General features: G+C 37.8%; 1 protein-coding gene across 1 annotated transcript; it reads left to right on the plus strand.

Annotated features, from left to right (window-relative positions):
- Positions 1-27,120: 27,120 nt before the first annotated feature.
- PLXDC2 (plexin domain containing 2) lies at positions 27,121-291,029 on the plus strand (the record flags this gene model as incomplete). Its single annotated transcript, XM_080338898.1, has 14 exons — positions 27,121-27,229; positions 146,693-146,904; positions 167,189-167,335; positions 172,237-172,306; positions 222,849-222,971; positions 225,884-226,002; positions 234,495-234,594; positions 242,363-242,458; positions 243,384-243,465; positions 262,302-262,362; positions 265,316-265,469; positions 266,818-266,856; positions 278,493-278,653; positions 290,913-291,029. The coding sequence occupies 14 exons, from the start codon at positions 27,121-27,123 to the stop codon at positions 291,027-291,029; spliced, it is 1,590 nt and encodes a 529-aa protein (XP_080195024.1).
- Between the last annotated feature and the right edge of the window lie 170,556 nt (positions 291,030-461,585).

The raw sequence follows: 461,585 nt of genomic DNA on the forward strand, positions 1-461,585 counted from the left end.
TGTTGTTTTCTTTCTGAAACAAGATAAGCAAGACAGAAACATGGAATTTGCTTACTACAATTGTTAAGTTGAAACACAGAGATTACACTTGATTCAGCAAAGTGCCAAGTGCCTCCAGTTCCTGAACTCTGGTATTTTGATAAATCTGTGTGAGGTGATTGATCTCCACATTATAAACAGGCATTGAACATTCCTACAAGGTCAAGCCCATATAGTCAAATCCTAATTTATTCTGCAATAGACTAGCATTGCTTTCAGAATTTCATTGAACACTAAAATGCTGGTTATACTATAGTCCTTACATCTCCAGTCATTGTGTCACACTATGTATAATATATCTTTAAAAAACTACAATCATGAAAAAGATAAAATTAATAATGGTAGAATTTTATCACATTCTCCCTTATGAAACAAAATATATTCATTTTACTATTAGCATTACTCATATTTTAATGTCCTAAATAGATGCATATGACTATAAAGAATTATTGTAAAGTCACTCAAAGAATATAATATTTCTCATCTGTAGCTATTTACTGAGAGAACTGTGACTCTTCTGGATTATCTCTGAAGCAAGACAAGCCTTTCAGCACAATAATTTTCCATTTTTATAATGGATAGAATGTTTTTAAACAAAGTGTTAAAATTCAGACTTTTTATTGAGCTGGTCAAGTATAAGGAAATGTTTAGGCAACAGGACAAAGTCAGAAAAAGTTATCAGCTAGAAGAAAAGGTTAGTAGTCTACTTTTCCAATGAAAATGTGAGTCTCTGAGGCAAGTCAGCAAGACACACTCAACTGGGTTAAATGGGTTTAAAAGGAAGAAATAAGCACAAATTATTCATTGGAATACTTTAATCTTATGTGTAATTATGTGATCACTTCCAGAACCAAGACTTTGATCGTAACAGGAGGAAAAAACGACTTTGCACTCAACACAATGACTAACATACAACTGTGGAGGGGGGGGAAAAAAAAAAAAAGTAAAAGTAATAATCTATTGCTTTAATATTTTCATCATCTTTTGAAAGTTTGGGCTTCCAAATCTAAATAATGTAACCGTAATTATATGTAATTTTTTTTCCCCCTTCAAAAGAAAGCCATTTTCATTTTGATCTTCATTGTAGTCTTTGAGTTCTACTTCTTCAAATCACTCATTTTTTTTCAACCACTTCATGCAGGTCATAAAACAGTATAATTCTCTGACAGGTGTTTTACAATATATATGGTATGTGAATCTGTAAGGATTTAGTCTGCATTATTACTGTTTTGGTATCTAAGGCTTAGAATACAAGTGACTGAACAGGAAGGTATAGTTATGTTAGAAACATGCTATATCAACAGAATTAACAATAATCTATTTGGTATTCACATGGACATGTTATCAAGAAGTGGATATTAATAAGCACTGCATTACAGTTGGTCTCTGATGAAACTCTATATTAAAGCTACCTTAGTAGCTAAAGTATTCAACATGATTCAGGTAAAATGTTGTTTCTTTCTGTAAAAAGGGGCTGTACTCATTGTAACAACATGATTAATCATGTAATAAATTAGCTCAAGGAGGTAAGCAGAACTCTCAGGGTTATGCACTGCCGTAAGCTTATATGCAAAATTGCTACTGACACAAAGCAAATCAAAAGGATAAGGAATATACACCTAGGAATATACTCCTAGATAAATACTCCTAATAAAAATCTGGAATATCTGGAAGATAAAAAGGATTAAACATGTTGCAGTTTTTTAGCTATTTAGTCAGGTGGTTTCTCTGGACACCCTTGAGAAAATTCAGTGGCCAAAAGATGCTCAGGTTGAAAATCTCTGATAACTTGAAATAACTTCCTTTGCATATGTTAACCAAACAATTTTTAAAGGAGTGTTGTTTTAGCAACACTTTAACAGCTATTTTAAACCACTCTAAAATCTACCCATTTTACTAACTTTGTGAATCTTCTATTGAAGATCTGTCTCTCACATGCGACAGTTTTGAAAGGCAGCATTGACACATTTGGATTTACTCTCATTTTAATTTCCTGTTTATATGCCTTTGTATTTCACTGTAACTTTTCTACCAAAACATAGGAAACCCTGTTCAGTTCAATTTCAACAAAACTGTCTTGGAATATATATGGGAAAGCACAATGATAGGCAAGGGAGATAATTAATCTCAGTAAATGTTCAACATACTAAGGTACGTAGGGACCAAGTTTTTAATTTTTACTTTGTACCCTCTTTGTGGCCCATTTCCTACTTACAAATAAAAATCAAAGAATAAACTAACATGCTCCTTCTCTGAGTTCACTGCAAATTAGCCTAAGAAAATTCTTAAAGAATTTAACTGGGAGAGGAAAAAAAACAAAAACAAACTCAAAACAATTCAGACCAAAAATTCTGTTTTGCAATAGTAGTGGGAATTCTTAAAAAAAAATGCCAGCAGAAAGCTGCTGCATAGGATGTTGCCTGTAAGTAGGGACATGTGGGTTCACTCCTTATATTTAGCTTGTCATCCTCCCATAAACAGCAATTAAATTTACTCATCACCTCATACATTCCTTCAAAACTCTCTAGAAATGAAACATAAGTGGTACCTACTGCATACCATATACAGATCTCAGACTGGTGTAGAACTTTTTATCTGAAACTGAAAAGATAATTCACAAATATGATTATTTACACAGAGTCTTACAAAAGAAAATATAAAACCTCTCACTGAGAAGGTCACACGGATAGCTTTGATGTCTTTGACCATGGTACTGATTAATCAAGTTGCACATACATAGTTTTTTAAATTGTTAAGTCCACATTACATTCAGACACAAACTAATCACAAATCTATATACATGTACATATGCTAGCTGCCATGAGGAAAGGCAAGCAACACATACACATCTCTGTAATTCAGAAAGCTGTCTATGCTTTTGGCTGGACTTTTCTTTTCCTATGCCAATAGGCTGTTTACTTCAGCTTTCAATCTTTTGATCTTTTTCAGTATTTCAATCTTCCTATCTGCCTTTTTATACTCTTCTTTCCTATCCTCTTGCACTGATCATTCAACCCTTCACTTATTCTCTCTCCCACATGAAAGTAAAATGGATTTTTGAACAAATATGCCATTTGTTTCAATCGTGCTGGTTAGGTTATACTTATTTTCTACACTGTCTCTGAATTATATATTGGATTGCAAATTCCTTGGGGCTTTCCTGGTCCTCAGGCAATTCTACCTTGATTATCTTGAATAATGTCACCTGATATTCAAGAGTTTCAATTGCCTATATATCTTCTTGAAGTCAATGGGAACTGCAGCCCTGGGAACCTCAAGGAATTCCAGACACACTAAGAAACTATTATTTAGCAGCCAAAATTTAGATTGAAAGTCCTAACTTCAGGCATCTTTGTTTCAGTGTTTTAAATAATCATTTATATTTTGCTTCATGCCTGTTCCATTGCCATTTCTCATAGAAGAGACACCATTAGATCAAATTAGTTTCAGACAGTTCAAAACCGTGTTGTGGGAACTGTACCTAAAACATACCATGACAGACATTTTAAGCATTATTGTTCTTCTCCATTACCCTGTGCCATCCTGTGACACCACGAGTGGAACAAGTGCTGTGTGCTGCCTGATGGTTGAGAGAACACACCCCTGGGAAGCAACACAGGGCACGTGGTGGCAGGGAAGAGTTTGTTTTAGACAAATAACGCTTTTCCTTCCAACACACCACAAAGTAATTAACAGTGTAGCAATAAGAAAGACAAGTTTGTTATGGAGTTTTTGTTGTTTTAATTTGATTTTACAATATGATCAATCCATTAATTTCCCCTTTCAAGTGACCTGGTTCTGGAGCTCACCTATCACCTTGATTTCTACCTGTTATCTTGGCATTTTGCTCTACCTCAGATATTTGGAACAGTTACCTATAAACCAGCCATGCCTAGTTAACAAGATTAGGTGTCGTTTTTACCTCTTCTAGTCAATGAAAATCTTTGCCTTTGAGTCCCAGTAAAAAGCAGCATAGCATAGGAGAAAAGCAAATAACCTGCAGAATTGTGCAAAACAAGCAGTTCAGGAAGTACTGGCAAAGTGATAACCCAAGGAATATTGCCAATGGTGACATTTTTACATAGTTGTTCCACAAAGCTGGATGCATGCTTAGTGTTCAAGCACCATAAATAGCGACTACAGGCCATTTCTTTGTCCAATGATAACTACATAACATGGTGAAGAATTTCCAATTTTGAGTAATTTTTACAAGTATGTTCATAATCTATCAATATGGCATCTGAAAGTGGTATCTTCTTTAGAACCACAGAGGATGTAGGGTTGATTGTTTGTTTGTTTGTTTGTTAAGTGGGTACACTGAAACCCTCCATAAGCTTTAATTTAGGAAGAAAAGGTGTACCCTGTCCAAAATAGTACACTTGTTAGTAGATTCTTCTTTCCTGAATAAAAAGCTCTTAGTTCACATGGATGAAAAGGACAAGTATATCTGCATTGTGACATTTACTCATTCTGAATATCTGAAATATCCCAATTCACTCTTTTGGGAGTAGATATCTGTGTATCTCAAATGCAGCTCCTATTGGAAAGCACCAGGTGACTTTGTGGAGAAATGTAGATAATAAAAGATTGTTTGGTTGCTGTTGGGAGAAACATTGTTTGCAGAGACATGAATGAGGATAGATTGCTTTGGTTTTGTCTTTAATCTTTTAAAATGGCCTAATCTCTGTTAAAATATGGCCCAAGGGTCAGCAGTGTTGCAGGGATCTATGATACTCTACTACATAAAAATTTGCTTAATGAGTGTTCTAACTAGTAAACTCAAATTTCTTGAGAAACATTTGAGAAAAGAGAAGAAATAGTCCACAGACTTGAGAGAAACTCTCTTTTTTCTCTACTTGGCTTCAAGTTTCATGACACATTTTGACTATTCACTATGTGAATAGTGAGCTCATATTGGTATGTCTATTTTGCATTATAAAATTATTGGCTACAGAACTGCAGTGTACCACAAAGATACATCACACCACTTTTCCATTTACATTATTTTAAAATAGTAAATATATTATGTAGGACTCAAGAACAGACTTGCGGGAGAAACTTGTACATAAGAAGAAAATATTCTGTCCTTCTCTGACACCCATGTAACACATTTAATACACTGCCAGCACTGTAAATCACACAGGCAGCCTTTTTTATTTAACAAAGAAGTATTGCTATTCTAGTAAAGCTGTACTTTTTTGATGATGGCACTTGCTACTTTATGCAGCAGTCAACAGAACTCTGTATTAAAATAGATCATTGCATAAGCAGAAAGCAAATGTGCAAGTTTTCAATTGCAAAACCACTTCAGCTGCAGTACAGACACAACAATACTTGCTTTCAATAGCTAAGGGAAAAAACAGATTAATAGACATACCAGTCAAATTGCTGTAACTTCCAATCCAATAGAACAATGGCAAACTGCCCAAAGGAAGTGCCCAAAATATTTGATCTGAGCTATGCTGAAGGGCAGTGTGTTGCACATTGGGAACTTTTAACCCTAACAATCATGGTTAAATTTAAAAATGAGGGAAAAAAAAATCTCTACTGCTAAATATACCTTGCCCAGTAGTAAAATTTAGGCTATGATGCCTTATAGGATATATTCTGTCTGTATACAATTAACAGCTCCCTGTGAAATTCTTTCTTTTATCAGTGTTCTCAGAATCTAAATACTAAAGGAGCTGATTTGAATTTCCATACATGCTTAATATATAACTATCTTCTGTTCTTTTTTGTATTTATATGTGTTATGTATTACACATATACATTCGACAAAATACGTACTTTCCATTGTATTTAGTGGTGCATGCTAAATAGAACTTTAAGGGGTAGCCTAATGAAAATAAATATGGTTTGACTATTCTTTATTTAAACTTATGTTAATATTTTTGTTATGGCATAACATTTTCTGTATATTTTTTCAATGGAAAGTAATGCTGCACATTGTTGTTAACCACTAATGGCAGCCCTTAAAACAAAAGAAATAGATCCTGAACTTATGTGCAATGTGTAATTACACATTCAATGATCCAGTTTGTAGTGCACTTCTGCACAAAGTATTTGTGACTGATCAAAAAACAATAGATATATTAGTTCTGAAGCTAACATGAAGACACCAATGAATCATCTTGCCAAGCCTTCCCTCAATCACATTTCTACGAGGTATTTGCTTGTGCTTCTTTTTAAACACATCAGTAATTCAAGAGCAGTCCCATCAATATAAAGGTTATACAAGCATGACTATAGTTTTTGTGTGATTAGGTCATCATGAGTTGTCAAAAAAGCTGTTTAGAAAACACGTCATATCCTATGTGATGGTTATGTGACACAGATATTCTTAGGTGGGACTAATTTTGTATCAAAAGGTGCTATGTAATGACAGTGCCAAAATATTGATATACATTCTTAGAAATAAAAAATTCTGAACTGTCCTTATAGGAAATCAGCTTTTTCTAAATATTAATACATAAATATTGACTAGCCTAACTAAATCACCTGAAAGCTATAGGCTTCTCTGTCATGTCCATAAAATAGTGGTAAGCACAAGTTGTGTTTCAATTATGAAACAAGAGACATAACTACATCAAATACTACAGTTCAGACCAGTTCTGTTCAAGGAGAAAATTAAGCGAAGTTTTTAAACGCACATTTAATTTTTCAGTACTTGCTTAAGCTTTACTGGAATGCATCCTTTAATATCATTGCTGTGATTTACTTCTTAACTGCCTTTGTAGTCATTACCACTTAAAAGAATTAATCTTGTCGGCAATTACTAACCTAAAGATATGTAAATCCTCTCAGTTTTAGGTCAGTTTTCTCCTCTAACAAAGATAAGAGTGGCTTGCAAAACACCTAATCAGAAACTACAGACACTACTGACCTTGCAGCTTTAGACGTTTTAAAGCCTGCACAGTTAGTTGAGTCTTGCTTTAACACATATCTTGAGACTGTTGGATATAGTGTTCTTTAACTGAACATTGCTCATTATACACTAAAATGATTATGTAACCAATATATGTAACCAATTAGCTCTTTAGGACTGCCCTGAGTAGTGGTAAGATTTTGTATATAATGGTAGTTACTTTTCTTTCTGGCAATCTGGCTTTATTACAACATCCAGACTTGCACAACTCTGTAATAAACAATATCTTGCCTCTGTGTGCTAAATTTGGCTCATTTCCATTCACACCGGGTAAAGAACCCTGTTCTTGGGACAACACCTTAAGCACTAAATGTCTGAACAGGTAAAGCAGCAATTCTTAGATGTTTCAAGACTGAGTAGTTTTTTTCCTTTTTGATAATAGTTACCCTTACCTTCATACATCCCACACACCTAAGCCTCCTCACTTCAGCCAGTGGTCCTTTATGACTTTGTATGCATTCTGTGTGTACCCTGCTTGTAAGAGTCAGCATGGACTACTTGAGTTGTGTCCTGGCATGCCTCATGCAACTTCACACAAATGCTGCTCTCCAGCTTCTCTAAGGGATTCCTCTTGCACCCTCACTGGCCCCAGAAACCCCCTTCCATCCCTCTTCCTTCACCATAACTTTTCCTTCCCTTGTACACAAAGAATTCTTCCCTTAATACAGCACCAGAGCTGCATTCATTGAGTCTCTGCTCCCTCAGGAGGAAGGAGCATGGTGTTTATGTGAGGCTGCTGCTCAGCCCAAGCCCAGAGTGAAGAGGGAAAAAGAGAAACAAGAGCATGCACCTAACAGCTACAGCCATGAGGTGATCCACAAATTCTCTTGCAAATACACATTTTCAGAGTGAATGAAAGATTCATTGACAGAGAACCAGAAGCAAGAGAACCCTGCACAGGGGTCTTGATTCCTGGGTCTTATTCTTCATGTACTTTCATTGCTGATCCCTTAAAAGAAAATGTGTGTTCTCAGAAGCCAGGATCAGACTCTAAGACCCAATCCCATCTGTCCGGTTTTGTTAAAACAGACCCTGCATCCCTGAATTCAGTTCCAGTTTGCTGTGGTGTCCAGCCCAGGACTCACGGGTGCTTGCCCTGCAGCTGCCAGAGCAGCCGGCTCCACTGGGCAACGCTGAACTGTACCGGGAAATTCAAGATTGGTTTTGTGTATTTTGTATTATTTTCTCTATTTTATTAGTAGTGCTAGTAAATAATTAAAAACTTTTTTCCAACTTGCAAGTCCCTCTCTCTTTTCTCCTGTTGCTTTGGCGGGGAGGACTGGAGTGCTGGAGCCGGGGGGAGGTTGAAAGAGAACATCTGCCACAGTTTATTGTTGTCCTGCATTTAACAGTGACACCATCACAAATTTGAAGGGAATGAGCTTATTATCCAAAATCAGATCTAAGAAAGGACTTTCATGCTGTGAAACCAAATTTTACCATTTAGGTTTGCAGGTAAATGTGTGTCCAAGCACTGGAGGGCTCTGGGAAGGGAGATACCCCTTTCTCCTCAGGACTTCTCAGCAGTCGGCTTGATTCCTTCTCCTGAGTATGCTGCCTGATGGGAAGCATCTTCCTCTGCACCTAGCCTTCTTTTTTATTTTATAGGGAGATTTGGTTGGTGATTTCCCCTACACTTTCCCCAGAGCAGTGTCTCACTCATTGCATACCGTGCTCCACTGAGACACTACTCATGAGCCTGCACCACAGAGGTTTGCCCAAGCCCACAGGAGAAGCATACTGCGGGTAAGGAGTTCAACCAAGGCACCCCAGCTTCCATCTTTGACAAGCTTGTTCTCTCATTTTCAAGTGTTCTCAGGTTCCAAGGAGCTGTCCATGCACTAGGGGGCTACAAGTGCTACAGTGACCACAGTGCTTTGCTCTGGCTCTTTTGAGCCGGGCACCTGCTGAAGACCACAAACCAGTAAAAGACCACTTCTCTTTGGTTCTCATACTTTATGAAACTGCTGTCCTCAGCTAACATCAATAGATAGAGCCGAATAAATATTTAGGTTAGTAGTAATAAATGACAAAGGATTTTTTTTTTCTGCCAAAGCCTTGAAGCTTGAAGGTTCAAGTGTCTTTATTGCTACAAGAAATAACAAGTAGCCTGAGTAAGAATACTGACATCTGGAAATGAGAATCCATACAACACAATGTATACTTGTACTGGAAGTGCAGAGTGCCTTACTATGCAGGGTTAATTCAACCTATTGTATAAAACCCACCAAATTCTGGAGTGCTTATTTGTGTCTGCAGAGATTAAAGATCTATCTGTCCTCAGAGCATCCGAGAGACAAGGCAGATGTACCTTTTAAAAATGCAATTTGAGATAGTGTGCTAGCAATAGTTCTAATAGAAGATTTTATTACAGTATCTAAAAGATACCTTTATTCACCTTTATTCATTCCTGAGCATCCAGACATTTTAATATTTTTTTATTTTTGTGCCGTACATTATTTAATAAAGGGGAAGGAGGAGATTTGAACGTAATTACATGTTACTGTATAAGGAACAATGTTCAGCACAGATTTTCTACTGTGTAGTTCCCACCGCCCCTCCTCCCCAAAATGATACATTTTTAGTCCTTATTGAAACCAAGATATATCTCTGTGTACCCAAAATGAAGACGTTTTGTCTCATTGACAGGTATTTTCTTCTTTTTCTGTTTCTAAACTTAAAATACACACACATAACAACTCACACAGATAAACAAAAATTTGCACGTTTTATACATTTCAAAATGCAATTACTTTCCTGATAGCTTTTTTTAATACAAGATCAATTCAGAGCCAAGATCTGGAGAAATATTTTTCTTTTCATGATGACAGCAATCAATCAAAAAGTAGAATGAGATCATTTAGCATTGGTATTTCTGAGCAATTGTCAATGAAACAAAAAAAAAAAAGCAATAGTTGAGATTTTCTTCAAGAAATATCTTTACCACACCATTCTGCCAGGAAGTTAAACACATTTTTTTGTGAGCTGCAGATGTAGGAAGATGGTTATATCTGATTCCAGGAACTGACGACTGAGACCGGTACCAATGCAGGTCAATTACATGAAGTCACTTTAAGATATCTGTTTGTGTTACTTTAATAGGTAACCTTCCAGCCATAGGTAGGTCTTTATGCAGGTTATAATTAAGAAGGTATAACTTTTCAGCCTGCTTTCATCTGACAATTAGAAACTTCTTCCCCCAGTCACACCAGTTGGAACTATGAAAGAAGTGATGAAGAATATACACTTCACACCACAGCAGTCATCCAGGAAGGGTTAATAATACCCCAATGCACTCTCCTCCCCCTTCCTCCTTCTTGCTCCTCCACCAAGCAGCTAATGAGGGGCAGCTGCTAAAGAAGACTTCAAAACAGCTTGTGTAAAGGCAATGGGTGGAGATACCACAGGTGCCTTTGAAATGGCTGGAGCAGCCTGGTGGTGAGAGGAGCCTTGCCCATGGTGGAAGGCATCAGCAGGCTAACACAGGTTGCAGCCTGCAAGACGAGCTGAATTTGAGCTGGCACTTCCCTGCAAAAGGAGAAATGTTGGCTCTGATATTAAAGGACTGATAATGCAGGACTAATCCATCCTCGGTTTTGTGTTACTCAGAGGTAGGTGATCCATGCTCTATGTAGGGGTAGTGAGGTGCTCCTGTGCAGACATTATGAGGTGTGCCTTAGAAATGGATGTTGGCTCTTGGCACTCTATACTGAGGTTAAGAAAAAGCTTGATTAGATTGAAATGGGGGATTTAATTTTATTTAAAAAAAAAAGTTTAATTTATTTTTTCTTCAATTTCATCTCAGAATTCTTTCTTCAACTCCCTTTTTCCAAAAGAAACCAGTTCTGTAGTCTTATACTGCAGTGGTCCCCAGGGCCAGGCCAAGTTCTTCCATCAGTTGTAGCAATGAAGCTGTTAGGGAATGACAGCCCTAGGGAGGAATCACCTGAATTAAGAAGAGCAGAATCTTGCTTTCTGTGTCTGTGGTGACATTTGTTTTTACTTGAATAGCTTTTACGGCAGAGTTTACAAGTTTTTTTGCTGATGTGTAATAAAACACTTTTACTGTGGTTGGTTTAATTTTCAAAGCTTAAAAAAAAAAATCAATTTGTTTCTCTGTACTCAATATATTGGAGTTGAAAACCGTAATGTACTATTACTTCAGGGTCAGTGCTTAACTTCTGTTGACCCTCTTGCCCGTGAATATTTCCTGGAGTTTATTACTACAGTCTGTCTCCTGGATTTTTTTATGCATAAACTTATCATTTCTTATTGTTAAGTAACCACTATCAGAGTCCTTAAGAACAATGATTTATTTTAGGGCAAAAACAATTTACCACATGCATGAACACAAAATCCATGAGATGCTTCTCTTGAATACCCATGTTCTTCTCTTTGTACTGCAAAGATTTTGAGAGGTGTGAGAGATGCAGATGTTTCAGATGGAGCAATATACAATGGGGAAAGAAAACAAACAGTGCATAGAGCAAATAGGACACCTTAACAAATATTATTTGTGGCAATTTTGAGTTAAATACCTGCTATTGTATATCAACAGCTTCTTCAACCAGGAGGAGGAAGACAAGGACAATAGCAAAGCCTTGTCAAGCTTTTGACAATTGTTTTGTCTGTCAATTTACTGGAAATATTAAATGTTTTTTCATGCAGTCTTTAAGAGCTACTTAAAGTATTGCAGGTGGGTTGGAGAGTAGCATTAAAGGCAAACTAGAATTCCTGTTGTAACTGTCCAGTAAATGGTTGGTCAGTGGAGTTTCTTCTTTCCAGGCAGCCATCAGCAGAACTGGGGACAATATATTACCCTGCTTATCGCTGTTGTTAAAGGGTGGTATCTGGAGTTTTTTAACAGATGTATATATTATTATAGTTACCACAAGAAAACTAAGATAAGATTTCTGTCTGAATATGTGTATGTCTATATTCAATTACTCTCTTATGCCTTACTAAAAACATCTCTCTCCTCATCAACAAGAAGGTGTTTTGTATAAGGGCTTCTATTATTTCACTCCTACTAGCAAAAAACCCCCATTTTTTATAACAATGAAATATATATAATGGATGAGATGCCAGAGTTTCCTTCACTTTTTTTATCCAGTTTGGATGCTTTGTGACAGTATTTCTTACAATCCTAGTACCTCTTTGTTTTATAGGTTGTAGCAATATAATGATGCCACATTAGTCATACCACTGATTCTCACTCTACTTATCAAAGCAGTCTTTAGATAACTTCCAGATGAGACATGACAGTGGATAATCCATTATCCTCTTTGCTGGTTCTTTTGTCTACTGAACAAAGGATTTGATTCAAATTATTAAACTTATTCCAAGACGTAGCAGTTAGCACCAGCATTTTAAAAATGTTTTTTCCATGTCTGAATGGAATGAATGAGCCTCTTCTACTTGCTCTAGGGAGAGAGGGCTAAGTATGGAGAGTGAGATGAATAATGGCCTGACTTAGTGGAGGAAAACTGCTGTTGGGAATATTAGGGGAAAAAACAAACAAACAAAACAAAAGGTAGGAAATCTGAATATTACTTGAGGAAGGTGGGGGAAATGTCTTAATAATCCTGCTCTTCTTGTGAACGTTATAGGAGAGAGGAGAAAAGAAACCCCAAAACCAAAACACAACAAAAACCAACAAAAAGAAACAAACAGAAACCTAAACAAACAAACAAACATCCTCAGTGCATGACCTGCAGCTTGACAGACCTCAGGTCACCCAGGTTCTGAAGTGTGGGAATAGCACCATCTATTGCACAGCTGCCCTTATCAGTGCAGTGTTAGACCTCATAGCCTCCCTGCATGGCCCTCACAGCAGCTTTGTAAGGTAAAGATGAGGTATTTTCTTAGTTTAGGAGGGGGAATCTGCTTTCTTGGCGGCTCGCAAAGAGCCAGTGATAAAGCAGGGACTGAGCCCAGTTCTGTTTGACAAGCTCCTGCTGTAACTTCTGGCTCTGTTTCCTCTTCTACTAAGAAGTCCAATCTGCTTCAGAACCTTGATAAATCAGGCTAATGAGACCACTTGTAACTATATATCTTTCCACTAATCTTAGGGAACATGTTTACCCTTAGCTTCCCATGTATGAGCTATGCTGTCTTTCAATTACAGTTGCATCACATTTTGCAGGCACTAGAAAAAATGTGAATGTTTGTATTGGGAAAACATGTTTGCTAGAGTTGCAGGTAGAAAGTAAGACCAAGGAAATTTGTATAAGGACGTGGAAAGACGACATATACACTAGAACTTTTTAAAATCCAAGTTTGAAGCTTGGAAAATAGCTGCCGTTTTTGGAAAAATTAGATTTCAGCATTTTTTCTTATTTTCTTACAATTTGAAAGATTCAAGCAGTTATGATGTCTTGAAAATGCAGCTTAAAAGATGAGAAAAGAGGTCATCATGTTAGAACAGCTTCTTCTTTGAAAATTGGTATCTGTCCACAAACCACAACTTTCAAAAAGCAGGAAAGGGACTTAAAACGTCATATCTGTGCTTCCATGTGTCATTTTTACGGACTGCTTTTAATTTTCTTACTTTTATCATGTGACTCCCAAAATGAGAGTTGGATTTAAATGGGTCTGTCCAGACAGACGGCAAACTCCACCCAAGGGAGTCAGTAACTGGAGAAGCAAACCACACAAAAATAATCATTGGACTTGGACTATAGTTACTAATATGCAGAAAATCTGCTGAAGAAAACATGAAAGAGAAGAAAAAAAAGACAGGTTATAAGCATGCAGTGCTGTATTTCCATGTAACCAGGAGGAGAATCTGTCTTTAAGTTCTTTCCAAAAGCTGATAGTATTGCATGGTGGCTACCTAAACACAAAAAAACCCAAACCAAACAAACAAAAAAACCACAGAAGTGTGATAATGTAATGACCCTTTGGAATATTAGATACTCATATGCTAAATAAACCTTGCCGACAGTTCAAATGGGAAAGAGTTAACTTACAACTCTCTTGCTACCAAAGAGGCCTGGGCTCACGTTTTCCAGCTGGGAGAGGTGTGTGCTTGTACACACATCCCTCACAAGCCCCCACCCTGCCTTTTCCCTTCCATATCAGCTTTGTAAAACTCTCCAAGTTACAGTCATGCTACCTAATAATTACATTTCATCTGATTGTTATCCAGCAAAACTAAAGGTATTGTAACATGTTAGTTCATTTATTGTCATAAAAACACAAATAACATTTTTTTAAATGCTGGATAACATTAAGGAAACAGCAGTTCTCTAATCGTTACCTGCATAATTGTTTCACCTGCTGAAAGACTGCAGCCTAGTCTGTAACTCATTTAGGGGGCTGTTCTGAAGAAGGACTGTGGAGTCTGGCCATGTTCTTCCATTATATTGCAGAGCCTCAAGTAGTCTGAACTGACATAACTCTCTTGGACATCCAAGGGTTTCAGTTCACACCAACTGCAGACCCTCCTGTGATATCTTAACCAGATAAGGCTTTTTGCCTGGCATCGGCCTGGATCTCTAACGTTGATTTCGAGGAGGAGCTTTTGCTTGGCTATAGAAGAAAGTTAAAATATTCTACAATTGTTGTAGTGAAGTAACAGAAACAAAAACAAACAAACAAACAAAACAACAGCAGCAACAAAAAACAACAACAAAACAAATCAAAACAAAAACAAACAAAACACAAACCAAAGAAACAAACAAAAGAAACTAGGAGGCCTGAGTCAGTTGTATATGTTTTTGGTTTTTTTTCCTCCATAGACCACAACTGGTTATTATTTTATACCTACTGGCTCAGTTGTCTAACTTGGCTAAATTACCTTAGCAGTGTTGAAACTGCAGTGCTACCTGACTGATGCTAGCCAAGAATCTCTCCCTCTGGTCCTGCACATTTAACTCTTATTCAGACCAATGTAATTGACGTTACAAGGAATGTAGATAAATGGGAAACGTGAGGCTTCTTCCTATTTGTGTTTCAATGACTGATAGAAATAATATTAGCTATATGAACTGGTATGACTAACAACAACAAAAAAAGCAGATGTGTCCAAACCTCAAAAATTATAATTTAAAAAGTATTTAATGATTTTGAAAAACACTTGGGCAGAATTAGTCTACTGTCAAACCTCTAAAAACAATTCAATTGAATGACAAAGACATTGCAAATCTTTGAAGTATGTTTGACATAGACTTATTTGCACAGCCTCCAGTTCATAACTTTCTTGCTTCAAAGCACCATTCTTCACAAGAAAAAAAAAAAAAAAAAAAAGAGTGATAGCTAAGGAAAGATACAAAGAAAAAAAATACAGGTGGAAAGAAATTGATGATGGATTATAAATTAGAGGAACTTCTTTTTCAGAACAGAGTTTGACTTGTGACACTGATTGACCTGCATCTTTGAATATATAGCTGCCAAAGTACCTAATAGAATTAATTTAGATAAAAATTCTCAGACCATGTGCAAAAGAAGTAGCTGTATGTATTTCTTATTTTATTACTGAAAAAAATATAAGAGGTTTCTTTTCCATCTTTTCCTTCCTTTATATTATTAAATAGCTACTTGTTGCCAAAAGAACAGTGTGGTTTAAGGAGAAACCACGAGTTATGACCTCATGAACTAAACAGACTTCAGTTAACATTTTTATGTGTCATCTGTCCCTAAACATTCTTTAAGTGCTTCCAAACGTAATAAAATTTACCATCATTTTCCTTTTGCTTGCTAGGATTCAAACGCTGTCAATTTAAGATGTTATTCTCCATTTTGATTTTAAAAACATTTTGTTTTACAATCTACATATGCACTGTTTGTCTTCTGTATGCAATATTCGTTATGCAGTAGAAATAAAAGAATCTAATTCTTCTTGATGTTAACAGAGCAACTTTGACAGTTGCAGCTGGGCAACTCAGATCAGACTTCATGGTGAAGCATTCTACAACAAGGCAACCCACCCAGTAGATGAGGGAAAGGCTGTGGATGTTGTGTTCTTAGATTTCAGTAAAGCCTTTGACAGGGTATCCCACAGCATTCTCCCGGAGAAGCTGGCAGCTCATGGCGTAGATCAGTTTACTCTGCCATGGATAAAGAACTGGTTGGAGGGCTGGGCCCAAAGAGTTGTGGTGAACAGAGTCAAATCCACTTGGCGCCTGGTCACAAGTGGTGTTCCCCAGGGCTCAGTATTGGAGCCAGTTCTGTTTAATCTCTTTATCAATGATCTGGATGAGGGGATTGAGTGTACCCTTAGTAAGTTTGCAGATGATATCAAATTGGGTGGGAGTATTGATCTGCTGGAGGGTAGGAAGGACACAGAGGGATCTGGACTGGCTGGATCAATGAGCTAAGGCCAATTGTATGAGGTTTAACAAGGCCAAGTGCCGGGTCCTGCACTTGGGTCACAACAACCTCAGGCAGCACTACAGGCTCAGAGAAGAGTGGCTGGAAAGCTGCCTGGCAGAGAGGGATCTGGGGGTGTTGATTGACAGCCAGCTGCATATGAGCCAGCAGAGTGCCCAGGTGGCCAAAAAGACCACCAGCATCCTGGCTTATATCAGGAATAGTGTGACCAGCAGGACTAAGGAAGCGATCATGCCATTGTACTCAGCACTGGTGAGGCCCCACCTTGAATCCTATGTTCAGTTTTGGGCCCTTCATAAGAAAGATGTTGAGGTACCAGTAAGAGTGCAGAGGAGGGCAACAAAACTGGTGAGGGGCCTGGAGCACAAGTCTGATGAGGAGCAGCTGAGGTAACTGGGGCTGTTTATCCTGGAGAAAAGGAGGCTAAGGGGAGACCTTATCACTGTCTACAACTACCTGAAAGGAGGTTGTAGCATGGAATGTGTTGGTCTCTTTTGCCAAGTAGCAAGTGATAGGACAAGAGGAAATGGCCTCAGGTTGTGCCAGGGGAGATTTAGCTTGGATATTAGGAAAAGATTCTTCACGGAAAGGGTTGTCAGGCATTGAAACAGGCAGCCCAGGGGAGTGGCGGAGTCACCATCCCTGGAGGTGTTTGAAAGGCATTTAGATGAGGTTCTTAGGGACATGATTTAGTGCTAGAGGTAGGTTACAGTTGGACTCAATGATCTTGAGGGTCTCTTCCAACCAAAATGATCCTATGATGAATCTGAGAGGCCATAATCTCAGAAAATTCTTATATTTACTGAGTGTTTATATGTCACTTGTACGTTTTTACTATCCTCTTATTTTGGAAATTCAATCTGAATTGGTGACATGACCATACTGGCAAGCTCTTTGAAAACTTATTTATTCAGCATTATGTGAATTAAATAGATGCAACAAACTGAAATTGTGAACAAGCATCCTGAAGCTTTGTACTTAATCCCTCAAAAATGAGAACTCATATTGATTTAATGAGACTTCACTTAGTGTCATCATACAAACATTACCGTGAAATTGTTTTTTCTGATCACGTGAAATAAGACTGTTCAAAATTACTGTTGGGAGAAAGATAAGTTGACAAAGTAGTGCATGAAACATTTCTGAATCAAGTTTATGACTGGATTTTGAAAACAGTAACCTCAAAATGCTTGCATGAGCTGGCATTTTGACCTTGACAATTGACTAAGTAACAATAATAAAGATGTATACCTTGGTATGGCTTTTCCTGAAGACGTCAACTGCTTGCCTTTGCCAAAGGTAAGAGACATTTACATTTACTTAGAGCTTTGTTTTGAAATCTGACTCTTGGAGGTAATATCCACATACAATTCGGCATAGAACAAGATAAATTTTTCTGAGATTCACAAACTTTTCTGAGTTCTAAGGTACTCAAAGAGTTTGTCAGCAATAGCAGTTTGTTTAGGTTCCATGAGGGAGATTAACTTCTGATTTATCAGAAGTGCCTGAGCTCATTTTAAACACCACAACAGGTTAATAAGAAAATCAGAAGTTTTATTATACCAAAAGGAAAAGTTCTAGGTTCTTAACCACAAAACTGGAAAATAGATAATGTAGTCCTGATTCATGTTAACTGTAAACTTCTTCCACACCTTCTCTGGTGTCGTGGTTGACATGAGGCAAACCTGGCATGTTAACATCTCCTGTTTTCACAGCTGACTTGTCTTAGAGAACCTTCTGAATTTATATTTACTTTCTGGATCATGCTTAAGCCAGAATCTTCTTTCCTTCCCTTTTCAGATCTCTTTTCCTAAGTCTATTATCTTGTAGGACTGCGCCAAGATAGCTCTTCATTAGTTATGACTAAGATAACTTAGTTTTCTCTTCCCCTGGTCAATACATTGCATAAAGTAAATACAGCAATGTTGGACATTTCCAGAGATTATCTATGGGACTTAACATGTTCTTTAGTTAGCATTAATTAAATAGCCTTTCTCCAAGTGTTAATGTTTTCAAGACTCTTAAATGAGATATATAAGCTGTAAATGCATATTATCAAACTCTTTAATCTCTAGGTCCCTGCTAAGGTCTACATAGGGACCATATGTGACCTAGCACATATGCCAGATTTATTACTGCTAATAGCAGTGGGGTTTTATCCCAAACCACCTTATCGTTCTTCATCTTTCAAAAGTATTAGATGCTTGCATCACCATGAAACAAAGCTGTGTAAATAGGGTCATCCTGAGGTAAACATGTTAAGTACGTTGAATTGTTGCAGTTGAGTTTAAAAGAGGATGTAATCATCTCTTTCCACTGTCTAGACACTTGAAAGGGTTGTCAGGACTACAGCTACAGCTTACCAAGCATCTGCTTTTGCTCTGCAGGGAGAGCTAAATCTTTGAGATCAAAGTCTCATGATAAACACTTAGCTGGGGTGGATTTCTGACATGAAAAATCATCAAGTAAGTGCTACCCTTCACTGAACTCTTGCTTACCATTTCTCATTAGGCACAAAGCCAGGCTCCATGGTGTATGCAGAAGCCACAAATAATCACATCTGGATGTTTATGAGGCTAAGGTGTTCAAGGGTAGAACATGGGATTGGAATAACATGCAAATCACAGGGAAACCTTACTGTGGAGAAAAGTGGAACCTGTCAGAAAGCAGGACTTAGAGCTTGGAGCTAGCCCATTGCCTGGCAAATGGGTATATCTACCTTTCTTGTGTTTCTGAGAGATAGGAGCCACTACAGAAATCTTTTCAATTTGCAATATCCAAGTAAGGACTTCATCTGCTTTAGCTTCCAACTGCTCCTGGACAGTTCTCCCCTTCTTGAAGACTTCTCTGGCAAAGGAAGTATTGCCACAGTGACTGAAAGGAGGAAGACATGCTAGATTATACTCTTCTTTGAAGGTATATCCCCTCCTTAAGCCTACTATCAGCACAAATTACAGTGGAATTTTGCAAATCTGCTGTGCATTCCTACACACTGAATGCTGATGATGCATTTTAAGATGCTCCATCACAACACAAGAGGAATATTCTAAGCTGATGTCTAAGACAACACAGCTTCTGACTAACTGCATTTCTCATTTCTTTGTAGCCAGAACAGCTCTGTACTGAAGGTGATTTAGCTCAGTTCAACAGAACCACTGCTAAAATTAATATCTCTGGCAAATGTCATTCCCTGCCTGCACAGGCTGCAGTTTCTGTGAAAGGTTTAACTGATCAGGTCCCTGCTTGCCCACCCTGGTGTGGTCCTGAATTGCCCATGCTGAGGATGCAGGCTGCTGACATGCTTCTGAAGCAGGCTTCAGGGTATTCACATCCTACTCCTATGTGAGGTTCTGATGGGAGAATCATTTGGGAAGCACATGCAGAGATTACACAAATAGAGTAACTGGACATCAGAAAAGACCCAGGAACAGGACTGCCTTGCAGTTAAAAGTTCATCCTCTTCTCTTTGGAATTGAGAAAGTCTCTTCTAAAGTGTTCTGTGTTAATTTGGGCCTTTAAATTCCCCTGTTTATTAACAGAGGAAAATGATACAGACCTAAGCATAAACTTAAAGTCTTCAGCTAGATTGTGTCAGCTAGTAAGACTTACTGACTAATTTGTTGGTTGATAAAGACTCTTCAAGACTATTCCTTGAAAGTAAGCAAAATCTCTCAACAGTTTTGTAGAAGAGATATAAGTGGATACACAAGTGCTACAAGGAAAAAACACGAAGCCTTAATACACCAAGATGCTAATACAGCAAAATGCTCTTTTTCAGAAAAGAGCACATGCTGTCTAATGGGACTTTTGTGCTTGTCTAACCTGTGTAAACAACACACTGAGATAGATGGATGGATAGATAGACAGATAGATAGAAGTCCAGAACAAAAGCAGGGCTTATATATTTGATAAAGGGGACAGCTAAGCCTAGATACATGAGCCCATATGATAGGGAATAAGCCACAGTTCTGTGCTGCATAGTCCTCATATTGTAAGGAAGCCAGTTGTTCAACAGTATTATTTCTTCCAGGTGTTAATTTGAAAAAAAACAAAAACAAAAACAAAAAACCCCACCATTTATAAGCTTCATCTTAAGCATGTTGCACAGTCTTGATGCCCATAATGAACCAAACCGTGGCAATCCAGGCTACGCAGGTCTTCCTGGACACAAACTGCCAGAGCAGTCTGTGGTGTGGTTTCATCTGCAGGCATCTTGGGAAAAGGCAAATGGGCAATGAGCCGAAGGAGGTGCAGCAGATTGTTATGCTGCTGTGGCCACTACACAAGAATGTGCTAGCTGTTTTCAAGACTTCCAAATTTTTGCTGCTGGTTGCAGCTGTCCTACTCCCCTAGCGCCGCAACCATAGCTAACACCAGACACTGACCCTCTGCAGAAGCTCTGTGCTATAGCCACTCCTGTGTCAGTTGTCTCAGCTAAACACTTGTTAAGATCATTCTAGCATTAAAGTTCTCCCAGGCTTGCTGACCTAAAACCTAATCCCAATCCAATTACTTTTGGTAACACCAGTCCTAACCTTTGTCTGCCTTCCCCTGCTGTGCCCAGCAGCAGATTTTGTTCTTTGGTCTCGGCTGATTAAAAAAAGTTAACTCTACTCACAACTGTATGGGCCATAGTAATTACTCAGGCCCTCCTACCAGCTCCAGATCACGAGTAAGAAAGGCCTTATTGTGGAATTGCTTGGTAAACTTCTGCAGATTCTAATAAAGGTTGCTTTATTGGAAAATGTGGTCAATGAAAAGATTTGTTCAAAACTTATTGGGTTTTCATTTTAGCTGATTTTTTTTTTTTCCTATTCAAAAACTTTCCCCAGATTTCTTTAAATTAACTACTTCAGTGACTACTGGTACCAACTTACCCACTAAGAAATGTGTCCATTCTGAATATCATTCTGTGCTGACTGCCACTGCCCTGACTGAGGCCTAGCGGATTGCTCTGGTCACCATTACTCTTTTTAGCCCATCCAACCTTCCCTGTGGCCACTCATTATAAAAGGCCTGGGTGCTGTGCACATACAGCTCATCACACAAAAGTTTGTATCCATATATATTAAAGTTTCCATCACAGCAATAGAGAAATGGCACTGGCAAAATTGCCTTTTTCTTCTTTGATTTCCATGCTTGCTTTATCTTCTGTGCCATACTTTAGCCTCTCTCAGTTCTCTTACAGCTTTAACTTAGCCTGCTGACCAGTGCTATACTGAAATATGAACTTCTCTGTTAAACTCGGCCCCGTCACAAGCATTCTGTGAGCCTTCTGGTTCTTTACCCATTCCTGGGTCCCATAGCTATCACTGTACCGGACATAGGTCAAATAAGGGTCACAACCACAGCCTTTGCTGGAGTTGCAAGGATGGGATGTGGGACTTGGAACTCTCAGACCCTGTTTTGGGCTTTGCTGCCTTGTGGTTTTCAAAATTGAGTAATGTCCTTGGAGCTCCTGATCACAAGTAGGCAAAGGCATTGTTTGGTGCTGTGTTGCTGGTGCCTGTCTCAATGTTGTTGCAAAGACAGATTCATTGAAAGAATGTGTGAAGCATGTCTAGTTCAAATAATTAAACTTTAGCTGGAACATTTTGGTTTCTCTTTTTGAAAGGATGTTCCTTTTCAAAAACTATTCCATTATTTTAAAATCATACAGAACTCAATTAGGAATCAAAACTGGTTTAGATTAAACTTTTGTTTAACCTCAAACACTATTATTTTTTCATGCTGCCTTGCTTGCTGAAATGTTTCTCCTTAATTCCCATCCCCCTTCAAATTGCCAGTGAACCACTTTATCACTACATACGATAAATAGACTGACTCCCAGTTTCCACATCACAAAGTGTCCACTACACCAGGAATCTGAACTATCTCTTTACCCCCACAGAACCTCTCCCTAACCATAGATTCAGCCATAGGCATAAGGCAGTACATGTGGGAGGTTTGTCATACTGCTGTCCTAGAGATAAACAGAAAGTTTCACTGAACTAAGCTGCACCAGCATTAACCACACAGCAATTAGAGCTAAAGTATGGGCATATTCTAATTAATCACAATTATGCAAACTCATGCATTTGCATATTGTACTGCATGGAGTTACAGGAAATTTGGCAGATGCCTCCTGGATGTGACACAGCCAGGAAGGGAATGTCAGCGTTTGCCCCAGGAATTCAAGCTGAGTGGTGGGACTTCAGGCTCTCCCAGGCAGGGGAACAGGGTAAGAAACAAAGGCTCTTTTAAGAGTGCAGTGCCACTTCTCTGGAAATTTCCTGGTTTTCCCTATTTAATAAGGAAGGCACCTCCCCTCTTCATACTTCACATCTGAGTTTTGCGTGGCCCTTTAGTGATTCAGCTAAAACACTGTGCTCGTCCTTTGAACGGGCAGATTAAAAGGCAGCTGCCAGCTTGGCAGCACTCTAAATTCACAGCTCTAGCACCTCTACTTTGACAATACCAAACCTAATGCCTCAGCTGAATTCCCAATAGCAATACTATTCACCTTCTTGAGCCCTAATCAGCTATCAGCAGAGCTCCAAAGGGAGGGAGGTGAAACTCAGTGGGAAATTCACTCCAGGTCATTAAAGTCTATGTGCAGCATCAGTCTGTGATACTCTTAACATCAAGCTGTGGACTACTTACCTCATAAGGGTCACATACTCAGTTTTGTCCCTGTGGGGACTAATCCTGGAAGATCAGGTATTATTTATGGCTCTAAAATTATCTAGGTCTTTTTGTCACTGCTGCTGGGAAAGTAAATAATTTTTAGACATTGCTCAGTTACAGAATAAGATATTACTTGTTGTAGTCTATTTATTAATATGCAGGCGCAATCCTCTGCAGAACAACAGCAAATGTAAGTTCACTAAACAGGAAAACTTGCTTTAGTTTGTTCATGGAAGAGAATACAGAGGTATTCTCTCCACTCTCATGGATGTTGCAATTACCTGTCAGTTTCTTTTTCCCAAATGGAGATCCTCCCCTGACTTCTCAGATTCAAAAGCAGGTATCCTTCCAGGGCAGCACTGAATGCTTACAGGAGTGCAGCTGAGGGGTGCCTCAGCTCTACCTATCAGAGCAAAATAGATAACAGCATGTTAAAAAAAGGACAGAGAAAAGAAATGTTAAAAGCTCCACTTTTCATAATCAGATGCAATAAGCCCAGAAGACATGTAGGTTGAAAAGCCTATGTTGATACAAAAAAAAAAAAAAAAAAAAAAAAAGGCAGATTCTTAAATTAATGTGTGAATGAGAGTGAGCACTTGCAAGCCATATGACAGTGGAATACAATGAACAGGGAGAATCTTCCCACCTTTCTGTCCTGAATGATTGATGTTATAATCAGGGATACCAGAGCTATGCAAGAAGAGAAAAATATAAGGCCATATTCTTGACTGGTGAAAATGAAAGCATTCACATTGATTTCTATGGAGTCACTACAAGTTACACCACTGCAAAATACAACCCTGAGAGAGGTGAGATAATGTGCAAGGATGGTGAAGATAAAAGCACATAGGAGAAATGAAAACTTATCAGAGGCACTATGCTCCAAATAACCACAGCTCATAATCTCAGGAAGCCTTCACAAAGTTGTTCTTCAGTTTTACTTGTGCTTTATAAATAACAATGAATGCATCTCCAGAAATGACATGTTGTCATTAATCATTATAGGATTCATTATGAGCTTTCATCTGAGCTTTTTTTTTCAGTGCAATAAAATGTTTTGCCTGTGCTTTTACAAATGATTGTACCAAGATATAGCTATGTCTCGATTATCTGTTTGAATACCAGAGGGACAATGCATACAGCCTTCCTCAGAGAGCATGGTTTGAATTTTACCATGGAGCACAAGAGGTATTGAATGCAGTGACTGTATGCTAACCTCCCAGCATGCACACTGCGAAACTGTCACACAACAGCATAAAGCATTGCAAATTAGGACTGTGGGACCTAGTCTGTTGCTAGTACTTTTATCTGCAATGGCATGCTTCAGCTGACTATTGCTAATCCTTTCCTTTCATGAGTGTACCAAGTTTTTTTGTAGTCCGTCTATGAAGAATATAAATCTGAAACGATTAACTTCAGTAAGACTGAGAAACAGATGGCAAATGAAAGAAAACGTTAGTTGCCCTCATTTAGGCTTTTAAAAAATATATGTGGGGTCTTGAAGTATTTATTATTATTTATTCCAGCAACATGTAAACTTTTTTCCTCAAATTATTCAAGTTTTCTGTATTTTAAGATTTATTATCACTTTATGATATGCTAATTTATGATAAAAATTACAAAAGCAGATGTAAACAAATTTTGAAAGTTCTCCAGACCTTACTGTTCTTATTCTCACCTAATACTGCTGCAAACAGCTGAGAGAGAGAGAAGCAGTCCTTCTTTAAGACTTCCTCCCTACCCCTTCCAGTAAAGGCCAAAAGCTCAATAACCCTCTCAGCAACTTCAGCAAAACTTGGGGGAAATTAGGCAATCTGACCAAGTGTCAAGGAGCAAATTGGTATTCAAACAGTATGAAGAAAACTCCCTCCCCCCATTTTGCTTAAGAAACAGCAATAGTTTTAATAATAACTTGACCAAATCTGCACAAACATCTGGCATAAGCCAGATCACCTAGTATACAGGGTGATCACGCTCCCCAAATTCCCACAGATTTCAGTGACGCCACGATGTCATTCCTGATGTTACTTAGCATAAGCTCTTTAGTATTGTCTTCTCCTAGAAAATAATTTCTGCAGTTACATTTTAGCAAGACCTGGACTGCTTGGTTTTGTTTTGGTTTAAGGAGATGTGCAAAAAGCTTGGACTACAAGGGCCTGCCACAAACTCAAATGGATAAACCTTACTCATATTAGCTTCCAGTATTCTATTTGAATATATGTTGAGAAGATTTTGCAAATTTCTGCTTATACTTCAAATATGCTTCTTACAACCACAAGTGTTCTGCTTTGATTTATACATAAGCACATCAAAGATTAAAGAGCAAGTCAATTACAATGGAGCTGATGAATTCTTAATCTCAGAAACAGTGGTAAATTAAGGGAAAACACATCCTTATTACTGGTAGTTCTTTTGTGATTAAGTATTAGTTATCTGCTATGTTTGACATTCTGTAGCCCTATTTATTTGATTAACTTAATTGTCGTCTTAATTAATTTAATTATTTTGTAGCACGGGTTGAGAGGCTGGTGCATTCATGGATCTCTACATGGAGCTCAACTGATTACCAGCGCCACAATTTGCTGAACCGGTAAAAGGCCACCACCCGGTCCCCGCTGCCCCTTTTGCTTGTCTGTGCTTGACTGATTTGCCCTCTGCTAGATTTTGTCTCCGCGCCGTTGTTCACAGATTAATGTAGGGAATGGGATTATTCACAGTGCGTTAAACACATAGATATTTTTTTTTTGCGGGAGAGATCCCTCAATTCTTGCACTTTTGAAGTGATGACTCGTCGATTACCGAAGAGAAATCAAAGGGGGTGTGGGTGGGGAAGTGAGTGTGAAGAGAGGCTGGTTTCCCCAGAAGCACGGGGGTGGGAGGGGGAAGGAAGCGGGATCTGGGGGCTGCTTTAGTTTGTCACTCCGCGAAACGGGCGCATCACTACCAAGCAACTTCTGAATAACCAGGCGACGGTGGGCTGGGCTCCCTCCATCCCGCGGAGCGGCGAGGCTCCAGCCGGGCCCCAGGGTCATCCGTGCCGCCCGCCATCCTCTCCCGGCCCACACACCGTGCCGCTCCGCGGTCGCGCAGGGGGCGAGCATCGGCCCCAGCCTACTACTGTGCACGGGAGGTTCCAGCGCTCCAGGGCAGCGAGCCGCTCTGCGCGGGAAGCCGCGCTGTAACCGGGTGCCCGAGAAGGCAGCGCCTCCGGGAAACTCCCTGCGGCTCCCTGTTGTGGCCAAGCGGCAGCCCGCGCAGTTTAGCGCGGCCACGGGAGCGCTCCATCGCCGTCAGTGGCTGGAAAGACGGTGCAGTACCGGCGCCTGCGCCCCACCGCGCTCCTGCGAGGGGGGTGTGGGGCAGAGCGAGAGGGGCGGCAGGGACCCGACCCAAGGCGAGCCCCCCGCCCGCCCTTGCGCAGCGGGTGGCGGCGACAGCACGGGCGCACACGACGGTGGGGGATGCGCTGTGGGCCGGGGGAGCGCCCGTCTCTCGCGGCTGCCCTCAGCCCCGCACTAGCACCGCCGGCCGCGGAAACCGCCCCAAAAGAGAAGGAGAACTTGTTCGTCTCCGCCTGCCTCCCCACCGCCCGCACGTCCTCTCCCGCGGCGCATCCGCCCGCCCTCCGGGTCTTGCTCCCCGCTCAGGGCCGACCCGCCAGCCGGCCAGCTGGCAGATTTCCCCGCTCATTTCCCTTGGAGGGGTTTTGCCGGTAGCGGTGTACCGAGGGGAGGCTCCGTCCCTAAGGCACTCTGCCTCACCCCGCGGGGGAAGGGTGGGGGCAAGCCAGGAAGGGAGGATCTCAGTGGCTCTCCTGAAATCTATCACCAGGCTGCGAGGAGGGAAGAGTTTAGCACTTCGCAGGCGAGGCTGGGCTTGTTTTCCCCAGCGGTGATGCCGCTGGACTGAGAGCGGCGCGACCGTGCAAGTTGGGAGGACGGAGCTCCCTCCCTTCACCGCCCCCCAGACCTGGTCCAGCGCTTTCAGCGCCAGCGGCTTGTCCCTGTCGTTCCCGCTGTATGAGAGCTCGTCCGAGGACTGGGCGACTGGGAGCCTGCTAAAGCTACTCTCCGCCGCCTCCCCCGGACTTTCCCACCCCAAACGAGGAGCGGCGCGCACCCCGCACCCCGGAGAGTTGTCTCGACAGGCTCCGTGCTATGGCGAGGCTGCGGAGAAGCAAACTAGCCGCTGGATTTCTATTACTTTTCCAGTGCCTGAGCGAGCGCTGCCAGCTCGCCGGCGGGGAGACGCCGAGGCAGAGCCGCGGTAAGTGAGGCCGATACCTGCCGGGCGGGGCTGGTCCGGGTGCTGCCGCGGAGCCCGGGGCAGCGCGGCCGGGCCGGGATGGGGGAGGGCCGGGGTGCCCATCCGCCTTCCCGCAGCACCGGCGCTGCGTGGGCTCCGCCGGCAGCTCCGTGGGCTGCGTACCCGGAGAGGGGAAACGCTGTTTGGGGGTTGGCTGCCCCTGCTCCCGAGAGAGGCCCGGGGTGCCCCGGTCCTGGCTTCTCATCCTTTCCTCCCCCGGCTTCTCCGGAAAGAGCTCTCCATTACTTCATGTTTTATTGTAATGAGAATTGGGGGTTTTCCTCTTTTCATAAATCTGACCAACGGTTACCGTGACCCGGTGCTGTTCCCCTCCCCAGCCTCTTCGCGGGGTCCCAGGAGCCTCCTTCCCAGCCGTGTACGAGACTCCCCTGAAGGCGAAGGGCTCCATTCAAGCGCCGGGAAGGGAGGGACGGAGACACTGGCGGCCCCGGGAGCCCGAGGCAGCGAGGAGCGCCTGCCCGGGCGCCCCGGCAACCTCCCTCCGCCCGCTCGCGGCGTGGCCGCGCTGCTCTCCCGGCAGCGAGCCGTGGAAGGGGAAGGGAAAGTTTCCCTGCAGATCCTGCCTGGGAGAGCTAGCGGGCACTCTCCTCCCCGGCGGAAGTCAGTAGCTTGCAGCCTTTCCTGGAAACCAGGCGTTGAGAGGAGCAAGATAAGGGAAGGAGCCCCACAGGGCTGTGGGACCTGTTCGTTAGGAGTGAGAGGCTCACTCTGTTGACTAAGTTTACTTGTGACAGTATTAGGGTCCTTTTGTCAGTCCTTCTTGGAGACACCTGTTAATGCATGACATGGCACCTGTAGTGCTTTCTCTTGGGCCACAGTTTCCTGCAGCATGGAGTTCCCTTTTTATCACTAAAGGCTTCTGTATCCCACATTCCTGTGCTGTGGAAGGGAAAGCTTCTAAAGGAAAGCTTGGTGAGCTTGTGGATAGATATTTACAGAGCTAGTGGGGAAAGTCGTGGGGTTTGTGTGTCAGGGGACCTTGCTGCAGCAGCTTCTAGCTTACAGATATTTTTAAAAGCTGTACCTTTATGTTTGAAATAGCAGCCAGATTAGTGTCAGCTGAAACATGCCCACTGGCTTCCCTGGTGCAACAGAACTGCCCTTTCTTCCTTTTCTAGAAGGTTTGATACAAATGTGAGGAATTTTGTGGTCACAGCGTAACTGACCTGAACAAGAAAGACTGGGGAGTTTTTTTTAAATGACCGGTGAGATAATGTGCCAGACAGAATGAGGATTTTCCCAGGCAGGGGCCTACCACTGAGTTTGGGAATTACTAAATGACAAGGTAGCTCAGCAGGTTGCTGGGGCTTGTATGTCACTTGGGACCAAAGGGAAAAAAACAGGAGGAGACTTTTCATGTGCTACTGCAAAATTAATGTTGCTGCTCTCAGGGCTGTAGAAAACAAATGTTATTATTTGTTAATATTAGTTATAAACAAAAGGAGAGTGTAGTGTAGAGATTAGAAAAGAAAATTACTATGTTGTGTGACAGTGGACTGAGCTTACAAAGTTGGCTCTTCTAGCCATTGAAGCTAGAAAAGAAAATGTTACTGCTAACTAAATGGAATATAAATTATCAGTGGGCAAATAATCACCACACATTTAGGCTATTAAGTTGTAGTAGTCATCAATGGCTGCACCAGGAGGTGCTAAATAGAAGGTATGCCAACAGCTTGCTTATCCATAAACCGTTCATTAATGTCTTGTATCTTCCTGAATGTGATATGAAGTATCAAGGAGTTTATAATCAGGCAAATATTATTTTGATATTTAATACATTCTGAAGAAAATATACTGATAGATTCTTTTCTTCAACCAGTAAGGTGGACAATCTGATGTCACTTTCGACTGCTGGATGTTTACAGCTTTGGTGTCTTTTCCTTCTCCATTGGTTAAAAAGTCTGTATTATGACAGCAGTAACTAAATGTCATTAACATAATCAGAGTTGTGTTTAACATGTTTGCATTTTTGTTTATTTGGTATTAATACTACTCTTGGGAAAAAAATGCAGTGAGGGACTGTGATCAGTAAGAAGACGATAATTATGTAAAGGTAGGGAAATTGAACTTCATGTTCTGTGGGTCAAAATAAAAAGTGCTGTTTCAAAGTTTTATTATATTTAGCATCTACTGTATGCCTTTAGATGAGCTCAGATAAAACCTTTGAAGAATTCAAGTAAAAAAGTAAATCTTTGAAGTGGCTGAAAATTATTAAAGGAAGGCTGTTGGGAGTATTCTTTGAATGCTCAGTAGCAAAACGCCTTTTTGAAATGGAGTGAAATAACAGTATCAGGAAATGGAAATGTTGAGTATGCCCTGGCAGAGCTGGAGCCAGGAGAGGATTTCCAAGGATGCTACCAAAGTGATATGCCATGGTTCCAACAGAGATGGAAAGATACGCACAGGCATTTTTTGCCAGCTCCTCAGAATTATCTTGCCGGGTAAAATCAGGTCAGTTCAATTCAATATTAATGATTTTCTAGGCACGCCGGAACTTCTCTGGCTGCCTCTGGGTGTTTTTTACAACCCAGGTTTTTGCGACGAAGGTGCGAGGCCGAGCGCGGCTGGCCCCGCCAGGGGGCGCAGCGGCGGCGGCGCGGGGCGTCCCCATCACCCCCCAAGGGCCGGACAGGGCCCGGGGTGTGCGGGCAAAACCGCTGCGGATCAAGGATGAAGGCTCCTAAGCATCAGGTTTGTGTGCGTGTGTGTTTGACAGTAAGCAAACTGAATATGACATGCGTTTAGTGAACTGAAGCAAACGGTCTTTTGAAAGCTTGCATGATGATTCCAGCTCCCAGTTGTTTAAGTGAGGGCTCGCTGCTTGTTGAAGTGTTGCCAGAAAAAGCCTTCAAAAGGTTGCATTCTTTTGCAAAGACCATCAGTCAGAATTAGGAGGCTGTTATTGTAATTTTTCTTCTGTCAATATTTCGGAATCCTGGTATAATTTTTATTCATTGGATGGCTGCTGTCTCCAGGCATCAGCATTCAGAGAGGGGCAGAATTATTTTTATGGGATAAACTACTATTAAAGAATATTTATTTATCATTTATCTACTACTGAAATGGTCACATTTTCTGTATTACCTGAGCTTTACTCAGTTTAAAAACTAAACAACTGAAACCAACTTCCATTATTACACATTAGGACCTTCAGCTTTTATCTTAGAAGTATCAAAAGAAATACGATATTAGACAACATGTGCATAGGGATTTTTTTTCTCTTTGCATTCAAAATTACTTTTTTTTTTTTTTCTGTACAGTGTATATATAAATGGGGAATTAGAGAAACCCAGTGACATTTGAGAGTAAATCCAATTTACATGTAATATGTATTTTATTCAGAATTCTCTCTAAAGAAGTAATCTTTTTTAACTTTCAACCTAGTTCTTCCTTTTATTTTTCATGCTTTTTACCATTGTCATTTCATCTGAAAGGGTAGTTTGAATATTGTTAGTAAATAGTGGGTAACTTAAGACTATGATAAGGTTGATTTAGGTATTAAATTCAGTTTCACAGAAACTCATTTCCACAAAGTTAGACTAAGATCAATACTCATACTTCATTGAAGGTTTAAAAATCCCTTGGGGAAAACAGTTTTTTTGTTTGTAAATATTCCGCTTCAGAGTTTACATGCTCGCACAGGCACTTAAAACCCAGCAAACACTTGACTCAGATGCTAGGTTTTGTCTGACACTTGGAGTTGATGATAAACAAAAGGGAAACTAGCTCGCTACACTGTAAACAAATGTAGAAAATGAGGAAAGGTCTTCATAGTTTGATAAGTTATTTTGTTCTGGGCAACAATTTATTAGCAACACAAAGCCATTTAGAGCAGAACGCTGGGACAAGGTCTACTGCCTTGCTGAATATCAGATTCCTCTCAAAAAAATTGCAGTTAAGGAGGGCAGTTTCTTTTAGGGGAAGACAATCCTGAAACCATGAAGGAGGTAGATGAGGGAATTCGTAGTGTCAGGTGATGAGAGAGACCCACTGAGGAAAATAATCACAGCTCTATGGTGAGTTTGCATTTTCATTAAGGATGTTTTGGCACATTTTTTGGTGAAGCAGTGCTGCAGGCCGCTGCACCTGCACACACCTCAGGAGATGGAGATTAAGGCCTGAAGCTTGTGTTTCCTGCAGCACTGCTGTGCAGCGATGCTTGGAAAGTTGCTTTGCTCTGAATTATGCTAAAGACAACTATCACACAAGAAACATGGTCAGTTGAATCCTACTGGTTTTCTCCACAAAGGAAATAAAAATTTCCCGTTAAAAGACATAAAAATAAAAGCATCGTTTGACTCCCTTTTTGATAAAAGTCACTGTGGTTTCACTGGACTGTCTGAAGTACTGAGCAGTTTCTGCTGCTCATAACCTTGACAGTGCTGGCAAAAAGAAAGCTCTATAGCTGCCCCAGTTTCAAAACTTAGCAAGGCTGCAGTCTCTTAGGCTGAGAACACAGCTGGGATAACTGGTGTGAGCGTATTCTGAATTCCTGGTGTGGTTCATGATTCCCAAGGAAAATGAGTATCAAAGCAATTTAAGAAGACAGTAGTTAAGGTGTGTACTGGGGGCTCTCTGCAGAGTGAACAAAAAGTAATTTGACAGGACCATTTCTCATCCAGTATAAGGAAATTTTGCAAGCTTGCCAGCAGTGTGAACTTATATCCAGCTATTAGGTTTGATGAGGGCTGAGCTGGGAGTGTTAATGCGATGCAATTGGCAGATGTCGTATTTACTAAACTGGAGAATTGCATAATCACAGCAGGAACTGGAAGAATCCAGGAGATTACTTTCCATGGAGAAGTATGCAAAGAAGCCATGCTAAGTACACGTGGGTTTTGTTTTTGTTTGTGGCTTCTGACAAATGAGCATAAAATATTGCCCTGAAGTAATATTTGTGAGTGCTGGGTGCTGGGTCTCATCAGGAAACACTTCCTCCGCGTCCTCCTATTTTCTTTTCCCTCAATCCAACTAATAAACAGAGCTTCAATAAGCACTCCTTGCTGTCAACATTGAGCAATCAGTTGTGCTAAATGTCCTAGTAAATTCTGGGTTTGAAAGAGCTTGTGTAACATTTTCATGTCCCCTCGACTGAAAGGCAGTGCGTAGGAGTGTATTTTCAAGTTGGATTTGGCCCAACCTTTTTCTCTTCTGAAACAGGCAAATAGGGCAGGTTCTTAAGCCCGATCCAGAGTCAGGCTTGACTCTTGAATTGAACACCCAATTTCAAAAGTAGTAAACATCTTGATGGGATGATTCATCAAGAGAAATATAAGGATTAATATGAAGATAGATACGAGACATCACAAAAGTGATGCATGTGCTCTGCTCAAAAATTATAAGATCCCACCAGGAATATTCCCTTCAGTTTCAAGCACTGCACTTTTAGAAATACGTGGACTAATTGAGGAGTGTCATATGAAAAACAAAAGGAAAGAACACTGCTAGAGACTGTGAAACTAAGAGATTACATGGTAACAATCTTCAAATGTGTAAATGGCTCCACAGAGAATGGACTAACTTGTCCTCAACAACAAATAATGACTTAAATTGCAGCAAGGCAGACTTGTAAATGTTAAGGCTAGGGGAGCAGACTACTCTAAGTAGTCTTCATCACTGAAAACGTGTTAGATAAACATATGTCCGAAATGTCATTCTGTCCAGAAAGGCAGCTGTTTCTGCCTTGGAGCAAATGGCTGGACAATGTGACCTTTCAAGGTCTCACTCAGTCAGCCTGAATGATTCTGTGTGGTAGATTTCAGTACACAAGGGTTCACCTTGAAGTTCCCACCTAGATAAAATACGAGCATGAATTCAAGTGCTTTCTTAGCTTGAGGCCTCTGTCTCTCATTTGCCAATGATATATGTGGCTTTAATGCTATTTTAACATACACTTTTTGTGGCTGTAGACAAGTTTAAGACATTCGTAATGCTGCTGCTGTAGTTCTTATGTCACGAAATAAGGCTTTTGAAATCAAATTTTGTTCTTACTTGATTTAGAAATTTTGTCTTTTTTTCTTCTAAGATACTCTCATAGTGATTTTTTTTTTTTTACTTTATGGAAGCATCACTTATCCCATGTCATTTCATTGAGTGAAAAATGCTTGACTTGAATAGGGAGAATTCCACAAATGGCATATATAAACCTTTCTATTTAACCTATCTCTAGTAACATTTCAAGTATATGTTGTTTCACGGTTGATGCTAGGAGCTCTGGTCCTTTATAGATGTAATTGAACTGTGTCAAAGGGCTGCTTATATTACAAGGATGCAATGACATTTGTAGTTTTTACTGTAGTTTTCCTTAACTGCTGTAGTTAGTAGGGCAGATTCTGTTAGAAATTTCATCTGCATTTAGTAGTAGAATAGGATAGATACAGTGGTTATCCAGTAACAACCACAAGCCATGGTTTTTTTCTTCTATTCAAGCATTACCTTTTTTTTATTTTTTCCCCTTTGGTCATAATGTCAGTTCTGCAAATATTAAATGGGTAATACTGTATCTGAGCTGAATAAGTACAGTGTTTCTCTTCACAAGAGTTATTACATTACCAGTCTGATTGTAAAAAACAAGTATCATCTATTGTAACTTTAAGGTTTTCTGAAGATTGAAGTGTTAAAGAGAGGGGAGTTCGCTACTATGGAGGTTCTTATTTTTGAGAGTCAGCAGTTGAACTAAAAATCCATTGGAAAATGCTATCTTTACCTCTGTAGAGAATTGGGAGCCAGCATGAGTCTTTATTACTATAGTTGCTCCATGATATTCTCCAGCTGCATGTTTCTGGTTTCCTGTGCAGGTGTATGTGAATCTCCTTTTGAATTTGCAAGCCAGACAGTATTTGTTTGCAATTCAGCCTCAATCACCCCTGGGGTATAAGCCCAAGGCCCTCTGTTAGGAGCCCTTTTGTGGCAGGACAGGTTTCAGCATCCCCAGGCTCATCTCTCCCGTCCTTCATTTCCTCATTGCCCTCCCTGCCTGCTTCAGAGATTCCTTCCTCTTCACTTGCACTGTTTCAGTAGTTTGTGTGGCTGTGCTCTAGGTCAGATGGGTAAGACCTGCTCTCATTAGTAACTAACTGAGATTTAAAAAAGATAGGGAGAGAGATAAAATAATACATTGTCGAAGAGGCAGGGGAGGTGAAAACAAAATTATGAAGAGAATGAATGTAGTATTTTTAAATCCCTGAGCATTATAAATCCTTTTAGAACAACATAAAAACTCTGAAAAAGTAGAATACCTGACTGCTGTTTACTAACACTAAGTGTTATATATGCTTAATCAAAAAATGTTCAAAGAAAAAGCTAGTTAAAATGGGAAAATTACTACAAAGTTGACATGCTCTTGTCAAAATATTTGAACTAGGAGGTGTCAAAACAAGCAATTTTGAGTTTCTTATTTTGATGATGATGAAATGTTTCATTCCAAAGTTTTCATTTTGACTTTTAGATTAAAATTATTAGGATATATAAGCATAAAGCACTTTGTTTTGGAGTTTGTCTCAGTATATATACATATTTTTCATTTCATATCCTATAGCAAGCATTTTAATCAGAACAAGGTAAAAATTTTGATTTAGGGTGGGAAATGAACTTTCTAGTCATCTCTAATTGAGACTGTTGAGAATTTGACTATGTACTGTAAGCTCTATAAGAACAGACCATTTTATCTTGTAGAAACATTAATTTGATAACAGGAAAGGGGGTAATGGCTGAAAAAACCCAGTCTTCTTGATAATTCAGTAAGTTTTGTGGGGTTGGTTTGTTTGTTTGTTTGATGTTGTTGGTGTTTTTGTTGGTGTTTTTGTCCGTTTGTTTTTTAACTTTATAACACATTTCTCATTCAGGTTGCTTCTTGGTTAATAGGATATTCATGAGGCAACTAAATTAAAAGAGAGCACATTTTCCAGATTGCAGCTGCTGTAAAGATAATAGATTTATGGTTTATTTGCAGTGAAGGCATTTATGGACTAGAAGCTCAGCATTTGGTTTATTGCAGAAACCTGACCTCAATATCAAAACAATTTATGACTTGTTCCTATTTAAACATATATACTGATCTAAGTTGTAGTCTCAAAACAAAGAAAATGGATAGAGTGAATGACCATTATAGATTATCATCAGTTCTGGTTTCCATTTACTTTTTCTGACATCTGTTATTAATTTTCTTTAAAAGCAGTTTTTATGAATAAAGTATCTATAATGCAAAGCTTTTTGGTTTACTATGCAAATTATGCAAGACTTAATCATTGAAATGTATAGTTGTACACTGTGGAAGTACACAACTTTTCATGTTTGCATTCAACCTCAGAAAATCTGAAGGGTCTTCCTTCAATTAAACATCAAGCTAAGCAAAACCATAACAGGTTTCAGTTTTGCTAATGTTAATACATGTACCCTTCCCCCCAAACCTTCTCATTTTACGTCTAATACTGCAAGCTGTTCAAGGCATTTCCATCTTTCCAATGCACAAATAAAACAATAACAATAATAATAGTAAGTTATCCTAACAATTTCTTTTCTAGGAGCACATAGCTAAAAGGGACTACCTAGGTCATCAAGTCCTTCCCTGGGATGAGAAGCAGTTGTGTCATGGTTGTCTGTTCCACATGCCCCCATGTGCCGCAGGCCACCAGTAATGCTCTTCCCCATAACACTCTTCAGGCATGTGGTAAAATAGAAGTAGCCCCAAGAATAATGTGCCACAGGAGATAACAAGGGCATTGATAACAATTCCATAGGAAAGAATTTTTAATTTTAGTACGCTTTTTTTGAATGCTTGTCTTTATCTGTCTTTGCTTAGCCTGTTTTTCTGCTTGTTTTTTGTGTTCGTTTTTTACCTAATGTACTTGTTTTTTATAGCCCATGCTTTGTTTCATGCACGATTACATGGACATTTATTGCAGAGTTGGTAATACTAGTTTTGTTTCAATTCAGAGCCATTTTCTTGAGTAGTATAAATGACCTGCAAAATGCCTCTTCCTATAGTAAACTTGTCAACATTAAAGGAGAAAAGGAGCCACCATTACCTTTTGTCAGCCTCTTGAGCTAGCCTGTTGACATCCTGAAAAGTGGGCTAGTGTTTAAAGTGAAGCAGGTCTATACTCTGCCTCAGCTGGGATGCCTGAGGACTGGCAGTTCTGTCATACGAAGGCCAAACTTTGTACTTGTTTTTTTGTTGTTGGTTGCTTTTTTGTTGTTTTTGTTTTTCTGTTTGTTTGTTTTTCCTCTGGATATGAATTTATGTTATTTCAGCTCTTTGGACTAATTTTAATCCTTTAACATTGTGTCATACTGCAAGCTTGATTCCAGCTTGTGTTCCTAACTTAGTTTAAAGTATTCTCTGAGGTTCAACCCCAGATATTTTATTTTCATCACTCATCAGCAGGCAGTTTGTACACTTTACATTTCCATTGCTGTTTGCAGGCCAGACTTGTCTTACAGCTTTCTCAATTATTCCCATAATCATCATAGCTATATGCTTTATATACCTGAGTATTTTTATTCTGGAAAGATCTTGTAGAAGTAAGGTAATATCCTGATTTTACAAAAGGAAGGTAGTTTTGGAAAAGTGGGTACCTTGCCCAAGTTAAAAATGTGTCACTTGTGTCTCAGAGTATAAGAGTTGCTTTTTATTCTGCAATAGTACAATTGTCTTTTGAGTTTCCCCTTTCTTCACCAAATTCAGGGCTGCAATTTCTCTCTTTGTTCCCATCCTGGAATTCGCTAATCTAAGTTTTTAAATCTCAGTCAGACCCTGATCAAATAACTTGTGTCTGTCTTGAAAAAAATCCAGATTAAAGTTGACTAAGGGCTGTGGTTAGTGCAGAGACAAGAAGGCTTAGTTTGAGACTGCTGTAGATTTTGCTATTTCTTTTGTTCCTCTTCTCTTTCAGTCTTGAAGCAGGAGAGGGATGTGTCTCTCAGCTGTTTATACAGTAGATCCTAAACTGCCACATTTTGTAGTCTAATGTAATAAGTTTCTTTTCTAAACATAAGTGTGTCTGAAGGATAGACAAATACTGGGTCAGATTTCTGCTACTTGGCAGTCTGGCAATTTGGAAGGATTATGTCCAAAATGTTTTGGTTTTGCCATTGAGTTCTTGGAGAGAACAATGGTGTTTCACAAACTGTAAAATTATTTTTCCTGTAATTAAATTTTGAGAATAACAACCCAGATTCAGTAATTACTAGTCAGAAGGATGATTTCCAAAGCAAACAGCACTGCTATTTTGGAATATTTGGGATTGCATATCTAGGCTCCAGTTACGGAAAACTTCCATAATTCAGAACTGTGTTTAAGTGTTTGCTTAACAGTAGCAACGTATACAAGTGGTGTCCTACAGATGAGTGGACTCAAAAAGATGTAGCTGTTTAAGATATTTCCCTGATCTTGGACATTGGAATTTAGTTGGCCCAAACATACCGGGCCATTTGCAACAGTGGCAATAAGTTTTGCTGCATTGTTGCAGATCCTGGAGAAATTTCTGCAGAAAAGATGACTGCCACCTCCTTGTATTGTTGTAATGGATAACAGCAGAGGACTACAGAAAGTAATCTTCTGATGCATGTATGTTGCATTTCCCTTTAAGAGATGGGTGTTAGGATACTTTTTTTTCCCCTGGTTATGAACAAGACATATTTAGGAGATGCATGAAGTAAATATTCACTTAGATTTTTATGATCTGTCTCCAAGGGACTGAATTGTGGCCTGAGCTTGAGAAGCAATAAGCACACACAGCTCACATCAAATTTAAGTGTAAACACTTATTACATGCTGTTTCTTGAATACAAATTTATAGTTTATTGTTCTACTCTTTACACAAACAAATTTGCTGTTAGCTTCAAGGGATGACCCAGAGATGTTAATGAATCACTTTTTTTTCCCCAGGCAGGCATAGATAATAATCTGAAGGTGAGATCTTCAGGATAGGAAGTTATGTCCAGCTTTATCAGCAGAAGTTTGCTGTAGTTAGTGTAGCCTGTAAAATGAAAACAATTATTTTAGCTTTAGCCTCTGCTGTCCCATGGCTATATTTGAATTTCATTATTTTATCCATATTCTGCTATTTCATGGCACAGCTTAGTGGAGGTACGCACCAAGCCAGCATTCCTACTGAAATTTAAAAACTCTGTGGCCATGGAGACTGTCCAGTGTTTGGTTATGTCTTGCACCAACACAATCATGTTTTATTACTCAGCATAAATCCACTGCAGTTTTAACTTCATATCTCTAATTATCTGAGAGTCTTTGAGACGGATGCTGGTATGGTTGTAGAGCCAGCCAGTTGGCCCATTATTCCAATAATCTATTATTTGGAGACCTCGATAAAGGGGCTTTGGGTTGTGCGCTTGTTTGTTTGTTTGGTTTTGTTTTGGGGTTTTTTTTGCTTTTAAAGTAGTATACAAATCCATTTGGGGTTTTTCTATAAAGTAGGAGAAGACAGAGAAGAAAGATGTAAATTCATTATAAAAAGAAAAATAGTTGCTACCCTTGCAAGTCTTGATTTGGCATAACACTTAAAAATGTAACTGAAGTGTGTTCTTGAAGAGAAGTTCGTATGTAAAGTCTTTACCAAACTGACTTGTGCTAGAACACGCTGATAGGTGTTGCTAAAATGTTTGTAGGGCCTTTTATATCTAGAAATTAATTTAGGAAAAAAAGAGGTTAAATTCTGCCCTCACATACTTCAACACAACCACAGTTTACTCCTCTAAGAGCAGTTTGGGTCTATTTGAAAAGAGTCTTTAGCCCACAAAGCCTTCCCTCTAATTCTGTCCAGAGCTCAACAACCCCTAGTGTATGTGAAATATTGCAGTGTGGGATCTTTGGTCACAGTGCAGTTCGATTCCACTTTCCCATGAGCAGCAAGCACGGCTTGTACACTCCTAGGAAGAGAATGAATGGGAGTGATTTTTACCTTGGTACTGAAAATATATTGCATTTCTCAAAGTTGTTCATTATACTCTTAGAAGGTATTTGGAAGGTTCTGAGTGTCTGTTGCTGATGTTTATAATTTAATTATCTGCATATAATTTATGATAATGTCTTTTACTTAATTGGAAGGGTGAAGGAAGTGTATTGTTTTTCAGAGTGCTTGAGGGTCTTGAAATGGGAAAAAGAGGAGCAAGTAGCGCAGTCTATGGATTGACTGGGAGAGCTATCAGAACATTTGCTGGGCAGGAATAAAAGGCCTGATTAAGTTCAGTCTACACATTTAAGCAGCCATATTAATTCTGTGGGGCTATTCAGCCTGGAAATCTAGAGAGAAAGAGATCAAAACATCCACATTAATTTAAAAAAAAAAAAAAAGGTTACTTTGAGGACAAATATTCTGCTCCTTTAATTTAAATCTATAGGGAGTTAGAAAGCGGAGATAGGAAAGGATATATTCAGAAGCTCTGTAGGGAAGCAGCGTTCTTTTAGGGGAAACTACTGCATTTTCTATTCTAATTCAGTTTCTTTTTCAGTCTTTGAAAAGAAGCAAAAAAAAAAAGAAAAAAACACACAAAACACACACACACACAAAAGACTTTTTCTGATTCTGTACTCCTGAAAATCACAGAAAGGAGCAACTGTCTGTTGTACAGTTTAAGGAATGTCAGAAACTTCTTAATTATATAGGACAGGTAAACTGGAAAAGGAAGGTTCCCGAGCTGTATCTCCCTGCCAGGTGACTGCTCTTATCAATGGCCGCCTTGTAAAAAATATCTGAGGAATGAAAAGACTTTTTGTCTGGGTCTGTGCTGGGCTATGCTTCTAGGCATTCAGGAGCAATGCTTCCTTTTTCATTCCTGAACACCTGTTTTAGCAAGGCATCACTAGATGGAGGGAGGATGGGCCAGAAGGGCAGAGTGGGGCTCTTCTGGTCCATAGCATTTCTTCAAAGATCCAGTTGTTTATACGCTCCCATAAACATGCTTTTATGAGGGGGAAAGAGGAACAAAAATGAATGATGATGATGAAGATAAGTACAGGCTGAGTTCTTTTGGCCTTGTGGTAATTATCTGTATATTTACAGCTGTACTGTGGCAACAGTGGTTCAACTTGTAACTTGACAGAGTATCCTCTGACCATCATTGTGGCATTTCAAATCACAAAGATGTAACCCAAAATAATGGTTTCATTAGAAATGGGATGCTGAATGTAAATGTGTTCTGCTCTCACTGAGCATCCCTCTGCAATTGTGGGCTGTACTTCCTTAATTTGTTAACCGACATGGTAGATAATTTATCTTTGTTTGCCAAGGCAAATTGCTCCAGTCTTCATCTTTCCCAGGAATCCTAAAACATGTTTCTGGGTCACAGATGCTCATCACCCTCAACTCACTCTTATCTGTAATGAGGCATCTCTGCTCTTACTCAGGGATTTTGATACCCAGCTGCCAAGGTATTAGTAGGAAGTTCATTGAACTATAGCTATTCCTGCTGTTCATATTTATCCTGCCAAATGACATTTGAAGAAAAATAGCCATCATTCTACAAACACACCAAGGAATCCCATGTGCATTCCATGATTTAAAGTCATGACGTGCTTTTTCTCCCTCCCATCCCTCATAATATTTTTGATGTAATATGTTTTACTTTGCATTTGTGGATTTAGAATGGATGGCTTTGAATTTTGAAATAACTATTTATAAGCTTTTCTGTAGGTTTCATCATCATCATATTTTAAAGTTCTTTGTAAAGACTGATGGATTTAGCCACAAAACTGCCATGTGTAATAACTGTTATTATTTATTTTCATTTTACCAATGGAACATGGGAGTATTGAATGACTTGCCAAGATCACACACAGCAAATTTGATGTAGGCACAAGAAAAAAAAAATCTCACAGTTCTAATTTGTGTTTTCATGTTTAACCTTCAGAGCAGACATTGTGTTTACTTCACATTGATAGAACTACAGACTCGAATATACTACTCATTAAAACAGAAGCCCATAGCCTCTTTACAGATTCTGTCAGAACTCCACCATACTGCCAACAGCTCTTTAACTTCCATTTAAATATTTGGCAGTCTAAGACCGGGTTTTTCATCTCTCTGTTGCTGCAAGGTGCCATTCAGGCTTACTGCTGAGTAGAGTTGCAGTCTCTTAAAGTAATTAGGGAATCGGTTTTGCTTCCATGGGAATTCTGATATACACTTCACAAAAAACCCCAAAACAATAGCAACAACACCTCAAAGACATCCACCCAATAAACAAATCCTCCCCTCAAAACAAATGAAAACCCCCACCTCTATGTTAAGTTAGAAGTTTAGTTAGAGGTTGTATTTATTTGCCATTTTAGATTTTTGAAAAACTTTCTGCAATTTATTTTCCTCTTTCTCAGCTCTTTACTTCTAATTTTTTCTTTCAATGCTATGAGCAAGAAGTAGAAGCTGAAGTTATGTGAGGTCAAAGGTACAGGCAGAGATCCACACTGTCCTAGAGCCAAGGCTTGTCAGAGAATGGAGGCCTGGAAGAGTCTAGGCTTACATTCAGCATTGCTTATGTGTATGTGAAGGAGATAATGAAGGCCCTAGAAATCTTAGAAGAGAACAAAACTGGAGAGATGACACAACCCAAGGATAGCTACATTACTAAGACATTTTTCCAAATGATCCTTTCCAATGGATTTCACTAAGAGCATGCATTCCTCTACCTCAGTGTGCAAGGACAAAATAAAAAGTATATGACTCCTTAACATTTCTTCTGGCCTACACATAAAATGTACCTGTTTTTTAACTAAATTGCAGAACATTTTCACAGTCAGCAAAAAACTGACTTGATATCGTGACTGAGCTTGGCTTTGGGACCTATCAGCAGCGGTACCCAAAATTTAAGCTCTGGTGCTAGAAGAGCCCCATATTCTTCAGAATGTGGAGCCCAGCACAACAGCCTTTTGCATTCTTTCCTTGACCTGAAGAATGTAAAGTGGGTAGCCTAGAAATCAATATATAAGTCATTCATCAGCTCAGTTTACCTTGAAAACGGTACGCCAAGTTGCTGAAGAGTTATTCCCAAAGAAATGATGACCAGGAAAAGGCAGCCAAATGTGAACTGTTAATTTTCTTGTGCAATATATGCAACTGAGCATTTAATCTAATTTATAGGACTTTTACAATATAAAATTAATGACCTGTATGATTTATTTTAAGGTCTGCTATAATTAAATGCATCAGCTGGATGTTTTTCTTTTCTCTAAAGAACAATTCTCTGTTTTGGAAATTTAATCAAGTCATCAAGTAAAATTATTGTCTGAAGTCTGAAAGATATACAATTGTCTGAATATTTAGAGCAGATTTATAGGAACAAGTATATTAAAAGTTTTCTAATCCTTTGCTTAATAACTTCCATGAAACATGTGCTCCATTAAGCTTGGAATGTCTGGCTTTACAAGGACCACATTACATTTGGAACCCCCTCAGCAGAACTGAAAGTACAAGACTTTAGTTAATAAGATGAAATTAACTTACAGTTATACCATGCAGTTCTCTGACTATTATTGTACTGTTTCCTAAGTGCTTCATCTTGGGCATTTAGCACTGGCGTCAGTGGGAGCTAAATGCCTGAAAATCTCCTTAAGCACTTCTAGGTGTGCAGTATAGAAGGTTATATTTTACATTCATTTTGGGACAGTTTATTTCCTATTCATTTTTAATAATACCGGGTAATATGGAGGTTTTGCAGCTTTGTAAGACTTTTCCTTGGGAGCAAATTGAATTCCAGCCATTTAGTCCTTGAAATCAAAGTATATAGAAAGGATAGAAGTCAGTCTTGGGACACAATGACTTCTGATCAGTAGTCCCATGTACTCGCAGGACATTTGAACATATTTTTCTTGAAAAACATTTCCCATCGATTCCTGAAGAGCTCAGCTTTGCAGCTCTCATGGGCCTGAGGGAAGCTGTTGGTCTGCGAAGAGCTGAGCTGCATGTACAAGGGGCTGCCAGGTCTCATGATCCTGGCTGTCTTTGTTTCCTGCCACTAAATATTATTTAAGGAAATGTAAAATGTTATAACTGTGTCAGAAGGATGCAAAATAAATGAGAAATATTTACAAGGAGCTGTGGGACATCGCGGCTTTGTATGTTGATAATATTTGTGAACCCATTTTCATTGGTGCCCAATTGCGAATCATTTTGTCATCAGTGTGTAACCCCTTATATAAATGTACAGATAGAAGGGGTCTATGTAGGTACATGTGTGTATATATAGACATATTTAAAGACAAGGCCCTGTATCAGTTATACAGTAAATTACATTGATTTTCATGGTCTCTATAATAAGTAAGTTATTTTGAACACTTGGTGTATTTACTTCCCAGAGGTAACATTCTTTTTTCTGTTCTAAGAGTATATTCCACACCAAGTTTTGCTTTTATTTATTGATACAATGTGGTATATTCAGGAAAGTGCAACATTCTTTATACTAGCTTGATTACTGTTTACAATATTTTATAATAATTTTGTTCTCGGTAAAAATCAAAGTGATAAGTCAACAGAAGACTGAAAAGAGCATCTAGTAATTATATTTTCTTGAAGTCTACTTTTACTTTTCAACCTTTCACTTCTACTAGTACCTAATCCTGTTTCTAATAGGACCTCATAGTGCATTCAAATATCATGACTATATGAGGATATCAGGGTTCTTCCAACCACTTTTTTTTGCTGGTCCTTATACAAGCGACTTTGCATGTTGATGATAGTATGCTTACAGATGTTAGTCTAAATTTGCTTTCCTTACTCTGGCAAGAATCCCAGTGGCTCCAGCAACAATTTGCCTATTAAGGTTTATAGCTGTCCCTGATGGAACAGCCAGGGTCCAGCTGCTCACAGTGGCTGCCTGGAGCCCAAGAGGAAGAAGGCGCGTGATGCTGAGGGAGCTCTCCAGTCCCGGAGGAAGAAGGTTCCCAAGTGCTGTCCTGTCAACTGACACGTGATGCAGCTCTTGGGAGGCGGGTGACTTCTCCCTGAGTCTTACAGCTGTGGCATAATAACACGGGGCCTTCAAAGGTTGTTAGAACTGGGGGCTAAAGCTCCTGTTGAAACAAAAGCTGAATCATGTAGTATCGATACTGTAGTAGGTATTTACTGCTTCAAAACTCCCCATGGGCTGCAGGATCAAGTTTCAAGGGAGAAAATCCCCCACTTGCTTATACATTTAATTGGTTTGTCTGTAGCAGGTGGATACTTTTTGTGCTTGGCATGAGTTATACACTTAGCATATAAAAGCAAATAGCAAGAATAAGCTTAAATTAAAACAAGATGATTTGAGGTTACTGCTCCTAAAACGCTGTTCTCTTATTTGGGGAAGCAAGAACTAAAGAGACTGAGGATGTCTAATGACTTTTCATAAATAGCCCACATTGGCAGATATGCCTATGTAATTTCCTCCTCTTGAGAGTTTTATGACCTCTTCAGCCTGAGTCTCTGCCTTTTACTGCAGCCCTCCATCTGCTGAAGAGAATGAATCTTGCAAGAAATAGTTGTAAGTAGTGAAGCAGCTTTGTTGCTCTACCTTAGCAAATTATTACCAGCTTCCTCGGGATTCTGCATTAGGACACCTGAAGTGATGCATTTTTGAAGAGAGTTTAATTATAGGTCTAGTGAAACATGAATAAAGAAGGAGCTCAGCAGGCCCACAGATGTTGAAGCAAATTATAGAAAGTGCTTTGTTGAAAGAGGAAACTTCTTAAACCTACTCAAAAAGATTTCTCATAAGTTTATCCAGCAGTTTAGCAAAGAAGTTCCCTAGCCTCTTCACCCCATAATAATACAAATCAAAACATTCTCAACTAAGTATCAGTCCAGGCTCAATCTGTATTTTAATAGAGGGGGGGGGTCTGTCTGTTTTGCAGCTGGTTTTGTAAGAAACATTAAGAAACATGTTTTTTCTTCTTTTTTTTTTCTTTTTTTTTTTAGGACTTGGCTAAATGGGGAAAGTGTATTCATTTAAAAAAAAAAAAAAAGCAGCTTTCACCTTTTCACCCTTTGGTTTTCAGTGTTTCTCTAGGAAAAAAGAATCTGTTTTTTATTTGGTAATACATGACATTTTGTCATGTTTATCATTTTTCAGAATGAGAAAAACAGTGATGCAGGCAATTATATTCTTGGGCTTTAGAACACATTTTGAAACAATAATTTAAAAATTGCAATGATTTACCATTGAGGGTTTTTTTATTATTTTTTTAAGATCTAGGTGATGGAATCTTTGAGAACAGGAAGATCATTATTTTACTGTTTAGTGAAAGGAGTTTGTGGTATATCTTCTTTTACTTTTCTTTCCAAAGGCATTTGGTATGCTATCACATGGCAGTTGTTAGTTCAGGTGGGGAAAATGGTTACTAACAGAAGAATTGTAATGGACATGGCAAGACTGTGTGAAAAAGACAGTAGGAATAGGTTCCCTCCAAGCAAATAGAACTTCTCATAAATTGGCTTTTAGGCTGGTGTTTTTTAGCATTTCCGTCATAAATTTGTTATAAAAAATGGGAGTATGCCAGTAAATTCTGCTGTTGTACTGATGATTCCTTTTAATTTGAGTCAGAGGAGGACTAGAAAATAATTTAAAAATAATTAGGAAATGGTGGATATGAAAAAGGCATGAAATAATAGAAAGTTATGTTTCACACAATTGGTGACAGCCAAAATTTCTGCTTCTAAGCTGAAAAAAACTTATAATCTGCCTCCTTACTGCAGAAGGACTGGACCTTAAAAATGTGTGACAGTTGTGGAAGAAGTGAATGTGTCTCTAGAAGATACAAGAACCAGCTTTTTCAGCAGCCTGAGGAAGTATGCTAGTATGGCTGAAAGTAAAATATTGCATAAAGTTCTGTCATTCAGTTGCAATAAAAATTCATTCAACAGGTGCAGAGGAAGCCTATTAGTCTCAGAAAATAAAGTCTTGAAGAAGAAGTAATAGTTTTCTATAAATATATTTAGGGAGAAAAAAGCAGAGAAGATATATTTGAGATAAAGAACAAAAAGTTATGCATTGGCCATGAATAAATTTACACTGTAAATACAAAGATCAGTAACCAATAAAGCAGTTGTGCTTCCCTTTCAAAGTCAAAAAGCTTTCCTAAGAGTGTGTACCTAAGATTTATGAAGCATTATATAGCAGATATATGTGGCTGTAGGGTGCTGGATTCCCAACTCCAGTGTAACCACTGCATGACTTAAACTGTTCCTTTCAGGTCTTGTTGTAAATACTGTGGAAGGAAAGCATTTAGTCCATTTCAGGAGGTGATGAATGAGCCTCCCAACACTGCTCAGTCAATCTTCCACAGATAAACACCTGCAGGAACAGTGCAAGGGAGGGGTGTTGTCCAAAGTCTTTGGTGGAAATGTAACAGAAGTAAACATGTTCAGAGGCAATCTACTTTTTTGGCATGTTCTGGCCTTGCAATTCCTTTTCTGCCACGAACCCAAAAGACACTTAAATTGTGTGTGCTAGACTCTGAAACAAATGCCACAGCTTCTGCTGCCTGGAGAGCATCCCAACAGGGCTTTGTCCAGGAGTCTTGGCTTGCAGTGTCACCGGCAGTGCTGTCTGTGGGCACAGATTATATCATAACTTTGCTGTTTCTGCTCTAGCTGTCCCAACAAGAGTGGGAGTTTTAGCATCACAATTGTGTAACTAACCTGCTGGCTTCTGCACAGCCTTTATGGCATGGCTGTTTAACTACAGATTTCACTCCGGGTTTTTCTATAATGACACTGTCATAGGCACTTACATGATCCTGCTAAACTCTTTTGCAGTCTGTCCAAACCTTGCAGCATGGTCATTTGTTTTTAAAACCACTGTGGCCCTTCTGTAGTGGAGGATTGAAAATGAAGCATCATAGCACTGTGTTTGGGCCCTTCAAACATTCCCCTGAAGGGATACAGGCATGTCACGCACATCAGGCAGCCCATTCCCTAATCTTCTAATTAAGTTATGCTCAAGTACCATGTTTAGAACATGTTGGCTCCTGAAGGTAATTTCAGTTATGTGACTAATACATGTGTCATTACAAAGTTGGTGTGATTACGATTAGTAAAATTTTGTCATTATGCATTAGGCTTTTAACTAGCAAAAGCAGTTTAAAGCTAATCCAGAAATTTAACATAATTAAGAAAAATCTAAAGATATTTTTTTAAAAAAGTGTGTGTGTGGGGGGGAATGTGTGTATCCTAGCACCTACTGACAGGAGAAGAGGAAGCAATCTTTGAAAGGACGAATGAGCAGGGCTCTGGCATTTGAAGTTTGGAAACATAGTGAGAGGATCCCAGCTCCTTACTCTGTACCATTTTTTCCTTTTCGGAGGTGCTATTTAGTCAAAAGAAACCAGAAATGCTTGAAAGAAAGAAAATTCAGTAGCAAAGAGAATCTTGAAGAAGTGTAGAACTGGTGGCCAGAAGAGCTGTTTCAGAGAGAATGACCAAACGTAGCTCTGAATGCTTGCTAGTGTGGTAAGTTTGAGAAGCTGGCTGGTCAGTCTAACAAAGTAACTGTGCTGTTGGAGATGCTGATGATATGTTCTCTTGCTTTTGTCTTCTTGGAGCTTGTTTCAGTCTTGCAAAACTGTTCAGAGGGGACAAAGCACTTAACCGCTCTTCCATTGCCCCATGTCTCATAATCTTTCTTCAGAGTATCCAAGGCTGGTAGGAATGTCTGCATGTCTACCCATTATCAAACTAACCTCAAAATCTCTGTGGTGGGGAGTAAGAGAGTGTCAGTTCCCAGGGCTCCGTGGGAGTTTGCAACTTCGATGTTGTATTGTTAAGGCCTGGGTATATGTGTATTTTAAAAGAAGTCTCACTTAAAGACTTCAAGTAATGAAGACTGCAATATATAATTTCATCCTACAGTTGTAGGATAGTCACCAAACCAATTTTCAAGAGATCCAGTTTCAATCCTGGTTCTTTCAAGAGCTTATCTTCTCTGTGTCAAAGGACCTAACTGAAAATCAGTTTCTGTGCCTAGTCACCAGCAGTTTTGAGAACAGTGTTTCCTTCTTTATGACTTGTCTTTGAGGGTGGTGATAATTTTTAATACATTTGCATGTAAATCACAGGGAGAGTGAAATCACAACTGTGTTGTTTCGGCTCCAGGATTCATGCAAGCTGGTATTTATATTGCATGTGCTTCTCCACACACAAATAAAGACCCCTGTCCAAAGACTTCAGCGAGAAAGGGAAGGATGGCTAAGGGGGCTTTGTACCCTGCCCCATCAACACCAATTGCACACATTTCTGCATCATGTGAAGAGAAGCTCTAGGAGCACCTCTTCCCTCAGGAGTTCCAGAAAAGGCATGCATTGCAGAAATTGTTTGAAATACAATTATGATTTAGGAATTGAATTTTGGTAGTACATAATTTAGTATAAAGTTGGGATTTTTTTACTACATATCAAAAATGTATCAGGTAATGGGAACACCTGAGAACCAAAACTTCCATTCCATGTTAGTTTGATATTTGATTTTTTCTTTTTCTTTTGACTTGGTCTTTTGTTTGCTGAAGCACTGATTATAGTATCATAGCCCATGTCATTATTAGCATCCAAGCACTGATTATAGGGCAGCAGATGTCAGAAAAACATAATACTAATAATGACATTACTGTAGCAGCCAGATTTTGCTCTGACTAGAAACCTTCTGTTTATGAGGAGCAAGTGCTGCAATGTTTTGCCTGACGCTAGTTTACTATATCCTTTAAAGTTATTTTTATCAGTGTAATTAGAGAAAATAAGAATGTGAAATTTTAGAATTTCTTCAGTGATGTTGGAATATATATTTCCTACTCCAGTATATAGATTGAACAATCAATAGATTCACACTGGGACAGTGTTCAGACTTTCCAATACTGATGATAACAGACTTGTACCCCTGCCTTCATGAATCAAGCTTTACCATGCAACTGACTGCAAAATTAAATGTCACGAGTCTCCAGAAATCATGGGATTTGTTAGGAAATAATAATATTGGCTTGTTTGTTTCTTCTGTAATTTCTGAGTTGTGCAGACTTTTTCTTTTTTTTTTTTTTTCCTGTAGATGCCAAAGAGTAAAAGCTTCAATCATTAAACAGTGGCAGGACTTCTGTAATCCATTTTTTAGAAGATGGAGTATGTGTGAGCTAATGGTACTTTATGTGTGAGACCCAAGTAGTATATTAAGCTTATTTAATATCTTGCCATTCATTGGCCAGCTTTGCCCACTAGGTCTTAGGTACTCCAAGTAGTTTGTCTTTCTTCCCTATTTGAAGGTACATACTTGTTGGCCCATTAATTAGACAGTGCCAGCTTGTGTTGCTGTACCCTAGGCTGATAGTCCTTTAAGTCTTCCTTGCTGGTGCTGCACCTTGCTGTGCTGAGAGATGGTTTTGCATCCCTGTATGATGTGTGGTGTGCATTCTGTCTACCTTGGGACTGAAGAATGGCTAAATTTTCTCATGTAGGCAAAAAAATTAATCAGCTTTTGTGGCTGCTGGACTTGGATGATGGAATTTACAATTTACACATCGTTGGCATTTGACTTTAACGAGTACACTGGTTATATGTAGTACCAAATGGCAAATGGTGCAAACAGATCTTTATTCCAGCTGTTCTCTGACCCTAACTTCAGAGCAGTGGTGACATTTGGTGGAGAGGGAACTTTGAAGGCAAACAATAAGGTTAGCACACCATTATCTGCTGACGTGTGGAATGGGAACACAGAGTGGGATCTACTCCTCGTATGAGGAATATGAGGCTCCTCTAACATTTTAATTTAGCACTGAATGTCCTTGAGAGCTGGCTTCATGTCTGAGAAGACCACAGATCTAATTTCAGTACTGATCCTGGGAAGAAAAAAGTTGTTCTCTTTTCCTCTCTCTCCATCCTGTGGCATTATAGGATTTATGATCTCAATTTTTAATTCAATAAGACCCTTATTTCCCTCTCTACGACTTCCATAAAAATGTTTTTTGCTCTTAGTGAGGCAGTTATAATGTGTGAATTGTAAGGCTGTGATCTGCCTTGTAAGTCTGACTTGCATTTAAATCTCAATCAGTTTGAAGCCAGAGGATGTGGTTATTCATTTGGCACTGCTATGACATCTGGGGTGTTTATACACAGCCATGTCCCTCTTATCCAGTGTTTCCATTAGAAAACCTGAGTATTATTTTGAAAACTGTCATTAAGTTCTGAAACTGCAGATATGGCAAGTGTCTTAAAACACTACAAAGGTATGTGAAGACTCTGGACAGACCTTCAAAGGGGAATTAGGATTTCTTAAAATGTGAGGTTTTTTCAGGTATTTGTTTTATATACTAAAGTTGACTTTACGTGCATTCATGTGCAAGTACTCACACATAGTTTTCCCAAAAGATTGTTTATACATTTTATTTTCTTCTGCTTCCTTTATTTACATCTCACTCACTGTAACCTTTATGTTGCTGCATTTGTATCTTCATGTCCGATGGATTTTATTTTAGATAGCCAGGGGATAAGTGTTCAAGAAAATCACCACTGTGCTTCTAAGGCTTCAATTATCTCCTGGGGCTCTGCTTTCAGAAGCGTACTTTCACAGTTTCTGTCTTCATGAGAAGCTTCTGATGGAATAATAGTCTTGAATTCAATTAGGAACCATGTAGGAAAAAATGGAGAAGGTGGCTGTTTTCCATAAGCAACCTGTTTAATTTTCTTACAGTCTATCTCTACATTACACATGTGCTGCTCTTGTTGTCATTCATTAATTTTCCTTTTGAGATGCTTGTTCAGTCATTATTTTCTGCCAGGTTCTGAAGAATGTATTTTTATATCTTTTTTTCAACTCCTCCTTTTTGTGAATTAATTATAAATTGAATTATTTGCTATCTGCTTGTCTACATTCCAGGCAAATGATAGTTGGATGTACATTTGATTGCATCAGTTATTATTTTATGTATTTCAATTTCTGAAGTAATCATAGTTTGACAAGTGCTGTCCATTCTTCTGCATCTCAAAGCCTGCATGCTCAGAGAAAGGAAATTACAGAGAAAACATGCACCACAACTGAATGTGCTATGTGGCTACCATTTAAAGCTAGTATGGCTTCTTTCTTTTAGCATCCAGTTATAAGAGTTTTAGATAAGCTGTTGAAATGAGTCTTCATAAATAAAGTGGATATTTCCCTGATACAGATTAGGGAAATGGCTGCATATGACTCGGTGTAATATACTGGTTGTTTTGTAGCTGTGATTAAACTGTGGCTACTATTGTAGGACTGTTGTAGAATTGGAAGCATTTTCTTTTTTGTTTTGAGGAGTCTTCAGTGCTGACAGATGACTGTGAAATGAGAGAAGCAGAAACTTGTATAGTTACGAAAGAGTCTAAGCTATGGTACAGTGAACCATGATGACTTTCTCTAGCATGTCAGGTTGCCACTTGTGATTTGCCTGTCTGTATGCTTGTGCTGTCACTAGCCTTTTCACTAAGGCTCCCAACAAAGTAACTAGAAGTGTAGAGGGTGACTTTGGATCATATGTTCAGATATATTTAAGCATGTTACAACAATGGAACAATGGGATTTTAGTGTCTAAATACTGTTCAGGATCTAGGTCTTTCTCTCTCTCTCTCTCTTTTTTTTTTTTTTTTTTTTTCCCAATACATGTGTATACAGAGAAATTAATCAAGAGAGACTTGACTTAGTGCTGAGCACTTTGGTGCCAGTCCAACATAACCTCCAAACTCAATTGTCAAGATCTTGGGTAATCCCATTGAAATACCTGTGTGACTCTTTGGCTGGAACAGAGTAGACTTGGCATCCTTTAGCCTGGCACTGTAGAGAACTACTTGTCTAGCCAGAAATTGCTCATCACAAATCCGAAAAAAAGGACTGTGATTGCCAACTCTTCTTGTTATTTGGGTCACTGAATAGTTACTGGACAGTAATATGTTATATCTGATGACCCAGAAGTTAAAGGTTACGTCATCATTATGAAACTGTCTCGCTTGTGGGGAAGCACTGGTGTGTGCTGATTACCTTCTTGGGTCATTGGCTGGTAAGTCTGTTCAGATTCATTGACATGTTGGTAGTTCAGGCTCTTTTATATATAAAAAAAAGTGTTGTTCCTCTCTGAAAAGGTGAACAAATGGGAAGCTATTGATTTCACAGCCTGTTTACTTTACTGAGCCTCATGGTGGATAAACAGAAGGAATGCACTAGGTAAACTTAATCCAAGGTCTCAGTAAGCATTTCGTATAGCATAGTGAACAGCAGATACTGTGCTCTGCCCAGTCTGGACATGGTATGTTGTCTATTTATGCATTGCAGGTGCCAAAGCTTTGGCATCCTGTCACTCTTGTACAGATTACTTTACTTATAAGGCTGAGCTATAGTTTATTATGTTTTAATTATCTTGTGCCATGCTGCTGGGATTTCTGTCTTCTCAGTCCTGAGGCACAGAATAACAGTGGAGGCTGAACTCTATTTTTTTTATATGCCTGCTGCTGCCTGGAAGAGAGTCTTTATTGTTGTTGCACATAAATAAGTAAAGGAGAGGATGTTTTGAGTCTGCATTATCACAGATGTAAAATGAAGATGCTGTATTCTGCAGCCAGTATTTTTGGCTAGAGTGCACTCATATTCTCTGAAATGTGATCATTATTTAATGTTTTGAATTCACTGTTTTATGGAAAACAGCAACATGTTTACCTTCTGATGAAAATAGACTTTTTACATGGCACCCAGAGGAAGCATTGCTTCAGTTCTCAGGCCTGATGTATCATAGACATCTTCCGTGTTGTTGAGGAAGAGAAGGAATGGATAAGAGGTGTTAACTGAAAGTACCAGTAGATGTCTGCAAATTCCAGTCCAAATACTGTGATTACAAAGGCCAAGCCAAGTGTGGCAGTGTGTGAAAACAGGAGGTGCTCTGTGGTTTGTTTTTCATAAAGCTTAACAAAGCAATGGCCCCTGTGCTTACCTGGGAAAGTAACGGGTTAGAAAAATTACACATAATTCTAAATTACTACGGCTGGATTGTGTTTACTGGTTGTTGTTTTTCCTCTTAAATGGGTTTAATTAATGGTTTTATTATTTCCTTTTAGGGCTTGGTCATGCACCATAAAAGTAACTGATTTTTTTTTCCAGTGGCGTGAATGTGACTTGCTCTACAATTAGCTTTACATTAGCAGCTAACAAGGCAGTGAAACCAGCACTGGAGACTGAAGTTGTTCTGTTGCCTTCAAGAGAGATGTTAAGAAATTCCTAAGAGTTTTTGTTAAGGGATGATTTGTACACTCACAAATCCGCCACCTGACTATTCCATCTTTCAAAGTGAAGGTGAATGTTGAAATAGATCCAGATAACCCAGATAACATTTTACAAACTCACCTATGCTCAGCCTCCTCCAGCTGAGGACAGACCTTCTGTGTTTCAGGTGAAGTCTTCTGGGGTAGTGTAGAAGCATGTGCTCATATTTACTTTGTAAGTAGAGTAATGTCATTCAGAGTGACTGTGTCCTCTGCAAATATAAACTACTAAATCACTTTAGTCTGAGACTCCATAAAATAAAATGATTAAGAGAGTGGTATAACATTTTGCCACTATAATTCTCCAAGTATTATAAAATTCAAGGCTTCTGGCAGTAGCCAGGGGCAGCAGAAAAATCTCTTGCTATTACTGCAAAAGGCAAATTTTACTACTATTGGTCATATTATTTAAAGTGTGGAAAACAGAATGAGCAAAAATAGGATTTAACATGACTTAAGAAATATTTTTGCCATCTTTTCTTGCTATCATAGGTCCATTTATTCCTATCTATATGGGAGCTTTTTTATGGAAAAGAACCAAGAAAATCTTGAGCAATCTTTGTTTATGGTTATGTATACTCGTTTCAGCCATTGTAATGCTTTGAGCACTGCTGAATTAGCAGTGCCCAAGACTGGAAATGTTTATCAGGCCTCCTGGAGCACTAGCTGCAGTAGTTACGGAAAACCTCATTAATGTTTATAAATATGTAAAGGGTGAGTGCCCTGAGGATGGAGCCAGGCTCTTCTCAGTGACAACCAGTGATAGCACAAGGGGCAGTAGGTACAAACTGTAAGACAGGAGGTTCCACTTAAATATGAGAAGAAACTTTTTCACAGTGAGGGTAACGGAACACTGGAACAGGCTGCCCAAGGAGGTTGTGGAGTCTCCTACTCTGGAGACATTCAAAACCTGCCTGGACATCTTCCTTTGTAACCTCATCTAGGTGTTCCTGCTTCAGCAGGGGGATTGGACTAGATGATCTTTCGAGGTCCCTTCCAATCCCTAACATTCTGTGATTCTGTGAACTGATGAATGCCTTGAGGTGCAAGCAGATTGCATGTTTGTTTCTTCCTTCTATGTTATTCCCAGTCATTCTAATGATGAGAATGGGAGAACACGCCATTTCATTTTGTGCCGTTCTAGGGCTTTCTGTAAAGGTACCTCTTGATGTTGTTGCTTTTTCAGTGTCTTTGAGATTGCATGTTGTCAGTTTTTAGAAAAAATCATTCTTGTCTTTGTTTAACCCAGGTAGCCACCCAGCTTGTCTCATTGCATCTGTTCTGTGTATGACATTCCTTTTGCTTTTTTCCCTCTGTTGTTCTTTAAAAATATATCACTGACTGTCCTTAAATGAACTCAGCATTCAAGTAAAGGTCATCCTATATAAAATGAAAAGACAAGGGGTTCAGAAGTGAGCTAGAAAATAATTGGGGTTTAAAAGGCCTTTCAGATGGATGATATCTCTTTGTTTTAGACTCTTTAGTTCTGAAAGGCAACAATTGAGGAAAGATGGAAAAACTAACAAAGATGGAGCATACAAACCAAATGCTCTTCTCATGCTATTGGAAAGGCATATCCAGTAAAACTGAAGAGAACAAATAAAAAAGATAAAGAAAACAAAAGCTGTGATTTCTTCTGTCTTGTTTTGGTTTTCTGTGTGATTCATGTTCAACCTGTGAGAACTCACTGACAAAAGTTGTGGAGTCTGAGAGTTCTGCTGAATTTCAAAAAAAGTCACTTACAAGGCTAATGTGAACATCTCCAACACAGTTATTAAAAATGTGCTTGAGGAGCAGGCACCATTCTTAGGGCTGTGATATATATATAATTCTTAAATGCTGTTATTTATCTTCCTCAGTGGCTACAAATATCCCTTCTTTCCTGTTATCCTTCAGCAGAGCATTATCTGTTAAACAACTTGAAAGTTTTAAAGAGTTTGATTCATTCTCCATTTGCTACCGGTTTGAAAAGAGCTTTCTATTATAATGAAATAAATGGGAGTTGTGGTGTCTACCTTTCAGCTCTTTGTATTGGAGTAGTAGGAGACTGGGTAAAGGCTCTTCTTTTTTTCTTTTTTTCTTTTTTTCTTTTTTTTTTTTTTTTTTTTTTTTGCTAATAATAGCTTATTAGACAACTGTGAAGCTATTCTCTGTTCTGGATCCCTTTTTTCCCCTACATCTGTACAGAATTCCTGTACAGATTTTATTTACATACTTTCATTTGCCACTCAGATATTGAATGGAAATCAAACTTTGCATTAGTGGGATTGAGGGGCCAAAACCTATAAATATGGAGGTGATTTGTAATTAGTGTGACTTTTAATCAATCATGTATTTTAAAAGCTTGGGTAACAAATTATATTAACAGAGGATATTCTGATTAGATATTATGATTTTTCTTTTACCTTGAACATAATCAAATACTGGAATGAGATCCACAGAGAAGTTGTGGTGTCTCTGTCCTTGGAGGTTCTCAAGACTTGCTTGGACATGGGCTTGAGTAGCCTGATTTAAACACATTTGCTCTGAGCAGGTGTTGGACTAGATGATCCTGGAAGTCCCTTCTGACCTCAGTTATTCTGTGATTCCATGATTCCATTTACCATTTTGAAGAAACTCACTCCTAACCATACTTTCAATTAAAAGGAGTTCTCTCCCTCTCCTCTTTCCCACAATGTGGTGAGATTACAAAGGTTTCCAGGAGAAGCTGTGTTATACAACATACATTTATAAACAGTTACTGTCTCCATACAATGTAAGAAAATGTGCTCTTACTGAATTATTAAGAAGGTTAGTGAGGGATTTATCTGAAGCAATGCAAGAAGAAAAAAAAAAATATTTGTAAGACTTATTGAAACAAAAATTAATTGAAGTAAGAGCAACTGTCCTCTAAATGCTGTGCAGTCAATAGAAAGGAGTTATAAGTAACATTGCATCCCTATTGATTCTGTCACTGAGCATCTGTTATGCAATGCATTCATTGAACTTCCCATTTGTGAAATGCTTCAGAATTTTGTTTGCAAAATGTGTTTTACCAGGCTGTCAGGTTATGGGAAAAGATGGAAGGAAAAAGAACTTTTTTTGGTGGAAAAAAGGGCAACAAAAGTAACAGTTGGTGTTACAGCTGGTGAATGTGTTAGGTAGCCATAACATTTTAAAAAATGGGTAAGCAATTCAGGACAGCATGGGGCAGGTGCAAGCCAGATTAGAATGAAATCAAGTCAGAGGATACTCTTCAGCTTCATAAATTAGGTGATTATTTCTGTGATGCATCCTGTTCAAGGGTACAGTACCTTCAGATCTAGTCATATTTTTGCAGACTAATGGCTGGGTCATGGCAATACAGTTTGACTCCCTTCAGGACCAAAGCCAAGGATATTTTATTGAAATCAAGTTGCCTTTGCACCTCTCTTTGGTCTGTCATTGACCATATGTATGCCTAAGTCATTTCTGGAACGTAGATGATTGAATACAATGAAACAATTACAGGGTCCATTCCCAGGTACAAATTACTTTCTATAGAACACTTGTGTTAAATTCTTCTCCAAATAGCCCCATTTCTTGGTCCTGCTCCAGCTGGCCAACTCAGCACTATTCAGTATTCTGGTTTTCACTCAAGTCTCACTTGCAGCATGCTTCAGAAATGAGCAGCAGATGCCCAATTTGATGGTGCTGGTCCTCTGATCATTGAGCACATATGCTCTTTTGTCATTCTGTCTCAATAACTGAAAGTACTGTCAGATGAGAAAACAAAACAAAACACTGCTAAGATCCTAAGGAAAAATTGTTTCTACCTAATCAGCCGTATGAATTTTCAGTTTACAAAGAGTTCCCTTGCACATTTATAATCTTCTGTCCAGGGAAAGTCTGTCTGTACTGATAACTCTCTGCTTTGCTTCCTGAGTGCCTCAGCCCACTCACTGTTTTCCTTTGCTATCATCTTGTATTCACATAGAGATATTTTCAGTTATTAGTCTAACTTATTGGTAATGAAGTATATTGGTAATGAAGTACATTTTTCTTCTTGCCTTTTTTGGTGGTATTCATGGTATTCATGTGTATGGAAATAGTTATTGTCTGGCCATTTTGTTCTGTACTATTGAACAGAAAAAAAGGTATTAGTGGAATAAGAAAGTTTTGTGGAGCCTACTTCACCAAAAATGATGAAATGATGGTTGGAATCTTTGGCAATTGCCAGCTATCTATTTTCATATTGAACAAACTGAAATGGAAACTCAGCTGCTGTACTGATGCATGTTTAATCTTTTTTTAAATTTTGTTTTGGTATAAATATATATTTCATTTAAGATTACTTCAGCTGACTCTTTTGAAAATAGCAGAATTAAGCCCTTTACCCATTTGGATGTGGGAGATCAAGAAGGAAAGTAAGCTGAGAGCTGAAATGTGGTGTAAGTAATTAAAAGGTTGCTTGCATCGACTGTCATCATACAGCATTGAAAATGTCTTACAGCATCTGTCAGAGAATACTTCACAGCTGATTTTCGATGGCATGTCACACCATATTGTTAGAGGAATATCTTGTGGATTATATCACTCTTAGACAGTACAGGGGTCAAAGGAATGATCTGTAGAGAGGGCAATGAAAGAGCACTTTTCTAAAGTTATTTAACATGTTAGTAACCAAGACAGCAGTTTCTATTCCTGATTCAGTGGCAGATAATAGAGAGTAGGGTGAAACATGGAATAATGAATGCTAATTTATAAAGTTTTGACTTGGGGGATTTGACTCTTCTATCAAAGAGAGTTACAGAAGTTACTAGTTAATGAGAAATGATGGCACTTGAAGTGGTATTTGAAAGAACTGTGGGAACAAAGAGACACAAACTTCAATTACAGAGTTGATAGTTTGGAGAGATGAATTATGGGAACACGAAAGGTCTGATGTTTGAGGATACGAGAGGAATATTTTTCTGGTAAAATTAATTGGTTCTGATAGATTAGATAAATGAGATCTTTTAGAGCTTTCGTGAATCTGCAGAGAGCTGTTATCTACAAGGAAAAATGTGTTGTGGAAATGAATATTAGAAATTCCATTTTTATAGTTAGCTTCCTTTTTTAACAAGTTAGTTGAACAAAAAGAAGCAAACTGTGCAGTAACTCATAACTTTCTTGTTTCAAATTATATATCCTTTTGTGATATATAAATAAAATGGGTAGGCTTTAGGGCATTCCAATTCCTCTTTGAAGTGCATTCTGATCAATTCCAGGTTGTTTTCAACTTCAAAAATAGTCATACAGGAAAAGCAAGAATCATAACAGCTTGGATCTGTTCTTATTTTACCTCTACTGATTCAACTGTCCTCAGGCTTTTAAGAGATTTTTAACTAGATACTTGAGAAATGCTAGTGAAATATGCAGTGAAACAAGAATAATAATTACTGTGAGAGCAACAGTGAAAAGGCTTGTTGCCAGTCCCACAGCCATCAACTAATCAGAATAATTTAAGTCTTGGACACGTTTCAGAAAGGCCATTTATATAACGACTCCAAGTGAACTGTCTAGTTTAGGAGCTCTTCGCTCTGTTGCTAATTTATCAGCTTTCATTCTGAGAAAACAGAAGATGCTGCTAATAGTTTTAAAGAATTCTGTAGTAAAGACCAGAGATGAAATGTAGAGCTTTTATTAGCCAGAGCTGTGGTTTTCTAACTGATGGAGGGATAATTTTTGTTTCTTACCTATGTGTCATACTTCATTGACAGTAATAATAGCTGTGTTCCACATTCCTGTTTTTCAGAAACTCCTTTCTGCAAAGATCAGTGGACAGCTTCAAATGATGGAGATGGTGCTGATGGAAAACACCCTTTCCATCATCCTGAAACATCCCCAAATTACATCCCCTATTTCACAGAACCTCCCATCTGAAACGTCTTTAGCCTCCCTCCACAGCTCAACTAAGAGTGTTCACACTGGAGTAGAATTTGTTCGTTAAATTAGTGACTGTTGACCTGAGCCCATCCTCCAAGCCTTTGCTACAAGAAGTATCAGTTGAAGCAATGAGTTTTGTTTGCATGAAGTTTAAGACTTCAGTGGGCCTCAATGTGACATGATTTCCCCATAGGCACATGGAAAATGGAGACTTAGGTACTATGTACACTGTGATACTAGGCAGTGCAGCCTAATAGATTAGGGACTTTGTCTAAGAAATATGCCTAGCTTTGCCTAAAAAGTGTGTCACAAAGAGCTTTATACTATACATGTGTTAACTTTAAAGCCAAAAAAAAATAGTAGGCTTTTTTTTTTTGGAATCCGTTGTGTAACTCATATGAACAGCTGCATATCAAGCAGATTATCTGCAAAGAGTAATGGCTACAAAACAGGAAACATTTTAGGTTTTAAAAAGTAAATATAATCATAAGTTGCACAACAGCAAGCAACAGTAGCAGAGATAAACACTACCCTAACATTCTTTCAGCAATGAGAGGCTTAGTACACACTGTATAACACAATTATAAAGAACAGGCAAATTACTCTTGGGTGACAGTATACCTGGGAGGGGGGAAAAAAAAAAAAAAAAAAAAAAAAAGACTTCAGGATATAATGGAAGGGAAATAGGCATATTTTGTTCTATAGCTATGGATTCTATAATATTGAAAAGAAACTAAAGAAATCAGCAATTTTGTGCTCTCATCTGAGAACTCGGATGCTATTGCACATGCTAGACACGTTTACTAATAGGCTGTCAGCTTTGAAAAATCAACTGAGAAATACTTACTGAATTTGCAGATGAAGCAAAGGTGAGAGGATTAAAAGTACGTTGGAGGCTTGGATTCAGGATGATCATGACAAATGAGAGCAGCATTCTGAAAGAAACAGAAGCCAATTCTACGTGTAAATGTGCAAGAATCTGTTCCTCAGGATAGTGTCTGCACCATTACAGGAATGAGAAAAGATGGGTGCGACAAAACACTCATAATAGAAGTTTTAAAGCGAGAACAGGTCTGAAGAAGTAAGGCTGGCTGTTACCTTCTGAGCTCGTAAAGTCTCAACAGAAATGTTGCATCCAGGCTTGCATGTTTCAGTTTGGGAAGGATGCAAGCCAGCTAACTAGACCAAAGGAGATGACAAAGAAGATGTAGGAAATGTGACTTACATATCTGGAAGGTGTAGAAAAACATAAAAGGGGCTTGGTTAGTAAAACAGGCAGCAGACTGAAGTGGAACACAAAAGTGGTTTTCAGGTGCTTAAAAAGGAGTTGCAAAGAGGACAACAGTTTGCTCTCCCTGTCCATTGTGGATGGGATGAGCAGTGCTGAGCTTAGATGGCAGCAAGGTAAACGAGAGTAGGGGGTTACGAAAACCCTTGTGACTGTATGAGCAGCTAAGCTCTATAGTAAATTGCCTAATGACATGGAAAATCTCCACTGGTAGAGGTACTTGAGAATGTATTAGACAAATGTCTGGCAGGAATATCTGAGGTATAATTGAGCCTGCTTCCATGCAGAGGGATGTGATAGATTTCCTCTTGCTCAATTTTGTATGCTCTCTGTGAAATACATAAAAAGATATTCACTTTGTCTTTCTCTAGAGAGTCATTTATGTTTCCTGAACCATTTTAGTTCAAGGCATTTTGGCTGATTCTAGTGCTGAATAACTACTGCTGGCCAAATCTTGACTGTGGTTCCTTAGATGGACCCTGTGACTGAGGCACAGGCATCTGTGTAGTCACCCTGGAAATCATCTTAACAGACCCAAAGCAAAGATTAGTTAGAAAAGTTGCATTTGAGTTGATATTTTGACAGCTAGGAGTAAAGTATGGGCTTTCACTGGTAGAATATTTTGAGACAGAACTGAGCAACAGCTTTTATCTGTTTCAGAAAAAAAAAAAAGTTTTATTGCTGGTTTATTATGGACAGGCTTTATAAGATTAACATACTAAAATGTTGACAAGATGTCAGTCATTCTATCTGTACTGAATGACAGAAATACAATCACCACAACCAGAGGAAACCGTAACAGAACAGTATTTCCTTCCAGAAGAAATTAGCACAACAACAGTTAGGAAAACTTGTGGAGATTCATTGCTATTACCCTTCAGTTGTCACTGTGTTTGCTTTTCATTCTGTTTTAAATTGTCATCTATGACTGTCTATATCCATATATGCTGACAGAAAGACCTTAGGCTGAAGTTTGGATTCTCCTGAGTCAGGAAACTTTGCCAGTGTCTTGCATAAGGTCAAGACTTTGTCTCCAGTCTTCTCTTTTTCTCCTCATATCATAGTGGGATCTTTATTTGTATTCTTGCCTTCAGAATGGTAGATGAAGTCCAGGGACTTCATGAAACCTGAGACTCATGGGAATTTTTCTTGAAATAAAAAGAAATAAATCAGAACTGGAGCAGTGTTATATGAATGGGCTTCTGAGAGCTGGCTAGACTAGTGGCAAATGCTGTGTGCTTAATTGTGATATAATCTAGTGCTGGAACTCAAACGTTCAAAGCTGTCAGACATGTTCATGCCTTTTCCTTAGAAGAGTAAATAATGGATGTGTTTTTGAGTGTCCTTCAGATGCTCTGAATTCCAGGTTGTGTAATCACCCTGAGTTTCAAGCTTGAGAATTAAAGCACATATTGCAATTACTCTTCTGGGATAATTGTTGTCTTGTTGAACAAGAATTTTGTTGCTTTTGTTCCTTGGCCAATCCTGAAGCATTAAGCACTTTAAATAACAAATAAAATAATTCACCTTTTATTTAGTGAGTGTGGTGGCTTGTATAAACTAAAATGTTTTTGGTTGGACTCACATTTTGTGCTGTATTATTCAGCACCACCTCTGGCTCTGAATTCAGGCAGCTGCCCTGGCTCCCAACCTTTACCTGGCAAACATACTCCTTCAGAAAACAAGCGTTTGCAGGGACTAGGAAACAGGACACAGCAGCTGCAGATCACTACATGTGTATCTTCTAGATTCAATAGTATTTGGTTTCTTGAGAATTTAAGAAAACTCTAATATTCCATGCATTAGTAGAGTTAATTTTTTTTTTTTTATTATTATTTTTGCGGAGCCGGCTGATTCAGCATTTGGTAGGTCTATCCCAAAGCTAAAAGAGATGAAGCAATTATGTTTCTTTACAGATGCATTTAGCTTATTTGCTTAGTTACTATTCCTGCAATAGTTATAGTGCAGGTTTTTTGTTTGCACTTTGATGGTACTAAAGTCTTCAATTAAAGCTTTTCCAGGTGTCTTGTAAATGTATTATGAATGCATTGTTTCATTTTTCATCTTTAATACTCCTTTGAACTCTTTTTCTTTCTGTAGTTTATTAAGGCCTTTTGAACACAAAAGAAAGAAAACCAAATACAAAAAACCCAACAATTTTCCCTTCTCCAGAGACTGATGCTTAATTATGTCAGTATGTACATATTTTGAAAATGAATCAGAATCTGAGTGCTTCCCAAGCAAAACTAAAATCTCGACAGAATTTTTATGTATCACTATTCAAGCTAGCAGGAGTAAGGAATATAGCAAAATCTCTGCACTGTGTTTATATGTCTGAGAACTTAATGAACAGCATCTTTAACATTCAAGGACTGTCTTGCCTAGTAGTTAGTGCGACACTTAATGAAGATATTAGGATGTGAATTGCCTTTGTGGGAGAACTTAGAGTAAACTTTTTTTCAGAAGGAGGGCATGAGAATGCTTGAACAGGATGTGGCTTCTGAAAGCCTGAGTTAATGAACCCACCACCTCTAGCAAGTCTAACTGTGCCTCATCCTCACACTGTGGTATCTTCTCATTGCGCTGTTCATTAATATAATTTTGTCAGACCAGACAGGGACCATGTGCTGAGGCGTGTTACACTAACAGAGGTCTTTTCTTGCTTACTAACCAGTATTACTGATTTGATATACTAAAAACATTGCACGTAAGTGCTTAGACCTTTCCAGCAAGTGGGTGATTTCAACCTAAAGCATCCAATTATTTTCCTTATTTTTTTCTCTCATTCTGATGGAATGAATTTTCGTCTGTGGTGCATGACAGTTTCATGTAAAAGCCGTATAATTCTGTGACATAATTTGCTAGGTAAAATGTCTCCATTTTTTTTCAGGCAGGAAAGCTGGTAATCTGCAAACATTCTTTTAGATTCCAGTTTTGCCAGATGTTTGATTACAAGAAGGTATGATGCTTCTGGATGGAACATCAGTTTTCTTCCAGAACTTTGTTTAAATAGACAGCAAATAATCCAGTCTGCTCAGAAACACCATTCAAAGGAAGATTCGTAGTACCAGTACAAACCAAGCTACAGACACACAGTTTGTCTACTTTGTGCATGAAAATGGAAGTCTATGTAAAAAGCTGTCTAAAATTCACCTGTGTATCTTCCTCTTCCTAGAATTTTAATATTTACTCAGAAATTAATGCTATAAATTGAAAAATATATGCTTTTTATGCATACAGAAAAGAACACATCTTTCACAAATTTAACTTAGTGAAAGATCTTGAAATCAGGCCAGAAAACACTATAGCTTGTGCTTAGGATTTGGACATCATTGCTACTTCACAGCAGAAATTGCTTCCTGTCTCCTGTTTCTTCTGTTCTACATAGAAGCAGAAATCTCATGTTTTAAAATCATTTAATGGTCTTAAACTCATATAAAGACCTAAAGGTAATTCTATCTTCTAAAAGCCTCACTGATTTGATTGGAGGTTTTGTTGCAGTTTTCTCTCTGTTCCCATAGTGTTTTGAGTTTTAGAGTTCTGTGTTGGGAGGGTATTTTACTCTTTCATTACCATTTCTTTGCAGTTGATGGATGATGGTCATTCTTTGCTACTTCCCATGAATTAATACTTCTGTCCACAACAGTGGATGTAACACAAGGAAAAGGAAAATATCATTTTCTTACCTGTAATTTTGACTTCTCTCAGTATTGATTTACTACTTAGTAAAGAGTTTTCTTAAAATGGTAATCTGTCTTACATTTGGCCTGTCATAGAACTCCTGTTTTTTTCTGGATTTGTCTGAGTGAAGACAAGAGTGAGGATCACATAAGGTTAAACTTTCACATGTATGTAAAGGTCTGCTGTGTCCTTTACATACTCAGTTCAGAGCCGCTAATTGTGGATAAGTTTTGTGTGTCTTCTGCTGTGGAAGTCTACTTCTAGGAAAGCTCCAATGGGCAGTGTAGTAAAACTCAAGTAGCAAGTTTTAAAAAAGAAATAGGAGAATTCATAAGCTTCCACTCATCTAGGTCATTATTGTAACACTTGAATTTGTAAGTGGTGAACCCATCATAAGAGAAAACAAAAGATCAAAAAAGAGAGAATCTATTTTTTTTTTCAATAGGAGTACGCTATGAAGAAAATTATGCATCTCAACCTTAGACATCTGAAGCATTTTGCTGTTATTAATCCCAATTGCATTATATGCCAATCTTGATACTGTTTCAATTTAATTGTTTGAAAGCAATCTTTATGGGGAGGAAAAAAAAAGCACATGACTGTAAGTAGAGAATAAAATGAAAGAATGTAGTCAAAACATCTTACGTTTTCACTGAAAAATCTTTCTGCCATTTCTTTTGTATTTTATTTAATCATTTTTTTTTTCACATTTGGGCTTTGGTTATTAAAGAAGTGAACTGGGTTGAGTAACTGATGCCTAACTGCTAAGTCTTCCTACTTAATCTGTATTGCTACTTGCTTTTTGTTTATTTGAACCTATAAAAAATTTCTAATTTCCTGCCTGTTTTGAGCATAGAGAAAACATCTTGGAGTGTGGTGGATTCTTCCCATTGTAAAGGTCGGCAGGAAGAGCTGTAGCTAAAGTTGCTTAAGCTGATGAGATGCTTCATATCCATGTTGCATTTACGTTTTGAATACCCTCTGAGGAAAAATGGAAAAAAATACAGAAGTTCTGTAAGTTGCATTGTTAAAAGAATTGTTGGGGTTTTTGTGTGTTTGTTCGGGTTTATTTCGGTGTTTTGTTTGCTTATTTTTTTCCCCTTGGCTTTCCATTTGTTGTCCCAGGGGCTACCATAAATTATTTATTTTGAATGTTCTTGTTTCATCCTCTGTTAGATGTTTGTACTAAAGTTGTATTGACATAAACATCTGCATAGATCCTAGTTCAAAAGAACACTTAGTTGAGGGACTTTTTACAGAAACAGCTGCCAGTTGACATCCTCTTACTGCGAGACTGGAGAGGCTGGCGTACACCTCACATTTTTCCCTTTCTGCCTATTGTGTATAGACAGCTGAGTTGGACAGAAATTGCATTCCATGTAGTAAAGACTGAAAGATTTGGCCAAATGTTCTAGACAGCCTGAGTGTAACTGACTCCTCATTAATTATTTAGCATGGTTTTCTCACTCACTGTGCTCTTTCTTAAGATAAAAATATCAGGAATCTGTACAAATTTTAAAGAGGTGTAGAAACACCGTAACATCCCTGTGCATATGAACAAACAATGGGTGAAAATAAAGGTAATATAATAGTTGTCTAATGTTAGTATAGGTTCTGTCTTCTCAGACTATGTCAACAGGCATAATCAGCAGCATACTAATCGCCGATGTTTCTTTCACTTTCAATTATAAGGGTAAAATTACAGTTTTTAAAGCAATAACATTTTATTTTCATAATTGCTTCGTTACTCCTTCTTCTCAGTTTTGAAAAGTAGGATACAAGAGGGGTCATAGGTTTTTGGGGAAGAGAAAGAGGGAAGGAGACCTGTGTGTTTTGTTTTGTGGTTCTTGTTTTGTTTTGTTTCATTTTCTTCTCTCAACTGAAAAAGATTAAGAAATGCTGTTTGGGTTTTGTGCACATATTGCAATGCCAGGAGAACATTCTGTTTTTGCTGATGTAATGTTGGGAGTTGTCAGGGAGACATCAGGCATTTCTGCTCTATATACTAGTCAAATCCAGGAATTTGATGTTACAAGAAACAGAGCACCTGTTTCATTAGATTTCAAATTTTATAATGTATTATTGCTGTATTCCTAAGGCAATGGCATGTTTACCTAATACATGGAGTGAAGGGCAAGGATTTTATATAGACATAGATGATAATTGCCCAATAAAAGTTTCATTTCCAACTAAGGCAGTGATTAATGCTTGACAGATGAAACAGAGGAAGGAAGTGTCCATCAGTGCCTTTTAAAGTATAACAAGCCAATATGTTTGTGTTCAGTTTTCAAAGCTCAGGATGAGATACACAGCTGTTAGATAGTAGTGCATTTATAGGTTATGTATATATTTGTTATGAATGACATTTTTAAAACAATTTTTAAAAGTTCTTCAGATGCACTTTTGATGATGTATGTATCATTCTGTTAAGATTACTTTTACCTGTTCATTCATTCAAGGTAAGGTAAAAGGTCTGTCTCTTAAATGCGTAGTTAAACAACTAAATGCATTCCACATTTTGAGTTTGGTTTTTATTGGCTTTTAAAAATCATATTGCATGTCTGAATTGCATGTCTGAATTTGGCAACGTAAAGACAATGTGAAAGATAGCTATAGGATATGTCTGTTTTACAGGTGATGGGCTTGAAAACTAGCCAATTATGTATCATAAACGTGCAGTAATCAAAACAGGGCTTTATCTGATAATGTTTGATAATGAAATGTTGTACAGATCTCAAAATTAAAGCATTCACAGTGATCTTATTTCACTGAATTAAGTTTGTTTGTTGGTTATTTTAAAGCAAGGTAATTACGAACAAAATGCTGAGCATTGCCATCTTTTGACACAGTGAGAGTATTTTCTCACAAATTCATCCAGGTCTCCCTCTTTTAGGTGTCAGTGCTCTATTGGGTGATGTAATGCAGAGGTTGGAAGGCCCCTTAGCAGTAAAGTGACAGTAATTCAGAAGGGAGAGAAAGACTTACAGTACTTGAAATTCCTTAGGCTGATAATAGACATGAGCCAATGCTCTGATACCTTCCATCTACCCACAATGAATGTGGCAGCCCTGATGCACATTGCTGGGTGCCTTACACTTCCCTGGGAGTGGCAGTTTATGACTTTTTCTCTCTCTTATTTATTTATCTATTTTACAATTTATTTAGAACAGAATAGACTAGACTAGTCCCAATTAGGAGGGACCTACAATAACCAACTTTTCCAACTGCCTGACCAATTCAGGGCTCATCAAAAGTTAAAGCATGTTTTTAAGGGCATTGTCCAAATGACTCTTAAACACTGACAGTTTTGGGGCATTGACCACCTCTCTAGGGAGCCTGTTCCAGTGTTTGACCCCCCTCTTGGTAAAGAAATGTTCCTAATATCTAGTTTCATTTAAAAGCAAATGAAAGCTTTACACCAGTCACCTAAAACAAGCAACATTCTAGTGTTGACTAGTTGTCAATATTCTCTTTGTTTCAATTATGAGAAGGCATTTAACAACTGAAGCAAAATTAAATTGTGCTGTCATTTTCCTTAGAAAATGAGCTAGTGAAGTAACAGTATGTTGCAAGTATATCCTGTCTCTGCCTATACTGCCGGAACACTATTTTTCTAATACAGCTGAGGAAAAGTTACAGAGGCTAAACAGTATAGAATCAGAAAGTCATATAATAGTTTGGGTTGGAAGGGACCTTCAAAGGTCATCTAGTCCAATCCCCCTGCAATGAACAGGGACATCTTCAACTAGATCAAGTTGCTCAGAGCCCCATCCAGCCTGGCCTTGAATATTTCCAGGGATGGGGCATCTACCACTTCTCTGGGCAACTTGGGCCACTGTTTCACTTCCTCATTGTAAAAAATTTCTTCCTTACATCTAGTCTGAATCTACCCTCCTTTAGTTTAAAACTGTTTTCTTATGGTAATAGATTTGTGTATTATCAAACTGTGCTGCTATAGGTGCTGTTTAATCAAAAAGGAAGGCAAGAGGTTTTCCATTTATTGGTATATATGCAAATACATTCCTACAAAGTTATTGAAATGTAGGTTTTAACAGAAAAATTATAATTCAGATTTTGGTGCTGTATAAAAAAAAACTTTAAGACTATATATATTAAAAAATAAATAAAATATAATAAATTATAAGTAAAAGTTTTAAAGTGGTCAGAAAAATGTTGTAAGGATTTTAAACACTTCATTTTTAAGAAATGTCAGCTGGGACCTCTGAGATATTTGTGCTGGAAGCATGTTGGTGCAGCAGGCTTTAGTGAGGGCTAATGAAAGGGAAGGGAAAAAGGAACTGACAGGCAAAGGAAATCATTCTTCTTGAGGTGTCCCTTGATTTTAATTAAAGAAAAAAATTAGCAATGAGGGTAGTAGAAATGATAGGAGGAAGAGAGCTAGATAATTACAAGCAGGTAAGAATTATTTTGAGAGGCTTTACTGACTAGACTTTACTGACTACTTCATTAATGAGTGTTGCCTTAGCAAAAGCTGGGGAATATACATTCAGTAAGTCCTAGTGGTTAAGCAAAAACTCCAAAATAAAGGTGTGGGTATTATTTTTGCTTGTAAAGACTTGGAAATTTTTCTTTAATTTACTAGATCATAGACAGAATCCTTTTTTTCTTTATGACTAATCCATCAGTCTTCCTTGGTTTCAGTTTCTTTTTCTTTAATTGTAGGTCTCTAGGGTTCTCCTAAAATGCCTTCACAGGTTTATCTGATCTGTGAAGTGATCTGGACAAAAGCAGAGGTTTCTGAGTTATCTGAGGTGCCTATAAGAATGAGTTGTGCATCTGTGCAAAAATAATGAGACTGTTTTATCTGGAATATGGCACCTCTGTAGCTCCAGCTCAGACAGATTTATCTAGCTAAAAGGTTATGTATTCAACACACCAATCTGTTTTGCATTCTTAAACATTAACTTTTCCTTGAATTCTCTGAGGTTAGCAGCAGGTTTTGTCCAGAAAGAAAGACAGAACAAACTGGAGGACAGCCTTCTGTGCTTGGTTTCTGTAATTTCTTTTTATATTAATAATGTTGATGTCAACTGTGGGCACTGTTTGCCACAGAGAATCCCAAGCTGTGAAGAATGGCTACTGCATTGCTCAACTTAAATTATCTTTTCTTAAGTAGGCAATGAGCTCATCAATATGCATCAGAAAGTATGTAACAAAGTACAATAGTAATCTCTGAAAGGTCAATGTTTTATCTTTTTGCCATGTTGTCAAGTTCTTCACAAATCAACATAAATTATTGTCATAACTGATCATCAAAAAACTTCTAGTGCAGAGAAAATATCGTTAGATCTCATTTAGAGGAGTGGGAATTTTTCCTGAAAATAAACTAATGAGAAAGTTCCTTCTAATTAAAGTCTGTGAAGCATTAGCTAATGAAAATGCAAGTACCTGTTATTTCTTTTTGCCTTTCACTGTGTACACATTCAGTAAATCTTAGTGTACTAAAAAACGTTTTCAACTAGAAAGTTTTTAGAAGTTACATTTCACATAAGAAATGTCAGTTGCTCCAGCATAGCTTGGAATGTCCTTTGGGGATTTTCCAGCTCAGGCTGGTGGTGCCTTAAGCTTACGGTCAGGCTTATTTTTCAAGAGGATTGATGGCTGGGAACTGTTGGGAAATTGCTTTCTTCTTCTTTCCCAGTATAGGGTACAGAATCACCTGCAGTTTAGAATAATTTCCCATAAAGTACCTTTGGAAATCTAGATGAATAATGGGCAGAGAAGTAAAGCAAGGATTTTATGTTGTGCATATATCAAAGCTTTTTCCATTTTAATATAATCATAGGTATACTGGGTCTTTTCATTAGTATGTGAACTTGAGGCTTGACTGCTGGACCTATTTGTACATCTCAGTCGTAGTGTCCATATCCTTCAAGGTCTTTATTTGACTATGTGTTTCACTCACAGTAATAAATACCATTAATGAAAAACATTATGATTACAAAAAAAAAAGATTTTCTGAAACTTTAGGTATTGCTGCTGTTAGTTTAATACCATGTTCTGAGAAAACAGCTGTAGAGCAGAAGTAAAATGGCAGTCTATTGCTTTTCAAGTTTTGTTATATAGTTCCTGCCTAATTGCTTATACTTGGGAAATCTGAACACAGTGTTACAAATCTAATTAGGACTTCGGTTCTTCACATTTTTAAGCAACATAACACCTGCTGGGAGGTCGAGGTATTATAGAAATCTTGGCCCAATTTCCACAAAATGCTTTGCAGGGAACTTTTACCCCCTTTTGTGCAATTCACTTTGTGCAGGTGCCAGCTTCAGTGAGTGCCCTGAAGCTGCTCATCTCCCGCTGGCGTCTGTCCCCAGGCTCTCAGTGGAGCAGGGCTTGCCTGGCTGCAATATAGGTGTCTGCCTTCTAGAAAATGGGCTGTAAGCACACCTTTGAAAAGGGCATTTGAAAATTATGTTGGCTACATTTCTGTTTCTAACTACTGTAGCAAGCGAAAAGCAAAAACAAATGTAGACTGCCTAGAGGATTCGCTTATTGAGAGCATTGTTGGGCTGTGTAATAGAACTGAGACTTGGTTGGTATGTTTAATCACTCACCTTTAATTTAGAAAGCAGACAGTTGTTTATTATTAATTGTCTAATAAGGCAAATACATCCCCATACTCATTTGGTGGGTAGGAATGTATTTAGACTAGATGGTAAAGTTATTTTGATAACATGAGATGCTTGTGAGGTTTGGTTGTTCTGACACCGATGATTTTGATTGATATTCATGTAGTTACTGTGGTATGATTAATGTGGATGTAATGTAAAAGAAAGTTTACTTGTTTTTGCTAATAAATTCCTAAATACACTGTAGGGCATGTAAAGACTTTTAATGTATATGGAAAAAAGTATGAAGAGTTGGTTTAGGAACGGCGTCCAAGATACTATCTTTAAAAGCCAGCAGTTGGCTTAGTTTGCCAAGCCAAAGAAAACTCTGGATATGAAAATGATAAATTGTAACTGCCAGCAAACTTTTTCTTTTATAATAGAGGGCAACATTTATATTTATTATTTTTGCTGGAAAACAAAGACAAGAACAACAAATCACAAAAAAAACCCAAAACATTATTTGGGAAATATTTTAGTGACACTGGTCAGAGATGGAGTTAGCAAAAGTCATCTGCACCTTGTTTAAAGTCAAATGGTCATCAGTGGTTGATAAATAATTTAATTGTAGAAGGTAATGCTTAGCTGATAAAATTCAGGCTTTGGTAGATCTCTGTCAGAGCATTATAGAAAATAAAAGCATGTACATTTAGAAAGGCATGAATGCGTAGCTCACATATTTCCAAGGCAACAAATAATTGTTGAGGCTACTTTTGGACTTAAAGCTAGCTAAGAAAGCAGAAATTGTAAACATAAGGTGTATTAGTCAGCATTTCTGCAAAGTTTGGTTATTCAGTAGGCCAGCAAATGTACAAAGGAGAAGATGAGGCAAAAGATGATTCTTTAGGTTTTTTTTATGTGCATTTGTCACTTCTGTATGCAGTACAGAAAAAGTTACAAAAGGCAGAATACGTTGCTGTTGTTGATTTCTTGATCAACGGCTACCAGCATGTGACAGCAGGGAAAGAGTAAAATTTAAAGGATATATTTTGCTTGTAGGTTTCTTCCTGGCAGTGAGGCAAACGTCTTAGCACAAGATTAAAAGTACAAATAATATTTAGAGGCTATGGAAAGGGATAAAAACATCAACTGTTGAATCAGATAGATTCCCAATATCTTCTTTTTTAAAAAAAGTTTCATTTTCACTGAATTCACCTCACCAGGAGTTAGAAAAAAGCTGGAAAAACTAAATTCCTTTGATAAATCTTCAACCTATATATCCTGCCACATTTGTGGGACTGTTGGGATGTTTTGAAGAAAAGATTAATGATTTCCTATTGCAGAGAGTTTGGGAAAGGAGAGGTACTATGTTGTCCTTGTCCATTGAAGGATATTTCTGACTAGAATACGATCCGTAGTTTTTTCAGTTTAGGTGAGATCATGGCCAGAGATACAGAGAAGAGGGGTAAGTTCCTAGAAATGTGGGAGCAACAGGGTGAACAAATTTGGAGCGTGGGAGAGTCCCAAAGGATGTGTTGTCTGAACAGGCTGCCCCATTCTGTGGGAAGCCATGCTGGTTCCCTCAGGCGTTTTAGGTTACACAGTGCAGCAGTATTCACAGGTAATTCTGGTGAAATGGCAATGCATCGTTAAACCAGGTAATAAGCCTTGCTAGCCTCTCCCTGCAGTGAGGCCCAGTGAGAGCAGTGGTTAGAACCTGAGCCAGTAGTTCAGAGATGGCCCTTATTAGGTCACCTGTGACATCACCTCGATGTAATGATACTGCTTGCAGTAGCACGTGCCCAGGCAGGGACCTGCTTGGAGTCTCTGATCTGTGCCCCACTGCACAGTGGTCACAGGCTCACTGAGGAGCTTCACAGCAGTTTTAAGAGGAAAGACTTGGAGGAAAGTTAAAAATAAGTAAAGGAAACCTCAGGGAGCAAGTGTGAACCTTCTAAATAATAGCAAAATGATTACAAGGTTTTCCTTTTCCCTTCATGCATGTACTCACAAACACATGCATACCTTGTAGGAATGGAAGTTAACTTCCATCATTTTGGAATTATTACCTCTAAATTTTTTTACACAAAGATACTTATTTCTTTGTTCTATATTTTATGCAGAAAATCTGAGACTGTAGTTGTAGTATAAGGCACCCCCAAATCAACCCTTGCTGTAGGAAGTAGACCTTTATATCCAATTCTTCCAAAGTTTTTAACTGAATAGTGTTATCCCACATCTCAAAGGTATAATGTTCCAGGAGGCACTGAAGTCTCTATTGAAAAAAACTGTTGTCATCCTGGCTTATGTCCTTCTTCCTTTGCATCTTCATTGTGCTAAGTAGGATAAATTGAAAAAAAATACACATCTGGAAAGAATATGAAAAGATGCAGCCACAGTATTGTGTGGGGAATAGTAGACAGCTATAAACATGGAAAACCCAGAAATAACTGCAGATGCACCAGGCAAGCATACTATGCTGGAGATGGGAAGAAGGCATAGGAGTGCTCAAGAAAGGGCCTTTTTTATTACCTTGGCAACAATGTGGAAAATGCACAAGAAACAATGTTAGAGGTTAATTTTTTAGCGGCTGTAATTTACAATTCAAAGTGTTTGGAGTGCAGGCTTCTTGGCCAAACCGCGTAATGGAAAAGAAATGAGATGAGCACAGTAAAAACAATCACTAAATTCAGTAACAGCAGAGAAAGGCACACACAGTTTGTGCGTGCTCACCATGTGCAGTGGACTGCACAGACAGTTGAAGCCAACACAAAAGATTTTGGGGAGCAGACTGGTGTCAGGTATCCTGTTAATTCCTTTAGGTTAATTCTTTCACCTTCTGCATCTTTGTTGACCACATCATCTGCTCTGTGTGGCAAAGTCTGCACTGCTGATTGTAGAGACTCTGTTTGAGCATGATTTTGTTTTGCATTTTTCTTTGTACTTCGTGGTTTATCTAATGGCTTATTGCCAAGTGGTAAACATAGAGGCAGAAAAATATGGATATTAATATGACATAGACTGTGAAAATGAAAATGTGTGTCTGCTGTGTGAAATCTACATTAACATATTCAGAATAATATAATAAATGATTGCTTTTTTCATTTACCTTTCTCTGTATACTTTGTTCTTATTGACATTAATGGAAATTATGCCTGTGAGTCTGGGGAAGACTATGCCAGAATTTTACTGGCTAAATTATGCAACCTATTATATTTTTGAAAACTTTTCATTTTAAAGTTAACACTCATCACCCATCTTGACCTGCAGACAAAGACGTATGTGTCCACAAACAGAATTTTAATGGCAAAAGAGTTTTACAAAAGTATCATTCTCTGTCCCAATGTTAGATATACTTCAGATTGCTTTTCATCTTATGATATACAAGGGAACCTTTATGTGTCCACAAGTTGCACAGCACTTAATTCAGGAAGGCAAGAGGATGGGAAAGTATGTATGTATCTCAAAGGCAAGAAGCAGTTATATGGCAAGGCTCATACTGCATCATGGTGGGCTGGGGACTAGGCTGCTTTGGGTGTGCAGCTGTGCTTTGTGTAACCCAGCAAGCCTGATCTCAGCAGCTCCCTTTTCATATTGTCAGTTGCTTTTGTGCTGGATTGCTTGTAATGCCAACCATATTCCAGGAAGGGACCAGCTTCTTGATCAGCGCAAGAGAAGTGTTTGGTTTGGAAGCCACAAGTTAATAGTCTTTGCTGTGTGCTCTGTTAAAGCACTTGTTGAAATAACAGTGAGAGTCGGAAGCATTGCAATATGAATTCTCATTTCCAGTATTGCAAAATGTGAAAGGACAGTAGCATTTTAATCCCATGGCATGCCTTATTTTTCTATCTCATTTCTCATTGTTGTGTTGTATAAAATAGGACGAAGTGTTTTTTTAAAGGTTACTATCACATTTTGCAATCAGAGTAATTTCAATGTGAAATTGAGATAAAAATAGTGCATTTTATTATTGTGTAATTAGCTAGAGTGTTTGGTAGAAATTGCTAAATCTGTGTGAGACTATTGTCCATCCACAGCTTAGCTAAATCATGGGTATTTCTTGCACAGCACAGCATAGAATAAGATTAGCCAAGGAAACACCTGACCCTAAAACTGAGGCCCTGCTTTCTTCCTTCAAGAACACGTGACTCTTTTTGAAGACAGAGAATAGACTAGGCTGCTTTAGATTGCTTTTAGCTTCTCATTTGTAGAACAGTTTTACCCTGACTTCAGTCCTTGTGAGCATTGTAGCAGACCAATTTTTTTCAGTAGGCTTTCTTATCTGAATAGCAATTATTTCTGTGAATAAGCATTTGTAGTGATGAGCTCTTAATCAGACTTGCAATTGCCAAGTGTTAATAATGCACAATGTGTTCCGCATGAACTTACTCTGACAGTTGTCCTTAGCATCGCTGTGAAACTCCTCCATTGCAAGTAGGCAAGACAGTGTCCTGGCTTCTGTTACTTGCTTTACCCTTTTTACCTTTTTAGAGTTTCCTAAAGTGATACTTAATGTTACCAAACATTAGTTAAAGCCTTCTCTAAATTGAAAGGATTGCATCAAGATGTTAATCAATGAGGAAAAGCAAAACTGGCCTTTGGCTTTCTTCAGCATGGTGCAGGAGTCATGTTACTGCATCCTGTCTGTTCTTGGTCAATTCACTGATTGCTTTGGCTGGATGGAAGTTGTGAATCAGTGTAATCTGTTGACAATAACAAGTCCAGATACAAATTAAAAGTTCCTGGTTTGCACTCGCGTCTGGCTGGCTGGCACTTAGCTTCTTCTTTCAATATTGCTCTCTGTGGAATTGTGTCACTCACAGTTCATCAGTAAATAAATGGGATGATTGATAGTCTTAGTTGTGGCTTTTATAATTATATGACAATTCATTTAGGAATAGAGATAGTTCAGATCTCTCAGAGAGATGTATTTGAGCTATCAGCATACTACCTGTTTAGTGATATGTTAAAGCCAGTAGGAGAACATTTAATTAAAGAATTTAGTAATTCCAGACCTTCAGAATATAATTAAGAATGTACAGTGTGTGATTGGTCACAGTGTGAAATTTTATGGATCCAGTTGCGATAAGTGTAGGAAAACCTTCCCATTAAAAAATGAAGAAATTTTTTTTTTTTTTTGTCTATGTTGGAAGAAAGCAGTCTTGTTTTCTCTGTTTTAACTTCAGGGCTATTTGTGGTTATATATTATTGGTAGTCGGAGATGGTTCTGATTTACTGACAAAAGAAATTGCTAGAATTTCATAATCTTGCTTTAATTTATCTCCTCTTTATTTGCAGTAGCATTGATTTTTACATTTTTTTATTTGAAGAAGTTTCAAATTCTCTGAAGATGCTGAAAGGTTGAGTAAAAATGCTGCTACGTGGATGTCTTCAAGTCCTTGCCCAAGATGCCACTCTGCATTGTAGCAAATGTCAAAACTTTGATGGCTTGTCATATTGCAGTAGGAGACAGTGAGGTGGAGATCAGTGTGTCTTTAAAAGCAATTCAGTAAAGACAGGTAACTTGCTTTTCTCTGCCATATATTTTCTGCTTTATGTTTTTAATAATGTTACTCTTCTATCTAATGCACTAGACAATTAAAAACCAGTAAGGCAGAGACTTTTAACACTGTACATTTATAGGCTTCTATGTTTTTCAAGTGACTTCTGACCGCTTGTGCCACTAATCTTATTTTACTGAAACTGGGTTTGCTTTTGTTAATTACCTATTGAGAACAACTTGGATGGAGTTCATAGAGCTTCAGACCCATAAACCACAAGTTAAATACTGTGAATTCAGTTAATTAGCTTAGTCAGAACTAACATAAATTATTTACATGGAGCTTGGTCCATAGTACTTTATTATGAGAGAGATAACACAACATAATATTCATAATATAATAGTAAATCTTATCAGATTTTCTCTGGAATAATTTAAGATTGTTTAAGGCTGTGTTATTATATCCAGTCTACGTGTGTTTGTGTAGTTATCTTAGGAAACTAAACAGCATTATCATGTTTTGCAGAGACATTCTTTATTAGTTTGCAAGGTAGGATGATATTAATAGAAATTTCAAATATTTTATTATATTGGTTTTGAGCTAAAGAGAATATGGTTTGTTGAACTACTAAGTCATTAAAATCCAGCATGAAGTTTTCAACAGGATTGGCTGAAATTTTGCTTTTAACACACTGGTAATCTCTGGTTTGGTGTGTTGTGGGGTTTTTGTGGGTTGGTTGGTTGGTTTGTTTGTTTATTGACAAGTTTATATTTTCAGTCTGAGCTGCCTTTCTCTTAGAATAAGGGAATAAACTGCTTTTGCTCCCAGCACACAGAGTGACATGGGGAGTTGAGCAGTCCTTTTCGTCTGGGACTGTCATGTAGGTACTGCTGGATACAAAATAGCTTTAAAATTTAATGTTCCTATTACAGAACAATGTGATTGTAAACTCAAAAACTTGTATTTAATTTTTACCAGCTCTATGCTTCTATGATCATGTGACAATCTGCATTTATCAAGCAATGTATGTGACTTAAAGATTAAAATCTCGCCTAAATGTTTATTCAGTCCTTTCTTTAAAATAAAAGGAGATTTAATAAGTGGCATTAGGAAGTAATTGTTAAAAAATTGCTAAAGAAATAAACCTGGGCAAGGATGAGCACACCTGTAATAGACCAAATGGTAAAATTCCCATGCTCTTTGCATATATAAGTACAACTTCGTTTATAGCAGTTATCACCGCTTGCCTGCTGGGGATTACATGCTTTTTCCTCTTTCTGCCTAAGAAAAGCAAGCGGGATATGGCAATACATTTAAAGGTGGGAGCAGGTTGCTTCTCTGTTTTAGGCTGTTCGTAGGCTTCTCAGAGTGACAATACAGTTCAGGAACTGCCATAAGGCAGCACAAATGAATCTTATCACTTTAACTGAAATGTATAAAATGTGATAAAATGCATACAAAATATCATCTACTACTGAGAAAGTAGCAGTTTCAATAGATGAAATGGTGAACATCATTGCATCTTCCATGCTAATGAGAGAAAAGCCTGGCAGTTTGTTATAGCAGGGTTTGCTCTGGGCATGGACAAAGCCAGGGCAGCCAAGTGCCAGGAGCATTCCCGCGGCATGGCTGTGCCTTCTGCTTTGTCCATCCCACAGGCAAGGAGGACCTGCAGGTCTGCTGCACCATCATGTGCAGTGGGAGCAGAAAGCCCAGCTCCCCATGATTGTTTCCGTTTCTCCCGGGCACCCCAGTTGAGCCCTGTGACTTCAGCAACAGCCTCTTTATTACTGGTGTGGCAAAGCCGAGTTTTGCTTTTGTTGTGAAGAAGCCTTGGGCTGTCCCTAACCCTATTGTGGGAACACTACAACGAGGGGTGGCACCAAATCTGCAACTAATATGTAGCTCAGGTTACTGCAATGCCTCTTAAAAAATTTATGACTTTATTTTTCCTCTCCCTTGTTTCTAGGAAATGCAGGCTGGGCTTTAAGGAGGGGGAAAATAGTTGGCTTTGAACACAGCCTAGGAGTCAGAATGCCTCTGGAGATGTATTTAGTTATATGTGTAATTGAACATTGTTTTCTTCCATTGTTTTCTCTTCCCACTTTGCACGCAGATCTCGTCACTGACTGCTTCCCCTGCACGCTGTAAAACTGAGATCCTGACACTTATGACCTGGGTGGAAGGGAGATGTTTCTCCTTCTTTAGCCAAAGTCATGGCAGTATGATTCTGTGGCTCTCAAATGTTCTTGTCTTTCATTTTCTACCCAAAACATAGGCTGTACTTGACTCATATGGGAGCTTATCATATGCACTATTACTAGAGATCCATGGGAGATAGGCTTACATATAGTCTATTAATTTCATGTGCAAGATAATCTCTCCAGTCAAAACAGGATTGGGGGATATTTTATTTTATGGTGTTTTTTTTACATGCAAAGAGCAGTAATAACTTACTATTAAAGCAATTACTTACTTCCCTGGTTTAACTATGTATATGCAGTATGTCAGATTGTGTTTTTGAGAAATTCTGATGTCTTTAGGTTTCTACTTGTCTTTGAAATCTTTCAGTAACAGGTTCCATATTACAAAGATTCCCTGCCCCTTTCCCCAGCTCTGTGTAGATTTAGCTAAGTTACATTTTGTTAAAATTTCCTGCCTTTGGTGAGTGTTGTGCTGAGTTGAGTTTGGCAGCAGCTAGAAACACTTCACTTGCTGCCCATCCTGAGCAAGTGCCCGTGTGTTTTGTTCCAGTGTAAAACACAGACCTGCACTGCACAGATTTTGCATGAGAACGCAAGAAGATTTAGGATGTCTGAAAACTGGAACATGAATGCCAGTAATTGTGCAGCCAGGAAGTCCTCCATTCAGGAACATTTCTGTTAACAGGATACCATCCATCATTGGTATGGGGAATATATGCCTGAGGGAAGGACAACGTACTCTCCTGTGTAGCTGTTAACCTATTTTAACACAGGGTTAGGTGAGCCAGAGGAGCTGACATGGTGGCACACCAAAAGGACTGTGTGCTTTCCTTTTCACCACTGCTTGTCCCCAAATCTGGGTCCCTGGCCACAGTCCCTCTGGTGCATTGGCTTGTGTCAGCTGATTTGACACTTTAAATCAGACAAGAATCCAACAAAAATTCTTTGCAGCTTGGTAAGGAAGTATCTGCTCCCTCAGTCTTAACTGGCTATCTAGCTGTGGAAGCAATGGAGGAGAGGTCCTACATTGAATAATGTACCAGCTCTATGCACTCACTGAAGATGAGTTGCATTGTGGATGATTTGGAAACTTTGTGAAGAAAATAGTGTAACTGTGTATTCAGAAATGCCACCATAAAACATACACAGGAATTAAGTAAGTTTACATTGGCTTTTTCTACCTTTCAAGAACTGTTCTTTGTCAAGGTTTATTGTCACAGAGCATATTTTGAAGAAAAAGAGCAAGGGAAAGACGAGGAGAGGCTGAGGGGCCTGGGACTGTTAAGCCCTAAGAAAAAAGGGAGAGGGGGGAACTTCACTGCTGTCTGCAGCTAAAAATGGGAGGTGGTAGGACAAGTAGCAATGGACACAAGTTGCAACAAAAGAAATCTAGTTAGATTTTAAGGAAAAGAAAAATCACAATGTCAGTCATGCTTTGAGTAAGGGATTGAACCACATCACCCCCCGACATAATTAATCTCTGAATAATTATTTTAAGGGTGTTTTGGTATGTTATATCCTATATTTATGACCCATTACATCTCTCTGATAAATCAAGTTGATTATTTTTTGTTTGGTTTTGAGATATAATACTTTTTGTCTCTTATTGTTTCTGCTAGTTTGGGGGTTTGTATTTGTCTTTTAAAAAATAAATAAATAAAAGGGGGAAAGAAAAAAAAGCTTGGTTTGGCCTGGAGTACCGATCTTATAATTGCGTCTTCTCACACTATAAATTGATCATAATAATTAGTTGCAGCTAAATTCTTCTCTTCTGCAAGTCCACCAACTTCAGTGTTACATAACATTGATTTGCCAGGATTATTAGATTGCACACGTCTGGCTCACTGAGTTATGGCTATTGATGGAGTTTGACAGATGTCCTGGCCACTATCCACATTCCTCCTGTCCTGAAAAACAGAGGACATGAATCTGCAAGTCTGCCAAGCCAAGCCATTTCGTAACCTTTAAATTGATCTTATTTATTTTGCAAAGACATCAGCAAAATGAAGTTTGTGTTGTTGCTGAGAGACTTATATATTCTAAAATCAGAATGTAAAGTATTCAATACTGCCATCTTATTTTTTTGTTAAATATTTACAGCCTAATTAAATATATAGTTGCAATATGGCTCAGTTCACAAAATTATTTGGAATAAATATGACAAAGGTTTTGGAGAAAATAAGTAAAATTGATTTTGAGACTTCAAATGGGGAATTGACTATTCTCAATGCAAACCTGAAAACTCAGCTATTTTAAATCTTCGAACTTAAATGTAATCTTAATTTAAAAAAAAAAAAAAAAGACAAAACAAAACAGAAAACACAGAAAAACAAAGTTTTGGCAGGAATATGACTAGACAGTCACTGTGGTAGAAAAAAAAAGTAGTTAGTTGACTGTCTCCAAAACACAGCATGATCTCACAATTCTCTTCAATTTTTTCACTGTTGTTCTTTTGCAGATGACTCTGCCCAGAGGCTAGGAGTGCTGTGACAGACTCTCTATAGACTAATGAATAAGCTATTAATATTTTAAGAAATAAGTGTGTGTGTTTGTGTGTTAAAAAAGGGCTAGGAAGGTCTTTTTGAGATGAACGTGATTTTCATGATTGTTCCTTTATTTTTGGAGCCAAGTTCTGCCTTGGACTCTGCACAGCTGTTTTTCCTGCTATGCAGAGAGGAGAGAGGGTTTGATACCTCACAAACACTGTTTGCTTTTGCTGAACACGAACTCCCTGTGTTGTCTGAGAGTGGAGGAAAGTCTTATGCTGCCTGGGATCAAGAGTCAGCTCTGGAAACGAAGAAGGCCTTGTATAATAACATTTGTGGCACTGAATCAGGCTGGTGTTCAATCTCGCTAGAGTGATCCCTTTGATGTTCAGCAGCAGCTGCTTCAGACTAAGATGTGAAACCCATTATAATATACCTTACACCTTACATACCTGATTTTTTTCTAATTGAAAAAGTTGATGAGTTTTGGTGGGGGTTTTTTTGTTTGTTTGTTTGGTTGGTTTGGTTTGATTTTTTGTTTTTGTTTTTTGTTTGTGGTTTTTTGTTTGTTTGTTTTTTTAATTATTTTCCTAAATCACATCTCATCTACTTTCTAAGGGTTTAATACTTTTAATATTTTATTTTAGTGGTTCAAATACATATTATTTGTTTTAAAAAAAAAAAGGGAAAGAGGGAAAGAGGGAAGAGGGAAAAATAAACCCTATAGATCTAGTATACGTCTTTGTTATCTTGGAAAGAAAAAAGGAAGCATACCTTGCTGGCTAGTGGCTGTTACGCAATAATAATTACTACAATTTTTCCTTCCTATTTCTACCAAAAGAAATATGCTTTGGGATAAACATAACATTCTAAAAATAAGTTAATACACATCTGAAAATGTGAAACCTAATGCTTAAAGATCCCACTATGATAGGTTAAGTATAGCTATGCTTTTTCCTAAACTCAGTAGGATTTTTTGATTTGTTTTTAAACTCTTCTCAGCAAAACACTTGCTGTGTAATTACAGTTATTTTTTTCTAATCTTTTCATAATGCTTTCAGCAAGTGTCATCTCTGCTTTATGAGACTCTGAATGAAGCCATGCAGTGGTCAGAATGAATATTTACAAGTTCTAATACCAAAACATTGACATGCTGGCATGGAACAAGCTAAGATCACCAAAACATATGTTTAAAAAATGGATATGACAAATGATCATGTTCCAGACCATTCAAAACACTGCTATAATTTATGAAGAATGTTACAGAATGTTATAACATTTCTGTATTGATCTCTATTTTACTGCAATGTATTCCCTTTTTCACTGTGCTGCTCCATATAGGGTAGACTTCAGCATTGAGTCTTTGTGAGACCTGGATTTTTTTTACATACTGAAGTTATATGAAAATCTGTACAAATGAGACAGAGTCATAACTGTCCCTTACAGTGTAGATCACCTTGTCTGTCTTTATGTCCTTCATATGAGTTTCCTACTTATATATTTTGCATTCTGATCTGAGAGGTGCGGAGAATCTACATTCTTCCAGTAAAGTTTTACAATTGCCTATACTTAAAATATTTGTTAATGTTGGCTCCCATTTTACATTATATTAAAACTATCCTGTAGATTAGATGATTATTTCTATTAGTGGTCAAGAAAGCCTGCCTATCTCTGCTTTTCATTCCCTGCCTCTTAGCCATCATCACACTGTCTGGAAGGCAGCTGCTGTGAGCAGCAAAAGGGTTAACAGGAATTGAAAGGGCTTACACAAAAGTGTAAGAAGAAAATAATTAAAGAATTGTTTTGTGGTAGGAAAGAAAAAGAGGTGGCCTTTTATAACTGCAGTTAGACAGCTCTGCCAGGGCATATGTCATTTTGAAACAGAGCTAAAGGTGAATCTGCTGAAGGCATAAGACAGACAAGGCATTTGGGGTCTAACATGATTTCCGTCCAGCCTATGCTCTTTCATGTTTAATTGCTTAATTACAGTTTACTGTACATTTTAATGGCACACACTCTGAATCACTCAAGCTAAAGCAGTATATGATGCTGTGGTGCTCACTGGTTTTTTTCAGTCTAAGTGGAATTCATTAATGTGCCTAGTCAAGCAAATGAAATGATCTTTTGTTCCATTTGCTGTTGTTCCTTCCTGGTTTTCTCAACTGACTAGCATCTTTGGGGGGGTTAACAGCTTTGCAAGTAAAAAAGGGAAGGAATAACAAGTGAGTAATGGGCTGGTTTTTGTGGTATTGAAAATGGCAAAAATATTGGCTGACGATACCTGATTAATCCAGCATTTAGCAGAAAACAGCAGATTTCCATTTTTCAAATGCAGACTCCTGATTTGTTAACAATTGATTTATCTTGGTCACTGAAGCATGCTATAGTCTTAACACAATATTGAACTTCCAGATAGTCCTTCAGGGCAGTGTTAAAACCTTGTTGATGTTCAACAAATTATTTGATCATTAATTAAAGTCTAAATCAGTAAGTCAGTTACTACTACCTTTTCCTTTGCTTGCTTTTCCTTTTTTTCCCCTTTTTTTTTTTTTCTCTTTCCTTTCCTTCTTTTCTTTTTTTAACCTCTTCCTTTTTCATGAAACAGAATACAAAAGCTATGTAGCTTGTTTTGAAATTTGCATGCTGTGGTTTGTACTGAATCTATGATGTAAATATAGAGTATTTACTACCACAACCAAACAGCTACTTGAGAGGTAGGGAAGAACTTTTATAGTATGTTAATAAACTCACCAGTTTTGCTATACTTTGACAAATGATGATGGCTGCATGGCATATTACAAACAGGAGTTACAATCAGATTTGTCTTTTTCTGGGTTCTAGTGATTGTTTAAGAGTTTTGCTTGAGATCATCATCGATAGAGTTCAAATTAAATCCTGGCTGTAGTCAGAGTGATAAATATTTGATAGAGATTCATTAAAAGTGTCACCAGCTGTTTTGAACGATACACTTCAGAAAGAAACAAGACTCATTAGCTGTGAAATGAGTAGCTGCTTCTTTCTTCCTCATTAGTCTATCAGGAATGTCCTCATCAAGGAAGGGAGCATAGAGGACAACATTCTCATTTAAACCAGGCACAGAGGGTAAAGTGTTTCAAACAAATCAATAGTAAAACCGTATTTGACTTCTATGGGACAAGTCTGGAACCTGTAGCAAATGCCACATTCCTTTCTTGAGTTTTTTTGCAGAAGTGTCAGATGGTTTATTGTGATTGAGCAGTTTCCTGAGCAGGCCACCTTCTTTGCTGTTCACTGGGAAAAGCCTAATGCTTGTGTACAAGATTATGCTGTCTGCCTTAGCTATTTAGTCCTCCAGGGCAGTAGCTGGTGGCCTGCGACTCTGCTCAAGTCCTAGAAAAAAGTAGAGGGTTGGAGCCTGAAGAACATGGCGGTGAGTGGGGCAGGGTTGGAGGCTAAACCTGGCTCTAGTCACAGGAGAAGCCTGCTGGTGCAGAGTTCGAGTCATGGCTGTTAGAATGGTTCCTGTTTACATCAGTGTTTGGACTTGCGGTGCAGCTTTTCTGTACTCCGTAAAGTCTAGTACCATTGCTATTGGGCCATATGAAATAGAATATGTTTTTGTATGTTTATCCCCTCATCAGATTCCAAGGGGAAAGCGCCCATGTGTCTGCAGTGAGCTACCTTGTTTTCATAGGGCTTTTTTGTCATGAAGACTTTGTTATGATAGCATCTTGCCTCTCTAAACAGATTGTAGAGGCCCGTGTGGAAAAAGGACAAAGCCACAGAAATGTGCCCTGTGCATGCAGCAGGTAGCAATAAGGGTTGTGGTGGTCATTTATGCTGCCTTCGATCAGACTCTGAGAAGGTTTCTTGTCTAGAAACCACATTTATCCTTACAGTGGAGGTGCTTTATCTTTGCTGTGTCAGTATCTGACCTGTAGACTTGTAATACTGAGCCTGGTGCTTGCATGCTTATTTTATTCCCTTAGGAGCAAGGCATGGGTTATTAAATAGAGATACAAAAAATAGAGGTTTAAGTTGATGCCACAGGTGCAAATGAGAATCTTTGCCTGTATTACCAAACTAAAATTGATAGTAGAAATGAGTTGCTGTTAGAAAGATCAATTTGTGAAAATATATTTTCCGCCTTACCTAGTCATCTCTTTATTTTTGCAGCTTGATCACTGCAAGAATGATTTTTCAGTGCTGTCACTATTTTTCTCCCAGGCCAAATTGTCGAGTACCAAAATGAACCATTTTTTCACTTTGAAAAATATATGAACTTCTGAAACTGGAGAGTTAAATGGCAGTGAGAACAATACCAGCTTACAGGAATTACTCACGGATGGCAGTTTCAAAATGTAATCTATTTGATATAAAAAAATACACCCTTCTCCTTTCTTAAGAGTGAAATTATGGTGGGAGAAGTGAAGGAGGGATAAGACAAAACTCAGTAAACTTCATTAAATGGCCTCTTCTGGTGAATGGAAGACCGAACAGCAGCAGAGTGGTGTTTTGAGGGTATTCTTCATTTGTATCTATGAAGAAGGTACTTTGCCCTTCTGATCCTGTGGGCAGGCAGGGTACTGACATACGCAGTAGTCCTGCCATACATATTGTTTTGAAAAATAAGATTTTTGTGCATTTCAGCACCATTTCTTTTGAGATAAACCGGACAGACAGATGGAACAGAGAAATATTTCATAATGTACAGACATATACAGACCATCCATGCAAATTCAGCCAGTGTGGCTAACCTTAGCTTTCCTAGCCTATATAATCTCTCTCTAGCTACAGCAGTATGAATAGCCTGTTGCCGCAAAGCACCATAAAGCAAAGTATTAGTGAGTAGTTATGCTTTTTCTCTTAGATAATCTCTGCTCTGATGCAATCACTAAGGCTCATTTCCACACAAACAAGGAGTGGCAACAAAATATCCGGACATGTTTGAGCTTTCCTATGCCCTATGTTTACAGGCACATTTTCACAAACATGCTACAAATTGTTTCTCAAATGTAAATAAAAATCCTATGATTTCTGACCTGTGGTTGCCTCTGAAAGCTCTGTTGGCTAACAAAATTCAAAACGTGCTTCTGAAGCCCAGAGGGAGCAGCCAGTGCTGCCTGTGTACATCTCTGCCGGTACCTGTACCATAAAACATCTGACCAGAGCGAGTCCGAGCTTGTGTCCCATCCTCACACACACTGCCTGCCCACCACTGAGGGAGATGAGCACTGCTGGTCTCTGCCATCACCTCATGTCCCCTGTGGCACTGGTTGTGCCAAAGCGCCTGGGCTTGTGCTTTCCCTGGCCCCTGATGTGCTCTGAGGTCCAGGCTAGAAGTGTGCCTGCTCACTCCCCTCTGTTTTCTATGAGCAGAGATTCCTCTTTATGTAAAGTATTACTTTCTGTGATAAGTCAGGACTTGCCATTTGTATTTGAATTGTCAGTCACTCACATTAGCCAAAAGTGAAAGAGGATAATCATTCTTCATTTCCATTTTTAGGTATAGTGATCATGTAGATCAGTTGAACAGAATAGGATTTCCAGCATATGGTACAAATCAAATTTAAAAGCATAACTCCCATTAATGCAACCCGTGTGGCTGGTTTGCTCAATGCTGAAAATACATCTATTGCATTCATCTCAGTTCCACTTAATTGCTGCTTACCATTGAATTTTTCTCATTGATCAAAGTCCAGTACTGTCTATTGCAGTGTAATGCTGGCTGTTACCAGACATCAGCAGGAGCAAGATACCCTCAAAATTAAGGTTCAGTTCCAGGAAATCCGAGCCCATGCTCAGTTGTATGGAGGCAATTTTATTGCTGCTGTAAAATGCTCTGCTTTTAAATCCTGCTGTTAAATTCTTTGCTGTTAAAATAATTCAGTAAATGAATGTGAAGTCTCTTTATATGTTCTCTGTGTAGTTCTGAATTTACACATGCTCAGGTTATATCAGTCTTGAAACACATCTCTTAGCAGCTAAGAGGAACTAATGATATTGCAAGTTTCTCTTTTTTAATACCAGTGTGGCCAAAGTGCCCTTTGGCTTCCTCTGTGTCGTGTAAGTCAGGATTGTTCTGTGTAGATGTTTTGAAGATGCTGGCCTGCTTTATCTTCTGTCCTAAGGGACTGGTCTTGACCTTCTCTATTAAAAGCAATAATCCTGTTTTTAGTGTGACTGACAAATGCAATCATATCTTACTAGTCACACTTATATAGGCTTTTGAGGAGTTTGGCACAGAGGATTGATTTAGAACAGTGTCTGTGCAAGCTTTTTTTGCAACAAGGATAGATTTTTGCAGGAGCCCAGGTGTTCATGTAGCTTAAAATTACAGCTGAATTCCTACTCGTCCTAATCCTTACACTGCTCTATTTACAGGAGGATTATGTGATTTTCAAGGGTGGGGACACATTAAAAGAAAGTATTTGGTGTTGTTTAGACCTACTGCAGCTAATTTGTAAACAGAAACCAAAATAATCATTGCAGCTCTGCTACCAAAACTCAGCTAACTATACAAGGCATTATAGTAGTAGTGAACTGGAACCACTTAGGGAAAGCTTTTTTTGGCCAAAGAGAACATATGACAGCAAGTAATATTGCAGCCTATGTCATTTACTTCTCCTGCATGACTTTATTTTGCATTTTGTTATGTCTTTATTGACTTATTTGGACAACAATTGTATCATGTGCCAGAATGTTATTGTGTGCATAAGAATCAAACACAAATAGAATTCAAAGGACACAGACTTGTTCTGAAGATCTGAGCACATTAGCAAAATCAAATTGTAAAATGCATTAACAAATCTATAGTCTCTCTTAAATTTAAACCCCCTAGGATGGTGGAAATCTGTAACAGTGAAATTAGTTGTGACAGCATTGCTGTCCACATGTTAGCAAAGTCTCAATAATAGCATAACCCCAAAGAAACAGTACTTACACTAATCTACCGTAACTATTAAAAAGAGAAAGGGAAAACTAAGAATAATTGAGAGGCCAGAGACAGAGAATACATTAGCCAGAGCAGAATAAATGTTCAACTAATGTCAGTCTGCCAGGATGGGAAAAGCTCTAAACCTAAATCCACATAATTCTCTCAGATCTCCTCTCTACAAATTCACATTAGTCATGAATACCAAATACACTGATTAAAAAAGTACATGTGTAAGCTAAGTAGGCTAGAACAGAAAAAACACCACTGGTAAGACCATCCGCTGGTATTTGTGACGACACACTTTCCAGAACAATCAAACAAAACTAAATAGAAAAAAGGAGAAGTGAAATCTGCAGAAATTGTGTTTCGTGTACAACCTCTTAATTGCTAGCAGGCATTTTTTCCCATGGTTCTTCAGAGAACAGATGGTGTCCTTGTTATTTGTAAATTGGTTGCAGTACTGCAGAAATGAATGTAACACCGCAGTTATTACATTTTGAATTGTACTCTTCCATTGCATCAGGACTGTGCATTGTAACATCCACAGCCAACCCTTTTCTGATTGCTTTTAACATTTTATTCATTTTTTTTTCTGTCTGAAGTTGGAAATGCTTGTTCAAAGGATCACTGCCCTGACATGACTGGTGAAATATAATGAAAGTGAGCTTCAGCTTAATCTTCATTCTTCTGAAGTTTTTAACAGAGATAGTTCCGTCAGAAATTTCACATCATGCTTATGCTGAAAACAAATAGGAATATTTGTAGTGTTTAAAAAAATGATTACATGATCAAAGTTACAGACTGCATTATAATATTTCAAATGAGGGATAATGATCTAATACATACTGGTACATATGGGCAAACTATAAATGGGCCATCTATAACGGTATTTCCTGGCAATTCAGAAAGGTAATTTTGCCCATTTGCAAATAGAGCTTTTTTTTTTCCTACCCCCATGCACAGACTTCTTTATCCTCAGTCCCTGCAACTTCAGCACTGAATACATAAGAAAAAAATGACATTATGATGAATTGAAATCTGAAATACATCTTTTTTATTTTTTAAACACCCCACTCAATACCACTAAAAACAGAGTTACACAAAAGTAACCTTTGTACAAAACAAGGTGTTTTCAAAAGCAGTAACTTTAGGTTAGCTTAGAGCTTTGATGGTGACCAGCGAACATCATTTCCAGTATGGTGAGGGAATGTTGAGACCAGCCATCACCTGCAGATGTATAAACCAGCTAAGAGGGACTAGAAATCCTATGCATTGTTAGAGGTCGTCATGCTGTTTCTTCAGAAATAATACTGATAATCTTGAAAAGACTGACGAAAGTGACCTTTTTTCCCAGTGAGAAGCTTGATCTGTTTGGCTTATCAATTGGAGAGAAGACGGGTGACATTTCTAATAGAGAACCACCCAATTTAGGAGAAAGTTGTAAAGTGTTCTGATGACTGAAGGCTTCAATCTAATTAAGACTTGAAAAGATACATGATTTTAACATAGCTAGGATAATTAACCCCAAGAACAGCTTGCACAGGTATTCAGCAGATTCTCCTACATGTACAATCTTTAAATAGAGTTTTTTGCATGTCTTTCTGAAAGCTGCGTTGTAGAGAACAGAATGTTATGTACTGAATTCAGAGAGATGTGTGTCTGCACACTGAGCTAAACCTGGGCCTCCGCCAGTCTCTCCCAGTATCCAGAACATCCATCCCTGCATCTGAGCACTTTTGTATCTTGAAATTTAATGGAGAACTTAGAATCAGGAAAAATCAAGGCCTCCCAGCTACAGTTCTCTGACATGAGGACAGGGTGATGGCAAACCATGCTGAAACTTGGTGACAGGGACAAACTACCCACTAAGGAGTGGGTAGGCACTTCTGGATCTATTTAAGTGTGAATCTGAGCGGTTTATGTTCAGTCACCAAAAATGGAGAGAGAGCCTGCATGGTGAGTGATATCTGAAAGGTGATTTGCAGAGACAGTAGTTCTCATCTGTTTGTTGTAGCCTTCCAGAAAGAAGTGGCCTCAGGCCCAGCCTGCTTATGGGGAGCCCTCAGGGTGCATTAGTGCCCCATTAAAACAAGAGAGCACGGTGCACAGTCCCATTTCACACGGTGGATCAGCAGGACTGTGCAGTGCCTGTCCCAGGGCCGGACAGGAGCTGCCGTCACATGTAAGCAGTGGCTGAGGCTGCCGTGTCACGCAGATCCTGTAACCTGCTGAACAGAGCAGGAGCTCCCCAGGCACCAACATGTGAGCATGTATTTACCTGTGCAATCCCCTCCTTTCCTTTCTGTTCTTTTGCCCATCCACATCACAGCTCCATCTTGCCCCGAGAAGATGATTTCTAGCACTTTTTGTTCTCTTTACTAACAGCAAATGCTGTAAGAGATTATGTCTACTAATTGTCAGAGAATATCAGTGAATGAATGAAGCACAGCGCTGTTTTCATTTTAATTACATTCTGTTCGAGGAAGCATAAAATGCCATTTTCATTCTCATTCATTCTTAAAGGATATTTCACTGTTATGTGTATGCGTGACACTCAATTGTAAGTATTGCTGTAGAATCTGCATGAAATGTGGAAGGAGGGCTGGCTGTGGAGGGATGAAAGCTTGGAAATGTGTGCATGTGGCTTAGAAGCACACTGGGATGCATCTCTCAAGGTGAATAGCTGCCCTAATATGGAGGTCCTTTTTTTTTATCCTTTGGTGCAGTGTTTTGTTGTATCTTTCTCGCACTTGGTGTAGGAAACATTCACCCTTCTGGAATCACCAGAAGTGATGTCAAAAATTACTCTGGTCTAAAACTTTTGGAAGTAATAGCAGGTCACTTTGAGTTGTATAACTTTCTTCCTGTGACAATAAAAGGAGTGGTGGGACACCTGCACCTGGATGTTACCAAACACTAAAAACACCAAGAAGTGCTGAGTGAATGAAATGTGAAGTTAACCTGATAGAGTTTGATCTGATGCTTGACTGAAGTTGGTAGCAACTGTCATGATCCTGGCAGGTTGCCATTGTAGACCTATAAATATTATTTGAATGTGTAAATTGCAACCCGTATACTCACTGGCTGTTACAAAAATGTGCATCCAAATTGGCATTAAAAGTATCGTCTTCATACATGGGCTGGGAAAGAAATTTCTTTTCTGCAAATAAATTTTCTGCTGTCCCTATTCTTCCTGTGCAATGAATTGGGAGTGAATGCCATTTTCTGCAGCTGCTAATTCCACACCGGCCATAATGCAGAAAAGGTTTTGGTTTAAAAGGTAATGTCGAGGTGAAACATTTCATTCTGTGGGCAGGGTAGAAACGGTAGGGGAGGAGAGTCTCAAATAATTCAGTAATTGAATTAGTAAATGTATAATAAGAAGAAAGAAAGCTACATATTTGTTCTGATTGACTTTCACCCTGTCTCTTTCAGTCACAGAAAAATGTAATGTTCAGCTTTGTTCTGCAAATATTCTCAAGATCATTCATTTACCCATTTTAACTTATAATGCATTCAAGTAGGGGATTTTAATTAAAAAAATATAGGCAAGGCTTATTTTATTTGGACCATTCAGTTTACATTTCAATCTTTTTTATGGATGCCTTGTTGAGCCCTTAGTTGCATGTCATTTACAGCCTCTGCATCTACCCTTTGGCATGATTTGAAGTGAGAGAGTGGAGCTGTCTCATTCAAATTCGGCAGACTTTTCTATCTGAAAATTCCCACACACCTTTTTCTGCAATCTGGTTATACAGGAGCAGAGAAGTAACGCTTGCAATAACAGAAGCAGCATTCATGAAAAAATGAAACTAGGCGCTGATTGTGGGAGATAGAGCCCATAACAAGCCACTTCAAGTTATATGGTTCTCTCTGATTTAATTCCTAAAGGAGGGAAGAACTCACAATTAAACTGCGTGGAAATTGGAGGGTCTTCAAGACTGTTGGTGTCATATATGGTCTCAGACTTATGTGGCAACATTTATGTCCCTGCTGAGTTTTCACTTCCAAGCAGTTCAGCTGTATGTATGTCTCTAGTTTATTGCTTATTTTATTTTTCCTTGCCTTTTTTGCTTTCCCCAACCTGATTCCCCAGGGTGTTATTTCTGGTGGCAGGATGCAGGGTTTGGATGAATGACTCCGCAGGGGTTCTCCTGCTCAGTATTCTGCAGGGGTTCTTCTTGAAACCCTTTAAAGCCCGCTGGCAATGAGCAGACACCGCTGACATGTGATCTCGCAACAGCTTTCCTCTGCTGCTGCACAACACCCCCTGGAATATTGCTACTAATTCTTATTTGTTAAACTCTGACACTGTGTCAGACACAAATACCAATCCAGTTCTGGTTTCAGAGAGTCATAGTCCAGAGAGACAGAGAGGATGAGATGCATTGGGAGACTCAAGAGGCAAAACAAATTTACATGTAGGTGTGATGTGTATGTTTAATGTACAAACACCCTGTCAGAGTCCTCTGACCACACAATCAAACTTCCAAACAGATGTATAGCAGGTGACTTGCAGTTAGTTTAGCAGCAGTGCATTTGTACCTGAATGAATACCTTAATAATCAAGAGGAAAGATGCTGGATGAGAAGAGCTTAACAGGAACAAGAACACACTTTGATGAGCTGGCAAGTGCTCTCTTAATAAGTCCAAATCAACTGACTACAATAGTGTAGTTTTCATCTTGTTTAAATGGGGGTGACCTTGCTGTGTCTGCTGGGGATACTTTCATTTACCCAACACCGAAAGGTGATGTCCTGGGTTTTTATAAATCTTTCATTTGAATTTTAACACCCTGCATTATATTATTTATTTTAAGAAATGCCTATGAACTCTGGTTTCAGTTCTGTAATATATATTTATCACTTTCTATACAGACTACTTGTGGGTACCTATGTATTGAGTATTGTTAGTCCTTTACAAAGATAGGCATGTTTGCCATATTTCTCTTTAAATAATTTATCCTCTCCCCTATCTGCTTGCTCTGTTTATATTTTTGCTACTCCCATTATCAGGGAGTTTTCACTGTGTTACAGAAACACACTAAGCAGCTTGACTGAGGTTTGTCATATGGGGTTCATTCTTTTTTTTCCTTTCTCCAGATGGGAGATTGCTTAAACAACATTGCTGTAGTTTTAAGGAGGTTTTGTAAAGTATGTGTACATCATACATGTGCTATAAAATACTGTGTTAGCAAAATCAAAGGAGTGCCTATTGCACCTGGAAAAAACCAAGATGGTGAGGTTTTCAGCTCCCACACAACGTTGTTCTGGTCTGAAAATTGTCTTCTGTGTAACTGAGCTTTACTCAGTTGTGATAAACTCTTCGTCTGTCTGTAGCTATAGCAGTCTTGCTATGGAAGGAAATAATTAGATTTCTTGGCTGTAAGAAATAGCACATGGAAGCTGAGATGTTTTAAAGTTTGTCACTGTTGAAGCAAGGATCACTATCATGTCTGGCATAGAGTTTCTTGCCAGTGATTGCTCAGATTTCTCTGTTGTAGCTGGCAAGAAACAAAGTTGGGTTATTGTTTGGGAAGAAAACAAAGCACCAACATATGGGATTTTTTCGATTATCCCAGATCACGGAATATGCCTAAACATGGTCCATTCCATTGGCCATTGCTTTCAAAGTGTCAGAGGTGCTTAGGAGATTGTTATTTGCATGACCATGACTTCCATTTTCCTAAAATTGAGAGTATTTTTTCATGTCTGTAGGATTTGTAGTTTTCCATTCATTCTGCATGGGACATAAGTAAAATCTTTATAGAATCTGCAAATCTCCAATTCTACAATATCAAAATTCCCGTCATTTTTCACATTCACCTGGTACATGATAGATTTTTTTTCCTGTGCTATATAAATCACTGATTTCAAGCATTATTTATTTATTTATTTATTTATTTTTAATAGTGGTTTGTTATGAATGCATTCAGGCCTTGGCAGGGCTGAGGATGGGGAAGAAAGGAAAAGGAAAAAACAGAAAAAGAAAAAAAAAAAAAACCAAAACACACAGAGACGTCTAATACCAGGAAAAGTCAGTTTACATTTAGGAAGCAGATGAGAATTTACATTAAATCATTTCTACACTGGAATTTTCAGTAATTTTTACAATTGTTTGAGATTTTACGTTTTGATCCATTGGGCAGAGACCACAGTAAATCTGTTATGTCTGGTGCCAGTAATTCATGCAGAATGAATGAACTGTGATGGATTGCTTTGTTTCAACAATTGAAGTAAACAGATGAATTTTTTTACCTTGAGACTTAATAAGAGATGATGAATGAGAACTTCTGTGGAATAAGAAGTAAGGTGTACTTTCCTAGGGCATACTGTAGTGCTGAGCAATCTCTGGGAATGTGCTGAAAAGCAGACAAGGTGCTCCATGGAAATATACACTTTTCCAAATAGAGGAAGTGAGGCACTCAATGGAGCATAACTTCATATGAATTGATCTCCAAATGATAACAGCTGGACTAAATGAAACCTCTCTTTCCTCCTGGCTTGTTCTCTTTTGCTCTATTTGTAATACTGCAATAGAGCAGCTCTTCCAAATTTCATACTTAATTTAGATGCAACTGAAAAGGTGTTGGTCTTGTTCTGCTTACATGCTTTTTCTTTTCTGTGGGGAAATGATTATCTCAAATGCAGTTTCAGGCACTGAATTTTTGCTAATTCCAAGATGGGACATCATGACATTTTAATTTTAGGCTCTGGTAACCAATATCTTGCAGTTCTCACGTCCATTGAATGTTTTGATAGATTCAGGGTCTAGCCTAGCTTCGAGAAATTGTTTCCAATTACAGTCTCACCACAGCAAAATATGAAGATGAGCATTGTCAGGCTTGCTTCTTGCTAAAGGCATCTGACCATCCTTATTGCTTATTGGAACTGAGTCTTGTATCACTGAGCTGGAAGCCTATTTATTAATAGAGGTTACAGGAATTTGCACACATTCAGTACTCCCAGTCCAAGTGCTATTAGATTAAATGAACACTTGCTAATGAGAGCTAAACATATGACATGGAGAAATATGCCAAATTGCTCAAAGTGATATAAAAAGCTTAGTGCATCCCTACAACATCCCAGTATAGGTGGAATTTACTCAGTTAAATCAATAGCCTGCAGTCTATGTTTACACACTGGCAGTCTCCATTTAATGAACCACACTGTCTTTGTTTTATTCATCAATGGCCAGACACACTGTGCACAATGAAATTACAGTCATCTCTGGTTTTTTTGCTTCCTTCTACTCCCACCACTTTTTCTTATTTCCCTATAAATTTTATGAAAGGAATTCTGCCTCCTTCTTGCCGCACATGCTCAGTAAGAATAGTGAGGTGTTCATTCCCTCGTGGAAGGCACAACAGACTGAAAAACAGAACTTGTACTTCTCCCCCTGGTATTGTTTGATTGCCTGTGCTTTTCCCTGAAACATAGTAAAAACCACTGCTGACAGACAGACCGCATTCATTTGCACATAAGACATTTATAACAGCATTTTAAGTAGAAGATGTATTCAGCATGATGCTCCCTTAATGAATGTATCTGAAATCAACAGCTTTCCTGCAGCATTCAGAAACATGTATTCATTAAAAAAAGTAATAACTGGATGATATAGCTTTAACTGCATGAGTGGTTTAAACATGCAGACGTCTGCCTCTTAAGAGTCAAACCTGGGACACTTTCATGTGCTCTTAGTCACCTGTCCAGCTTCTTTCGTCTATATTGTTGAATCCAAGGCTGCTGGATTTTTCTAAGTCAGCAAAGTAGTGTGTCAGTGATTTTAAAACCAAGTTTAAGCCTGTGGAGTTCAAGAAAAAGAGCTGTCTCTGAACTGTTTTGCTGAATAAGGAGAGCTGGAGGGGAGAGGTGGGCAGGAAGAAGGGTTGCCATGCAGCATCATCTGTACTGCATATCAGGAGGCACACCTGGCTGTCTCGGTGCTGTGGATCCCTAGCAAGGTACTTTTTTTGTACAAGTTCAACAAAAGTAACACTGGATCTTGTACTGAGTTTACAGCACCTAAATTAATATGAAATGCAGGTTAAGAGGGTTAGTAATAATAATCAAACCTCTCTTTCTGAAGTTCTCTACATACCTCCAAAGTGTGTTCTAATCCTATATTTACTTGTATGTTGGCTATAGATCTGTATCCTATTTTTTACTGCATAAAAAACTGAGAACTTGATTTCAGGCTTAAAAGTGGTTTTAAAAATACTAGGCGGGGGGGGGGGGGGAAGAAAGAAAAAAAGAACAAAAAAAAGGTGAGGTTAATCTTCCTAAGCAGAGCAAATTTGTTATTTCATTAATGTGAAACCAAACAGTTCCACTTTGATAATCATGTCAGCTGCACTCCTACTGAGTACGTGCCTTGTAGTCCTGTGAAAATAAGAAGGCATCCTCATATGCCTTATTTAAAAATATGTGCAACTCCAAGAGTCAAGATGATCCCCTGAGTAAAATACTAAACAAGGGCTTGATATAACCCTTGAGATTTTCTCTGTTGCTTTTTCCTTGTATTATGTTTACCAGATTACTGTGGTCAAGATCAGAAAGTATGTATTACCTAGGTGCATGAATTTATTGCTAGGTGTTACTCTGACTTACTTTTTGGAAACTGTTCCATGAACTGCAGCTGCCTATGGAACTGGGTTAGCCTGAGCTCGATCGGTTAATCAGCTAGGATCCATTTGTAACCAGTGGGGAGGTGTAAGTACCACCAGGTTTGATTCAGCCCAGACTAATGTGTGAAATGCTGGGACAAATGAACTTCTGGATGTGCTGATATGTTGTCTTTCAACATTGTAGGGGCTGAGGCATCTAATTCAGACTAAATAAGACTAGTAACTTTGAGCTGCTGAAGTTAATTGAAATGAATCTCCAGCTCTTTTTGTTCTCCTTTGTATATGGTCAGAGCACTTGATGGATACTGTGAAAATAAAAACACTAGAAACTGTGAAGTGCTTATATCAGTGACTGAGACTTAACACTATTTTCAGACCTTCAACCACTGTAAATTCTGAGCAACTCTATGTCTTAGCTTTAGTCATGCACAAATACTCACAGAGTGTTAGGAAGGTAGAGAAAAGATGATTTCTTGTGGTTGGTTCAGCTTAATAAGTGTATAATTCAGTATGCCAGATTCTCCAAAACTTAGAAAACCTTTCTCATTCATGGTATATTGCTATTGTTTTTCTTTGATCTTAGGCAATTCTAAGTAGGATATCCCATAGGGAAATGCTGGATTACTGCCTCAGGCTGTATGTCATTTTTCAGAGACCAGGGAACATTTTGGGAGGCTGAATCACAGAAAATCTAGTAATATCTGGTTTTGCTTCAAATTTTAGCATACTTCTAAACATGTTCTGTGATTAATTTCTTTGGCTTTGAGAAGAGTATTACAGCATACAAATATTTTCCTTAATGATTGCCTGTCACTGTAGTATGACATACATTTCTCTTAAGTTTCAGGAACTCTCTTAAGCTGTCTTCAGATTTTTGTGCTGTTCTAGAGGCTGTACAAGAGTGAGGTTTTCAGTACATATGGTATTTGATATCTGATGCTTGATATAAATGAGGGTTGGTAATTCTGACTTCAGGATGTACAAAAAATTCCTGTTACATTACATCTAGATTGCAACATTTTCCTTCACTCACATTTAAGCCATGGCCTTATTTTTCTTTCTGCTTTTATTTCTGTCTTCTTTGACAAGGTTGAATCCAGTAAAATGCTGCCACTTTTAAGCCAACTGAAGCTAGCTGTGATTGTTGATGCTCAGAGTGTGACTGATGGTCCTTAGCACCAAGCAGAATCGGCTCCCCTGCATGTGTTAAATCTCCTCATGGCCTATTTAATCTGCAAACAGAGCTGTTATCTTTCAGCAGGAGTTTTCTCCAGCTTCCATTTCTAAAAGCAACTGCAAGAACAGATAAGGAATGATACCAGAAAGAAATAAGAAATGGAAAAATAAAGAAATGAGAACAAAAATGGCATATGTTATAAAAGAGCAGATAAATATTTGAAAGAGAACAGTTATAAAACATTAAAATTGACATTCTTACTCTCCTAACTCTTACAATCCCAGGAGATTTTAGGCATTTCTCTTATTTTGATATATAAATTAATACATACAGCAGCTTCAAATGAGCTGACAATCTTTCTACTTCAGCCAATATACAAACATGTGAGTTGTAGTATTTAACTTGAAGAGCTTGTAAGCTAGACAATTAATCCATCAGAGAAGGTGGCTATTTAAAAAATTGATTTGTTTTAATTTATTTTATTTTTTTAAATCTTAAAGTGAAATGACAATGGATGCTTCCAAGTATGGGATTCTTTTTAATTGTCAGGAGTTCAGGTGTTGCACCTTTGTTTCTTTCAAGTTGGAAAGATCAGAAACAAGAGATTTAATACCAGATAACCTGCTATGTGGAGATCAGCATAGGTCTTTCACATCCTTGTTTGGTGCTTTCATGTTCATCTCCTTTTCAGTCCTGATCAAAAGAACCTGCAGCCTCTAAGCTAAATGTAGCAAGGAGCCTGCAGATTGCCTGCAGCTCCATTTCACTGCCCTGTGGCACTAAGTTGTGACTTAACAGAAGGCTCATAATTTTCATTTTTAGCTGGTTTACACTTCAGAAAATTGTTTTGCTTCATAAGGAAAAGGTTCCCCTTGTGGGGCTCTTGGGGATGATAAGATGGCTGGTCTGTTTCATGTTTTCCTGGCTTCCCCACTGATGTTGGGCAATCCTTCCCTCTATGATTCAAGGACAAGGTGAATTGATACACAAATTTGTTATGATGACATGAAATTTGGTCATGATTATTCCCAAGGAACCTTACTAAAGTCAATGTGGTTGAAATGTGGTTTAACCTCTCATTGATTTTGCCTCTTAATGTTAAGGAAAAATGTTACTACTATCACTATAAGCAATATTTTCTGATTCAGGGAATTAAAATACTGCTATATTTGTGTGGTTTATAGAACAGATTTTTAGGTCAGTTTGGCACTCCAGAATTACCCAAGAGTTTTGTTGTTAATTTCAGTTGAATGAGATTTAAGAGTTAAAGAGCAAACATTCCTACTGGCAAATTGCTACGCTGAGAAGCATTTTTGGACACTGAAATTACACTGTATTGATTTACTGATTTATTGGTTTACATTTCTTTAGCTCTGGACACTCTTTACTTCCTAGGCAAGATACATGATTTAGAAAGTACTCTACTATACTTAATCCTCTGTAGGAAGGAATAATACAAGCCACTAAAAATAAATTAGTAAGATATCATCCTACTTCAGCATCAGATCTGCCCTGTGTCACAACAGGTGAATCATGGAGAAGATCAGGGCAACATTTAAAAAATTTATGAAGACAGCAAAGATAGTTGGCAAAATTAATCTGGAGAAGAAAAGCAAAATACAGGAGAAGGGTTTGAAAGAGAAAATTAGTCAAGGTACAAAAATATTTTATTTTTCTGTACTTTTTAAAGATTGCTTAAATGTTTATAGGCTTCTTGGAGGTGACTGTTAGGTTTATAGAAAAATCTCTCTGTTTCCTTCTCAACACAGAATAAAATACAAAATTTCCAAAAATTTACCTGATTTAAAGCATCTTTACTCAGGCAGAGCTCTTATGCTTTGTCTTTTCTAGAATGACTGGTTATAAAACCAAATCTGTTGGTTTTCTTTTCCTCAAGGTTAGTGCTGGAGGCAGAGGAGTATCTAGTGATAGACACTGCTGTTCTCATGTCAATTCTGTTCACTGGCATTGGATTGTTAAAACCACATTATCTTGCATGTAGGTGCTTGTTAAAAAGAATGTGAACTCCTGATTCAAGTTGTCATACTTGCTCAGCTTGATGAGGAGCCTGTTGCAAAAATGGCAATGCCAGTTATGGAATTGAACAGTCTGTTCAGAACAACATTTCTAATGCATTCCAGTCTTGGGGTAAAAAACCAAACCAAACCAAAACAAAACAAAACTGTCTCATTGCCACCCTTGGAGATCTGCAGTCTCATCCTGAGGTGGACATGTCATATGAACATTATTTTATTCCCTGATGAAAGCTTAGTGCAAGCTTTTTATCCTGTTATCAGAAAAATAATTTGTTGATTAGTTCTCTTTCTTTCTATTCCTCATTTTTTAAATAAAGGTGATTTTTATTTAATTTGTGGCTTTGCGTGGGGTGTTGGACAACATGAGGTGGCTGTATTCTTAAGTCTTTTATGTGGCGTGTTTGTTGTTTGCAATATGCTAGAGATTTGGTACCACTTACTTTGCATTGCAAGCAAAAATCTATTCTTCATAAAACTGCAACCTTGGTAAATATTTTGATAGATGATGTTTTGCATCGTGGCAGAAGAGGCTAAGCGCCTGACCTGCTGGCCATTGTTCTTAGCACATTGTCAACACACAGTCCCTCATGATGTGCATGTTCTGTTCAAAATCTGTCTTCTGATTTAATAATAAAGGAATTTTGTTAATATATATTCCGTTCCCTGGGGAAGCAAAGTGTGCGATGATTAATAACCTCTAATGTCTATACATATTCCTCTGAGTATTTTGCATTGTTTTGCATATAGTAAGTTCCACAACATTTTTCTAACATACATTAAGTAACTTCTACTTATCTTTTGTATTTGAATCCTCCCTGCTATGTTATTTACATGTGGCTGAAATGAATTGCCTAACATAATACATCACCTAAACCCCTTGCATTATTCTTTGAATATGTCCACACAGAAGATGAAGATGACTGTCCTAGGCATTGGCATGCACAACTTTAATTTAATCTCCTGCCAGCAGAAGTGCAGCAAATGCTTTCTGATCCAAGAATGCTTCGATCCCAAGCACACCTCTGTAGCTACCTTGTCCTTGGCAACCAGGCTGGCTGGATTAAAGCAATCATGTTCCACAACTGTAGACAAGAATCTTCATGCTCAGGATTTATGTTCTGGGTAGACATTTTACCCAGGTCAGCTCACATGCACCATTAACCGATACACAGGGAAAGTCATTCAGATGCAATATTTTCCTATCTATTATTGTTACCATTATTAGTATTATTATAAAACAACCTTTATCATTAACTTGGCTCACATCATCACGTATCATTAATATGACTCACAAGCATTTTTGGACACCAAATAGGTTTTCCTCCTTAATACAAAATAGCAGTGTGAAAGCATTCAAATCGGTACCAGAAATACAATTTCCGGCGTTTTTGAGGATAGATCTAGAAATGAAGAAGATAACATAGATTCTTGAACAAAATACTTTTAAACCGATGTGTTAGAGAAATCAGAGCTTACCCCTAGGCATCAAAATGGTGATTCTGGTCTTTAAATTCAAGTTTAATAAAATTTCAACCTTAAAGGGTGACAGGTTTTAGAATCTTCTTAATAAAGGCAGTTATATATTTCACATTTTAAAAAAATACTCTGGGCCATGCTTTACTTGAGAAATCGCAAAGTAATATTTCTTAAAACAGATTTTTTTAAATATATATCGTTTGGATTGCAGTACTCAAACTGAAAAAACCACAGAGCCAGGGAGAAAAGGAGTAAGGGTGGCATGTTTGTTTAAACATCACCTTTGTATTATAAAAATACTGTATCCATGCTGAGATGTATGTGGCAGACAATCTTGTATAGCTATACTTCTTCCTCTGCTATTTTTTTCTAAGTTGCATTTAGGATGTTCTTATTACCTTTCAACATTTCAAACATTCATTCATCTTTTGGATTAAAATTTTTTTAATCTCTTTTGCCTTTGTTGATGGAGACTGTTTCTTGAACCAATCTGTTTCTTGAAATAATCATGGTAAAATGCAAAATGATTATTGCGTTTATTTGATAACAGCTTAAGTTTGTATTAATGAGGGAGGCTCTGTCTTAAGGTAGTGGGGAGCGAGCCATTCCTTACTTCAGATACTTGCATTAGGATGGGATGTGTCATCAGCTAGTGACAGACAGGTGTACCTGGTACTTGGTGATCCCAGCCTGTAGCTTCGAAGTGTGCTTTCCTAATGGAGGTGTCACTTCCAGTGCCTGAAACCACATCGAGATCTTTGCGGGTACCTGGCACACATTGTTCACATCCTCTAATTTGGTTAAATTGTCAAAGGTGGCAGTTCCGATGCAGGACAAAGAGTTTGCTATTTGCTCCCTCCAAAGAATAAATTCTTTAGGGGGAAAGAAAAAAAAAAAAGTTATAGGCTAAGGAAAATTACTTTCCATTCTGCTGCAGCAGCTCCTACCTGGAAATGAAAGGGGAAACATTGTTTTTAAGAGGCATTTATGTAACTGATAGATGAGAGCAGTAGGAATGTAGATGAGAGACTCTAGCCATGGAGTTCCCCTTCTTCCTTTTGCTGTTTCACTGCCCCACAACTTCCTTCACTGATTTACAGAAGAGGAGCATGCAAAAAAGTAGTTCAGAGCTTACACAGGTTGCTTAAAGGAGATTAAGGAACAAAGAGGTTCCTCTTGATCTAGTGATTTTCTAGGAACTGCCTGGTTAGCACTGCCTCTTACATGAGATATTTCGCATGTGACAGCATCCAGTTTTCATTCTGCACAAGGGGTTTTGGTTTATCTTCCTTTGGAAAGTTTCCTGAAATTGTCATGTGCTGATAATTAGAAGAGACACAGTGTCTGTAACAGGCATGTCTACCGATTTCCATTTATGAAGTTACCCATTGACTGTTCAATGCTTACACTTAAATGGTTTCACAGTTGAAGCCACTATGGGTGCAATCAATTTAATGGTGTTCTCTTAATTCAAGCATTGTTTTTTGTGCACTGCTGTACTTAAAATCCCCTGAGTAATGGCAGTAGCTACTCTCAAGTGCAGTTGTATAGAAACATAGTGATATGTCTCTTTGTTACTTCAGTGTTAAAAAGATTATAGCATTTGAAAAGTTAGTAGCTCTGAATATCTTCTATGTCCAGACTTCACAGTGTTCACATATGTACAGAAACCTGACAGTACTGCTGGAATAAACTTAATATTCATAAGCTACTGCAAATGAAGGGCAATTGAGCATCACTTTAGAAATCAGGTTTCACGTAATTTAAGAATAAGGGGCCAAGGTTTCTTCCATGGTAAATACAGACATTAATCTTAAGGCTTTCACAAATGCTTTCTTTCTGCTCAAACAAATTTTGCTCTAAAATTTTAGTTTACTGAACATCTCTCCAACAGTAACCTTCAACTACCTAGTGAATTCATGTTGTCTGTGAGTAATTGAAAGTTCCTTTGAGCTTTTTAGTAATTTTTATACACAGCTTTGTGTGTAAAATATGTTTGCCTGTATTCCATAATGAATAGAGATATTGAGGTAGCTCCAGAAGCAATGTATTCCACTCTGAAACAACTGGGATAGCCTTTGTGGAGGTTTCCTTGCCATGGACACTGATTTTATTATAGTAGAAATCTAGATTACTAACTTATGCTTAGAATTTTAACTCTGGCATATTTCTAGCCAGGTGAAATGACTCCTATTCATACTGTACTGAATCGTTCACAAGCTTTTTCCACTGGACTTCTTGAAAACACTGATATGTTAATTTCTTGTAGACATTGTTTCCTATGATTTTGGGGGAGCAATTAGTAAAGAAAATCTAAATTATAGTAAGGATTTCCTCAAACGCACTAAAAGCACCAAGTCTGCAAGAGTACCTGCAGATCTAGTAGAATTTTTACAGAGGAAGAGATGAAGAACATAGAACATAACAGAAAAGCTAAATCATGTCTTTGTGTTGATGTGCACTGTAAAAAAAGGAGCTGTAGCGATTTTCACTATGAAAATCCGGTGACGGAAGAAGAATGAAATCTGGTGGCTTTCTTTGTGGAGGACATGGTGGAGCATCAGTTAAAAATAAAAAGATGGAAGAAGATGTTATGGAACAAATTCACAAAAAGTAGCAAGTCTTAAGGATGAGAGAGAGTTCAGAAAAGATTTCTCTCAGAACTCATGGGTGAGTACACTGAGAGTACCTACCCTCTTGCTTAAAACTGTGCCTTGGAGTCTGAAGACTGGAAGGAAGCAAATGTGGTGCAGGTTTTTATAACAGGCTCTTAGGTACATGTAGGCAACTACAGTCTTGATGTGTCTCATCATGCAGAGACCAGAGACGTAGATGAAATTCACTAGAAATATTTATTTATTAAGTGATGCTTATGCGCAAAATCCCCAATGCTAACTTCACAAATAGAATTATGGCCCTTAAGCTGTTGACCATTACTGCTGAAAAACAAGATGTAAGGGTTATGGCAGATATTTCTGTGAAAGCTTCAGATAAATATACAGGAATGGTCCAAAACCAAATAGAAATGTAGGGCTTATCAGGAAAGTAACAGAAAATTAAACATCACAGCATCGTTGTGCAATTGTTACATTATATGAGGCTCTTGCATATTGAATACTGTGTGCTGTCCTGGTCTCCCTGTTCCAAAAAGGGTATGGTAGAACTGGAAAAAGTTCAGAGCAAGGCACCAAGGATAATCCAAGGTCATTATGCTCCTTATTATATTTTCATTTTCTAGTGTTATCGCAATGTCTACAACAGGATAATAGATCAAAATGTACTACCTCAAAGCCAAGAAAGAGGTTATTTTCTAACTGGTATTGTGACACACTAATTTTATGATAGAAATTCTTCCTCATGTGTTGTCTAGATAGAACTGACAATAAATAACTTCTGCAGCAGCTTCTCAACTGAAGTATTCACAATTTCAGGTACTGTACATCAATTTTACTTTATCCTAAACATGTTATCACAGCCCTATCCTGCTCAAGTAGGATATTTCTGTCTTTGCACAACTCAGTTGTAGACAGAGGTCTGGGGTGGGTAGTTGTGGTGGTGGTGGTGTGTGCTTTTAATAGGTCTGGGTTTCCTTTCAGCGGTAAATCTGCTGTGAAAAGAACAAGCATCCAAGCAGTGTTTTATTGCCTATAGCAGGATATTGTTAGCAGAACACCCCAGGGGCAGGGGAGTTGTGATTTTCTACTTAATAGAAGCACCAGCAGGCAGAATTCTCAATCTCTTTTTAATTTTTTTTCCTCCTATAGTATTTTCATCAGGCATGGGAAATGTAATAAGCAATTACTAACACACATTGCTTTAATTGTTTGTTTTAATGTTCTGAAATAGAGGTGAAAGACATGCTTTAGTTTTTTTCTTTCTTTGGATAGGTACAAGCAATCTACTAATTCATTGCTGTTGTTTTTGTTTTTCTTTAATAATTCTGTCCTTGAAAAACATGTAAAATTTTGAAGAAATATGTGCTATCTAGATGAAAGATTATACAGTGATGGTTGTAAAATGCTTATTTTAACTCAGACTTACATTCTTATAGCGAAGAACCACAATTATTATGAGCTGATATGATCCAATGCACAAGTACTTTCTGAACATCTGTTTCTCCTAGAGCAAATTCCCTGAAAGCAAGCAAACAAACAAACCCCCACACACCCCCTCCACCAAAGCAAAACAAAATGAAAACAAACAAAAAAGCACCACCCCCTCCAACAAAACCCTAACAACAAAAGGATATTTAACATACTGTGTTTGTGGTAGACACCTTTTCAAAAGGTATCTGAGTGAATCGCTGGAAGTCATTGGGCAATCACCTGAAACATATATTTGCTGAAGTGCAAAATCAGCTTCTGAAAGAAATATCCTAATCTTTGTCAGAAGTATTTTAAGTTTATTCAGTGAGTTCTGTTTGGTGATTTATTCTCTACAAGCTAAGAGTCAATTTGAAATTAGAAAAGCTTGAAAGTTGATATTATTTTAAACTTTTAGTCTATGGTTAAAATACAATATGATAGACAGGTACTAGTTACTAGTTCTAAAATTTTAAAGACTAGGCTAACCAAAATCAATCTATTTAAATTGCAAAATATAGATAGTGCATCCTTTGCATTTGAAATTATTTAATTTATTTAATAGTGTATGTTTTGGTAGCTTTTTTTTTTCTCTTATGTTTCTCATGCTCTTCAGTGTTTATATTAAATGATATGAGTGAGAATCATTACACCTAGCATTAGCTGTTGAATTCCAAGCAAAAAGTTTGGTTTCCCTTTTTAGTCAGTGGGATAAGACAGCCATTACAGGTGGCAAATCGTCTCATCCTCACTGAAATGTCATCTTATCTCCACTGACCACAACAGAGCCTCAGTTACTGGCTGAGACTAGGTGCTTAACTTTTAGATGGATGAAGTTAAGTAAGATTACTCCCTGACTAAAGTAGTTCAATTTGTTGTTGTTGTTGTTTACTTAAGCTGAGATACAATTTTCTACCTATATGCATAGACTAAGTACAATAATATGGTTTAACCATTATCCACTTAGTAAGAAATACTCTATTCACCATATTAATATTTAATAAAATAAAAAGATAAGAATAAATTTTTACTGAGAGACACAATTACATAGGTCACAGTTTATGGGTATATGGTGTTTAATGTTCATTGGCAGCAAAACAAGATGAAATATTTTACCAGCCAGAAAGATTCAACTTATCTTTAAAGAAAAAAACTCTACAAATGAAAGCCAAGATTAAACTAAAAGAATTAAGTCAAGCTCTTCTGCTTACTGATTTAACTCCTGATTAAATTTGATGATTCCAAACATTTTTATTTAAATCTGTACACTCTGACATACAGTGAATTGCCCCATTAATTTTAATGAGTTGTATTTCATGTGCAAAGCAAAGCACCTGTGCACAGTCTTTGCAAAGACTAGTCCTTGGAGCATAAGGTTTCTCTTTTAATTATTAGCTAGTCTTGTTTTTAGTATTAATTTACAGTTTCTTTTTTTTTTTTTTTTTTTTAAGAGATGATGTACGTTAAGCACTTCAAGTGACTGAAGATTTTGCTTCATTCATTTAACATCTGGGCTATGAACTAGGGAGAACTTAAGGAAATATGAGAGTAAAGAAGTAGAATATTTGTGCTTTTATAAAACCACTTATTCAACTTCTAAACCTGTTAACAGGAAAGAGAAAGAGGTTTTGTTTTTTTTCTTTTAAATCTATAATTTCGGTACCCAAAGTCCCAGTACCAAATGGCTGTGGAAATTCAAGTTCAAGGTAGGGCTGGATGCCAAACTAATTGGCAGGTTATTTGTATTGTATTTCCTATTCAAATAAATTCAGTAACGTAGTGCATTTTGCTAGATTTCCCATTAGATTTCAAAGGTCAAAGGACTAAATTGATGACAGGTGACAGAATTACATGTTTTGACAAAATGCTTGCTAGTATGCCTAGCAAACCTGCTCAACTTATAAGTCAAAATTCAGCTTCTGAAAAAGTCATCTGTTTTAAGAAACCTTCAGCAAATGTATTCATTTGTGGTATTGTCCTGAAATATTTAAGTGTAGCTTTTCCATGCTGGTAGTGAATTATCTACCATGCTAGTTTATTACTCTTCTGAAAACAGGCACGTATGTTGGGGTTGGAATGAACAGATCACTTTAGCAGACATCCAGCAGGCCAATGTAAGTGTAATAGTATTCCCAGAGCCTCATGTTTAAAAAGTAGGTCAGAAAGAAAAATAAGAATACAGAAGAAAAGACATCAGTGGTTTAGTGTAAATGAAAAACCTCAGGTAAGGATCAACTAGATGGACTGCCATTATTGGGCTGAAAAAGACTATGGGATATATGTGTTCGCTATGTCAGCAGGACGTTATAAAAAATAAAAATAAAAAAGCATCTTTAGCTCTTAAACTGATACAAAAGTGATGTTTGTTTATAGACAAATAGGATTTTACAAACTTGCTGATATCTTGTTGTGGCACCTGGCATTCTAAATGTTCGAAAAAGTAGCTTGAGCTGTGAGTACTTTGAAGCAGATTATTTTTTAAAATGCAGGAAATATAATGGAGCTTTAATTTTATTTCATTCTATTGTTTTTATTTTATTCTATTTCTGAAAATGTCATTTTTTTAGTAATATACTACAACTAACTATTGTGAAACAGCACTAACAAAAGTTAATAATGTTTCATTCTCAGCCCACCCATGTGAATGAATGTGTCTTTCTCAGCTCTTGGATCAAAAGGCAGTAGCAGCTGATGCAAGGAGCTGTATTTTTGGCACCCGACTCTGCTTCGTGTGTGCCTCAGGAAGCAGTTATTCCTCTGCCTCACCATCCCTCAGCAAGTTCAGGTTATGTAGCAGTGCTCTCCCCTGCTTATTTTTACTTACTGACAGCACTCCAAGTGATTGAAAAAAAAGAGGAGAGGGAAATGGTCTTCTTATTTATTTTCTTACAAATTCCCCAAATGTTCAATAAAGACAGTGTGAAGTTTAGAGGACATGTGCTGTTGAAGTGTGGGAATATCTTTAATTACGAGTGCTGTGGGGTGAACTTCAGAGCTTCCTCCAGCAGCACTCCTGCGTGTGAGGAGCAACACCACTGCTCCAACATGTTAGTAAAGGTCCTGATTTCATAAGACATTTCTGATCACATTTATGCTTGCTTTACAGCCTTCTAAGCCTTCTTAAAGAACATAAGAATTTCCTGCTAGTTAATCTACAGCAGTTATAATCTGAATATGTGTATGTATTTGTGTGTGTGTACTTGAAATGCAAATCTGTTCTGTGTTTTATAGAATCCAGAGGTTATTTTATGTGACCAGCATTTAATCACTGTCATGCTTGAGCTTCACTGAAGTTGGCAGCATTACAGGTGTTGTTTTATGTGACCTGCATTTAATCACAGATGATCCATGAGTCTTGTTAAACATGGTAGCATTACAGAGATCCTATTTTCACATTCTCTAATGTAGTAACAAGAAACCTTTGTGCCAGTGGGACATATACTTATGTTTCCTGATTTCCTAATCTAGCTAATTAATTTATCCTGGAAATTTCAAAGAAAGGTTGCTTCCATTCCTTGTCAAACTTCTCATATTTCAAAAATCAGAATAAAAACATCTTCTACTCAGAGCTGATCTGGATACAAAGATTCTCTCACCCTGTACCTCCACCTCTTCCTCTTCTTCCCACCCTCTCTCTCCTTCTCTCCTTATATAAAGCTGAAATCTGAAAAATTGTGTTACATAAAATATTTTTTTACATCTGGTATGTCTAAATCCGACCCACATTTTTCTGAAGACTTCAGAATACATAGAAGTATTTTAACTGTTTACTGTCCATGTTATATTTTGTTGATTATTTTACAGATATTAACTTTATGTATTTACTTTAGTTTCTGATGGCAGAAAAAACACAGCATATTCCCCTAAAAAAAACTTTTTACTTACCTCTACTCAAATTATCTGAGGATTGCAATAGGAATGTTATGATATTTATGTATTATACCATACTGCTGAGGCTGTGGTTGACAGCAAGATTCACAAGGGTTTTTTACGATTCACTGTCACAAGTCAAGCTTACTGTTATCTCTATAATTATCAAGCTCCAAAGTTTTACATCAAGGCTACACTCCATGAACAAAGTCATTTAACAAGATCAGCAAAACCTAGGGCCACATTTACACTCGAGAAGCAGCCTGGATTCTTGGTGGCAGATGCTATTTAGGTGTATGGAGCAGGACCTTTCACACCTTGGCATCCTTAGTAGTTAATTTAACAGTGGTGAGCAGCTGTCAGCAACAAATTCTGATAAAGTTAACCTCTCTTTCTCAGTTCAGAAGAGTTTGCTGACTTGTTGCTTACTCCTCTAGGCAAAGAGGTTGTTTAAACTTATTCACCAGTGCTTTTAGAATTATTACATTAAGTGGATCAACAATATGTATTGCAAAATCAGAATGCGTTTCTTATCTATATTTGATCAGAGAACCTGTACAGCATTTAATCAGATCTGTGCCATGGTTTATACACCTTGTAAAATGAGATTAGGACACTTAATAGTTTGGTTCTAAGCATGCACTGTATAAATATTTTATCAACTGTATATTACAAAGCTTTTAACATCACTGGTCTGCATTTTTTAGCACAAAGAACACATACTGGAATTTTTGAGACTATTCTGCACTCATGCACTGTCAAAAAATTTTAAGTGTTATCAGGAGAAAAAATAAGTGGGTTTAAGGGCATAACGATGAGTACAGCTTTAATCTTTGCTCATTGAGTGGTTTTTGCTGGCAGTAAATGTTCTAATTTCTTTTTCATGTTTCTTTCGCTGTCAGGGGTGGAGGGAAAATGGTCAAGGCTTCTTTCCAGAACCTGCTACAATAGTTATTCTTCTTTATTTTTTCAGTGTTTTTCTACATATTTTTAATTGACTTTACATACCTTATAGCTAATAAAAGCTTGTCTAATGGTGTATGACAAGCTAAATCAAAGTTTCGCCTAAGGTGTGCGCAGAGTATGTCGTACTTTCTCAGGTAAAGACAGAGTGTTGTTGAGAGTGGGAGCATCACCGCTCCACAGCCTGAGGTACTCCTCAGTGTGTGTGGGTGTCTGTGTGTGCACATGAGCATGTTTGCAGTATATCTAATATCTGAGAGTTTTGATTCTTCCCAAAATGTGAAGAAGTGATATGATGAAAATGAAATGATGATAGATCTTTACTTTTATGCAAATCACTCGCCTCTGTTGAGGTATAAACTGTTTCAGAGTGGATAAGAGTTTGAAGATTAAGTTGCTTTATCCTATGTAATCTTTTTTCACATTAATCCATTGCCTTTTTTTTGTTTTAGTTGCCACAATAATTGTCACAACTTAGACCTGCATTGTCCTTTACCAGTGGCTTTTTATTCCAGCTGAGCACAGAAAGAGCTACTTCTTTTCTTGAAGAAGTAAAAGAAGCAGCAAGACCAGTACTTCTTTTTTGAACATATTTTTCCACCAGGAACACTCAGTTTTAAGTTCCAAAAAAGTTTCCAGTGTGGCTTGTTGAAGTCATCAGGAGGGCAACATGCCAAGAAGCATCTTTGCTCCTTAGTGGCGAAAATTAACGCAAGGCATACAAATACTAGAAAAAAAATAGTGAGACGGGGAAAAAATTGAGAAGGAGAAAACGAGAAGACATAGAAAATAAAGAATAGGCTGCAAAATAGGGAGGAAGGTGGATGAAAGAAAACATGGCAGGAGTTGTGCTATATAAACGGTGGGCAGAGGCTATCAATCCACTTTGGTCAGAGGCTTCACTGGAGGATGAGGTGGACCAGGCTGTTTACATGTAAGCATGACTGAATTCAAGTCACAGCTAAATCAAGTCTTTTTCTGAAGGAGGAAAGGGTGACTACTTTTATTCACATCTATGTTTCCATGAATCAATCATACGTATCTATGTCTTGTATCTACATTTTGATGTTAGCAACACAGAATGATTATTTTTATTTAATTAAGTTTATCAAAAAGAAAAATTCAGAAATCAGTTATATTTGTATGTAGCAAGTCAGCAATGGAATAATTGGCATAGGGACTAAATTTCAGCAAATGCAGTGACAGAAGGACAGTGAGATCAACCCTGCCAAGAGTTTGACATAAGTGTTTTTATCCTAATTTCATATCAAAATTGGGAACTCTACTTTTAACATATTCTTCTGTTCTTAGTTTGACATGCTGCCATCTCTCTTGGCTGCAGTCTCAGAAATTGGAGGAAACAGAGGTCATGTTTGTTTTAAGCAACACATATTGAATAAAATATATATGTTTTTGTTGCTGTTCTTGTATAGCTGATATTTAGTATTACTTTACCTGCTTGATAATATTCAGCAGGGTCAGTTGGATTTGCTGACAAAGTTGTTAGGATGAAAACAGGAAAGAGAACAATTTCAGAGACAAAATGTCTCCATGAGAAACAGGAGGTCCTGTGAGAGCGGTAGGAGTGCTAATAAAGGGGAAATGTCAACCTCAATCCAGGTGGCCTAACAGGATCATAAGGTTTAGGATTGAAAGGGAAAGCTTAAAAGTGCCTGTTAACCCAGGAGGAAAGAGAGCCAGCTAAATCTGCTGGAAATGTTTCTCTGACAAATTGCTGAAAAACTGTCGCAGCAGGGTTATGATTGTTTGACTCTGACTTTAGCTCAGCTACACTTGCAAGGAAAGGACAATATTTAAATAAGAACTTACAGCCTGACTCATTAAATGCATTCTTCATTTAAGTGGGAGTTAAGGATGCTAAACACTGAATCTTCTGAATATTTCTGAGGTTCTGTACCAAACTGCATAAGACACTTTCATAATCCTCACTGAGCAAATATCTAATATGGTATTTTGGCAAAACACTTTCAGTATCTTTAAAAATCTTCCAGAGAGAAGCTTTTTTCAAGAAAAGTATCTATGGGGCCTGTCTTATTCCCAGGAGTAGTAAACAGGAATTTTTCCTGTTCTAGGCCAAGAAGAATCAGATCATAAGTGATTTTATGTCAGAGTGAGGTAGAAAAGTCCAGGCCTACCAACTGACATATGTGATAGGTAGATAGTGAAGGGATCTAAATTAAAGTTGTGACATAGTGAACAGAGTGTGTTATGACTTTACAGAGGAGTGAACTGCAGAAGGACCATGCTGATCATCTCTAGAAAGAGACAGTTTTCTGGAGAGTGGTCATGTCTTGAGAGAGACAGGACAAAGTCAGGTGGCATTTACTAGAAGAACCTATCACTTGAGCCTGCTTGATTTCAGCTGTCCAACATGTAAGATGTTGAACAAGACTGTTCATAAATATTAAAGGTTTTCTTTGTCCCAAACGGTTTTTAGCTTAGTTTAAAAGCTTAAGCACAGTGTTCAGGAATCATCAAAGAATAAGAGCACTGCACTTTGTTCGGGAAATATTACATAAGACAAACCTGTCAGCACGGCTAGTTTCCTATATCAGCCCTGCTAATCTAATAGTGCTTTTGAACAATTCGTGTTTTCTTTGCTTTGGCTTAGTTCCAACCATCTGAGAAATGTAGTGCTTTGCTTTTTTTAGTGTATTAAACTATTCTTGTGGAGTGAATTATGTTGATAACTTGTTTTCTTGAAGAAGAAGGCAGCAATAAAAATGATTTGTGGCCTTTTTTTTTTTTTTTTTTTTTGCAAAGATAGACTTTGAACATCCAAGAAATCAGGATTTGTCCAACATAAAGCCCTATCACTTGAGCAAGTAGACTGCTATTAACCCTTACCACTGATAGTTTTTTTGTGTTGCCATACATAGTCCCATTTTTACAGTAAGTCTGAAGGTGGTGTTTAAAAAAGCAAACAAAACAAACAAAATCACACCCAAACAAACAACAACCAAAAACCTCCAAACAAACAAACAAAAACAAAACCAGGTGAAAAATATGGTAAGGATATCTGAGTCACTTCATATTCTTATAAACTGATCTTTGGGACTTGTGCAAAGGAGAAAAAAGCTGTTAATATATGTAGAATTGATGCTGATTAATTATTCAACATGTAGGAATATAACATATAATCTCTTTGAATAATCCTCCCATTTTAAATACTTCAGTCCTTTTGGGACTGAACAATGCTGCCAGATAGTACTGAAAGTTGTAATACATTCTGATATGTCCTGTCTTCTTCTAGTACAGGTAAATTAAAAGCAAATTTATTTCTAATTAGCCAGATGGATTGCTCAAAGGACTAGATCTACTAGGTGATGTTCAAGCTTTTTATTTCTTGTCATCTGAAGTTGAAGGTATATATCATTGATTATTTGAATATCTCAAAAATTAAGAAAGTCTTAAGCAAATCTAATGGACAGCCTGAGAAATTATGGTAGCTTGTGTTCAGAGCCATTATAAGACAGTTCACCATAGTGTGTTATGGCATTTAAAGTAAAATGTGTTTTCCTCTATTCTGAGAAGAAATTCAGTGACTGCCAGATTATAAGAGCTTTCAGAGCCTGGCATACAGGTTCCCTGGAAAAATTTATTTTGTGTTTTGCATCATTTGTTTGACTTTTTTTCTTTTCTTATTCTTGACTTGACTTGAAAACATAGCAATGCCATCTCACTGGAATACAAAGCCCAGTCTTGTTTGTGAGTAATGAGGGAGAGTTTCTTCTTATGGTTCACCAGCTGGTTTAATGCAGAACAGATTTGTTCCTGATGTAGAATATACTGTTCCAGATCTTTTTCAATTAATTTGTACATCACTCCTTTCATATGTACATCTCTAATAACATCAGATATATCCTTGAAAAGATACACCTGGTCAAACTCAATGTCATGAGTTATGAAGTAATCAATAACTGAAGAGAACAGTATCATTTCAGGAAGAGAAAAAATGTCCATAAACTGCTTAAGTGACAGACCCTTGCCATAGAAATCACCCATCTGGTACAGGAAGGCTGAGCTGCTTGATATTCGTCCATGATTACCAGGGTAAATAACATGAAGGAGAAGACCTGTTTAAGATGAAGAATAATATCGGCACAACAATAAATACATATATACTACTTATGAATACATTTAAGTCAGAGTTTAGGAGAAATGTATAAGACTTTCTGGATAGCTTTCTCCTAGGTTAGTAAGACCAAGCTACCAACTGACTGTCAATATGATCAGTTTATTAAGGAACTTATGATTCATGGAATTATTAAGTTTTCTACATTAATGAACAAGATAAAGAGACAGAATGTGGCCCCTTGAGCCACCTTTATTTTTATTATCCACTCAACTGGATATATTAGGCTTGAGATGTTTTCTATAAGAGTTTGCTGTTCCATCAGAATTTCCACAGGTTTACTTTACCTCAGGTCTAAACTCTGTAGTTCATAATATGAGTCTGTTGTATACATTAAGGCCACCTTTCTGTTTTTATTCTGTGCCTCTTCTTATGGTATCCAAGTGGCTTTCAGCAACATGTTGACCAATATGATTATAATGTGTCATACAAATTATTCTTTCTCTTTTTCTCATACTCTTAGGAAAAAGGGCTGTGTTGCACACACACACACATGCAGGCCCACAAAAATATGTGGGGAAGACATGCTGAACAAATGGACCTTCTCATAGCATGTGTTGTGGAGGTGCTGAAATTAAACAGATTTTCATCCTGTATTCTTATATTGAGGTCCGTGTTCTGATTAAGTTATAGGACAGAGGAGTGAGGAGCATCCTGACTACATTCCTGAAAAGAGTGCCTGAGGAAAGGTTTTAGATACTCCAGCAATCATTAGCGGTCATGTTTTCAAAGGTAGAACTGTCAGAGGATGCCAGTCGGCATACTGAGACTTTCAGGAGCATTTTTGTAAGCCTTTCATTTCAATCAGCTGGAATTGAGCATTGAAAATCAAGCTGGTCATCTGTCTCATTTGATATGTAGATAACTTAGCAAATTTCTCACTGAGATCCTTAAAGACAAAGAATAAAATCAGTCTGACATGATATTTTACAAAGAATCAGCGTTATGAAAGGATTAGTGCTTGTAAACTTCTGAATGTGTTTTGGGTTTTTTTAATTATATGTTTATAAATAGCTTAGTTCTGTGTTGTCTTTTGTAACTATAGTCTAAAAGAAGGTGTTTGCAGTAATCCAGATTGTTGAGAAAATGCAGTGTTTGCATTCACAACAAATGTAGCCTCTTGAGAGTGCATAGTTTCCTGTTGCTGTGCATTGCAGTGCTGCGCAAATCATAAATACTAAATGCCTATATTGCTAAGTCCAAAAGATTATTTGTTGAGACAGAGAACTCCCTCCTAGGCAGCATTGGTGGTAGGACATGTGACATTCAGAAGGCAGTACAGAAAAACATGGCACAGTAAGAGGCAGGTATATGCTTAAATCCCACACTTGACTCAACCATTTTTTTTTTAAATAATAGTGACAGTACTTAAAAACAAATTTCAGAAGAGTAAGCTGATCATGAGCACACTGTTTCAGACTATCACAACTGCAAAGGTCATTCCTGGTTTCTGTACATTTTGGGCATATATTCCACAGTCATGTTTAGTTTACGACAGCAGCCTTAGAATTAATTTTCAAAAAGGCAGGTTGAAACAAATTGATGTCGTGTTAGGAAAAATCCAAGTATTAGTGAACTGTAGTAGTCACCATTATTATAAAGATTTAATAACACACAAGGTTTCATGAAGGATGCTAATTCCTCTCTAATGTCCCAGGTTAAATAGTACAGCTGGCAGCAGCTTCATCCTGAGCTCAAAGGCATCTGCATGTCTAACTGCAACAGCATCTGCATATCTTCTGGGAGTATGCAAGGTTAGACTTAGAGTTAAGTGCCGGTACTTAAAACAGTAATTTTGATAGCACTAGGGAAATATAATACTCATTGAATGAAATTAACTGAGGGGCAGACTGGAAAAAAATGCTAACTCTCTTCTTAAAATATGAATCATTCTGTCCAAATCTGACCAGAGTCAGCATAAGCTGAAGTGATGGTGTTTCATTAACTGTCTGTTCATTGGTTTTATATTTGGTGTATTGTGGATATAACTGCAATTGTTTTGATTTGGCTTGGCAAAACTTACGCTGTAACTGATACTTATTGTCACCCTTTTTAGCTTACTCTGTTAAGTTGCCAAAAATCAAATGGATGTAAATTGAATTATCTTCTACTTCTACATCTCCGATCTCTAAGATATTTTGGTAGGTAAACTTGCTTTTCTGCTGCTCTTCCCTTCAGTAAAAGGCACTTTAATTTCTAATACTGTCAAACCAGAAATGCCCTCTCCACTGGAATTTGGAGAAAATAATTCAAAGTGGTCAAAAATGTCAAGAGATGAAAATCCGCTAGATGTGAGGTGAGATTCTCTCTTATTTTGTAGTTTCTGGTTCCTGTTTTTTAAAAGTAGAATAGAATAAAATCAGACAAGTTACCACATTTCCTTTAATGTGAAATTCTGTGAGTCTCCGGATAAAGTCGTTTGGGCAAGGCTTAGCAATGTGTGCAGAAGCAAATCAACTCAGAGAAAAAAAAAAAAAGTGATAATTGAAACTTTGGTTGCTTTGCAGACAGTGTTTAAGCAGCATTACAAGCCTGACTCAAAACATGAAATAAGTGAAAGTTTGGAGTTTTGTTTTATTTTCAAAAAACAACCTACTCAAGAACTTATCTTCTGTTTGGCTAAGGAGAACATCTTTGAAGCAAGAGGAATTACACTGTTTTCCCAAAGTGGTACAAACCAGTCACAAATTAGTCCCCAAAATGTCTGTTCACCCTCATCTTTCCAAGCAAGTATACTAGGTGATATCTTGGGACATTCAGATTGTTAATATAGTTGCTTCATTAGGTTAGAAGAATACATGGAAGACAAATTAATTAATTATTAATTAATTAATTATTATTAATTTAATGGAAAATTCTCATTAACTTCAATGAAACCCGTGTATGGCATTTCAGAGTAAATTGTCAATGGACCAGCAGTTGCAGATCCAAATTTGTATCTGTAAATTGCATACAGATTTCATAGAATCATAGAATGTCTTGAGTTGGAAGGGATCCACAAGGATCATCAAGTTAAGGTCCTGTCCCTGCATGTGACAACCCCACAGCTGACACCATGTGTTTGAGGGTGTTGTCCAGTCTCTTGTTGAACACTGTCAGGCTTGGAGCTGTGACACCTCCCTGGGGAGCCTGTTCCAGTGCTCCAGCACCCTTTGGGGGAAGAACTTTTTCCTAATGTCCAACCTAAACCTCCCCTGCCATAGCTTCCTGCCATTCCCTCTGGTCCTAAACAGATTTAAATCTATTTTGTAATGTAAGGAATCCCTGTAAAATTCAAGGGGATAGATATATCTACTATAGCATTCAAACTCTGGAGGGACATTGATACAGGATAGCCTGCTATACTAGTCAGGTAACGTTCTGGTTAACTGAAGAAGCAGCAGAACCTCTTATGCTCTGATCTTGAAAAGCAACATCGTGCAACTAAAATACTTCACACTAAACTAAATCATCTGTGTATGTAATCATATAGTAAGCTGTGTTATCTTACTCCATTTATGCCTATTACACTCTGGTTAATGACCTCAAAAAAATGCCCCAGCATTACAATGAAGGTCTCTTCAAACAATTAATCTCTTTCACCTCAGTCAGCAACTATTTTGAGGTCTGAAATAAGCTTTTGTCCTCAGTTGCATGTCTGCTAATGTCAATAACAAAATTACTGCTGACATCAGAGAAAGTAAGACAAAGTCCTTAAGACTTCCCAAATGCTGGATTTCTGTTGTAGCCATCACAGATGTTGTTTTATGTCTGATTTATTATGTTATATAATTGACAACAGATAAGTGTTAAGGCAGATGTCACTGCATGTGCAGTTACACATGTCCTTCCAAGTTCTTTTCCTTTGTGTGCGATGTAGTGAAGTACATGCTGCAGCATTTGTCTTCTGTTGCATTAGACTTGGCAGAAATAATGGTACTTAGATAGAAAGTTATATGACCATCACTAGAGCCTGCTGTCAGCATTGACCTTTCATCAGAGCTCGTTTTAGAAACAGAATTTCTCCTGGAGAATGCTCTACTTTTATTGAGATGAAAAAAAAAAAAAAAAGGAAGAAATAATACTGCCTTTGATTTCTGTCAGATGCACTTAGAATATACTTACGGAGTAGAAGCTGTTCACAGCAGAGTTAATCTGGCAAATTAGTGCCTGGGTTAGACTAGTCTGGGTATGAAATTTCTGTATAAAAAGCTGTGTTAGAGCTGTTTTGTTCAAATGGGCATTGCATTGTCTCCAGTGAAATGGTGAGGCATATAAGGGAATATATATCATGGTTCTCAGAGCTGCATTTGACTGCATGCCTTCAATTTAATTACTTCATAGTATAAAGTAGAAGAGATTCTACTCTTTCCATATCCCAGCAGATGTGAGTTTAACCCATCAGTGCAGTTAAGCTACTTCCCTCAGTCTGTAATGCACTGGATTTTCGACTGCAGCCTGTCTTCCCAACAGTAAAATGACTATCAGTGTCGACTGCTATTTTGGGAAACCCTGCCTATTACTTTCTGCCTCTCACTAATACTATGAGTTCCTCTATGAAAAGTTCTAATCATACATGTACAAGTTACAGTATGATGGCAGAATCATAAAGTTTGCATCTGGAAGCCAAAAGCCTGTTAGACACCAGCAATTACATTTTTATTTCTGGGATCGTCACATGCTATGATGATAAAGGGCAAAGGCATGAAAATAAAACACTTAAATAACCAGAAGGTGCAATTTTGGTTACCTGAGCACAGTCCAGAAGATCTGAAAATGGGTTGCATACCTATATCTTTAGTGTGAAGAAACCTATATTGAGAATGTGGTTGTGACCATGGATCTGGAGCATGGCCTTGGTGTGCTGTATGAGTTTGCATTTGAGACAAGCAGTTTTATATGTTCTTATTTTGAAACTTTATTAAGCCCTTTGGTTTGAAATGTCTTCATTCCCAAACATTTCTCCTCTGAGAGACTGAACAGGAAAATAGTTTATTAAAAGTCAAAATGACAGGCAGCTCAGCAAACATAAAGCCTATAGTGCACTGCCCCTGCCCTTGTACGTGACCTTGTACTGGCACTGCAGTTACACACAGGCTGCAGCAGAATGGGGAAGGAGGGCTGCCCTGGCTGCCTCCCATAAGCCCCTGTTTTCCCAGGGCTGTGAGGATTGCTAGCAGCAAGAGAAGCCATCCTAACAGGCTGGGGTCTTGACCAGGACCAACATCTGCAGTGCTGAGCCTCACTGCCTCTGGGCCATTGCATGCCCGCAGCTGTCTGCAGACTTGACAATCCCAGTGGCAGTTCTGCTCCTTTGTCGCTCTGTCCAGCTCAGGGTAGCCTGTTATTAGTTCTCCTGGGTTAAACATGATTTGTGTTGCAGCCTCTGGCACTTTTTAGTTGCAAAGTCCTTCAACTCCGCAAACCAACTTTAATTTAATGAAAAGAGAAGAGATGCTTGCATCCTGCAAACACATTATTTTTCTACAAGAGAAAAGAGGAGAGGAAGCAAGAGAAAAGTCTTCTCTCCAACTTGCTTAAAAGGAAATTGTGAGTTTTACCTCTGTAGTCATGAGTTCTGAAACTTTCTCCAGCTCTGCTCCTCTTTCTGCTCAACTTTTTAGTGAGTAAAAATGTATTATGTGATTTATACTAAAGAAAAAACAATACAATAAAGATGCGATATTAGGTACTTTGATATATAGTCTGAAGAAGTCAAGGTCTTCTATTATTTGTGGTTGTGTTGGCAATAGAAAATAAGAACTTGCTGGGAGATCCTGGAGTAAAAACTGCAGTAGAAGGTCATCTGTCTGTGCTATAATATTCTTCATCTTGTGGTGTGTGATTACCAGGTCAAAGCAGAAGGGGCTCTTCAGCTGCAAGAAGAAAATGGAAAACCTGCTTTGCCTGGAAATTCGGTTGCGTGTTCAGAGTTCTTGCTTCATCAGATGATCTCTTGCATCATTACCCAGCAATGAGCTAAAATTGAGGCCAGGATAAACAGGATGTTAAAATAAAATGCTGCAGCATACCAGCATTACAGATGTCTGTGCAACCCACGCCCCTCTTCTCTCCCAGCAGCTGGACACAGGATCTTTAGGGCCAAGAGTATTCTGGCCATAATACTGCCTCAGTGCTCTTAGTGCCTAATATCTGTGTTGCCTCTGGTAATGCTCTAGAGCTGATACCAGAAGGAAGGGAAAATATGTTGTCTTTTGTGTGTCTGAATAGTCCTGGATAGTACTAATACCTTCTCTGTCTGCATGCAGCAGTGGGTACCAAAGTGAAGCCCCGGTTGTAGCTGTACCTGTGTCTGGTTTGGACCACAGCCGCTGCGGGCAGGGGAGCAAGACAAGGCAGGGCTGAAGGCAGCAGCAGATCTGCTCATCTCAACTGAAGTGGTACAGTAAAAGCATCATCTCACAGCCTGAAAAATTTCTGGATTACTTACAAACATACTTAGAGGTGGTTTTAGTAAATGTGTAAAATTTCTGTGGCCACAGGAGATGATTATTTCTGTCTAATCCAGAAGTTGCCGCGAGCCAAGTTGCTATTTAATGAGCCAATATTATAGGCTCTCACAGTTAGTAATATACTACGTTTGTTTTCAAAGGGCTCCATTACTTTTGAATTAGGATAATTATTTTTTCTAATTTCTTGAATGACTAGTAGTATTATATTCCATGCACTGCTTTTTAATGTAAAAGGCTAAAATAGATGAGTTCAAAGTTTATTTATTAAAAGATGCCTTCAGGTTGATCAGCAATACAGCCAAGAAAGGAAAATGGCCATGGTCAAGTTAGACTCTTTCGTAGGTAGAAGATAACAGGAAAAATTTGTTCCTAAAAAAAAAAAAATAAAAGACAAGCAGGTGAAAAATGAAACATTAATAATAGGTCTGTAAGATTGTGTTATTTTGATTATATTTTCTAGCTGAACTTAGAAAAAGATTGCATATCTTTAGAAATGCATTAAAACTAATCATAAACCAAATGGAGTGACAGAAAACTTTCCTGATTTTACAAATCACATGTATCATTTCTGTTTTACATTTTAGAATGATTACCATCCTGAGCAAACTTTTTAAAGGTAAATCTGGGAATTATTAATGCAAAGATCGTCATATATTGGAAACTAGAGTTGTTTTACATCAGTGGTCAGTGTGCCCATGGTGAATATACTAAATTCATTGAAGTGGTGTGTATTTTTGCCCTTTCTATCACAGCTGATAATACTCCACTGGCTTTCTTTGAAATACTTTCCCTGGCAAAAAAAATGTCAGTGAATCACTCTCTCCATTGGTCCCTAGTTTGTTCTTTGTTATGTCTTCACGAAACAGCAATTAGTGCTGGCAGTGCTACTCAGCAGAGTTCTCATATTCTTAACATATCCTTTGGGCATGAATGAGAGAGGCAGCAATCTACTTGCAAGGCTGCATTCTTGTTTTGAAAGCATAGCATGGTTTCTTTTTGAGTGAGAAATTTACTTAATTTTCACTTCTAGAGATATTTTGAAGAGATAGGAAAATGTCTGTAATCTGCAGCCTGACATCTGAGTCACACTAGGGATTTATTTGACTTAGAATCTAGTGCATAAAGACACCGTTATTTCAGCAATCAGAGGAACTAAGATGCTTTAGAAAATACTTGTGCTATTAAACCATCACTGATAAGTAGTTAACAACAAATCACTGTATTGAATCTCACAATGCATATTCACTCTTCAGTCAGTTGCATTTGGAAATTAAAATGTACAGCCCTGTGCAGAGCGTTTTGTATAGCTCTTCACAGCACTGCCAGCTTACCTGCAGGACTGAGCTTCACAGTCTGACACATTTTACAAAATACTGTCTTGAAGTAAAATTAGGAAGAAAAATGCAGCACTTATATCCTGGAAAAATAATAAAATCTGGGTGATAAAACCTGGATAATATGTGAGCACCATTCTTTTTGTGTGTGTTTATTAATTTTTACACCTATAGTTTCTTCAAATATTATACTGGGAAGGAAGAGTTTACCCACTTATTCCCTGGAGTGTTAAGGAAGTTGGCATGCTCACGAGAACTTTGTCTTCGGGTTGTGTTTCCTTTTGCAGAGTGTTGTCCATTGTTTTTGGCAGGGGAGCGTCCAATCAGTTGTGATTCTGCCCTTGGGCAAGTTTGGCCCTGTATCTTGACACTGGTTTAATTCATTTTGTAGCTGTGTAGAATACAGTGCATGTGAGCACATGTAGGGCTGATACATGTCCAGAAATTCACTATGTGATTTCATTATTCAGACTTGTGGATGTGTCATGGGAGGGTAAAGGTTATGCCCTTGATGATTTGCATATCTGCTTTTCATATGATGAAGCACAAGCCTATTTTGAAAGCTAGAAGATGACAAGGTGTAGATAAAATGCTTCCCTTATATTATCTAAAATAATTTTACACTCTTTTTCTCCTCTAATGTGAGAAATAATTATTGTTTATGGCAGATGCTATATGTCTCAGTGTATGTCCAAGAAGCCTCACCTTCATTACAGTACCTATGCTCCTGCTGGCTCAAATTCATGCTGTGTGGGAAAAAATGGAAATAATCTGGAGACTTGCAGTATCCTTCATCCTTATTCTTCAGGGCATAAAATGCCTCCTAACAGCTTCACACTTCCACCAGACCAGGAGGCAGTTATCCATATCAGGGGACTGTTTTCCACCCCAAAATTAGACAAGAAAAACACACAGTAACTTGTCTGTCTCTGCAGAGCAGATGATTGAGAACAGATAGAAGATGGGTTTAGAGTAATTTTAGGATTATATATAGCTGTCAATTAGAACAACAATGTCCTTGAAGACTGGGAATGGTAACAAAGTGTTTGGTGGAGTTCATAGAGTTTTGCTGTCTTTGCTTTTAAAGTACTAAAATCGCTGTATTAATTTGTCTACTCTTTTTGATATATTACTCCTAATAGATTGTCTGCATTTTGAATACGTTTGAGCTGCAAGATTGCAATGGTAGTTGTCATATTAAATCTCTTCTTATACCTCTGAAATTCTAGAAAGTAAGTCTTGCATTGATACTCTGCATGCTCTGAGTTTTTCCTCTGCTGTGCCAGACCTTTGTTTCTACTTTGGTACTTTACAACATTAAAGAGGCTAATGTGTAAACATAATTATGCTTTTTGACACTTGTACAATTCACAAAATCACTGAAGTCACACTGAAGATTAATAACATAATTACTGGTAAAACTTGCTTGGCTTGCGGAAGAGGTTTTGCATCCTAGAGAATATTGTTTGAAATATTTTCTAAAACACAGCTGAGCAACTAGATATTAACCTGAAAGATTTTCCCATGCATTCTTGAGCTAATTTAGCAGGCAGTCAATTTATACTAATCTAGATAAATTGCTTTACCAAAGTAGGGATAAAATATTTTAAAACAGACAAAATGTTACTTGAAAAAAAATTCAGCTAATAGACATTAATGATTATTAGATTCCATATTCTCAATATACTTTAAAGAGGCAATCGAACCTCTACCTTTCACAAGGAAGAAAATGTACATAAAAAGCAGTTAAATAAAATGAAGAGATTTACAAAAAACTGAGTTTATGTTACCCTATTATATAACTCTAATATGTTTGTTGTTTCCTTATATTGAAATAAAATCTAAAAGACTTAATGTTCTTTATTTGCTGTTCTACCCAGTCAGCAGCTTTCATTTAGAGATGACTGTACATCACCGTGTTCTTACATCCATGTCTCCTTAAGAAGCAGAAATTAGCTGCTTGGTTTATGTGTATTATTTTAAGTTATCTATTCGCTGAAATCTAAAGTTTAAAGGACTATTATAAGGTTATTACACTGTATAATTTTGCAGGGATAGTTTGTGTATTAAAGGAATTAGCCCTCCAGCTCTCTTTCCACCTTTGCTTTTTTGAAGCTGCACGAACAAAGCTGTTTTGGGAAAGCCCAATGTCACAGTCATCGGTCTTGTCCTACAGGCCTCTGCTGTGCAAATAGCATAAATCTCACTCTGAATTAGGGAAATGCAACTGAAATTAGTGACTATATTAATTAGTTAAATCTTTCATGTTAGACCAAACTATACTGTTTTCAGTGTAGTCACCTTTCTATTCCACATACTGATATAGAGCATTAGATCCCGCAGTTAGATAATTTATGCTTTTAAACTACGTGGATGAAACTCTGCAAGCAGTTTTATAGCTTAGAACTGATTTAAAATCCAGATTCATAGTTGGCAGTGAGGTATTTACCTGAGCTCTTCCCACTCTCATGCCATTTACCAGAGGGTGCTAGCTGATGCTCTGATGAAAAACTTCTTCCTTCATCCAGTCATCTGACATTACCCAATTCACTTTCTAAATCTGATGGCTCAGTTCAGCTCCTGAGTTTTCTAGTCCTGACCCGTGTTTATCTGTATCAACATTTGTGTTCACATTTCGTACTCCAGGGACAGAGGAAGGACCCCCAATTTATTAGAAACACGTGTATCTTAATGGGCTACAGAAGCCTGAGACAGAAATTATTCTTATCCAAGCAGAAGAGTATGTTCTTGATTAAAAAATAAATAATTAAATAGGCAGACACTACATTCAAAGATAAGAATAAACCAGTACAATTCTAGATGATGTTCTACATGCAAGTTCTTCCTTAGTTGGTGTGAAGTTTTCTCTGGTTATTGGAGACGGCAAACTGGTTTCCTTCACCTTGGGCTGGTAAGTGCAAAACTGCAGGTCAAAAGACAGTTTTAAGTATATTGAAATGGATTATGAGGAGTTATTTGCTGGGCTGTGAGTGGGCTGCTTGGTTCACATGCTTCTCATGCAGCAGCTTCACTGCCTGGTGTGGAAACCCAAACTTGTGAAAGAGAGTTCTGTGGAACAGTAGGTAGGGCTTTTGTTTTAAAATTTTGAACAATAAAGGATATTTCAAAATTTCTTCTAGAAAAGGAAAATTGCATGGATGAGTCCTGTCTGCAAAACTTCAGAAACTTCAGATATGTTAGCAAAAGTATGCATGTATATATGCATTTTCACTATGATTTTTAGGCTTTTTCTCCCCTGAAGGAAAAAAAAAAAAAAGGATGATACTTTTGCTTTAACATGTTGACTAAAATGAAAAATAAAAACAAAGTAGTTGACATCTAGAACAATATAAAATGTCCATTTGGATGCAACAGTTAGATTGGTCTGGTGATAATGTTGCTCCCACTTATGAGCTCATTTATGAATTTTTGCACTTTTGAAGGTATCTGAATAGTGCAGCAAATGCAAGAGTCTCTCTCCTTGACTGTGATGCAGGGCTCTGTATCCATTTCTAACCCTCCAGTGTACTCAGCCCACCAGATAAGGCTGGTGGACAGGTGGGAAGTGGGCAGGTGGGCGCAGCTGGAGCAAGGCACTCCCAGGGCAGGGATGGACATGGGCACAGGTGGCCCCCTTGTGACTGACAACCTGTCCTTGCCCCAGTTTGGTGCCCTGGACTCACAGCTCAAGCTTCTGTCAATGTGCCACGCGAGGTTCTGGGGCTTCCTTCTGAAAAGGTGGAAGCATATGGAGAACTTGCACAAGGATCAAAATAAGCAGAACCCTTGTAAAAGTGAGATTTTATTTGCCTTATTGAGAGCTGAGCCAGAGCCCACCAAATATTGAGTCTGTTCTTGAATCTATGTGAATGGCTGCTTCTTGGCTGAAAGCTTGGCTGTTATCATATCAGTGTATTTGACTTAGCTAAATCACTGAAACAAAAGTAAATGCCAAGATTTATTTTTCCCGCAGGGCTTTTTTTGTTTGTTTCTAATTAAAACGTTTAGTCTTCAGAAACTTCCTTATTTGTGTTCTACAGTTATACTGCTGAGTAAGAAACAGGGGGTCTTTGCAAAGGACAAAGTGAATTAGTTTAGCTAACTGCGTCTGAAAAGCAGAGCACGTGAGCTTTTGGCTTGCTCTGAGAGTAACTCGGCTAGCATTTTGGACAGCAAGCTCTCTGAATATCAGACCCAGGAAAAAATGTCACAGATTATTAGAAACGGGATGGATGGGAGCAGGCTTTACTGGAAACGTTGGCTAAGCTTACATTGTAATTGCTCTGCTGAAGCAGTAAACAGCTGCTGATCCTGTGATCTTTCTGCTGAAAAACAAGTATTTATTGTAGTTATTTTTCAGATGTATGTTGTTGTTTGCATGGTATTTCAAGTGTCCTACTTGGTATTTATATTATTAGCTCAGTGTTCTACATTACAATAAATGTGTTTACTTATTACAGAAATACTGACCCTTAAAACATCTGCTTCTCAGCTGAACATCCACAGCTCAGTGGGTGTGGGTAGCTTCTGTTAGCCATTCTTTCATAATATTTTGCAGTCTTTGGCAAGCAGTTTGAGTCAGATTCTGACCTCAGATGCACTTCTGTACAATGGGAATAGCTGTGCTCCAGTCAACAGCATACTTCTAGTTTTATGTCAGTGTTAACTGAGGTCAGAGGACATTGCAGCGAGTGGGCCACAATCCTGTCTAATTTTTGCCTGGCAGAGTTCTTTAAGCAAAAGACATAAAAACTGTAGTGACTTCAGACTGATCCCAAAATTGCCCTCACTCTTCTAGGGATGGAGTGAGAGCAAATGATATGGCAGAAGGTTAATCAAATTGTTATGATGAATTAAGGGTTCTGTGTCTATCAGCATCAGCAGGAGAGCCATAACCACAGTCTGACAGGCTTGGAAGAGCAGTGGCTGGCTGGAGCTTGTCTTGTGGTCTTGTGCTGTCTCTTGCCTCTACCAAATACTGGACCTGAGGGGAATGGTTTAGAGGTTCTTCTGTTGCCTCATGAAGGGGGGGATGGGAACACCCGTCATTTCCTACAGCAGAAGGGAGAAAATGGTATTGAAATCTCTGTGGTTGGTGTTAAAATGGGGAAACGATCATTTGAAGGGCTTTGGTGTCTCAGCAAAAAGTCATCATTTTCCTCTTTCCCCTTATTCTCAGCCTTAGGTCAGTATTTCTCAGCCCAGTCTCCCTTTTTCCCATCCCAAATGAATTTTCCATGGTCTGCCATCCATGCCCACTCTGCCCTTCATGCCTGTGGCTACCATTTCCACCCCTGATATCCCACTCCAAAGCTGTGGAAAGAGCACCCAACTCAGACCTCCCCCCCTGCTGCCATCTCTGCCACTGGCCCACCTTAGAAGCGGGAAGATGCTCAACAGTTCAGAAAACCCTGCATTTGCAGGCAGGATGCCTTCGGTCCTGTATTGCTTGTGGCTATATGTGATTAAAATGTTACAAGGAACCTGTCATCCTTTATAGCACATCTCAGGGCACAACCTTTAGCACGTACTTAACTCTTCACAGTATCACAGTATGTTTGGCAACAGGGAGAATGAGACAGTCCTTTATTTTTTCTGCATTTGTAGGGCATCTACCATCATGGGTCTTGCTAAGTGAGAGAACTTAGCCATTACGGTCATACAAGCAAAAAACAATAATGTAAACCAACCACAGGCCATGTGGGTTAGTATCAGCTGGGACTTCCATAATGGAAAGAGTCCAAAAGTGAAAATGTGGTGTGAATTTAGTATACACAGCATCCCCTAGAGGTTTGCGTTGCAACTTACAGACTGAATAATTGAACAGTCCTTTTCCATAGCTGGCTCCTCTTACAGATACCATCTAGTAATCGTTGTAATAAGAATACATGTTGGAATTAGTTTGTAAGATGAGTCATGACTTGAACAATATTGGTGATATATTTTGGAAAACAAGTCTCATTCTGAAATAGAAAAATATTTTGCAAAACTAGCAACATATCCTTTGCAGATTGGTGGAAAAATTGAGCTATTCTGTATTTCTATTCATTGTTTTATCACCAAACTGTTATTACCCAAGTGTCTTTATTACCCTTTTAAAATTGATTAAATTGTTATATTTTCTAGTACATAGATTTAATGTTGATAGCATTCTTTCTGTGAATCAAAGGGACTCTCTCAAAGAACTTAAGGCAATACGAAATGTTCATCTTAGATAATGGGTATCCAAATCAAAATGCAGTGAAAGTTGGCCTGTACAATAAATAGAAAGATCTTGATATCATTAATTTGACATACAAATAAGCCATATTCACACCCTGAATGAAACCACTTACTACAGGAAAAGATTCAGTGTTTCATCTGAAATTTCTCTTTGATGTGGAAGATAGTTTTGATATTTCCAAGCTGTAGTATTTTATATGCCTCCTTTTGTAAAGGAGGCAAACTCCTGAGCTATTCTGATGTTGGTGATATCCTGCAGAAACTGGTGACTAAGCATGGAGAATACAGCAACAGATGGTATCACCCCACACGAGGTCAGTAAGCTGTGGAAATACAAAACTGCCAATCCTGAAATTGAAAACAGGTGGCAAAAATTTCACTTGGAGACTTGGCATCTGTAAGTAATCAGTTACTGTGAGAGCCTTGGTCAGACACAAATTAACTTCATTGCTGATTGCGTTTTCAATAAGTAAAGGAGAAAGCAGCTGTGTTTGGTTAGAATCACAATACAGGGTAGAAATACATAGAAAGTGTTTAGAAGCACTTAATTTTTTTAATTTTTTTTTTAAGCTGGTTTGAGTATAAACTGTTTGTTAGCTTCTTTTTTTTTAAAAAAAAAAAAGAATATTTTTCTTCTCCCTAGTATTTTTGTTGAGAAAAAAACATTTTACAACAGTTTAGCAATGCTTCAGGAATGAAGGCTTTTTCTCAGAGCTTTCAAACTCTTTCACACCATTCCTACATCACTTTCTGCTTTTAAAAAATGAAAATAAATACATAAATGCAAGACATCTGGATTTTATTTGGGGCTTTTAAATTTCAAATGAGGAAATAAAAAAGCTATTTTGACTAGAGCTGAACTACGCTAATGTGGGATGTTTTGTTCTTGAACTTTGTCCTTGCTGGCAAGTCCTCCTTCTCCCCACAAATAGCAGTTACCTAATTGAAAATGCTAATGCTTGACAGTGACCTGGTGGTGACTTTCCTAGCAATGACAGGAAATTTCCGAGCAGACAATGTGCTAGTGGGTTCTAATTTGAGAAAAATTAGGCTACTTGTACACCAGGCTAAAGTTTAGAATGCTTTCAAAACATATAAAGTTATTACGGTACAGGCAGCCAGCCAACCTGAAGTGTTTTCCATATACAAGGGGAAAAACGGTGGTGTTGATCACCTAGTATATTCTAGATTTAAAGGATTTCAAGTTAGTTAGGCCAAAAAGGTTTGATCCATGGGGAAAAACTTACACAGCAACATTAGAGCTAGACCAAAGTTCAGAACTGCAGTATTCAGGAGGATTTAGAATAGGGGCAATGATATCCTCCTCCACCTGATGTTACATGAGGCATACAGATTTGTAAGAAGGTAGCAGTATCTGTTTCCAGAAATGCAGGAGTCTGTTACACCTGACTTCAACTGCATTTTCCACAGCTGGATGTTTCAGAGAGGCTTCCACCTACAGTCAGACACCATGCCATCCTGGAATTGGATTGACATCAAAGGGATTCTGAACATCCACAACCCCACTGTAAACATTAGATCTTCAGAAGGTTGCATACTTGCATTTACTTATCCCAGAAGAAATTATCATAATTCTAAGCCTTGAACTGTGTGTGGACAGTGCCAATGTAAACAAGGAACTGAACTTACTAATGGGAAGAACCAGAAGATCAAAAGTTGGTGGATATCTGTGGAGACATGTTTCTGGATGTTCAGAAAGTGCTAATAGGTCACCCTGCAAAAATTATGCTTCTTAAAGATGCTTCCATCAGGCACCTGCAAAATGCACTCAGTCATGTCAAGCAATGCTGGCCAAAAGGTTTGGTAATACAAATTGTTCACAAATTCATGTTTCAACAAAGATGTTGCCTCTTGGGCCTACTTTCCAGCCCGTTTGCCATTTCATAGATTATTATCCTCTTTCTGGCAACAGAATAATATTCCTGTGGCAATTGCAGCAATTGCTTACATGGAACAATAAATATCAGCTAAATGTTTAATGTGAGCTTAACTTTTTAAATGTGTTTTAATAGCTGAATACAGAGAAAGCAGCATGCTGTGACTAATCCGCTCTCTGCAGACCACCAGCAAGTACTCCTAATCACTGTAATGCAAAATGTAGGGCTTCCAGATCACTTTGTAAGATTTAAAGATGCCCATTTCTTGGACATATGGTGCATCTTGCAGTAGAAGAATACTAGAATTCTGTCTTTTTCTGAGTTTTATAGCATCTGAGTTTTATAAGAGGCATGAGACAAGCCCGTTCTATGACTAGCAGTTTTATGGTGGTGGTGTATGTTAGATATCAGTAAATTACCTTATTTGTTTTCCTGGAATCTAGACATCCTACTGGACTCAATGTGCACAGCCATTTTATTTATTTCTGTCACTATGTGCATGCAGTGACTTTGCTGTTTTGCTATTGCCTTGACTGAGTGATTTTCTTAGTGATGTATGTCACATTTATTCATGGAACAGCAAGTAACAAATTATAATATGCATAGAAACTACTCTGTAACTTAAAACATGTAAGTTCATTGTCCACAGGTTTGAAGTGTGAAATAAGCCCAGTTCTGTTGCTATGCACTTGTAACACATTTCTGATATTAAGTTCAGATATGATAGGTCCTAAGTTTAAAACTAGAAATAAGATTCCTTTTGTGATACTGAGAAAATATGTGGTAGCAAAATAGAGTTCGAGCTTGTCATGTTGCTTATCAGAGCAGCAATTTTCTGACTCTGGGCGGAGCTGCACACAGTCTTACTCTCCTCTCTGCTGTTTTATCTTCTTCCGACAGGTCACCAGAGAGGATAACATCTAATTTCAGACAGTAAGGTTGGGAAGAGATAGCAAGCAAGTGGGACGAAAGCCTTAGTCTGATGCTACTAGACAGTCTCTGCATGCAACATCATCTTTTCCTCTCTGCTCTGGTCTGCCTCCTCCTCCCTGACAGCTAGGCTAAACAGAAGAGCTGGATGGGGTTCTGAGCAACCAGATCTAGTTGAAGATGTCCCTGCTTATGGAGGGGGGTTGGACTAGGTGACAGTTGAAAGTCCCTTCCAACCAAAACTATTCTATGATTCTGTGGGGTCTGACACCATGCCTCTGCCTGGAACAGCACAAGCTGATCCGGGGAGACCAGGCGCTTGAGGAAAAGGGAAGAGATTATCAGGATAGGAGTATAAAAAACAAAACAAAACAAAAAATCAAAGGGAAACTCAATTTGCATATATTTGAATACCAGTGCATTACAGACCTAAAAGAAATTATTTGAGCTCATGCTTGTAAAATCACTCGCATTTGAAGCTTAAGCTGAAAAACAATCTATTGAGGAGCCCATTTTTCCTGTGGAGAAGCTGTATTAGTGATACTGAGAGTTATCTTGCACAGCTTTCAGCCTCTTTACTTCAGCAAAACTGATGGGAGTAATAAAGTAAGTTGTTGCTTTTTTCCTTCTTACTGCATTTATGTGAGAGGAGGAGGCTGAATGTGCTGTCTTTTATTACTTTTCTCTTGCAGGAGTGGGCAAAAAGCGATATATGCTTCATCCTTTTTTTACAAACATGATACTAGACAGATGCTTAGAAACAGCTTAGCTAAATCATGTGAAGGGAACCATACACTGTGTGGAAAACCTGCAACTTTTGGCATACACAGGCAGAAGTGGAGATTAATTTGGGTCACAAGAAGATGTGAGTTTTTGGTTTACCCTTGAAGAAAAGAGAGGGACAATGGCCACTAGGAGTTATGCAATGGAGTTCAGTTAAATAACAGGCCTTTGAAAGGCCCTGGTTCATGGAAGTGTCAGTGGTTTTGGGGGCTCGTTTAGAGCCAAACAATGTGCCCACATGTATCAAACTATGAGAAACTTCCATATGACTGACATGAAACCGGAAAACTCAGATGTGATACACGGGCTTCAGAAGCAGATTTAGTCTTTAAACAAAGTGGGCATTTGCTGTCAGCACTGGGTAGTGTTTAACAAACTCTTCCGCCCAAATTTGCTTAAGGTTACACATGTGATAAAGGACTTGAGCACCTACAAGCCCAGTGTTTTCATGAAAAAAATCGTAGCTTTCTAACTCCCAAGCAGATTTAAAGCCTTGTGTTAGGTGCTTACTGTTAACACTTAAGTTGCAATCCCAAACACCTGTTTGTGGATCTGGGCGTTACCTGAAAAAGAGAAACAAAAAGAAACAATGCTCATCATATATTTGAAATGCCACATCTTTCTGGGGATTAGCTCTTCAGTTAAGGGCTGCAAAAAGAGACCTAATTTGATCCAGCATGTGCAATGCATTTTTGAGAGTGGTACCTGCAGCTGGTCTTTGCAAGAAACAAGAAAAGCTCTCAGTTTATCTTCTAAGCCCAAGTACTGGTGTCTTCCCCATGGAACCAGGACAGAGAGTTCACGGCTCTCTTTACCCTGGAGGAGGTCTTCCATCTCCTAGCAAGGTGTCCTGCTTTTGAAGTTGTTCCGGAAATTATTGAAGACTAGTTGGAGGAAAAAAGAGGGAGCAGGATGGACAGTTCAGAAAACCCATGGGGCCTATTCTGTGATTCTGTGACTGTCACTAGCCTTGACTGAGGAAGAAAAAGAGTTTACTCTGTGTTTTGAGAGACAGTTCTGTCACAGTGAACATGAGCTTTCTGAAACTGGAAAGCAGAAGCAAGGGAGCTGCTCAGGCAGGGAAGAAAGGTGGCCATTATCTCTTAGTAAGGTGGGAACACAAGGTCTGCCAGAGTCTTTTACTGACTGAGCCTCACTCCATCCTTTACTACTAGGTAGCTCATTTGTCTGAAGAGAAAATACCGTAGATCAGGCCTGTTAACTGCAGTGGGTTTGGAAGTGATGGGTCTGTGGGACATACTGCATAAGGAGAGCCAGCCTCTCCAAGCTTAGAAGTTGCATGTCCAGGACACCTAGGCATCCAGGAATTGGTAATTTATCCCTCTATAATTTAGACATGGAATGATATATCTGTAGTGACCGAGCTGTTTCTCTGTGTGACTAAATTAGGTGTACATGATGAGGAAGGCAATCGCTATTGAGCAAGAAAACAGATTAATGTAAGATTAACTCCTCAGTAAAGTGGAACTGACAGCCCTGTGGAAGATGAGCACTTCTAGAGACTATTAAAGTCCCATTTAAGTTCACCAGGTTGAGATTTGCATGACATGTAAGTGGTTTGACAGTGTGAATGTATGTGGAAGGGAGGCAGAGTTTATGCCATGCTATTTCTCTGTATTGAGCTAATGAGGAACAAAACCAAAAGCACTATGAATATATTATTGAGAAATTTCAGTATGATTTCTAGGGTCATATTCTGTCCAGGAATCAGGTAAATCTTTGCATTGTACTCTTATAACACTGAATGAAGTCTAGCTGTTGTTGAATCAGTTCCATGTTGCAAGATGTAAAGAGTTGGTTTCCAAACCTTACTGTGGCTTCTGTGGCTCTGGATGGGCTGTCAGCCAGTCTGTGGGTTAAAACCTTGGCAGCAAGATGCATTAACATAGAAATATGAGACTGCTGTAAAAGATGGCTTTTTGGGCAACTGGCTAGTGCTTTACTGTCATTGAATCTCAAGGACAGGGTATGGGGAATCACAGCTGACTGCTGGCACTGTGCTTTGGAAAGGAAAAAAAAATAGCATGTTGAGACAGTGTTGATCTGTGCTTGTTAGGAATAAAATCTGTAGTGGGTAGAACAGGAAGAAACAGGGGTGATTTTTCAAATATATTTTATGGATCTATCAGTCTCTGTCTAACAAATAGGCCACATTTTGGCTGACTTGTTTTCTCAAATCCTCCTGTACGTGGAGTAATCCTGTCTTTGATGAATAAGCCAGGAAGAGGCAAACATTCAAATGTCATTGTGTCTAAAACCTTTTAAAACCCACTATACTCCAGACATTTTTTTTCCAGACATTTTTTTTCCTCTTTCTTCTTTGATTTTCCCTTCTAACTAGTGATAATAAAGAACCTGAGCAACAGCTGGAGCAAGTTACTGAATAGAAGTGTAAATGCTCTGCACCATCATGGTTACCCAAGAAGGAAACAGATTTCCTTGTGAAGGTCTCTTCCTCACAGAGCCATCCCTTCAGCTCTCATAATGCACTGGGCAACATTTGCAGGCATCTAAGTCACTGAGTCTATCAAGTTTGAGCTCCTATAAGCTCAGCTTCATTTAGAAAATAAGCCCCTCCAAAGCATTAAAGTACACTTGCGTTTTTTGGTGAGTTTTTTTTTTTTTTTTTAAGAAATGTACCGAACCATCTTGTTCTGTGTGTTGCCTCTGTTTTTTTTTTACCCTCTGAAAAGTGAAATAACATACTCTTCATGTAATGATCGATGTGTAATGATCTTCACACATTACATAACATCCTATCTTCCACTTAGAAAAGCACGAGGCACAGCAGAGAGGGTTGTAAATCTGTCCTTTCCTAAGTGTAGAATGATGTAATTTAAGCTGGCTCATCCCTGCACGGCTTCCAAGGCACCATGTGCTTTGCAGTGCAGCAGTATCTGTCTCTGCCTCCTCATTAAGAAAATGCACAGATGAAACATTCATACACGGCACACAAGCAAAGCCACCCCAGCAGGAGTTCTGTGATGCTGTTTATGTTTTTTCTTGAGAATGTTGTGGTAGAATTGGAAGATTTGTAATTAAAAAAAAAAACAAAAAACAAAAAACAAAAAACCACACCATATTTATTTGATCTTTTCCCAGAATTTGTCTATCCAAATAACTGAATAACTGAGTTCCGTGTTAGTTCCATGTGTTAAAAGTGGATGAGACCAATGCAGTTTCCTCATTTTATTTTGGGGCAATGGAAGTGCATGTAAACAGTGTAAAACGTAATATATTATAAATCAAAAAATGCCCATACTCTATTTGTAAATGCTAAAACCCCTTTACAGGAGTTGAGTCCTTCCAGTCTTCTTGGTTCATTAAAAACTGTCCTTTCTGCACTTTATCTGCACAGTCCACAGTACTGCTTTGTCTGTCTTTTGGGAGAACAGAAAGGCAGTATTCAATACTCCATATATCGGGCAGTCCAATTAAACATTTGTGAGATAATTTCATTGCTTTGACAAGTTTCAAGATTGATGCAATATTTTCTCTTCTGTTTCCCCAGTATCTCTGCCAATTTTCAAATGGATTATTTATTTTCTGCCAAAGAATGTCTTTCTATCATTCATATCTCTAACTGGCTTAATTCTTATTTTTATGTCTCTGCTTCTTGATTGGTTTAATACAGCTGTTCTTTGACCCTAAATACATATCTACAACAATTCCTCCTTAATGTACCATTTATTTAATTTTTTTTGTTCCAACATCAAGTCTAGCAATGCAGATTTTTGTGCCAGAGCTTAAGAACATTCTCTGCTCTAAATTCCTCCCATTAGTGTGCTAGAAACATGATGTTTTTCCTCAGTAGATCTCCTGATGAAGCTAAAATGAGAATTTTTCCTGAAAAGGAGCTGGAGGCATTTAGACCAATTTTAATTTCAGTGACAAATTTAATCTTTGTTTGATAAGACAGAAAATAGTTCGCCCCTGCACAGTAAGAGAGTCTGGAAGAAATAAACAATGGTATTTCAGTAATAGAATAGTACATAGCTATTATCTAGTGCTTGTCATCAGTAACACAGAATATGTTTAACAGACAAAGCCAGTATCATTATCTGCCTCTTACAGATAGCAAAAGTGAAGCACCCATTGAACTATTATGCAAAAATACTATAAAAAATTAAGTAAACCAGGCTTTCACAGTACATTTTTATTTCCTTTTATTGTATCCATTTCTACACCATTTCTACACCATTTCTTTTGTGCTTCCTGTAAAGTTGAAAGGTTCTGACTTTTCTAGTGGTTCACATTACGGAGGGCCATATCTACAGTACTGACTGCATCAGGCCAGGTTGGAGCCCTTATTGTTTAAAATCATTATTATGTTTTCAAAAGCCCTGAAAATACCCTATGGATAACAATGAAAGGCAATAGATCTTCTTTTTTAGAAGTTTTGTGCTATTATTTTTGAAGAAATGATGGAACTGCGTAAATGTATAGAGAAATTTAAGTTGAACAGCAATTGTGAGTTGAGAGTGAAGAGACACTGAAACAAGATTCAAGCTCTTCTTTCAAAAAAATTATCATTGTAATTTCTTGACCATCCCATCTCTATGGAAAAAGCCTCAAGAATAAAACACAGTAAGCATAATTCAGTGATTCTGTAAAGCCAAGAAAATAAGGTCAAAAACATTTTGAGCATTTTAAAGTACTAATATTTAATGTAATTCTCAGTCATTGCTGACCTAAACATGTAACCCCACCACATAACCATGTACAGAAAATGAAGGAAGAAATTAAATTTCCTTCTTTAATTCATAGTGAAAATGAAGGGGTTTAAATTTTAAGTTCTGTTTGAAATTACTTCATGCATTTTAGCACTGAGCTGAAGGAAAGCCCAAGTTATGGCTCCACAAACAGTTGTAAATTTTAACTTTGACATCTCTGAAAACTTTCCTGTACAGGACAGTGGAAGAAAAGTCATGCAGCTTTTTTCTTCAGCTTGTATAATGTCAGATACTATTGCATTCCTTGCTACACATTTCTGGGCAACAGCAATTACTTGTTCTTTTTCCAGTTTTCCAAATCCTGAGCTCCGTGAAACGTCTAATACCGCAAACCACTTCCTTTCTACTCCTGCAAGCGGGTCGGAGGGAACTGAGGACACAGCAGGAAAAATGTGTCATGGTTTAGTTGTGCCAGGACTATGTTGCCTGATCTTCCTAGTTTGAAGGTGTACAGGTTAGTTTGGGTTCTGAGTGGTGGCACTCTTTACCTAGGCTGTATTTTGGCCTACTGACACAGAAATTAGTCAGAAATTAGTAAGGGGCTTAAGAGTTTGTCCCTTTTTGTAGACAAACTTGTTAACAAGGTGATTCCAGTCTGTTGGGCACTCCTGATTAGGGAGGAGAAGAAAATTTTGATGTGTGTGTCTATCAGTGTTTGTTGTACCCAATGAGGTGTTATGCTGCCTTTCTTATTTCCACCGCGTTGGGTTGCTCAGATATTAATCTGTGCCAGTGAAGGTGATGTTGTGTATACACGTATGTACAGGTAGTTCCGTCGTGTTGATATGTGAGTTTTGTTTTCTTCTCTGTATCTTTTTGCTTGAGCTACCAAATCCAGCATAGTGGCCTTTGGTGTGAATGCTAACACCGATCCTTATGCCTTATGACTCAAAGTCAGCCTGACAGGGCTACCCAGGCAGCCAATTACCCTCTGATACTGCTCCAACACTCGTGAGTGACAGGCCTGTGGAGAGCTAATTGATGGTGTCTTGGCCAGAGTGGTGTCCGTGGAATTGCTGCTCTTTGCCTCTGCAGACCACAAGAAGTCTAGCGCTGTATGTGCTGATCTGTTTTTCAAGCAATGGGTTTATGTGTCTCTCAGCCCCTGTTTTTTCCTTGGGCTGAAAATGAAGATAGCCCTTCTACCAGTTTCATTTGCCATTGGCTGCTGGGAAGGGTGCAGATTAGCCAAGCTAACACAGTTTGGCACATCCCAAATATTTGCTCTCTTCTCCCTCAACAAGTCATGCAAAAGGACTTCCAAACATATGCTGCAGTTCAAATTATAAATTACTATTTCATTTTTGTATGCTTTTCTCTGCTGCCCAGAAACAGAAGTTAGTCCTAACAATGTAACTGCAAAATTGTCCATCTAATTTTTTAACTCTGTTTTTGTAATCTATACATCTGTGCACAATTGGTGCCTATCTTCTAGAGGAATGGATTGCTTGCTGGTTCTGGTTAAGCCTAAATCTAGAGGAGAAGCTGACCCACCATGGGGCTGGCATCCTTGGATTGTTCTAGTGCACAGGTTTGCTGTGTCCTTCAGGAAAAAGAAAGATGCTTTCAAATTGGAACTGTGGGGTGGAAACATTGGAGATTGTAGTATCTGATGTTGGCAATTGTACTGTAATCCAGTTATTGACTAGAAAAAAGCCTTTCTAAACTTTTCTCCAATGCCTTTAAATAATGTACAGTTGGTATTAGTATTCTCTGGAAAACCTTTGAATCTAGGTTGGAAAAGCATGAATTTGCATATAAATAGAATATTATGGTGAGAACACCATTTCTCTTAGCAGGACAATTTTTTGTTGAATTCTTTGGTTTTTTGCTACTTTTTACACAAATAATTTTGTGGTTTAGCAAGAATTTGTGATATAGTGAAGTCTGGACAGAAGATACATAAATTATACATGAATGAACATTTTGACACTATTGCTACAATGGTTAATCAGAAAACCTCAGATGATTTAAAACAATGTTAACCTCCTGTTTTTCTGTTCTGTAGTTTGATAATCCACAAGAAAATAGAACTATGAACATTTTGAGTTGTGTGCCAGGAACATAAGAACATTATAAATATTCTTCCCTTTGCTTTATGTGGAAGCTTGGTATGTGATAAATATTCACCTAAGTACACTTGGTATGTGCATTGCTGATGATTGTTAGAAGTGCTACTGGCAATGTGGATATGAAACCTATTTGTACAGTGTGCAAACATTAAGTGATGTTAATCATGCTGAATATGGGGAGCTGAAGGTAAAAATCTGGAAGAAAGAATCCCAGCACTGTTCACTGTCTCAGGAAGCACCTCTTTTCTGCTAGTCAGGTGAGATTAGGAGAGTCAGGATTCCCTTTTAAAATGCAAGATTGTGTCCTGGAAAGGAGAGGAAAACAAGAACCTGGAAGCATACCTTTGAGTAAGCTTAAATTTACAACCCTACTAGGAAATTTTTAGGGATCACCAACTGAAAAAAAGAGGTTGAAGGCCAGTGTTAATAAATGGTCGTATGTATAACAAAGACCAAAGGTATGTAAAGAGAAGCTATACTGGAGTTACAGCATCTAAGACAAGCAACACTTAACAAGAAAAAAAACTCTTTACTTTCCCATTTTTCAGTTGGAGAAAGTATTTCAGTTGTGCATTGTGTACTGAGTTTAGATAGGTACTAATAGTATGAGTTTGACTTTTTTCATGTGTTCTTTGAGGTCCAGCTCTCTGACCTGATCCACCTGAAAGCTCTGGAAAATATCACATCAGTAACAGCACATTTGTGGAGTTTTAAATTAAATAAGAACTACAGAATTCTGGCTGTTCTTTTTTTTTTTTGTTAATAGGGATGCTGAGTAGTACTCAAATTGTATTTGCCATGGCTGGGTATCTAAGCCTATTAGAGGGTTTTTTTGTAAGGAAAGGCTAAACTAGAATCAATTCCATCTTGTTTTTCTGTGGTTTCTTTTCAAAGTGATTTTGTCTCCTTATCTCAGAAAGTGGAGGGTTATAATAAAGGATTATACTCTGCATTGTTAGCGTAAACATAATTGTGATTTTTCTGTTCCAAAAGCAATACCAAAGGTCTCTGCCTCTGGATTGCAGATGTGCATGAGACATGCAAGAGCCTAATAGGTGTAAAATGTTCTATGCCCTCCCTTTCTGTTACCATCCAGGTTACCTAGACTCTTGTCACTGTTTAAACCTCAGTTGTGAAAGCAACTTCAGTCTATCTAGATTGTGTGTGTAAAAAAATTTAAGGACATCAAATGATAACACATTTTTTTTCTTTTAAAATCTTCTTACTATAATGGCCTCAAAATCTTGATACTAGTTAGATTTATAATGATATCTGATAACACTGTTTACTGATCAAAACTCTCTCCCTTCTTATTACCCAGCATCTTCAAGGCTGCAAGCCTTCTTTGAGGCATGAGTTTGGTTTGGGGTTTTTTTGTTCTGCAATAAACTTCAGTCCTTGTCCCCAAGTGGAACTAGCAGGAAGAGTAGCAAAACTAATCCATAATACATAATAAATCAGATGGCTCATAAATTCAACATGCACGTAAATTATTGTGGTTATGTATCTGGAGAGTATGTATGAAACAAGAATTAGACCATAATTCCCAAGTACTGATGTTCACTAATTAAAGTTATGACATTGTTACCAGTGGACTCAGGCTCCTGACTTTAACAATTTTAATTTAGGAGTACAATTACATAAATAATTTCAAAATGAAAGTAAATCAGACAATAAACCCCAGCCCCTCCTCCCCAGCAGTTGTAGTTGTGACAAAGATAAATTTCTGGAAGTGTGGTAATATGCACTTTGGGACCACTTACAGTAGTGAAAAATAATTATTGAACAGAAGGAGGTTGCAAATGGAAAATTCTGAATTTATATTGTTGATAAAATGCATATGTAAGGAAATTACCAGTTATGTTTCTTCCCTGCCATAGTACCTACTATTATTGATACTAACTCTGCATTAGAAGTGAGTCTTAGTAGCTGTTGTGTAATTGCAAGAGAAACATTTATCAAGGTGGTGTTATCATTTTAGACATTATTTGCTGTTCTGAGCATACAATTCAACAGCAGTACTTTCAGAACTGTGATCATAATCTATCACTCAGTATTTTGTTATTGTTAACCTCTGACTCCATTTGCATCCCCTGTTTGGTGAAAATACAATCATCATAAGTATCATTCTCACACATAACATTATTTTAGGAGTCTCAGCCATGCTTTAAAAAGAAATTGTCAGGTTGTGGTCTTTTGTTGTTTTTAAAATCATGATAGAAACTGCCACAGCTGCATGTGTGTTAATTGACAGTTTTTACAAATCATGTAATTTGTAAGTTTGCGAAGACATTTATCCTATCATTACCATGGGCATATTGAAAGTCAAGCATATCTGTTATTTCTTTCCAAAATTAAGGTCAGAAAAATTGAAATGGTCCTAGTCCCATGAATGACGTGCAGCAGAAAATAAAGGCTCTGTAGTGTTGAGCTGTTCATAGGCAGAGATAATTTAAACTGGAAATTCTTCTTATGAGAAGCATGATTGATTTCACTGCGATACTGGGCATTCATTATATGAGCACTCTACTTGGAGAATCCGTTAAAGGAACATTTATGTTTTGAAGAATCTGTCACTTCATGGGTCCAGTATTCATATCTTCCACCAACATTTTCTGGTTTCTCATCTTTACTAATAAAATGGTCATAGAAGAAATAAAGATTCGTGAAACGGGCTGTAGAAAGTTACTTAAATTAAAAGAGCATCATGGCATTTTCAGTTCCTTGATGAATAAATTTGATTTTGCTGGTATTTGGGCTCTGGCAGATTTAGAAAGATGATACTATCTCTCACAAGCAATCTGTTAAATGGAGGTTTCAATATGTATTTCTGGGACTTCAAAAAAAAGTCTTGTTGATTATGATGCAGTTATGAAATTAGTCAAATTGCAGAGTTGGCCTAAATATGTGCAATCATGAAATGTAATTAACACGTGTTTTTTAGAAATCCAGGTCTGAAATTCTAATGTGCTGAAACATTCCACAAACCTCTCTTTGACCTCATAGAAAAAGGAAAAAACAAACAAACAAAACAAACAAAATAACCACCGCAGTTGAATGAGTGGTAGATAATTTACCTATTTGGCTTTTTTGTTTCAAAATACACTTCCTTTCTTTTTCAATTATATTGCTGTCCATAAAAATTTCAATGTTTCTTTTACTTGTAAAATGTGAGCTAGATCCTAATCCTAAATAAAGCTTTATGCAAACCAGATTTCCCTACTAAATCAAAGTTGTCTTAATTGTCAAGCTCTGCTGTTTCAATTTTATTTTATTTACTTAGAATTTTCCTCTTTTTGTTTGAGTGCAGACTTGGCAAAGCAGAGAACCTATGCCCTTGCCATAGTCAGGTGGCATCTTCCCTTTCTGCAAATCTTTCTTATATAGCCCAATCCACATTTCTAATCTGTAAGAGCTGCTTGCATAATTCAGAATATTGAAGTAGACAAACTTCTCTGTGTATTCAGTTGTTGTCCACTTTCAGCATTGATTTATGTTAATGATATCTGTTAAGAAGTTCTGTGTATTTCTGTAGCACAGGACACACATCTTCCTGCCAAAAACCTTAGACTAGAAGAGTCACTTCAAAGGTCAGGTGTTGATGTACAAGAAGGCACAGGTTTTGGTATGTCCTCCATCAGGTTAGCTTAATACAGTTTAAAAACTTTTTCACTAATAGTTAAAATGCAAGCTAAGTTAGTAAAAAAAAATATTATCTGGGTATATGGTGGTTTAGGCAATTGATGCCAAAATCTTTTAAATGTCTTTTAGCTGTGAGCATGTAAGAAGGAAATTTAAAGCACGTGTCTTAGATGTGAGCAGAAGTAAGCCTGTGTGTAAATTTCAGCTATTCCCCTTCCCCAGTTTCCTCTCTAAATATTCTGCATAGGTCCTTCGAGTTTGTGTAAATCATGTCCCTATAACCTGAAAGCATTTGGTGGTAATTCTGATCAATAATATTGACAACAAAGGGCTGAACTGGCCAACTAGACCGGAGTTTCTGAACTTACCAACAGCCAGTCATTAACTCCAGATCATCGCAGAGGAATGAAAGCTTTTTATAGATTTGTTTCCCTCACCCCCACCCTACTGCCTTTCTAGCTTTATTCAACACAGAGTTGAAATTTTAAATTTTTACTTAACCCAAGGGGGAAAGGAGCTGCAGACATAATGATTTTCATTGCTAATTTTTATGAAAACTTCAAGGACAAGAGCTGAAAGATCAGACCAAAACACCAGCTCAATTACATATTCATTGGAAAGTCCTGTAGTCTGTTTTCACTGCTTCCAAAATATTGCAGTACAATATCACTCTGCAGACCTTCACTCTGAGGTATTTGCATGCTGGTGGCAGACCTATATATAACACTCTTGTGTTTTGGACATAAAAATATCAGCTGAAAGCTGTAATTCAAATTTTAAATGATTTGAAGGCTGCTTGTAGTTCTGAGCCTCTGCTTATACAGGCTGAACAAGTTACTACTCATTTATGTTTTCCAATATTATGATTTTATTATTAATCAGATATTACAGCATTTGGCCGCTTTCCAATTGATTTGAATGACATCTTCTCCTTCAGTGTTAATTAGGTGCAAGCTCAGAGATCTAGAAGATAAGAATATAATACTTTGGTACATTTCCTCTAAAAAAGCCTTTTATGTAGTTTATTATCTACACAGGGATTTCAACCAGAAACATGAAATAGTTCTAACTTGTAAAGTATTGGAATTGTATGTCTCTGAATGTTTTTCCTTCATGAGCTGCTTGAGTTTAGAACTTGAAAATTAAATTATCTCTCCTTGTTTGTCCCTTTCCCAGCATTAGAGACCTTTTAGGATAAACCAGAGATACCACACTGGATCAGATCTGGTCTGGCTAAGCCCATCATCTCTCTCTCTCCATCCCCAGTAGCTTAAGGAAAAGGTTTAAGGAAGGAGGAAGCCTACAGTGAATTTCTCTCTTTATTCCCTTAGAACACATGCAGATTTTCTCTCACATTGAAGCTTCAGTATTCTGCCAGTTTAGGACAGTTAACTAGTGTAGTGGTAACATTGGTAAAAGCTTTCACAGATAATGGTAAAAAAAGAAAAACATCACATGAAATATCTCCTCCTTCCCAGCACATGAAAACATTATCAGTTCATGCTTTTAATTCTTGCTGCTATTAAATTTAGAAAGATATAAGGCATTGTGAATACAGTTAGATGCTTATAAAGCTTCCTTGTGTCAGTGTAGCTTGTACCTTTAAAGTAATATTTATCAGTGTAATGGCAGTAACAACATGGTTTAGAACATTTTCCATTTCAAGCGAAAAATCACATAATTAGAACAGTTGAAACAGGATAAAAGTTGTGCATTGGCAACATCAAAGGCTTCTCTAACAGGGAATGGCCCATGCCAAATTTTGCAGATGCCGTGATGCAATTATACTATAAAAGATTATTATGAAGAAGAAAAGTGTTTGAATTTTCAAGCCAGTAGAAATACCTGAATGTTCATATCTCCTTTTTTTCTCCAGCACTATATTATTATTATTTTAAAAAGCAGTTTATGTTACAACACCTTAAAGCTTAGAAACCACATTAGTTTCTCTTCAGGATATATAAAAAGTATAATTGCTTTTCTTTAGAGAGAAGGCTCAGCCTGAGGTGAATAGGATTTAAGACTCTCCCCTAACTTTCACATTTTCTATTTTCTAATTTTGGTGCCTGCCTCAACATGTTGATTGTTGACCAGAAAAAGAGCAGGCTGCAATGGGAGTGCAAAACGAGGGTAAATATGTTTTTTACCTCTCTGTTTTTACCTCACAAAGGGCAGCAAGGGAAGATGCTTGAGAAGAAGGGAGCGAGGTCCTGCAGACACATAGCTATTGCACTGTGACCCCTGTTTATAGGTATCTGATGCTCCCCGTGCCCCACAGCAGGCGCTGAGGTGTCTTAGAGCTGCAGACATGGCTTGGGTGGGAGGACAAACACTGTCTCCATGGATCCAGCCTCAGGCATCGTGTATCACAGGCAGAAAGTGCCTCTCCGCAATTGTATCTGAGAAGGCTGCTGTGCCTGTCAGCTTTCTGATGCCCTATCCCCGTAACTCCATGGTGAGTGCCTCCAAGCTGAAGCAGAGAGGGCAGCTTTGAATGGATTTTGATAAGGACCAGGGAGGAATAAGTCAGTTCATCTGCTGAGCTGTCCCTCTGCATCTGGCAGCTGATTGCCTGATACAAGAAGGAGTGCAGTGGCAATTTGTTGAAGACAAGTGTTCTAAGGCTTTTAAGAAACACAAGGAAACAGGTTTCAAAAAGTCACCAATTAAAAGAAATCTGATTATTTGGGGTCTGAGCACAGTTATGGCCTAAGATTGTTTATTTTGCATCTTTGTTAAATTCTGATTTTTCTAGATGACAGAGCACCTTTGGCTCACATTAAATTCAGTGTAGTTGACCATGATCAAATAGCTTAGGAAATAAGTTTAGTAGATGTGGGGGAAATTGATAGAAAAGTGGAATCACAAAGAACCTAAATCATATTAGAGATTTTTTTTCTGTACCGTAATTCTTTCTGGTCTGTCAAGAACAATGTCTGCCAGATTCTCCTATATCCATGATGCCTGTACCTGTTCTTGCTATGGTGCAGTAAAATCTTAATTCTTATTTAAACCTTTGACAGATATTTTTCTATTTTTTCCATCTCTTGTGTATCTAGACAACGTATGCAATGCTTAGTAAGGGCTTAGAAGTGGTGCCTTCTTTTGGTCAGAAGTTTCTGCCAAACAGAATAATGGAAATATTGGTAAAAATGATGTCTAACCTTTCAGTATTTTCATTTTACTTGGCCACTTCTCTTGAGACTTCATTTGGAATCTCGCAGTTCTGTTTTTTGAACAATATCCCCTATATGGAAAGCACAGAGAACCCCTCCACTTCTCCTTTTAGACCTAAAGACAGTATGAAAAGCATATCTGATTTTCAGTGTAAAGTTTGCAAAATTACTCTACCCCCCCTTAAAGGTGTTAATTGAAATAAATTAACAAAAATACTTTCACTGACTTTTGGATTGGGCAAAATTGAAACTCCTGAAGAGTTTATGAGTTTGTCTTGATGATGGTTTTACTAGCGTGAAAAGGTTGTGAATGAACATGAATAAAAGACAAAAAGAATATGTAAAACATACCACTCAACTGCTCACCCTCTGCAGGGGATATAGTAGGTGTCTGCAGACTTCACACGTCATTTGCATTTATCACGTACACAATGGGGAAGCTTTATTTTTACACTGGAACAGATGTTTATGGGAATTTCATGCCTCTCATAATGTTTATTCGGCTGCCTTGCACCATGGCTTCCAAGCTCTTTCCACACAAGATCAGTAGCAAAAGCTCAGCCCCTGCCAGTGTTTCTCTGCCTCTTCTTCGTTTTGCTATATTAACTTTTTTTTTTCCATAGATTTCTTTTATTTTGAAAAGTGGCATTTATGGGTAAGCAAGTAGCATACTTACAAAGATTACAGGGAAATCTTTTCCCATACATAAAATAAGCAGGACAGTAAAACATTTTGGATGTTTAGAGGAGTCTATAAAACTTAGTCAAAATTCTTGAATTTCGTGGAAGTATAATATGCTGTCTCTTCTTTTAAAATCTTATGCTGCTGTAGAGGCTTTATCAGAGAGATAATTGGCTGAGCTATGGATTGGTTCAAAACATAAAATTGAAATATTATAATACTATTTTTGAGTTTTCAGTTATGATTAGTAATTCAAAGTTCCACTCACTTATCATCTTCTTTTTTTTTTTTCCTGTCAAACAGTTGTGTTTTATGACGTTGTTCAGAGCTTCCCTCGAGTGGAGGAAAATGTGCAAGTGGATTCACATGTAAGCAGCCACAGGTGGAGAAGGCACTCAGAGTCTCTCAAATCAGTCGACACCAACAGAGCCAGCATGGGGCAGGATTCCTCTGAGCCAGGGGGTTTCACAGACCTGCTGCTTGAAGAGGCACATGACAACACCACCCAGATTGAGGTAGAATTTAATTCTATCTATTTTTTTTAATTCAGTTTTTTATCTTTGATCGAGGGTTAGTAAAAAATTAAGACATTTATTTCAGTGTGCATGAACATTGGCAGAGGAAGAGAACTTCATGGTCTGTATTTGTGATCATGTCAGCACATGGAAACCAGCACAAAACAGGGTCTGGACCCTGTCCTGTCTGACTTTTGAAGAGAGTGTCTTGAGGATGTCTGTATCTCTGCTGGAAAACAGTTATGGGAAGTTGAGCATTTTTGAAGTTCTTGCTGGAGAACTGGGAAATGAGTTAGTATTAAAAAAAATTAATTATTTATTAAAAGTTTGCATAAACTTCTCAATTTGTGGGATTTTTCCTGGTCTTTATGTAGAGTGATAGCCAAATATGAAGGAGGAAATGAAATGGCCCTGGAGACATAAGAAACTGGAAAGAATTCCAGGTTGGTCATTAAAAGAATTTGTCCATAATTTTGATTGTTGATTTTCCAGAGAATAATAACATGGATCAAATCTACCTAAATGAAATCTTGGGATGTTCTCTCCCTGTTTTATGGCTTAATTCAACTTTTGATTGCTTGTTTAAAAAACTTTGGCTCCCAGATTACCCTCATATTGACATAATGTAAATCCAAGTAGGCACCAGTTCTGTCTATAAAGTTGCTCTCAGTTTCAAGTACTGTAGGGAGAATTTATTTTGTATTTATACACAGGAAGCAAGTGTTAATATTATAATTATTATATTTTTATTGATTTAAGTATTAGGTTTGGGATTTCCTATTAATAAAATCTACATCCTGGTTTCCAATAAAATACAGCTTGGAATAAGTTTCACTTAATATTTTCAGTCAAAATATTCTGCTTCCACAGCAACAGTGCCATTTATTTTTCAGGTCTGAGGAGCTCATTCTCAGACAAACAAAACAGTTTTCAGATTTTGAGTTGTTATCTTACACAATAACAAAAGCAAAGCAATATACAACCCATCTTTAGAGACAATGGTGTCTCTGCAGCACGAGTCGAAAAATAACAATGCTTTCCGAGAGATATGTTTTGCATTTGCTGTTTTTTAAGATTCTCAGTTGCACAGTGCTAATTATGTTTCTTCTTTCGTAAACATGGAAATTGCTAGTTGGTAAATCACAATTTTGCATTGTATGTTCATGTTATTATTTGTCTTTTTGCTGCCTGTATTCCCCATCTGGCTATGCTTGTAGCAGTTCACTAAGACATGACACAGATTGATCCTTCTTCGAATTATTTTAGCAGGTGAAGTGGAAGATGTTACAAGCATATTTGTGTAGCTGATGTTTCCATGGCTTACCAGTAGATCCCCATGCAGTATCTCCATTTGGTTGAGTTGCAAGCTCTTATGAAGCAAAATGGGCCAGAGCTTCCCCTCTAACACTCATATCTGTCAACATTCAGGAAAAAAAATGAATGCTTGCAAATGGACATCTGTAGAACAGTGTTTTTCCAGGGACAACTTTCCTGTCTGATTAATGTTCTTATGGTGTCTTAACCTCAAAAATATATCACCCTTAGTTTATTGAATTCAGGTTTTGTGTTCTGTCACGGCCCTCTCTTTTTCTAAACTCTTCTCGGCACAATAAGATAACCAAGTTGTGGTTTTACACGTTATCGGATTCTGTTGTAAATCCCTACTGCAACACACAGGCATTTTACAGAAAAAACCCTTGATGCCCAGCTTTGTAGAGGAGGTAAAGCTTACAACACATATTCACAGCGAAAGAATCCAAATGTCGCAAAGTCTTCTGCAGCTTGGGAGCTTAGCGGTGATGCTGGAGAGCGTATTGATTTTTTGAAACCCTGTGCATGTTGCAGTTCTTGTTGAAGAAAATCCAGACAATGGGTGCTACCTGCCACTCATATTTAATGACACTACAGAATTACAACATTTCTCCATTGCAGATGCTTTTCCTTTCTAAAATATTTTGTAGACTTGTTATGCAAATGTGGAAGATGTCTTTTGCTGGAAGGCTAACAGTAATGAGCATATCTTTAATTTTCACTTGATATTATTTTCTGTTCTTCTTTATAATGATGAGGCTACTTTTACCCAGCTTTAAAAAAAAAAAACAAAACACCTCTCCAGCACCCCACCAAAAAAAAAAAAAAAAAAAAAAGGCAAAAACCACCAAGAAACCAAAGAAACAAACAAGGACAAAAGAGAAGGTGGTATGCAGAAATTTCTGCACACAATTTAAAAATCAGTCTAAATATTTCCAGTATTATCACATCTATGCAATAATAATGTGGAAAATAATTAAATCAACCTGCGTGGTGGAGCATAGCTTAGTTCCACTGGCTTTTCTTTATATTTTCAGCTAATGAAACTTTTCAGTTGGAATTACTGGGAGTTTTGTACCTTCACAGTAGCATCATCCTGGGTCTCTCATCATGCAGAGGCTATTTTAAGATCCACTTGAGTGGAACATGAAGTTCAGGTCTTCATGGACAGCCATAGAAAGTGCATTGTAAATCAGTTAATCACATCTTTGCAGTAGCCAGGATGGACCTGCTCCAGTATATAGGGAAGATTATAATGGCCAAATTCTATTTAGAGGTGCTGTCTCTCTGGTCCAAGAGCTGGAGTGGTACAGCCACTAGAGACTCCAGGACATTTGCTGTTGCTCTGCGCAGTGCTGTTTTGCTTCCTCTAGTTATTTAGCAGTGTGATTTGGGACAGAACTCATACAAAATGATGGACATATTCAGGTGTTTTTTTGAATAAAGATGTTCTCTTCAACTGGACTCTGTGGAAGTTGAACTGCATTGCAGAGACTAACTGAAGTAGTGGCTATAGTTATTTGATGTGCAGGACCTTCAGAAATGAGCGGAACCTTGGGATGGAGAAGATGACCTCCAAGGCCCATTGTGTTGCTGGAGAATAGGAATTTTGTGGTGTGGCAGTTGTGGCAGTAAAAACCCACATTTATTGTTTGTTTATTGTGCTCAGGACATTCAGAAGCACCTTTTATTTAGAATTAATAGAGCCTAGCAAAGGCAATGTGTAGGGTGAAATTTGTTGCTGCAAACACTTTAAGTCCTTGAAAAAGCAATGAGTATGAAAATACATCTTAATGAATATATCTAGTTGGGCAAGTCTTCTTTCAAGAAAGGAGAAAAATAGGATAAACATACTACCTACCTTTCTTCACATATATAAAAGAAATGTATGCACTATAATAATTCTCTGTTATTAAGCAAATGACTTTACATGTATTAATATTGTTAAACTCAGATTCATGGTCATGGCATGACTGACCCTTCTGTTAATCCCTGGAGCACTGCAAATGTAAAGATAATGAACGTGGGTAGCAGAGGTTCTTGTTGCCTGTTGCTCTTTTGCATTTACTGGAGAAGAAACTGATCTCCAAAATTAATCTAGTATGAATGTTAAGTCCCTAGTATCCACCCCTAAGGTATCCACAAATACATACTATTTTGCCACAGTGCTTGCTAATGTAGACGTGGCCACTGAGCACTGGAAAAGGCTTAATAATGCATTAGTATATAATTGTGCATTATGTAGATGCTGAATGATAATTTTACCACAGTTTGACATGTGAACAGTTTTTGAAGTGATATCCTATGATTATGGCTATGTAGAGCTCTGTACAGAGGTGACTCTGCTTTTGTATTTATAATTTTTGTCTCTTTATCCCAGATCTTCTGTAAAGCAGCTCCAGCTGCAAGCTTTATGGAAGATTTCTAGGCAACTTGCTTGGTCCTTTGCTTCACTATTTTCTGTCCCTGATCCTTGTGACTGCTAATTCCCACTGAACAGTACGACACTGAAAAATAAAATACAGAGAAATTGAAATGGAACAGTCTCTAATATATAGCTTGTATTGGTGTTAGCAGAAGATGACAAACTTTGCAAAATAACTTTGGGACATATGAATTACTTTTGAATTTGTTGCCACTGTATAGAGATCCTATATCAAAACAACAGTCTTTCACAAACTTCCAATATTAAAAAAGAAATCCAGCAATAACATAATAGATTAAATCATAGTCAAGCTTGAGCTGACTGCAGCCTTGCTGACAGTAAGGTTTTATTGCTTTGCCCTATGAAAAGAGTGAGAAAAACATAATTTTCCACATAAAGTTTTAGAAGAGAATGAATGATTGCAACTGTATGACAGGAAAAGATCCTGTTCCAAGCAAGAAACAGCCAAGTTTGATTTGACTGAGCATGCCTAACATGCTGTATCTTACTTTCTTCACTTCTCCTAACATACTACTTGTGAACATAGGAAATTGTGGCTATTTCAGTACAAAACAGATTTATTTTTTAGGTAGTGAAGTGATTCATTTATTCCTGTGGATCTCACTGATATCTCCCGCTGTGTATTTCTTTTAACCAAAACAGACTTGTTGCTAACTGAAGACACCCTTCTTCCTTTTCTGTCCTTTCTTTAGTTTCTCTAGATGCTGATGGAAATGTAAATTTTAGCAATTCCTGTAGTTTAGACCCAGGAAGCGTCTTGCCCCTATCAGAACACTGCTGGTGGATTTCCTACTGGCAACAATCTTCTGCTGAATTTTGTATTTTCTCCCAGAGTTTCTGCCCAGAAAAAGACTTCTACCTTATCAGTCCCAGTCAGTCATGGAAGTGAAGATGTGTGATTCTGACTGGCAAAAACAACAGAAGGGATTGAGTTTTACAGCTCTTGGGATTCGAGAGCAATTACTCTCGTCTACTGACAGCAGTGTCAGCGTGTCCACTGCTGTGTTCTTACTGCAAATCTGAGCAAGGGAAAAAAAAAATAATGGTTAAGATTAAATTTCACTCAGCTGGACAAATGATAAGGCAGTCCTGCGATTACAGCTCTAATGGACTGTATTAAAAGTGGAAAAACTTCTCCATTCATAACTGAAGCCTCAAAACTAAACAACATCGCAGTCGCACAGTGAGCTGTCAGTTTGGCCAAGCCTGCCTCTGTCTATTCTTATTTTTTCTTTTCTTTTTTTAAACCAAATGCTTTAATGCCAGTTATATTTGAAAGATTTAGGAATAAATAGCAGTGTTGCTTATACTGCATTCTAAAACCACAGTCCCTCTAAGTTACTAAGAAAAATGTTCTGCATTTAAGAAAAAATATGTATTAAGATGTAAGTTTAACAAGTATTTCTGTTTTCTTTCCTCATCCCGACCTGTGAGAGAGACATGCTTTACTTCTAAACTCTGTTTCCTGACTTGCCATCTCTTAGAGCCTTTAATTATCTGTGTAGAGTTGCTGGCTTGTTTATCTTTTGAATTTATCATTCAAAAATTTTGCTTAAATAGTGTTTATAACTTCCTTTCTCTTTTGGAGATCCTTGGCAATGCAAGAATGAATTCCATGGATGACATTTTGATATATTCATTCAGTGTCGTAAAAACAGAGATGCTATTGATCTCTGCATCATGACAGAACTCATTTTTAATACATAGTCACATTTTAAAGTGGATTATAAAGTATCAAATCAATGCATATTCAGTACAAATGTTTAACCAGATTTTAGGTTTTTAATTTTTATTAGATTAAAACTTACAACTGAGGAGGAACAAAGCTTTGTAGAACACAGATTTGTCACTGGAGTTCACTGATTCTTTAGGGATCAAAAGAGCAGTACTGCTATTCTGAAATCTGTATTTGCAAAAAGCCATGTGGGAAAACAAAACAAACAAACAAACTCAAACAAAACAAACACTTGAAAAACAAAAGAGACAATCGGTTTTATCTTTGATGCCTATTTTCTAACATTGATTCACTTTGGGAACAGATCATAGACTGTATTACTGAGCTTAAATAAGGGAAATGGCAAATTTTGTTTTAAGATAATTTTAAGTGCTGAATGAAGAAATGCACTTTAACTATTTTAATAACGTGCCTGCAGCTCACCTGATCTAATTGCAAGACCTTTACTATAACAAAAGTTGCATTTATTCTTAATTTTAAGGAAGTATATTTTTTTTCTTGTTCACAGTTAATTATTAATACGTTATGTGATTTTTGGTGTGTATGAAGGATTCATTTGAGAGAGGGAAGGAAACTCTGGGCTCCTGCAGTAGACTTGCAAATATTTTTTCACAATTTCTGATTAACCTTTGGTCCTTTAGTATAGATGAAGCTTACTGACATTTACAGGGCCCAAACCACTGTGCCTAAAAAATGTGGTTTTACAGTTGAAGGAGGTGTGACATTGTGAATATATCTTTTGCTTTTGTATGTGGCAGAATATTTTGATGTGATACTTTTGTTGTAAGAGAACTAAAATTTTTCTTAAATGATATAGTAATTAAGGCTAAGATGTATAGGATTTTCTTGTGGTAGTTTTAAACAACTTTCATTACTCTCTTATCTGAAAAGGTTATTATTGCTATTTTAAAATGTTTTTTATTCACACTCCTCAAGAGTTTATTTCAGAAAATTACTTCATTGCTTTGGAGATGATGGAGATGGAGAACGTAATTTATTTTCAGAAAAATCATATCTCTTTTCAAGCAGTGTCAAGTGGAAAAAAAAATGTTCCTCACTTCTTCATATGATGTTAGGGAAAGTGTTTGAACTGTCACAAAAAGCAAGCTGCTTCAAATGACATCCTAAGTCAAATTCAAATTTCTGTTAATTACTGCTAAATTCACTATTATTCTGCTTTTTAATAGTGATAAAGGAGAGTCCGAAAGTGAATTTATCTGGAAACAGAACAATTCAGACACGAAACATCCTAGTCATCTCCTCTTACTAAATTATTTCAAACAGTATGTCACCTGCAACTAGAATTAGAATCTGGGACAATCATTAATTTACTGACTTTTTTTTCCACTTTTCCAGCTGAGTTTTCCACTAGTGATGTCACACTATCTGCTCAGTAGAGTGATCAATCACTGTCTTGTTTTCTTTCAAGCTTTCAGTTGCACAATGGTAAACTAGACAAAAGACTCATATCTTTTTGTATTTAATTTTTTTTTTTTTAAATCATTTCAGTTGAAATAGATCCTCAGGATCATAAAGTCCAACCATAACCTAACTCTAGCACTATACCATGTCCCTAAGAACCTCATTTAAATGCCTTTTAAACACCTCCAGGGATGGTGACTCCACCAATTCGAATGCCTGACAACCCTCTCTGTGAAGATATTTTTTCTAATATCCAATTTAAGCCTTCCCTGATGCAACTTGGGGCCATTTCCTCTTTTCCTATCACTTGCTGTTCGGGATAAGAGGCCAACACCCAGCTCACTACAACCTCCTTTCAGGCAGCTGTAGATGGTGATAAGGTCTCCTCTCAGCCTCCTTTTCTCCAGGCTAAACAGCCCCAGCCCCCTCAACCGCTCCTCATCAGACTTGTGCTCCAGGCCCCTCACCAGCTTCGCTGCCCTGCTATGCACTGTCTCTAGTACCTCAAAGTCTTTCTTATTATTAGGTGCCCAAAACTGCATTGCTTACTTAAACTGAGGTAATCTTGGCACTTGTACTGGGTCTTGCTGCAATCTTCAGCTGGACCGAATTCATTACCAGCTCTGCAAGAAGTGTTGTAGTAATGAACCTGTCAACTTTTCCATTATTCTTAATCTAAACTCAAGGGGAGATGATTCTACTAATAACACAAATATAGATGAAAAAGGTAAAGACTGAAGGTGAGATTCATTCTCTATGTCTTTTAAACCTGGGAGGGGGGAGTGAGGAGAAAGTAAAACCAAGTTTTTCCACTCCTAAGTAAGGGAATTCACAGTTCTCTGTGGTAATCCTGACTTCATTTCCACATGCTTAGCTATGTTGGCACACAAGGCATTTAATTTAATATGCTGCTGATAATGAATTTTTATAGCAAGAAAGGAGACGGGGGATTCAGAATTTAATGGAATCTGCCTTTGAATTTTCTTTATGATAAAATTTTACATTTCCATATCCCTCTTCATCTCCAAGTTCCTAAAGCACATTACAATTATTCCAGAATCCCTGAACTCATCACTGAAAAGAGCTACGAGCGGTATCAACAGACCTTGTACATTCTTTCTGAAGTCATTATTTCAGTCATATATGCCTCAGCCCTTGCTTGCAGAAGTTGGCTGAAAATAGTTTCAGCTGGTGAAAACTGAATATTAGTGTGACTGTGAAAACTGGGAAGGTCTTTTATTTCCAGTCACTTTCATTTTGACCCTCTTCACCACGTGCACCCTGGAATACCCTTCTAAGGAAGACTTGTATTGATCCAGTCATGCAAAAAGCTGAGGACAATGCTCATTTGAACCCATGCAAAACAACAGCCCTAGCTAATATAACAGCACACATCAAATTGTGCATAGCTGGTTTGGAGCAGGGAGCGAGGATGAATATATTACTGAGTCGTTAGTGCAGGGTAATTTCAGTAGGTAAGTAAAAAGTTGTTACGCTAAGCCACATAATTCCAGTTTGGATAACACCAGTCCTTGGGGATAGATTTTCAAAGCTGTAGGAATCTGGCTGACATTGATGAATTACTTCATGCCACTCTGAAAATCTTTCATGTTTGTGTAATATGGGAGAGTCAATTTTCTGTTATCCCAAAACAGTAACAACTTGGCGTGTAAGAATGTACATCATCTGAGATTTGGTCAGACACTTCCTTTGACTGTGTGTAAATTTAGTAATTATAACTTGAGAGATTTCAGCATGCCTTCATCGTGATTGTGTGAGTTATACAGATTTTTCAAACAGAATAATAAATAGGGCCAAAGCTCAGAATTCATATCAAGAGAGGGATCAGAGTTAAGAAAGTTTCATTTGTAAAATGTCCATTTGTCCTTCCAAAAGTGCCAGCTAAATTCTATCCACTGCTGAAGAAAATGCTGATGAAACACTTTTAATAGCTGTAGAATAAAGGAATAAGGAATAAAAATAACAGGGTGGGGGTTTTTTTTGTCATTTTCTTTCATCTGTAACACTTGTACGCATTCATGTTCAGCATGTCTAGATTTTCACAGACTATCAATAAGAAAAGAGTATATTTACTTCTAGAACACAAAATTGGCAATGGAGATTTTGGAGAGTCTGCAGCAAATAGCAATGTGAACAACAAGGAGAAAACAAACAAACAAAAAAAAAACAAACAGCAAGGCTTCACATATTCACCAGAATTTTAAGGGGCACAACATTTAACAGAAGAGATGTGACAGGGTTACTTGGAGGTTTGCTTATGCATGTATCAAGCTGCATGAGTTTTCAAGAGTTCCTATTAAAATATTTAAATAAAAGAAAGCATCTCTGTCTTAGCGTACTCTTTCTGTAGCCTTAGCAACAAAAGAATTAGGAAGAAGGAGAAACTGCAGACTGAAATCCTATCTGTCTGATCTCACACAGATGAAGCAGTAAAATGCCATGGTCTTTTGGAGGCATTCTCCTTTTGCTCCAGTTCTGACAGCAAAACAAGCAGCTTTCTTGGGCTCTTCCTGCCTCAGGCAAAGTGCGGATGCCTCCTTCCCAGTGTATGATAGGAAAAGTGCCTTCCAGTGCTGTAATAGGCATAATCTGGCTCAAAAGTGCTCCCACTGAGTTCAGCCATAGCCAGGAGTGGGCCAACAATGTGATGTCCATACATCAGCAGCCTTGTGGGTTGCTCATTTTGGGGGTATAACTGACTGGCTGGCACAATGGTTTACAGCAAGATTGGTAAGGATGTTTGCGACATCTTCCTTCCATAGTTATAAGCAAGTGCCCCAAATGTCCCTATTTGTTTAGAAAACAAAACCCCAATACTTAGAGTTGTACAATGGATGACTATGTAGTTGAATGAAATTGTAAGTTATTTCTGAGAAATTTCATTCTGTTGAAAAAGTAATTCATGTGCTATATAGCTGGACTACAGTTATATTAATGTGAGAAAAGGCTTTGAGTGTGTTTTTCCAACAAAAATGGAAATAGAACATTTGATGCTATTATCTAGTCATTAACATTGTATAAATTATGACTTCCTTGTGTTATTATTATCTTCATGGTACCTGTCAGACATATTACTCTCTCACCTTGGAAATCAAAGTAGTTTCTTAAATACAGTGCATAAATTTGATTCTTACATAAACATTCAGTTAAAGGTGGCACACATCTGTATACTGTTCTAATAATATATATGAATTTGTAAAAAATACTAGCCTGTTTTGATATTTATGAAAGGCTGGAGTCTGTAGAGGCGGTTTTCTTTTTTACTTGCAGTTAATACTGAATTTGAAGGTGAAATTCAGCTCTGCAGTTTGGTTACATAAGTACATGAAGTTTGTGTAAACACTTGCATGTGAGGTAAACTGTGCTGTCATAGGTGGTGGAAATTTAAGGTGAAATTCAATTGCATAGCTATAGGTTTCTGGTATAATTTTAGGCACTGTGGTTTTACTGAATGGTATGTTACTCCTCCTGTAGAATATGGGTCTGCTGTAAGCCCTGGATCATACCTGCAAGTCTCAAATGGCCATGGGGTCTTCCTGTGCTTAGGCAACTTCTGCATCTCATCTGTGGTCAGTACAGGCAGGACTGTCAAGAGGAGTATTTGTTTTGCTCTAAAGTGGACCTGAAAGCTTGCTGAGCTTGCTGACAAACCTTCATTGACAGCATTTACTAGGTCTGTGGTTCTGATAATGAGAGCTTAGAAACCTAGCTCTTATGCAGACAGCTGCAGTGTCTAACCTGAAAACCACCCTGTTCAGCTACTTATTTGTTTATCTAAATCTGAAGTCAAAAGGCCAAGATATTCTTTACAGATATACTGACAACAAGAAATGCAAGTAAAATCTCATGTATTCGTCTTTCTCTGTTTTTCAGTGGTTAGGAGGAGATATATGTGTTTGCCATCACCTTCTTTTGCTTGAAATTGTGGAAAGATACCCTTCAAGTAAAATGTAATTCTGTAGCACATTGTGTTTTACCTGCTAGTGTCCTGTATTTAGCTGAAAGCCAAAAATGGAAATAGAAATTTATAAAACTTTCCCACTTTGAATCACTCTGCTTCTAAAGAGCAACAGAGAGTTGGAAATAATATACAAGAAAAAATAACATATATCAAAAAGAAAATAATGTGTTAGTGTAATTTTGAAATATTTGAAAATATTGGATCAACTGGATGCCGTGTTAACTTGAAAGCAGTTGTGCTTTTCAGAGACAGCAGAGGAAGGATATTTAGCATGTTGATCTTGTCTGAGGAATTGCAAAGTGCTGAGAGTGTCTCCACTGAAAAAAGCAAGAGTGCAGATCCTGCAGAAAGCTTGTTTGGAGTTTGATGTTATGCAAAGGGAGTGATTTGAAAGTGCCTATCTAGCCAACATGTACTTCATCAAGCATCTCAATTAAATAGGATGTCTTGCAGTTGTGGCACTTATATTAGAGACCTCTCAAGGGATATATTTCTTTATTCAGCATTACTGCAAGATCAGGTAAAGAAGCATTTATCTGACAAGTCCTTAAAAAATGCAGCTAGTGAGAACAATTTGTTATAATTGTACGTCATATTCAGTATTCTTGTACAGAATAATCTGGCTGAACTGCACTTACATATGTATATAGAAAAACATGCGAACAAAGCAAAACGCATACTTTTTCCAAAACAAAGCGTGAGCTTTCCAAAGAGCAATAGAAATCGGGGCTACAGCTTAACCACTTCAATCATCACTATCTTATCCCTCTCAGACATGAATGGTAATCTTGAAAGTTGGCATATTGGTGATGTATTTCAGCCAGTCCTGTCTTTTAGTCACTGAAGAATCAAGTGTATTGTATGTGAGAGCTAAACAAAAAAGTGCTCTGGTTGAACAGATGAACAGTTTAAACTGAGTATTTAACTGGCAAAGACTGGTGCTCAATGGGGTGAGCATAAGACACCTTTAAAAGCTTCAAATTATGTTTTATCCCCACAGGTAAAAAGCTACCACATTAATAAAATCATGTTCCTGCCTGTCTCAACTCAGTATCAGTTGTGCGTGTTCTTACAACTGATTGCCCTATGATTTCAGCTGTGAGCCCTGATGGATCCCTGAGTCACACTATTAACTGCTTGGGAACTATGACACACACCAGCTTCCTTCACTGTTCTACATAAAGCCCTGATCAACTACAAACTATTTTAATGCTCCCATCCTCTTGACATATGCCCTTCAGATATTTGTAAGCATTTATAAGATCCCCTCTCAGCCTTCTCTTCCTCAGGCTCAACAGAACTAGCTCTCTCAGTCTTTCCTCATAAAAAAGGTGATCTAGGCCATTAGTCATCTTCGTAGCCTGCTGCTGGACTCCCTCCAGTAATTCCTTGTTCTTCTTAAACTGGAGATCCCGGAACTGGATGAAGTACTCCAGTTGTGGCCTCACCAGGGCAGAGTAAAGGGGAAGGATAACCTCCCTTGACCTACTGGTCACACTTTTTCTAATGCACCCCAGGATACCATGGCATGTTGCTGACTCATGGTCAACCTGTTGTAAATCAGAACTCCCAGGTCCTTCTCTGCAATGCTGCTTTCCATCAGGTCAACCCCTAACCTGTACTGATGCATGGGGTTATTCTTCCCCAGATGCAGGACCCTACACTTGCCCTTGTTGAATTTCATCAAGTTCTTCTCTGCTCAGTCCTCCAGCCTGTCCAGGTCTTGCAGAATGGTAGCACAGCCTTCTGGTGTATCAGCCCTTCGTCCTAGTTTGGTATCATCAGCAAACTTGCTGAGGGTGCACCCACTGTCTTCATCCAGGTAATTGATGAACAGGTTGAACAGAACTGGACCTAATATGGACCCCTAGAGAACCCCACTAACTACAGGCCTCCCATCAGACCATTGATCACAGCTGTTGGTTATATTCCACACAAGAAGTGAATCTTCAAATAGCTAAAATACTAAATCTTTAAAAACTAAGTTGACAAAAATGTAACTATTTGTGGCATTATCTGGACACAAGAGCCCCCAAGAATGGGACTGGTAACAGATGTGGGGTCATAACCACTGATGCCTGTAGTCTAGGCCTGAGTCTTAGTTTTTTAGAAATTACACATTAGTAATTTATACATATCTACAAATGAGAAAATAAACTCTATAACATGTTTCATAATTAAACCACAATCAAATTGCTGCTAGCTGTTTTCATGGTCATTTTATTGCAGTGGTTCCTATTGTTTTCTTTTAGTGGAGAGGATACTGCAAAGCAGTCAATAAATGCTTATTTTGAGAATGTAATTTCTCAAATCCCTGCTCCAGCAAATTAGGAACAAAACTGCATTAAAAATATTTTGCTACTGTAATTGGTTTTTTGAGTGACTTGGTGATTTGGCTTTTTTCATCTCTTAAGTAAGGCATTGCAGAGACTTCTGCTCTTTTGAAGCTTGTCTCTTATGACAAGACAGTCCACAGGGCTTTATAAGACTGCTGTAATGACCCCTAAATAGGCTGACAGTTTTATAGCAGTCCCCAAGAGGGAAGCTTCCTTTCAAAAGCGTCTGAATATCATGAAAAAGGCAATGACTCCACATTGACTTTTCACAAAGCTGGGAAGACTAAATGGCTTTTTGGATTAATAACAGGTTTATGGCATCCAGTCTGCCAGACTGTCAGTGTGTGACTCCCCATTACAGGTGCTGTCAGGTGTTCAGAAAAGTGAGCTTTGAAAACCTGGCAGTTTAAGATGTTGTAGCGCTGAGTAAAGCCTTGTGTGTACATAGGGGCAAAAGCTGAGAGCTAAATGTTTTTGTTTCATCCCAGCTAATGACATAATTCAGTGTTTACAATAACAACCTTCAGATGTAAATCTGTGAGATTCTGGGCAAAGTGACTTCCATACTGGCCATAGTTAAAACCTGAGTTTGAGGACTCCTGCACGCACACACAATGGGCTTTCCAGACACTGCAGAGCACTTGAAGAATATAGTGTGAGATGAAGTTCTTTATCTCAGTGCACACAAAGAATTTCCGCCTATGTTAGATTGGGTTCCCCTCATTCATTAGACATGATACAGGCTGTTAAAAATGGACTTTGCTAAGGCTTGTCTAATCAACTGTCATGTTTGCAGCCTGTCTTCAGGTTTCTGCTGCTTGTTGAGTGGAATAAGTATGGTATGTCCATATATATTTATATTTTTCCTAAGTTCTCACCACATTAGATATATAATAAAGAAGAAAAAAAAAAAACAAAAACAAAAAAACCCCCCACGAGAGAACAGCTTGTACCTTTGTCATTGTGAAAGCAGCAAGGCAGTTTTCTAAATTGTGTGTTTCCTCAGTAGACATTCATAAGGAAAAATTCTTTTGTTAAGAAAGAGAGTTTAGTCTTGGTACAAAGTGCTTATGAAATGAAATCAGTACTTCTGAGCATCAGAGAACCACTCATAACAATTCAGCTTCCTACATAGCATCCACTATATATAACCTCTGAAACACTTTCATGTGGTAGTTCACATGTAGCTTATCTACTGAAATTAGAGCTTTCATGTTCTGAGAGGCCAGTTCAAATTAAGCATTCCTCAGGGTTCTGCGGTTATCAGATCCCATAAAACTGTAAAATTCCATCATAACATTGCTATGTTATGATGACAATTACAGTACTCTGTATTAAAGTGCAGTTACACAGCAGCAGCATGCCAAGTGTCTCCTTCCTCATTTTCTCTGTCCTTAATCTTCCCATTAGGACCCCATCTCAGGATAAATTATCTTTTTTCATACTCTCTCATTTCTTCTGCTAATGGCTGTTAGACCAGGGATATTCTCTACATGTCTTTGCCACCTACCTCTGTCTCATTCAGTGCCTGCCTAAAGAAAAGGTAAATAAATTAGGAGATTCAATTGTAACACTATGCACACATGCTTCCTCTTCCCAGGTAACACAGAGCATGGCCAAGTGTGTCTCCCACCCTTTCTCAGTGCTCAAGCACGTGCTGGCTGGAAGAGGTTTTCCATCAACTGCAATGCCGAGCCCAGCTGATCTCCTGCACATGTTGTCATTTCTGTTCTCTCCTGTGCTGTTTTTAGCTGGATGGCACGAACGATGTTCAGAAATCTGACACTAATTTTTTAACAAAAATCTTAAACAATTCAGAAGCCAATTTTAGCTCTATTGGGGGAGGCAGAGATGTGGTAAGAAAGTAAGAAGCATTCAGTGAGACTGGGTAAGAGTGCAAATAGTTTTGAGAAAGCTGATTTTGTTTTATCTGTGCAGGGCTATCTTGTTGCTGGCTCACTTTAATTAAAAAAAAGTGCTGTTTTGTTTTTTTCTCTGCAAAATGAATTCCCAGAACTGCTTTTCTTCATTAGGGAAATTCTTTTAATTGCTTGCTCGTTTCCTTCCTCTGAATTTCCCAAGAAATATTTTATTATTATCTTTGCATTCTCCCTGAAACATAGTCTGTTTTTAAATATATAACTCCCTGCTTTCGTCTGCCAGCATTTTCTTTTTATTCTACAAATGCAGCTTTTAGAAAGCATAATTGTCTGATTAATTTCATAGACTATTCATCTATAAGTGCTTAAATTATATTCAGAGTTAAAGGTGACTTTCTGAACTTAGCATTTGGTGATTAATTTCCTCAACACTAATTTTTGAGACAAATACCTGCAGCACTATCAGTAAATTTTAAAACATGTCTAGTCTGTGCCTTAGAAACATCTAGGCAGTATGTTAATATGTTTTATTAAAAACAGGATACCAGACCTTCCTTTTACAGTGATAAAATCAGGCATCTATGAAGTCTGACTCAATATCCTTGATGGCTTCAGAGTTTGTTTGTTGTGGTGTTGTCTCAATGGAAGTCTGAAAATGCAGCTTCAATAAATAGAATGTCTGAAGGGACAGCAGTTATCAAATTACATGCAATCTAATTGTCTTCTGTTGCTGCTGGCAATGATTCATGACAATTAATTACAGATATCTGAAGATAAGGAGCCTTGGATGACTAGGTTAGTTAGTTTTAATCAGTCTTGTCACAGTCCCCCAGGACTGAGAGAAGGCAACCAAAACTTCAGCTATCGACATGTAACTGCTGGCTGGCTGGCTGGCTGGCTGGCTGGCTGATCTATGTCTTGCTTTGTGAATGTCTTTCTTCTTTCAACTACAGAGAAACTAAGAGTTTCCCTACAGCATACTACTGTGCAACAGAAGAGCTCAATCCTGGATGCCAGCTGCTTTTTCTCTGGTTGATGTTAGTAGTTTGTTTCAGTTACAGCCCCACAGATATATAGATATATATAGAGAGAGATGTAGCAAAATTTTTGTTCAGTAAGGTCTGTGGTTTGGATCCAGTTGGATCCAGTATTTAAAAACAAAATATTCATCCAGTTGCAGTCAACAGAAGCTTTTAGTTTTAACCTAAATCTTGTTTGATATTATCCTCTGTCCCCTAGAGATTTCCAGTACCTTTCAATTTCTGTTAAAGAAAAAAACGTGACAGGAAGACAATAAAACCTGTAAAGTCCCCTGCCTACTTATGTGATGGCATCGTTGATGAATCGTGATGTCTTATTTAGTTGAGAGGAAGCTTCATTGTTTAATGTCTGTTTCATTAGTATTTTAATATACATCTTTGGCCAGAATCCCCGTTAGTAATTTGAAAGCATTTCAAAGACACAATGTAATGGTTACTTCTAAATATCACACACAGTTACATCATACTACCTTGACTGTGGCAGCTCACCTGGCACATTTGAAGCCTTAAACTGTTACGGGACAGCTGTTATTGAGGAAATGGGTATGTGATATTTGGACTGTATTTGAGAGTATCTGTATATGTAAGGTATGGAATGGATGTTCAGTCATTGAATTCCACAAATACTGAACACCAAGGCTTTAAAGAAGGTTTAATCTTCGGTTGTGCTGAGATTTCATGAACAGTGTATGTGTTCAGCACTCCTGAGAAAATTCAGTTGTAGTTGGAGAAGTATGGGAATATATTCGAGGTGTCATCAGACAATATCCCTTGTGAAAACTGTAAGAAATTAATTTTCTTTACAATCTATGATAAGATAACATCTCAGCATTGAGGAGTGCCTCAGGTAAAAAATAACTTATTTCCCCAATAGAGAAGAGTTATGAGAAAGGTTCTAATAAATATTGCCCTTACGCTCACAAAGGTTGCCGACTGTAATCCCCACAGCTCATCCAAAAAATCTCTGGAGAAGTCCTTTGCTTAAAAGCTCTACTTGTCAACATAAAATAGATGCTTTCTTCTTCATATATATGCAGTATTTTGACAGGATTGTATATCTAGAGAAGCAATGCAAAATAACTCATCTCTCCAAAATACCTGGAAAACAAAGAAAAAAATAAAAATTTTCTTGAAGTAGTAATGGATATGTTCTCTGCTTTTTCTGCATGTTCTGTCATTCGGTAACATGCTTCTAAGTCATTAAAACATACTGTAAATTTGTTTCCTTAATACTTGTATTGAAAGATAATTGTACCTATCTGCAGAAGTGTGCATCTGTATGTCATGGAAATATTACAATTATTTTCTTAATTCATTCGTTTATATGCAAATTCAGCATAATTTCTGAAACATTTTTCCATCTTCTTATGCATATAGTACTTGTAACGGATAGAATGTATTATGAAGTTGGTGCAATCAACCGAAGCCCATAAAGAGGTCTGTCAGAACGAAAACTCATAGGTCTATTGCTACCCAAAAATTTCTCAGTTGTAGAGAAATATTTTATGGAAACTCCAACAATTTCATTTCTATGGTAACACATGTTACTAACCTTACTAAGAGCTCCCGAGCTGCTCAGACCAACTGTAGTATTTAGCTGTGTGTTCATTTTTGTAGTCATATTGTAAATTTATGTATAGGGTTAAAAAAAAAAATAGGCTGTGAGAGAGAAATAATTAATGGTACATTCATAGATTTAATCTACATGAAGGTTACTAAGCTTTTCCAAGAGCAATTCTGTTTTCTTTCTATCATCCAAGTAAAAAAGAATTTATTTCCTTCCAGAAGTATCTGAGGTTAATTAACTTGAAATAAACAGTAAAAAAGACTTTTTTGACACAAAATTTGGTGGTTGTTTATACATCAGTGATTCCTCAAATAGTTGAGCTGAAGGCTATAATCTGCATGATTTCCAAGATGTATGGTAAGTCTGCTTCCAGCATGGCTCAATGTACCATATAAAGCATTCTTAGAGAGCAACCAGCCAGGCTGAGTGTTAGAGCTTTCTAGCTGGGCAGGTAGTGTCTTAGCTATTAGTAACTAAGTGGAATAACTTTATTAGTTATGAAAAACTGGAAATGCCAAAACTCTGCACAGTTTTAACTATACTTTAAGTATTGTGTGTTTATCTGAAACAAGCTATTTTGGTAATTATTTCTTCTTCTTTGTCTCTCAGAGCTCTTTCCCTTAGACTTTGTGATGCCTTAAATGCAACTTTTAGTTTCTATGGAAATTCTATCAGAATAATAAATTGGACTAGGACAATACATCTTTGTTGTCAAAAGCTTTTGATTTACTGTACCTCCTTTGTATACATGACAGTAATTGTTTCTTTTGACCATTAAAGAAGCAAAAAAATTGGTAAGGCTGGCTTTTGTCATCTTCCTGACAATATACTTTAAATTATGTTTGCTTGTGTGACTAAAATAGAGCTGCTGAAGTTGCTAGAAGTTGCTTCAAAAGTGTCACTGAGATTTACTGGGCAAGTACATCCTGGCATATAAAGTACAGCAGAAGATATAGAAAATGTCAAGGAGAAAATAACCTGATTGTATCTGCAACAGCTTAAGTAAAACATCAGTAATGGTGTTAATGTAGGATGAAAACCAGCTGAAACAGGATTTATGGTCAATATATTTAACCTAGAACATGAACAGTTTAATCCAGCATATAAGCTCTTGCCAACTGTATCTTCAGCTCAGGACCATGTCAGTAGAAATGGGTTTCATACGTTCTAGGGAGTGCACCATGTGGAGGGGGTGTCAGGTCTGCATGGCAGCACAGTGTGATGCGGGGGTGGTCCCACCCTGCTTGCTGGATACAGGAGGTGCTGCAGGAGAGGAGCTTCTCCATCATTGGAGATAATTCTAAATCTCCCTTTCTATTTTGTATGCCACTGTTTATTTTCTAAGTTTATTCTAATTTTAAAACATTACCATTGAGGCTTTGTTGATTTTTTGTTTTATGCAGAGGAGAAGGAACAGAGGAAAAAAATGAGAAATACAGCACATACTTCTTTAAAAGTATTATTTGTAGTTATTCAGCAGAATGTTGTCAATGCTGTTGATTTAAATCTTTTATGATTACAATAGCTTGGAAAGAGTTAAGGAAGACTGGGAATCCGGGATGTGTTTCATATCTCATCTCACGCCATACACTTTTTGTTTCCTTTCACTGTCTTAAATATGTTTTACGAAGGTACAGATCATCAAAGCTACTGACATCAACAGAAATTTTGGAATTTCTTATACTTAGGTTTTTAAACATTTACTAAACTTTGCATAATGAGATTTCAAAATTTTACTGTGCTAAATGTATATGATTTTAAGTATAAACTAATTGCAGTGAGGTTGAGTGGCATGCAATGAGTCTGACATTGAAATAAATAGACATCATTACCAAGACTTTGTCTTCTGAACCATGGACTTCCTTGTGGAATTGGATGTGTGCAAGCTTGATGGACCACTAGCACAATCTCCCACAGCACATGTAGGGCTCATGTATTTTACCTCTGAATTTGCTGTGATGTGAGCATGATAGCAACTACTGTAATTTTAAAGACCACAAGAACTAGGAAGATTTCTTCCACAAATATATGTGTATTTGTCTCTATCTGAGTGGCAAATGTACCATAAACCAATATTTTGGAGTTATAAAATGAAATAGCATTTTAAGCCTAAAGCTATTAGGGATTCTTTGGACATCTGTATATAGGGTATTCTAGTACATGATGTTTAGAAGTGTTAAAAATACATTTTTTTAAATGTTTTATCTATGAGTGCTGCTTATGACTTTGTTAGAGCATGGCTGTTGTTACAGGAGCTTACTAGCCATCTTGCCTTGAAAGCCATCAAACGTTTTGCCATGGATTTTACTGATGCAGTTATAGGAACGGTATGATTGGGATATGAGAATAGTGCACATTATAGTCATAATATAAGATGATTGCATGAGGTAACTGCCTTGCTAACTGCGTATGGTTAGGAGCAGAGCTGTCTTCCGCAACGCATTTACAAGGTGTGCCTTTTTCTTCATTGTTGACATGCAGTATAGTCTTTTCTGCTGCTCCCAGGAGCTACAGGACTCAGGCTTCCATGCTAATCTTTTTTTTTTTTTTTTCTTCTCCTTTTAGGAGGATACTGATCATAATTATTATACTTCAAGGACATATGGCCCATATGATTCTACCAGCCGGGACTTGTGGGTCAATATAGACCAAATGGAGAAAGACAAAGTAAAGATTCATGGGATCCTTTCCAATACCCATCGGCAAGCAGCAGTAAGTTATTTTGCCTTTTTCCTCATGGACTGATGTGGATATTTTTCATCAGTGAACAACACAGTAGTATTGTTAAGTATTGAGATTACTGTTCACAGAGCTTTACCTTCGAATTTTAGTTAAGCTATGAAAGTTTGCACAATGTTGCTATCAAATGATTCCAAGTTGCCCTTTTGCACCTGCTATAACAGTCCTTCAGAGATGCCTTTACAGATATATTAAATTTGCCTCTGTTTTTAAGGATCACAAGGTATCAAACAATAAACCAGTTGTGTTGCTGAAGTCAGAGAGAATTTTACAATTGAATTCAATAGCAACAGAACTGGGTTCAGGATTAAGTTGCTGACGTTTCAGTCTCCCATGGAGCATATCTGTGTTTGCACTTCCATTTTGTATAATGCGTCTCACTTCTTTTTGGTTTTGGGAGAACTGATAAAACTCCTGAGAAGGTCATAACGTAACAGAAGTGATAGAGGGAATCACAATTTGTGGATGTCAACAAAGAAATATCATGTAAATACCAGTGTTGTTCAACTTATTGTAATCATACTGCATGGTAAAATGGGTATGAAAATAATGGTCATACACACTTAGAAGTGAAATTGAATACTGCATGATTTATAGATTCCTGGATGTTTGCTGTGGCTGGAAACTGCATACACAGAAGAGCCAGTATTAGCACAAATAAAATACAGAAAATTACAACTCAGAATTGTGGTTTATGAGATTCTTGTTTTATCTATTCACCGGCTTATCTCCTACAAAATGTCCATTGTTTTCCCCCATTTAAAAATAAACTTTAGTTAATGCCTTATTTAAAAGTTGTACAGTTTTTAAAGATGCAGGTGTGTTTAACAGTTTTAAAACTCAGAGAAAAGCCAAGTTTATTTCATCATTTCTCTCAGTTTATCTGTTATCTCCCTGGCACCAGCCAGGTGACTGGCTCAGAGGAATGTAAGCAGCAGCAAGAAGAAATACTGTGGTATTTAGCTCAGAATACAAAGAGCAGAATGGAGTGATAAATCCACTACATGTGACTAACAGAGTCCAATACATAAAATATATTCTTCATAGTCAAAAAGACTGTAAGGAGCCAGGGATAACGCAAATCCAGAGGGTTCAGGTAGTTATATACCTTTGGGGTAGATTTAATAAAACACTGTATCAGCTCTTTTCTTAGGACAATTTGTTTCTAACGAGAAAAAAGCCTCAAGGTACCTAAAAGTAAGAATCTGTATTGTCTCTCTTGCCTTCTTCATCTGGAATCCTGGTGCTCTGTGTTGAGGGAGAGAATGGAAACACACAAAAAATGTAATAAAGGAACTAAAAATACCAATATGAGGTAAAATATTTTTCCCTAAAATGTAATTTTTGAGGCTTGGGACCTAAAAGTTAAGTGAAGTTCTTTTGAGAAATTTTAACCTATTATTTAATGATTAGTTAAGACTGCACCCTTCCATGCCTTTGTTCTGAGCACTTTTATTTCCAGTTGGATCCCTGAGATTATACACTTAAAAATGTCAGTTCCAAGGGGGACGTTTTTTTGAAGTTATTGAACCAGAGGTTTAAAATTAAATGATGCTTTTGGTCTGGGTGTGGGGTCAATGTGGAGGACCATTCAGTATGGCAGAGAGGAGCTTGGCAGCAGGAGGTCTTCAACTCTTTCTCCCCAAAACAAGTGCCCACTCTGCCTTTTTGTCTGTTCTGTCAGAGAATGCTGTGGTCCCAATTTAGCACGCTGATATCCATCTCTTTTCATACTTACACAAATATCTTGGACTGTGAACTCAAGTGGCTGCAGCCATGTCTACATGCTGTTTTAAAAACCTCTGTTTCAGAGATTTGTTTTATGTCCCATCTGAAGGATGAAAAATACCAGTAAGTCATCCTGTAAGGCTTTATATTTTATTTATGGCTCTATAACTGATTTCTTTTATGTGTCCAAGCAAACAACACCCATGTGTAATATGCAAAAACGTTACTTAAAAAAAAAATGTATTCTCTATAACTGTGTAACAACTGTAGAGTCCTATGTTCTGAGGAGATCATATGTAACTAAGCAGCAATTTCTTCCATACAGATAATATTTGCCATTACACTTTTTAAAAGAGCATTTTGCACATCTTTCAGTGACTTAATGATTTATGTGCTAATAATTTCTAAAGATTATTCTCCAATTTGACAGTAGAACAAGGAGTTAAATTACTAAGTATTAATGATTTTTTCTAATTATGTCTGGGATTCTTTGAATGCTAAATTTGAATGCTGAATTTGTGTGTTTTTCTTCATTTGGAAGCATGTAATCCTAAGAGTTCCCAGAAGCTGCCAATTGGTTTTGCTTCTACAGGAAAAAGTAATAAAGATCCATGAGATGGTTTGGCTCTATAAAAAGCATAGTCATTGTTTGGGGAAAGTAACACACAAATATTAATGGAGCAATTAAAATGCCTAGTACTACAGGATTTGTATCACTAATAGTGGGTTGTGGGTTTGGGTTTTTTTTTCAGTATATTATCACCATCTTTTTATAATAAAAGTTTAGGTGTGGCTTGGATGCTCGGTGTGTTTAGGTTGGATATCTAATAGCTCATTACTCAAACACTGAATTAGATACAGGGTCACCTCATACTTGCGAAGCTCCATTCCCTTTCCTGTCAGGTCATTCTATCATTCATGCATGGAGAAATAATTATTATTCCAGTGTTTTGAAAATTCTGGTGTTCTTTCTGAAAAAGGAGAAATGCTTACTGATGGCAGAAGTAAAAACACTTTTCTTTCTAGTGGCTGTTACAATATTACACTTTAAAACAGTCGTTAAATCTTTTGGTTCTTTACTACAGTATTAGTTTAAACAGTTGTCTATATTAAACATTTTTACCTTGCCAGAACTTAAGGCATCATTTTTTGATTGAAGTCAATAGGAGAGGTATATCTGGCTTGAGAGGGGATAGAAACAAACATTTCTATTGCAAACATCTTTATACTAGTATTAATTTTATAGCAATTTAGAGGAGTGTTAAGGTGACATAGTTGTCTTTTGAAGCAGTTTAATGCTTATCATGTTATTACCTAATAGGTAAAATGAACAATAGTGTATAAAGGAAAGAGGAAAGTTTTGGTCAGAAAATTATGTTTTTAACGGTGTTTGGTAGAGCAAGGACTTAATTTAAATGGAGAGCATACATAAACATAGCATACACCTCAGCAGTGAAAACTTCATAACATGGAAAAAAATGATTTGTTTAGGTGAATTCATGACTTGTCTTTTGCTTATGCCATTTTGATTAGAAATGTTCAGTTGTATATCCATATTTATATATATATACAGAAAAGGTCATTAGAACCTACTCAGTCCAATTAACACAATGCAAATGGATTTTGCATTCTAATTAAAAACAAACAAAAAAAGTGCTAATAAATTCTGTCAAAATTCTGACTTCCACTTGAGTGGAAAGAAAATCTAATTTAAAGTTACTGTAAATCTTCAGCTGTTAATTTCATGCTAAATAATTCTTTAAGCATTTCTGGTGGATGTAAATATGAATCTTCATGAGAGAACAAATACTCGGATATAATCCGAAAATAATAATAAAGCCAGGATAGAAATAATGGTAGGGAAAATAATATTTTTGTTGGTTTTTTGTTGTTGCTTTTGGTTTTTGTTTGTTTGGTTTTTGTTGTTGTTTTGTGGGGTTTTTAGTTTAGTTTTGTTGTGGGTTTTTTTGTTTTGTGTTGTTTGGGTTTTTTTTTTATGTAGGGACCTTTTCTTAAGTGGAGACATCAAAGGTTAGGATTGAGGGACAGTCACCAACAACCCATCTTCATACGAATTTTTACTCTAGTAACTCCTCCTAAATAACAGATAATAATGAGCTGCATACCCAGTTCCTGTTTGGACTTTGAGCCATTATGGAAGTGATGCGTTTTTAATGGGATATTACATTTAAACAGTGAAAAGACCTTACTGAGTTTTCAGCACTCCTTTGTGTTATGGCTACTAATTTGTTCAGAGTTGAACCAGGTGGCACGCTAGGTGATGGTAATGGGTGGCCACAATAATCAGTGAGCTTTGGGAAAGGAGTGGAATAGGTGGGAGAGAACCATGGGCAGAGAGGGAAAATGAGTTTGCATTTGAATGGTGCTTTATGAAGAGCTTAGTGAGGTGAAGAGTCTCCAAATTACAGTTCTCTGTTGTGAATTCAGCTGATAGACAACAGTCACCTGTAGGCTCACACTGAGGGGAAAAAGATTTTTTTTTTTCCTTTTTTATTTTATAGTAAGTACCTTAAGTAGCATTTGTTAATATTTCTGTTGAATATTTCTTTACAAAACATTTCAGCTCCTAGTTAACAGCATAGAGAGGTTTGGGAACCAATGTCAGGTGGAACTGATGGGGGAATTGCCTTCCTTCCAGTGACCAGCCTTCATCAGATAAGCACCCAGATAGCAGTAGGATGTCAGGGAAAGCACTTGAATTTGAAGGAGCATTTGGTAGAGGAGAAAACCACCTGTAGCCAAGGCAGTGACCATCATATAGAACTTAGTTATTGCTAAGGCCTTAAATATTGATGGCTCCTCTTAAGGAGGAGTCTAGAAGAGGTTTTTTAGGAAAAGCTCTACGAATCGTTATTAATGACATTCTTACGACAAAGTTATAGTGTCTGTTGATGTATTTTATTTTCTAAAGTCTTCAGTTACAAAGATCCACTGCTTTCTGGTGTTTAAGTGCTATACAGGATTGTTTTCAGTTAGCTATTGGCAATTCCAAATTAAGAATAGCAAGGTTCCAGCTTGCTATAAAAAACAATGAAACAGGTGTTTGAAGGGAAGGACTGTTCATTTTGTTTTCTCTTACCTTTCTGCACAATATTGATTTTATTTTCTGGTGTTGTTCCTTTCAGAGAGTGAATCTGTCCTTCGATTTTCCATTTTATGGTCATTTTCTACGTGAAATTACTGTGGCAACTGGGGGTAAGTGGCTTTCTAACCATTTATGTTGAGTAATACGAGAAGAGTTTCTTGCAGCTATTTAAAATACTTCCTCCCCCCCGCCCCAATATATGTCAAGAGATAAACTGCAGCATTTATATAGGAAATTTTGCTTTCCATGAAAAGAAAATTGCAAAATATCAATATGATGAAAAACCTCCAGCTGCTCAAGTTGAACTGTTATAAAAAACTCTCAGTGTATATGACTTCGTAACATTAATCATTTTCTATTTAGGTATTTTTCCCCTAGAAATCTTTTGTCTGTGTGTGCATCTGGAGCAGTTGCGCTTGTGGAGCTACTGCTGGTGCCAAAACAAGGAGGGAAATTTGGAGTTTGTCTGCATGAGGGCAGAAGATTTACTATCCAAAGATAAGAAGTGCTGCTGGAAATACATAACTTGTCACCTGTAAGACAAACCCCTAGTAGTGTGCTGCTTTGGCGTGGTACAGTGTCTGCAACCATACTGTGGTGTTCCTCTTACTGCCTCTGTGGGTTGAGATTTGGGGGTACAGCATAGCTCAGGCTCCTGGTCTTGTAACTCTGGGCTGTGGCTTGTGGTTGGGGCTTTCCCTCCCACTGCTGCTGGCTTCTCCTTGCACAAATCTCCTGCACTAGGAACACCAATTGACCCCTTCTGCTCCATCTCCTTGAAAGACAAAGAGGAGAACAGAGTTAAAAATGAAATTATGGAGAAGACAATAAATGAGAAAAAGAAGGAGGAGGAGTAATGGTCAACAAAATGAAAACAGGGAGGCAGATGACAGCATCACAGAGAACACACCCACAGCATCCTCTGGTCTTCGAATATGTCCAGCAAGTTCATGAACTCTGGCTGGTGGTACTCTGCCTAGAGGACAAGGAAACAGAAGTAGGGGTTACCATCACCAGGGACCGATTCTGACCTGTCCCGGTCAAGGTTTCTCCTCCTCATGCTACGGCTGCCCAGCTGGCCAGGATTAGGGAATGCCCATGTCCCACATGAAATCTAAATATGTAGGCTGTGATAAAAATATTAGGGAAAAATTGTAGCAGGTGTCTCAACAAGAGTAAGAGCTGGAACAGATATTTTTGTCATGCTCTGCATCATGATCTACATTTTGCTACCAAACCAGAAGAATACAAGAGATGGACAAAGTTGGATAAACGCTGACATTAAATGGTTGTTTTGCAGTCAGAATGATAAAAGATGCAACATTATGGGGTAACTTCAGTACAAGGGTTTTCTCTTCTTGATCAGCAATATTTTGATGCTGATTTGGATCAGATGAGCCATGAACTACTGACTGAAATTTTGAGACTTGTCTAATTTCTATTCTGCTTTGCTTTTAGTTTCATTTTGGTGCCTGATCATTGATGCCTAGTTCTGTATTCCCCCACTTTAGGAGTTGCATTTGATGGGGTGCCAAAATCAAGTGCATGGTCTCTGTAGCATGAAAGAATGGGGTGGGATGAATGCTGCACAGCTAAAACAACCGCAGTGAGGACAGTGTTCATTCTGGAAATGTCCCATTATTCTTAGTGCTGAACTTGATTCCTTAAAAAGTTGACTCTTTCCCTAAGTAATTCTCTTGTGATCACTCTGCTGGGCCTTCACTTTTAATGGAAGCCCTGAATTTTTACCACTGCTGTCAGTAAAATGCTGCTGTCATTAGTCTCCCCTCTCCACCCCAAAGAATTGTGAGTAAAGTTAAGCTCCTAAGGAGAGCTGTGTAGTAGTAAATTGTGATGGAAACATTTTTTATTTTGGTGTAGAACATTTGGGGAATTTAGGTGTTTTGGTTTGGTTGGTTTGTTTGTTTTCTAAAGCATGTGAGGATTTAAGAATCACTGCAGCTCTGCAGCGGTCTCTTCTCTTGCTATTAGTGGAATACTGAATGATAATTCTGGTTTGGTTTTGGGAGGTTTTTGTTTGTTTGTTTGTTTTTTTCTTCCACTTCTACTAAATAAAATAATATTGCTTTCAATAAATCTATGGTTTACTTTCAAGCTAAACAGGACTTTAACATCAGTCCTTTTACTATAGGTCACTGACATTAGCACAGACATACTTCCTTCTTTCATGTGACACTTTTCAACCTGAAAATTGATCGTGAACAAGTAGAATCTAGTCACTAAACACTATAAAAATGCTATCTTGATAAAGCCCAGTAACTTTAAGGCAACCTGTCAATCCAGGACAAGATGCAAACTTTTCTACAACTTTAAGACTCCTACATCCATTTAGCAGGAAAAGAAAGATCTATTTCTGTCCTAACTCTCTGATAAATATTTTGCTTTGGCTATATTTGCAAATTTTATTACCATAAGTAATTGGTGCTGCAGTCTGGCTTATAGCCTAGCAACAGAGGATAGAGACAGGTTCCAAGTGCTTTTTATGCTGTATAGTCTGCTATTTCTTAGTAACTGAGATTTTACAATGGCATTACTATTATTAGAGATCTGGAACAACTCCAAAGGTTATTCCGAGATCAAAAGAATGACAGAGTTAATGTGTATAGGAGTCCCACATGACAAATGTCCACTTCCTGGAGAGTGGGATATGATTAATTATGCTAATGACAACACTACAAACTGTTTTTACCTCCAAATCATAAATTAAATAACCTTATTAAAAGGAAAGTTGAGGACAATGGCACATTAAATCTCTGTCACAATAAAAATGTCTACACAAATGGTTTCTGCCATTCTTCAGGGAGGTTGTGTTATGGCATGGTAGGGTTTCCAAGTTACTTAACATGACTTTGAAATCGCTGATGTATAGAAGTCAACTTTTTATTCAGTTTAATAAATGTTTATTTCCTCTTCCAAATGGTTTTGCTGATCTGATTGTGTTTGGCTAAGGAAAGTAAGAACAGGGAGTGAAAATAACTAGTTTGAGGGCTTTATTCACTGTTGACCTTAGCTTATATGTGATCAGGCTATTCAATTCATAACTAGGAGGTAAGACAGTTTGTCATATTATTAACCTAATTAGTAATTCGTGGGTCTTTGGGATATGGGCATCTCTCTCCTTCCACTCTCTGGAGAGCTCTCAAAGCTTTGTTAATAGTAGATAACACAAGAAGCAGACGAGGGTTTATGTGGGTTTTTTTTTTTTTGTTATGAACCTTTCCAAAGTTTGTGCTCTCCAGGCCACAAGTGCAGTTATTTCTGTAATAAACCACTCATGAGTTAGTGAGTCACGTTGTGAATGTCAGAGAGCGAAGCTCATGAAGTCTGTTTTGGTGGCTGTCGCTGGTATCCCCACTGGAGCTTGGTAACTGTGGAGCTGGGAAAACCCTCCCTGTGCTACAGCTCTCCAGGCAGCAACACCACCTTTCTCATGGGGGTCCTAGATTTCTCCTGATGGCTTGAATTATAGAGGACATGAGGGGTCTTAAAGTAGTTTCAGTTTCTGTTCTTTTAATGGAATAACTGAATATGATTTTACATCACCTGTAAATCAAGAACATGTAGTACAACCAAGCTGCTTAGGAAGATAAAACATATTTGATTTTCACATTTAACTATAGATATTTGGAAGCAGCAAGGGAAACAGCAAACCTTAAGTCTGACAGATTTTATTGGACAGTGCAGGCAACTTCGCTTGGGTAGACTTCTGGTATTTTATTAGGGAATCCTTCATAGTATTTTCAAATTGTTGTTTGTTTTGTTGTTTTTTGGGGTTTTTTTTAAATATGTATTTTCTTTGAAGGTATTTTTTTTCTCTATTTCAATAGCAATAATATTTTTATAGGTAGTGTACCATATAAATATTGCAAGTTAGATTCAGAGATAGATCTTGAACTGATGTAAGTTTACACTGTTTTCTTGCAGTGGTTTGTGCTGTTGTCTTTTGAACTAGGATGAGTTCAGCAACATTCTGCTGGTACATCTTTGATTATAATTTTATCATCCTCACATTGACTTTAATAAGCCTATACAGTCTTCTTGAATTTACCTCTAGGCAACCAAGATTGAGGTATCGTTTTTTTCTAGAGTTGACAGAAAAAGAATGTATTATTCTATCAGTCATATCTATGTTAAACACTATTTCACTTTTTTTTCGTATTTTTTCCCTAAAATCTTTAGGAAAGTTTAGTTATTACTATTCATATTGTAGTTATCTTGCCCATATAGTGTGCATGTAGTAAGAGTAGTTAGCACTGAATACACTGGTAGAGTTTTCAGAGATAAAGATACCAGCTAAATGTAGCTAAGAGCTTGCACTGCAGGTAAATCTGGTTATCAGGTTATTGTATGGGGCTGACAACATAGAAATTCTTCAATATTTGTCCAAGGGTGGCTTCACAAGGCATCCTAGGTAAACAGGATTGAAGTCAGGAGCCAAAAACTTCTTGCTTGACCCATGCAGTACTCACATCCAGATTGTAGGCTTCTGGGTAGAAGTCTGTGCATCAGCTTTTACAGAGATTAATGTTGTCCTGGCTCTTGCTCCAACTCCTCTTCTATACACAGTGGCGACAACAGAATGAGAAATACCATCCCTGTAGGCACTGGTAACTTATGGTGACAGAGAGCCCCAGAAATATTTCAACAGACTTTGTGCAGGAAACTGCAGTAGGAAACTAGATTATGGAAACCAGGAGCGTATCATGTTAGCATGAGCCCCATATAGGTAGCAAAGCAAAGCCAAGCCCTTCATCCTTCCAGTCACTATCACTTTGTTTGCTGGAGCCCCAGTCTGTCTGACCCCATTAAGGTAGTGAACTCCACAGCAGTCGCGCAGAATACCTGTTTGCTGGGGCTGAGATGAGATTTCTTCTGTCCTCTGTCCTCTCATTGTTTTGTCTGTAGCAGGAAGCAGGCAGTAGTGGAAATTGCAGTGAATGCATAGAAAAGGTGTTTAGAATATTATCGAAGTATTTGTACAGCTGAAAATAAAGCAAAACTCTTCCTCAAATACACGTGTAAAACTTGGAGTTAATCTGCTGCTAACTCCTATTTGAGGAATCCATAAGTATATGATGGCAATAATTTTCCCTTACTCGAACGTTTATTTGCTTCCCCTTTGCCCTTTTTTTTTTTTTTTTTTTTCTGGCAGAGCAACATCTGGAAGCTCCAAAACAGATTAGATGACCCTGCCACTCAATATAACCTTTGATTTAGTCAGTGTTTCAGGAATTGTCATTATAAAGAAACCATGTGTGCATCAATGAAAAATTTTACAGTTTTGTTATAAGGAACTTATCAGCTTGGATTTAATTGTGATTTTTGTTTTGTTGTGCAAAACCTGTTTCTGTTAGATTTTCTCTACTGCTGGTGAATCTTTCTAGATTGAGCCAAAAAATTCTGTCATGCTAGAGTTTTCTGATATTGACGTTGTTTACTTTGAACGATTCATCATGATTTATTCCCAAAGCCAATCACTGGTTTGCAAAACAGAAGTGAATGCAAGTATTACCACGCTGACTTTGCCAAGAAAGGCTGGAACAGAGGATCCTTGTGGTTCCCTTCCAACCTGGTATTCTATGATCCTGTGATTCTATGATTATGACTGTACATGTGAATGTTTTGCTAGCAAATTCATTTCAGTTAGTTATGATATCATTACTGAAATGAAATTTACAGAATTGAAATAAACTGTTACTACTTGAATGTTAGTCCCCAAAATGTAAGAGTAATTACTTTCAGCAAAGTAAAAATGGAAATTAGGTCTGTCAGCTAAATCCTGAAGTCTCTGGTTAATTTTTCACTCTGTCTTAACTCAGGCAGGTAACTACCGATTTCCAAGTTCAAAGGGAGAAAATAAGATCTGAATCTAGGAGAGAAAGTGATGAAGGGCATTAGAAGGTTGCAGCTTAGTTCCCTCTAGGAGATGAATGTGTAGACCCCAACTGGGTGGACTGTACCAGGACAAGAAGATGCCAATGATTAGGGGACAGGATGAATTGGAGGAAGGGGTTCTTTGTTGGAATTGCAGTGGTGAATTAAGGAGCCATGAGCCCTGTGAGGTAAAGAAGCTGAAAGAAATTTATACACTGAAAAGGTAGAATATAGCTGGATGTGGCTTCAACTGTGTCCTGATTTCAGCTGGGATAGATTTTATTTTCTTCCTAGGAGCTCCTTGGATTTAGTATGAAAATAATGTTGATAATAAACTGATATTTTAGTTGTTCCTAAGAAGTGTTTATACTAAGTCATGGATTTTTCAGCTTCCCATGCTCTGCCAGCGAGGAGGTGCACAAGAAGCTGTGAGGGGACAGAGCAGGACAGCTGATCCAAACAGGCTAAAGGGATAGTCCATACCATATGACGTGTATTCTCAGTCTATAAACTAGTGAAAAGTTAGCTGAGGGGCTACTGCTCAGGAACTGTAATCAGTCAGCAGGCAGTGAACAATTACATAGTGCATCACTTGGTTTTTTTGTATTCTTTTATTGTTGTTATTATTATTATTTTATTTCAAATATTAAACTGTTCTTATCTTAACCCATGAGATTTCTCACTTTGATTCTCCAGTTCTGTACCCCGTCCCACAGGGAGCAGAGGGAGTGCTTGCCTGGGGCTTAGTTGCCAACTGTGGTTAAACCACGAAAAATTGGCAGAGAGCACTGGATTATAGCAAGGAGGTGGCATTATCCCAGAAAATCTAGAGGGAAGGAAAGCTGCAGGACAAATGGATGGGAGGGAGGAATCAAGCTGGAGGTCACTACTATGAAGATAACTAATAGCCATTTAATAGGTCAGCAATTTCAGTAGTAGGTCCCAGTGGGGAAGCTGTTGTACTGGTGTTGATGAGCACAGATGAGTGGCACAAGAAGAAAATAATAAACAGGTGTGAATGAAAAGATGAAGCTTCAATGTTATACCTCTTTGCTGCTCTCTTTAACATGCAGCTTATTATGTTGGAAATGAGTGCATTTCTGCAGGTATGTGAAACAAGAATACTTTGGAAATGACAGAAGAATACAGAGCAAATAACTGTGGCAGGCTTCTGTATGGAAAAATATTTAAATCAGCATACTTAATAGTAAGAAAGTTGCACTAGGAAAACCACGGAATTGTAGGGGGATAGATTATAAATTGAAAAAGTTAAGGGCAACCACCTGGTGACCTCTAGTAGGCAAAGATCACTATCTGCTCCAGTCCCTTCTAAACATGTCAGTAGCTGCCTGGACATCCCATGAAAAATTCAAGTTGAATAAAATGTATGCTATCAAGAAGTAAAAAGTAACAGAGAAACAGGAGATTAATATTTGGTGAAGGAAAGCAAAAGGGGACTGAGCAACATGGTCATTGCTTTGTGAAAGCTTAGCTGATTCATGATGAGTTGATCACTGGTACTGCTGGAAGGGACACTGGGCAGTGAAAGTGCACAGAGTCTGAAATGAGCTACAGTCATGGGTATAGCCTGCAAGCAAATTTACAAGTTAAAAAAAAAAAAAAAAAATTACAAAGGACACAATTCATCCAACTGTGCCAACATCTGTATCCACATTTGTCAGCCTAAACTCATATGCAGTGAGTAGAGATGTTATCGATATATTTAGCAGAGCCTTTGAACACTAGAAGGTAGATGTTTAGAGTAGGTTGGATGAATTGCATCCTGTGTCTAATTCTCTCTATATATCAATGTGTATATATATATATTGCTACAAAAAGGAAATTGTGTGATCAACTCATATACAGATGTTTACATTTTTAGATTTATGAAGCTGACTGACTTGACTATTAAAACAGTTTACCAGCTATCATGAAGAAGGCTCCAGAAGTGTCCACTTACCCCATGCAATAGTAAATGCACAAATACAAGTCAGGAAAAAATGGAACTCGATGTTATTACAGAGAAAAAACATGAGTCAAAAATGTTCTGCATATGTAGAATCTTATATAAGAATTACAAGGAAAGCTTACAACTGCTAAACCAGTGAAAAGATAGCTAAAATGGCGTCTTGTAGGAAAAAAAAATAGCACTGAAAATAAAATACTTGGGATATTTGAAACAACCTGGAATGCCAAAGACAACATGTATTGGCCAAATACAATGAGGAATATTAGAGGGCTGATGAGAGTGTATGGGGAGTACAGCAGTAGAAGCCAACAAAAATCTGCAATATGTTTTGAAGCACAGTAGGGGTGGGCCTTTAAAAAGCAAGCCATGTATTACCTCATTGCTGTAGCTTACTGCTCAGAGATCTGGAAACTAGAGAAACTGTCAGACACTTCCACAGCAAACAGTGGACACAAAGCACTGACATATGTCAGCTGAGCTGTAGGCTATTCCAGCTCAAGACAATTGAGGTAATGACTCCCAGTCACCCTGTAATGAGTTTCTGGCATTTATCTGAGGATAGGGATTCAGTCACGTATAGTGATGCTGAAGTTGGAGCAAGCAGTTGAATTAGTAAAGACCGTATTAAAATCTGGTGATATCATATTTGATAACTCATCCTTCAGTAGAGGAACATTCCTGAGCAGCAGATGGAGGAACTACTTGAAATAATTTTATAGCTGGCTGAATATGAGTCAGCAGTGTGCCCAGTTGGCCAAGAAGACCAACAGCATCCTGGCTTATATCAGAAATAGTGTGGCCAGCAGGACTAGGGAAATGATTGCCCCTCTGTATGGGGCACTGGTAAGGCTGCACCTCAAATACTGTTTCCAGTTTTGGGCCCCTCATGACAAGAAAGATGTTGAGGTGGTGGAGAGAGTTCAGAGAAGGGCAATGAAGCTGGTGAGGGGTCTTGAGCTCAAGTCTGATGAGAAGCAGTTGAAGGAACTGGGGCTGTTTATCCTGGAGAAAAGGAGGCTGAGGGGAAACCTTATCGCTCTCTACAACTACCTGAAAGGAGGTTGTAGAGAGGTGGGTGCTGGTCTCTTTTTCCAAGTAACAAGCAGTAGGACAAGAGCCAAATGGTCTCAAGTTGCTTGACATGAGGTTTAGATTGGATATTAGGTAATATTTCTTCACTGAAAGGTTGTCAAGCATTGGAACAAGCTGCCCAGGGAAGTGGTTGAGTCACCGTCGCTGCAGGTGTTTGAAAGACCTGTACATGTGACACTTAGGGACATGTTTTAGAGTTGGACCTGGCAGTGCTAGGTTAACAGTTGGCCTTGGTGATCTCAAGGGTCTTTTGTCACAGAGGCACCACGAAGTTAGTTTCAGGCGGACAACAAGGTCCAAACCAAACTTTTATTCTCATCAAAAAGCTGCAGCAAATTAACTGATAAGAAACAGAGGTTATGCAATCAGTTACCACTCCAGTAATATAAATACAGGTTCGAATATCAGTTGAGGAAATTATTGGAGTGCAGCAAATAATAACAATAGAGATCCACAGTGTGCATACATGTGGCTCACAAAAAACAACACCAGAGCCGTCCCTGACTCCAGGAAAAATACACATGCTTATATTTAAGCATGGAATTATTTAATACATTCGCTTACCTGGCGAGGAAATACGCTTACTTATTTTAGCATGGAGTTATTAAGTTATCACTCACTCACATGGTGCGGTGAAGCAGCGCCAGCCCCTGGAGGTTACTTAGGTGGCAATCTGGCCTAAGGGGAGGGTCTCTTGGCTGCATTTGGCCCACTGCTCTGAGAGGACACACACACAAAGATGCCTCGACAGGAGCCCCGTTTTTTATACTCTTGTCAGATCTGGCTGACAGAAGCTTCTCTGCTCCCCCACTCTGGCTGTGGGGTGCCCCAAAATTTCCCAGCACCCCCCACACTCTAGCTGTAGGAGCCCAGAAACTTCTCAGCTCCTTGGTGCCTCTGCGCCGTCTCCTCTTCTCTCTTAAAGACCCTGGCCAACGAGCTCTGGGATCAAACAAAATAAGCTGTGTAACCCCATTGCAGGAGAGGCAGGGTGGGGAGATATGTTGAGGGAGAGGGGGATGTGCCTTCACCTTCCATATCAAAGGACAGTGGGGGGTGGGGGGAGAGGGGAGGTGTGCAACTGCCACATCTTTTCTAACCTAAACGGTTCTATGATAATTCTTATGGTGGCAGTGCTGCCTGAGCATTTCTACCATTGTTGATGGAGTACCAAACAAAGAAATAAAAAGGCACATCAATATTAAATCCCACTGTCATCAAATTAAAGTTGGTTATTTTATAAAACTGAAATCAAGAACTCTTTTTATGATTATCTTACTTCCTAAGGTCAGATCATATGCTTAGGATGATTTGTACTTATTAAAGAGTGAGGTCTTTGTGCATATAAGATAGACACAGCTTTTCATCAAAACCACAACTGTTTTATCTACTATTGACTCAAGATTAAATCATAGACATTGAAGGCATTGAAATAAATTTTCCACTGAAACCTGATGGTAATGGAACCTGTGTTTATGAGCAGCTGCAAGGTAGCTGGGCAAGATTTCAAAACACTGACCAGTCAGGATGACTGATTTAAAGTCATTTAGTATTCTCAGAAGAAAGAATCACACTTATTCCAGTGTCAAACTCTTTATTAGTGTGCATATAGCTTGTGGGAAAGTAACGGAGACAAAAAGTCTTGGGTTAGATAGCTAGCTGATTAGCTGTTTAAAAGTTTAAGTTCTATGCAGAGATAATATATTTGGAATTCCCTTTTTGACAATGAGTATGTAAACAGGATTATGTTATGTTTAATTGTACTGTTTTCAATACACCAGGAGTGATATTATGAAAATAAATACTGGTACAGAGGATCATAATGTAAATTTGCATCACATTTTTCAGGACTTTCAGAGAAATGGGACCAATGAAGGAAGAAAGTGTATGCTGTGCTGAAAGGAATAAAGCCTGATGTTGCACTGTCTGAGCTCTATTTTTTTTCTGTTAGCACACAGAGCACTACCTCTGAGCAGGAGGGAAATCTGTCTGCCTAGCTTAGTAGCGCTATGGAAAGAGAAGGATCCATACAGGGTTAGGATCTGAGATTGTTAAGAGTGAGGGTAGCTGTAAACTTTCAGCCTGGAATAAGCCTCGGCTCTTCAAACATTTTGAGATATCCAGTCCTTAGAGGAGAATTATGTTCACGTGCATTTTCCCCACATCTCATAAATTTACTTTCTTAGATTTTCAGAACTAGTGGATGAGTGAAGTTTGTTCTCTGGAGTATCAGTGTCCTGCATGGAACATCTTCTTGGGTCCTGACAGAAACCTCAGTGAGGCTTTTCTGGTTGTTGCTGCTGCTCTGGCCTCTTCAGCACAGGAGCCAGAGAGAGGTGTACTCATTGCTTAATGAAGATACCTCTTTGATAACAAAAATTACCCTATAGTCAACATCTGTTAAATGGCAAAGGTGATATAAAGCAGAGTCAAGCATGGTGCTTCTAGCCAAAATCAGCAACTCCAGCCACCCTGTGTCAGTTGCAGGGGATTTTGCTTATCATCACCCATTGGTTACTTGATCTGTAAGGACTGTAGAGGTCTGCTGTTGACTGGTAAATACCAGCTCACACAATTGCCTTCTATTTATATCCTCCATTCTGATGTCCTGTGTTGCTGCACAGCTCTTAAAATTATTTTTTACCTGTAAAGCTTTCTTTTCCTATGATTCCTGTGCCAAGTGTCCCTTCTGGAACTCCTGTTTCTGTAACTGGATCCCCCTTCTATTAGCTTTCCCTTGAAACTTTATTTTGTCTTGCCTTCCATCAGTGAACTCTCACAGCTCTTTCTGCTCCTGCCCTTATGCTTTATCTTTACAAATTCAATCAGAAACACTTAGGACAAAAAGAATGATAAGCTTTGTGAAAAACAAACAGAAAAAAACAACTAAAAAGTCCGTATGCCTTGACATCACCCTGACTGTTGTATAGAAAAGCATTTGCCAACTTTGACTGTGAGACTTATGGGCAGTAGCTGCACTGACACGGTAACAAACAGGATGTAAAATGACCACGTGTCTGTAAGGTTCTGTTTTATACAATAACATATAACCAGCCAAACCATTTTCCTCATGTAATGCCAAACAAACACTTAAATAATTTTGCAGATCAGACACTTAATAATAAAGTAAGTGGCTTAATGTTAAGGCAAAGAGCCTTCAAAATAGCCAGAAACTGAGCACTGGAAGCTGTTGAGTATAACCTATGTCTAAGATGGATCCATCACTTTTTATTGTAGAATTTTTTAGTAGGAGTGTATCTTGTGTTCAGCCTTTATAGTAGCATTGCATAGTTTCAATAATATTGTGGTTTTGCACCATAGCAAAGATTTGTAACGGATGACGAGTCTTTATTTTCTATACCTCCTACAAAATATAATGTTTATTTGGTTTGCTGCATGCTTTCATGTTAAAAAATAAACTTCATTCCATTTCTGCCTTTCTACCAATTGAGTTTATAAAAGTTGCTATGTATGTCCAGTCTCATAACATTTTATGTCATTTTATTTTGTCTTTCCTACCTTATACCACAATTTTAGGTCCTAATCTCAATGTAAACGTTTGAATAACTGAACTCTGCAAACCCCGGTTGAAAAGTCATTTACTGAGAAAAACAAAAAATCATTCCCAAACCAAAATTAGGCAACAGAAAGATGATGGGGAAAATTGATAATACATTTAGTTTCTAATTAAAAAAAGAAATTCCTGATAAAGAGTGTGAAACAGGTCTTTTGTTTTTATAAGGCACTGCTTCATAAAAATGTGTATTAGTGTGAAAGTTCTGGGCCTAATGAAATGTTTTCAGTCCATAAAGCTTCCAACGTTTGTAAAATAGTACTTGTATATATCTATTTCATAAAGTCAAAATAAAAAAACATACTGGCAGTTTATTTACAAACATTTATTAAAAATTAAATCTTTCAAAGCATAGAGCATTTAGAGACTAATCAGGCTAGGCAATGTGTTGAAATTTCAGCTCAGAGTCACTATTAATTATTAAACAGAAGGACTGCTCTGTCCAAATATAATCAAGGCATGGCCTTTTCCAAGAAGTTAATGCCTAATTTTGGCAAAAGCTTTGTTGCCTATCAAGTAAGTTTTTACTGGTTTGTTTTTTATTTTGCTTTGGTTTTGTTGTTAGTTTTGTGTTGTTTGGTTTGGGGATTTTTTTTGCTTGTTTGTATTTTTATGTGTTGTCTGCCCAATGATATCAATTTAAGTGCAAAGGGCTATTGAAAGCTTTTCTGTAAGTTGATCCCGTGTGCATCACAGTGAAGGCTCTTCCCTTTCATCTTTAAGGGGAACTTGTTTTAGGTTTCAAATTAGGCTGCTGTAAATGCAGTATTAAAATTCTGGATGTGGAATCCTGTACATTATGCAATGCTACAGCTGTCTGGTACCATAGCACCATGTACCATTGCTATTTACTTGTAACAGCCAGGGTAACTAAGGCCTTCATTTCCTTCACATGTCATCATCTATATCTGTAAAGATCACAAGTTGATGTTCTTATTCCTAAAACACTTATGAAATTCAAATTGTTCCTCATCTTTCTGCTGAAATCTACAGACTCCTGCGCTGACTGATCATTTGGCTTCCTTAAGAAATTACTGTTAAAATAATTGATCACAGAAACTATATTCTAATCCTACTGCTATCAAAACAAAATCATAGAATCACAGAATCATAGAATACCAGGTTAGAAGGGACCACAATGATCATCTGGTCTAACCTTTCGTGATAAAAGCACGATCTACACAAATTGGCCCAGCACCTTGTCCAGCTGAATCTTAAAAGGTGTCCAGCGTTGGGGAATCCACTACTTCCCTGAGGAGATTATTTCAATGGCTGATTGTTCTCATCATGAAAACATTCCTTCTTTTGTCCAATCAGAATCTCCCCAGGACTAAGTTATACAAATTGCCTCTCATCTTTCCATGTGACTCCCTGTACAAAATAAAAGGGGGAGGGAGTCATCACCTTCTTTGTAGCCACCTTTTAAACAGTGGAACATGGTGATGAGTCCTCCCCTAAGCTTTCTTTTCTCAAGGCTGAAGACAGCCCAGTTCTCTCAGCCTTTCCTCACATGATGGCTTCTCAGTCCTTTGATCATATTTGTGGCCCTTCTGTGGACCCTCTTTAGCCTGTCCACATCTTATTTTGCATAACAGGGAGCAAAACTGAACACAGTATTCCAGGTGTGGTCTGACGAGCCCTCAGTAGAGCGCGATAATGACTTTTCTGATGATGCCCTTGCTAATGCAGCCCAGCATGAAGTTGGCAGGTCACTGTTCACTCATATTGAGCACATTGTCCACCTGGACCCCCAAGTCCCTTTCCACAGAGCTGCTTTGCAGATGGGTAGATCCCAGCCTGTGCTGCACTCTTGGATTGTGTTTCCCCACCTTGTTGAATTTAATAAGTTTCCTGTTGGCCCACTCTTCCAGTCTATCCAGGTCTTCCTACAGGGTGGGTCTTCCTTTCAAGATACAAAGCTTCGCATGTTGCTGCAGGATGGTTCCCCAATTGCCTATATTTCAAATCAGGGCAATTCTCCAACTCAGGGTAGCTGCTTTGCTAAAACCATGTTCTGCCATGGTATGTGGCACCAGCAGACACTCCTGCTTCTCTTTGAAATAGCTCAGTATATTGACAAGCTGTAGCAGAGCAACAATCAAAAGGTAAAGTGTCAGTCTATGGGGATTTTTTTCCACTTACGTTAGTAGTATTAAGTACAAGAAGAGAGTAATATGGGCAGGTTTTTTGCATGTGTATAGATAAAGTGCCTTTAATTCTGTCAGGAAAGGATATTAGAAATATGATATTTGGAAGAATTCATGAACTGCTATGTCAGTTCAGCTAAATGGTGTTTTTAAAACTGATTAGATGACACTCCTATCCAGTTAATATTTTTTTTTCTAGCAATGAAGGAGACTTTCTTCACTTTTATGCTGTGCAATTTAATACCGTAAACAGTATTTTCAACAGCTCATATGATGATGTATAGCAAGGTATTTAAGCTAGTACAATGTTAGTACAACAGTTAAGCACTTATGCTATATTACTTTTGCAACTTAATCTAATACCTCTGCATTGCATTACATTAGCTTTAGTATCTCTAACATGATGCAGCAGTACATGGAATAGATATGCTTATAAAGACTTGATCCAATAAATAAATAAATAACCCTAAGAACCATCATCCAAAGAACTAATTAATAAAAAATTAAAAAAAAAAAAAAATAAAAAAAAAAGAAAAAGATAAATTTAAAACCTTGAAACAATGTCCTAATTTGCAACTTGTAATATCTTGGAAGAAAAACTTATTTCTTCCCCTTTTATTTCATGTCAAGCTTACTAATTTGTTGGGACACTGACAATATATCCAAAACAATTCTTGCAAGTACCAGTAGGTTTGGTTTCCAGCTGCATTAGTGAGTGTGGAGTTTTTGGTTGTTGTGCAGTAAGCAGCTTCTCTTATCTGCAAGAAAGGCTTGGAAGCTTGCGCAGGCTTAATTAAAATCAATGAAGGATTTAGAAGTGAACACTGAAATTATTGCTGGAGAAATATAATTAACAAAGTAAACTGCATCCTAAAATGGTTCCAGATCAGCCCACAGGGACCCACTACTGGTACTCAGTGATGAGAAAGCATGAAATATCCTTTGTGAGCTAAAAGAAGGCAGCATTAAAAAAGACTGGAACCATCCTACTGATGGCACAGCCTTCCATTAGAAAGAGGCTATTTAGTCAGTTTTATATGTTACCAGCAACATTATTAAAAAATAAATATAGTTTCTCTTCCTCTTGCTATTAAGAGTCTGCTTTGTTGTGTACAAAGCTACTGATCAGTCATAATTTCCATTTTCTATCTGTGTGTCCGAAGAAAGGCTGCTGGAGAGTATGGAAAGCACATGAACCAAACCATGCAAACCTTTTTATGTTTAGTACTTCAGATAAAGTATTCTAATTTCCCTATTTGGGATCTGCCAATGTCAGAGGAAATGTCTGCACCAGGAATTTTGTTAGCATCTCTAACAGACAGTATAAGGAATACAGATTTTCTTAGTATCTCAACTGTGCTGCAATGTGAATGTGATGACTGTCCTCCTCTGACTCTAGAAAAGTTTTAAGAGAAGCAAATGCTGCTACGTGAATTGCATGTTCAACAGCTGGAAAACAGAGTGCCTGCAACTGTTGTCTGAGTCACATTATGAAAAATCACTTGTCCATTGCCAGCTTCTTCATTATAACATCATTCCTTCCTTGGCAACAACCTTGTCTCAAGCCAGTCCTTGCTAAATTCATTACCCTTGCAAATAGTTCAGATTGATATCAGTCTGATTTCTGAAGCGGAGGCCACTGAAATAAATAGGTTTCCATGGATCTTTGTCAGTACTGAAGTGGGACCTATGTTTCTTCACTCGCTTCTCACTTTTCCTCACAATTTTGGCCTTGTCTCTATTCACATCCTTTCCCCTTCCTTCTGTCAGTGTTGTCATTTGGCTTTGACATCCCCAGCCTTCAAGGTTTTTCATGCATGTGCTTGTTCCTGAGGAGATGGTTCCAGGTACGAGCAGTGGAAAAGAATAATTTAGGAGTATAGTTTGCTTTTTAAGTAAGTCTTGGGAAAGAATTTGTCAGAGTTTTTTTCTTTTTCCTTCCTAAATCTTGAACTGATAGTTTTGTGACAAAACATTGGTTTAACTATGTATCATGAAAAATGGAACAAATAGAAAATGGTTTTTGTTGTTTTCTTGGAAAGTTTTCCTCAAAACTAGGTATTTGTCTTCATGTGTTTCATTTTCATTTATTTTGAACAGATTCATCATGTTCCAGTACATTGCTGTGACTATTCTAGACAGAGCTTTTATTTTATTACTATACCACTCTCCCGAAGTATAGTGGTAATTTCACATGTTATGTGTGTTATTTTGATAGTGACAATGAAATAGGCTCCTAGTTTAGTCTGGAAAAGCAGCTTGTTGTGTGTGTCCAGGGAATTATAAGGTAGCCAGAATCATGTACAGTTCTCACTCTTGCCTCACCAACCAGTCCTGATCTCAGCTCTTAAAAACCGTGGGATGAGTAGACGTGGGGTTAGGGCCATCGCTGTGAGTGCTGCTCCTCCTTCAAGTGTTAGTGAGTTCAAAGCCGCCTTGTGTTGCCAGAAACAAGGTTGGTTTAACTTAGCAGGCAGGGTCTGCCCTGCAATTCCTGTTAGAAGTGTTTTAACTTCACCCGTTACTGTACTGCAAAATCTGTTCGAGCTGAAGTATAGCCTATAACTCTGCTTTTAACCAACCTGAAAAAAGAAAGCCAGACCTTGTAAAACTGCATCATGACCCTTGCTGCTTGGGGCCGCTTACCTTGAAAAATCCTTTTGTAGCTATTTGCTCAAGTAGAAATGGTGACTTTTGGTTTCAAGCTGCTGCATGTGGCAGTCTGGGACGTGCCTGCACATCTGAGAGCAGAGTCTGAAGGCTATTGAAGACAATTTGAATGGTGTCTGTTTTAAGAATCAAAGGACATAACTGGCTTGCTAAGATTGAGATATTATCATATTGTTTCTTAAAAGAAATAATGTTTATTAATTTAAGAGTTTATAAATTAGAGTGAGCCAGCTGCATGATTGTTATATCCTGAGCTGAATGGCAGTAGATGTGTGATTTCATAGATCTCAGTAGTGTGTTGCAGTGAAGCCAAATACAAGATGTAATTTGGCAATGACTTAATGATGCAACAAAATCAATTTCTATAAGCCCATTATTTTTTACTGCATTTTACTTTCAGATTCCTACCCTCCAATTTCCACCTCTCTCACAAAATGCATTACAACCAGTATTTTAAGGGCAAAATTGTGTTTCTTAACTGATGGCCTGCATTTATTTCCTGAGAGGTTTTCTGTAAGCCGTTAGACCTGGAGATTTTCAGACCTCCTTAATGACCAGGCCAATTATTGCATGAACTGTACACCTGCATCCCTGTCTAAATCATACACTCCTACCTGTGATCACTGCTTCATTTTCTCCACCTTAGCAGCCCTGAGCTGTACATGGCTTCAAGTGTCAGAAAGTGGTTAGGTCAGAGTGTTACCTTGGTTACAAAAATCTGTGTCCACAATTTCAGGAAAAAGGTCTTCAGGCCTTCTTTGAAACAAGTTTTGTTCTCAGCCATCCTACAAAATTATTGACTTCTTTTAAAAAGTGATGTGAAAAAGAAGCCATTTTTTTACTGTGGAGGACACATGCTTGCATTGCCTGTAAACAGCCAGCCAGCACCTTGATTATGTACATAAAAATTTATGTTTAAGGAAAGTTTTTGAGTTTTTAAAAGCATTTTTTTTGACACTTCTTCAGCTGTAGCTTTTATGACTATTTTTTTTGTTGTTAATTCCAGCTTCTACTATGAACATGAGCTTCTGATAACACATAGATGAGAAGGTTGTGCATTCAGCTGTGAAAATGTCCAAGGAATAATATTTGGCATTACTTCATATATATTTACTCAATAAATAGCGAAAAAGTTTGGTGGAGCAGCTTACATCCTCTGGTACTTCTCAGAACTCAAAGGGCTTTAAAATCTAGCCCTGCAAGTGCATTTCTTTCAATTTTTAAAAATATATTTTTCATCTATTTGCATTGTGAGGAGAGGGAACAGGGCCAGGTATTTATGAGGCATACAGCTGGTTTTACACTACATGAAGAGTAACTCAAGTATTTCTTATCAAGAAGGAGACATTTGGAAGGAGTATTTGGGGACATTTCATTATTTGAGACATGCTGTTTTCACTGCTAGCTGTGTGAGATTTATTCTGTCATCACTGTTGTTTATTGAGAAAACACAATTTTGCTGGAAAAGCAAATGGACCACAAGTAGTATCTGTCCATCTTAAAAGAGGGACATTGAAACATGATACCAGTATAATTATCCAGTTATTCCTATAGGTCTAATTATGTTCTATGCAGACCAGAGAAGAATGGTAAAATGTGGATTTTCTGTAGTAAATGATGTATTTAGTTTACTGTGAAATAAAAAAGTAGAAAAATATCCGTGGAGTACTCTATCCATTAAAAATGTATACTTTAAAATCTATGTGATGGGCAGTTTCTGCTTGGGAGACAGTTTCATGTATATGTTTTATTGACAGAATCCTAGTCTATTTCTCTCACATGTTCTTGTTAAGACTACAGAGATGAGAAGTATCAGAATTTTCATGAATCTCATATGACATGTTTTCCTTTCAAGGGTGTTGAAAGTGCTTTCAGGCAAAAATGTAGTAGTGGCTAGGCAGTCAAGAAGGTTCTCAAATATTTTGAGGTTGAAATGTAGTTGATGTGAAGTATAGCAATGTTGGCATGTTGTTTTCTTTTAAATTTAGCCACTTTGGAAGTCAGTACAGATGTTAAAGGTCAGCTCCACTCACAAAAGCACTTTAAACTTATCAGAGATTTGAAAACTAATGAAGGCGTGGTTTTCATTCAGTGTTTCCTATTTAGATGTCTGATTTTTTTTCTGAAACATTTATGGTTTGGGGTTTTTTACCTGAAGTCATGTTGTCAAGATGCCACATGCAGGTAACTTTTTTTTTTTTTTTGATGTTGTCTTGCAAAATGAAATGTAAGCACCACTATCGACTTGCAGCTCTTCTTGGGTCACTCAGGTTCTGCTGTTTGCCATTGTGCAGCTTATAGAAAACAATTCCATGGGAAAGGCCTTTTCAGTCTTGCTCCTTTAGATGAGTCATCACTGAAAATGAGGACACATGGTAGCTTTTGTCCCATCCATAATGACTTGGGACATTTGGTCTTGTTGACATGGTCTGCATGAAATTGACCATCTAGCAGAGACATTTTTTGGTCTTGCAAATCCAGTAATCACAGATGGCAATGAACCATATTAAAATTGTTCTTCTTTTACACAGATTAAAAATGTCCCTTTTAGAAAAACTAGTACAGTTCTGAAGGCGCAAAATGAAGGACTGAGGGCTGCAATCCTCCAGCTCTGAAATGCAGAGCTACTGTCCTGTGCTACCAGAAACTTGGCATCAACTTTAAGAAACTTCTAAAATGAGTTCTCTGCCTGTTGATGATTCCCTCTGTACCACAGGTAGTTGGATGGTCAGAGGGTACTATATGCAGCTTTTTGTTGGGAGCACATTGACTTCTCTTTGTTCTTCAACCCTGCTTTAGCATTGCCCTCAGCAGTCAGTTGTCTTCCCTGGATATGTCAGAAGCTTGACTACTGTAAAAGCAAACACCACCACAGGGCTGGTAGGCAGCTTACTGGCACATTTTTCACTAAGCTGTCTGTCTGCTGTGCCCATTAATTGTACTGCAACTGAACAGCAGTTCTGGAGGAGAAAAATGGTTGTGTTGCAACAAATAAGCTGGGCATTTTGATAATATGGCAAATCATTTTGTCACCTCAGTGCATTAATGTAAAATTGAGACAGTTGGAAAAAAAAGATTCTGTTTAGCAAGCAGTCAACTTGTCCTTTAAGCCACCAGGCTCTGAAAGTATACTTATTAGACAGCAATGTGAAACAGGTGGTCTCCAAAGATAACAATGTACCAGCAGAAGCTTCAGTTAAAAAACTGTAAGGAGTAGGAGAAAGTAGAGCTCATTTTGAATAGGTTTATAGAGATCTTGTCACCTCATCATTATTTTCAGTGGCACACTAGCACTTCTATTAATAGTTTGACTTCAAATTATCTAACATCATACCTTCAGTATGTTTGGCAGGGGTTTTTTTGGTGGGGTTTGTCATGGGTTTGGTTTGTTTTGGTGGTGGTTTTTGGTTGGTTTTTGGCTTTGTTTTTTACACTTTCTTTAAGCTAATGGCCCTAGCTTCCACACAACTGGTAGGGTGCACTTCATAATATTATGCTTTTGAGTCATAGAACAAAAGGTCAGTCAAAACATAAATATTATGTTCTCACAAATCTCTTTATGGTAAGTATTATCATGCAACCTTGGTCTCATATTTTGGAGTAATGAGATGAGTCTTGGCATGACAGAAATTTGCACAACTTGGTGGAACCTCCTCCCCACAGGCGATCCATCACAAAAGCCCCAACAAGCTCAGCTAGCATCTCTTGTGTGTTGATACCAAGAGAATGGAGATCCCTTCACTGTTCATACAGGTGATGAACTAGGTGGGTTCTGTGTGTCATGAAAAGTCTGTGTGGCCTTAACATTGAATGGCCACCCTTTTGTGGTGAGGCGGGCAATAGCTGATTCAGGCAGATAGCCTGTGTCCAGACATAGCTTATGGGTATTTCTGTACTCAGCATAGTACTGAAATGTGTCCATATGGGGCCACAGTAAGATTATTAATTCACAAATGACTTCATTGATTTGAGTAACTTTTTGCCAGAGAGAAAGAAAAAGTAAAAAAATATGCATCTGATCATGCATATCCTTATATATATTTGTGTATGTGACATCAGGATTATGAAAAACGTGTATTACTTGTTTAAATTACTATGAAGTCATGTTAGTCAGCTTTATAAATCCATCTTTAAGAGCGTTACAATTTTTGATGTAAGACTAGTCAGAATAAAGGGTCATGTTACTAGATTGTTGCGTGTCATAAAACTGTGATGAAAATTTTATGAATTTTCCGTCAGAAGATTATTTTTTTCTATTCCATTTCCAGCAATAATACTGAATTTTAATTATATCTGTAATTCTGTTTCTGTTCTTTGTTGATGTCTCCTGGAGATTTTCTTCTACTTGATCACGGATGTTTAGTGGTTTTTAGTGTCTCAAAGTGGGAGCTAAAGGCATTGATCAAGTTATCAGCTTTTCAGAAACAATGTTTTTCTCTGTTGAATGTAATTACATGGGTATCTCAGGCTTGTCCCTGCTTTCTTTCCATTAGTTTCTTAGATATACAACATTACATTTCGGTTTCAGACAGAAGAATCAGTTAATGCATTCTTACTCTTATTTCATTCATCTCTGGTTATATGAAGCCTTCTTGTCCTGTTGACAGTCTCAGAGCTTCAACCTGATTTGTTCTCTTTCTGTCTCTAGCTACTTCATTGTCTTCTTGCTGTTATTTTGGTGTCTTCTTTCTGTTATTTTGGTTTCTTCTGTATATTGTTTTTATTTAACAATGCTACCAATATGGAGCCAATTTCTGTCTATATTTTAGCATATTCTCAAGCTTTAAAACAGTTATTGAAACAGAACCTTTCAGCAGCAACATTATCTCTTCAAAATCCTTAGGAGATTTGTTATTGACTTCGACAAGAGTGAGAATCAATCTGTGATGCAGTTTAGCTTCATCCTCTTATTGTGTCTTGTCATTAACTGAGACTGAAAGCTGTTGGATGGAAGAGCAATTTTGTTTATGGCATGTTTATGCTAAACTTTCAAAAAAAAAAAAAAGAAAGAAAAAAAAAAGAAAAGGCTGAACCTCTGCATGTGACAGCCATATAAATAATCATAGAAATGTTGAACACTTCAGATTGAGGGATTTCAGAAATTCCTGTGTCCAGCCCTGGGCTTCAAGCAGAGGGCTAACAAATTAGTCTCACTTGAAATACTTACTCCTTCAATGTATTTAAATATACAAACCAGGGAGATAGATATTTAATTTAAAATCTTTATTATAGTTGCAACAAAATTTGGAATTAGTTGCTTAGACTTTAAGCATTTCCAGTAATATTAGGGAGGCAGAAACACAGAATAGACTTAAAACAGAGACCAAGGAGACTCACTAGGACACTGATATACAAAAAAAAATAATTTTGTGATGCAAAATGAGCAATCTTTGGTCTGCCCATAGGCATCCCTGCTTCATAAATATTCAGCTGACCTTCTGGTTTGGCTGTAGTCAGAGAGTAAAAGCCCTTGTAGACTTGGTGAAACAGGGCAGACCATGGTCATTGGGAGACAAGGACTCATTAGGTTTCTGTTACTGTTTGTTCCACTTAATTTCCATAAGAATGCAGGAACTTTTTACCTGTTAATGTCATCTTCATGTTATTAGCCTAATTCATTATTTTAATCTTAAACAGATGTTATGTGATACTTGGATAAAATTACATAGCTGAGTACAGCTGTATGAAGCTGTTTTCATAAACACACAAATTTTCAGGTGATTTGGTTTGCTTTTTCTAAAGAGAAACAAAATTAACATTATTTAACCATTAACCATTTCTACCAGTTTTTCTGAACATATGTTGACTGCTCCGTACCGTAGAAAGAATTAAAGCCTGACTGCTTCCCTTATGGATTTCATGAAAGCAAACATAACTGCATGAAAATTTTTCCTTTCACCTGCTCAAGGAAATGAATGAATTAAAAGCACTGGCCTAAAAGCCCGTTTTGTGTCACAACACCTATAAGCGAGTTCTAGCTCAGTGGTTTCAGAGCAATAAACCTGGGGAAGAAACAAATAAAATGTTGCCTCTCTAATGAATGAGTGGAGAAACTTTAAAGAGACATTCAGTAAAAGAATCTCATTAAAGAGCTGATTGATATCCATTGAAACTTTCTCAACCTTGTAAGGAGGTTGAGAAAATAAATAGCCATAAGAAAAATTACTGAATAGGACTTGGTACATTGTTATCAGTTAACTGGATGATTAAAATGAAGGAGCCTTTAGATTTGGCCACTCCTCCAACCCATCAACAAAATGAACACAGCGTATGCATGAATTTGTAACAAGCTGTGTGTTTTTTTGTGGGAAAGTTTCCATGGAAATCCAGCAGAAAATCGATAAAAGGGTTGCGGTGTGATCTCAACAGTACCTCACCTCCCTGTAAAGTTTGAAGCAGTACGAAAACAGTATAGTTATCAGCAAACTGCAGACAGTTTGTGTAATTCAGCTGGCCACGTAATTTTATTCATGGATGACTCGCTAACTTCATCCTGTAAGATTGCCCTATTCTATAACTATAGCTTCTCCAACAGTGCAATTTAAGAATGAAATTATTGTGCCCCATGGGGCAGGTGATGATAACAACTTCAATAGTCAGGCAGTAAATACAAAGGACCACGATGGGATTAGTTTAGCAGGTCTGCTAGTGTTTTAATGACTTTGATCTCCATTAAATATTCTGTTTTCTAGTATATCAGCTTGATCTCATTACACTGCTGAGGCTGGAAAGAAAATTCATGAAATGTTTATTTATGGAATGATGCTTTTTAAGGCAGAATTTCTTATTAGTCTGAAAATTAATGGATATGTCACAAAACATACACATACTAGCCTTGCATACATTTGCCTTCAGTCAGTCCCAGAGAAGGTAATTTTTGAACATCAAAGAATCAGAATTACAGAGGGGCAGCTGAGGTTGGAAGGGACCTCTAGAGGTCTTTGGTTCAAGCAGGGCCATCTAGATCTGGTTGTCCAGGACCATGTCCAGATGACTTTTGAATATCTCCAGGGCTGGAGACTCCACAACATCCCTGGACAAGCTGTGCCAGTGCCCAGTCACCCTCACAGTGAAAAAGTGTTGCATAATGTTCAGAGGCAACCTTCTGCATTTCATTTTGTGCCCATGACCTGTTCCCTGTCACTGGACACCACTGAGGAGAGCCTGGCTCCCTCTTCTTTGCACCCTCCCTTCAGGTATTTATATACCTTGATGAAATCCACCCTGAGCCTTGTGTTCTCTAGGTTAAAGAGCCCCTTAATAATCTTCACTGGACTGTCCTTGCTAGAGACTCCTTCACTGGACTCTTACCAGTAGCTCCACATCTCTCTTGTGTTGGGGACCCCAGAGCTGGACACAGCTCTGGATGTGTTTGGATGTGTCCCACCATTAATGGCTCATGTTCAAGTTGGTGTCCACCAGAACTTCCAGGTCTTTTTCTGCAAAGCTCCTTTCCAGCCAACCACCCACTAGTATATAGTCTTAAAGAAAAAAACAAAACAAAACAAAAAGAAAAACAAAAATAAGAAACAAACAAACAAACAAACAAACATGAAGTCTGAAGTCTCCAGCCAATATTCAGATTACTCATTAACTCACAAATACTGGAGTTATGTGTCTCTAACTTGGTGTCACCAAACCTTAAAATGATAGCTTGCCAATCTGCATTAATTTTATGGCATGATCTTCTGCATTTGCTCAGAAAGGTATATAATAGAATCAATTACTCCACTTGAGCTATACCAACTGTGACTTTGGAGCAAGAATGAAAATTTAGGTTTAATATCAAATTTCAATGTAAACAGCATGCTATAAATCTAACTGCAGACTCATTGTTTTAGAACTTGAAGGAAAGACATCTGACTGCACAGAGCTGTGATGGGAGGGAATCTCACAAAGGTTTGCTTCAATGGTTGGTGCTTTCTTGCTATAGCAGATAGTATATCTGACTTGCATTAGCTAATTTTCTGAAAAGAGACAAAGAGCAAAAAACAACTGGCAGTAGAATATTATAGTATATCTAGCTGTATAATTCCATGGGTCTCTTTCCACTGATTTTGTGTACATAGCACATGCTCTTATGACACCAGAATTACAAACACTAAAAATTACAGTTCATGGATCTAAAAGTCCCAGAAGGTCAGAAGAATGGCCTTTTTATTTCTTCAAGAAAAAAAGAACGTTTGCTTTGTGCTTACACAAGATTCTTGGTGATTTTTTATTTTTTTTTTTTTTCAAATGATTTTGATTGAGCATGTCTTTATCAAAATAGTTTAGCTTTGTAACATATCTATATCACAACATGGTCCAGTTTGATTTAGTTTGAATGCATTTGGAAAAGTATTCCTCATATGAAGTCCTGCTATAGGGAAAAAGGTATCACTTTCATTATTATATATAATAGAGGCTTTGTTGTGCAGCACTAACGTAAAGAAAAGAGAAAAAAAGGGAGGAGTACAGAGCTAGCAGGTGCTTAACTGATGAACATTAGCTCTCAGATGAGGATATAGTATGCCACCTTGAGCAAAGATAATTTCCAAACAAACTAAAGCTTCAGGAATTAGTTACTTAAAATTGGATTCTCTTTAGCCATGCAATAAAAGAAAAGCTTGATTCAGCAAAACACAGTATGTAGACCTGGGAGAGCTTTCTGTGAGACTCTTTATAACAGGGTAAACATAGGGTAGTGCTTGATGGGAGAGTACGAACTGTTAATGTTCCATTAACTCCCTTCCCTGTAAAGTCAAATGGTAACATAACAGGGAGGTTTTTTATGCAGCTCAATAACAGATATCTTACCAACCAAGACACATTTTTTCTTCCCATTTGTCTGCTGTTTCAGAAGTCAGAGACACTGCTTGAAGTAAATCTTCATAGCAGAGCATTGTAGCACTACAGCACATTGTCATTTTGCTCCTGGTATAGGAATTCACTTCCATTAAGAGGCTGTTGATGAGAAACCAAGAGCAGATCATATCTGATGAGATGGAGGAATATACTACCAGCACACCTTCACTCCAAGAAATGGGGAGAGTTACACCTGCTGACATCCCTGTAAGGTTTTCAGATCTCTGGTAGCAAAGACTGCAAATGTTCCAATAAATAAAATGAGCAGTCCTTTGTTGAAGTGCAGTGTCAAAACGTGTGAGATGGAAGATGTCATCAGCAGGAGACTTATCAGGATGGAAAAATCCACAGCAATTGGATGTGCGTTTGGGGCAGCAGCTAAAGCAGCTTATGTGAGCTAGTAGTCCTCTACTATCTTAGCTACCTTCAGTAGCATGCTTGATAGGCAGAAATAAGCAATAAACATTGTCGAAAACAAATTAAGAAACCCACAGTGTTATGATACTAACAAAAATATTATGAAGTATGCAGGCTGCATAACACAGATTATTATTTAAAATCAAGAGAGTTGTTCTGTTAGGTACAGAATCCTTTGCCCATCTCTTTGAAAAAAATTCCTCAGTTAAAACAAGCGTAGTCAGAATTAAGCACTGAAGTTTAGAAAACATATTAAAATTCTTAGGGACAGTCAGTGCTGATAACGGTACAATTCTAACCTGGAGATCAGAAAGCCTGTTTCATGGGGAAAGACCCAAAGTATCAAAAACATGCAGCCTTGAGAAAGAAAACAGAACTTGATTACAGAGTTAAAGTATTTAAAAGACCAATGCAAGCACCTCAGGAAATACCTACTCAGATTAAGGAGGATGGCAAAGCAAAAGACTTTGAATTGTGATTTGTTGAGAACTGACAGTAAAGGGAAAATTTATCTTTGACCATAGATGGATTAGTAGCAGTGAAAAGTCAAGATGAAATATTCAATATATTTGACTGGATAGTGAGCAATACCCTGCAAAGGGCTAAATCTGTAACACTGGTGTCTTAAATTCCTGTCTCCATAAGCACTAAAAGGAAGGAAAAGCAGCAAGTACTTTCGTAAATCCTGCCAACTTTTATTAAAGTATCAAAAGATCAGCAGAGTTCTTACTTTCCTGGCACCTCGTTCAGAAAACATTTGGCTGACTATGCATAAGATTAAAGGGTGTAGATCCAGTGAAGAGTTGCACCCAAGAACTGTATGAGTTTGATAAGTCAGATATTACTTTTACCTCATTTTCTTTCTGTGCGGTCCATTTTGCTAAAAGTGGATACTATCTACTGAATAAGAAATGTTGTACATGCATATGCAGATTTTTCCAAGGAGCCCTTGTCTACTAGCACAGCATGAAGAAGTTGGTTTTACAGAAGAAATTTAGACATAATTCTCGAAAAAGGCTCATTTTTGCTCCACAGTCTCATGGAAATAAAGCATGGATATCATAATGGGCTAGTTCAGATCAAAAGATGTCATTTCCCAATGGTAAGTGCCATGGGGATTCCAGCTTTATTTTGTGTGTGTGTGTTAGAGGCCTAGCAAAACTATGCCTGGGATATCTGCTTAAATTTGTCACTAATTAAAACTCATTATATGATTTCATACATGACTTCATTATGAACTTGCTTGCGAACATGTGATGGGAGAACTTGTGTGTTCTGTTTCACGTTGGTAACTCAATGGGAGCTCAGCCATAGTGTTTCAGCTGTATCAGAGTGTAAGTTGTGTGTGCTCTGTCAAGATAGATGCTTCTCTAAAAGGCATAGCCACCAGATCTGAAGGTGTTCGCTGAGTTTGGGTGATGGGCATTATATGGTAGGTACATTCTGTCCTCTAAACTCAAAAAATGTAATAAATACAGCAGTTTCATTTGGGCTTCATCCAAGAATAGCTCCTGCTAGCTGATATTGGTGCTTGTTCTATAAGGTATGAGTTTTCCCAGCTTATTAATTTTCAGGTCAAGTAAAGAGGCACAACTCACGTATCATATAAGAGGATGAAATGTGTAAAACCAAGCAAATGACACATTCCTGAATAAAAGGTAAAGTGTGGCTGAAAACAAATCATCACTGCAGGAATAGTTTTGACTGCAGATTTCTACTCACTTTGGAAGTGTGTTGTTGTGCTGAAAATAAAATGTGCGAATAAGTCACATTTTAGTAGAAAAGGTGCTCCACTGCTTACTGTCCATGTAGACTTCTGGTATTCCGATCTTCACAAAAAGCACCCATCTTTAAAAACAATTAACAAAGGAGAAAATTAAGTAGGAACTGAACCAGTGGTAATAGAAGCAAATGTATGGACCTGTAATACCCACATACAGATTGACTGGTGCAATCTGTACAGAAAATAGCCAGCTTCAGGAGGTGAGGTGAAATAAGGAAAACCATTTGTCATCTTGAATTCTAGAAAGAGAGGAAGAACCATCCCTTTGCCCAAATTAGCCCACCACCTTTATTGGCTTTTCTGTATTGATGCTTTTAAATATGTTCTCTGCTTGCTCATTTCAGTAGTTCAAGAGAAAGAGCATATCAGTGGCATTGTCAAGTTGTTGTCTAGCTAGCAATAGTATGAACATGACTGAAAAAAAGTTTTTATAAGACATCTTTTCTTCTTAATATTATCTGAGTTTTATAGATCTTAAATTAAATATAGCAGACAAAAATTCTTTTTGGTGTTGTGATTTTTAAAGAAGCAATAATCTTTATACAATAAAAACTCTCCTTCTCTCTCTGAAGGTAGAAGGAAGGATGAAACAGGAGACATAGCAGGAGAGATGGAGCGCTCTTCAAATTAAGCCACACGTAGTCAATGCAACGAAACAGCCAATTCAGAGCACCTATTTTGGCTTTCTCGGAAGAATAGCCTCTTAACCTGTGCAATAGGATTCATTCACTAGAGCAGGACCCTTCTGCCTCTGCAATCTGCAAATGTGCTGTGAGAGCAGCCAGTGCGAAGTATGTAAGCATTTCCTCTCCCATGCTTAGATATATATATGATTTCCATCTGCCAGAGGTATCAATACAATTTTTTTCTTGTGGTTGAATGAAAGGCTTGGAAGCAGCCTGAGGCAGAAAGGTCCCTAGACATGACTGAATTCTTTTCTCTGATGCTGTTGAACAAAATGGGAAACACTGTGTCTGGCATTCAGCCACTTGTGCTGCAAATGTTTGACTGCCAAGAGGACTACATGTGAATGTCTTGTTAGTGCTTGCAGGGCCACCGTGAGTCAGTGCTCCCAGATATCCCTGCAGACCCTTAAAGTAGTAACTTAAGTCTGTAGAAGCTTAAATCTAGTTTCCACTAGTTTATTCCATGTGTGACTGAATGGTAGCTATAGACTTTTCCTGAGTACCATGGCAATATTGGCAGGAGCTGTAGAGATAGGCATTATCCTTTGCTAAAAAAAAAAAAAAAAAAAAGTACAGGTGGAAAAATGGAATGGAAAAAGAGACTTGCTGTCAAAACCATTAGCCCTTTTGTACTCTGTGAGCACCTTAAATATTGATTGAACTCAATAGGTATTGATGGTCCTTCAAGCCTTTGCCGTCTCAAGCCCTTAAATACTTTTATAATTTACTAAATGTGAAGAGGCATCTCTGCAACTGGTAGAATATTCAGCCCTTTAGGGGTTTTCATTTTATTGTGTTACCAGTCTTTGCTGAATAACTGAAGCATTACATTTAGTCATAAAATGCATGGATTGCTTATAGGCTTCACTGTAAATAATGTGTATTTATTTTATGAAACATGATTTTCATCAGTATATGAAAAACTGTATTAAAATTTAGTTTGGATACTTAACATGAATTGAATAGTTGAGTTCCCTCTTTTTGTGATTCCATCTTGTGGATTCACCAGTCTTATTTCAATAGGTATTTTTAATAGAGCTTCGTCCTTATACTATTTCTACAGTTTGTGTATGTGACTAGAATTAAAGAGACAGGCCTGCATTTTTTTCTATTGAGAAATGGCTTGGCACTCATTTAAATCAAATTTATAAGCCATTGGTTTCAACCTGTTGGGGTTTAATGAGTTTTCAAAAGCTGAACTAAAGTGTGGGACTATGATTTCTGAAGAACCAATTTGGGTTTTTTCCACCGTAGAGAAACCTATCTAATGAAAGACAGATTTATGATCCTTCATAAGTTTCCTGGTTGGGTGATTTTAAGTATCTTGTTATAAACTTTTTTTTTTCTTTTTTACTGGCTTATTTTGTGGCTGATCTGATGTTAAACATTCAGGTCCAGAATTTTCATACTATATGACTGCTTTCTCATGCCTTGCCACTGAACCTGTATATTTGCAAATGAGAAGAAAATCTGTCTCTAGGGCATGTCTCTTCTACTGTCAGAAGCATCTTTCAGTCACTGTTGAGAAGAGTTTTTTAGCTGTCCCAGACCTGCAGGCACGTGATTTCAGTTCAGGAGGGGTCTTTCACTCACCTTAGAACTGACGAAAAAAGGTAAAGTCTAGCTAGCAGGTTTACACTTACTTTACACTTGCAGAAGTAAAAATTTTTGCTAGATACAATTCAGACCAAAAATTTTAGAAGTTTGAGAGGTACTAGGTTAGTCTACTTAAGAGTCTCAAGTGGAAATTGAAAGTTCTAGAAAATTTCAAAGTAACATTAGTCATACTGACTTGTCTAAGGCTGGAAGTTCGTAAAGACATTGAATTGGCATACAGCCAACAAACAAAGCAGGTTCACTCACTGCTGACCCTGCTGCTACCTTTAGGGCACTGTCCTTATGATAGAAAAATGGCTTGTACTGCAATACAGTGGATTAATGAAGGTTTTCTTGTGGTATTTCTTGCTGGCTTAGTTTTCAGTCACTTGGTAGAAGGGATGTGAAAGCATGGAAAGTGTTTGGCGACGGTGTGTTGGGTAGGGATGTAGGTTTACATCACCTCGGTATGTTCATTAAACTTAAGCTAATGAACTGAGAAGGTGCGTTTGAATTGAGATGTGTGAGTCTAGTTGTGGGGGCAAAAAGGCTGTGGCATGAAGATTAGTGCTATGTCAGTGACAACCTCTTTCAAAGTTATAAACACATACTGGGCATTTATCTTGGTGTAATCCAGGGATCCAGTGCCAGCCATCCATACTGTATGCAAAAGGAAGGCAGCCCTGTTCTGTACTGGGCATTTAAAGGCAGTATCGCCAAGAACATAAGAAGGGAAAAGCTTTTACTTCTCATACCAGCCATCATTGCAGCAAACAGCATCAGAGAAAGGAACAGCCATGGTGCCCTGCAAACTATTTGACTTTAGGCACTGCCAGAGCAGTTCTGTTTTGGCCTTTCCTTTTGGGCAACTGCAGAAGGAACAGGAGAAGCAACAGCATGGATCTGTACATAGTTGTACTCATGGTATGCCTGTACCTGTTTTGAGAACTTCACTGTTCTTAATTGGCATCTTACATGATTTGCTTGAGCACACATGGATAGAAGAATCAATGTGAGTCACAGCAATCACATTGGTAGAAATCCTCAGTAGTTATTTTTTTGAGGTGTTGCCCATTCTGCATAATATCAGGGTTTGTCTGAAGAGTAACAAGCTGTAGTTAAAGTTCATCTTGCAAATAGAGGAATATGGGCAGTGAAGACAGAATTTAAGGACAGAAATATGACCGTTCTCTCAAAAATCCCTGTTGACCTTGGCTCTTATGCAGTGTTTCTGGTGACAGGAGAAGAGACTTGACATGAGCATTTGGAAACTGCCTTTCCCTGAGCCAGATACCTTAGTGCAAAATAGGCAATAAACACCAGTGTTATTCAGGAGATTACATCCCTCAGCCCTCTAGCCCAGTATTATCACTGCATAACAGATACGGAGGTGATCACAGTGGGTTTGACTTGTTTGATTTCTCAGTGTGTTGGTCCTGTTGATCAGACATGTCCCAACCATTATCTTCTATAACAAGAAAAAATATTATTCTATCACATTGTATGCCAGTGTAAATCGCAATCAAAGTTTTCCTTCTGTCACTTTGATTGATGTAGGAAGTTGCATGGCATCTTTATCTTCCACAACTCCTTCCTTCCTGACTGATACTGTATGAGAAAGTCAGGATGCACAGGGTGCTGTTAAGTCACTGTGCTGCTCTTGATCACTTCTGGTGTTACCTTCCTCATCAGCAGTCACTGAGCTCAGAAAACTGTGCTCTGGCAACTCCACTACTCACTGCTGTAGTGATTGACCTATGTCAGGAGAGTACAGATGAAGCCTGGTCTGCTCCCTTATCGGGATCCTGTTTTTCTGAAGTGCCTTATATAATGTTTGTGTGATTAGAAGGGAACAGATAGTACCAGGGTGGGAAGGCTGTAGCCAGACTCAGGATTGCACTACCCTTTGTATCAGCTATCCCTTCTTTACATTTCCAGATTAATCAAATCTCAGGGCGGGGTGGGGGGGGCTGGGGAGGGCTTTGCATAGACTCAGTTACAAAATCTTGGTTACTGCTAGCTATGACTCGCACTACATATACATGTGGTATAATTACTAATAGAGGGTACAAGTTGGTTCCTCCTTGCTTCATGTTACCAAATGCATTTATGGTGAGAACAAATTATGATTGGTGTTATGTATTTGTACGTCCACAGTGAATTTTAAAAATTGTAACCATCAAGTACTGGCCTGATAAGCCAGAACGAGTATCCAGGGAAGATGTAAAATAACTGCGTCCAGATGAGTGGGTTCCGAGGCTAGGGACTCTTCTGGGGATAGAGCTGGGTCATATTATGCACTGCAATTCTTCATTCCTATGCCGTGACAGATGCAGAGGCACAAGCTCTTTTATCCATGACGGTGCAAGGGAGCTGAGGGTCTGTGTGACTGGCATTGGAGGCAACAATCTCCTGGTCCAGTGGTGGCTTACTCAGTGCAATGACTTTTGCAGAACAGCCAGCTGTGTAAGAGGCTGTGGGTACCTGGTTAACATCCCCCTTCTGCTTAGTGATTCCTTTCCCTTGACAGTCATCATCCTCTGAGGCCTCTTTAAGCTACTCTCAAACCTTTGCTCTATAGTTTTTCCTGACATACCAGGGCTTCTTCCATATTTTTACCCCAGAATGTAAGAATGCTATCTGGAGGTCTGGGATCATAAAATTTGTCTGCAGAATGTTTGCTTCAGTGTATCTTGTGGTAATATCCAGAATTCTCACCACTCTCACGGCTCTGGTGTTTCTGTCAAGAGGCAGAAAACTTTTGTGCCTCTTGTCATTTAGGTTGATTAATACAGGTACTCATGGCTTCAGTGTGCTCCTCATCTCACTTGTCTGTGTAGAGAGGACAGCTCTCCCTTGCAGCCGTGTCTACTTTTTCCAATTTTATTATTGTCTTCAGTGCATTCATTATCAACCCTACGATAAGAGGCAAACTCTCTTTTCTCAGAAACTACCATGAAATGTCCATGCTCTGAAAGCAATTAAAATTCCAAATAAGAAGTGACTGAATACATCCTGTAACTGCTACGCACAGAGGCAGAGAACAGATGAAGTGAAATCTGTATGGGTGTATTAGAACTATCCCAGCAAGAAAGGCTTACAAGTTTACAAACTTTACAAACTTTACAAACTTTACTTTTGAGTTCCTGCTCAAAGTTGTAGCCAAAGACCAAAACTGTGGTTTCAGTTTTCACTGAAAAAGTTAGTTATCTATGCCCAAACCACCCCTCTTTTCTTCCTGTTCCATTCCCATGACATTCAAGCACAAAAGAACATTTCTAGGTACTTCTGTCTACATATGATTCTCATATTAGTTTCCCATGTTAATGAAAACTTTGCAGTCCTGTCAGACCAAAAACATCCAAGAGTTAATTGCTGAATGCTCTGCAATGACCTTGAAAGGGAGTGATCTGTGTCTTTTAAAATCAGGTATCCCAGATGTTGCTCGAGAGTATGGAGTCATGTGATGGTGAGAACTGACCATTACAACTGAGTCCTCAAACCAATGAAGATGGGCACCCAGTTGTGTGAGCAGGTTGTCAAAGAATAACTAGTACTGATGTCCAGCTTTGAAAATTTTCTTTGTTCTCTGAGTGTCCCAAACTGCATACTCAGTGTGGACATTTGAAATCATTTCCTGCTGTCTTGTTCTTAAATTCTTGACAAAGAACATCAAATCCTGTGTTAGAAAAATGCATTCTTTCTTTTCCCCTAAATAACGGTATATGCAGCTTAACTGATGAGGTAATGTATTCTGAACATATAATTTTGTTCATCAAAGAAATGTTTTTAAATGTACGTAATTAGCTTTTACTATCACTTGTTTCACTGTTTTGTTTGATCACTGAAATGTGACATACTAGTAAATATAGCTTCAATTTCCGTAAATGATTTGATAAAAGTAATCTTTTTAAAAATATTCTCTATGTAATAAATCAGTTCTCACTATCATGATGATAGCTATGGCTGTAAACGGGTATATATAGCATATATTCCAATATTGTTGTGCACAGGACAAATAAATAACAATATTACAAATAAACCTTTTAAACTTCCTTCTGAAAGAGCAATGGTGACACCCAGTAGCATGTGTTGTGTGGGAAAATCTTTTTTCAAAAACTGATATTGTAAACTCAAGAGGCAGTATGCTCAAGAAGCATGAAGAACTGCTAGTCTGTTGTAGTATCTGGATGAATTTATCCTGCTTTTTTATTGTTTCTTTTGCTCCTTGTAAGCTTTACTAATATCAGTCTGAGGAAGTAAGTTCCAGGGGATTGCACCTCCAAGCTGTTGCTTTTTTCTGCTCATTATCTCAGAGTGTGCTGCAATGTGTGCAGCACCACCCTGTTGTTTTGAGCTACTTGGATGTGATATTCATGTCTGTCTCCTTGTCTGGCCTACAATCTCTCAGATCTGGTCCACAGCCCTCTCGCTCAATCTCCAACTGACAGAAAAGCTGGCGTATTTTCTGATTGTCTTGTTATTGACTTAGTGTGGCATGTGGGAAAGACAGTTCATTTTGCCATAGCTCTGAATGAGTTGCTATACTGATGGCAACTTGTGAAAGTAGCAGCTTTTAGGCTATAAAATTTGGACAAGAGTAAAGGTAATAATGAGTTCCCTAATGAAGCCACAGCAACCATGACAGCAGCCAGAAGGATACTAAGCCATATGTCTGTATACTTTCAATGGAAATAATTAGAACCTGCGGGGTTGATTTTTGTTTTTTGTTTTGGTTCGGTTTGTTTTTTTTTTTGTACAAGGTGAATGAAGTAAAAAAAAATCATATGTTCTCCATTTTTTCTCTCCTGCCTTTCATGACCTCCGACAATGAAAACAACTGTGAGTGCAGGTGGTAGCTGAAAGCACTTTTTGTTCCTGCATCTGCCTGTGCATGCTTCCTGAATTTACTCTTTCAGGAACTTCACTTCTTAAAAAAATAACAGAATGTGAACAAGACTATATTTTGCCCTCTGAGATTTTGTGGGAGGAAAGATTTTCTTCTTGATGGTTTAATCCATACTCTCCATTTTGTTATTCATTCAAAAGGAAGTGGGTAAAAAGCTCATGGAAAAAACTGTCACCACTCTTCTGTAGCTGTCATCTGATGGGAAGAGCAGCCTATTGTGTTTTCCACCACAGCAGGATAAAGCACCTTTATCCTCATTACGGCTAATGTCTGTTGAAGGCTTCATGCATTAAGAGTAGTCTTCTAGCTTTCCTGCCATAACTTTTATCTTTTGGATGAGTGATGAGTCGTGAAGCTACAGTTATGCTTCACCAGCTCCTAATGTTGAAAAGAATGAGTATGTTTTCTTTGAGCAAAACCTAAATGGCTTTTTCTTGGCATATACCATCCAGCCACATGTGATGATTACTTTTAGTAAGTCTAAACATAATTATGTTGTAACCTGCACTTTGGTTTAGAAGTCAGGGATCACTGTTTATGTACTCTGTAATTACGTGGTATTTACCACAGATATCCTACTGCTGCTTGTAACTTACCATATGATTAAATGACCAACATTTATCATCAGATTGAAGTGTGTGTTGCATTATATGTCTTCCACAAAGTAGAACAATACTGTAGCTTAAGTTCTCAGCCCTTTTAAAATTAATTTTTGGTCTAGTTTAATCTAAAGGTATTTTCCATTTACTTCTTATGACTCTTCCTTCAGTAGTCATATTTGAGCTCATCAGGTGATCGTTGAAAGACTTATATAAAACATTTAGAATCTGAGTCATTCATTCAGAGTTTCTTTCAGATCATGTAACATTGCATACTGAATTTGTGAAAGGTGACCTAGTCATTTGCAAATGTCTGAAAGACAGGAACCAGCTGTATTTTCAGTGTAGAAACAAACCCAATTTCATGCTTGTGTTAGTACATGCTCACTTGTGCTTCAAGGCATTGGGGTAGAATTTACTTATTAAAGGCATCTGCCTAGCAGGGTTAATGCTAGCATATGATAAAATGTCCAGGCAACCCATCACAGCATGTGCATCCCACTGGTGACTCTACACTTCAGCCTGTTAAAAATGTAGTAAAAAAAAGAGCAATGAGACTTGGCAGAACTGTGTTTACTAAAGGGGTTTGCAGTGATTGCAGGCAAATCAGCTTCCTGCTGTTGACTTTTTATGCCTATGACATGCAGAGCTACATGTCACCAATTGCCCAGCCATGGCCTATTTCCACACACTGACTATATGGAAGGGATGGGTTATTACACATCTGATGTCTTCAGAGGGAAGGATTAATTCCTTTGTGCATGCACAACTCCAACATAGGCTCACCTCTGCCAAGGTTCTTTTGTTTTAAGGGGCAACCCACATATTAAAAGATGACTTGAATTAGAACTAAAGATTTTTCCCTTTTTCTTTTTATAACCATAAGAAAACTTATCTCACTCTCCCCTTTAGAGCCCTTATTCACACACAAATTTTATTTTTAAAGCTGCAGCCATACTGCTGTTACTTTTACTGCAATCTTTGTGTTCAAAGTTGAGGCTAGTATGCTTTCTAGGGCAGAAATTTGTCATCAGCTGGTTCAAACTGGTATTGATTATTTTTTTTTTTCCCATTCATTCTTTTTGGTGAGATTGTTAAAACCTTGGACTTGGAACTGTGATACAGAACAGTCCCTGTTCTAACAGGAAAATACGGGAAAGCATTTTCTCTGATTAAAAGAATTAATCTGAAGGGAGAGCATAATTACCGAATTTGACATTACAGGTTTTCATGACACCTTTATGAGACCTTTGTTAAGGTACTTTCTTAGAGAAAATTTCATATTTCTGGATCTGATTGAATATTTTCCTGTACTAACTGACACTAAGAAAGCTATTTTGCTTTTCTCAGGAAGGGGTTTAGTATTGAAATTATGTAAAAACCTAAACATAATAAAGGAACACTTTATCCAGGCAATAGTTGACTTTATCAAAGGGAAGTCAGTCCATTTTCCCACCTGTTTGCAGAAGTTTTGTTTGTGTGCTTTGAAGTACAGATGAATACAGTGCTTTCATGTAATGTAATTCGCTTTAATGTAAACTAATGCAGCAAAAGAGAGGAAACACAAGGGAATTACTGATGATACCAGAGCTAATGAGACCTAATTTCCAAACTCTAAACACTGAGACTAATATATTCTAGTCTTTCCCCCCACCTAGATTTTTGCCTGTTCTCAATTTTCTGCTGTTTTAGTTGTTCTAAGCCAGATGTTTTCATAAATCCACTCCACAGCCGAAGAGCGTAGCCCAAAGTGATAGTGAAGCAATGAGTGGAGAAAGGAGGCAAAGAAAGGACGAGCCCCAAATTGGTGGCTTCAACTTCAGGATATGGTATTTCTGCTACAATTCTGGTTGAGTATTTATTTCCCTGTTTGCTATCCAGTCCTTGTCAGCTCACCAGATGCCCACCCTCACCCCCCCTGCCCACACAACCTTTGTCTAGCTCAGTAAGAGTTAGACCAGCAAGTTTATATTGGTCAAAAATGTTTGGGTTGAGTCTTATTTTTTGTTTGACCCAGAGTAGAGGTTCATCATCCAAAGCATTACCCCCCAGTAGTTCACAAACCAGAGAAATAAATTGTCCTGTGAGGCCTGAGGACTGGAGTTTCCAGTTCTGGTCATTAGGGTGAAGTCACAGAAAGGGGCAGAAACCATCTACTTTTCTGTTACAATGGCTCCATTAGAGGAGTCCTCTTGGCAGGGTGCAGAGTTGAACTAGAGACCGGGGTAAAATGCTTATGTATGCCCAACCTTTAACTGAGAAACACATGTGAACAAGAACCTCTTTCTGAACAGACACACATGACCTTGCTCCCCTGAAGTCCAAGTTTCACATGAACATCTACCAGCTTCTCTTGTGTTGTTTCGAGCTGACTAGTCCTGCTGGAGGCAAACCCGTACTGCTTTCCCTCTGAATTCTGTGGCCAACACAAACAAACATGATGGGCAAAGAAGGAACTGGAGAGCACATAACTATGGCAGGATGTTGGCAATAGAAGAACACAGAGCTAAATGCCCTTCTGAAAAATTCCTGCTAGCATGAAAAACATGTTCATTACATGCTATTTCTTAGTTAGTTTATAAGTATAAATCTGAAACATAGTTTAATGGCTTCTCTGAAATTTCTCTAGTGATGCATGCCAGCCTCTGTGGTATTACCTGACATGCTGTAGGATGTTGTTTTACATGGATAGAAGTATGTGAATGTTATATACATAGGATTAGATTTAGTAGTTTAGGAAAGATTAATAGAAGTAATATAATAGTATTATATAATGGACGTGGAATTAATCTAATACCTAATAATCCTAAAATTATATTTCAAATAATACTGATTTACTATAGCAGGAAAGAGACATTCAGCAAAGTTTCTTTCTGCTATGCAGAAATTTTAAGCGGACTTTTTAAACTTTAAGGAATAATGTTCTGCAATATTGTTTTCTTCTTGTTGCAAACTTCTGTAAAAATGAATGACAAACTCAGTTTGACAGCATTCATCATTTTTCTGAACTTTATTATTCTTTTATATACTTAATTTTTTTAAACTCTGGATAATAATGATTTCCTCATTACCTGGAAGTCTTTCATTTTTCATTAAATTCACATGATTAATGTAATTCACATAATTAATATTTTACAAAATTTAGCCAGTTAAAAATAGTTTTAAAAGCTAGAAGGAAGAGGAGAATAAACAGGGCAAGCAGAAAATATTATCATAGTTATTTTTGTTGGATACAGCAGCAAAAATAACAAACAAAAAATCTATATTGATATTACAACATTTTGATTCAAAGAGGAACCATTTTTTATTTAAAGTTTTCCAACATTAAAAGACCATTTTCCTCAGTTCCATCCCAACTTTTTTGTTGATGACAAGAGCTGTTCAGGCATGAGGATATTTTACCTAACCCGTGGAAGAGACCCTTATATCAGAAATGGATTGCAAAATAAGTTTTCCCCCCAACAGCTCTATTCAAGCCTTATCCTAGGATTTAGCAGCGCCAAGGTTACTGCAACGACACAGCTGCTAAGATATTCAGCCCAAGCAAGATAATCCTCCAGCCAACCTCTTTTCTCTGGTTCCAGCCTGTCTAGGCACCGTACTGGTCTTTGTTTGGCTGGAGCTGAGAGGCACTTGGGAGCTATCGCATGGCGGAATCTCACTGTGTAGACAGTGTATTTTGTTCCTCTGTCCAAGAATTTTCTCCAGGGAAGTATGTGCCTGATCAGACAGGAACTGATACAAGTCATTAGACTCTAAACCTATGGGTTTGTTTCTCCTGAGCTTGAGAGCATTCACAATTTAGAGTCATTAAATGTTACAATTAAATTTGCAAGTTGTTTGCAGTCCATCACAGTGTCCTTACTTAAAAGTGCTTTTCTTGCTCCTGTACACTTTCTAGTGATATCTAAAAACCTCCTGACAGAGAATGTCTTGGGACATGTCAGAAAAAAAAAAAACTCTACTGGAACCATTTCATGATACATAATCCCCTAAATCCCTTTTCTGAATGGAATTGGATTTTCATCAGAATGGATTGCGTTCCACTAGATCATATGCTTTTCAGAACAGCCATGAGTAGTAGGGAAACTAGAGCAAGATGGGAAACTTATTGGCCTTCACTCAATGACATACATTACATGCTCTCAATTTTTCCAGATAATGTTTTTAGTACTAACAAAACAGCAGGAAAAATAATGGTGAAAAACTAATCCTGTCTTTTGAATATCTACATAAGATAACACAGAAGTACGGCCAAGAGTATGGCTGGCTTTTCTTTTTTCTCTCATGCACAAACACACAAGAAGTCATTGTAAGATTCTGCAATTAAGAAAGTGTGTGATACTTATGCCTTCTGGGGCTTAGCTATCAGATAACCCACTTTTCAGGCTGGAAGAAGAAATGGGTTGTTGCATTCAATTCAGTCAAGCAAAATCGAAGCCAGAAAATATAATATGTATAATCTGTCTCTAGTTCATTTTCCTCAGAAGGCTGAAAAAAAATTATAAAATAACCTGAGAGATTGTTTCATTTTTACACTGATCTTGAAAGCCCATTAAGGTATTTAACTTCCATGGATTGTCTGAAGGATCTGGAGTTGCTGTTATCCTTTTGTTTAATTATACTGTAATCTTCATGCAATTACAGTGATGATAACATTCTTCCACAGACATAACAATAAATTAGCCATCTGGGGATAAATGACATTACTTGAAGCTTACTTCAGTCAAGTACCAAAGAAATATTAATACGGCTATATAGGACAGTGTTTGAGGGTAAATTACATTATCTGTTTCTAGAATTGAGCATTCCAATATATGCTTAATAGCATAACATATTCTTGAATTTGATTCATCATGCGAGAGTTGGTGGACAAATATCAGGAAAAGCAGAGGGAAAACACATTTTAACATAGTTGAAAAATACACAGCGCAGAGTTTTGTGGTCAATGCTTTATACACCTATACAATATTTGTCAGTCTCACCGAATAAACATGTGAGCAACACTGTTCCTGATATGTTTTATTTCCGCCATGAAACATGTTGCCATTTTTTCCATCAAATGTAAAAGTGTATTTTGCGTCCATTTGTAGTTTAATTCCAGAAATGGGAAGAGCTTCATAAGGTTTTTAGTGTTACTGCTGAAGAGGAATAGAAAATTAAAAAAAAAAAAAAAAAGAAAATAAGAGATATGTCAGAAACAGTGAGATGGAGAACAAGAAGCATCCTGAAAATAAAATGCAAGTCAAAATTTTGAAGCTGTTTTCAGCAGCTCCAATTAAAATATTGCAAACAAAATAGCATCCTACTGGTCTTTCAACCAGAGACAAAACTTGCAGCTCTGACCTTTTCCAATTGAGGTATCAGATATGATCATAAACTGATGAAAATATTTTGAAAATATATTTTGAAATGGCAAAAAATGTGGCAACTTTACAGAGAGAATCCAACCAGTTGATAAAGCTCAAATACCTTTTTACTGGTTAGGGAGCTGGTCTGCTTATTCTCAGTTAATTTATATGATGTTGGTTATAATTGTACTAAGGCAAATTAAATGAAAGAGTGAAAATAAGATGATGTAAGAACTATTTCAATAACATGTTTATACCGTGTCAATCTAAACAACTGTCTTCTAACCTAATGAGAAGGTGCATCTGAAGTAGTAATGTTTTATGACGCTGGAGAAGAGTAGCTGCAACAAAAGGGACAAATCTTTCCCTACCAGTTAGAACAATTATATTTATTAAAAAAGAAAGAGATGAGCAAGAATAGGTGTTAGTGTGTGTGGAAGAGTCTTTTATAGGAGGAGTCTGGTTTCTCTGGTCTCATTTACATGTGGCACAAAACATAATTTATTCTCTTGTTTAAACAGAGAAGAGGTCTTTGCAAATGAGTTGTTTTGTGTGCTGCAATTGAAATGAGTTTTCTTGGGTGGCTATTGAATAAAAGAATGTCAGGATTTTATTAGGTGCTAATTTTTAGTAAGGCTTTGTTTACAAAAATCTTTTAGAAGTGAATGACTGCATGAGAACCAGTTGCTTAAAAGGTGGAGTTTTCTAGTGGTATAACAATTCGGAATTCTCTGGCAGTCTGAAAATACAAATGCATATCTTCTTGAGTTATGCTTGTGTTCTCTTATATTGATCCCAGCTGATGGTTATATGTGCCTAAGTAACAACATTCTGGCTTTCCTACTGGGGAAAGCTTGATTGTGCTGAAGGCAGGAGAGGCCACAGCTTTCCCAAATAATAGCTGTGTTTGCCACTATCTTACTACAGAAAAAGTTCATTAAGGAATATCTGCTCACAGAGTAAAATATTTTAATGGTTTGATTTTTGGTTTGGGTGTTTCTTTTTGTAGGTACATATTAGCACGTGGCTGGCAAATAGAAGAGATCTTAGGTGGGATGTCTGTGGGCTGGGCCCACTGAGCTGGACTCACTAATACGTCTGGACTAAGGTATTGGAGTGATTTGAGCAAGGGAAGAGCTCACACAGCATGGGGTGGCCCTGAGGGCAGAGGCTGTGGTTTCCTTCCTGCCTTTCACAAAGCTGTTGCTATGCTCCAGTAATCTTTACAGAGAGTGCAGACCCGTTTCACTAGTTTATTTCACCACCTAAATCTGGGCTTTCTAGCTACAAAAAAACCAAAAAAAACAACAAACTCTATACACTGATTTTCTATGTAATTTATTTGAAGCTTTCTATTTACAAATGGGAATATCCAGAAATGTTCTTTAAAGCTAGTCTCATGCAAATATGCTGAGATGTTGCTGGAGACAATTAAACACAATAATAATTGTCTCAAATGCGCTAAATCTGATAATTATTATAATTTTTGAAATTGCTTTTAGAACACCAGTCTAACAGGATGTTGATATAAACACTCATGTCCTACTTCTCAGTCCCTACCTCTGGTCTATTTTTCCTGCTATCCTGACAATTTAACAAGAGAAGTGAATGCACCTTTTTGCATTACCAATTATTATAGTCAGCGAATTGGGGAACCTGGAGCAAAAATTTTTGTTCCACTTCCCAAATATTTTTCTTTGGCAAGATGGTATCTCTGGCATCTGCAGACATCAAGATGGTATATGAATCCATTATAGGATTTGAGGGGTTTTAACCCCCATTAAGTTGTGAGCAGCTTATCTTTGTCATGGTCGGTGACGCCCAGCTCTGCTTGAAAGAAGCCAGGTATTAAACAATTCTTTGGCCCCACAGCTGGTTACAGTGGGTTTTTTAAACAAGCCCAAGGTAAACCTCTTACCATTTCTCTCCTAGTATCTTCTTCATCAGGGATAGGGAAGTAGATGAGGTAGATATATCCATTCTTTCAATAATATAATTGCTGGGTTGGTGGTAAAGTTTTGAAAATTGTGGTAAATCTTAATCTGCAGAGTACTGTAAGTATGGTTTCCAAAAAAAATGCATAGTGCACTGGGTCTAAGATATTAAAAATGGAGTTGAAGCACTGCTACCCATTGAGGTAGCTTTGGGGTCATATTAGATACCATCATATGTCCGAGGGCAGATCCTCTCAGAAGGCTTTGATTTTACTGAGACCAAAAGAGAAGCAGCCAGAGAGCCGGGAAGTGCCTGCCAATTCCTCTGCAGCTTTCTCTCTTGGCTGCACAAACAGTTTTCAGAGTTTTTTGGAGGAAAATGAGCAGCCAAAGTCATGTATTCTCACTCTGCTTAAGTAAGAAAATGAACAGGGAGAAAGGAAGTAAATTATTCCTTTATAAAACATTTCAGGTGGTGTGTGAGAGTGCATTGTTACATTTCTACAAAGCTCATTGCATATGTTAATATTGAAATTGTAATCAAGGCTTTCCCTTGGGTCATCTGGGTTGGGACCTACGCTCTTAGGGAAACCGCTTTTCCCTGGTTCCATTTTTTGGAAGCTGCTTTGCTATTTCCCGTCTAGTTTGTATGCTGCAAGAGTGCTTGAGTAAACCCACACTGAACCGTGCACTCGAGCGGCAGATCTGCCTTTGCCCAGTGACAGTCTCTCTCATGCAAAACCTTTCATTGTTCAGCTGCTGCTGGCAGGCAGTTACCTTTTCAGCTAAGCAACCATAGCTTGTTTTATTACTAAGAGTTTTAACATATGGTTTTACTTAACATCAGCTGCCTGATAGGGAAATTATTTTTTTTTCCAAAGCAGTCTTATTTCTTTCTACATTTAATATTTTGTATGAGATGGTTAGATTTGTTCATTGTTTTGACCTCCAGGTTCTTCTACCACTCCATTTTTTTGGAGTTTTTTTAAATGCACAATTCTGTATTTGGTTTTAAATTCCAAGTGTCATCTTTTCAGTTCTCTGATCTCAAATTAAGCAAGGTGTCCCAAGAACAATGTACATCATGCTTCTTTTACTTCCCTATGATTCAACATCTTCAGGCATGTTGTATGACTGAAAAAGCCTTTGTTGGGGACTCCTTGACACACTTTGGATAGTGTCAACCCATGTGGAATGGGAGCAGTTAGTTACCTTTAAAACACATCAGGCTTTGTAGATCATGAAATCTGTATTGATGTCTGTAACTGAAACACAAATGCTGCTGTACAAAAGGTACATGAGCCAACTCTTACTATGATAGCAAAACCATCTGGTAAGTAGAGTTGTTTTATGGAGCTTTGGTGGAACTTACCTGCCATTCAGTCAAGCTCTCAAATTCTTCAGAACTATGAAAGGAAAGATTATTACAGGCCTGTGTCAAACTGCTTGTTGGCAGGTACACAAAGTGGTTTTGAGCGTTCCTATTCTTGTCAAATGTGTTGGTTGGTATGGTTCTTTGGTTGAAAGAAGTATTGGCTTAGGCCTTTATTTCCAATAAAGATTGTTTTGGGGAATAAGCAAAATCTTATACCCTTTTTATGAAAGCAATGTCGTGGCTATTAGAAGGAGTAATTCCACATCAACTTATTTCATTGCTGTTATTTAGCACCATTATTGTTTTTTATTTTTCAGAAGATACAATGAGATTTTTTTTTCCTCTAGATAATTTTCTTTTTCACAGAACATTTTTCCATTTTTAGAAGACAAAAGCTATTATATAGTGGGAGTGATCTGACCTGGGCCAGAGCTCTCAGTTGCTGAGGATAAGACTGGTACATTAAGTACTCTGTTTCAGCTGCAAATTTCCACTTATCTTCTAGCAGAAAATCAGTAATATAAAAATAATTTTTAAAAAAACCCTCTTAATAAGAGACTAGAAATTCCAGTCATTCAGGTAGATAATGTTATTGCTGCATGTTAGGTAAAATAGTTGATATAGAAAATAAAATATGAAACATGTAATATATAAAATAAGTAAAATATTAGGTTAAGTCTTAGCTTGTATTAGGGGTCCATGACAACGTTTTGGTAGTGGGGCATCTGCCTCTCTAGAAGGAGGTGAGGGGCTGTCCCGTGTCAGATAGAGATGCATCCAGCTGGCTCCAATGGACCCCCTGCAGTACACAGCTGAGCCCATCAGCCAAACTGCTGGCACTTCTGGGAAAACATATGTAAGAAAGGGTAAAAAATGTTGCACCGCAGTATCAAGAGTGAGGAAAAAGTATGAGAAAAAACCCTGTGAAAATCAAGGTGAGAGACGAGTGGGGAGGAGGTTGTCCAGGTGCCAAAACATTTATGGAGGAGACAAGGCTAAAGCAGGAATTTCCCTGCAGCCCATGGAAGAGCCCACATTGAAGCAGATATCCTCACTGCAGCCTGTGAAGGACACCACACTGGATATGTGGACATGTCCTGAAGGAATCATGGCCCATGGAGAAACCACACAGGAGCAGGTTTATCCTGAAGGACTGCAGCCTGTGGGCAGGACTTAGACTGGAGCAGGGAAAAACATGAGGAGTAAGGAACGTCTGAGATGAAATTCTGTGAACTGACTGCAACCCAACCCTCATTCCTGATCCCCCTGGGCTGCTCTATGAGGAGAAGGAGGTAGAAGGGTTGGGAATGAAGGAGTGACATTGAGCCTGGGAAAAAGGGAGGGGTGTGGCCAAGGTGTTGTTTTCATTTGTCTTTGTTTATCACTATCCAAACCTATTTTATCTGGCAATGTATTAAATTATTTTTTCCCAAGTGAGTTCTGGTTTAGCCATGACAGTAGTTGGCAAGTGTTCTCCCTGTCTATATCCAAACCCACAAGCTATTTCGTCTTGTCTCCCTGTCCTGTTGAGGAGGAAGAGTGCGAGAGCAGCTGTGTAGGTGTCTGGCAGCTGTTAAAGGTCAACCCACCACATAGGTAAAGGATGAACTGTCATAATAGCTTTGCAGAAGTACTGAGCAACTAAAACATATATTCTCAAAATGGAACCTATTCAGTACAAACACATAGAAGTATAATTATTTCACTTGTACCCTGTATTCAGTATGATACTTTTAAGATAAGGCCAGTTGTTTCAGATATTTCAAAATAAAGCACACATGAAAGTATAATCTAAAGTGTGTTTTGTTTTAATTTGGTTAAATGCTGAAGTGCAAAAAAAGTTTATCATAATGTCGCATATATAAAACCAGACTTAGTTTTATGTAACTTGCTCATGTATGGTCTTAGAAGGGAGAAGTCAGTTATCAACCTAGATATTTCATTTTTATGTTGCTTGCATATCCCATATCCTGCCATATCTTTACAGACACACAACAGAAACTTCAAAGGGCTCATTGCCCATCCTTCCTAGAACCTGTATTCCATTATTCTACACACTTAAGAAACATCGTTGAAAAACTTTCTAAATGGTACTGATTTTATGCACAGGTAGGAATACAAAAAGAAACCACAGAAAGCTTAAGTGCAGATTGTTGTAATCTTGTATGTTAAAACTTACATGTAAATCTAATAAGTTAAAATGCAACCAATATGGACTATATTTTGGAATGGGTAAATTCAGATGTGCAACACATTCTTAAATCAAGTCAGGGCCCTGCATCAAGAAGAAGTGTGCTTGTAATTGTTTATATCTATCTATCTATCTATCTATCTATCTATCTATCTATATATATATATACACACAGTTTTGCCCTGTGTGTGAGTGTGCATTTTTATGCTAAGAGTATACCATATTTGATTTACAAGTGGCTTTAGTATTAATTGATCCTTAGTTTTAGTTAGATTTACATGTACATGTAAAGCTTACAAAGTGCTGAGCAGTCTTTCCTATTTGTCTTCACTCCAGTGTTAAGGAGCATACTGTGCTTCTAGGTATAGTACTTGTGAAGAGTTTTGGAAGAGCTCTACTAACGCCTTCCACAAAGGAGAGATTAAGTGATTCAGGAAATTGCAGGTCTGAAAAATTCTTCCTTGACTAAATGAATCAACCATGGACATTTGCCACTGTCAGAAAATTAGGTCACAGATAGTATAAGCCAATTTTCTGTGGAAGTCCATTCAGGAATAAGTTAATTTTACATTTGGTGCTTTCTTTAAGTAGTAGTGGCAATGATAAAATGCCCATGCTCAACAGTGGCTTCAGCCTTTGAATCTCTGGGATAATTTGAAATGACTTTGTGTTGCTTTTCAAGTTGTTCCAATGCATGACTGGAGTTCTCATTAGAATGATCTTCATGCAAAGCCTGCCTGCTTCCCAGCTATCATCTACCTCCTGCTTTCCATTTTTGTCTAAAGTAAAGCTGCATCTGGCAAACACTTGGAAATACGCTCTATGGATACTAATTACCTGAGCTGATTTATTTAGTTATGTGTTCCCACACAATTAAGTTCTTTGTTTTCCTATTGTATCTGCCTCATTATTAGTTATAATGGTGACATTTATACTGTAAATGGAATGAAAGCCTGAAAGGGAAACTGTGTAAAGATAGAACCATTGTGCAAGGGATGAATAAGTAGTGAAGTTTTAAGGCTAATTGTAATACATTCATATGGATTCAAAGGTTTTGTTTATATTGTGTTCAAAATATTTTTGAGGAATGATTTCAAGGTTATAGATGTACCCAAGATTTTGTTAAAATATACGTACACATGACCATAGAGATAATAAGCACCACATATATTCTATGAAATTATATGTATTTAAAATGTCTAAATAAGCATGAGGGAATATTTCTCAAGGGAATGACATTTTAGAAGCAGACAGCAATAAATAGAAAATAATGAAAAAGCATTTCAGGGACTGTACTTCAGCAGGACTGTTGGTTATCCTGAAATTACGGGTAATAGAGTAAAATTACACCCACATTTGTATATTCTGAAAGTTAAGTTCTATACATGACATGTAAATACGTGTGGGTAGATTTATTTTTGTTTGTTTTATTCTGGTTTTGTTTTGTTGTTTAATTGGTATTTCTCTCTCCCTATAAATTAGTAAAAAAGTGGTATTTAGATATTTAACTGAGTCTCCCCCCACTACAAAAAAAAAAAAAAAAATAAAAAGACAGTTATAGTTCAGGCCTAAGAATTAATTTAGTAGTTAGGAGGTTTCCAGATATCCAGATATGAAAATACTTTATCATTTGAATAAATAGGTGTGTTTCAAATGAAGCAAAGCACTATGTTCCTAGCTCACCCCTTTGTCAATGCCAGATGTTTCCATCTGAATCTTTTACTGTATTTTCCTCAGGCCTGCCTTTTTCTTAGATCTCCTATCACCTCCACTGGAGTTGACTTCATGGTACTTGATCTTAACTGGTAGCAGTCATACAGGAAAATTATTCCAAAGAACCACCTTTTTGTTTGCTTATTATAGCATCATATGACTTGCAGAACTAGTTCTATGAACAGTTAGCAAGCATTTACCAACATGTTTCAGGAAGAAACAGGAGTAGAAGGATGCCTAAAGCACTCCAGAAACTTGTTATTTTTTCATGCTCTCAGAGATTTCCTATATCATGTCAAACAATCCTTTAACAAACCTGCCTCATCTCACAGTGGTTAGGATGAAGATACTACAATTAAGAAAGTGGAGTTGCACACTAATGCTTTTAAATACCATATATTAACTGAACTTTGCTCGAAAATGGTATTACTAACTTGAGGGTAATATCAGTTGTTCAGGTTTGTGTTTAGTTCTAGAACTTCACAATTGTGTTTCAGTGATAGATTTATATGTTCCTACATAATGTGTTGTATTGTGATGATACTAAATTTGAGAAGAAAGGACCTCTTGGACTTGACAGTAAAAGGGGTTGTGGAGGAAGAGAGACTATCAATATGGCTGAAAAATGAAAAGAAAACAGAAACCAGCATAAGACATGTTGCAGTGGATACTATAATTTGCCAGTAAAGAATTGAATTTGCATGAGACATCTTCTAAATCTTTTCTATTAGAAAATTTTCAGTCAACTCTAATATTCTTATTGTTATTGGGGTGTTTGCTGTTGAAATATACTTCATTAAATCAATAGAAGTAGAAAAAGCAAAGACTTTAGCATAAAGTACCATCTGGTAATCACTGTAAGAGGAGAAGTAATATGCAAACTTTAGCTTTTAAAATCTACTTGTAGCTCCAATCAACTTAAAGTTTGTCAGTTTAGACCAGCAAGGCAAAGGCTAAAATAATACTTAAGAAAAGACTCACTCTATGGAGATGGAAGTTTTGAAGTCAGGCTTTAGGTTGGAGCATCTAAAGAATTTAGTCAACTGAAGTGGAATTGGCAAATCTGAACACTACAGGTTTATTTGTAGAGCATTTGTTGTTTAAAATGACAAGGGTTTCCTGCCATAAAAATATGCAAAGTTTTGGTTTGAAGAAAACTATAGTATTACTGCATTCACCATAGATTACTGTTCTTCCTTGAAGGAAGAACTCCAGTTCTAAACCAGTAAGAAGTTTTGGGTGAGCACTTCTGATGGAAGAAGCCCACTATTGATCTGAGGAGTACTGTAGATTAAGGGATGAATAGGAGAAACTAGTGAGATCTGACACTGCAGGGAATGTAGCAGAAATGCTGCTTTGCTTAAAATTGTGAAAAAAATCCTGTCTGTTCCACTCTTGATTTGAATTTCTTTTTCCTTTTTTGAAGGTTTTCACCTCTTCTTGTCTGAAATTGTCTCTTATTCTTTGTCCTTAGAATATGAAAAAAAATTAGACTAACTTTTGAAGAGGTAGCAATTTGCAAAAGCAAAAGAAATTGCAGATTTTTGGAAGGGATAAAAAGCACTATGAATATACATGGTAGTAAAAGGCTCATTTTGATAATGCCACGTATCAGCATTTTTTTCTTAACTGGAGTTATTCTTCCTTGAGTTTTTATTTCTGTATGAAAACTTGCTTTTTCAGCTTATTGTTCCACTGCTCATCATGGATCTTGTTCTTCTGCAGGCATGACAGACATTTTCCTGAAATTTTAGCGCTTACTTAATTCACCATAAAATTGGTGGTGGGATTAATTTCTCTCAGATGACCCATTAATGCTCTGGCAATGCCTAGTTCAATCTGCCATTCTTTAAATCTTTTCAGAAGTTACTGAAATGGTCTCAATATTTGTTTTTTTATTGTAGGTTTCATATATACTGGAGAAGTTGTGCATCGAATGCTAACAGCTACACAATATATTGCACCCTTAATGGCAAATTTTGACCCCAGTGTGTCAAGAAATTCAACAGTCAGATACTTTGATAATGGTATGTAGTAGTCCTTCATAAATGAACGTGTCTGTGCCCCTTGGCTCTTCTTGTTTTCAATAACTATTTTTGAAGGAAAAATTAAAGATTTTTATAAAATATTGGGGTTTGAGTTTTGCTTTTTTTTGTTTGTTTTTTGTTTTGTTTTGTTTTTGTTTTGTTTTGTTGTGTTTTAACTCACAGACTGGATGAAGCACGTGGCTAGACATCCATAAACAGTTCTCAATTTAGAACACAGTTAGAGTCATGAATCCTTTTTGCTAATTGGACAAATATCTTCTGGATATTAAAATACATAGACTCAAATTAGCAATGTATTTTGTCAGTTTTAAAAGGAAAATTCTGTTTCATATAAAAGTGCAAGTTCCTGTTACTTCAAAATATATATAGTGAGAACCACCTACCCACCAGCTAGATCAAAAATAGCGTTTGTGGAATGCAGTAGCAAAAATACACAGAACCAGGGCAGGTATAAGGTTAATATACCTGTCAATGACTAAGTGCACGTGGAGTCCCAGGACTGGAATCCAATGCACTCATCTACTCCACGAGTTCTCAACAGTCCATTGTACAAAAGACTGAAAGGGTAAAAGGCAACACAGGGTTATACTTGAAGCTCTGTGAGATATTTCAAAGGCCTTGAATGTGTGGATACTTGTCTCATGAAGTCAGTTATAATCAATATTTTGAAAACATAACCTGTATGATTAAAAGGCATTTGGGCCTGTAGTGATCAAATACAATGTCAGTGACTGTTTATTCTGAAGGTAAAAAGTAGAGGGTTTAGTATTGTGACTTAATATAATAAGATGTATGATTGTTTTAAATCTTCCTGGATAAGCTTGTGCCATTCTATTTATGTATATTCATAGTAAATTTAAACACAAATTCTAAACATGTCCAAACAATACATCACATTTCCAACTAGGTGTGTTAATTTTTATTCTTTAGGTCAAGAATCAAAATGTATCCTATAAACCCTGCACCTAGTCGTAATCTTTCCTTTCAATCTCGTCATTACTTACAGCATTTATTTGTTAAAAATCCAATAAAATAGACTATTCCTTGCATGGAGAGTTTTCAAGCAGAAACAAATATTATTTTCATTTCATAAATTATTTGTCATTACGGCCTGATATTTGTCATCTTTACTGAAAAGATCTGAGGATTCTGGGAAAGACATGGCTAATTCTCATTCTACTCCTGACTTCCAGTCTTCACACCAGGTGTATCAGGCTGTATCACATTGCTTTAATGACAAGATTGAATACTACTTTAAGATTTTGGATCTCTCTCCATGTATAAGGCATGACGATCTTTTAGACCTCATGCTTTAGGACAAAGAATTTGCTATCTGTACCCCAAATAAAAAGGCACTGAGCAAAATGTATCTTCAGTTCTTTGTTTCTTACTCATCTACAGTCTATCCCCATAAGTGTGCTGCTTTAGAGCGGTATCTGGAGTGAGTAAGCACAGAATGTGGTGACCCATCTCAGTCCCACTCATGGAGCTAACTGCAAGGAACTTATGTACACTTCAATCTTCCTAAAGGCCCTGGGAATAAGAAGACTGTTTTGGAGGCAGATGACTTCAAATTTAGCTTGGGGTTCTGAGATGCACATAGATCTGAGATACTCAAAGACTGACTATAAGAAGTTCTGGCTATTTTTGCTCTGATAATTTTTAAAATTCCCTGTAAATTCCTTTAAAATGAAATTTAATACAATCAAATATTCAGAAAGCAGTTAATGAATATGGTCACAGAAGGAAAAATGCACTGTATGCACAATTAATGAGTGTACAATAATACGGTGGACTTAAATGCAGTATGCACCAAAAATTTGGTTGTTCATAGTTTTGTGACATCTTCTGCCAGGATATGTTAATGAAAGTTACAGCACAGAAGATCTGTGACAAAAGATGTTACAAGGATATATCAAGTATGCATAGAGCTGGATGCATCCTGACCCACCTGTGAATCAAAGTACATCACTCCCATTAGTGAGAGAGAGAGAAGTGCGTTGAGGAAGGCATATAAAGATGAAAAAGCCATTTTTCATCACAGTTTTGGTGATAACTGTCTTTCAGCCAAGCTGATTGAATGTGTCTATAACTCTAAACATCTCTAAAACATGCTTACAGGGTATGCAAGTCGCTTGGGGTACATTTTTAGTGCCATGAGTGGATATTCAGCTACAGAACTCCCATGAATATTAAGGAGCCTCTTGCAACTATATCTCTGCACATCAGACTCAAAATTTACCCCATCTATGCATTATTAATGGTTTTAATTTAAACTACATTTGTTTATTGCCAACACCTACTATTTTTCAACTTACAGAACCTCAACAACCATTTGCACCATGCAGGAAAAAAAATGCTATTTATATTAATGCATAGTTAATGGAATAATCTAAATTTCTCAAATAATACCTTTTTCTAAACAGGTAATGCTATTAGCACTTTTCATTTCAGTCATCACGGTATATATATATATATATATGTATATATACACACGAATATACGTGCAGTGTAAAAAAAGCCACTGCAGACCAGGGATTGTGGCAGCACCCCTGACCTCTGAGTGCTGGATCCTACCTTTATTGATTGTTGATGTCTTGTGCAATTCTGAACAAGTTACTGACCACTCTTACTTCAGCAGACTTTTGTGTGAGTAGTTGAGGCATTTATTTATGGCACTATGTTGTCTGCCTTTAAGAGGATTTCATTTGCAACTTGTGTTTGTAGTATCTTTGGCATTTCAAGATGCTGGGCTGAAAATTGCTAAAAAAGAGACAAATCACTGTTCTTGTTTCAAGTAACTGCAGTTAAATACTTTTCCTACAGTCAGTTGATATTTTTCTCACATTTTTTCTTCCCTTTGCCTCTCTACCCCACTCTGGGGTTCACAGGCACAGCACTAGTTGTCCAGTGGGACCATGTACATCTGCAGGATAATTACAACCTGGGCAGTTTCACTTTTCAGGCCACCCTTCTCAATGATGGGCGTATCATTTTCGGCTACAAAGAAGTAAGTTGGGTCTGAAAACTGTTATTGCAGTGGACAAATTACTTTATACCTGCCAGGAATTTCCCAACATTTGGGGGGAGGGAGGGACATTTGAAAGTTCAGCTATATAAAGTAATTTCATTATATTGCTTATAAGATCACTATTTTGCTGAAAATGACATTTTCTTGTAAAAGTGATGTTCTTGTGATGGACTTGAAAACCACTAACATGCACAAGTGTGCTGCTCCTGGATTTCAACTGGCCTTTTTTGGCTGGTTGTAAGTGTTCAGTGTTTAGTAAATTGATTGTTTAATGAATTCCTCTTGGGTTTTGAAAGGTGGGGTCTAATTTGATCAATTAGTTTACCTAATCTGTGCCTGTTTGAAAATACTCTGGAATCAATGGTTAGTATAAAAGGGCAACTTTTTCCTGCAGCTATCATTTCTTGGCAGCTGACATATTTCAAAATTCATGTATTTCAAATAAGAGACTACTGTTTTGTATCTCTAGCTCTGTGAGATTTTATATATATATTAGTGATAACACTGGTTAGATTAAGACCATTTGGTTTGCCCTCATAGTACCAATGTGTTGTTGTCTCAGTGGGGCTCTTCTCTGTTCTCTAAGTGTTTCAGAATCTCAGTTGTTACTTTAAGTGATTTTGTTTGTGTGTGCTAGAGTCCTAGAGGATATAGTCCAGAGGCTGTATCTCTGGTTGAATTTCATGCAAATGAGAATCAGACAGTAGAAAAGCTCAAAACTCTAGGAGCAAAGAACAATCTCTTTCTTTTTTTGGTTACTTAATCTCAGTTTGGCATGTAAAGTATGATTTTCTCTTTTTAAGATGTAAGTCTCTCTATTATCCTCCTCATATTAAAATGTGTAATCAGTGATACAACTGATTGTCCAGACTTGGAGAAAACTGGGTTCTCTTCTCTCTTTTCTGTGGACCAGTTATGATCCTCCAGGCTCATTTTTCATGCCTGTATTGAAGCCAGGCACCTGAATGAGGCAGAAATAATAGGACTCCTCTCCCCTTCATTAGGAAGCTAGTGAGGATGTGGGTTATTCTATTATTCTACTAGCCGCAGTCATATCTTCACCTAAGACAGATGTTTCTGTACCTTGCAAACAGGATTGCTGCAGGATACTCTTACTGGAATAGTTTTGTAGACAAAATACACTTCTGGCGTGCCCAAGTACCTGGCTTTCCTTACTTTGTAAAATGCATGCTGATGCAAGTTGTGCTTTGGCTCTGTTTCTGAATGTTATGCACAGGCAAATAGTCTTCATCTATGAAAAAGAAGTTCATTTGCTTTTTGACTCCAGCTTCATGAAAGTTTTGCTTAGCACAGTGGAGTCTGTACTTGATCAAAGGAGTGTGCACCAAAGCTTTGTTTTTCTCCTGTTGGTGAAACCTTTTTAAAGAAAAAAAAAATCTTTTTGAAGACCGTAGAAAAAGTTCCTGCCTTTAGGACCCAGAGAAGTGGAAAGGGACACTACTTCAACTTGTAATTTTAAGATAAATTTGAGAAGAACTATATACACATTCTGACATTAAAATGGTGACATTTTCATGAGACTGCTGTTCTCAGTTATGAGATGCCCTGCCCTGTTTGTTACTGTCCAGCCCCATGCAAAATACATCTAATATGGGTGATAGAAGCCATTGCTCTAAATTGATAGTATCCTGCATTCAATTTGCATAAATACAATGATGATGCAGAGTTCCAGGCAGCATAAAACTTTATTTTTTAGGAAGACAGGAGGAAATGGGCCACCTAGAATTCCACCTAGGTTTCCTGTAATTGCATACAACTGTGTCATTTTAACTGAGGATAAACAAGTTCTGTGCTAGGATGGTGGAGGCTCCTTGCTCTCACCGCACTAGTGGAAGCTTCCTCCAGAACCACGGTGCTTTTGTGGGGAGGAGTTACTAATGTTAGTTTCATTAATAATGAGAAATGGAAATAATTGGAATTTACAAATGGGGTAATTTTAATTTTTCCCACTGATGAATCTTTGAAATCCCCTGAGTTATTCTTGTCCTGAATGAAATTACCAAACGTCCCTTTAGAACTATTGAACATAGTTAAAGAAAGAGACTTTAAAAGTGGGAATAGTAACTTACTAGTGGTCTGTAAATCTTTTGCCAAAAGATATTTGTAACATCTTAGAATGTCACAACTATTGTATTCCATTGGGAATTACTTGGGGAAAGAATTTGTAGGCTGTGATTTCTAGAAGACTACACTCTTTATTTGCAGCTTGCCTTACTGCATTAAAACTACCTCAGCTTTTCACCTAAATGAGGAAAAATGAATAAAATTTCCAATCACTGATCAGACACAAGTTGTCTGAAAAGAAAACCTGAGACATTTGCAAATTAAAATTTGACTCTTGTGCTATAAGTCTGGGTAGGAATTGATTTACTTTCCAGTGCTGAATCCATTGCATTCTGAGGAAGCCTTTCCTTCTGGAACCATTTTTCTTGATGGTGAGTCATGTTGTCAGGAGCCCCATTAAATCCAGTAAGGTTACTTGTGTGAGTGCTCACTAGCATGAATAAAAGTTGCCCAAGAAGATTTGTACCTTCTTTTTGGTGCCATTTCATTTAAGAATCACAGTTCATCAAAAATGACAGTGATGTATGGCATATCTACAAAGTCTTCATTGCATTTTCGTCAGAAGTCTCCAAGCTGAAACACCATGTAAGAAATGCAGCAGACAGTTTGCCAGTAACTTTATAAAGTATCCCACAGGGCTCCATACTAGTGATATCAGGCATTTATCTTAAGAATCCACTTTTAAAATAACTGCGATTATACATTTGAGCGAGGTACAAATAGGGACCTTGATGTCTAAAGCATTTCAGGCAAATTTTACCTTTTATTTCTTATTTACTCAAGCCATTTGAAATTCCCTTTTTCATTTCCTTCCTGCTCCCACATCAGGTTTGCTATCTCATAAAGCTGGTGTTGACCACTAAGGCAGGATCTTGGCTGGGGTTTGCTGAGTATCAAAGGAGCTGTTTTGCTCAATCTTCTGCATTCTCTTGTTTTTCCAATAGGAAGCAGTCTGAAGTGCACAACTGTTATCCAAAACCCAGAATAGATTCTAAAAAAAAAAAAAAAAAAAACTTAGAAAAGGAAATGAGCCAACAGGATAGTGAAATCTGGAGACATCAGAGTATCTTTCAGAATAGTTAGTGAGTAGGAGAAGGAGCTGTAAAGCCACGTTTTCAAAACGTAGAAACCATCTGAAATATAGGAAGGTTCTATAGCAAGTCAATTTCTTTACCGATTTACTTTGTTTACAGTGCAAATGTTAGTGTTCTGGAAAATGATCAATGTGTCAGGACACAACAGCTGGTAGGAAAATTTTACTAGTGCACCTCTACTATGTATGAAATACATTACAGTACAAACTAGATATCAGAATATAGTAATAAAGAAAATTTCTGCAAAGGCATACCTTTTTATGTATTAGCAGTGAATACTCATTTCTTATGTTCTAAATTTCACAGAACTTCAGTTCTTAAGAGCTTTGCTTCTTTTTGAACAAAATAATTATTCTATACCGTCTTTTCCCATTATTGCTTATAGGTAATGTTCCTTAGCGTAATTTTTGGTTCCTTTTTCTGTTCATGATTAATACAGGACAAATTAGGCAAAGGTACCAAAGGCTTTGTTAACGGTTTGGGATCTTTGTCTTGAAGGCTTTCTTTGTTAATTTAAATAGTAACGACAATTTACATAGTCATCCAGAATCCATTATTAAAGTTGAAATGCTTGTTCAAATTGCCCAATATGTGAAGCTGGAAAATTATTCTGAAAGATACTTGTAGTATTTCTTTCTACTATGAAAGGAGGCAGAATTGAATGGAACTGCTTAAGTGCTAGCACTTAGATAAAATTGGTGCTCCTGCTATGCATGATGGAAAATATTCTATTTTCAGTAACAAGACTCCAAACCTTGTGACTGTTTCCTGAAAACTGAAAAAAACCCATAAAAAATAAATGTAGTCTTCATGAATATTCTGCCTGCACTATACATGTCTGGTATTTCTTTACCTTTGTTATTATCAAAAATATTAACATGGAAAGGGGAGTTTTGATTTTATGAGGTGATCGGTTTATGCAACTTAAAATTCCTGCTTAAGTTTCATGCAGTTTAGCCTGTAGAAGTTTCATGGAGTTTAGCCTGTAGAGAAATTAAGAACTATTTAGGAAACTGGCAATGAAACCCCCATATAAGTACTATTGTGTTCCTAATTATTATTTTGCAGCATACTCTGGTTCTTATCTTTGACTCAGTTTTGAAGTGGAGTATTAATTGCATTTTTTTCTTTTTAAAGTGGGGCAGTAACTGCACCTTCTCCTTCAGATAAGGTCAGAGGCCATTTTTTGTTCTTTCCTGAAGGATAAGATTCTGAAATGTCCTCAGAGAAAGTTGAAAAAAGTAAAATTTGAGAACGCTGATGGAAAATACTGTCTAGATTACAGTTTCCAATGATTATCTAAGTATCTTTCTCCCTATTGTTGAAGTGGATAATCCAAAATATCAACATGAATGGCCCCAGGGCTAGTATGCATTTGGGAAGCCTTCTCATAAGCTGGTGACTTGTACAACACAAGAGTTCTTGGTAGAGCTAACATAGATTTTGGAATTCTTCTAGTTAAAATCCGTCCTCTGAATGTAAGGTCATAAAACCTCTGCCACCCATTAGCAACCACATGCACATTCCTAGCTTACTGTTCAACCATTTAATATGCCAGCCTGTCATGACATATCTTGCTCTTCAGGTGAGGAATTCAGAACACTAGCTATCTGCTTGCTACCTGTGTTTCACTGTAATTTTCAATAAATTATTTTACCATTTACTACAAGCCTTCTGTCAAAAGGGCATATTTCCTAATAGACCATCATATGGGAAAAGCATATTTTATCTTGACATTTCATTCAAAAGATTTCACCTATAAATTGGCACTAAGTACACTCATCACTGAATGACTGAAGTATTCAGCTGTGTAGAATTATTTATATTCCCACACATTAATAGTAAATGTATGCTTATGTAAATACAGGTTTAATAACACTGTGGTTTTTGAAGATAATAAAAGTTTTCCTTGGTCATGGATTCCCTTCTATTTTGGCTGCATTTCTCTTGGAATGACTAATTGTTTGACATAGGCTGTACCTCAATTTGAGGAGCTGGCTATACTAACCTAATTTATGGTTTCCCCACCTTACACAAGCAAGCACTTGTTTTTAAACTCTGTTTATAAAACATATATTGAAAATTTTGGCTGCTTCTTGAAGCCGATAGTCTACTAGACTGGACCCTACTACAGCTTTGTTATTTGTTTTAGAAAATTATTCTGCAAGTTCTTCACTCTTGCTAGAATGCCCAGCACAAGAGAGCAGACACCTGCAGGCATTTTGGCAAAATCTACTGAGATACTTCTGCTCCAAAATTTTCTAATTGAAGTTTGTATTTTCTATTCAACTTGTGTACAGCCTACTATTTTAGTACCAGGTATTAGATTCATTCTTAAGTTTTGTTAAATAGTGACACTGAAAGTGATTTTCCAGCTCTGAAGCCAGTTGTATTGAAAATAAATAGATAAATAAAAAACCCACCACCAACAAAAACAATAACAACAACGACAAAGACCACAACTACTTGTGGCATCTGTACTGCAAGAACCCACAACTACTTCCTGCTCTCCTCTCACCATCGCCGCCCCTCCCCCCCCCCAAAAAAAAAAAAAGGGATAAATTAGTTTGCTGTTATCATCATGTTTTAGGGAAAGAGGCAAATTATTCAATTATTCACAAACTCACAAGAATCAGGTGAAAAGGCACTAGAATTAAAACAAGGAGGCTTATTCAAGGAGGACTGAGTGCAACTTCTCCTGGCTTGCATCTGAAAATGAGTATCATTATTTTCATTAATCAGACACAATTTGTGCTTTCAGCTGCAAATTTTGCCAGCACAGTTTGTTGGTCACACACTGACTTACAATGTCAATTCCAGCTACACTTTGTGCCCATAAAACTCTGATTTCTTTTTTTCAACTGCTGTGTTTACTCTGTAACTTGAAAGATAGTCATTACATCCTTCTCATCAGTGCTTTTTCTAACTTTATTTTCAATAGCTTCTCTAGAATACCATCAAAATCTTTTAAGACAGTTTCTTTCATCGTTAATATAAGTTTGCCTTTACAGTACTCCGAGATTGTGAATAAATCCCTTCTTTTTTTTATACGTTCATGCTGGAAAAAGTTTACAGACTTATTTCTGAACTCAGTGAGTCTTTTATTTTAAAGACTTTGAAAATATGGCTTTCAGCTTCTTTTGTCATAGTCTCCAATAACTACATCAGAGCTAAGCTGATATAAGCCAAATTTAAACTGATGTATTAATAGCAGTATTTCCAAGCCACTTCTGTTTTTCTTGTTGGTTTAACTTCATTTCTTTTCTTATACTCAAGCAAATCATGAATGCAAGAAGCCTTGAATGCACCAACTAAATGAATCACTTAATCAAGTAAAAGAAATGGAAATTTATGACAGTGTTTAATTGACAAGAACTCACTTTTTCTGTTAATATTCTCAAATTTAGCCTTCCCTAGATAAATACCAGTGTAATCAGGAAAAAGCACAGCTAAATAATACTTTGGGAACAAGGAGAACAACTGCTAATGCTCAAATAACAGAAGTCATGCCATTAGTTTACACTTTTACTTTGGCTTTTTTCTGCTGTGTGAAAAATACAGACCAACAGTATAGTTTTGGTAGTTTTACACAGATAAAGTCAGAGAAGTGTATTAGATTAGCTGAGCTAGAATCTTGTGTTTCAGTTTCTTACACTTGATCAAGTTTCTTTAGTCTTCAGCCTGGTAATTGCTGGTTAATTGAAGGTCTGCTTTGAAAAATAAGCTATCAATTTGTGATTTGAAAGCAGCAATGAGTAGGAAACGATAATTTCCTTTGGTAGCTTATCCCACTGATCAGTAACATTCAGTCAGAGAAACATGTGCCTTATTCTACTTTCAAGATATCTGTCTGCTCTTCCAGCTTCTGGTTTTATCTTTCTGTGCTAGATGAAAAAACTCTTTAGCCCTTGAGTAATTTCTCCTCATGACAGTACTTTCTTATGGTAATCCAGCCAGCTTTCCATTTTCCCTTTGAGAACCCAAACAGATAGAGCTCTTTTACTCTTCTGTTAATGGCGTTTAAGAACTGCAGAAGTTTTCAAACTGTTTTTATGACTCTCTTAATCTTCCTTCTCTTAAGTTTTCAGCATATTTTAAGAAACAAGCTCTCCCAAAGTTTGTGTTGCATTTCAGTAATAATCTAATGTGAAGGTATAAGTAAAATGACCACCCCAGTCCTAGGCTATATTCCAGTGTTTGTGTAACAAAATACCACATCAGTTAAGTTTTCTTGCCACAATGTCTCTTCTGACAGCTGGAGTTGTTTATTCGCTACAATCTCGAGATTCCTTCCAGAACTGCTGGTCTCCAAATCTCTCCAAACCTCTCCAAACCTCTACTTTCCAGTCTTTGTTTTCTCAGTTAAAACTTTGTAATTTTTGCAAGATCTAACTTTGCTAATTGATCCTGGCATTTCATTATTTTTACTCTGCTAGTGTCATCTGCAGAACTGCTAGACAGTAAATTTATGTTTCCTTCCCCATCTTTGACAAAATTTTAGAATACTATCTCTGATGTCTAGAGAAGCAAGATATACTGTAAATACACAGTAAGTGTGAGCTGCTTCTTTAGTGGTGGCTGCTGTTTGTGATCAGTCAGTCTAGTTAACTATGTTAATATTGTATAGAGAGTACATGTCACTAAGTCAAACACCTTACAAAACTCTAAAGTTATTTCATCTGTACAAGTATCAGCCAAAGCTGCAATCTTCCTCAAAGAATGAAATAAAACTTGACACCTGATTTCATACAACCATGTTGCCCAGCATCAGCATCTCTGTTATCTAAAGCTACTATTCCAGGACATATTAAACATTACATTGTTGGGTCAGAGCTCTCTTCAGATAGCTCTTCAGTGCAAGTTAACTGAGCCATAAGTTTTTAAAATGTTCATCCCAAGCTGAACTTTCACAGTTTGTTTCAATAGTAAACAAGAGGCATTGCCTCCTCCTCGTCTGATACTGGCACATTGTCCCACATTTTCTTCAGCTGGGGGAAATTAATTATGGAAAATTACTGCCTTTTTCTGTGTCATCATTAAGAATTGTTCCACCTCAAAGTGTTGATGTGAATATAGTTATATAAAAAGCAAAGCAAGCTAGAATAAAATAAAAATTAAAAACAGTAATTTCAATCTTCAATAAATCCTTAGTCATTGTATGCTGTGTTGTATAATATATTTATTTTGGACTTGTAATTTACACTGGCTAATTGTTCATTCTGACAGTGCTGTTACTTTTAGTCTGAATTTTTTACTTCAATATTTCGTGTATGTTTTCTTTTTGTCTTCCAGATTCCTGTTGCTGTGACACAGATAAGTTCCACCAATCACCCAGTGAAAGTGGGACTCTCAGATGCATTTGTGGTTGTGCACAGGATCCAGCAGATTCCCAGTACGTAGTACTTTAGTGATGCTCATGGTTTGGAGGCTGAGAAATGAGTATAAGCTGATTTCATCAAGGATCATTAGCTGCACAACAAATCACTTAGCTCATTTCAGCTTGTTAATTCAAGTGTAATTTTATTTGCTTGATAATTCCCAATGCGACTTTCTCTGTCATTGTTTCTTTTGAGGTGATAAATTAAGTAAATAAAACTAAATGGCCAGCCAAATAATGTAAAAATAAACTGTCAACCAGCACAATTTGCTATTCCATAAGATACTCTATCTGGATGTCTCCTTATACATAGTGGGGAAGAAACAACCTGTTCAAAAATATCCAGGCTGGAAATTCTTGATAATTTAAATTCTGAACTTCAAATTCATACACAGATTTTAGTGAGAGAAAAGGAGAGATATTAATAACATCTTGGGCTTACATGTATGTGGCAACAATAATGCAGGTGATATTTAATTTTCTCTGTCATTAAGTATACTTTATATGGGTTGACTGCAAACAAAGAGTAGGAAATCAAGTGTGATTTCCTTAATGCTTTGTTTTAAGGGACTATGTTCAGAACCCTTTGAGGTTGTTCAGCCATTAGAGTATATTCTCTTTCCGAGTGTGCTGGTTTTATTTACTCCTTTGAAGCAAATTTACAAAGTTCAAAGTTCAAAGACTTTTCTGTCAAGCAGAGACCAGCTTCCATTTATGTTCATGGCACCAGCAACAAAACTACAACCCACAACAACTCTACTGCTTGAGTTTTGTCAGTTGTTTGTGTATACATCTTGCATTTGAAAAGGAAAGAGACATTAAGTGCAACACAAGCTTATTTGGACAAAAATATCCTCTCAGTTTTCAAAAATGCTGAATGTCTTTGGTGCACTATGTATGCTCACTGTTCTAAAATTTCAGCATAATAGCCCTAGTTTTATAGAAGCAAAATTGGAAGATTTAGACCCATTTATAAGATTGTTTCATTACTAACAACTTTTTTAGTACTTCTGAAAGGTGAGTTCTAAAGCCAGGCAAACCTATTTCATTCTTAGGAGAGAAAAACATGCTTTTTGATCAGCCATTTCATTTCAAAAGTGCATTTTAATGAGTGCTGAAAAGGATCACCTTAAAGAGCCAAGAGCAAAAAGAAAGGATTTTCTGAACTTTCTGAAGTGGAGGACCTGGGCATTTCATATCAATTTTTATTAATATACTCCTACATATTAAAAGCTTTGCAGTAATAATCCTTTTATCTGTCCCTAAAAGAATACAGGTACCTACACTTTTTTACCTTATCTTATAAGAGCTAGAGCATGGAGAAGGGAGATCTTTGGCAGGTTGCTTTTTGCCTGTTTTTTATGTTTGATTTTTTCCTTGATCTGCTACTACTGCTTATAAACAGACAATGTCTCTGTTTTCAAGCCTATATGTGATACTATTATATTGATGCAGATCAGCCACTATTTTTTATTTCTACATATTTATTTTGAGATACATATGCCTGGATATACTCTAGAGGTGCTCTGGAATGAATGATAATGTGTGAAGGGAAGCGTATTTTTGCTTAACACCAATTAATTTCAGAGGAAAAGTTTTGGCTTCTTCCAGGTAATCCAGGATGTAGAATTCTGCTTCTGATTTGTCCAATAAGTTAGGTGGACCACCCTGACTTCTTTTGCAGACAAACTGAAAATTAACTATTTTCCCTTTTGTAACAAAAGCACTATTTTATGAAAGTCTTCCAGTTAGACAAGGCATTATTGGTGAAGATGGAGCTGGTAGATCACTTTACATGTCCCTCCAGCAAGTCTTCTCCCTCTTCAGCATCTTCACTGTATCAGTAACCTTATGCCTGTCTCATTGCTATCATCTTCTCTGTTCCCTCTTACTTGTATTTTCTCAGCCATCTTTGGCATTCTGTTCTTAGTCCTTTCAGTCACCTATGTTGTCGTTTGTTTTCCCTTCTGCAGACTCCCAAGACCTCTCTAATTTCATGAGCATCTTTCTTCCTTTACATCTTTCATTTCTTTCATTATTTCCACATTTCTCTCCTTTATTCAGTGCTCTCTCTGTCTTTCATTAACTTTTTATTGTGCAAGAAGATGAAAAAGCATTTTTTGCAACCTGCTATGTCATTTTAGCAATGAAAAAGCCCACCAGCAAGCTTAACCAGATTGTGCCTTTTTCTTTTATTTTTTTTTTGGCATGCGAGCATGAAATACACTGGTAAAATGAGAGAGTGCCAGATTTAGGGGAATGAAACAGTGAATTGCTAATCTTGAGCTTACAGATACTGGCTAGGTTTTTCTCCACAATAAGATATACTTGTCCATGATCTTGGCCTCTATTAGGCAGAGCTCTTCTAGGAAATCCATAACTTGACAACACAACATTTAATGACACTGGACACAACACTGTGTACACAAATAAAATTGTAGCTGAGCTATGTGTTCGTAATATTCCAGTTTCAGTGCAATTAGTGACATTCAACAAGTAGTGTAACTCAAACTTATAATTAAATGACAACTCTGCATGTTGTAACTGTTTGCTAAAGGTTTCTCTTCAGTTTGTTTACAGAAGTGAGGCCCCTGAAAGAACCTTAGCATTACCTTCCTGAAGGGTAAATGAAAACTAGGAGTTTATGTTGTGATATTTATTGTGTGAAGTTGCAGCATCATCTGGGAAATCACAAAGTCCAATTTGCTGCTACCTTACTGGTAATGTTGTCACTCTGTGCAAAGTGGGCTCCAAAGTTATTGCTCTAAATTCACAGTATTTATTCTCGCTTTCCACTAGTGTAACTAATTCCACAGAGTGCCAGCTCCTCCAGCCCTGCGTCTTTGTCTGCTGGCCCAAAAGGCATTAACCAGGCAGCTGGTTCCTTGGCACGACATCCCCAATTGAGGAGCAGTGAGGGAAAGAGGTGGGCATGCTGCCAGTCTTTGGTGGTATAACAGCACTTCAGGGACTGGTACGAGGTGATCAAAGTTTAAAATGTTCTCATTTTAGCCAAAGCCTTAAGTGGCCATCAACCAATCTCAGAATTAGACAGTTGGGTGCATGGTGGCTTAAGGGGATAAAGCATGTCTTTAACACTCAGATCCTGTATTAAGAGCAGCTCAGCTGGCATCAGGAATTGGGGGAAATCTGAAAGCACATGGAGAGTTCCAAAGTAAATGGTGTGTGGTAGGCACAGAGCATTGCTGCAGAACAGTTCTTCTGCATTGTTCTTAAAGCAGCTATTTTCAGAGCCTACTTCAACTGGTTAGCTTATTCACAGATTATACATCTTTGAGGTGCAGCTTCCAGGTTTTAAAGCATTTTAGTAACTTTTAGGAGAATGATAAAATTAATACAATTAGGCAATCTGAGTTTTGAGCTAGATTCAGACATATAATAGTCCCTGGCCAAAAGCAATTGTGGTGGTGATTTGATTACAGACATGTGTGATCCCAGTGTCCGTGCCCTGAGAACTAGTTAATATTGATAAGTTTAGTAATATGAAGCCATTAAAAACAAAGAGCAAAGGTTGCTTTGACCTTCTCATTCCCTTTCCTTTTATAGTAGTGGCAATCAGACATACCAGGTTGGCAAAATGTATATTTGCATGAAGATTTTATTCAGCCAGTGTGGTTAAACAAAGTTCCTATCAGGCAAAACCAGTGGCTGTATAATACAGCAGCTTTGCACATTGTTCTGTATCCCCTATATTTTTTCACAAATTACTTGCAGTGTAAAATGAATATGTTTCATAAAATGTTTGCTTCAAATTGACTTCTGCATAATCAAATGCACTCTTTTACCATTTGTGTTTTTCCTATCAGCTAGACTTAAAAGCAAAAGTGCAGCTGTATGAATACATATGGCCTTGTTTAGCAGTTTTTGCTGGGTATATGGCTGATCTCAATTCCCTAGAAATCTTCCGCTGGCAAAGACTTTTTTTATTTGAGTGAACATACAATTTAAAAAAAATCACACTGACTTCTCCAATATTTTCACATTTCACTGGGTTGCAGGTTTTAGCTGATGAATGCTGTGTGAGGAAAAGTGATTATGTGATGGAAAAATGCCAGAGAAATTGGTCATCTGTTGGTCACATATTTGGAATGGTTTATTACTAGCTACTGACCCTTCAGGTGTGTTAGGAACTCATTGATGCACTTCTGGCACTGCTCCATCTCCAGAGCATGCTCCCTATTTAGTGCATATAGTTAACTCTGGAAATTCTGCTTGATAGAATATTTATATGCCATTATTTAGTTTAAAAATACTGTGATAAAACCATATAGAAATTTTGTCTCACCAGAACCTTGCACATGTATAATTTACTAATCCATTGCTTAATCCCTTAAAAGGAATCTTTCAGTTGGCCTTCTGACCCACCACGATATTTCTCTAGGTCACTGAGAAATGTACTTACCTCAAATAAGTGCTGGTGGTTTTTTCATCTTTTTCTGCTGGGACTGTACCTTTGGCCTTGTATTCAAAGATTGTACATGCCACAGAAACAGACAAAAGTGCAATTTGGGCCATTCTGTAAATTAAACCAAATGTAAAAAAAGATGGTTAAAAAGTGTTTGAGATATTCAGACCTACAGAATAGTAAAATATTTTCATGATTAGGAGAAGGACATCCACATATTTTCTGAAATTCAGAACCAGAAATGGTACTTCAGAAGCATATATACATGCAAAAAGTCCTTTTCTTTTTCTTCCTTTGCTATTATGCCTCTTTTCAGTAAAATACCTGCACATGCTGCTTAAATTTTTGTCTATTACTACATCAAAATATTTCACTAGTTCTTGTCAAGTTAAGGTGCATACTGAAGTATGTGGGCTCATAAGCTTTTTGTGATTCTCCACTTGCACTTGTTTGTAAAAGAGCTAAATAGACAGCATAAGTCAAAGAAGAACAAGTTCCACGTGAGTGAAAGACAGTGTGTGTCTTGGGTTGGAGCAGACCTGTGTGTGGAGAGGTTGAGGGGGAAAGTGTCAAGGGAGAGCATTCATTTTTCTGTTTATCTTGTTGAGTTTAGCTTTTCTAGCCTGTTTTATTAAGCAGATACAGGCTCAGAATTCTAAATTGTGAGGAAAAAGTGCATTTTGAGGAGCTAAGCATGGCGTCTTTCAAGTCAGACTTTCAGAAAAATCTACACCTACTTTTTTTACAACCTGACCAAGCAGATAAATTTGAACACTCGGATTTCCAGCCACCTGCCTGCAAATATACACAAAGCTGTTAGAAGGTGACCATGTCAATACCTCTCTGTGTTTACGTTTCTTACAGTAGATAGATCCCTCATATGCAAACTTACCATCTGTGGTTGACACAGTCTTCTTCCTGAAGAAGAAAAGATCAAATCTGAGTCTACCAGGCAGTGGGATTTAAAGGTATCAACAGTCATGCTGAACTACGCATGATTAGAATTTAATTTTTTTTTGTAAAAACTTAAGTCTCTTAAAATCAGTATTTTTTAGAGATTTCATGGACTGGATGAGATAAAAGTGTCTGTGACGTGAGTCACTGATTCTTACTGGATTTTTGGAAAGACAGAAGCTCCTTTTTTCTCCCTGCAAGGAGTCTGTTAGGAAAGGTTTAGAGTAAGTGGGATTATATCATGTTAGTCTCGAGCACTACTGATAAGATGAAATGCAGTTCAATTAAATTGTCGGAACCTACCATTTAAATTTGTGTAATAATTTGCTTATTTTTTTGAGACAGATTAAGATTTCCATGGAAACAAGTTACAGCCTTCAGCAATTACAGGAGTTAGTTTCAAACACATTTCCTGATCACTCTGATTTGGCAGGTGCATTTATGGGACTTGCCATCCTGGGAACATAAAGCTCTCACTGCTGGCAGGGGATTTCCTCCACCCTAGCACAAGATTAGCTTTGTCTTGAAAACCCTTTCTGTCCAGTGGCTTTGAAGTATATTGCTGTGGCATATATTGTGGCAAACATTTGGCACTTCCCCATATCTGTCTTTTAACTAGTCATGATGACTTTGCAGGTAGAACATAAAACTAGCTCAATTATAAGTGCATTTCACAGCAAAAGAGAAATCCACTCTCAGGAGTGGTGAGGCCATAGTAAAGTCAGCTTCAAATAAATAACAAGAGGAATTGTTTGGCAAAGGTGCTGATTTGGAGCTAAACAGAAATATTATTGTCTGAAAGCCAGATGCTGCCTACCTGCACCTGTGCAGTGAGAAAGGGCAGAGCAGCTGTTTCACATGCAGCCACCCTGGCTGAGGCAGAAGAGTTATCCCACCCAGCACAGCTCTGCTTCTGCCTCCCCATCCCTCCTCAGAGATTCTCCTGTTTATTTCAACTAAAATAAATAACTTGATGGCTTTTTTTTCTGTGTGGCGTAAAGGGGATCCCCGCTCTTGTGCTTTTAGAGGTTAGCCATCCTGCTTTTCTTAGAAAGCCTTGTCCACTTGAGTCAATAGCCAGTAGCCTTAGCCACAGCATACCTTAGTGCACTTTCTCTTTTCCTTTAAAAATTAGTATTTATTTCTTGGTTTATTTTAGTTGAGGTTCTGTTTTCTGTCTGAAAAATGTCTACAACATCCCTTCTAACAAGAGGTGGCCAAAACCACTCCAGATGTCATGGTATGTGATTGCTTAACAGCTGGGGAGCCCATGTGAGCTGATGTCAAGCTGCAGAAACACCGCCTTCATAACAAGCGATGAGACGTGCCCTAACCCACACAGGGCTGGCAACACAGAAGACTGCCTAAGACTGAGTCTGTGGCTATCTGCAATTCCTTTTCTTTTGTTGCAGGTAGACTCAGACCAGCCACTGACCAGAATAACCTATTGGTGTATAACCCTTTATTCCTCTCTGGCATGATTCCACAGGGTCAGTGGTTGTAGTATTGATTTCAGTTAGTTTAACAGACCTTCAGAAAGGACATAAGCTTGAATCCAGCACACCAGAAAATCATCATTTTTTTGTCAAGTTGGCAGTATAGGCTGTGCTTTTTATTTGCAAACGTACAAGCTCACCAGTCTGCATTTCAGCCATGCACTTAAAATCTGGAGTATTCAGAATACACGACAGGATATTCATCTGGAAAGAAACAGTTATGTGATTATTTCACACTTCTCTTGTGCTTGGGTCTTACAGTCATCTGTGTGTTCAAAACCCATAAGAACAGTGCATTGACTATATTGAATTACTGCTTTGAGAAACTTAGGTGCAGTGCATTTTTCTAAAGATTATGCATAGCATTGGCTGGTTAGGAAGGCTTGTCTTCTTCAATGTTAGAATATGAAGAAATTTTCTAGTACATTTAGATGTGAGCTAGCTTGTTGCTAACAAATTCTATAAGCAATGAAATCAGTTTTGTTTGCACATCTTGACAACAACTGACAAAGTGAACATATAATCAGGTCTGCAAGCCAAGAAATGTCTTAGGAAAGCAGGCATCTGAAAGACAGCCTGAAATGTGTGACAGTATACTCCCTAGAATTTCTGCCTAAATGAATGACTTAAGATACTTGAGAGCACACTCAGCATTTTCATAATCCTTTACTGGGAATAGGCACCTATTCTGTCAACTCGGATGTTTTCTCAAGTCAAAAATTCTCTGTCTATACCTTTTACATGTTCCTTCACGGTGTCTAAAGTTAAAAATATATTCTTGAGGAAAATTTGTGTCATGCGTGCACCTAAGGAACAGTGAGCAATCATTACATCAACTGTTTTTTACAATCTACAAACTACAATATAGTAAAGGGTGAAAATATATTTATTTTTCTTTTTCTGGTAGATGTCCGCAGAAGAACAATTTATGAGTACCACAGAGTGGAGCTGCAGATGTCAAAGATTACCAATCTCTCAGCTGTTGAAATGATACCTCTACCAAGTAAGTAAAATATAACATGAGCAAGAGCCAGATCTGGGAAGGGTTCCCTTCCCCCTCCCAGCAATACATACACAATTTAAAATATTTTGGTTTATTTGTGGACTTGGAATCATGGACAGATTAATTTATCCTCTGTCAAATCTATTCCCAGGTGGATGATGCATTATCCAGTGCATCATCATGTATCTCAAGTTTATAGGTATGCAGCTCCCATTAGATTTTGAGTGAAATCTGTGCCAAATCATTTTTTTTCAGAAAAAAAAAACAAACAAAACAAACAAAACAAACAAACAAACAAAAAAAAAAAACCAAAAAAACCCCAGTTTTCATGCTTGCAAGGCAAACGCAAATTCTTCTGTGTGCTATATGTCTCATTGTAAAGGAATATCTCCAAACACATGTTGCAGTTCATCTGCCTCTTTTGTCCAAGGTAAAACCACGTTGTTTAGAAATCTCTGAGTTTAAACTGCCAGCTGTACTACTGTGAAAAAATTGAAACAGCTGTTTTTCTTTTTTCTAATCCAATTATAGTTCTTGAACACTTTCCTGCCAGTCTTATCTGTTTATGTCTGAATGTTAGCAACACCAAGGAATACTGGAGCCAGTGAATAAAGAGATTTAAGGAAATACTTAATATTAAGCAAGAAGATAAATATTTAGCAATAAAGTTGGATGAACAGATGTGGAAGTGGAAATACATTTACAACCAGAATACAAATAGAATCCTACAGATAAAATGTACCTCTGTGCATGCAGTTGGCAATGCTTTATAATAGGCTGGGTTTAGTGTTCTATTTGAGACATGTGTGAACTTGTTGAGTCCCTAAATACGTATTGTCAGAAGATGTATCCTTCTTCTGTGCTTTTTATGAGAATTATTTGTGAGACTAATGTAATAAGTTGCATTTGTTTATCTACATCCCAGCTTGTCTCCAGTTTACCAGCTGTGGTACCTGTGTCACTGCCCAGATTGGTTTCAACTGCAGCTGGTGCAGCAAACTCCAAAGGTAAAGAAAAGATTTTTTTTTCTTTTTTGCATGGGTATACAGCTGTGGTCAAAGGATATCCAAAAAACATTGTCCATAGGTTATTCAGCACAAAAGGTTGTTATATTTACATCTTATATACATGCATTCATGCAAACATACACCTCAGTTGCAATCATCAGCAACATAGCATTGTTCCATTTCACTTCAGCAGAGAAGTTAGGCAAGAATGGTCAAAAAGGTTGTTTTGGGACTTGAGCCCTCGTTCCTGTTTCCTTAGCCCTACTTTAAAATCCTTTTGAAGGAGAACAAGTAGAAATCATAATAAAATTCATATTTTCTCCCTCTATCCCTGGCTTAATCACTGTCTAAAACGGTGTAATAATTTGATATCATGCTGAAGAACTGATAAATAGCTGATGAACATGGTACGGAGTTAGGAACTTCAGGTCACTTTTATTATGTTTTCTTATGCTTCTGCTGCCTTAGTAAATCATGTGAGAAGTCACTCTGTTGTCATTTTGTCTTGCAAAAAAATTCTTTAGTGGAATTAGAACTAAATTAAATCATTTCATGGAAAATATATCAAACATCTTCAAGAGTAAGGATACTTATAGAAAACTCCTCCAAGCAAGCATGAAGAGATCTCACTTGCTTTAACCCATTTCTTAATTTCAAAAATTGCTTGATTTGACTTCCATTAATAAATGTTGTAGCAGTGAGAATCTGTTGACTTTAGTTTGAGCAAGGTCTGTTGGTTTGTGGCCAGTGTTCTACCTTCTAGCAGGTAAGATTTGAAGAAATTGTAAAGTTCGGACCTCTTATGACAAATAGGTGAACCTTGAGATCCTGAAGAACTCAGTTTCCTGAGTTCTGGAATTGCTGGAAAATCTGTTTTTCTCACTAAGGAACAAACTCACTGTGAAGAACTAAAAGAGTTTTACCCTTTATCATTAGCAGGAAGCAACACCAGGCGTGTAGTTGCACTGTGTTTCCTTCTATATATTTAAGTGAATTTGTGGCTGTCCCTTCACAACCAGCAAAGTGTAATTTACTGCAGAAAAATATAGAGTCTCAACACACTTATTTCTATTCAGTTAAAGTTTGCATAAAAAAAAAAAAAATCATGCTTTTTGCTTGTGAAGATTACACTGCAATCAAAAGTGAACCTACTGTGAGTCATTCTTACACTATTTCCCAAAAACAGCTGGCTCCATGCTGCAGCACATTTGTGCCTTTCACGAGCTGGAGCAGATACACTAAACATTTTTATTGGTGTTAATTAGCCCATTACTGACAGTAGTGAGATTGTTATTTCATGCTGACTGTGTTTGGACATTGTTTGACTAGCAGGAAAAGCAGGAACTGGAGTCAATTCCTTAAAAAAAATGCTGGATCCAGAGAATAAAGCTAAGATTATGCTGCTACACAGGAATTTCAGTAGTTTAAAAACAGTCATACCATCCAATTTGCATCAAATATGAATGATGTTCAGTCTGGTTTAAGCAAATGGAGAACTGTATACAGAATCATAAAACAGTTCAGAATAGGAGGTTCCACTAGAGGCCAACTCATCTAACCTGCCACTCAAAGCAGGGCCAGCTGTGAGGTCAGACCAGTTTGTTCATGCCTTTGTTCAGCTGGGTCTTGAAAAACTCTGAGGATATAATCCAGTCCCCTAAATATCTTCTTCATTCTATACTACATTTTACACCTTATTTTTTATATTGTTATTTTCTCTGGAAACGTGGCTTTGCCAATGATGTCTGTGGCCTGTTTCATTTCTTGGCCATTCTCTTCCAGTTTCTGAAATCACAGAGTCACAGAATGTTAGGGATTGGAAGGGACCTCAAAAGATCATCTAGTTCAATCCCCCTGCTGGAGCAGGAACACCTAGATGAGGTTACATAGGAATGTGTCCAGGTGGGTTTTGAATGTCTCCAGAGAAGGAGACTCCACAGCCTCCCTGAGCAGCCTGTTCCAGTGTTCCACCACTCTCACCGTGAAGAAGTTTCTTCTCAATTCTAAATGGAACCTCCTGTGTTCCAGTTTATACCCATTACCCCTTGCCTTATCATTGGTTGACACTGAGAAGAGCCTGGCTCCATCCTCGTGACACTCACCCTTTATATATTTAGAAATGTTAATTAGGTCCCCCCTCAGTCTCCTCTTCTCCAGGCTAAAGAGACCCAGCTTCCTCAGCCTTTCCTCATAACGGAGATGCTCCACTCCGTTAATCATCTTCATTGCCCTGCACAGGACTCTCTCCAGCACTTCCCTGTCCTGGAACTGAGGAGCCCAGAACTGGACACAATATTCCAGATGTGGTCTCACCAGGGCAGAGTAGAGCAGGAGGAGAACCCCTCTGGACCTACTGACCACCCCCCTTCTAATACACCCCAGGATGCCATTGGCCTTCCTGGCCACAAGGGCACAGTGCTGGCTCATGGTCATCCTGCTGTCCACCAGGATCCCAAGGTTCCTTTCCCCTATGCTGCTCTCTAACAGGTCGTTCCCCAGCTTATACTGGAACCTGGGGTTGGTCCTGCCCAGATGCAAGACTCTACACTTGCCCTTGTTCTATTTCATTAAATTTTTCCCCACCCAACTCTCCAGCCTGTTCAGGTCTCGCTGGATGGCAGCACAGCCTTCTGGCATGTCAGCTACTTCTCCCAGTTTGGTGTCATCAGCAAACTTGCTGACAGTTTACTCTATTCCCTCATCTAAGTCGTTGATGAGTATATTGAATAATACTGGTCCCAGTACTGACCCTTGAGGCACTCCACTAGATACAGGCCTCCAACTAGACGACTCCTCATTGACCATGATTCTCTGGCTTCTTTCCTTCAGCCAGTTCACAGTCCACCTCACTACCCGATCATCCAGTCCCACACTTCCTCAGTTTAGCAGCAAGGGTGCTGTGGGAGACTGTGTCAAATGCTTTGCTGACATCAAGACAGATCACATCTATTAAATGAGCAGCTTATTTCAACTAATTTAGTTATACAGAGAAACCGATCTGAAATAATAAGTGGATGCATACTTTATGAAAAGAGGCAACTTTCTTTCCAAAATGTGAAGACTGGGCACTTAGTTAGTTAGAGTACATTACACTGCAGGACCATTGTGATCAGGACTCATTCCTGTCTCAACTTTGATAATTTTCTGTTCCCTACCAGTTCTGGATACTCTCATCTGCCTTTTAGTCCAGTGCCTCTGCTTTTACCCTGCTGTTCCTCAGCATGTTTATTCATTTTACGGAGATATGAAAAAAAGCCTTATTCCATTCTCAATTGAGATGTCTGGATCACAGGAGAGTATTCAGAATCATTTACAACCACATTGTGGTTTTGCTCTCCACAAAAATAAATTTGCTCTGCTAAAATGTCCTTTTTGCATGTGATAGAGAAGCACTTGCTCAACAAGACAGCACAAATGTCCTGTTAAAAATCGTAAAGGATGGAAAAATGTGAGTTATTTCATCACAGCTTTTTCTGTGTGTCACTGCTCTTCAGTCACCAGCCTTGTAAATCAACCTAGACTTTTATCTGCTGTTCTGATGTACATTACTCTACTTCAGCAGAATACAATCTACTTGGAAAAACAAGGGCAAAGCATTATATGAAATATTAACTTAAACATTTCAGAAGTGCCTACAGTACAATGAAAATTAATATTTACAGTCCACTTACAAATGAGTGCTCAGAGAAATTTTTGAAGTAAGCAGAATCAGATGATTGGGAGTAATGCCTGAGTTGAGTTTCTGGGTTGCAAAGCTGACTGGAGACACTGTTCTGGGAGGTGAGAAACCAGAGGCTGTCTCTCTTGCCTGTAGGCAGAGCCCAGGGTGGGGGAGGCAAATAGCCTTTGGTGCAAAAGTCTCAGGAAGGCTTCGAACTTGATAGTGATGGGTTTCCAGTGTGGCAATAATCTAATGACTGATCTAGTGCTCCAATGTCTGCAGATGGAGAATGACTATTTGCTCTTGGGGGCAATGAGGGCCAGATGTGGCTATAACAGACAGTGATGTTCCTCCTGTGAAGCCACAGTAGCACTTCGGTACTTAAAAGTGAGATCTCCCAGAGCAGAGAGGCTTCCATGTGGGCAACAAGCAACTGTACCCAGGAGGAGACAAAACTCTATACCAATTCTACAACCCTTTATTCTCAACAAGTTATAACCCCGTTTAGTCAGAGCAACGTTGCTACAAAGAACAGCATATTTTCTATTTTTTCTCCTTGCATAAAATTTAAACCATATATTAAATCTTTTACACAGCATAGTAAGTTTTTGGAAAAACAGAAAGTGTCTCTAAATCCTGTAACTGCACAAGTAAATTGAGCACAGAGCCATTGCTGAATAAGGGTACTCCCCCATGTGGGCAATATGTGTTGGAATGAAAATAACTTTATAACAGTGGGTTATTTCCTACCTGTAACTTCAGCCCAGCTGCTGTGCAAACTCTGTAATCCTCAGAGAGTCAGATTCTTCTTGTAGGTGATTCCTGTATTCCTGTTGCTCTCTACAACCTTAAATCACAGTTTTTCTTTTCATAAGGGATCGACAAGCTATTCACTCTGAAATCCAATACGAGGTATGTCATACAGTTTCATCATGACTGAAGCAAAGACACATTGTTTTCTTCTGTCTTCAGCAGATGGCAAATCTCCCTAGGAGGTTTTGTTTTGTTTCTTTGTTTGTTGTTTCGTTTTGTTTTTTAACTATATATGTTCCATAATTGTTCCATAAGAACAGTTGCATAAGTAAATGAGACTAACTACAAGTATGTAAGCTAAGATGGTATACTAGCTTTTTCCTGCACAAGGATCTATGTCTGCAAAATGTCAGAAACACTTATCATCCGCCTTTTAATAGTCACCGGTGTCTGAAATTTGGGTTTTCTCTTCATTATCTCTGATTGCCCAGCATGTAAAAATTGGGAGAATTCATTAATGTTAGATCTGTTTGTATTATCTTTTCATGCTTTTGCAAGTGTCTATATACTCTGGACATTTGGTATAGCCTGCATGTTAGAGATGTCATTTTCCAGGAAAGGTTTTGGAAGCTTTAAGGCAACTTTGCTGTTACATTATAGGTTCAATTTGTGCAACTTTCTCATGTTACTGAAATAGTAAGTTCCTTTGGAAATACTTGAAGTTAATTGCCTAAGAAATAAATTGTGTTTATTTACCTTAGAAGAGTTGGCACTGAAATATAATAGAATGGAAATATTATACTTAAATCACAGTATCACAGTATCACAGTATGTTTGGGATTGGAAGGAACCTCAAAAGATCATTTAGTCCAATCCCCCTGCTGGAGCAGGAACGCCTAGGTGAGGTCGCACAGGAACATGTCCAGGTGGGTTTTGAAGGTCTCCAGAGAAGGAGACTCCACAACCTCCCTGGGCAGCCTGTTCCAGTGTTCTGTCACCCTCACTGAGAAGTTTTTTCTCAAATTTAAGTGGAACCTCTTGTGTTCCAGCTTGATCCCACTGGAGATAGGGAACTGGAGTACTGAAAGACTAAGGGCAAGAGTTGTGAACAGTTTAGATGATAGTTTTATTCAGCTGTCACTGTTGGTACCTCTATTCAAATTTTAAGTCCTCAAAACTGGTGGCCTTATCCAAAGGGCACCCAAAAACCTAACAGTTACATCCACAAGAGTGTTTTCCTGGTTTACTTAGTTTTTCAAGGGAAGTTATGCAGAATACAAAAGCAGTACTAAAAGTACTTTCTCACTAAACTCTGAACTTAAGTGTCTAAGAACAGAAAGGTCTCTTGGGCACTTTATCTGAGGAAACACCTACAGCTGCCTGAGTCCAAGCAGGGCTCAGCAGGGAAGTCCCTGAGCCCCATGGATCAGCTCTGCTCATTATGTATAACACTGCCCTTCACACAACAACAGCCTCATAACAATCAGAGAATCCCCTAAGACACAGGAGATAAGTGATCACGGGTCCTCTGAACCCAAGTCACCCCAAAGGGTGATCCATTAGATGTCAAGGTGCTTAAACTTGAGCAATGACACTCATACACCCTTGCATGGCTCCAGCTCAGAGCAGCTCTGCTACCCTCAGGCAGTGGCTGCCTAGAGACTCAGGGTCAGCTCCTGCCACTGCTCTCCAGGCAGGCCTGCAAAGGAAGAGAGGTTAAACTTTGTCAGTCCCAGTTCACAAAAAGGTCTCGCTCATGTTAAGTGCTTAAATGCAGTTTTATTCTTGAAAGTCTCTATTTTCCAGACTATGCATTGAACAATCTGGTTTGAGATCATGCCAGTTTATGATATTGAGTGTAAGCTCCCAGTTTGAAAAGTGACCTGGAACAGGCTGCACGAATTCAAGTGTTGAACTTTCTGTGTGCAGTGATGAACCAGGTCACTCCAAGCACTCTAGATAGAGTTATTCTGTCCTTGTGTTTGTGCAGAACTCCCAAAGCTTCTAGTACTCTTAGGACAATCCTGAGCTATAAAGATGGAAGAATCCCATTTGTGATACATTTCACTTCAATGCTTAATCCCTCATGCCAGCAACAGCACTCGTTGTGTAAAAGAAAAGGTTATGTCTGGTTTTATGGAATGTGTTCTGAGCAAAGTGAAAAATCAGAAATGTGTCTAGGAATAGCAGCAATAATGAGATTTAAGTCTTGATACTTCTAATCTTTTATTATGATAATCACTGTTCCCATCTAAGCAGGTAATAAAGAAAGAAGTTGTTTTACATTCCATGCTGATTAGCTAGAAAGAGGGGGAAGGGAAAAATCTTTAGGCACTTGCAGTTCTTAAGAAAACGTTTTACAGTAGAAATACGAAATGACAGTTTTCCACAATGCCCTTACGGTAATTGAAATAAAAAATGGTTGCCTATTATTTGTCTTCTGAACTTCTGGGAAAGCTTGAAATGTCTCGTTTGTTTATTCTTCCTTTAGAAAGAATTTGGAAACATATTTAGTTAACTTTCAAATCTGAGTTTATGTCTAGAAATTTTTAATATCAGGAAGAGGAAAAGGGTTAGGTTTTCTGTTTGTTTCCTGTTATGTATGTCCCACCTGACAAGACCTATTTTTATTAAAAAAATATGTTGAGTGAAATATTGTAATATAACAGTCTTTTGTAATCTAAAATATTTATCAGCTGGGCAAAGTATCACCCATAAGAATTCCAAAGTAAAAAAAAAAGAAATCATACTATCTGACTACATAAAACTCCTCATGCACCATCGAGCTTGGTGTAATCTGCAAATTTGCTGAGGGTGCACTTAGTCTCAATGTCTCTGTCATTGACGAAGATATTAAATAGTGCTGGTCCCAGTACAGACCCATGAGGGACACCCTTTGTCACCAATCTCTATCTGGACATTGGGCCATTGACCACTACCCTCTGGATGCGACCATCTAGCCAATTACTCATCTACTGAACAGTTCACCCATCAAATCCGTGTCTCTTCAATTTAGAGCGAAGGATGTTGTGAGGGACCATGTCAAAGGCCTTACAGAAGTCCAGACAGATGACATCTGTAGCTCTTCCCTTCTCCGCTGATGGAGTCACTCAATCATAAAAGGCTATTAGGTTTGTTCAAATGCTTGCTTTTAAATAATTCTTGGTTTTAACTATTTGAAGGTTTAATCTTCCTTGTTTGTTTGCTTTAGGCACATTACATATTTCAATTCCAAATTAAAAGATGGGATGAAGACCTGCTGCTTTATACTCAGGCTGTTTTTATCCCAACACTGTTTAACTGACAGTGGTATGCTGTTATTACAAAATTGGCCACAGTATCTTAGCCATTGAATTACAAAATTAAAAAATGAGACATTTGTATGGATTAAGTAAACCACCAGAGGGAGCATATATAATCCAATCAGTGTAATGGATTCATATACAAATGACAAGGGAAATCTCATTTTAAATGCTTTAGAAGGGCTAGACATTTAAAATATAGTGTAGTCTGTAAAGTATATTCAATTTTATCAATGTGTAAAACTTCATTAATTTGCTTATCATCCTGCTGCTTCAGGCAATGCAAAAGAAATGTGCCCAGATTCTGTCTGTGTATAGAATTTATATTCCACTCCAGCAGTTCTTTATGCTGGAGTGGCTTCACATGAAAACATAGCAGAGTCCTAACACCTGGGTCTTGATGGGGAGATTCTTGAATTAGGTCGAATTTACCCTGTAATAATGAAAAGTAATGTCAGTCCAATTTTTCTAACTTGTGTACTGTTTCTTTGCCAATTATGGAGCAATCATATGGAAAATAAGAGAAGTAGAAATTCTGGCCCTTTTAGAGAGTTTGTTCTGATTAAAATCCAACATACTTTTCTTCTGTTTCAAAAGTTGTGTTGAGATGGCAATTGGTCTTTTTAATCTAGTGCAAAAAATGCATCAAGAATGAGTGTGTAAATTTGCCAGCCCTGATACTTTACTGGTAAGGATGATACGATAACTAGATCTATACTTTATTGAGCAGAAAATTGCTCTACACTCAACTTCTTCAAATCCTTTCCAAGCTGCTCGGTCTTAATTGACAAGCTAGTTTGAACGCATGAACTGCAAGAAACTGTTAGGAAATTAGCATTCAATAATTGAGAATTTTGTATGCATGGCAAGCCTGATGGGAGTAAAGCAAGAAAAGAAAGTGGTACAGAAGTGCTTAAGGAACAAAGCATTTTCTCAGACCACAGTGAGCCCAGCAATTAGATTGTTTGATGAAAGAAGACTCACAAGATCACAGTAGTAGATATTCTCAAGTGGGAAGGCAGTTCTGTTTAGAAGACAGTGTAAGCTTCAGTGAGCCTGAAGGTACGTTTAAAAATACATAACAATAAAGATGTACATATCAGTAAAATGTACGTAACGGTACCTTTAAAAGTGCTTTTATGGAATGTATGACCTTGAGCTCTTAACATGTTTTATTGAAAGTTAGCCTATAGGCAGATGAACCAACTTTTTGCTGAGATTGATACATGGATAAATAGACTTTCTAGGTTCTAGGATATGTTTGTGGAATTTATTAGTAGCTGGATTCCATGGAATTAACATGGAATTTCTGTAATTCCCCTTGATTAACACAAATAAACCTAAGAAGTTTAGTCTCTAAACAGAACCCTTGTGAAGGTACAGTAGCTTTCAGAAGCCTAGGACACGTCAGAACAAGACCAGCCAATTTACTAGATACAGTGTGGAACTCGCTAGAGTAGAATCATCCCCTTGCATAGTTCAAAGCTGATATCTTAAGATGGATACATACTACCTGAGAGCTATGTGGAATATCTTTTCAGGGCAAACACCTGAGTTTTCTCCTTCACTAGCAGAACTTTGTCTTATGAGCTTCATTCCTTGAGTTTCCTTCCTCCAGACATTCTTCTGCAGTGTCCTCCTTTCTGCTTACTGATGTTCTTAGCAGCCCCAAGCTAGAGAATAAAACTATCCCTATATCACCATTAATAGATTTGATATCTACCCAAATGAATTTAAATCATGTTTACATACAGAAACTAGCCAGTTCTCTTACAGCTGCAGTGTCACACACTTTTACATATGTATGCCTTGCTCTGTTTTACTGAGTAATTCAGAACAACATGAGGACAAGAGTTACAACTGATGCAGATCTTTAAGAAAGGCAAGTCCGGGTTGCAAAACTTCAAATTATTTCTAGAAAATAGGCAGAAGATTGCTATAAGTCTCATTACTCTGAAATCCTAATATTTTTATTTAAATATCTTCTATGAACTCCTGAACCTGAAGACTGGGAAGCATTTTGAAGTTTCTTAAACTAGATGTAAACACAGTGATTTATTTAGGCCACATCAGTCACACCACTCATATTTTATATTTGTGTTTCTTACCATATCATTTGCCTTTCAGAACTTGAGATTGGTTTGGCTAGCTATTGTTTCCCTTGCCAGAGGTTATGATGTGTCTTCTGGAGCTTAGAATCTCTGATCATTATCTACTCTCCAGGTTTCTGTGGTATTCAGTTTTGCAACACAGCTTGGCCAAGACACAGATATCACAGTCAATACAAAAAGGACAAGTGCTTAGACTGTTTTAAGACCTTAATGCAAGGTCTGTCTCATGTAGTTCTATCAAATACATCACATTCCTAAAGTGTATTATTATAAATGCAGGAAGTAGTTATCAAAGTTAGAGGACAGTTAAGCACTTAAATCCCATTGAGAAGAGGGAAAGTAGGCATCCATCTGTCATTTATACCTTTGAGAATATTTAATTTTGCTGATTAATTTTGAAGGAAGATCACAAAATCTGTGTTTCATTTTCATGTTTTCATTTTCACAGATGCACCTAAGGTACCCTAGTGCTAAAACACTAGATAAATAGGTGTGTAGCACAGCTCTTTTCTGTAGAAACTATTTTTGCATTTCTTTCACATACTAGTAACTTTTTATTCTTCATTTATTTTATTAGAGCAATAACATAAAACCCCACTCAGTCTTTGATGATATCTTTATATCTAGAACTGCAACTTCTGTATCAGTAACAGAGCAAAATCAAAACAGAGTGAAGTTCAGACTTAATTCCATATTGTTTGTTTACCCTGAGTGATATAGCCATAAGAGTGGGTATTGCCTTGCCCTATAAAACAGGCATTCCCTCTGGGATTAAACTGTCATTCACTGGCAGAACTGCATCATGTTCCATCACACAGCAGCCCCAAATTCTGTTCTGATTGGTTTCATTTTTACCTGTTCTTTATTTACATTGATAGCTACTACCAGAAAGTTTGTGAATTCAAACATGTTCCTATTTCACTGGTGAAATGTGACACTGGACTGTGAAAAGCGTCCACAGATAGATGCTTCAGAATGTAATTTATATGTATCCTAGACATTTTAAGAAAATTGACCCAGACTTCTGGTCATTGTTCTGTGCCATGAGATGGACTATGTCAGGACTGAGTTTCTACAGCAGGCGTTATAGTGTGACTAATTCCCAAGTGTCTCCAATGGTGGTCTAATGTAACTATTAGAATTTAATTGTATAATCAGAAGAGTGCAAGGTATACCTATCAAAGAAAATAGGTTTTCCTGATAACAAATTAACAACATGCTTATGCATTACACTGGGTAAATAAAGTATAATGCAAAACAGTTAGGATGTTAATTTGCGTAATACAGTAATGTGAAATATAAGTAGCTGATGCTTAGGTGAATACAGAACAGAAATGAAAACAGAAAAAATAAGATAGTTACTTAAACACAAGAGTAAAGATTACTTCAAAAACACCAACAGAGAAGTTAGTGGATAAGGCCGAAATTTTACCTACTTTGCCTGACTTCAGAGGCAGACCTTCAAGAAGGTTTTGACATCTGCAGGTAGGAAGGTCCTCTGTATGAGCACAGGTTTAAAGAGAGACGAATACAGTCAGAGTCTCAAACTCCTATTTGGTTGTCTCACTGTCATATAACTTAGCCTACAACAGCTGGACAGCTTGGGAGTTTTTTTTTCTTTTCCAACAATGACACATTAGAAAATACACAAATTTGACCAACCCAAGCCTTATGACTTAGGACAATTGATAAATTCAGTTACAGAAAAAAGTTCATTAATGAATTAGCAAAAATAATGATTGTGGAGTAGGTGTGTTTTGCCCAATAGGCCTTCTTGGCAGAACATTAATTTAGTGAGGAATAAGATGTCAGATTTCTTCCCTTTTGTGTCTGAGATAATTTAATTTGTAGTTCCTGACTCCTTCCTTAACTGTTGGAAAGTGGCATGTTGTGGGAAATGAGTTGCTGTGTATCTTTTTTCAAATATTTGGATGTTCATATTCCAGAACCCAGATACCACATCCCCATTATATCTTAAATTCTTGGGCTAGATAATAATTTTCTCAACTGCCCTTTTCTTTCTTTATTCAAAGTGTTTATAAAAAGTGAAAGAACATAAACTGAGAACAAAACATTTCAAAAAACCTCAAAGTTTAGGATAGAAATTCAGGACACATCTGTGGAGACAGGCAGACTAGGTTATCACACTTGAGTCTAGGATACTGTATAGGATGAAGGTTAATGTACTTTTGTGGAAGCATTAGTTTTCTTCCCTTCATATAAGCACCCAACCCACTGTGTTACTGTGGAGAAATCTGTCTTCCACCAATTTTGTGACCCTCACTCTTCCTTTCCTCTGCTATCATTACAAAGGAGATAAATAAAACAAGGAATCAAAGTTAAGTAGTCATGATGTTCCCTGATGTGATTTCAGTCCATGCCCAGGACCACTGTCCAGAATTGTTCCCAGGCATGATGCAGGAGTTGGACTTTTCCAGGAATTATTCCGAGTTGGCAGTTTATGCGCAGCATCCTTCTTTTTGAGGTTGAAAGAGTTTGCTTGTTCAGGCATAAGCCATTCTGTGCCAGCAATCTTCAGTGCCAAAGATGTGTTCGTTTTACTAGTAAAGAAACAGCCAAAATTACCATGATGGTCTTAACTCTTTCCAGAAGTGCTAACCTCTTATGGTTGTCCTCCTCAATATAACTTGAACATCACAGAAATCATACTTGTCTTGTAGCCTCCTAGATATCACTTTTTAAGGAAGAGCAATAAATGAAAAGTCAATTGTGTTAGCATATTTTTTTACATTTTGCATATTGCTATATACATGCTCTTATGTAATGTTGCCAGAAATTTTTATTTAGATAAATCTGAAATCCTCATATATATTCATAAAATTTGGATAATCTGAGATTAAAAGCTATTGAGGTAAACTGTTCCATTTCTCCACATGATCTACTTGTTCTCTAGAGCATATTTATTTTGTCAGTCTTTCCAGTCACCTTAAACAGTGGAGACTCTGTAACATTTCCCTGTAGATGGTATTCCCAGTTTCAAAGAAATAAACAGTTTTTTCAGCATTCTCCCTAAATATCAAAGATTTGTATGTGCACCATTAAATCTTTAGTTCCGTCTCTATTCAGTTCTATTAACTCCTCCAAAATCTGCATTATCATATAGCATTAATGAAACCACTTGCTTACCACCAGATATCACAGGAAATATTGATATGTACAACTAACAAAGAAATTTATGTACCCAAACTGTTCTGTAATTCTTTGGTAATTTGTTTTGCAGGTTGTTCTTGCTGAATGTTGATTTCAGAATTTCATTGACTTTTAGATAAGAAATGAGATACAAGGAGAATACTCATTTGGGACACAAATAACCTTCTGAACTTTGAGTTTGTTTGAACATAACCAGTTACAGGATGATTTACATCCTTCCTTTCATTTGCTCCCTAGCTCCTTCTCCTCTCATATCTCCTGCTTCCTTAGACTTCTTACTCTTTAGAGTTGTAAATGAGGGATGACAGGAGCACTAACCTAGCCTAATGGAAACATCACTTCTCTTTGCCCACTAGTACTGCAACAGCCATGCTGTGTATTGCACAATTGCTGGGGGTTCATGTCTGATAACAGAAATGTGAACAGTCCTATTTCATACTATCTCCAGGCATCGCACCACTTTCATCCTGTCCCAAGGACTCTACTACTTGTTAACGTTATCAGTGGTTTTTTATACAGGAGCAAAATCCCTGTAAAAGCCAATGAATAAAAAAGGGAGCTTGGCCAATGTGTAAATGAGATCTGTGCCTTGGTCCATGCCACCCAAGACTTGATGTTTTCCAATATCATTCTCAGTTCTGCAATTTGTATGTTCTATGGGAAGCATAGAAGCTGTGAATTAGTCTCTGCTTGTCTTCTTTTCAGAAAATCTGGGCTTAACTCTAGATTCTGTTACAGAATTCTGTGCTATCTCAGCTTGTCATTTCATGGCTCCTATGCTCTATTTCCTCACCTCTAAAGTGGAAAAGGAAATATTTTATCCAAAGGTAATTTTCATACTTTTATTTTAAAAATAAGAGACAAAGCAAAGGGTATGTGAGGCTAACTGTACTTCTGAAGTTACCAGTGTAAAGAACTCTAAAGCAGCTTTCAAAATACAGCTGGCCACTCACGTTTACATAGTTCACCAGAAGGAAATGTAACATGTCATAAAGGGAAAAAAAAAAAAAGGTAAGATCATGGAAGCATCCACCCTAAAATTGAAAATATCATTTTGGATATTCAAAGATAGAAAAGAGTTTAGACAATCACGTAACAGTAAGGAATGGGATTAATTGTACTGGTTAGGATCACTAAGTAGACTGTAAAGTAAACCCAGTAGTGCTTCAGAGCTCCTTGCCTTGAACCCTGAGTAATTACTTGTGTGCAAAACAGGTAGCAATGCCAACAGATCAGAATTCTCTGCTAACTTCTGTTGCTATAGGCACTTTATACCCACTTTGTGCAGATATAAATGCACAAAGGCCAAGGCAGTGGGAGAATATGATCTAGTATCAGAGACTGATTTCAGTGTGGCCCCTTCCCAAGAACACATTTGATTGTTATTTTTTTCTGCTGATTCTGGTGGAAATTCTGCCAACATAATTGCATAAATTTGACTCTAAGGCTCTCCTCTTACATTTTTTTTTTTCCTTCTAGCTATTCAAAGCAGGGCATTTAGCAAAAGCTTTCTTTTTATTCTTTATCTGCTTTACAGTATGTTTCCTTTGTTGTTGTAACTGACATTGAGATTATAGAAAATATCCTCCTTTTCTTCTTTAATCAGAACTCTGCCAAGCCTCACTTTAACTAGGATTTTTACCTTTCTTTCTAGTTGAATTGGAAATAACACTTACTTCTTTTAGCCTACTTTTATTCTTAGATTCTACCAACTGCAAGAATTCCCTAAGGGAGTCCGTATTTCCTACTGCCTAGTCACATTTCGTCAGTTACAAATATTGAGTCTTACTCATGTTCAATCTTCTACTTTAAAATAACAGCCTTTTGTTTTTTCCTTTAACACTTTTTCACTTCTCTGTTGACCTGATATTCCAGAAGTATTTTACAGAACCTGTAGCTATATTTATCCAAATTTTCCATCCCATAAAACTGTGGAACCATCATCAGGTTGAAGATTCCCTGCTGAAATCTGTGCCACTCTCTGATCATCCTTATAATCATCTGAATGTTGTAAATTTTGAGAGGCACGCTATGTTAAGACAATGATGGAATTCAATGCTGCAGACACAGATATGCTGCATTGAGCATAACTATGCCTTAGTAATTAAATTTGAATTTTTCAAAAGCATTAAAATAGTATAGGCTGTTTGTAGTACTGCATGTTTAAAATCCTTGTATTAACAAATCATCTTAGCTATTCTTACTTTATGTCACCAAAATGGGAGCAAATCTTCTTCCAACAATCCAAATTGTCATCCTATTCTGAAGTACAGTTTAATTAAACAATACATTTAAGTAAAGGACCAACAGAGGCCACACATTTATGCTGGAATTCCGATATATGATTAGGTATATTGAGCTAGATGCTAAGCACAAATACCATTCAAATACCTTATGAATTCATACCACAGTCACTCACAGTGACACTTCACATGAACTTCATAAGTGCTTTGGGCTGTGATAAAATTCTGCATCTGTGACAAGGAGAAGTGGAAAATAACAAAGGGAGAAAATACAGTCTTTTCCCAGACAGCACACTGTGACAAGAAAGTGATATTCAGAGCCTGTTCTGCAGTAAAGGGAGGTGAAGCCAGATTGAGCACAAAGTTAATGCTTTTTTTCCTCCAAAAATCACTCTATGGTTAGGGTATTTTCATTTGGACAGAAACAACGTTCAAGGCTTCCAATATTTTTATTAACAAAAAAAATTATAAATATATATATTACTTCCTACCTCCCTCAGCTTGGAAAAAAAATCCACTTTAAAATGTTCTAATACTTTTTTTTAGTAATTCAAACATCCTAGCAAGTGTCAATCTTTTCCTGATGTGGTGGGCTTTCCTTAGTGCTTAAAGACAGAAAAGAGTTCTGTCTGTTCAATTTTCTATTTAATTTTCCAGGTTAACCTTTTATTTAGAGGAGTTAATGAACATTTTAACTGAGCTGAGTAATTACATGATATTTAAGAAATCATTTCAGATTTCTGAAATGCCCTTCAGTTGCCAGAAATTCATTCTTCATATGCTATTACAGATATCCTGGCAAAACACAGCTAGGGAATAATTGATTTAAAGGACACGTGTTGTGCATTTTAATACTCCTGTTTTATACAAGCTCAACCTGGTGAAAAGATTTCTCCATCCAGACTTTGTCCCTTTCCTTCCCAATAATTTTCCATCATGTTTTTAGCTTTTACAGGTTAAACCTTGATGAATTTTCCATATATAGGATATCTGATTTGTTATTATTATTAATCCTCATTGAACTCTCTTAAGAGAGGAGCAGAAAAGGATTTCACTTCATGCACTGAATGGACACTTCTTCTCATTTAACTGTTCTCTGCTAAATAGAGGTAAATGGCATCTGGTAGATGTGACATCTCCATCTCCTTTCTTCTTATGTACAGTTCACTGAAAGGATTCTGACATCTTTCACGCTACCCAGATTCAGCTGCATTAGTTATACCAAATCATCATTGCAGACTTTAATTCTCCCTTTGCTCCCTGAACCAGTACTCCCAAGTTCCACAGAAATCCTGGAATTCTTTACATTTCATGAATGTCACAATTCTCATTTTCTATAACATCTTGGTTATTGCTTTGCAACTGGTTTTGGTCGTCACTCGAAAATAATGTTTTCATAAAATGGCCATGTTGACAGATGGCATAAATGCCATCTAATCAAATCTGCCCCAGTGTTTTAATGGCAACAAGGAATTGTTGCCATGCTGCTAGACGAAGCTCTTAAAAATGCAATCACCAGAGCGCGTAATACACTGAAATGACAGTTTCCAGAATTCTAAATCAATGATGGAGCAATGATAGTACCTGCTACAGCTGATATCTCATTGACACATGCCTCAAAGGAAGTTTACAAACAGGCTGGAGCCTTTCTAGTTCCTGATAAAGCTGATTTCTGAAGTGAACTCACAATTGCATCCATAGAAAATTTTAAATAAACAGTTTCCAGGGCTTAATGTCTTTTTTAAGGTAGGGTCACCTGAAGAGTGTCTCAGATGTTTGAAAGAGCCATTCCAAGTCATTGCATGTTGCATTCAGCTTTTGGTGGTGTGCTGATTCCTTCTGAAGTTCTTCAAACTTTAAAGAAAAATAAGAAAGAGAAGACTTCAAAAAATGTGTTCTATTCATACCTGGAATGTCATGTCATCATTTTTTTCGTCTTAGGAAAGTCCTCCGTGTTCTCTTAAGCATTCAAGGGAACAGAACATCCCAAAGATGGTGAGGCAGCACTGAGCTCCCAACATAGCACCAATTCACTCACCCTTCAGCAAGAAGGAAAAGCTCTTTACTGTAGCCTTTATTGCCATCCATTAGGAAAAGGTCTCTGGATTTCTCTGGAATGCATTTCTCATTTGGACATCTTTTTATTTCACTGCAGTATGTTTTTTGAAAAGTCAGTTTCTATAGAGTGAGTGATAACTGACACCTGTTAGTGTTGGAGCATTTTTTTAGTAACACTGCAAATGATGTAAAGTGGATTAGTGCAAGTACAACTAACAAGAAAATCAACATTTTCTAAAACCTTTTATTGAAGCCATTGTAAATTCTGCTCAGAATAATTATATGGAGAAGTTAATTACACCAAACGTGTTGTTAGCATTGTTTTCACCCTCTTGTAACATTCTCTCCTACTGTAAAGGTGATTCCATGGTTCCCTTCCTACAAATGCACCTGTTTTACCTCAGATGAAGTAGGGTAGTACTTAGTATGTCTTGAAATCTTTCAATTCATTGAGAACAAAACATTACCCCATAAATACAATTAACCATAACAGTGGGCTTGTATGCTTGCCCAGTCTTTTTAAAAGACAATGAGAAAGATTTTTGCTCTACAGTTGGGTAAGTTATGACCATAGATGCCAACTGACATCACCCTGTCTCATAAAAAACTACTACAGGAATAAAATGCAGAAAACTAAGCAAAAATAAACAAACAAAAATTTAAAACCCTAACTGGGCAGAATCAAAGTTGGACATCATAGTTTAGTTATTTACTTGTCATTTTAATAATGCTTTCTGTTTGTAATGCTACTTGCTCTCTAGGAAACCGTAAGTTACTATATAAACCCTGATAACACTCTTGTGAGATGGGGATTGCCAGGGGAATCATTATATTAAAGTATTAGAAGTTCTTTAAAATTTCTTCACTACATATTGCAAACGAGAAAAGATATTGCAGGCAGGTTATTACCCTCATCTAATTTGATAAGAAATATGCATACAACTTAAGTTTTCTGCAGCAAGTGAGGAGGTCGATGCAACTGTATAGTATTCTCTAATTGTTGTGAAGGCTGTTCAGAGAAGCTCTTATCTAAATCTGTGAACATTGTTCGCATCATTATGTGTGTATCTTGATGTCTCAGATCACCTTGCCTGATAAAAGCAGTGACTGGTTCACTACATCCTTTGTGGGATTACATTTTCCTGACTAAGGAGTCTGGACAAAAATAATAAACCAATTTACATCCATATGGCTGACATCAAAAATGCTATGGTTCAGTGCAGCCTTAAGAATAATTATCCAGTGGAAGGGAGACATTCCTATTTAAAAACTATGACATAAGATAATAAAAAAAGTAAAATCACCTAGAAAAATAACTCATTCATTGAAATGCCTTTCACTGAGTGGGTTAAATGATTGACTCATATTGCAAGCAACAGCCTCTTGAATAAAAGCAATATCACATAAATCATATGGATTTTAAAATAAATCACATTGTTTACTTATTCTCTCTGTCATTCTCTTCCTCCCTCTTCCTTTCTTCCTGTTTTCCTTCTGTTTCCATCTGGACAACTCCTATCTATTTCATCATTTAAAGATGCTCCAGTGGATTTGACCGTCACCGGCAAGACTGGGTAGACAGTGGCTGCCCTGAAGAGGTATGTGAGTAGTTTACATCGTCAGCCCATCAGAGGCCATTTATATACTTTTGATTAAATTCTTCATATCATGAAGCATGGTTTCAAGGCCAAAGACATGCTATTTTTATCGTTGTCATTCAGTGGAAATACTGTAAGGCATAATAAAGAAAAATAGGCTGAGCAATTTCTGTCCCCATTTCAGGGAATAAAATGGACACAAAACAAAAATACTTTAAATAGAAAATAAAAATACCAGAAGGCCTGCCCAAAAACAATGTCCCTGCATTGTTTTTCACTTAGACCTCTGAATCTTGCCAGAAAATGGGGAAGAAACTGTGATGTTCCTCAAAGCAGAAAAGCCTCTGCCAGAGCAGTCTCAAGTGCAAAACAGGCATTTCATGACTTAATTTTGCTTATGAAAACTGTCCAAATAATTTAGTACAAAACAAATTACATAGATTAATTCAAATACTTTTAAAATAAGACAGAAACAAAAACCAAAACAAACCAAACAACCTACAAGTCATTTGGATGTCCTTTCCTGGAGAGACAGTGAGAGAACAAGAAACATATCTGACTGTGGTAGTGGTATACTGTCAAACAAGGACTCAGGCCTTTTCTCAAAGAGGTGCTTGGGGTACTTCTGGACCAGAGCCATTCATTTTTAATATCTTACTGCTGGTTCTTTCCCAATGTGCTCCCTTTAGGAGGCTTTTTGCTTTGAGGGTCCTTTCTTGTTGGTGAGTTGTTTTTGTTTTTTTTCATTTGGGGAGTGTGGTAATAGGAAGAAATTAATTTATGACACTTTTAATCTCCTGATGGCCATAAAAAAGCAGTTACTTTTCCATTTTGGCTGAAAGGGCTACATTCTGTCATGAGTTTCAGCAACATAGCCCTTATGAAGTGTAATGTCAGGTAAAACTGAGGGTAAAATGTAGCCCCAGGTGTCTAGTTAGAACAGCACATTATGTTTTATTCTCAGAAGCAGCAAAGATAAGTAATTATATAAATCCTGTCTGATGGAAGATTTTTTTTCTTATAACTGTAATCACAAAATAACTACATCCTACATACTGCCTTGTTGCTTGGGCTTGGAGCTTCAGCTTTGCAGTTTGTAAACTGATGATTTAATAATAGAGTTTCTGTGATATTTTTGATCTGCAGAGGACAGTATTTCAAGAACATGAAATAAAAGTTGCTGGGAGTACTTGTTGTTATAGTGCACAACCTTCACATTGCTTAAATCCAGATCAAAATTAGCTAGGACTCAGATGTGCCTGAAGATCAGGGGTGTCAAACTCATTTTCACTGGAGGCCACGTCAGCCTCGTGGTTGCCTTCAAAGGGCCGAATGTAATTTTAGGACTGTATAAATGTAGCTACTCTTGCTGTGGCCCCCGGTGAAGATGAATTTGACACCCCTGCTGTAGATGAAGTTATCCAAAACCCTCTGTCTGCATGACAGTGGCATCCCTTTCTGCTGCTTCTTTCTTGTTTCAAAACAACTGGTGCTACGAGGCTTAGTACATGATCTGAGAGGAAATTATTGATATACTAAGTGTATCTGAGAAGCTAGTAGTTTGATTTGCACAGTTGCAGGGTTCTTGATTGCTGCTCACAGTCCAGCTTTCAGGCTCTGGAGCAAAAGCAACAGCTGACTTGACACCTTCCAGAATGATGCCTGAGCTGACTGCGGGAGTTCAACGAAGGATCAGTAATTAGCACACAGAGGTTAATTTTAGAGGCATTCATTCAAGATGGTGAATAATGAGGATTCTCATAGTAATGTTTCCTTCTTTGTAATATAAATTTTGAGCTACATTTTTATTAAATTGCATCAGTGAAATTAAGAGTGGTTTTCAAGCTAAAACATGAAGAAATTTAAAGAATAGCTATACTGCAAGTACTGATACCTTTTGAAAATGTAATATATATTTTTTGTCAAACAAAGAACAATAAAATATCCATGCATAATAAAAGTAAGACAACACTCACTGGGTTTTGACAGACGGATCTCAATAAAATGAAGAGGCTTTGTGGGATTCCACTTCTCAATAAAATGAATGGGGACAGCAGGAGTTACAGGCAATTCCCATATTTTCTGCTAGTTAATCGGATGTATTTTACTGAAAAACTGTGTGATCCATAAAAGAAAATATTCGTTACACCTGAAGAATTTTAAAAGTGTCCAGAAATTTAATTAAAAAAGACTCAAGATTTGTATTGAAATATTTTCTCATGAAAATAGAAGTTAAATAATTATATGATGGTGAATATTATTTATGGTGGACTAATATAATTATTTTAATTATTATTATTTTTATAGTTGATATTTTAGAACATTTATATTTTATATAATAATTGTTATATTGTATATACATATAATATATGAAATTTTAATATTGTATGGAATTCATAGGTATATAGTGAATGTGTTTCTCCATAGCATCGTATATAAATATTCTATAAGCTGAATACGTGCACACAGTTTGTACACATGTGCATATTCTCCTGTGATAACTGCACGTAAAGCCTAATTAAATGCTCCAGTTAACTATACATACTCACTAGGAAGAGCTACAGTTTAAGTCCCACATACTTTTTTAGTGTCTTATGGCACTCAGACCAATAGCAGTGAGCATTCACAATAGTAGAGTGAAAATTTGAATTCTAATCTTAGTTGCTAGAATCTGATTGTGGGAAATAAAGTTTGACATTCAGGGGTGACTTTGAAGCCTTGTCATTAAAAATTGAGCATTGTAAGTTTCGCAGCTAAATGAAAAATATATGTTGCTGAATGCTATATAGAGCACTTCAAAGGGAAAAAAAAAAAAAAGCTCTTGAAATTCATTGATTTAGTGTTTCCATTTTCATTCTTTTTATCCTGACAGCTTGTCCATGCTTAAATTCTTCAGTGACAGTCTCCACTGAGAATTAATTTTCTCTTCTTTGTTTTTCTTGTTTCCCAACAGTCAAAAGATAAGATTTGTGAGAAGAATATAGACACAACTGAAACACCTCCATACTCCAGCACCGCCCTTCTGCCAACCACCACAAAGTTCAGAGTTTTAACAACCACCAGAGGATCCACCACTTCCCACCTGCCAACTAGCCTGCCCACGGAAGGTGAAGTGTATACACTGCATTACTCTATTGCACAAACACATTACCTACAAATCCAAAATAGTTTTTTTTCCTTTGAGTATGTGTTCATGTTGACCTTTTGTCTTTTGGGCAGTGGGAGGAGTGGGGAATTTCAGTCAAGGCAATATCTGCTACTGCTTTTAAACTGCCACTCGCTTTGACAACAGTGAAGGGAACGAGTGCTGGAGGAGGGGGCAGTGCGTGGGGTGCATGGACAAGCCAGGCAGACTTCTGGGCAGCTTATGGTTACAATGAGTTGTTCATATTTCTTTAACCATCAGGCCATACTCTGAAACCTGTTGAAACAGAAGATGGAGAGAGCCCTGCTAAAGTTAGTGATGAAACTTCCATCACAGACGCAATTAATTTGGAATCTCGTTGGCTATTCTGTGTAGCCGAATGAAAATTAGAGAAAAAACAAATTAAAAACATCTTTGAAATTTGCCTGTTTACATTTTTTTTCAGTCAGTTGACACTGTTCTTTTCATGTAGTGCTCACTGTTGTGAAGTAGTTTCTCTAGGCTTCTGAATGGAATTAACTGGGCAAGCGATGGTGCGTCAGTTCCCACCCTTGTTCACTGGCTGCTTCCATCTTGCTTTTCTGTGGTTGTGCTATCCTGCTTTCATCCTTCTGGGGAAAATTCAGCTGGGTAGAAAAGCTAACCCAGACTAATCAAATAAAATCTTAGCATATATAAAAGGGAGGGAAGTTTTCTGTTAGATTTGTATGTTAACACAAGAAAAGTTACTAGGCACAGGCAGAGTTTTCAAGCAGCTCATGACAGGAAAATTTCAACTGAAGGTATTTCGAGATGGGAATCTACTGGTAAGAATGGCTCATTTTCTTGGCAGCAAGAGAAGTTTAGAAACTGTCAGTGCAGGATTTGGACTGCATTAGCAGCATTATTCCCTGACATTTTGTACGTTAAAGCTCACAAAAAGAAGAGGAATATGGAAAGAAATAGGATTTAAAAATGGTAGACCTTTTCATGATCCTTAGAAGAGGAATTAAGTCATTGGTTTATTTTCATATATTGGTTCATGTAGTACTTAGTATGGCAGAATGCTCAAGCTATGTATCAACATGTAACATAAATGAATTATTTGTGAATGTTATGAGGCAGACCCATATTTACCAATATTTTGAATCCTCCTTCACACTGCAACATTCTCATAAATGTTTTTTTAGTAGCAAGGAAATAAAGCATTGCTCCTTAAGAAATAATTTTCTAATTGTGAAAGTTCTTTGACACTAGAAAGTCATTCCTAAAATTACTCATGATCTAGAAAAATGCATTTTCCTACAACTGACTTTGAATTTTCTTCATAGATGACACCAAGATAGCGCTGCACCTAAAAGACAATGGAGGTAAGAGATGATTTTTTTTTTTGTCTGTAAAGAATGTCAGTAGTTTGTTGAATTATACTCCTCTGAACTTCATTGATCAAAATCAGACTGTAGAAATAGCTTTTACCAGACTCTCAAAGGACTTCAGCCTTCCACATGTATGTCAAACAGCAGCAGGGTAAATAAGCTTAGCAACTGCTCAGTAAATTAAACATTTAAAACTCTCTTTATAACTCTGTAATAAAACAACAGGTTTAATTAACTTCCAAATATGGCCATGCTAAGTAAATTTTTAACTGTATTGACTGTATTATAATACAATATTATTTAACTGTACTAAGAGAAGATACGATGCTAGTTCTAAATAATAATACTGTGTTATAAACTTATTCATAGTAGAGAATTATTACATGACATTTCATTAATAAATATATCATTTTTATATCTGTCTCTCTCTACTAGCAGAGATCTTGTATTTCACTCTGCATGTTTCCCATGCAAGTTAATAAGATCACCTTGTCCTACTGGTAAAGGCCTCTGTTAAATGAGGTTTTACAGGGAACTGCTTTTGTTATCTTCATTGTGGGTTCAAGGACTAAGACCTGAAGTTTTTTCCTTCTCCCTTTGAAGCTGCTGACAATTTTTCTGTTAGAACAGGACTGGATAATTACATCTAGGCTGGATCTTTACTCACTGCTGAAGCAGAGCTTGCTTAGGAGAAGGGAAAGATTTAGGTTGTTTTCTACTGGCTTCAGAATGGTCTGTCAAAGCAGAGAATAATTTGCTGAGTAAATTGAAATACATTTTATTTCCTTTGATATAAAGGGGAGTATTATTGGCTCTGTTTGCCTTTCCTCCAGGCAGGGAGCACCAAGCTTCCCCCAGGGGCGGGGAACCAGCAGCAATCATGGCAGCAGGAATGGCCTGGGCATGGTGTGAGAGCAGCAACACAGGGGCAACCTCAGACTACTGACCATCAGCCGAGTCTGCAAAGACAAGGCAGGCCTGGGATCAAGGCAAGAAGCCAGGTTGGGAGGTTGGCAAGGCAAGGCTGGGAGTTGTGAGGGAGCAGGAGAAGCACAGGGGCCAGCAGCACAGCTCAGGCAAGGACCAAAGAAAGCAGCTCCCATCAGCAGTCCCAGAGAAGGTGAAGTGGTGAACCAGGTCCGTACAAGAAGTCTGGTCAGTAGCAGAAAGAGATGGGGCCGGAGATAAGGCTACAGCACAACTCCAACTTCCATCCAAGGAGACATGGACAAGGACAGGACTGGAGACAAGCTACCTTCAGCATAGATCCAAGGTTGATCCACAAGACAAGACCAAAGACAGAGCTGACTACCAGTTCACCTACAGCACAGTTTAGGCTTGTGCTTGAGCTTAAATGGAATCTCCAAGCCCATTGGCAGAGGTCCCAGGGGCAGTTGTAGCATAATAGTCTCTCAGGGCCCTGGCTGGGAATTGTTCAAGCTTTGATAAAACACTATATGCAGATGCCACTTAGCATTTTAGTCTGTTTTCCCGTCATTTGTTTTTAAGTAATATTCAGCCATGATTTTTTCCATCCCTCAAATTAGAGATCTGCTCAGTCCACAGGATGCAGTTGCCATCTCCTTCCTTACCAGTCACTCCTCTAATTTTGCTGTCACTGAGCATGACATAGCTGGTCATATGCAATACTGGGCATTGAATTGTCCATTTGTTGGCAGTGTTGTTGTTTGACATGGCTTTGACACGTAAGTGGTCCCTTCGAATAAGGTCATCTATAAACTCAGGGTGATACTTTTAGGCATTTTGTCTACAGGAATGCCCCTGAACTTTTCTCTTCCACTTCTTGAAATCCAATTGTTTTTTTATTTTGTTGTGAGAAGTGCTTCAGTGCTCTTAAAGATTAACAGGCAAGGTGAATCAGTCAGCACTTCACTTTCCTGTTTCGTGTCTGCTCTGTACATGAGGCACATTCCCAGCTGAGCTCTACCCGTGCTCTGCCCTGCAACCCATCGCTGCATGGCAGGCAGCTGGCCTGGGACCAGGCAGCTCTCCATCTTGAGCATCTCATGAACAGCTCAATAGTATGCTGTTACACTAAAAATAATTCAAAATGTGAGCTTTAGAAAACACATTCCAGGTTGCTTTTAGTCTGGGAATTGCAACAGGATTATTCATTTCACTTGTCTACTCTTTGCCCAAGATCTGAAACAAAAAACTCTGTGAAAGCAAAGTGATGAATAGTAGAGCAAGTGAGGGATGGCTGTAGCCTACTTAGTAGAGTGAGGTGGTAAGGATTGTGGCATCACTTATCTTAAATATAGAAAGTCCATTTCCGTGCAGCAAGCTGCTGCATTTTAGAAGGACAAACCAGTACCTGATGTGATTATTCACTTTCCTTGCGCTGTTCCTTTTATTCTTGAATTTATTATTTTTTTTTTTTAATGAAACTGACTTCAAACAACACAGAAGCAAAGCAACACACCAGGATTTCTCATTCACATAGTAAACATAGCTTTTAATCTGAGAAGTTCTTTTTGATGATACTTCAATTATGCATTGAATTTTTCGGTGACCCCTAGATTAGGCTCAGATAAAACCCCTGTAGCTGCAGGAGCATTCTTCGATTCTCTATGATTTGTCAGCATTTCATAAAGAGTAGATTATTTCAGGTCACGAATACAGGGTCTTTACTTTCTCTCACTAGATCCTTTAAAACTCTGTGAAAGGGAACCTTTTATAATGAAAAACGAAAGCTATATTGGATCAATGATGGCCTATAGCTTGATGTGTCCTTGAATGATAGCAGTCAATATCTGGCTAGGTACAACAAAAGGATTCTATAGAAATTCTGCATCTCACCTCTGCCTGGAACTTCTGAAACTAAATGTTATAAAGCAGCAACTAAATTTAAATTAAATTTCAAGTTCAGGTCACACTGCTTTGACCTTTTAATTACATGAGAAAATCACTTGCAAGTTAGTACTGTAACTCACCCACAATCTTATGTGGCATATTTTGACATACATTTCAAATTTGCTTGTTTCTCTTTCTTTTGTCTTCATTCTGTCTTAATAAATACATGTTAGATGCCTAACACATACATGTCTAAACCATTCTAAAATATAGCTGATGTGTCTTCACATTTTTGTTAAATCTTTATTCTCTTTAAAATAAACATTCTGTAAGTTTTAAGATACGTCCAGCAATACAAATACAAATTTTTGTTATTAATTGCAGATTCTGGAGTTTTTTTATTTTGTTTTTATTATAACACAGATGACTAAACAGTTTAAAAAACTAATTATTCATAAAAATTGTGCAAAACTGCCTGTGGCTACACAGTAGTGCAGTATTTTCCTGTTGAGAACTCCTTGGTTGATGATTTAGATGATTGCCCAGCACATCTAGACACTTGATTTGACCTTTTTAGCTACCTTATTTTGATGATTTGATTTCTATGAGTTTCTCTCAGTCCTTCAGCTCTATAAATCAATAGAAAAGTGCATGTGTGTTTGACAGCATCAAAGAAACTGCTACACTTCTCATTCATCAAGATGCACAGATATTGCTTTTACCAAAAAAAAAAAAAAAAATAAAGTCAAGCTATGCAAAATCTATCTACCTGAGGGAGAAAGCTATTTTATTTATTTGTGTACAGGTGCATCCCAGCACATATAGTGCTAGGAGATGTCTGTGCCCTGCTGCTTATACTCTGTGGTGGACTTTTTCAAAGATCATTTAGGTATGAACTTCAGTGATATGCAGGATTTACAGAGATTAATTTGAGCTTGGAATATTAGGAAGCTCAGTAAGAAATTATTAAAATGCAGACCCAAGTTTTGAAAAAAAAGAGTACCTTTATATACCTTATATACAGTGATACATTTACCCAAGGCTATTTTTCTTTTTTTGACAGTCCCCTGTGACCAGAAATTAGCTGTCGTTAGTGATCTGTCCTCCTATTTCCCTTAAAAATTGCAGCCTGGGCTCCTCTTACCAGAAGAATTCTTGACAAATTATGAAGAAGACTCAGTCCTGTTTTTCTTGTGTACCCTGAATTCCAGCTGCAGCATGTTTAACACTAGTTCATGCCTGCTGATAATCATCTAACATTTCTTTCTAATTTTTAAGTTTCTAAATGATCCTGAAAATGAAACCTGCTTCAAGAAAGAGGCAAGCCAATCCTTTAGGAAAACAAATATTTTTGACATAGCAAATGTTATTATGGCCATACATTCCAAAATATCTAACTGAGGTAAAAAAAAGTCACTACAAATTAGCTGAGTGTCCTCTCCAATTTTAAAGTTTAAAAAAAAAAAAATCAACATTAAACAATGCTAAAACTAATCTTTGTGGTGGTTTAAAATGTTTTAAAGTGGACTTTGTATGGGGTATGGCTTTGTTTTATCATCAGATCTTGGCCTAGCCACAGGAAATGACCTTCCAGAGGCTCCATCTCATCTGATGTTAGCGAGAAAGTTACAAGCGCTTCTTTTGTGGCAAGCAATAGGGAAGAGGAAGTAATTCATGTAATCTTTTAGACGTACTCGAAGTGGCATAAGATACTACATAGAGGTGCCTAGCTCTGTCAGCTACAGAGAAGAATCTAAATGATGTGTTAAGAGTGTGCCTCTAGGTACCTGAGCTTTCCTCACATTAACTCTTAACAGTGTCCTAGCTAATGTGTTCTGTTTTCCACTGCTGTCCAGTAACGTGGCAGGCCAAGATTCAGACATCTTCTACTCTTCTTGCATGAAAAAGGGAAGATGTAAAGGTTTTGCCAGTATTGCAAAAATAAGTTATGGATTATGTTCCACTTACTTGAAACTGCTGAACTGTTCTCCTAAAATTGCAGGGTTCACACAATTTTAGGCAAGCAAGGATTTCCCTGGAGACAACTTGTCATAAAGTATTCTTTATCTATGCTGTACCGTATGCTCTGCTTGTATAAAAAAATTCTTATCAAAGAACAGTTTTGGAATGGTTTCAGTAGTGATGGAAATAAAAGACATAGAGAAAAGCATCACAGCACAGAGATATGTAAAACAGGTGGTGATGGATAGAAATATGTTAATAGGACAAGAATATGTAGAAAGCTAAATGTTGCTCACTGCTTTCTGCAAGTTCAGCTGTAGCACTCAGAATAGGAAAACATTATACTTAGGCAAAAGTGTCGGATCTAACAGAGTATGGTACTGTAAGAAACATTAAGTTATTCTGTCAGTGTAATTCAAGTTCTTCCTTCTCAAGAAATCTTGCGACTTAAAGAAAGAACAGACAGACTTGCTGGTGTTCAGTATGGTGCAATATTGAGATCTGTGATGGCCATTGCTTGATGCTACTAAGTACTGTAATGGTTTAAATGGCCTCAGGCAACTCAGACTAAAATTAATGGTGATGACAACTGTTGTAGTGTCAGGTGATATTTTAGAGAGGAAGAATGAAAGTCCTTAGCTAACACATTTAGTGTGCTGTCATCCTATAAACAGAGGGATTTTATTTTAGTGCACTCTCATCCATTTGCTGCATTAAGCAGCTGATCAGTCTTGGACAAACTTACCAAGTTGCCCTGGGTTCTGAAGAAATTGATAGCAAAGCCGGATATTGAATTCAGAATTTGTGGGTTACAGTTTGTAATATTCACACTCAAAAACCACCTTTCATTCCTTACATGCAATTGGAAACCAATTTTTAAAGCATTACCTGAGCCATAAGTTTATAAATCATCATGAAACCAAGTAGAGTGTAGCAATAGCTTAACCTCAAAATGTTAACAAATGCTAAAGGAATGAACCCACAAAAGTAAGAAAATCACACTCCATTACCATGAAGAAGCTAAGTCCAGAGCAGGCTGTTCCTAAAAGAGTTAGAGAGAACATTTTTATGGAGTTTCCACTGAGCCTCTGGAGAATCCTTCTAACTGTACATTCCCTTATTCCCTCCCACAGTCACTGTGTGTAGGTCATTAATCATCTGTTCAGGAATCTGCATTATGTACAGGAAAAATGCTTACGTTTGGAGAACCATATACCCACCCCATAAAACAAGCAGTCTCCTGGTATACTCACATTCCAGATGTAAATGGAGGCCTTAAAGAGGGGAAAAATCCAGTGGTTCTGCTGAGTTCACTGTAGGCTGTGACCCTGTATGCTCAGCTGTCCTAAACATTAGGTCTTCCCTCTTACCAGTAGCATATTATCTCAAAGCCATGGTCATGCAAATAGGGTGATACAGCTTCCGGGCTAGAAATGATAGGCAATATTGTGGAGGGCTGCTGGAGTGAACTTGGATCTATAGGTGCAGGCTAGCCCAAAACCATGCAAGAGAGGGTTTCTGCTCTTTGGCTGCTCAAAGAGGAGAGCAAACACGTGGAAAAGAGGTGTTACTAAATTGTTTGTAGAGATCTCTTATGTGGAAACATGACTCTCATTTGTTTTCCAAGAAGAGCAACAAAGCTGGTGAAAGGTCTGGAGCACAAGTCTTATGAAGACACCCAACTCACTGCAATTTCCTTTCGACTAGTTGTAGAGTGTAATAAGGTCTCCTCTCAGCCTCCTTTTCTCCAGGCTAAACAGCCCCAGATCTCTTAGCTGCTCCTCAGCAGACTTGTGTTCCAGACCACCAGCTTCATTGCCTTTCTCTGAACTTGCTCCAGCACGTCAATGTCTGTCTTGTAGTGAGAGGCAAAAATTGAACACAGTATTTGAGGTGCAGCCTCACCAGTGCTGAGTACAGTTTCACATTCATCTGACCAACCAGCTGAAAAATATCATCAGTTTGATGAACGTTAAGAATTCATCCAGTTCCTGCCATGTGACCCAACAGCGAACACTCACTTTGTTGTAAAGCATTCCTATATGATAATAAATTACAGGATTCATTCTCTCTTTGTGACAAATTCAGGGTTTTGCCATGAAAATTCATTCATCTGGTAAAAAGAGGAGAGAAAAGAACAAAACTCAGTACTGACTTATCATCTTCAGGCTGATTGCTGCTATTTAGGTCATTTATATCCCTAGATTTGCTAGTGTAGCTGTGTCAGTCAGGAAGGTCAAATAAGGTATTGCATTTATCCCTTAAAGATGCACATGCACATGAGAACGGAGTTTGAATTGGAGCTTTTAACCATCTAATCAAAATGCAAGAGTAAAAAGGAATGACATAGCTCTGGAGGGAAAAAGCAAAGCTTTATTTTCCAAGTCCAAACAGTGAAATTCTTCTACTTTTTGTCTGTCATTTACACTTGGTTCCATGTCGCTTTATATAAAGGAAAGCTTCTAGTCAGGAGGTAACAGAACTTCACCTGTTTTTCATCTGTTTTGCCATAAAACTTTGTTGTATCTCTCCTCTCACAGGCAGAGAGATATTGTTCTCTGGTATGAACTCTTTTCCATCTCATATCATGACAGGAGTTCAAGTGTGTACCACAATTTTGTTTTCTCATATATAAAACTATCACAATAGAAACTTTGTGTAAACCTTAAATTTAGAGAATAGAAAACACTGTATTTCATTATTTTACAGACCTCAATGGTTAATAAGCAATAATGAGATAAATAATATTAGGAAAGTATCCACAGTGTGTTTAGAAACACTCTAAATAACAGTCCCAGTTTGGACACACCTTTGTTCCTGTTAAAGTCAGCATCACATTCACCAGAAACCAGGGAAATATTTTCATTCCTGATAAATCCTTGAGTTTTTTGGTTTTCCTGCACCAAAAAAAAGTTAACCCTGTTCCAACTAGAGACATAGTATAGTAATATAAAATCAAGGTTTATATGGTCTTTACGTGTTTACTGTGCAAACAACAAGAACGTTTTTATTGTGTTTTTCTTTTGTTGCCTTTTTGTTTGTTTGTTGGGGGGAGGTGGTTTGTTTTGTTTTCTTATTTCTAAACAGCATTCCAGCTGAAGAACAGTTATTTCATGTTTGTGTTTTGTGCTTTTGTATTTGGCAAAAAAGGTTACTTGCTGTTTCTGTGCTGTCATTCAGCACATAATGAGAAAGCAGACTAACCTTGCAGGTGTTCACATGCTCTTTCTGCTTAAAAGGTTCGTACATGTTAGAATTTGGGGAGACATTATAAATAATGCATATTGTATGTAACAATTGCTTTTTTGAGCAAAAGAAAAGTTTGGGGAAAGTTCCACTGAGGAAGTTCCTTTTGGGAAAGGCTTGGTCATAAGACATATAACCCACCATGGGTTTAGCCTTGCCTGAAATGGCAGAAGTGCTGTTGTAATGAGATTTCTGTACCTGAAAAAATTCTATGTCAATTTTTTTCATCTGTTTCCCTTGGTGGCTTTTTAAAAGATCTGCCAGTTGATTTTGCAGCAGAGAGTATTTTCAAAGTTGACAACACTGTTTATTGTCTCTCTGCAAAGAAAGTGAAATCAATTTCTCATGAGTATTTGAGCCCTGGGGTCAATGAACTGAATTTTTATTATGGAAACTACAAGTTACTCACACTTGTTGTCATTTAAGAAAAACATTTATTGTATTTCATAGAGGTTTTTTGCATTTGATATTCTGATCACAGCATTGGTGTCCATGTAGTGCTCTTCTCTAGACTAGTAGAAATGTGGGCAGGCAGTTGTCACCTGTTATTTGGAAGAGACAAATCTGGATGCTAAACACTGAGAAAATATAAAATCAAAGGGGATTAATTTGATGGCTTTTACATGGTGGTTAGGGCCTTTGCTGAAGTCCAGCATTTTTTAATCTGCAGAATATGATGCTCTGTCTTCAACCATAACATAGTAACAACACCAATAATGCATTCAGTGCAAATTGGCCTGAAGATGAGTACGAGTGATAAGGTAGTTTGTGATGCACCGATGTGGCATTGAAGGGGAGAGCTGAAGAGTATGCAGCTGTCAAAAAGACAATTATGAGACAGACAAACTATGAATCCACTGCTCCTTCTGAGAGCAGTTACTTCCCAGCAGGGTGACTCACACAACTAACTGCTCATCATTGGGAATTAATAGCCCAGCCCAGAGCATGTTCAATAAAGCCGGCCTTTCCTGATGGCCTTTCAATTGCTTAATTTCCATTTTCTTGGCAATTTGAAATATATGTACAAGTACTAAATATTGTTACAGTGCATGAACAGAAATTAAGACTGGACCTTGTATACATTCATTTATTCTCAGCTGAAACTGAATGACTATTTAATAAATTATTAATGGTCATGTCAAGTAAAAGACTTTGCTGTCTGAAAGTCAGAGGAACCTTTTTTAGTGTCACCTTTCTTTCTTGTCTTCTCCATGAATCTCATATCCCTTGCTACATAGTGCTACAACTACTAGGAAGTCATTTAAGTGCCCTATGGATGGGAATACATTTGAAAATAGATCTTCCACATCCTGGGCAATGTTTCCTTTCTTTCACTGCAACGTAAATTATGGCCTGGAAATTTTCACCATATGTACTGTGTTAAAAAAAAAAAAAAAAATCAAATAAGGCTGACAGTGCTTTTATTTTTAAAAAGCTTCTATACATCTGTGTGAACTAAGCTTTAAGAAAGCTAAGTAAATCTCTTTGTAGGATTTGGGCAGAGAGAGGCTTGGTTCTTGGATCCTATTCATGCTTAAGCTCAATCTTGATGTCCACAGTCAGCACAATTAAAACTGAAGTTCCTGTGTGAACAGGTACTCATGAACTTTTCAGTAAAAAGCAGTACCTGAGTGGGAATGCCTGCTTGCATTTTTTCATTAAATTCATTAATGCCTCGCACATCCTAGTTTAGCCTCTCAAATTGTTGTTTGTTGGGGTTTTTTTATTATTATTAATTGATATTAATTTATCCTCTGATTCTGTTGGTCAGCTCCTTACTCCACAAGCTGTCTTATTGTCTTCATGGGAAAGAGAAGAGCAACACTGTGAGGTTTCAGCTGCCCTGACTCAGGAATGACAAAACATAGACAAAAGCAGGGGAAATTTATATTAATCCCTACACTCTCCCATAAATTCACTTCATATTGCAATTAGAAATAGCTCTTGGCTAAGATAATACATCTTCATTTTCTTTTTCTGCCTATTGTCACAATGGTTCCATGCAGTCCACTGTGCAGTGCAGCCTTCCTTGGTCTGGTGAGGAATAGTGCTGCCACACATGGATGAGCTGTTATACTGAGGTTAACTGTTCCTGTTTTCTTTTATTGATCCTCATACAAGACATTTAACACTGTAGAAGGTCCTAGATCAATAAACCCTTCTTCTATTACTTTCCAGTTCTCTTTTTCGAAATATTACTGTGTAGTGCTCTACTTACAATCTAATGAATGGTAAAAGAACATGTACATTTATTGCTGTTATAGTTTTTATTGTTGTTACTAGTAATAACAATAACAGTATCTTGTTTGAAGTGGTACCCATAATTCAATAGCTGTTTTCCAAGAACAAATGAAAGGGACAATCCCCAACCTCCCAGACCATGACACTCCAAGGCAACCAAATAGTTTGGGGGGATGGCACAACAAAAAGAATAACTGCAGAAATAAAAAAAAAAATCATTATAGTCACCTTGGCAAACAAGCATTTTGAAAGGAAATTTTAAAGTAGATTTGAAAGAAAATTTCTCATGAGCAAGATCAGAGGCAGGTTTTGTATGGAATAAGGCATTTAAGGATTTCCAGAAAGGCAGAAAACAGTGGGAGTATTCGAACGATGATACAAGTTTGTGAGGCCAAATGGCCAGTGGTCTGCTATTGTTTCTTACATCTAGGACTTCTGAATCACTCATTTGCTTGCAGTGGTGGATAGAACAGCACTGCTTCTATGCATCAGGATGCTCAATAATCATCGCTTATCCCTGTGTTTGTACTTGCTGTGAAATTCCAGGTTGTCCCAACTAGAAATCACACCCAAGCACAGGGAGTTCTACAGATGTTGGCTAATTTTTGAGACTTTTTCCACAAAGGATACAGTGTTGTTAAAAGACTTTCAGTCACTTATTTGGAAGCACTGCTGATAGATTGCTTGTGTGACAGACACAGCTCTCTTTTCTCCTGATGAGAGCATAACATGAGTGGCCTCTTGGTATCAAGTTTAGTAAATGGATGGTCTTCCATTATACTTTGATATGATGAGTGTTCCATTCAGACCAAGATTAGAATATTGCAGGGTCATTTAACATCCATCTGTTACACTTTTGGCTGTCTGATTCAGTTGCACAGGGTGATTCAGAAGCCCTCTCCAAGCTAATGAATCAAGTTTTCAGAATGTGTTTATTAGCTAGATCTCACAAGGGTTTGTGGCATGTCTCAACTTGAAGCTTTAAAAAAAAGAATAAAAATAAAAAGATCAAAATGTATTCAATTAGTACTTTTTGTCTGTAGGGCAACTGCAATAGTTTTATGAGATAATAAATGTAAAATTCATTATGAAGGTAATTAGAAACTTCATAATGTCCAGATTGAATTCAAAAGGAAGGATATTAATTTTGTTTGTTGAGTTAAAAATAGTAAAACATTTGGAAATGTCTGTTCATTAAGATTATGAGAGTATTCAGTTGTGGGAAAGAGATATCTAACACCTTTTTCCAACTTGGGCTGTGGAAAATGAGGAACATGTAAAAAAACCCACAAATGCTCCATTGCCAGCTGTGAAATGGAATGGATAAGATGTAAGCTACTGTGCTAATAAGTGTGCCATTTGTGCAGCTTCCACAGATGACAGTGCGGCAGAGAAGAAAGGTGGAACACTTCATGCCGGTTTAATTGTCGGCATTCTAGTCTTGGTCCTCATTGTGGCTGCAGCCATCCTCGTGACTGTCTATATGTATCATCATCCAACATCAGCAGCTAGTCTCTTCTTTATAGAGGTAAGTAATATATTGTGCCACTAGTCTTTTCACTCGGCTAGTATAATTGGGGTTTCCGGAACAGAACTTTCTTAACTAAATCTAGAAAGTATTCTTGTGTTCATAGTGTAAGCTTTGAAGAGAGGGACCTACCTCACCTAGTAGGTGATGCTCTTTTGTTCTTAACATATTTGTCACTCAGCTGCTTCTTTAACTACTAAACATGTTTTTTGTTGTTGTTTTTCTTACACAGGACATATATCTAAATGATACATCTCAGATATCACTCTCCTTCCTATCCTTCATTGTCCTCACCATAGGATTTTTCCATTAGTTGTTATGTGCACTGGCATTTTATTTTGGGACATATATTTTTTACAATTATTTTCCTGTGGAAACATTTAATATTTTCATTTATTAATTGTCCAGAAGAGCTGACTTAAAGTAAGTTTTTAGCTGGAAAAAAATGTTAGCTGTTCCATACATTCACTTTATAAATCTTTTAAGACTTTGTCACGAATTGCAGGAAAGGTTCTTTTCACCTAGATTTAACATCTAAATCTAGCATCATCTCCCTTTGCTCTTTTTATTAGTGTAGAGAGAAACAAACTCCTTTAGACCATGATTCATCTGACCTATTTGAGACATCTCCTTTGGGATTAGATAAGTTACAATTTTTGCTCCTCAAATATAGATAGCTACCTCAGGCATAGATATCTACATTGCAGATTCTGGCATTTAGTCAGCTCAACTCCACTGTACATGACAATATGAGAAAGAAACATTTTCCATAGGTGTTTGATTCTACAAAAAACTGTGAATACCTGTACTGACTCGTATTTTTTTCAACTCAGCAATATTCCTCTAACTTATGGTAAGTATAGAGTTGCTAAACATGAAAGGAAACACTGATTGGTCATAACCCCCACCTTCAGTACTCCCTAGCTTTTAAGAGCCCAGACAATTTCTAATGGGCAATAGTTAAGATGCAGAACCACTGGAAGTGGCACTAGGGACATAGCTAGGGATTGCTTAGGTAAAAGCCTGGACCAGGAAGATATAGACATTCATTCTTAGTGACAGCAGTGTGAATTGAAGTGAGACATGAACATGAACAGAATGATTCATCCTTAAAATCATATTATAATAAATATACTGCTTACATGCAATAGTAGTGACAGAAATCAAACTGAATTGTTTGTCAGTATTCCAGGCTCAAGTGATGTAACTGCATTAACCATCAGGGAACAGCATCCATGTAATAAAATCAATAGATTTCTTTCATGTCTATGTGACATTTCAAGCCAGTTCTCCACTGATATAGACAAAAAAAAACCCTTCACTAAAGTCCTTGTACAAAAGAGAAGGAATTGTCCCTTTCTTTTTTTCACATGCAGACTGAATTGCTGTTTCTGTTTGAATTGCTGTTGAAAACAAGTTTCTTATCTGTTCTGATGTGACTGAAAGGCTAAATAAATAGCAACTCCATTTTTTAAGGAGTGAAGATTACCAAATTAAAACACCTATTTGTGTAATTTTGTTCTCAGTGCAGTAATGGCATATTAATTTATTTCATTTGTTGATGCCATACTCATCATGCAAACATTGATGCCTTAGTCAGTTTTGTTAAACCCATTCCACTGAATATAGGCAGAATTGATCAATCTATACAGTCAAAGCTAAAATGTCTTTTAGCAAGCCATGTGGGTTTTGGAAAACAGAAAAATATAATCTTTCCCTTTAAAGTAAAGGAGAAATAATTCAATATGGACAGGAGAGAAGTAAATCAGTCAAAATCAAATTTATGCAAAATGTGGTATAAACTACATCCTCTTTTGGTTACTAGCAATATTTTGATACTTGTGAAGAAACAGCCATCTGGCAAGAATTATAAAAAGTTCTAGCCATGAAGGGGTGGTCTGTCCCTTTGACGGGTAAAACCACTGACACGGTGGTAAAACCACAAATGATGGAGAAAGGGATTACCCTGTGTTTTAGAAAATTTCACAGAATCACAGAATCGACTGGGTTGGAAAAAACCTCAGAGATCATCAAGTCCAACCCTTGGTCCAACTCCAATCCATTTACTAGATCATGGCACTAAGTGCCATGTCCAATCTCAAATTTGACATTTCCACAAATTCCAAAACTTTAAAGCCATTGTTGTTATCATAATAATAGAACAGAATAAGGTAATCCTTTCTGGAAATGAAATTACTTTTAAAAAGTTTAATAATTCAGCTTTCAAAGGAAAAAAAAAATAGTTTGACCAATTCAAGAAATAAAAAGTAGAATATATTATTCTTATATTCATCTGATCTATAGAGTGTACATGTTTCCAATACAGAGGATAATGTATCTTTTCAGACTTGCATTTTGAAACTGAAGTACAAAAAAATAAGAAGACATAACTTGTATAAATAGATCACAGTTACAAAAAAGTGTTCCTTATGCAATTGGAAAATATTTCTGAATAAGCTGTTACAGATAACATGATACCCACAGAAGACAAGCTGAATTATTTATGGGAGATGAATGAAATGTGATCTGATGTTACCACTCTGGGAAAGGAGCTCAAGAAGATTGCCATGGGCCTGGTCATGAAATGAGAATAAATGCATAGGTATTTCAGAAAATAATATTGTTTTGTATGAGTCCCTTGACTAGTAAAGCAAGTTGCACAGTTAAACAAGATGTGACAGGTAGACAGGCAGCTTCCTCATGCAATTGTCTAAAAAATGACTACTACACTGTAGTCTACCATCAAGTTTTCTGGCCAAATCAAGATCTACATCAGTTTATTTGTCATCAGTAATTTATATAAATCTAAGACTGGGCCAAATGAAGAATGGAGACCTGCCCCATTTGTATTTACTTTTAAAGAAGATACTTGACAGAGGCATGATGCTGACATTAAACACAGCATTCATTAAAAACTGTAACATGACTAACAAAGAAACATCTTTTACTTCTAAGATTCTAGGATGCTGTCATGATTCTGTAGGTAAAGCATAACTTTCAGTCAGATTCTGTTGGGTTTTTTAGGTGAAGGACTATGTAAGAATCTTTTAGTTGATTTGGTTTATGGTCAGGGTTACTGCTTACTAAGTAAAGTATGATAAGCCGATCCCGTATCTGAGGCTTTAAGTCTCTTTCTGCTTTGTGTTACCTGCAGATATCAGACCACATTCACTTACTACCTCACTCAAGTTTTCACATAACTCATCTTGAGTCCCATTCATGATGCCCCTCATGTTTGTCATGTAGTGCCTTTTCTCAATGAGCTCCCTCAGATAAGGATAAGTACACCCACATTTTGACTGCACTGTTTAAATTTGCACTGATAAATGCAATCCTTTGTGACACTTCTGAGCACCATTGAATGATATCCTGAGTACATTAGTTGGTTTAAATATGTGATACAGGAAACCAAGGAAAATGCCATTTATTCCAAAAGCAACTATTGTTTTAGAAGAGACTAACATTATTCTGTGATTTTTTTTTACCCCTAAAGTCTGAAGAAAACTTTTCCTCTAGTGGTTTTCTTCATGGTTGTTGAGCACAATGCATATTTGCAGTCTCAACTGGAACAAAAATAGCTATTTTGAATGAACAGCTTTGTAAGTCTTAAATGCTAACGCTATTCAATTTGCTATGATAATGTATCACTTTAAAAGAATACCATCCAAATAGTTCAATACTTTAAAAAAAAAAAAATAGTTCCCCTTTCTGTTAAGTGTGTAGAAGATTCAAATAAAAATGTGTGTAGAAAATTCAAATAAAAATTTCCTGTTTCTTCCAACTCCCATGCCATTCAACATGTATTTCATTGTTCAGTGAGACACTTCTCTGGTGGCCTAAGGACAGGATGAATTATCAAATTTTAAAGTTAAGGGAGTTCCAGTCAAAGTTCCAAGGAATGCAGGCTCGTTCTAAAAGCTGGCAGTAAATGTGGACTAAAGATTTCCTTGCACAGTGATAGAAGAGATGTTATATGCTTTGGTCTTTTATTTAGGTATGCTTATACCTGTGGTATTTTCTCTCTCTTGAATTTGATTTCTTTGCAAAGAATTTCCCCTTTTTGAATCAAGTTATGTACCTACTCTTACCTCGAGGAATCTTCTGTCTCTTGAGTATACTTTGAACTTAGTTGCACTGATATTTTGAGCATGCCATACATGTCAAATAGTGTTATTCATGTCTTTTTCAACAAAGCAGAAGCTTATGTCAGAAACCTACCTATAACACATATAGCTATACACTAACCATAGCAGAATTAAAAAGTAATTAATTTATTCACTAACCTATGTAGCATACTTGCATTCAGGATTTCAGGTTTGGTGGCCAAGAAGGCAAGCATGATGCCTCAATTGTAGTGGATTACATGACTCTGATATAAATAATAGCACAAGTGCTATAGATGTCTGGAGCTGAATGTAAACAGGTGAAGAAACTCCTAGCTGTGTCAGATGGATTTGCTTAAATTTCAATGAGTTGCGAGCCAGATAGAAGCTTTAGGAGTGTTTTAGATTCTACATCTTCCCTTATTTTTCTTCATGTTCTTTTTTTCATATATTTTTAACCTTTGTTGATTTGCATTTGTGTGTGAGCTTTGGCCCTGAAAGCAATCACGTCCAGGTAACATTTAACAAAGCAAAAAGCAAGGCAGGAGGCAGACTGTCTTTTACTTGGCTATCCTGCGCCTGTTTGCACCAAGTTATATGTGGACAGAAGGGTTGCAGGTGACACAAGAATTTTTAATATGCCTGCTCTTTTTGTGTTTTTCTTACCTTCCTTAGTTATATGTTGGTCCAAAATCCTTTTAATCTTTGAAACTTACCTCGGCTGTCATCCCAGTGCTCTGTCTTTGTAGAACAAAGGCAGCATGATCTGGCCACAGTTGAGGAGACAGCAGCAGAATTGCTGGCCAACATGAAGGCAGGGAGTCAAGCATTGTGATGTGTTTTCCCAGCTGGACACCAAGACACTGTGGCCAAATGTGCTTATGTAAGGCTTGACGACAGCAGAATAAAATTTTTCTGTGGTAGTTCTCTGAGGTTAGGGGATTTTAAGGACTCTAAACTAGCATTGCAGGTTGAGACCATCTTAACCTTCAGCTTGTAGGTATGAAACCAAATTCAACTTATTAACACATGTAGACTCTGAAGCTGTAGGGATGTGAGTGAATATAGAGCCTGTGTATTTCTTAATAGTGGCTGTGTATGTCTTAATTGCAGATAATGTCACATACTGAAGAGAAGTGTGGGTGCTTGTGGTTACATGTCATCATTCTTTCAAGTTAAGATCCTATTTTAAAGGTTATAGTATTTGCCCTCATGTTCCCACCCTCCCTGGAGGTTTTCTAGAGTTTAATGTGCTGATTCAGCTGCTTAGAATCATGCATGTACACTCACACGCACATAGCTATGTCTTTTTTAGTTATTTGTTTTACTTCATTTTGGAAGTTTAAGATGGATAATTTCAAGAATCTGGGTGGTTTTTTTTATATGGCCACACAGAGATTTGAACTGGTGCTATGTAGCCAGGAGGTGACCTTGGGGAGAGAGGGAAGAAGGAATGAGCAGCTGCAAATCTTCAGCAAATAAATAATAGTGTGGGATCACAGCCTAGGGGATGCACCTTGCCTCTTCCTGATTTAACTTGAATTACGTCTTTACTGGTAAATTAAATAAGCCTGGACTGGTTTTTAGCCTAGAAACCAACCAGCATAGGAGGTTCTGTATTCCTGTCATTTAACTCTGTTAGTCTGACAGTAAGGTGACAGCATGCAGACTGTTAGCATGGACTGAGGACCATTCCCAAATCCTGAGCCCTGGCTGGGGTGGTCTGAGAAAGCACTAATTGTTGGATATTTTTTCTAACAATTGAGCTGTATAGTGGATTGTGTTGCAGTATCTGGAAACATGCACTGGCATGCAGACCAGTAGCTTTTCTTCAGATTTTGACCTTCTCATCTTCTGTCTGCTTAGAGGAAGGCAAGAGAAGGAGAAAATATTCAAAAAATCCAGAGACAGTTTTTCGTATTTCAGAGCTCAGGGAGTTAATGAGCATTTGTGGCTCACTGTTATGCATCTCTGCTCATAGCAGCACAACACAAATAAGAGCCATTCTTTAACAGTCAGCCCTGTTCTGTTCTCCATGCACCATTTCAAGGTTTCTGCATTAATGTCACAGATGCAATGTATATCTTCAAAAAATGAAAAGTAAATAGGAGACAGTATAAGAAAGAAATAAAAAAAGCATTTTTTAGAAAGAGCCAGGTCCTCAGCTGGCTTAGAAAGGTAATGAAGCCCACACAGCTCTGCTAATTTCTTTTGTGATATGGCCCGTTGTTTTTATTATATATACATTTTGCAGGGAATTATGCTTCTAGTTTGTAAAAGGCTTGACATGGACATCAATTTGTTTTTGCCCAGAAGTTTGGGCTGAATTGTGTTTCATGAAGATGATGATTAAAAAGAAAAGAACAAGTATCATTTTTCTCTTCTTTCAAAGTCCTGCAGTATCCTGGCAATTGGGGTATTGTCATTGATCTCGCTGTCATTGCCTTGTACTGATAGTAAAGTTATTTTTTCCAAAGCTTATCCATCTCAGCAGGAACCAGCAGCTTAGCAAGGGAAACCTAAAGCAGCCACAAGGGAAAAGCACTTAAATAAATAATCAACACTGACAATAAAAGTCAAAGGTGGAGAGGAAGGAGGCATTCTGTTTCTCGTCTGTCAGCAGCCAGCTACTTAGATGAACCTAAGACTGCAGAAACATTGTTATAACAAGAAGCTGTTTAAATCACAAAGGTATTTTAAACAAGCACTTCTATCAAAAAGAAAAATAAATTAAGCCTGTAAATAATCCTACCAAATTTTAAGTCTGAAGCAATCTGGATTTCAGAACAGTTTCTGCAAAATATTAAATTAACTTGATGTCAGGGAATTGATCTTTTCTTATTCCTGGAAATACATATCAGAAGTACAGTTTCAGATATTTGAAGCCTCATCCATTTCTGACAAATAAATTGGGTGTTTCTAGGAGAGATTGAAGACTGATGCACAAATTAAAACTGTCCAAACAATATTTCAGGTAACTGTGAGCACACAAAGACATTTCCTGGACAAGATAATTTATAACAGAAAGATCCATCCTTGTCCTGAGAAAGCAGAAGGCCTGGATGCACACATAGATTAGCAGTGGACAAGTGTACTTAGACTAATGCCTCTTGATGGTATCAGGTTAACATATGGTCATTTAGTAACAGATCTTCCTATAGGTTTCTCCCATTTTGTTAATGCATTTGAGTAAGTCATCACAATTTTTCTGGGGTTTTGGCAATTTATCCAGAATTTGGATAGCTCTGTATTTATATCTTTCCAGTTAAGAAAGTGAAGTAGGCCTTTTTGGCAAAGTGTGGTTGAAGAGTATAGATTTTGAATATATTTAAATATCATTATGCCCTTGAATTGGGCAAAGAACTTGACATTGATGGAAATGTAAGATGCAGCCTTCAGTAGAAAGAATGAAACAGTCCTCTGGAAGTTTGAAAGATTTGAAATACAGGAAGATAATCAATAGAAAGAGAAGACAAAGTTGCATCAGAGCATTCAACCAAAAAAAGTATTCAGTAACTTGAGCTTTTGTGTAGTTTAGTGGGAAATCAAGTTTTTTAGGGAGCTCTGGCGAGTCTTTTAAAACTTTGAAAGATTGCCCTTCTCATGATAATTCAAGTATTTATAATCACGTAAACTCAGTTTGGAAAGAGAATCTGTGTGCGTCTTGGTGAGATCCATTGGTCAAGTTTAGCACTGAATAGGAATGAAGAGCTGATCTGTGCGCAAGTGCTCTGGAATTTTATGCTGGTTGATATATATGAAGAAACTTTTGATAAACTGACAAAATTTTCAGAACAAAATGTGCACGTGGCAGGGTGGGGGAGAAGACAGAGGGGCAGATTTTTCATTATGTTTTCCCTTCACTGCTCTTCTGACCTTGCAGATCTGTACAGAATCATGCTAATTCCATTTTTCTGTACTGAATGAAGGATAGGACAAGGATGGGATGGGGATAGTAGAGGATAGGATGTAAGAATATCAAATATGTACTACATGTTGCCAAGCGCCTTCTGTCCATTATGGATAGAAACTTGTCTTCATGCATATGCATGAAAGGAAGTGTTAAAGCTTAGACTTACTGCAGCTAACAAAATATACATTATTACAATTGCTTTTAATGAATTACCATCTCAGGAGAAAATATTAACTGGCATAAATTTTAGGGATGGTGCATAATGTCAGCACCAGAATCTCTTAGCAGCAGGACATCAGTCTTCACATACCAGCATTTCAATAAAACTTTGTTCAGCTGTCTGTCCTCATGTAATTGATCTTGTATATTGCTTATCCCTTACATTTTTTTTGTAGTGGACTGTTCTGTTCTTATTTTATAGTTGTATTGTTGTATCGTTGGTGATGTGGTGGTTCATAATAGGTAGAAGCCTTGCTGACAGTAGAAAATAAATTACTTTACTCTAAAAGATATCTGGACAGTTAATAGAGTCCAGTAACATAATAACTGATGGGTCCTTTTCCGTTTTGTCCATTTCAATATGGTCAACTTTACCAGAAATTTCTGTGTAAAATTCCACCAATACAGTCAAACACATACAGAAAGCACTGATCTATCTGAAATTTTCCTGTAGTTTTCAACTTGACCCACTTTTTTCTCTTTTGCTTAAAAAAGTTACTGTTCAGCAGGGAATAAGATGGTCTAAAGCTAGCAACCTCAAAAAAAAATCATGGACTGTAGCACTGTTCGTATCATACTATCTGAATTTTGTTTAGATAATATTCAATTAAGTGCACCCAGATAGGTATCAAACCTTTTTTTTATTTTTGTTTCTTCTGTCTTAATGAGATGATACCATTTAGAGAGATGAAAGATCCAATAAGGCTCAAAATTCCCTCCTGTTGGAAGATGTAAAAGGAAGAAACTGGTCAACTACAGGAACACACTTGGACACCTTTCTGTGCAATAACAGTCAGAAGATACTCCAGTCTCCACCCTTTAGAATTCATATGTGGAATCCCCTCCATTTTCTTCTCAGAAGTAAGATGAATAATCTCACTGGAGAAGTGGTGGATTCCCCAACATTGGACACTTTTAACATTCAACTGGAAGGATGCTGGGACATCTTGTCTAGTCTGTGCTTTTGCCAAGACGACTTGGACTAGATGATCTTAATGGTCCCTTCCAGACTGGAATTCTATGAAACAGTATCCATTCCACCTCTGCTGTAATGTAAGAAACATGAAAGATGGGTCTCATTTCCCATGGATTTTCCAACTTTCATTTTATCTTACTGATCTTCAATAGGAACTAACTTTTTTAAAATGTGTTTCATAATTATTCTTCTGCATCCTGACAAATATCTTCAGCATCCTGGTCATGTAAAGTCACAAGTGCTTTTCCGTCATCCTTGTTTTCTTAAAATAATGAACCCAAGGAAGCTTCAGACCTATGAGAAAAAAAACCTTTTCCTTCTTTCTTGCTTTATAAAACACTGAAAGGAAGTAGGAATTACAAATCTCCAGCCACAGCTCAGAGGATTTCCCCTAAGAGTTCTAATTCCAGAGGAAGAAACATATTTTTTCCCCTGTTAAACTGGATGACAAAACTAAGGAATTAATTAAAATACTCAGCTTGCTTTCTCCCTGGTTTTGGTTGTTTGTGTTTTGAAGGTTTTGTGCTTTTCATTTGGTTGGTTGGTTGATTTGATTTGGGTTTTTTTGTTTGATTGGTTGGGGGTTTGTTTGTTTGTTTGTTTGTTTGTTTGTTTGTTTTTGAGAGGGGTGTTAGGTTTTGTTGTATCTTCTTATTACTCTTCTTATCAGCAAATAAAGTAGAAGAATGCATTAGGCATTTCCTGAGCTGCTTCAGTAACTCACAGACCTTTGTATCTCCTGATAACAAATAAGTTACTTTCGATTTTGTCAATTAAAAGTGTGATGCCTCTACAGCTTCTTTGGGGTCAATACACAAGTCAATGAATTGATAACTTGTCAGTGCTTCCTTTTAAGACTGCCAACAATTTACAAAACCCACATGCACACAAAGAATTTGAAATTAAACGGTCTGTCACTAGGAATGGAAAATCTCACCTCAGGCATGAAGAGAAACCACAGAAAGCTGCAGCTGTAATATTTGGAAATGACCTTCTAATCTGTTGGTTTATTTCTGGAACAACAGCTGATGTTTATGGTGTATGGCATTTTATCATTAGAACTGGTACACATCTGTTGCATATTTCATCATCTGGAAAGGCCAATCAAAAAGTGTAGCCCAAAATGGTATAATAGCTTTAGTTTCTAACAGTAATGTAGCAAGTAGTAACTAATCATGAGTACATCTTAAAATGAAATTAGGGAGCATCTTAATGGATTCAAAGTCAGCTCATCCTTTAATACTGCCATTTGAGACTCTTTCTAATTATTTTTTCCTCCTAGCTTTCCAGTGGTTTTTCATTTTCTCTTTTCATTAGAGACCTCTTGGTGAGATTCTTTTCTCATTTATACCAGTGTAAATCTGGATTAAGTCCTTTACATTTAATGACGTTATTCTTGATTTACTTTAGTGAGTCTGAAAACAGAATATGACCCTTTTTCATTTTCAGTAACCAAACTGTCTTTCTTAATTTTGAAACCACACTGAATCAAGCCTAGGTAGGAAAAAAGTCTGCAAAGTTTGAATAGACTAGGTTTTGTTATTAAGAAAAGACATTCACTAAAGAGGACAGTGTTCTGCCCTCCAACTTTGTAGAAAGGTATTGCTTTGAAATGCCTGGGATTTTAAATTACCTGCCAAACAATTTAACTTTGGATGCTTCAGAAGTAATCTGATCCTGCAGTGGAAGAAAAAGAAATCAGTTGCTTTTATACTTTACCCTTCTAATGGTGATCACCAAGGAAGACTTTGTGCTGTACCTGCAGACCAGCGTGTAGCTGTTGGTAACAAGATTCAGTGATCCCCCAAGATTTGTTTAGTGGCTGCTGCCCAACAGCATCATGAGCCTAGCATAATGTCATGGCTGTGGCTGTTTTGTGGTCCCCAACTGCCCCTCAACAGCATGAAATATCATTAGTGATCAGAACACAATCAAAATGGGGTATTGTGGGGACAGAAAATCAAATACAATGTTTATTTTCAAAAAAAATAAAATTGTTTACATTTTGAATTGTCATTGAAAATATGATCTATAATTTGTCTTCACTGTTTCTCCTCTGATTTTCCTGTAATGTTTCTATATAGGTTCCTATATCTTCCAGCCCTCTTTCCAAGCAGGTTGTAAACATTGTCATTATAGGAAAAGAAGTGTGTATCAGCATATTTGGCAGATAAAATTTTCAGTAGGGAATAATCATTTTAGGAGAGCTTTTTCTGCTGACTTTAAGAAAGTGTTTCCCTACTTTCCTGAAAACTGTTCCTTTTGACAGAAACTCGGCTTGCTCACCCAGAGTCTGAGCCTTCCCAAATATTAATTAGTGTGAAAATACAGAATTTTTAAAGAACTTTTCCTTCCCAGAGGCATCACAGTCGTACAGGCATTGTGTCATCTACCTTAAAAAAGATCTATTTATTTCTCTATTTATTAGCTGGTTTTTAAAGCAGGCATCAAAGATCCTAATGAAAATTGATTACAATTTCTTAGGACACTTATACCCAAAGTTCATAAGAGTTTAAATGAAAAGGTTGCTTCTATTTGAACCATCAAGGTAAACTACTCAAGCAGAAATTATGGCATTTGAAATAGGAAGTCATTATTGTAGTAGTCCTGCATAAGCATACCGGAATTTTGTCCTACACATTCTCCCATGGAGCAGAGTATGTTAGCAAATTCCTGTACAGAACTAGGAAGGAAGAACAGTGGACAGATCTTTTAAGGAGTGGTGGATCAGCAGATCTTTATATGAAAATTCACAGATCCACTGGTCAACGGTTTTAGATAAGAGCTATTTTATCCTCTCCATTGTTAGAACTAGTGGTAGCTATAGGTCTTTGAGAACAGCCATCATCCACAAATTTAGAAAGAGGGATTCATTCCCCCTGCTGCTGCTGAACTGTGCTTCTTCATTCCTGTAACAACTACACAGAGTGGATTTTAGTATGATTTTGGAGATGAAAATTACAGGGCATTGTTGAAGTTTTTTATTAATAATTTATTGTTGTATCCTTCATACTCTGAAAATTCATTTTCTTGTTTTTGCTGTTACAGCGACGTCCAAGCAGGTGGCCAGCAATGAAATTCAGAAGAGGTTCTGGACATCCTGCCTATGCTGAAGTGGAACCAGTTGGAGAAAAAGAAGGGTTCATTGTATCGGAGCAGTGCTAAAACTTCTAGGACAGAACACCAGTACTGGCCTACAGGTGTAAGACATTTACTTTTTCTCTCTTTAAAGAAAAGAAGCCCTAAGCTGCTGTAGCCTGATAGAAGATTTTGGACAAGCTTAGTCCAAGAAGAAAAACTATCTAAGATACCAGATTACCACTGCACAGTAGTTTTTGTTAGTGGACTGAGACACAACGGTTCATGCAGAACACTTGTCAGTGGACACCTACGGTATCAGAACTATGGCACAAGTGCCATGTTATTGGCTTTAGGTATGGGGGTGCACAGTAAATGAAAATATAATAAAGCTTTGGTGCACAAGGGTATTACCTTTTGGTTCAAGTGTTCTTCTCTGGTATCTCAAAGACTGAGTGAGAAATCTGTACCCTTTCAGTGCAAAGAGCACTCATCAGTGATCACAGGTAATTGAGGAAAGTATCTCAATGCAGATAAAGAAGAAAAAAAAAAAAAGTAATTTTCTAATACTTCTATAAATGGATGTGAAATGCACTCACTTTTTAATTATAAATTAAACTATCCACCTAACTGAGTGAGTCACAATGTATGTGCTTTCCAGGAGTAGTACAATGTTTCTTGTACATTGCTGATTACTTTCCTTCTAAACAACTCATGATACACAAATTGGTAAGAAATGAAGACAACAGAACTTTCAAAATGGTGAAATGATTTTATTTCATGGGAGTTCACAATGAAATTGGGCTGATTTTGAGTTTCAATACTCACTAAAAATTAATTATCAGGTTTGTTTCAAGGGATAATTTCATTTCTGAGCAGCAGACTGAAGTAACAGCAACAGATACGTTTAGCTTCAAGGTATCTTACAGATCATTTCTTAGGTAATGTGAAATGAAAAATAAGATTGTAAACAAATGAGTTTCTATCCTTTGCCATTTCATTGTGAGTCCTTACTGAGAAGCACCACAGACTTCAATGCACCCCTTCCCGAAATTCAGATACAAGTGTTATTGAACCCTGCTGATTCATACCGTGATTTTGTTTAATGCACATAGTAGTTGCATAAATATATATAAAAATATATTTTTTTTTATAGCTAACACAAGGCGGGCTCTTGTGACTGTTAAGACTGCATTTTTGTCATCCAGACAAAGGAAATGGATTGCATTACTGCATAGTTCCACTGAGTTGTAAAATAATCCTTAATATTAGAATATTTTTATGTTGTGTAGGGAAGGTGGTTCATGTAGTTGCAGTACCATAACCTATCTGCCTATTGGAACCACACTTTCTTTAATATTGACCCTTTCCCTCCCTGTATAGGGAAAGGCAAGACTATAAATTCACACCATCAAAACCAGTTAATCCTTTCATGGAAGGGGTTAATAGAAACTGAGACCCAGATCTTCCATGAGGAGTGGGAACCTAAATACTTTATGATCTGGACCTGAGCTATTAAAATATTAAATTCAGGTATTGTATGTACATTTCATCATAACCATTGACTATCCATTTTTTACATACTTTACAAGGCACTTGAATCATTTTAAAGTGAGGTATACAGCATTTGCAGTTTCGGATCTCACGCAATCAAAAAAAGTTGTAGATACCACCTTAATGGTACAGTTATTTACACTTCTTGTTGATGCTTGTATGGTCTAAATTTGATTACTTAATGCTGTTTTAAAAAACAAACAAACATTATTTTTACTTGTTATTTTGTTCAGTAAATAATACAATACTATATTTTCTGTATTCTTTTATTTTGTGTAACACACTTTTATTTTCATCTGTTTTAAATCATCTAGTGTGAGTCTGAAACTGTTCAAAACCTAACTGATATTAATCTGAAGGTACTAACAAACACATTGTCTTGAAGCCTGATGAAAAGCCTGTGGCAAGTATTCATTTCAATTTATGTTGGTCTGCTGAGCCCTGTTTCTAATAAACTGGGATTAAGTTGCAGGCTGTTAATTCCAATAGCAATAACCAAATGTATGCACATATATATCTGGTGACACTCATTTTTATTAAATAAAAAGTTATCAGTGCACATCATCCAGACACGTATTTGGTGTGCAATATTTATTATTAGTTTTTCTAGGAATATTGGAAGTCATCAGCTAGGGTTCATTGGCCAAATGAAGCAATTGTAGAGATTCCATTTGAAGCATGATGGATTCCTGTTTGAAATATTTTTTATTTCAGAGCACATCTTGGCAAATTATACTGGGAAATTTACAAAAATCTACACAGTGCTGCAATAAGTTCAAGGGATATTTCATATAATGAAGAAGATTTATATTACTATGGGTTTACAGATTTGCACTTTGGCTGATTCACTCATGTTTTTCTTGTTTTTACCCATGTATGTAATACATGTCACGCAGTGAAGCTGACAGAATGTTTGTAACATGATTAGACAAACACAACAGTAATTTTAAAATCCATCATTTTGATTAGTTTTGTTTTAAGGCCCTCTTGCACAGCTGAAGGATGTTTATTAGTATTTACAAACTAACATGCATTTCATACTCCTTTATAAAATAATAGCAATTATTTTTTTCATTCTTTGTCCACTTCTCAGAATTTGGTGGCAGATCTCACTGGTCTATGGGGAGCGTCATAGTGTACTACTTTGGACTTTTTTACCATGATGTTATACGTTATGGATTATAACATGATGAGTTGCTGGGTTTATTAAATAAGATTGATAGGCATATGTTTATGTCTGACAAGAACTGATATCTGAAGAGAAAACCTCCTGCATACTAATGGATGTATATTGTCTCATTGGTGTCTGCTTTGATATATTCTGTGGTATGTTCTATTTATCCCAGTAGGCAAAAGTTAATTAAGTAATCTGTTGCTGTTTTGTAATTCCATCTGGTTTTCTAATTTTTTTAATAATTAAAATTGCCACATTAAAAATTATACAAATACTAACCTATAGGTGTGATGAAATATTGAAATCAACAGAGAATCCTATTGCTACAATTTTATGAAGCAGCAGGTTAATTGATCCAGACCGAAAAAGTGTCACATAACTCCCCTCTCAGAGATCCAGCTGAAAGGTTATTCAAAAATTCATAAAGAAATTTCCATCCAGATCTCTGAAACAGTGGCTTAACTAGCATTCCCACTGGTCCTGCATTTGAAAGTACTTCAGAATATTTCATTTGTTTAAATGCTTACTTACAGACACATTTATTCTAATAGCTATTTTAACTCTTGAACTTTCCTGTAAATTTGTATATCTAATGCATGTAATGATTGCAAGATCTCCCAAAATTATTATTTCTTATTTTTTTCCATTTTCATGTTAAATGATCCATAACACCTAACACTCTCAGTGCTATGCTTCAGTCCATCCTGTTTCACAGAAAAAAAAAAAAAAAAAGGAAAATTTGAAATACAAGGATTTAAAGCACATTACTAAATAGACCTTTACATCTTAGTAAGATGAAACAATAAATCAGATATATGTATTCAGACATTAAGAAATTCTGGAACTGCAGAAGTAGCCAAATTATAATTTTATTTTATTTCCATGTGCATACATATAATGATGCAGTCTTATTTAATTGCCTGCTATGTTTCTCTGTGCACTCTGTGATGCATTGAACATGGAGCATGCAGGCTATTCATAAGAAGCAGCTATTCCACATTTTTCTTTCCTTGCTCAAATTTTGTTGCATTTTGTAACATACTGCCCCAACCCTGCTCAGAGACTTCAAAGACTTTTTTCTTTTATTTTTTTCATGGATTTTTCTTCCTTACCAATCGTCATTATGCTTGAGGGATACATACATCTTGATTTGTTTGTGTTCTGAGTATGCCTGTGAAGGGAGACAATTTTCCAGAGAAGACCAACGTGCAACGGTTCTTCCTTTTCCTGCAATTGCCTTCCTCATTTTCAACAGCTTCTGCTACAGAAGACATAGATGTCTTGTAAGTTATAACCTCCTTCATTGTGCTCTTATAATTTGACCTCAGATCAAGTGCATTTTCTACAAATAATGTATGTGATGGAATTCTGGGGAAAAACATAATACATCACTGTATTTTGGAAAATTGTGGAAGCCAAATTAAATTTTCACAAACTGAACAGAATATTTGACTTTGAAAACTTCAAAATTTTTTCTTGGTCAAGAGAGTTCAAACCATAAAAATCACTACACAAGTATCTGAGCCAACTGAATAATTGAATCATTGGTTTGCCATCCAAATGTGGACATCAAGGGAAAAGGAAGTGGTGAGCCAGTTTGCCAGTGAGCAGGGAAGATATTTTCTTTACACAAGAGTAATAATGCTTCCAAGGAAAACATGAGAATATTTCTATATTCTATTAGAGCACCTCTTGGGTAGGCAAAAGAAGTTGTAAATGACAACATCCATCTTTTTTATTAGTAGAGAATCTCTAAATAAGACTCTGCAAGCAGTTGTCATGAGCTGGCAGGGTTTAACATAGTAGGTGGGTGACAGGAGCATGCAGAATATCTCATGTTGTCTCATGTTCCAGCTCACAGACCATCAAAGGAAGATTTCACTTTGAGTGCATACTATGGCTGAAGCAATGGCTATGTTTTTATTTTCTGACACCAGCAATGAAGTTTTGTATAAAGATTTGGCATCCCCCCAGAAGGTATCTCAGCTGTGCAAGATCATAGTGCCTACAGCCATAGTTTTGGCCATTAGAAGAAGAACTGGAATAGAGCACAAATTCAGCTCAAATCAATATTTTTGCTCTCCAGGAATTTATTCCTTCCAGTGAGGAGAAAGAAGAGCAGCAAGCACTGTTATTCAGAGTAAAATCACTGGAATACTTATACATGTGCACCTTCTTGCAGAGAACTAATTGAAGCTTAAAGCCTAAAAAAACTCGGGAATTAAATGCTACTGAGTGATAATGTAACATTCACCCTAATTTTCATATATTAGACAGAGATTTCAGGAGCTGACACCTGCTACTACTTTTCTTTACAGATTTAATGCTAAATTGGGCTTGGGTGCTGTTTTGGGGGGGTTGGGTGCTTTTGAAGTAGGCAGAGGAGAATATGCAGGAGGGGAGGGCTGTCAGTATCCCCATATGTTTTAGAGGCAAGGAACCTTATGTACAGCCTTGAGAGCATCAGTACCATATGCCAATGGCACCGAGTGAGGACACATGAGGTCTTCCTTCACGTCCAGCTCCATCATTTAAAAAACAAAAATGTCACCAGAGCAACTAGATTCCATCTAAACCTGCCGGAGTCCATTTTTCGTCTCATGTAAGGTTTATGTCACCCCATAAGGAAAAAAAGCTTGAACCACAGGCAACATTTTAAGGTAGAACAATGTGCCCATAGTGCTTTACTAGAAGCCAAATATGACAAAGTGGGAGACAGTTTACATAAAACTATAAGGGTTAAATAAGATTTTCTCACAGCAGCCAATATTTTTATGGGACAAGCACTAACAAAATATTCAAGTCCGTGAGCTGATTCGACTCGATTTAGACAATATCATGATCCTGAAGCTGGCCTTAAACTTATCAGTTTATTGTCAGATCTTAGGAGAGGTTCTTGACTTTTTCATTTTTATGGAAATGAAAACAGTTGAGGTTGCCAAGTGAAGTGAAGTAGCTTTCTGATAGGAAGAGAGTCGCATCTCTTGGCACAGTTGTCTTCTAACTAGACTAGATGCTTCCCTGTGCACAGCTCATTTCAACAGGTCCAGTACTGACTCCAGGGTCTTTCCAAGACGTGTTTCATGTCTTTCAATGCAATTCTCTGCCTTCCAAGATTTTTCAGTACCTCTCTCCTAGAACACATTTTGTTCTTGTCTTTGGTTCTTCTCTACCTCTGATCTAACTCTGCTTTCTCACTACTTTGCTTTCTTGCACTCCTCTAAACTCTGAATGCTGAAATGACCACTTTCAGTGACACTCAAAATAAGTCTCAATCTGAAGAAAGATCCACTTGATTTTTCTTCTGTATGTGGGTTCTGGTCAATAACAGCTATCTGAAGATAGATTTTCCTGTTATAGACTGAATTCCATCCATGGGAGTTAGCAAGCTAAATTCTGAATCTCTTGGAAGCTTTTTGTTTAGACATTTTGGTCAAACAAATTACTGGTCTGTCCGGTGGATAACTTGTCCCAGATATTTTTTAATGCAACAAAAGGACTTCAAAAGCAGGCCTCAAGACATTGCTTTTAATTACATGCATTTAACTAAGCAGATATTTTTGCCCAATTCATGTAGATGCCTGGTTCTCGGTTGTCTCTCTGGGAAGATAGTGTTTAGGGATATTCATTAAACTCTTCCCATAGAGTTTCTATAATTTCCTTTGGAGTAGCTCTTATTTTTAAGAAAAACAAAAAGGCTCTTCTATTAATTGCTTATCTCAGTTTGAAAGATACTTAGTTTATTGACTGCTTGGGTGGCATGTTGTTTCCTTAGACACCTAGAAGCTATTACTACTTTCACTAATAAGCATCACATAAGCCTATCTCGCTTTGTTTGGAGTGCTGTTTTTCTTACTCGTTTTTGTTTTGTTTTGTTTTTTTCAATAAGAGACATTAAATTTTGTTTGGGAAGGTAGCAAATGATGCTGTGATCCAATTGTTATGTTTGAGTACACATCAGAAATGGTGGCCTTTTATCTAAGTTTTTCAGCTCTGCCTTGCTTGTGGGGACATTAGGATCACACCACACACTGCTCTTTTAGTGACAAATGCAGCTTTCTCAAAGGAAGGAAATGGTGTGTATTTTATGGTCATCTGTGTATTTGCACAATGGCCTGTTTCCAGAAGGAATCCTCTTCCTAGAGAGAGGAGTCTGGCAGTCCAGCTTACAGAGTGTAACTGAAAATAACTCTGTAAACCATGTACAGCTACAGTGTCACTGTATGAAATTACCTCCAGTGCTCATCAGACTCCGGGCTGGGTCCCCAGCCTGGCCACAGCCCCTCTCCAACGTGGGCTGTGGCCCAGGGAGGAGCCAGGGCAGGAGATCACAGGTAGACAGCAGGCACCTTGCTAAGGCTTCCACTCTCCAGAAAACAAGGGTGACCATGCCACCCCCTGTCTTGTCAGCGCTGAGGATGAGCACAGAGTCTTCTCGCCAGCCTGGTGAGGAAAGCACAGTGGGCCAAGACAGGAAGCATGGGCACAGCCTTGTTTCAGTGCAGGATGGCACACTGCAGCCACCAACATGCACACTTGCATGCTGTCACATGCACCCACTTCTTCCAGCTGCTGTCAAGGATGCATTTTGGGTTTCAAGTGTTTTCTCTGTATAGAGCCTTGAATAGTGAGCAGTGCAGACAATACAAAAGCAAGAGCACTCTGTTACCTTAAAAGATGACACAGTCATTTTGCTCTGTTTCTCTCTGTACCTCCCGTAGCACCAACAAGCATCCCTGCTGTGAAGACCTGATAGATCTCCTCCCAGCACTTTGTTCTCCTCACCTGAGGTGTAGGTGAGCATGTCAGTGAAAGGTTGCAAGTGCTTGGGGCTTGACTTGGCCTGCAGTTGCTGCCTAGATGGAGCTAGGCATGACAAGGAGCCTGGTGGGAGCTGACAATCAATCTTTTTAAAAGATCTAACATCTAAAATTTTAGCTAAGGATGTAAATTCTCCTTAGTGAAGTGACTTTGGTATGTAAAGTTGTTTGACTGAATTATGCTGCTGAGTTATCCTTCACAGTGTTGACCTCAAGGACCAGAGGAGCATATGACATATCCTTAACACTTACCAAGAGCAATGGTCACAGCAGAGAGCTCAGCAGCCATCTCCACCTATACTCAGGGCTAATGGTGATCTCTGACCCCTCTTAGAGACTGAGTCTAGCAATTAGATCATTTGATCATGAGGTGACAGATGCAGCTGTCAGCCTGGGAGGCATGTGTCTTCATCCAGGAGGGCACCCCAACTAATGGCATGTACATTAAGCTTCCCCAGCTGCTTTCTAAAGAAGCTGCTCCACACCATGGTGAACAAAAGATGCAAGAGTCTTTGGCCCCAAAGAGTGAGTGTAGGACAGGATTAGCGAGTGCCCAACTGTAAAAGGTCTGTGCCAAGGAACAAGGAGTGTGCTGGGTCCTGAATTCTGCTCTAGAGGTGGTATTTGATATTGTACATGTAGGAAGCAGTTTCAAGTTGCAGCTCTTACTCAAATATACACTTAAATCAGGGATGCTGGACTCCCAAAATCAGTAAGATATGGATTTTCAGAAACATGCTGCTATTTTACTAGCAAAACACCCTTGCCTTTTTTGTCACGTGGTTTTTTATCAGCTTCATTCTCAGGAATCCAGTCCTCCATTATTTAGGTCTACAACATTTGCTTGGGAATTTAATTCCTGGAGCTGATGTGGAAATGCTCTGAATCACTGTATGCTGTTCCCTGACTTGCTAGGTGCCTTAGGAGTGAGGATGTGTAAAACATAACTGCAGGTTGCTGAGATATTAGTAATGAACATCACTGAGAACAAAGAATACACAGATCCACACACAGCACAAAGAAAAAGCCAAACTCTTCTCTCTGCTACACAACAGGATATTCTGAGCAAGACACTAATGAAATCAGATGAACCCTTCACTGCAGAAGCGATGAAGTGCTGTGTGGAGGCTAGTCTAGCCACCATTTACTCAAATGGTTTAGCACTGTCACCTTGTACTTTAGAAACTAAATGATGTATGGAGTTTCTATTTGTCTGCTCTGTGTCTTCTCTCCAGCCACTGCCTATTCCAAATTGGAAATATGTCAGCTTTTCTACTTATAAGATACTACATACACAAACCCAAGGTTTATCAACACAGTTGTTTTAATAAGAGTTCTATCAGTTGTCCCTATATGGAAAAGCAATGATACTTTTGCTTAGAGAAACTCTGAGCCGTGTTTTTGTTCCTTTCTGCAGTGGGTATTAATAGTTGTACAGCATGCAGAGAGCTCAGCTGAAGTATTAAAAAGAATGTCAGTTGCTACAAGTGATAATGGGAAAAGAGTGAGTAAAATGACCCTCCACCAATACTCCTCACCATATCTAGTAATACTTAGATATTTTTGTGAAAACTGTAACAGAACGAGTCTGAGTGTTAAATAAGCAGCAGTACATTTTATCTGAATAAAGGTTGTCTTTCATTTTCCATGGTTATAATCATAATCACCACCCAAACTATGAATAAAAGGCAAACCTTTTTCATTAAGTTTAAAAATATGAATGCTTGCTGGATTTATAGCATTAGTAGTTTTTTTCCTTGCTGATTACCTGTAGGATGCCAGCCTGCTGTGCTGTGTATTATCAGTAAAAGCACTTCAGATGTTTTGAAATTCATTTTCTATATTAAATTAATTCAATCCTTGACATAAGCACTAAAACCACTGCAAATGTTTCAAATATTGGAAGGAGTATTAGCAAACATTTAGCAGTGGCATGTAAACACTAATAAAAATTTACAAGTAAAGATCCAAAATACAAATGTCTTTTTACACATTTTACTCAAAAAAACTCCAAAGTGTGGAGGAAAAAAAAAGTTATATTTCAATACATTGACAAGCACCTTTCTTCATTAACCTTCCCACTGACCTCAGGGACAGAATGAAGAGCATCTTGGGAAAGCTAGATCCAAAAATGGCTATTTATCTGAGAAAGCTCGAGTTCCCTCCTACTGACATTAAATTGGAATATGGAAACCATTAAAAGTCATCAGTTACTGAAGTGCCCAAAAATAGGGTACTTTAGCTGACTGACACCTCCTAGGGAGGCAAAGGGATGCACAACTGGAGAGAAAGAGGAGAGCTTCATGGTATGCCCAGCCACCATATTGAAACTTGTGAATACCCAAATCCTCATGGATACTCTGTTATATCTTGTTTTCTTCCTTCAGAGCAGATATACCAGCTATTGTAACCTGCAGAACGCTTTACCCTCTGGCACTACACAGCAGCCAGTCCTGTTATTGCCCACCACTTCCAAAAAAAACATCAACCGAAACATAACAACAACAACAACAAATCTCAGCTAATTCATTACAGCACTTGAAACATTATTAAGTTTTTAAAACAGTGATTAGTTGATTAGTCAAATGGCTGGTGGAGGGTGTGCTGGTAGATTTGAAATGAGAATTATTAGATGACATGAGCATGACATTCTTGAAAATAAAGAGTAGATTAAACATCTGTGTCAGAGAAGCATTACAGACTAAATGGAACTAATGCCATGAAATACTGCTCATAAATATAAGTGCTGCTTTAGCTATTACTCTTTTTTTTTTTTTTTCCCCCTATTTTAGGGGTTATGTAACACAATACACAACTTTACTCAGGATGGTAATTTGTGTCATGCTCATATATGACTTTGGCAGAGACACAGTCCCTTACAGGAAAACATTGCTGGCAACCAATAAAAATCCCTGCTCCAAAACACATGCGATTGCATTGAAAAGAAAAACAGAAATCCGGCTCACACAAGGAATTTTCTGGTCTGATGCCTGCCCACACAGACATCAGTGAGGGAGCAGGTTGCTGTGGAAATTGGCAAATCCTCACAACGACAGGCAGTCGGTGAAGCAGTCACTGGGAGCCTGGCTGGGGAAGAAGCTGACAGCTGGTCGTCGGCACAGGCAAAAGCCTGGTCCTCAGGGGGAGGGAACACATGCCATCAGCTCTCCTGCCTCAAGGATATGTCACCCCTGAGGCCCTCAGACCCCTCTGCTCTTATCGCAACAGAGACAGAAACCCAGAAGGCATAACATACTCCTCCCACACGCCACTGGTCTTACCAGTGGAAGTGAAGCACTCCACACTTCATTATTGGCTTCAAAAACCTAATGGCAAATGGCCATGCGACCTCCAGTTCCTCTTGCTGTTGGTATTGACCTTGAAAAGACTTGGATCCCTGAAGTGAGTTTCCAGCATCAACCTTACTGGCATAGCAGTGGAATAAGGAAACAATGGGAAGCAGAGCAACCATGCAGAAAGAAAACACAACACAACGTGGCATTTCTGGTAGCAAGAGGTGGAGGTGAATTTCCTGCCTCCAGTTTCTTTTCTCTGACTTTTGTTTTAAGTGCTAACTGGCACAAAAATGTTCAATTTGATAAAAATTCCTGAAGTGAAAGTGCAACTACCCTTAGCCTTCCTAGGAAGGCTGAGTGAACAATCAACACAAGTGAAGCCAAAATTAGAAGTTGTTTCTGTACCTGAAGTACTTCAAAACCTCCAGAAAACATTTTAAAATGCACACATAGAAGAAACCACAGTCATTTACTTTAAAAACCCTTGTTTTTAAACACAAATTGTAATGGGGGCCCAGGAGAGGTCAGACTGTGTCATTATACGGATATTATGCAATGACCTCCTAAAGTCAAGCCACCACAGCCTCAGCCCAGTAATAGCACAGATACCCTTTATCATGTACCCAGCTAGCTCATGTCTGTCTGAATTGACACATGGCCAAAGGAAGCTCCTGTCTGCTCACCTCTCACCCCAGAACAGCTGTAACCAAGTTCTTTGTATGAATAGCTATGAGATTTCTACTGCAAAGCCTGAACTTTCCAGTTCTCAAGTTCAGCTTCTCACTTCTGCTTTTCTGAGGACAACACTACAAACTGCAAAGTACAATCTTATTTATGGAATGCTAGCAAGAGCTCCCAGGCTCTAGAAGTTTTATTTTCCTTGCAGGAGGTGAACAAGCCAAAGTGGAAGTGTAAGCAGGTAAAAGCACACAAGACAAGTGTGAGTAGAAACACCAGGATAAAGCAGTGTCTGATTCAATATCAAACTCAAAACTCCAAGTGTAATTTGACCAGCGACAGCAAATCTGAGCATTCTCCATTTCCATTCTTGCAGATATGCCAGGAAATAATGAGATCTCTGTACAGGACAACAATCCTGGGAGGAATCCTGAAGTACTGACTGCAAACAGAGCCAGGTTTTCAAGACCCATTGGCAATGCATTTTATTGTTAATAACTCAAGCAACTCTGTTTCCAAACATTATAATCCAAGAGGTAATATTTTATTTCAATACAAACAAACAAACAAGCTAGTCTTTCCTTGTGAGTTTTCCTGGCACTGAGCAGCAAAAGTCACTTTATTTCTTTTGCCCTCAAATGAAATTCAAAACTCAATGCTGCCAATTTAATTTTGTCCAAAATGCTAATTGGATCCGAGATAGGCTAGTTAATACTTCAACAGGGATCCATCTTGCAGCCCCGGGTATTGCAGAAGTTGTTTCCAAACAGTGGTCAATAATCGGACTACATAAACTAAATGGAGAGATAGGCTTATAATGCTCCAGGACTGCTTCACTGATAGCAAATGTGAATTTAAAACAAAAAGTAATCCTCTTTCTCATTTCAGTGGAACTGGAAGTGAGATAAAGCATCTGACATATAGATTTATAAGAAACAGGACAAAGAAAATGCTGGGTTTATTTATGGACTTACAGATAGCTAAATACATTTCTAAATTAGATAGTTTACCATAAAATATAATCTTTCAATTTAGTTAAATGGAACACAAGAGAATAAATTTATCTGGGAGGAATTTAATGTAAGGTCTTGATCTCTGTAAAAACTTCTGTAAGGAAAAAAAAAAAAGAAAAAGAAAAAAAAAGTTATATTTCAAATTCGTAGACCTCAAAGTTAATTTTGTGTTCACATCCTTTCATCCTTTGAATAAGAGGCCAGCCACCACACCAGAACTCTTTTTTTCTATATATGTGAATGAAGCAGTGTTGCATTTATATTCTTCTGTCCATGTAACTTCTCACTTTTTTCCCTGTTTTACATCAAGGCTGCCAAAAGTGTGATGAATTAGTCTTTTTTTTTAAATACTATGTTAGAAAAAATATGTGATACATAAAACTCCATTTCTTGGTTCTCAAACTAGTGCTAGTTACTTGTGAAAGTATGAAAATATACTCTCATAAGTTTCTGTGGACTCCCAGCCTGCTATTATTTGGCTTTCTGATGGAGAACTTTGAGGTATATCTCAAACTATTTCCCCAAAAAAGTGCATCAGCCTACCAGACCAAATTCATATTCATAATAGGTTCACACCATGGATGAATATGACTATCGGTTATGCTGCCAAGTTCAAATGAGATGTGGTGATCCACAGAATTAGGGCTTTGGACCAGTAACTTGACAAGAAAAAAAATCAATAAAATTACGTTTAGAAAATATCATTCTGAACTAATGTAGAGTCATAACATAAAGTGTCTGGTAAAAGTGTCATTGTGAGTATCCAAATCTTTTGTCCCTGGTAATTTCAAATGTAATTATTTTGTTTTATTGGATATAAAGCTGGTTGTATCTTTGACTAAGTATTAGTCTGGAAAAATCATTGCTGCATCCTGAAGGTTGATAGGACTGTTTTCTTCCCTATACATTAGCTCCACTAATACAGGTTGCATAAGGCTAAACACTGATGTCAGATGTCTAGGCAGGTGGCTTGTTTTCCTCTTCTGCCTTGAGTGATACTTGTGAGTTTTGATTGTCCTCTGTGAATTTGCTGACATCTAACACTCATCCAGGAACTGGACTGCAGGAAACAATGTGCTGGTGAGATGTGAGCAGAGGTACAATCCAGCTTGCTCACTTTTTCTGCCTTGGCAAATTGTGCTGCCTGGAGCAAATGGATTATTACAAACCCATCTTCCTTCACCATATGTATTAATACACAGATTAGCTAAACAGGGAACCAAATCTGTTGAATAAGAAGGGGTCATTTTTACACAAGACCTTATCGTGATCCAACCTTATGTAAAACAATAAAAGTGACAGGAAAAGCATTATACACTGTTAATAAGGTTTTCAGACAAGCAGAAATAACTGGAATGTCATGATTATCTGATTCAGAAAATTCACCATTTGCATCTATAAAGTCTAATAAATGTGTGGAACTATAACTTCTCATTTCTTATCTATTCACTTTTATTATAAGTAGACATTTCCGGCTGAGCGTTTCATTATGATTATATATTGCAAGTCTCAGGTAGATAAAGTCATGGGGCTTTTAGTGTCATGTCTTTTACAACTGCCAGGTTGGCTATAACTAACCTGTAATAAAAGGCCTGTTACTTAGATGAACAATATGAGGCCCAGAAGATATAATGATTTGAGTACCCCAGATTCCCACATATACTGCCCAATAGATGCTATGCCATTTGCAGTGTTTGGTTCATTGGTGAGTAACAAATAAAATACATGTGTATCAATGTTGAATTTGGTCTTGGTTATAAAACAAAAGTCATCATCTGTTCTTTTTTGATACAAAAGAGCATGAGACAGACACAGATGAAATGTGCATGTACTGCATGATATCTACCCCCATGCAGACCTTTCAGCTTTACTGCAATGCATTTTTCTAGCCACAGTCATTAGTGGACACAAACACTCTCAGTCCTTCTTGCTATTACCATTAGCTGTGATTAAGCTCATGGTGTAGCAGAACTTTTTGTGATTGCTATAGTTTGTTCATCTCAGGAAATTTGTCTTTTTTCTCAAAGTTATTTTATTGTTACTGTGGTAGAGCTATTGCAGAAATGTTAATTTTTAGTTATTCTTTCTACCATAGACCTTCTGTCAGTGCAGCTCCCCCCAAGCAAAATCAAAACACCAGCTTGTCCAGAAATGATAAAATTTGTCATTGCTATGGTAGAAATATCCCTCACTCTTCTTATTTTCTGGAATAATTTTCAAAAGCTCTTGCTAAATCTTGAGAGTGGAAAAAAAAAAGTCTCAGAGCTTTCAATTTCTACTCAAGTTCCCGCCAAATGAAACCAAAGAATTAGTGACCTGTGTCATTGATTTATGCTAACTATGCTTGTTCTTACCATCTCATCAAGTCCAAAACTACAAAGGACCAAAGCACCAAAGCTAGCTGGTGTGCCTCCTACATGTTTGTGGCCAATGTATAAGCAAGCCTTTACCCCTCATATTATGCTGCACAAAATCTATAATGGTTACCAATAAACTATATTTTTCTCTTAGGTATCCCATTTTAACATGAAATCTTTTTGATAATTGAAGGTTACAGCTCACTTTGAATGCATTTCACACTTCTGGCATATGGTGATAGACACCATCAATACAAATCCTTATAAACTGATATGTCAATCATGTAGAAAAACATCATGAAGAGGAACTCCACTCCCAATGCCATACAGATCTCTCAGATCCTGTTGCTGGTGAGAAGGCTTCCCCGCATCTGAGCAATTGTGCTCCTGCAACCCCATGTACTGTCCCAAACATCACCATAGATGCACAGGTTTCTAAGTGCAGTTACAAAGTAGAGCTCTCATATAAGGAACTCCAGGCAATACTATAATCTCTACCGTATGTTAGAGGGTATGCCGTAGCATGCATACTGACATTATATTCAGACCTGAGGACAGACCAAACTCCGGGCAGAAGCCAAACTACCACAGCATTTTTCACCCCAGGCAAGTGCAAGTTCTCTGCTTCATGTGCAAAAAGCCCAGCACTGAAGGTATTGCTCAGGGAAGTGTCTTTTTGCTTTTGTACAATGGGACATTATTTCAGACAAAAAGTTCCATACAAATGCTATGTCAAAGTTACTACTTTGTTAATTCTCCTCTTTCACTGCTACATACTCTAAGAAACTAAATTGGCATAAAAATTTCATGTTAGATGCAAGAAAGATCTTGTGATCTGACTGCTAGTTGGTGGCATACCTCAGCAAGCAAAAAGGAGTTTTACAGTAACCTTCATCAACAGCATATCTTAACTGTGCAAGTGCAATTCATTACAACTTACAGAAGAAGTCTTGCCCCTTAAATTTGATTTTTAAGCATTTTTATTTTTTGTTTGAGCCTCATCTGTCTTTTCCAATTTTAGGATCAAGACCATGAATAACACTGGATATGATATAGGGAAATAGTGGAAAGTGGGATGGAAAAAGTTTATTGATTTACTAATGACACATAATTACCGAGCAAATGTGTAGTTATCCTGAACAGCAACACCAGACATGATTAAAATGTTAATGAACACCGAACTTCTAACAGTCTTTTATAGTTAATCCCCAAGGTGTGAGTCCTTCCCCTTTGCACCCACTACTCTCTGTGCTTCTTTTCAAGATGACACCTTTTTTTAATAGACAATCTCTTCATAATGCCCAAGTCACAAGTGACATCAAGAGTCAGTGATAAAACCAGAAACTGAACTGTACTCCCTAAATCCCATTCACAGAGGCCAGCAATGCAATAATCCTTTCTCCCTTCACTCTCCTGTGCTATGACTGTAATGATTTTATCTTTCATAAATCTATTAAACTTTTTTTTTTCCTCAGCAAAATAGGGTGGTGCAAATAACTTTTTATTTGGTTAGGAAAATATGGAAAGTCACTTTCAAAATCAGGCCTATAATGCACATTACTTATCTCATACACTGCCTGTAAGTATTATTATTTACAGTAGGATCAACCTTCATTATTTTGTGAAGAGCCAGTTACCAACCTCATCAGATTATTACTAATTGCAGTATGTACGACTATTGACTTAGCACAGGAAAAACAGACGTCAACTGGCATGTGAAATCTCCTGTTGCAAGAAAGTTAACACTGTTGCTGCACAACAATTTACAAATCCAGCCAGAAGTTAAAGCTTACAGAGCCGTAAGTTTTCTTTATGTTTTGGTGGGGTGTTGTTTCTTGGGTTTGGTTTGGTTTGATTTGATTTGGTTTTTGAATACTACTCCCTAGAACTGTGTTTAAAGTCTTGGTGCCATATTTTGAACCAAGAAATTGCAGGATGAAATCAAAGCTTGAGCTAATCACCTAAAAAATGAAATTGAAATTTATTCTATATCTAAAAACATTGGACATATATATTTTAGGTATGCTTCATATAAAGCTACAGGTGCCAAAGCAAAGCAGTCTTGATTGTTACACTTATGGAATGGACAGTACTAATTTGAGGTGTTTTGGTTTGGTTTGGTTTTTTTCCAGTTAATTATGTATGTACAACAGAACAATGGTTGCCCTGTTGTCTTACATAGTTTTTAGTATGTCTCCTTTATTTTCTGCTTTCCTTAATTCTGTTTTCAGAATTCTGTATAAACATGAGGGCAATTTAAAATAGTATATCACTCTTAAACTTCAGTTTCAGAGGAAGATGGAGATTTCATGCCAGGGACCCTGTAAAATGATGATTCATTGAAATTCAATCACACGTATGTTGTAACACTGATCTTTTATAGCTTTCTGCAGGCTTCTGCTAGAAGATTTATAGTGTGTGGTATACTATTTTCCAGTCCTTCAGTGTTCCAATGTTAAAAGGTTTCTGACCTTTAAAGAGCCAAATTTGAGGGGTTTATTAACACTTTGTCATTCTAGCTCATCAATGTTCCCATACTCATCACTATTCTTCTTCTGGAAATACCTACCTGAGTGTGAGGATGGTAGACAAGGTTCCTTTATTTCCAAATGTCCTTCACACACGTATTTATAACTTTTCCAGAACATCAGGGGATTTTCTTTTCACTATGGTGCTGTTCATTTTTCTCCCTCAGGTGCTCCACACATTCATGCATCCTGATATATGTTGAGCTTCCAGAGAAGTCCAGGAAGTGCAGCCAGTCACTTCTTGCACAGAAAGCAAAACCAGAGTGCAATCTTTATTCCTCTTAAATTAATTTGACTATTGATTTGGCCAAAGGAACACATTACATGGAGTATTGTTGTTTACCTGCTGAAAAGGAGTGGCAATGGGCTTTCTTACTGGGATAAAGAACATTTCTTTCATGGATGCATTATAAAGGCTAGTAGAGAAAAACTGATACCTAATTAGAGCTGATTATTAATGGTTGGTAACTTCTTTATTGGGAAATCTGAAATATCTGTTATTTAAAACCAGAGATTTTACATACAGTTAAGAAAATTCCACCCTAGAAGCCTGAATACAACTTCTGAGCCTCATCTTACATAGAAGGTCCTCTTTCTTCAGTTCTAGAGGCAAGGGGTATATGGCTCTGAATTTTAATGATGATGGATTTTAATGGTCCAGGCCTTCTGGATTTGAGCCGTAATTAAAGATCTACTTGATCAGGCCATTTGCTTAATAAAACACAAGATTGGGAGACTTATAGGTTAAATGTGAACCATTGCACAAAGTAAAAATCTTAGAGCCACATTGTTCTGAAATGTTCAAGTCAAAGGGAAGATGTCAACTTCAAATTGCACTGGCAACAAGTAGTACTTGATCTGTGAAAGCCAGCAGATGACAAAAGATCCATCTGCCCTAGCTTTCCAAAAGACAAAATCAAATAGGCAGAGAAAAGTAATCAAGTGCGCTGCTAGGGCACATTACTTAGACATTTGAAAATTTACCTTCTTGTTTAAAACTGAGTTCAAATTTAGAGCAATCACCATCAGAACACCCTCTCTTACGGGCTGTGCAGAAAGCAGGGAAATATATTTTTTCAATCTCTTCTAGCATCACCAGCCAGTGTAGTTTTCTTTGTTCCTGATTTTGTATTTCACAGCAGCTAAAATATTCTTAAAATTGAAACCTACTGTTCCAGATGCATTGCTCAAAGCCCAGGGTGGAAGCTTGCAAAGGCTCCACTTGCCCATGAAAGAACACCTGAAACTGAGACCTTCAAGGAGGTCTAGATTTCTAATGCAATTTTTTACATTTTGCTTATGAGATGTCTTAGGAGACAGGATGGACAATAGCAACGGATGTGATTACCCTAAACTAGGCTAAATATACCAGACTGAACAACAGTTTAATGCATGGCCAAAATCTCACATTAAAAAGGCCATACTATAGATGTCTGCTCTGACAGGAAGATTATTGACTAGTATGAGGGGGGGCTGGAGGGGGAAGGAGAGTAGTAATTGTCAGTAATAGAAAGCCATCCTGGAAATAAGTATAGCTTTGGTATGGCAAGGCTGGCATTGCTGCACATGAAAATATCATTGATAACAGGGTATCCAGAATAACCTATTTTTTATTTTTATTAGAAAAATCAGACTGTACCTGACTATTTCTCCTGCTGCTCATATCCTGTAACTCTTTTAAAGTATAGAGTGCTACTAGGACTCAAACTAGCTTTTATCATTACAAATATGTATTGTCAGTGCCTTGCTTTGTGTACATTTTAGAGCTACTTTCCTCAGGCTATGTCACTAGACAAACAGAGCCATCAAAATCAAACATACATACATGCAAACACATATTGCTAGGCAAGTTTTATTCTTATTTACAGCCCTTGCACAAGTGATAGGCTTGCTCAGTAACCTTGGGACATTTTATGGTCTTTTTTACATTTTTAATTTTCTTTTTCTTTCATTAATTAGGCATATGACACCGGTACTCCTTTGTAATCAGTCTTCTCTGATTTGTCTGATGATATTTGTTTTAGTTAATCTGCATGCTGATAGCTTTAAAATTGCCATGCTATAGCATGACATGCTAATTTTCACATGACTGTTTAAACTTCCATTTATTCAAGAGTGATTGATCATCTACACTTTAAGATATAATAAAGCCAGCATCATTAGTTAGACTCCATGTTGTTTAAGCAGCTTTACTGCAGTCATTTGTAAGCTGGTAAACATAAGGTAATTTTTTTAAATGTTCAAAAGGTTTCCACTGCACCACAACCCACTGAAATGTTTATGTAGTTTTGAAGGTGTGTTTTGGGACTGAAGGGGAAGCTCCCATGCCTCCCGGCAAGACAGATCTCCCCGTCTCCAAATACTGCTATGTGAGTGACTTTGTAGCAGCCTTATGGATACCTTATTATGGCAGCAATTATTTCAATTTGCTCAACCTGCTGGATGTGCTGACTGCAACATCCTGACAGAAACGGTCCGATGTAGCTTCAGACTGCTAAGAAGTCATTCAACAGCAATAATGTTTCTGTGGGTTATGGAGTGAAGCAGCTCTGGCCCTCATCCTCCCTGAATGAACAAAGCTACAGCTGATTGCCAAGGTGTCTCCACTTTTGACCACTTGCACATGGCATCTTAATGGCCAGGGAGGTGATGGGGAAAGACTGCGGGCCACACAGGAAAGCCCAGCACTACACTGTAGCTGAAAAGCCCAATATTAAGCAGGCTTCCTTGTGCCACAGAGCTCCATGTGATATATTGTTCAAGTAGTATGGCCTCAGAGGCCCACAGTTTGAGATCTATTAGTGCCTCCTGTTCAAAAGGTTGTGGAGAAAAAAAGTGACTTGCTGGAGGCACAGCCTTTACCCCAGTGTTCATATGTTGGTTTCTCACTTGCTTTTCTTTTCCTTCTCATTCATTGTCATTTCACGTCACCTTGCTGCATTAGTTCCCAACTGCTTCTCTTTATGTTATATAAGCTTGTAAGGCAAATTCTCAGATCATAAGTCACCTGAATCTGTGCAGAATTGTTTCTGTCATCCATTAGCTTTAAATAATTCATGCCTTTCAGTATTTAGCTACATCCTTCCCCCATCCCATACAGCATTGCTTTCATCTGTTTTATCTGACTTAGAATAATGTAATGTAGGACATTTAAAATAATTTACATTGATTTTTTTTTTTTCCTTTGGCAGTATATTCTTTCTGCTTCAACAGGCAGCGGCAGTATTCCTTTTGCTATTAAAGCAGAACTTGCCATTGACACTTTTATGAGCAACTGAAGGGAACGCTTTTTTTGTCCTTGTTCTTTTTTTATTCCTTGCCCTGAACAGTTATATTAAAACACTGGAGATAAATGTCAGTCCAGTGTCTACATATTTCTGAATAAGCAGAATGAAAGAGGAGAAAACGACATATTTATCAGCTTCATTTGCACAAGGCGAAGAGGGAGTTGTCTTTGTTTCAAAAAAAAAGGAATTGTCTGGAAGGCTACCCTTTACTTTTTTCAGTGCTGATAACACGATTAACATGGTGGTTTCCACCCTGGAGAGTCACATTTGGCTGATAAAAATAGTTGAATGAAAAGAAGAAAGAACATTCTGTGGCTACTACAGATCTAGGAGATTGCCATGCAATTCCATGACTGCTTAAGGCTTAAACTTCTGACTTGGGAAGTCGAGGACAGAAGCGTATCTGAAACACCCCATTTTAGCAGTGCCCCTAATACTGTTCTGGGTAGACATCTAATGGGAAAAGAAACTTAGAGATTTAAATCCTCTTGTCTTCACCCTTTGAGTATCTTCAGCACAAAACTTTGCTAAATATTGCTTCTGTTTCCTGTCTTTGTCCAGTAATATATTTGCCACATAATTTCAACTGGTATTAAAATGAAAAATTATTTTGCTGAAAACAAGCCATCAAAAAGCAGTAGATTTGTGATATCTTTAGGCAAGATTCTATTTAAGAGCTGGAAGTCTTAAAGGTGACGTACAAAACCAAAGAAATCCATTTTCTGTTCTTTAATATTTATTTATCATGTATAAAGAGCATTCAAGAATTTATTTTTCAAAATAATTGGACTTATGTTTAATGGCTTTAACCTCAAATAGGCTAGATTTAGACTAAGTATAAGGAAGAAATTATTTACAATGAGGGTGCTGAAACACTGGCCCAGGTTGCCCAGAGAGTTGGTAGATGCCCCATCCCTGGAAACATTCAGAGCCAGGCTGGCCAGGGCTCTGAGCAATCTGATCTAGTTGAAGATCTCCCTGCTCATTGCAGGGGGGGTTGGACTAGGTGACCTTAAAAAGGTCCCTTCCAACCCAAACTATTCTAGGACTCTTTTTTTTTTTTTAATATATATTGTCTCCCTTTCAGATTAAAAATACCACATCCTCACTTTGTTCTCTGGGCTGCAGGAAACCTTGTCATCTTTGAAGAAAATCCAAAGAGAGGCTTCATAGCTCCACTGCTGGCTCAGACTTGTACATTAGCAGTATGTCATTATTTAGTAGTATCAATTATGATTCCTTTCAGAGAGAACGGGTAAAAGAGATTCAAATTCTTTTAAAGTTATAGAGGAAGTACTGGAGCCCCATTGAAGACTTGGTGAATGGTCCAGCTGACCACATGGAGCTTAGCTGGAATAAGAAGCTGCATTTAAGAGTCACTGTTGTCAACTCTGACAAAATTCTGCAATGTTTAGAAAAAGAGATTATTTTTTAGTTGTGCCCTGTGTACAGTAATCAAACCTAACTAATGGGTAAACATTATTTTCTTGCTGTTAGCCGAATTCAAGCACTCTTTCCTCTGCCAATTTCAAAACATGTACCCCTGGGTGAAAATCACCATGCTGTATTCATAGACAGATCGAAAAATCATGGACTTGTTATTTTATCACAGTGTGTTCTGAGTAAATAAGACTATTCAAAAATGCAATTTAGCATAAAATAAATCTAGTAGCTCTGATAAGCACTACATTTTTTACTATTATGATATTTCTATTTGCAGTATAGGAATTGCAACTGTACAGATAAAGGGGGGTAGTTTCTGAAGATAAATATCTCTAAACTGGGCACTTCTTCATAGTACTGAACATCACTAAAATTGTGGGCTGTGTGTTTTCTCCAACACATATCAATTCCCTGTGTTCATGAGGAATCTGAAGTGGATGAATAGATAAGTTAAAAGTTCTACAGCAAGGGAAATGAAATATTCCTTGTCAGGTATTTTACAAGCTGTATAACACACAGGTCTCGGCAGCCAGCTCAGAAGTATAAGAGGTGCTGGAGGTCATCAGCTTCCATGCGATAAGGTACTATTCCTCCTGGTCCTGTAGACGTAATCACATAAAAGGTCTACCTACAGGTTTAATCCTTTTGCTTGATTTTTCAAACTATTAAAACATGAACTTAAGTGTTTTACTATATTACAAAAACACAAAGGTGCCTGAAATTAATTTCCTTTGCCTGCTAGTGGAGAAGCATTAAGGCATGTACCCACTAAATTAGCACTTCAGATAATGTTAAAACACACACAAAAAAAAAGCTTGTTTGTGAGTGAATAATCACATTTATGCCTAAAAGCAAAGACCAGATAAGCAGGGCAGGATTTACCTCATGCCATTTTTTTGCTTTCTGAAAGTGCAGGGGTCTCTCTATTAGATATCTAGGGCCAAAATACAGCTTGTGAACAGAAACTGTAACATCCAGAGGAACATTTTCCTTATCTACCTTAGAATAGGATGAAATAAACTCTAGAGGCATGTGTGACTCATCAGTTACTCTAGAGGGACCCAAAGTTATTAACCTAGTTAGAAATCCTTTTTTTCCAAGTTAGGTGGGATGAATACTACCCATCTTATCCAGATAATTTTGCTGTCCTCATGAAATGCTATGTGGAGGGAAAGAAACTTCTGACCGTCCTTAAAAACATATAAGTGGTACCCTGATGATATTATATTCTTAAATTTTTTTAGAAATACGAAAAAAACCCATGTCTGGTGACTACTATAGTAAAGTGCTCCCTTTCTGACTGAAGAAAGTATGAAATATTTTCCCTGGAAACTCAGTGCCTTTGGTTGATTTTTTTTATTTTTTTTCTGAGGGAGTTATTTTCAGTGGCTTTCATGAATATGAAAATGGAATACGCAAAGACAAGCCTCTTCCAAAAAAATAGACCCAAAACACTGAAGGACTTTAGAAGACAATAGGACTGCATGTTTGCTAAACTATTGCAACGGATTCATAGTAAATGGAAACATAAAAATAATTCTTGTTAAACCCAGATGATTTCAAAGGAACAAATGCTGTTTTCTTATGATAAGCAAGAGAAGCAGTGTGTAACTGCTCCTACCACATCACAGTGTGTTTGCTCATAATGTTGAGATATTAATTTTTGCGTTTATTAAGACATTTGATGGGGTCTTTTGATTTGATGGCAAGAGGTACATGTTGTGCATGGCACAGTGAATCACACACCTCTCATCAAACACTATGGGTTAGAGAGGCTGCAGCACACCTACCCTATCAAGTTTTATGTCATCTGAACTCTTTTATTCTCACTGTTGAAATATTACTACATGTAATGGCCTAATTCCATGCTCATGTCTCAGACAGTTAAGTCCTCAGCAGCAGCTGAGGCTGGAATCATCAGCATCCATCCTTCCAGCTATGCCTGAAAGAGTTCTCCTTTTACAAATGAGCACCAAAACTTCTAGCTGTTCACTATGGAGTCTGTCCTAAAAAGAAATCAGGTGCTTACATAAGTGAGGTTTTAAGTAGGCTGGAGGCGCATAAATTCAAAGTGGAAATTCCTGTCTCCCCAACCACATAAACATCAAGCAACCTTAAGATGACATTTAATGCTGGAGCTGTCAGAAATTCATTGAGTGCTTACTGGTGACCACAAGAATACTCACTGCAATTTGAAGTCAGTGTCAGTGACAACATCAGTCTCACCAAACAATGTATAAACTCCTGTGCCTGCTTCAGACAAAGAAATCAGAGAAGTACTCAGGTTCCTTGAGGGGCAGAAGACACCCTTTGAAGATGTGCAAACATTAGTCCAGCTCCCTAATAGGAGCGCAATTATTTTGTGTTTTCGTATCTCAAACCCTAAGTCTCCCAAGCAAGGTACACAGGTTGCTGTTCCAAAGCCGAGATGCCAAAAAGATAAGATTTTCACCATTTCCTTTATAGACAATGAACGTTTTTATCGTTCCTAGGAGACCTGTTTCCCCTAACAAAAACTGATATAGTTCATGGGGAAAGATAATTGACAAACACTGCCAGCAATATATATTATATCCTTTGGCGGATCTCCTTCAGGAACACATATGCTTAAATTAATGCAGTATTGAGAAAAAATTTATCACAGGTTATGGAAACACATCTGTGTCTTTGGATGGGAGAGCAGTGACCTTGCTGACTTGACTATGTGTAACATTAGAATTATGGTGAATAACTGTAGAAACTCTGATTAATTTCATACATACATATTCCTAATTGTTTAGGAATTTTCAAAGATTTTCAAAAGATTTCACATTAAATAAACCATTGAGCTGTTCATTCCCAATTAAAAATTATATTTTATTTTCTTTCATTATACTTATATGACAAGGATTTTGTTAACCTAGATGTATGTTTCCCTTGTTTTTCCAAGAAGAAAAACATCCATTTAGAAATGAAAGTACTGTGCAGCAAAATGATTTTGACAGGATAAACACAAGCTTTGAATTGTTTTCTCTAAATGAAATTCTTCAGAATTTTAGCTCACTTAGGGCCCTTTACTATCACAATGTTTACACATCTGACAATTTTGACACTCTCAAGCAAAACCAGTGAGAGCTGGAAGTGAAATACTAACAGTTTACTGTGAGTACACCTTTAGTTTTCTTTATTTAATGCTATACTAAGGCAGTGAATTTGAAAATGTACTAACCCCACATTAGTCAAGCCAATGTAATTCCAAACAGCTATCTAATCCTTAGTCTGGTTTGTTTGTTCAAAAGCAAACAAAACACTCAGATAACAAACTACCCTGCCCATATAATTATCTGTAAATATCATCTAAGTAATATTGGTAAATAGTGTAGAGGTTAAAAAATATTTTGAGTAATTTAGCAAACAGATTTAACATATTGATATCGTATTTTTCATTATCCATCATTACAAATACAGGTAATGCTACATAAATATAAAAATTAAAAAAAAAAAATAAAATAAAAAAATAAGAGAAGTAGCTAGCAAACCCAAGTTATAAAGAAGCCATAAGAAAAGGCTATCAGTGTGTTTGGAGGCAATTGGTGCTCCCTGGATAGTGGTGTGAGCCATCAGGGCTTCAAGCCAAGCAGCTTCAACCACCTGTGAAAAGCAGTAATCTCCCTAGAAGTTCAGACTTGAATTTCTTGCTATTGTAACACAAATTAATTTCCTCTTTTTTCTTTGTTTCTGTCAGCTGAGGTACTGCCTGGTGTCTGTGGAACAGAATCAGCCAAGAATCCAATTCAAGGGTGGAGGGATGGAGGCCATCCTTCCTCTACTCCTCCTCCCCCTTGGTACACTTACTCATACCTTCCTAAAAAAAAAAAATCCTCCCTCAGCATTTATCAATACTGAGGTATGTTCATCTATTTGGCTGTTATTTGAATGAGTTAAAACTATTTACAAAGCACTTTAATTGTTGTGAGTTAATGTATCATCTATTTTGCCTTCAAGCTGATGAATCAATTTTTCTTTCATTAGCTTTACGTGTTCCTCCTGCCCTTCCACTGTCCCTGACCATTCTACACACCTGTGGTATGCCAAATTTCTACAATCTGATTAGGCTCACAGGCTGCCTAAGAAAACCATTGGGATCCAAGAAACCATCAACACAGCTATTATGTTGTTGGTTTATGGTCTTCTACATAGGCTGTGTTTCAGCACATAGCCAAAAATCATGCTGCACAGAAGGGAACACATAAAGAATTATAACAGTAGCAGCAGATGTTTTTATTGTAGATCACTGTAAATATAGGAAGCCTTAGACTGACTTGCCAAATAGCTTCAGTAACTTCAGTGTTAACCATACTTAATGCTATAAAAATAATCTAAACCACCAGTTCATTTGAAAGAGTTGTATATAGACAACAACATTTATCATAGCTACACTATATTTCTCAAATAACATTATTAATACCTACTGTAAAAAGCTATTTTCCCATAACTGCTTGCCCAGATGTGTTCATTTATGGTTCTTGTGGTATTCTTTAAAAGAAAGGGTGACTGAACGATTGTAACTGATGAGAGCAGTTAAGTGATGGTCTCTGGGTTCTTTCTATGAACAGGTGTCACCAGGCAAAGATGTCACAACAGGCACTAGCTGTCAACTGGCTGTCAGTTTTGGCAGAGGCTGTGGTAGCTTGATTTGCAGGCTCTCACTGACAGAGCAGGTCTGAATTGCTTATGACTGCTGATGTATTATCAGGGTGCACCAAAAGCAGATCTGTTGCTTTGTTGGGCAACTGAACTACACAGACATCACTGGAGAGTACTGGTGGTTTTCTGCTCCTACCCAAGCCAGAAGGACACTTGTCAGACCATAACACCACAAAGAAGAATACTCATAGGTTTGTTCTGTCAAATTAAAGGTGGAGGCAGTGAAGATACTTAGTTCTGTTTCTCCAGTTCTCTAAGTGAGCTTAGTTCAATAAACTTTGAGAGGGACGAGCAGGAAATATATTGAAGATTTTCAGCTGGAGAAGTCAGTATTACCCTTTTTACCTAGTTGATCCTGCTGAGGCACACTAGGATCTCATCCTCTGAGTTTGAGGAAAGGTGACTAAAGCCCTTGAGATTCTCCACGGGACTGACGTTTCTTTCACGTTCTTTCTTCACTACCCATTCCTTTTTGTTTTTCCTAAATTTAGGCAAAATTTAAATCCAAAATCTTAACTATAGAATCAAATCAGCTACTAAGGCATAGCTCTGCCTTCGGCTTGCAGATAGAACTCTGTGGGCATCACCCAGGAGCCTGCTCCCCTGGAAGGATCAGTATAAAGTCTATGTGTCTGTAACATGTAGCTCATCATTCTGGAATGTGAAGTTTAGGAAGAGAAGGAAAAGAAAGCAAGAAATGAATTGAGGAAATTATGTGATAAAAGCGTAGTTTTAAACTGCTCTTTTTTTTGCTCTTGGCTGTCTGTTTCAGTAGGATCTGTTGTCTAAAACAAATTACTAAAGGTCACTCGGACAGCTGTAATAACTTGTGACAGATGACTGTTTTGGTTTACACAGAGCCATAAGCTGAGGGTGGCTATGGACACTGATAAGCCTGGGTCCTGAGCATCTACAGATACCACCGAAAGGGTGGAGGAGGGAGAGTTTATCACTTAAAAAAAAAAAAAAAAAAAGAGTCCAGAAAAAGTCACCTATAAAAATAGACAAAAGAAAATGAAGACTTTTCCAAACTTCATCATGTCTGTTTGCTGAGAAGACATGTGACAGGTTCTTCAGCCAAGGCAGTAGAGGTTATTACTAGGAACATACTTGTTTGTTTAAATAAGTGGTTTCAAGCAAGCCTGCAGGCCTGTTGGGTCAATTCTTTGTCCTGAATTAACTGTGCAAATATTTACATGCCCAAATTGAAGACTATTTCTATCACCAAGGACAAACGCATAATTCTATCATATAACATATTATTATTTGAGAAGATGACACAGACATGCCATTGGAGCTTTCATTTAGAGACAGAAGCTTATGTACAAATAGCTTGAAACTTACAAATTGGACAGAAAAATTACATATTTCAAAATCTAATATATTGTGTTCTTTCAGTTAGTTTTTTTCTGTGCTCTGAAATAAACATTAAAGTTAATAGATACTATTCTAATTTTGAGATCATATTTCAGCTTTTCAAATTGTTTTGTTTATGATCAACTGGGCATTGATGTATAAGGTTTCAATTTCACAAAAGGAATTGTGATTCATTAAAAAGAAATCTAACAGCAAGAAAAGTTTCCCATTTCCCTCTTGCAATTTGTGATAGTCACAGATTAAATATCATAGTAACTTCTGGCACTGGTTTTTTTTTTTTGCATCTAATAAGCTCCTAGTTTCAGACTTTTGTTGCTTTTTGAAACTTGAATGTCTCTTTCAGTTCAGACACCACCTTTATCTGAATGTGCCTAGATACTTTAATAACAAAAAGGATATAGTAAATACAGTCTCTCCAGCAGATCAGATGCCTTTACACTTATGGTGAAAAGCTAATCCAGTCTGCTTGAAGGAATCATGGGTTTACAGAGAGAAATAAATGCAGATGACAATTTCCTTGAGAAAAGAAGGATACTTGAAAAGGTTTGTACTCTTATGAATAACTGATTAACTGTGGAATAGCATATATTTAAATGGCCACAACATACATGTGTATTTCTTCAATCTGCATACTATTTATCAACGGTATACTGCTGAGTTTGGATCTGAGAGGTTAGCAGCTACTGAACAGCAGATAGGGGCTACAAATCCTCTTCGTGTGTGCAGTGTTGTGGGAAATGTAATCAGGGAGAAAATCTATGTTTTGATATTATGAAGCCAACATATGTGTTTTAAAATAATTTAGTTAATTTAATCTGTATTGCATCCTATTTATTATTGTTCTGATGTTTCTGTAGACATAAAAGACACAATCAGCTACTTTACATGAAAATTATACACAATTCCTTCTCTTAGAGTGAGAGAGTAACTACAAAAGAGGATTTGGAAACTGCCAAACTACTTTGAAAGTATGCTAAGGATGTAGCAGAAATCTATTGCCCAAGAAAAAATTACAACTGTAAATTGTACATGTATAAGCTGGACATTCCAATCTGCAATCTACTTAGTCATATTTGCGTGTAGTTTCATAAGAATTAATATTCAGTTTGCTTCTTTTATGTATTTTGAAGTATCCTTTTTTACCATTGGGTCCTTAGAGATTATGGACTGATTCAGTATGCCAAATCCACTCTGAAATTATTCTTATTGTCATTTTTTATATAAGCTTCTGTTTGGACACAATGTTGATTTTCATGGCACACACAGCTTAACTCTTACTTTTTCCATATGTTTATATTCTATGTATTTATTATTATATTTATATTTATTATTATATGTTAATAGTCTTCCTTCTTCCATGGAAATTCTCTCCGTTATCTTCATTTTTAGGTCTAGATATCATTAGATCTGCATATTCAATTTCTGAATATATCTATAATGATAGGAACTAAAATATTGTTTATACTACATGCTCATTAGAATGCGTAAGGACACAGGAACAGCGTTATTAGCTTATTTGAAGGGTTCAAATAAACATCTAAAAATATGGGCAGTTTTCTGAGCTGCCCCAGTTTTCAGCACTTAGAGGTAACAAATCCTGGGTGGTTGGGCTCTCCCATCAGACCTCTCCTATTTGCACTGGCTGCGGTGAACCAAAAGGAAAAAGTATCTTAATATTTCCTCATTTCTAAGTGTTACATGAAGAAATGTGGTTGAAAAATATTTTGAATCACAATATTGAGGGAAATCAATGCAAGCTTAAAAATAAGCAGTGACTGAACATACACATACACAGGAAGTTTGTGTTTTGCACAAAATACTTGTACTTGATCACAAATTTCACTGGTGCCTAATCACAGAACATTCTCAAAAATGTTTCTTTTCACAGTAGATACTTGAAGTTCTTATTAAAACATGATCATGTAGTTGAAACACAGCTTTAAATCAAAGACAAGTGAATAATTCTACCACATAGTGGTTGCTCCATTTCATCTCATGTTGTTCAGTAGCTTGGAAAAATAAACTATTATTTTGATCATCTGTTATGATTGTAATGAATCATTTGAAGGCCAAGGGATTTAAAACATTTTTAGTCATTATTTAAATTACTAAGAAAGTTTTTCTAAACTAGTGATTTTTGTCATGTTCTGTGTTTGTATATCATTTCCCCTAAAAGAGTGAATCCCTGTTCATTGGTCAGTTATTAAAGGAAATTTGGTTTTGTTTAATTTGCAGTTAAAGACCATCCAGATAAGGTAGGATTCGTGTGTCTTAACTTTAGAAATCAGCATCTAATTTAAGTTAAATTCATTCTAGCTAGTTGTAGAAGACATGTACTTCCAAAGAGTGATTCATCCTAATCCAAAATAGTCAGATTCTTACTTTTTGCATTTTTTCTATCTTGTTCAAAAACAGCATATGCTGCATCACATATTGGCATGCCAAAGATGTTTTTCTTACTGGGATTTGTGCCACTCTGTATTCTGTTGGAAACTAGAAGTGCATTAAAAATGCGTAAAATCAACATGTTTGTATTGATTGAATGAGGCCTTACGGATACAGATACAGTATATATATTAAAAAAATAGGCACATACAGACATCTTATAAAATTGAGGCAGTATTCCTATACTGAACAAAAGGACAAATTGCTTCTGATCATTATGAAGCAGCCATTCAGAAATATTTAGAGGCTAAATATGTGCCTACTTGGTTTTTCAAAGCAAGTTAAATCTCCCCCACCTAGTGAAACTGCTACGTATGTGATGCCTAACTTGTTCAATGCACGAAAAAGAAATCCCAGGTGACACCTCACCCTGGTCTGTGATCAACACCAAGTCTCCTGTGTTCGTGAAACTCATACCACTAGTGCCCGTCTCAACAGCCCCAGGCATGACAGTCACACCTGGTGCAGGTGCAGCAGCATGGTAGCCTTTCCTCCACTTTGGGCAGCAGACAAGTTGTGGCTAGTTAGCACAAAGCACAGCCTCTGATCAATAGATCAGAGTTATATTTGGAAAAATGCGGGTTCATTTCACATATACAATTTGTGTGATAACTACACAGCTTTTAGTCACTGAACAATCTTCAAGTAATATTAATGGCCTTTCAACCCCTAGTTTGCATGTGGTGGCATAAAAGCAAAGAAACCATTGAGATAAGAGGCTGGAAGTCCATAAAAAGAAAAAGTCAGATGTCTGAATTCTTTTTCTTAAACCATCATAGTTTTTTAGCTCGGTTTTACAAACTATGATGCAAATCTTAGATCTTGTGTCTCTAAAAACAGCACATCTGGTCTTCCTAGATCAAATTACACTGTAAAAAACTGAAGTTGGATAACTATTAGTCCTCTAACTAATACTAGTCATTATAAATATTGACAGATGGCCCAAGTACAAAAGTATTGTCCTGGTCCTGAGGTCTGACAGCCACTAGCAGCCAGCACTGGATTACCAAAACTTAAGGGCAGACACAATCATGGACATGCCATATGGTCCAAGAGCAAAACTTGGGGAAGAATCTGTAACCATTTTTTTTATGCACAGAGACAAGATATAGACAAAATAACAGAGAAACAGTGTATTCCTTGACCTGGTAAAAAGTGTGGTTTGGAGTTTCTCTTGTGAGGAATTTTATTTCAGTAGCATTGTCAGGAAGTCTGTTTGGAACAAGAGATATAGGGAAGATAATTTAGACCAGACTTGAAGGTTACAAGTGGAAGGGAATCTGAAGGCACAGAGGAAACTGTCACACTGAAAAGAGAGACAAGATGAAGAAAGATATATAAGGCAGCCAATTAGCTAAGGAACTGGTATGTATTACTTCATTCAAAGACCTTAGTGAAGTTAATTTTGCAAAACAAAAGCCAAAGTCAAAGCTGTTTTGGACTTGCTTCTACCTTCATCCCACTACCAAAGCATCCCCAAGGTGGAAACTTATTTGGCTAAGTGTCTGGGTTTTGTCTGTGTTCATAGTCATCAAAAGAGAGCAATTGGAGGGCTAAGAACAGTCACTCTGTAAAATGCCTGTTGCAATACTACAAACTTCTCCTTTCCAGGTTACATTTTACTTTATATGACTCAAATTGAATGGGAGAGAGTACACTCACTGCTCAGGGGTGTTTAGCTCAGTGTTGATATTTTCAGAACTGTTTCCTCTGCAGTATGTGTACCTCTGAATACCTGTCTAATGGTTACAAAAGTTGCTGTTCCATGAAAAATCAAGCTTTGTGATAAGAACGTTAATCAAAATGCAGCCCACTTCTAAGACCCCAGATGGATTGTCTGGATTCTAGCACAGGAATATTGTATAAACACAACTCCAATATGCAAGTAATGGTACTGGGCTATTTGACCTCTCCTCCTTTTCTCTTCATAGCTTCCCTCATGCAGGTTACAGTTCACACATTTTAGAAATCCATTAATTATTGGTGCTAAAGATAGTTTATTTAACAAATAAATAAGAAATACATTTTCCAACTCAAGTAACCAATAACATTTCAGTCAAATGTCCTAGACAGATAATTTAATTCCAACTTTCTTATCAATATAATGACAATTTAAAACAAATATGATTTTATAACACTGCCGTATCTTCAGGATAGATGCAGATAATTTTTTTGTAACAGACAGAGGATTTAGGTAGCTGTTCACTTTGCAATATAAAGAACTTGCAGCAGCCTGACTGTACTGAATTTTCTTATATTTTTCAGAATGTCCATAATAATTACACTTTGCTACAGAAAATGGATGGTGGCACCAACCTCCTTCTGTAAACAAAAAGAATGAACACTGCTCATTTCACAGGAATAACGATTATTTGGGGCTGTTACCACTAGGGGATCCAAGGCTGTGATTGTAAGTCCCTATCTAAAGCCATAGCCCTGAAAACACCTAGGTAAAACAAAACAAAACAAAACAAAGGAACAACAACAAAACAAACAGACAACTCCACATCCTCAGTATTTCCCGTTGACTTGCACTAGATTTGTTACTCCATTGGTCATTTTCAGTTCCATCCTCATGTCTCTAATTTTCCTTTAAACTGTAGGAGTCACAGTTCTGGATTCCTCTCTAGGAACTGAATTGAAGAAATGCTCTCTGATGTGGCACCAAGTAGATGATTTAAGAGAAGAGATTGCAGTGAGACATGGAGAGAAGAATAATTTTTGGTTGCTGCTGTCACTGTTTCTGATTCAGTATCAATATGAAGGCAAAGGAGACAAAGGATAGATTAGCACATGCATTTTAGCAGATAGACCAATAATACATGTTTCAATGGGAAGTAACCAAACTGAAGAGGGGGATTATGAGAAAGGCATGTTGCTATGTATAAAATAGAAAAAAAATGCTAGTTTCTATATATTTCAATGTCCTACCTGAAGCTGTCAAGACTTTAACTAAGCCATCTGGAGAGACTAAGAGGATATACAGTGACAAAAAAGTGCTTGTTAAAAATCTAAGCTACCTGCAGGTAAAACCCTGCAGTTTCATTGGGCAAATTACACTGCAGTATACAACAGTATCACACTGACAGAATTTGCAGACAGAATATGTTAGAATTTTTAGGGGTTTCTGTTATTAGAATTTAAAATAGGCTGCATGGAGAAAATAACAGATTGACACAACAGGAAGAAAAGTGTTTAGGAAAGGCCTAGTTTGCTCTTGCTCATCTCTTTTTTTTTTTTTTTTCAAGTTGCTAATATTGAAATGTACAGGAAATGCTATTGGAAAACTAAAAAAAAGAGAACAATTGCCATATGTTTTCTACAGAATGAAAATGTGCAGATTTGCCTTGATATTAATTCCTCATTAAAAACTTTCTGAGTGGGTATTTAAGAGTGTCTTGTGAAATTGAAAGGAATTGTACGGATACCACAGGAAAGAGCTGTAGGCTGCCTTAGATGTAGGCAGCTTTATACAGGAGCTCAAGAGAAAAGAATTATTATAGGGAAATGAAGAAAATAAAGAGTATTTTTAAGGGAAATTGAGTAATGCTTAGGCTTACTTGAGGAGCTACAACATACCACCCAATTAGGTCATATGCCTGGGATTAGCGACTTGATGAAAAGTGGATTTAAGGGAATCTGACAGGAGCAGCAGGAGGACGTTAGCAGTGTATGAACTCTGACCTGAAGTGACTTTATGTTGGCATGAAATGTACAGAAGGGAAGATGAGATCAGTGAAGGATGTCAGGGACTACAATGAGTAATGGCAGGAAACTATGAGAGATGGACTTACTGGATCAAAACCAAAACTGTCTGAGGAATATACTACTTCTGACAATAAGTCATTAGACAACAGGAAGAGATACTCAAGCAGAAAAAGATGAGAAAAATCCACATAGAGTATCTTTTCTAAAATCTCATTGAATAAATTGGAAAATTACAAGTGACCTGACAAAGGAGGAAAGACAGAACAGTCTGAAGTTTTAACTATGACCGCTCAAAATAGGTTATTTGCATAAGATATGTTAACGCAGAGACAGAAGACAGATGGTAGGGAAAAATGTGAATTCAGACAATAAAATGTGTGACCTGGCCTCATTAACTCTAAATCACGTTTAGTTAATGTTTCTAACTGTCTGGAGATGAGTATAAATTACTGCATTAGAAAGTTGGCAGTAATGTGCAGCAAGTAAGACAGGAATGTTATCTTCATAAGACACAAAGATGCAGAAAATAAGAAATGAAAAAAGATTACCAAAATTTTCAAACATCAGTCTTAATGGAATGAGAATATATGTGAGAAGACCAGATGCAGCAATAGCAAAGAATGGCAGAGATGCTTATGACATTGAAAGAACATAAAATATTGAACAGCAACAATCAACAATTATAAGAATTGGGAATGGAAAGCAGAAATGGAACAACAGTTATTTCTAGAGCACTGGAATTTTATCATAAGGATAACGTATTAGAAATGTCTAAATTGGAAGTCAGCTCTATTGTAGAAAGTCTTTTTGCAGTTGAGGCCAAAAAAAAAAATGCCAAATCTATCCTCAACACGCAGTGTGTCTTAAATACACCTAACTAGCAAATTATATTTTAGTATTAAGGGTACAATCCATCTTATGTCTGCTTGGTAGGTGGCTACATTGTCCTGATGGCAGGTTTTTGTTGTTGAATAGAAGAGGGAATATGTGTGTGCACGCACACACACACATACAAACACACAGAGGTACATATACTAGGTGTTTGCTTGTTTGTTTGTTTATTTGTTTGTTTGTTTGTTTGTTTTAATAGGAGGAAGCAAGTGTGATTTGTGTATGTGCGTTATTTTATAAAAGAAACCTTTAAAATTTAAAATACCAATACAAATGAAGTAGTGCAATTTTGCAAGCATTAACTCTCACTGACTGTAACGTTACTTTTCTTTAGGGAGGGGGAAAGGAGTGATATCTGCAAGCACTTAAATCTCTGTTTATGATTTTCTTATGAGCATAAAAAGGTTTAGAAATTCTCCTGACAAAAACCTGGCTACTTTTTAACAAATGTGGTACTCAATGAAACAACAAGTTATGACTGAGTGCAGATCCAGTTTTTCAGGGGCAAGAACTCAAGCACTGGGCTCAGGTTTTAAGAGGGCCAGAAACCTTTATTTGGAGACACCTAAAAAGCTGCAGGCTTTTCTGGGAATGTGGGAGTAGACTAATTTATCATGAGTCCTCCAGAAGGCAACTCTGAAACACACCTATAAGATAATGAGGACAGTGGTAATGCATTAAGTGCATTAATCTAAGGCATATTCATATTAGCAATTTTATTCATCCAAAGATCCCAAACCCTCCACCTTTCTGTAATTACACTTATCAGGGATCTGGTTCTATGTTTTGTCTTTTACAGCTGGGACCCTTCCAGCTGGATTAGTCAGAATAACAACACAATAGTTCAGGGAGTCATAGATTTCTTCACTAAGCCAAGGAAATATAAGCTGCGACCCAATTTCCTTTATCATACTGTAATATGAAATCACACATGACATCAGAGCTCATGCAGGGCAGTCCGGACTCTGACTCACTCTTTCTTTCAGCAGTTATAGTCAGATATAGGTTAAGACCACAATACATTGCTATTTTAAAGTTTTATTTATGGTTATTTATGAAAATATTTTTTTCAAAGTGGAAGGAAGCTGAAAAAATTCAAAAGGAAACAAACCTCATAAAGCATAAAATATACCAAGTGGATGAAATAAGAGGAAGAGAAAAAAAGTACAGACCAAGTGGGCTGCAGGCAGGTGCCACAGCTACTGGACTGAGTCTTGGTGAGTCTAAGATGGACAGGGCAAGAAAACCCACAGGATGAACTAGCCTGAGAAGTCCTTGGATGTGACAGGTAACAGTGTCAGATGCCATCAAAAGTTACAGAGAGCTCTGTTGGAGACGTCTGAATTTCACAGATGGTTAAGGAGAAGTTATGTGTGAAATCACTAGGGTTAACTAGATAGAGTCACTGGGGACCTCTGGGCTAATCAAGTCTTGCAAGGTCAACAGTGCCTGGGTGACCAGATCAGTAATAACCATGTAAGATTAAGATTACCGAAGCAATGGTAACAGAAATACCAAATATGGGTATGAATGTCCCAAAACTGGCAGAAATGGGAAAAAGTAAATAGGGATTGGTTCTTTATCTGGGAGAAGATAGGGGCAAAGAACTCTAGGTGCATGAGTGGGCAAAGGAAGGAACAAAAGCAATGCTATGCAAGGCTATTGGTCAAGTAGCCCTGTGCCTGATCACTACAGCCAGAGTAGGAAAATAAATCAAACCCACTATTCTGAACAACCATCAGGAGTCGCATGTCTCTGTAGTCAGGAGGACAAGTTACAGAGGTAGACTTCTAGGAGCGAGCTTCCAAGATACTATGTCACATGTCTCGCTGGATGCTGCAAGTGTTTAAGTGGATGATGAAAATTGCTGACGTTTCTCATCCTGTGCTGGTAGGTGAACAAGGTAAGTGCATGCCAGTCCTGGCGAAGATGTTTATATTCCAGAATGAACTTAAATGACATTCACTCCATTGTTTTCTCTAGGGCACAGCTCTCAGAAGATGGAGAAGAAGGAGGGGTGCTTTAGCACAGTAGAACCTTTTGCTTATTTATTTTGCAGGGTTTTTCTAGTGTCTTCTGAATTATATTAATAGACATGCCAAAGGGTAATGTGTTTCTAGAAAGTTAAAGTTTTTGCTTATTGTTGAAATTTAAAATGGATAAACCTCAGCAAACCTAGTTCTGCTCTTTGTCAGTACATTGATCAAGTGTTTGCTATAATGAATTTCCTTACATCTTTCCCATTCTCTCAGGGTCCCAAGTGACAGGGCTTTACTGCATTCCATAAAGTTCTAGAGCTCATCAAAGTCACCAGTCAGGAAGATTTGCTTCTCAAAAGTGGAGTTTTCATTTTCTTGTTACTTTGATGACATCCCCATTTATTGTCATTAAAGCAAATTTCTACTAGTCATGCAAAAATTACAAACCAAAACTAGGGCAATGTTATACTGACAGTGATTATTTCAACAGATGTAATAGACTATTTCCTACATAACTGTCTCCTATCCCAAGACATTTACACTTTTCTTTGTTTTCATTATGTTAAAAAGTTCTGTCATTTCTCTGTGTCCATACCCACTAAATGTTGAAAGACCTCTGTCATAATTCCAGTTAGCCATTAACCATTTGTGCAAGCTGCCATATGTATGTGTGGCTCTTCGTCTTCTCTGGAACGTCAGTCTCTTTGTCTCTTTGATGCTCTCATCATTACAATTTCTTTTCTCAGATCTCCCACTAAACGAATGCAGTGTTGCAGCACAGCTGTTTTGAAAGGGAATGTTACCACCCTGTTCCTTCACACAATACCTTTTCTTATGATAAATAGATCCTCAAATCCTGCTATTTATCCAGTGCAGGCAGCAGTGAATGACCTTTAAGCAAGCAAACTTCTAAAGAGAAAACACTTCAGCACATGTGGACAGAATGTTTTTCAGTTATTTCACAGCAAAGATTTTAGAATATGCAGTAACTTTTTCTATACATTCAGTTTTGTGACAAAACCATCATTATTTAAACTGGTAAATAGTGCTATAATAGCAGACATCATTCGCAATCATTTAAGTTAGTCACATAGGTGTTTTCTTTCTCATTGCCTGTTTAGGCATTTTATTCAGATTTCCAATAATGTTCAGAGACTGTTGAAAAAAAGTTAAGCTCTATTCTTGTACATCGTCAAAATGTGCCTCTAACCATTTGCCTAACAGCGCTTAGCTCTGTAGAGTAATATGTGAACAAACAAAAAGCTGATCCTTGCAACAGATTCACTCTGATCTCAGTGAAAGATGAGTGTCTATATGACACATTGGTTTGAAAAATTTTACCATACTTTTGCTAAACACATGTGTGCTTGAAGATCCGAGTGGGAATCTGGCATGGAACCACAGCTTCTGCATACCCTCTCTTGCATAGAGGTAGGTATTTAAAGTGGTATAATGTGACTGATACTCATTTTACATTCACAGCTACTCACTAATGGCTAATTCAGACTCATAATGCCCCAGTCAGGATTTCCTTCTGATTCTGTGTAGAACTGGTAATAGAACAAAATGAAACTGAAGTTAACAGGTGTCTCAAGGTAGTAAGGAGAAGTCAACACTCAGTCTGGAAAGGAGTTTCTTTTACACTTCAAGGTCCTCCATCTGAGCATTTTTGTCCCTCAGATACCACCAGCAGTTTGCTGACCACAACTGCTGCAGACCTGTGTAGCTGGAAACCCTTCAGTGGGGAAAGATGGTCAAATGGTGTGGAGAATAGGTTTGCCTCCTCTCCTTGATTTGGCCGGTTACTTAGAGATTTTATCACCCTGAATTTAAATGCTGTCAATAATAAAATATTTGACAAGATTTCTCTGGAATGCTGTCATATCCCAGAAAGCATGAGAATACAGAACGACCAAGAACAGAAATAAAAGTGAACTTCACTCAGTTCGTTTCTTTTCATTTAACTTGTGATTTTAAAGATTTTTTTTTTTTTTTCTCTCCAAGTTTAGAAAATCAATGCATTTAGAAATTTCTGATAGAGTTGTTTCCTGGTATAACATCATGTCTGATGATGCCAGGTTCATTCTAAGGTAAAAACCATTATTTTCTACTTACAGCCATAATGGATATTTCCATTTAGAATATGAAAAAATAGCCTCTAAAAGTAGGATTTATAGTTTAATCCAGTAACCTCTGTCATCCCTCGGGAGACATAGTCACCTTCAGAGCAGTGATTCATTCCATCTGATGACAGGTGTCTGCGGCAAGCAAGACTGAGACTTTCATTCTCAGTTATTGCGAGATCCTATACACCTAAATTTTTAGAAGATTATCACTGAGTGAGATGAATCCCACTTTTGTTTATGAGTGTTAGATATATAAGAGCTTTACCAGCCTCTTCACAGCACTAAGGACAGTGAGGAACATGGCCTCGTGTGTGTGTGTGTGTGTACACACATGATCAGGAAGCACTAGAAAACCTATTTTACACTGAAAGAAATGATCCAGATAGAGTTTACTGTATTTCTTCTCTTCTCAGGTATCTCACCCACCAAAATATCCAGCTCTACTTTGTATTCCATGGCTCGCTGCTAATCAGCTTGATATTTTAGGTATGGAACTATTCATGCTAGGGCTTTGAAAGCAGTAGTCATATCCAGGGACAATAAAAGAGTCAGCTAAATTCTGACTTTATCTACCCAGAAATCAGAAGTATGGTGCTTAAAAACCCTGTGAACATATTAAGGGGGCTGACAAGGGTACTGTCAAAGCTTTACTTCATTGCTAGCAGGTGTGTAGTAAAAAGCTAGTCTAGACATCACTAACCAAAATATATTTATGCAGCAAAGATTCCTAGCCTAAGAGAAAGGGTGTTTAGAGAGCACACAAGAAAAAGGTTTTGCCACTTCTTAATTGTAATGGACAAAAAGTCATAGGAGAGGCTTGTACCGACACTACAAGATTGAAGAACTACTGTGATGTGTATTTGTTGTTTTCTTATGGAGTTCTTCTTATGTTGTATAAAGTAGAAGCTTTTAAACACAGTAATTGCTATGACCTTCTTATGCCTCCATGTACAGAGTTAATGCAGAACACAGTTCTCTCTCCGACTGATTTACCGGAAATGAATGCTTTTAGCATAATTGGTTCCCTGACATGTGATGGACCATTATGTTGACAGTCCTGACCCAAACCACACAGTCATTCATTCACTATGATTCTTTACAATTTCATCCATTGGAATAGCAGAGGAGAGACAGAGAGAAACAGAATATACTGTAGAATTTTTTGTCTTAATTGCTCACTTTTAGTGTGAAATATAGCACTATATATGTATATGTGCAATAAGCATTTCACCTGGGCAGAGATGACAATTCCAGAGGGAATCAGTAAAGAATCATTAAAGATTCCTGTAGTACAGTGTTACTTTAAAAGTCATAGCCATACTAATAAGCAAATCTAAATGGACATGATGCTGCACAATTTCCATTTTCAAACCTTTGCCTCGTATAAAATTACATGTACTGATTAATAGGCATAGCTCCATTTCATATCCACCATGTACTTGTCCCACTGTGTCTACAGGAACATTATAATGACAGTGACTTTACTTGTGGTGGCATGAATAAGGGGAAACTGAAAAGTAGATCAATACTAATACAATCACAGGGAAAAAAGATCTTGATCTCATAACATTGCAGATGTTGAAGTGGAGTTGAAGGACAACTTCTGACATGGACAAGAGAACTAAAGGAATGCACACACAAACACCATTACCAGTGAAGTGGAGATGACCAGAGGAAATCTTTCAAACTGTCAGGCAGAAAGATGCGAAGAATATAGTGACAAATGAACTAAGCATGACTGATTTCTGGAATGAACAATTGGAATAGGGGGCATCATACAACCCTTTGGCAAAGTAGATTGAAAAAAGAATATGTGAATGAAGTGGTGTGATTAATCAAAGTGAAGTGCAGATCATGGAAGTTCACGGAAGACAGAGAAAATCACCTAATTGGAAAACACCAGGAAAAAAAGCAGAATCACTGATCATCAGCTAATAAGCTTTACAAACTAGTACCCTCAACGGGTACATACATACCTGTATGACAAACAAGGAAAAGATGTGCTTAGCTAGATAATAGCAGGAAAAATCAATTAATTAAAAAGATTGAAAATGTGTTACACTAGAACAGGCTCACATGTGGGTTTTATGCTCCCAGAGAATGTACACAGCACAGGTTTGTCATAATATAATACCTGTCCCTTTGGAATGGACCTGCATTAGCCCTTGGAGTAAAAAGACTTTCTTGGCAGCTAAGAAGCAGGTCAGGCTCTCCCAGCCATCACAGATACTTGACAATTCCTGGAAAACAAGTTATTGTATCAGAGAAACAGAGCCTGAGGAAAGAAGGCAGGCGTTGCAGCAGGGCAGGAGAGCCTTTTCCAGGGTAAAAGGGGAAGAAAAAATAAATAAATAAATAAATACATAAAGCAGTCTTTAGATGAAATTTATCTAAGACCAGAAAAATAGAAATTGTGTGATGGATCAGTTTGAATATGAGAAAGTTGAGGGAAAATACATTTTTGTACCTTATGAGTCCAGTTGAAGCTGAGTTCATAATCCATCTATGTCACAGTCATCCATTATTGTTCTGTTATTTCATTTCTCTATTCCCCTTTCTAGCTCAGCTTTCTCTTTTTCTATGTATTTGAACTAATTTTCCTTTTCTGCTGCAAATAACCATCACTATGTGGTTCAGTAAGAATGTTTCTCTGATTCTGATTTAATAAACACCTATGAATGTGGATATTTGTGTCAGATATTTTTCTGATAAGACAATATGGGTTTTTAAGAAGCTCTGAGACCACGGCCAGCAGAATTTAAATTCTGCAAGATCAAAATATTTTGTTCAAATGTAGAGATCCGATACAACTTTTCTAAATCTCGTGTGCTTTTCTAGCTTTGTAAAGTCTTTTATTTTTCTCTTGAATGTACCTGCTCAATTGGTTCCTTACACATTATGAAAAACATCTGGGATGTTCCTGTATTTGTAGTCAGGATACAGAATGTAAAGTTTGTGGCTTTTGCTTTGATCTTGAAAATCAGTATGCTACAATCAAATTGATTAGACCTCTGGTACCATCTTAAAAAGGCAATATTTCAGATGATTAATTGCAATGCTGAAAATGCAGGAAAAACAAAACAAAACAAAACAACAAACTATTCATGTTGTCTTGAGCAAACCGTTAACCTTTCATTTGCAGCTGAGCAAACTGGAGATGATAGTTCATTTGGCCTCTGTAGAGGGCAAGTGTTATGAGGATGTAAATGTTAAGTATCTTTTTTTATTATTATTGCTGCCAATTCACACAAGGAACTTGGCAACAAGTGAGAGGCTGTGTTGCTGCTCAGTTCCAATATAAAAAGTTCTGGCTGACTGACTTTCTGAGAAATTGTTCTTTTTTCCATGTAATCTAGTGGCAGGAGAGGAAACAAACAGAGGTAACAGTTCAACTCTAGTTAATAGGAATTCATTCAGGCAATCAGGTGGTCTTCAGTTAGATTAATGTATGCAACACCTGGGCTGATAATATTCTAAGCATATGCTCCTCACCGCTTGCAAATCTGCAGAACAGATGCAAATAAATTTAAGCCTTCAAAGTATTGCTACGTTTTTTCTGACTAGTGAAGAATTAGTAAAAAGCAAGCAAAAGATAATGAAAATAGCTTGCAGTGCTTTTTGTTAATATAGATTAGCAGTAGGCATAACTCAAATAGCTCTCCACTTCTCATCTGCTCAGATCCAAGCAGCCCTGAAGTAGAGCAGCTTTACTGTCTAAACTTGGATTTTGACAACTTCATCCCTGCCTACTCCACACAACAATACAGAGGGACTGCCTCTCATAGACATTCATACACCAAAGGAAGCATGTATATGAGCTTAAAGGATGTATTATATCAGTCCAACATCTTCACTCAAAACTGCTCCGTATTAGACCAGACCTTGTAGACCTCTTAGCAAAGAGCTACTTTTAGGCACCTGCAGCTTTACATTGCCAGTTCCTCATGAATTTGGCAACAGGTACCCTAATCCACATTTGAAGGGATATTTAGACATCCATGTTTGGTGTTCTTCCTAAATACACTACAAACTCTTCATACGTATTTCTGCACAGTCTTGTTTTACATCAAGATAACATCTGATATATTTGGTGTCCAACTACTTCTCCTTTTCTGTCCCACTGGCATTTTACCAGCTGTGATTTGGTGCATTCAAATGAGGTGACATGCCAAATTATTGCTCTGAGTATATTGCTTTACCACACACAAAGTCATCCAAAATCCATGTGTACAGATACTCATGAGAAAATCTCTGTCAATAGAGGTATAGCCTAAGACATAATTCCTAAAACCCCAGATACTCTCAGCTTAGATCTATCCCTGGAGAAACACCAGACAAGTTCTCTACCTCCTGCCCTTCTCACTTTTATCTTAAACAATACAGTGGTGGTGCAGCGCCCCTGGGCCTCTCTTAGATCTCAGGATAAGCCCCCTTTGTTATCTTGTTTACAAGCACAGTGGCTTGGGCATCAGGCACTCCCAGGCGAAACCTGTGTCATCTGCTGCTTGAATTGCATACCAGAACACCTCAGCATGAATTATGGCCACAATGAAAAATACTGAGAAAAGCCAATCATCTCAAGATACTATAAATAGCCATCCAAAAGTGAGACCTTTAGAGGCCACTAGGACCACAAGGGCCTGTGTGATCCAGTATCTCCCTTGAGCTGGGATGCCTGAGGGTGAATTTTGCAAGAACTGAAAGATCGTCCATTGATGATTTTGTGGTGTTGTATCTCTCTCTTGAAAAGCAAGAAGATGTAAAACCAAGTCTTTACAAACTTGATTCCATTCTCTGTTGCCACTTTGCTTTCAGGTGCCAAAGACATGTGATTGGAACGAATCAATACAGGTGTTTTAGCAGACTTATATGAAAATCCCTCATTCCCATTACACTGGATCCTTCTCTGTGCTCTTATGTATTAGTTAATGGTTATTCCTGCTAGACCGACTGCTCTGCAGAGCAGGGCTGTCTCTGGAGGTTTTGCTTGGAAGGTGTAATATTGGCCAGCTAGAAACAAGCATGTTCTCTGAGCTCCTGATGGCCTGTTTGTTATTGCAAGAAGTTTTATGAGATTTTTGCTCCTAAAAAGGCTTAAGTTAAAAGAAATATTGTTTGGCGAATGAAATCACTAATCTTTTTGTTATTACAAAATAAGACACAAGTAAAACACTCTATAAATAAAATCACTTTAAAATTCAAGCAGTTTTACAAATACTAAAAAAAATCATCTTTCATATGAATATTATAAAGGCAAAAAAAAATTTTCATTCTGCTGAGTACTATGCATGAAGTGTAAATCTTTTAAGTCTATTTATCAGGCTGGACAGAAAATGACTAATAATAAACACAGAGACTAGACTCTTATTATTACAGTCTAAAAAACAAGAATTCTCTCTTACCTTGCTTTATGCTGTCTTCTATGGAGCAGAAAGAAAATACATTTTCATGAAGTTATCATTCTTCATTCCTCAAATCTCTTCTCATCAGTATTTCAGAGAAATTGTTGAAAAATTGAGTGCTTGGAAAACTTAGGAAATTTCTGTCAGGAAGAGATAACTTGCCCCCAGGTCTGTGTACCTCATTTCTACAGGTATTTTTGAGGAGAAAACCCACGGGTAGTCTGACCATAGCAGGAAAATGTCATTTACCTTAGATAATACATTCCTTTTAAAAACTTTACCACTTGATTAACTTCATGGAAGGGGATTTTTATTACTTTTTGGGTTGGTTTGTTTTGAGTTTTGTCTTTCTGGGCTTTTTGGTTTTGGTTGGGGTTTTTGTTGTTGTTTGTTTGTAGGGGTTCACTTTGTTTTGGTTTTGTTTCAAATCACCTTCCATCTCCCTGCCCTATGAACAATCTCAACAGGGATCCCTGGTGTGAAGCCGGGGAACTAGAGATGACTTGTGCAGCTTTTGCATATGACCTTTTCTATGCTCCTCGATCTGTGTGACTTTCTAGGTGCACCTGTAGCTGATATACTTGTGCACCTGTATGCATGTCCTGAACTTGCACAAACAATGTGACCTAAAGATTTCTGAAGGACTCACTTCAGCTTGTCTGTGGAAATCAGCACAGATTAGGCTATTTGAGACACTCGCTTTAACAAACTCTATTTTCTGCCTGAGAGATCCCTCTTGCCTGCCAGTAAACTGTTTCAGGGATGTACTTCTCACTTGTTTGAAATATGCCAAACCCACTTTTCAGAGCTTTGCAAAGTGAAACATCCATTCCTATCCCACATTCCTCCCTCTCTAGAAAGGATTTAACAGGTTAGCTTCCTTCTCTTCTAGAACTGAATTAACCTCTCCTTCTCTCCTGGAAAAACAGGCAATATACACCTCTTCAGGAGTCTTTGCTTTGTGTTTTCATTTGCTTTAACTTTTAGAGTAACCACCTACCTGGACTTGCAACAGTCGCCTGGCCTTCCAGATCCAGAAGTTGTAGGTGCTTTTTAATTGCATCCACATACATTTTTTTTCCTCTTTCCTGATCAAAGAACTGTAATTTTTCAGTGACCTCCCCACTTTAGTTTTATTTCTAGGCAAACCAGAATTCAGAGAAGTCAACACATGCCATTAGATTCAGTCCAATTGTGAAATTAAAAAAATTATTTCACTGTGATGCAACAGCAAGGAAGAAGTCTGATAGTGCAGCTCAAGTATATCTTCTGTTTTCTTTTTCAAGGAAGCAAGACTTTTGTACAAATGCTCATAAATTAAAAATGTCAGATTTCAGAAGGAGAGGAAGGTTCTAGTGTACTATATATTTTATGCTATATCTGCTATATGTGTTCCTGCTTGGCACAGTACTGATAAAGTGAATTACACTGAAAGTTTAATGCACCTAGCAGATCTCACCTAGGCTTGGAAGTGCAGCAAACTGCTCCAGGGGTGTATTTTAAATGTATTAGATTTCTCTATACAAGAAGATTGTTTTCTTCTTTTATTAATTACTGTATCATTATGACATTTACCAAAGTGATATTTTTTTTCCCTGTGCTGTCCCTCTTTGCAATCAATTTTGTTACCTTCTGTAACAGCAGCCAATGTGCCTTGCAGTGAATGCTGAATTTGTTGTCAGAAGGCATGACAAATATGACACAATGAGTACTTGATACTGGATAAACAAATCATTTTATTTAAAACATTATTTTAGAATCTAACACATCTTTAAAAAATGAGCTTTTCATAAAATTTGCCAATGTTTTATACCACAAGGAACAGTTCTCTAACAGGTCTGTGTTCAAAAGAGGCAGGAATAATCATTGGCACAGAAACCATAGCTTAACCTTTGCTCTTCCCATATACCTGCAGGGCAGCACAAGGCTTGCTCCTTCTTGTCCTGGTCCTTTCTTTCTGTCTCCCTCCTGTGTACTCCCAGAGAATCCCTGGCATGGCTCTGGCTCCTGTGTGGGAGTGACAGGGACAGCAGGGCCAGGGAGAGCATGGGCACTCAGACTTCACCTCTGGGTGCCAGCTATTTGGTTTATTTTCCTTTAAAGGAAAACTGAAGCCTCCATCACTCTTCCAAGAGATAAAACCAGTTGGATTTGAACCAGGCCTTCTGCTGAGCTCAGTGCTCCTGAAACCTCAGACACCTGTGGATGTCAGAGGGAAGCTTAGCACTTCTCTTCCTAGGACAGCAAAGGAGAGTAGGACATGGACCTAAGCTAGAGCTTCCAATTGTGGCAATAGATGCGGTAAACACTTAGACTTTATGTAGAGTCACTCAATGAACTGCAGCTGTTGCAAGGCAAAGTACATACTGGTACAAATCATACAAAAATTATTGTGTAATCAGTAACAAGGGAAAGGGAGATATATTAGAGGCACGGAAGATTACTTAGGTGTTGTAGATACCAAAGTCAGCAGAGCCTGACAAAGTGTGCCCCTGAGGACTAACAGCAGTAGCCAGAGCAGTCTCAGAACGATTATCACTGATATCTAAGATGCTTAAAACAGTGTGATCCTAAAGGACTGAAAAAGTGCAAAGAGAAAATCCTTCTCAAAGAGTAAAAAGGTATATCTAAGGAATTAGTGACTACTCAACCTAACTTCAGTACCCCAGAGAACAGTGAAAAAGAAATATCAAATTACCTATTGGTTTGTTAACACCAAGAGGGTGATAAGAACCATTTAACATGTATTTGTCAAAAACAAATTGTGCTTATGCAATACAATTTCCTTTCCTGACAAAATAATTGGCTAAGTGAATGAGTGGGAAGCATGAAGTGTGACATATCTTGTCTTCACTATGGCTTCTGACACAGACTGACATGACATCTTCATAATCAAACTAGAGAAATACGTTCTATATAAAACTGCTGTACAGAAAGTTGAATAAAGAATAGTTCAACCTCTGTTTTCTACCAAAAGGAGACATAAATATATTCTCACAGAGATGTGTCTTATGTCTTAAAATCTTCAATATTCTCACTAAGGTGGAAAATTATACTGAGAATATATTGGCAAAATTAATAGATGACACAAAATAGAAAGTTCTCTGGATAAGATCTCTGAAATTTAAAGAAGTTCACACATGATGAGTTATGTATGAGGCACACCACATGCAAAGGAAAAAGATTTAATGCATAAATGCAGAGTATGGAGTAAGAAGTTAAAAACTGCATTAAGAAAAGGATTAGAAGTATATTGTAAATCACAATGCTGCTTCAAAAAAGGCAAATCTCTTTCTGGCATGTACTAAAACTGCTTTCATAACTTAATTGTTTTACTATATCTTGGACCACATATCTACTATATGTCTCTATTTTTAAACACTACACATGAACAAAAATCTAAACAAAACAGAAAATTCAGAAGAAAGAAAAATATTGTAAAATATTTCCGGCATTCTGGAAAACATGAAGTAGTGGAGGTTGTTCATCAATGAAAAAGAACAAAAAAAACCAATAGGTTGTGGATTCCATTTTCACATGAATAAAAAGTTGATTTGAAACTGACAGTGATACTCTACTTGCTACGGGACTAGCAAAGAAATTACTATAGATTGAAAATCATTGGTGTTTGAGTATATTTGGAAGAGCTCTTGATCAGAGATTTCAGATCAAGGAATATGCACATCCTCACGTCAGGGACATGACTTATCACTGTGTAACCAAACTTCACTAAAAATCAAAAAGTAGATATTGGCTGCCTACTAAGTTGCCTGGAGATCACACAACCACTGAACATTCATAAACTGACAGAGCATCTCTAGCTCTGTGGTCACCCAACCCTCAATTCCTTACACTCAGGTGTTGAGCACTGGGCAATGGCACAGAGGCTCCCAGCTGTGATTCTTCAGCCAGTACCCATGCATTGGCAAAAATGAAAACATCAGCCCTGGAGAGGAGTGAGAAGCAGAAATTCCTGGGAAGTAAAATGTGACCAAGAGTTGCACAAACAGCTTTAGAGAAAGAAAAGCCTGCCTGGAGTCACAAGCTGGCTGCTAGGGTTGCAGGCTGCTCATTTTGCCTACGCAGAAGAAGAGAGCTCTCACCTGTTACAGCAGCAACCTCATTCAAACTGCAGGTTTCCTTTGCACAGTTTTCTACAGATGCTCCTTTTTTGTCCTTCTCCCATCCATTCCTATCCCTCTGTCCTGCTGGGAGCAAGATTTTTAACCTTTACACTAGGATTTTTACCTTTACTCTGCAGCCTTGCCATATCTTCCTCGCTCAGCTCCTAGAAACCCATATATTTTTCTGCTCTAGTATCAGCCAATGTCATCTAAATGGCAAAGGAGAAAGTTGAAAAACTGTTCTTCCCTACCCAAGAAACAGGCAGAGTTTAGAGGAAGAAATAGTGTCTTTTATTAGCTTGACTGACAAAGCTGGAAAAACAGTTGTGTTTGGATGCTATCAAGCTCTGAATGATGCTGATTCTCCTACTAAAATATACTATCACCTTAAAACCTTGTGCATATAATACATTAAAGCATTGATCAATTTGAGACTGTTTTTTCTGGAAAACATTGAATAATTATTTGGGATAATCTCCTGAGATAGAAGATACATCAAGACAATTTAACAGCTCTCATCTGTAAATTGAAGTATTCTTTATTTTAAAAGCTAGAGTTTATTTAAGGATATACTTCAGGTTTCCTGGCTCCAGAAGAACCAAAACTCTTCCTCTGTTGACTTCCTAAATGCATTAAATGCTCTTCTAGATTGGAATCTCTGGATGTCTCTGCAGTCCTCTATAACTCTAAAGTTTTCATCAGATATACATATCCAAACATTGAAACAGCTGGAACATTCCAACATGTTATATGAAACTTAATTTTAAAAAGATATCCAGGCAAGTTTGAATTTATACTGCTCTAGGACTAGCACCACCAACACAGAATTCAAAGAAAAAGAGAAAAACATTCTGCTTTATATCCTTTCTGTCATAAAAATTGGCTGAAAAACTGGAGGGGGATGGTAGGGGAAAAAAAGCTCGCATTTTCCTTTATCTATCCCATAGAGACATAGACTCTACAAAGATTTCGAGACAGATGGGTGGGCATTTAGTCAGCTCTGTATCAGGTCAGAAGCACTGGATGGTGTCTGGTCCAGACAGAAGCGAAGCATTTCTATTTTGGGGGTGTTTCAGTGTATACGGAGACTTATGTCCTGGTTTCTTCAGATCATCAGGAAGATCCCTTTAGTGGTAAGATACTGTCACTATCATTTACTTAGTGATGTTGCAAGGGAGGAGTGATGGTTCTATAGTAAAATATGAAATACCTTTGTTGGTCCTGACACATTGTGTGACTAATGTCCTGGTTTCTTCAGATCATCAGGAAGATCCCTTTAGTGGTAAGATACTGTCACTATCATTTACTTAGTGATGTTGCAAGGGAGGAGTGATGGTTCTATAGTAAAACATGAAATACCTTTGTTGGTCCTGACACATTGTGTGACTAATGTCCTGGTTTCTTCAGATCATCAGGAAGATCCCTTTAGTGGTAAGATACTGTCACTATCATTTACTTAGTGATGTTGCAAGGGAGGAGTGATGGTTCTATAGTAAAATATGAAATACCTTTGTTGGTCCTGACACATTGTGTAGCATGAAGACACATATGCAAAGGTGTAAACTTGTGGGCAGGGCAGCTGTGCAAGGTACCTGTGAGCCCAGCTTGTCGCAGTGTCACCCATCCTGCCTAGACAAATGCCCTGCAGCCATCCTGGGCATTGCGCTGGAGGAAGTTGGCTGGTTACCTGACTGCAGAATGCACCCCAGGAGTAGTGACATCACCTGTTTATACAGATGATCAAGAAATCTGCTTCTGAGTTCACTTCAAAATATCATGCTATTTGGCAATGCCTAATTCCACTTCAAGAACAGCTGGTGATACCTGAGCTCTTTCTAAGTCAAAGAAAACTGGGTTATATATTATATACTTTGTTTCAATATTCATTTGAATAATCAAATATCTATGCCAAAGGCTTTCTTCTTGTAAAGTTGCAAAGAAAATAGTATCTGAAGAAAGTGCTGTTGTGACGTTTGGGGTTTTTTAAGCAGAACGTGACTAGATGTGCCTGATATGTTCTCTTCTGGGGCATCTCATGTTTTACCACTCTCTTCAGTGCTGAATGACCCCACTCTCACAGATCAGGACTATTGAAAAGTATTTAAATTAAATCCATTCACACACTATTTCTGACAATAGAAATCTTAAGATATGCATCTATACAATTCCAACTACAAAAATAAATGAGGAACAATTATTATCAAGGAGAAACTTTGGCTATATTATTTAAGGAAAGATACTGATATATGCCAAGTTATAATATGTCACAGCATGTGTTCTTTTTATTTCATACCAGGCCACCTTCTGCCAAGTGGCAATGGATTGGCTTCTCATGAAGGAAATAATGAATTTGTAAATAATTTTATTATATCAATAATATATACATGTGTGAATTATGAAATCAGACAACTAATAAGCATGCAGGTTAATTCCTGCTCCCAGAGAGCTTGGCTCAGAACCAGCTTCTAGTTCCCAGACACTGGTTCTCCCTTAAGAGATAACACAGTAGGGACTTTGCAAAAATCACAAAACTTCCCAGTGTGCTAAAAAACAGAAAAGAGAAAACTTAATCTATAAACATGCTAGCTGGTGATGCTTGTCACAGCAGTATCTAAAAATGAAGACAGTTCCCAGATATTAAACTCTGTCTTGGATTACTGAAACAAAGCCCTTTTCCATTGTGGAAACAGGTCTTCTGGAATAATTTTTATTGGCTGCAGTGCATTTCTACTAATTATACTGCCCAGTTCCCTCTTTATAGATTTACTCCTGCTTCTCTCCAGCCCTTGGGGAAGGAAGTTTGCATTTATTTAAAGGATCTTCAGTAGTTTTCTTTTAAAAATACATCTTTGATCAGAAATCACCCTTGGGTATAGAGAGCAATGAAGTATTCAGAGTGCTACAAACCTTTCCGGTATCCTTTCTTGCAGGAAATTAAAAGAAAGAATTCAAATATACCTTTGTAGACATTCATCTTTATCATGTACAGTAAACATCGGAGTGAGCAATGAAATAAATCTGACATAGGTTTCCTGTGCTTAAACCTTATAGAAAAAGAATGAAATCAATTATGAGCACTAGTTATCTCATTAGTTCCTTTCCTTGCATAACAATTGCCGGTGAAAACTTTGGCTAGTAAATTTGAAATTATGTCTTTGGGAAAAGACACAACTTTGTCTGACTTTCAAATGGTTGTTATGTAAGGCTAAAAAGGTATTTAATAGAAAGTGTCATTCACTTAGAACATTGCAGCAGTTTAAATACATTTTAAACTCCAGTAATCATATATTTGCCAAGTAAAATGGCTCACACAGAAAAGAGGAAGATGCAGGCCCCAGGAAAGAATAAAGCCCAATGCAAACTTCACAATGTAAAAAATATAATGAGTCATGAGTCAAAGCATATATGAAAATTATGCCTGCTTGATATTTTCCATGTCCTGAAGTCTTCTGCTTTGAATTTGGACAGAAAGGCATTGAAAGCAGAGCCAAGATCTGAGAAGCAGACCGTACATTTTGCTGGTATCCTGTAGTTTCACTAGTATTTAAAGCAGAAGTTTGATCCCCCGTAAGTGAAAAAGTGCCTGCAGATACTCACCATCAAAATGCTGTCTATAGAATTCAAGTTGCCAAGACAGGCAACCTGTCTGTTGCTAAATCAGAGTTCCCAGAATGAAATGTAAATATAGTAGAGAAAATGTCAAACTTTTTATTTGAAAATAGAGAGGCCCATAATACTCTCATTTCTCTCAGGAAAAAAAAAAAAAAAATCAAAAACTGTGCATATATTCGTGCATATATTCATTGCAGTTATTAAATAAAACCTCACAGAGTCAGGAAGCATACACTTTTAAGATAAGTCTTCTTTGGCATCTGTGATAATGGAAATGTCATCTGTAGCACACCATCATCTCAGTGATCGCACATTAATGCTTAGAGCTATTCTGTGTACCGAAAGTGATAAAATACACTTTAGAAACAGTTTTTCAAGCATGGCCAGATACAAGAGAGTCAGATGTGGCATATCACATGTATTATATTATCATCAGAAGTCATGCATAACATACTCCTAAACTTTAAGTCTCAGGTGACTTGAGAAGCAGTATGAATTGCATGTTTAAGTATATTTTTTTTCTAAATAGACTTATTAGCTGACAGTCATAACTTGGTTTTAGTCAAAATCCATTGCATAACTGATTTACAGTGCTAGATAGATTTTAGGTGTTTTTAAAGATCTAGCCTATTACTTTCTGAGGTACTCTTCGTCAATGAAGAATGTTGCCTTTTTAGTTAAATGTTGCAAGACTCAAGAGATGGCTCTTTGCCAGCATCTTGCTGGTTAAATTTTGCATCTGGAATATTATCTGTGGCTTTGACACAGCAATATTTCCCTGCTTCATTTGAGCATGTTTTTATGCTCAGTTCGGCTTGAAGACTTAACGCATCATCATCTGGCATGCATATGCAAATGCAGACCAGAAACACTTTCAAAAACATTCATACGAAAAAGAAAATGCCTATTATGCATATAGATTAAGAAAGAGGTATAAATACACAGAGTTATTGACCCTACAGCCTTAGGACATGACCCTGTGATTTCCTCCAGGCTGTGGAGCATTCCCCCTGCTCCCAGCAAAGCCCATAGCCAGCCTGGAAACCCTCAGACCTGACTACTGCTGCCCTCCCTTTTCCTCAAGTGTCAAACTTCTCTGACAGTACTCCAGTTCCCACACGATATTATTAACTACAAAGAGGCTTCTTAGAAGAAATAAGTGATTTTTAACTTGTAGCTGAGAAGGGAAGAAATTAATTTGAAAATTCTGGTGAAATACATGTATATGATCAAATTAATTTATATCACAGTCTTCAAGTTTCATCCTTCCTTATACATTACTGTTATCATCTTAATCTCTTCTTGACTGTGTACAAAATTAGGCAAAGCCAGTGCCTTTTTTAAAATATTGTTTCATTTAATCATAATTATTTATAGAAACCAGAGGATTTATTGACAATTTCCATATATGTTGGCACACAAATGTGCACTGACTTACCTGTGACTTATCTTGCTTTGAGTTACACAAATCACACACAACCTGATATAAAACAGACAATAAAATACAGATATTCAGAAATGTTACCTGTTAACATCGCTGTGACCTTCTTGTTTGTCAGAAATCTGAGACCGGTAGTAAGTTTTTATTATCGTGGTAATTATAAGGGACACAGTGTAGGCGTTTGCTAGCCCTGTCTTCAGTCATTCACATCTCCCTTGCCACTGGAGTCAGAAAACTGCCTGCAGCAGGGCTTGTATCTCCCAAGCACAGCCCAGGCTCCTCCAGTCTGCAGGCAGAAGTCTGAATGAACACAGTGTGCCTGTAACCTGAAGGCTGGCCATTCTTTCTCCATTTCTATTAGGATAAAAATTTTATGCATTATTTCAAAGTTCTCTTTTCCCTCTCTTTTGTCCACTCATTCCAGTCTTTCAGTGAAGCTACGCCTCAGTCCTCATTTTTTATATAATCACCTGAACCAAAATAAACTAACAACTTTTCTCTTTTGGAATTTTATCCATCAACAAGAAGCATAAAATTTGCCTTTAACTGACATTTTGAACATGGCATGTTCACTTTTCAGGCCATCTGTTCTCCCTCTTTCCAAAGTACAGTTGTGACTATCAAACTACATATTGCCTCAGCACAGGAAAATCAGTGAGCTTCACTGCTTGCACATGAAGGGCAAGTCTAAGCAGCATAACAGTGTGTCAGGGAGAGATACCAAAGCAAACTTGTAATAGATTAACATGAGTATTGAAAACAGCATTGCCTACATATTCCCTGCTGTATTATTTGTAGCCAACAGTGTTGTACTGCTTTCAGGACTCAAGTCAGTGTCTGAGAGCTACTCTCTGCACATGCCCCACTCAGCTGCATCAATGGAGTCTAAAACTGATCCCAGAGAGACAGTGACTTGAACGCTGCTTAATTATATGCAAAGATGAAATTTTTCTACATCTTCCATTTTCACTGATTAATACTCCAGCCATGGAGCCCTCAGCACTTTCTACTCTCTTTACTTTCCTAGTAGCTGTAGAACAGGCAGGCTGTCCAGCATCCTGGTGAGTGGCTCAGCTGTCATCAGTTCCTAGGTCTCTACAGAGGCAGCTTGGATGAACTGCATTATTCCAAGTTTCATCAACACAGCCATCATTTTCTCCATTGCTTTATCCCAATATCTCCATTGTCTCATTCTTTGAGAAAATGTTGTTCATCCCACTGGCAGTGATTTCCAGCCTGGAGTATTAGACTGTAGGGTTTTTGCAGTAAGCTGTAGGAATTTCGAGTACTTTCTATGTCAAGGCATTCTGAGTTTGTTTTTGTCTGTTTGTTTGTTTGTTTTTCCCAAGAGAGGCAGTTGTCCCTTATAGAATTTTCCATATCTTCACATTTGCAACAGGAAAAAACACTGTGCTGAATGATGGGGGGCTTCTTTATTAGCATAAAAACGCTACAGAATTAATTCTCTGTAAATTTTCTGGCAAGGCAGTGCCAGCAACCTCAAAACTAGATAATCAGTAACCAGCTCAAGTGAGAACTTCCCTTGAACTGTAGAAAATTTCCTCAGTCCCTTAGTAGATCTATTCACATGTAAAAAGCAACTCAGGATACTGAGATTGCTCCAGTCCCTTGTTGTCAATATACTACATATAAAAACATTGTAATCCTCACTGTGTTCATCCAGGAAACAGCATCCACTGTGCCTTTCTCATTCATGGCATATTATAAACACAAACTTGCTTATCATCTGTTTTCACTGGTATCTTTTGGGTTGTCTTTTTACTCTTCATCAGTAGACTCTTCATGAGACCAGAATATACTATGAATATCCAGTCAAACCAGACAAAAGGCCACAAAAGCCTCTAAGACAGCCAGACTTCTTGTATTTGGGTGTTTTCTTGTTCACCTTGTGACTTCAGCCTCATCTATCTCACAAGTACATTTCTTGTGAGACAAAATTTTTCTATGATCTTGAAACTGAAAGACTTGCTTGTGTAATTACACTTATTAATTTCAGGATGACAGTAAACTACTTCATATTTCTAATATGCATAGGCGAAATCCCAGGTATTACTTTAGTCAAAAGTAATTAAGTGTAACGTCTCTGCAACACATCTTTCAAATCTCACATATGAGGACCCGGTTGTCAGGTTCCTTATTCTTCTTTCCTCCACCCAGGACCTGGCTCTCTTCCATGCACCCCGACAGCTCACGCAAAGCAGCAGTCCTGTGTCCTTTTCAGCCCTGCTTCTAGAACATCTAGCATACCTTGAGGCATTCTCAAAGTGATAATAACTATTACAAACTAGGATTTACCAAATCTGGTCCTCTGTTCTACAAGTTTTTTTCTTGTGTACATATATTCTCACTATCATGTAACTATAACTATTCTAAAAAATATATTTTTATTCCATGAAGTCATACCTCTTACAGATTTCATTTAATTCTATGTATTGATATGGTTGTTATTAATTCATGCTGAAAAAAAAAAATCAGGCTTTTAGACTGTGAGGGTCTCAATGAAACAAGGTTCAGTCCCCAAAAAAGCTCAAGCTTAAAATTAGCCATAACCTTACCAGAACAGAGTTAAGTAACATTTGCGACAATTTGAGATTACTTTCTTAGTTCACAACTTTGTTTTGATTAGGAAGTTTTCATTGTGCCTGTAGAATTTTCTTTCTAGAAGAGGAAGAGAAAGAGATGATCATGGTTTATTTCAAATGCATTAGCTAACACACACAACTAGCTGTTGAAGGGAAAAATCAAAATCAAACGGGAGAGTAGAATATTTATATTATAGCAGTATTGGTCACAGCATTACAGTTCCTGCTGTATCAGCATTTTTACTGTAAGTGACTGTCAAGATTTTATAATTCAGTTGCCACATTATTTTCTGCTCTGAGACAAAATCTTCGGAAAATGGCTTTTTGATTTATCTGAATATTTAAACAAAAACACACATTTCATATAGTTTTGTCAGCCAGCTCACTGTGAAAGTCATTGTAAAATACATACGATATTAAAAATGGATGTACTTAAAATCTACTCAACAGTTTGGTGACACATGCTTTAGTCATTTATACAAAGACAGAGGAACACCATTATATTGTGTCACTTTGAAGAGTAAGGCTTGCAGAAAGATAGAATTTTTCTGATATTTCAGTCTAGCATTTGTCAGAACCATTTTACCATAGCTGGGAAAAATACTATAGATTGAAAAAGATAACAGCCATGCTAGCTATGGGTTAGCAACTGGCACGTGGCAGCCATTCTAGCAAGTGCTTCACCTGAGCCACAAGTGGTAGCTCACACCGGCACACCATCACTGCCAGACTGTGTCATTGGTGGCCGCATTACACTCACTTGTAACATGGCTAGAGACGTTATAATCGCTAGCAACTTCTTTGTAAGTTAATGTAAAGTGTTTCTGGCATGCTGCACTTCTCCTGAGTCAATTTTACATTTTCTGGACTGTGGTTTTCTGAAATTCCTTTTATGACAGTTGCACTGGCTTCTAAAAGCAAAGACAATTTTAATTGTCTAATTGGAAAACTACATTTGTACTTATTACCCTTCACTGTTTCAGTGAGGAATCAAACTAAAAATTAGTTAGGATTTGCACTGTGATTCAGAGAATAGCCAATTTTTTTCACTCTTAGAAGCCAATCACATTCAGACTGGTTGTTGAAAGAAACATATCCACCTTGTGTTGGATGGTATTCTTAGGCTGTCTTTATAAGTTTATTTTGAACTTTGTCATATTGTCATAAATAATCAAAAGAATATAAGTAAACTATACTTCAAAAGTATTACACTCTATAAAGAGAATAAAGTTAGGAGGACCTAATGGAGTTGTATATTTTAAATCTTCCTTCTATGGTCTTTAAATAATACCTGCCCTATTCATAGTCTTCATCTGGATATTGACACTCAAGTTTAGAGTCAAAGCTTTTTATAAAAGTTTAGTATGGGATATATCCGTATTGACACACAGTCTATACAAAAGCTTCTCTGATCAGAGCCAGCTGAATGCAAAGCCTCTCCAGTGAAAGATCATAGAATTATAGAAACATTTTGGTTGGAAGAGATCCTCAAGATCATCAAGTCCAGCTGTTAACCTCACACTGTTACTAAAAGAAACTGAGCACAGCATCATGGCAGCAGCACTCCCCAGCTTAGCAGCCAAATCCCCACCCAGCAGTCAAACCCCCACCCAGAAGCCCCCTTGCTCTGGCCCAGATCAGGTGGGCACGCTGCACATGGACCCCTCACAGCCATGTGCCTCTGACACAGTGGGCCTCCTTTCACTCTGAGTCCATACCATATGGTATGGATACAGTAAATCCAGGGCGGCATGGAAATGTCCATGGTGATGATATTTTTGCCATGCTTTTACGTTATTGTTCTTTGGCTTCTGATTGAATCTGGCTGGCTTCTCACAGAAGCTCACCAGGAGAATTTGCTCAGCCCACACTGCCCACCCTGCTGCAGGCACAATAGCTTCCAGGCAGTTGCACAAACCTTTCAAATAAACACAACAATTTCTGCTTTGGCCATCTGTCCATGGAATCAGATTAAAGTGCTTTTAGAGAAAATAATTCTTTGCCTTATTTTTATTATTATTATTATTCATTCCATATTAACTCTCCTGAGCCAGAGACAACATGATAGATCAGATTTCCCATACATCTCCCATGGTTTCAAAACCAAAAAAACCTCTCCCTGAGCCATCAAAAAAAAAGCTTTAATCCTTAAACTAACAGTGTAATTATAAATCTACACTCCACCAAAATGTTCCCTACTAGTTACCACTGTCAATAGTAAATAATTCACATGGAGAGGCTCTAACGGCAAACACTCCACTTAAAAGCTCTCCACAGCATACAGCAGGATAACTGTAATTCAAGTCCAGAAGTGAGGAATGTTTGACTGTCATGCAATTTCCCCACTGACAAAGTGCAAACAAAATTCCATGGGTCTTCCTGCTGGAGGAAATGTGCTCAGTGGAACAGAGCTGTAAGAGTGTGGGGCAAGATGTGCAAATATATTACAGGCTGCAAAAAACAGTTCTGTCTAGCACTGTGCTAAATGATGCTTCTTGGAACAAAGCTGGAGAAAGTTTTATGAATGATAATACACCTTCTCTCACTTTAGGGACTCTATGAGTATCTTGCATGGTCTTGCTGGGAAGAAGTGCTGCAAGGAACTTATCCTCATTTCTTCACTCTCTACACCCTACCACAAAGTAAGGCAGGAGCCCTGTGTTGAGCCAGATGATGATGACATGGCAGGCACCAGCCTACACATCTGAACCTTGCCTCATCCTGCAGGGTACAGCATTACATGGACAGAAGGATTGAGAAGCAATGGAAATGGAGTGGAAATAGCCACTTTTAAGGAGTAGCAGAAAAAATAAATGCATTCAAAAGTAAATCTGCTTGCAAACATCTTGTGCTTCGTAATGCTCAGTTGTCTAGTCCAGTCATAGTGACACCACCCTCCAGGTATGTGGACTGTCAGCACTCATGGTCCAGCTGTCCTCCCGGTGTGCCAGGTCAGGTACAGAGGGCCAAGACAGGTCCAGCACAAAATTGTAACTACCCCATAGCAGAGGAACAAGTCACTGTTATTCTTAAACCTTGAAATCAGCAGGAACCATCTGGTATTCAGTGCTGGAAAAAGTCAGGACCTTAATCTATCTGCCTCAAATTAAAACTTTGTTTCTAAACCTTTCTTTATTATTAGCTTTGGCATCTTCACTATTTTCTGTTTGAAAGAACTCATATCATGGAAGGCACATCTGAGAAAAAGTCAGACGTAAATTGAACACATTGAGCAAGCTTAAGGCAATAACAAACAAAAAATACTCTTTAAAAATCACAAAACATTACCTTAAGTCACTTATTACATTGCCTTTGTCTCACCAGACATATATTTCACACTGCTGTTTCATTAATGTTCTCCAGACAAAGCTATACAATCAGCAGAAAACCATTAGAGAGACAAAGTATTGCTACACTAAATAGCTTACTTGCTCTTCCTGCATGTCTCCAAACTATAGCTTATCTTGCTTTTTCCCATTCCTGACGACTGATCCAACATGATCAAATTTCATGTCAGTAAAACATATTAAAATGAGAGGATATTTTTAATTTTCTGGGGTTTTATTCCTGAAAAAGTCATATCAGCAATAGGGAAACTGAGTAGTATATATTATTTGCTTGATGCTTGGAGCTATGAAATATAGATTATTTCCTGTTATTTACTCCTTCCTGCTCACACTTAATGTTATTAAATTTGCTGTTATGCTGAGATATTTTTAGGGAATAATAAAAAAGCCTAACTGCTTTAATGTGTCTTATGAGTAATATAATGCATTTAATTTGTCAGGTAGAATATTTAAAATTACACTCATTTCAAGCTGAACAAAAAAAAGAGGAAGAGAAGTGGAGCAGAGTCATCTGTATATGAAATATTAATAAAAAATTGTATATTTAAAATGACTTGGGCAAATGGTGCTGTGACTTACTCTATATTTTCTGAAATTAACATACACTCCCAAAATGAATACCAAGTAGAATGATGGACAATATGTAGAAGCATACTTGTTTTTACTATATCAAGTTGCTTATAATGAAGAAATCAAGAATTGAAACATATGGCTTGTCACAGCACATTTGTGTTTGCATGCTGTGATTCTGTCCTCAGATACAATTCTGCCTTTAAATATAAGATTCCACGCTCTTTTTCTGAGGGATGTCTGTCTCATTCTGTGCACAGCAGGAGGACCACCCTAGGAATAAATGCTCTGAATACAGCCATTGTCCATACTACATACTAGTTTTCCAAGCTTGCTTGCCATTTTTTTTTTTTAAAGAAAAGAACCCCCTACCATTCTGAAAGAAAATCAAGTCTGACCCACTCTTTCTGAGAAAAAAAAAAAAAAAAGGACAGCTCAAACTATCATTTGACATTGTTAATATTTTGTTTATTTTCATGCTTCTGTGGGTAGATGGGTACACATCATAAAAGATTTCCAGTCATTTTATGATTAGCTTTCTGGTAGAGACCACAAGCTGAGAAATATTGATCTTTTTGTCTCTCTTATGGCAAATGTTTCTACTGGAGATTTTAAATATAAATATTCCGATTCTAATATTTATTTTTTTTAATTGAATGGAATATTTACATTTTTAATATTTAAATATTCAGATTTTGAATATTTAAGAATTTTCACCTGGAAACTGAGAAATAATCATGAACTGCTATTCCAGCTTCTACCTCAAAGGACACAGATAATAAATGCTTCTCATGTAAACATTTTTAATATAAGCAAACAGTATTTTCCATCTATCTTTTTTTTAAATCTAAAATGGTTGACTTAATTTTGACTTATCTTTCAGACTGTAATGAAAAGCTGACTATATGATATATCCCTGGGTGTAGACTCACAGAAGCAGAGCTGAAAATAAAAACAAAATCTTACAATGGCAAATGACATTGTGAATCTTAACTAAAAGCAGAATAAGTAACTCTGGAGAGTGTCACACAATCTGTAGAAGGCATGATGGCTAGAGCTGAACCAGAGGAATGAGAAAATATTTTATTTTTAAATATATGAATGGTTGTGACACTTTATAAACAACACAAAGGCCAATTCTCTCACCCCATAGCTTTAAGTCTTAATTCCATGTCTGGTTTAAATTAGTAAGCAAATTATTCTGCCACCCCATTACACATAGTAAAACCAAAGCCTCATAGCATGATTAAGGCACATTGCTGGAAGTCACAGCCAGCTGGTTCTAAGAGTGTGGGGCAGCACAGCCTTTGCTCTGCCTGTCCAATGGTTTGGGCTGCTCTTCCCTTTGTACATCGCATCGCACCAGTCTCTGTTCTGTGGGAAAGCATCTGAGTCCTGAATATGAGGGGTTCAGTGTACAGCTGACCTGCATCAGCCTGCATATGTCTCCTTAGTACCAGGCAAAAAAAATTCCTTCTTTAAGAGTACATGGCAGCTTTAATCAGAAAATAAAACTATTGCAAGAAAAGTTCACCTTTGATTTGCAGCTGCTGTTTCAGGTACATTCCTAAAGCTCTCAATGGACAGAAGGCAAAGAGCTATGGCAGCTGAATACAATGATCACAGGAAATGTGCTGAGATTAAAAACTTCATTTATTGTTTTTTCTTACCTTTTTCTAATGGATATTTTCTGATGGAGAGGACTCCCATGCAGATTTCCTCAGCTGTGGGGCAGGGGTGGCCACTTGTGTAGAGGAAAAATGGAACTGAAGCACTCTTTTTGGATCCATAACTTTGAAGACTTTGAATACTTTCCTCAGTGTCATTCCCTTCCATGACAGCACTCAGCTCTAGTTCATGCAAAGCAGTTTTTAATAATAATAATAATAATAATAATAATAATAGAAACACCACACACAGGCAGAGGCAGTAAGCAGTGCTGTGGTGGAAGAGAGAGAATCCTGAGTATTGAACTTGTGTTTTTTTCCCACCTGGCTTCTTAGTAGAACCCAAGTTCTACTGAAATTCCAATTATGGCTCTTTTCTTTGGTCCTCTTCAAATAGTACAAACTGTTTCTCTGAGAAGCATGAAAGATAAAATTTAATATGGTGCGTATTTTCATGTCATTCCTGGAAGCAGACCTACAGTTTTATATTCACTCCTGATGCTTCCAAACAGTGAGCAAAAATATTTACTCAAAATGAAAAATACATATTTACAGAGGAAAAAAGATGATGTTTATAAAAACAAGATGTTGGCAGTACAGCTGTTCTGCAGCAAACAAAACAGACCAACCCAAACACATTTCATCCATCTTTAGTCAGTGTAAGAATGCAATAAGCACTTTAAGTCAAGTGCTCTGAGGTGGAAAGGAACGGTTGGCTTATTCTTTTTTGAAGGCTGAAAGGCACTATGTTTGGAAACACACCAATGCAGAGATGGGAATATTTCTGCTTGAGAAAGAACTTAATCAAAAATATTTGCAATTTGGAGATGAAATAAACAGATGTCTCCTTATTTACCAAGCTAAAATGAGATGGGAAAGGGATTTCCTACCTAGGAATACTAGCAGTTCAACATTTATTCCTCACACCTAGATCTGGCAAATGGCACTGGATTCAAGAAATATGAATATAAAACATATTTTAAAATATAAAAATCTATCATCTGTTCAGCTCTTTTTGGTCACATCCTTTTCCACACCTGAAATCTGCAGTCTGAAGAGACGTGTTTGAAACCTCCAGACTTCCCACAGCCCAAACATCTCCATTGTCTGTGTACAGGCTTGGGGCCAATCCAAGCTTCATCAGCTTTAAGGTTCACTGAGAAAACGGTGATTTACAGCCCTGGGGGTTCATATTTCTGTCTGGGATATATGAGATTGAAATATGTGCTCAAGAACCGTACAGTGGCTAGACAGTGAGTTCATCATTGTGCAATGTCTCAGACTTACCGTGCACGTGCTAAAGCAGAGGTCACCATCACCCTGGTCATCATCTGGTGCGGAGCGTGTGGAACAGGGCTGATGGGAGCCAGGCACACAAACCCACTGTGCATCCACAAACAAGAGAGGTGTGTAGATGACTATGGGTGTATTTCACTCCTTCTCATCTTAATCCTTGAGGCAGACAGCCTTGAGTTGAACATGTGACATAAGGTACCTGGCCCATTCTCACAGAGCGGTTTCGAGAGGGTAATTGTCAGCATATGTAGTATCAGCTTATTTTCTTGACCCATGACAATTGTTTCCCTTTCAAAATTAAGTCTGAATATATTTTCCCTTGTGAAAATTTATTTGTTACCTTTTGAACTTTAGGCAGCCTTAAGTATTCCCCAAACCAGGTGAAAAGCATGTTATCTGAATTTAGACACTCCAACCCTGTACACTCCATCACCTGCTTGAAACTAGAACAGATCTGCTTTGCTGGATGAAAAACAATGTGGGAATACAAATCAGAAAAGTCATCAAAATAGCTTCTGATAGTAGTCTCTCAGCACCTTGCGAACTAGGATGATGCTATGTATCTCTGTGTATAATAAACTTTCATTCCCAGTACTTGACTCATTTCAGACAAGGACCTCATTTTCTAGACCTATCGTCAACAGGAGAAAATAATTCAGCTCATCAAACAGACCCAGTTTACAAATGCATTTCTTACTTTGTCAAAATTGTTTTAGTTTTTAACACACAGAAATGTACAGCAATATAAGATTCATTTCATAATGTACTGACTTTGGTAGTAAATCTGGCTTAAGGATCTCTTAACAAATTTTTGCCTTCCTACTCCGCTAACTTATATTTGCTACTCTGTTGACATTCATCACGTCCTTACAGATCGACAAACAGAGCAGTTTGCAGAGGTCACACAGTATTCAGTAATTATCTTTGTAAAAATAATCCACAGAAAAAAATGTCTCTTACAACTTCCTCCCATTTCTACTTTTCCAGCCATGAAAAGGCTCTTAAAAATGCAGCCCTTCACCAAAGAACAATTTTCTCGTCAGATATTTTCAATGTCTACAGTGTGTCTTCCTCCTTCTCCAGGGCTGTGTCAGGTCCCAGACCCCTTTATTTTCATTTAGGGCCTTTACTCAAAAGGTTGCACACCTCTTCAGTGCTTTCTTAGGTCATTTTAGTGTGGGCATCCCAGTCTGAAGCACTGTCTATATCCACGCTGCAGGTGCTTAGGATGCTGCAGAGACAACCAGGTACATCTGTTTGTCACATGAACAGGACACCCATGGACATGACAGGTTCTTACCTTCTTAAAACTCATCATTTCTGTAATTTACACCACTTCTCATCTGCATCCAGTTCAACCCATAGTATCACAGGATTAGTGATAAAAGTAATCCTATGCCCTCATCGTGAATGTAGTCTTACTTTAACAAGGCTGCCACCAGCTCGAATGACTGCAATGATTCCTGATCCTGGGGAAAATAAAAGGGAAATGTGTGTGTACATATTTGACAGTCCTTTCTGGTATAAACAGGTTCAGTGAAGATAGCCCTTTCCCACATTGCAGACTTAGAACTAACCACGATACGAAATACTTTATTATGACTATAGCCACATTTTCTACACTTTCACTTCTAAATCCACCATTGCTAAATAAATGCAGCATATTTTTATATATGGCAGGGAAAATTAATGAACTGGCTTTCAACCATAAGCTTTCTTCTTCATTTTTTCCTACAGATGAACTAGGATCCTTTTTTGTGAACACGTAGATTCAGTGGTACCAGAACTCACGAGCTACAGAGGATAATCTAGCACTATTGAAGCATCATTCAGCTATGTCCAATTTTAATTATGACTCCTGGCAGTTTAGACCTGATTTGGATCACAAGACTAAGATTCATAAACCAGTCATGTAAAAAAAAAACTTTTTATTTTTTCTGACGAATTTTCAGTTAAGACTCATTGTAAGTTTCCATAAAAGCTTTTTAAATTTTACTTAAGTGGAGCTGCAAGAAATCATCCAGATTACCTATTTATTTCAGTGAAACAACAAATTAGCACAGAAAATAAACCCTTGCTATCAGGAGGGCACCAAGATTAAATGCATCTGATATTAGATCCCAAATTGTCAAAAGTATTTCTTTTTTTAAATTACTTGAAAAGGGGGGCTCAACTTTGTGTTGTTCCTTATCAAGCTCGTCATATGCTATTTCAGTGAGTTTTGATATCAGTGCGGAATACAAATACAGTAAGACTCTTTTCAGGGGGAGTACACAGACATTTTTGCACCGCTGACAGTTGTAATTTCTTGCACCTGTCATTTCAGAAAAATGCAAGAAATGACAAATAAGAAAAATAAAATATAATTACTTTCTTCTCCTTTCATATCAGATTTACATACTTTCATTACCTATACATTTAGTAAATAAATGGTATCTATCACACAATGTAAATTGTGGGCAACAACAACGAAGCTCTGGTCAGGTCTTAGAAGAGATAGTCACTTCTCTAAGTAGATCAGTTGGAATCAATTTACCTGTTAATTGCTTCATTTTCTCTTCCAGATCTTCAGATTGATTTTCTATTCCAGACACTGGGAGTTGGCTCAAGTTTGCTGGTAGCAAACACTGTCAGTCTCTGTTTCCTTATTTATCTCAGTGCATGAGTCTCAGTAAAAGATAGAATGGGACCTTAACAAAGGCCTTTTTGTACAAGAATTTTCTCCAAATATATCTCAAGTCACAGAAAACAATCAGTACCTCAAACTCTCATTGTTATCAGCATATTTGCAGTAGCCATTCCTGGACTACATTTCCAAAGGGGAAAAGTCCTGTCTGAAGATAACTGCAATTTACTGGACAGAAATGTGTCAGTTCAGGGGACCAGATACAACTGCTGTGTTATATATGGTCTCTTCATTTCTTTACGTTTCTTGGTTTTTTCCTGCCCACCCTTTACATACTAGATACCGCCTTTTTCAGCAAGTTAATAAATAAGGAGGTTGTGTTCCTAGTGTGCATAGCTCATGGGCTTCTCATCAGTACTCTGCTAGAGAACAGAATACATACAAACATGCAGATCTTGATTCCATTAAACCAGAAGTCCAATTGCCTGCCCATATGCCCACCCCCACCCTCAACAACAAAATACAGAGAAAATTTCAGTCTTACTATGGCTTGGAATGCATTCTGTTCTTCTGTTCCATCATATTAAAGTGACTTTGTCTTTTGTTCTCCTGGAGACGCAACTTCCCATTCTTTGTTGTCTAGTAAAATTCCTACTCTTCATACATATTCAGTGGTGATGTTTTATGAAGAAAACAAGATTTATTAATTAGAGTTGGGTGAAATCCAGGCTACATGATAGCCAGTAGAAGCTTTGCCATTGACTTCTAGAAAACCAGGACTTTATCCTGAGTATCTCTAGGCTGAAGTACAGCTTTTACCTTGTGAGGAGACCAGCAGATCTCAGGGGAAATTCCTACAGGGCAAACCTGTTTGAAGAACTAGGATACAGGGAACATCAGCCAAGCTCATGGGTTAAGGCTGCATGTATCAATCTGCAAAACAAGTGCAAAGTTTTCCCAGAAGATTTTCCTTTTGATGATTGTAGGTCTGCTGTTTACCAAGTATATAGTCCATTCACAGTTTGCAAAGGAATTTTTGTGTCTGGCTGCTTTGAGACTCATATGCATATCTAATAGCATAATCCATAGAGGAAAATTATTTGATGTAAATGTGTTTTCTAAAATTATTTCATTTCCATAAACCTGCATTCTTAATTTTCATGATAAAAAGTTACACATACAACAACTTGGTCTAGTTAAGAATTAGGTTGAATGGAATCTGGGCAACATATTTCAAAAAATCTGTTTTTAAATGTATAAAACATATTTTCTGCTGTGATTTTTAATGCTTTGTAAGTCTTTAACAGATTCCACACTTTGGTTTGAGCATTAACAGCCAATATCTTATTCCATCTTCTAAGCTGCATGTAACAGGCTTGAGAACCAGTAGAATTAAAAGTTTTTCTTAATTACTCCTCAGTTAAAGCACTTTTCTTCCAGTGCTAGTCATTAGCTAAGTTTTTTATTCACTCATAAGTAGAGATTTGAAACTCATCTAAGTACTACTATCTTCTCTACCATGTGTAAGAAAGTGTTTATTTAACTTCTCTTTCAAATAAAACCTTTTGCCGTCATGTTTTTGGCGTCTTTTCCTATTATTTTTATCTTTCCAATTAATGGAACACATACCTTCTTTTCTGTTTTCTCAATACTCCAGGCTACTTCTTTATCATTTCAGGATCTATATGCAGCGTAATTTAAAGCTCCTTGCAGCCCTTTGAGAAATGCTCAAGTTTTTAAATTATTTTGGGAGTTTATAGTCAGACCCAGAGTGGATGATCTTTTGCTGGTTTTCTGTCACAAAGCTGGGACTGTTCCATATGGACAGCATGGTCTCAGAGCCATAGAGTACATATATTTACTCTGCCAATACTATAATCAGATCTAGATTCCTCTGTTGATTTGGAATGGCTGAAAAAGCAACGTGTGATAACATCAAAAATATTCCAAGCTTATCACAAATCATTTCAGTGTGCTACTCTATTCCTTCAATTCACACTTTCAGCTTCAAGTGCTGCTCAAAATTACAAGGGGTAAATCCTCTTTATTAGCACTACCCACAAATCCCTGACTCTCCCTTTTGTTATAAAGAGCAGCATCGCCTGAATTGCACTTAGTGTCCAGGACAAGTGGGGACAAGCAGCTCTTCCCACAGAAAGAGGAGAGGTCCTCCTGTGCCCACCAGCATTCTGAACATGGTGGGAACAGCTCCAACCCAGGACCACATTACTGTTATCCTGTATGATCTCGCCCCTATGCCTGGCAGGATTTGCTAGCTCTCTGGATCAAGAGAGGAACACACACTTTGTTAACATATTAAAAAAAAAAAAAAAAAGTACAAATTTACAAATGCATGCCCACGTAGACATCACCATACAACAGAAATCAGACATGTCTCTATTCTAATAGGTACGCAGGTCTATTTCCAGGCTTAGCTAAAGGTGTACCAGTTAAGAGAGCTCAAAAACTTCCCTAATGAGTTAGCTTGTCTTATTCTATCACAAAGTGACACAGCAACAAGGACTGGTGTTCATCTGTCAAATAATATTTCTCTATGCCCTGAACTCTAAACCCATGCGTCCATCTGGAAAGTCAGAATAACACAGTTTGGCTCCCATGTATTCTGATCTTTCTAAAGCCAAGATCTTCTATTCAGTGGAGAAGACAATTCAGCCCCCAAAGGTGAAAATTGCCATCAGAGACATATCTATTTCTTGTAATTAAGTACAGCAAGAGTTTAAAATGATCTCACTCTTAACTTCACTATGTCAAAAATGTGCCGAACTTGACTAAGATGCAATTCACTGGAAATCTGGAAGAATGCCCATCTTAGAAAGGGCTTATTTCTTCTCAAGTGTGAGGGGAATGGAAGCAGAAGGGCAGGGAGAAAGCTACATTCTTCACCCAAGAAACACTTGTCGATGTTAAGTGCCTTCCGTTTCAAGTGTTGGGGTACCACTGGTGCCAATTCACAATTCTCCTTTCCCAACTAGGAGCACATTAGACCTCAGTGCAATGTGATGTGCCTGTGCTAGACAGTAAAAACTGCTCATGCTGAGTGTATTGTAGCTGATAGGGATCATGAAGCACTTAAGCTGGCTAATAGCAAGTGCTGTGTAACTGGGCTGGCTAAACCATAAGACAGTCAATAATTTTCTAAAGTGTGTCCTCTCTTTACTATAGATTTATCATCATTTGTATCAACTTATCCTCTGCTATTGATTGTAAGCTCTCTGAGGCATGAGTGGTTCCATTATTTTTTTCAGTTTGGATGGTGCTTATCAAAATTGGTATGACTTGATAATAATTTGTATTGTAGTTTTCATAAACTGAGAGCAGACAATTTTTAATCCCTTGTATTTAATAATAGGTAATTTCAGTATAGTCAGAAAATATTAATCATTCTACTTATTTTACAATATCACAGAAGCTCACAATGCTTTATTAGACCTATTTCAATAAAATTATCTTTTGTTGACCAGAAAATACCCATAAATGACACTTTTCACTGTATTTTATATCAGGTATTAGTTTTAGCTAATTGTAAGGCTCTGAGATTTTTTTAGACTAGGGCTGAAATTTTTGTTAACTTGAGAAGTATTCCCAAGGTAAGCAGCTGCAGACAAAGGTTGGTTTTCAGAGATCTATGAAAATTACTCTCCTCATCTCCAGCTCTTGAAAAAGTCAAATGAATTCTTAAATGTGATTCTGATATAATATGCACATAAATGTCAGAAAATGGGTTATTACAGTTACTCACAGACAAGCAGAATAGGCTGGTAATAAACGCACAAATGTTGATATCAATGATTCAATTCCTACTGCATTTTTATGCCCAGAGACAAGAAGTTCTTTCCTTCCACTAAAGTGAGACAGCTACCTTTGCACTGAAAACTAACCAGCAAATTTCTCAAAAAGGAGTTTGTTGGAGCATGGGGGACCAAAACACAAACACAATTGCTGAAGTGATAACTAATCACATTACAATGGTCATTTAAAAGTCTATTTCTTAGCCACTGTTAATGAAAACATTTGTCCATATAAAGATTCCTTCATCACTAGAAAGAAATTATCTTTACATTATATGGACCATGAAAGAAAAGACAACTTTCTTCAGAAGCAGCCCCAGGAAACATTGTGTAACCATTGTATGTACTAAGAAAAAGTCAGTGGAATAAATAAAGCACCCAGTTTCATTACTTATAACAACCAAAAATATAACACTAAATTGCTTTAAATAAGAATATGAAGAGAATAAAAGTAATGCTCTAGACTATCTTCACTTGGCTAGATAGTGTATTTACCTTGAAGTGATATACTCTGATGTGTTCAAAGTTAAAATTTCCACAAATAGTGCATCTTTAATGCTACCAAGGGGAATTATTAGCAGTACTAAAACCTATGCTTTGTTGTCAAAGGCTCCTATCTTACACCTTTGGTCAGACGGGAAAAGTTGGATCTCCCCGGGCTTCAGTGTTGCCATTAAGATCTATAATGTTGGTTTCCCATTTCTTTCTCTGTGTGCCAGATGGCAAAATAGGGCAAGCCAGGGATGCTTTAAAAATCATGTCGTTTCTTCCTGGGTTTGTATAGCAGAGAAAAAAAGACCCCTATATTTAATGAGATAATATTCAGGACTGAAATAAAACCTGCCCAAGGGACTTGCAGGCCTATTAGAAGAGGGTCCTGTGTTGCAGTCCTGCTCCTGGTACACTGCAGTGACACAGAGCAGCATCCCAGGTCCTGTGAGCACCAGGTCTCTGGCGTGACACAGGCAGATTGACTGAATCACATCACCAGGAGTGCTTTTAGTTTCACTTAAGAGGATTTAGTTATTTTTTTGACAGCATACACAAATCCAGGCAGTTGTGTGATCTTAACACCTGTCTGGTTTTAAATGCATTGGCTTTTTTAGTCACTCCAAGAAAGGTGGTCTGGAATTATTATACTACACAGTCTGTATGTCACAACATTAAAGCCATATCACTGTTTCATTTCTGTAATAATTGCACTGTAACCAGAAAAGGTTACTCCTTGAAAAGCACTTTCATTTAATTATCTCTGTTCCTTTCTATTTGTTTCCCTTCTCGCATGTTTTAATTATAAGGCAACATGACTTGGATAAATTCATTCATCAGAGAGAAAAAGAAAAAGATTAATTTATAAATGAAAATGAATGTAACTCTTTTAAGAAATATTAAGCCATTTGCAGCAGACCACTCATAAATATGATAAGCACAAAAATAATTGGTTGAACAAGTCTAAAATTTCAATGGAATTGAGTTTTTGTTCACTTCCTACCTTCCTTTGTCAGCACAATTTCACAACACCTTGTACTTCTGCTTTGAGAAGCAACCACCTTAAATCAAATAAAAGTCTCATTAAATTTCCCACACCCTCCTTAAGAAAAATACAGTGATATGGCATATCCCATTGTCTGTCTTTAGTGTTGTTTAGCAGGGTTATTGAAATGATGCTAAGACAGCAGCACAGGTGGATGCAGAATGTATTAATAACAAAATAATTGGAATGTCAAAGCTCATGAATTAGCACTTTTCAAATTCAACTGCAATCAGCAGATTATGGGGTTTGTGCCTTATACAAATTATAAACACCACAATTCATTATATGCACATACATTTTTCTTTTTCTGCAGGCTTCTTAGCCACTGAGTGTTAAATTAAGAAATTAATCTTTCGGAGGTCAATGAAAAAGGCTTTATTGCTATTCAGAAAATCAAATACTCAGAACAACAAACAGTCTAGGTAGCTCCCCCAGCTCAGTATATCACCACTCCATCTGTGCTTAGCATTCCTTCCCTAGAGACTTGGAGGGAATTTTTCAGGCTGAGCTGAAAATTCAGACAGTTCTCAGCTATTGCTCCTTTCTCCTGAAAACTCTAACTTCAATACATCAGACAAAACATTATTTCTGTAGGAGGAGAATGTGAACATGAATAAGGCTTAAATTCTTCCTCCCTGAGCCAGTCCCTCAGGACTGATCCTTGCCTCCTTTAAACACGCAGCTTTCTGCTGAACTCTCTTCCTCTCCCACATGAAATATCATCTCCCTTTTCTTGCATGCATGTGCAGATACCTAACAGCTTTGTGATACTCCAAAGGACAATAACATATACTCATGAGCTAAAATTTGTTTAACAAGTAAGACTTGGGAAAAAGAAGCTGGAGAGGAGGTGGGCAGTAGAAGTCTGTTTTGCTAGCCTTCACAATTGTGAATACAGAAAATTAATAATAAACCATATCTAGTCTGTACCTGTTTGATCTAGTGTTTTGTCTGAGCCTTTGGTTTCTTTACCTGGTATAGAACAGTTCAAAAGTTCAGTTCAGGTAAAAATTATTCTGGGTGGAAACAGAGACACCTTTTGGGTTGATTATTTACAGGATTTTTTTTTTTTTTTTTTTTTTTTTTGTCACATAGAAAACCTGATTAAATCATTCATTGATGAGTTACCCGGGAGGGAATCCTTCCGTGCTTCTATGAGTCCCTAACTCTTTTATATAGTATCCACAGCTTGCAAAAGCTCTTCCTCAGTGACTCTTGGGAAAACTACGCCTTATCTGGCATGCATCCAGTGCACAGCTCTTCAATAAAACTAATGGACAATTATTTTTTTAACCCTGTGATCCTCTGGATCATCGATTCCTCTAGTCTGTAGAAATGCCTATACCAAAAGGGCATGGCCACTGGGAGTACATAATGTGACATGTGCTTAGCTTGCTTTCTTAACTGTATCAAAGATGACAGCTTTTTCTGTTTAAATATACCTCTTTAGCTATATATACAAACACAATATATACATCGTTGCTCAGGAAAATACAGAAAGGTTAACCTGTATTATAATGTGGTTGTACTGCACAGAAACTCAAATTTGTAATGGTCCTGAACATTAAAAATCAAAGACACAAAAAGCATTCTGCTTTTATGTCAGACCAATTTTCTTTCTTTCCCTTTCAACTTCAACTAATCACTGAGTGTTCGTCAGAAAATAATTCGCTGTTCTCCCTCTCTCAGTACGACCTGGGCATTTCACTTGCTATGATATTCCCTTGGAGCATCTTGTCCTACTGATGCTAACCAGCTTTTTTCTCTGAATCTCTTACTGAATGTAAGCAAGTTAAATTCTAGCCAATTATTCTCCACTAGCATGTAGCTTTGAAGGTTGAGGCCTTATATTTCAAAAGTGTTTAAAGGTTTTTTATGCCTTTAAATCTGTCTGGTTTTTTAATTATATCAGCTGGTCTAGTAAAAGGTTTCATATCTCCCCATGAACCTGGCTTAGTCCAGATTGCAAAGTATCACATTCATTTTTTCAGGTTTTTAATGGATATTCTGCTAAGACCTTTATGTTTGCAAATATCAAACACGTCATTGAATGTTACAAAACTGGTCTCTTACAGCTGTCAGTTAATTTATTCAAATACCAAAAGTAATGTATTTTATATTAAACAACTAGTGAGGAAACAAAATAGAAAGCAGTCTTTCTTTATCTTTTTTTTTTTTTTTCCCTAGCAGCATCCTAGCCCTGCCTGTGGCCCACTCAATTTAGGGAATACATAATCTCTCTGTAAATTCCACAAGTGAGTGCTGCCTAGTTATTGTCACTGCAGAATGCCCAACAAGAGGAAGCAAAGCTTGCAGAGGGATAACAGAGTATTCACATAGCTTTGCATGAATATTGATTAATGGCTTCCCTCTGAGATATTTGTAATGCTCCAATATCAAAAGACTTATGCATTAAAAATGACTAGAATGTGTATCAGATTAGTCTTTTCACACTTCAGAATTATGCAGCTTGGAAGAGCACAAACATAGTGACGGTGTAACTCCCATTTGATACTTTCTGGACCTCATATGAAATACGTTTTTCCAAAATAAAACGTCCAATTATGAATCTATTTATTAACATATGATCAGCTTCTGACTTATAAATAAAACTATTTAAATAATCAGACAAATAGTAAGTCTGTGTAAGCAATTTATTAATCTGTGGAGTTTTCAGTCAAAAGACATGACCTTAAATCATTCTGAGAATCTTTCTTGTACACAAACAGCAGGATCAGGGCAAAGAACTTTGCCAAGTTTCATTTCTGTACTTGCCTTCTTATACAGATCTCATATAGTAATGTCACAGGCATGTCATTTACCCAGCAGACAGTATTTCCCTCCATAGGAGGCAGAAAAAAAACTAAGAAACTTTTTTTCATTTCCTTCATTGCAAGATTCTTGCTCTCAGGAAGGCCTTGCCCAGCCTTGTGTAAAATGGCTCAGCAATGGGACTGACTTCATTCCCCTGGAAAAACACAGTTCTCAGCCTAGGAGTGCTTAATGTTGCTGAAATTCCCCTGACAAACAGGATACGCTTTATTTGGCTCACTATCTATATCATTTACAGATATTAAACTACTGATACTGCAAGACACTGAGTGCCTCCGGTTCCTACTGAAATGGAATATAATCCTGCAACAGGACAATTTATACTAGAGTTATTTGACTCTTTTCACCTTAGAAGTAAATTTCCTGTTAAATTAATGCATGTTAAGCCACAGTTAAATTTTAAACAGCAAACTGCTGCACAAGAGTGTTCACTGTTGCAGAAGTTTATAAGGAGCAGCAGCCCAGCCTTCTGCTAAAACACATTCAAGACAAAGCCAGACAACTTCACAAGGGGTGGAGTCCTTGAAATACAAAGGAAAAAAACCCTCTCCATGCTCATATTTTCCTGATCAACCTGCAGTTTGAATATGACCCTGTGATCCCAATATACCACCCTGTTTGCTGTACAGCATTGGCTTACATCTCTACCACACTTACCTCAGCGCACTGACCTCTGCAGAAAAGGGCAACAAGCCAGTTCCTCAGATGCTGTTTTTCTGAATCCTAACTCTCTTGCCAACCCTAAAGCTGGTCTCAATCATTACAAAAGCACCATTATCTGAAGTTAAACAGAAGATTTCTGTTCATGGATTTTTGTAAGCATTGCATTTTAGTTACGTAGGACTTTCCAATCGCATCAGTACAATGAGATCTTAAGCTTCTGGCAGCAACAGCCCTTTTCCTAATGTCATCGGATTTGAAAAACTTAGGAGTAAATACCGTTCTATAGTACTTCTCCTTCAGACACCTTCTCTGCCTCTCATATTATAATCAGCTATCCTGACTGATGACCAGTCTTCCAAGATTAAACAATCATTAAAGAACATGTCAGTAAGCCAAGTTCTAGTTACTCTTTCCCACACCTTAAGATTAAGCTAACCCTAAACTTAAGCATATACCATCACTATGACCTTTGCCTAGCTTAATATCCAACTTTCACCTCTAGTAGAACATGCTTCCTGTATCTGAATAGAAATATGTTTATACTACTTCAGACAGCAAGGTCTACAGGGCTTCATAATGTAATACCAGGTAGGCTGGTTAACTGATTTGGACTGGGAAATTTGACACAGTGGTATGAATACTAGTCAGGGAAAAGATATGGTGAGGATTAATGTAATGGTAGGGAGAGAAGAGGCTGCAGAATGCAGTTTATTGCTAAATTCTTCAAGACGTGGTGAGTTAATAGGACTGACAGTGATTGCAGTGCTAAGTGTCTCATGTTTATCAAAGCATAAGGCTGGAAATGGTCAAGGGTAGCTTTGGAGTTTGAGCTTGAGTGAGGGTGAAAGTTTAGAGCTCCAGGCATTAATGAACACTTATTTCAGGATTTCACCATTCAGGATACAGTCCTCCAAATCATTAAATGCCAGTCAAGCACAATTGCACAGGATCTGCTCATATACAAAAGAATTCACTGCATAAGTTGGAAACTTTCTTGCTAAGCAGAAAAGGACTGATTAACAATGCTATGAATCAACCTGACCTATACAACCTGGCCCACAGGGTAGTGTTAAGCTGAGGCTTCAGGTTTCTCTTCAACATCTTTCATGCTCTATAATAAACAAATCTGTATCAGAGAAAATCTACTACCACCATCTTATCATCACCACCATTTAATTTTAGCATAGTCCCTGTTACACTTTAAGCTCCTACCATTTATTACTCTCTCAAAAAACCTTCCAGATACAAACTCCAAGTTAATACAAAAACAGGTGACTCAAGGGTAAAATAATTTAGCTCTATGCTTGTAAACTGTGCCATATCAGTTAGTCTTTGGGACCTAATGGTCTCTGTCATTTGGATGCTTGTCCAAACTCCATTTGATTCACACAAAATCTTTGGTATGCCCATTGCTGAAATGTCTCTGGGTCTCATAAGTAAATTATCACTCAACTCATAAAATAACATGGATACAAGTTTTGAAAGTCACCTCTCATGTCTCCACTGAATACTTCAAGTTGAAGAGACATGATTTTCGTCCTGACACCTGGCATCTTTCTCAAACATCTTCAAGTTTCCTGCAAGAGGTAGGATTGTTTCTTTTCTGTACATTTCCAAATTGGTACAGCTGAGGTCTTTGCCAACTGCCACTAAAAGTCTGGATCAGCAACTTCAAAAACCGAGCAGCTAACTTTGCTTGGTAAATGCTGGAAATGAAAATTAGCTAAGAATCACTGTGGTGATTTACTAGATCTGGTCCCTATTTCTTCCAGAAATTCAGCACCGTGCTCTCATATTTAAATATCCATTTTCTTTAGCATGGAAATAGGCAGACTGCCTTGTGCTTGATAAAGCCTGTTAATTTATGTAATTTTAAATTAAAATTATTAAACTGATGGAAGAACAATTTCCCATTCATTTTCATACTGAAAACAGCCATCACTGCCTTTTCATGAGAAATGAAAGCCTCTACTTCTTAATATCAGTCTCCAAATATACACAAATCACTTTCATACTTGGTTTTCATCATTGTTTCATGGCAAATTAAAAATGCAATCTATTTAGATCTTCAATGGTAGCAGATTCATGCAGTAGAATCACTGAGGCAATAGATTCAGATTTCACCCTTTCTTGTATGCAGAATGTTTTGCATGAATGTAATTAAGACCTGAATGCAAAATTCATGAAATTCACTAAAATACCTGTGAAAGCAGTAGAGATCAATGTTTGCACCTCAGTAAGGATGGTTACTAAGGTGTAACAAAACAGCACTGTTTTGTAAAATGGAAGGAAGAAATCCTGTGATACAAACAAAAAGAGAAATTGTGTCACATGGCCTACTCCATTAAGATATAACATAATTTTATATGCGGTATGAACATTAAATTAAACTAGCTATTCTTTCCCATTATTCATTAGCATTTCAAATTTGAAAAGCCTTTACTCTTTCAGTTTCAGCATTGCTACTGAATAAGACTAACATGGCTGCTTATAATCAGCCTTTCTTTAATTTTCTCCTGATAGATTTTCAATGCAGCTCTACTTTTCTGCAGGTAAAAGCACTTTACTCCATACATTTCTCATATTTTCTCATACATTCCTCATCCTTTCTTCATGCCACAGCATCAATCATACTGAAGGCAATACATTTTCTTAATATTAATTTTGTAAAACACATTGAGCAAAAACACCCCCAATTCATTCACATTTGTGGATCTAAAGAGGCCAAATAAATAGTTAACTTTCTAGGAGAGCTAACTGGGTTCTGCATACCTGAAGAGCATCAAAAAATGTCTTAAATAATTTCCAATATTTAAGGCTTAATCCTTCCCCCTAAAACATAAATAAGAACACTTCATTATTACATTATCTTGAATCTGACCGTCATAAAGGAATTTCACATTCTAGAGGTGGTTGGGGGTGGAAATTATATCCAACAAAACATTTTCCCTTAGGACTCAGTCTTCTGTTGAAAACAGAGCATTTTTTGGGGGGAAAAAAAAAAAAAAAAAAGCAAAAAAGCTTTGGATAGATTTTTTATAAGATTGTTTGAAACTTTGAAACTTGTATAGTTTCCTACCAACCCACCAACTTAGCTCCCTGACAATCTACTGAGCCAGAGCCCTTGAACTGTGGAAATGATGGTCCTGAAATTCTGCCCCTTCCTTATCTTATCCGCCTCAGAGATGAAACCACCCTACACAGACAGTCTCATAGTCTCATACAGCTAACTTGGTGCCAGGAGTTTCAGTGTTTTCAGACACTGGAAGAAAAAAAAGCCTCTAAGTTTCAATTGCAGAATCTCCTCAATTGGTGGTTCATCTAGTATTTTCCCAGAAGGTGAAGTTATTGCACTATTTTTTATAGGTCCAGTGTGGCTTTTCACTCTTGTGGTTTATTTTCATTTCTTTATCTTTAAGAAGTGTCAGATCAATGATCAGAAAAAAGTTTAGGAAAGAAAAATCTTTCCTGTCCTGAAGGAATTCATATTTCCACACAGTACACTACTATGTTATCAGGCCTAAGCACAGAAATCCCAAATTCATATCAATAAAAGCAAAATCTTAATCAACTTGGACTGCATTTAGGTCAGGGAAAAAAATATTATTTAGGTGAGCTATAGCAGAAATATTTTCCTCTTCTTACTTCTCAAAGAAAGGTACTGAGGTAGTGACAAAGAAAGAATTTAGATTCCTGTTCATTTTTGGATGTAGAGCTAGAACACTTCAAAGTTCCAAAACAATGAACTTCCTCAGCCCTGATGCTTGACACAGAGGTGTTTTGGCTTAGGCCATCATCTGACATGGAATATCAACCTAATTGAGTAATGTTTTGGCAAAATTTCTATCTATTTGTTAACTGTCTCATAAAAGGGAATTGGACAATGTTAGTTAAAACAGTACTTCCACCTCTGCCATAAACACAGCAGAGTGCAAGGAAACATATTTCCCCAATGTCCAAACCCAAGAAAGGAATCTGGAAGGAACTTTTGTTAATAGTGAAAATTTTGTTCCTTACTGTCGTTTCTGCTTCTGGTGATTTCCCATTCTTGTCTTTTTTCAAACAAAGGTGGGTAATTTGTATGCAGGGAGTGTTGTACAACTGTGCTGCTGCTCCAATTTTCGTTCATGAAAGAGTTCCCATTAACTTCAATGTGCTGGGGTGAAACTCTTGTATAAAACTGTATCCTTTCTTATTCAGATCAACAAACAGATGGTATCACTGCTAAGACTGAAGAGCTAGTGTTCAGAAAAATAAGATGGATCATTTTCTAAATCTCTTAATCAATGAAATAATTGCACACTTTCTAACTGTAGAATCACTGCAGGGGGGGATATTAAAAAAACAACATGTTAAGAATCCAGATTGACCGCATTGCTCTGACATCTAAAAATAATGTCATTTTATGAACTGTAGTTTTCTACAGACATCACAATACAGTTATGCCTTTCAAATGCAAGCTTTCAAATTGTATCATTCAAAATATATAGTAGACATTAATCAATTGCAAAAATGGCACTCTAAAGATTCAGCTGGATAGGGTGATGAGCCATCTTATCTAGATCATGCTTTTGCCAAGAAAGGTTGGACCAAATGATCCCTCTGGTCCCTTCCAACCTGGCATTCTATGAATTATTGAGGAAGATGTCCAAGTAGATCTTTGAACAATAAATGTCTTTTTTTAATTCAAGTAATTTAATAATTTAGAAATATATATACCATTTGTACAAATTATAGATTAATTAGGGGTATGGAATACCTTTAACCTATGCAGAGGTAATTATTGTCAGTGCTAATGGAACAAGAAAAAAAATGCACACATGAAAAAGAAATTACATTGTTATGCGGTCAGATGTCATGATTCCTGAAAAAGCATTTACAGCACTTAGATATATAGTTACTGCTGTGGCAATGCTGCAACAGGTCTAGAGAAAACAATTATTAGAGTGGCACTTCTTTTTTTTTTTTTTTCCTTCAGGTAATCTGAGCAAGGAAACCCTTCACAGAAATTCAAAAACTACCTGGTGAAAACGCATAATCTGTCTTCATCAGTCCCCCAGAAGACCTCAGACATATGATGTACAGGAAGAAAAATCAACACCAACCACATGCTGAATCCTAGGAACCTTCTGAAGTATTAAGCTCAAAGGTAGAATGCATTTCTCTGTGCCAAGGGGACATGCTTTATTTCTGCTCTCTTCTAGAAGGCCTGCATGCCTCTGAACTGAAAGCTCAACACAATCACTGATCAAGTATTCCAGCTATGCAAAGAAAAGCAGATAGAGGGCTTATACTAGACTAGAGATCCAGTAAACCAGACTCAGTTTAATAAAAATTCCCCAAAGGTGCATTTTCTCTCTTGCTCCATCAGTTAATCAGATTTTTGTCAGAATAGATTAAACAATTAACATGACCTTCAGACAGTGCAATATGCAAAGAAAAATGCCTCTGTTCCTCCAAGCAACGACTAACCAAAGCACAGGCTGTATAGTCCTCCTGTGCCTTCGCCCTCCACTTAATACTCTCAACAGCTGTTGGGATATGAGCCATTTAAACTGATATCTGCTTGTCAGAATACAGTTCCTGATAGTTCCCTAGTGCCTTTGCCTAAATAAATAGCTTTTACTGGTAAATTATAACATTATGTTACATATACACTTAGCACTGCCAGAGAGACACAATTGACCCGATCACAAAAGTGCTAAGCAGTGATAAAATAGTTTTCTGAAGCTAATTTGCTAGGAAAATAGATTGTATATGGATGGTCTCATAGAAAATGCACAAGCCTTCATAAAACACTCAGGAAATTTTAATGAAAACATACCAGAAACGTGAACCTGAAAAAGTCACTCATCGTGTATTCTCGAGTGACATAATACTCCCTCAATGTTATGGATAATGAAGGTTTTTTCAGACAACACTTTTCCTGTTCTTGTGAGAGTACATGTATCTTTGTGATACGTTTTCCCAAACAAAAACCCAGAAATGTCAGAGCGTTTTCTTATATATAAATCAGAAAACTGAGAAAACCTGTTCACATGTATATACCTAAACAACAAAAAAAATATATACAAAGAAGCTGAAGATGGTAACTTCATAGCATAGTACACCCACCATGAGATAATAAATTGCTAGAATAAGTGTCAGGAACTGTTTTTTATCTATCTTATGGGCAATTTTTTAGTCACAAAATGTCATTCTGACAAAACAATCTTCAAGATTAAAAGGTGAGGTGATACTTCCTTAAGTTCTCTGTGGTTTTATGTTTTGAGTTTCATGTTTTGAAAAATGGAAGTAAATCAGTTTGGGTTTTTTTTCTGTCTTACCAATACATGGAAGGCAGGTTTATCCATCATATCTGTTCTGAACCCTCCAAACTCCTTCCACAGTATTTTTCATGTTTCCTTTCTTCTGTAAATTCATATATAAAGATAAATGAGGACATAAAAAAAAAGTTTCCAAAAAAATCCTTTTTTCCCCTGCAATAAAACTCCCAGGACATTAAAGCATTTTATTTGAATTATATGTGAACACAGTGACATCTCTGCATAAACCAAACATTTTGCAACTAAAATATTTGTGTTTTCTCCAAAGAAATGTGTTCATTTTTCTTTCCCTGTATTCATCAAGGCTTTAGCAACCATTTTAAAGTTTCTTCAGAACTGTAAAGTGTTAAAAAAAAAAAAAAAAAAAGGAAAGTAGAAACAATATTTACACTTTTTTACTGCTTATTTATTTTTCTTAAACTGGGATATGAATTGTTTTGGTATGATATTTTTATTTACTATTGATGTTACATTAGAGTCACCAGAAACTGGGGAATTCCAAACAAAGGAAAAACTTGTGAGGACTGTGTAATTTTTAAACCAAAATCTACTTCATGTTTCATTTACACTGGGGAGCCAACAAATTAGAAAGTGCTCTCACTGTCATCTAGAATCTGAAAGCTCTATCCTGGGAGCTAAATCTTTAAAGTATTATTAAGAAAGTTTTCTACTGTGACCACTTTCTTCTTTCACCTGTATAAAAAAGCAAAGTCAAACAAAGGTGGCACCAGATAATATAGGAAACTCCCAAATTCCTTTCATGTTCTTGGCCTGAACATCCATTTGTCACAGAGATGAATGTTTCCAAGGTGACAGAGGAAATAAAACTGAATTCTGTTCAGTAGTGCGGTACAGATAACAGTAAATTACAATAATAAAAAACCTCACTGCAAGGATGGCATCTTTATATTTTTTAGTGAAATTTTTACCAAAAAAAGTGCTTTCACATATATGAGAATCTGAACTCTCTTTAGAAAAATCGACATTCACCTGTTGACTTTTTTTGCAAACTGCCTGAAAGCTCAGATGAGCTTTTTGGATGAGTTATTTGAAGTCCTGTTCTCAGAAGATCATGAGATAGTTCTAGCTAGAAGAGACACCAGGAGGTCTGTAATCTAACCTCCTGTTGAAAAGAGGATCAGCTACAAGGTCAGACCAGGTTGCTCAGCTCTTCTCTCTACAACCTGAGTCTTCCTGCTGTGTTTCTCTCCAGCAGGTCATCAAAGCATTAGAGGTAAGGTCATTTAGAGCATTTTCCATTTGGGCAAAAGGACAAGAAACTCCTGAGGCAGCTCTGTCTCACTACCCCATGATGCAGAGTGGTGGATCAGCATCTGGATATCTGTATTGCAAGTAGTCATTGACACAACAAATCTGGTAATATTCTGATAAAAGAGTGCCGTGTGTCTCACTTTGACATGATGACTGCTCTTTGGGGAGAAGGACTGTGGGATAGTTTCCAAATTGAAAGCAGTAGAATTGAGGGGAAAGCACAGGATTTTGGAGGCAATATAGGGTTTTTGTTCTTCAGAGCAGACAGCCCCCTGCTTCCTAGTGAATGAGGAACTAAGTGCATATAAGAACAAGTGGTACTGGATTAAAGAAGAGATCACAGCTTGCCAAGACCAGGTTCCTGAATCCATGAGGCAGCAATGCATTCTGAACAAAGAAAACCTTTCTACATTGAAGTTTCCTTATTCTAGCTCTCTGTCCTCTTGTATGGAGGTCCTTCCTTGGCACCTTAGCTTCCTCATGCATGCTCCAGTGCCAGAGACATGCAGATGTGCAGATACTTCTGTTTATTATTCCACATGGGTTGCCTACAGGTAGTAATATGCTCCCTATAGACAGCTTTTCTGATGTCCCTAATTCTTCCTCTCTTGTGCAATAAATCCCGGTGTCATACTAGGATCCTGTTACAGCAACTACACATTTAAATACTTTATCACTAATATTACAGAGTGATCTGTAATCTAATTTTTGAGTGGCTATGACCCCTGAAACTGGGCACCCTTCAGAAAGGTTTAAAACAAAAAAGATGGTTTAAATGTACAATAACAAATTCAGGCAACACAACAGAAAACTAGGTCTTGGGTAAAGTTATCAGATGGAGGTGCCTTCAAATCAGGCACCAGAGAAAGTTATTGGCTTTATGGGAAGGAATAGAGGAAAGACCTTATGTTCTGTATATCTACAGGAAAAAAGGTCATGAACTCCAAAGAAAATCAAGATACCAGTTCAAGAGATCAAAGGATTTAAACAAATTCTACAAGGAAATTACTTCATGTTGAATACTAGAAGACAAATGGTCTCAACACTGTTTCCAAGAGGTCAAAAGAATGAGAAAATGAAGAGATGTATAAATTTCAGGCAATAGCATTCGTTTTGTTTTGCAAAACTTACAGTATTATACACAAAGGTAAGCATGGAGCATTAAAGAAAAAAAAATGGCAAAAGAACAAAGATTAGATGCACTGTAGATGGTGCAAAACTTGAAGTGACAGGAAAGACTGTACTCAAAGTAGAGCAAATTTAAAATCAATGATTGAAAGAAGAAACGTTTCTATGGAAGCAGAGAAGACCATCTACATTTTAAAATATGTCATGATACTAAAAGAAGTTCCATATTGAACAATTATCAGATTACAGCAAGGGGTATGCTTACAATTAACATGCAACTTTCATATCCCAAGGGAAGTCCCTAAGACTCTGCTACTTTTTGTTGCACAGAATTAATCTCCAGGGTTAAGCAGTACAAGAGTCCAAGTACAGCAGTGCTTGTGGAATCTACAAAAAGGCTGCCACCTTCACTAACTTTCATTAGTTCTAGAATGTTTGAAACTATTCCTAGGTCAGTAGAACCCTCAAAGACCAAAAGAAGTGAAATCAATTTACAGCCTAAATAGGAAGCAGCCTTCCTTGCAAGGATGGTCATTTTCCCACCATAATTCTATAAGTACTGAACACATTTAATACAAGATACTACACTAGATCAGAGTTGTGCTGTGAGCAACTAAAAACTTTAAGCATTGCTGACCCTGAAGAATACTTTAACAGGCTGTGGAGCATTCAGCTGTCAGGGTCTCACTTCCATTTCCATCATGGTAATCACAAGACTTCCATAAACTTCAAGCCTTCTGGAGCTTTGCAGTAAGAATGTCAAAACAGGACTCCAATCCAGGAAAAAAAAATTCTGCCTCTGGCATATCCGTGAAAAGTACCTTATGATCATTCTGTCCATTAAGTCAGTTTATTATTTCACAGGAGCCATTTAATCCTAATAGGAATACCTCATCACTTACATTATTATCTGCTTCACGAGCACAGTATGGCTTGTTTTTTAGACTTGATTGCTCAATGTGGCTTGAAGGAAAATCTCTCCACATTTTTAATTTGACTGAACTGTTCTTTGTCTTTCAGAAGACGGCTGAAAATGAAATATGCTATGTCTGCCAGTAGCTGCTTGTGCTATTATCCTGAGCTTGTGTTATCTACTTGGTTATTTTTTCTTTCAGATTGAAGTTTTAATTTGTATAGACTGTGATCTGAACATTAGTAGCTTAATAAATCAAAAAGAAAGGAAGTCAAGAAAGAAGGCTAAGGACTGCTCAGAGAATGAAAGGAAGCAAAGCTGAGATTGTCCCTGCTCAGAAGTGCCATAGCATAAAAATACAGTGAGTGGAAACAAGCGGGAAGGGTCATGCTGTGCCCTCAGATGCACTCAGAGGTCTCCCATTGACCCCAATCAGAGCCAGATGCCAAAATCTTATGGCAGAATGTAACCCCAAGCAACCTTTTCAAACAGCAGACCAAACTGTGGTTTCAGATACACACATACACACAAATTGTTCCCAGAACAGTGAGAGGCTGCAAGTGCTTTGCATTTCCAGGCATGCTTCTCTTCACCAGGGACTTCTTGTTGGCTTAAGTCTGAACTTTACTCACAGTCTATGTTTGCAGGCTGTTTACCATTGCTTAGCCCTCTATGATACACTCTCTCCCCAAAATCAGAGGTACACAAAAGTGCTTTCAATTATATAAAAAAAAAAAATACTGTATTTCTGAAATACCTGTCATACCTTTTATAGCTGTGTCAAAAGCAAACAGATCCATGGTAAAAAAAATATCTGCCCCAGGAGCCACACAGCAGATGACAGTGATCGAGGGGGATGAAATTAGCATAAATAGAGTTTATTTTTTAAATATATATTATTCCTGTGACTAATTATGACTGATTTGGACTGGGAGATTTGGACTTCTGAACAAAGCATCCTACAAATTAAATCCATCCATGCATTTTTAGCCACACTATGCAAGCCTAAAATTTCTTTCAATTTAAGACAACTATATCGCATGCATATTACCTTAAAATTATTGAACATCCTACCTCAAATTTTCCAGGTGCTCAAACCTGACAGTCTGCCCTGTGCCAAAGCAACCAAAAAAATATAATTCTAGGTGAATAAAAGTATTGGCTGTGCAGTGTGCACCATAAAGCACCCATTCAGTTCATCTTGGTACATACAACTTAAATTTCTAAAACTAAATTTAAATGGTTATTGGTGTTCCTCAAGACCTTGTACTAGCACAGCAATATCTGTACAGAGCCTTTAAAGCACAGACCCTATGTGTCTGTCTGGAGAACAGGGTGAGAGTCTTGATGCTAAATGCTAAGCCACAGCAGGACTATAGACATACCATGAAAGATAGTGCGAAAGGCAGCTTCTGGTCACACCAGGCGCACACCTGGAATAGCCTCAGTGGCTGTGGGACAATTGAGCAAGATCTGTAGTGACAGCTATAAGAGTCAAACCAGATTCTTGACAGATAAAGTTTCAATAGGTTTAGGATTTCTATGAACAAAATAATTTCAGATAAGCAGCAGGAGTGGGTGTTAGCCAATTAGTCTTCTCCAGGTGCACCGACCAGTTTATTGATGAGCTTTACAAAAGAGTTAATAAATTTATTCATTTTCCCCAAAAAGCTTGCACTCACACCAACTCATGCATGCGTTTTACAGTATTTGATGTGCAGCTTTTCTATCTGTCTCAGTTGTTACTTACAGTACACGTGTCTATTTGTGCCTCATCTCATACTGAAATTATGTTTAGGAGCTGGAAATCACCAAGTATTCAAGTGGCACATTATCCACGGTACCAGTAAACAGGTGTGGGATCTGAGTACTCAGGATCATTTCACGATTCAGTATCTGAAGACTGAGATTGCACACTATTATGAATATGGCAATATTTAAAGTAGTCAGTTTCTAAGTAACTATATTTTACTTCTTTAACTATAAGCAAAATGAATTGTTCTGTTGTAAAACTTTGTATGCCTACAATAGAAATTATCTACTTCAAAATACCATGAATTAATTTCCAACTTCCCCATCATTCATAAAAATAAATTCAGATGAGATCCATGATCCTGTAAGTTTATCTAATGAATTTCTTTTTGTATTCTTTAACAAAAAAACAACCAAACAAACAACCAAACAAACAAAAAAAAACCCACAGGTACGCCAAGAAAATAAGTATAAAGTTTTTTGCCCTTTAAATGTATGAGAAAAGTTCCTGAGATGCTCTGTTTTGTATATTTTTTGCTATTCTCTCTAAGTATGAAGTAATGAGTCAAAAATAATAATTTATCATAGTCACAGAAAATACATTTTATCAAACAAGGTAATTTATCAGTAAGACCTGCTGAATTATGTACAGACTTACATAATGTTTAAGATGCTGTATGTATGTTTAAAAATATTACCTTTCCCAAGTCTAATTTTATATGACTGTCCCTTATTTTTACTCTTACTCAGAACTGAACAAACTTACAGTGAATCTTTCTTGTACAGAATTTTTTAAAAGAAACAATATCATATCTTTCTAATCTTGTAGCTGATATTTTATAAAACTTCACAATTACAAGAATTCATCTTATGTCTGCACTTATACATTTACGTAATGCTTTTTCAATTAATCAAGCTGTCTCAGTGGACTTCTCTAGTGCTGATATGGTGGTGATTCTCCCACCACCCCCTAAAGATATTAATCAAATCAGCAACTCTTTGCAAAGTTTTCTTTTATCTCTTTCATCCTTTTTTTCTTTTTTAAACAAATGGTTCCTGTCATTGTGATTTATACCCACAGTAGCTCCCAGTAAAATTATATTTGTGGTGTAACCATCTAACAGCTTAGCTATGCCATGTCAACAGTCTGGGCTGTTTGAGTAGCCAGCCAACACATCCTGAATTTGAAGCCCAGGAGTTTGTGGAGCTCTCAGTCTCACCTTTAGGCAGTGTGCATATACATACACATACACATATGCATATATTGGTTTTTTGTTTGGTTTTTGTTTGCTTGTTTGTTTACACCTAGGTTTGAGGGTGAGAAACCAAAACACAAAGCCAGGAACTGACGGTTCTATAGATTCCAGGAGAAAAGTGGGTACCACATGAGGGATGCCCAACACCCAGCACACTATCCCACAGGACGTGTCTGAGATCTGACTCCTCTTGGGAGCTCAGAAATCAAATTTGGGGCTGGCTCAGGAGGCCATAAAAAAACCCATAAAAACTTTGGTACAAGGACCACAGCTTGGACCACAGAATCAGTTTTGTCTCACTTGCCTCTTGGTCACCACGTTTGCTACATGATTATAGGCTTGCATGGCAAGAGGCAGGATGCCATGCTCCCTTCCTCCACCCTAGATCACACCTCAGTGTATAGGCTGTCTCCATGGAAAACAACTTGAGGCTGTTAAACAAAAGAATAGGGAATTAATGTTTCCAGACACAATTTTTGATTGAGTGGTGAGAGCTACTCTTGTTTGCAGTGTCTGGTATATACACTCAGGTGACTACCTAATGGATAGAGACAATTTTTAGGTTATCACCTGGCTGACCTAAGCCCTGACCTCAGCACATGCTTTTCCCTACCAGAGTATGGGGTAAATAGAAGTCCAAAAGACATATTCAAGACTCCCAGCCATAGTCCCTCACGTAAATACCAGTCTCCTGGTCTTTATCAATCCATTCCTGTTTGCCTGAGGAGTCCAGGCTGGCTGGGGGCTGTGCTGCAAAGTAAAATGAAGATGTAATACACAAAGGAAACCCAGGCATGTTCCAAGGTCAGCGCCAGCACTGCCTTTGTGCTGGGACTCACATGCACCAGCATCATCTTCCCATCTTCTGACGCTTCTTGCCCCAGGCACTCTGCTGCTCACACTCCAGTAGCTTTGGTGCATGGGGTACACAAAATTCAAAACCTATGAACGAAGGCTAAAAAGTTAGTTTTCCATATTGTCACACTGTAAGAACTTTTGGGAAAAAAAAAAATAATAATAATAATAATAATTCCTGCTTCTGTCTCATCTCTGCTGATGTGCTGTGCTTTTTGGTTTCATGCTGAACAATTGAGCTTTACTGCAGTTCTCTTACCTTGAATTCAGCCACTTGAGTTTAAATCGTAGACTTCAATTTTCACTATATAGAGAACAGGCAGATTTTTAATTCCTACAGTTTTTCACCAGATGTAACTCAAAACAGCTTTGGATGCACTTTCAAGTCTAGTTTTAAAAATAATAACAAAATGAGGTGGTTTATCTTTTGGGGTGCTTCTGGCTAAATACATTTAAATAAATCAATAACAACAAAAGAAAGCACAATTTTCATGGCAACTTACAAAACACATAGACCAAAATAAACTCAACAGATCTGGAATATAAAGTATATTAGTCATAACAAACTAACTGGCAAGAAGTCAAGAATTGCTTGCTGCATTTTATTTTCAAGGACAATCGCAAAAGGAGAGTGATTTTGCCCAGATTATTAGCACCTGCTCCTTTCTCCTAAGAAGACTTTTCAATCCACATCAGCTAATCAATATCAACACAAGTGTCTTATTCCTGGTGCTTGCTATTGGCTGACAGCTGCTTTTCAAAGGGGAAGAGAGATTTGAAACAGCAACTAAGGTTGAATTTAACACATCTGAATCTGGTCATTTTGAAATATGTTTTTTTCAGTGTTCAATGGCTTCTAGAATAGTTCTAAAGCCATAAAGTGAATATACTCATTTAAAAGTTGAATGGAAAATGTCCATTTTCCATACAGAAATATTCACCAAAGATTTTTAGTACAAACAAATGATAATATCATAAAAAAAAAACAAGGACCTTGTCTTTTTTTTAATGTATTCTCATCTAATTTTATAATAAAAAAAAAAAATCTGAACTTCCAGTAGTAAGAAGGGAGAAAGGATTCAGCTAACATTCCCCATCTTTATTTTTCCATTTTCTATAAATTTTTTCAAATAGGAAAAATACATGTATCTTTCTCTTAAAGTGATTTTGTGAAAGTTATACTTTTACGAAATGGAAGTTACTTTCTATCTTCCTCAGATTCTCAGGAGGTGAGAAGGTCTAAACAGATAATGTTCACCCACTGTCTCAAGAGAAGCATTTCCATAAATACAGGAATGTATCAGGATTTTTCTGAATTCACTCACTTTTACAATATTTGAAGTGGTGACTTTTTAAAAGAATACTGAATCATACTCCCTTTTTTCCACTGAGAAAACCTTATTCATAGGAAAAAAAAAAAAAAAAAAAAAAAAAAAGTTATCAGGACAGAGATTTCTAACAAACATGTTAAAGAACCATTAACCCATTTTTTATTCACAGAATGAAGTCTTAAGGGGACAATATCATGTCATTTGACACCATATATTCTGCAATTCAGATCTGTGTTACAGGTGTATTTTTAGGCTCTGGAGTCACTTAGACATTATGAGTAACTCATTTCTTCTGAAAGGTCAGGGAGAACAGACTTTAAATTAAAAACCAGAAATCTCTAATCACACCTTACATATGCACAGACATAGTTTCATTTTACATTGTTACATTTCATATCTCCAGGGATAGAATAAGTACCTTTTAAAGAGGAGATACACAAAAAATAAAACATAATGCCAGAAAATATTTTTATTGTTGGTGTACAGAGAATTTCTTACAAACACCTTTGCAGAAAACATTTTTAATAACTATGTATGCAGAAGTCATCTCAATCCTTAACTCTTTCGGAGTATGATGCATAATCTGGGTAGCCTGAGTAATTTGCCACCCATTATTGCTAACAACATCACCATCTAAGCAATTGTTTGGAACTGGGACTACACTTTCAGCTGTTCTCAATCCCCATGGTTTGCAAGGGTGAAGGTATAATGAGTTTAATGAGAGGGTGTCTGCCAGAAATTCAATAATTCCATGGCAATCTGGAATAAAAGGCATTGATTACTTTGGAGAAGCATTGACAACTGATCACATAGAAATTACCTTTTTTTTTTTTTTTTAAGAAATATTTTGGTAGTAGCAGGCAGCAGAGGAACAGACAAAAATTAAAAGAAGAAATTTAAGGGAAATTTTTCAGTGAGAAGTGGACAAAATTGTCTGGGTGGCCTATTGACAGGTATGACAAAAAGTTAACGGACTTGAGTGATAAACTGTATCGTAGGGTTAGAAAAAGTACAGTTAAGTTCATGTTTGCAAATTGCACAACTGTATTTTCCAGCATTAACTGGAATCAGAAGCAAAATTACTGGAATACAGGAAATTAGCTGAAACAAAAAAAAACACTGCTGACCTCAGGCTCTGTCCAGAATCAAATGTTATGATCTTAAAAACATCTGGAAAGGAATCAACACTGGTTTCAATGTTCTTGAAGGTTGTTTTTTCTCTTCCTACATAATCCTAAACACTCTAAAGAAGTAAGGTAATATTTCAGCCGTCTTTTCTGTTCTGTCACTCTTTGCTGCCTTGTTAAAAATCAGAAGCATTGGTGTGCAGAGAGAAAGAATGAAAAGTGAATAATGTTCAGATACAGCCCCAGAAGAAATCACGATACCAGACTCACTTAGTAGGGAACTGGGGAAGGGATTTCTTGTGCTCTTCTCATCTGTACTAAATAGCTAATTATGACAAAGCATGACCCTATGGCTTGAGAGAATGGAGTTGCTCCAGTCTAAAAAGGCAGGTTTCAATTTTTTGTGTTTATGTTCACTTGGTAAATTGGCTGGTTTACTCCAGACATTAGTTGGAGTATAAATCAATAAGCAGGTAGTGCAGACAATCAGCTGTGTTGAGGCAAGTGCAGGCTCGAACCCTAATTTAACACAACAATGTAGACAGCAAGAAAGTCTGGTCTGGAGTGGAGTTTCTTAACATCAAGATCAACCCTGTGACTAACCATGTGTATTCCTACTATGAATCTATCCATACAGTGGCACTATGAATTGTTTTATCAATGAAGCATTAAACATGCTGCCACAATTTGTTAAGCTAGAAATTCTGCATTATCCTCTTAAGTTTTCTGTTTGTGCTGCAAATAAAATGCTATCACCCTTTGCTTATACCCACCTATTCAAACAGCCAGAGCAAATTTAAACTATATTCTACTTCGGTTTCTTACTTTATGGCATTGGCTTGAACTCCCAGGTATAAAAATGAAACATGACTAACATGATAGGCAAAAATTTTCTTGTTAGAGCAGGGATCAGTTTAACCTTCATAAAGCCATGAAATATAGAAATACACAGAAATTCTGGAGTAACTTACACTTCCTAGGTGAAGCAACATCTGGTGTTGATAGTAAACTATCACGTCCAGGTGAGCAACGGGTCAGCACTATGGAGCCATTCTATAATGGCTGGTGAGGAAGAACTGAGATAAGGCTATGAGTAAATCAAAAGCACAGTTAAGACTGTGAAGCTCTTCACTTGTCCACTCTAAATTATCAGCTTCAGCATCAGGTATCCCACAGCAGATTTCTAAAGCAATTACCTGACACATAGTTCTAATGAGTGCTTGCAATATTTGAGGGGAAATCTCAGATCCAAGACTTCCAGAGTAAACTCTACTTTTTGGACTAACTCACTGCTCAAGGCTTGTTACCCTAATTCAAGCCAATTTTAAAACATTTAATTTTCAGTACTAGCAATCAATATTTTTGATAATTCAGACCCTGGTTTAATACACTGGTAGACTAAAATGGAAACATTTGTAATGTGTGTTATTATCAAAATAATATGCCTAAATACAGGGGAAAAAAAAAAAAAATTGTTTGCTTGCTTACCATCAGCCTTATCACCACCATGTCAGACCTCTGCTGTGTCAGTTTATACCTCATGTGTGGAAGGCCAAAAGTTTGCTCACATGAAAATTTTGGTACAACACACTCATCCACAAGCCTTTCAAGACAAACTATTTTCTACAGTGGTGGTTAGAGAAATGCTGTCTCAGAGAATAACAAACTTGGGATGTGTCAAGGAGAGGAATATTTGCAGGCAGGACTCCAGTTCCATGCCAGTGATTTCTATGATGCTACAAAGACAAAAATCCTCTCATGGCTACAGTTACTCTTAACGATGAACTATTTATACAAATAATTATTTATCTATTCTTTTTACTTACTTTCTGATATAATTTTGATGGTGTCGTATGAGAAAGTATTTCTTTCTACTTCCCAGTCCCCTCTTTTGTTGGTCTGCAAATTTTCTCTGCTTCTTAGAGCTGTGGCCATAAAGCATGCCAATGTGGGGTTTGCAGAGCTCTTCTATGAGAAATGTCTCTGCAACGCCATCAGCTCCTCCTAATCTTGTGTCAGGGAGGATTTGTCGTGTCCTGGCAACTGTGCACTAAACAGGCAGGTTAGATATCCTCAAATTGACAACAACCTACAAAACCTACTCCACTAAAGTAGTGAGAATTTATATTTTTCATCACATTTCCTACTTTCAGATACCTTGTAAATATTCATATTTGCTTTTCCAGATGTCAAATTGATCACACTGCCCATTTCCTTCAGCTGGGTGCATCAAATGATTTGGTTCATGTCTCTGTTACAAAGGATCTCATATACAGCAATTTGGTGAGGAAAACTATAATTTTATTTTATTTCTAACTCACATAATTTTGAAAACATTTCTTCCTTGGTTCAGAAAACTTTTCAGTGTCACTCAACACAACATTTTTTAACCTTATGTAAATATTATCACATTTTAGAATAAATTAATATAGTGCTTTAAATGCTTCTTAGACACATCTGTTTGTTGTGTGACAGATCTGAATGTATGTTTAGCATAATTATTAAATGTAATTAATGTTTTTCATGGCTTAATATTCAAGCAAGCTTCACAAAAACGGAATTTAAAAAATCAACCCTGTTCAACAATAGCACAGATCAGTCTTGGAGACTGAGAAAAAGTGTTATAGAAAATGTAAGGTGCTATTAATAATGATGACAAAAGATCCCTTGCACTCTACCTCACTTGTTTGCCTGCTCAAACTGCTGGTTAGTCTTTGGAAGATATAATTCCTACCACTTAAAGGTAAAAAACAAAAGGATGACATATAAGGATTCCATCTTAAAATACTCTCTTGTTTTGTTTTGTTTTGCTTTTTTCCTAGGGCTAATAATTATCAAATGTTGTCTGCTCAGCACTTTTTAAAATTGGAGACGACATACTGATGCCTTTAGTTTTCCTTTTGTGACTAGCTCTTAATGAAAAATGAAAACTCAGCTATTTCACAAAGCAAAGTCGTTTTATAGGTTCAGAAAGTTCCCAGGAGTAAAGCAATGACTGGTTAACTTACAAGATTCCTAATGGGACTGGCTGCAGTTCATATACAGAGGGAATGTGATATACTATGAGTCATAATAACATTCACTCTAGATCAAGTGAAGTAGCCAGTTAAGAAAGAAGAAATGTCAGGCCACTGGAGGCAGCAGGGTGTTTCTCCTCTGGTGTTTGCAGTAACAGTGTTTCCTCACATAATTTCTCCTTTTGCAACAGTGACATCCTATAAAGATAGAGGTGACATGCATGAAAACAAAAAACATTGCAGTTATAGGTTTCATATATACTATGTTTCCCCAGTACATATATATGAATTACGGATACTTTGTATAATCACACTGGGATAGAACTGAAGTAGCTATATACAATTAATTTTTTTAAGTCATTGCATAATTGGACTTGTAAAGCATTATATTTCATTACACCTATAGATACCTGGTCCACAAGTATCTTTACTGTCCCCCAGATCAAAATTTGAATATTTGCCTTCATCCCTCTGTGTCTATATATATATACATATATATATATATATCTCATTTTTCCCTTTTCAAAAACTTTTTCAGTTCTGCCAAGACTGTTCCCTTTCTGGAAGTTTCTACATTGAAGCAAATAAGCACATTTCTTCATTATCTGTCATTTTCATCCTGCTACAGAAAACATGGACTGCAACACACCCCATCCCACCACCCCCCCCACCCCACCCCCAAAAAAAATCCTGCCCTGAACTATCTCCTTAGTCAAGGCATGTGTACTCAGCTTTTAAAAATACATCTACTCTACTGTTTTCTTAGTTGTTTTGCTAAATCACAATCCAATACATCAACCCTAATTCATATCTGACATTTGGGAAGTAACTTTGCTGTGATTTTCTGTATGGCAGACTACTGAATTTTTATTTTTCCTAGGGCCCTTTGAAAGTGTCTGCAAAAGCATTCTGCTAACCTATCTGACACTGTTGGCCAATAGACAGAGTGTGCTTTATTGAATTTCTCCTTAGGAATGTTTGAAACTCTTCAGTAACAGACTGAGGACCTTTATTTGACATAATCTCTCCAGGTAACCTATAAGCAGCAAAAGGTTGTGTCTCAGCCCACCTTAGCAGTTGAAGTACTAATCCTGTGGATTTGGCTTGGCCACTCCAAACTCAATTAGGCAGTCACCTACACTTTCAGGATACAATTCAGTTACAGGTGAGAAGGAAGAGGTTCTAACATGTTTGGTGGCTCCTAAATAGTTCATTCAAGTATGGTCAAGATATCTGTAGATACAGCCAGTTCACTGTGGTTAGTATTCTGCTGAAAAAATTTCTAGGATCCTTTTTTTGTTTCCAAAGTGCAGTTTTCCCTCTAATTCAACCAGCATCTTAACATGCATATCCCTTTTATATTAAAATTCATGTAACTGTAATAAAGAATCTCCTTTGACATTAATATGACGATAAGAAGAAAGTATGTTGTGCTGTTTTAAGAAACAGTCTTTAAATACAAGGTACAAGCTGTTCACCTGTCACGTCTGGCTCAGATGAAGAACGGTTCACCTAAAGTGAAATAAGTGGTCTAATCTCCATGTTAAGAGTAAGTAGCATTTTTTTTCTCTGCACTACTATATTCAACAGACCCTCTTGTTACAGTTTTTGGAAGGAAGCTTATAAACTTAGTTGGATGGAGCACATAAACACAAAGTAGCTAAATAGTGGAAACATTTACCTTCCACAGTTTATTAATTATTATGTATTCTTTATTTATGGGTAAGTAAGTACATACTGAAAGTGAAAGGAAACTTTTTTTTCAGCGTGAAGGGTGAGCTTTTTTGAAATCAAATAGTGCAGCTTGTTCTTTGGCTGACCAACTCTCTCCTCTCAGACACTCTTGTATCATTAAGCCATCATTTTCTCACTTTTTCCACAGAAACCAGTTCAACAGGGAAAGGAGCTCTTGGGATTTGTTAAAGATGGCCAGAAAGTCTCATTTTCTCTCAGCACACTCTTTAAATAAAATCAGGCTTTCAGCTCTAAGGTTCTTGCTAAATCTTCATAGTAAAATTCACCTAGTGTCTGTAGAAAATTTAAATCTTTTTGTAACATAAATGCCACTTTTCCTGCTAGAATTCAGGCAAAGATTTTCCCTTAGTAATGTCTCTGAAAACACATGTATAAAAATATTACTGAACATCTTGAACTTGTGTTCCGTATTCTTACCACTCTCATTAAATTGAAAACCTCCCATGTTTTTATGTGTCCTTTCCACTATTGCTATTTTTATTCTTTTTTAATAACAAATAGTCTTTCACCACTTCTTCACTCTAAGCCATTTGTTTTTGCACGTCCTTGTCACCAAGTTTCTTCTTTCTAGCACACAAAAAAAGGCTCAAACTTTTTCAAGTTACTTACACATTAGTTGCTACCAAAAAAACGCCACAACTGTCTGTGGCTAACTTCACTCACAGATTAAATTATAATGAGGAAGGGCTAATGACAGTACAAAATTCCAGTAAACTTCAGAATTACTTTTTCATTTCTCTATTTGCCCTCCGTCTCCTGTATTTACTGAGAAAACAGCTGCCCACCTCTCCTCTGCCAGGGTAGCACATGGTTTGGAGATCTACACCTTGATCCATGAATCAGCATTAACAGTGGCTGCAAGAAATTACACTCCCAGATGTTCCAGGAGCTTGGTGGAGTTGGACTGTCCAGACTTTTGGTTTTCTAATGGTGTGAAGCAGTTGGAATGTATTACGTTTATAGCCATTTTTAGGGTATTAGGCACTCTGGACATAGTTCTTGCCTAAATCCACACCAATCCAAAATAAACTGATTTTAACTGCATAATCAATTAACTAGGATCCACCAAATAATATTATAGAACTCCTTCTAAGTAACGTCAACGGGATAGACAGTTAAATCCAGACCATCTGTCATAGAATCCTTGTGCATGCACTATTTAATGCACTTTGGGAGGCCTCTTCTACCTGGAATACTAGCACTCAAGTTCAGTGGGACCAGGTCTTAAAATAGCACTGATTCTTCTCAGTGCAAATGATTCCTCTTCTCTGGATTATTTCTTCACTCCCCCATAGGAAGCTGTTTCCACCCACATCATACATTCTTCTCCAGCTTCCAGGACTAGGCTTGAGTATACACCATCCCCATAGGTTCCCTGATGCCCTTTGGACCATGTGCTGCCTCTGTGGCACGGAGCCCAGATGATCTCCTGTAGAAGAAACACCAGTCTGTACATACCAGGTCTCCCTGTGTCACCTGGTCAAACTCTGCCTACCATGGATCTGTTGTGTTGTCCTCCCTGGTAATGTAGGGAGAGGACAGAAGGAGAACAGAACAAAATCAAACACTGTTCTCTGGGTAGCTGGCCCAGCCCAGCGTATTTGTTTGTACAGGTGGTCAAAGCTCCGGGCTGGGATGAGGCAGTGCCTCCAAACCATGTGTAATGAAAATGAGAATTAGAGTCATAATCCTGTTAATGTTTGTTCTAAATAAAGGAATGAAAGAGGGCACAGAATAAAACAAATATGAGCTTGGATTGAAAACAAATGTGATTTTTATTCCCTTTCCTCTTTGTGCTCATCCATTTTATTTTGCTGAAAAATGTGTGTTCTGAAGCTAGATATGCAGCATGTTGTAAACAGAGATGAATATAAATACTGTAATTTTCATAGGAAAGGTAGGAAGAGTATTGTACAAGCATCATGCCAAAATATGCATCTGTCTTTTGCCAGGAATCCCAAAGATTCTGATGACTAAACCATTTATACTTAGCAGGTAGACAAATACTTTTTTTCCCTAGTTAAAGAAATTTGCATAAAAGTTCCCTCCTGATTGTTTAAGATGCTGTTGAATTGGAAATGGCATTCCAAAGAAGACTGAGCATTCAAAGAAATCAACTCTCCCCACCTGCCATTTGATCAGAGGAAGCAAAGCTGAGAGCAATATTGACAGCAACAGGCAGACACGCTCAGCTGAGCATAACTGCCTAACTAAGATCTTAATACCAGGTCTGTCACTCCAAATAGAAGCAAGAAGTGAATACATTCCATATTTTGTAGCACACGTGATGCTAAATACACACTCCTTACTGAGATTTGGTGACTAAGAAGGCAACCATGCATATCATATACATCTCAATACCTGTTGCTGGTTACCGTCAACCAGACTTTTCCTTCACTCACTCTTACAGCCTAAGGGTAAACAATGCATAGCATGACTGCAAGTTCACTACTAGCATGGGTTATTAATAAAGTATGTCTATAATGTGCCCTCTGCTTATACCTTTCCCACTATTTAGCATTCACAAGAATGATCCTTGCCCAGTGGTAGTACACGCTTTGACTAATACATAGAACTCTGCTCTATTTCTCTGTATGTAATGGACACTAGACCAAAACTTCCTCTTTAGTAACAGAACTACAGTTTTTGACACCACAAAACCCCGCTCTTGCAGCAGTCATTCTTCTCCAACCACTGTAAAAAGACCTCTATCTGATATAGCATGTAACGAAAAATTACTCAGCAGAGGTGACAGGATTCTGGCTGAGCAGTGTGAAGACTGTCTGGAGCTTATTAACTGTGCACTGCACACGTGTCCCTGCTCATGCTTGTAGCTGTGTTACAACAACAGCTGCCAGGACACTGTATTATTGTAAGTAAATACAATTTTCAGATGTGTTCCTAAAGTCTGAACTTTACAGAAACTTACACCTTTCCTGTTTCTTCATAATAAAGTTCAGCTGTTTTTTATAATACACAGTAAATCATTGTTTTTGTGACTTCTCCAAGCTGGATTTGAGTCAATGCCAAAATTCTCCCTGAAGTCTGCTTACTAATCTGAGCACACTTGCAGGCAATCCCCAGTGTTTGTGATATTCTGAGGTGCCTATGGGTGCCAAATTAGAGAGCTGGTTACCTGCTTCATTTCTGTCTCCTTTATAAAATCCCAGGCAGAATCCCATCAGCCTGGGAAATGGTATACCTGTCAAGAACACAGCAAATCTAGCTAATAAATGACACCACCTTTCCTAGCAGCTCTTTTTGCACTTTGTAGGTAATGATTAAAATTCTCTGGTTTTATTCCAACCAGAATCTCCTAGATGCCTCTAGTGCTGATTTCTTGTTGTGTAAAAGAAGTACTGAAAGCTCAATAGACTCCCAACAGCAGAAATATTCAGTACTCTGTCAATACCAGTACTGCAACATTTTACCATGGCTGGAATTAGGTGGTTTTTTTTTTTATTATATTTCCTGTAAACCCAATATAACCAGTCACATGAACATTTTCTCTGTTTCCAATTTTTAAAATTAACTGTTATAGGCTATCCTAACTACTATGCTTTGTTTGAAGCAATTAGCCTTTAATTTTAAAAACAGACTTATTGCTAAATTTACAGCTTAGACCACTAATGAAATGCAAAGATTTTGTATAATGGAAATCCACCAGGTAATGGAAATAACCAGGTAATGTCTATTCATAATTATATTACTGATCCCAAAGGGAAAAGCTGTGGCACTTATATAAAGATGTAATTTTAGTGGCTTTGTTGAAACTAGTAAGGGAACTACCGGGGTTTAAAAATATAATGGCCTAATATATACTATACGCTGATAATGAATGGAAATGTCATTAAGATTGACATGAAGTGTGTCTCTTTTTAAAGAAATTAGGTTTTCATGTTATGATGCTTCAATTTGGTAAAATTAGGGTATTTTTTAACTAACTAGGAAGAAAAATAATTATGATAGTTAGAAATTATATTTCATGACACAAACTATATTAACTGAAAAAAATATGTGCATATGTGTGAACACAAGGTTAAGTACAGATGGTGCTATAGTTTAATGTACACTGTAGTGTTTCACAAATGGAGGTAAGCCAATGAAATATTGCTTACCAAATTTATTGTCAGGTCAGGAATATAGTAGGTATTTAATGAACCATATTGATGACTATAATTAAGCTGATCTGAAATGAAAACTCTATTAAAAGCAACCTTCAGAGCTTTTCTACAAGATGATGCCACAGAGTCTGTCATTCATTTCATGTCCAGCATTCTAAGAGTGCTGAAACAGTTTGACTTTTTTGCAGCTGAGTTTTCTATCAACAATAAAGATGATCTCTTTTCTTGTTTTTCTCAATATTGAAAATGCAACTTTAATACAATGATTTTTTTGTAGGACAAACCTAACAAAACCAGCCTTTGTAAAAAAAATGGGGATTTAACAAAAAAGTTCCAGAGCTAAACTCTACTAGATTTTTTTTCCTGGAGGAAAGGGAAGTTGTTGATTTTTTCAAGGTTACAGGCTTTCTTAAATTCTATAAATAATTTTACCGCTTAACATGGGAATGTCTTTTTTGTCATACAGATTGTATCATGAAAATGGGCTGGAACTTGGTGTTTTGCCAGCTCTTAGGCTATACCTATGTTAGCAAATTAGACATAACCTGAATTTTTTCTCAGGCACCAGGGTCAGCCAAAACAGAATGGCTTTGGAGACACAGATAAAGTCTCCATCTTACAAAACAGCATCCTCATCCAAATCACCTTTTGGAAATCACTACACTCATATATGAGACCATGCTAACAGCTTACTTAGTACAGACAACAGATTCAGGGTGCGCAAGAGCATTATCTACTACTGTCTGATTTATTAATACATAACATTATGTTCTGGAATCGACAGATCTGTAAAGTTTCTTATATGTCTTTTTCTGGGAATTATTCCTTGTTCCTTGTGGCATGAATAGAGCCAGACTATTCTAAACAAGCTGCTGAGATACATCTCCTTAAATGAAAGAGAAAGACAAAAGCATAATGTTGATGTAAGAATTTAAATGGGCAAAAGATGTTTATTATCCTTATGCCAGTGATGTTACTTCTGGCCTCCTCGTGTTCTAAGGCTAAGAATTTGAGAGAAGAAGTTGTTTGGAAGTGATGGATTATTAGTTTATTGTTAGTTTTATTATATTGCCATGACGTGGCAGCCAGGAGGGCAAATCACACCCTGGAGAGCATCAAACACTACATAATCACCCAGTCAAAAAAGGTGATTATCCTTCTGTATTCTGCATTGGTATGGCCTCCTCTTGAATATTGTGTGCAATTCTGGGCTTCACAATTTAAGAAGGATGGGAGGGTCCCTGAATGCACTCAGAGGAGGGCAACAAAGCTGGTGACAGGGTTGGAAGGAATGTCCTGTGAGGAGCAGCTGAAAACTCTGGTTTTGTCTAGTTTGGAGAAAAGGAGGCTGAGGGTCAACCTTGTTACTCTCTACAGCTTTCTGAGGAGGGGAAGAGAGAATGAAGGTGCCAAGCTCTTCTCCCTGATATCCAGTGATAGGACATGTGAGAATCATTCAAAGCTGCACCAGAGGAGGTTTAGACTGGACATTAGGAAGCATTTATTTACCAAGAGAGTGGTCAAACACTGGAACAGGCTTCCTAGAGAGGTGGTCAATGCCTCAAGTCTGTCAGTGTTTAAGAGCTGTTTGGACAACGCCCTTAAAATGTTTCAACTTTTGGTGAGCCCTGAACTGGTCAGGCAGTTGGAATAGATGATGGTTGTAGGTCCCTTCCAACTGAAATAGTCCTATTCTATGCTATGGTTCAGATTTCTTAAGCTGTTCCACCTAGGCTTGTTCATGATGTTTTGAGATGATTCTGCCAGGGCTACACTTGGAGACCAGGCAGCTCAGCAAGAGTCATTCTGAATTCAATCCTGTTGCCCAAATATAGGCACTGAAAGTTATCCAAAGGCACAGTACCTCGTCATCACAGAGATTTCAGATCCTTAGGGAATCTCAAGGACACCTGTGTTTCAGCAGCTGAATTGAGACCTCCATACGTCAAGACAATGACAAAAATTCAGGGCTTTGCATACATGCAAATAAGTGAAAACATGCTACACAGTAAAGATTTCAAGATTTTCAGTGACTCATTAAATATATCTCAACAGGTTTACATTCCAGAAAGCAGACTAAGGGTGAATGAGGTTTGCATATCCTGGGAGTACTTAAAAATGTTTCTGAGTTATGTTAACTAGAGAATGTAATTTCATAGGGATGCCTACTTATTGCATTGTTTGCATTTTTCTAAATGTCCTTTTAATAAAAATCTTGGGGAAGAGGAAGTCTGCCTGGAATGTGCCTGCTACATTGTCTCAGGAATGACTCATAAGGCTGTATAACCAGCATGAGACACCTGCATGAATTGCACTCATTCTGGGAACGTAGTGTGAGGAAACAGGTGCCTCACCTCCAGTGTCATGTCACAGAGCCTTGGCCTCATAGTATGTCTAAAACCAAAACTTTTCAATAAAAAAAAAAAAAAAAAAAAAGGAAGATCAGGACAAAGAATGCATTATGCTACAAAGACTATGTACAATTAACTTAGGAAATAGTTAGGAATAACAAAAGTTGGATCCTAAGAACAGAATACTGTGCATCCTGTTTTCTATGTTGTGCCCAGGTGTCATTGCTTTACACTGTAGTAAATTCAACAAAAATTCTATTACTATCAATCTACCATTACTATAAAATGACTAATTAATTCCACATTTTAAATTGTCTGTGGAATGAGAATCCCACATCTTTAAATAAAGAAGCTAAAGATGGAATAGCATAGCTAATTATACATCTGTTATTTTTCCTTTTTCAAATGTTTAATTCATATTTCATACGATAATGCTGTGGCAGATAGGACTACTTGCTACTCAATAAATTAAGAATTCTGATTAGGTATTATTTATAGTGCAATGTTTCTTATATGCTATAATATTGTTTATTTCAATGATAGCTATAGAAAGAACACAAAATAAGGTAATGCAATACTTTCTCAGATACAAATAATAAGGACCAAACCTGAAAGATGATACCTAAAGCTCTTGTCTATAAGCATCCTATCCCATTCTTCATCTCAAGAGACCATCCTACAAAGAAAGAGACATTAAAAATACTCAAAAATGTTGACATAAAACACACCAGGGACTGACAAGAGTGACAAGAACTGTGAGGATCAGAGTCTTTCTCTGAACTGAAAAGAAAATGAGACTTGGAAGGAGGCAGAAATCATATAGATAGATTAGTGGCTTTTGATATGATTTCTCTGTCATTCTTTTGTTCTAAATAAACAATACTCTGCTTTAAAAAGGCAGTGTGTCACTGGCAGCACTTGAAGTTCAAAGACATGGAGAAAAATATTATGCTTTTTATTTTTTCTTTTTTTTTTTTTAATCTGTTTGATCACTTTTTTGTTTTAAAACAAACACATATCAGCTTTTGAGGGATAAAGACTCCCTTAGAAATGTTTGCTGGAACACAGTGCGAGTTTTTCTTCGAAAATTCTGAGTCTACAGAAGCCATGACATGCAGAAGGGGACAAAATCTTTCCTCCACACATCACCCAATCATCCAACTTCCAACCATGTCAGAACACCCTGGGCTGATGCAATTGCAGCTGCACAGCCTCATAGCCTGTGGGAAGCTCAGTTTCCATGGGACCCTCAGAGGGCTCAGCAGTAGACTGATTTCAGAAGTTCATTCTTTATCCAAACTAAAAGACTAACCTAGACTCACTTCCTGATTTTGTGTATAGTCATAGAGCCAGAGTGACTTCCAAAGTCTGCTGAGCTCAGGTGTAGGACAGCTTCAGAGTCCAGCTCCTAACGAGCTGGCATATCTTCCTTCTGGTTTACCCCACCATGACCCCTGGGCTTTGTTGACTGCTGCCACTGCTGCAAGGGACAAAGGCACACACAAGGAACTAAGGCTTGCTGAGGCAACCATGGCGGAGGAACTGCATCTCAGACTGATCTGTGGGAGGGAGAAGTCCACTGAACAAAAATAATAAAGTGTAATTTTGTTTTTTTCAATTATATTCTCAAAATATGTGGAATATAATGTATTGAAAAGATTAGTAGGAAATTGGTATTCTTGCAGCAGTAGTTCATTTCTTAAGGCTAGCATAGCAATACAGTAGATAAACTGTAAACTGTTCCATAACGCAAGCCCCCCATCCAGACAGATGTCAAACTCCTGCTGACAAAGAGAGAGAGAGAGAGAAGGGAAAAAAAGAGAATGTAGGAATGAAACAGAAAAGAGAGCTCATGGCTTAGTTTCACAATCCATGAAAAGTAAGAGTTAGGGAAGGCAAAAAGTACCTCTCCAAAATCTCTTTCTTCTGCTTCTTGGGATATAGCTTCATCCAAATTACTATTACTCATTTTTTCTTCAAAGGCACCTCAGACTCTCAAACGCAGCCACACTGGGCAATAAGATCATCACTGATAAAAAACTGAAGCTTTAGCAAATATCCCTCAGGAATTAAAGCTTTATAAGAAGTAAAACCATATGTTGATATAAAGCATCCAAAGAAGAGGTCAAGAGATATATTTTCTTCAAGTACCTTATTCTTTCAGTTCCTATCAAGTACTAAACTATTCACACAAATGTACTTAATTTATCAGAGGTCAACAAGGATGTTCCATTTGGATGATTCTTGAATAAGCAAAACATATTTGGCTGCTTGAAACCTTGCAAAGCTAGTGTAAGGTCTGCCAAAGCAGAGGTTTTCTTCCATCTCACCTCTTTCTCTGTCACAATTAAGATATCACAAACATACTAAAAAGGCTGAAACTTCATTAAGCCTTTCTTCTTCCTCAGAAAAAACCTCAAGGCAACTCATAACAACTAAACCCAGGAAGGAACAAAGCACAGCAAAAGCATTGAGATAAGAGATGATCCCCAAGTGAACATGCAAAACATACTATCTGTAAAGGGAAAGCAAATTATTCTTATAAGATACCAGCATGTAAATTAAGCCTGCCTGGGGAAAAATGAACTTGTGCATTAATTTTAGACAGATTTTCAACATACAGTTTGTGCACAGGTTTAGAAACAGATACTCATTCTTTGAACAACTTCTTCCAGCACAGGGTTTATGTGCCACCTGTTCTTTGAAGGGAGCCAGGCCTCAGTGATGAGAAAATACAGTATACTATTAGCGAAAACTCTGAAATTGACCTATTTCCAAATCATTTCACTATGATCAATGCTTACATGTATGTGTTTGCCATGTTACCATATTTTGTTATGTATTGCCAGTATCAGTTTGTAATCTCCTCTCAGAGTACAATAATTTTGTTTCAGTGATATAATAATCTGAGGACTTGTACGGGAGTAATGGTATGGTAGGAATGGCCTGTGCAAATGTAGCTTGGGGTGTCAGGAGCACAGAAAATGCCTGCCTTAGGGAAGAACAAGGCCCTGAAATACCCAAAAAGACAGAGACAGTGAAGGAGGAATGTCCAACAAGTGAGAAATAGGTGACTTAGGGAGGGAAAGTAGGCATACAGAACTTCTCCCAGGAACAGAGGATGAGAAAGCTTTATACAAGAAGAAGAAAACAAAAGTATACACATAGCTCTTGGTGAGGACAGGACAGCATGCAAGGTCTGAAGTGGGATATGAGGACAGTGTCATCTGAGAAATGAAAGCACACATACTGCATGAGTGCAATAAAGCATGCATCCCTTTACCTGCCTAAGAAATCATTGTATTTTTGTTGAGGGTTGAGAATCATTTACACAGTGTTTCTAATACAGCAACTTTTCCCTTCATACACTACCTTCATTTGTAAAGATGCACGTAGTCTTCTTGTAAAGACCTTTTCTTCTCTATCCTGAGCATCAGGGTGCAGCAAGCAGGGCCTGCCCCACAGGCGTGGAGAGGTGGGGACCAGCTGGGCAGGGTCTCACTGGCTAGGTCCCACAGTGTGCAAGAGAGTCAAGCAGAGCTGGACCAGCATATGTGATCAGGGTCAGACACAACCCAGCATTGGCCAGACACGTCCCCAGCCCCATGGTGGGTCCGAGGTCAAGCCAGGAAGTCAGTCAGCAGCTCAGGGTCTAGACATGGAAAAAAGAAATTAGGTAATAAAATACAGAGTGCCAGCAATCAATTTTTACATACAAGAAAAGCCACTTGTCATTAAACAGGACTGCAGTGTGCTACAGAAAAGTTGAGAATATTTTAAAATATGTTTAAAGTAGAGTAATGTGCTTACTGTGAAGGATTCTAATGTACTCACCGAAACAAACAATTAGGAATATTGACTGATCCAAGTTACTGAAAATTAGATAAATATCTTCAAGCCTGTAGGTAATTATTTGAATTTAATCCTGTATCGTTAATGATTATCTAGTGTACTCGGCAGCTTGTCTGAAATTATCAGGGTCAGCTTTGAATGCGAAGAGGTGGCATTCATCTGCCTAATGCAGACATCCATATGAGCTAATCACCAAGGCTTTGTCTACTGTCAATGGAAATCTGTCTAGTCAGTGCAGCGGACACATCATTTATTTTACGCTAAGTACATGCATAGAATAGGTAAGAGGAATTGCACCCAAAAAGTGCCTATTTCCCTTCACCAGCTATAAATGGATCCTTACAAGAGTAGTTCACATATAGATGAGTACGCTACAGGCCTCTGAGGTCAGAAGAAATTACTAAGACTCTATATGCTCAGATGACAAGAGAATATTACTTATTGCCTAAAAACAGGACTGACCAGCTGAAGACACAGGACTTGATTCAAAGCTTGCTCAAAGCTTTGGAAAAGTATGCCTCAGTAATTTGGGTCTGGTGTTCCAAGTGTACAAAACCTGAAATTTTAATTCATTTTCTGGGGAGATCCTTCCAGGCCATGCATAAAACATATTTGTGAGGTGACTTTTAAGCTAGGAAACAAGATCTTTCAGAGTATTAAGTTCTGTGAGTTTTTCTCCTCTTTAATCTGCCAATGATATTATGATGTTTACCCTTGATTCACTCTATTTATCTGAGAAAAATTACACATACGTGCATGATTCTAAGTCACCTACAAAGATGCTGTGTAGTTAATTTTGCTACATCTTCTTAAAAAAAAAAAAAAAAAAAAAGCACCACAATGCTGAGAAACAGAGCAAACGACCAGCTAAAAGACATTATTCAGTTCATTTTCACAGAGTAACTACTATGCAGATAAATGGTTTTCCTTGCTTTCTTTGTATTTCTAAAGCACTCAAACATGCGAATAGGGCAGTGGTAAGTGGGACTGCTGTTACCCAGGTGGATGGCTTGCCCACTGCTTGTCCACTGTAGTGCCAGTCAAAGTGTCAGCACACAGCAAATAATAATTTGTGTCAGAAGCATTACTGCTTGCAGAGGACAGAGCTGCAGTCATTGTGTTATTTGTATTTCATGCTCATAAAGAGAATAAAAGATTTATTTTTAATAGGTTTTCTTTCAACACTTAGTATTTAATTTGATGTGGTTCTGGTACTTTTCTTAGACTTAGGTGTATTGTATATAATAAAAAAATACAATGCCACATGGGTATATACACATTCTTATCAAGTTGAAGTCTTCATTTTTGAGGAAAATATATTAATAAAATTTAAACAGATAAAAACTACCTGTGGAGCCCTGAACCAGCCAGCTTGTGCTGACTGAGTATGACTTTCTAGGCATAGTTTGACAAGACCAGCTGCACTGGCACAAAGAGAGGAAACGCTTGTGAATGTCAGTTTTGAAAACCTCCCACCAGCTATAGAGTAAAAAAAAAAAAAATCCTTAACCCTAGTTCTGCTGTATGCTCCAGGGTAAAGAAGATTCACAATATGTCTCAGAACCTTCTAAAGAAGACCTATATCAGAATGATAAATAACAAACATAAGTCACTTTTTGCTCTTATTCATCCAAACTGCTTTAGTTCAGAGCTGAGGAACTTTTGCTCTACTTTGGAGTCTTTGATAAACTCTTCTCTTTCTATCAGATTCCTGAACAAGTCATTTTCCAATCATCAAAGCTCACATTGTACAAATGTATATTGTCCCATCACCGTGTACTCTCTACTTCTCTCTCCTGTCTTCCTGATTTTTTTCCTTCCTGAGGACTTTTGGTAGGTCCTTTGCATTGGATTGTCCATGGTTCCCAGATGCCTAATGGTAGGTTATCATTAGCTTCACCATTACTATATTCTAAATATTTCCATTTTCCTTTCCACACAGCAATAAAATATTGTTGAAATTTCTAATAAATGTGAGAATTTGTTATAGATTCTTCCCATTTACTACTTAGGTCTTCCCTGAGATGTTCACTTTCAAACCATTTAGACATGTTTATCCCTTTGATATTTCCAACTTTCACATCTATATATTGAAGCAGAAATAGTATCATGACTGAAAAAAAAATCTGAAAGCTTTAGATGAAAGTGTAGATTGGCTGAAGGGAATGATGACAATTTGAGATCGATTGGTCTCTGTAAGTACCCACCAGTGGAGAAAATAGTTTGTATTTAGTATAGGGAAACATCTGTCTCTGGACTACCAGCCTTGAAACTTGAAATTTAATGGAAAGTGCTGATATGTTACTTGCAGCTCATGAAAGAACCATTAAAGTCTGAGTTCTGAGTTACATCAGGCAATCTTTCTTTCAAGAGGAATAGTTTTTGCACCATCCCTTCTATAATGAATTAGCAGAAAATATTAGAGCTTTATATCCTATCAGATTGATTTTCCACAAAAACCATTGTTGTAAACTACTTACAGTCAGTGCAGTTATGGTACTCCACACCATTTTCTTGTATGTTCTGGTCATGTGTTGTATTTTCTAAAACATTATGTCCTCTGATGAAAATTTAGTTCATTCTTTTATTCTGCTTGTCCTTAAACACAGATACAACGGTCCTCATTGGTTCTATTAGTACACAATAAAATACAAAAATTAACGAAATACCTAGACTGAGGCCAACAGCATACATACATTTTCTCAAAAAAAGGACAATAGCTTTAATAAAGAAATGGTAAAACATGTTTCATGTAAATTGTGTACTCATGGATGTTTGATTTCAGTACACTCCCACTTCCGACCAGCATTTGTGTGTGTGTGTGTGTGTGTGTGTGTGTGTAACCCAGTACCCCAAGCCTGAGGCTTGGAGACTGCAATGTAGATGCAAGAATGGTGCAAAATCATTCTAAAGCTGAAGCTTATTTTCTAGGAGAAGATAAATATGAGACAATCATCCTTACACTACTCTGATATGTCATGGGGGACCCTACTCCAAAATAAAGTCTTCCTTGCTAAGGAGTAAAATGAGGTTATGAGTGTGCAAATGGAAAGGTACAATAAAACCTCTGTGGTGATCTGAATCCTGCCTCTGCTGTGAATATAGCTATTGGCAGAGGTACAATATCTGGTTACAGCTGTTATATGAAACCTAAATTGCAGTAAGCTAGTAGCACTAGCATACATTAGCATATATCTCAGAGAGTAAGAGAAAGATCTTTCCCTTCTCTGGCCAAAAGGATTTTCAACCTCACTTCTAACTACAGTTGTAGGAATTCTTAGGAACCAGCCTAACACTTCCTAGCAACCTTTAAAGTAAAAATAAGCTAACACTTTTCTTGAAGGGCAAACATCACTAACACTTTTCTTGAAGGGCAAAAATGAACTAGCAAAGGTAAGAATAATTAGTCAAAAGATGTTCCACTTACATATATTGTTCCTTTGTATCCCACTGCAGCAAAATATTTTTCCACTCTCCTCTATTCCTTCACTTTTGTAAAGTTTGCTACAACTTTGCAGGTACTCAAATGTATTCAGTGCTTGAGATTACATTAAATTAACCATGCAATACAGTGGTTATTATAATCACTATTGCTATAGCCCAGTAAGTCAGGCACCCTAATCTTCTTGCTCTGTGGTAGTTGCTGATGGATAACGATTTTGTCTGTGACAACCACTGCAGAAAAGACCTGTTATCCCTGTATATTTTCCAAATCTCATGCAGAGCAATTAAGAACACTACATCCATTTCAGAAATATTAGCATACCAGTACTGGTTTGTAAGGATAAGTAAACTCATTTCGCCAACTCGAGTTTTGCAGGAATAGAAGTATACTTATCCATCCAGTACACATAGGGTTATTGTGGTGCCAAAAGCAGCATAGCTGTAAGCACACCTCGCAGGATAGCTAGATGTGCTGAGAAACCAAGGCAAATCCAAGTTCTGAAGTTCCTACACAACTTGTAGTGCCCCAGGTAATGAGTTCAGAGCTAACTCTAGTATCTTGGCACTGCGCTGCATGTATGCACAGTCAGCTCCTCAGAAAAAGAATGACTACAATTCAGCAGTGTTGAACATCTACTCACTGTTTTAATCTCTTAATTCCAATGAAATCTAATAAGGTACCTACTTGACTTCTGAGGGCTTCTGGAATATCTCATCAGCATTGTCTGCCATCAGTGCAAAGGTATAATTATTGCTCTAATTTTTTGTTCTTGTTTACAATGAAATAGATCAGCAGATGTATATACATTTCAAGTGAGGAACTCCACTACTTGTAAAATTAGCTATGTTTTTTTCTTATCCTTGTGCTTCTAATCTATTCTGCATATTACTATATGTTTTTAATCTGGTTTGCCAAAACCAATCTTTGATGCAAGAGTGGTGAAACAGGAATAGGTATTTTATAAATAATGAAAAGGCATGCAGATGTTACAGTGGTGCTAAATATAGCTAAATATCACCTGCACAATTTCTTCTTCTTGCGAGGACAGTTGCTTTTGTTGGTAGGCTGGGAGACACACTAGACAGGAACCATCACCCCAGGGACTCAGATTCACAATTGAAAACAAAACAGTTCTGGCTTCTCAGGCAGATTCATCACTTCAGAAGTATGCAAAGAGAACCTCGCCTTTGTTCTGGACAACCTAATCAGAAACAGAAATAATCATATAAATTGGTTAGTGTTTGTGAAGTTATTTTCCTTGATATGACATCCAGAAGAATAATCACAGTTAAGGAATCTTGCTAAATCTTTATGCAAATTGTGCAAAATCAGTTTAGTCCAGATTTCCATGGAAATCAAAGCAATTTACAAATCTAAATTTGACTTCCATTGAATCACTTACTTCTCAGGTGCCAACAAAAACTCCAGGCTATGACAGGTTGACAGTTCTGGACTGCCATCAGGAGGACTGGCTCTGTGAAGTTCCCTTCCCACACAAAGTCTGCATAAGTCAAAGTGATCATTGTGGTTTAACCCCAGCTGATAACTAAGCAGCACACAGCCACTCACTTCTCCCCCATGAGATTAGGGAAAGAATCAGAAGGGTAGAAGTGAGAAAACTCCTGGGTTAAGCTAAAGAAAGTTTAATAGGTAAAGCAAAAGCTGTACATGCAAGCAAAGCAAAACAAGGAATTAATTCACTTCTTTCCCTTGGCAGGCAGTGGTTCAGCCATCTCCAGGACAGCCAGGCTCCAACATATGGAACAGGTACTTGGGAAGACAAACAACATCACTCCAAACATCCCCTCCTTCCTTCTTGTTCCCCCAGCTTTAGATACTGAGCATGATGTTGTATGGTGCAGAATATCCTTTTGGTCAGCTGGGGTCAGCTGTCCCAGCTGTGTCCCCTCCCAACCTTTTGTCCACTCCCCACCTTCTCATTGGTAGGTCAGTATAAGCTGATGTCTTGGTTTTGTTAAAAACAAGTTTCTCTTTCAGTGAATTTTGCCTGTCAGCTAAAGCCTTCATATTAACTGCATTTTCCTGGAGAACCAGACACATGTTTTGGTAAACCTAGCAATGGAATGCAAACTTATTGATAAGCATGGATGGACATCTCGCGAGAGGGGCGACAAGAAACAAGTGACCAAGAAACTGACCAACTGTGTATAACGTTCCATTCACGTGAATACTTAATATAAAAGTGCGAGATCACGAGGATCTCGTCCCTTTTTCCCTATGGCCAACGTTAGGAGAGGACCTTGCTAGTCGTCCCTGTGAACTGAGGCCTAGTGAGAGACTGAATCCAGCTCCGGTTGGCTGCAGAGTCCAATCCAGGACTTTGGGTGCTGGTTCTGCAGTTTCTGAGACTTACAAGATTGGTTTTGTATATTTTGTATTATTTTCTCTATTCTTATTAGTAGCATTAGTAAAACATCTTTAATTTTTTCCAACTCTCTTCTCTCTGTTATTCTTTCCCTCCCGATCGCCTGTCCTTAGTGGAAGGGGGGAGAGGGAGGGGCAAAAGGGGGAAGTGGCGGGGGGGAGAGGAGGTTAACAATACATCTGCCAGGGTTTTATTGTCACCCCGCAACCTAACCCTCGACAGCTGAAAAGTCCTTGACTGCCTAACAACAACTAAAATATCAGTGTGTTATTCTCATGCTAAATCCAAAACGTAGTGCTGTACCAGCTACTAAAATTAAAATTAACTCTATCCCAGCCAAAACCAGGACAGTGACTGACAGAATCCCAGTCTCTGTAAGATTTTATCTGTTTCTAAATTGAGAAAGAAGGAAAAATAAAAGTTCAAATTTTTAAATAAAATGTGAGAACCTAATTTCTTGCTGAGAATCTCATTTAGTGTCTGCTGGTTTTGGGGAAACACATTCCCCTTTCCTTCCAAGATATGCCAGCTCTTTCTGTTCAGTTACTGGTTTCAACATGTTTTGTAAAATGGCACCTTAATCTCATCTCAAAGTTGGTCTGTCCAGATTTGCCAAATCTGAGGACAATCAGGTTGGATCTCTTTCACTGAATCTGGAATGTTTGTGGCTTAAATGATTTTTGTTATCACTCAAACTTCATAGAGATTATCTATGCAAGCTTGCCTCACTGGCTTCAGAGATCATTAAGTTTAGCAGTTTGAATTATTACCTTTGCTTCTGCTGGTATTTGATTGACACAGGGAATACACGTTTACTTTACTGGATCTTTACCTCCCTCAGTGCTTCTACATTCTTCATTCTGCTTCCATACACCGCCTCTCTAACCTGCTCTTGCTCTTATTCTTAATGTGAGCAGAGAAGTCTCTATTAAATGGGTGTGGAGCACTCACATCTGTTTATGGTTTAGTGACAGATGATTGTAGTTCAGGATGTGATATGGCCACTAATCAAGTTATGAGTAATATACCTTGGAGAACATAAAACAATGTGAATTATTGAAGCAGCAAAGATGTTTGCAGATGAGAATCTCAGGACATTAGCTTAAGTAGTGCAGCTTATTTCAAAACTAAAGAGCATTTGTGGCTTTATGAGTCTGGAAAGAGGCAATAGAAGCAGTTCTCCATAATATGTGACTTTCAGGCAAGGGCATCTCTCTGCTTAGCTCCTCTTTAAGCAGGAGTCACAAGCAGGTGTTCAGTTTTTGGGACTTGGTGGAGATTTTCTATCTGGGTAGTAACATTCAATAATAACAGACTTTATTAATAGTGTGCCAATTACCACCATAATGATTTAGCTTTGCTCTCACAACAGTGAACCACAAAACTAAAATACTTTGCTCTGCACCTTTACTTTCACTTATTATTTGAAATGGTGGATGTTCAGGCTCTTTGATTTATGCACAAAACTTCATAAGAGATCTTGAGTAAAATAATGAAGAAGAATTCTCCCTCACCACATATACTTCATTCATGGGGGCATTTTGCAAGACATACAGCCCTTCAAACTTTCAGAAGGATCAGAGTTTATTTATTTTAAGAGAGAGCAGTCTTGGAGGGCAAATTGTAAACTGAGGATTAACAAGGAGTTCTTCAAAGGCATAAAGGGATGTCAGATGTCTAACACATTAAAAGTCAATAGGAGTTGAGCATTTAAACCCATTAGTGTCTTGGAAAAGCTGCTTTTGAAAAGAAACTTTTATGTTCTCATTGAATTTTGAAGGAGCATTCTGAGAATTCCTGAGTAGACTTGAGTTTCAGGTTCCCTGCATAATCGAACAGCAGTTAAAGGGTCTGGTTTTTTAAGCTATACAGCACCTGGGATAAAATGCCAAATATAGATGAGGTGTTTTCACCCACCAGCTGTTCTCCCCTCACATACTAAACACCTCACTACATGATGGCTGACCTCTCTTTTTTAAAGACAATTGATCACCCGTGATATTGCCCTCCCTTCCCCTTACCAGCTGTTTTTCTTCCTTGGGTAGTGCTTTTTGATGAGAAAAAGGTTTTTTTCAGCTCTCTGGTCTTCTTTCACTGGTTTGCCTTCAGCATAGTGCTTGCAAACCACCTTTCCCTATCACTTAGGTACACTCTTATTTTCTTTGTGTTCACCCACTGCCTCCCATAACAAAGGTATCCCCAAAGGGCTGCTGCTGTTCACTTTGCAGAGCTAGCTAGGCAAGCTCTTCCCATTTCTCATAAAGCTTTCCCAGCAGTTGCTCTGTATTTACTCACTATAGTTTAATCCACATGGGCTTGCATACCTCCCATTGTAACACTATAATTGTTACTTAGAGCTCTGAACATGGAAGATGTTTATTTATCTAGCTGCTGCCTCGTATCACTTGAAGAATATATGTACCACTTTATCTGACATTCTCCATTTCGAAGCCAAAGCTGGAAATAGATAGCATGGAGATTAATCACCGAAATTTGTTATTTCAAGAAGGAAAGAGGACACACATTCATGACCCACATCTTTATGCTACAAGAATTGATTTTCTCTAGTGTAATAAAGAAAAACGCTGAGAGATGCTGAGACATAAGCTTTACTTGAGTCCTGCGCTTTGGCAGAGCAAGGCACAGAGAGGCAAGCATGGTGCTTGGTTGAAGCACACTGCTGCAGTTGCTGGAAAGCCCAGCAGCCGTCTGGAGACAGCAGAGAATTCTCATTAAGGCCAATCAGTCTACCAGGCTTCATACACCTGCCACCAGAGAAATTTGTCAACTGAGAGCATCAGGGAGAAAATTATACATCCAGAAGCTGGAGACATCCCCATAGACTCAGCAAACTGAACGATTCAAGACTAAGGTGTACGGCTGCAGAAGCAATGTCCCAGAACCTATCACCATATTTTCCACTCCGCTTACTCTCTGCTGTATGTTTCATTGATGATACATCCACAACTGTTGCACCACCTGCAGCCTGACAAACTACATTTGATCAACCCTCCCTGTGCAAGCAGGAACAGCTTCTTTTCATTCATTGGCAAATATGTTGATGAAGGATTACAGGCATCAATAGTCACTCTAACGTTTTAGGAAAAGAGGAGGGTAGGGAGTAGAAAAAAGCCTCAGAAAGAGACACCTCAGCCATACAGATACACTTCACATAAATACCCTCAGATCTTAAGTAACGTTTGCTATAAGGCTTCAGTACAACCTACTGAAAATTCGTGAGTATTTTTCACACTGGCCTTAAAATATCATTAGTAAGAACAAACTCCATTTTTAAATCCTACTATTCTAGTATAAAAAATATTAAACATTTGGAAAAAAAAAAAAAAAAAGAAAGAAAAAGAAAAAAATGCTCTTCTAAATTTTTCCTCCTTACTTTAATCATTTCTTAGTGAGGAAAAGAGGAAAGAGAAGAGATACATCTTCCAAATTCTCTCCCTTTTTCCTATTTTTCTCTTTCCTGCATAAGAAAATGTAAATTGATGACAGAAAGACTGTTTTCTCCACAACTTATTGCTTTTCCCTCTCTTTTCCTTTCTTTCTGAGGAAGAAACCCAAGTATAAGAGCAAAGCATAGGAATTTTCATATCATTTTATAATAGAAGGGTTCTTGTTTAAACGTTGCCTAAGAAAAATAGTCTTGTGTACATTACATTTCAAAGTTTGCATTCTGTATTTGCTCACTGTAAATACTGTGTCTCACTAAGGCTTACCTGGATGAAAATCAGCAGCTTGAACAAAACCACTACTGTAAGCTAAAATTGGGGGCTGGGGGAGGGAAGGACAGGGAAGGAAAAAAAAAAAAGGCAAACCACAGATGAAAACAACAGCTCCTAACCAGGTGAAATACTCTTTCGATAAACTTCTGCACATATTTATGGTATAATTTTTATCCATCATCTAGAAAAGGAAACAAACACAAGTTAAGGAAATGTAAAGGTTGAGACATAGTATTACGTATAAATATTAAGTATAAATACAATATATACTTCATATATGTAGTACAGCATAGAATTGCATAGGAAAAAAAATTGCATGTAGCTTGGGAAGTGTGGCAGAAACTGGTTGTGGCAAAACAATAATACAGAACAGACCTGGAAATCATAGAAATACATTAGCAAAAATCCCACAAGTAGATATATTAAAACACATGCTTTTGTATGGTTGTTGAGAGGAATGTGATCTTATCCATGCAGTAGTCAATTTAAGTGAGAAATGCGAGAAGTGTCAATGCTGTAACAGAAGTCTCAGGGACAGAGCATTACTTGTAAGACATACTTGCAAGGAGATATAACTACACAAAACACTTGAGCAGTTTTAGAGTGCCTAAGTGAAGGCATCATATTGCAATACAATAGCAGAGATGCACAAGATTAGGCACAGGAGGAAATCTGTAGCTCATGTAGATGCTGATGGCTCCATGGGCTTGCTTGCTGCTGGTAGAGCTGCAGGATGCATGCTGGTCCTGTCACACTGCAGATCACCAGGCATCTGGGGATGCTTCGTCATGGCCAGGGCTCTGGAGAATCTTGGGGAGCAGAAATGGGAATGTTCAGGGCACAGAGGGACTGAATTATGGGGGAATTAAAAGAGCAGAGTCTGTGTAGTTTGGCTGAGTATACAATTAAAGGGCAAGGGGAGGGGGGGGCTTGCTAAAGGTTGTGAGGCATCCTTTAGTATCATATAGGAAGTTACAGCCAGCAGCAACGACAGGAATTTAAGAAAGGAAAATTAATGCTAAATGCCAGACAAATATCTTTCCTGATACTAAGTTCTATAAGAATAAAATCATTTAAAAAAAAGAAAAAACAGAGAACCGGAGAGACTTTTCAAGTCAGGATGGACAAAATACTTAGAAAATGCAGAGAAAGAACCTGCTTTACCAGCAACACAGATTGGACTTTTTTAAAAGATCTTTCATCACTTTTCACTAAGAAAATAAAATTGTAGTGTTGAGAATAACAGATATTAGTCTAAAAATATTGAATAGTTAAAAATAAATACTTACTAGTGAACTAGATTAATCTAAACAATGTGATGGAATTCTAAAAGAACTGGATATGAAAGTATATGTAGAATTTAGGCCACAAGTCAAAACCAGTTGTGAGTGGAAAAAGTGCAGTCTGGCTGCAGTCTTCCTTCAATGCAATCTATCATTCTGGCCAACACAACTTCATGGGCCTGCCTAATGTTTGTAATGTTTGTTAAGTTCAGAAGAAGGGCAGTACTATTGATCCAAGGACAAAAGAAGTATGAGAAGAGACCATAAAATCTGAATTTATAGGCTATAAAAACACAGTCTGGGGAGATTTGATTTTGATATATAAAATCTTAAACATTATAGTTAATACCAAGTGCACTTTTTTTTTCTTTTTTTTTTCTTTTTTCTTTGGTGAGAGACAGATAATAGGACAAGGGGCATAACTGCAAAGTAAAGAAAAGTAAATTTGAAACAGATGTCATGTGTCTCATTTTTCTTTGCACAGAGCCGCCAAGTGTATGCAGAATAGCTTATGAGTGGGAGGCTAAAGCTTAAACACTGGAGGATCATTCAAGAAACAATTACAGCAAATGGCATCCCAAAGGGATTAGATATTAAAAGAAAATGAACCTTAATAGACTGAATAGACTCCACTTAGTCTCTGAAATTTATTAGGTTCATAAACCCCAAAACAAATACAGTAGCAGAAAGATAGAAGCTAAAGGTAGCCCACTTAATAATATTTTACTCTTTCTCTGTATTTGAGTTACATTTTTGTCTTCACTTTTGCTGTTGAATGGTAACACAAATATCAAATGCACATAAATACATTAGAGACATTTCAAGCCATTCAGAATCTGCTCCAGGCAAAACTAACAAGAGCATTGCATCTAAAATTTGGTGCAGCTGTTACTAATAAAAGAGCTAGTACTGCAGGCTGAAACAGCTGGGGATGATAAGTGAAAATAGAATTAAGGCTCAGCAATGCAGGTTTGCACTCTGGAGGGAATTCTGGACAAAACCTGTGTGTGGCCTCAGATCTGATTGGCTTGTCCTGTACAGAACCCTGGTGACATGGCACACAGTGCCCCAGCCCTGGCCTCTCTGAGGATGGACACGCAAGTTCTGGCAGATGGGAGACCCATGTATTCAGCTAGAAGCCCATGCACATGTTCCCATGTGAAGGTGAAAGCCTGTAAGTTGAACTTTTTGCAGAAGTGTAGTCCCTTCCTTACTGCTGCTCTTCCTTCCCATCTGGGAGACCCCTGTGCCCTTGGTCTTACATTAAAATAGTTTCCTCCCTTCCCCAAATGTTCTGTGTCTCAACCACTTTCATGTGTGTGGCTGCCTCTTCCTGCATGATGCAGTGCATGAGCACAGAGAGTAATGTCACACAACTCTAAAGTCTCCCTGTTTAGGTGGTCACCTTGCACTACAACATCTTACAACGCTTTTCACTAAAAAATTCAAGACTGGTGTGCAACAGAAACAAGGAACCCTGCTACAGTGAAAAGCAATATTCTACATGCTACAGACCTTTCCTGGACTGTAGGAGAGAATGGAAAACATCAACTCCACCTCCAGCTCCCTCAGCAGCAGAAAGTAGAACAAAGGAGCATGGTTGCCCTGGGGCTGTCAAACTGATATCCTGCTCTAACAATGGCAGCACCACCTGCTTCAGCAGAAAATGCAAAATGAATATATAATAGCATGCCCCTTAGAGGAAGTTTCTTTCTGACCCCAGGCTGGTAGTGAGTCCTTGCTCCTTGCTCTTCTCAGAGAATTTTGCAACACTCTGCTGTGCAAATGTAGCTTGTGACTAATGGGTATGCCTTGTCCCATAACTCAGAGCCTTTCGATTATTGCTCAGGAGCACCTGTACCAGCAAACGTGGCACAGAGGTCTCCGAACCTACACCAAAAAAAGGCTTTGGGAAGTTGTGTAACAGAGCATCAGGCTGTGTAAATGTGTCAGCCTGGATCTGAAAACTACAGTAGTGGTCTCCAGGCCCTGTTAGTGCTGCAGTGCTCACAGATCCAGCCAGGCTGTACACTGAAGTCACTGAGGCAGTACCAAGGACTGAAGAACTTAACCACAGGAAATAAAACTTAAATGTAAATATGGATCAATTTCTTTTATAGGTAGCCCGAGGCTGGCTTGCAACCTACCAGGAAGAGCTGGCCTGCTGTCTACTTGGGGCAGCTGCAGTCTGATCCCGAATATTTTCTTTCCCAAGGACAACTGAGGGACAAATAAGACTGATGATGTCATGCAGTAGGTTGACTGCATTATATATGCTTCCAGGGTTTGGCGCTGTGACAGAGGAGAATACAAGGGAAAAAAAAAAACAAACAAGTACGGCTTCTTTTGGAACTTCAGTGAACTTCGTAAGACTGCATCAGCAAACCAAATGAAGTGTACTGTGGTATTCCTTTGGATGAGTGCTGGACTTCAGAGGGGCTCTAAGATTTCTCTTTCTTGACAAATGCAATTAAAAATAAGCAAGCCAAGTATGTTAACAGATTTACACTCTGAACAATTTGGTAACAGGACTGTGATTCACTCCAGCAAGCCTAGCTGCTAACAGTGAGAGATGAGAAGTGGCTAAGAAGGTGGTCCCTCAACAGTTACCTTCCCACTCTCATCTTTCTCTCTCAGCTGTTTTGCTCTGGGGCTTCAACATGCTTTGCCAAGCCCTGGGGACATCACAGCTGTATCTGAGATTACCATGTCTACTCTTCCCTAGAAATATCTCCAGGGTCTCCTTTATATGGATTTTTTTTTAATTACTGGCTGCTTCTGGGTTGGAGGGAGAGGGTGATTTTAAGACCTCTGTTCTACATTTTTCCACAAAAACCCACAAAATCTGCTACAGGCAAGGCAGCAGGAAGTGCCAGCCACCAAAACGGTACTGTTAACAGAGTGATGGAGTGCCTGAGGTGAGAAGCCTGTGACTGGGGACCAAGGAAAGAAGGACAAAAGAGCTTCTGTAGGAGGATGTTTTGGGAGAATGGGAGCAGTGTGCAGAACTGGGAAGGATCATGAGGAGGCAAAGTGCTGTGAAATTGATTATTGAGAAAAAAGGTATAGTTCTGGGGTGAAAAGAGTCAGCAATACTTTGAGAGGAGCTTCTGTAAGGGTTGTGTTGGTGAGAGCAGAAGTTAGTTGTTGAGACAGCAAGGATGACAACTTGGGGCTCTGTCTACATTAAGAAGTGCTGAAGATTTTGTAATCAAAGAGTGTAAAACAGCATAGAGCATTTTCTTCCTTAGGTGGTTTTTCCCAGGAAACTGTTCTGTAGTAGGGAGATACACTTTTATAGCCCCTCTGGTATTACATAGGACTTCTCCTCCCCAGGAGCCCTGACCAGGACTCCCTTTGTCCCCATCTCAATCTCTTTCTGCTTTTGCTACTTAAAATATATCATTACTCACAACAAGTTCTGGTGTTAGTAATACAGCTGAGTGTTCTGTTATGTTCATTTCATTAATATAAGCATCATGTCTTTACACAGAGCGTGGCAGTTTTTATACAAGTATTACATATCTGTTGCTAGTGGGCCATTCGTTGCAAATAAATTTAATTCAATCCATGAAGAAGTCAACTGGCATGAGAGCCAAAAAGAGCAAGGCTTCCTTCTATAGCAACCATGGAGGGTGGCAAGAGTAAAGGATCTAAAATTAAACTATTCAGTGCCAGATTCCCACTGAGAAGTACCTGGTTCTGTGCAGCCAACAGGCTGGACTCAGCCTGCAACTCTGCAGCCAGGTCTGCTTTTCCTCAAGTCTAGCAGTGAGTGCCTCTGTCGGGCAGGGGGACAGGGGGTTTTCAGCATCTTATCTGCTTTTGTTTCGTTCTGTCCCTTCTTTCCACACTCATGGTCACAACCTCAGCACATGCAGCATCTTCCCTGCAGCATGATTCTGGGTGGATACTGAGCAAACAGACACCTTTCTCCCTAAACTTGTTCCTTTAGTACTTATTCATTGATTCACAAAGGGCTGTGTTGACTTATACCACTAAGGATGTGGTTTCGCCTCCTTTTTCACGCTGCAGTTAATTTGCAGCTTTCCTCCTTGCGTCTATGTATAGTAGAGTCCTGATGTTTTTAATTTCTACATTTAACTATCTTTCTTCCTGGGATACTACTTCTAAATATTTTCTATACCAGCACAAAGGTTCTGAGGGAGAGACAAAGTCATGACCACCTCCTCCCTGCCTTTCTTATACCTTTTCTTTATCCTCAGCCATGCACACAATTTCCAGTGCCCTACTCCCAAGTTTGATGAAAGCATCTTTCTTCAAGCCTGCATTTTTTTGCATTACAGCCATCACCTCAAAATGACTGAACAGAGCCTAAGACTTAGTGCCTGCTGAAGCACAGCAATTCCACATTTCCAGACTGACAGCACTGTTTTCTGCTTAGAGGAAAGCATTTGTCAACATTTGATCTCATAACCACACGCAGAGGTCACATGGCTTATAAAAAACCTATTGCATAGCTTTTCTACGTGCAACAGAATTCTGTTGAGAATCAAGATGTCAGGAATAATTTATACTCTTCAGTTTTTCTACCCCTGAGTAGATGTAAATAAATATCAGACATTCTGCATAGCCTTCTTCCTATTTAACACTGTTTATTAACATCTGTTAAAATTAATATTTTTCGTACCCTCTCACCATTTATCATTTTAGAATGTGCTGTGGTTGTCGTTAGTGCAGTATGACAAGCAGTAGAGACTCTTCCCCTCTTGCTTTAATCTCTAGCAAATTACATTACAGTGGCATCCTTTGGGACTGCAGAGTTTTGGATACATCAGCATTTCCTTTTACCAATACCCATTTTCATTTCTAAAATTACTTGCTGCAATGGCTTGACACTCTGCACATGACATCTTAGGTCATGCATTTGATTCACAAATATGTTAAATGTGCTTGTTCTTAACTTACAGAGCAGAGGGAAAAGCGAACAAACAAACAAACAAAAAACCTGTGGCCTATTGCAGTGCAAGATTTAAGTCCTGCAGAATTCTACACAAACTTCAATCATTACAAATTCCAGAAGGAGTTAACCTTAAGCTAAAATCTGCAGTTTCTCAACATAAATCCACGATGAGATGTATGTTCATCAAGACTGAAAATGCAGTTATATTTACTACTGCTTCCCAGAACTCTTCTCAGGTCATGCAGTACCTGCTCCATTTCCTGAGAGCCCAGTGAGGATCTGTCCTCTAAGACCAATACCAAACCTGTACTGAGTTTGTGGCTAGAAACATACACTGCAAACAGCAGCCTTGCATCAGCAAGCCCCTTTTTTTAGCTGAAAATTAACATGGTCTACAGACAGCATTCAAATATACGCAAATGTTTTATTAGTTATTACTATGTAATTCTACATCCTCTCACAAGAGGCTTCAGGACTGTGGCACATGCCAAGCAGCAGTGATTTGAAGTTGCAGAGCAATATGAATACAATTCCATATTACTTGAGGAACAGTTTATGACTGAGTAATTACAGGCCATATTGTGATGCATATGCTCCCCTGAGTGAATCAAGCACTGTTGACAGTGTTCACGTCTCCAAACAGAAGGAGACTGAAGAGATGCAGAAGGGTTTGTTTTTCAGTCCTGGAACACACCCAGAAACTATCATGTTTACTCTTGTGCTTTCAAAAGCTTCTAGAGACATTGTGTTGCCTGCAACGCTGAAGCTGCAGCCAATTCAGATGGTTTCTTCACTGCTGTTGGGAAAGGAAAAATGGAAATATAGGATACAAATCCATGATATAGTTGCTGGCTTGAAGAGACCTTCAGTTCCCATCAGGCTCTATAGAAATTTAGGATACTCTATACATCACAGAATCAGGAGTTCTGGGGAAAAATTGAATTCTTGGGCATAGAATAGAGCCAAATAAAGTTGACTAAAATAAAAGGTGAAAAAAACCCACAAAACTCTGAACAAACATATTCTCTTTATAACCTCAAACATCTCCTTTCTGCAAGCTACTGAATTCAACTACCAGGAGCTAGGGCATCACATCCACTTACAAAGATACTGTGTCAGATATAGTAACAAAGTTTCTGCTAGTGACTCCAGTGCCACTTAGAGTATCTTTTTTCCCTGATTGCTATATTTTTTAGATCTCATTCTCACATTTTGTTGAAAACACCTAACACAAGCAAGGCCAGAGACAGAACGCATGCCTTGTGGACCAGCGAGTAAGTTTCAAGATCATCCCCCATCAGAATATAAAAAGTGGAACCTGAGAAACAAAAGGCAATTGCATTTTCTACACCAGTGTATAAATCTATAGTAACCCGATTAACTTCACTATAATTATTTTTTTCATGGAGGCTTAGCAGATACTCCAGAGAAGCAACAGCATGAAAATCCATCTGAGAGAGGTTTGAGAAGATTTTCACTGAGAAGCCAACAGTTTATTAGCCAAGATACAGAGACAGGCAGGAAATGGACATGAATAAAAGGGACATTCACAGTGCCAGTAATTAATTTTAACGAAAACTGCAGGGAAACAAAAATGTTTGTGTCAGAATTTTTTAGATGTCCCTGTAAAGTTTTGCATTTAATACCTGCCTTCCCTTGGGGCCCAAAGCACCTCGTGCTGGCCACTGTCAGAGGTAGGAGGTACCTCGGGTCTGAGCCAGGACTGCAATTCAGTGACTCGACATCAATCCCACAACGAAGGAGGCATTGTTCCTCTTGAAGACTTTTGAACATTGTGTATAGTCCCTCCACCTTCCTGCACACTAACAGCACCAAGTGGCTCCTCCTCATGCCTCATTGGTGGGAGAAAGCACTCATTATCCTGCTTTCAGGTGAAAAGGCAGCACAAGGGTTGTGTGTGGATGCCTGTCAATCACTCTGCTCACCTGTCAGACTCCATCCTCCTCATCCTGCTCCCACATCTTTTGAAACGGTGGGCAATTCCAGCTGCATTTGACAGAAGACAGTAAATCCCAGTCATTTGAGCAAGGGGATTACATCTCCCATATAATTTGACATCCGCTTCCTGAGACAGAGCAGCGGTGGCTTCAAACACCAGCATCTCTCAGTGTCCCTGATCTCCTCCAGCTGATACAAAAGGTACCAACAGAGCACTACCAGGTACAGTAACTCTGAGGACATGCATGTCTTCCCACCAACATGTCCTCTGGACTTCTGGTTAGTAAGGAACTAAGACAGATGCTCCTGTTCCTTCCTAATGGCAAAAAAATCCAGCAACAATCAGAACAAAAGGTCACACGTTCTGGTAATTATAACAGGAAAATGAAGATCCTTCATGCCTTTCTAAAGGCATCCATAATTCACAGCCATAACACCTGTCACCAAAGTTCTTTCTAATTTAAGACTGTGCTTTCATTTCCATTATCACAGCACATATAGAGAGGTTTATAACTTAACTAAACTGAATTCGGGTTAAAAAAAAAAAAAGGCCCAGATAGAGTAGTTTTCTGCAATGTGATATTATCTGGATAATTTGCTTTTGAGAGCAGAATACATAAATTAAGGGTGCAGGCACAGAACATTACTGTCCATGTCCAGAAATGTCTATCATTTGGCAGGCAATGAAGTAAATAATTAGAAAAGCAATTAAAAAAAAAACAAAAAGCCATATGCACTGCTGCAAATAAGATTTGCAGGATACATTTCCAGTCTCATAGAATCAGGCCATTAGAGCATTCCTACTTAGGGAAATTGATTGGCATAATGACAGTGTAATTTAACAGAATAATGTATTCTTCTTCTTTCCCTTATCTGTCCCAGTTTACCTCCCCCATGTGGATATGATTCCAGATTAAACTGATTTTATTAAACAATAGCTTTATTAAAAATAAAAGACTATTAATCTATCAGTCAGCTTTCTCAAGTGGAAAGACTTTAAAGAACCATTATGAGATCACCAGCTTAAATAAAATTAAACAAATGGCTTCCTCAGCTCTAAGTACTGAGGTTCTGTCCCACATGTCTAAGTGCTGGGGGTGCAAACAGCTGAGACAGGCAGAGCTGGCTTGAGTTCCACAACATATAACCACTGGGGACATTGCAAATGTATAACATCCAGGTTTCCTTTTAATACACATCAGTTTCTAAAAATTCACCTTTTGTAGTAATCCTTTAAAGTCTAACATGACAGAAAATAATCACTGAGGATATAAGCAACTGGTAACTGGTATTAGTTGTAGTAAGATGTGTGTAATATAAATCAATTTTTTGCATACAATGAAGAGACTCTGTGTCATTTACCTTCTGTAGCAGATATTTATATGATATCTCTCTCTTTCTCTAGTCTGGTAGGCTGGTTTGTGATAAGCAGGAGCTGGTTACAGAGGAATGGTAACCAAAAGGTTAGCAAACCTACACAGAAATGCTAGCGCTGGAGCTTATTTTGAAGAGGGTCTGAATGTAATTCATTTTGGCTTAGGCATTTAGCTATAGTGTCTCTGTTAGATATCTGGACATCATAAGGACTAACAGGATGATGCGGCTAATCTAAGAGCTAAATTGTCCTTTGAAAATAAGGTGTCAGAGTTCAATGTTTTGAGGGTGATTGCAACTGTTCAATGGGTGAAAGTAGGTCCTCACACCTATATGAAAACTTTGTTCTCCTTCACCTCTACTGTCATAATTACATCAGCAACCCCAACACCTCCCACCCAGGAATGCAGCTATGCTCACATGGAAGTGGTCACACTGATACCCTCCCAATGATGACAGTATCTCCCTAGAGGACTTTAGCCGCTTAATGATGTAAATTAAAATTCCTACACCTCTGCATGTAACAGAGACTCCCATCTTATTTCATGCATTAAAAACATTTATGACTTGATTTTATGTGCGTTTTTCCAAATTTGCTTATATAGAACATTGTTTTAGTATTGCTCTTCACAGCATTCTGAAAAATTAAGGCTGTCTGCTGCTCTATTGCTTTTTCCCTCCCAAGTGCAGCAGTTCCCTGCCATGTACTTTTCTGTACCAAACCTGATCATTAGACTGGACAGGAATTTAATAATAACTAATTGCTCCTGTTATATTTAATATTTCCATGAAGCAGAGGCCCAGGTTACCCTGTATGCGTTACACCCTTCATTTGTTTTGCTGCTTTCTAAAGCCCATTGTGACAGCAAATTTGAATAGCTATCCTTTTACAAAGACATCCTCTGTAGTTTTGGAGGGAAGTATTACCACCCTGAATATCTGCATGATATGATTATATGTGCATACATGCATACATCTTTGTAATCCATGCATTTATATACAACTTTCTATATTTATATATTAAAAAATAAGGTAATTAGTGGAGTAGAATGGTCAGAAGGCCTCACTAAGAACCTGTAGCACAGGTCTAAGCCCTGCTCTGAACTTCTGCTGAGGACTGCCTCCAAGCAAGCAAGCAAGCTGTAAGTCTTTCTGAGCTAAGGAATCAAAGATGGCCAGACATCATGCTATTATATATTATTCTTTTGCATACGATTCAGAAATAAGTGTATCTTACCCACATTAACTTGACAGGTCTTGGCCTGATGCTGCTGCTAAGAAATGTTATGAAAGGCTTGAAAGACTGTAGAAGAAATAATTCAGTGAAGTATTTTGTGTAATTCTTTAGGGTCTCTATTAGGTTTCTGGAAAATACTATTGGCTCATTCTTCTGAAGTGCTATACGAATTTGCCACAGAACGTGTCTCTGGATAATTATTTTCTTCTCTTTTAATACACAGGCTAACACAGCTTTTCTATGTTTTCCCTTCTTACTCTAGTGTGTTTTCCTGAGTTCTTTTGTCCTTAGAAACCTACCATACAAAAGCTCCTGCTTCGATGCAAGGAATGTCTGATTTGAACCCAGGATGAGAGATCTGGCATTTGATGCCAGGTATAAACCCCTCCCTCTGCACTCACCTGGAAATCTTCACCTCTTCCTTCATCATGCAGTCACAGGATCTAAACCTGGAAAACCAATAGACATGTGCAGGAAGTAATCAGATATGTTAGTCTACTCCATAAAACAACGTTCTTATTTGCTCATGTGTATTTTATCAGAGGCAACCTCAAAGTTTGTAGAACCACCCAATTTATGTCTCTCTCATGGCAAGAATAAGGAATTCAGCAGTATTATCCTTCACTTCAGCGTGTGCCCCTGTTTAATATGCCTCTAACTCATTTCCTGATACTTTTTCGGCCATCAGATTATCTGAAGTAGCAAATATAATGTTTTATCTGCATGGAGGACATCCTCTGTCCTCATTAAGTCTATGGCAAAATCACTCAACAAATTGTTCCACCAGTTCCCACTGCAGCTTGAGTCTACGTATACCTTATTATGTAGCCTTGAGATTTGTTTTAAAGGCAAGTGGCTTAATCTGAGTGATTATATATTTACTTCCCAACTCAAGAGATATATTAGTATTGGTTTCTGATTGTTTGTAAAGCAATATTGCGCTAGCTGCCAAGTCATTAAAACGTTATGGCCTTCAATCGTAATTTTTAAGAGCATTTCTTTGTTTACTTTTTGTTGTCCCGAAGGTGATTAGCTCTTTTGCTAGAAGGTTACTTTGTTATTCTGTTACAAGGTTCTGGAATTAACTTCAGATGGGATTAGAAATTCCTCTGTAGCCAACAGTAGCACTTGCAAGCGTTGCCTTTATGCAAGCATATGACAGCATTCAAGCTCTGGCACTGGGGCTGATAGTCCCTCTGCACCCTCTTGTCCTGTACTCCTCGTTGCAAAGTTTCATCAGCCTTTGTTCACTGACCATAAAAAATAAGATGTTAAGCCATTCACTGCCTCCTCAACCTGAAAATTTCTGGGAAGTAAACCCAAAAGGTGTGCAGCTTTCCGTAGTGTTTATAAACCACGATTAACCTAAAGAATATGACAACATAGTGTAAAGAAAAAATAAAAATTAATACATAATTGTTTCTTTGTGTTTCATTTTTAAATCAGAGCTGAGATTAAAAAGCTAGTTTAAATTCACTGTTATGCTTAGAATCACTGACTCCTGAGGCTTTTGTACAATCACCACTATATATTCTGTCCATACTCCATACAAATAAATGTGTTTAGAGCCCTAAACTAAGCTGAAATTTGGTTTGTATAGGCACACAAAAAATATGTTTGCTCATCTAAACTATTATTCACCCTAAAAATGAAGTCAGAGCTCTGTTAGACTCTTGAAGCGAGTAAATCTGGGCTGGAAATCTCAAGAGAGAAGATATTATTGTATTTTATGCTTCCAGTTTTTTGGAAATAGCCCAAGAGCAGATATATAGAAAGGCAAATATAATGAGGATAAGTCAGCCAAGCTCTTTCAAAGGCTTGAAAAGTATTGAACTTGCTTTCTAGATGAAGGTTTTTATTTCATCTTCAGTATTGGTATGTTTTGAGATATTTGTCCTGAAGCTTAGTATGCATACGTGCTTCATCAATACACACTTAAAGCACTATCACATGGATACATTTATGATCCTTCAAACTAATACTCTTATGGCTTTTTCTCCTCAAATCTATATAGAGCTGATGAAAAATCTGAATGTATTTCAGATGCCATGTTAGACGTCAAAGTGAATAGGAATACTGTACTGAAAGTTACCTCTTTGATGAACTTAAAACATGAATTAGAAGTCAAACAAGCAAGAATCCAAAATAATTCTTCAGGTATAGCATTCTAAATAACTTTTAGTATCCTATCATCTCACCATAGATACAGAAATGCTTAGTACATACATATCTCTGACTCATCTTACATATTGCAGATTCCTAGCATGAACCACATTTGCAAATTCAGAGCATTTTTATAGCCAAGTTCCTGAAAAACAGGTTGATTCAACCTAAAAATAATAATTATGAAAGTAGTAAAAAGTAGTATAAATAGAAGTAAACTAATAATGACATATTTGAGATAAATTTTTGTGATTAATATTGCACCAAAGCACATTACAACATTATTGTAAAAATAACCCACAAACCTTCTATTTTCCAATTTAACAAGACCAGTTATGCTCTGTAGTCATATATTCTCAACAGAATCTGAATTCTACTATTCTGCAGCAAAACATTTCACCTGAAGTGCTTCCCAGTACCTCTCAGTTCTCTCATAACTTATGACTCCACGTTAGGAAGCTTTCCTGTAGCATGTATTCCCTTGGCTCCTGACTGAACTGCACTAGGTTAGCATGGGGATGCTCTCTTTTACAGACAATGACACATAAGCCTCCCAGGCAGAAAAATATCATGCTTTACAAAGGGTCTAGGAATCACCTCAATTATTATTACACTGTAGTCATATCAGTAGAAAGTAATCTTTTCATCTTTTCCTTTGAGAAGTGTTTTATTTTGAAGGGGATAAACAAAATGTTTGCTCTGAAGGAAATATATCCAATATTTTAGATTGAGCCACTTAATTAAATTATACTGAAGAGCAGAAAGGAATCATATCTTGAAGCAATTTCATCTAAAAGGACTTATATTAAATTAGCAAAAGCCTGAATCTTGAGGTCCTTCTTTAGTTTTCAGTGAAAAAATATTTAAAATTGCAGTGGAGATGAGCCATTTTAAACACAGGTAAACAAATCACAGTCTGAATGGTTCGAGCCAAAAATGAAATATAACAGGCAAGATCCTCAGCTGGTGGATAACTGCACTGCTTTTAGCTAATGTTTTTTGATTTATACCAAGCAATTTCCTCTTTTTTTTTTTTTTTCTTTGAGGGTTTTTTTATCCTCTTTCTACTAATCCCCTGCAGATCCAGGAAAAACATGAATACATGAATTGAATTTTAGTCTACATATATTTTGCCTCAAAGAAAAGCAAGGGTGATTTTGATGTCCACCCCACAGAAAAGGTAGGCACAGTCTAGGATGGAGTTAGAGACTTCAGTGATCAGCAACACATTACCTAACATTGATTTACATGATAGGATTCACAGTCCTATACACAATCAATGAGCACAGAGATAAAAAGCACCTCAGAATTAAATCCTATTTTAAATAAATAAATAAATAAATAAATAAATAAATAATCCAACTGAGCTTTAGTGAGACAGCTGAGCCACTTCAGATTTAATTGCCCACTGCTCCCATGAATGAGGTCCTACCTCTCCTCCCCTTCTTCTTCTGCTCTCCTTTCTTCCAGCAGTGAAAATTACACGGTCCCCCAGTGATCAGCTGAGCTGAGTAAAGTACTTGTTTTATTGGTCAGTTAGGTTTCTGTCAAATTCAGTGAAACAAATCAACGTTTTGACAAACTCCAGAACTAGTGCAAGCTACAGGTTGGGAGTGTGCACATAGAGCAAGAGAGGGGAGATGAAGCAGGATGTTGCCTGTTACAGAACCAAAATATTAGATTAACCCCCTTTGGCTTATCTTTTTTTGAAGTTCAAGAAAAAATGTTTCTTTGATCAAGATTCAAAGGCCTGAACTCCCAAATCCACATAGTGGTGTGAAAATGGGTGTTTGGCTATTTCTGTTACACATTTTGACCAGTGACTTTCACTGTGTATTTTATTCAGTGTCTGAACTTCAGACAATTCTAGCATTAAGCAGCTGCTCACTGAGATCCTGAGGACTGCAATTTTAGACTTCAATTTTTTAATCCTAAAGCAGTGTCTCAACAAGACATAGTTTCATAGTCAGTAAAAGATACAACTTTATTGCAGTGGCAATAATATCAGATATTGTATTTAATTTAATTGTGTTTCTGAGGCTTTTAGCCAGCCACCACTCTAAGACCACAGTGCCTCAGTAAACTGGGATGCAGTGTCCCTCCAGTCAGGTCCACTGCACCCCACTATAAGCAGAGTGGCTTGATTTCAGCTCTGTAAGACTCATGATTGTTCAGACAGCATGGCAGTAACAACTCTTTCACATAACCCATGCAAGGGCAATAAAAGAGACACTTCCAAAGTAATGAGCAAGATGATAAAAATATCTAGAGAGAGAATAATTACAGCCCCCCTTCAGCTACACTTTTAAGAAGAACAGAGAGAACTACAGAAAAGGCAGGAATCAAGCTAGGGTGATGATGCAGGAAGCATCAGTACTAAAGTCTCCTAAAAGCCATGATTTATATTGAGTAATTCACTGGCTGAGAACAGAACAGAGCTATCAACAGGGAAATGACAAGACAACACTGTATGATCATGTGTTTCTTAAGACATATTTGATTTAGTCTGTTGCTCTGCAAAGGGAAAAACACACTGTCCATAGACATCACCGTTAGTCTTGAGATGAACACTTAGCATTTACAAAATCCCTAAATAACTTCATCTGATTCAAAGAACTCCCACTGGCCACCTGTCCTGTTGTGAGTATTTAGTCTTCTTCTCTTCTAGGGATATATTAATAAATCTGGTATTGGTCCTTATGTATGTATCTGTACACACAATGTGTGGTGGTCAGCTGGTACAGGAATCTCAGAACCTCTATACGTGACATGTGAGTAAGCAAATCTGTAAGAGCCTGAATAATATGCTGAAATACCCATTAAGAAAAATGTCCTGAGGATCCTTATTTCAGATCAAGGGCCTGACACTAAATAATAATGCAAGTTAGACTCAAATGAGGATACTGTCTATTGCCTGGTATTATTGAGACTTTTTTTATTACTGCATTCCCATAAACTTCCTCATTAAAAACTGGAACACAATTTTGAAACAAAATATGATACAACTGCAGAGAAACACCCACCTGGATTCTAGGCATGAGCAGCTGCATGAGCCATCTGCACATACCATATGTTTAGTGCTTGATCTAGGGTAAAATAACAGGGATTGGAGGTAGACTGAATATCTACAGTGCAGTTAAGATACTGCTTTCCGTCACACTTTCTTACACTTAAATCTCCCTTTGATTTTCTTGTGATGTAATTTTTTTCTCCCTTGTCCATTGGTAGCTATTAGTGCATATGAACAAAAACATTATCCAGCCCCAGTCTGGTGCAGGTTAAACACTAACTCCTGTTTCAGACAATTGATAAGTTTAGATATTTTCAGACACCTCGTTTAGTTCCATGTTTTTGTCCTCATCCCTCCCCATCCCCCCACTTCCAAACAGGACAACATTATAAAAAATGTAGAAGAATTTGTTAATGAAATCAAGTGCAGCATACTTAAACTTCAAGCCATGCTTAACTTTACATGTTGGGAATAGTCTGAAGCCAGTTTTCATAGTGCTGCAGCTCTACTATCTGGTTCCAGAATTCAAGCTCAGGTTCACCCAAGAGTTTACAAGCCACATGTCAAAGTTGGCTCAAATTTCCCATGAATGCAGATCAAAAGCTTCAAGGACCTGAAAACACATTAAAAAAAAAAAAAAAACACCAACTCTATGGATCCAATGGAAATTTAGTTTGCATGTGGAGACTTGTTTAAAGCCCAAGTGCGTTCAGAAATGCTGGAGTATGTGAACAGAAGCCATTAATTTTCCTGTTAGCTTTGGACTCTCTCTCTCTTACACCAAATATCAACATGCTTTTTTTCTTCTACAAGCCAGGATTGTGGCTTGTTAGCAACATCCTGAGCCCAAGAGATTTTCAAGGGCGATAGATTAAACTGCTTCATTTCTTACTCTGCTTGCAAACCAACAGCATACTGTGAACACCTCCAGAAACAAAATAGTAATAATTGTGTTATTGGTACTCATCATCCAGCTACAAAACATTTAAAACCTAGTATCTAAGGTATCTGCAGCACCTATTAATAGTTTTGCAAACTCATAGAACATCCATAAAATGCACAAAATTTTAAATTGTTTCAATTCTTGCTTAGTTACGTAGTAGAAACCCAAAGCAATTAAATTCAATACAATGAAGATAGACTAGACAGAGTAAATAGTGTTTAGTAACCATGTCTTTTCAAGATGTTAACAAGTTACAGCTGTGGCTTTGCAGGAGAAATGTCTTGAAGATTTGAAAAATAAAGCTTTTTGGTACACAATAAAGAGACTAAAATTGTGTATGGGGGTGTCTAGAGATAGAGTATTTTGAAAAGTTTTACAATGTAGATGTCAGAAACCTTTCTTACCAGGAGATCTATCAGAAGCAGATGTGGGGGTGTGGGGGTGTGGGGGTGTGTGTGTGTGTGTGTGTGTGTGTGTGCGCGTAGAGATAAGTGTGTGTTATATTCTAGCCATGTGTGTAATTTCCCCTGTAAGTGAGAGTGATTCCAGTCCATAATATCTGTGCTTGAAATCTCTTTAGTAATCCTTATAAGATTTCTTGCTCTTTGTGTCATGATCTTTGGAAATCTCAGAACAAAAATTTTCAAAGATTTTCACCATCCTGAAGAGAAGAAATACGGCAGTACCAGCTGGATTTGCTTGACTGTAGGAACATAAAAAATGAAATTCGGAAAATAATTTTACAGATCCTTTTGAACTAAACCCAGAAGTGTTAATAGGTTATTTTGTATCTGGAGATATGATTGTCCTATGACAAATCAGAACTTTCGAACTTTCGTTCTGATCACCCCACACCAGCAGAATCTACTTAAATGCTTTCATTCATTCATAAAGAAAACTTAACTATCTAGTGGCTTGACTACAAAAATTACAAAATTCAGAAAAATGTCCTTGTGACAGTTGAGACAGACAAACAACATAGACCAAGTTCTTCCAAGATGAAAGTAGTTGATGCCATTTATTGCCACAAGTGCATTTTTATACAGTTTTACCAATTCATGTGTCTCTTCACTATTGGTTACAAGTTACTGCAGTTACATCTCATTACCTATTTTTACTATCAATGTTACTCTTTTACTCATCTCCAGATACTCCGTTACTTCCATCTTTCTCACACGTAGGCCCCAACATCTTCAAGGCTAATTTCTGTTCCCATGCCCTCCGTCAGGGAATCCACGGACCCACCGTAGTCCCCCACATGTCCTGTTGGGGAAAAAGTCAAATTGGATACCTTGTATCCATGTTGTTCTATCATTGCATCTTATTTGATCAGATGATGGTTTAAATCAAAAGCACCCAGGCAGGTTCCCTCATGCTTCACATTTTTCTAGAGGCAGTGTGTTAGATCTGGCTCATAAAAACTTTCATCTTGACAGCATAACTCAGTCTGCATGCCAAAGAGTGATACTTTTCAACAGTCTTTTGAAGGCACATCCCTCTCTCAAAGAAAATGTTAATTGTCTTAGCTTGTACAGCTCAGTAGTACCAAATGGACTCATTATCATTTGTTAGTCAATTATTACCTTGTCAGTTCCTTACACTTGGTTGCAGTTTGCTATGACCACAAAGAACAGAAGCTTCCATCCCTCATTTCTGTTTTCAGTCCCCACAACATCCTATACACCCTCTCTCTGGATGCCTGCACAAGTATTAAATGTCATGAAGAATGCATTTCTCATTACCACATTAGAATCAACAAGTTGACAAGCAGCTGTAGGTGATGACTGCTACTGAGCTGAAATGTTTCACAGCTTGGTTCTTGGCACTGCTTATGTTGCATGGGCTTTCAGCAACTGGTAGTGGCTGATTGCCATGCTCAGAAGGCTCAGTTTGTTCTTTCACATGTATTTGGGACTCCAGCCATGATTTTGAAAGGTAAAATCCTCACAAGAGTTAGGCAACTATTTCCATATGTGAGGGCCTAAGCAAATGATTTAAAATCTGATACTGTTGACTCCTAGATATGTATATATCCATCTTAGTTCTGTTTCAAATCCTGGCTAGCTTCATGGCTTACAGAATTGCTATGCAGTCTTCCAGCCATGACATTAGACACTGAAGGCATGTGCAAGACAGAGACCATGCCATCCTGGACAGAAAAGTTACACATATGGGCCATTGGTCTTTCTTTGGCAGGAGTGGATTGGGGAAGTACATAAGACCTGAGAGCCAGAGACATGAATGGCATGTGTCTGTCCCCAAATTGTCATCCTAAAAACCACATTCAGCTCACAAAATAGCCCCCCAGCCACCTGCTTGAACTTCGTACAGATCAGCAACCTGCAGAGTTCAGCAGCTAAATAACTGTCTAAACCTGGTTTGATTCAGATGATAGTCATCTCCCTATTTAAGTCCCTTTGATAAGTGATCTAGCAGGTATTTTCAAAGCACATCACAAAACTGCAATAGTGTCCTCTACTTTCCTGTAAAATGCCATAGAGGACACACCACTTGTTGCTTTCATATAAACTCTTACTTGCTCCTGTGCTCATCTCAGCAGTGGGAAGTAAGGGTTCAATACGCTTTCTGCCTAAAGAGATAAGAACCTACATTTCATACTGTCCAGGCAATTACCACTTTCAAGGAGAGCACCCAAACTGCCAATTCTAAACATTTATGAATGGGAATGCAAATCCTACTGACTATGTGCACTGAGCTGAAAATGAAAATTTACAGGGTAAGAGAATGAGGAAGCAATGGCAAGTAAGTCTTTGACTTAACAACCCAATGTTTATGTCACTTAGTCAGGACCAACATATCTGTATTTTTGGTCACAGCTTCTAGTGCCATTATAGTTTAGCAACCAACTGTTTAATGTAAAATGCAGAAACCACTCAGAAGAGACACAGGAGTCCAGGACAGTCTTGGCAGTGACCCTCAGGACAGAATCATGCTTCTGCTCATGCACACCAGCTTTCTCTAAGCCAGTAGTGATGTCTCTGTAAGTAAACTAGATGTGTTCATGACCATTGCCTGGCCCTGAGGTCAGGTGGCATGGAACAACTCATATTCATGCTGCCAAACTTTATTAACTTCCAAAACAAGGTGGCCACATGCAAACTGCCAGCTGGGAAAGGTCCCTGGCCTGCAATAGCTCCCAAACCAAGTAGCAGAACTGTCTGGAAAAATAGGAAGCCAAAGCCACACAGTTGCCCATTTAGAGAATTTAACAGTAAACACTGATTTTCCAACACCTGGAAACATTTCCCAGAGCTGTTTAATTCACTCATACAGAACATGCAGCTTGATTCCCTTTTGCCAGCAGCATAGTTTCCATATGAGAGTCCGCCCCTACATCTCTTTAGCCTATAGCCTGGCCATCACAGACCTGCCCATAGGGAGCATATTTGTGGGCCAGAACCTCCTGGATGCAGGAGGGGACAAATGTGGGCTCTCCAGTCTCAGGTGCCCTCGTCCCAAGGCTGTTAGGCAAAGTTAATGTGCCTTCTTCAGGCCTAGTTTTAACAGGATGGTCTGGTCTGAATTGTGCAGGGCACTTGACCGGATGACCTCAGAAGTCCTTCCAATCTGGATTACTCCGTGATGCTACGACACAGCTTCATTTTCTCAGACTTACTAACCTGTAAGTGAGTGTTACATGTGCTTAGAGATTATCTGCTGGATTCCAGTCCTCTATCAGCCTCTCCAAAGAAAGATACTGCATCCCCAGAAGAAATGCTCCTTCACGAGAGCATTTAGTGAATTGTCTGATTCCTGGAATGAGGCAGCTAGACATAACCTGTGTCATGAGGCAAATACAGATGCACAGGTCTGGGACCAAATGAGGTCTACTACTCCACTACTGCAAGTCTATGATCCCATGGGCTTGGATGGTCACTGCTCAGATTTTTCTGAGAGTACTTTATACAAAACTGAATTACATTTAATGTTCTGTATTGAACCCTGGTTTTGTATCTATCTAAATGTTAGATCAAAATTACTGGAACTCTTCTGTAAAATCAGGTTTTGCTAAGCCTTGTGAAGAGAAGGCTAAAGGAGAAATCTAGTTGCAGTTACATACAATGTGAGTGTTACAGAGAAGACACTTAGACTTCCACTTCGGTGCACAGCCAAAGAATGAAAGGCAATGGTTACAAGTTAAAACAAGGGAAATTCTTATTATACATGGGAAAATATTCTTTACCGTGTGAGTGGCTAAGCTGCTGGAACCAGATGCTCAGAGAGACTGTGGAACTTCCATCCATGGAGATTTTCAAACCTCCCCTGGACTGGGCCCTGAGCATCCTGATCTAGATCTAAAGTTAGCCCTGCTCTGAGAGATGATAGAACTTCATGACCTCAAGAGCATTCTTTCAACCAAAATCTTTCTGTTATTCTGTGATATTGTCTATACAGGCAACAAAAAGAGTCAATAGGATTTGGTTCCATTCAGACAATATGAGTGTCTTGCAGAAATCCATTTCTCCATCATCATCCATCTTCTGCATGTTTATAGCTGAACCCATGAAGAAAAACATGCACAGTTACATTTATTCTTCTCAGCTCAAGCTATCATGTAATAAATAGTTGCTCAATAGTAATTTTTCTAGTAGTATCTACAATCAAGTAAATTACCATTCCTGGGAAAACTGTACATAAAAGTCCAAGTTATAATGACAGAAGCATTATCACAGCAACACCTCAGTTAATTAATTAAGTTGTAACAACTTAACATAAAATTGGACTTCAGTTTCACATTCAAGAATATGAACAAAAAATCTGTAGACTGGTTAGTGTTTCAAATGCCTGGCTTAGCCACCTATGAACTTGTTTCGCATGTCAGCTCAGCCTTCTTTAGCTTGTACAAAAAAATTTTTTGTAATCTAACTTTTCGCTTAGCAATTTTTTTCTGGTTTGATCACATCTGTTACTCATTTTTCTCTTATTTGCTGAAATATTTGTGTTGTCCCTTTGTTTACTAGATCAATTGTTTAACATTTTGATTTATTTCTACCTTTCTGCTTTTTATTCTATATGCATTTCATTTGTCTTCATTTGTACTTATCTACTACAAGTAGGAAAGTATAAAAAAGTAAATAGCCCTTCTAATTAGTTGGACAGAACTTTTGTCATTTTCTTGAGAAAGCAAAATTTCAAGGATTACTTTTGCAAGAATAATAAATTTCTTATTGACAAAAGAGAGCTCAATACTTTTACATATCAGACACATTACAACAACGTAGGAATTGTTTCCATAGGATTCAGTGTTTCGAGAAATGGAAGATATTAGTTGTGTATCTAGGTGATATTTCATTTTGAAATGTGATAGAGGAACTAAAAGAATGCATTGTTTACAAGAGGGGGGACATATAAGGTATTTTACTTTCAGACTCATCTAAAATGAACTCAGGTTTTGCCATATTTGCCCTTACCAAAGCTTTGATATTAATCTTTAATACTCTGCTTATCACAGATATTTTCTACTGCACCGATTACGAGATTGTATATGACCATTAATTTGTGTGGACTTCACCACACATGCTTTGACAGTACACCACAATTAAATGTTCATTGGTTCATTAAACCATCACAGCCAACAGTGTCTGCTGAGCTTAATGAATCTAATGTGAACATCTTGAGTAATGTCACAGTAAAGTGAATATTCTACATAAAAATGTTCATATCTGATTACCACTCTTTTGAAGTCAATTATTATGTTGCAGACTACAGGCTAAGGCTTTTTTTAGTGCACACTTCTTTGAAAACTGCTGTCATGCATTTGTTTTGCAGATCCCATGAGAAAACAGTGTTATTGATTCTAAGGTTAATAGCCCATGGGTATAAACAACCACAGCTTTGCATTTTGCTTCCCAAATGTTTAAATGCCAATTTTATACATATACCTATATTTCTGAAGAAATCTCTTTAAGGAAATATCTCTTCTACTACATTATTCTTAAAAAGACTGTACACCACTCTAGACAATCAACCTTCGTATTTTAGCTTCATGTTCAGCCTTACCTAAAATATGACAAATATTCCCACTACCTGGCTGGATTAAAGATAAAAATCATAGTTCATGCAATATAGCACAGAAGTATGCAGCAGGATGGGAACTCAGAATGGACAGAGAACATGGAAGGCATAGAGTGAGACTCCTGCCCTCAAACATACATGCGTTCAATGCAAATATCTGACATTCACTTGTGAACCTGCAGGTCAGACGGCTTTACATGTCAATAGGCAACTACACATAGATCAAAATTCATCACACCAGAAGATCTAAGACCCTAAGAAATCTAAAACAGATCACGTAAATCACATGCCAGAAATTGTCGTTACTCTCTATTGACCACTAGCACAAGTATACATCTCTACTAAAGATGTCTAAACTTAGGCAAGAGCAATTTGATTCTAAACATTCAAACACATTGCAGTTCAAGTTTACCACTTCAGTTTCCCCTCTGTTGCTTTAAATTAACCTCGCACTCACACTCCCCTATTTATTGGCAAAACTCAAGCAGCAAGAAAGTGACCGAATTAATCAGTGATGGCAATATTTCTAATATCTCATGTCCATAGCTTTAAAAGCAGAAAACAAAGTAAAAGAAAGGTTTCTGCCTTCAGTAAAGGAAGGTGAACTATAAGTTTAAAACGGCTGGCTCTTTAAAAATTCTAGACGTACGAAATGAAGATATAAACTACTTCCATTTATGAATTTCCTCCAGGCAGCAGGGAAATTAAGCCTGATGTGATTTTTGATAATATATAGCCATGTCTTCTCAATCTGCAGTCAGACAGTTGATTTTCTTTTTGGTTAAATTTTTTACCAGGTAAGAAGAATAGCTGCTGCATTTTCACTTCTTAACGTTTCAATCACCGCAGCTACTCTAACTTATTCCTGTTGTATAACACTATACACTGTAAAAACATGTACATGTGGTAGATAGATGTTATTCAAAATAATGTTACACAGATACATCACCTTGAGTGTGATTAAGGCTCTGTTTGTGTGAAATACTACTACTGCCTACATTGGCAACTATATTTAGGATAATTTCACACTGAATTGTCATAAAATTACATGCAAACATGTACTTAGATGTCTAAATATCAAATGGTCTATGACTTTAGATATACCTTATAGAGACTGAACCAAAAGGCTGCTCCAAAGCACACAGCAGTTGATACAAATCACTCACAAGCCAGCTCAAACACACTCACTAAGCAACACATGTCCAGTATACTTCAACCACTAGAAATAATATGAGCAAAATTCTTGAATACTTTAAAATGAAAGAAAGGAACATAGATATAAGGTAAATATTATTTTTATTAATTAAGAGATATGCACTGAATTAATTCCACAATTGATATGCATTCTCTGCAAATTTTCCATCTTAATGATGGTGACTCTCCAGGGTGGTACCTGACTCAATATAAACAAACATAATTAAGATCAAAAAGAGATGCTTTTTTTTTTTTTTAGCAAGTACAAATCACAAATCTTTGGTGTAAAAATAAATAAATAAATGAATAAACAAACAACAAGGTAAAAATATGTTATTTCGTGGCTTGGATAATAAGCCTATGAAACATATCCTAGATAACCTGCTTTCCACAGCACCAGCCATACTTGTTTTGGAACAAAATATGAATTTCAGATTAAAATTGAAGTTTCTTTAGAGTTCCTTGTATATGTCACCAACATGCTGTTTAATAATACAAGATTATTTGATAAAAATCCGCAGTTATCCACTGCAAATGCCATTGTATTCATTTTTTTAAAGTATGTGGAAAACGACACTTCAGCTTTTTTGTATTTAGAGACAGGGTTGACTGTACATATTTATTGGAATAGAGAGAGAGGTATGAAGCAACAGATTATGAGAAATGAGAAATCAGAAACACAGTGCTTGGCATTTTATGATGGGAATCTGGATCATATAATTTACCATTACTATTTTTGCACTGTAAAACTCACGAGCCTTTTAACTCAAGGGTGTAAAAGCCTTTTACCACACTGGGTTAATGGTTCCTGCTCAGAGGCACCCATTTGACTACTGACAGTCCATCCTCCTATACTCTACTGCCTCTAATCATTAAAAGAAAATAAATTGCCCAAATGTGCAAAGATGACATCAAGAAAGCACAGCATCAAGAACCAGGCAGGCCGTTCATTCTGAAGTAAGGCTAAAATCTAACAGGACATACTGCCCTACAAATTCTACTATATGTCAGGTATTTATATCCCCACAGGAAAATCTAAGCCACAGAGACACCTGGTTTGCCTTATCTGTCCTTAGCACATAGGTAGAATGTGGAAATCTGCTCACTCTCATTGCAGACTCTCAGGATTAGTGATCTCTACAGAGAACCTCAATACACAGAGACTCCTGTGCAACACTTATAGACAAGGAAAATAAGCACAATCCAGAATTGGACTGGTGCCAGCTTTATTGAGTCAGGACCCTTCATCTAAAATATTCATTTTTCATTTTGGATTTTTAGGGAAAAAATATAGTAAGTAAAATAATTTGCATTCCAACCTACTTCAAAAACACTGTATACAGAAGATAAAGCTCTTCTGAAATGCTGATAGCCCAAGCCAGCTTTCCAAGACAATACTCTATTCCAAAACCTGGTATAATTAATCAAGAGAGTAAAAAAAAAAAAATGTTTGGCAACAATGCAATCCCTTCCTCACAGCCTACCTGGTCCCACCCCACTGGGCTGGAATGGCAGGAAAAACCTTTGCTTACAGATACGACATACACTCACCAACTCACCAGGGAAGGCATGTGTGGCTTAAAGCAGCATTTTACTCCTCTGATCCCAAGCCATCTGTGTAGCAGATGTCCTCTGGTGTAAACTGGATGATATTGAATGTTTGCTGCAGGGCTTTTCACACATTTCTTTGACTTGTTAGCAAACTTGTTTTAACATGAGAGATTTGTCCCCTATCTAACTCTGTTTCTCTCTTTTTCTTACAGACGTATATATTCACACAAATACCCTACCTAACAGGCAGCAGAGAGCATTACAGGACAAACAGAAAAGAGGCACCTGAATTCCTAAGGTATTGTATTATATTGCTGCCCACCACCATCCTAATTTCTTTCTATCTCTCACTCTGTACCTACATGTAGATGATCTTGTGCAGTATTCAACACTTTTCCTGTTTCCATTGTCAAAATACTGTTAAGAGTATCCTTCTACATTGTTTTTTGTGGGGTGGGGTTTTTTTGTTTCTTCGGGTTTGTTTTTCGCTTGCCATATTTTCTCACCATTCTCACCATGTGAGAGAGAGCAATATTATGCAGCCACCTCTAGAGAACAGTAGGACACTTGATTCATCTATTCAGTTCTAAAATTTGGTTTCATAGCTTTTTTTTTTTTTTTTCAACAGCGAAAACTTTATCCCAGGTAGTGACAAATCTTGTCCTTATTTCTTGGTCTGCTATGACAGTTAAAAAATCAAGCTGGAAAAACCCCTTTAAAATAACTGAGGTTTGCTGTGCCAATAGCTCTGAAGAGTGAACCAGGTCACTAAACAGTCACCAGGAGTCCAGCAGTCACTATGGGAACTGGAGTATGTGGTAGCCTGAGTCATATTGTGTACCAGCAGGAAGAGCATTATACAGTAATCCCAATTGGAGCTGACAAATGGCTCGCTGTGACAAATGTGTTCATTCACTCTTTCCAGTGGATAGCTCTTTGCTCGAAAAGAAAGGCTGTTTCTTGAGAAGCTGGAGGTGAGAAAAGGCAATTTTAAACTCTGACATTTCCCAGTTACCCCAGCTTAGCAAGGAGACCTGCAAGATGCTGTTTGCTTTGATGAACGGGAGCTTCAGAGGAAGAGAAGCAAGGTCCCAGGTAGTTTTCCAGTGCCTTCTCTCTACATTTCAGTTTAGTTTAGTTTAAGATTATTTCTTAGAGCCAAAGTGACTTTTTAGCTACCTCACTGAATATGCAAATAGCTGAAGGTTGCTGGCATTTGTGGATGTTAAGTCCATTGCATTTCATCTTATCTCTAAACAAAAAAAAATGAAGTTCTGAGATAGTAGATTCCTGAAAGAGATTTTCAAAGGAGATGTTACCAGACTCCAGCCTGTGGCACAGCCTCCAACCATCAGCATCTTCCATCCCGAGGAAGCCTATTGAAGCCACTATATAGCATTGTTTCCTCAAGTCACAAAGCAGCAGTGTAACAATGGCATGAGAGAAGAAAAGCGTCATGAATGTAAAGGTTTTGTCTACAGCCCTTCATTTAAGGAGGACATGTTCATTGCACAAGAATTCACACAGACCACATAGTTTTGCATTAGGAAGCAAGTATTTCCAGAAAAAATCTCCAGAGAAGGCACACAAGGCGACCTGTCCTTGTCATGATTCAAACCCAGGGGTTTGCCTCCAAGTCACACACAGCTTCAGGGTTCATGTGAATTCAGGTCATGGAAATGCCACAGAAGGAAAAGAAGGGGTTTGACAAGGATCAATGTACACAGTGACACTATGTCAGCCACTTCAGGCCAGAGAAGCCATGAAAAGAAGGCAGAGGCACTAGAGGCAGAGGCTTTTCCCTTTTATTGAAAAATGCTCTCTCTTAAGAGAAACTTGGTCCAAAGGGCTTCCTAGTAAAGGGCTCTGTGAAGCAAAGAAACACTGGACAGGACGCAAGAAATATTAGGAGAAAAAGTGACCTTAAGTCAGTTCAACTCTAGCACCAGAAAAGCTTTTCTCTGCCTTTTAATACCCTCCATTGCTTCAAAGGGAAACAAATGAGAAACAGCCATTCAGAAAGGGCTCTTAGCCATGCACTCGTTAGACAATAAAATTTAGCAATGTTTCCTTGCCAGCAGTTCAACCCTAACATTACCAAACATCACTCACACAGTTCACACTGAGGTCATTCACAACCATTTTGCCACTACCAGCACCAGCAACAGATTGCTGAGCACGCAGAGCCAGATCCACCATTGGATGCCAGCTGCTTTGTACCACTTCAGTGATGCGAAGCAGCTGTAAACCAGGTTTAACAGGCCAGTTAAACTAGCTTTATTATTGCTTTGTGTTGCTGACACAGTGCAAAGCTGCCAGAGCAGCCCAAGGAATCTGATTGTCTGTGTTCTTTTAGCAACAAAGTGAAAGTGCTAATCCCAATTCTAAATCCTCTCAGAATATTTAATAAAGCCCACTGGGAGGATCATACACATTGACTGCTTTAAACTGAGTTCACTAACTCTTCTGTAGACATGCCATTTCTGTCAATCTCCCTCAAAACAATGGATGTGCCCTCTGTGTGAGTGGCCATTGAGCCTTTTGCAATAACATACATTCATATGTATCAACAACTTAACAATTAATATCTGCCCTCATTGACAACAATAACTTCTAATTTTATGATGACATAGTAAATAGAAAACCTTCCAGGCTGCCCACATCATGACACATGGTCTACTCAAGCAAGACTGTGATGCATAAAATTATCAATGTGCATGTTGATAATTTTACATACATGTAACACACACATACTTACACAATAATCCCAGAGCAAGAAAACATTGTGACAAGACAGTTTAATTGTTTTTATTACGGACCAAGAGGCAAGAGTTCAGACCTCCTTTGAGACTCATGAGGAAGCAAACTCCTGCTCTATGAAGCTATAAATAACACAAAGTTGATAGACCTGAGGCATCAAAGGCAGCTGAATGTGGTGATAGCCATGCTGGTTTCTGTGTGCTGTCAGCCACAGAAAACTGGCCTTTCTGTAGCTCAGTTGGACACCTTGGCTCAATCAGATGTTCAACTTTCTGAACTCTAAACAAAGGTTTGAAAAGAGTCATCTATCCAAAGAAACCTGTTAAAATGGATGAGCTGCAGATTTAAATACTGAAGTGTGGAGATCATTATCATTTATCTGCACAATCTGCCAAACCTCTGCTACATAAAATCTTGCCAGACCCCACTAGAGAGCAAAAATTCCTCCTTTCATTGCAAAGTTGTATTTGCATAATTATGATCATTCTCCTTTTCCCCTTTCAAGTTTTACATATTCATTTTCAGCTTGACAAAAAACTACTAGATAAAGCTATAAGGCATTTTTTGTGGATGAATTAATAGTCTCCAATACATCTGTTAAATATGCTGCTATCAAAGGGAAAAAAAAGACTTTGTCCTTCTGAATTCAAAATTATATAATTATGCAATGTCACTCTGAACAATAATGGCAAAACTGTTCTAAAAAGCCCCAGTCTAGAAATTCATTAAAAATATATATCTTTATAAATTACCTACAGCATCTACATACAGAACATTAGAATTTTCCATTTCCAGATTAAACCTGACCACTCATAAATCTCTAGAAATTTGACATTAAGATTTAAATAACAACAGAGATAGTTTTTTGTATACTGCCTTTCCCATCTGTGACTGGAATAATACAATTTGTACTATCCACTTAGAATGACATTTTCTGTACACAGAGACTGAAATGCCTCCAAATAAATTTCAAAATAACCTGGAAAAAAACTAAGAAAATAAGTTTATGCCAGAAAGAAAAAAATCTTAACTTATTATTCTTTCTCCTTTTTCATTCTCCTCCTTAACCTGGTCTTGGAAGAATAGGAAGCAAGATCCACACTCATGAAGGTACTTGGAAATCTAATTTCTGTCTGGGTGTCTAACTTGCACTCAAACAAATTGGAAATCAATGGGAATTAGGTATCTAGTCTTATTTCTGGGCAGGGACTGATGTTTGAGAAGTAACAGAACATTCATATCCTGTAAAAGTTGCATCAGGGAGACAGAAAAGATTTTATTTTTTCTTGGCCCTGGTGGCAGGAGAGATACACTGGCAGATTTTGCTGGATCTAATAGATAGAGATAGAGATAGAGATAGAGATAGAGATAGAGATAGAGATAGAGATAGAGATAGAGATAGATAGAGATAGAGATAGAGATAGAGATAGAGATAGAGATAGAGATAGAGATAGAGATAGAGATAGAGATGATAGAGATGATAGAGATATAGAGATAGAGATAGAGATAGAGATAGATAGAGAGATAGAGATAGAGATAGAGATAGAGAGAGACAGAGACAGAGACAGAGAGATAGATAGATAGATAGATAGATAGATAGATAAATAGATAGATAGATGATAGGCTACAATAAACTCAGGGAAAGAATACCTGCCTAACCAGTTACTAGTGTGTCCTCATGGGGTGGAAGATGCAGCTTGACCTCCAGGTGAATAACACTGGGATGGGAGGGAATATAGGCAGGAGGGTATATAAGGGAAGAGAATGATTTTGTTCAGCAAGTATCTAGCAGGTATCAGGCCTTTCTGCCACCACCACAATTTGCATATTTTTCTCCACTGATTGTACAGAAACTCCAGTGTGAACAGCTCAGGTATAGCTGTTCACACTGTATATGTTTAAAGTTAGCTCCCATTAAGTTCACCTCTGTTATCTACCAAAGTATGAGCAACAAAAACAGGATAGCCACTACTTTCTCTGTTGCATGTGGATTACCTGTTACCTGAATTCTCCCTGCAGTCTTTCTCTCAATAAGGATATACCAGGGCCTGTATCTTCAGCCTGGCAGTATATTTTCTTAAACCATATAGGAAATTACAGTTCTTCAGAGCACTTCCTCTTTTTATTAGATTGGATTTATATCAACAAACTGACTTATCCAGAAGAGGATTTGGAAAGCTATGCAAAGACATGCAGAGTGATGCTACAACCCTTCCTCCCCTAGGGAGCCACACCAAAGATGTTTTAATTTAACAGACTTAAAAAAAAAATCCATTAGAAAAACAGGAAAATAGCAGTTAGTATTCTATGGCAGCCTCCAAACTATGCCTCCTCTTTAATAAGCTGTCGTCTGTTTCACATATTTTAAGGGAAATCAAGAACTGAGCAGTGAACTGAAACAGAGACTGTTCTTCTCTGCACTTCAGCAGAAGAGCCAACAACACCAATAATTCATGTAAAATGTGCTATATCACACTGACATCTGCAAGGAGTTCATCATTCTTTGATGTATTCTTTTATAAAGCTTTTCTTTTCCTTAGCCTAACCACTACCACCCCCTATGCCAAATGAAAATCTGACAGCACAAAGTACCCTAAAGCATGTTAGCCTGAAACTGAAGACAAGCTGGAATATTCAAAGACTAGAGAATTTGAATTTTTCTCCTCGTCTGGCAGCTGCTCCTTGTAACTTGAGGCTCGTCTTCATGAAACATTACCAAGACAAAAGCACTAGTGGCAATCTTTCACTGACCAGAACATGAATTTAATTCTCTTCAGTAACCCAGAAGTAATATCTGGTTCCCATACAGTAGACCCAGAGGAAATCTTTGCCAGGCAGAAGTTTAATTATCAAGCAGGATATTAAAATCCTGATACCAATGCTGTCAACATTTCAATAACAAATACGGTTCTGAGAATTACAGCTTCTTGAAATATATCTTTAATCACTTCTAATGTAATAATATCTCTTCAGCAAGTCCTGTTAATATTGGTTAAGTCAGGAGCCATATTAATCAGTGGTACAGATGGATAAATTCTGACTAGAAACAGCAGCTGAACTGATTATAAGTTCTTGACAACTTCATGGAGAAGAACTGAATCGATTTTGAATTGTACACTTAAAAATTCCTCTGGTTCTACAATTTAAAAAAAAAAAAAAAAAGGCATCAAAATTTCCTACAGAGCAGCTGAATATACCGTACCTGGGGAGTTTTGTGGCAAGTCTCCTTCTTGTACAATGGCTTGGGCACAGAAGGGATTCTGCAGTTTAATTCAGACATAATGTAAAGTTGTGTCCCAAGAAACCAATAACAAAGTGATAGATCAGCTGCCCCAAACTGCTCCAGGCTGCTCTGTGTTCAGTCACACTCAACGACATTCATATGATTAACAACACATATCCCTAGTGTAAACACAGCAGAGCGAGCCCTCCCATCCTGCTTCAGTCAACAGAGAATGAGTTAATGCTCAATAGACTCCAGGGTGCAATTCCTCTCATCCTAAGGTAGCCATTTAAAATAGGTCAGATAAATCTCACCCTACAACTCTACTCCTTGCTTTGACTATAAAGAGAGCCTTATGATGATCGACTCATAAGAAGCTGACAACTGCATGGCTGATTCCTAAGGCAGAGTTTATTTATTTGGGGCTATAGAAAATATAGAGGATCTAAGAGAGATTGGTGCCCCACTGTACTGGTAGCTGGAGGCCAGTTGGGAAACCCTAGGGCATGTGGGCTGTTTGTAAGCAACTGAATGAAGCCCTCTGAAGTAGAACAACCTTATTCCCTTCTCTCCTTCTGTGAAAGGACAGAGAGGACAGAGATCCATGTCCAACTTATCTAAGTCAGATCTGCACCAATTAATGGGTTAGAATCATAGAATCATTTAGGTTGGAAAAGACCTTTAAGATCCTTGAGTCCAACTGTAAACCTAGCACTGCCAGTTCCACCACACCATGTCCCTAAGCACCACATCTACATGTATTTTAAACACCTCCAGGGATGGTGACTCAACCACTTCCCTGGGCAACCTGTTCCAATGCCTGACAACCCTTTCTGTGAAGAATTTTTTTCCTAAGATCCAATCTAAACAACCTGGGTGCAACTTAAGGCTGTTTTTTCTTAAGTTACTTGGGAAAACAGACCAATACCCACCTCACTACAACCTCCTTTCAGATAGTTGTAGAGAGTAATGAGGTCTCCCTTCAGCCTCCTTTTCTCCAGAATAAACAACCCCAGTTGCCTCAGCTGCTCCTCATCAGACTTGTGCTCCAGACCCCTCAACAGCTTCGTTACCCTTCTCTGCACTCACTCCAGCACCTCAATGTCTTCTAGTGAGAGGCCCAAAAACAAACACAGGATTCAAGGTGCATCCTCACCAGTGCCCCATACAGGGGACAATCCCTTCTCTAGTCCTGCTGGCCACGCTATTCCTGACACAAGTCAGGATGCTCTTGGCCTTTTTGGCCACCTGGTCACACTGCTGGCTCATGTTCATCTGGCTGTTGATCAACACCCCCAGATCCGTCTCCGCCAGGCAGCTTTCCAGCCACTCTTCCCCAAGGCTGTAGCGCTGCCTGGGATTATTGTGGCACAAGTGGTGGACCTAGAACTTGGTCTTGTTAAACCTCATACAATTGGCCTCAGCCCAAAGATCCAGCCAGTCCAGATCCCTCTGTATGGTCTTCCTACCCTCCAACAGATCAACACTCCCACCCAACTCGGTGCTGTCTGCAAACTTACTGAGAGGGCACTCTATCCCCTTGTCCAGATCATTGATAAAAAGATTAAACAGGATTGGGCCCAGTACTGAGCCCTGGGGAACACCACTCATGACCGGCCGCCAACTGGATTTGATTCTATTCATCACAACTCTTTGGGCTCGGCCCTCCAGCCTGTTCTTTATCCATCGCAGAGTACACTCATCCAAGCCATGAGCAGCAAGCTCCTCCAGGAGACTGCTCTGGAAACCAGTCTCAAAGACTTTACTAAAGTCCAGGTGAACAATATCCACAGCCTTTCCCTCATGCATGAGGTGGGTCACCTTGTGATAGAAGGAGATCAGGTTAGTTAAGCAGGACCTGCCTTTCATAAACCCATTATATTGGTCCTGATCACCTATTTGTCCTGTATGTGCCACATAATGTCACTCAGGATCTTCTGCTCCATGACCTTTCCTGGCATCGAGGTCAGACTGACAGCCCTGTAGTTCCCCAGATCCTCCTTCTGGCCCTTCTTGTAGATCAGCATCACATTTGCTAACCTCAAGACACCCTACTGTGACCATAGGCTAAACCTAGTTGCAAAAGAACAAGAAGAATTGCAATAGTAATATTACTAACACACTTTTTAATGTACACTCAGCTATTTCCACTATGTTCTAGTCCTGTGAAAAAAGAAATCTTTGTTTCTCCACTGCCAGATGGATCAGAGTGAAAATATAAAACAAATCATTGCTTATTAGTGCACTCTGATCACACAGAACATCAGAGTCAAAGAGTTGTAACACCGAGGTGACATCCTCAGTGTGTTTTTACTTTCCAGGAGCTGATACAGTAATTTTGTCTATTTTCATTATAATGCTGTTCATCCTTTCATATTTCACAGCACATTTTGAAACCTGATACCCGACCCATCACACAGTACTTCTTAAATTATTCAATTTCCCGAAAATAATTTTTTTTTTCTCATGTTTAAGCTAGTGTAGCAATTATCACATTTTCAAAAGCCACCTCCATTTACTATCACAAGAGGATGCAAGGAGGCAGGATCTATGGAAACAACTGTCTAGAAAAGGCAACATCTTCTGTTCCTGGAATATTAATGGTTTAGCCATGAGTCAAAAGTGCTGGCTAGAAGAATAAAGAAAATAGTAACAGAATTTGGAGGTTATTCTTCTTTAGTGCTCTCTACATTGGATTGTGCCTGGTTCTGAAGCTCTTGAAACTCAATCAAATTGTGTTTCTCTGGAGTGAGCTGCAGCATCAAATCTCAGATTGTTATGGTATCTCCTATTCTTGTTTACAGGCTCTATTACTTACTTCTGTCTCTAAACGTGCATTGTTATTATAATAGTTTCCATATCTTACTACAGCATGCTGTCCTTCTAGAGCTGTTGAAAATAATTTTGACTTTATGAAATTTAAATTCAGGCCAGTATTTCCTTCCTTGCTGCCTAAAACATCTCTCAAAAGCTGCATTCTGCTGCAAAATAGTTTAGAGGTTTTTGTGATTCATATACTATGCCTCATGTCAGCCTTTCAAACTGCACAGGCTCAAGGTTGGGCTTTTACAGCTGTCTGTAAACTTTACACTGCCCCCAATAGCTGTTTGACTATCCAGCTGCTGCCTGAGCTCCAAGGCCATCAAAGAGTTATGTTGAACGAACTTCATTCGATACAATAGAAAATGCTGTTACTGATAGCAGGACAAGGGATGCTAACTTTGGCCAGACTCCCCTTCTACATATAACGTGAATATCAGAGTGATGGATTGGAGGAATTACAACAACATGCTTTGAGTTTGCAAAGGCATAGGCTGTTCATTCTTTTTTCTCCATTTGAAAAAGCCTGGCTGTCAGAATTAAGGCTTTGAAGCTCATTCAGTCTCTTTTTTCCTGCCTGTTACTCACCAAGCCTTTAAAAGAAAAGAATGACTTAGTAGCGTTCATCCAATTAGGTCATGTTTACAAATATTTCTCACTATCTGTCCAGTTTTAATGATGATATATGGTTGTTCTGGGGATGCACAGTAAGTTTGAAACTTTACATTTCAGACATAAAATCTATTGTGGAGTCCTGGTGCTTTTATTAAGCTGCACTCTCAGAGACAGAACCTCACTCAGCCCTTCTCAAGGGACTTTGTATATGTTATGTTAATTTTATATTTCTTTAAATATATTTAAATGTATGCAATTCCAAGCTGTCATGGCCATAGCTTAACTGTAAAAAAAAACCTCATCCATAAATGATTTATGAGTGCACTTGCTGGGATGGCGGACGGGAGCAGGGAGGAAGAAGAACCAAATGTTCCTTAAAACTCTTGCCCTCCTGTATCCCAAAATACAATTTTTACTTGGTTTTGGACACAGGATTTTTGATAGCCGAAGCCTGAATTACACTACTACACTGTGTATGTCAGGTTTAAAATTAAGACAAGAAGCCTTCATCATCACCAAAGACATTTTAGGTATGTGCTCATTTTCTGAGCAGAAGAGGGAGGGATGTACCTAACAGGGTTGCTGTGATGGGAAAGTTGGGGTTTCTCCTGCACCAAGTGCCTGAGCACGTCAATGGGCGAAGGACCGAGGAATTAATACAGCTAATTCACCAGCTGAATGACTGCACAGTCAGTTGCTCTGATGTACTAGGACTGTATGAAATCAGGAAATGTTGTTAATTCATGCAGACTTGAATAGAAAGAATCTTCCTGACACAGAAAAGACGTAAGCAAACATCGCAATACGACTAATAATGGCTTTACAGGAGTGAAAAGACCAATTGAATATACACACACAGAAGCATAATTTAACAGGTAAAGCATCTGTCTCTTGATGAATAGGTTAGAAATTCAATAGTAAAAAAAAATGTAAATGCCTGTAAGGTTTTTTAAAGGGATGAAGACTGAAAATACCCTATCTTTTTTCATTCTAATACAGTTACCATCATTGTTTTCCCATAAAATCAAAACTTCTTTATTGCTAATTGGGCTTGCTTGCAGAAAGCCTAGGCATTCAAACAGTTTACTTTCCTTCTACAATGTCTTGTTTTATAAAGTCGTTGCTCTCATTCATGATCTTTTCTTTGATGAAGAAAATGTATTTAGATTCCAGTGAAGGAAAATAAAATACTGAAGGTATTAGCACTCTATTAGTGCTAATGAGTTTATGCCCACAGGTTAGGAATAAGAACGGGAAAGAATTGTCATCAGAGAGAGGAAACTCTCAGTTTGTCAACACCTATAACCAGCACTGCCTATATAATTTGCATTATTTGGGGTCTGCACAGGAATTCAGGAAACATGCAACCCAACATTCAAAATTTTTTGGTGTTATCATCTGTGCTGACCCAGCAGAAGTTTACATGCTTGTTTCTAAATATAGAAATTGAAAGCAATGAACACTAACATGAAATGATTATTTATTTGTAAAGATATCCCTAATGTTATCCAATTAATATTACAGGAATTATATAAACCAAGATGCAGATATTGTTGGTAGAGGACATTCTTCTGCTGCAAGGCCACATATACAGAATAGATATGTAATAACAGATCTTAACAAAACATGCATCTGTCTCCTATATCAGCTGAAGATATAGCTGAAGACTGTCAAGTGAAAGGGCACTGATTTTCCAGGTAGCCCAGGAAGTTTCTCCCTTTTAAGAAATAAAAAAAAAAAAAAAAGTACTTTTTTTCACAAAAACCTCAGTCTTCCTCTCCTTAGCATGCAGGATAACATCTTGGTGGAGCAAATCAATGGCAGGAATTAATGTTCCTCAGTGATATCTATAGTGTCTGAATTTCAACCTCAAATGTTTGGCTTTGGTATAGCTCACATAAAATCAAGCCCCAGAGTACCTTGATTTTCAGGCTTATTAGTTCTTTGTTTCTATTTTTCCCCTTGGGGAAAAATCAAGGGAAAAGCTCAAGCACAACTTCCTGCCCACAGTCTCTAATTTGGCTGGCACACTGTCATCTCAAATTGCAATCTTTTCCCTAACCCACATGAATCTCATTATGTTTCACTTACCCAGAACCTGAGCTGTTTGTCCTCTAATGAGTACTTTGCATTATTGTTTATCTCCTATTTGCTGGAAGTACACAAAGGACATGTCCCTGCAGTTCAGGTAAACATGTCCAAGCTAGTCTTGATGTAGCTAATTCAGTATTGACAGCTACAGTAGGCAGAGTTCAGCACAGCAAAACACTGAAGTTCTCACCTAGCTCTTTGATCAGGTTTTACTTTGCACGCCATGGCTTCACAGCTGGCAGGATCCAGGTTATCTGTCTTAACACACCTCAAATACATTTACCTAAGCTACATAGCAAAACATCCCATATCTTGCTTAAGAATCTTAGCAAACTTCCTTCAAAGAGTGGGCTGCTTGGCTTATAGAGGAGGAACAAGCTCAAAACATTGTCAGAAGATTTTAAATTCTAATGGATATGCTTCACACAAAATTTGACTTTAAAAGTTCTTACTGATAGCAGACTGTGAATCAGCAGCTATGCTTTGTTTCAAACCTCACCTACATTGGACAAATGTACCATGAGAGCAACATGACATTCTCCAGTGAAACACCACACCACAACAGGGCTTCCTGGATGTCTACATCTGATGAAATTAACTGGTGTTAGCAAGGTAGGACATCAAGCTTTTACTATTCCTCTTTCTATTACAGTTCTTGAGCAAGACTGAAACTTCATTGCTCTTTATGGTAGATACCCTAAGAAGTGGAGAGAAAACTTTTACTAAAAAAAGAAAAAAAAAAACAAAAAGAAAAAAAAAACCAAAGTTATCCTACACTCTGGGAAACAGCAGTGAAAACAATGCTAGAATGTCACTGAAGAAAGATTCTCTACCAAGAAATTTATCTTCCACTAAAATCTCTGACAGGTTTTTTGCTCTTTTCTGGCTGACCTCTGCCCCTGAGTAGCAGCTTGCATTGATCAGCCATGCCAGGACCTTGGACAGGGAATTGATCAAGGTTAAAACTAACTTCCTTTGTTTGTGGATTAGCTGTAGTTGTGCTCAGTTGTTGGATTTGGTTCACTATAGTACAGACACTTCTGCTGGAGGAACAGTGAGGAGGGTATGGGGTAGAACAAAGGGCTGGTCAGGCAGGGCTGGTTCATTTACTCACTGACATAGATCACATCAGGTAAAACAACTCACAGAACTTCAGTTATCTCTGCTTTCCATTTTGTTTTACACAACCAAAATCAAAGTTTAAACAACAAAGTCCCAGTGCTTTTAATTTATCTGTTAAGGTGTGTATATATATATACAGACCAATATATATCGGAATACGCTTCAAAAGAAGCCAAAGTGAAAGTTTCTGAATAGCAACTAAAGCAGCATCTTTACTACACACCTTGTTTAAAAGTGAAAATATCAAGAGCCATCCTCCACTAGTTTATACAAAATAAGCAACTTGCCTGACTTGTATACAAACTCTTGATAGGATCAAGAACCTAAGGAAAGCGAAAGGGTCAAAACTTTACCCCATAATGTTCTTCCAGCAGACAATCATGTAACAACCACTTGATAATTTTAAATGAAAGCTAAAAGACATTAGTCACTAAGGAATTTGATTTGCATCCATGGCATATACTGCCAAGAAAAGCTACTCAGTCACCAATAAGCTATTAATAAATGGTGATTCTTCTCCCAATTCTCAGTATTTCTTCCAAGGGAGAATTGACATAAGACACTTCTAAGACATAATTAGACACTGTTGATCTTAGGTATCCAAACATATTTTGGCATTGCCTTTTATTAGTATTTTGGGGCACTGCTTTAGGACAGCACCAATCGCCTTCTTTGTTATGTGTAGGACAGAAATTAAGGATTCAAGAACCTTGATATATACAATTAATAATCTTTTTATACCATTGCAGATACTGTATTTAACATCTGATGCACGGTACTACCAGTAAGATCTTAGTCAAGATGTAGAGATGTAAACGTATGATTCATTTCACAACAAATTTATCCTACGAGCAAAATGAAGCACTGAATATTTGGAATCAAGAACTGGAAGAGATATCTACAGGCCATAATATTCTCTTTAGTCCTGGGTCTGAAAATCGGTTACCATCTCTGATAGTTGTTTGGCTGTGACGATGTTTTCAGCCAGGGAAGCAAGAGCTGAACCGCAAGCTTTGTGGTGCAACTTCAAAACACCTGTCACATCCTCAATGAATTCTGCTGCACAGAGTCAACAAGAGTTACTGAATGAATTCCTCTAAATTATTTGACAGGTGATGTTTGAAGAACTGGGAAAAAAAAAGGGGGGGGGGGGGGATGAGGGTAAAAACCACCACAAGTACTTCTCAATTGTCTAAGACAGATACACGTTCTATTGTCCTCTTTTCTCTCCTTTCTTCCACCTGTCACTTCTCTCAGAGTTTAAGGCTGAGGCTGACTGAGCAGATCACCTGTCTGCTTGCTCAGGAAGAGCCTTCAAAGCACACATATAAACATAGGAGAAATAGTCACTTAAATCTTCAGGAAACAAATGTCCAAGTTTTCACTGGAGAATCTAGTATTGTTTCATCCAGACTTATTTTCTAGTCATTGCATATATAAGCTTCTCGTAACATGACTTCTAAGACATAGCACCATCAGAGATAACTATTTCAGCAAAAGTCATTAGAAATTCCCTGTGAATTACTCATTGCTTACAAAATGTAACACCAAGCCATCTTGGGAAGCAGCAGCAATTCTAGTGTCATAAGGAACTCAAGAGCCCTGCTCTGTACCAGTAAAAGGTGGTCAGTGCAGCAGCCTGGACCCTACCTAGTATACAAAAAATGTATACCAACAAAATCAATGTTGTCTTACTGAAATCAATAAATTATTATGAAAATAGAAAGTAATTAGAATGATGAAATTAATGATGCAAACCCAAATTTGGTCAGGACACAGGGAATAGTACTCCTCCTGTTCTAAAATGTGCCTTAAGAGCATGTGCACAATTTTAATGACGATTTTATGCATAGCAGCATATTGCTCTACAGCACGCTATGTCAGGATCCTTAAATAAATCAGCCGCAGAGCTGTTCCTTTACTGAGTCACCATTCATAGCTCCTACAGCATGCGCAGGTGGTGGAGAAATATTCTTAATTTGAGGAATGACAACATGTCTGTAAAACTGTCTAGTTTAAAAGCTTCACACAGTCTTTCTGGGACAAAACTTGTGTTTTTCTCGAAAGGATAAACAGATGTTATATTCAGTCCAGCTTGTGTTCATTAGCTAATGTCCAGCTGTGAGATGTGCTGAACTTCAGCACTAAACAGTCATTAGCTGAACATAATTTGGTGCTTTCCAAACACTCAGTAAATATGGTAATGTTTATCACAAGTCTTCCACTAAAACTTAGGAAATACTGTTTTTCATGTTTTCAGAGGACTGAGGTCAGAAACAACTTGTACATTATGCCAGGGCAAAGATGATCAACCTTCAAGAATGGATTGGCTAAAAATAGCTCTCTAGCAGTACTCACAGTCTTGTCAAACACAGGTTAACAAATATCAACAACTAAAAGTTGAGAAAGAAAACAAACTAGGGTTGAAAGATGAAGCAGGGGAATTATTTCAATGACAGACATTTCCTCTTCACAGACCATAAATTACGTCTTCATCAAAGTAGTTGGAAATGGTCTTCATCATATTGTGTAAATAATATACAAAGTTTAAAATTACTTCTGTAATGTAAGCACATTTCCTGTGGGACTGGATCACATTGCAAAGAAACTACTTTTAGCCCAGGTTTACAGAGCAGGTAATGGGAATTTCAAAGACTATGGTATGCTAAATAGCTTTATTTTAGTGTCCAGTATTCCTGCTTTCAGTAATGTATTTTTTTCTTTTAATCAAAGTGTCTCTCTAACATCTTGGCGGTGACCTAGCAATAAACAAAATAAAAAATCTGGAATCAAACTCAAGCTCTCATATCTTCTGCTCTGTTCTTTATTACATTCACAAAACACAGTGGAGGAATCCAGCAACTCTATAGTCAGAATTAATTAGGTAAATTGTTGCCTGTAGAGAAAAAAAAAAAAAAAAACAAAAACAAAAACAAAAACAAAAACAAGCAGCTTTGGAACTCTCACTTCTAAAATTATATAGAAATAGTTATTACGACAGTGTTATTCAGGCTGCGTAGCTAGGGACATAACTATGGAATTTAATGAACCACAGGCAATTAATTTTGAAAATTCAAGGCCATGAAGATTCCTTAAAAGTAACTCAAAGCTTGGAAAAAGGCAGTCAAGGCAACTAACCACTTAGCAGCTGCTTTATTACACTCTCAAATAGAGGGGAGCCTGTATGGTGCTACACAGAAAGCCAGCAGAAGGAGGCCTTCACTGCCCAGTTTCCTAGAAGCTCATTCCCAGGGGCTGAAGCCAGTCTTTGGTTCTACTCAGAAGGGTGAAGCCACAGCCACATCTAGACCTCCACATTGGCCTGAGTCTGAATTCACTTTCATTGCAAATGCTCTGATCAACATGATTTTTACAGTGCCATGTTATCCAGTTCTAGTTTGGAGCACATGAACTGGATCACCAAGGCCAGGATACCCCAGTGTAGGAAAGAGACACAGAAGACCCAGAGGACATGGACCCAAGGTGGAAGAAAGCAGTAAAGGAGATGTAATTTTACAGAGCAAATAAATATGAGGAAACAAGTGGATCTATAAGAGAAGCAGATTTCCTACAGAGGCCCAAGGGGACCAGTAGCCAAGTCTTAGCAGTGTCTGATGGTGGAGATGCTGCCCAGGCTCTTCTCTCCATCACACTCATGGACCCCCAGCTAGACTCTGTGTCACTGGCTTCACTTCTTAGAGCAATGTAGGAGTTGTTTTTCTTCCTGTGCTTCTGCTGAAGGTTTCTTAATCCTTGCACTCATTTTAGGCAATGAGGGAAACAAAGAGAAAATAAATGAAATTCAGAGAACTGAAATTATTTGCAATTGGCATACAAAGAAATTTTTAAGTAAATAATACATTTGGCAACTGTGGAAGAGAGATTAAAGCTATGCTCATGTAGAAAGCATCTACATAAAGAAAAGGCAAAGGAACTGCTTTATCATGTCAGTAATGCAGGTCAGTAGGTAAAATGAAGAAATCATATATTTAGGGAACATCAGTCAGGGAATACTCTGACAGTCAGATATCAACAGTTTGGAAAGGAATATCCTCATTTTTGATCTGTAACAATCCAAGTGAGGCTGAGAAACATACTTGGAAACATGAAAGGCAGCAGGGAAGCATCATCTACTTACCTCTGCACTGTCTCCACGTTAACAGAGCCCCCAGTGCTTCATTGCAAGTTTTAATAATCTGCTGACATAATATTATAACAATGAAACGGAGATTTTAAACAGTCTTATGTGCATTTTCCTTCATAGAAAAATAAAATCTCTCAAATGAACACTGAATTGCAGACCCACCCTATATACATAAATGTAATAGCTTAATCTCTTGTATTAATTCCATTAATTTCAACGTAGCCACAGTGAGGTTCTCATTAAATACCCCTGTTCCTGCAAAGCTTCATTTCTGTGTGTTGCATATTGAAAAATTTCAGATGAAACTGAATAGGAAAAGATTTTGAAGTTGGCGTTGCTTGAGCAACGAAGTGCTGTGTTAAGTCCATGTCCAGCCAGCAATTAAAGTTCATTTTTAATGGAATCACATGAAACAAAATTACTGCTTTTATCGGTAGAACTTGAGTTTTTTTCTTTTCATTTTAAAAAAACAAAAAATCAAAAACATTAATTTGCTTTGCACAAAATGTGGAACAGATCAGGTAATGAAGATGCTGTGTACATAAAGGCAAGGAGAGGTTTGGGGAGGAAAATCCTGCCACAGCATGAGTAGCTGTCTCTGCAGCAAATTAGTTTGTCTTAATAGCATAATGAAACCTCTGCTGCTTTAGCATCTCTTACTGCAGCTTTTCCTTGACCATGCCTTCTGCACTGGCTTTCTTCTTGCACTCATATACAGCTTTTTGTACTCTCATTTAACTCTATGAACTCATAAGACACCACTATAGGCACCACCACAGGTTTCCAAGTAATAGTCACTGTTCATGGAGCACATAGGCATTTTTAAGTACTGGTATAACTCTGAGCATCACAACAATATGTGGTGTCAATATGTTTACATTTTAAGTGTCAAATTATGATAGTTGAATGGCATCTCATCTGATCCAGAAAAAAAATATTAATGAAGCATTTTTATTCCGTAGTTATGTCTGATTTCATCTGCAGTGGAAATCACATTTTGTAATCAATTTGTATTGCTCAAGCCTTTTGATTTTATGTAGAAATGTGAGTTTTCATTCCAGTTAACACAATTATCATAGCCATTTATGCACATAAGATGACAGCTAGCAGACTATATCGGTGCTAATTCTGATAATTCATAAACTATTCACAAACTATGAAGACGTTTTTAATGGTGCACATCTGCCCCCTTGTGCCAGTTATACTTGACTGCATTTTCATCGTTAAGGGCAGCACTACGGCTCACTCAGTCCTGTAAGTTTTAAAAGCTCACATGCAGGTATTTTGCTCCTCAACCTCCCTTTCAGTGTACAATAGAAAAGAGGAAGAGATATTGGTGTACATCTCCATCTCGGCTGCTAGAGATTTATTTTTCTAAAAGCACAGAGAGATTTAGAAAAATGTGGATAGGTACATAACTATCAGTGGTAGTGGTATGTGGAACAGGAGAATTACAGCAAACAACCATGGCCAGTAGCAGCTTCTGAATGTCTTGGCCAATTGCTGCATCTGCACCAGGTGAAGAGACCTTTGCTCCCATCACAGCAGGAAACTGCCCAAATAAAGGAAGACACAAGAGGAAGTTTGATCTGCAATTCAACGAGAAAGAAAACAAGACATTATGAAGGCTTTTTTTCATTGTAAATTCTTGGTAGGCCAAGAGAGGCATCCAGTATTTTCAAGGATAATTTGATTCAAAGCAAAAAAAACCCAAATTTTAATCCAGGAATACTCCTTCTTTTCCTCCAGGTTTTGTAGGTGTAAATAATGGCCTGGAGACTGTGAAAAATATTCGTCACAAGTGCTCACATACATACTTAGGAGAAATGGTTCTTGACCATTCACCATGCTTTCTTGCCCACCACAAGTGTTGGGGCTCAGTTCCCGGGTGACTTAGTCTGTTCCAGATCACTAGGGCACCTCCAGCTCTGTAGCTCCTCCTGCATCCCCCGGATCAGTATCCCCACCCAGCACCCGACGTCCACTAACTCCAGAAGACATCTCCACGTGTCCCTCCTGCCACAGCTACTGCTCTGCTGCCTGAGATGAAAATATGCAACAAAGCAGAAAGTGCAACTTACAGAAAAATGTTTTTTAAAAAGAAAAGGAGGATTCAGAAATCTGCTTGTACTGAGTCAATGCTGAATGGCACGGCGGAGCCTGAGGAGCTGCAGCATTTGAGAAAAGTGTCCGCGAGGCCACCCACTCAAGCACCTTGCCCCAAGGAGGTCTGTGCTCAGGAGCCGCTCTCACCAGCTGAGGGGAGGCACCACCAGCTCATTGAGGGCAAAATTTCAGAGCTTTGTAAGGAGCACTCATACCTTTAGCAAAGCTGGGACACAAAATCGGGATTTGGCCCTCACTTATTCCAGGTGGCCCATTTCTGCTTGAGAATTTCCTGTCTGTTGAAGACAAACATGAGCATTCCCTCACCTATTCCATACAACGTGATTTAAAAATAACCCATGATAGGTGTCCAGCCACACAGGACATACTGACTCAGAGCTATGTGCTATATATTGCCCCTCTGTAGTTTCTTGACAGCATGTTGGCAATGCTGAGGCCAAAACCAGGTCTCAAGTATTTCGAAGGCTGAAGCTTCTCACCTGGGATGACACAGGCATCCAGTCATTCCCTACTCACAATTTACAGCCCTGAACATTTTGCTGAGGGTGTATCTCAGCAAGAAGAGATGGTCTTTCAGAGCATTACTAGTGGACATATTTACCCCTCTTTTAATCTAGCAACTTACATCCTGATCCAGGATTTGTTTGTTCTTCTCACTGTCAAAGGAGTTTGAATAATTATTTTGTCCAAGAATAACATCCTAACTGCCAAACCATGGTGAATCCATAACTGACATCCATTTCATTGATGCAGTCCAATTTCATACAGCATAATTAAACATTCTTAAACTAAAGGGATGGAAAAAGACAATATAGCTCCAGTCTCATTGTTAGACACTTTCCTCAAGCCTAAGCAAAATTTTTATCATCCCTAATTCAGTGAACTTTTCACTATTTGTAGTTAGGACGTTAAAGGATGATGATTGATCTCTTAAAGCTCATTGAGTGTTAAAATGCTGAGTGACATTTTCAGCATCACTTTGTAACCAATGCTGATAATTTCAGCTGTGATTTGAAAATCCCACTTCTCTCTCATCTCCATGGTTGTGAACCTAAATATATTATAAAATCTGCCCCTTCAACCATGCTTTTGCCTCTGCTAAACACAAAGCATGATATCGACAAGAAATATGGCACACTAAGAAACTTTAGTCTGGACTAAGAAACAAGGTCCTCTCTGACATGATCCACTGCTTCCCAATGTTTCTTTCCAAAACCACATAAAACTGTTCAGTCTTGTACAGAACTCTTCACTGCATATTTGTACAGAATTCAAATGAGAAAAAGCTTTCTAAAACAAACTAGTGCACAGATGAGGTAGGCTTGTTCCACCTACCATATCAAGCTGTGAAGTTCTGGTCCAGTTGTAGGTTCCTAATGGTCGTCAGGGTTAAAGCATGTTGCAAAAAGATATGAAAAACTTATTGTTATTTTATCAAAAAAAAAAAAAGGTTGTGTTTCTCAAACAGGATTCATGTAAGCCTAAAATATATAATCACTAGACCAGCAGTATTTGGAGAAGGAACAATATTTAGGGGCATAGAACTGTATGCACTTCATGGATGACCTGGAAAATAAACCAAGTTGCAAAATTGCAGCTTTACTGATCTCACAGAGCACTGATACCACAGTGATGGGTGCTTTTTTCAAAGGAGTGATGAGCTAAGAAAGCTCTCATAGGAATATTTTCTACGTGTTTGCTCTAACGTTGTGATTGCAGCTGCTAGAATTCATTGGAGTACATGTTCTCCCTTACATAATAATCACAGTTATGCAACAGAGCATCATGGCCAGGGGCATTTGGACAGGAACAGAATAGCAAGTAGAATTGCAACCCTGGACTTTAGCAGGGCTAACTTTGGCCTTTTCAAGCAATTGCTGGGGGAAATCCCATGGGCAAGACTGCTTGAAGGAAAAGGGGCCCAAGAAAGCTGGATTGCATTCAGAGATTGCTTCTTCCGCGCTCAGGATCAGAGCATCCCCACACGTAGGAAGTCAAGGAAGGGAGCCAGGAGGCCTGCGTGGTTGAATAGGAATCTATTGGGTATGTTCAAGCAGAAGAGGAGAGTTTACAGGTCATGGAAGCAGGGGCTGGCCACTTGGGAGGAATATAAGGCTGCTGTTAGAGGATGTAGGAAGGCAGCTAGGATAGCCAAGGCCTCCTTAGAATTACAGCTGGCGAGAGGGGTCAAGGACAGCAAAAAGAACTTTTTCAAATACATAGCGGATAAAACTAATACCAGAGGCAATGTAGGCCCACTGAGGAATGGGGTGGGTGCCCTGGTGGCGGAAGATACAGAGAAGGCAGAATTACTGAATGCCTTCTTTGTCTCTGTCTACTCTGCCGGAGGCTGTCCTGGGGAGCCCTGTACCCCTGAGACCCCAGATGAAGCGAGGTCAATGGAGGAGCTTGCTTTAGTTGATGAGGACTGGGTTAAGGAGCAATTAAATAGACTGGACATCCATAAATCCATGGGTCCAGATGGGATGCATCCGCGGGTGCTGAGGGAGCTGGCTGAGGTCATTGCTGGACCGCTCTCCATCATCTTTGCCAAGTCTTGGGAAACGGGAGAGGTGCCCGAGGATTGGAGGAAAGCAAATGTCACTCCAATCTTCAAAAAGGGCAAGAAGGAGGACCCGGGTAACTATAGACCGGTCAGCCTCACCTCTGTCCCTGGGAAAGTAATGGAACAACTTATCCTTGGTGCTATCTCAAGGCATATCAAGGATAAGAAGGTTATTAGGGGCAGTCAGCATGGCTTTACCAAGGGTAGGTCATGCTTGACCAACCTCATAGCCTTTTATGAGAATGTTACAAGGTGGATGGATGATGGCAGAGCCGTGGATGTGGTCTACCTTGACTTCAGTAAAGCCTTTGACACAGTCTCCCACAGCATCCTAGTTGCTAAGTTGCAGAGGTGTGGTCTAGACAATAGAGTAGTGAGGTGGGTTACAAACTGGCTTAAGGAGAGAAGCCAGAGAGTGGTAGTCAATGGTGCGAAGTCTAGTTGGAGACCAGTATCTAGTGGAGTACCTCAGGGGTCAGTACTGGGGCCAGTATTATTCAATATATTCATTAACGACTTAGACGAGGGAATAGAGTGTACTATCAGCAAGTTTGCTGATGACACTAAGCTGGGAGGAGTGGCTGACACGCCAGAAGGCTGTGCTGCCATCCAGCGAGACCTAGACAGGCTGGAGAGTTGGGCGGGGAATAACCTAATGAAATTTAACAAGGAAAAGTGTAGAGTCCTGCATCTGGGCAGGAACAACCCCAGGTTCCAGTATCGGTTGGGAAATTACATATTAGAGAGCAGTGTAGGGGAAAGGGACCTGGGGATCCTGGTGGACAACAGGATGACCATGAGCCAGCACTGTGCCCTTGTGGCCAGGAAGGCCAATGGCATCCTGGGATGTATTAGAAGGGGGGTGGTTAGTAGATCAAGAGAGGTCCTCCTTCCCCTCTACTCTGCCCTGGTGAGACCCCATCTGGAATATTGTGTCCAGTTCTGGGCCCCTCAGTTCAAGAAGGACAAGGAACTGCTGGAGAGGGTCCAGCGTAGGGCAACCAAGATGATTAAGGGAGTGGAGCACCTCCCTTATGAGGAAAGGCTGAGGGAGCTGGGTCTCTTTAGTTTGGAGAAGAGGAGACTGAGGGGTGACCTTATTAATGTTTATAAATATATAAAAGATGAGTGCCATGAGGATGGAGCCAGGCTCTTCTCGTTGGCAACAATGATAGGACAAGGGGCAATGGGATCAAGCTGGAACACAAGAGGTTCCACTTAAATTTGAGAAGAAACTTCTTCTCAGTAAGGGTGACAGAGCACTGGAACAGGCTGCCCAGGGGGGTTGTGGAGTCTCCTTCTCTGGAGACATTCAAGACCCACCTGGACATGTTCCTGTGCAACCTCACTTAGGCGTTCCTGCTCCAGCAGGGGGATTGGACTAGATGATCTTTTGAGGTCCCTTCCAATCCAGAACATACTGTGATACTGTGATACTGTGAAATATGTTATGTATTTTTGATATGTTGCTTGAGGGTGGAATAAAGGGCCTTGGAATGGAGGATATTCCACAGATGTTATTCAGCATAACAATGAAAAATTGTATGAAGAGAAAGTTATTTGAAGTACTCCGACATTTCTGGTCTTTTCCCCCTTCTCACAACGGTAAGTGCCACAAGAAATGCAACCTTCAAAGTACAGCAGAGTAAAATAATTTTAGTAGGTATAGAGGGCCAACAGAAAATACAGAGGACCAAAGGGAAAGTTCGTTTAAGTAAAAGGACCTTGGAAACTTCATCATTTGAAGGCATAACTGTAAATTGTTGTCTTCCAGGATCTCACCCCTGCCCTTGAATCTGTTCTTCCATTAAAGATTAATTTGTCTAACAGCATGTTAAGTCATGCTGTGAGGAGCAGAGCTTTCTCATTACTTTTTTTGAAAAAAATTAGAAGGAAAGATAAAGGTTGGAAACACAAGCACACTGAATGTTAACCCAAATTTCTAGACTGATGTTCAGCCTGCTTTTTTGCTCCAATTTGCAAATGGTTTGCCAAAACTATCCAATTCACTTTCTGTACTTCCATGTTGATGGAGGAATTATTTAAGCTGCACAGCTAATTAGCTGATTATAAATAATTGTCATCTAATTCTTGTCTTTGCTTTCAACTGATGGATCAGAAATGAAAATGACAGTCTCTTGAATAGCTGGGTCACTCAAATAAATACATGAACTCCATTCTCAGTTGAACCACTTGCTATCAAGACCTGATAATACCATTTTTCCTATCTGACTTGAGATATCCACACTGTATAATAGCTGCAGATATCAAGGTCTGCCTAAGCAGTCCCTTAGAATCTAATTTATCTAACTCATTTTTGATGTGTGCTTCCTAAGATCAGCACAAGCTACAAAACTGGAAGATGTCACTGTCATCTTGAGTCACAGGAAAAAGGGAGGAAAAAAGTGTTTATTTTAAATAATGACGTACTTATTTAAAGAATGGCTGGATTTCAGTGCAGATAATCGTGTCTCACAGAGATCCTATCTGATTAATTCAGAATAAGCAGTGCTAGGAACTCAAAGATTCCAGGAACCAGGATAGTGCCTATCAAGACAGCTTCCACAGTCTGCAACACACTACATGTCATGAAACCTTCACTCTAACACTGATTGAAAGGCTCCTGAATCAAGAGTTCAATCAAAAATCGGTGATAACATAATGAAGACAACAATCCTTTGGAGAAAGGAAGGAATGAAAAATAATTTATTTGGGTATCAATGACACAGTGAAAAATGTGGTCTCCCTTTTTTTTGAAATCAGCAGCTGATCTCAGAAGCAGCCAGAATCATAGAATAGAATCAAAGAATCATAGAATCATTTAGGTTGGTAAAGACCTTTAAGATATTTGAGTCCACTTGTAAGCCTGGCACTGCCATGTCCACAACTTAACCATGTTCCTAAGCACCACTTCTAACACATCTTTTAAATACCTCCAGGAATGGTGACTCAACCACTTTTTTGGGCAGCCTGCTCCAATGCTTGACAATCCTTTTGGATACAATTTTTTTCCTAAAATCCAATCTAAACCTTCCCTGGTGCAACTTGAGGCCATTTCCTCTTGTCCTGTCACTTGCTACCTGGGAGAAGAGACCAACAACCTCCCTGCTACACCCTCCCTGCTACAACCTCCTTTCAGGTAGTTGTAGAGAGTGATAAGGTCTCCCTTCAGCCTCCTTTAATCCAGGATAAACAACCCCAGTTCCCTCAGCTGCTCCTCATCAGACTTGTACTCCAGACCCTTCACCAGCTTCATTGCCCTACTCTGCACTCACTCCAGCACCTCAATGTCTTTCTTCTAGTGAAGTGCCCAAAATCAAACACAGGATTCAAAGTGCAGCCTCACCGGTGCCCATACGAGGGGACAATCACTTCCTTAGTCCTACTGGACAGACTAGTTCTGATAAAAGCCAGGATGCTTTTGGCCTTCTTGGCCACCCGGGCACACTGCTGGTTCATGGTCAGCTGACTGTTGACCAACACTCCCAGGTCCCTCTCTGCCAGGCAGCTTTCCAGCCACTCTTCCCTGAGCCTGTAGCACTGCCTGGGGTTGCTGTGACACAAGTCACGGATCCAGCACTTAGCCTTGTTGCACCTCAGACAGTTGACCTCAGCCCAATGACCCAGCCAGTCCAGATCCCTCTGTAGTGCCTTCCTATCCTCCAGCATATCAGCACTCCCACCTGACTTGGTGTCATCTGCAAACTTACTGAGGGTGCATTTGATCCCCTCGTCCAGATCATTGATAAAGAAATTAAACAGAACTGATCCCAACACTGAGCCCCAGGGAACGCCACTTGTCACCAGCCACTAACCAGATTTAATTCCAGTCATCACAACTCTTCAGGCCACCCCTCCATTTTTTTACCCAGCAAAGAGTACACCTGTCCAAGCCATGAGCAGCCAGTTTCTCCACAAAAAGGCTTTGGGAAACAGTCTCAAAGGCTCTACTAAACCCTAGGTAAACAACCTTTCCTTCGTCCATGAGGCAGGTCACCTTTTCATAGAAGGAGATCGGGTTAGTTAAGCAGGATCTGCCTTTCATAAACCCATGACAATGGGCCTCATTGCTTGATTGTCCTCTATGTGACACATGATCACACTCAAGATTGTCTGCTACATAATCTTCCCAAGCACCAAGGTCAGACCGACAGACCTGTAATTCCCCAGATCCTCCTTCCAGAACAAGGCACCCAGAGGCAAAGAGGGACAATGAAAGCCTAGTCAAGAAGACTCTTCACAGGGAGTTGTTCCAGATGAGCTAACAGTAATGTAAGACTTCTTGGGATAAACAGGAATGTATCACTGTTCCTTGAGTACTGCTCAAAGGTCTTGACAGGAGAACAGGTAGGTGAGCAACACTAAAGTCTCAGTCCTTGATGTAGGAACTATGGAGGCCAGAGTGGTCTGAAGGCCTGACTTGAGTGGTCCTAAGCCCATTTGGTTTAGTCACAGACATGTCAGAGCCTGTCTGAAAGAAGAAGAGGCAAAAAGTCAAGATGTACAGTGAAGCCTATGTACAGCTGCTGGGGGAGGGAGAGGTTAATGCAAGATAACACTGTCATTTTGCAAGTAATTTAAATTCTTCTCAGTGCCTTGAGAAGCCTTTGGGTCCTGGCAAATCTGCTGTCCAAAACAGCACAGCCCCAGAGCCTGTAAGTATGTCAAGAGAAGAAAAGATGGAGGAGGAGGAAAAACACAGAAAAATTCTGGCTTATATCAAAGAATAATCAAAACAGCTGCCAGCTGTTTGTGAAATGATTGAAAATGGATATTTATCTGCCAAGCAATATTTCAAGGGCCAGATGTTAATACCTGGAGAATATATCTTTTTGCAGACACAAGTGGTCAATGCCACAAGCCAGTAGTCTTCTGCATGAGAACAAGCCTCTTCATATGTAGATTTTATCAGCAGCAGGTAGTTGGGAAAGAAAAGTTAAAGTGTAAAAAATCAAGGATTGCTTAGACCCCATTTAGGACATAGTACATAAATATGAATCTCCTATTTCTGTTGTCATTTTTAAATATGTACCAAGCACATAGCACGTCATGCAGTATCAAGTTTGTGGATCAGGTGAGCTCTGTGCTGCATCACCTCATCCCAATACTTACACAGTTCAGGGTTAAGAAGCTGCTGCAGTGCCACAGGGCTCAATCTTCTGACTGTACGTGACGGATTTCCTTCCCACAGTGTACGAGAACACACAGTTTTAACTGACTGACAATTTGTTCCCTCTGCACTATCTGAAGTCTCATTTCCTGGAAGGATACATTTGCCCTTATGAATGCCATATGCCAGTGGCTGACCTGCCTCTAGGATTCAGACTAATTGCTTAAAAGCTGGACTACATATATGCACACTACCCCATAGTAACTTCTGACACTACAGACATAAGCACAGAGACAGGCCAAGCACATGTATACACTGTTGTTCGGCTTACAGGTTAGCTGTTCAAACAGCACTCTTAGACATAAGGTTGTCTTGTACTAACCTCTGCAGCAAAACCTGAGTAAGAAATCTGTGGCTTTTGAGTGCAGCCTTGCCTTCCCACCTATGTCATGCTATCTCTTTCCTTATTCTGATATTACTAGTTTTGAGGTTGTGCCATAAACTGAATCACTGAAAGAATGAGGATAAAAGGAATCATTTGGAAGAAAAAAAAAGAAAGTCAAGATCATTTGGTGATACCATTACATTGTCTCCCACAGGTAGCTTCATGAAAAGAAGAGAGAGGTACACTGCAGGCCAGACTGGAAATGTATTTGGGCTTCGTGATTTGCGTAGGAGGAGGTATGGCAGGCAGTTTACTCTTGCTAATTAACACAACAGACAAAATCAGAAGTCCAGTTCTGTGACAGAGCAGAAATGAGCAGAAATGAGGACATCCTAAAAGCAGTGACAGCTAGAAACTCTCAGCCTATCCAATGTACAGCATGGAGGGTCTCCACAGGACTTTCATGTGCAAGTACATAGATCCTTTTGATAACTACACTCTATGGGGTCAGTAAAGACAGGAATGTCTTCTTCATTTCAGCCATCTGTTATATTTGACACTGCTATTGAGTAAGGATGTAACCCTTCAGCTGCTGAACACACGACTCTACCAACTTTGTATCAGTGTCACTCAGAAGGAGAACCTTTACCTGCAATACATATTTAGGACTGTATGCTTAACATTCAAAAAAGTAAAACATGTTCCTAAGCATAATAATCTTCTTCAAGTACAGGCAGAATGGTTCCAAAATACTTCTGGATTTTATTTTAACTTAAACTTTCTTACAATGTTGTAAAAATAAATTTGTCTAAGTGAATAAAGATAACCCAAGAACCACATTTGTTATAAAATTATCTTAAAGAGGCCAGTAATCCAATTTGTTTTCATTAGTGTTGCATGGAGAGCACACCTAACCAAATGTCCACCTAAAGACCAGCAAACTGGTATCAGTCGAATTAGGGGACCTCCTTCACTTACTACCTTTGCTTATTTAAACAAACCAAGACACTCTGTTCTATTCAAGGGCTACAAATACAGACTTAAAAAGCAAATTAACCCTCTGAGGAGAGGGCACTTCTGAAATAAAATTATGTTTTATGAAATTGCTTTCTGAAATCAAGCTTCAAGAATAAAAGCGCAAAACATTCTACTTAAATTTGAAAACTCAAAGCTTTTTTAGTTACAACAATATATATCTTTGATAGCTTATATTAATGGGTACAGTAGCTTTGGAGAGTACTGTTTATGAATATAATACATACATAGTGCTGGTTTAATATTTTATTTTAATTACTTTTAATGTTATGCAAAATAAATTGTTATGTTACATCCACTGTGACATCAACTAAAATGTGAACTAGTTTGCATAGGTTAATACTTTGGGCAGAACGATATTGCTCTAGTCCACCAAGGCTTAAATATTCACAGTGTAGAGGAAGAAAAAGGAATTAAAGCATTTCTACTAAAATATATTTTAATAGCTGGTGTTAACTTTCTGCATAACAAAAGCCAAATCAAGATGATACATCATATGATCCAAGAGTAAGTATATCTGTCCTTTGAAACACAATTGTTGCCTTCATTATTTCATACTCCCAAATACAGTACAGTTTTGCAAAATAACTAAAACTTTACACACTTTAAAGCAAACATAAGCCAAACTGCACAGCGGTTCATTTTTGCTTTTTATATCACACTGCAAAAACCAACAGCTGAGAGAGTTTCCACATCATGCTAATCAATGTCAATACAGTCATTGCTGTCTTCCAAAGGTCTAGCAATTTCTAATAGTAATATTAAATACACAATTGAAATGCTACAGTATAGCTTATTTCCCCCTAAATTAATAATAATTAAACAAATGTCAACAACAACTGGATTACAACTTAAGTACAATAAGCAAATTCTATTTATCAGACACAAGAAGCATATGAAATTCCTTTGAATATACTGTTGTGGTGCAGGCAGTTTAGGAAATATAGCTTTCAGGTTTTCTTTCAAAAGGAGAGATGGGGTTCCTAAGGCATAAAGCTGGAGAAAATCACTAAAGCATTGCAAAATGATTTAATCTTCTACAGCTCACCCGTACTTTGCATTTGCCAGCACATCAGTTTGGACATCATCTTTCAACAGCATCTTTTGTCTGTTTCAGTATATTATTTAAACATTTACTAACTAAAGCATATTCTGTAATTTAAATGGAGTATTAATCAACATAATTAAAATCTAACATTTTATACCCTGTATCATTTTCTGCCAAAGAGTTCTGTATTTGTCATTTCTTTTTCATTGTACAAGATGACATGCAGTCACTGTACAATAAAAACTAGAATTATTACCTTTCCCAAGTATTGGAGACCTTCCATATCCCCGAGGAACACTCAGGAGGGACACATTTGTCAAAAATATAATCCATGGGAGGTGATTCTCTGTCAAATCCCAATCTGCTGAAGTGGTTTATGGTATGTCAAATGTAATCAAGAAAACCCTG

Source organism: Nesoenas mayeri (genome assembly GCF_963082525.1).
Source record: "Nesoenas mayeri genome assembly, chromosome: 2".
Lineage (NCBI taxonomy): Eukaryota > Metazoa > Chordata > Aves > Columbiformes > Columbidae > Nesoenas > Nesoenas mayeri.